Genomic DNA, 479,703 nt, shown 5'->3' with positions numbered 1-479,703 from the left:
TCTCATATTTGCAACATATTTAAGTTTTTTGTGCTTTCTCTCTTTGTTTATACCTCTGTAAAAGAACTTATTTGGGGCAAGTAGAGTGCCTGGATTCAAATCCTGCTTCCAAAATTCTAGCTGTGTGACCCTTGATAAATCACTTAGCCTCTGTGAGCCTTGGTTTTTTTCACCTATAGAATGGGGCTAATGTGGTAGGGTTACTGTCGGTTCAAATGAGAAAACAAGGAGAGCACCGGGCACATAGTAAGCGTTCAAATGTTAATTGCTGCTGTTCTTATTTATAAATACTTGATCACTGGATTACAAACTCTTGAATGCAAGGAATGTGGCTTTCTCATTTTCCTTAGAGACCTGGCACAGTGATTTACATGTGAACTGAATTATCATAATTAAATTTGGGGCTAGGTTACAAAGAAAAATTATGAAACTGTATTTGAAAGACTTAATCTCCTGTCTGCCAGGATCATTTCAGTGAAATCCTTCGTAAAAGCAGAGGCTTTCCTAGATCAGCCTTTCATAAGTAAGTGTGGTTATTTTATTGGTAAGTATTTGACCGTGTAATACGCCAGTTTCTTTAGGATGTAAGACCTAAGACCATTACTACTCAAGACCCTTTGTGGACTCAAGACCCTTTACTACTGAATTCACAGTGCTCTCATGTGGACACTAATGCAAAAAGGACCAGGATGATGCAAGCACCCTGTTGATCCTGAGATAACTCTCTGGAGGCTTCTTTCAAGCTCTTGGGTCTCAGCTATCTAGAAGCCACAGATTTGGTATGTTTCACAAAGACTTGGTTCTGCCAAGATGGTTTTAATTATTTCTGCTAAAAGGAATAGACTCAAGGATTTGATCTCACTTTAAATGTAGTTGTCCCCAACTGGCCATTTTATGGCCTTTTAGTAAATACTGCCATTGTATTTGGTCATCATTAAATCAATCTCTATTATCTGTCAAGGCAAGTCACTAAAATAAATGCAGTCTGGCACTATTTTCATGTTGTTTAAATATTTAATTTACCTCCCTTAGACAATTCAAGTATTAAATAAAAAATTTTAAGTTTATTTATTTTGAGAGAAAGAGAGACTGGGGGAGGGGCAGAGAAAAGGGAAGAGAGAGAGAATCCCAAACAGGCTCCACACTGTCAGCGTGGACCCCAACATGGGGCTCAAACTCAAGAACCCTAAGATCATGACCTGAGTCAAAACCAAGAGTCAGATGCTTAACCAACTGGGTCATGCAGGCACCCTTCTTAAATAAATTTTTTTTAAAACCTCATTCTTTTACATCGCTTCAATCTCTATGGCAAAATGCAAATGCAGTTGAAGAACCAATCAGAGAAAATCCTTTCTATTATGATAAATTGATGATAAATTGTTCTTGAGGAGAAAATAATCCATCCACTTATCTAAGAAAGCTTTTGACTACCTCATATTTTACTAATGTCATTAGTAGCAAAGTGAACTCGTATTGTGGTGTCACTCCCACTCATGCCACTCTAGCATTTCACCTCATTTTTACATCATCAGAAACATTTTCTTGTCTGAGGTGCTGTTGTGGAGACGAAAGTTACCATAACCCTAAACTGGGGCAAAGGATTTTTTTTTTTTTTGTACAGTAATACATTTGTAGAATTAAAAAAAAAAAAACTGTAAGAGATTAAAAGTCCCTCCTCAACCCACCTTCCAGAGATTATCACTGTTAACAGTTTATTAGGTATTCCTGCAGATATTTTGCTATAGTTACAATATATGTATATCATGTGTGTCTATACGCATGTTGTGTACATGTGTGTCATGGGTATGTCCTGTTCAGTTGTTTTAACAAAAACAAGATCATATTATACATACCTGTCACTACTTTTTTTAACTTATGGTGGACATCTTTGTTCAGTAAATATAAATCTTATGCATTTTTAGTGGCTGTATTGTGTGTGTGTGTGTGTGTGTGTGTGTGTGTGTGTGTTGATTTACTTCCTCCCTTTTTGATGTTCATTGTTGTTTCCAAGTTTTTTGCTATTACAAATAATGCTGCTATGAACTCAGGTCTTAGGTAACAGAAACTTCCCAAATATCATGATAACTAACATTCTAACTGAAGCATATCAACTACTGTATTAAGGCAGTTCATAAATTTTTAAATATTGTGTTTAAGAGATAATGGCATTCAATTAAGAGTTTGGAGAAAGAAACTAACATTAAATTCATGCTATTTTTTTTTAAATTCATGCTATTTTTTTTTAAGTTTATTTATTTAGTTTTGAGAAAGCACAAGTGGGGTAGGGGCAGAGAGAAAGGAAAAGAGACTCCCAAGCAGGCTGCACACTGTTGGTATGGAGCCTGATGTGGGACCTGAACCCTCAACCTGTACGATCATGGCCTGAGCCAAAGTCATATGCTTAACCAACTAAGCCACCCAGGTGCTCCCATGCTATGTGTTTTTCCATATGTCCTCTTAATCATCCTCCTAAGGTAAAGTAGAAGTGGTATTTTATAGACCAGAAAACCATGGATCAATTTACCCAAGGTGAACAATTTATCCAAGGTTCAGTAACTAGTTACTATTGAATCTGGGTTTCAAACCTAGGCTCTCTGACTTCAAATCGAGGACTACCTCTGCTGTCCTGGCTAGTGTAAGGGAAATAAAAATAGCTTGTCCCAGTTGCATGATTTCTTGGCTCAGACATGAACAGCTGAATCTATGGTTTGCTTCTTCTGGATGAGGAATGCAAACAACCATAAAAGGTAGTCCTGCTTAGAAACAACCTATAAATGTTATATGTTTTGTTGAGGGGAAAAGTATGTAAGTTATTATAAAGTTGTGTTTAATCTTCCATCATTCCCCTCTCATTGTCAGACTTTCTGCAATCTTGCTACGTGGTAACTTCACTGATTGGTGAACTAGATGACGTCACCCCTTGATTTTACTGTTTCCCTTTTGGGAATTGTGTACCCAGGAAAATTTTCCCACACAGGCTATATCTTGTCCCCTCTGTAGCACTTAAAAGAACACCAATTAACTAGATCCCTGCTACCTTGTTGATAGGAAATCTACTGGCTATTGGTTTACCCTCGGGTCATTCACGGGTTCATGACCCAAATATTAAGAAGTCCCCTCTAATGCGTTGGGATGAGCACTAGGTGTTGTATGTAAGTGATGAACCATGGGAATGTACCCCCAAAATCAAGAGCACACAGTACACACTGTATGCTAACCAATTTGACAATAAATTATATTTAAAAAAATTTTTTTAATTTAAATTTTTAAGAAAAGAAGCCCCCTCTAGTCATTTGTCATCTTTCTACACTTATTACTAGTGAGACATCAACTATTCCAGCCTGAATGGTGCAGTAGTTCGTGTCCATCCCACACTCGGGCCATGGCGAAGTTTGGTGAGCTGGGAACACTTTCTCCCTGGACTGAGGACGCATTTCCTCTTAGACCTTGGCATCTCAAAGTGTTGCTACCAAACAGTAGGTCTCTAACTCCCTCTGATTTTCAGATACCTGATTTCTTTTTTTTTTTTTTAATTTTTTTTTTTCAACGTTTATTTATTTTTGGGACAGAGAGAGACAGAGCATGAACGGGGGAGGGGCAGAGAGAGAGGGAGACACAGAATCGGAAACAGGCTCCAGGCTCCGAGCCATCAGCCCAGAGCCCGACGCGGGGCTCGAACTCCCGGACCGCGAGATCGTGACCTGGCTGAAGTCGGACGCCCAACCGACTGCGCCACCCAGGCGCCCCTCAGATACCTGATTTCTTGACCTCTGTCTCTGTCAGTAACAATGACCTTTCAGTATTGGGTTTTGCTTCTTGTAAAATGTTGAAAAATCTATGTATCCTGGAGCAATGGGAATGGTGAGGGTATTAAACTACATGTCTTGGGCCTTCATGTCTTCCCAAATGGTGTCTCAAAGCTAGCCAGCCCCTTCTACCCAGGATTTCCAGTAGGGTGGGCACAAGGACCCTCACCTCTTGTTCACAGACTAGCTATTGGTTGGTTGCTTTCGGCCTTTTCTGACCTCCTTACCTCTCTCTGATCTCCCTCCTCTCCTGCCTTGTTGGGTGTCGACAAAATGCCCTTCCAAATGCCACACTACTCTCAACCCATGACTACTCTGCCCACAGTAACGGGTAGGTAAACAATGTCGATTTTGGGGGGATTTTTTGTTTCCCATCTGGCCTAAAGGAGCCACTAGTAGTGTCAACATTGGAAGAGGTACTCTGCTGTATGATGGTTACCACAAGTAGCACATGCTCTAAATTATAAAATCAAAGGTTCATAAAGTGAAGATAGTGATTTGAGAAATTACTTAGATGAACTAAGTAGAGATCTCCTAGCCTTTTACAAGCTGGTAGACATTGGGTACATCACTTCTCTCTTGACTTCCATAAAAGGAGTTGAGTTGAAGAGGTCCCCAACTAAGGGTCAAGGGCTGGTTACATCACAATCACCTGGGACCATTGTTAAAGATTCCTGTTCCCACACTCTACCACAGTTCTGTACCAGTCTCCCAAATGCGAATGTATGTATGTTTTCTTAGCAAACAACCCATGGGCACCTGGGTTTGGAAACCACTGCAGTGGATGATATCTTATGACACTGAGAGGTCACTGAGCCCGCAGCTGTATTAGCCAGGTTTGGATGAGGACACACCTGGTGGGGGTGAAGGAATGCCAGGCCTCTCTCAGGGTGTGTGCTGGGGAGACCCTAGAGAATCTGAGGAGTAGAGACAGTTACCACCTTTCACGCCTGACCTAGCGCCTTGCAGGCTCTCTGCTGTCTTCAGTTCCTACCACAGGATGTAACCTGGGCTCTGTACTGGTCTAAACTAGAAATAGAAAAGAAGTCCAAACCCTGCTTCCAGGCTTTTGTAAAGGTGGAGAAAAGCAGAGTGCCTGGGGAGAGGTTGTTATCAACGACAAAGTGGTAATGTCCTCCCTGGGGTGAGGGCAGGTTTTTTGGTTTTTGGTTGTTGGGTTTTTCTTCCCCCCTGTCCCTGCCTCAGGCTAAAGTGGTGCAGTCTGTTACCTTGGAGACCAGCTAACACTTCCTGGCAGGGCGAGCTTCACTGTGGAGTCGCTTGGAGGAGCTTAGAGGAAGTGGGAGCCAGGAAAAGCAGAGACCTCTCCTCTCCCAGAGATGGAGAAATAAATGAAGAAATGCAGGTGAGGGTGAGTGTCACAGGGTTGGCAGGGTGGCAAGAGAGGGTGAGGCACATTCAGACGCTAAGCTCAGAACCGAGTGAGAAAGCTTTAGGGAGCCTGGGCCCTTAGGCCTCCACTCCCTACAAACCAGGCACTGTTCCAGGTGCTGGAGGTGCAACAGTGGATAAGGAAGGAGTCCGGCTGCTTGGGAGAAGGACGGTGACAACTTGGTATGAGGCAGCCCCAGGCGGGTGGCAATGGGAGGAAATGATTTCCTTCCTGGGGCCTGGAAGGCAGCAAATGGGGTTCAGGAAAGACTTGCTGGGTTTTCTTGTCGAACAAAAAGGGCAAAGGGCGTTTCTAGAAGTAGATCCAACTGGAGCTAAGAAGGGTATGCAACAGCAAGGTGTATGTAAGTAGGGGTTGCCAGGGGCCATAGAAGGGTAAGAGATGATGTGAAGAGGTAAGAACAGGTCCTGAGGGAAAGTAAACCTTGCAAAGAAGGTTCAGCTTGATTATCCACAGGCGCCACGGCAGTTTCTGAACAGGTGAACAACTGCACGTCGGAAAAATCATTCTGTCAGTAGAATGTAAAATGCATTGGATGGGGGCAAGACTTCAGTTATTTGGCCATTCAAAATACAAACCCTGGGGATGGTTTCTTCTGGATGTTTAGGAGAATCCAGCTATTAGCAAACCGGGAAGTTAGGGGGAGCTTTTCTTTTATCCGCTCACCAGAGCTATCTCCTTTTGCCCACAACGCCATCTTTTTTTTTTTTTTTTTTACGTTTATTTATTTTTGGGACAGAGAGAGACAGAGCATGAACGGGGGAGGGGCAGAGAGAGAGGGAGACACAGAATCGGAAGCAGGCTCCAGGCTCTGAGCCATCAGCCCAGAGCCTGACGCGGGGCTCGAACTCACGGACCGCGAGATGGTGATTCGAGCCGAAGTCGGACGCTTAACCGACTGAGCCACCCAGGCGCCCCACAACGCCATCTTCTAAGGGCCAGCTTCCATATTCTCTTCCCCACCTGAGCCCGGTCCCCCAGGGTAATGTGACCCACCTTTGTCTGAACTCTGGACCTGCCCTGAGTACATTTAGTCAAATGTTTTTTTTGAGCAGCTACTATGTTCTAGGCACTGATTAGGTGAAAGTCTAATAGAAATGAATGTAACTAAGTCCCTGCCCTCGTGGATCTTTTAGTGGGTTGATGGGCGGGAGCGAACAGTAATAAGCAAATTTGGAGCTTGTCAGATTATAAAACAAAACGGGCTCTGGAGAAAACAAGGCAGGGTGGAGGGGGTACTCTTTGAGATGGGCTAATCAAAAGAGCCGTCTCTAATTGGGTTTCATTTGAGCAAAGACCTGAGGGTAAGGGCTGTGTCCAGTTCTCTCTGCCTCCCCAGTACCAGCTCTTTCTGGCATCCCCGCAAACACCCTAAAAACATTCATGGTATGAATGATCACTTTATGCTGAAGTGCTTGAAGAAGGAGCATGTTATTCTGATGCTGTTCTACATTTCTATAGTACTCTGTATTTACAAAGCTCTCTGATATTCTCAATTTCCTTTGACCCCTTGACAATTGAGTTGAAGCAGACCAAGCAGTTAACAGTAACCCCATTCCATTCAGCAGATTGAAGAAACCCAAGTTCTGGTGCTTTCTGAAACACCACACCCTCCTCCATCAGTGACCGCATCGATCGCCCTAGAATCCCATCCTCAAGTAGGCCTCTGAGTTCATGATTGTTAATCATTCACTGAAAAGAAGGAACCGGAGCACTGTGGGGCATCCAGTGTTCGCAAGGCATTTCTATTTCAACAGTCCCTGCCACGGGTCTCTCAGCCAGGCGTACTGAAGGAAAGCCAGTTGTTTTTTAAACATTTTCTAGCATTAACACTGCCACATTATCTTGGTGCTTCCCAGATGACAAAGCATCCTCTCAATAAAAGATTAAAAACCCCAGAGAGAAAAGCAAGTTGCCGAACCATCATTAGGCTATTTTATTTAATGATTTCATAAGAACACACGCTTTTATTTTTCAAGCTGCAACTCCATTTGGAGTTTCTCACTTGCTGTGTCTTGGCCAATGTTTTTTTGGTTGCAAGTAACAGACACCTAAATGAGCTAGCTTCAGCAGAAATATTGGGAATTATAAGGAACGGGGTTTTTCATGGAAGCCAAGAGCAGAAGGTGAAGGCAGCTGTCACAGGTGCCTGGGATTACCATTTAGAAGTTCCAGAACCAAGGCAGTTTCTTGACCTCCTCCTCTCCCTTCACCTCCCCTCCCCCAAATATTTATTGCTAGCCAGTCCCTACTCTCATGTAACTTACAGTCTAATGGGAGAGAGACACCACAATTTTAAAAAATCACACCAATGGATGTATCGTTCTAAATTAAAAATAAAGTATTCCAAAAGAAAGCACAGATCTATGAAAGTTTAGATAACACAAAGAAACTGGAAATAAAGTGGGAAGGTGAAGACTTCCCAGAGGAATTGACACTTATGCTGCAATACCAAGAATGAGTGGGGAAGGTGAGGAGGAGGTGGAATGCTCCAGAGCAAAGACAGCACATGAAAAGGCCCTGGGGTTAAAGGAAATGTATACCATTCTAGGAACTGAAGGGAGGAGTTGTGGAGCACAGAAGGGGGGCAGGGAGCAGGAATAAAGTGGGACAGCTGGAGAGGTACAGGTGGGCAGCAGCCAGATCATGCAAGACTTCAAATGCCATCTTGAGGACCTTCACCCTAGAAATGAAGGGAAGCCTTAGGGAGAAGAGGGCGTATGACATTCGATTTGTGTTTTTAAAAGCTCACTCTGACTGCAGTGAGAACAGACAGGATGGGGGTCTGGAGGGAGCGTCTGAGGGGATGTAGGGAGGCCAGTGAGGGTCTACTGCAGTTGTCTGTGGCAGAGATGACAGTGACCTGGATACCGAATGTCACTGGAGACAGATAAGTGGAGAGATTTGAGAGAAGGAAAGTTAACAAGATTAGGTGATGGATTGGATATGGGGAATGAGGTGTCAGGAGAAATTCCTAGGTTTCTGACCCATGTGAATAGATGGAGAGTGGCTGTGTTCTCTCAGCTGGAGAACAATGAAAAGACAATTGGTCTGTAGGGAATAAATGAATTCAGTCTTGGACATGTTGAGTTTGAGGTACTTCAGGAGGAAATATCCAGTGTTGATGAATACACGGGTCTGCAGTCAGAGTGGGAGGTCTGGATTTTTGACATACATTTTGGGAGTCATTGATGTATGTAGGTGGTAGTTGAAGCCACGGGCAAGGAAGGGTAAGACCACCTTGGAAAAGCAGATAGAGAGAGAAGGGAAGAGAGTGCACAATTTAGCCTCAAGGAACACCGACCTAAACCACTTTAACTGCTCAGGTAGAGGAGAGCGAGCCCCGAAGGGAGACCAGGAAGGAGCCGGCAGAGAAGGAAGAAGGCAGGAGAAAATAGCCCTGGGAAAACCACGACCACTCACTACTCTTGATCTGAAGACAGGCTTTTCCTGCTTCTAAATGTACATGGTGGCCCCATAGCTCGTAATTCCGAATTCCCAGGGAGGATCTGATGGATCCATCTTGTTCCTGTCCACTGCTGACTTGCTGATCAGCTGTGAGGAGAAGGCTGCAGGGTCACCTCTTTGAGTGTAGATGGAGTTCGCAAAGAAAAGAACTCAGTCTCATCTCAGTATTTGCCCCTCATCTCTCTCTTCTTAAAGTCCTTATGGTCACTCATTGCCCTCTCCACCCAGTTCAGCCCTCACCATGCTCTTTACATGGCCACTGAGGACCTTAGCTATCCAAAAATAGATCCCTTGCCTGATTAGTCTCCATCATATCATCCTGTTCACATCCTTCCTAGCACTTGCCACAATTCCTGTATACTCTAATTTAAAAAAAAAAAAATCTTAATGTTTACTTTTGAGAGACAGAGACAGAGCGTGAGCAGGGAAGGGGCAGAGAGAGAGGGAGACATAGAATCTGAAACAGGTTCCAGGTTCCGAGATGTCAGCACAGAGCCTGACGTGGGGCTTGAATTCACGAATCTCGAGATCATGACCTAAGCCAAGTCGGAAGCTTAACTGACTGAGCCACCCAGGTGCCCCGTCTATATTTAATTTTTTAACATCTGTCTCCCCCTCTAGAATGTAAGCTCTCTGAGGCAAAGACAGATATCTAGCTCAGTGGTTCTCAACTGGAGACAACTGCTCCTCCATGAGACGTTAGGCCATGCCTAGAGACTTTTTTTTTTTTTTTAAGTTTATTTACTTTTTGAGAGACAGCATGAGCAGGGTAGGAACAGAGGTGGGGGTGGGGGCTGGGAAAAGAGGATCCAAAGCAGGCTCCGCACTGAGAGCGGACAGCCCAGATGCAGGGCTCAAACTCATGAACTGTGAAATCATGACCTGAGCCAAAGTTGGATGCTCAACCACTGAGCCACTCAGGCACCCCTTGGGACATTTTTTTTTTAAGTTTTATTTATTGAAGTAATCTCTACACCCAACATGGGGCTCGAACTCATGACCCTGAGATCAAGAGTCACATGCCCCTCCAACAGAGTCAGCCAGGCGCTCCATAGAGACATTTTGGTTGTCACAATTCGGGAGGCAAGAATGCTTTTGGCATCTAGTGGGTCGAGGCTTAGCAGCATCCCACAGCCTCACAACCAAGAAAGACCCTGTCCAAAATGTCAACAGTGCTAAAGTTGAGAAGCCGCTGTTACCTTGTTCACCATATCCTCAGCACCTAGCACACAAAGCCTGATACCTAGGAGGTGTTCAATAAGCACTTATTAAATGGATGAATGACAGGAGAATTGAGTTGACTATAGACACCCCAAGGCTGTTATCTCTATGCTGCATTTATCTTTCTCTTTTCTGGTATTCTGTTTTCTCTCTAGGAAAATAAGTGTTGGGTGTTTTTATAATGGCTACAGATACTAGTCATGTCTTCCATGGTCAAGATGATAAGTTTCTGGAAAACCACTGGTAAGGATCTTTGATTTTTTCAAATGAAAACAATAGTAACAACATTTTGTTCAAGACAGTCGATGGGGGAATACTTGTCTCGAAGCAAGACTGGATAAATGGTCATGGCATCATCTTATGCCCAAGGGCTTCAGTTTTCTCACTACCAGAACCATAGAATAAAATGTCTTATGAACCTGGAGCCCACCTCTTATCAGGACTCTGCAGGAACCCTTCCCATTTACCATAGGGAAATAAAAATGTCTCTGGAGAACCTGACAATGTGGAGTCAATGTCTAGTGCTGGGACATTGATCAATCGCTCACTGTGTGTTTTGTAGTGTAAGGAGAAACAATGACAGAGATTCAAAGAAGCACTTGGACCAGAAGGATATCCATGGACTCGGCCAAAATCCAGACAATGGACTACTGGTTACACATGTTAACCAGACACAGGATTTACTGGTAAAAACCATAGTGCTTTAAGTGAGTCACAGTGCTTACAAGTCATAGTCAGGGAATGCAGAATGTGTTATTTCTTTCTTCATATATGATCTTGGGGTTAAAAAGATTAGTTAAGCATTCATCTCTAATCCTCTGCCTTTATTTATTTGTTTGTTTATTTATTTACTTATTTATGAGAGTGCAAGTGGGGGGAGGGAGGGGTAAAGGAAAGGGGGAGAGAGAGAGGGAGAGAGAGAGAGAGAGAAAGAGAGAGAGAGAGAGAGAGAGAGAGATTCTCAAGCAGGCTCCACACCCAGCATGGAGCCCAATGCAGGGCTCGATCCTGCAACCCTGAGATCATGATCTGAACCAAAAGCAAGAGACAGATGCTTAACCATCTAACCCATCCTCTGCCTTTAGAAATGACAGGCATATCTATGCTTTTATGCAAATTCTATAGCCTTTTTGGCCATATCGTTAAATATTCAGGAGTATATGAAGATTGTCTATATTATCAAAGCCTGAAGACTAAGGAATGTAATTCTAAAATTCCCTTTCTAAGATTTTTCTTTCTGTGAGGATTCCCTAAAACCTAGATCCAAAAATCCATTTCAGAAGTGCTATCAGAGCAATAGCATTATGGCAGGAGAATTAACTTCTAGAATAACCAGAACTGTGGTTTTAGACTGACTTTTAGGTTTTAGTTCATGTCAATGAACTATTTTCCCACAATGGTGGCTAGAGTGTCTAGAACTCAGAATTCACTCTACTACAGAAACTATTGTGATCAGGAGTTGTTAGGTACAAGCCTGGCCTATAATCATCGACCTCATCTACACAAGAGTTTAAAGATGATACCTTTGAAACGATAATCAGTCCAAAAACAATACAGTTTTAAGGCTGGCAATTAAACAATCAGGAAAATGGTCCTATTTTACTTTTCTCAAGTATTGTCACTAATAGGAAAGCAATTTTAATGAAAAGAATATGAGGAAATGTCAGTAGAGTCTTGAGATTCTGGGGGATTCTTTCAATGACTTCAGATGTTGATAATATGGGTCTTTGCTTCATCTAATTTCATGTCAAATACATGACTTCCCAGGTGTACAAGGGCCACTCATACAATTATCAGCCACAGCTGGGACCTCCTATACCTCACAAATGAATAGCAGTGGGAAAGATGGAAAGGATCACCCCAACGTAAAGAGCTTACAACTCTCTATGTAAAGCACATACCTTATTATATGATCAGTATGCCCTACCATCAAAATCTATAATGTCTATGTGTTAATGGTGGACCTTCAAATATTAATGATACAAAATCCATGCCCCAAAACATGATATTTTATTTCAAATTCAAGTGAAATGGAAGAAAGGTGAATTCTCAATCCACCATGCACGGAGTCCTCAACCAGGGAGTCAAGTTGAGTCCTGAAAGATGAAGAGAGTGACATCTAGTGTTCATACTATGTAAAGCAGGGTTTCCCTAAATGTGAGATGGAGGGGACCATGATTTTAGTTGATGCTGTTCAAGGGCAGGACTTAATTAGCATAAAATCACACGAGAAATTTACCTTTTGATCAGTTCTCCCTCAATCCTTTATTAGAATAGTCACAGTTTGGAGCTAACTTGAGCTTGGGTTTGCATCTCAGCTGTGCCACATACCAGCTTGTGTGACTTTGGGAAAACTATTTAAATTCTCTGTGCCTCAGTTTTCTTTCTTTTTAATTTTTTAAAAAAATGTTTAATGTTTACTTATTTTTGAGAGAGAGAGATAGAGCATGAGCAGGGAAGGGGCAGAGAGAGAGGGAGACACAGAATCTGAAGCAGGCTCCAGGCCCTGAGCTGTCAGCAACGAGCTAGACACGGGGCTTGAACCCAGGAACCATGAGATCATGACCTGAGTTGAAGTTGGACACTCAACCGACTGAGCCATCCAGGTGCCCCATGTGCCTCAGTTTTCTTGTCAGTAAAATGGGGTAATGACAGTAACACCTTTGTAGAATTAAATGAGTTAATGTGTGAACCGTGCTTGACACATAATAAGTGCTATTCAAGTGTTTGCTCTTAGTGTTGTTCACACTTCTTTAACACTTGCTAATTTCTTTTCTTTCTTTCTTTCTTTCTTTCTTTCTTTCTTTCGCTAATTTCCTTTAGAAACAGGGCAGTGAGCAGGCTTCAGGCACAGAACTGAGGGCATACAATGCTATCTAGCTGGAATATAATAACATTTCATTTTCATTGAGGGGGGAAATAAGGATCATTGTTCAGATCTGGTTTGGGTTTTTTTTTTTTTAAGGTTGTTGTTTTTTAAGTTTTATTTATTTATTTTGAAAGAGAGCATGGGAGGAGCACAAGTGGGCGAGGGAGGGGCAGGGAGAGGGAGAGAGAATCCCAAGCAGGCTCCACACTGAGCCCGATGCATGACTGTGAAATCATGACTTGAGCCGAAATCAGGAGTCAGACTTTTAACAGACTGAGCCACCCGGGTGCCCCATTGTCGAGATCTGTTAATGCAGCAACATGCACAGCTGGGTGCTGCCGTAGCTTCACATTCCTGTGTCCCAGGTGAGAAAAGAGCCACACCCACTGGGCCAGCATCACAAAGCAAGTGGATGGAGAACCCCACATACTGCACTCTCTCCTCTCCTGCTCTTCTTTAGACTTTCCTCTTCCTGTGTCTTCCATCCTGCCTAGTGGAGCTCAATCAGCTATCCACAGAATTTTCAACCTCCTGTCCTCCACCTCACCCAGTACAATGAAAGCCCTGACAAATACAACCCAATAACTTAAGGTTCAAGCAAGTGCCTGGGAGATGGGCGCAGCCATTTTTGAATGTAGATGGGGGTCTTGGTGGGATAAACAGTGTGTAGACCCACTCCCCAGTCATCAGATGCTGCATGGCAGTTTCTGTCATAGTGGGACTGAGCCGGCCTCCCTTATGATGCTGTTCCACACCCTGAGTGAGTCATGACCAGTTCTGGCAACACTTACATCCTAGGTGTATCACATAAACAACAGTGATCACACTGGAAGCCCGGCCTGAACCAGGCCTTGCACACCTACCCAGCCCCTACTCGTGTCATGTTACACCGACCACAGTGGCCACCTTTCTGCTCTTCAAACACTCTGACTCCTTCCCCGCTCCATGCCTCTGCCCAGAATGTGTGTTCCCTAGCCATGCACAGGGCAGGTTCCTTCTTGACCTCCAGGTGATGGCTCACAGAGGCCTCCTCTGATCCCCACCCCAGCTGAAGTGACCTCCCCATCTCTACCCTACTCACTGTATATCACATTCCCCTGCTCCATTTTCTCACTAGAACTATTCCTTTTTGAAATTATATACATAGATTTCATTTCTTCTCTTCTGTCCCCCTGCCCACTCTAGAATGTAAGCTCCAAGAAGGCAAGAACATTTCTGTCTTGTTCACACTGTAGCCCTACCACCACTGACCACGCCTAGTGCATAGAAGAGCTCAGGAACACCCACCGGGAAGAGGAAGAAATGCCAACCTCCAGGAGAGGCTGATCAAGGCCAAATGGGCTCAGAGCCTCCGGTCAGTTTTCTCTACCTTCTGGTTCCTGGAAAGCATCACCAGTGTTGAATGCTTGTCATGAATAACTTCGGTTCCACCACCAAGGCCACCACCCAAATCCTGAGCTTAGGACTATGTAACTATGTCACTAGGTATAAGCAAGGGGTAGAGTCCTTTTCATGGCCAGACTCCTACAATAGTGGGGAAATTCTATATTTAAAACTTACCTGCTGCTCCTGTCTTCTCTGGACTAGACAGGATAAATCCATTCCCTCCCATCAGCCAACAAATGTTTGTTGAGGACCCTTCAGACTGATAGAAGGCAGAATTCATACACCTGGGAAGATACAGAAAATCCAAATGTAGAAATAAGCAAAGACCACCCATATGAGAACAGAGGCAATTTATTTAGAGCTTGCTCTAGCAAGGGAGTCAGCCACCTTCACTTGTGTTTGGCAGAGACTCAAACGCAGGGAGCCGGAAAGCTTTATGGTGAAAAAGGGGAAAGCTTCATGTGTGCCCTGAAGGAAGGTGTTCGCTTAAGGAATTTGGAGGCGGGCATCTCATAGGATTGGTTTTGAGGGCATATTCGGCCTTCTCTGGTGGGTGCTGAGCTGGATGTGAGATAAAAAATAGGAAAGCTGGCAGTCATTGACCAAGTCCTGACCCTTCTGGACCAGTGGCTACAATTGTGGTTTGGCTTCATGGACTGGTGGCTACAGAGGTCGTGGGTTGGAGTTGTATTGTCATATATGGTCTAGCCACCGTCTGTCTGTATGTTCAGTCTCTCTTGAGGCAGCATGTGGTGAGTGACCCTTGAATTGTCCCCACATAGTGGGGATGAGGTGACGGATGAGAATGGGGATTCCCAGAGCAACTGGCTTAGGACACAGGCCTCCTTATTCCTCAGTTCCCTCGGCAAGGTGAGTTCTCAAACAGACTGCGTTCAGAGTTGGCAACCCTTGGGCATCCGTGTGGAGGGAACCTAGGGGATCCTCAGCCTTGCCATCTCTCTCCCCAGTTTTCTGTTTGACTCTGGCTCTGTCTCACAGAGGCTACAGGGAGACGAGACCCAACCTTCAGCTTGGGAGGACCCGGAAGACTGGCTTTCCACACACAGTTTACAGTTTGAGAGGCTCACCTTGGCTGACCTGATTAGCCAGGGCACCACAGTACTGTAAGTCTAGCTCCACTCCCTTCACCCCCAAGCCTGTAATGACACACCCTGCCCCCGGGCCCGAGAGACCCTTTCATGAGACTTTGCTTCTTCAGGGAGGAGGGCAGTGATGTCATGAGGAAAGTGCACTTCTCCACCCAGATGATCCACCAATTTGAATCAAAGCTTTCTGGGTAAGTATGTTTTTCAGTATCTTCTCAAAAACCCCAGAGCTCAAGAATTTCCTCATTTCAGCAGCCTGAAAGTAACTTTGTTCAGACAAAAATCTCTGGGTTCTTGACCGGGCCTCTCCCACTTCCGGCCCTGATTGCCTCTTTCCTCAAATGAAGAGATTGGACCGTACCAATTTTTCTCAGCCTTTTAAAACCCATGAGCCCTTTGGACACATGGATGGTTCAGTTGGTTGGGCGTCCAACTCTTGATATCAGAACAGGTTATGATCTCACAGTTCATGAAATGGAGCCCCACATCAGGCTCTGTGCTGAGTGTGGAGCTTGCTTGGAATTCTCTCTCTGTCTTCCTGCCCCTCCCCTGCTTACACTCTCTCCCTCAAAATAAATAGATGAAAAAAAAAAGGGGGGGGTGGAAATCAGTGGAAAGAATGGATTATTTAGTAAACTGTTTTGGATAGTCAACTTATCATTTAGAAAAGAAGAAATGAATTGATGCACCAAAATAAGATGGCAAATGAATATAAAAATTAAAATCACTGAAGTCAAAAAAAAAAAAAAGGAAAATATTCAAGTTGACTGTGTGGTCTTAGAAATAGAAGACTTTTCTGTCTATATATGCAAAGTCAGACTCTATTAATAAAAAGACCAGGATTGTATTTTAAAGGTATACAATAGCCTTTGTAAAATACACAAGAAAGGGTAATATTCTATATAATGAGGCCTAACTAATCAATATGAAACGAAACACCAAAATTGAAAAATGGACAAAGAAGATGAATAAACAATTCATAGAAGATGGCATACAAAACACTGAAAGTATATTCTTTTATTTTTATAATAAAAAAAATTTTTTTTAATGTTTATTTACTTTTGAGAGAGAGAGAGAGAGAGCACACGAGTGGGAGAGGGCCAGAGAGAGAGAGGGAGACACAGAATCTGAAGCAGGCTCCAGGCTCCCAGCTGTCGGCACAGAGCCAGACAAGGGGCTCAAACTCACGAGCTATGAGATCATGACCTGAGCCAAAGTCAGACGCTTAACCGACTGAGCCACCCAGGTGCCCCTAAAAGTATATATATTTTAGTGTTCACTCTTTCTAGTAATCAAAGAAATGCAGTATGCATGCTTTTTCTCTCCCTCTCTCAAAATAAATAAATAAACATTTAAAAATAAAATAAAATCCATGGGCCCTTGAGGTGAGCACATAAAACCTTACACCTTCATTTGATGTGAAATAGTTAAGAGTGACCACTTTTTCAATGACAGACTGAGTTTATACTTTTGCAAATTGCATGTCAAAACCAGATTTTCATAGTACATGTATACATTCCATCCCTGCTATAGCAATCTATGATCCATGATTACTGTTTGCATAAGGTTTCCTAAAAGGCTATAATAATAACAAATACCCATCATTTATTAACGTGTCAGGAATTCTGCTGAGGGCTACATGTATTATCTTATTTAAACCTCACAACAACTGGAAACATAGTGTCACTCTCAAGTCAATTATCCAAAATTCAGTTGCTAACTGACCAATTTTCCAGATTTATCAAAACATTTTAACTTTTATAACAATGTATATTGGATATGAAGGTTTAAACAGGTTTTTAAAGAATTCTGCAATATTTTGGCTGATTTTCTTTATGTTCATTTATTTATTTGCAAGAGAGGGAGTATGAGTGGGGGAGGGGTGGAGAGAGGGAGCCAGAGAATCCGAAGCAGGCTCTGAGCATCCACACAGAGCCCAGTGCGGGGCCCAAAACACACAAACCGTGAGAATCTTGAGATCATGACCTGAGCTGAAGTCGGAGGCTTCACCGACTGAGCCACACAGGCACCCCTTGGCTGATTGGTTTTAATTGTGAATCGAGCATGTTAAGGAATGTTCAAGCCTCTTCGGTTAATTCAAATAGATTTTCAGGGAATCAATTGGATTTTCAGCAAGTTGACTTCTGGCAAGTTGACTTGGGTGGAGTCCGGGTATTATCTTCTTGTTGGAGATGATGAAGCTTAGGTTCAGAGAGGTTACCACACCTGTTGAAGGTCACACAGCTAGTAAACGGCAGAGCTGAATCTCAAGGACCAGCCTGTCCCATTATGAAGTTCATGCTCCAAGCTCTATTTGTACCTTAAAACTCTCCCCACCACCCACTGCCCCATGATTTCACATCAAAGGTCTTGCTTGCCCTTCAGTAGGCTCCCTAATCCCACCAGTTCTCAATGAGGGCAACAGTTACATTCAAGTGATGAGTCCTTAACTGGAGCACCTGTTACATGCTGTCTCCATCCAGCCATTGGAATGGTTTGCAAGAAGGCACGTTCAAGAAGTTCCCCCAGCTACCTTTTGGAAACTAAGTCTTTTTCTGTTAATCAGTCCACTGAGAACATGCTGCTGAAATGCCCCCGTTGGGCATTTATGATCCTCTCCAGGTGACTGGGAAGTCCCACCTGAGGAGACACAGATTTGAGAAGAGCAAGCAAGACATTACCCCAAAATCCCATCCACACCTTCTTCCCATGCATGTTAAGTGGCTGTTGCTCACTGATGAAGGTGACCTTGGGTGATGAGTCTTTCTGGTGTTTTGGCAGAGCTATTGAACTCTATCAACAGAGAATCCAGTGGCTCACAGAAAGCAGCAGGAAGGTAAGAGACAAGGATCTCATTCTCCTCCCCCTTTTTCCTCGGTCCATCTGTATTTGTCACAGTCCTTTCAGCTGCAAATGACAGACCTCCAACTTAAACTGGCTTAAACTAAAAAAAGGAATTTCTCGACCTACATAAATGAAAAACCCAAACACAGCTGTATCCATGGGCTCAGATGATGTCATCTCTTTGTCACTGAGCTCTGCTTTCCTCTGGGTTTTATTCTTAGGAAGGCTCTCCCCAGCTTGGAAAAGTGGTCACCAGCAGCTCTAGGCTTACATGACACCAGCTGAAGTGACACTCTGAAAGGGTCCTCACCTTCCTTTCCCACTGTGCCCTCCCAAGTCCTGGAATTGACTCTCTTCGGGCCAATTTAGACCATAGCCAGTTTAGATCACCATAGCCAAGGAGTGAGATATACTAACAGGTAGATCTGGAACTAGGGGGTGGGGGACATGCAGGGAGACTGGGTACATGGGTCGCATGGGCTTGGGGCCAGCGGGGTGTGTGTCGAAGGCTGTTCACGAGAGGACCAGGTGTGAGGAGGAAAATCAAGAGGTCTTGGTTTCACCACATGGAGTCTGAGAGGCTTGCTAGACACCCAGGCAGAGACTCGAGCAGGCAGTCGGATGCAGAAGTTTGGAACTACAAGAGCTCTGCCTGCAGATGGGCACTGGATTATCATCAGTGTACCAATGGTATTCAAATCCCTGAGACACGGGAGATCACTTAGCGGCTGAGTGCAGAACTGTGGTTCTTAATGGGGGGGGGGGTGATTTTGTCCCTCCACCCTCACCCCAGGGGACATTTGGCGTTGTCTGAAGAAATGTTTCATTGTCAAGACTGGGAGGGCAGCTTGCCAGGGAAGCTGCTAAACACCCTACAATGGTCTGGTCAGCTCCCCACAACAGAGGACTGTCCAGCTCAAAATGTTAACAGTTCAGGAGGTGCCTCGGTGGCTCATCTGGTTAAGCGTCCAACTCTTGATTTCTGCTCAGGTCATGATCTCACAGTTGGTGGGTTCAAGCCCCACATTGGGCTCTGTGCTGACAGCCTGGGGCCTGTTTGGGATTCTCTGACTCCCTCTCTCTCTCTCTCTCTCTCTGCCCTTCCCCCTTGATCTTTGTCTCTCTCTCTTTCAAAATAGATAAATAAACATTTTTTTTAAAATGTCACTAGTTTGGGGTTTGACAAACCCTGGTGTAGGTAAGAAGGCTAAAGGATGGTGGACCCCTAACCCTGTGCTTCTCAAACTTATGGCAGCCAAATCCCTTTTGGTGGTGGTGGGGGCGGGGGTGTGTGGATTTTGTTAAAATGCAGACTCTAATTAGGCAAATCTAGGGTGGGACTTGAGATTTTACATCTAACAAGTTCCCAGGACAGTCCCCTAATTTAGACTTTGGGAGGAGAGGGTGGAGGGTAAGAAGGACTGGCCAGCAAGTGGAAGAAGAAACAGGAAAATGTGATGTCCTGAAAGACAAGTGTATTCATTAAATGCTTCAACTTGTCATGTTCTTGACACAGCCAAATGGTGTCCTGTGCCCCTCAGAACTGGCGAAAGTTGAGGACTTACATTTGCCCATTGGGTCTGGTAAGAGTGAGCTCACTGATCACCTTGTCATGGGTGGCTTCAGGGGAGTGAGGAGGTGAGAGCCTAAACTCAGGGGGTGGCAGAGAAATGGGGGGTAAGGAAGCAACTCTAAAATAGGAAGCAGAGAAATGAGGTGGGGTAGCAGGAGGGAGAGGTGGGGTCCTGGAAGGTTTATTTCCTTTTTCAGATGGGCAACAAGACAGCCTATTTGTATGGTGATGGAAATGGTGTGGTGATGGAACAGGAAGTCCAGGAGAAGGGATGGTTATGGTAGCAAAGTCCCTATTTGACCAAAGAAGAGCCAGTAATGGAAGCCACAGGGTTGGCCTTGGAGCTTTGGTAGTTGCCATAGATACATTGTAACAGGGGAAAAGCCTAAGTGTGTAGGCAAAGGTGGGCAGGCAGGCAAGGAAAGATTAAAAAATAAAACAGGGGCACCTGGCTGGCTCAGTCAGTGAAGCATGTGACACTTGATCTCAGGGTCAGGAGTTCAAGCCCCACATTGGGTGTGGAGATTACTTAAAACAATAAATAATATAAAAAATAATTTAAAACACAAACAAAACAAAACTCTGGTTCATTTTTCTTTTCTCAGTGAAATCGGAGGCAAAAATCACTTGCTGAGGGAGTGTAGAAAGGAAATGTTGGGATATGAGAGATATAAAACACACCTCTCTGAGAGGAGAAGTTAATCAAGCAGGAAAATTGGGCGTGCAGGAAAGTGAGATTTCAGGCCAAAAGCATCAAATGGAACCCACTGTCCCTAGAGAACTAGCCGTTTTGCATGAATGAAAATCCCGGTTCATGATGCAGCTGTAACAGGATGAAGTCCCGGGCAGAGTCAAACCACGTTGACATATAGAATGTGAGATGGGGCGCCTGGGTGGCGCAGTCGGTTAAGCGTCCGACTTCAGCTCAGGTCACGATCTCGCTGTCCGTGAGTTCGAGCCCCGCGTCAGGCTCTGGGCTGATGGCTCAGAGCCTGGAGCATGTTTCCGATTCTGTGTCTCCCTCTCTTTCTGCCCCTCCCCCATTCATGCTCTGTCTCTCTCTGTCCCAAAAATAAATAAACGTTAAAAAAAAAAATTAGAATGTGAGAACCGCTAGAAACAGAATTAGAAACTCCCAGAAATACCATGGCAGCCGTGAGCTTGACACATCTACCTTTGATTGGTAGAGTGGGTGAAAAATAAATAAGGATCTAGAGAAATGGAACAAAATCAGCTGATGGAATTAGATATCCGACTTTGTATCTTACAAAGGATGCTTTCCTCTGGTCTCCAAATTGTCTTTAACGGACTTGTGTTACTTTATAAGAGTGGACGTGAGGGAAAAAACCCTTGTGAAGAGGAGGCTGCCACAAAATAAGAGTAGATACGGGGTGTGTGGGGGGCTCGGCGGTTGAGCAGCCGACTTCAGCTCAGGTCATGATCTCACAGCTCGTGAGTTCGAGCCCCGCATCGGGCTATGTGCTCACAGCTCGAAGCCTGGATCCTGCTTCAGATTCTGTGTCTCCCTCTCTCTCTGCCCCTAACTCACTCACATTCTGTCTCTGTCTGTCTCAAAAGTAAATAAACATTTAAAAAAAAATTTTTTTTAAAGAAAGAAATAACAACAGATACTGCCCAGATCTAAAGTCAGGACATCGAGTCTTGCTTTTTCCTCTGTAAAATGGGCCTGCCTTCTGCTGCTTTTTGAGGTCGGGGGGTATGTTCCAATGTCTGCATCATGCAGAGATGCCCGGGAAGAGGCTTCAGAGAAGCACAGAGTTGTGCTGGTTATTTCCACATGCCCTCTTTGGTTTTAGGCATTTGGCCTCATCAAGGGAGCCAGAGTTGGCATCATTGTTGATGTGTCCGCCATTGGCAGTGGCTCTCAAAAAGAGGAGTTCCAAAATGACCTCCTGGTAAGTCTCTCTGGCACAGAGAAGTACCTGGAACCACCCCCATCACCCCCTCCCCTTTGTGAGCTTGCTCCTTGGATTCCCTTATAGCAACTGCAAAGGTTTCTGTGAAACCCAACCACGGAGTCCTTTTCAGTTCCAGTGTGAGCTTCTAATATTCTTACCACAGCAGTCCCTGCTAGCTAGACTTGTCCACAAGAGCCCCCGAGTTCCCCGGAAAGAGGACGGGAAGACTAATCACTTGGACTGACCCCAGCATAGCATAGCCCCAGTCTCCTGGTCTTTTCTGGACCCAAGAGCTATCCCATTTTCTTTGGCATTGTCCATAACAAAGAAGCTAAGAACTCCAGAGTTAGATGACTTGGGCTCAACTCCCAGCCACATCTGCCACTTGGAGGCTGTGGATCTGCTACCTAATCTCCCTATGCCTAGGTTACCTCATCAGTAAAATACGATGATAACAGTGGCCACCTGACAGGGTTGCCCTGGGATGAAAGGGGTTCACCCAAGTTAAGTGCTCAGTACAAAGTCTGGCATGGAAAATAAAACCTCTGTAGCCTCTGTGAACTAATGTGGAGAGGCTATTTTCTTATGGGAACCCCTAGAATTTTGGAGGCAATAGTCAGTTTGAGGACTCTTAGGGTTCCACATGGACTTGTTGTCCACGCTTGTCCCCCGTTCCTGGTCTCAACGGATGTCAGGAAATAGCGCAGACCCCTTCATGACACGTCCTCGGGGCTGAGTTTCTAAAGATTCCCCAGGCGGGCTGGTCGAATATTAGCCATGGCAGGGGTCATGTTGGTGGCATACAGATGAAACTCTAGCCAGGAAGAAGAGGAGAAGCTATCTTACTGTTGGGGATTCATCAGCGGCAGCTTGAGAGCATCAAACAGGCTGGCCTTGTGCCCATCGCTTAACCACCATGTTTTGGCGAGAAGCCACTGCCCCCTGACCCCTGTTCCACCCCTCCCTGGGTGCCACAGTTAAGGGTCCAACCATAGCGCATGCTGAGATGGGTAGCCGAGACGCTCACATCCCCTCCCCCCATAGTCCATGACCCAAGTGTGTGGCCACCCTGAGGAGCTGCTCCGGAAGACCACGTCAGTCTGCAGTCACTGGGAGTGAGTCAGGACACAGCCTCCCAGGGTGGTGTGCCAATCTGTAGGCTGAGGCCGGTGCCCTGGCTCCACCACGCACACAGGCTGGGATGGGTCACCAGGGGCACTCATCCCACACTTCCTTGCGACTCAGTGGGCAGGAAGCAAATGTCAGCTTGGGGCCACTAAGCGACCCTGTCTCAGCTCGGCTCACACCCCAACTGAGAGGGCCCAGCCCCGGCATGAGGAGTGAAGCCAGGCTCCATGTGGCCCACGGCTCCAGGAGCCAATGATGTCCCTTTGTCTGCCAGAGCCTCATTGATGAGCAGCTGAGCCACAAGGAGAAGCTGTATGTCCTGTCCTTCGGCACCAGCACCAGCGCCCTCTGGCCAGACCCCGTGGAAGTCAGCCCCTCCACGTGAGTATCTACCCGACCTTGGCCAGAATGTTTGCTTCTTCATTTTCCTCTCTATGTGGTAGTGTCTTTTGGAAATGAGCACAGTGCAAACCCAAGACCCCAACAGGTCAGTGAGTACAAAGAGTCAACTCACAGAGTGGAAGCGCAGGGACCAGTAACCTTTGGAAAAGTGGCCAGCGTCGTGAGCAATCCACAAAATGAAAAGACAAGACAACCACAAGGTGCCATTTTTCTCTAGCCAACTAGCAAAGATAGTTTTGTTATTTTTAAGATAATACGTGTTCATTTTTAAAAATTCAAACAGCATGGAGGCGCCTGGGTGGCTCAGTCAGTTGAATGTCCAACTTCGGCTCAGGTCATGATTTCAGTTTGTGGGTTCATGCCCCGCTTCGGGCTCTGCACTGACAGCTCAGAGCCTAGAGCCTGCTTCAGGTTTGGTGTCTCCCTCTCTCTCTGCCCCTCCCCTGCTTGTGCGGTCTCTCTCTCTCTCTGTCTCAAAAATAAACATTTAAAGAAATTCAAACAGCATGAAAGGATAAATAATAGAGTCTCTCTCACCTCCCAGTAACTGTTTCCTCTACCTACTTCCACGCATACACGCATCAGTGTGCTTATTCAAACAGGAGTGCGTTGCACTGTCTTGCACTTTGACTTTGCACTTAATCTTGCATAGCATTCTCTCTCAGTACACACAGATCTACCTTATTATTTTTAATATTATTTATTTAATGTTATTATTTTTTTATTTATTTTTGAGAGAGATAATGAGAGTGTGTGAACACGTGGCGAGCAGGGAAGGGGCAAAGAGAGAGGAAGAGAGAGAATCCCAAGCAGACTCTGCACTCACAGCATGGAGCCAGACGTGGGGCTTGATCTCACAGACCACGAGATCATGACCTGAGCTGAAATCAGGAGTCACACACTTAACCAACTGAGCCATCCAGGCTCTCCCAACCTTACTCTTTTTTAATGGCTACATTAGTATACCACTGTAAATGTACTATGATTTAACTAGTCCTTTATTTGGAAGCTTCTAGTTTGGGGTTTTGGAGGGGAGTGTAGAGGGGGAAAAAGGAGGATGTGTAAGAATTTCTACTTACTTATGGCAGGAAATAAAAATGTGTTTTCCATGAAGAGAAAATCCTTGATCACCTACCACATGTTAGGTGTGATGCTAAGCGCTTAGCATGAGCTATCTTACTTAATACTTAGGGCCAGCACTTGGAATAGGATTCTTATCTCCATTTTGCCAATGAAAAAACTGGGACTCGTGTTAGGGCACGTGCCCAAAGTGGCAGAGCCAGGATTGGCTGCCAAAGCCCAGAGCAGGTGACCTTGGCCAGTCCTTCAACTGTCTTCAGCAGAGAGAGGTCAGAGATACCTATCCCTCACTGAACTCTCGTGAACATGAAATGAGGGCACTCAGTGAATGAGAGTGTTTTTTTTGCTGTGGTTCCCACTCCAGTTAGACCCCACCTATGGGATGTTAGATCTGAAAGTCACCATGAGGTCATAGGCAAGAGCTTCTCAACTGCAGTCATTGCTGGATGACCCTGGTGATTTTTGTCACATCTCTGCCACGTGTACTATTTTAAAACATCAATTCTACATGGATTATTGAAGGAAACTATCAGTACCATAATCACAAAGCCCATATCACTTGCCGTAATTAGGATGCAGCCATAACAATAAATACAATGAAAGCAAACAAAACAATGATATTAAATTCTAACTTGAAACCTATCGGCCAGAGAAGGCAGTAGGCCTAAGATCTGCTTTCCCTTTGTTTATTTTTTTTTTTAAGTTTACTTATTTATTTTGAGAGAGAGAGAGAAAGAGAGGGAATCCCAAGCAGGCTCCACACTGTCAGTGCTTAGCCCGATGCAGGGACTTGAACTCACGAACTGTGAGATCCGAAATCAAGAGTTGGATGCTCAACCGACTGAGCCACCCAGGCGCCTCTTTCCCTTTGTTTAAAAGGGAGACTCAACACTTAGCATAACGAAAGACAGGCTTACCAGCTCTGAGCTGAAGTTTTTTATTTTATTTTTGTTTTTCTTATTTTTCTTTCTTTACTTTTTTGGTCAAAGAGAAACAGAAAGAACAGAACTCTCTCACTGGTACCGTGTGAGGTATTTAATGGAGAAAGCACTGCTTCACATCTTCTTCCCTCTTAGGGCCGGAGTATATCCCAGTCCACGTGAGATGCGGCCACACAGCCACGGTGCCTCCTGTTGGAGTGCTCCTGGGGTCAGGGCATTCACTCTGAACTTGGAGTGGGGTTTGTGTGGCAGGATCGAGGAGAAGGAACTTAGCCCAGACCCCCTGATGGGCAGAGTCACTTGAACCTCAGGTCCTAGAGTCAGGCCTGGCTTGATATCCCAGTGTTGCCAGTTGCTTACAGTATCACCTTGGGCAAGTCCTAACTGGGTCTTCTCATCTATAAAATTGGAATGAAGGTATCCACCTCAAGAATTATTATTAGTCTGGGCACTTGGAGGCCGCAGTTGGTTAAGCATCCGACTCCTGATCTTGGCTCAGATCATGATCTTACAGTTCATGTGTTCAAGCCGCACATCAGACTCTGCGCTGATGGTGCAGAGCCCGCTTGGGATTCTGTCTCTCTCTCCCCCTCTCTCTGCCCCTCCCCTGCTTGTGTGCTCACTCTGTCTCTCTCTCTCTCTTTCAAAAAATAAACAAATGAATAAATAAATAAATAAATGTTAAAAATTTATTTTTATTTATTTTTAATTTTTTTTGTTTATTTATTTTTGAGAGAGAGAAAGACAGAGCATTAGCAGGGGAGGGGCAGAGAGAGAACGAGACATGGAATCTGAAGCAGGCTCCAAGCCCTGAGCTGTCAATACAAAGCCTGATGCGGGGCTTGAACCCATGAGCCGTGAGGTAATGACCTGAGCTGAAGTCAGATGCTTAACCGACTGAGCCACCCAGGCACCCCTAAACTTAAAAAAAAATTTTTAAAAAGAAAAGAATTATAGTTAGTCTGAAATGAGCTTGTGTTTGTGCTGAGCCTGGCACCCTGAAAGAGTACTGTGTTTAGGTGTCTGTTGTCTACACAGCCTCCAGGAACTCAAGCTCTGGGTGAAGAAGCTCCAGCCTGATGGGGGCAGCAATCTGCTACAAGCCCTAAGGAAAATCTTCACCCTGAAGGCACTGAATTCTCTGGTGACCATAATGGGCAGCTGGTAGGTCTCCTTTCCTACGTGGGTAACAGACCACATCAAGGGGGCTGGAGAACCAATCCATTATTAGAGGAAAGACCGTCAAGCATGACTCTTCACACACGCTTGAGAGAAGGATTTCGTTCACAGGCCATCTGTCCACAGGTGTCAGGGCAGGGGGCAGCCAGGGCAGGCCAGGCCTGCAGTCCACTCCTCCCCACACGTTCCCCAGGTGACCTGGAACACACGTGGTCAGTTTGATTTGGTAGATGTTCTGGATGGTTCTCAAAGTGATTTGACCTGGGGCACCCCGTTTTCTTCTGTCTTCTCCCCAGCCCAGATCAGCCTTCTGAAATTCTGTCCAACTACATCCAACAGTCCACTGTGGGACGGGACCTCATCACCCACGTCATCACCTACAAATGCAACGATCAGGTGCCCCCTGTAAGTACTGGGATTCTCCAATGTTTCCCTTGGATTGGCCATAGGGAGCTAGCTGGGCCAGCGTTGGGGGCTCCATGCATGGACAGGGACCCCTCCCAAACTAAGGACCAGAACACAACTCTCCTTGTACCTAATTCTCCCTTTGGGCAGTTGGGAGGCTCAGTCAAGGAGAAGGCTTGTCAGACTACTGGCGTTGTCCTATGGAGAGCTGACCCCGTCTCCCTCCCTACAGGCTGTCCTAAAGAACTTTGCAGAAGCTCTTGGGGGCTACTACCACTGCTATAGCACAGAGACAGAGGTAAGCCCTTCTGTCAACACGCGGTATCCCTCTCCTCCCTCCCTGCCTGGCTCCAAGGCTGTTTCTGGGGGATCTGTACTTGCTTCCCTCCCCCACCACCATGCTCAGTATAATCAGGTTAAGATGAATATGTGGGAATAGCAGGGACAGCATGAAGTCACAGGAGATCCTTTGCTCAGCATGCGCGATGAGTTGATTGTGCACCAGTGTGCCTAGAGGCCTTTTAAAGCCTTGCTGGTAGAATCCCGAATCTCTATCCAGTCGCCAACAACGTGGGCCCCACCCCACCTCTGCTCCCATCAAAGCTGTGAGTCTGAAACAGTTGTCTCAGGTCTTTCTCCAAGTACATCCCTGCTACTGCAGGGTCAACTGTGAGTGAGCCATCAGTTCTGTACCAATCCATCCGTTGGTGCCACCTGTGTCCACAATGGAGGTAACAATTAGCAAATATGTATGGAGCCATTTGGCGGATTGAAAATCCAACTATCTGTTCAGCTAACAGGCTGTGTCTTGCCTGTAACCATGAATAGCCATAAGCAAACGAATATTTGCATCTCACAGTGTTCGAGTGTCGCCATGTCTAGCATTTAACACCAAGGAGCCAAGGTCAGGCAACATTTTCCTTGGGTAACACCCCTTCTGTTTATGTCATTTCTGTCATTTCCCAGACTCTGTTTGTTGAGGCCATGGACTACAGGGGCTAGGACAGTACAGTAAATGAATGAAACTGGCTGATTTAAGAAATCTTTTATCTTGGGGCGCCTGGCTAGCTCAGTTGGTGGAGCATGTGACTCTTGATCAGAGGGTTGTGAGTTCAAGTCCCATGTTGGGTGTAGAGATTACTTAAAAATAAAATCTTAAAAAAAAAAAATAGAGGGGCGCCTGGGTGGCGCAGTCGGTTAAGCGTCCGACTTCAGCCAGGTCACGATCTCGCAGTCCATGAGTTCGAGCCCCGCGTCGGGCTCTGGGCTGATGGCTCAGAGCCTGGAGCCTGTTTCCGATTCTGTGTCTCCCTCTCTCTCTGCCCCCCCCCCGTTCATGCTCTGTCTCTCTCTGTCCCAAAAATAAATAAACGTTGAAAAAAAAAAAATAGAGGGGTGCCTAGGTAGCTCAATTGGTTAAGTGTCCAACTCTTGATTTTGACTCAGGTCATGATCTCACAGTTTGTCAGATTGAGCCCTGTGTCAGGCGCTTGCACTCTCTAAACAAACAAATAAGCAAACAAACTTAAAAATAAATTCCTTTATCTTAAAACCTGTAGTCCTCTTGGCTTCTCTGTTGTTTTTCTGCCCTTGAGAGAGATATGGCTACAACAAATTTCATTGTCTTCTTCTTTTTTTTTTTTTAAGTTTATTTATTTTTGAGAGAGGGAGAGGGAATCCCAAGCTGGCTCCACGCTGTCAGCGCAGAGCTCGATGTGGGGCTTGATCTCAGGCACCGTGAGATCATGACCTGAGCTGAAATCAAGAATAGGAGGCTTGGGGCGCCTGGGTGGCGCAGTCAGTTAAGCGTCCGACTTCAGCCAGGTCACGATCTCGCGGTCCGTGAGTTCGAGCCCCGCGTCGGGCTCTGGGCTGATGGCTCAGAGCCTGGAGCCTGTTTCCGATTCTGTGTCTCCCTCTCTCTCTGCCCCTCCCCCGTTCATGCTCTGTCTCTCTCTGTCCCAAAAATAAATAAACGTTGAAAAAAAAAAATTAAAAAAAAAAAAAAAAGAATAGGAGGCTTAACCAACTAAGCCGCTGAGGCACCCCTGTCTTCTTTTAATATGAGCAAAACAACAATAGAAGGATAACAAAACCCTACAGCTGACTCCGATGGAGTGTGGGGGGCAGGGAGCAGAGAGTGTGTGGGGCTCGGAGGACTAGGCAGCACATGCCCCGTCTAGAGAGGTGCCTCTGCTCAGCCCCAGCCCGCTGTTGCTCTGGAGGAATGTGACCCCAGTGCCGCCAGGTCTTGGGATTTTTCAAGAGCTGGAAATCAGGATTTGTGTGTATGTGTGACTCCTTTACATTTTTTTAAAACTGGAGGTGAAATTCACATAACATCAAGTGAACCATTAAGGGTACTTAGGGGGCTCAGTCAGTTGAGTGTCCAACTCTTGATTTTGGCTCAGGTCATGATCTCACAGTTCATGAGTTCGAGCTCCACATCAGGTTCCATGATGACAGTGCAGAGCTTGCTTGGGATTCTCTCTCCCTGTCTCTCTGCCCTTCTCCTGCTCTCGTTCTCTCTCAAAATAAATAAATAAACTTAAAAAAAAATAAAGTGAACAATTAGTATTTTCACTATGTTGTGCAACCACCAACTTTATCCAGTTCCAAAACATTTCATCCCCCCCAGAAGAAAATTCTGTACCCATTAAGCAGTTCCTCCCTCTTTCCCCTCCCCCACAGCCCTCTGGAAACCACCAATCTGCTTCCCATCTCTATGGATTCACCTTTTCTGGATATTTCATATAAATGGAATCATATACCTTTTGTATTTGTCCTCTTTCAGTTAGCATAATATTTTCTTTTTTTTTTTTTTTATTTTTGAGAGTGAGAAAGACAGAGTGTGAGCGGGGGAGGGGCAGAGAGAGAGGAAGACACAGAATCGGAAGCAGGCTCCAGGTTATGGGCTTTCGGCACAAAGCCGGATGCAGGGCTCAAACCCATGAACCATGAGATCATGCCCAGAGCCAAAGTCAGAAGCTTAACCAACTGAGCCACCCAGGCACCCCTGCTTAGTATAATGCTTTCAGGGTTCATCTAAGTTGTAGCTTGTCTCAGAGCTTCATTCTTTTTCATGGTTGAAAAATATTCCATTTTCTAGGTGTACCACCTTTTGTTTATGCATCAGTTGATGGACATGTGGGTTGTCTCCACCCTTGGGCTGTTGTGAACTGCTGTGAACATTGGTGTACAAGTCTCTTGAGTTCCTGTTCTCAATTATTTGGGGTTATAGACCTACAAGTGGAAATGCTGGGTTATGTGGTATTTCTGTGTCCGATTCTTTGAGGAAGTGCCAAACTGGTTTCCACAGAAGCTGCACCATTTTACATCCCTACCAGCAGTGCACAGGGCTCCAACTCTCCACATCCTCACCAATGCTTGCTCAAGTCCTCTTTAAATTATGCTTATGGCCAACCCAGTGGGTGTAAAGTGTTTCTTCGTATCTTTAAGGTTAGAAAACCCTTCAGTTATTTAAAAATACTTCAGGGGTGCCTGGGTGGCTCAGTTGGTGAAGTTTCCAACTTCGGCTCAGGTCATGATCTCGAGGTATGTGAGTTTGAGCCCCGCATCAGGCTCTGTGCTGATAGCCTGGAGCCTGCTTCAGAGTCTGTGTCTCCCTCTCTCTGTCCCTCCCCTGCTCACACTCTGTCTCTCTCTCTCTCTCTCTCTCAAAAATAAACATTAAAAAAATTAAAAAATAAAATAAAAATGCTGCAGAACAATACCGTAGAAATGGAATACAACACATTTGCAGGCTGTATCTAACACATGGACCCTATTTTATCTTATTTTTTAAAGTTTATATACTTATTTTTAGAGAGAGAGAGCACACAAGTGGGGAAGGGGCAGAGAGAGAGAGGAAGAGAGACAGAATCCCAAGCACTGCACTGGTGGTACAGAGCCCATTAGAGGGCTTGAATTCATGAGCCACAAGATTATGACCTAAGCTGAAGTCAGACCCTTAACTGACTGAGCCATCCAGGCACCCCAATGGACCCTACTTGATAATGTCTGGTTTAAACAATCTGACACTTAGCTTTGGGAAATTACATGGCTGCTTGACCTGCCTTGGCCATTGCTAGTAGCCAAATGACCTCTAATGGCTGATTACTCCTGCTACCCCCAGGTCTATACCAGTTGGGACATGGACCAGCTCCTGGCAGAAATCCAGAAGGCCCAGAGCCTCCTGAGCCACATCCAAGCCTTGCGCAACAGGACCCCCAATGAGGAGCTAACGGGCATGATGAAGGAGGTAGGTGGTGTAGGTGAAGATTTTGGAACTGGCCTCACTCCATTCTCCTTTCTCATCCGTCTCCCTGAGGGCTTGGCTGCCAAGGCCCCCATGTGCTAAAGAAAAACAAGGCAAAGCCGTGCCCTCTGCTGTACATGACACCCCTGAGCCGGGTGGGCCTTCCACTGTGCTGGAAGGATCCTGATGGATTTTCTAGCTGAAAAATTGATTTCAGAGAAAGGCCAGCAGGCCCCTGCCACCCTTCCCGTCTATCACTGTCCTCTCCCTTCAACCCAATTTGGAGAAGGACAGAAACCTCAGCCACACTGAGTGGGCCATCGTGAAGACAGTCTTTGGCACCCAGCACTTCATTCAGGGCAAACGTCCCTGCCTGGTGACTTCACTAATGTAACATCAGTAAAGTAACGCAGCCAGCTCATGGACGCAGCACCATAAAAGGTATGAGCTGCTGAGGGGCGCCTGGCTGCCTCAGTCAGAGGAGCGTGCGACTCTTGATCTCAGGGTTATGAGATCGGGCCCCATGTTGGGTGTAGAGATTACTTAAATAAATAAAACTTAAAAAAAAAAAAAGCAATGAGCTGTTTAGACTGTGCAGAAACTTAACTGTGAACAGAAGGCACGGAGAATGCATTTATCGCTTCACCAAATGAACATGTGGCTGTGTCATAGAAGACATCTTGGCCTGGTTGGACACAATGGAAGAAACACAGCACCTAGAAACTGGAACCTTACATTTTAGCTCCAGCTTTTCTATTTAGTCTCTATAAATCATAACAGCTATTTGTATTATAATTAGAATAACTCTCTACAGAGTGCCCATTCTAAGATAGGCACCATGCTTAATTCTTTAAATGTCTTATCTTATTTTAAAAACAACAGTCTGCTGCAGATGTATTATTATCCCCATTTTACTGATAAGGAAACTGAACTTACAAGGCTAAATAATTTGCCTCAGACCCGAGAGATTAGAGACAGATCAAGTTTGAATTAAACCCAGGTCTGTCTGACACCACAACCTTTCCAGGAGTTTCCCAAAATGCAATACATGCATTACTTACGGTTTGCAAGGTACATGGTTTAATTTTTCTAATATGTATTTAAAACAAGCTCATTATTGTTGTAATACATCTTCTTTCTAAAATTATTTAGGTACAAAAAGGGAATTAATTTTTTAAATGAAATCCAATTAATAATTTAAAGGCTTTAATATTACATATTTGATTTATTTCATTCTTTAAAAAGATTTTTTAATGTTTATTTTATTTTTGAGAGAGAGAGAGAGAGAGAGAGAATGCACATGTGTGATCTGGGGAGGGGCAGAGAGAGAGAGAGAGACAGAGGATCCAAAGTGGGCTCTGCACTGACAGCAGATGCGGGGTTTGAACCCACAGAACCATCACAGAACTGTGAGATCATAACCTGAGCCGAAGTCAGACACTTAACCAACTGAGCCACTCAGGCACCCAAAAGAGTTAGTTTTTAAAAATAATCTCGGGGCTCCTGGGTGGCTCAGTCGGTTAAGCATCCGACTTGGGCTCAGGTCATGATCTCACAGTTTGTGGGTTCAAGCCCTGCGTCGGGCTCTGTGCTGACAGCTCAGAGCCTGGAGCCTGCTTCTGATTCTGTGTCTTCCTCTCTCTGCCCCTCCCTTGTTCACGCTCATTAAAACAAACAAACAGGGGCGCCTGGGTGGCGCAGTCGGTTAAGCGTCCGACTTCAGCCAGGTCACGATCTCGCGGTCCGTGAGTTCGAGCCCCGCGTCGGGCTCTGGGCTGATGGCTCAGAGCCTGGAGCCTGTTTCCGATTCTGTGTCTCCCTCTCTCTCTGCCCCTCCCCCGTTCATGCTCTGTCTCTCTCTGTCCCAAAAATAAATAAATGTTGAAAAAAAATTTTTTTTAAACAAACAAACAAATAAATAAATAAATTTAAAATAATCTCTCCACCCAGTGTAGGGCTCCAACTCACAACTCCAACATCAAGAGTCACATGCTCTACTGACTAAGCCACCCAGGTGCCCCCATGGTTGATTTATTTTTTAAAAAATTCTAGAGGCACCTGGCTACCTCAGTCAGTGGAGCTTGCCACTCTTGATCTCGGGGTTGTGAGTTTGAGCCCCACATTAGGTGTAGAGATTACTTTAAAATAAAAATTTTTTTTTAAATTCTAAACAGGACAGTGGTACTCAGATACAGCAAAATTCATGAAGGCAGTGCTCAAGTGTCCAAAGTTTGGGAATTGCTGTTCTGTGTCTTATTTATACATGAGTTATGACTTAATATCTCAGAACCTCAGGTTTTCAGTTTGTAAATGTGGGTAAGGGGAAGCTAGGCTAGATCAGGGCTCCTGAAATGATCTGGTGTAGGAGTTACTTTTTACTTCTTCAAAGCCTTGTGTTAGGAGCCCACAGAAGGGCCATCTGTCATCTTGAAGTCCAAGGTGCCGATCTTGATGGTAAGGGTGGGGAAGGGGCCAAGAGGATGGACAAATCAAAGAGGAAGCAAATTGCTGGGGACATCTTCTTACTCTGGAAATTCTAGCAATCTCCGGAGAAGGGGGTGGGGATGGTGGGAGGGGAAGGCAGAATTGCCTTAATTTGCCAGGTAATATTTTCCGATGCTCCACTTAGGGGAATGGGGTGGGTCGGGGAGACTAGGGATTCCAAGCTCTAAAATGTGATTTTGTAATGAGGCCTTTTAAATTTAATTTAGATTTCCACAGAGATTGCAAAAGGGCCACTCACAGGTCTCTTGCCTAAACCCCCAAAGCATGAGGGTCCCCTCACAATTGAGTTCCCAAACTTGGAGAAGACTTCTGCAGAATGGCTAAAGATCAATGGCCTAAAAGGTAAGTCCCCAATGAGGGCAGAACCCAGGACTCAGGTGACTAACTAAAGTCATGAATCCTCTGGGGCTCCAAGGGTTGTATCTCACACCCCACTATTTATTTTTACAGCCAGAAAACTAAGCCTTTATCAGGTTCTGGCACCCAATGCATTCTCTCCCGTGGAGGAATTTGTGCCTATTCTCCAGAAAACAGTATCTTCATCTATCTATGAGGTAACTCAGAGTCAGAGTTCTCTCCAGTCTTCTGCAGGGGGGCGCTTTTGTGACATTTCCCTTCTTTTTTTTTTTTTTTTTTTTTTAATTTTTTTTTTTTCAACGTTTATTTATTTTTGGGACAGAGAGAGACAGAGCATGAACGGGGGAGGGGCAGAGAGAGAGGGAGACACAGAATCGGAAACAGGCTCCAGGCTCCGAGCCATCAGCCCAGAGCCCGACGCGGGGCTCGAACTCCCGGACCGCGAGATCGTGACCTGGCTGAAGTCGGACGCTCAACCGACTGCGCCACCCAGGCGCCCCGACATTTCCCTTCTTAAATGTTCAAGAAATAAGAGTAATAAGTCAGATCACAGGGAGTAGGGGTCTAAAGGTCTGGAGTAGGTTGTAAGCTTTCCACCCAGGACTGTAGAACTCTCATCAGATCTATCCCAACTGCTATTTTGCAAAGATTTGAAAAATGCACTTGGGAGATGGGATAAGAGGGAGCAAGTCAGGTACTATACTTACCTCCTCCTTGAAGGTTTTCCTCTGTGCACTCAGAACACACTCACTTTCCTTGTATCCTCACTGTACCTGGTACAGCTTCTGCTCCAGCTCTTATAATGTATTAATATGTGTACTTGTTATGTGTCTAAACCCCCAATGGCATATGAGCCTTTAAAAGAACAAACTCTTGAGGTGCCTGGGTGGCTCATTCAGCTGAGAGTCTGACTTCAGCTCAGGTCATGATCTCATGAGTTCGAGCCCCACATTGGGCTCTGTGCTGACAGCTCAGAGCCTGGAGCCTGCTTCAGATTCTGTGTCTCCCTCTCTCTCTGCCCCTCCCCCACTTGTGCTCTCTTTCTCTCTCTCAAAAATAAATAATAAAAAAAAAAATTAACCAAAAGAACAAACTCTGTTCTCCAACCCTGTATCCCCATTATCTAGTACAACTAAGCAGTCAATGAATATTTCCCAGATGGCTAACTGGGTGGAAGGAAGGATAGAAAAAAGAAATAAAAGAAGAATGAATGGATGGATAGAAAGAAATGGTGATGATGAATGAATAAATAAAAGGATGGATGGATGTTTGGTTGGTTGGTTGGTTGGATGAATGGATGGATGGGTGATGGGTGGATGGATGGATGGATGGATGGAAATGTAAACTTCCATATGGAAGTATGGAAGGGGAAAAGTAGAAGGATGAATGACAGAATTAAAAAAGGTGAAAGGATTAAAGTACAATGAAAGGATGGAGAAATGGAAGGACGGAATAATATGTAAAGAGAAACATCATTGAAAAGATGGAAGAATGAGAGGGAAGTGGGATAGATAATTGTAGCAATGGATTAATGAATGACCGGGTGGATGGATATCTTGGCAGAGGATGAAAAATTAGACAACTTGGCAGAGGACGAAAAATTAGATTTTCAAAGGGTCCATGAAGGTCTATCTGGGTTTCTAAGCCTATGAGCCCATGGCCAGTATGTTTCAAGGTCTCCAACTATCCTATTACAAAACTTCCAGCCATATCTTGTAATCAAGACCCTGCTGTTTGTAAGAGCCTCCCCAGAAGGGAGCCTGGCTAGCTGTCAGGCATGGTGCATTCAGGGACCACTGTCCTGAAGGACTTCTGTCACCAGCTCCAGGCATGGCAATGACTAGGGAGGCATAACCCACCCCCAGATGTGCTCAAAGCCCACTTCCCTCTTATGCATCTCATTGGAGAGCCCAGCACCCAAATTAAACTTACAGTCATTCCCCACATGTGCTTTGTTCACCTGCTGCCCATCCTGGCAACACCTGACTGCAGAAGGCAATGGTACAATTTGAATGGCATGACGGGACAGTGAAGAATGTTCATGTGGACCCGCCCTTCCTCTATGAGTACCAGGTTAGTAATGGGTCCAATAGGTCAGAATATGTGGTATGAGAAGAGAGAATGTGAGGAAGGCACCATGGAATGTGGAGACCCAAAATCATTGGCTGAACTCCCTCTTAGAAACTGTTCTCTGCCTCCAGGCACTGCTGGAGCTTTCTACACTTGTTTCCCAGGGAGGAACCTGTCAAACAAAAGTCTCTAATCTGTTGGGGCAAGATCTACTTCCTCTCCCATCTGAGGCAATGAAATATTTGAACTTCCTCGTCTTGTGGCAGACTCATCAATGATTTAGTGGAATGTTTATACTGCCTGGATACCCATGACCTTGACACCTCATTCCCAGAAGCCAACCTTCCCCACACAGACCCTTTAACCAGCCATCCTTTGATCTGTCACTCACTCTGTGGCCTGTGGGTTTACAGAAACAGCTCAGCAGAGCTATGCGGATGTATGAGAGGCGGATCGAGTGGCTCTCCTTGGCCAGCAGAAGAATCTGGGGCACCGTCTGTGAAAAAAGGTACCTTCCCTCAAAGTAGTGTTCTTGTCCTTTGTGAGTCTGGTGTGTGACATACACACTCATCCAGCTCATGAATACCCTGTTGGTAGCATCAGAAACCACCACTTAGATAAGGATCAACAATCACTCAGCAGAATCCTTGGAGGAAAAAGTCACCACTACCATCATCAATATCAATAATTGTGTATCATCGTTGTGTTTACTTAGGATTCTTTCAGTTAAAAAGCCACAGAAGCTAAATGCAAATTGGCTTAAGCAAAACAGGGAAGTCTGGTTAAGGTAACTGAAAATTCTAAAATAGATTTGATTGCTGTCTTCAGGTATGGCTCCATCCAGGGGTTCACGTGTGTCAGGAATCTTTCTCTGTCTCTCGACTCTACTTCCTTCCCTTTTGGCTTTGTTTTCAGGCAGGCTTTACCCATCCAGGTAGCAGGATAGCCACCTGAAACTCCTGACTTGCTTTCTACCAGTTTAGCACTCCCAGGCTTGGAGTAGGGGTCCATCGATGGGCTATTCAACTCTGGCCTGGGAGGTATGATGTTCTAATTGCCAAAAGTCAAATGCCCACTCTTCAAGCTTAGGGTGGTTCTGTTTCACCCAATTCAAATGGCCTGAAAGAGGCAGAGGAGTTTTCCAAAGGAAAATCAAGATGCTGTCGTGACAGGAGGTAATAGATTCTGCATAGGGAGAAACAGTTGGCAACCATGATAGCCATCCTTACCGTTCCCTACCTTATTGGATGCATTCCCACTTACAAAGTACTATACTATTCAATCATTTAATTCTCAAAACTAACCTATGAGAAGTCTTATAAATAGTTCCTAGTTAAATATATGAAGGATCAGAGAGGTTTTGTGACTTGCCTAAGTCACACAGGAAGTGGAACTCTGACTCTAAATCCAGAGGATTTGCTTCTGCTATCCATAATTGCTGTCTCAAAATGAGAGTAGAGGATGGAGTTGGGAATTGATTTGAGGTCGTGAAAGAAGACCAGATGGGGCTAAGGATCTTAAAACAGAGAAAGGTCACAAAAAGATGCATTTATTTCCCTAGAGGCTCAGATACACCTAATTCCCCATCTGATTTGCTTACCTTGTTTCTGTTTCCCCTACGGAGACCCCAATCTAGAATAATATTGAATGCTAGGGCTTTAAAACAGGGAAATGCCTGCTTTCCAGGCATCCCCCGCCCCTTAAACCATCTCTACCCTGATGTGACTTTACTCCATAATGGGAGCCCCTGGGAGAGAAGCTTCCACGATCCCCTTAGTCTACTGTTGTAAACCCACTCCTATTGACCTCACACCATGGAAAAGATTTTGGCCAGCTGTAAGTTTGGCATGTAGAATTCCCCTGGAAAAAACTTTAAATAGTAAAATGGAACAAAATAAACATTATCTGAGAGATTCGGTTCTCTTCTTAAAGCTTGTGTTTCTTTTTAGGGTGGTTATACTGCTGGATATCTCTGTGACCAATTCCATGTACATTATTCATATCCAGCACTCCCTGCGGCTTCTGCTGGAGGAGCAGTTGTCCAACAAGGACTGCTTCAACCTCATCGCGTAGGCTCCTAGGTCCCGGTGGGGGGCTGGGGGCAGGGGGTGCGGGTGCTCTGTGCCACTGCTGGGCTGAGGTTCCCGGCAGGTGGCTGGATGACAGATGTTACCAGCACCCAGCATCCTAGGATGGCCATCAGCTTATCTGATTTGAATCATCTTGTTTGCGGTACTGAATAATTAAATGGTTGCAGGACAGTCCCACTGGGGCGAAGGTGTAAGTGGCCCCAAAACACACAGCTTGATCAGCCAAGATAAAGTAACTCAGCCCATTGCCCCATTTGGATTCTGAGCTGATAAACATGAAAGAGAAAAAGAAGGGCCCCAGGCATGCCCCAGTCTTGGTACAGGTCTAGCAAGACCTAATATGCCAAACGTTTAGGATTCCAATCCCAAATGTTAATTATATAGACTTATATATATAACTATATATGTTTAAATTATGTGTAACTATATAATATATAATTCTATATATTTAAATCATATATATAAATAATTTGATATATACTTTAAAATATCAATATTATCTATAAAATAGACATATTTTAAAACATATTTATTTATTTTAAGAGAGAGAAAGAGTAAATAGGGGAGGGGCAGAGAGACAGAGAGAAGGAGAGAGGGAGAATTCCAAACAGACTCCATGCTGTCAGCACAGAGCTCAATGCAGGACTCGATCTCACGAACCATGACCTCAGGGCCATGACCTGAGCCAAGATCAAGAGTCAGATGCTTTAACCTAGTAAGCCACCCAGGTGCCCTTAAAATATATATTTAAAAAAATTTTTTTAAGTTTTTTTAATGTTTATTTATTTTTGAGAGAGACAGAGACAGAATGCAAGTGGGTTAGGGGCAGAGAGAGGGAGAAACAGAATCTGAAGCAGGCTCCAGGCTCTGAGCCATCAGCACAGAGCCCGATGTGGGGCTCGAACCCACAGAGCTGTGAGATCATGACCTGAGCCAAAGCCAGGCGCTCAACCTACTGAGCCACCCAGGCGCCCCGAAAAACATTTTTTTTTAACATTTGTTCAATTTTGAGAGACAGAGCATGAGCAAAGGAGGGGCAGAGAGAGAGGAAGACACAGAATCCGAAGCAGGCTCCAGGCTCTGAGCTGTCGGCCCAGAGCCCAGCTCAGGGTTCGAACTCATAAACTGTGAAATCATGACCTGAGCCAAAGTTAGATGCTCAACCGACTGAGCAACCCAGGTGCCCCCATATATATTTTAAAAATTATATACAACTGGGGTGCCTGGCTGATTCAGTCAGTGGAGCATACAACTCTTGATCTTGGGGTTGTGGGTTTGAGCCTCACATTGAATGTAGAGATTACTTAAAAATAAAATCTTAAAGAAAATTATATGTAACTATATATAACTTAAATTATATGCAGTTATATATATATAGTTATATAAATTAATAAATTATATAAATAATTATAAGTTATAAATATATAACTTATAAATTATAACTTATAAATATAAGTTATAAATTATAACTTATAAGTTATATAAATTAATAAATTAATATATAGCTATATAAATTAATAAATTATATATATAATTTAAATTATAACTATACATATATTTAAATTATGTATTATATATAGTCACATCTAATTTATATATATAGCTATATATAATTCAAATATATATATAGTTTTATATATTTATTTTAATGGCATACCTTTTTCACTAATTAGGAGACAAAGAAAAGGAACCCACTTGAACTATACATTTTTGTATCACTTCATATCAAATAGGGAGTATTTTTTTTAATGTTTATTATATTTGAGAGAGAGAGAGAGCGTGAACAGGGAAAGGGTGAGAGAGAGAGAGAGAGAGAGAGAGAGACAGAATCCAAAGCAGGCTCCGGGCACCAAGCTGTCAGTGAAGAGCCTGATGCGGGGCTCAAACTCAGGAACTGTAAGATCATGACCTGAGCCGAGATCAGATGCTTAACTGACTGAGCCACCCAGGTGCCTCTCAAATAGAGAGTATTCTAAATCAATTAAGACAGCGGTTAATATTATATATTATTCTGTACCAGAGCCTAATCTTTTTCTAATAAATGTTACAGAAAAAAATGCTTAGAGATACATATTAGGCAATGTTTTCATTAATTTACCCATCCATTCATTCAACAAACTTTTATTGAAAGCCTGCTCTGTGCCAATCACTACACTCAGCATTGGGGATACAGAAGTGCATACACATAATACCTGTTCTCAAGGAACTTGGGGTCTAGTAGAGGGAGACAGGCATGTTAAGAAATAAGTGTTATTAACTGTTTTCTACAGAAATACGTAGAAGCAGGATCAGACCATCCTGCCTGAGCAGAGTGAGGTCAGAAAATATTCACAGAGGAAGTGACCCTTTTGCCAAGTCTTACCAAGTGAGCAGGTGTTTACCTAGCACATGTGAATGATGGGGGCAGTGGGGAGGAAAGGCATTTTTGGCAAAGGGAACAACATGAAGCATACAGGTGTTGGAACTGTGGAACGTTGTATATTGTGTTGGAACGGAGACTATGGGAATTTGGGAGGCCATCAGGGAGTTCAGTAGGTTACAGGGTGAGAAAGAGAGATTGTGCATGACAGAATAAAACAGGTGATGGAGAATTTATACATAGAGGATGTGCTCAGGAGCTTTTGTACTACAGGACATATAGGCATTAAAGGATTTTAAGCAAGGTCATAAGATGAGCGGATCTTGAATGCTCAAGTCACAGTGCGAAGGACGCATTAAAGGGATGGAGGCCATTTGGACCGCTCCAGTGGTCTGCACTAGTGTGGAGTAGACTTGAACTGTTGGCCATGGTGATGGAGGAAGGGATGTGTGTGAGAGCCATTGCAGAGTTAGAATCCGCAAAGCGTCGTTACCATGTGGCTATAGGGGGTGAGAGAACAGTGAAGAGAGGATAGCCCAGATGGAGCAGATCTTGGAAGTAGAAGATAGTTTTAACCATGTAGAGTTAGAGATTTCCAAGAGGAGATGTCCTTGTAGGGGTTCCATTGAGGAGTTCTAGCCAGGAAGCACAGGTCTGCAAGCCATCAGTATTCTGGTTATGTGGTTCCACACAGGAAAGTGCATGAATTGCACCTGTGGAGATGTGAAGGCGAGAGAGGACAACCAAAGACAGAACTGATGAGGCACTGACATTTGGAGGGAACCACCAGAGAAACACAGGAGAGGAGCAGCAGAGAGGTAGGAGGAAAACGAGGAGAGAGTAGTATTGAGAAGCGAGGTCTCAGAAAGAAACAGAGTTTGATCCTGCAGAAGAAAAGCAGGAAGGGGAAGAATGAAGGAATCTACTGAATTTGACAGTAAAGCTCACTGGTAACAAAACAATGAGATACAGGATTTTGGAATTCAGTTTGGCAACTGAATATTTAAAAGGTTTAAAATAATAACAGTGCCCAGTGCTGGTGATGATGCAGTAAGAAGGGCACTCTTGGAAACTGTCAGTAGAAGTATAATTTGGTATAGCCCTTGTATTAAATTTTTAAGTATATATTCTTCATTCCTTCAATTAAACCTTTATATATTATCTGAAGGGAATACAAAGCCAAGTGTACAGAGATAACCATGCTGGGTTGTTCAGTACAGAGTCTTAACACGGATAAACCTGGAAACAAACTGCATGACCCTTGGAAAAATTGGTAAAACAATCCTGACAGTGCAACAATTCAAAAGAATGAGGGAGAGTTACATGTGTGCATTTAGAAAAATGTCCTCCGTAAGTCCCAACGAAAGGGAACAGGTAGATTACAAATAGTGTGTACTGTATAATTCCATTTCTGTAAATATATATTTACTTCTTCTGTGTTTTTTTTTAAAGTATAGTTGGCACACAATGTTAGTTTCAGGGGTACAACTCAGTGATTTGACAAGTTTTACACATTTATTTTTTAAATTTATTTTAAAGATTTTATTTATTTATAAGTAATCTCTACACCCATCATGGGGCTCGAACTTACAACTGAGATCAAGAGTCACATGCTCTACAGACTGAACCAGCCAGGCACACCTATGCTTTTTTTTTTTTTTTTTTAATCTGAAAGAATATAGAGTAAAAAGTTAACAGAATTTTTTTCTGAGGAATAAAATTGGACAAATTTTCACTCTCTGGATGTTGTTAAAATTTTTATCCAGTTGTAATAGAGGATTTATTACCAACTACAATACATATTTTCATGAGGGGGAAGAAGGTCATTGGTTTTATTTTAAGTTTTATTTATTTTGAGAGAGAGAAAGAGAAAGTGTGCAAGGGGCGGTGTGTGTGAGACAGAGAATTTGAGAGAGAGAATCTGAAGCAGGCTCTGCACTGTCGGCATGCTGAAGAGGCAGTGCTCCATCTCAGGATGGTGAGATCATGACCAAGGTCATTGTTAATATTTGCCAGAGAACCTACCAGAAGCTTAACTACAGTGGGTTGAGGAGTAAGGAGATGCTGGGACATTGTTTTTCCAGGGAGCTCGTCCATACATACAAAAGAGAAGTAGCTAATTGAGAGTCCCTGGTAGAAAGAGGAAGTTATTTTTGAGAATGGACAGGCTTGGGGTGCGTGGGTGGCTCAGTTGGTTAAGTGTGTCTGATTCGTGGTTTCAGCTCAGGTCATGATCTCATGGTTCATGGGTTCCAGCCCTGCATCAGGTTCTGTGCTGACAGTGCAGAGCCTGCCTGGGATTCTCTCTCTCTCTCAAAATAAAGAAATAAACTTAAAAAAAAAAAAAAAAAAGAATAGGCTTGAACATTCACAGAGACAAGGGGGAAGAGTGGAATAGAGAGGAGGAAGGAGTTTGAGGGGGAGGGAGACGTCTGTGGGCAGCAGGTCTCAGAAGATCAGGTAGAAGACTTAATCTTGAGCTAGAAAAGGGATTGCCTTTGAGAAAGGCAACCCAGTCCTCTTCTCAAGGATTTAAATTCTGCCTCATGGGAAAATGAGATGATGCATTTTTTTTTTCTTAATTCAAAACTATCGTGCAGACAGAGTGAAAAAAGTGAGTTATGGGGCTGAATCAGTGCTAGGGGGATTTAAAAAGGGGGAAATGACTCTCTCCTTTGGGGCTGGGGAGTTCACCCAGAGAAGGGAGCTGGTATCAGAAAGGAACCCTGGCCATAGCTGGTCCTGGCTCTGTGTCTCCACTGAGAGCCCCTCAGCTCTGCTCATACCGGGAACGTACTGTGACACGTCAGGACCAGCAAGGAAATCTTGCGGCTGGCCCAGGCCAGGGACATCCTAGCATTTTTCGGTGTAGTCAGAATTTTGCTCCCCAAAAAGACCTGGGAGCCCAAAGACCTGGGGTGTAGAGTGGCCAGATCTCCTGGTTAAGAACACACCCTCTTTCCTTCCCCGCCAAGGTTTGGAAGCACAATAGAAAGCTGGAGGCCAGAGATGGTTGCTGTGAACCACGAAAACTTGCAGAGCGCCTGGCGGTAGGTGACTGTCAGAGGCCCCTGCTATGTCTCAGGGCAGCCTCTGCGGTGCTGTTTTCTCTGTCCCCCTCTCCACCAGAATCCCTGACCTCCCTCCAGGGCCTCACAGCCAGCCTCCCTCAGCAAGGCCCTCCTTGCCTCCTAGTTGGGCCCTGACTCTGCAGTGTCACGGCAGCAGGAACGTCCTCAGCGCCCTGCGGAAGGCTGTGGAAGTGGATTTCAAGGACAAAGACGGTCACCAATCTCAGGGCATCTACCTCTTCACGGGTGGCATCCCTGACCAGGACGTGGTGGGTAGGCCTCGTCCTGGGCATCCTTTCTGACCCCACATCTTCCCCTAGGTGGACGCCTAGCGACGGGTTTCCCCAGCATGATTTTCCAAACGAGACTTTATTTATGTATTTATTTATGTATTTATTTATTTATTATTTTTAATTATTTTTAAGTTTATTTATTTTTTATTTATTTATTTTACTTTTTAAAGTTTATTATTTTAGGGGCGCCTGGGTGGCGCAGTCGGTTAAGCGTCCGACTTCAGCCAGGTCACGATCTCGCGGTCCGGGAGTTCGAGCCCCGCGTCGGGCTCTGGGCTGATGGCTCGGAGCCTGGAGCCTGTTTCCGATTCTGTGTCTCCCTCTCTCTCTGCCCCTCCCCCGTTCATGCTCTGTCTCTCTCTGTCCCAAAAATAAATAAACGTTGAAAAAAAAAAAATTTAAAGTTTATTATTTTAAACATTTTAAGTTTATTTATATTTTGAGAGAGAGAGAGAGCAGGGAAGGGGCAGAGAGAGAGAGGGAGAGAGAGAATCCCAAGCAGACTCCACAAACCGTGAGATCATGACCTGGGCCGAAACCAAGAGTCAGACGCGTAACCGACTGAGCCTCCCAGGCCCCCCCCCCCCCACAAAGTAGATTTTAATGTGCAGAAAAGTCACCTGGGGATGTTGTGAAAATGCAGACCTTGTTCCCGAAGGCCTGGCCTGGGACCTGAGAGTCTGCCTTCCTGTCGAGCTCCCGGGAGACATCCATGCTTCTGGTCCCTAGACCACACTCAGCATGGCCAGGCTCTCAGGTCCACCCCCCTGGCCTTACCTATTAAGACAGAGAAATTGTGGCCCAAGCTCAGTTATCCTTCTGTCCTCAGCGTCTAGTACTAGACCAGGCACACAACAGGCCCTGAAGAAGGAGGATTAGGCTCAACTGACCTGAAACCAGTCGCTACAGGAGCCCTCAGCTGTGGGGCCTTCCTGCCCTCTCTCCCCTCACAGCTCATGCTCAGCGCCTACATGGCTGAGGCCTGTGGGGGCTGCGATCTCCAGCTGAACATATGTCTCTTCTACGTGGGCGAGCCCCAGATGGACATCATGCCCCCTGCCCGCTATGCCAGCCGCACCGACACAGCCGCCGCCTACCGGGAGATCACCCAGGCCACGGCCGGACGTTTCCACTGGTTTGGAGACACAGGTGCATGAACGAGTGTTGGCAGGCCCCTGTACCTCCTTCCTTCCAGAAAGTTGTCTCGGTACCAACATAGCTCCCTGTGCCATAGATATGTTCCAGAAAAAGGGCGTGTGAAAATCACGTTTGAAAAAGCAGAATTCCTATTCTAGGGATGGATGGTGGTGAGGATTGCAAGATAATATGAACATCCTTAATGCCACTGAACTGTACCCTTAAAACATGGTTAAAATGGTAAATTTTATGGTAAGCATATTTTATCACAATTTTTTAGAGGAAAAGGAAAAAAAAAGCAAGCCTACTTAAAAATATTTTATTTACTTACTTATTCAGTGATTTATTTTTAAGTAAGCTCCACGCCCAGTGTGGGGATTGAACTCATGACCCTGAAATCAAGAGTCGCACGGATCTTCCTACTGACACAACCAGGTGCCCTGACTTAAAAATATGTTAAGGCCAATATCGGGTCTTAACCAAGGACAAGGCATTTGTTTTTTGTTTTTTTTTTTAATTTTTTTTTTTCCAACGTTTATTTATTTTTAAGACAGAGAGAGACAGAGCATGAACGGGGGAGGGGCAGAGAGAGAGGGAGACACAGAATCGGAAACAGGCTCCAGGCTCTGAGCCATCAGCCCAGAGCCTGACGCGGGGCTCGAACTCACGGACCGCGAGATCGTGACCTGGCTGAAGTCGGACGCTTAACCGACTGCGCCACCCAGGCGCCCCAGGGACAAGGCATTTGTAAAGAAATGACAAGACAGGGGCGCCTGGGTGGCTGAATCGGTTGAGCGTCCGACTTCAGCTCAGGTCATGATCTCGCAGTTCGTGGGTTTAAGCCCCGCATCGGGCTTGGTGCTGACAGCTCAGAGCCTGGAGCCTGCTTTGGATTCAGTGTCTCCTTCTCTATCTGTTCCTCCCCTGCTCACGCTCTGTCTCTCTCTCTCTCTCTCTGTCTCTCTCTCTCTCTCTCTCAAAGATAAATAAAGATTTAAAAAAATTAAAAAAAAAAAGAAATGACAAGACAAAGGAAAGGGGGTTAGGGGCGGTAGACTGTGGGAAGGCAAACAGAAGGAGGGGACTAACATAAGGTCAGGGTTGTTTGTTGTTTCCGGTGCTTTTCCTCCTCTTCCTGGCAAGGCAGAGGGAGACACCCTAAAATGGAAATTTACATCCTGCTCTTAGGCAAATGGAGGTGGGAGGAGGGTAGAGAACTTTTTGACTGTTTCTCAACTCTCTTCAGCTCAAAATAATCCTATGCCAAAATGGCATATTTTGGGATGGCATGCATATTCTGATCCCCTACAACTATCACAAAAAAAGAAATTGTTGGGGTGCCTGGGTGGCTCAGTCAGTTGAGAGTCCAACTCTTGATTGCAGCTCAGGCCATTATCTCAGTGTTTGTGGGATCAAGCCAGCTCTGTGCTGACAGCATGAAGCCTGCTTGGGATTCTCCCTCTCCCTCTCCCTCTCTCTCTGCCCCTTCCCCACTCGTGCCTACCTCTCTCTCTCAAAATAATTAAATAAACTTAAAAAAAAAAAAAAAAGTACTCACTGTCTAGGATGCCTGCCTGGGTCAGTCAGCAACTCTTGATATCCATAGCATGAGCTGAAACCCCACATTGGGCCTAGAGCCTAGTTAAAAATGAATAAATAAATTAGGTTTAAAAAAAAAAAAAGTGCAGGGGCACCTGGGTGGCTCAGTCGGTTGAGAGTCCGACTTCGGCTCAGGTCATGATCTCACAGTGCGTGGGTTCGAGCCCTGCATCAGGCTCTGTGCTGACAGCTCGGAGCCTGGAGCCTGCTTCGGGTTCTGTGTCTCCCTCTCTCTCTGCCCCTCCCCCACTCGCGCTCTGTCTCTCTCTCTCTCTCTCTCCCCCTCTCTCTCTCTCTCAAAAATAAACACTTAAAAAAAAAAGTGCTAACTTTCTCTTTTCTAAAGAGACATAAATTTTCTTTTTTCTTTTTTTTTTAAAGTCTTATTTATACATTTTTGAGAAAGAGAGAGAGAGCCAGCGTGCTCAAGTGGGGGAGGGGCAGAAAGAGAGAGAGAGAATCCCAAACAGGCTTTGTGCTGTCAGTGCAGAGCCTGACATGGGGCTTGATCTCATGAAATGTGAGACCATGACCTGAGCCAAAATCAAGAGTTGGACACTTAACCGACTGAACCACCCAGATGCCCATAAGTTTTCTTTTTTAAAATATACTTTAAAAATAAATAAATAAATAAATAAAATAAAATAAAATATACTTTTAAGTATGTTAGATAGACATTATGATGATCATTTCACAATATATATAAATATTCATGTATATAACAAAATGATTTGTTGTACACATGAAACTAATATCATGTCATATTATGTGATACATTATGTCAATAATATATGTCTCAATTACATATATACATATATATGCTTTTAAGTAACAAAAGCGATAATACAGATAATGGATTAGGTGGTATGGAGATAAGGCAAAATCATGACCGGGACACAGGAGTGATTGAGGCTCAGGACCCACTAGTACATTCCACCCTCCCTGATTTAGAAATGAAGAAATGACTCCCAAGGACATGAGTTACCTGTGGTACAAAATCAGTGGCATAGCTGGGGCTGGAACCCTGGGGCCCTGTTTCCCAGCTCTTTCTGTGAAAAGCATTGGGCATATACATAGAAGTTATTGTCGGTGATGATTGCTGATAACAGGACACACTTCTAGAATAGTTATCATATGCCAGACACAGTTCCAAGCATTTTGCATGTATTAGTATTTGTTCCTCACAATGATCCTCTGAAGTAGGTTATCCCCATTTTACAGATGGGAAAGCTGAGACAGAATCCAAAAGCATGTGGTTAGTAAGTGGTGGAACCAGGACTTGAACCCAGGCAGGCCAACTTCAGAGTCTGTCTTCTTAGTCATTACATTCCAGTCCCTCTCAAATAAGTCACCAATATTCACTACAGACACTAGATAGTTTAATCCTAAGGTGGGTCTTCTTACTCAATGGAATAGCGGGACCATCACTCCTAGCCTGTCCTTCCTCTGGGTGAAGGCAGTCAGCTGCGTGCAAGCCACTGGGTCCTGGGGTTGGCCCCACTACTGGTAACTTCAATGTACCTGCCCATCCCCTTCACCACTGGGTGGGGCTGTGGGGGTGGGGGGTGGGGGACCTGATCAGCACAGCCCATCAGGACCCCTTCCTGCCCCTCGGGCTCAGGTCACCTCCACACAGCCCTCATGTAAAGAGATATGGACGCTCTCCATGATCTACACCCCTCCTCCATGCTCATGATGTGCCTTGCTTCCAGGTATTTACGAAAGCGATGACATCAATGCCATCGTGTCTGAGATGGAAAAGGCTCTCAACTACTCCCAAAAGGTATGCCTTACGTGTGGGCAAACGACTGCCCTTCTCTATTTGTGCCCTGCGGCTGCCATATAAAGTACCACAAATTAGGCGGCTTAAAGCAATAGACATTTATTCTCTCACCGTTTCAGAGGCTAGAAGTCCGCGATTAAGGTGGTAGAAGGGCCATACTCCTTCTGAGGTCTCTGAGTAGAATCCCTCTGTAGCCCTTCCTAGCTGTCAGTGCTGGTTGGTGTTGAAAAAATTGCACAGGGGGCACCTGGCTGGCTCAGTAGGTTAAGCGTCTGACTTGGGCTCAGGTCAGGATCTCACAGTTCGTGGGTTTAAGCCCCGCGTCAGGCTCTGTGCTGATAGCTCAGAGCCTGGAGCTTGCTTTAGATCCTGTGTCTCTTTCCCTCTCTGCCCCTCCTCTGCTTGCGCTCTGTCTTTCTCTGTCCCTCAAAAGTGAATAAACGTTAAAAAAAATTTTTAATAAAAAAATTTTTAATAAAAATAAAAATTAAATTAAAAATTGCACTGGATACTTGTTTAAAATGGCAAGGAAGGGGGGCACCTGGGTGGCTCAGTCAGTTAAGTGTCCAACTCTTGATATCAGCTCAGGTCATGATCTTGTGGTTTGTGAGTTCAAGCCCCTCATTGGGCTCTATGCTGACATCTCAGAGCCTAGAGCCTGCTTCAGATTCTGTGTCTGCCTCTCCCTCTCTTCCCGTCCCCACCTCTCTCTCTCTGAAAAATAAGTAAACATTAATTTTTTTTTAAATAGCACTTGCCCTAAAAGCATAGTTGGCATGCTTTCTTGGCACGAGGGTTTGGGACCCCCAGGGAATTAACTAGCCCAGTGCCTGAGGGATCCCACACCCTACATACATGGGACTTACAATTAATAGTTTTGATCCACAGTGCTTATGGCCCCAGAAACAGGAGCCCAGAGGTGCCAATGGACCCAGTCTCTCCTGCTGTGTGTGTGTGTGTGTGTGTGTTTTGTGCATGTGCACTCTGTCTGTCTGCCCCCTGCTTGGAGGCACACCGTGGCTGGGGTGCTGCTAACCTGCCCAGTCCCCATTGCAGTGTGCCTTACTGGTGTCCTCACTGAAGAACCAGTCTGGGAAAGAAGTGGAAAGCTCAGCCCTCCTGAAAGAAAAACCAAAGATGTTCAAGCAAAGAAGTCAGCCCAGGAAACTCTATTCTTCCAAGCCCACAGCTCCCTCGGTGGCCAGAATGGTTTGACTCCCCTCCCTAATAACACAGCGTGGATTTTGTTGCCACCTTGTCTCCTAGTCTTTCCTAGATCTTAAAATGACCCAGGCCACTCTCCCAGACCCCAGGGCCAGCAGGGTGGGGGCAGGATGCTCAGTGGTCAATGTCCCGGGGGTACCTCCAGCTCCCCCTCTTCTGGGGGATCTGCTTCTCAGCTCTGGGAGCATCTCTGGCCTCCTCTCCACCCACCTTTGGCTCTGCCTGGCTATCTCAGCTTGATTCCTAAGGACTCCATGGAATTGGCACCCACTGTTACATCTGATGGCTGTAAGGCAGGAGGGCTTATCCTGGAGGGTCTGTTTGGGCAAAGGGTATCTAATGGGCTCCTGCTGCCATGGGAGCCACTGCTGCCCAAGGCTTAGCAGGGGCCTGATAGGACCCTGAGGGTAGACCTGTGCCTGCTAGGGCCTTATCCCCGTCACAGCCGATCCAACCTGTCCTACCTAAAATATCCACCCCACTGCAGAAATCAGAGAGACCTCAGAATGACTCCGGACTCCACAGTGCTTGTGAGCAGAAGCAGCAAATACCTGGAGCTCTTCAGTGTTTCACTGATGGACAGATCCTTGCAAACATAATGCATTTGCAGAATGAGGGGACCAGTCCGGATCTTGTGTCGTCTACTCTCAGCCCGGGGGCTGCACTTCCAGGAGGTTCTGTCCACACAGGTTGTGCCCTCATTCAAAGAATTCAAGCAGGTTCCAGGAACCAGCCCAGATGCAAATTCTGGGACGAAATCCCGGAGTCTCAGGGGCTGTGTCTTGGGCCTTCGGTGCTTTCCGAGCGGATTCAGAGTGAAGAGGCTTGGGCTGTGCCAAGGCCTCCAAAGAGGCTCCTGGAATGAGGGCCAGGTAGCAGCAGCCAGGCCTTTTCACAGCAGCTCACCCAGTGGTGTGAGCTGGTTGGTCCAAGGCCCTGGGTAACTCTGTTCAGCCATTGCCACATTGCACTTGTGCCCAGTAATGAAGGACTCCTCCCTTAAAACTGAGATGCCCAAGAAGGCACAGAAGTTACCCAAATGGTTGCTTGTCATGCTAGAGGCCCAAAAATCCCAGTCCTAGGAAGAAGGGCGGTAACTGAAGCAAGTTCTGGCAAATCCCACGGGTATGCTAGCATGCCCTCCCTCCCTGTTATTAAACACCCACACACGCACGCACACAATTTTTCACCTCAAAACCCAGTCGCCTCTGAATCTGCTGCAGGAGATGGGGCAAACATGTCAGAGGAATCGACTCCCATAGGCCCCTCCCTGCATGGCTTCCTAACGGACAGGCTGAGACTGGGGTTTCATCCCAGAATTTGGGAAGGCAGGGGAAGGCGATGCCTCTAGGCTGGCTCCTGGAACCTGGTGGAGTTCTTTGAATGAGGGCAGTGCCCATGTGGGCAGAACCTTCCAGAAACACAGCCCCTGGGATGGGAGTAAGCTACACATGGTCTGGGCCTGCTACAGAGAACAGGCCACTGATAGGAAAGACGGCCTGTTTTCTAGAGCCTTAAAGATGACCGTGACAGAAAGAAGAGCTCCCCCTTGGAAGCTCTGACATGGCGGCCACTTAGTGGCAAAGCAGGCGTCCCACCAGGTAAGCGTGACCGTGCTCAGGCTGGTGGGTAGGGGGGTGGAGGGCATGGCCAAGACATGTATTAATTATAATGGTAACCAAAATGACTGATGATTATGAGTCTTTATCATGTGCTCACCCTTCTGCTAAGATTGTCCCAAGTAAAGCTTACCATAATCAGTCCTGTGTGACAGGTAATCTATTAGTTCCCCATTTCACTGATAAAGAAATTTAGGCCCAAGACCGGCTAAGGATAATGACCAGTGCCAGCTGGTCATGACAGGGCCTCAGTATTTTTATTTAAGTATTCAGCTCATAGAAGCAAGACCATGTATCTTATTAATTTTTTTAAGTTTATAGAGAGGGAGGGAGGGAGGGAGGGGTAGGGGCAGAAAGAGAGGGAGAGAGAATCCCAAGCAGGCTCTGTGCCGCCAGCACAGAGCCCGATGTGGGGCTCGAACTCACGATCAGTGAGATCAAGATGCGAGCCGAGATCAAGAGTTGGATACTTGACTGACTGAGCCACCTAGGCGCCCCCGTGTATCTTATTTCTAATGTCAAAGACATAGCAGAATGGTTCAGAGCAGAGTTGTGGAGTCAGCAAGACCTGGGTAGAATCTTTGCTGTGCCCTTACGGATCCTGGGCCCCACTCACCTTGACTATAAACTGGGGCACGTTGAGGATAAGCTGATATGGGTTACGGAAAGCACTTAGCACCACGCCTGGCACACATCGGTACTTGGTAAATGGCAGCTTTAGCTGTTGCCGATGCAGGTGAGGCCAGAAGACTTGGGGGTAGTCCCTGAGGACCTCAAGGCCATCTTGAAGGCCTATTTCAAGGGCAGAGCATAGCTGAAATTGACAAATCTTCCAGACAAGCTGGACAGCGTCACCGCATGACCCCACCAGGCTGCTCCAGCCAACAGGCCAATTTTCCTCCAGCTTCAGCCCAGCCAGTGAAAGAAGGGACCACAGAATGGAGGAGGAAGACCAAGTGGAGGGAAGCAGAGACGTCTCTCTCACTGTTTTATATGGAGACGGGGAATAATGTGGGTAAGCAGGAGGTTACACAGATGTCTGGATGGCCCTGTAAGAACTGTAAGGTCAGCAGGCCCCTGGGTAGGGAGACCCCTCCAGCTGTCCCAGGATGCGGGCAGCAGTGTCTCCAGAGCCGGCGTATCCTCAAACCACTCAGGTCTCCCAGTCCAGGGAAATGGGCATGCGAGTTCTTGACACTGCTCATCCTCCATCAGAGGCAGTGTCCTCAGCTCTGAGGCTGATTGGGAAATTGGGAAGGGAGTGGAGATGAGTGTCCTCGGGTCCCTACCCACTCCCCACCCCCACAATTGATTGCTGCAAAATGGTACAAGTCCCCCAGTAACGATTCACTGATGTGTAGAGAGGCGAGGTCCCAACGCTTCCCCTGATCCACCTAACGGCCTCCCTCTACCCTTCAGCAAATTGGCCTAAGGAATTTTCCAGCTGATTTGATTGACAGAGAAATTAAATGCAAAAGGAAGCCAAAGAGGGGAGTGGAGGGGAGAGGGAAGAGAGGTGCACGAGGTAACCTCACTCTGTTTCTCCTAGGCTCGGTCTACAAGAAATACCCTCAGGGAAGGGGAATACGAAGGGTTAGCTCTTCTATCCAGTTGCCCAGGAAGGATGCAGTTTGCTCAAGCCAAGAGGTATTAAGTTCTTGGAACCTGCACACACCCCTCAAGCAATAATCCCTTCTGCCAACCTTCCACTCGTAGGTAGGTGGACATACTTGGACGTGGAGACGCATGTGCTCACAATGGCTGCTTAGTATGGCAGATGGGGAAAGAGTTTAAATAGACCTGTGTTGGAAACCTGGGTCTGCTGCTTCCTAGCTGGGTGACCTTGGGCAAGTCATTTAGCTACACCCAATCTCAGTGTCCCCGTTTGTAAAATGAATCCAGTTGTATATCTGCTAGGATTGATGACTAATTGAAGTATATTTTGGGTAAAGCACTTAGTGGTGTCAGAACCTTCTGGCTGCAGGCAGGACAAATCCCCCTTCTTGTTCATATCCTGAAGATACAAACATTCAATGAGAGTCTCTTTCCACAACCATTCAGTAAGAGTCTGAGCTTGGTTCTGACTGGAGCCTGACTCGATCCTGGAGCCATGCTTGATTGCTGCGAGTCTGCCCGTTCTTGTATCTCTCACCGTGACAAGGAGACAGAGATCACCCTAATTGGTTTAGAGTCTGAACTTCAGACTAGTCATGGCTTTCCACTCAAATTTTGTGGGAGAGAGTTGAAATGGCTATTGGAAAAGCAACAGCGTCCACCAGACTAGAAAGTAGCAGGTTCCCTGTTGCCGGTATTTCTTGTGCATCTCTCCCCAGTGCAGGGGAAGGAATCTACATGCCCTGGGTGCTCCATGAAGACCTAGAAACCCCACACTGCAAACACAAGACAGATTTCAAATACAACATTTTAATAGATGAGTCAGACCATCATTCAATTAAGCCTACATTACCCAAGATAATAGTTCTTTCTTTTATTCTAAAGTGGGTAGCAAATTATGGGCTCAAAAAACTGAGGATGGAAATCTCCAGATACATTGGTCCCAGCTGCACTCATCAGAAGTCAGCCCAGGGGCTGGCGTCAGCCAAATACTGCAACATCCTGCCCAGTATAGAGATCAATGTAAGTCATGGTTTTTGTTGCTATTGTTTCCTTTCTCCCACCTGTGATCAGCTTCAAATGGCACAATGTGTTGGTGAGAACTCCATGTGAATGTACATGGCTTCTCTTCCTGCTTCTATCCAAAATTGGGACTGTTCTTGGCACATAGGGATGCAGATACTGTTGGAAGAAAAGTCAACTCCTTAGGGCGCCTGACACCATCTTCCAGAGCTAGAAGGGCTCCATGGAGTGAGAATTAGAAATAGTTGCTGAGGGGGGCGCCTGGATGGCTCAATCGGTTGACTCTTGATTTTGACTCTGGTCATGATCTCAGGTCAGCTCAGGTCATGATCCCAGAGTCGTGGGATCAAGCCCCTCATGGAGCCTGCTTAAGATTTTCTCTCTCTCCTTCTCCCTCTACTCCTTCCCCCTGCTCTTTCTCTCTCTGTCTCTAAAATAAAAATTTTAAAAAACCACACACACACAAAATAGTTGCTGAGAATAGGGTACTGGCTGAAGAACTCAGCAGAACTCTGTACCCCAATATTGCTGATGATTCTGTTAAGATGGGGAGCATCAGGGGGTTCCCTCCTCCCCTGGGGGGGAGTGTTTTCTAGTTTCTAGTTTGGGGATAATTTTTTCATTGCTAAAACACTGGAACAAGTAAATTTAGTACAAATGAAAAATGAATCATGCTGCTTTTGTTTTTGTTTTTGGAAGACCCCATTTTCTATCCTTGCCATTTTATGTGACGTTATTGATGTTAGGGGAAACTAGAAAGCCAAAAGTACCACCAATGCAAAATTATTCACCAGAAGGATTTTATGGGGGTTTTATCATGTTGTGCCCTTCTCCATCTAAGGTCATCTTTTAGTTTGACATTTATGGACTTCCCATCCTACCATGAAGGGTTTTCTAATTTAAAATTTAGAAATGCTATGTTTTTTATTATTTCAGTGACCGCATGTGCCACAAACCCATCATCCCAATTCCCCTACTCCTTCTAGAACCATAAATCTAGTGGTTTGGTCAAAGAAAAAGCCTTTAAGCAAATATATATATGCCTAATAGAGGTTTTTGGAAATTATTAACCACAACCAACTAAACTATTTAAGGAGATGATGGCGATATGAAGAAAGCTGATGGGGCAAAGTTTGCCTTGGCTTGTCTTAATCCAGGGGGTAGTGAGACATATCCAGTGGACGCCCAGGGAAATGGAAGCATACATCACATGTCTGGAGAAGGTGATGAGGCGCTATGTCCAGAGGCTGCAGTGGCTGCTGTCTGGTGAGCCTGCCTGCTGTCCTGGAGGGTGGAGGGGCATGAGGGGAAGTGCAAGGTCAACCCAGGGATGAGGGTCAGTCCTTCCCAGACCAGGTGCACAGGTCAGGGATGAGGCCAGGAAGGTCATCCAGCTACAACATGATTTCTGGATTCCAAGGTCAGGCAAGGTGCCGGATGACAGGGAGGTGGAGCATGGGCCGGTGGGCACCAGAAGGGAACCAGGCCTGTCCAGGCCCACCCTGCAAGGCCATGTCCTGCCCCTTGCCTTCCTGGATGTGACTGAGGGGCTTTCTCTCAAGAGGCTCAATTCAACATTGATTTGACCCCCATAGAACTTGTCTACAAAGGCAGAAATGAGAGGAAGTCCTGACAGAGAAGAATCCCCTGTTCTTCTTTACAGAGGGCACCAAGGCCCCTTCAGGGCAGGTGGACAGCAGGGCTGGCCCAGGAGAGCCAGGCTCACACCCTAGAGGAGGGTGGGCTGGAGATCAAGAGACGGCCGGAAGCATCAAGTTCAAGAGGCCAGGCAGATAGCCGGAGCTGGACAGGAGAGTGTTTAGGCTTTGGGGCCTGGAGGGTTCCTGGGACAACAGGAGGAAGGAGGGAGGGAGGCTTTTATAGAGGTCCCTATGTGGGCTCCTCAGGGTCCCACACAGATTCATTAGATCCAATCCTCTGCAGTAGAACCTGGTAAAATAGACCATGTGCAGTGGGGTATAGTGATGACTGCTGCTTTCCAAAGCCTCCGGAGGGCACTGCCAGAGCCACGTGTAGTTGTCGCGTCAGAGGCTGACACGGGGGCAAAGAGGTTGTGTGCCTCTCTCCAATCGCAATGCACGTTTGCTGCTGGGAAGGGTGTGAAGATCAGCAATGCTGCCACCCCAGTGCCACCCAGTACTTCAAAACACCACCAACACTTCCAAACCCAGGGCTGCTTCACTTATTCACTCGTTCATTATTCAACAAATGTGTGTTGCTCTCCCACCAGGTGCTGGGGAGATGGTGGAAGGCAACACCCAACACGGTCCCTGAGCTCGTGGAGCATATGGTCTAGGAGACAGACATTAACCAAAGAGTCCCACAGACAAGTCTAATGTCACGGTGGTGACGTGTGTAGGGAGGAGATAGGCATGGGCAGTGAGGGCCTCTAAGAGGGGCAGCGGGCCTGGATAGGAAAATCACAGGAGGCTTCCCTGAGGAGCCAAGATCTGAAGAGTGAATAGATGTTACCTGGGCAAAGAGAGAAAAGACAGGCATGTCTGAGGTGCTGGGGGCTGGGTCGGGGGGGGGGGGTCGGTGCTGAGTATAAGGACTAAAAGGAAGCCTGTGTGGCTGAGGACGAGGGAGAGTAAGAATGAGACCATCCCAGAGAGATGAGGCCATGCCCAGTCTTTGTCCTTTATCCTAAGAGCAATCGAAGCCACTAAATGTTTTAAATAAGGGGGAAATGATCAAGTTAGCATTGGCAATAATCGCCCTGGTTCTGCATGGAATACAAATTGTTGAGGGGATAGAGCTCGTAGTAGCCCGGGTGAAAGACTGGGCTAGCTGGAAGAGGTGGGGATGGTAGAGATGGACAAAGTGGGCAGAGTCAGAGAGATGCAGGAGGTCAAAACAACAGGGCTTGGTGGCTCGCACTGTTTCCACCATCTGGTTCCTAAGACGGATCGGCCAGCCGTTTGCAGCTGGAGTTTTCTCGACTCAACTGGCTGGCTGGCCATCTTCATGGAACGTCGCCCATGCCTCAGGATGACCCCTCTCTTGTCATGTGGACATGAGCACTGCCAGGGAACACCCCAGATGAGTCCTGGAAGGTTCCTGGCCAGTGGGTCCAGCCAGCTCAGTCCATCTTTTCCTGGAAAGCAGCCGATCTTTTCTGTGGCAGTTTTTCCATTTTCTTCTACGACTGCCTCCAGGAAGGTCGCTGAGGCGTGATTCAAGAACGCTGGATGCGTTGTCTTCTGTTCTTCGGCTTTCCCCTGGGTCACTTCTGTATTTAGCCTCGTGAAACTAAAGGCTAGGGTTAGTGGTTGTCTGACTAAAGTGTGGGTTGGAGGACATGGGTTTCTCAGTGGTCACTGCCAGTCTGTGTGACCCTGGCAAGGGTCTCCATCCAGTCCTCCTGATTCCTTCCACAGTCTTTCTCTCTGTCCTTGAGCAGAGAGGCCCAGGCTTGCCCAGGCTGTTCCTTCCACACCTTCACCTCTTTCCTGCGCTAGCTGCCCATCCTGCAGTGGTAGCTCACCCACCGAACTCAGATTCTTCCCACTACTGCTCTGTCATGACCCTCGGAAGAGCCATAGCTATGGATTTAACATCTGTCTTGCCTGCCCAACTCTCAGCTCCAGGAGGCCAGGCAGCCTCTCTCCATCACACTTTGCACAGTGCCGGGCTCCGCTGATGTCTGTTGACCAGCTGACGGACTCCGTGCTCCATAATATCTTTTCCAGCCCCAAACAATACCGTAACACCACTTAGTCCAGGCGCTTAACTGTAGGGATGAGGAAATTTGGGCCAGAGTGGTTACAACCTCTTGTGCAGGTGATCACAGATCACAGGCAAAGACACAGCTGAAACTGTGATGTCCCAAAGCCCAGGCCACTGACCGGCTCTGCCCGTGGACAACTGACGCCCCTCACCCCTCGACAACATCACAAAGGCCATCTCCCAGTGGGCTAACATCTGATTGTTGACCAGTGAAGCAACAGGTGTATTTGGTAGACCTTGTATTTGATAGCTGCCGTGAGAAAAGCCAGCAGCGGCAGGAGCGACCCCTCACTCCTTCCCTGCCTCTGCCCCCACGCCCTCGGAGCAGGGAGCCGCCGATTATTTGGCACCATTTTGGAGAGCAAAGTGTGCATCCTGGTGGACACGTCGGGATCCATGGGCCCCTACCTGCAGCAGGTGAAGACGGAGCTGATTCTGCTGATTTGGGAACAGCTGCGCAAGCACTGTGACAGGTGAGAGGCAGGGGGCGAGTGGGTGCGGGGCAGGAAGCGCTGTAACAGGTGAGAGGGAAGGGGGTGAGTGGCTGTGAGGCAGGAAGATCAAAGGGGAAGTTCATTGGGCTTCCCTCCTCACCGATCACAAGCCTGGAGCTGTAGCTTATTTGAGCAGTAACACTGCATCCTGTTGCAGAAATAAAGCAGCCTTCAGAAATCCATCTCTGGCCCAGGGACCATTGCAAACAGAGCAAAGGAACCAGCAGGTGGCCTTCAATTGTAGATTTCAGCTGAACTTGATTTTTTTTTAATTTTTTAAAAAAAATTTTTTTAACATTTATTTATTTTTGAGACAGAGAGAGACAGAGCACAAACGGGGGAGGGTCAGAGAGAGAGGGAGACACAGAATCTGAAACAGGCTCCAAGCTCTGGGCTGTCAGCACAGAGCCCGACGTGGGGCTCGAACTCACGGACCGCAAGATCATGACCTGAGCTGAAGTGGGACGCTCAACCGACTGAGCCACCCAGGCGCCCCTCAACTTGATTTTTTAAGAGATTGGGGTTTGGGGTTGTTTTCTCTACCCAGAAAAATTGACCCTAGGAGACAGTAGGAGACTGGTCCTAGACTGGGACTCATCCTTGCCTTAATAACAGTAAACATTTATTGAGCACTTGCTGTGTGCCAAGCACTTTATGTGCATGATTTCATTCAATCCTCACAGTGCCCCAATGAGGTATTTCCATTATTATCCCCAATTTTCAGAAAAGGAAATTAGGGCTTAGAGAGATTAAGTAATTTGCCAGAGATCACATGACCTGTAAGTGGCACAGAGGTGGGGTGCCGATCTATTTCATCTGCATCTAGAATCGTCAGCGCGTACCTCCTCCTTCTCATTCTCCCCGAGGGGCCCCGGGGCTCGATGTAGGGTCTTGACACTGATAGGCTTGCATGGTCCTCACAGAGGTTACTTCACCCAGGCATCTTCTAACCCATCTCTTTCACCTTCTCTCTGCCCCTACCTTTTCCACTCCCCTCCCCAGGTTTAACCTGCTCAGCTTTGCGGAGGACCTACAACTGTGGAGGGACACTCTGGTGGAGACCACAGATGCAGCCTGTCACGAGGCTATGCAGTGGGTGACCCACCTGCGTGCTCAGGGGAGCACCTCAGTCTTGCAAGCATTACTGGCAAGTTCTGCCCCCGAGCCCGACTCCGTAACAAAACAGAAATACCATCACCCCTTCTACCGATCCCGCATTATGCTTTCAAATTACAAAGAGCCCTTTTAGATCTACGAAGTGTTACTTTATTTCATTGTCCCAACAACCTGGTGAGAAAGTGATCCTCGTTCTCACTTTAGAGTTGAAGGCACAGAGGCTCAGAGAGGTTAAGTGACTTGCTGGGGTTAACCAGCCCAGAAGTACGCCATGCTTTCTCCTAGACCTTGGCAGCTTCCTTGGTCTGTGATAGATGAAAGGGGGGAAGGGAGGGTCTCTCACTCTAAATGGACAAGTCAGTGGGATCCAATCAGAACTATTTCCCTTGGGGACAGCAGGCAATTCGTTTTTGCCCTTCCTGGTTAGTGCCTAGCCCTGAGCCAGACCACCCTCCCGCTCTCTTTCAGAAAGCCTTCAGTTTTCATGATGTGGAAGGATTGTACCTCCTGACCGACGGGAAGCCAGATACAAGCTGCAGCCTTATTCTGAATGAAGTCCAAAGACTCAAGGAGGAAAGAGATCTGAAACTGCACACCATTTCCCTGAACTGTTCAGGCAGGTGGGCAAGAAGGAGCAGGGGCTGAGCTGTACACCTTTCCCACGGCTGCGTGTGTGAGGTACACATGTGAGCAGCTGGCCCAGTCCAGGGACTCACTTTAGACCCCAATCTCTCCGGGGCCCAACTCTGTGAGTGAGAAATGAGGAGGGTGCAGGCAGGTGTTACATCAGAGTGAAAGCCCTCCCTCCATCTCCAGCTTGCCCCTCTCAGGCACCGCAGTCCTGACTTTCTCCAGCATGAGAATGGATTTGCGTCCATTCCCACGGTCACGTGTGGTCTTCGCCCTCCCGATCTTTCTCGGAGCACATTTGTGAAAATTGATGGGAAAAACGTTTAAAGTAGCATTGCCATGGTTATTTTTTTATAAACGATCACCGCAGAGCAACATGTGTTGGAAAAGAGAGATTCTGCTCCTTCAGAAAAAGACTTGAATGTTTTTGGCAAAACTGTGATTACTTTGGTGAATTTTTTTTTAATCTTTATTTTTGAGAGAGACGGAGAGAGAGTGAACAGGGGAGGGGCAGAGAGAGAGGGAGACACAGAATCTGAAGCAGGCTCCAGGCTCTGAGTGGGGCTCAAACTTAGAATGGTGAGATCATGACCTGAGCCAAAGTCAGACACTTAACCGACTGAGCCCCCCAGGCGCCCCGCTTTGGTGCATATTTGATCTGTCTAAACCACGAGCTTCATAAAGGCCACGCTTGTGTCCCTGCCAGCCCCAACACGTAGTAGCAGGTACTGGCTCTGTGTCCATTTAAGGAACGTGTGCTGGCTGTGTGCTTTCCCACTAGCTGGCGACCCTGAAGCAGGGAATCTGCTTCGTGCAGCAGCTGCCTCGCTCATAAACTGACGGGGGGTGGGCTTGGTGATGCCAACGTGGTCTCAGTGGCACAGGGCCTCAGGGTCCAGGGCCCACTGCCGCACAGACTTAAGCTCCCCACAGGCTAGGGATGCAGAGGGAACTTGCCTGGCCAGTCAGTGGGCCAGCCTCAGAACATCTGTTCTCCCAACTAGGGCGGCGGTTGACTTCCTGAGAAATCTAGCCTCCCTCACGGGGGCCCGCTATCACTGCCCTGTGGATGAGGACACACTCTTCAAAATCCACGGCCTGCTGACCAAGGGCTTCATGGACGAAAGGGTAGGTTGTGGAGCGACTGAGTGAGGTCTGTTCAGATGTCTCGATATAACGTCATTCCCCCCTACCTGAAAAGATCTCTGCTTCTCTTGTGAGAATACGAAGTATTGGCTAGAAAGGGCTGTGTTTCCCTACTGCTCTTCCTCGAGGCTGACTCTCCTCGGAGTGGGAAAGCAACACAGCTTGGAGGTGTTATTTATTTAAGTCAATCAATCAATCAGTCAATCAATCTCTACACCCAACCACCCAATACGGGGCTTGAACTCACAACCCTGAGATTAAGAGTCACATTCTTTGCCTACAGAGCCAGCCAGGTGCCCGTGGAGGTGTTATTTACTAACAGAACAGTTCACATTCATTGCACTTACTTGTGCAGGTCCATTGCTTTATACAGACTACCCCTTTCAATCCCCTTAACCACTATTATACCCATTAAACGGATGAATAAATAGGCTCAGTAAGGGACAGGAATACACCTAAAGACATAGCAAATGGTAAAGTCAGCCCAGACACTCATGCTCTTAACCTCTTTGCTGTAAGTCCTGCTTATTTCTGTGTCCCTGTGTTCAATTCATTGAAACACAGATATTCAAATGATCTAAGTAATAAATCTGGTAAAGTCACAGTTTTTATCACACATGCCAGATACGAGAATGCCAAAGATCCTCTCCCGGTCTGACTGAAAAGCTAGGCACGTGTTTATACCTTTTGGGAGCATGGTGCTCTCAGAACATTTTCAAGGCAACAAATCATCACGTAAGACAACCAACCAGAATTCCAGAACCTCTTTTTGGAGGTTAAAGATGACAGGACATGGCCTAATTTGTGAGGTCAAGTGCTTTGCAGGACTCCTTCGTTCAAATACGTCTTCTAGGGATAAATACTACAAATAGTTCAGAGAACAGCACAAGTGACAGTAACAAATATTCACCCGTCCTTATAACCCAGGAAAACAAACTTGACAGTGTTGCAAAAGTCCTCAGTTTGATGCCACAAAAAATCAGGTTCTATGAATAGCCTCCAGATGCAGAATGGGATCATTCCTCTCCTGCTGCGAAGGGCAGAGGGAGCCTCTTTCTTTCGTACATTCTCTTGCTGATCGTGAGCATTTGTGTCTCTAACTCTAGCCTCTGGAATTCCACTGGCTGACACAAGAGCAAAGCTGCCTGTGCAGCTGTTTTACTAGAAGCAATAGGGAAAGGGCAGAATAGATCTCACTGAGTAACAGTGAGATAAGGAGCATGTTCCACTTCTGTTCTACTGAGAAGAGAGGCGCCGACTGCGGTGAAGTCCAATGAACACCTTGGTTCACCACTACCCACTCCGCTGACTCTCAGACACCTTACCTCAAAGTGTTCCACTTGCAAAGTAGCTACCTTGGCAGGTGGTGAGCTCCTTGTCTCTGGAGGTATGCAAACCGAGGCCCACAGATTGCCTGCACTGGGTGGGAGGCTGCATTTGATTAGGTCTAATTTTTTTTTTTCCCTGAGATTTTGGATTTTCAGGTTGCACCCAGTCATTGAATGAATCTAATTTCACACTCATTTCCTCTTTCCAAGGACCCCGTATTGCCACTATTTGAAGGAGATGATTTGAGAAGATTGGCCCAGGAGATCACCAAGGCCAGAAGCTTCCTCTGGAAGGCCCAATCCTTCAGGTATGCCCTTCGAGCAGCCCCTCACACCTGCCTCGTGGCTCTAGCCCACCCAGACCCTGGGCCTCATCAAGACTTGGGCCCACCCTGCTGATGGCACAGCCTTCCTGCAAGAGCTCCTGCCTGCTTCTCCCCACCAGGCCCAGAAATCTGGGCGTCAGGGGGACCTCCTCGCTTCATCTCCTGTCCACTAGGTCTCAACTCCAGAAGAAAAACAACACAGAACCAAATGTCACTCTTTTCTAGAGAAGGGTTCTCAGGTAAGAGGAGGTGATGAGCTCTCTGTCTCATAAGTATCCACCAAGGACGAGGCAGCATGCTCAGTGTCATGGGTAGTAGTAACTATGGGGGGGAGGGAGGGATTGGAAATAATGATTCCTCTAAATTGAAAGGCCGTCTTACAAATAATCACTCGCTCAGCACACACTGGCCCTGAGGGTGAGGTATCCTAGAAAGCTGTAACCCAGAGTTCATCCCCAGGAAACATGATCCCAGGCACTGGGGCTCTCTGGAAGCTGAGGGAGGGAATGCTCTGACATCTCAGGTCCACTCTAATGTTCCCGCCCTGTCCCCCAGCACACCCTACACTCCAGCCACAAAATTATCACTTGCTAGGAAGCCTTGCACCAAGCCTGCCTGGAAACGCCCTTCTTACCACCCTCTGCCTGGTGACTCCTGCTCATCCATCAAGGCACAACTCAGATGGCATCAGCTCCACTGTGAAGATGTCCCTGGGACCCATCAAGAGCTGGGAGCCTCCAGCCTTCTTCCCACTGCATCCGGACCAAACATCTGTTTTCACGGCAGTGACACTTAGCATTTATGATGCCTAGCACTCCATACCATGCTTCCTTACTCCCTTTGCCAACTCTTTTTCTTGGCTGTGAGCTCCCCCAGGATGAGGCTGGTGTCCTAGGTCCCCAGAACCTGCCACAGGGGCAGACGTGAGCATCCAGCTTAGCTGTGGGAGTCCGGCTCTGGAAACCAGCCAGAGCATGTTATTTCTGCCCTGGTCCCCTCACTCTCTGCTTCCCACCACCCTGGTCCAGGGGGGGTGATGCAGATTCACCATCAGCCCATCTTGGGAGCAAAAACCAGTGAGCCTTACCACCTGCCCCCTACCTGTTCAACCGAACTGAATTAAGGTCTGCCCTGCTCAAGCGGGTGAAAATTGGGTTGGGTCCACTGGGCCCGGCCCTGCTGTGTACATATGAAATGACTGTCTCATGTATTATGTGGTCTGATTTCCTGAGATGAGAAAAAATTGCTTTTATTTAATTAAATAGAATCAAAATGACTTTTAAGCTGAAGTGATGCTTTGTGTGTGTATGTAAATTTTTGGTGATATAAAATGCTAGTAAAAGACTCATATGCACGGGCACCTGGTAGCTCAGTCAGTTGAGTGTCCGACTTCAGCTTAGGTCATGATTTCATGAGTTGGAGCCCCAGGTTGAGGTTGCTGCTGTCAGTGCATAGAGCCAGCTTCTGGTCCCCCTCTCTATCAGGGGGGTCCCCCTCCCCCACATGGGTGCATGCACTCTCTCTCTCTCTCTGTCAAAAATACATAAAACTTTTTTTAAAAGACTCATGCAGAATATATGAAGAATTCCAAATCAATAAGAAACAGAGAAATATCCTAATGTTTTGAAATGGACAAAACACTCAAACAGGTGCAAATAGACAATAGGTATATAAAAAGGTGCTCAACAGGCTTACCCATCAGTGACATGCAGATTAAAACCACGATAGGGGCGCCTGGGTGGCTCAGTTGGTTGAACATCCAGCTCTTGATTTTGGCTCAGGTGATGATCTCACAGTTTGTGGGTTCGAGCACTGCGTCAGACTCTGTGCTGACAGTGTGGAGCCTGCTTGAGATTTTCTGTCTCTCTCCTTCTCTATCTGCCCGTCCCCTGCTCATGCTATCTCATAATAAACAAGCTTAAAAAACAAAAACCCTTAATGATATACCACTGCATGCCCACCAGAATGGCGAAAAGTAAAAAGACTGACAGTATCAAGATACAGAGCAGCTAGAACTCTCCGGCGTTGCTGGGATGGGGACCCCACCCAGTGGATTGCCGACCTAGCAATTCTGCTCCAAGAGAAACAGTTGCATAGATTCCATAAAAGACATACACAAGAATGTCTTCACAACAACTTTACTCATAAGAGCCCCAAATTGGAAACTACCTAAATGTCCTACCAATGCTAGAATGGACAAATAAATTGTGACACATTTGTACATTTGTACAGTTTGATACATTTATGATACATTTGTACATATGTACAGTGTACATTTCTACACATCCATTTCAAAAATAGTTCAGTAGGGGCCCCTGGGTGGCTCAGTCGCGTAAGCGTCTGGCTTCCACTTCAGCTCAGGGGTCTCCTCCACATCCCGCCCTATGATGACAGCTCAGAGCATGGAGCCTGCTTTGGATTCTTTGTCTCCCTCTCCCTCTGCCCCTTCCCCACTTGTGCTCTGTCTTTCTCTCTTTCTCATAAACATTAAAAAAAAGGTTTTTTTTTTTTTTAACATTTATTCATTTTTGAAAGACAGAGAGCAAACGGGGGAGACACAGAATCCAAAGCAGTCTCCAGGCTCTGAGCTGTCAGACGCAGGGCTTGAACTCACAGACCGCGAAATCATGACCTGAGCCGAAGTCGGCTGCTTAACCGACTGAGCCACCCAGGCACTCCCAAAAAAGTTTTTTAAATAGCTCAGTAGGTTAAGTGCCTGACTCTTGATTGCTGCTCAGGTCATGACTTCATGGTCATGAGATCAAGCCCCACATTGGGCTCTTGCTGGGTGTGGAGCCTGCTTAAGATTCTGTATCTCCCTCTCCCTCTGCCCTTTCCCCCCTACCTTTCTCTAAAAATATAAATAAATAAACAAATAAATAAATAATATAAATAATTAGATAATGAGCTATAACTGCTTTCAAAAATATACATCCATCTCATGATCAGTGTCAGGCAAAAGAAAAATACATAGTAATTCTATTTATATGAAGTCCAGGAACAAGCAAAACTCTTGTTGGCAACAAAAGTCAGAATAGTGACTGTGAGAGTCATACTGGGGACGTTTGAAGTGCTGGAAATATTCTATATCTTCCTCTAGGCAAAGTTGTAAACTTCAAGGTGTTTCCAAAAAAACCTCACAATTCACTAAGGCTTGACAAGCCCAGGCTTTGGCCAGGCTCGGTGCTGGGCTCAGGGAGGCAGCAGTGACCATAACCCCTGCCCCAATGGATCTCAGTCTGGTCACTCTCTCGGATAGCTGCCGTTTCACTCACCTCTACAAACAGAGAAAATGGCCTGTGGTGTTTCTATCACTTTGCTAGTGTTACTGTAACAAAGTACCACAAACTGAGTGGCTGAAACAACAGGAATGTATTGTTTCCAGTTCAGGAGGCTGCAAGTCCGAGTTTGAAGGAGCGGCAGAACTCCAAACTTCACATGATGCTCTGCCTGTGTGCATGTGTGTGTCCAAATTTCCGGCTTTCATGAGGACACCGGTCATAATGGACCAGGCCCTACTCTATATTACTTATCTTTAATTACATATGAGATGACTCTATTTCCAAGGCCACACTCTGAGGTACTGGGTGGTTAGGACTTCCAACATGTGGATTTGGGGGGCCAAGGAGGTATACAATTCAACTCATAACTATTGTATCGTAAACTATGCTGTTAGCAGGACAACAGCCGCCAGCCGGACCTGGGGATAGGAGTCCTGTGGCCCTGCGGGTGGGAGAGGACAGGCTGGTTTTGGTAAACGGAATGATGCACACAGTTTGGATGTGGTTGGGGAAGCGGTGAAGCACAGGACCCGGGTGTGAACCCCAACCTCTCATATAATGATAACCCCTACCATTGGTTGAGCCCTGACTGGGCAGGCACCATACTGTTGGCATATACCTTGTGTGCCCCAAGCCCAACAACGTCACAGCCGTACAACACACACAATTTCCAGTTTGCGGATGAGGAAACTGAGCCTTGTAGCTGCCCAAAGACACATAGCAAGAAAGTGGCAAAGCCAAGATTTAACGCCAGGGCTGACTCCATGGCCTTCTCCCGCCAGGCTTTGAAGCCTCTTTTCGTCTCTCTGAACCTGTTCCCCTGACTCTAAAATTGGGCCAAAACAGAGTTGTGAGGATTGAACAAGCAAGATACCTTACCACCTGGCACCTGGCATGTTCTGCCGAAGATTTTCTTTTCTCTTTCCCACACCCACCTATGCCCACGGAGGAGGCTCCAACGGGCGAAGACTTCCCAGTAGCCTCTTCAGACCAAAGTAACCAGGTGTCGGTGGCATTTGGGGCCCAGAGTCGGCCCTCAGAAGCACCAGCTGCCAGGCACATGCCTTCCCCTCTGTCACTGCGCCTTGCAAAGGGGTTTTCCAGGGATGGTGTGATCCAGCTGGTCCTCAGCGGAAGGGAAGGACCAGCACTGAAGAAGCACCCCTAAACGTGGAATGACCCCCCCAAGGACAGATGAACCCAGAAATGGGTGGAAGAATGCAAGGAAGGAAGGGGAAAGAGATGGGTGGACAGGAGGCAAGAAAGATACATGAAACGAATTAGATGGATGGAAGGCTGGATGGATAAGGTGGAAGGATGGAATGACGGACGGACGGACGGATGGATGGATAAGATGAATAGATGAGTGGACAAAAATAGCAAAAACAAAATTGTGTGGGAAGATGGATGAAGAGACAACGAGGTGGATGAAGAACAGGTGAGATGATGAACAGGTGGACGAGGAAGAAGGCAGGGAAGGCAGGAGGCATCCTGCACAGACAGGAACGTGTTGGGGAGCGGATGGATGGGTAAGGGGGTGAAGGAAGAAACACTGTTTCTTGGGGTTCCAGAACCACTTTGCGGCAGGACAGGACAGCACGCAGGGCCTTTGCGTCCTTTCCCTACCAGCAGCTAAGCCCATTTCACCCCATCCCTGTTCGGCGGGCCTCAGTTTCCCCTCTGTGAGAGCCTGCACCGGGCTCTGGAGAAACGGGGGTGTTCCCACGCCGCGTGTGGGCGGGGCGGGAGGCGGGGCGCGGGGCGGGTCCCGGAGCCCAGCCCCGCCCCGCCCCAGGAGGCGCCCGCCCAGCAGCGCCCAGGCCTCACGCGGAGAAGGTGGGCTCAGCGCCGGGAGCACGTAGCGCCGCGGGAGCCCAGCCGGGTGAGCGCAGCCGGGCGCTGGCGGGAGCTGGGGGGTAGGGGTGCGGGTGGGGACAGCTGGGGACCCTGGGACGGGGGACGGGGCGGGGGGCCGAGGACACGCCCGAGCTGCCGGGGCTGGGGCTGGGGCTGCTCTCGGAGTGGAGGGGCGGGGGGCGAGGGGCACCTGCTCCTGCCCGCCTCCGGGACGCGCTGAGGCCGGGGTGGGTCCCTGGCGCCCCTTCCCCAGTTGCTTTCACCAAACTCCACTTTGGGCCCCCAGGGACCTGGACCCGGGCCGACCCATTTACTGAGACTCCATCAAAGTTAGCGAATGTTCTCTGAGCCTCAGTTTTCATCGCTGGGTGATGGGAGCGGCATCCTGTACTGCACGGGACTGCCAGGAGAATTAAATGCCACCCTGGCTGCGCTCAGCAGGTGCTTGGCCGCAACACTCCCAGATGCAGAACAGCTCCCGGTGGTTTCATGCAGTCAGCAGCTACTTACCACCTGCTTGGCGCCAGCCCTGTTCTAGGTGCTGGGGACGCTGCTGTGAGCAAAGCCCTACTGGAGCATGCTTTCCAGTGGTTTGCCAAGGGCTCCGGCATCTGCGTTTTCACGATCACCTGGTGAGGTAGAGCAGCCAGGGTTATTTGGGTCCATTTTACAGCTGTAGATACTGAGGTACAGGGAGGTTGTAAGGAATTCACCCAGTCTGTCTGTCTGTCTGTCTGTCTCTCTCTCTCTCTCTCTCTCACACACACACACACACACACACACACACACACACATCCCCATAGGATAGAAAGCTCCAGTCCCTAGAACAGAGTCCTAGGCAGAGAAGGGCTCCACTCTGGGGCTGCATCCCCACTGGGGAATTAAACTCATCCCCAGTGATGACTCAGATTTGGGATGTCTCCTCACTCTTAAACCCATGAGTGCCAGTGTTTATACAGCATGTGACTGTGTCCCTGACCTAGAACTTTGGAGAGCAGGGCAGTGATAAGGGGGAGACCAAAAGGTACAGCCCCTATATCTGTCAGGGCCCCTGCCCCTTGACACTCCCAGCAACAACCATGGGGCTCATCACTCAGTCACTCGGTTGTGCTCATTCTTTTTTTTTTTTTTTATGTTTATTTTACTTATTTTGAGAGAGGGAGAGTGAGAGAGAGATAGAGCATGAGCAGGGGAGGGGCAGAGATAGGAGAGAGGGAAGCCCAACGCTGGACTCAAACTCACGAACCGTGAGATCATGACCTGAGTCGAAATCAAAAGTCAGGCTCTTGGGGCGCCTGGGTGGCGCAGTCGGTTAAGCGTCCGACTTCAGCCAGGTCATGATCTCGCAGTCCGGGAGTTCGAGCCCCCCGTAAGGCTCTGGGCTGATGGCTCAGAACCTGGAGCCTGTTTCCGATTCTGTGTCTCCCTCTCTCTCTGCCCCTCCCCCGTTCATGCTCTGTCTCTCTCTGTCCCAAAAATAAATAAAAACGTTGGAAAAAAAAATTTTTTTTAAAAAAGTCAGGCTCTTAACCAACTGAGACACCCAGGTGCCCTGTGCCCGTCCTTTTTTTTTTTTTTTTTTTTTTACAGCCAGTAGGCATCATGCAGAGCAGAGACACCTGCCTCTGTATCCACAGGGCCTGGCAAACAGTTGACCCACGGTATATGGTCACTGCTATTATTATGGTGACGATGATCACCCGGCCCCTGGTGCTGCCTTAGCCTCAGGTGGAGCAGGAGATGGGGGGGGGGGGTGGGATGAAGATGGTGATAGTGACTGAAGCTGGGTCACTTTAAGTCTGGAGTCAGGACGACAGGATCCTCAGTGCTGGACCCCGCGGTTCACCGACCTGACCCTGAAGCCAGCAGAGGGCTTGGGCAGACCTGTACTGCCAGCCACCTGCACTGCTGGGGCACCTGGGAGAACCAGGGGCTGCAGATTCAGGGTGGGGGTGGTGCAGCTCTTCCGTACAGGTTCCCAAGCACAGAGCCCTTATAGACCCCATGGGGATTCCTCCTCCTCATCTCTTCCCTTTATTTCCCCTTCTCTCCTCTTCCTCCTCTTCCTTCTATCTCTTTCTCCAGGAAACCCTCCCCATCTTCCCAGTCAGAAGCGGTCACCTCCAGTCTGCTGGGGTTCCTCTGGGCATGATTTACTCTGCCTTCCTCTGGTACTGCATGGGAATGGGGATTTTTTTTTTTTTAAATTTTTTTTTTCAACGTTTATTTTATTTTTGGGACAGAGAGAGACAGAGCATGAACGGGGGAGGGGCAGAGAGAGAGGGAGACACAGAATGGGAAACAGGCTCCAGGCTCCGAGCCATCAGCCCAGAGCCTGACGCGGGGCTCGAACTCACGGACCGTGAGATCGTGACCTGGCTGAAGTCGGACGCTTAACCGACTGCGCCAGCCAGGCGCCCCGGGAATGGGGATTTTAAGGAACTGGTAGAGAAGTGAGGAATGCTTGGTGTAAACCTCAGCCATGCAATGTGACTTTGGGCCTCAATTTCCCCAGCTGTAAAACACAAGGGAGGCAGCAACCACCTTGAAAGTTCTCAAAATTCTGAAAGGGGTCTCTAAGCACCCCCAAAAGTTCCCCTTAGTCTGATAATCCACATGACTTAAGACAACTCTAGAATGTTCTTTCTTCTATTTTTCTCTACAGGTGGACAGATGCTGGGTCTGCATGGCTCAGTAGAGAATGAAGCCCAACCCAGCAGGCTCCTCCCCAGAGGCCTGCAGAGCTGCAGGCCAGGGCGAGAAGAGCTGCCCCGTCTGCCGGGCCTGGGGAGGAGTCTCAGGCCTGGGGTCTGAGTCAGGGCCTGGCCCAGGGCCTGGTGCAGTTTCAGGGCCTACTACTGTTCTGGGGCCTGGGCCAGGGCCTGGGGCTGTGTCAGGACCTGGGCCGGGGCCTGGTGTGGTTCTAGAACCTGGACCAGGGCTTGGTGCTGTGACCAGACCTGGACCAGGGCCTGGTGTGGTTCTAGAACCTGGACCAGGGCCTGGTGCTATTTCAGGACCCAGACCAATGCATGGTGCTGTGTCCCTACCTGCACCAGAGTCTAGTGCTGTTCCGGGACCTGGACCAGGGTCTGGTGCTGTATCCAGACCTAAGCCGGAGCCTGGTGCTGCTTCAGGACCTAAGCCAGGTCTGGGGCCTGGGTCAGGAGCTAGGTCAGTACCCGGGCCAGTACCTAGGCCAGGAGCTGCACCGTTACCTGGGCCAGGGGTAGAGCCTGGGCCCAGACGGGGTTCTGGAATTGGGCCCAAACCCAGTGAGCCAGAGACAGCCCCAACACTAGCACCACAGCAGAAGACTCAGGCCACACCCATGCAGGCCCCTAGGCAGAAGGTTCTGGTGACTGGAGGAGGAGGCTACCTGGGCTTTAGCCTGGGTTCTAGCCTGGCCAAGAGTGGCACTTCTGTCATCCTGCTCGACCTCCGCCGACCACAGTGGGAGCTTTCCCCGGGGACCGAGTTCATCCAGGTGCGGTGATGAGCATCTTGGGGACTGGTGAGGGGGCCCAGGGTGCTGGTGGAGGTCTGGGGACAGTGTCTGATGTGAAACCCGTGGTGTGATATTGAAGAGAACAGGCTCTTGGAATCAGACTATTTAAACTCTGGCATTTCCCAGCTGGGCAACCATGGCCACAAGGCTCCACATGTCTGGGCCTCCGTGTCCCCATCCATAGAAAGCAGGATTCACGAGGGTCTTCTGGGGAGGCCATGAGACTGTGCACGTAAAACACCGAGCACAGCCCCTGTGAATTGGCTTGATAAATGGAGCCGCCGATGATGATGAAGACGATGATGCCCTGTAGAATCATACACTAAATCCTGCCCCACAGCCTCTCCCATGGTGCTCGGCCTGGGTCAGGGGACCAGCTCTGGGAGCTGGCAAGGAGCAGGGTTGGTATCTCTGCCTTGGCCCAAACCTCCTGGCCCCATCTCTTCCTTCTGTGTTTCAGGCCGACGTCCGAGATGAAGAAGCCCTGTATCGTGCCTTCGAAGGGGTGGACTGCGTCTTCCACGTGGCATCCTATGGGATGTCCGGTGTTGAGAAGGTGAGCACCCCAACATACAATACCTGGAGTTAGAGTGGGGTTCAGATCCAGGCTCTGTGCACCCCCAACTTTACGTGCCCTTCACCTAATCCAGGAAGGACTCAGACTGTACCCAGCCTGCATTTTGCATCCATGGGACCACATGCTAGTTTTGCCACTTTCTCGCTGTGTGACCCAGGGCGAGTTAACTTAACCTCTCTGAGCCTCTGTTTCCTCCTCCGTACTAGTACTTACAGTGGGCTGGTAGCCATCAAAACAGACACCCTTTGACTCAGAAATCACACTGTGTGTATATTTGCAGCATTGTTTTAAATAACAAAAACAGGAAGTAAAGTAAATGCCCATCAGTTAAGGACTATTTAAATAAATTGTAAAGTCTCCCCACATTGAAATTCTATGCAGCCATTCAACAGAATGAAGTAACTCAATATGTGTTGATAACGGAACAATTTCCAAGGTGCAAAAACAGTGTTTGATATCCTCCTGTTTGTATAAAAAAGAAGCTAGGATATTCACACGTGTGTATGTGCTGATATGAATAAGTATAGATTATGTCTAGAAATACACCGGCCTGTAATAGGAACAGTGGTTGCCTCTGCGGGGGGTGGGGAGGAAGGCTGGGAGTCAGGAATGGGAAGGACATTTCCTTTTCACTATATACCCTTGTTACTGTTTGAGTGATTTTTTTAAATGTTTATTTATTTTTTTTGAGAGAGAGAACACGCACACATGTGCATGTGGAAGTAGGAGAAGGGCAGAGACAGTGAGAGAGAGAGAGAGAGAGAGAGAGAGAGACAGTCCCAAGCAGGCCCTGCACTGTCAGCACAGAGCCCAACATGGGGCTTGAACTCATAACCCTGAGATCAAGACCTGAACTGACATCAAGAACCAGACACTCAAGCAACTAACTGAGCCACCCAGGCACGCCTGTTTGAGATATTTTTAACCATGTGATTGTATTATCTATTTAAAAGCAACTGCAATGAGGATAAATATAGTTTAAAAATCAAGATAGAACCCATCTCCTAGTCTGGTCGGAAGGATTAAGTAAGATGCACAGGCTTCGCCCTTTCCCGGGCACACGAGCAGCTCTCTCTCTGCAGACAAGGTGTTTTTATTTTTCACACCCCAACCTCGCGAGGGCATGGACAGTATTACTCTTGTCTGTCTTATAGATAAGGAAACTGAGACTTCCATAGTGAGGAAATGACCCAAACATTTTGAGCCCCTTTTCTGGGTCAAACACTGTACCAAGTCCTCCCATAGGGTGCATTTCATCCTGCTGACCACCCAGAGGGGAGGTGATGAGATAGCCGAGGGCCAGGCAGAGGTGGGGGGCGCTCAGGGGGTTGCTGACAGAGCTGGGCACTGGTACCCAGGGCTCCTGCACCTCCTGTGGGCCTCCCAGATCCCTGCTTCTGAGCTGGACATTCTGTAGGCCCTGTCCTGCCCGACCCTACGCCCAGCCTTATGGCCTCAGCGACGAGGCATGACAGCACCACGACTTCCCACCTCCGTCTTGTCTTTTAGCTGCAAAAAGAGCAGATTGAGTCTATAAATGTTGGAGGCACCAAACTAGTAATCAATGGTAGGCGCTCCGAGCTCCGTGTGACCTGCTGTGTGTTTCCTGCTTCTCTCCCCTCTCCTGCCACAGGCCCGGCCCTGGGGACAGGGTAGGGGGACAGAGGTGGGACCCTCCTCCCCTGCCCCCACCCACCCCAATGTAGGGCCTGTGGGCAGCACATCCTTCCTAAACTGCAGACCTGCCCAGGCCCCTGCATGGGATGGGTCAGTGTGGCCACAGCATGTCTGGGGACACGGGCAGCGGAGTTTACATTTCAGGGATCAAGAGTTAGAAAAGTTGCTGAAGCACCAAAATAGAAGACCCACTTATGGGGGCTCTGGGCATGTCTTCTTTGTCCTGCATCCAGTCTTTTCTCTGATTCTAGAGTGTCTCTTTCGTATGTCCCCATCGATTGAAACTTTCTTCTGACTTGCCCCCAGCAAGGTAGTTCAGGGGCCACAGCCATACTGAGAAGGAGGAGTGAGCCAGCCTGGCTCCCAGGGCCCCACGGAGCAGGGACTTGACCCACACCCCTTCCCTCCTGAGCAGCTCTGTATTCTGGGAGGGCCCCAGGGGCCAGGATGTGTGGCAAAGACTGGGTGGAGGTCAGTGGATTCCCCCAGGGAGGTCCCAGTGGGCACCTCCTCCTCCAGCTTCTACTCATCTTGGCCCCGTGTGTGTGTGTGTGTGTGTGTGTGTGCACGCGCGTGTGTGTGCCGTTGTCACTGCAGTTTGCGTCCGTCGGCGAGTTCCAAGGCTCATCTACACCAGCACCGTCAATGTCGTGTTCGGCGGGAAGCCCATAGAACAGGGTGATGAGGACTCTGTGCCATATTTCCCACTGGAGAAGGTACCTGGCTTCCAGGAGAGGTGGGCAGGGCCACTGGGCCTGGGATCCACAGCCCGAAGGGTAGGGATGCGTGGAAACCAGGGTCAGCTTCACAACTCAGGCTGAGTCCCATGAAGAAGGGGTCCCCAAAACCGGGTAGCACAAGCCTCCTATTTTAGGGGTTCTGAAATCAGACAGACTTGGCCTTGAGCCAGCCAGGCCACTCTCTACCTGTGGGGCCTTGTGCAAGTCACTTTGAGCCACTGTTTCTTCATCTGGGCGTGAAAACACCACCCCGGTGGGGTGTGGAGAGCAGGCAACGAGTTGATGCGTGTGAAATGCCATGAACACCTGGAGGACTGCATGGAAATAGTTCATCCAGTGCACACGCAGCATCTGCATCCCGGGGCTCGCGCTGGGGGCCAGCAAGACCCTTCCCGAGTGAAGGAGCTCTGGTCGTTGTTACTGCTCTGAACTCTGCTCCCATGGCTCCTACCCCAAGGGAAAAGAAGGGCGCTGGCCATTTCCAAGGGGGAGCCCCCAGAATCCAGCCCCTATGTAGTCTGAAGCAGGGAGGGCAGCCCTGGGCCCAGAGGGGCTGGGCAGTGCCGCTGACCCCTACCTGGTGGTGCTCTTCTCCTTGTCCTCTGGCAGCATATGGACCACTACTCACGAACCAAAGCCATTGCTGACCAGTTGACCCTCATGGCCAATGGCACACCTCTCCCAGGTAAGTGTCGTGGGGCCCTACCCAGGGCAAATGCACATGCCCCCCGCTGCCTCCTCCCAGAATATATGTGCGAGTCTAGCTTTCAGCTTCTATGTTTCTGAGGTTCACCTTCCTTCCAAAGGACAGTTCCCCAGGGCCTCTGTCATTCATCATTCCACAAATTCTGAGCACCTGCTATGTGCCCAAACCCCATCAGGGACATAGTCTGGAGAAAGTCACGTCCAGTCTCTGCCCTCAAGTTGCTCACATCTTGGGTGAGGGAAGAGACAGATAAGAGTGGATCTTTCTTCTGCCACATAGGAGTAGATCTAGTTTAAGGATGTTTTTTACTTTTTTAAAAAAAATTTTAATGTTTATTTATTTTTTGAGAGAGAGAGACAGTGCACAAGTGGTGGGAGGGGGGGCAGAGAGAGGGAGACACAGGATCCGAAGCAGGCTCCAGGCTCTGAGCTGTCAGCACAGAGCCTGACGAGGGCTTGAACCCACAAACCGTGAGATCATAACCTGAGCCAAAGTCGGATGCTTAACCGACTGAGCCACCCAGGTGTCCCTTACATGCTAATTTTATATGCAAAGGTCTCAGTAATTCTTTACAGCATCCATATGAGCTAAGAATCCTAAGGATCCCCTGCTTTCCAAACTCAGGAGCCAGATAGATTTAGATATATCCCTTGCTCTTCAAGTGATCACTTTCTGCTTTCTGAAATTCAGAAACTAAAAAAGAATCAGAAAACTTGGTTTCTCTTATTACCTTAAGTATCTAAACTCAGGAGCCAAGTAGATTTGGAGAGTGAGGGCTGGTTGCAATTATAATCCCCAGATTTACAGGGGAGGAGGCTAAGGCTGAGAGCTGAACTGACTTAGCTAAGGTCACCTGGCTATTAGGTGGCAGAGGTGGGATTTGAACACCCCACCCCTACTCCAGGGGGCGTCTAACACCAGAGCCTGGAGCTGAACCATCATGCTTCACTGCAGCCACAGCTGGGCAGGCCACTGAGCACAGGCTCTTTTCCCTAAAATCCTCCCACTCCATCCTGGCACCCTGGGCCTGTCAGGCCTTGACCCCTGATCCCAGTGGGAACATACATCCTCCTGTGTTTTCCCAGGGGGTTGACCCTGTGCGGTTGAACTGTCTTTTCTGCCTGGAGCCTTCCATTGCTGGACCAGCAGCCTGCAAAACAGACACTTAATCCTTTGGACAAGAATTATTTATACGAGCATCCCCAGCTCTTCGTGGTCGGGAGTCATGGATACCCTGGGCCCTGCCCCTCCGTGACGTGGCTGCCCAGTGCCCCGCCAGTCAATGTCAGCTGCAACCTGACCTCCCCGCCGCTCCCCTGACCATGCCCAGGTGACCCAGAGTTTAAAATTAGCTGCAGTCTGCTTACAGAAAAGCTCACCTGATACCTGCCTTCCAGGAGTCCAACCGTGGTCACGCTGGGTGATTTCCAGTCCCTGCTAACACAAGCTGGTCCCTGAGACTCTGCCTGTAACCCGGCAAGGAGAGCCCTGGTCCCTGAAGCAGAACCCTGAGAGTGCAGATCTCAGCTCAGTGTGATGGGACAAGTGACCACAAACTTGGTGGCTTAAAACTGAAAGGTCTTCTCTTGTGGTTTACAGCCAGATGTTGGAGATCAAAGTGTGGCTTGGGCTGCACTTCCTGTAGGAGGCTCTATGGGAGAATCATTTCCCAGCTTATGGCCCCACTCATTCCTTGCGGTTCATGTGTCTCTTCTCTGTGAGTCCCTTATAAGGGATACTTGACATTGGATTTGGGGCTCACCAGCATAATCCAGGATGATCTCATTTTGAGAGCCTTAATTGTATCTGCAAAGGCCCTCGTCCAAATAAGGTCATATCCACATGTTCCGGGATGTGGGCATATCTTTTCTGGGGCTACCACTCAGTCCGCTGCACTGGCCTCATTGTAAAGTGAGGATATCGGTGGAGAGGCAGTCAGGGTGTTTGGCTATGACCCAGGACACTGGCCCTGGCAAAGTTTGCGAGGAAAAGGAACTTACTACGGAAGGATGTGGGATAGCTTCTGGAAAATATATTTGCAGAAAAATGATCACCAGAGCTTGCAAATAGGACAGGGTTGGGGCAGCTCCGGGGACCTGGGTGGCAGGAGCTGGTGACCAGTCTCTTCAGGGTGAACCCACTCTGAGGATTTTAGAGCCCGGTGTCAGTGATACCGAGAGTCACATTCCTGGGTGAGAACATGTCACTGGCCCAGCTTGGGTCCCGTGGCCACCACCTCAGAGGAGAGTGACACATCTGGTGCATCTAGACTGATGGTCCCCTAAGACCTTGTGCAGAGGGGGAGGGACCCCCAAAGGAAGGTGGGCTTCTGGTCCCAGAGGACGAGGTACACTGGGGCTTCCCAAACTGGGGTGCGGTCCCTTGGGGAACCTGAGCCTCAGGAGAGTAGGAACATCTTCCAGAAGGTTCCATCTCCAGGGGTTGGGATTGAAAGTCAAATAATTTACAAATAAGTAATTAAAAAAAATTTTTTTTAATCTTAAATAGATTATGAGATAAACTGAAATTTTTGTAGGGTTTCTTAAGACTTGACAGACATATGTCTGTGGCAGCCTTCAGGCTGTACCCCCAGACTTCTCCAGAGGAGACTCGTTTACTGCTTCCATCAATGTGGGGAGACCCGTGCCAGAGAAGTTGGGGGGCTCTGGACCAAGCTCCCTGTTGGTCTGGGGGACTCTGCTGGCACAGAGCAGTGAGAGTGAGGGGGACAGCCTCCAGGCTCTTGTGCTGATGGCTCCAGTCTCTTCCTTCCCTTCTCCACTGATTGCCTGAAAAGTACAATCGCTGCCACTACTTACAAAGCACCCATTTTCCAAGGAGACCAAGGCTGCGCGAGCAGAAACACAGAGTCCGTTTGTAGCATCAGAACCTGGGCTTTGGTCCCCCATCTCATCTCTACTGGGCTGAGCTGTGTGCCCTTAGGCAAATCGCGTCCCTTCTCTGAGGCTTGGTTCTTTGATCCAGAAGCAGGGATAGTAACAGTTTTCACCTCATAGGGTTGCCTTGAAGGAAAAAACCCTGGGGGCGCCTGGGTGGCCCAGTTGGTTAATCCTCAGACTTCATCACAGTTTATGGGTTCGGGCCCCGCATCAGGCCCTGAGCTGATAACTCAGAGCCTGGAGCCTGCTTCAGACTCTGTGTCTCCTTTTCTCTCTGCCCCTCTCCCACTCACACTGTCTCTCTCTGTCTCTCAAAAATAAATAAATAGACATTAAAAAAAAAAAAACCTGGCTTACCAGAGCACGAGGCACATAGTAGGCTCTCCCTGAGAGCCACCAGAGTCCTTATCTAGCTGATGATCAGAAAAAGGAAAGAGCTACAGCTATTGGCACAAAAGAGTGAGGGTCTCTCTGTGCATCTGTAAAATGGGCACAGTAGGACTCTCAGGGGAGCCAAAGGAGATTATGTCTGCCAAGTGCTGACTGAACTGTCATGGGCCACGTACATATCTGCGTCTCAGTCTTACCTCTGTTACTGGCCCGTGAGCATCATGAGGGCAGGGACCATTTCTTGGTCATCCTTGGGTTCTCCACAGCATCCATCCCAGGGCCCAGTGCAAGGGGGAGAGGTTGGGGAACCCCTTAACGCTGTTTGTTAAATGACTGACTGATGGACTGAGAATAAGTAATTCAATGAGGAAAGCCCAAGGGGCTGTCTTCCCTGCCAACCTATCCAGGTAAGGACTGGGAGATGTGGACAGCATGTCTGTGTCTCTCCCTGCTGGTCCACCCCTCCCCAGGCCCTGACCTCCCTCCCTGTGTCCTAGGAGGAGGCACTCTGCGGACGTGTGTGCTCCGGCCCCCGGGGATCTATGGCCCTGAAGAGCAGAGGCACCTGCCCCGTGTGGCGGTATGTCAACCCAGGCCTGTGCGCAAGGCACAGGAGGAGTCTGGCTGATGTGTGCATGGATGGGGCTCTTCCAGTCTACAGTCACTGTGTCAGTCTTGGGGCAATGTCCTGAGCCTGGGACTCTTAGTTCTGGGAGATGACCCTACCCCTATCAGACCCACGAGGAACAAAGGTCTCAGTGTGTGCCAGCCAGGGTTAGGCACAGGTTGGAGAGACACAGAGCTATGACCCCAAAGAGGCAGAGGGAGCCTACTGTCCCTACTCAGATGTGGGCTCAAAGATGGCCAGATGGCTCATCTCGTGCTGCCATATAGAAAGCCTCTCTCCAGAGAAAGCCAGGTGCCGGCAGTATAGCTATGAGGGACTGGAGGCCCTGTCCTCACATTTCTCACAGCCACGTCAGGGAGATGGATGCCACGGTCACAGAGTCAGTGTGGTAAGGGCTATGTGGAGGAAAGAAGGAGAATGTGGGAGCACAGCAGAGACGACCTGGTAGGGGCAGTCCAGGAGGACTTCCTGGAGGTAGTGATGCCTATGCTGTTTGGAAAGAGAAGAAAGAATTAACCAAGGAAATGGGGTGGTAGAGAGAAGGTGGTCCAAATAGAGCAGCCAGCTTGGGTACAAACCTGGAAATTAGAAAGATCACTATTCCAGGCTTCAGGACAGATCAGTGAACAAAGCAGAAAATGATTCCTATCCTTGTGGGGCTTATATTTTCACAGGAGGAGACGGATAATACGCATGATAAATGATAAAGAGTGTTCGAAGGTGCCGGGTACGATGGAGAAAGAGGACGGGGGAGCAAGTGTGGGAGCTGGGCGCACAGGCAGCCAGGGAGTCTCATCGAGCAGGGGACAGGGGAACCTTGAGGCTTCTTCACCTTGAAGGAGCTGGCAGGGTGCACCACACAAGTGTTTAGGGGAGGACCTTCCAGGCAGGGGCAGGCCCCGAGATGGGAGCCTGCTGCACATTCCAGGAGGAGGCCATGTGGCAGGAGCTGGGTGCACAAGGGAGTTAGTAGGAGATGAAGTCTGAGAGTAGCTGGGACCAGGTTAGAAGGGCCTCCTGAGCCGTTGTCAGGACTTTGGCCTTCAACTTGGCAGTGGGCATCTGAAAGACTCCGAGCAGGGAGACATAGGATCTGACTTCAAATTCAGAAGGATCCCGCTGGCTGTGTGGAGAACAGCAGCAAGGACCATGGGTGGAAGCCGAAGCGGCTAGGAAGCTATTTCGGTGTCCAGGTATAGAAGCCAGGCAGCGGTCACAGCCATGAGAAGTGGTTGGATTCTGGCAGATTCTAATAGTTGAGTCCAGTGGGTTTGCAGGTGGCTTGGATGTGGATTGGAGAGAAGGGAAGGCCAGCGGAGGCTCCAGGGTTTCAGCCTGAGCCACAGAGTGCTCTCTAGTAAGATGTGGGGGGCCTGGGGGGGATGGTGAACAGGAGCTAGAAGGTCAGGCGCACGCTCCAGGACATGGAGGTGTCGGGACCTGGGTCTGGCCTGGAGCTAGAAATTTGGGAGCCATCATCATATAAATGGTATTCAAAGCCACTCCAGACTTGGGTTTGTGTTTATCACCCTCTCCAGAGCCACATCAAGAAGAGACTATTCATGTTCCGATTTGGGGACCGTGGGACACAGATGAACTGGGTCCACGTGCACAATCTGGTGCAGGCACACGTGTTGGCAGCCGAGGCCCTCACCGTGGCCAAGGGCTATGTAGCTGTGAGTCTCCTGCCATGCTGTCCCCACCTCCCCCCAGCAGACGGCAGGCGGGGTGCCCCATCCCTAGGGGGTTCCTGGCTCACACACATTTCTCCCCAACTCAAGATGGCCGGTGGGACTGTGGGCCCAGGGAAGCCAGGGGTGGGGTGTCTTTATAGGGCATCGCTAACTCCTTGCGGTAACCCTGTGATGTAGGTGTTGTGGATCCTGAACTAATGGTAACCAAATGCTAAGCATTTTACCTATGCTGTCACATTTACTCTTCACAATAGCCCAAGAGGGAGATCCCATTATTTTCGTCCCATTTAGGTACAGAGAGGTTAAGTGACTCTGCCAAGGTCACACAGCTTTTCAGTGTGGCAGTCTCAGAATTCCAAGGGAATTACCCAGGTCTGTCCCCAGGGTTAGACAATGGCCATGACTCCTCAATGGCTGCTCGGGAGAACTGGGGAGTCAGGGCAGCTGCTAGCCATCTGAAAGGGTGGGGTCAGGCGGTGGGCAGATGCCTGACTGTCCCCCCTCCCTGTGTGTCCCTCTCAGAGTGGCCAGGCGTACTATATCAATGACGGGGAGAGTGTCAACCTCTTCGAGTGGATGGCCCCACTGGTAGGTGCCCAGATGTCCACCTGCCTCCACCCCAAGTGAGAATTAAAGGATTCTGCACATCTCCTCTCCTTGTCATCCTTTCCTACTTCCGGAAAATCGGAAGATTTCACATTGAAAAACAGCTCTAGCAATAGTGTCCACTGGGCAACATTGGAACTGGCTGGAGCTGGGTTGTGTCTCCCCCTTTGGGGGACCATGTACTCTCCTGGTTTGCCTTAGCCTCTCCCAGTCTGATTATTGATTTTTTTTTTGTTTTTAAATGTTTAAAAATTATTTTATGAGAGAGAGCATGGGAGAGGGGCAGAGAGAGAGAGAGAGAGAGAGAGAAAGAGAGAGAGAATCCCAAGCAGTCTCCATACTCAGCATGGAGCCTGAGGTGGAATTCAATCCCATGACCCTGGGATCATGACCTGAGCCCAAACCAAGAGTTGGATGCTTAACCGACTGAGACACCCAGGTGCCCCCTAATTTTTTTTAAGTTTATTTATTTATTTTGATTGAGAGAGAGAGAGGGGGAGAAAAATCCCAAGCAGGCTTAGGGGCAGAGAGAGAGAGGGAGAGAGAGAACCCCAAGCTGGTTCCATGCTGTCAGTGTGGAGCCCAATGTGGGGCTCAATCTCATGAACCAAACCATAAGATCATGACCTGAGCTGAAATCAAGACTCAGACGCTCAACTGACTGAACCACTTAGCTGCTCCCTGATTCCTGATTTATGTCGACTTGCCCTGTGGAAGTTTGCTCATGATGCCCCCACACTATGTGATGAAGCTGTGTAAGGGGTAAGTGGAAGGTAGACTGAAGTCGAAGGAAGCTGTTAGCCCTGGGGCTTCCTGTGCTGCAGCCCCTCCGAGAACCCTGGCCTCCACACCCAGCACCCTGCAGACTCTTTCTTGGGGCCAGGCCTGCCTGGAAGAGGTCGACCAGAACCCTTCTGCTGGAGGATCCATCTGTGGGGCATGCAGACATGTCAATGTCAACAGCTTCATTGAGCATATACTGTTCAATTCACCTATTTAAAGCACATAATTCAATGGTTTTTAGTATATTTAGAGTTGTGCAACCATCACCCCAAAGCCCTACACAGCCACGAGTCTACTCTCTGTTTCTATAGATTTGCCTATTCTGGACATTTCGTATAGATGGAATCGTACAGTATGTGAACTTTTGTGTTAGGATTCTTTCATTTAGCATCATGAGTTCAAAGTTCATATGTAGCCTGCATCGTATCAGTATTCATTCTTTTTTTTACTGCCAAAAAATATTCTATTCCAGGGATAGACCACATTTTGTTTATCCATCCATCAGTTGATAGAAGTTGGGCTTTCTTGACTTTGGGGCTATTATGAATAAGATTGTATACGTTTTTTGTGGACATACGTTTTCATATCCCTTGGGTGTTTACCTAGGAGTGGAATTGTTGGATCATATAGTATCTCTGTTTAACCTTTTGAGGAACTGCCAGGCTGTTTTCCAAAGTGGCTGCACCATTTTACATTTCCAAAACCAGTGTAACAGGGTTCCATTCCTCCATATCTTTGCCAACACTTGTTATTGCCATTTTTTTTGGTTTTTTTTGTTTTTTTTGTTTTTTCTTGTGACCCAGACAGTTTTTATACAAGTGAAGGCTTCATCTTGTGCCAGCCTATCTCTTCATGCATCTCCTACCACCCTCCACACACATGCCGGATTTTTTTATTATTATTCCTTAATAGCAGAAAAGTCAATTCTAGAAAAATTAGGTTTTACGTTAAGTGCCTTGGAATGTCTTTGGGTGTAGGCAGATGGAAATAATAACTAAATGATGTGAATGATCCCAGGTTAAAAACCTACCCATGCATCCATGCCTTGCTTGATTTTTCTAGATCAAAGCTTTCCATTTCAAGACTGGCACAGGGTTTGCCCTCTTGGGTGGGCAGGCAGAGGGCAGGGTGGTACCTCTACAGAGGGCAAAGGGAACATGTGGCCTTTCCACACCAGCCCCTGAAAGACCATTTCTCATCTCAGGCCATGTTTTCTTGCAGTTTGAGAAGCTAGGGTACAGCCAGCCCTGGATCCAGGTGCCCACTTCCTGGGTTTACCTAACAGGTAAGGGAAGGGGTGTGTGTATTACAAGCCCTCCATGTACCAGGTGCACATGCATCACCTTATTTCAAGCCCAGGGCCAGGAGTAGGTGGAGACGAGTGAGGCACTGAGGGCACAAAATCTAAGGAGACCGTCACTCTCAGGGGTCAGGTGCTCCAAGCCCGATCTGCATTTGCCTGGCAACCTCCTTGCTATAGTCCTGACCCTGAATAAACCCTATCCTACTTTCTAGGTGGGTATGATTGGACCCAAGTAAAGATGAGGCCCCTGAGGCCCTGAGAGGTTAGTGACCTGCTCATGGAGCCACGGTGAGAAAGCGGGAGAGGCAGGTTCACACCCGGGCTTGGCTGACTTCAAAACCCACACCCAGTCCTGTGGCCCGTCTTGGAAGGCATCACGCCAGTCAGGGGGACAGGGGGCCCTGGGGCTGAAGAGAAGTCTGCCTCGGAGCAGGTGGAGCTTCCTCCGCACCCTGAAGCTCAGTCTCTACTCTCATCCGCACCCCCCATCATCACCTCTGCTGGCCTCCTTCCAGCCGGAATGCAGACATCAGGCATGGAGTGGTCAGCCCGAGGGGGACAAGTGATCCTCATGACACGAAGAGCTGCGTTCCTGGAAAATCTTAGCTAGATCTGTTGTATTTTAAATGCATTGGGGTGCTTGACATTTAAAGCAGGGATTTACAAACTTATGCCCACTAGGCCACACGTGGGGTGACTTCTCACGCACAGTGTTGCCACAATGATTGACACTCTTTGACCCCCCAGCTGGGGAAAGAGCAGCTACAGGTTCTGACAGTTATATAGGATTGTATAGTGTTCCTAGCGAGCTAACTATAACCCCCTAGTTCTTAACTCTGGCTGTGCATTAGAATCACCTGGGAGCTTATAAAACATAAAAATGCCTCAACCGCATCCCAGACCAATTACATCAGCATCAGCAAGAGCAAGGGGGTGGGGGAAGCATGAGCATTTTTAAAAGTGGTCCGGTTGAGAACCACCGTTGCAACTTCTTTCTCTCCTACTCAAGAGACCACATTGGAATAGAAGTGAGGGGGGGAAGGAGACATGATTTGAGATAACTCTGAATCTGCTCTGATTTGTTTTCAAATGTCAGTCCTTTAATATTAATAACAACGTACTTGTGACACATTTCACAGCCAAACAAGCCCCCACCCCCACCTCCCTGGCACGAGCTGACAACTGCTGATCTAAAGGAACCCAGGGACAGGAGAATTTTGCAAAATGAAGAGACTCCCCCTAGCAAAGCAAATAATGCCCCCAACTCGTTTGTCCCCGAGGGTCTCCCCAGAGCTTGCAGAGCAAGGCCCCCTGGTCACTGGCCCTTCTCTCCCCCCACAGCTGCGGTGATGGAGTATGTGCACCTGGCCTTGAGGCCCATCTGCAGCGTCCAACCACTGCTCACCCGGAGCGAGGTAGGTGGGCTGCTGGGGCAGGAGGCGGGGAGGTGCCCTGCACCACAGCCCCACCGCCAGCACCCCTCACCCGTTGGACACCATAACTGGATCCTTGTCTGAGGTCTCAGAACCTTCCTTGTGGGCCCAAATCTAGTGCTAGCTTTTTACAATCATCCCAGCCTCTGGGCTTTTGCTTAGGCTGTGCTTTCTTGGTCTGAAATGTGATTAGCTCTGAGCCTGTCCCTCATCCCTGTCATTCATTCATAAGCAGCTTATCTTCGCTGCCAGACTGGAAGCTCCCAAAGACAGGTTCTGTGACATTCACATTTTTGAATATGCCAACACTCCCCACCAGTGCCACTGACACTCGAGACACATGCACACAGAACCTGGTGGTTCTAGGTTCACGGTTCACGCTTACTGAATAATAAGTATACAAGTGCCTACTGTGTACAGAATACTATTCCCAAATGATGATGCAGATTTCTCTTTGTACATACAGTTTAAAAGAGAAGATGTTTTAATGCAGGTTGTAAATAGTAGTGTTTGGCATTACTTGCAAAATCCTTCCAGTTCACTCTGCATTTGATTCTCTCTGATGTCCTGCTAAGTTAGGAAGGGCAAGAGATTATGATGGTGTTTTATGATAAGAAACTGAACTTTATAAGAAACTGAACACTAGAGAAGTTAGTGCTTGTCCAAGGTCACACACTTTGGGAATTGACTTCATACTCCAAGCTCAGTGCTGTTTAACTCAGAGGATAGGGAATGGGCCACAGCAAGAAGCACTTCCCTGTGGTTTCTCCTTTGAACTATCCAGACTAGCAGAGGAAAGAGAATAATGACAATAGTGGCCATCTACTGAGTGGTGATGATATGCCAGGTGTTGTGCTTTATATCATTTAGTTTTCAATGCTACTCGAAATTGTAGATTGTTACCTTCATTTACAGAGGAAATGAGACACACAGGGGTGAAAAAACCCGCCCATGAACATGCACTTAAGAAGCAGAGCTGGCATTTGAACCCAGACCAGACCTAAATGATCTCAAGCTCAAAGCGAATCAGGAATCACATTAATGTGAATTAGTTACCAAGTCGCTGCTGAATTGCGGAAGGGACTTAGCTCCCCTCCTTCTTGTTTCACTTGTAAGTTTCCTTGTTCAGCTAAGGGGCAAAGGATCCCTACTTAGCTAAGGAAGTTTCTGGGCACTATGGCTCTGGCGCCCTCTGCTGGTCAAACTGTGACATACCCAACCAGCTCTCTAGTTACAGTCCGATTCATTCAACATCTTTTGAGCCCCTATTGTGTGCCAGGAACTGTGTGGAGTAACTAAGGCAAGACACAGCCCTTACCTCGAATACCTCACAGTCCAAAGGGGAAGACAACCGGGAAACCTAACACAGTATGAGGCCTATACTGAAGGAAATTATGAGGAACTTCAGAGCACACAGAAGGGGCACCTGAGCTAGGTCTGAGGCAGTTAGGGAGACTTCCCAAAGTAAGGTAACATCTAAGCCTGAGATCTGAGAGCACTGTGTCCAGGACCTTGCTGATCTAGTTGCCCGCTGTATCCCCCAAAGCCTTGAACTTACTACCTGGGGCAAAAAGGAACAAGACTGGCCTCTCCCCTCTCCCACGAGTATCCAAGACCAGCAGCTTGGCCAGAGGGGCTGTTTCATTGCCATGGGAGAATCAAGCCATTCTCTCAGACCCCCTCCAAGTGTCCGGCTGAGGAACAACAGAGGAAGACATGAGGTGGGAGGGCATCCTCTCTCCGGTCCCAGCACAGCCAGGAAGTGCGGGGCCTGGAATGTGGCTCCCCTGTGAGTCTAGGCAAGTCCTCTAACCTCTGTAAAGAGGAGACAGTGTTAGTGCCACCTCAGGGAATTAAACAAGATAAGGCCTAGAAAGGATTTAGCCCAGGCCAGGCACAGGGCCTGTTCAGTTATTCATAACTGTCAGTACTGCCCTTGAAGCCTATGGGGCCCCAGGCAGCCCAGAAGCTGGAGAGAATCATGTCTTCATAATTGAATTCCTCTCTTAGGGAAGTTTAACCAGGGAGGGTGTGAAGGCTGTGTCCTGGGGCTGTAGCCAGAGAAGCCTAGCGTGTTTCCTGGGGACATTTCCGGAGAGCAGCGCCCGGGGCCCGGGCAGGGCGGTCAGCTTCTTTTAGAACATAGCCAAGAACCTGCTGACTCCCAGCCCTGTGCTAGGCCGCTAGCCCGGTAAGGGATGTGCAGAGGTGGGACCGTCATTTTGGGGGGGACTGAGAAGTTCAGTAGGGTGGGGGAGATGCAGAAAACGCCTCCTGGAAGCCTCGCTCTCGAGGAAAATGGGAGAAGGGAGAAAGGAAATCTTCCCTGAGGAGGTGCGAGACGCAGCACATGGGATCTGATGTGCGAAGGAAGGGAAACCCCCTGCCCTCTCTTCCCTGTGGGTAACACAAGTTGGAATGTGTTTCCCACCCTCATGGGCCCGCCACTCTGCTACCCCCCCCCCGCAGGTGCGCAGCGTGGCCGTGACGCACACCTTCCAGATCGCCAAGGCCCGCGCCCAGCTTGGCTACGCGCCAGACAAGTTCCGCTTCGCCGACGTCGTCGAGGAATACGTGAGGTCTACGAGCCGGCGGTCCCGCGGCTCCACCGCGCGAACACTCCTACGGTTGCTGCTCGGGCTGCTGCTGCTGCTCGGGCTGCTCGCCCTGGCCCTACATCTCGTAGGCCTGCAGCCGTCCAATGTCTGACCTGCGCCACTGGCCACTGCCTCCTCTTACCCAGCTTCACCTTCTGGGCTTGGACCCGCCCCCGAACCACTGCCCCGGCCACACCCCGCCCCCTGGGCTTGGGCCCACCCGCTGGGTCTTGACTCCTTCCCTGCCCTGCCCCCCCGCCCCCCCCCAGGCTTGGGCACGCCTCTGCTCCTCCTCTTGAGCCACGGCCCCGCCCTGGCCCCGCCCTCTGGGTCGCCCAGGCTTCAGGCCTGGCCTGGCGGGGTTACCGAGGAGGTAGCCGTAAGGCCTCCTCCGCCTTCTAGGCTTTCTCCCTCTGCTCTGCCCAGACCTAGCCTGACCCCGGATTCTCCCCTGCTTTGGTTCCGCCCTGTTTCTGGCCCTACCGGTAGGATTGAGCCTTCCCCTTGGTTTCTCCTTCCGGGACTGGCCTTGTTCCTCCTTCTGGATCCGGTCCCTCCCCTCTCCTGCTTGTAATTCTGCCTAGCCCCGCCCTCTCCCCCTCTGGCTCCACCCCCTCCCCAGCCACGCCTCCTAGGTGAGCGCTTAGGGCCTGGCCGGAGTCATCTCTAGCGGCTAAGTGCTGGCGGGGGTGGCATTTGCAGCTGTTGCCTCTCTAGAGACATTGGACCGTCCTCACTGCCCAAGTTCCTTTCTGCTTGTCCTGAGACAGTCTTGGGATCTTGGAATAGACCGATTCTAGGAGAATTGCTTTTGATCTGCTACCTTGATGTTTTGGTTTCACTCAGTCATGCACTTCTCCCTGTGTGATGGTAGCCAGGGTTGGAGGGACACCGGAGACCCAGGCTTCTGCCTAGCCAGACCTGGCCTTTTGGGTTTCCAGTTTATGAGTCTGGGGCTGATAATAAGCACAGGCTTCTGTGTCAGAAAAGATCTAAAACAAAACAAAACTTTTTAAGGTGGTCAAAAGATACAAACTTCCAGTTATAAAATAAATGAGTTATGGTGATATAATGGTTACTATGGTTAATAATACTATATTATATATGTGAAAGTTGTTAAGAGAGTAGATCTTCAAAGTTTTCACCACAAGGAACACCGGGTGGCTTGGTTGATTAAGTGGCTCACCCTTGATTTCAGTTCAGGTCAAGATCTCACGGTTTGTGAGTGTGAGCACCATGTTGGGCTCTATGCTGATAACACGGAGCTTGCTTGGGATTCTCTCTCTCTCTCTCTGCCCCTACCCTGCTCACTCTATCGCTCTCTCTTTCAAAACAAACAAACAAACAAAAAACTTAAAGTTTTTATCACAAGAAAAAATTATAACTATATGTGGTGACAGATGTTAACTGGATATTGTGCTCACTTCACAGTGTATACATATATCAAATTATGTTGTACACCTGAAGCTAATATTCTATGTAAATTCTATCCCCAAAAATAATTTTTTGAAGAATTGGGCCTTTTGAAAAAGTACCAATATAATTGTAATGGGAAGAATTAGAACTTATTTTGGGCATACTTTATAATTTGGTATTTCTTCCATATATGTATTTTTAATGTTTTTAATGCTTATTTATTTTTGAGAGAGGGAGAGAGAGACAGAGCATGAGAAGGGGAGGGGGAGAGAGAGAGGGAGACACAGAATCCAAAGCAGGCTCCAGGCTCTGAGCTGTCAGCACAGAGCCCGACGTGGGGCTAGAACTCAGGAACTGTGACATCATGACCTGAGCTGAAGTTGGATGCTTAACCAACTGAGCCACCCAGGTGCCCCTATTTCTTCCATATATTAATAAGGGAGCAGTGGTGATCACCAGAATCTTTAATGTTTAAACTCACAAAACTTCGTAATCCAGCCTTGCTCTCCACAGAAACAGTGCCCCCTTCCACATTGTCTTGGTATTGATTGTATCAAGATATCAGTGTTTAAATATATCCATGTATATATCATAATGTGTACAAGTGGAACTGGCCCATCAAACAATGGATCCTGGCAGAGAAGAAAACCATCACAAGCCTAACAAAACTTGTGGTGGAGGGGAACGAATGTATTAGAGCCAACATGACCATCCCCAGTGTATCCCTCTCTGCTGAACAATTAAGAAAGTTTGTGAAGCAGTTAAAAATTGTATGCTCCTCTTTGATAGGTTGAACTGCTTGTGTGCATATAATTTTTCAAAGCTCAGTAATAATCCTTTATGTCTGTTTTGATGCTTGACAGTTTGAAAGGGCTTTCATCTGTATGCCCTTATTTAATTCTTTTCTTTTCATTTTTTTTGATGTTATTTTTGAGGGAGACAGAGACAGAATGCGAGTGGGTTGGGGCAGAGAGAGAAGGAGGCACAGAATCCAAAGCAGGATCCAGGCTCTGAGCTGTCAGCACAGACCCCAACGCGGGGCTCCAACTCACAAGCTGTGAGCTCATGACCTGAGCCAAAGTCGGGCGCTCAACCGACTGAGCCACCCAGGCATCCCTGTTTGCTCTTATTTAATTCTTAGGGCTACCCTTACAGTAGGTTTTATCATTCCCATTTTACAGATGAGGAATCTGGGGGGGTGTCTAACTAAAAAGGGTGGGGGTTACTCCTCTGCAGCTGAAGTAATTTGGAGGCGCTGTCCAAGGCCCACTGGCCCAACGCCCATGGTTATTTCTGCTCTTCTGCACCTCAGCCATCTCACGGCTTCGTTTGAGCTCTGGTATCTACCTCAGGCCATTTGGGGCTGGCAGCCCTTGGGCTCCCTTTCTTCTCAGTAACATATTTGCATCTAAACTCACCTCCTTCTTCTTTGACTTTCCTCTATCAATCCTGAGAAATCTGTTCCCAGAGCCAGGAAAACAGACTTTCACTGTTCGCATAATCTTCTACACCTTTTGTCTACTGCCAAAACAGCTTTCAGAAAACAAAAGGAAAATCAATTCCTTCGTTCTCTCCATTTCTCTAAGTCATCTGTTTCCTGAGGCTCTGAACATCTACACCCTGGGCCTGGGGGCTGTGTGGGTCACTATGCCAAGAAAGCTTCCCTCTTTTCGTGTTTTCACCCAAAGGAAAAGGAGGTAGCACCTGCACCCAACAGACAGAGTTCTTGTGAGGATTTTAGAGGCAGCTCAGATAACCAGCCCTCCATGCATGAGGTTCTGAGAGAGGTAGGAGGGCCTAGCTTACTTGGAAACACTGAGCAAAAGCAACATGAATGCAGAAAATAGAGCTGGCAGTGTGAGCAGCCAATCAGAATGGATCATCAAAGGTAAATCCATGAGCTTTCCACTGTGAGTGCTGAAACTATACCCTGAAGGGGTGCCTGGGTGGCTCAGTTGGTTAGGCATTTATCTGACTCTTGATTTTGGCTCAGGTCACGGTCTCACATTTTGTGAGTTCGAACCCCACATCAGGCTCTGCAGTGTGCAGAGCCTGCTTGGGATTCTCTCTCCTCTCTCTCTCTGCCCCTCCCAAGCACGCTGTCTCTCTCTCCCTCAAAATAAATAAACTTAAAAAAAAAATCATCGGTGAAACTATTCCCTGTTGTAGATGCAAGGCCAGGTGTCTAAAATATCCCCCCAGTTTCAGGGTGTCTGGCTGACTCAGTGGAAAGAGCATGATCTCAGGGACCTGAGTTCCAGCCCCATGTTGGCTGTAGGGTTTACTAAAAAACAAATAAAAATTATCCTCCAGTCTCTCTCATCTGAAAAATATCCTCACTTAACTCCCCATTTCCTCTCTCACTAGTGCTCCTACGGCTTTCCTCCTCAAAATCAAAATTTGTGTTCAGTTGTCCACACATATGTTTCTGTTTCTTCTCTTCAACTCATTCAATATGCCTTTAATCAGGGTCAATGACCTTGTCCATAAATCATAAGTCCAATGGATATTTTTTAGTCTTTATCTTGCCAAGCCTCTTAGCAGTGTTCAACATGGTTGGCTACTTCCTGTTTGCAATACTCTTTTTGGCTTATGTGACACCACACCTGTTTTCCACCTATGTCTCTGACCAGTCCTTCTTTGTCTCCTCTCTTCTGTCCCCCATTTTTTTTTTAATTTTTTTTAACGTTTATTTATTTTTGAGATAGAGAGAGAGACAGAGCATGAATGGGGGAGGGTCAGAGAGAGGGAGACACAGAATCCGAAACAGCCTCCAGGCTCTGAGCGGTCAGCACAGAGCCTGACGTGGGGCTCAAACTCACAAACCGCGAGATCATGACCTGAGCCGAAGTCGGCCGCCCAACCGACTGAGCCACCCAGGCGCCCCCTGTCCCCCATTTTTAAAAAATGTTTTATTATTTATTTTTGAGAGAGAGACAGAGTGTGAGCGGGAGAGGGGCAGAGAGAGAAGGAGACACAGAATCTGAAGCAGGCTCCAGGCTCCGAGCTGTCAGCACAGAGCCCGACGCGGGACTCAAACTCACGGACCACAAGATCATGACCTGAGCCAAACTCCGTGCTTAACTGACTGAGGCGCCCAGGCACCCCTCCTACTGCCCTCTATTTAAGATGACGTTCCTCAGGACTCTGTCTTGGCCCCTCTACTGCCCCTGTGCACTCTTCCTGAGCAAATACGTCTATTCCACTGCCTCCCAAGTCTGTATCATTTGTTTAGAGTGTTCTCTTGACCTCCAGACTTCTATGTCCAACCTCCTCCTCAAGCCCATGTCCCACATCTCACGCTCGTTGTGAATCAAGCTGAAAGTATCTTTACACAAATTCCTCTTCATCCTATATTCCCTCCGAGGGAAAGAAGAGGCACCACCAGAGCCACCATCCAGTGGCTCAAGTCCAAAACCTGGTCATCACTTTGACATGTCCTTCTTCATACCTTCTTCAGTGAGTCTGGTCAGACTCACTTCCAAAACATCTCTCTGTCCTACACACTGTCACAACCATGCTGGAAGCCACTCTCCTTTCTCCTAGACAACTGAAGTAGGCTTTGAATGGAACCTCCCGTTCCTGCTGCCAGAAGGAACTTTCTAAACCGAAAATTGGAACATGCCACCCTCCATCTTAAAACCTTTTGATGATTTCTCACTGCCCTCAGGACCAAGTTCAGGGCCTTAGCCTAGCATTCATGACCCTGCTTGCCTAACACTCAGCCTCATCTCTTGCCATTAGTCCCTGCTGCTCTCTGCTCAGCTGCCCTGAATTGCCTTCAAATCATCTCAAACTCACCAGGCTCTTGATTGCCACCAGGATTTTCCACAATCTGATTCCTCTTCCTGAGCTCCTCTCTCCCAACTTCACATACCTAATCTCTCAATTTCAAGTCCCAGGGAAATGACACATCCTAGGTTGACCCTGAGCCAGGTGAGCATGTTGTGCCCTGCGTAACACTCCGCACAGGTGTAATTAATGAAATTACCACAGCTGGAAAGCTGATGAGAAGCTTATCTGCCTGTGTGCTCTGTAGCCTCAAGACGAACTTGGTTTCTTGCACATAGTAGGCCCTTCATAGTTATTGAATAAACAAGCAAACAAACAAACAAACAAGGGGCCCCTGAACCAAGTGTGAAGGCCAAATAGGGGGTGGATCAATGAAGCTGGAACTTCAAGGTTGATAGCACACGTGGGGCAGGCCCCGTGAAATCTCAACCTTTCCACAGGGTCACCTGACACCTTTTCTACCAACAGAGGTTTGTGGAGTCAGCCGGAGCTCTCCATAGGATACAGAGCGTGCGGGGAAGGGAACCTCCCAACTCAGGTCATAATTAAAATCACACCCACCTAACCTTTGTCCTTAAGGGGTAAAGCGGCCTGCTCACTCTGGCCACCCCTGGAAGCATTAGAGATGTAGGCAGTCTGTTGGGAACTATTAAAGTTATTTCAGATGCTTTCCCCTTGGACATAAGGAGACGCTTCTGTTTTTGTTTTTCAGATAGCAGGATTGGTGGGTTTGTGTACTGGGCTAGGGAAAGGCAGTGCCTGGGCTGCAGTTTCTTGCTTTTCCCGCTTGCTCTCCATTTCATTTGTAAAAACAGTCATAAAGGAGAAAAGAGGAAGAGGGATTAGGAGATGGTAAACAAATTGAAGGGTGCAAGAAAAAGTGAGACCATGAAGGGGTGTGGCAGCGGTGGGATTCGAACCCACGCCATCGAAATGACTGGAGCCTAAATCCAGCGCCTTAGACCACTCGGCCACGCTACCGCCCGTCGCAAGGCTTTCCGCTGAGACTATATTAGTCTAATGACGTAGTGTCTCACACTCTGTGACCCCGCCCTCTTAGATTTGCGCATGCCCAATAGCAACCTGGATTCTCCTGCGCCTGTGAGGGTATCTTGATCTGTGGCTTCTTTCGGGGCTTTGGAATCACAGTATTTATATGATTGACAGCAATAACTATGGTCAGAATGCCACATTTAAAGGGAAAGAAGAGTTCCTGAGTGTTAAACATAAATATTCAGTCCTTACGTGTGCGCATTCGATTTGCCGTGTGCGTCGTATACTGTCTACGGCCACCAGGGGACGGTGCCGCGCTGCCGCTTCCTCCCTTGCTGGGCTGGGGGGTCCCGCGCGGAACCCTGCTATGCACAGAAGCCGGCCAGGTCCCCATCCTGCGGGCTTCCCAGCCCTATTCCACGTCATCTCTGCAATCCCAGGTGGCCCCATGGCCTGGTCCCTGCCATTGCGAGGTAAGAATCACCGGTCTAGGTGAATGTCGTTACAATGTCAATGAATATTGTTTCAGATTATTTGTATGTTGGTCTCCCTCAATCATAATTCTTGGCCACATCTTAGAGAGGGAGAAACTGACTCGCAGAGAGACGAAGTAACTTGTCTCAGCTGCCCCAGGCAGAGCCAGTATTCTCCAGCCTCCCAAAACCCCAGTGTTCTTCTATGTAGGTTCTTTCAGTGTTTTTTTGTTTTTAATGCAATAAGTACAGATCAAATACATAATACATAAGTACATAGCAAACTTCCATTTGCCGTCATCCGTAATTAGTTAACGTTTTGTGTATTTGCTTCAAATATTCTTAAATAAAAAATAAACTGAACTAAGCTGTAAAAGTAAGATTCAAGTCTCCTTTGATATCTGCAAGTTCGATCCCCCTTCCTCCTTGCTCAGGAGTCTCAGATGCTTTTAGTTAGTCCACTTTTTTCGAATTTTACCTACACATAGACTTCTCCATTTCCTTGCATATTTAAGGAAAATAACAAAACTACAGTAAAGCTAGACAGGTGGGTGTGGTAAGCTGAATAATTCCTCCACCCACCAAAGACGTCCACATCCAAATCCCCAGAACCTGTGAGTATGTTACTTTATGGGACAAAAGGGACTTTGTTGGTGTGATTAAATTAAGGATCTTCAGGTAGGGAGACTGTTCTGGATTATCCACATGGGCCCAAGGTAATCACAAGGGTCTTTAGAAGAGAGACGTAGGAATTAGAGCAGGAGACGTGCAGACACAAACAGAGGTCCCAGTGATACAGCCGCAAACCAAGGAATGAACTAGAAGCTGTTAAATGTAAGCACACGGATTCTCTCCTACAGCTTATGAAAAGGAACACAAGTGCCTGACACCTTGGTTTTTGGACTTCTAAGTTCTGGAACCGTAAAACCATTGTGTTGTTTCAATCCACTAAATTTGTGGTAATTTGTTACAACAGTAATAGAAAACCAAAACAGTGTATAAACTGACCCGTGTGCTTGGGAACACAGCCTGAGCCTTGACCCTAGGAAAACTACTCTCTGGACCTCAGTTATTTGTCTGTAGTGATAATGGGGCGATGATGATACCCAGCTCACAGGATTGCTATGGGAATCCCATTCGTTCATTCTGCAGGTATTTCTTGAGCTCCTTCAACATGTCGGGCACTGTTCCGTGTACTTGGCTACACTGGAGTGAAGCGGAGGAAGGTGAAACGTGGTGATGTGCGTCGTGCACTCAAACCTCCCTGGCACATAGTGTGGGTGGTGTGGTGGTGGTGACTCCAGCGGCCTGAGCTCCCCACTGCCTCCCAGTACCTCAGTTTGCTCACCACCAGAGTTCTTACATGGGTGCTGACCACTTGGTGGTATTATTCCACATACATCTCCCCACCACTGCCTCGAGCTGGTATTTGGCTTTTTCTGAGGACTATAATGGGCCCGGCTGGAATGTCGACTCCGGGAGGGCAGGTGATCGTGTCTTGTTCACCCAAAGCTATTTCCCCAGGACCTAGAACAGTATTGGCAGTAAGACTCTTCCTTATACTGGTGGTTTTGCATCCTTGGTCGAGGCCGCTCCCTCTTGCTATGTGGGCTTTGACGAAGTCAGAGGCAAATGCTTCTGGGCTGGACCTGCCCAGCATGAGAGCTAGCTCGTAGATCTTTTGTCTGAACGTAGCCAGACTGTGGTCTATTCTTCTGGAAGATCACCTGTGGCCACAAGCAGGAAACAGAGACCTCTTCAGGTTATCTACTGCCACCCCCAAACACACACCCATCCCTGTCGTGACTCCCATTTGCTGGGAGCAACCTTTCCCCACCCCAGCTCGCTCTCTCTCTCTCTCTCTCTCTCTCTGATAACTTAATTCAAGTGAACATTAATCTTGCACCTACTAGACCTGATCAGGCAAAGAGCAGGTCTTCTGGGAGGAGTTTCCAGATACCCTCGGGCCAAGAGGTGCTTCTTCAAAAGAACAAAAATCCAGGGGAAGCAAGGCCATGAGCTCATCTGAGCATTTCTCCCCCGCTGGCCCGTGTGGCCTCCCACAGACTTGCTGACCCGGCTTCTCCGGTGATTTTTGTCTTCAAGGGTGCCGCTTGAGAGAGGTCAGCTTCTGTGCAAAGCCAGCCCCAGCACAGCGAGGGTGGGGAGGCCACAGAACCCAAAGCAGCTAGACTGATTCATTTTGAGGTTTTGTTTCATTTTGGTTTTTGTTTTGGTTCCGAGTGACGTTTCAAAATAACGTTTGTAAAAGTAATATGTGTTCCTTGTTGAGACTCGAGCAAAGAAAGAAAAGCAAAAATGAAATAAAATCACCTTGAATTTCTCTACCCAGTTAAACTCTGTCAGCGGTTTGCTAATGGAAAGTGCTGAGTCTTGATCTCAGGGTTGAGTTTGAGCCCCAGCCCCACCTAGGGTGTAGAGATTATTTTTTAAATCTTGAAAAAAAAAATAGGGGGTACCTGGGTGGCTCAGTCAGTTAAGCGTCCAACTTCGGCTCAGGGGATGATCTCTTGTCTCTTTCTGGCTTCTGTGCCGACAGCTTGGAGCCTGGAGCCTGCTTGGGATTCTGGGACTCCCTCGCTCTCTGCCCCTCCCCCACTCGCACTCTGTCTCTCCCTCTCTCTCTCTCAAAAATAAATATTAAAAACATTTTTTAAATAAAAAAAATCCTAAAAAATAAATTTGAAATGTAACGTAATGCATGCCGGTTGTAATTTTTTTTTCAAATGTTATATCATATGTATAAAGTTGGAGGGAAGTTCTCTTCCTCACCATCGCTGTCCTTTACAACTGAATCCCAACAGCTCAGGCAGGAGCTCTTTACCCTGTAAAGAGTGACCTTCCAGATCTTTTCCTATGCAGATGTGTGTAAATGCCCCACTCTGTTCCTGGGGTTTGCTTTGCACAAGGCAAGGGGAGAAATGCACCACCCAAAAGACCCAAGTGTAGTCATTTTGTGTGAGTCTTCCTATAGCTACACTTGGGCTATGCCATGGTTCTGTGATGCACTTCATGTTTTATGCCCAGGAGGCCGGGGACCTTCTGAGCCACGGAAGTGCGCCAAGAAGGACTTTGAAGCTACTGCTTTAAAGCATCTCACTGTGGTTCCCGAAAGTTGGGAGACAGGATTTTATAGGGCAGAGAAACTACTGTATATGATACTACAGCGGTGGGTACATGTCATTATACATTTGTGCAGATTCATGGAATGTACAACACCCAGAGCGAACCCTAATATTGACAATGGACTTGGGTGATAATGATGTGTCAGTGTAAGTTCACCACTTGTAACAAATGTACCGCTCTGGTGGGGCACATTGATGACAGGGAGGCCGTGCCTGTGTGGGGACAGGGGAGATATGGGAAATCTCGGACCTTCCGCTCAGTTCTGCTGTGAACCTAAAATCGCTCTATAACCGCTGCAGACGCAGGCTCCTACGGACAGGAGATCTGAGCCTTTAACACTGGAGAACATTTCCCTTCTGTGGCATATGGGGCTAGGGTGGTTCTCCATCCTCTCTGAGCCTCTGTGAGGGTTATACCCATCTCCTGGAAGGTGAGAACAGCCATGTATCCGCGACGGGGCTAGTGCGCGTAAGAGCTGGGCTACTGCTCCTGGTGACCTTTCTTCTGCTGCCACACCCCAAAGCACCGTGGTGAGATGGAGACTCCATGAGCACTTTGTGTGTGTGTGTTGGGGGGGGCGGTTAACACCTCTAATGTGATGTGATTCACATGCCGTACAATATCCCCATTTATTTATTTGCTTATTTTAAAGAGAGAATACCTGAGCAGAGGGAAGGAGAGAGAGAGAGAAAGGGAGAATCTTAAGCAGGCTCCACACTCCACGCAGAGCCCGACGCGGGGCTCAATCCCACCACCCCGGGATCATGACCTGAGCTGAAATCAAGAGTCAAATGCTCAACCCAGTGAGCCACCCAGGCACCTCTATACCCACTTAAAGTGTATAATTCAGGTTTTGTTTTTGTTTCACTATATTCAAAGTTTGCAACCATCACCAGGATTATTAATTTTAGAACATTTTCATAGCCCCCAAAAAGAAACCCCACACCCTTTTGTAGTCACTGCCCATTCTCCCCAAACTCCCCTCCCAGCCCCAGGCAACCAATAATCTACCTTCTGTCACTTTGAATTTCCCCAATCTGGACATTTTATATCAATAAATTTATATAGTAAGTTGCCTTTTGTGACTAGCTCCTTTCGCTTAGCATAATGGTTTTTCCTTAAAGATTTAATTTTTAAGTAATCGCTACACCCAATGTCGGGCTCGAACCCACAACCGCAAGAATAAGAGTCGTTCGTTCCACCGACTGAGCCAGCCGGGTGCCTCTTAGCATAATTTTTTTAAGGTTCATCCATGTTGTAGCATGTGTCAGTGCTTCATTCATATTTACTGCCAAATAATATTTCGTTGTATGGATATACCACATTTTAATTACCTGTTCATCAGCTGATGGATAGTCGGGTTTCACATTTTGGCTATTATGACTAATACTGTTCTGAACATTCATGTATCAGTTTTTGTGTAGGCATATGTTTTTATTTCTCTTGGGAATGGAATTGCTGGGTTGTATGGTAACCCAATGTTTAATTTTTTGAAGCAAATGTTTTCAAAGTGGTTAAACCCAAAGGGTTTTCTTTGAGTGGTAAGAGCTCTCTATATATTCTAGCTACGAATCCTTTATGAGGTACAGGATTCGTCAATATTTTCTCCCATTATCTGAAATGTCTTCTCACTGTCTTTTTTTTTTTTTTTTTTAAGTATTGTTTCGTCACAACCACACAGTATTACATTAGTTTCAGGTGTGTCTTTTCACTTTCTTGATGGTATCTTTTGCATCTTGTGGGTTATTGAGTCCCTTACTCTGGACTCCTCTGGTGGGAAAGGGGGAAGAAACCCAACTCCCTGTCGGTGAGAAGAGGGATTTTTCCAATAGAGGCGGGGATTTTGTCCCTCAGAGCTCGAAGAGGAGATGGCTGCCTGTGTGACAGAAGGAGGGGCAGGCTTTAGGACAGGGGAGCAACGCTTGGAACTGGAGTGGGCCAATGAAGAGTGCCCTGGGAAGGGTTTATTCTTCCTCTCGGATACTGTAACATTGCTAGTATGGTTTAATGTTTTCCGTCCTATATTTAATTCTTGTTACCCCAAACTTTTCAGTAAAGTCTGAACAACTTTGTGCGATGGTTATAGGAGGTGATCAAGGACCGAGTAAACACCAAGAATGGTTCTGACCCACATCTCCTTGCTGAGGCCACCCAGGCACTGTCTTCCTAAAGCTACTGGAAGCGATGCCTACTTTTCCTTCAGAGCCCGGCTCAAATGCCATTTCTTCAGAGAAGCCTTTCTGAGCAGGTTTGCCTTATAATCTCTCCTTGTTGCCCATACCTCTCGTTCCTGGCACACCTGGAGGTTTATAATGGTATGATGGAATAATGACTATGAGAAAAATTGCCGTTCTCCCATTTCTTGCCCCATTAGTTCTCCGAAGGCAGGCCTTTCCCCCAACTCCTAGCACAATACTTGGCCCACAATAGGGGCTTAATAAATTTTTGCCATGAGAATGAATGTCCAGAAACCCTAGGCTTAAATCCTATTAGCTTAACAACTCTCTGGAAAAGAGATTCTCGTTTTTATGCTTGCTAGAAAAGATGCAGATAAGTATCTCATTGGCCTGGCTTGGGTCACATGCTCATCCCAGAACCAATCAGTGTGGCTAAAAGGATGGAATGTGCTGATTGGCCAGGTCTTCTCGTGTGTTCACACTTGGCCCCACGTCAGTGGGAAGGGCCATCCTCACAAACTGAGAATAGGGTGAACTGGTTTCCTGAGGACAAATCAAGATCCTCCTGCAAAGAAGGGGACTTTTGGGCAGACAAAACTTACAGAGGCTCAGAGGAGTTAAATAACTTGCCCAACATCACTCAGAGCTTTACGTAGTTAAGTAATGCAGTCTTGGTGGGTTTTTTTTTTTTTTTGTCTGGTTTTGGACTTGGACAGAGTAGCTCAGACTCTGTTCCTGCCCAACGTTCCCACCGTCAGAATTTCAGGTGCAATTTTGTCTTGCCAAAAGCCAGTTTTCCCAAAACATCAAACCAAGATGTCTACTGGCTCTGGTATTTTCCAAAACTTGTAGTACAGAGGCCAGAGGCTACAACACTCAGTGATAGGTTTCAAGACCATTTCATTTTATTCATCCCCCCCCCCCCACCTTATGAGATGCTGCCATATGTCATCCCCCTTCCTCAAGCCACATAAACTTGAATCTGCTCCCTACAGAGGCCATGGCACCTGGTAAGCTGAAGGCCTTTGCTCTCTCAGGGGAATCTGAATTTTCAGGGACCTCAAAAACTGAAGAGTCAAGGCTTAGGGACAGGACACTTGAGGGGCCAGTGTATACTCATGCCTGGGTCAAATCCTGGGTCTGCCATTGACTGTGTAACCTTGGGAAAGTCCTTTAACCTGTCTCAGTCTGTGTATGAAGTGGGGACAATAAGAGCATTGGGATGGTAATCAAAGAGCTAATCCTGTAAAGCAGTTACTTACCACAGTCACTTGCACAAAGTGAGTGTCCTGTAAAAATATCAGTGCCTACTACATCCCCCCATATACCAAAGCAAGCGTTACAAATGACAGGTGGCTCTTGACTACGAAAACATGTTCACAAGCTAGTGTCACCCAGGGAAAGGAGCAAGAGAAAGGAGTCACTCTTCCTTAGAAAAATGTGAATATACCTACATGTATACCCAGATATCATTGTCTGTCTCTGGTCTGCCTGCACCTGTGGTCTCTGTGTTTGCTGGGCCTCACCTGAGCAAAGACTCAGCATGCCCTCCAGCTCCTGTAATATAGATGCCCTTTGCCAAGAGGAGCCACCTTAGAAATCTCTTGGGCAGGGGTGCCTGGCTGACTCAGCTGGAGGAGTGCACCACTCTTGATCTTGGGGTGGTGAGTTTGAGCCCCATGTTGGGTGTTAGAGATTACTTAAATAAGTAAAACTTAAAAAAAAAATCTATGTAAGCCTCAGTTTTATGATCTGTGAAATAGAGCTAATGCAACCTACTCACAGGGTTGGTGTGAAACTGGAATGAGATAAATCACTCAATAAATATCACTTATTATTTTTATATCTGAAATTATATCTGAAATAAGAGCTGTGAAATTTCTAAAAGTTTATTAGAAAAGTATCTGGAAGGATATAGTATCAGCATGTTCACAGTAGTTATCACACGTTTTGTATCCTTTCTTCTTTATACCTTTCTATATTTATCCATTCATTCCACAGGTGTTTATTAAACATTTACTATATGCCGAGCCCTGAGAGTTAGGAATACGGCAATTTACTGGAATGGTAAGGAACGTCTACAGAGGATACTAATCAAATAATCACACAAATAGCTGCAATTGTAAGTGCCTACGTTTTAACAAAGAAGAAATCAGGGAAAAAAACAATTTCGGATAAAAATATTTTAAGGTTACACATGGAGACTCAAACAATGAGATGGATTTCTAGTGATTTTGGAAAGGACTTCTCGAATTACCCACCGGGAGGGCGCCCCTTTCGCGGGTGGGTGCTAGGACCGCCCCCCACATTAGGTCCGGACGCCGTGTAGTCAGCAGGCGGGGAGGCTGGCATTCAGCGTGGGTTGTGCACTGGGGCCTGGAGACTTGCGTGGCGGCTGCAGGAGCGGTGACGGCCACCGGGGGGCGGGCACGTAAGTGCTGCGCGGTGCGCCCGCCGGGCCAGAGCCCCGCCCCTGCCCGCCGGCTGGTGCCCCAGCCCCGCTCCTGCCGGGATCCGACGTCCGTTCCCCTGCGCTGCAGCTGCCCCAGCTCCGCTGACTGTCGCCGGCGCTCCCGCCCCCGACACGCGTCCTCAGCGCCCCGGGATCGTTCCAGCGGCCCATCGCGCCCTGGGATCGTGCCGGCGGCCGCCGCGCCCCGAGATCTATCCAACCGCCCTGCGCAGACCTCTCTGCCTCCCAGGAGCGCCTGCCGGTGCGCCTTGCTCGCCGCTCCCCGGGACTTTCGGGGGGCCCGCCCGCCCTGCACCCTGGAGCACCGGGCCGCGAGCCTCTGCCAACTCCTCTGGTTCTTCGCGGCCGTGGGCAGCGGCTGCGGTGCCTGTCCGCCCGAAGGAGGTAAGTGCGGGCCGCGTGTAGCCAGGCGGATGGGGGGCCGGGATCCGGCGCTGCAGGCCTGGCGCGCCCCGGTGCACCGGCTCCCGGAGCGCGCTGGGTCCGAGCCTGGAAGTGGGGCGGAGGCGGCGCAGAGTGTGTGAAGCGCTTCTTCTGTGGGTTCAACTCTTTGGGACTCTGTGTTTGCTTCTGTAAAAGCGGGAAGTCATGCAGATTAACGGCAGTGTCTGTTGGGAAAACACTTGGCACGCCGTCGGCAGGGAGAGGCAGTTTGGGGGCCTCCGCCCCGGGCTCCTCAGAGCCCGTAGAGAGTGGGGGCAGTGCTGCCTTCCTGTCTCCTGCGGGGGGCCCCGAGCCGCATGCCCTACCCTGGCCCCTGAACAAGAGGCCTGAATTCCTGGAACCCCGAGGACAGCGTAGACGCGCCCTTGCTGTATTGTTGACTGCGGGAGGGAGTTTGGGTGTTGGCAGGCTCCGCCGACATGTGCGCCGAGGGCTGGGCATTGATAGGCGAGTGGCGGCGCGGGGGTGGAGGCCTCTTAGGTAAGTCCCGGCCTAGATCGGCCAGCACCCGGGCGGAGGACTGAGGGGAGCCAGCTCGGCTGAGACCCTAGAGTGACAGATGGACCGCATGGGAAGGGGCCGCTACATGTGCTGTGGGGACACTCTGGGAGCCTGACTTCTGGGCCCTTGGCCCGGGACGCTGCTTGCCTGGGGCCACAGTTTCAGCCAGGAAGTGGAGTGACATAGTCCAGCCCTATGATTTTATAGAGGAGGAAACCGAAGCCCAGGGTTGTCTAACAGCCAACTAATGCGCAAAAGGGACTAAGCGCGGACCCTTAGAGCAAGCAGGTGGGAGCCAGTTGTGCCCGCTGTGTGGAGGTGCGTGGAGGGGGGGAGGTTACTGGGAGGCTTCCTGGAGGAGGTGATGTTTGAGCTGATTTGGAAAGGATGCCTGTGGAAGAAGGTAGGGTTTAGAGATAGCGTATGCACACATTCACTCCTTTGTTCATGTATTAACTCAACAAATACGATAAAGCTTCTAGACGATGTGGATTCAGGTGTGACACAGTTGGGATGGCCATCCTCCCTCCTTTGAGTTCCCTTCTCAAAGAGGGGTTTGCAGGGGTCAGAGGAGGCAGAAAGTCAGAGCCTAATGGTCACTTAAAATGGTTTCAGATTGTGTAGGATCGATTGTGTACATTCTGTGATGTACACTTTCTCTCTTTTGTGCTTTCGGTGACGGCACACTGCTTTTTGGCTGATTGAGGATGTAGCCCTGAGTTTATTTTAAACCGTTTTTAATGTATAATATGGCAGAGATGGCGATTAGTCCCCTCTTCCAGGGGTATCACCTGGCTGAATTTCCCAGGCTCCCTTACAGTTTGGTGGGCTGTGTGACTGCATTTTGGCTGATGGGATGTGAGCAGAAATGGCGAGTGCCCCTCTTGAGCTTGAAGCCCAAAAACCTCCCGCCCCCTCTGTCCATATATACCAATGGAGTTGGAGGGCTCTGAGGGCCTAGGAGAGGGCAGAGCTACCAGACCGGAGGAGTCTGGGCCCCTGAATGACTGTGGAGCAGAGCCCCACCCCCCTTTCTGCCTCCCTTGGGGGTCCATGTCTGCTGAAGGGAATGGGGCTCCAGTAAGCTCTTTGGAAGGTCTGGGGCTGTGCGTGGGGTTTGTTGGCTGTGGCCTTTGCATCCGGGCGATCTGGCTGGGCTGTTTCCCTGGGGAAGGGCGTCTTTAAGGCCTTTTTTCTCACACTGGTCAGATTCCCCAAAGAAGATTTGTCCAGTCTTTGGCAGGATTGACAGCCAGTTGCCGGGACACGGAGAACATTGTGGGAGAAAATGGAAGGTCAACGGCAGAAACTTGGATTTGTTCAAGCTCCTTCTCTAGGAATCACTCTTTCTGACCCAGTTCTTAAAGCTGAAGCAGAAAAAAAATTGATGGTTGGGACTATATCCAAAGTAATGGCGGCTGGCTGGACTGATTAAAAAATAAAAGTTTTGTGTTGGAGAGATCAGTTCTGCTGACCAAGAGGCTGCAGACTGTTGCCTTAGTAAACTGAGAATATTCTAGAAGAAGGTGATTATGGTGGCCACCACAGGATGAAAGCGTTTTTTGTTTTGTTTTTGAGAGAGGAGAGCATGTGAGTGGGGGAGAGCGACAGTGGGGGGGGGGGGGGAGAGACAGAGAGAGAGAGAGAGAGAGAGAGAGAGAGAGAGAGAGAGAGAGAGAATCTTAAGCAGGCTCCATGCTCAGCATGGAGCCCGATGTGGGGCTTGATCCCATGACGCTGGGATCATGACCTGAGCCAGAATCAAGAGTCAGAAGCTCAACCAACTGAGCCACCCAGGTGCCCCTAAAGTGCCTTGGGTATTTGAATGTTGCTGGATTGAACCCTTGTAGACAAGACTGATGGGCACAAGCAGAAGGCTCTGAACAAAGGAAACAGCGAGTTACTAACATGCTGATGATAAAATAGGAGATGACGGTCTCTGGGTCCCCAAAACCCTAGGGCTGGGAACACCCAGAGAAGCATTTCAAATGGCTAGAAAGTCAGAGGGGTGGACAAGTGTTCAGATCTTCAGCTGTGACACTTTCTCGCCCTAGCAAGGACTCCACAGGTGGAGTCAGCTGCGGAGAATTTCTCTAGGCCATGGTTCTGGAACTTAACTGCACTTTATCAGAACCACCTGGTGAGCTTGTTTAAACACAGATTGCTGGGCCCACCTCCAGAGTTGACTTCAGTGGGACTGGAGTGAGGCCCGAGAATTGGAAAATACCATGTTCTGCTGCTGCTGCTACTGGTGGTCCCATGACCACACTTTTAGAAGGACTGATTTAGCAAGTGATGGCGAGTAAAAGCCCTGGATTCAGCCCACACTGTCTTCACACCCAACTACCCCACTTTCTAGCCATGTGATTTTGGGGAAGTCACTTAACCTCTCTGTTCCTCAGTTTCCTTGTCTGTAGGATGAAGCTAATAGTGCCTACCTCCTGGGCTTCAGGGGAGGCTCCCTGGAGGAGGCGGCATCTAAACTGAGACCTGAAGGATGAGCAGAACAGTTGGCCAGGGATTGGGTAGGGAGGGCAGGCCTGGCTGTGTGCCAGGCAGAGGGCACAGGGAATGGGGAACCTGTGTCCTCCAGGGAACTGAGAGGAACTATGGTGTAAGTGCTTTGTAAGTGACACCGAAATGCTGCAAATCTGTTCTGTGCTACGTGTCTCAGGGCAGGATTGCAGTTGAGGGAGAGTTGACCAGGTTGTGGAAAATGGGCTGCCTGGAAGCAGCGCCAGTTACTCCTGCCCACATTCCATTGGCCTGAATGCAGTCACATGGCCCCACCTAGATGCACAGGATGCTGGGAAATGTAGTCCGTGGTGGGGCAGGGGGCACAAATCTGTGGTGGAGAGCTAGCTGTCTGTGCCACAGCAGCTTTTTATGACCCTTGGCCACCTCTCTTACCTCTCCTTCTCTGCTTACTCTGCTCCGCTTTGTAGGATGAGTGAATTTTACAGATGAGGAAGCTGAGGTTCAGAGAGGTTAAGTAATTTGCCTAATGTCACTCAGCTAGTAGTGGCAGAGACAGGACTTGAACCCAGGTCTCTTTGTCCTCGAAGCCTGTTGGTCCAGATCGTAGTCCTGGGTGCTTTTTAAGGGCTTCCCTATGATCCAGGTTTTCCTAATCAGGATCTCAGCCATGTGTCAAGCTAACTAAGCCCCAGATGCCTTGTAATTATAATGGCATAGTCCCTCCACTCCATGCCTGCACTGCCCATGATGTCCATAGAACTTGCCATCTTTTCTCTAATTACTCATTCACGCAACATGCATTTACATAGAATCTGCTGTGTGCCAGGCATTGTGCTCTTGGCTCGGAGCTGGCGAGGAATAAGACACAGCCCCTTTTGTTCCAAACGTTCACATGGTTTGGCCACCGAGAGGCTATGTAAACACAGAGTTCCCCTGAGAAGTGAGACACGCTGGATCCCTGGTCTGACCCACCAGGAGTACAGAGTGTCCCGGGTACATGAGAAGGGTGCCCAGCAAATGATTAAAAATTAAATTCAAGCTCTCTTGTGCATTTTGTAAACCGAAGCTATAATGACAATATTATGTGCTTTGTATTCTAAATTGTGTTTTTCTGATTTTTAAAACAATAAAATTGCCTTTGCTCCATGACAGTTTTATATGCACAAAGCACAGTGTATGTGCCGCAGTGATCTTTTTATGAGCCTCAGCGGAGCAAACGTTGACTTCTCTCCTTGGGTTCAGCTGCGGGGTGCTGTTCTCATCAGTGAGTAAGTTTATTTCTTCAGTTCAAAAGAAACACCAGGACAGGTATGCATGGAGATCTGCTTTTAAAGAGGAGAGGAGGGGGAGTGGGTCAGGGGAAGCTCCTTGAGCTTCCCCCAGAATCTTTCTAAAGTGGGGTTTCTCGGAACTATTAACATCCTGAGCTGAATACTTCTGGGTTGTGGGGCCTGTGCTGTGCACTGTAGAGTGTCTAGCAGCATCCCTGGTGCACTCGGTACACTATTCACTAGATACCAGGTGTACTCGGAGAGTTGTGACAACCAAAAACGTCTCCAGACGTTGCCAAAATGTTTCCTGAAGGGGCAAAAGTGCCCCAGTGTTTAGGGCCACTGTTCTAGGCTACATTTGTTTTCCATTGCTCCTATAGCAAATCACCACACGCTTAACACAAATTTCTTATGGTTCTGGAGGTCAGAAGTTCAAAAGTCAAGGGGCACCTGGGTGGCTCACTCAGTCGGTTGAGTGTCTGACTTTGGTTCAGGGCGTGATCTCACGGTTTGTGAGTTTGAGCCCCGCGTCGGGCTCGCTGCTGTCAGCACAGAGCCTGCTTCAGATCCTCTGCTTCCCCCTCTGCCCCTCCCGTACTCACACTCTCTCTCTCAAAAATAAAAATAAAACATTACAAAAAAGTTCAAGGGGCACCTGGGTGGCTCAGTTGGTTAAGCGGCCGACTTCAGTTCAGGTCATGATCTCGCGGTTCATGAGTTCAAGCCGTGCTTCGGGCTCTGTGCTGACAGCTCGGAGCCTGGAGCCTGCTTTGGATTCTGTGTCTCCTTCTTTCTCTGCCCCTCCCCTGCTTGCTCTCTGTCTGTCTGTCTCTCTCTCTCTCTCTCAACAATAATAAACATAAAAAAAATTTTTTTTCATGTTCAAAAGTCGAGGGCTCAGTTCCTTCTGGAGACTCTAGGAGAAATCTATTTCCCTGCCTTTTCCAGCTTCTAGGGACCGACTGCATTTCTTGGCTTGTGGCCCCATTCTCCATGTTCAAAGCCAGCTGCATGGCATCTTCAAATCTTTCTCTAGGACCCCTGCTTCCATTATCATGTCTCTTTAGCTCTGACCCTCCTGCCTCCTTTTTATAAGGACCCTTGTGATTATATACGGTACGTTGGATTTTCCAGGAGAATCTCTCCATCTCAAGATCACATTCCCAGGGTGACTTTTACCATGTAAGGGAGCATAGTCACAGATACTGGAGATTAGGATGTGGACATCTTTTGGAGGGCCAGTTTCTGCCCACCACATAGAATTTTCAGCCTCTGGGTATAATGGAAATGCTTCTGGAGAGCCTGGCAGGAGTGAAGTGACTTAGGGAGTGGGGCTTGGGGGGTGGTCACAATAACAGCCAATACTTTTGAGCTCCAGTTCTCTGTCAGGCATCACATGCCGGATCTCACTGATTCCTCAAACATCTCCAGGGATCCGTACTGTTGGTCCTCTGTTTCACAGATGAGGACACCACCTAGGGGAGACTTTCTAGAAGGAGTAAAAATTTGAGCTGGATTTTGAAGGGAACCAAGGGGTTTGGCAGCAGGTAGGAGAGGCATTTCAGAAAGAGGGCCCGTGGGGTGCCAGGGGCAGGGAGGTGGGAGCTTGGTGTGAATGGTTCTTCAGGGCAGGGCAGGTGGGTGTAGACATCTGCAAATCAGTCCTTTTATCCTGACATTCTCATATAAACTCTCTCATTTTTCCACAATAGTTTAAATATTTTTTCATGAGCACCTACCACATGCTGGGGTTATAGACATTAATAAGACACCGACATGAGCTCGTCACCTCTGTTACTATCCCCACCCTCAGTAAATAAATAAAACCCAGCCCAGAAAGGTATTTGATTAGCACCATTGAGTCCTGCCAGGGCCAGGTGCTGTGGGGGACACAGACTCCAGGAAGGCTCAGCTTTCCCTTAGGACAGCACTTTGGCTCCTAATGGGGAAGCTGGGATTCAAACCAGGCCCTGCAGCTGCAGAGCACAGCTTCTCATCCCCTATTTTGGCTTTGATTTTTATTAAATTTTTCCACCAGATTTATCGAGATATAATTGACAAATAAAAATTGTATGTATTTAACGTGTCCAACATGACGGCTTGGTATACATATGCGTTGTGAAATGATTACCACAGTGAACCTAATTAACATATTTATCGACTCACATAGTTACCTAAGTTTTTTATGTTTGTGTGAGAATAATTAAGATCTTTTCTCCGGGCACCTGGCTGGCTCAGTCTGAAGAGCATGGGACCCTTGATCTCCAGGTCTTGAGTTCAAGCCCCACTTTGGGTGTAGAGATACTTACATAAACTTTAGAAAAATCTACTCTCTCAGTGAATTTCCAGTATACAGTAGAGTATTACTAACTATAGTCGCCGAGCTGTACATTACATTCCCAGGACTTACTCATCTTGCACAACTGAAACTTTGTACCCTTTGACCAACATCTTCCTATTTCCTCCACCTCCCAGCCCTGGACAACTACCATCTGACTTTCTGTTTTTATGACTTTGGTGTCTTTGGGGGTGTTTTTGTTTTGTTTTCTTTTCTTTTTCGTGAGATCACAAAATGTTTGTCTTCCTATGTCTGGCATATTTCACTGAACATAATGTCCTCCAGGTTCATTCATGTTTTTGCAAATGGCAGGATTGCTTTCCTTTTTTTAAGACTGTATAACATTCCATTGTATATGTACGCCAGATTTTCTTTATCCATTCATCCATCTCTTAGGTGGTTTCCATACGTTGACTATTGTAAATAATGCTGCAGTGAACACGAGAGTGCAGATGTGTCTTCAAGATAGTTTTTCCTTTCTGGTTTGAAGGAAACTGAGGACTCCTGCTACAGCCCAAGATACCCTTGGAACAAGCCAGGGGTGCAGCCCAGGGCATCCTGCCCCTGCTCACCCCTCCTCCCCAAGGTACCCCATCGCAAGCAGGCTGTCACTTCTTTGCCCAGCAGTTCCCATCATTGCCAGATAAGAGTCCATGTCTAGTACATAGCATCGCACCTGGGACACCGGAAGCTGTCTACTTATCTGTCTCATTTCAGTAAAAATTACGCATCTTCCATAGGAACGAAAGTATCTTCCTCTTTCTTATCACTCATTTGCAGCACAAAAGCCACATCTTTGCTTATCTCCCTTGGTGAGATGAACTCATGCTAACCTGTAAGAAACCCATAGCTCCTTGTGCTTGGTGGAATAAGACAGCATTCTTGGCATGAGATCTAAAGGAACCAGGAGAGGACCTGCCGGTCTGGGGGTGGTGGAGTGTGGAAGGGAAGTGGGAAGTTCACGGGAAGCTCAAGTCTCATTTATCACACCAGGAAATCAATATATAAGGACCCAAATAGGCAAAGAAATAGCAGAGAAACCATGTTATTTAAGGATGTGCCAGTATCTACCTGAAGTAACATCTAAAATAATTGGAAGTGGTTGCCTCTGGAGGTGGGAAGCAGGGCTGCCCTGTCCTCTTGCAAAGGTTGTAAACTAAAGTTGAGCAGTACCCCACCTGTATGGTCATACGCCATGGACTCAATAGGAAAATGCCGTTATTTTTAACCATGGGCTTTACTGAAACTTTTTTAATTATAAGAAATAATACACAGTGGCTCTAAGTGCTGGCTGGGTTTTGGACTCTTCATAATGCAGGTGAGAAAAACCTGTGTATAATCAGCTAAGTCATCCCCAGACCCCCTAAAAAGGGGCGGTGTCAGGCATGTTTGGATTCATGGTCTCAAATGATATCACCACTATTTGTTTTTCTCTAAATCTCTTGTTCTGCTTTCTGCCAATCGTCACCTTTGTTCTCTGGTGGCCTCAGCCCCTGTCTCTGATTCACATCCTACACAAACGGATGGCCTTCTCTAGTCTCTCAGACTAAAACCCCTGGCTTACCTGGGATTGGGCCAGATTGGTTAGCTTGAGTCACATGCTCACCTGTGAGCCAATCACTGTGGCCAGGTGCCTGAATGCTGTGATTGGCTTAGACCTGGGTCATGTGACACACCCTGTTCCCTGATGGTGCATCTCCAATCACAGAACACGGGAGCAGGGGGGAGGTCCTGGGACAGAAACAGGTGTGTGACCCAAGGTGGCCCCCAAGTCACCCTGTTTACCGCAGTGCAATTGACGACCCGGTGGGTTCTGCCGTGCTGGGCATGTGGTAGTGTGTGTGCGCTGGCCACATCACGTGAACAATATCGGCTCTGGGATGCTGACTCCTGGGAGTGGCCAGCAGTTCACTTCTACAGGTAGCGAGGCAGCCCTGGGCGGGGGGCGGGAAGGGAGCCCCAAGGAAGACCAGAGGTCACTGTGGCCTGGCCCACAGGCCTTGACCTGGGCATTGCAAACATTGTTTTCTGTCCCAGCCACTGCCAGAGGAACCTTTTATAGAGAGACTCAGTAAGAGCAGTGGTTCTCTGGCCAGAGTCTAAAATAGCCTGTTCCCCAGGACCCCTGAAGAAGCTTGGCTTGGCTGCTAACCAGGTATCCAGGTTACCAGCGTGGCTGGGACCCAAGGTTCAGCCCCCTTTATTTAGGATAATAAAAATGATGATGATGATGATAATAGTTCTGTATCTTAGTGCTTGCTCTGTGCGAGTGCTGTGAGGTTAACGGTGAGAATACTGCCTCCCGCATTATCGCAAGGAAGCTAAGGCTTGAGAGGTAATGTTACACAGCTAGTAAGAGGCAGAGTGGGGGCTTGAAGTTGGGTCTGACTCAGAATTCCACCCAACTACCTCTCTATACAAATATTTTCCCAGGGTGTGTCAGGGACTCAGAGGGGAAGATGTGGGTTCCAGAGCAAGGGCAAAGGAAACCTTCTAGAGAATCCTGATGTCTTAGCTGGGGTGCTGCTGTTGGTCTCAGCCTCTTTGCCAACAGGAGCAGGCCCCTGTGGGCCAAGGGAAGTCCAAGTCGGATGGAGATTCCTGGGAGGCCGGGGCTCTGGCTGGTGTTGGAACAGGCATCGTGGGGCTGAGTTATGGGCCATTGAGGGCTCCTTGCCTGCCTAGGGGAATCCGGCAGCCTCCAGGGCCCAGTCTTCCTGGGCGAATGTGGGAGTAGTTGCCAAGTCTGGACTCTGGACTAAGGCCTTGGTTTTCCCAGGCTGATCCTATCCAGGCCTTGACTTGTCGTAAGAGATGTGATGTGACTTTTTGGGGGAGAGATGGGGTTACTGGACTAGATAGAATTAGCAAGTAGTGTGGGGGTGGATTATAGTAGATATTATAAGTTGAGATAGTTAAGTCTGAAGATTGTGAGTCCAGGGCTGTTATACTGGCCCATGATGGAAGATAATGCTGCCCCAGGCTCCCTCTGTCTCATGGCTCTGCCATCCACAGCATATGGTTTCTTCTTCTTGGTTAAATATAGCTGCTTGAGTTCCAGCCATCACACCTCCATTCCAGCCAGCAGGAAGGAGGAAGAGTCCAGAAGGGCACACTCCCTCCCTTTAAAAACTCTTCCCTAAAGTTGAAAACAGCCCTTCTGTTTATATCCACTTGGCCAGAACTTGGACACATGGTCACACCTAACTGCAAAGGAATCTGGGAAGGAAACTGGGAAGGAATCTGGGAAGGAAACTGCAAAGGAATCATGGTCACACCTAACTGCAAAGGACCTTATTTTGAGTGGCCATGTGTTTAGCCAAAAAACCAGTGGTTGTTATTAAGAAGGAGAGAACAGCTGTTGGGGGATAGTTCGCAGGCACTGTCACAGCTGCCTTAAGAGCAAATTTATGACAACGGAAAAACCATAAAACATCCTCGCTCAGTTCTGGAATACGCATCACGTGCCTGCTGAGTGCAAGGCACTGTGCCAGGCAGGGTCGCAGCTGCTTGTCTGCAGCTCCTTTTGTTTCCCAGGGTCAAGGAGAATGTCGGGTCTGTGGCTCTGGTCATGATTACCCTGTGAACTGGCTCTGGAACGTCAGGCCACTTCCCCTCCCTCAGCTCCCCTCACGAATGGGGACGTCAGTGAGCTGAATTAGTTTAGTCCAGGTCATCAGCAGCACAGCTGGGATTTGTACCTGCGAGCAGGCTCTTAGCCCCTGGGCTACACTGCCTGGAAGCCTGTGGGCTGAAGCTGAGGTTCTGGCCCCTCCCCAGCACCGTCCCAGCCCCCAGAGGCCAGTGACCGGGCTGGGTCCCCTGGCAGCCCCAGACACCACGCTGCCTTGGTCAGCAGAGGTTCTGGCCAAGGGCTGACGGGGGCAGAGCAGGCGCTGGGGCTGGGAGCGGCCGAGAAGGGGAGGAGTGGGCCCAGGGCCCAGGGCAGGTTTTGGTAACCAGCAGGGTCAGGTGGTTCAGGCATTGGCTCCTGACCGTGACTGTGTCCTGCCCACAGGGTAAGAAACAACTCTGCAGTAGACACCTGGGCGGCCGATTTTCAAGAAATCCCTGTGGGTGGTGCCTTAAGGGAAAAGAATGAAAAGGAAGTAAAGCAAAACAAAAATGAGTGGAGTAGAAAATAGCAGAGCACGTTGTACAAAGTGAGGCTAAGTACAGTTTCCTCACATTTTAATTTGCATTTTGTGTGTACCAAGTTAGGATAGAAATATATTCCCTGCTACGATAGCTGTTAAGAAAGTGCCAGAGCCTCAGATCTAGGAGGCTGCCTGCAGATGGAAGGAGCCATTAGATTGATCTAAAAAAGTATTACCTTGATCTAAAAAAAATTTTAAAGTGTTTTCGTTTATTTATTATTTTATATTGAAAGCAACTCAGCTTGTGAAAAGTTAACACAGTGTATAAGTGTACAAAGTTCTTTTTTTTTTTTACAGATTTATTTTGAGAGCGTTTGTGTGTGTGCACAAGTGGGGGAGGGGTGGGGAGAGAGAGGTTGGTTGAGGGAGAATCCCAACCAAGCAGGCTCCACACTCAGTGTAGAGCTCATTGTAGGGCTCAATCCCACAACCCTGGGATCATGACCTGAGTCAAAATCAAGAGTCAACCACTAAACTGACAGAACCACCCAGGCACCTCTGTACAAAGTTCTTCAAAGTTCCCACCACCCCCACCTTCCAGCTTCCATTATCACTGCCATCCCTGTGTTGGTAGAGCTCCTAGGGGTCCTTGAGGGAAGTCTCAACCCATCTACAAATGTCCTTTTTCTTTTCACCATAATAGACCTGATATTCTTCAACTTGCTTTTTATTTAAAAAAAAAAAATTTTTTTTTAATGTTTATTTATTTTTGAGACAGAGAGAGACACAGCATGAGCAGGGAAGGGGCAGAGAGAGAGGGAGACACAGAATGTGAAGCAGGCTCCAGGCTCTGAGCTGTCAGCACAGAGCCCGACGCGGGGCTCGAACTCACGGACGGCGAGATCGTGACCTGAGCCGAAGTCGGCCGCTCAACCGACTGAGCCACCCAGGCACCCCTCAACTTGCTTTTTAAATGTGACAGTTTTGTGGGGTGCCTGGCTGGCTCAGTCAGTAGAGCGTGTGACTCTTGACCTCGGGGTTGTGAGTTGGAACCCCACATTGGGTGTAAAGATTACTTGAAAGTAAAATCTTAAAAAACATAAGTGTCACAGTTTTTTCTGACTTTTTTTTAACCTTAGCTTTATTAAAATATAATTCTCAAACCTTATAATCTATCCATGTAAAGTACAATTCAACGGTTTTTAATATATTGGCAGTCATGCAATCAAGACACAGTTTTAGAACATTTTCACCAACTCCAAAGAAACATGTTAGCAATTGTTCCCTATTTCCCGCCCCCGCAACTCTCCCCTCCCCCATCCATAGGCAATCACTCATATACTTTCCATCTGTATAGATTTGCCTTCTCTGGGTATTTCGTGTAAATGGATTCATTCAATACATGGTCTTTTGTGGTTAGATTCTCTCACTTAGCATAATGCTTTTAAGGTTCACCCTGTGTCAGTCCTTCCTTTTTGTGACTATTATAGCATTCCATTGTATGGATACGCCACATTTTGTTTATCCATTCATTAGCTGATGGGCATTTGGGTTTGTTTCCCCATTTGGCTATTACAGATAACACTTCTATGAACATATGTGTACAAGTTTTTATGTGAATGTTTTCATTTCCCTTGGACGTGTACCCAGGAGTGGAATTGCTGGATCATATGGTAATTCTGTGGTTAACTTTTTGAGGAACTGTCAGACTATTTTCCAAAGTGGTTGCACCATTTTACATTCCTACCAACAGTGTATGAGAGTTTCACTTTCTCCGTACCCTTGCCAACATTTGTTATTTATTGGGTTTTAAAAAATTGATCCCTCCTAGTGGATGGCTTTGACTTGCATTTCCCTAATGGCTAATGATGTTGAGCATCTTTCACGGGCTTACTGGTCACGAGTATATCTTGTTTAGAGTAATGTCTGTTAAAATTCATTCAAGCCCTTTGCCCATTTTTTATTTGGGTTATTTGTTATTTTATTGTTCAGTTGTATAATATTTATTTTGAGAGAAAGAGAATGTGGGAGAAGAGCAGAGAGAGATGGAGAGAGAATCCCAAGCAGGATCCATACTGTCAGGGCAGAGCCCGACGCGTGGCTCGATCTCACGAACTGTGAGATCATAACCTGAGCCAAAATCAAGAGTTGGACACTCAACTGACTGAGCCACCCAGGCGTCCCACAAATGTTTAGTATTGATGGTGCCTAATTTATCTGTTCTTTTGTTGCTCGTGCTGTTGGTGTCATATCTAAGAAGGCTTTGCCTAACCCACATCACAAGATTTTCTCCCATATTGTTTTCTAAGGGTTAAGTAATGTCGTAGCTTTTATATTTAAGTCTTTGATCTATTTTTAGTTATTTCCTATGATGGGTGTAAGGAAGGGGGTCAATTTCATTCTTTTGCCACGTATATTCACTTCTCCCAGCGCCGTTTGTTGAAAAGATTATTCTTTCCGCATTGAATGGTCTTGGCTCCCTTGTCAAAATCAATGGTTCTAAATGTGAGCACTCATTTCCGGACTCTCAAATCTATTCCATTGATCTGTGTCTATCCTTACACCAATACCAACTGTCTTGATTACCGCAGCTACTGTAGCAAGTTTTGAACTCAGGAAGTGTGACTCCTTCAACTTTGTTCCTCTTTTCTCAAGACTGTTTTGGCTATTTTGGGACCCTTGAATTTCCATGTGAACTTTAGGACCCATTTGTGAATTTGTTCAAAGAAGCCACTAGGATTTTGATAGTGATCGGTTTGAGTCTGTAGATCAATTTGGGGAGTATGGGCATCTTAGCAATATTAAATCATCCTCTGATCTGTGAACACAGAATATCTTCCCATTTTTTTAGGTCTTTAATTTCTTTCAACATGCTGTGTTTCTCAGTGTATGAGTCATGTACTTCTTTTATTAAATTTATTCCCAAGTATTCTTTTTGAAGTTCTTAATAGGTGAGCTTGTTTTCTTAATTTCATTTTTGAATTTTTCATTCCTAATGTGTAGAAATACTATTGATTTTTGTATTCTACAATCTCGCTGAACTTTTTTTTTTTTTATTGTTTTTGCATGTCTGCATGTATCTAGAGTTTCCCCTTTCTTCTAACAGTCACACAGCAGTTCATGGTATATAGAAAACTCTAATTAATTTGACATGCTTCCACTGGTGGACATTGTGGGCTGTTACCATTTTTTTGCTGTTACTGATTATGCTAAAGAGAACATTGTTTAGGGCACACAACCATTCTGGGGGCGTGTATTGAGTGCCCACTCTCTGCCAGGTACTCTTTGAGGCACTGGGGATACAGACAGTAAAAAAGTAAAGGAGGTTTCAGCTTGGGAATATCTCTGTGATGAGAATAAAGCAGATGTGCTAAGGAGTAACTGGATATGTATATGAGAGGAGTTCTTTGAATTGAGGGGCTGGAGAATATTTCTCTAGAGAGGCGACTATTGAGCTAGGATCCAACTGATGAGAAAGAACCCACTGTTGGAAGGTTGGGAAGATTGTTCCAGGCACAGGGAATAGCAAGTACAAAGGCCCTGGGGTAGAAATGGGCTCCCCGTGTTCACCAAACAGAAAGCAAGCCAGTGGGCCTTGGAGAGCTGCCAAGGCCAGAGGATAAGTGGGCAGGGGCCAGACTAAGGCTGGCCTTGTAGCCTTAAAAGCCGTTTATGTTTTTTTTCAATTTTTAAAAAATGTTTGTTTATTTATTTATTTATTTATTTATTTATTTATTTATTTAGAGAGGGAGAGACAGAGCATGAGCAGGTGAGGGGCAGAGAGAGAGGGAGACACAGAATCCGAAGCAGGCTCCAGGCTCTGAGCTGTCAGCACAGAGCCCGATGCGGTGCTCGAACTCACAAACCATGAGATCATGACCTGAGCCGTAGTCAGACGTTCAGCTGACTGAGCCACCCAGGCGCCCCAGTCATTTACATTTTATTAATAATGGGGAGAGAAGCTCCGGAGGGTGTTAAGCAGGGGAATGATTTAATCTACTTTATGTTCTAAAACGATCACTCTAGTTGCTTAAGAAGCATTTATTTTCCCTGCCTTATTTCAAACACAGAGTTCTTCGAAGTGGAATTACTGGGTCAACGGGTTTGTACATTAAAAATGTTCTTAGATGCCGCCTGCCAGGTGCCTCCCCAAAAGATAGCTGTAGTTTTCACTTGGAGGGTGCCAGCTCTTTGTCACCAGGGGCATTCGCAGTAAGGTGCACAGCGAGTTCTGACTCCCTGGACCCCGGCACCCATTGTCGTGCTTCCCTTTGCAGGACCCACACTGCTGCATTTACACTATAACTCTGGCTGTACCGCCCACCCCTTGGGTAACACGGGCATCCCAGGAAGATGGCAGACGAAGACCTCATTTTTCGCCTGGAAGGTGTTGATGGCGGCCAGACCCCCCGGGCTGGTCACGACGGTGATTCCGAGGCCGACAGCGACGATGAGGAAAGTTACTTCATCTGCCCCATCACTGATGACCCTAGGTCACACCAGAATGTCAATTCCAAAGTTAATAACTACTACAGCAACCTAACGAAGAGCGAGCAGTATGGCTCCAGTGGGTCCCCAGCAAGCTCCTTCCACTTTAAGGTGAGTGGACCACCCACTCCACCCCGGCCCACCTGCCGCAAGGGATGGGGAAGTGGGGTCACTGACTGGGGTCGTCTCTGTGTTTCCCTCCCCTGGGCAGCACTCTGAGCCCTGGAGATTGGCAGATACACCTGTAAGGCTGGGAGGTTTTTGTTGGCTTAAAACAAGTCTCATTACTTTAGAGGTGTTTCTCTAAAAAAAAAAAAAAAACCAAAAACATTTTTTTTAATGTTTATTTATTTTTGAGAGAGAGAGAGAGAGACAGAATATGAGTGGGGAAGGGCAGAGAGAGAGGGAGACACAGAATCCGAAGCAGGCTCCAGGCTCTGAGCCGTCAGCCCAGAGCCTGACGCGGGGCTCGAACTCACGAACCGTGAGATCATGACCTGAGCTAAAGTCAGACGCTCAACCGACTGAGCCACCCAGGCACCCCTAGAGAGGTGTTTTTCAAATAGCTGCTTCGGACCCACTGCTGGGTCATGAAAACCTTGACCAACTTTTAAAAAATTGCAACAGAAGAGAATAGACCAGGACATCCTGGAGACCAGTGCAAATTGTAAAGATCTTATTTTTTGGTACCTATGCTCACACATGTTCACATGTGTAGATGTGGTGACCCAGTTGGTTGTTGTCGGCCAGGCTCTAATCATGTAAATATTTGCATTTCATTCCTGATGTGTGTGTATGTGGGTCCAGGGACCTGATGTAAAATGTAGTTCTTCATGTTGGTTGTAGTAAAAAAATGCCACTGCCTTAATATAACACTGTATGTTAACTATACTGGAATTAAAATAAAACTCTTAATAAAAATTTTTTAAAAAACCATGCTTGGGGTTAGGCAACCTTCTGGATTGAGGAAAAGCATACTTACTTTGTTCAGGATTTGTCTTCATGCCAGGGCAAAGCTGGTCTAAAGGGGTAGGGGAAAGATGAACATCATCGGGCTTTTGTATAATAACTGGTGATGAAAAAAATTTCATTTTATTAGTTAGTAATCTCTATGCCCAATGTGGGGCTCAAACTCATGACCCAGAGGGGTGCCTGGATGGCTCAGTCAGTATAACGTCCCACTTTGGCTGAGGTCATGATCTCATGGTTTGTGGGTTTGAGCCCCATATCAGTCTCTGGGCTGACAGCTTGGAGCCTGGCGCCTGCTTCAGATTCTGTGTCTCCCTCTCTCTCTGCCCCTCCCCTGCTCGGGCTCTGTCTTTCAGAAACGAATAAACGTTAAAAAAAAATTTCAAACTCATGACCCCACGATCAAGAGTCACATGCTCTCCCAGCTGAGCCAGTCAGGCGCCCCCCCCCCCCAAATTTTAAATGCAATAATGTTATCCTGATTTAATTTAATGCCCACCAACAGAAGGTATCTGTTAGTACCATAAGCAAAATGCGAATTACCACTTTGGGATTTAGAATTGGAGTCATTCTCCTGTAACTTCAAAATTAATCTGTTTTTAGAAAATTAATGATTCTAGTGACTCCTGGGTGGCTCAGTCAGCTGAACAATCTGACTTTTGATTTTGGCTCATGTCATGATCCCAGGGTCATGGGATTGAGCCCTGCCTCAGGCTCTGTACTGAACATGGAGCCTGCTTAAGATTCTCTCTCTCCCTCTGCCCCTCTCCCCTGCTCATGCTCTCTTAAAAAAAAAAAAATTAATAATTCTAGTTCTTGGACAGTTGGATTTTTTTTTTCCTATTGGGGCCAGAGTTCTAGCTTAAGTCTCTGTGGGACAGGCAGCTCCAGAAATAGCCCTGTGGGTCCCCTCTGAGGTTGGGGGCCCCCGAAGGGTCAGACTGAGGCTTGCCCTCCTTTTCCCGTACTGAGCCAGCCTCTGAAACTCCCACCCAGCCCCGTGGAGGGCAGCACAGGGAGGGCAGGAGAGCAGTCTGGCACTCCTGTCTGTTCACTGTGGGTCACGGAGGCTTGAGGAAACACGGATCCCTGAGGAATCCTGTACCACATGTGAGGGAATCCGGGAACCAGCGGGGGCTGCAGGGCTCAGGGCTTGTGAATCAGAAACCAGCTCATGCCAGCTGAAGGGAGGAAGGATATCCATTATAACAGTCCAGGAGTATTTCTGGGGACCCAGGGAGAGAAGTAATGTCTGGTCTCTCAGGGCACAGGTCTAGGAACCAGGAGATAGCAGGACTGTCTCTCCCTGTCTCTCTTTCCCTATCCTTTATTCTTCTCTGCCTCATTCTAGACAGTGGGAAGATAGACCCCTATGGCCCCAGTGTCCCCCTCATTACAGATGGAGCCATGTGCAAAGACAGACTTGACCTTCTCCGTCCCAATTGCAAGGGGCAAATATCTGCTTGGCCCAGCCTGGGTCAGGCATTCTCTCTCTCTGACTCAGTCACTTCTGTCCAATGCATGGGATTGAGGGGTGGGGGGGTGGGGGTGTCGCACAAGAGGGGACTGCCTCAGGGAAGGAGGATCCTGGTGGCTTCCTTAGGGGGCAGACCTGGCAGCTGACCCCATGAGCCCAGTTGAGGCTTTTGGGAAGACACTGAGAGGGCCCAGGAACTGAAAGGCCTCAGACACAGATGGCCAGTCCCTGACCACAAAATGTAGTATGGTAAAGCCTTTAAAGGAAGTGCAGACGGGAGGTTTGTCTGTCTGCCTGTGGCTTTAGGATGTGAGCCTCTTGAGGGCAGGGCACTGTGGCGTTTATCACTCATCCCCAGTACCTGGGGCCATGCTCTGCACACAGTAAGTACTTGCTTCAGAATTGGGCAGGGGGGACGGGTGGGAGACTACTCAACTGACTTCACTGTGGGTGCCCTCTTGATAAAGGACAGTATTTATGTAAAACATAAACCCCTGTGGGCCACTTGACAATAGTCCTTAAAATAAAAAATAGACCTCAGATGGCAATTTGATCTCTGGAGACTCTTCCTCAGCCCAAGTGTTCCCACTGGGGTACTGTTGCCATTGGGGGAAGGACAATTCTCTGTTGGGTGGGACTGTCCATTCTATTATAGGTTATTCAGCAGGTCTGACCCCTGCCGACTAAGAGCTGCATTTCCCCCCTGTTCCTTACGACAATCCAAAATGTTTCCCATTATGTGTTTGCAAAGCCCATACGGGAGGGTACCCACTTCAGTTTAGAACCAGTATAGAAGAGGGACGCCTGGGTAGCTCAGTCAGAGAAGTATCTGACTCTTGGTTTTGGCTCAGGTCATGATTTCAGTTTCATGAGTTTGAGCCCCGCTTCAGGCTCTGCACTGACCGTTCGGAGCCTGCTTGGGATTCTCTCTCTGCCCTTCCCCCACTTGCACTGTCTCTGTCTGTCTGCCTCTCTCTCTCAAACAATAAAAAAATTTAAAAAAACAGTATAGAAGTATTTGTACAAGTGTTCAAGTTTACATATTCAAAGATGTTGCCGTATTGTTTGTAATAAAGAAAAAATGGACGTAGCTCAGAGGTCTATCAAGAGGGGCTTATTTAAATGATAAACCATGGTCCTAAGAGAATAGTGTATTTACATTAAAACAAAGATGATGTTTATATGTAATTTGACTTGAAAACTGTGCCAAGATGTATATATATATATTTGGAGGGAAAATCCATGAAAAGCAGAGGGATAGTAATGGGTCCATAATTAGCACAAAAAATGTTAGCTATTTTTATTTTTATACACTGTTACGTAAAAAAGCAAGCTGAAATATAATACAATCTCACATTTATCCAAAAAACTATACACACATCTTAGTATTTGCATCGCAAAAACTGTTGGAGGAATTTGCACCCAACGGTTAATGGTGATTCTCTCTGGGGGAGAGGATGCCACTGTGGGGGACTTTATGTTATATATATTTTTAAACATTTGGGACTTTTTTTTAATGTTTATTTATTTTTGAGAGAGAGAGAGAGTGAGCGAGCACAAGGGGGAGGGGCAGAGAGTGGGGGGAGAGAGAGAATCCCCAACAGGCTCTGTGCTGTCAGCACAGAGCCTGATGCGGGGCTTGAACCCACGAGCTGTAAGATCATTACCTGAGCCAAAATCAAGAGTCAGAAACTTAACCGACTGAGCCACACAGGCACCCCAAACACTTGGAATGTTTAAACCACACATATGTATTACTTGTGTGCAGAAGAAGGTGTTTTTAGAAGAAAAATAAAGCAAAACATCCAGCTCACCTTCCCTCCCTCAAACAAACAAAGTAATAAATAGCCTCTCCTTAAAACTTCTACGAGGCATAGGTCAAAATCCTCACCGAGGACGGGAGTGCTTGTGGTCCCCAGGGACCCTTCTGGGCTCTGTTCACCCCGCACTTCTGCCTGCTCCTGGAATAGGCTTCCCTTTTCACGCCTCGGCCTGAAACCTCTTTAAACTGATGGTTGATCCGGTCTGTTAAAATGATTGTCCTGGCTCCCTCAGGATGTGTGGTTTAAGACACCCTGCCCTGGCTATCTCTTGTGCATTCCCTGGGGATCATAGGAGACCTCTATGTGTGTCTGTTATCCTCTGAGTCAGCTGCTGCCTCCAAGGCTAGGGACTGTGTCTCATTGCACTTCCCATTCCCTATACTTGGTAGAATGACCATTTATGGACAAGACTGTGCCCGTTCGTTGCCCACCGTCCTAGGTAACTGAAAGCAGGCTCTGTGGTGTTCCTGTGGTCTGTGGCAGCTTCAGAGGGGGACAGCAGCTCAGTTTTCCAAACTTCACTCGTGCTGGCGCTCCTCAAAGCTAATGTGTTTTTTGTTTACTGTTGACATGGCAACCTGGCTTGTTCAACCAAAATGGCCACCTGGAGTTCCTCCAGAGAGGCACCACCCTGGCAGGTACCGGGCATGTATTGTGAACAGTCCAGTTCTGTCACTGCCTTCTGCCTAGTTCCCCGGAGGGGTGGGGGGGGGGTTGGGGGGATGGTGGCGGAATCATTCAGGGGGCCACCCTGTTGATAGAATATTAGGCAGCCAAGCAAGGATATTTATAGAGTTTACTATAACATGGGAAAGTGCTTTTGCTCTGGAGTTAAATTTAAATAGCAGAATATAGAGTACAGTTATAGCTTTGTTAAAACACACTTGCACGTGCATGCACACACATACACACACAGAACAAAAGTGTGGAAGGAAGTATATCAACACACCAGCCGGGATTGCCTTTGGATACTAGGAGTGATTGTATTTCCTTTCTACTGCTCTGTCATTTCTCCACTTTCTAGAATAAGCATATATGTTTTTAATTTTTTAGTAAAGGGGGAAATTTGATTTTAAGAAATTGTTCTCCTGGTCTGGGAGTATCTTGGGGATCAGTCTATATCAGCACATATAGATCACCTCTTTTTTTTTTTTTTTTAAGTGAATTATGTTCCATCACATGATGTTCATGGATTTATTTAGCCACTCCGCCTCTTGGGGACACTTTCATTATCCGCCCCCGCCCCCCGCTCTTTTTTTTGCTTACAAACAGTGCTGTAATAAGTCTCCTTGTATGTATAGCTAAGCAAACTTTAAAATGCATATATTTCAGCAGTGCCTGGGTGGCTCAGTAGGTTGAGCGTCAGACTTCGGCTCAGGTCATGATCTCATAGTTTGTGATTTTGAGCCGCACATCGATTTGGGATTCTTTCTCTCTCTTCCTCTCTTTCAGCCCCTCTCCCACTCGTGCTCTCTGCCTCAGAATAAATAAGTAAACTAAAAAAATAATTACTATAAAATGCATATATTTTATAATATGTAAATAATATGTATACAAGGTAAAGAGAATTCACACTGTATCAGTGGAATAGTGAAAAGTCAGCCTCCCACCTCAGACTTGCTTCCCTTAGGGATGTCCTTCCAGAAATGTTCCTTGCCTATATACATATACATCTATATGTATATGACCCTTCCCCCCCCCGCCCCGTTTTTTATGGAATCGTTAGCTGCCTGCAGACCTGTCTTGCGCTCTTGTGGCTGTCTTCCCACATTGGCACATATGAGCTGGCATCAGCTAGTACTTGTGTAACAGCCACTCTGGGCTGGGCAGGCACTGCCCTGCACTCTTTATTCATTTAATCTACACAGCAGTCCTGTAAGGATGGGCGTTTTGCAGACAGTAAACTTGAGGCTCTGAGATCTTTTTTTTTTATTAAAAAAAATTTTTTTATATTTATTTATTTTTGAGAGAGAGGGAGAGACAGAGCATGAGCAGGGGAGGGGTAGAGAGAGAGGGAAACACAGAATCTGAAGCAGGCTCCAGGCTCTGAGCTGTCAGCACAGAGCCTGACGTGGGACTCGAACTCACGAACTGCGAGATCATGACTTGAGCCGAAGTCGGACATTCAGCCGACTGAGGTACCTAGGCACCCCTGAGGCTCTGAGATCTTAATCACTTGATGCTCGTCGTGACGGCAGCATGGTGGAGCTTATTTTGTTGTTTTGTAATGGCTGAATATCATGTCTGGAAGCCCCATAATATACTGAGTCAGTCTCTCATGGATGGGTAGGAAGGTCGTTTCCAGTCTTCTGCTACTACAAACATCTCTTCCTTAAACATCTTTGTGCATATGTCCTTGTGCCCAAGCAGGGTGCACCTGCCAGGTAAATCCCCAGAGGTGGATGTTTAAGAACACAGCTGGACATTGGCGGCTGTCCTTCAAAGAGTCTGCACCAATGTTTGTCCCCACGCTGTATGGGCACATCTGCTTCCCATGCCCTTGTTGGTGGACTTTGGTGATTACACATCTTTTCAGCCCACCAAGGTGGCTCTAACAGCTTGGTCAGAGGCAGCGATTACCCCAGAATGAGACGGACATGCCCGCCTTTGATGACTTACTGGGAAGAGATGCATCCCTGTCCATCTGAGCCCCAGGAAGCCCCACCCTGGCAGCTTTGGGCTTCTGTCCCTGACTAGTGACCACAGGAAGCTCTGTGCACACCCAGAGGTGATGAACATTTTGGGGCTCTGCCCACTGCTTTGAGAATGCAGAATCAGACAGGGAAGGTTAGGCATCCGGTGTCCACAAAGCTTTGGACTTCTAGCAAGATGAGGGCCTGCTAGGCAGATGAAGGAAAAAGAGGGTGACACTGGCAGTGGGCAGGAGGCCACCCAGTGACCTGCTGTCTGAAAAACAGGATGAGGCTGAGGAGATTCAAGCCTGACCACAGGGACTCCTCTTTCTGAAGTCTGTGCATGGGCTAAAATGCTCAAATCCAGGGCGCCTGGGTGACTCAGTCAGCTAAGTGTCTGACTCTTGGTTTCAGCTCAGGTCACGATCTCATGGTTGATGGGTTCGAGCCCCGCATTGGGCTCTGCACTGGCAGTGTAGAGCCTGCTTGGGATTCATTCTCTCTCTCTCTTTCTCTCTGCCCCCTCCCTGCTTGTGTGCTCTCTGTCTCTCTGAAAATAAGTAAACAGGGGCGCCTGTGTGGCTCAGTCGGTTGAGCGTCCGACTTCAGCTCAGGTCACGATCTCGCGGTCCGTGAGTTCGAGCCCCGCGTCGGGCTCTGGGCTGATGGCTCAGAGCCTGGAGCCTGCTTCCGATTCTGTGTCTCCCTCTCTTTCTGACCTTCCCCCGTTCATGCTGTGTCTCTCTCTGTCTCAAAAATAAATAAACGTTAAAAAAAAATTAAAAAAAAAAAAGAAAAGAAATAAACATTAAATACATATATATATGTACATATAAAATGCTCAAATCCTTTATGGAAATGTGCTGGGGTACAGGGGCTCCCTTCTTCAATTTTACTTTATGTTTTTAGCAGCTTCATTGAAATATAGTTCTTATAACATACAGTTTAACCATTGAAAATGTCCAATTCACCAGCTTTAAGTATAGTTATTCAATTTTGCATCCACATGACCACAATCAATTTTAGCCCGTTTTCATTAGCCCTGAAAAGAAACCCCGCATCTATCTCTCAGCCATAACCCCCAAGCATCCCCATCCCACCCAACCCCTGCAACCAGTAATCTGCTTTCAGTCTCTATGGATTTGCCTTTTCTGGACCTTTCATATAAATAGGATTCTGTGACATGGGGTCTCTTGTGTCTGGCTTCTCACTGCAGTGTTTTCAAGATTCATGCATGCAGAAGCGTGTGTCAGTGCTCATTTTTTTATTGCCGAATACTACCCAGTGCACGGACTTACCACATTTTATTTGTTCATCTGTTGACGTGCCTTGGGGTGGTTTCTCCCTTTTGGCTTTTGCAAATAATGCTACATGAATTGCTGTGTAGATGCATGTTCATTTCTCCTGGGAATGAATTGCTGGGTCACATGGTCATAATCTGTTTGGCTCTCCTTTTTACAAAAGAGCAAGGAACTTGGGGCTTGACGGGCTTGGTCTGAGTTTGGGGTCTGCCGGTTCCTGGCTGCTGCAGGTCTATAGGCAAGTTACCTCCTTGCTCTTGGAGCCTTGGGCTTTTCTCCAGTGGACTAGGGAACTGTCCTACCTGCCTGGCTGCCCTTCACAAGACTGCCATGAGGTGCAGGCTGGGATTCTGTCTGGGAAGGTAGCTTCCAGGGGGCAAGGGCATTATGCCACCCTCGGGGATGTTACTGCATTGCTGATTATTATTTCCATCCTTCCCATCCTTTCTTCTCTAACCCTGGCTCTCAATCCGACTGGTCGGGGGAGACCAGCTGCAACTATTCCTTTTGACAGAGAGATTTGTTTAGGACTTTTAGCTATGTTTCTTTGGCAGTTACTTGTGTGATTCCTTATGGAAGTAATCCATGTTCCTTGCAGAAAACAGAGAAAGTGTAGATATAATTGCTGTTAAGGTCTTAGTGTGTATTTTAGTCTTTTCTGCATTTCACTATAAATATAGACTTGACTAAATAAATAGGGACTTTTATTGCATTATGTATCTATGTCTTCAGAAACCAGTTTTTCTTGGCAAACAAGAGATGGTGCATATCTTTCCATATTAGTAAATGTGGATCTAGTTCATCTTTTTTTCTTAATGGCTCCATGGCAGCCTGGATGTGCCCCAGTTCCTTTAAACATTTCCTCCTGTGGGATACTTAGACGGTTTCCAGTTTTTTGCTGCCATAGCCAGTGCTGAGATCCACGGAAATTGCATGAAACCTCTAAATGCATGTGGTTCAGAGTGGGACAGGCACATAACACTTCCCTAGCGAAGTGGCCTCTTCCCTAGTAAGCAAGCAAACTTCCCCAATTCTTCCTGCTTCTTTTCTATGTTCTTGGGTGTAACTTAACCCTTTACTGTCAACCAGGAGGGGCGAATCAGGCTGATACAGAGCTACAGACATTTCTTATAGTCTACAGAAAGGGACATGGGAAAAGACATTTTATAATGTCCACTTGGGGAAAAACAGTTGATGTTTCAGGGAGGATTTAGGCAGCTTCAAGATGCTTCCTCGTGTAAGATCCAGAGGCCTTGATTGCTGTGTTGGTGATAATAAGAATAGCAATATAAAAACAGGGCCAACAGTAATAACATCCTATGTGCCAAAGAAATTGCAAACACATACCCCAGCCCCACTCCTGGCATCTTCCAGGAAATTTGTTGTTGTTTGTTACTTTTGTTATGATTATATTTATTTTTATTTTGTACTCTCAGTCTTTGAGGAACCAAAGTTTTTTCTGATCTCTAGGCAGGGTTATATTTTCCTTTTTAGGAAATCCCCTTGGCCTGCCCATTCTGTGTAAGATATGCACCAACAACTGAATTCAGATGTTTTATTGTATTGTATTTTATTTTATTTTAATTTTATTTTTTTTTTGCATCTTTAGAACTAGAGAATGCTAGAGTTGGCAGGGCCTTAAGAATCACCTAACCCAGTGATCTTTGTTAACTTTGACTTGTAAGTGCAATACCTGAAGGGTATTCAATATGTTAATATTCTCGTAGTAAAAAAATGCAAACAACATAGGTAAACCTATCTCCCAGAGATAACCATTTTATATCATTTCGGTAGAAAACACTTTTCAGACCTCTTTTATGCACTTATATATAAAGATACACTTATGTGTATATGTACAGACACACACATCCTTAGAAATCCATAATGCTGGGGAGCCTTGTTGGCTCAGTTGGTTAAGCATCTGACTCTTGATTTTGGCTCAGATCATGATCTCACAGTTCATGGGACGGAGCCCTATGCTGACAGTGCTGAGCCTGCTTGACATTCTCTCTCTCCCCATCTCTCTGCGCCTCTGCACACACACACTCTCTCTCAAAGTAAGTAAATAAACTTAAAAAAAAAAATCCATAGTGCTGATTTGTGGGTTTCCTCCACAGTAAATGGTGTCATACTGCTTGCATTATTCAGCAACTTGCTTTTTACCTTCTAAACAATAAGTCATAGATTTTGTCCATTCAATATCTTAATCTGTTTTTTTTTAAGTTTATTTTTTTTTTTAGTAATTCCTATACCCAACATGGAGCTTGAACCCACGACCCCTGAGATCAAGAGTTGCATGCTTTTCTGACTGAGCCAGCCAATCCCAATACCTTGATCTTCCTAATGGCTGCATACTAGTCTGCCAGGTGTATGGAATCATCCCCCTGTGGACAGGCAGGTTGTCGGCAATGCCTGAGCGTTAAATAGCATTATAAGCACGGACCCATCTTTAGGGTACTCATCTGTGCACACCAGAGTAGGTGATCCGCATGGCTGGGTCACAAGTCAGTGAAGGTACTGGCAGATGCCTCTCAAAGGTGGCAGTACCTGCTTCCACCCCCTCAGTGCCTGAGAGTACCCATTCCTCAGGCATCCATAAACACCTGTTTTTCTTAGCCTGACGGATAAAATAGTACACCGGTGATTTGCAGCTCATTACAGGGCTGTTGAACTGTAATGAGCATTACAACCTCAGTGAGCCCCTATTTCTTTTCTTTTTTTTAAGATTTTTTTTTTTGAAAGAGAGAGTGTGCCTGTGCACACGTGGGGGAGGGGCAGCGGGAGAGGGGAACAGAGAATCTGAAGCGGGCTCTGCGTTAACAGAAGAGAGCCTGATGTGGGGTTTGAACGCATGAACCATGAGATCATGACCTGAGCCGAAACCAAGAGTCGGAGGCTTAACCAACTGAGCCACCCAGGTGCCCCAGTGAGCCACTTGCTATTTCTTTTTTTTTTATTAAAAAAAATTTTTTTTTTAATGTTTATTTGTTCTTGAAGGAGAGAGAAAGTGAGTGGGGGAGGGGCAGAGAGAGAGGGAGACACAGAATCTGAAGCAGGCTCCAGGCTCTGAGCTGTCAGCACACAGCCCGATGTGGGGCTCAAACTCACGATCTGTGAGATCACAATCTGAGTGAAGTTGGTTGCCCAGCTGACTGAGCCACCCAGGCGCCCTGCCACTTGCTATTTCTGAAGAGAATGTGTCTGCCCCAGGAAAAAAGTTGGCCACTAGGAGTCAAAACATTCTTCATTGTCTTTTGTAAACAAGGAAATGGAGGTTCCCCCAGTTAGTCAGCCATGGGTAGGAACCAGAGTCCAGGGAACAGAGCTTAGTACAAGACCTTTTATATTGTGCTTTTAAAAAAAAGTTAGTTGCACTAAACCCATCTGTTGCCAACAAGGTGTGGCGTGATTCTTTTCTGGGTTTGGAAAAAAAGGTCGTTTTGATCCTGTGAAATAACGTGCCCTCAAATTCTGAAATACTTTTTTTCTAGACTATTTTTTCAGTTGGAGACATAGCCTGTAACCAGGAGGAAATTTTTTTTAATTCTTACTTATTTTTGAGAGCGGCGGGAGGGGCAGAGAGAGAGGGAGACAGAGGATGTAAAGCAGCTCCGAGCCATCAGTGCAGAGCCCAATGTGGGTCTCGAACTCACAAACCACAAGATCATTGACCTGAGCCAAAGTGCCAAAGTTGGACGCTTAAACCGACTGAGCCACCAAGGTGCCCCCAGGAGATAGTTTCTGTTGATACTGCTCATTGAATGGGGAATTGGGGGAGCATTTGAGTCACCAGTTAAGAGAGGAGCAGTTGGAGAGGTATGTGTCGCAGGTAGGGAATGGGGCACTTGTCCAGACAGGCTCAGAACACTATAGGTTCCTTGACAGGCAGGGGTCAGAGTCTATCTCTTCCATTCACAGCAGCTGGAATATGAGAGGGACAGTGGCCCTTTTTTGTTAACTACAGAGATTCAGGAACTGTTTTAATTACAAACATGTCTGCTGCTGTGTTATTTATAACAGGGAAGAATAGTAACAAGCTCAAAGTCTGACAGTGGAGATCCACAGGGGAATGGTTAAGTCAATAATGACAAACCCATACAATGGATTACTTAGCTGTTACAGCTAACTTGTAAATTCATGATGTCACGTTTGTGTTTAAAAATGTAAGTGACGTGCAGGGGGCGCCTGGGTGGCTTAGTCGGTTGGGCGTCGGACTTTGGCTCAGGTCATGATCTTGCGGTTCATGAGTTCCAGCCCTGCATCAGGCTCTGTGCTGACAGCTCAGAGCCTGGAGCCTGCTTCGGAGTCTATGTGTGTGTGTGTGTCTCTCTCTGCCCCTCCCCTGCTCACACTCTGTCTTTTACTATCTGCCTCAGAAAAAAATAAACATGAAAAAAAATGTTTTAAATGTAAGTGATGTGCCCTCAGCCTCTTAGAGTATAATTTTGGAGAAACTTTTTGGAGGAGAACTCCAAACTTGTACGTTTTAAATGTGATCCAGCAATTACACTTCCAAGAAATATGTCCTACCGAGATCTTGCACAATCGCATAAAGATTTAGATGCGAGGGTGTTCACTTCAGGACTGTCTGTACTAGGAATTATTGGAGAGAATACAAATATTACAAATATCCATCCACTGAGGTTCGAGAAATATCTTAAGGTACATTTATACATTATATGTCTTAGAACTATAGAAGGGAAATGGGGTCAACCGAGCCTGCCTGTACACATGGCATGGAAAGACGTCCAAGGCCCTGTGGTAAGTGGAGAAAAGTAAGGTGCAGAACGGAAGAGGAGGCCCTGACCCGATGCTAAATTCATGTGTTAACAAATGCGTCAGAACAAACTTGCAGACTGTCTACATCAGCTGTCAGCTGTGGTTTTCAGAGCAACAGGTCAGAAAGAACTTCCACTTTCTACTTCACATTCTGTAGTCCCTGCGGTTTTTTACAGTAAGCAGATCAGACATTTGGAATCCAGAAGATAATCCAGATCACTAGATAAAGTACCATGTCTCATTGGCCCACTCTCCTGAAAGGCTGTAAATTGTATTTACAGTGTGATTCCAGTCTTACAAAACATGCATGGGAAGGATCTGGAAAAGAACACATCTGAAGCATTGACGATCATTGCTCTGGGTGGGCGACATGTGGTAGATTGGAATTTTGTCTTCTCTGTTTTCTAAGCATTTTTGTTAAGCATGAGTTAGCTTCCAAATTGGAAGAAAGAAATTCTGGCCTTGATTTTTGGACTTTGCAGAGAGGGAGCCCTGGCCTGTTCGGCCCGTGTGTGTGTGTGTGTGTGTGTGTGTGTGTGTGTGCGCGCGCGTGTGTGTGTGTGTGTGTGTGTGTGTGTGTGTGTGTGCGCGCGCACGCGCGCATGTGCGCCTTTCTCCTCAGAGCAGGATCCCAGCCATGAGGCTCAGGCCGGGGCCATGCTTGGGGTGTTGTCCTGTTTGGGCCTGAGTCCATGGGATGCTGAGCTGGTCCCAGTGGCTGAGGGGTACTGACGGTGGGTGAGGAAATCTAGAGTTGCTGTTCCACACCCAGTGTTCAGGCCACCATCCAGCACCCTCCCTGTGGCTCAGGCCTCTGGCCTGGAAAGGAGTTTTGGTCTCACCGATTCGTAAAGAGGCTGCAGGGCAGAGCTTCAGTTTCTTCAGAGAAAGAGGGAGAAGGGATTGGTACCCAGTGTGGGTGGAGGAGTGTTTGGAAGAGACAGGAAAGGATTCCACCTTGGGATTATAAAAGCAATAAAATGAGCTTCTTACTATTATTTTTTAAAGTAATCTCTGCACCCAGTGTGGGGCTCAAACCCACAACCCCTGAGATCAAGACTCACACGCTGTACTGACTGAGCCAGCCAGGTGCCCATAAAATGAGGTTTTTAAAACAAAAAACAAGGGGTGCCTGGGTGGCTCAGTTGGTTAAGCGTCTGACTTTGGCACAGGTCATGATCTCACAGTTCGTGGGTTTGAACCCCATGTCAGGCTCTGTGCTGACAACTCAGAGCCTGGAACCTGCTTTGGATTCTGTGTGACCCTCTCTCTCTGACCCTCCCCCATTTGCACTCTTTCTCTCTCTCTCTCTCAAAAAATAAGTAAATGGGTTTTTTTAATTAAAAAAATAAAACAAAAAACAGGGTTGTGTCATGATACTGTTGAGAATCAGCCTTATCTCCATAATATCATCCTTCCCAGTGAGTACCCAAAAGCCCTGTTTCTCGACAGGTTTTAAAAGTTTGGGGGGACATTTTTGGTCCCCACAATGATTCAGGGGCACTAAGGCATTGAAAAGGTGGAGGGCATGGATGGTAAAAGTTTGAAATGGGTAGAACAGTTCTGTGCAATGAATTTTCCTGCATCCCCAGGACCTTGGAATGTCTCATGGGAATCTGTTCTGAGCCCAGAACTTAGCACAGTGTTTACATAAAGGCAACATATCTTTGGCATGGTTGCAGATATTCTGAGTTTAGGAAGGTTATGTTGTCTATGATTTTCATTTAGGGTGGTAAAATGGGGCATATTTATGATTTATACAGTATTTATAAAAAGGTGACGTTGGCCCTGATAGGGTCCACGATTCCCACCAGTAGGTAAGTGCAGTCACTTGGAAGGGCTGTTGAGCATTTTAAGTGGATAAAACCAAAATACATTTAACCAGTCCCCACGGATGGACATTTGGGTTGGATTTGGTTTTGCACACAGCGACGCTTTGTATATATACGTTTGCAGGTTTGTGTTTGTATTTCTCTAGGACACATTTCTCGATGTAAAATTTCTGGGTCAGAATAAAGGAATTCATAGTTTTTCATCTCAGTACATTGCCAGGTTGCCTTAAGAAGACGTTTAGACCATTAACCATATGCGAGAGCACCTGTTTCCCCTACATACTGGCCCGCACTAATTATTAGCAGCCATTAAAATGCTTGCCAGTCCGAACAAGGGGGGAGAAGGGGATTGGTGTCTTATTTTTATTTTCAACTTTTTGGTTGCAGGTGAAGCAGTGTGTGTTTTCCTCTGTGTATTGTGTTTCTTCTTTGGTTTCATGGTTAAGATATGTTACTTCTCGGGTGCCTGGGTGGCTCGGTTGGTTAAGTATCTGACTCTTGATTTCAGCTCAGGTCATAATCTCATGGTTCATGAGATTGAGCCCTGTGTCAGACTCTGTGCCTGCTTAGGATTCTCTCTCTCTCTCTCTCTCTCTCTCTCTCTCTCTCAAAATAAATAAACTTAATTAAAAAAAAAAAAAAGATATGTCACTTCTGCCCACAGGAAGGCCATGCCCGCTTGAGAAAAAATAGGGTCTTTTGGGAACTTGGTTCCCAAAGGATGATAGCTGGGAGTACTTCTCTCTCTGAGTACAGTCTCTCTCTGAGACTACTGATGCTGTCTGCCTCCCCAGAGGTGGGAGACACCTAGGAAATCATAGGGTGGGAGGTGGCTAGACAGCCCTGCCCCAGAAGGCCCTGGTCTAATACTTCCCTTTGCCTTTTGCAGGAAGCTTGGAAGCATGCAATTGAGAAGGCCAAGCACATGCCTGACCCCTGGGCCGAGTTCCACCTGGAGGATATTGCCACAGAATGTGCCACACGTCACAGGTTGGCAGCTCGTCTGGGTGTGTTCTATGGCCCCAGGCCTCAAGGAGTCCTTGGGGGTATGGGTCCTGCTTCTGCTCATAATCAGTGAGGCCTACATACCCTTGGAGGTCAAGGAGAAGGACATAATGATAGTATCTGCCAATATTTGAGCATTTATGCGTGCTTATGGCGCTGTGCATTATCTCGTCTCCTCTTCAGTGTGGTCCTGTAATGTATGTATTCGTCAGGCAAGGCTGAACGTGCTGCTGTAACAAATATGTCCAGAGCTCAATGCAACAAAGGTGTACTTCTCACTTGAGTAAAGCTGGGTGAGAGCTCTGGGACCCTGGGGCTGCTCAGGGATCCAGGCGACTCCCGTCTTGTGGTTCCACTGCCCCAGCACGTGGTCCCTACAGTTGCCACCAAAGGGAAGGAGAATGCATGGAAATAGCACGCCAGCTTTTTGATGACTTGGTCCCAGGAAGATTAACAAAATAGAGCTACGAGCATATAGATTTCCTATTTGAAAAGTCAGGGGGAGAGAAGAGTTATTTCTGGGGGTATCAAGAAGAAAGAAAATAGCAAAAACCACAGACTACCACCAGATAACTATGACAACAGTAGCCCTTATGTATCGAATCCATGTGACAGGCACTGGTTGAAGTCCTCTATATGTATTTACTTATAAAAAAGCCTGGAATATGAATCATGTCAAGCATTTGGGACTACACTGAGAATCTGATGAGAGCCATCTCAGAAAGTTGCACACATATGTCTAATTTTGTTCATAATATTAGAGGGCCCTGGACCTGCCCTGGAGCCCGGCTCCCCACCCCACCCCATCCCATGACCTCTGTGGACCCCTCCAGTCTGAATCCTGTAAGCCAACACCCTGACTTCCCATAATTTTCCCAGGGGAAATAGAGGTTTGCCCAGGGTCACCTAGGTAGTTAATAAGCTAACTTTCTGACTCTCAGTTCAGTGTCTTTCAGTTAGTCAGAACACTGTTTCAAATGTAGATGACAGAAACCCAATTCACAGCATTAAGCATGGAAGGGGATGTTTGGCTCATGCATGTGGACTTCGGGCATGGCTGGTTCCAGATGCTCCAAGGATGCGTTGCACTTTGACCTCAGATAGACTTTCTTATATCAGTGGAACAGATATTCCCTGAGAGCCTCACATTTCATTTTACCCAACAGAAGAGCATCTTTTCTTTCGTGAATTTTTTTAAACAAAAGTTCCATAATGGAATGCCATTGGCCTGGCTTTGGTTATATGGCCTTCTCTGAACCAGTCTTGTGCCAGGGAGCTTTGCTCTGATTCTGATATGTCTAGATCACATACCACACAGGCAGGCAGAAACAACGTAGCCCTTTATGTCTTTCTGCCCCGTGTCCCTGCTCCCACCCTGTGAGGAGATGGCTCTGAGCCTGGCATGCCCTTCCTCCCCACCACTGGAGGCCCACTTCCTATCAGGCACTGGGGGCTGTGCTGGCAGCCAAGGTCAGCATTGTGGGGACCCTAGTAGGGCAGGGTATGGACTCTGTTCCTCCCTGCCTATAAGGCCAGTGGTGACTGGTTGGTGACACATAGCCTCCAGGCTGAAGACACCAGGCGACCCAGGGAAACCCCTGGGAACACAGGCCGCACATGCTGGGCCGGCTCTGTGTGTCCCAGAGCTCCTTGGGGATCAGGGACCAGGCCAAACTGTTTGTTTCCTAACTGAAGTGACTGCCGGCAGAGGGAGCTCAGGCATTGATGGCTGGAGTCTCTGGGCAGTTTCTAAACTGGAAGGCTTCCTCCTCTATTCCTGGTTTTTCAAGAGTACTGGTGCAGGCTACCTCTTTATTGGGACAGATTCCCTGTTCACTCAGGCCGGTTAAGAGCAGGGTTCCAGCTGAAACTGACCTGGGTCTGATCCTGGCTCTCTGGCAAGTTCCTCACCTCTCTGAGCCTCGGTTTCCCCACCTGGAAAATGGGCACAATAATTGTGCCAATCTCACAGAGGCGCTGCGGAGTTTAATTGAAGAGATCTGTTTAAACGCCCCACAGATAGTGAATGCTCAGTGAACTTTGAGCAACTCTGACCTTTATGCCGTCAATGGTTGTGAAGGACAAATGAGATCCTTCTGACATCCCATATCTCCCCTCTCCCTCAACTTCTGGGTGCCTCTCAGCCTTCAGTGTTTTGTTTTTTTGTTTTTTTTTTTAAGTCAACTTATCTATTTTTGAGAGAGAGAAAGAGAGAGTATGAGCCAGGGAAGGGCAGAGAGAGAGGGAGAGAGAATCCCAAGCCTGCCCCTCACTGAACACAGCCCCCTCATGCGGGGCTCGAACTCACGAGCTGTGAGCTCATGACCAAAGCCGAAATCAAGAGTCAGATGCTTAACCGACTGAGCCACCCTGGCACCCTCAGTCTTCAGTCTTATTTAGAAGTGAGAGTAGACTGTTTCCTTTACCTTGGTCTCTACACAGTAGTAGTAATAATCGTTATTTATTGGGCACGGTACTTGCCGCGGACGGGTTGCAAGTAAGTTGCAGCTCTAGACAGCATCCCTTCCCCCAGCTCCAGGAGAGGTTACCTGCCAGGCTTGTCTTTCCCCATGGAGGTTTCAGGCTCTGAGAAGCCTGTTCTCTCCGAGTCTGTCCTGATGAAGGGTGGGCCAGGGAGGCCTCTGCTAGAGCTAAGAACACCTCAGCCCTAAGGGGAGGTTTTAGAATTTAGAGGTTTACTGAGCTGAGGAGCTCTCTACCAGGCAAATCTATTTGAGGCCCAGCCAGGCCCAGGGGCAGGTTTGCTGCGGGAAAGAGGATTCCTGAAAAAGGAGAGATGAAAATGTTCGAGAATCTTCTCTGTCTCTGCCGTGGGTGTCCTCCTGCAGCTTCCCCACCCCAACACACACACACACACACACACACACACACACACACACACACACACACACACCCCTACCCCTGCCTATACCGGGACACAGGCCCAGCTACCTGGCTGAGCCTCACACAGGTGTCGTCAAGATCAAGGGTACTTCCTGTCCTGGAACACGCCATTTGTTGTGTAGACGGGCTAAAACAAGGATATTTATTTTTTCTGTCAGTTCATCCAACATGCATTTATTAAGGGTCCACCTGCACCAGGCCCTGCAGTAAAGAAAACGGACATGGACCTGCCTTTGGGGAGTTACAGTCCAGCAGGGGAGCCAGATGGGGAACGAGCCCACCCACAGCACAAAAAGTGCCCAGCAACACATTGGAGAGAAAAGGGAAGGAGGCCACAGGGAGGCCAAAGGGAGGGCATCCACAGACCCGACCTAGGAGGTCAGCTGGGCCTATGGGTTAAGTGGTCTCGATCCCAAGACCAGTAATAGGATCATGTGACAAACGCTGTGCCCTGGGGTGGCTCTCTCTGCAGGTACAATGCTGTCACTGGGGAGTGGCTACAAGATGAAGTTCTGATCAAGATGGCATCTCAGGTGAGCCGTCCCCATCCCAGTGACGACAGGGCTGAGTGGGGATTCTTCGTGAGCGGACTTCTGTCCCTGTTCCCTCCCCTTTACACTCACTATTGTTTTTACTTCGGGGCATTCTTTATATTGCTGTGTACTTATTTCATTTTTTATAACAGTTTTGTTGAGATAGAATTCACACACTATGCTGCATACCCACTTTAAAGTGTATGGTTCAGTGGTTTATATAATATAGTCACAGAGTTATCCAGCCATCACCACGATTCCAGAACATTTCACCATCTCTAAAAGAAACCCTGTGCTTACCCAACAGCAGCCAGCCCCCCATCTCTTCAGCTCCCCCAGCCCTGGGCAACCACTAATCTTCTCTCATCGCTGTAGAATTAACCTATTCTGGACATTTTATATATTGATCATATATCAAAAGACGATCCTTGGCACTCTTGTCGAAATCAGTTGACTGTAGATGTGTATGTCAGTTTTCAGAAATTACAGGCCATCACCTAAACCTAAGCTGTAAAAAGTGGCTTGCAATCATCCTTTGGCGGGGGGGGGGGGGTGTAAAAAAAAAGGAATAGACTAGAAAATGGAGCACTTCCTCCATTGTCAGGGGGAGGATGGTTTTGCAAAACTGTTTTTAGACTATTACACACTCAGGAAAGGGTATGGCTTGATGAGTTTCACAAAGTGAACACAGCACATAACAAGCAGCCCCCTGAAGCCCACCTGCACCCCAGTCACTACTCCTTTACCCCAACAGTGAGCACCAATCCCGAACCTATCTCCCTGGATTCGTTTCACGTATTTGTGTATTTCCTATAAATGGAGCCACGCAGGGTGTATTCTTTTGAGTGTGGCTTCTTCTGCTCAGCATTTCATCTGTGATGTTCGTACATGTTTTGGCCAGCTCTATGTTTCATAGAATAGTAGAAGAGAACAATAGAATATATTCATTCTCGTCACCTGTAGTATTCCATCAAGTAGGGTAGACCTGATGGGTTTATCCATTACACTGTTAATGGATATTTAGGTTGTTTCCACTCTTTTCCTGGTACAGAAAACAGAAAAGCAGGGCTGCAAAAAATTCTTTAACATGCATTGTCTCCCACATAACGTCTTCACCCCCTGGGGGTTCTTCCCCTCAGTGAGGGTAGGAGGAGGGTGGCCTTGTCACCCCCGAAGTCTCCAGGCTGAAAGTTCAGTCGGGCATTAGTGCTGGGGTGAAGGAGAGAGGGCCCAGGGATTTTAGGATTGAGATGAGGTCCAGGCATTCATTTGGTGGGTGATGTCCAAGGGGAAAATCTCTTCCTGACTCAGGATTGCTTCTGGGTGGGGCACGGGGACTGATAACCCTCTATGTGGTGTCTTTCAGCCCTTTGGCCGTGGAGCTATGAGGGAGTGCTTCAGGACGTAAGTGACTCAGCCTGGTTCTTGGGGCCCTGCCTGAATTCCCTCAGGCTCCTAAGAGCAGGGGCAATGCAACAGTTCTGGCTGAGAAACTGAGACAGTGGCCTCTGCTTTTTATAGGCCAAGCCTCTCTGCTCTCCCTTGGACCACATGATGGGCCTGGCTATGGGGATGGTCTCGGGGAGGACATGGAATACCCCACTAACCTCTGCTCTGGTGTTTGTAGGCCAAAAGATGTGGGATAAGAGACCTTTAACAATGTCCCATGGTCCCCTTCCCAGCTCTTTGAAGGGTGCCGTGAGTCAGGCTGGGTCCCTGGTGAACCCAGGTGCCCAGGTGGGTCCTCTGCTGCCTTTCCTCCCAGGAAGAAGCTCTCCAACTTCCTGCACACCCAGCAGTGGAAGGGGGCCTCCAACTACGTGGCAAAGCGCTACATCGAGTCTGTGGACAGGGACGTGTACTTCGAGGATGTGCGTCTACAGATGGAGGCCAAGCTCTGGGGAGAGGAGTATAATCGGCACAAGCCCCCCAAGCAGGTATGTGACAGCCCTACCTGCCACCTTCCCACACAAGGCAGCCGGAGACAGTGACTGGAGACCAGGGCAACAGTGGTACCAGTCACAGGTTCCCATCATGGTTTTGGTGGTGGTGTTGTTTTGTTTTAAAAAAATTTTTTAATGTTTATTTATTTTTGAGAGAGAGAGAGAGAGAGACAGAGCATGAGTAGGGGAGGGACAGAGAGAGAGAGAGAGGGAGACACAAAATCCAAGGCAGGCTCTGAGCTGTCAGTGCAGAGCCCATCGTGGGGCTTAAACTCACGAACTATGAGATCATGACCTGAGCTGAAGTCAGAGGCTCAACCGACTGAGCCATCCAGGTGCCCCTCCCTTTATGGTTTTAACAGTAGCTAATAATGATCATCATTTATTGAGCATGATGGGCCAAGTACACTGTATGCAGACTCATTTATTCCTAAAACCAGAGCGTGGAGGCTATTTGAGATTAAAATGCTTTTATCCCATTTACAAATGGGATCTGTTAGTCAGGATTTTTGTTTGCATGTGTTAGAAACCCACTCAAATGGGTTTAATCCAAAAAAGGAAGTTTTGGCTTTATGTAACTGAGAAATAGGGCTGGCCACAGGTGTGGCTGGATCCAGGACCCAATAGGATATTGAGAATCTCCCCCATCTCTAGCCTTGGTGTTCTTCTGTGTGGCATCACTCACAGGCAGCTTCTGTTTGTAGTGATGTGTTGGCCACTAGCAGTTGCAGGCTCACTTTCTGTCTTCTCAGAAACCTTGGTGGGATATGACAACACTTGTTTTTGCAGAAGTTCCACTAAGTCTCAGAACTGGGTTTCATTGGCTCTGATTAGGTCAGGTGCCTATTGCTGAGCCAATCACAATAGTCAGGGGAGGGAATATGCAGATTGGGGAGGCATGAGCCATGTGCTCACCCATAGAGGCAGCAGTGTGGGTCCTTCCCCTAGACTATGTAGACTGAGACTGGTGGCTCCTAAGAAAAAGTAGAAGGAGGGGAGAATGGATAGCATGTCTGCCCCTGGGGAGCCCCAAGCTCAAAGAGGTTAAGTGACCTGTGCAAACGGTCAGGAATGGAGCCAGGGCTCAAATCCAGGCTTTCCAAGCCCCTGCCCATTTGGCTCCTTCACTGGAGCCCCCAGGGTGTTTACTGACCCCAGGCCTAGCAGAATTTCCTGTTGCCTATGGGCATTTGAGGAAATAGCGCTCCGTGCCTCTGCCCTGCCTAATTCGCAGCTTAGCTCTCCCATTGTTTGAACACCTGCTAGACACAGGACACTATCTCCTGGGAGCTTTGGGAGAGCTGCACTTCCAAGAATCCAGCAGAATTTATTGAGCGCCTGCTGTTTGCAGGGCCCTTGATTAAGCGCACTTGGGGTAGACACAAGAAACCACAGTCCCCACCCACGGGGGCTGTGACCACCTCACTGCATGCCATCCTGGCCTCCTTTCTCTTCCTTCCTAAGGTTGTTCCTGCCTCAGGACCTTTGCCCTGACTGTGCCCCCGGCCTGCATCATTGTGTCCCCCACCCCTCCATCCTTGCATGATGAGCTCCTTCTCCTAGTTCAAGTCTCAGCTCATATGTCACGTGCTCAGTGAGGCCGCCCCAGGACATCCTGAATGAAGTAGCCCTTCCTCTGCTGTCTCCCTCTGTCACATCATTCTGTTTGTTTTGGTTCCTTTTATTGGGAGCAGTTGGCGCCATCTGAAAGAGTCTTGTTTCTGTAGTTAATATTTTGGTTGCCTCTCTCCCCCAAGGACACAGATGTTACCTGTCTTATTTACTCTGTATCACAGTCCCTAGGGGGTCACTAAACAATGTGGTTGTTTGAAATGATAAGGGAGAAGGATGTAGTTGTTTGAGAAGGAACAGGCTGTTCCCTCCCGGCCGCATCCCTGTAGTGAGCCCACTGGCCAAGCAGGTGGCCTTGCCATAGACTTCCTTGTAGGGATGGAGCCAGCATTTGGGGTGAGAACCTCTGAGAACTATCTGCTCCTTCCCTTTCGGCTGGTTCTCAGAACTGAGGCCAAGTTTAGGGCAACGCTCAGCTCAGGGCCTCTTCAGCCTCTGCAGCTGTTGTCTGCCTGTCTAGCGACTCAGCCAAACGGTTCCTTGGATGGTTGTTTCCTTGGGAAACCCAGACCTGGATCCTTCTACAGTGGGTGTCATTGTGGGGGACAGGGAGCCATGGGGAGTCAGTGTCTCAGGTCTTACCAACCTCACTTTATAAACAATTCACAAGACTTACACGTTTCCTTCCCAATATTAGACATGTGCTTGTTAAAAGAAATTCGGCAAGGAATGTGTATAATTCCCCATTGCAGGGAGAGAACCACTGGGTATAGTTTGGTGTTTATTGCTCTAGAGTTATGTCTACTGGTAATGATAACATCAGCAAACGTTGACAGACTCTTTCACGTATCAGCAGATTTCATTCTCACGCTACGTGTGAGATCCCATTCCACAGGTGAGAAAACTGAGTTGATGAACTGACTTGCCCATGTTCACAGTATTAGTGTGAGACACCTGCTTAGTTGCTTAGCATACAGACCCACAAATGTGTAGTAAGGCAAAATGGTTTCTTTCTCTCTCATCTGATGGTCCCATTTTGGTGGGGGGCTCAGGGTGGGCTGGTGCCTCACTTCTTTAAGTCATCCAGAAGCCTGGTTCCTTCTGTCTTGTTTTTCTGCCTTACCCCAGAGTGTGGCCCTGGAGCACATGGCCAGGTCGGCCTCACTGGGAGATGTCCACTCTATAGCCTCAGGAAGGCCAGAGGAGGAGGGGCAGGCTGGGATTACATCATCACTGATGCTCAATTCCCATTGGATGAGCTTGGTCACATGGCCACACCTAGCTACAAGGGAAGCCAAGTGATGTCATTCCTTCTGGATGGCTGTGCATTGTGTTGGAACTCAGTTGGGGGCTGTCTTAGTCCCTTTGTGCTGCTCTAACAGAACTTTTTTTTTTTAAGTTTATTTATTTTGAGAGAGCATGAGCGGGGGGAGGAGCAGAGAGAGAGGGAGAAAGAGAATCTTAAGTAGGCTCCACACTGCCAGCTTGGAGCCAGACATGGGGCTTGATCCCACAAACCTCAAGATCATGACCTGAGCTGAAACTGACTGAGGTTGCTCGACTGACTGAGCCGCCCAGGCTTCCCCAGACTGGGCAACTTACAAATGACAGAAATTTATTGCTTACAATTTTGGAGGCTGGGAAGTCCAAAACCAAGGTGCCAGCCTGGTCACATTCTGGTGAAGTCCTCTCCTGGTTCATAGCCGGTGCCTTCTTGTTGTGGCCTCACATGGCGGAAGTAGCGAAGGAGCCCTGTGGTCACTTTTATCGGGACACCAGTCCCGTTCATGAAGGCTTCTCACTCATGACCTGATCCCCTCCCAAGGGCCCCACCGAATAGCATCACCTTTGAGGGTTAGGACTTGAACATATGAATTTGGGGGAGACGCAGTTAAGCCATCACAGGGGTTTTCATTCTCAAAAGAAAAGGGGACAGTGGATTCTGGGGACACTTGGCCTGCAGAGAGCTGCTGACTGATGGAGCCAGGATTGGGGCCCAGGCAGGCGGCTCCTCCCAAGCATTCTGTGTCGGAGGCGCTTGCCACCTGACTCCTGCCTGAGCTGCTCCCCTCCCACCAGGTGGACATCATGCAGATGTGCGTGGTGGAGCTGAAGGACAGACCGGGCAAGCCTCTCTTCCACCTGGAGCACTATATCGAGGGCAAGTACATCAAGTACAACTCCAACTCGGGCTTTGTCCGTGATGACAACATGCGCCTGACGCCACAGGTGAGGCCCCTGGAGGGGCGGGTCCCTGTGGGCATGAGGTCTCACCCCGAGGGGGCCCTCAAGCCTCCCGGAGTGCCCCGAAGTAGATTCTGTAACGAGACATGCCAGCCAGCTTCTGTCCCTGCAGAATTAAACAGGGCTCCTCCTTTATCTCTTCCTCTATGCAACCTCTTCTTCTTCTTTTTTTTTTTTTTAATGTTTATTATTTATTTTTTGAGAGAGAGAAAGAGCATGAGCAGGGGGCGGGCAGAGAGGGAGGGAGACACAGAATCCGAAGCAGGCTCCAGGCTCTGAGCTGTCAGCACAGAGCCTAACGTGGGGCTCAACCATGAACTGTGAGATCATGACCTGAGCCGAAGTCGGACGCTTAACCGACTGAGCCACCCAGGCACCCCATATGCAACCTCTTCTTGCAGAGAAAGACCCCACCATGGGCAGAGCTGAGGTGTTGCAGCCCCGCAGTGGTGGCTGACGTGTGTATGCGTAGTCCACAGCCTGGTCTCTTGTGGTTGGTCACCTTAGTCTTCCTGTCTCCCCCGCACCCGACCCCCAGGCCTTCAGCCACTTCACATTTGAGCGTTCCGGGCATCAGCTGATTGTGGTGGACATCCAGGGTGTGGGCGACCTCTACACCGACCCGCAGATCCACACCGAGAAAGGCACTGACTTCGGAGATGGCAACCTAGGTAGGTGGGGAAAGCCAGCCCGTTTCCATGGAGACCACACTCCCTGTGCCCCCATATCTCTCAGCTCTCCCTGCACACGAGGAAACTGGCTGAGGTGGTAGATGGGCCTTTCCAAGATGGTGGGGGTGGAAGCTTGGGACGCCTGAGCCCTGACACTTCAGTGCCTGCCCTTGCCATGGTTTTGGTGCCCAGCACTGCCCCGCCCCTGTCACAAAGCAAGGCGCTGCTCCAGACTCCCCTGCTCTGCCCGCAGGTGTCCGGGGGATGGCGCTCTTCTTCTACTCTCATGCCTGCAACCGGATTTGCAAGAGCATGGGCCTCGCTGCCTTTGACCTCTCACCAAGAGAGAGGGACACTGTGAATCAGAACACCAAGCTGCTGGTGGGTGCCCAATGAGAGCCTGCTCAGGGGGACCGGGCCCTTCTTCTGCCAGGCAGTGAGCCGTGCTTCTCTGTGATGGCAGTCCAGGTCCTGCAATGCTTACTTGAAGAGTTTCAGGGCCAGAAGGATCTCAGCCCCATCTGTGGCCCTCATTCCTCCCAGGATCAGTGCACAAAGCCCTTCTGAGTGTCCCCGCTAACGCAGTACCTGGGGTCTGCTTGATTGGACCTATTTTGACCAGAGTGAAGAGCCCAAGTGTGTAGAGATAGTGAGGGAGGTGTGTGGTACATGTATTTGTGTGGCATGTTGATAAATGGCTGGACTAGACCTGGACCTGGCTCTTCGGGCACCTTGCTGTGTCCAGGATAGGCCCCCCGCTTTTACCGTGACCAGATGTAAGAGATTGTCAGGACAGACCAGCTTGGGATTCTGGATGTGTGGCCGCAGGTATGCCCCAGCTCAGGGCTGTAGGGTGTGGTTAACACTTTGAGATTGCTGGCTGGCTTTGAGCTCCTGTACCAGATGCCCCTTCTTAGAAGCCTTTGGGTTAATCCCCCACTGGTTATTTTTAGATTTCCTGCCAGTCCCTAAACAGGCATGTGTGGGGGCCGTTGACTGAAAGGGCCTCAGGGTTTGGGTAAACAGCACGCTCCCGGAAGAGCCCTTCTCTCCCCAGAGGGTTCCTTTGTGACATGGGTGTCCGTTAATTCTCCAGCAATCAGCCAAGACCATCTTGAGGGGGACAGAGGAGAAGTGTGGGAGCCCCCGAGTAAGGACCCTCTCTGGGAGTCGCCCCCCCCTGCTCCTTCGCCTTTCAGAAAACTCTGGAGATGAGAACATGAGTGACGTGACCTTTGACTCTCTCCCTTCTTCCCCGTCTTCGGCCACACCACACAGCCAGAAACTGGACCACCTCCGTGAGTGATGTTTTTGGTCCCTGGTAGTTGTGATTGGAGGGGACAGGCATCAGAAAGAACACAACTAAACTGGCTTTCGCTTATGTTAGGAAATCAGATATGCTAATCAAAAAGATTCATGGCCCAGATGGTTGTATGAGTGAGTTTGTTTGATAAGTTTTCAAGACCAAGTCTTCCAAATGCTTCAAAAACAGACCCTGTTTTAGATAACATTTTTTTCAGCGTGTTTCATGAAACTAGCAAAACCTTTACACCAAAATTTCACAAAACAGCAAAAAAAGAAAACTGCATTCCAACCCCACTTATAAATATGCAATACAGAAATTCTAAATAAGGTATTAACAAAAACTGGTGTCTTTGAAAGAATAGTCTGTCATAATCAGATAGTGTTTTTGCAAGCATCTGAGAGTTGTTCAATATTAGGAAATCTGAACGACCTATGAATAGATCAGAGGAGGAAAACGGAATCATTATCCTCAAAGTTAAAGTGATAGAGTTTGCTGATAAAGTGGAGGGGAGGCACGGCTGACTCCAGGGTTTTGATCTGAAAAACTCTAAGGGTGGGGTGGCCATTTATTCAGCTGGGGGACGCTGTAGAGGAACAGAAGAGGAAGATTTTAGTGTCAAATGTCAAGCCTTTTAGACATTTCCACTAGAAGACCTTGGGTATAGTTTGAAGCAGGAGTTGACAGGCTCTCCTTAGAAGGCCAGAGAGTAAATATTTTAGACTTTGGGGACCTATGGCTTCTGCATTAGCAGCATGAATGTGGCCATCGACAGTATGTAAATGAGTAGGTGTAACTGTGTTCCAAGGAAGACATTAAATTTTCTATTTCATGTAATTTTCACATATCTCAAATTACTATTCTTTTAATTTTTCCAACCATTTTAAATGGAAAAACCATTCTTAAAAACCATATAAAAATGGAAACAAGCTGGATTTGGCTGTGGAAGCTCAGGGGAGGAGACAGAGACTGGGAACCACCAGGAAGGAGGTGGTTGGTTGTTAAGCCATCTGAGGCTTCTCCAACTTGCTCCAACTCATTGAGCCCCAGATATACAAATGGCCGTTCTTCTTTCACACCTGCACCTCACTGAAGGCCAACTGTGGCCCAGGCACCTGTGCCTCTAAGCCCGTTGCACAAGTTATTTGCATTACAGCCTTGAGGAGGCACAGGGGTGAAGCTACGTGCTTAGGACCCCACAGCCAGCAAGTGGCAGACTGAATAAGTTCTTGAGGAAGAACTGTAGCCCTCCAGGTACTGACAGCTTTCTTCCCCCGTTTTTGCACCATTTTCAAAAAAATTTTTGAAAAGGCCTGGTGACAGGTGCGTTCAGCCCTAGATTGTAGTCAGTCTTTCAGACAGTTTTAATGGTAGAGCCAGTGCGTTATCTCTGATTTCTCCTGCCCAGATTGGCCTGTGTTCAGTGACCTTGACAACATGGTACCCCGAGACCATGACCATCTGGACAATCACCGGGTAAGTTGGAGAGGGATCTCCCGGTCTGCTCTGGGCACTGCCAGGGGCCACAGGGAAGTGCGGATGACTCTCAGCCTCCTGCCCAGGGCAGTGGTGCCCTCTGAGAAGAGCTGGATCCATTGCAGTTCCCGGAGATGGTAGCAGAAGAGGGAATCCAAATTAGCAACAATGCAACCTTCTGATAAATGCTGAGCAAGCTCAGCCCTGGTGTGGTTTGGCCACATGCGTGTGGACAGCTGTCCTGGGGGGAGGGAGCTGTCCTGGGTTTCAGACGAGTGACTTATAGCACAATCCAGCGTGATGCCCTCAGGTTGGATAAACAGGACAGGTTTCCAACAGCTTCTGGGTGACTCTGCAGAAGCTGAAGGCACTGCATTTGCATTCAGGCAGACATATTACAGTGTCAAAGTAAAAACTCACAGGAATTTTAAAAACAGACTTTGAGAGGTGTCACCTGTGCCCAGACCTCAGGTACACTTTAACTCGCACCCTGGGATTGCTCCAAAGGTTAAAGTTCACTCTTGACTGCTTTTCAGAGTTTTTGCGTGGAAGGAAAAAAATAAGCGTAAGACTGTTTCAAGACCCGTGAGGTAGATATTATTTTTGATTCCATTTATAATAGATTTCATTCTGGAATTAGAATACATTTTAGAATTTCAGGGCGCCTGGGTGGCTCTGTCGGTTAAGCATCCAACTTCGGCTCAGGTCATGATCTCACTGTCCGTGAGTTCGAGCCCCGCGTCGGGCTCTGTGCTGACCGCTCAGAGCCTGGAGCCTGCTTCGGATTCTGTGTCTCCCTCTCTCTGTGCCCCTCCCCTGCTCACTCTCTGTCTCTCAAAAATAAATTAAAAAAAAAAAAAAACTTAAAAAAAAATAAAAGATCCAGGCACACCTGGGTGGCTCAGTCCATTGAGGGTCTGACTCTTGATTTTGGCTCAGGTCATGATCCCGGGGTTGTGGGATCAAAGCCCCGTGTGGCGCTCTGCACTGAGTGTGAAGCCTGCTTAAGGTTCTCTTTCTCTCCCCATCTGCCCCTCTCCCCAACTCTCTCTCTTTCTAAAATTAAATTTTTAAATTAAAAAAAATTAAAAGATCTGAAATAACTAAGACCTAATGTTAAGAGCGGACAAAGCCAGGTGAGAGGTGCATAGGAGTTCATTTTAGTATTCTCTATTCTTAGAGGTATGTTTGAAATACTAATTAGTAGAACAAAGAAAGAAACAAAAGTGTGAGCCGAATAGTGATGCAGGTGACATGCAGAGATGGCCAGAACTGAACACTGGTAGACAAATGACTGAAGTTAGAGATTCCGAATTGTCCAGAAGAATAAAAAATGTGCCCCAGTTTTGGCAGAGGGCTCCATTGTAGTAAATACTGCACTCAGTGCTACATTTGTGTCCATGGGTCATACGTCATAAACCAGCCTTTGTTTTTCTGCCTGTGAGCCCCTCTTTTTTTAAAAAAAAATTTTTTTTTTTTTTTTATTTTTGGGACAGAGAGAGACAGAGCATGAATGGGGGAGGGGCAGAGAGAGAGGGAGACACAGAATCGGAAACAGGCTCCAGGCTCTGAGCCATCTGCCCAGAGCCCGACGCGGGGCTCGAACTCACGGACCGCGAGATCGTGACCTGGCTGAAGTCGGACGCTTAACCGACTGCGCCACCCAGGCGCCCCTAAAAAAAAATTTTTTTAATGTTTATTTATTTTTGAGACAGAGACAGAGCATGATCGGGGGAGGGTCAGAGAAAGAGAGACAGAATCTGAAGCAGGCTCCAGGCTCCAAGCTATCAGCACAGAGCCCGATGTGGGGCTCGAACTCACAGACCATGAGATCATGACCTGAGCCAAGGTTGGACACTCAACCGACTGAGCCACCCAGGCGCCCCGAGCCCCTCTTAATAATAGATTGGTCTTCCTGTGGTCCATACTCTCCGTGAGTAACACCTCACTTCTTGCTCATAGCCCTTCATTGTAGGCCCTATCATGAATCCTCATGGATAAGGAAATCGCTGTCCAGGGTCCCAGCTGGCAAGTCACAAAGTTCAGACTTGAGCCCAGGCTTCAGAGCCCAAGGTCTGCGCCACTACTTTGTACTGTTTCCTTGTCACCCAATCAGCAATACAGAGGGAAGGGGATGTTACTTGAAGTGATAGGACAAAGGAGAGATAGCAAATGGCTGAGTGTCCAGAAGTAACCACCACTCAGAGGACCACTGAGACCCTAGGGCCATCTTCTCTCCGCAGGACTCTGAGAACAGTGGGGACAGCGGATACCCCAGTGAGAAGCGGGGTGAGCTGGATGACCCAGAGCCCCGGGAACATGTAAGGAATTCCCCCCAGGGAAATGAGACCAGAGTGTTCTGTTGCCTCATTGTCCAGGGGGACGGAAGGGTGGGGAGGAATGTGAGTGCGTTGTGAGAACATAATAGGTAAATTGATACCCAAGATCATTTCAGATAAAAATAAAGGCAGGGCAGAAGATAAAACAGGGTTATGGGGACCAGAAAGTTTAGTAAAGGAACAAGTATGGGCGATTACATAAGACTGAAAATGGCAGACAACTCTTATGAGGAAACTGGAATCTAGGGTGCTGGGTAATAGGCTGGAATGGTGTGGGCGGAAGGACGCCGTTCAATGCGTGGTGTTCTGGCCATCCTGGGGAGTGCGCTGGAGGACACTGGTGCGGGTGGCTCAGGCAGTGTCTGCCACTTAGAGGTTTTCCCGTGTGCCAGAGTTGAATCTGAGCATCCAAACCAGTCTTGCTGAGAGCCCTTTGGTCTCAGCTTTGTTACTGCGAGTAAAGACCTATTATGGGAGCTTTGGTAAGGGGAAGGAGGTTTTCTTGGTACTTACCTGTCACGATCCTGTGCCTTTGAGTCATTTCCATCTGTGCACACAGGGAGGGTGAGAGGAAGGCTGTGGGCACACCAGCACATTGGTCCTGCCTGTTACCCAGCATTCTCTCTTCTTGGCACATGAGTTCCAGCTGCCCCTCCTAGAGGCCAGGCCTGTCCCTTGGGAGCAGGGTCTCCTGGAGGGGGCTGAGCCTGTCCCCTAGGAGGAGAGTCCCCTGGAAGAGGGTCCCCTGGGGAGGAGGGCAGGACCAGTTCTTGGGAACTGCTCTTTGGCTCACTCTACCCTTCACCTCCCTCAGGGCCACTCAAACGGTAACCGGAGGTACGAGTCTGACGAAGACAGCCTGGGCAGCTCCGGACGGGTAATGCTCCCTGAGGCAGCCTTGTCGTGACCACGTGCTTGCCTTTTCCAGCCCCTGTTTCTCCTCCCTGGTGTCACTGCTGCCTGCCCAGGCGCCCCACACATCAGCTAAAGGAAGATTGTGCAAAGGAGCCAGTCCCCTTGGCAAATACTTTTGAGCCCCTGGACTGGGCGGGACACTGGGGGATCTGCGGAGAGGCGTAGACACAAGTAGGGTAGCCCATCCTGGAGGGGGGGCTATAAGGGCCACGGCTCACATGGTAAAGTAATGCCTGTGTATAAGTGCCTCAGAGAATTCATTCATTTACTTATCAACCACCCAGTGAGACAGGCTAATGTTATTCATCCCCATTTTACATACGAGAAAACGGGGCTGTTAAGCAGCTTTCCCCAGGTCACCCGGCAAGTGTTTCTAACAAGCATCTTAGAAGCTCATTATCATCAGGCAGATGTGGGAAGACCAATCCTTGGGAACCCTTCCCTAGCTGAACCAGAAACACACGTGAACCTCTCACCCTCTAGTCTTTGTGAGTCTCCCACTTGCCAGGTCCTTCCTCCTACTGTGGTCACATCTCCTCAAAGCCCATCTGCTCCCCCAGACTGGCCCCCTGTGGCACCTCCTGCGGGAGCCTTTCCCAGTTGCCTCAGCAGGCTTGACTCTTGCTCCGTCCAGAACACAGAGCATTTACCACGTGGTGTTTACCGATGGTACAAGGTCTCAACACAGTGTAGAGCAGGGTTGTTTAACCGTGGTGCCATTGACATTCTGACATTCTGGGCTGGGCCCTTCTTTGTCGTGGGGGGTGCCCTGTGCATTGCAGGATGCTTAGCGCACATATATGCACGCAGCTGCCTGGCTCGGTCCTGCAGGGACCTTTGGAAGAGGGTGTCTGTAGCTGGAACATGATGTGTTTTCCAAACCTATTCCCCGAAGCTTCCTGTGGATGCACAGAGGAAAGCGAAGTGGATTTGCTGCAGGGTCTCGAGTCAGACTTTTCTGGCCCATCATGTGGGTCACTGGCCAAGGAGGCAGCTTATGGTCCAACCTCCCCAACCAAATCCTGCTTGATAAACGAGTGGGAAACACTTTGAACTGCTGCAGTCCATTCCACTGGCCTTTGTGTCCTCGTGCTATAATATTCCCTCAGCGCCCGTAAATTGGCAGGATTTGAGGGATTAGAAATGGAGCCGTGTTTGTCCAAGAAAATTTGATACCTTAAGGGTTCGCCCCCTGCATCTTGCCAGCCAGGCTCACGCGGTAGGAGCAACTGACGGCTGGTGGTGGGGCCTGCGTCCCCAGCCCCTCATTCCCTGGCCTGCAAACTTCCATGCCTGGTTCCCTCTTTCAGGTGTGCGTGGACAAGTGGAATCTCCTCAACCCCTCCCGCCTCCACCTGCCCAGACCTTCCGCCGTGGCCCTGGAAGTGCAAAGGCTTAACGCTCTGGACCTTGAAAAAAAAATCGGGAAGTCCATTCTGGGGAAGGTACGGTGATGCCCGCTTCAGAGCCCTTTTTCCGCTGACCCAGAGCCCAGCTCACGCCTCTGCTCCGCTAATCGCTTCCTCCCGCAGGCTGGCTGGGCGGCCCTGGGTGCTTCTGCCCAGGCAGCTGGGCCAACTGCCAAGTCTGTGTGGTAGGTCCATCTGGCCATGGTGCGCTACCACGAGGGCGGGCGCTTCTGCGAGAAGGACGAGGACTGGGACCGCGAGTCGGCCGTCTTCCATCTGGAGCACGCGGCCGACCTGGGCGAGCTGGAGGCCATCGTGGCCCTGGGGCTCATGTGCTCACAGCTGCCCCACCACATCCTGGCCGACGTCTCTCTGAAGGTGAGGGGCGGCAGGGACCCAGTCATGGGTGGGAGGGGGTGCTCAGTCATCGTCCTCTCCATCCTGCAGGTTTGTGCATGCCCCGGAAACTTCTGAGCCCCAGTGTGGGGCCAGGCACTTGCAGGTTAGCTGAAACTGGTAGGACTGGGATGTGCCACTGGGGAATGAGTGCAAGGTGACAGTCGTGATTCCAGGCAATTATGACATGGCATGATGGGAGAAACAGAAAGTAGTGGTGGAAGCAGATGGGAAGGGCCCTGAGTGGGTTTCACGGGGTCGGTGAAACCCCTTGATGGCGGGTTCCATCTGTATCCTTGGTGGTGAGAACAGAGCCCGATGCCCAGTACATATTCAGTGTACATTTGTGGGACGGATGAATGAGGTGACCTCTGAGTTAGGCCTAAAAGCTGAGTGGGAGTGAGCCAGGCAGAGTGTGGGAGGTGAGCTGTCCAGGCAGAGGGGGCAGAGGTGACAGGATAGTCAGAACTGGAACTTCATTCATTTGCCACTGATGTGAGCAACTTCTTTGCTGAATCAGATAATTGTTTTAACTACTGAAACACAGGGGCACCTGGGTGGTTTAGTTAGTTGGTTAAGCATCCAACTCTTGGTGTCAGCTCAGGTCATGATCTCATGGTTCATGGATTCAAGCCCCACATGGGGCTCTGCACTGACAGCGTGGAGTCTGCTTGGGATTCTCTCTCTCTCTCTCTCTCTCTCTCTCTCTCTCTCTCTCCCTCCCTCCCTCCCTCCCTCCCTCTCTCTGCCCCTCTCCTGTGCACTCTCTCTCAAAATAAACTTAAAAAAAAATACTGAAAAATGTTTCTTCAATTTCCCGTGCTAGTGACAATGTCATGTTTACAGATGTGACACACTTGTAAAGTTAATCTGCATTATTAATGTTTTCTCCATCCCTTGCTTTCCATCAAGACCATCGAAAAGAACAATCAAAGTCTGATCTGTAGGTGGGCGCCTGCCTGGCTCAGTCAGAAGAGCATGAGACTCTTGATTTCAGGGTCATGAGTTCAAGCCCTGTATTGGGCATTCAAAGCCCCATGTTGAACGTAGAGCCTACTTAAAAAAAACAAAAAAGAGGGGTGCCTGGGTGGCTCAGTCGGTTGAGCATCCAACTTCTGCTCAGGTCATGATCTCATAGTTGGTGAGTTCAAGCCCCACATCGGGCTCTGTGCTGACAGCTTGGAGCCTGGAGCCTGCTTCAGATTCTGTGTCTCCCTCTCTCTCTCATGCTCTGTCTCTGTCTCTCAAGAACTAAATAAACATTAAAACAAATTTTTTTTTTTTAAAAAGCCCTCTGATCTGTACTATTTTCCACTTTCTGTGATGTAAGTGTGACTACGGTGCCATTTGCAAGGCCCCAATACAAAGAAATGTACGGTATTTCTGTCGTACAGATTCAAGAGACCAGTGGTTCTCAACCAGTCATTCTGCTGTTCCTTCTCCAGGGGACCCTTGACAATGCCTGGAGACACTTTTGGTAGTCAAAATATTGGGGTTGCAACTGGCATCTAGTGCATAGAGGCCAGGGATGCTGTTCAACATCCTACCATACAAGGACAGCCCCCACAGCAGAGAATTATTTGGTCCAAAATGTCAGTAGTGCAAGATTGAGAAACCCAGAAATAGACATAAATAATCTGAAGAATATGGACAACAGTACATCATAGTTAAAATAAATAGAAAGTCATGAGTTTAAAAAAAAAAAGTCATGAGTTTTGAGTATTTGTTGCCTTTGTTTTTAATATAATTCATTTAATTGTAAGTTTATGTAATTTTTAATAATGACTGTGTTTTACAGTCGGCTTGCAAAATTCCCGATAATTTCATGGTCAGTTCTCCTGAGCCCAGAGAGCCGGCTCCAGCATACTGCTGCCTTTGGCCTGTTCCCCCAGCATCTGCCACAGAGCCTGGCACTCTGTGTCCAGAGAGGACACTCAGAAGGATTTGAGGCCTAAATAAAGTAAGCCCAGAGCCGGGCATGAGTGGTGAGGGAACAGGACTGGGGGGAGATCTTCTTGTGACCTCAGGCTGTTTACACAAACCACACTCTGGCAGCTTTGTAAAGGGATTTACAAGCCATTTCAGATTCCTCTCTCACCTGTAAGCCTCTCAAAGGCCTTTCTCTGGAGGATAGACTCTGGCAGCTTTCCCTAGCAGGAGTGTGGGTGGACGGTTAGGACAGGGCAGGCAGGGAGGAAGTAAGCTGTGTCCCAGCAGGCTTATGGCTTAGCAAAAGAAATGATGGGTGTGTACCCTGAGAAGCCGCTATGTGCCCTAGAAACCCCATCACCCACTTTCTCCACTGCCCCCTCCTTTGGGACTTTTGTTTGTTTTCTTACTAACACATGCATGAATTTAGCACATGCTTTTTGAGAGTCTCCAACACTCTGGGCACCGTCCTAGGTTCCTGCTCTCATGGAGCAAACTTTTCAAATGGAGAAGGATATAGTACAGATCATAATTAACAAAAATCTTTCCAACAGAATTAAAAATAACTAGCCTTTATTGAGCACCTCCCATGCCAGGCATTGTTCTATTGTGCTGAGGAGAAAATACCAGACAAGGTGATTGAGAGTGACCGGAGGGGCTTCTTGTATTAGGACAGAATTCTGGCTCCAGGGGAGGCTGAGAAACGTAGCCTGTAGCTAGTCAGCCACGTGGCGCCCAAAATATGGTGGAGGACAATGGATATGGAGGCAGCTGGTGGTCCCTGCCACACTTTTTTTTTGTTTTTTATTTATTTTGAAAGAGAGAGAGCGTGAGCAGGGGAGGGGCAGAGAGAGAAAGAAAGAATCCCAAACAGGGATTTGTCAGTACAGAGCCCGCGGTGGGGCTTGATCACAAGAACCCTGAGATCATGACCTGAGCCAAGATCAAGAGGCAGATGCTTGAACAACTGAGCCCCCGAGGTGCCCTCCCCTCCCATACTTCTTGAAGCCTGGTGGTTGAGAAGGGCCTCATGGGCTGATGTGAGGGTTTTGGATTTGTCTCTGAGTGGGGATAAGAAGCCATGGGCAGCTTTGATAAAGTAATGTGACCTGACCTGGTCTTTAAAAGCATCCCTCCGGCTGCTGCTATAGGATGGATGTTGGGGGAGCAGAATGGAAGCAGGTGGTGCACTGTCGGTGGGAATGTGAAATGGTGCAGCCACTGTAGCCCCTCCAAAGGCTAAGTAGGAGTTACATGTGACTCGCAATTCCGCTCTTAGCTATCTACCCAAAAGAATAAAAACACACATCCACATGAAAACTTGTAACAGATGTTCATAGCAGCATTATTCATTATTCAGCCAAAAGGTGGAAGCAACCCAAACATCCACCAACTGATGAATAAAATGTGATCTGTCCATACGATGGAATATTGTTTGCCATAAAAAGAACAAAGCACCAATCTATTAAAACCTTTATGTGAAGTTAAGCGAGTCATAGTAGACCACGTACTATATGATTGCATTTATATAAAGTGTCCAGAATAGAGAAATCTCTAGAGACAGAGGGTAAGCTCGTGGTTACTTAGGGCTGGGTGGGATGGGGCAACTGGGAAGTGACAGTGAAAGGGTATGGTATTTTGGTTTCTTTTTGGGCTGATGAAAATATTCTGAAATTGATAATGGGGATGGTTGCATGTTCTGTGAATGTACTAAAACCCACTGAATTGAGTGCTTTACATGGATGAATTGTATGGTATGTGAAGTATACCTCAATAAAGCTGTTAAAAACTTTTTAAATAAAAAGTTTAAAAAAACTTTTTTTTTTTTTTAATTTTTTTTTCAACGTTTATTTATTTTTTGGGGGACAGAGAGAGACAGAGCATGAACGGGGGAGGGGCAGAGAGAGAGGGAGACACAGAATCGGAAACAGGCTCCAGGCTCTGAGCCATCAGCCCAGGGCCCGACGCGGGGCTCGAACTCACGGACCGCGAGATCGTGACCTGGCTGAAGTCGGACGCTTAACCGACTGCGCCACCCAGGCGCCCCTAAAAAAACTTTTTAAAAATAAAAACTTTTAAAAAATGTTTATTATTTTTGAGAGAGAGAGAGAGAGAGAGGGAGAGTGAGCAGGGGAGGGGCAGAGAGAGAGGGAGAGACAAAATCCCAAGCAGACACCATACACTGTCAGTGCAAAGCCTGATGCGAGGCTTGAACCCACAAACCATGACCTGAGCCGAAATCAGGAGTCGGGATGCTTAACTGACTTAGCTACCCAGGCGCCCCAGAATAAAAACTTTTTAAATAATGGAAGCAAGGAGCCCTATTGGAGGCAAGAGATGATGTGGCTGTCTGGAGGAATCAGAGCAGTGAGCAAGAGTGGGCTAAGCTTCCATTCCTCCCTGCCTCATTTCCGTTTCTCTCCCCCTCTTTGGTCTGTATTGACAGGAAACAGAAGAGAATAGAACTAAAGGATTCGATTACTTACTGAAGGCAGCTGAAGCTGGCGACAGACAGTCCATGATCCTGGTGGCTCGGGCTTTTGACACTGGCCAGAACCTCAGCCCAGACAGGTACCGTGGCTGTCGCTCAAGTGGAGCTGGTGGGAACCTGGGCCACAGGCGGGGACTTCCCCCTCAGTATCAGCACAGACCCAGGTTCCAGGCTCAGTTCCCCCGGTCCCAGTCCCCTACTGTGGACAAATTATTTCACTTGTGGACAAGTGATCTCAGTGTCTTCATTGTGTGAAATGGGGATAATTATATAACCTGCATTCCAGGGTGGTTATGTGAGGGTTCATTGACATGATGCCTGTAATCCTCCCCGAGCCTGGCAGATAAAGCAGGGACATCCCAGCCATTCTGCCAAGAGATTTGCTTTAGGTCCAGAGTGGTTGTCCCTAGATGTTAGGATTATGGGTGACTTTAGTTTCCTCTTTCTACTTTTATTTTTGTGATGTTATTTTTCACTTCTGAGAGGGAGAGCAGGAAAGGAAGCAAGATCCCATGGAGATTCAGGCCTGGTGTGAGTTTCCAGAGTGGCTCTGAGTCTCCTGAAGGCTCCCCCGCTGCAGGTGCTAGCACTTTCCCAGCTGTCCCTCCGGCTGCGGTGCCAAGACTGGTTTCTGCAGTGGAGGGCAGGAGGTGTGGCCCCGCTTCATCTCCTCTCCTTGGCTTAGCCAGTGGGAAGTCCCAGAAGTCCCAACAGTGGAGATCCTTTGAAGGAATTCAACTCATAATGCGACCCCTTGCTCAGCCTCTGGCTCCCACTGGATCTCAGCTGTTCCTGCTGTCCTCAGAGGCCCGTGGCTTTCTGGATGGGAGCAGGGTGGGCACTATGATTATCTAAACCTGCAGGGTTGGAGCAGCCTGGAAGTTTCTTCCTCTTTGGGTCGAGGTCTCATCTTTTCTGGCTTCCTTTAAGGAAGGTCAGGACTGTGGCTGCATCGTATCAAGCTCTCAGTGTCTAAAATGTCTCCATTTGTGACATCTCACCTCTACTACATATCATGCGTCCACAATTTTATCAGATACCTAGTGTGACAATCACGTCCCCTTCTTTTTCGACTGTACCTTCGTATCTGTGATTTTGAGAGATCTGAGATCTGTGATCTCACTGAGAACAAGAACTGGGGTCTCCTGCATCTCTATAATCCCAGCGCTTAGTGCAGGGCCTGGCTTACTAGTTGTTTGAATAAACGAACCCACACTTCTCTCGGACACAGACAGGGGAGGTGTTTCTAGCCCCATTGTACAGATGAGTAAACTGTAGTTCTGAGAAGTGAAGGGACTTGGCCAAGGTCAGGTAGCTAGTAAGTGGCAGAGCCAAATCTTGGGTCTTGTCCCCTCTCCTCCAATGTACTGTGTACTGGCTTGCTTCTCAGATTCAGAACTATACTGGCATAGAGAGAGGTGGAAGAAAAAAAGAAAGAAAGAAAGAAAGAAAAGAAAGAAAGAAAGAAAGAAAGAAAGAAAGAAAGAGGAAGGAAGGAAGGAAGGAAGAAGAAAGAGGGAGGAAGAAAGAAAGGGAGGGAGGGAGGAAGGAAGGAAGAAAGAAAAGAAAGAAAGAAAAAAGAAAGAAGGAAGGGAAGGAAGGAAGGAAAGAGGGAGGGAGGAAAGAAAGAAAGAAAGAAAGAAAGAAAAAAGAAGGAAGGGAAGGAAGGAAGGAAAGAGGGAGGGAGGGAGGAAAGAAAGAAAGAAAGAAAGAAAGAAAGAAAGAAAGAAAGAAGAAAGAAAGAAAGAAAGAAAGAAAAGAAAAAAGAAAAGAAAAGAAAAGAAAGAGGGGAGGGGAGACAAAGAAGAAGGCAAAGACAAGACATGCTTATGTCAGGTCAAATGCCAACGTATATGGTGCCCATTGATTGCATGGTGGGAGGGGGCTGGAGCTGGGCATTGAATATTTGTATCTGAGGTCCTTAAGAAACCTTTGTGTGTTTTTCTTCATGCCTTTTATTTACTTTTTATCTGAGATGACAGTTGTTTTGATTTGTAAGAATTTAAAACACTTTTTTTTTATGTTTATGAATTTTTGAGGGACAGAGACAGAGTGGGAGTGGGGGAGGGCAGAGAGACAAGGAGACACAGAATTCCAAACAGACTCCATCCAGGCTCTGAACTGTTGACACAGAGCCCGACACGGGGCTCGAACTCACGAGGTGTGAGATTGTGACCTGAGCCGAAGTCAGACACTTAACCAACTGAGCCACCCAGGTGTCCCTGATTTGTAAGAATTTTTTAACATTAAGGCTATCAACTCTGAGGCATATGCTTCTTTTTTAAAAAAATATTTTTGAAGATGGCTGTCATCAGCGTGAGGGAGGGGGGTGGCACATGTTCCACACAGTGTGACCATTGTTACTGGGTTTGGGGCAACTGGTTTTTAATATTTATGTAGTTAAATCTGTCAACATTTGCTTTTATAGCTTCTGCCATAGTCATTTTCTTATTCTTCTTCCTCATTCCAAGCAGTTCCAGCCTCTTCCATTCAGAGACTATTAATTAAGGGCCAGCTCTGGGTAAGGCAGGGCCCCATGTAGGCCCACATTTACATGTAAGGGGTTTCAACTTTCTCAGAAGTTACCATTTATTTATTTTTTTTAATGTTTGTTTATTTTGAGAGGGAGAGAGAGAGCTCGCACAAGAGAGTGTGAGTGGAGGAGGGGTGGAGAGAGGGAGAGAGAGAGAGAATCCCACGCAGGCTCCATGCTATCAGTACAGAGCCCAACACAGGACTCAAACTCACGAACCATGAGATTGTGACCTGACCTGAAATCAAGAGTCAGACACTTAACCGACTGAGCCACCCAGGTACCCCAGAAGTTGCCATTTAATATGGGAAGGAAAATCATTGGCGATTCGAAGGCAAGGTGGGCACCCTAATCTCGGGGTGTAGGGTGTGGTGGGAGGCGGGCAGGGAGAGATTAAGCCTGTCCTCCTCTTTCCTGTTTAATGCTTTTGGGGCAGTTCTGCTTTGCCGTTCTGGACCAGGGAGGGTCAAAGCTGAGAAGGGTGAGATGATGTAGTTTAGTGGCCTCAGTCCACTGTTCAAACCCTAGTTTGTCAGGTCACCAAGAATTTTCAAATGATTTCCCCTTTTTGTGAAATAAAATGGAATCATTATTATCTCCTGAACGCCATCCCAGCCAGCCACTTGTTTACGTTTATTCATTCAACAGACATTTAGGAAGGCTGAGCTATTTGCCGAGCCCTGGGAATGCCGCAGCGGACACAACCAAGTCCCTGCCTTCTTGGAGCTTGTGTTTTAGCCAAGGGAAGCCATAATAAGCAACTGAATAAGTCAACAGGAGAATTATGGGATTATATGATCGAGGTCATCGTAGGAAATAGAGTGTTTGGGATGGTGTCTCCCAAGAGGTGACGTATGAGCTGAGGTTGGGTGGATGAGGAGCCAGGCATGGAAAGACTTGAAGAAAGAGCGCTCAAGAGGAGGGAGCAGTGGGGGCAAACAGCAGACAGAGTCTGGCACGTTCTGGGAAGAGAAAGTGGCTCAGCCCGTCTGGCGTGGGGGAGGTTAATGGGCTCTAAGATAGGGGTGGAGCCAGGTCGGGTAGGGCCTCAGAGGAGAGGCCAGCCAGTCATTGGAGCTGTTATTCCTGGCACATTTCAGGAGACCCATAGACTTTCTTATCTGCGTCTCTCTTTGCTCTTTCCTGATATGCTATAAATAGTTACTCACATGCTTTGTATTGTGCAGTTAGTACACCCCAAGAAAGAGCCCGCTGCCCTGTTTGCTTTGTATTTTATGTTGTTCAGATTTGGTTGGAACCCCTGTATGCCCTTGGTGGCTTGGCCTTTCGTAGTAGGGAGAAAGAGTTGAGGGTGGAGGGGCAGAGCCAGAGAAAAGCCGGCTATTCTGGGGAGAGCCCTGGGTTGTGCTGGAGGAGCTCCAGAGCTGGCCAGCACAGGCAGAGGATAAGATGCGGCTGAGTGACTGCTGTTAGCTTGGATGGTTCTGGAGGCCTTGAGAAAGGGTCCTCCACCCACCGCCTCTCCTACTCAAGTCAAAGAGCAGACTGGCTGGGTACCAGCTGCTGCTAATGCTAGCCCGTAGTGTGATTCTGTACAAACTATAAAAATGCCCCCTTCCTCAAAATACGCTACATCATCTGTTGGAAATTGTGTAATACATATACCAATTTTTAAAAATGTTTATTTATTTATTTTGAGAGAGAATATACCATGGAGGTGAGTGGGGGAGGGGCTGAGAGAGAGAGAGAGAGAGAGAGAGAGAGAGAGAATCCCAAGCAGGCTCCTTGCTGTCAGCAAAGAGCCCAACTCGGGGCTTGATCATGACTTGAGCCATATCAAGAGTCAGATGCTTAACCAACTGAGCCACCCAGGTATCCTGGGTAATATACCAATTTTGCTAGGGAAAGCTACTTGACTACTGTCTTAATATCTAAACCTGCAATGTGAATGACACCCCTTAGATGTGGTAGCACTGGGTACCACGGGTCATGAATCATAGGTGGTGGCCCCACTGGGATCCCTGACTTGCCTCTCCTGCTGATGGGTCTCCTCCCTCTGCCCATTGCCATGGTAACCTCCAACTTTTCCTTTGTATCTCCTGGAAGGTCCCGAGACTGGCCAGAGGCTCTGCGCTGGTACAACACTGCCCTGGAGATGACAGACTGTGATGAGGGCGGGGAGTATGATGGGATGCAAGATGAGCCTCGATACACGCTGCTGGCCAGGGAGGCCGAGATGCTGTTTACCGGCGGCTGTGGGCTGGAGAAGGACCCGCAGAGATCAGGTAGGGCCTGGCTGACCTGCCCCTGGTATGGAACAGGGAGGGACATAATTCCTGTCTCAGTGGGAATTATGGCAAAGGCAAGACTGAATCTCTTCTTTTTTTTTTTTTCAGTTTTTATTTACTTGGAGAGAAAGAGAGTGAGGGGAGGGGGGGAGGGGGGAAGGGCAGAGGGAGAAGGAGAGAGAGAATCCCAAGCTGTCAGCGCAGAGCCTGACTCAGGATTCAATCCCATGGATCCCGAGATCATGACCTGAGCCGGAATCAAGAATCAGACGCTTAACCAACTGAGCCAACCAGGTGCCCTAAGACAGTCTCTTCTTTCACTGGAGGGGAGAAAGAGACATACCAGCCCTGCGTGACAGGCTGGATACCCATATGGTGCTGGTTTAGGAGGGGGCTTTATGGAGCTGGGATGCAAATGAACATTTTTATTTTAATGGTTATATATTAGGAGTTTGGTATTTTTGCAATTTTAAAAATTGAACTGACATTTTCATTACACAACAGTCACCATTTTTAAGTGCATGGGTCAGTGGTTTTTAGTATATTCATCATGTTGTGCAACCATCACCACTATCTAATTCCAGAACATTTTCAGTACACCAAAAAGAAACCTGGTACCGGTTAGCAGTCAGTCCCTATTTCCCCCTTCCTCTGTCCCTGGCTACTACTAACCTATTCTCTGTCTTTATGGATTTACCTGTTCTGGATGTTTCATATCAATGTAATCATACAATATGTGGTCTTTTGTGTCTAGCTTCTTTCACTTAGCATCTTGTTTTGAAGGTTCATCCATATTGTAGCAGGTTATCAGTACGTCATCCCTTTTTATTACCAAATAATATCCCATTGTATAGATACACCACATTTTGTTTATACATTCATCAGTTGATGTGCACACTATATATATTTTTTTTTCTGTTACATAATAAGCATACTGAACTCCTGATTTCATAGGATGAGCCTATATTTAACAGTTTAAAGTTTTTTTAAGGTGTGTGAAAAAAAAACAAAGCCAATAAGGGGTACGTGGGTAGCTCAGCTGGTTAGGCCTCTGGCTCTTGATTTCAGCTCAGGTCATGATCTCACCAGTTGTGGGTTCAAGCCCCACATTGGCCCCTGCTCTGACAGCATGGAGCCTGCTTGGGGTTCTTTCTCTCCCTCTCTCTCTGCCCCTTCCTGTTCTGTCCGTCTCTCTCTCTCTCTCTCTCTCAAAATAAAGAAACTTAAAAAAAAAAAAAACTAAGCAAATAATAATGCAAGTCTAAAATCCCTTATTTGAAATTTCTAAATCCAAAAAACTCTGAAAACCAAGTGTTTTTGTACACTTTGCACAAATTTTCTTGGAAGCAAAAACCTCTCCAGAACTGACATGAAACTGTTAATAATCTTTATTTCTTCTATTTATTTCTTCCACTTTCATGCGTTCCCTAATTAGGCCTGTAAAAATCCTCACCCTGATTCTCATTGGATCAAATGGAATCACCCCCTCACCCTTAAGCCAATCACTGAGCTCATTGAGATGGTTTACTCTGATTGGCTGTGCCTAAGTCTGGATGTCTGATTGGCTATGTTTAAGTCCCTAAGGCGGGTGGGAATTGGGAGAGTGTTCTGATTGGCTAGGCTTGAATCACCTGCCCACTCAGGTCAGGAAGAAGTCATTTGGGTTCTTAAAGAAATCTTAGGGTACCCAGACCCCGGGAGGGGTCTGGGTCATAGGGCTGGCAAAAACAACAGGTGGTTCACCTCTTGTGCCCCACTTTGCTCTCCTTCAGGTGACTTGTACACACAGGCAGCCGAGGCAGCGATGGAAGCCATGAAGGGCCGGCTGGCCAACCAGTACTACCAGAAGGCGGAGGAAGCCTGGGCCCAGATGGAGGAATAGCTTGCCAGGAAAATCACTGCCGTCCAGTCCCAAGCCAAAGGGCTAAGCGCAGGGAGGGGAGGGGGAAGACTTATCATTTATGGGTTTTTTTTGGCGGGGGTAAGGGGCAAGTATTTTTAGTGTATTGTAAATCAACTTTTGTATTTAGTTTTTTGACTCTTGAACGTGTCTTTGCTATTAGCAGAGACACTACAGCTGTCCCTTAGGGCAGCATCTTGGGGAGTGGGGATCGAGAAAGCAGCCTAATGAACCAACATATCGTTTTGAGCTGCTTCTTCTGTTTTTTCTTTTTGGGTCATGAGATGTAAGAAAGTGCTTTTTGCTGCCATTAATGAAAACTGTTAGGGCTTTGGGCTTTGCTCACCAGCTTTTTCAGGCTGTACTGAAATGAAATCTTGGGCCCACAGAATTTGTTTCCTGAGTTGTGATGGGGAGGGTAGAGCTGCACATTAACTTTTCCCAGGGTGTATCTTATCATGACTTAGTGCAAAGCCTTATTTCAGAGCATTTGGATGCATGCATGGCATTGTTCTGTGGATGTAAGATTGCACAGTATCAGGCCCCCTTCTGCTGTGGGCGAAGGCCTGCACGCTGGTTGTTGGCTTATCTTTTAATTTCCTTCCCGAATGCAACTGATTTTCTGGAATACAAATTCCATTTTTCAGCATGCTTTCTAGAGTGGGCTTTATAAAACAGGTTTGATTTTTGTATGCACACATTTACTACCTCTAACTTCTCCATCAGCTAGTGTGGGAGAGGGTGCGCCTCAAACCTTTTACATGTAAGGTCAGCAATTTGGAACCGGAGCCTTTCCTCCAAGCAGATATATACTCCGCATCTCAGTGGCAGCATCCACAGTGTACCTGAAGTATCCGTGTACAGTGTTCCTCTGTGTTTTCTTAGCATCTGACGTTTATATGTAGAATCTGTTCCCCAGGCCCTCTCTTTGGTATTTTCTGCTTGAAACTGGGCTCATTTTCTTGTAAATTGCAGCCGTACTATTTCAGCCGCAGCCCCTTGAGATTTATCTCTGATATTTGAGAATGAGAGGGCAAGAACTATAAACACTCATTAATTCCAGTAGTTTCCCCAGGGCGAGGCTGTGGCTCTCTGTCTTTAATGAGCTTTCCCTTTAAAAGGAGTAAGATTTAGTATCGGTATGATTTCAGTTGGTGTATCAAATAGCAAAGAAAACACACTGCTTTGATCAAGCCCAAGTGCTAAAGCAGCCTCTCTCCCTTTGTTTAAAAAGGGAAACATAAAAATAAAAAACCAGAATGTGACATACAAACCATTCTTATCTGTCCATTGAAACAAGTCTTTCAACACAGTACTGTTAAGTGCTGTGGGGTTGTGAACCTCTGCAGCTGTTGGGTTCCAAAGTTCAGAGTGTGCCCTAAGGGAAAAAATCAAGCAGATTCAGGATGACCCTTGGAAAAATCCTTTAGACTACCCGTAAATTCCAGTATCCCTCATGTGTATGGATACACCACAACCAGCTTCCTTTACAAGTTGGGAGTATTCACTCTTTTTTTCATTTGCACCAGACCAAGAAGTTGGCTTGCGTTAGGTTTTTTGTTTGTGTGTTTTAAACCAGTGTGTAGAGTTAAATTGCATGTGGTAAATGTTAAGTGGAAAGCAACTTTATTGTGACCTGTGTCTTACCTCTGTTAAACAGCCAGATAGTAAATACTTCAGGCTTTGTAGGTCATATGATCTCTGTTGTAACTACTCAGCCCTGCTGTAGTGAAGAAACACCCATGAGCAGTACCTAAATGAATGAGCTTGGCTGATGTTCCAAGAAAACTTTATTTACAAAAACAGCCTGCCTGGGCAGTAGTTTGCCAACTCTGGCGCTAATCCTTGACTAAGAGTTATATAGTATGCCCTGAAGGTAAAAACTATCTCAACTTTCCAACTTTGAGTGCTCAAAAACACAGGTTGTTGGCACAGAACAGGCCCCAGTAAATGTGTGAGCAAATGGAGAGTCATCCCTAGTCACAGCACCTGATCTGTGGCTCTGATTCTTCCAACCAGTTAATGATTTGTCATCTGAATTGGCTTGAACTATCACTCCTCCACTTCCACCCACCCACCTCCATGGCCTTAACTCAGCCAGCTTCTCTTCCAAAAGGCTGGATGTATAGCTAAGCATATGCTTATTAAGGACTGGGGAGAGTAAAATGATCTGCAAGATGCTGAGATCCTTCTGGGCCAGTAGGAGGACTTATTCCACATTTAAAACCTGGTTTTGGGCCTTCTAAAGCTGGTTAGGGCTTTTTTTTTTCCCCTCACAAATTCTGGGCATACAAAAACAAAAGACAACCCCAGGACATTCCAGCCCAATTGGGAAGTCATCAGAGAGCATCTTGAAGTGCAAGAAGCGGTTGAAGGTCCAGGAGATTAACAGAGTCTGTGATGTAATCCCATATCTCTAACCGTAGATGGAGAAACCAAGGTTCCAAAAGGTAGGCTCTCACAGTGGACCCAGCTCATTAGTAGCTAGCTGCAGCTAGGATTTGAAAGCTGCTGTTATTTAGAGGATCCTGGGAATGAAATTTAAAATTAGACTAGAATGTAATATCCCTTCAGTTTTGCTGTAGGTTGTTTTTTTTTTTTTTTAAGCAGGCTTTATGGATGTAAGAAGGAAAAAAAAAAATGCCACACCCCAGTGCATCTGAATATCCCTTCCCTTCCCCTCACCTGAGGCACTGTGGAAATTTATCATCAAATGCAAACTTGGGGATCCAAGCCAGGTAAATTACCTTTGTTCCTATTTCAGTGATTTCTTTTCCTTTCATCCCAGCACATTTGTCTGCAGTACTAGACATGATTTACAAATCAAATGTTTACAAAGGTACATGCAGCTTGTGTGGGGGGAAAGGAGACAAAATATGCATAATCTCTGCGTGGATTTGTCCCTGTTACTCATGTTTCTAGTCTCAAGGTAACTATTTAACCTAGCAAAGGTAGACACTGGGTAGGATCCAAAGAAGTGGCTTGTGTCATCAATTTACTTTTGCATATGTATTAAGTTCCATTTTGTCTGTTCAAATAAAGTGGTTTCTTTCTTTCCGGTCTCAAATTCAAATGTCTCCTAGTAACAAGGAATGCAGTGGCTGCCTGGAGGGCTCAGGCCCCATCTCAAAGGAGCAGCTGTGATTCAGCTCCAAATGATGGTCACCATGGGAAGTGTGGGCCCAATGTCGCCCCATTTTCCATTTTTTCTATGGCTGCTGAAATTGGATTTGTTAATGCAAGTTCTCCTAATTTTTAATATTTCTAATAAATTCTAATTTTCTAAAAAAAATGTGTCTAGATTTTAGATTTGGCCCATATGTTGTCCTTTTGCTTTAAAGTATGTGAACCTGGTTTTTTTTTTTCCTGATTTTTCTTATCCATAAAACAGAAAGAATAATCTTTACATTTCAGAGTGATCATTAGCCTCAGAGGAGATAATGCATGTTAAAGATGCTATGTGATCCAAAACTTAAGAAAATCTTGGTCACTGGTAGGATCATTTGGTTTCAAACTAATGCGTTTTTAACTTTAAGAAATTTGAACTGGAGCGCCTGGGTGGCTCAGTCGGTTAAGCGTCCAACTTCGGCTCAGGTCATGATCTCACGGTTCATGAGTTCAGGCCCCGCTCTGAATTCAGGCTCATGAGTTCAGGCTCTGTGCTGACAGCTCAGGGCCTGGAGCCTGCTTCTGATTCTGTGTCTCCCTCCCCTCAGCTCCTCCCCTGCTCACACTCTGTCTCTCTCTCAAAAATAAATAAAGATTTAAAAAAAAAATTAAAAAAACCCTGAACTCATGCCTAGTAGATTGAAGTCACACACTTAGGTCCATTTGTTCCTGAGTCCCCACTCAAATGACAGGAAAGAGATTTTCTTCTTTTTTTTTTTTTAATTTTATTTTTCAAAAATGTTTTATTTATTTTGAGAGAGAGTGCAAGCAGGGAAGGGGCAGAGGGCAGAGAGAGGAGGACTGAGGATTCAAAGCAGGCTCCGTGCTGACAGCAGTGAGCCCCATGTGGGGCTGGAATCCACAAACTGGGAGATCATGACTTGAGCCAAAGTCAGACGCTCAACCAACTGAGCCACCCAGACACCCCAGGAAAGGGATTTTTTTTAATGGCATAAGCCAATGAGTCTGGAAAGCAAAGGGACTATAATTGAATTAGCGTGTAGAACCCTGCTGCCCCCAAGGGCTGAGAAATTGGCACCAGGAACCTCTGGAAGGGGCAAGAGGAAATAAAATGGGGCTAAAATAGAGGGTCAGTTGAAAGACTTAAAGTACCAAACTGCTAGACCAGCTCACCTCCCCTGTGTGGCCAACCAGCTGCCTGTCTGTCACCCTGCAGAGGCCTGGGATGCCAGGTGTGGTAGCGTCTGGTTCTCTACAGAAAAGAGGGTTAAGTGGAAGTTTCCATGTTGGAGGTAGAAGCTTCACTAGCCACCTTTCCCCCTCTATGCTCCCAGACACTGGCCACCTGACTGACACTCCTGGCAGAAGGCAGACCATTGGAGAAATCTCTACGGAATCTGAGATGAACCACTCCTAGGTACTTGCTCCTAATGAAGCAGGCTAGAGGGGAGCACCTCGTGGGAGAGGCCACAGCCACCAGGCCCCATCCACATCCACAGGAATTCCCGAACTATTCAGCCAGCCAAAGATCCATATGTAAGGATCCATAAGCATTTCATACAAAAGACACCAGAACAAACCAACAGAAGAAACCATCTTGGAGGAAACAACATGCAGGAAGAAGGAAACCTTAAGAAACAAAAAACTATTATTCATTTCCTTAGATAAGATATTGCAGGGGCACCTGGCTGCCTCAGTCAGTGGGGTACGTGTGACTCTTAATCAGGGTTGTGGGTTTGAGGCCTGCGTTGGGTGTAGAGATTACTTAAAAATAAAATCTTGAAAAGAAAAAGATAATTGCATCCACAAAAAGAACAGGTGCACTTCTAAAAATTCACACAATAGGAGCACCTGGGTGGCTCAGTCGGTTAAGCATCCGACTTCGGCTCAGGTCATGATCTCATGGTTCACAAGTTCAAGCCCCATGTGGGGCTCTGCTGACAGCTCAGTGCCTGGAATCTGCTTTGGATTCTGTTCTCCCCCTCTCTCTGCCACTCCCCCACTTGTACTCTGTCTCTCTCTCAAAAATGAATAAACATTACAAAAATAAGAATTCACACAACCAAAGAGCTCTTGTAAATTAAGTATACTCTTACAGAAATTAGTAACTTAATAAAAATTGGAAAATAATGGACATCTCCCAAGAAGTGGAACAAAAACAACAAAAAGGGTGGAAAAAGTGAGAAAATACTAGAAGTCAGAGGAACAAAGTGAGCTGTACAACTGTTTTACAATGGAGCACTTAAAATTGTCATCACTTTTGCTTTGTGGAGAAATTAGCTAAGGACAGCCCAAGATTATATGTGTGTAGTTTTTTGTTTCCTTTTTAAGATTTTTAAGTAATCTCTACACCCAACATAGGGCTCAAACTCACAACCCCATGATCCAGAATTACGTGCTGTACTGACTGAGCCAGCCAGGTGCCCCTGTGTGTATACTTTTTTAATGATCTTTTCCTTGACCATTTAAAATTTGGGATCAGAATTCTAAGACCTTAATTTCATAGATGAGATTTTCAAATAGGCTTTTAATAGAAATTGAACTTGCATCTAGGTATAGTTGTCACTTTTACTAAATTATATTTGCCACGTGTTGATTCAAATTTAAAGAAGCGGGGTGCCTGGGTGGCTCAGTTGGTTAAGCATCCAGCTTTGGCTTAGGTCATGATCTCATGGTCCATGAGTTCGAGCTCTGTGTGGAGCTCTGTGCTGGAGCCTGCTCTGTGTCTTCCTCTCTGTCTGCCCTTCCCCCCCTCTCACGTACTGCCTGTCTGTCTGTCTCTCAAAAGTGAATAAACATTAAAAAATAATAAGAATAAAATAAAATTTAAAGAAGTGAGGGGCGCCTAGGTGGCTCAGTTGGTTAAGCATTGGACTCTTGATTTCAGCTCATGTCGTGATTTCACTGTTTGTGAATTTGACCCCAGTTGGGCTCTGTGCTGATGGTGTGGAGCCTGCTTAGGATTCTCACCTTCTCCCTCTCTCTTTGTCCTGCTCGCATGTGCTCTTTCTCTCTCTCTCTCTCTCAAAAGAAATAAGCTTAAAAAAAATAAAATTGAAGGGAGTGAACTCAGCAGTAAGCAAATACTTTTCCTGTAACACAGTGAAGGTTCCAGAGGTTCGGTTTCTTTCCTTTTACCTTGATGTACTTATAGGTGTTTCACATCACCAAAGGGAGCTCATTAAGTCTGGTTAGGACCTGGTCTGTTGTTTTGGTTGGTTGGTTGGTTTTGGTTTTTTTACAAGCCATTTGAAGCATCCACTTGTTTTTCTTCCTCCACACTTCTTCTTTCTGACTTAATGAGCATTTTTACTTTTCCCAATTATAAACTAAATTCTAGAGAATTGGAGCACTTAAGTAGTATCTGTTGGAAAAAAAGAAGTGTAATTGTCTTAAAAGAAATTAAAAAAAAAAAGTCTAGGGGCCTAAATTAAGAGTTTGAGAAAGTAGAGGGGAAAGACTCTTTAAAAAATCAAGAATAGTTCTGAGAACTGCAGGATGGGTGTTTTCCAGAATAATAGGGCCCATGACTACCTAACACAATGGATAAGATTAGACCTATGCCAAGATTCATCTCCATGAAATTTCAGAACACTGTGGGTGAAGGATCCTGGAAGCTTCCAGAGGGAAAGAATCAGTTTCATACAAAAGATTGAGAATCAGAATGACATCAAACATCATCTTAACAGTAACATTGGAAGTTGGAAGATGATGCCTTCTAAATTCTGGGGAAAATGCTCTTAACCTACACTCATATGTCCAACTATCAATCAAGTATAAGGGTAGAATAAAGACATTTTCAGACCTACAAATTTTCAAAAAATTCATCTTTCATGTACGCTTTCTCCAGAAGACACTCGAGGATTTGCTCTCTCAAAGGAAGGCTAGCATGTGTGGAAATAACAAGAAATGCATGGGGTCCGGCACTATATTGAGGCGAAATCACACCCTGAAGCGTGTGGGATGATCCCAACATGGTGGGCTTGCCCTAAACTTAAAGAGTTTACAGCCCTGTGGGGGCACGTGGCCTGCTCAGTCAGTAAAACATGCAAATCTTTTTTTTTTTTTTAATTTTTCTAATGTTTATTTTAGAGAGAGAGAGCAAGCAGGGGAGGGGCAGAGAGAGAGAGAGAGGGAGACACAGTATCCGAAGCAGGCTACAGGCTCCCAGTTGTCAGCACAGAGCCCAACACAGGGCTCCAACCCACAAACCGTGAGATCATGACCTGAGCCGAAGTCTGCCGCTCAAGCTACTGAGCCACCCAGGCGTGCCAGAACGTGCAACTCGTGATGTCAGGGGTCCTGAGTTTCAGCCCCACGCTGGGAATAGAGTTTGCTGGGGAAAAAAAAAAAAATTTAAAGGTTTATAGGCTTGACGAGGGGCTATGGGAGAAATGTCTTCAAGAAGCTGAAGCGATAGACTGCCTTTTATGTCTGTGGCAAGGATGGACAATCTGAAGTTGAGTTAGGTATGAATCCATAGAAACTAGACACATTTTTTTCATAAGGCGATTGTTAACTATAAACATTTTCCAGAAAAGGAAAAATAACAGTTGAGTGTATAGCTAAGCTTGAGCTTAGTGCATGGCATTTACTAATTACTGCACAAATGATATCACAATATGAATATCTGGAGGGCTGGGATCAGGGAGTGTTTGTGATAGTGGAATTAGGGATGGTTAGAGTTCAATTCTTACCTTCCTTGGTAAGAAACCAGTCAGGAATGCCTAAAACAGGGGTGGGGGAGTGGGGAAGCGATGTAAGTACGTTGTTTAGACATTTGGAGATAAACATCAGAAGAATCAGCTGAAAGTTGAAAGTGGTTGCCTGGGATGGAAGGGGGAGGCAGGCATACAGCTGATTTTGATAACAAGCCTTACAGAACTGATATACACATGCATGGCTTTGATTCAATTCAAGTAAGAATTTAAAATATACTAAGTTGGGGCACCTGGGTGGCTCAGTTGGTTGAGCATCTGACTCTTGATATCAGCTCAGATAATGATTAAATGGTTTGTGGGATGGAGCCCTGAGTAGGGCTCTGCGCTGACAGCAAGAGCCTGCTTGGGAGTCTCTCAATCTCTCTCTCTCTCTCTCTGCCCCTCCCCTGCTCTCGCTTTCTCTCTCTTAAAATAAATAAAACATTTAAAATAAAATAGGGGTGCCTGGGTGGCTCAGTCGGTTAAGCGTCCGACTTCTGTTCAGGTCATGATCTCACAGTTTGTGAGTTCGAGCCCCACATCGAGCTCTGTGCTGACAGCTCAGAGCCTGGAGCCTGTTTCAGTTTCTGTCTCCCTTTCTCTCTGCTCCTCCCCCACTTGTACACACACACACTCACACTCTCTGTCTCTCTCCCTCTCTCTCAAAAATAAACATTAAAATAATAAAATATCCGCGAAGTTAAAAATGCTAAATTAAATTTTCTAAGTTAAAAACTCGCTATAGTAATTAAATGTATTGAGCATCTACTATGTTTTGACTCTAAGGCACCATTGATTTTAAGATATACCATTAATTTATGAATAAGAAAAAAACACTGAAAATAAACCATCTGCCATTGGTCACAGGATGCAGATCAATTGTAGAGACATTAAAATGTGAAGGACATGGGGCGCCTGGGTGGCGCAGTCGGTTAAGCGTCCGACTGCAGCCAGGTCACGATCTCACGGTCCGTGAGTTCGAGCCCCGCGTCAGGCTCTGGGCTGATGGCTCAGAGCCTGGAGCCTGTTTCCGATTCTGTGTCTCCCTCTCTCTGCTCCTCCCCCGTTCATGCTCTGTCTCTCTCTGTCCCAAAAATAAATAAACGTTGAAAAAAAAAATTAAAATGTGAAGGACAAGTCTTAGAAATGATATACAGGGGCGCCTGGGTGGCGCAGTCGGTTAAGCGTCCGACTTCAGCCAGGTCACGATCTCGCGGTCCATGAGTTCGAGCCCCGCGTCAGGCTCTGGCCTGATGGCTCAGAGCCTGGAGCCTGTTTCCGATTCTGTGTCTCCCTCTCTCTCTGCCCCTCCCCCGTTCATGCTCTGTCTCTCTCTGTCCCAAAAATAAATAAACGTTGAAAAAAAAAATTAAAAAAAAAAAAAAAGAAATGATATACAGTATGTCAGACTTTGCACTGGGCATATAAAGTTATCTCTAACCCTATAACAAATGTCAGTATTATCATGACCATTTCACAGATGAGAAAAAGGAGGCTTAAATGGGTCCCTTTGCAAAAGCATTTGCCAAGAATGTTTTAGTTAATCAAGAAAGAAAGTTGGAATCAAGAAAGAAAGTTGGAGATGGCTGGGTAGCTCAGTTGAGCATCGGACTCTTGATTTTGGCTTAGGTCATGAGTTTATGGTTCCTGAGATACAGCCCCAAAATGGGATTCTCTTTCTCCCTCTGCTTGGGATTCTCTCTCTCCTCTCTCTCTCTGTCCCTCCCCTTCTCTCTCTCGCTCTCAAAATAAATAAACATTTGTTTTAAGAACAGGAAAGTTGAAGGTTTAAAGATCAGATGTGGCCATAGTTCCAACATGAACAACGCCACCTGCTGCTGTGTTATTCCCGTGACCTACCAGCATCTTCCTGGGACACCAGGAGTGTGTTTGCAAAACTAGAACTTAAAGGAATTGAGGAAGGGTGCCACCACCAGCGGAGTCTGCAGCATAATGTGACTCAACGCAGGACATCTCAACTCAGATGGGTGTTTGAGTGGTCAAGGGGTGAGGTTACTGCATGCCCCAATTTACCAGCGAGAGCCCTAGTTCACTCCCGTGTCCCAGTTTTCCTTCCAATTAAGCATTTGTTCCAGAAAAAAAACAGTGCTCTGGGCACCATGCTAAGGGTGTATGCTCTGCACACAACTGAAGTGTGTCTTCTGCAAGAACAAATTTCCTTTGGGGGAGGGCTGGGTGATCACTTGAGTTCCTTGGTGGTAGGTAACTCTATGCTGGCTAACTTTAGCAAAGAAGCAATTTGGGGGGAAGGAAGTAGCTTTTAACAGAATGGAAGCTTACAGAATGAAAGAATCAGGGGGAGGTACCAGGGTGAGTGTGCAGATCCAGGAAGAAGAAGGTAACTGATGGTCTGAAGTTCAGTCTATCACCCTGCTAGTGAGCTAAACCCTGTGGTATCCAGATTCAGATTCCCAGGCTAAAGCCTCTGATTGGTCCAGTCGGGTCTTGTGCCCACCCCCTTAGCCCTTTGATGGACTGTTCCTCCAGGACCACAGGGAGGTTTCCCCAAAGGAAAATCAATATCGGAACCAGAAAATGGGGAAAAGGATTCTGGGAAGGAAAAAAACAACTGATTCCCACCCAGACAGAGTATTCCCTTTCATGAGGAAGAGGAAAAGGGCCTTGAAGGTTAAAGGAGAGTGTTGAGGAAAATTTTCAGATGGTTTTGTGGCAAGCCTATGTCAAAATTTTATTACAATCTTGCTGCAAGAATGGTCCAAAGATTCATATTTGGTAGGAAAATGTTCAAAAAATGTACTTTTTAATACAGTATTACCTATATAGAGTAAATTGCACAGTCTTAAGTATACAACTTGATGAACTTTGAGCATTTACAGCACCCCAGAAAGTTCCTTTGGGTCTCTTCCCAAGCAATAATACCCCCACCCACTCCTTCCCCACCCCCCACACAGTGACCAATCTTTTGGCCTCTGTCCTGGTAGACACATTCTATAGGAAATGATTAAATTGAAAAGAATGTTCAGTAAAAGTTCACTATGCTCTTGACTGACAGATGAGAGTCAATTGAGTGGGTAGAAAGCTAGCTTTACGGCACAAATCTCAATGCTATCAAATGTCATAAGGAGAAGCTTAAGCATTTTATCAGGAACACTAATTTCTTTCCAGAAGGAGATTCGTGCAGAAAGGGTTTGTCTCAATCCAGGTTTAGGATAATTTTCCTTTTATAGGAGCAAGAGAGTGAAGAATGGAGGGATCCAGGACTGAGTCCCCATGCCCATCCTCACTGCCTGCAGCTGAGGGTTTATGACATAGAGACAGCCAATCTTCTTCACCTGACAGGCCCTAGATTGGGGGTCGGGGGAGAAATGGGCAGTGTCTGACCTGTGGTTCTTCTCCCCTCCATCTGCCCCATTAACCAGGGTCATAGAAGTAGGCATACCAAGGGATAGTCAGGGTTTCAGCCCTTCCCTCCACCTCCCTACTTAAAGCTGCTAGGACAGACCCTGCTGGAACAGACCCTCAAGACCCTCCTGTGGGCCCAGGAGTTCTGATACAACATTTTGCTTTTCCTGCTTATTACTTTCATATCTGATTCTCACAGACAGCTGTGTAGTAGGGCTGGGAGACTGCAAGAAACTCCCAAACGGAGGCCCTGGGCTCGGCCTTTCGGAATCGACCTGCATTTGTGTAGACTCCCTGTTAAATACCCCATCCAGTATGTATTAGTAGAGACAGACGTGAATTGCTCCAGAATGTTCTGTCAGAAATATCTCTAGCTTCATTTGAGCCCCTACCATACAAGGAGGGGTGTGTGTGTGTGTGTGTGTGTGTGTGTGTGTGTGTTATTTCTTACAATGGATAGCTACCAGGTAGCACTAGCTTTAGCAGAAAAGGGGTATTTATTGCAATGATAAAAGGATGTCTCCAAGAATGTGAATCCCACTGGGTTCTAGGAAGGGTCTTGAGCTGGGAGTCAGAAACCCTTTAGGATTTTTCTATGACTCTGCTTTTCTCATCATATCACTTTCTTTTTCTATGCATTAGCTTTCTCTACTCCAATCCATTTCACAAAATATGGCCATCCCAAATGCCCCTTTCTCCCTTGTTCTAGTCAGTCCTGGACACTAATGCTTAACACTGTAACACTTAAAATGGTCAAATTAACAAATCAGGAAATCACCATGTTTCAGTTCAGATTCTCAAAAGAGAATCTGAGTCCTATATCTACCATAGAGCCCACTGGCCATGGTGTGGCAGGGCCAGGGGGGTCACAGCACAATGGTGACACTCAGGAATCTACTCTCCAGGCTGGTCAGGCAATTCTTAGAAAAGTGAGCTTAGGCAGAGATTTCAGCAATTATCCTTCACCATGGGGATATTTCCTTTTGGAAAACCCAGCACACAACTCACAGAGTCCCTCCTAGTACTAAAACACTGTGACTGGATTAATGTTCTATTGATCTGAAGAACTATTCCTCATTTAGCTTTGAATCCCCTGTGTCCTCAACAGACGGCTGGCTGCTTCTGTATTTTTAAAGGATTCCTTTAAAAGCAGCAAACTCTCCTCATGCAATGAAATGTTTGCCTATCAATATTTATGTTAAAGGTAGGTGGGGAAAAAAGGTGGGTTGAGGAAGAATTGAAGAGAAGGAGAAATATTGAATGCCCAAATGTTAGGGTATGTGCCAACTGTTTATTAACCAGAAACTTGAATATAACAATGTAATACAAACAACCTATATGTCCATATTCACATCATGGAATAAATTAAATCTACGTGCATGGTGATAGACCTCATAATGTTGGAGTAGAAAAGCAAGTTGCAGAATGATCTTGGCATAATAATATTTATGTAAATGAAAAACATACAGAAGACCATTCAATATATTGACTCTATATATTTTCCATGAGTGTGTATATATATGTATATATATGTGTATATATACACATACAAATATCTATATTTATATCTATAGGTATTAATATAGATTCATACATAGATATATACACACACAAATATCTATGTAGGCATAGACATAGTTATGAAATTATAAGAAATGGATTGAATACACATCAAATCATAATAATAGTTATAGCCAAGGGAGGATGTTTGGGAAGGAGGCTTTATGTTTAATTTGTAATTGTCTAGTATATTTTTATTTTTTTAATTTTTTAATTGTCTAGTATATTTTAACTGGAGTTTTTAAAGGATAGCATATTCATACCGTTTCCTGTGTACCTTTTAATAAAAAGTATATACATAGGAAAAGAATTGGAAGTGAAATGCCACAATATTAGGTGGGTGGGAATGTGGATAATTATTTTTTCTTTGAACTTTTTCTGTATTTTTAAATATCTATTTACATCAATATGGGTAGATATTTTTAAAGTATATTTGGGTGGAAAAACAGTAGCATATCAATAGTAACAGTATGATGATATTTATGTAAAAACCCATACACACACACGAAACATCAATTTCCTATGGATATATATATATATATATATATATATATCCACATATCTATATCTATCTATCTACCTATCTATCTCCACATAAATTCACAGCAAAAAGTCCAGAAAGACACATAGTAAGTTGAGAACAATAGTCATTTCTGTGGATGAGACTTAGGAGGAGGGTCAAAGGTAAAAGAGCATTTGTACCTTATCTGCATAGTTCTCATATTTTGCAATACTTCACTTACTAGTTGAGTAACTAACAATTAAAACACACAACTTTTCAGAGAAAACTGCCTAAGCCAGCTCCCCTGGTTTAGCCTTCCGAGCCCCCTGGTGCGAGTTACTGGCGATTCCACCATTTCTTCCGGTGATACGTGGCTCCGCCTGAGGTCACCAGGTTAAACAGCCGACTAAGAACACGGATTCTTAAACTGCTTTTTACTCTAAAATCTATTTGAAACAAATCTGGGTCCAAATATTGGAGCAAATATTTTCTTTTAAATGCTTGATATGTTTGAAATAGCTCTACCGGAATAAATTGAAATACAAAACATGCCAGTAAAATTTGCTTCTAAAAGTATTAAGTAGTTTCTCGGAACGCTATCGCCACAACTGGGTAGCGTGGCCGAGCGGTCTAAGGCGCTGGATTAAGGCTCCAGTCTCTTCGGGGGCGTGGGTTCGAATCCCACCGCTGCCAGCACTGCTTTTTCCCTTTTTGTCCCTACCGCCTTCCTGCCGGGCTCTGTATCTGCTGTTTTTGTTGGCTCGTCAGCACCCCCTGCTGCCAGACCCGGCAGACGGCCTGCATGAATGGAGAGGCGGAGGGGGCGGGGCCACGCGCGCCGGGGCGGGGCATTGTGGGTAAAAGGAAGCGCTAGGCCCGGCCCCGCTCCCCCCACGTGTCCGCTGGAGTTTCTCCACCAGCAACATGGCCGCTGCCTAAGAGAAGAGCAGGGCCGCCGCCGCCTCTGCAGCCCGCGGCTACCTGGGCCGTTGCCGCCGCCCGCCCGCGGCCCCCGCGGAGAGGTGAGTGCCGAGCAGGCAGCGCACGCCCGTGCTTGAGCCGGGCCGCACTCGCGAGGTGGGCCTGGGCTGGGCTGCCGAGTAGGCCGGGAGGCCCGCGCCGAGCCCAGGGGCTGGGGGCCTCTCAGGACTCGGGCGGGAAGGATGGACGGCTGACCTCCGTTGATCCGGGCCGGCCGCGGCCTCAGACCTCGGTCCTGCCCGGTAGTCGAGGACGCCGCGGGCGAGGCTGCCGGCGGTGACTCAGGGTCTAGCCACCTTGCCCCGCCCGGCCCAGGCGGGCATCCTACGGGAGCACCTGTCCGAAGGCAGCTGGTGTCCCGCCAGCGCGGCTACTCGTGCGGATGGTCAGGGACGGGGGCCTGACCACCCGTGAGGGAGGCGAAACCCATTGGACAGTGTGGCCCGGGGCCGGCGACCCGCCCCGCTGGGCAGGGGGAGGGTACCCAAAGCCTGCCCGGGCCCCTTTCTTGCCGCTGAACCAGATCAGCCTCCGCCCGGCAAGGCCCGGCATTCTTCATTCATCTATTCAGGCCACCATTCAGCGTTAACTGAGAGCCAGCAACGTGCGGCGGATACGGCCCTGACCATTTGGTCGGAGGAGGTGTCAGCAAGCACGTCAAGTAAACCAGTACATAAACAAGGTCGTTCAGTTATATTAGCTTTAGAATCGTTGGGTGATAGAGGAGATCTTAGCAGTCGCCACAGTTTCTTCGTCTGTAAAATGGGGATAATAAAATTTCCTACCTCGTAGGGCTGTTGATGAGGGCTAAATAGGGTAAGGCGCGAGAAGCCCCAGCTCGCTGCGTTTGATGTGTGGCGGCGTTATATTCTCCTACGTTGGAAGAAAACATGTTGCTAAGTAATAACAAAGTTCCCTGCGGGTTACATTCATTACCTTTTTTAAGCCTCACTATAGTCCTGGGGGGATCTGTACTTTCATTATCCCCATTTTAGGGATGAAAATAGCGAGAGACTTTTCAAGATTAAGCAATCCCAGGTGGGCCACGGCTGGGAAGTAGTTGAGGTGGGATTTGAACCGGGGTAGTTCTGCTCTGAGAGTCCAGGCTCTTACCCACTATACCATACTGCCTTTTACTTGAAAGGTGTGCAGCATAGTGGTTAAGAAAGGGATCATTGACATCAGCCGGACCCAGGTTTCTGCTCTGGTTCTGCTTTCCTCCAGCACTGTGACCTTGGACGAATTACTTATACTCTCTGAATCTTCGTTTCCTCATTTCTTAATTGGGAATGATGAATCTTGACTTAAAGGACTATTGAGAAGATGAGAACGTGTGTGAAGTCTTTAGAGAAGGGTCTGATGCTCAATTAAGGGCTAATTAGTTGTTTTTCTCAAGGCTAACTCTTTAACAGAGGTGGAAACAGAGGTGGCCCAGAGAGGGGAGATGCCTTGCCCTGTAGGCACAGAGGCAGTTAGAATCCTGGCCTTGAGACCCTTTGCCTTGGGGCACTCTCCTCTTAACTGTGTTGTATTTTGTCCTCTCCCCCCAGTAGCTGGAGAGTCTTTGAAATTGCCTGTGCGTTTACGATTGGATGACAGGTTAGATTCCTAGGCACACAGGGATACACCCAGGTGTGGTATTTAGGTATTTCCCTTGGCTCCACCTGCTACCCTTGTCCCCTTTACATTTGTTGGCAGCTCCCTGTTGGGGGAAATTTTGTGTGCCCAAGGCCATGGAGCCACCCCCAGAATACCATTATGGCTGCAAGATGCCCGGTTGAGGCCAGGGTGGTCATTGGTAGTCACTGCAGTTGGGGAAGCTTGACTTGTGGCTGGGAAGCCTGCTTCTGCCTGGGCCATAGCCTCTGTCTGTTCTCAAGTACCCATGAGGCCCACACTGTGAGGCCACCAGTCTCTGGTTGGGCCTGAGTTAGGCTTACTGGGTTAAGGGTCTGTAACCACCTGATTTCACGTACTCATTTAATTATTCTTTGTACTGTATTGAGTGTCTACTTCATGCCAGGCACTGTTCTAGGCACTGGGAGAACAGCGTGAATTTTAAAAAGACTAATACTGGGGTGCCTGGGTGGCTCATTTGGTTAAGTGTCCAACTCTTGGTTTCTGCTCGGGTCATGATCTTGTGGTTGGTAGGATCGGCCCCGCATCAGGCTCTGCACCGAAGGTGCGGAGTCTGCTAGCCTGCTTGGGAATCTCTCTCTCCCTCCCCCCCCCCCCCCCCCCCCCGTCAATAAATAAAATTAAAAAAAAAAAGATAATAATCCTTATAACAACTTGATGAAGTACGTATAATCATCTCCACTTTATGGTTGAGGTAATTGAAGCATTGAGAGACCCACGTGGAGCTTCTGTTCTAGTGCAGAAGGTGGGTAACACATAAGCAGGTAGAATAGGTAGTTTCAGACTGTGATAAGAACCATGAAGGGAATAAAATGGACGTGGTGGTGCCTGGGAACCAGTTGGTGGAGGAGCTCTTTAAGATGGGTGGTCAAGGAACCTCTCCTCCTGGAAGGGGGTTGGGTGGCAGTGATACCTAATGAAAAAGATCCAGCTTTGAAAACACCTGGGGAAAATTGGTGGCATGCAAAGGTCCTGAGACAGGCTGGGGCCTGGCCTCTTGGAGGCCCAGCAAGTGGCTACCTGGCCGTGTAGCTAGTGAGAGAAAGGCAAGGCCAAGATCATATAGGGCCTTGGGGCCATGGAAGGGAATTTGGATTTTATTCTATGTGGCAGTTGAAGCGTTTTGAGCAGGAGAATGATGTGCTTTACTTTTCTGCAGGGACAACTCTGGCTGTCTCTGAGAGGGTTGGAGGTAGAAAAGAGGAGCCTCAGGGAAACTTGTTGAAGGGGGACTTTTCTTTCTTTCTTTCTTTCTTTCTTTCTTTCTTTCTTTCTTTCTTTTTTGTTTTTGTTTTTTTTTTTTTAACTTTATCGAGAGAGAGAGAGAGAGAGAGAGAACAAACGAACGAGAACACAAGCCAGGGAGGGGCAGAGAGAGAGGGAGAGAGAGAACCCCAAGCAGGTTCCACAGGGTCAGGGCTCGAACCTACAAACCGTGAGATCATGCCCTGAGCCGAAACCAAAAGTGGGATGCTTACTGAATTGAGCCAGCCACGCACCCCAGAAGGGGTACTTTTAAAATCGTGGATCAAGATTTATTAGTAAATGGCGCCTGGCTGGCTCAGTCTGTGGAGCATGTGGCTTTTGATCTCTTCGTGGTTAGTTGGAGCCCCATGTTGGGCATAGAGATTACTTTTAAAAAAAATTTATTAGGGGGATGTAAAATCACCTTAGAGGATTGTTACCAGTATGTTTAATTTTAATGGGCGAGGGTAGAAAACACCACTGCCCCACGTATAGTAGGGGCAGTTATGGGTGTGTGAAGCCTTGGTTTAGTTACATAATTTTGTGTATGTTCTGGGTCATGTATATGAAATGGATTTCTTACTAGAGGTTTTAGGCTGAAAACTTGGAAAGCCACCACACTGGATGCTGTTGGCTGGGAGGCTGAAAGGAAGTGAGAACCCTGCGTCGCCCTGGTCACTGTACCGTGGGAGGGGGGAGGAGCGCCAGCTCCAGGTCGGTCAGCCTCCCTGAGCTCCCCAGGGACCAGGGGAGAGGCCAGCAGAGCACAGCTAGGGAGCCCAGCAACAGCCGAGAAAGCCGGTTTCTCAGGAATGATTACGTCAGGGGAACCTCCCAGGCTACGCCTCTTGTACGTGTGACCCGTTCCACTCAGGTGGAAGTTCTCAGTCTCTGTTGTCCACAGAACCAGCTCAGAGGAGCGAGGTGCTTGACATACGTCGGCGGCACTTGGCAACCAGCGCAGATGGGCAGGAGCGGGCACCTAAAACTGTCGGTTTGGGGCTTCTGGTTTGCATCTAGGCCTCCAGCCAGAACTGTTGAGGTAGCCGGCTTCCCCTGGCCTGCTTCTTGCCCCCTCAAGTCTTCCTCCACTCAGAAACCTGTGGTAGCTCCCCATTAAGTAGCCTTCCTGTGGTTCGTTTATTCAGAAAGCAGGTATGTAGGGAGTGCCTGCTGTGGGCTCAGGGGGATACAGCAAGGGACAGAATGGAGCAGAGCCTCTGCCTTCATGTAATTTGTGGCCTAGTGGCAGTGGGGGTGGGGACAGGTGATAAATACAGAGCTATAAACTGTCAAGTGCATCAGAGCAGGGACGGGAGTTGGAGGGGGGTGTTGCACTTTTGGATAGGGTGGACAGAGAAAGTCTCAGCGGTGAGGTGACATTTGAGCAAAAACCTGGAAGAGGTGAGGGAGGGAGCCATGAGGCTCCCAGGGTAGAACTGTTCCCAAGGCCTGAGGTTGGGGAAGAGGGAGGAAGGGAGCCCGGGGGAGGCGAGGTCTGAGAGGGAAAGGGGCCGTGGTGTCAACAGGTGCGTCATAAAGACTTGAGCTTCTGCCCTGAGTGGGACAGGAGGCCTTCAAGGTAGAGGCGTGACAGGCTCCGACATGACTTTCAGAAGGATCACTGGCACTGGCTGTGGGGATGGGCAAAGATCATAGCGTCTCAGGTGGGGCAGGGAGAGCATTTATTTAGGCCATTGCTGTCATGCAGGCAGACATTGGAGCTGTCTGGACTGGGGAGGTAGCAGTGGGGGTGCCCAGACCCCAGACCTACCTTAAAAGTAGAGCTGACCGGAGTTGTTGATGTGGGGTGATGGGAACAGAGGCCTCAGGGATGAGGCTGAGTTTAGAACGTGTATCTGGAATGCATGAGATGATTTCAGGTGGTGCACCTCAGCCATTGAATCCCACTCCTGGTGAAGGTATTACGCCCTTTTAAGTTTATTTTGAGAGAGAGAGAGCAGGTGAGAGCAAGTGCAGGAAGGGCAGAGAGAATCCCAAGCAGGCTCCATGTGACTCAGGTCTCGAACTCACAAACTGGGAGATCATGACCTGAGCCAAAATCAAGACTCGGACGCTTAACCAACTGAGCCACCCAGGCTCCCTGATGCCCTTTTAAATATTGACTAGCTCAGTTAAGTAGATGAGACAAAAATGGTGATGGTCTTACCCAGAACTAGGGGGCTGGGGGCCGCTGGGATTCTGAAGGGACCCACGTGGGAATATGAAGGTTTAGCCCAGCCAAATTACTCCCCCTCTGCCGTGGAGACCTACAGCCTTTCCTCTCCAGTTGCTTGAGGTGATTCCGGTCACCTGGAATCCCTCCTCCAAATCCTTCTATCCTTCAGGGCGCAGCCCAAATGCCACCCCCCCCTTCTCCCCGGCAGGAAGGCCCTTCCCTTCCCTCTGAGTGAGCTCCCCTACCTGTAGTTGTTACCTGGAGTCACATGGCCTGGCTTTGAAGTCCAGTGCATCCTCTTGTTCTGTGGCTTGGCTAATACACGCAAAGCGTCCCTGAGTTCCAGTTTCCCATTAGAAAATGGGGACAGTCAAGCCATCTTTTTTGCGGGGTTGTTGTGTTGAATACATTAAAGTGTGTGAAGAGAGTCATTTTGTGTCACACAAAATGGGAAAAATCATCTCACGCGGGGTTAGGCTTAAAGTTCACTTAAAAGTCAAATATCAGGGGCGCCTGGGTGGTGCAGTCGGTTAAGCGTCCGACTTCAGCCAGGTCACGATCTCGCGGTCCGTGAGTTCGAGCCCCGCGTCGGGCTCTGGGCTGATGGCTCGGAGCCTGGAGCCTGTTTCCGATTCTGTGTCTCCCTCTCTCTCTGCCCCTCCCCCGTTCATGCTCTGTCTCTCTCTGTCCCAAAAATAAATAAACGTTGAAAGAAAAAAAAAAGTCAAATATCAGACTCAGAGTCATTCTGGAAAGCCTTGGGACTGCCTGCTCTTCCTGTTGGACGTCAGACTCGTCTTTAATGCTTCCTCGTGGCCCCAAACTAGCGCTCGGGTGTTTTCATCATGGCTGTGGACCAGCCAACCTCCATCTTCCTGCCTGGCAGTGAACTCTACTTTGGGAGTGGTCAAAAACCCCTTAAAACTGGTCATTTATTCTTCCCTGTGGGTGCAGACGACATGTGCTGCCTCGGGTCCACCTGTTTGCACCTTGGGTTTAGTGGTTTCTCTTTTTGTTTGCATTGGCCGTCCATTGTTGACTCCAGAAAAGATGTTGAAAGAGGGTCAGTTGCTGTGTCTCAGGCTCTTCCCTCCCAGAGCAGGGCCTGTTGCAGCATGGGCAACCCTGAGTGTTGGCTGAACGACTGACTCAGGCCTCTTGCTCTCCCTTGCAGGTTGAGTCTGAGGATCGTGCGGCTGGCCCCCCCCTAGTATGGCCAATGAAGAGGATGACCCAGTCGTACAGGAGGTAACTGCTGCTTCCCACCTTCTGCCAGGGCCACCAGGGAGAAGTGCCCAGGGATGAGTCCCCTTCCATCTGTCCTCAGGCCGGCCTGGCATCTGTTGGCATCCCAGGGACCCCTAAGCCAGGCTATTCCCTCTTCCTCCAGATACCTGCCTGGCTGAACCCTACACTTCCTCCCAGTCTCTGATCTAGCATCTCCTTGTCAAAGAGAATTCCCTGACACACCCCGCCGCCTTTGTGTGGCTTTCTCCTGTATGCCTTCCCTGCCCCCACCAGACCCCTGAACATGGCTGTGCCTTGTGCTTGGTTATAATACTCACCATCCCCTGGACATAAATCTCCTTCCGCTAGAATGTAGGCTTCACCAGGGAGGGCTTCTGTTCTTTCACCATTGTATCAGCAAAGCCAAGTTCAGTGCCTGTCACTTAGATACTCAGTGGCTATTTGTTGAATGTGTGAATGGGTTTGACAATTCCCCCTTCCTGGGCCCACCAAGAAGTCATTCAACAGTGTTCACTGGATCCATTGTATGCAGGACGGGGGCTATGACAGCAGTGAGGGAGGCAGTGTCTTGCCCTCAGGAAACCTAGGATCTGTGGGCAACACTGAAAGAAAGGAGGCTCAAGATGTAGGTGGTGGGAAGGTAGGTTCCAGAGGCCGGATCAGGACACATCCTAGTGCCTCCAGGTGGGCCTTTGCACATGCCGTTCCCTCCACCTAGAATGCCCTTCACACAGGCCTCCTTTGCGCCGATGCCCTTCACTCCTCCTTTGGGCCTGGTGGTGGGAGAGAACATGGTTCATACGAAGAGCCGGCAAGCAGGGAGGTAAAACCTCTGCTCGGTGGGGCAGGGTGGTCAGTGTTGAGAAGAAAGCAAGTTTGGCCAGATCATTCTTGCAGCGGCTTGTGGACCTCCCTAAGAGGGGTGTGACAGGTGGTCCAGGGTAGGTGGTGGAGGCCAGGGGAGGAAGTGCAGCCAAGTGGGTAGGCTGTTCTCTGCCCCAGCCTCATCAGAAAAGCATTTGACCTGGTTCAGGATGCATCCTGATCTGAGTGCCCCTGGGGAAGGTACATTTTTATTGAGTAATAGTGGCCCTGGGAAGGGGCCAGCAACTCTTGTTCCGGTCTCCCTGGGAGCTGTAGGGAGGGAGGCTGGAGACTTCATCCCCTTTGTTTCTAGCAGTAGCTGAGCTGTTCCCTCCTCCCCCAAACTGCCTCTAGGAGCCACTATCCCTTCCTGAAATCTGAGGAGCGGGGGATGCCGGGGCAAGCCAGGCACTGGTTCTGTCTCCTGCTTAAGTCTTCTTCCCTTGTTCCCAGATCGATGTGTACTTGGCCAAAAGTCTGGCGGAGAAGCTCTATCTGTTTCAGGTAATGATGAGACCTGAGGGTGAAGGGAAACCTCGAGGGTTGGAGTGGGGGGAACCTCAGCCTTGCTGGGTGTTCTGGGCACAGAGTGGGCGATAAGGTGGTTTTCTTGGCCTTTGTGGGCGGGCAGGTTAATAGTCTCGCATTTTGAAGATGGGAAAACCAAGGCAGCCGTGAGAGGCAGAACAGTGTAGTGGTTAAAGCTTGGGCTCTGGGGACAGGCAGCTGCATTGAGGCCCAGCTCCATCGTGACTTAGCTGTGAGCCCTCGAGCCAGGCCCTTAAGCTCTCTGTGCCTCCGTTTCCCCGTTTGTAAAATGGTGGCGGTAACACTATACCTGCCCTGTAGGGTCCCCTTTGGGGTGGGGTGAATCCACACTAAAGTGCTCGAAACACTACCCAACACGGACCTCAGCACCACAGTCTATTTTAGGACAGTTTTGTCCCCTGTCTCCCTTCCTGCCTACATCCCTAGGCAACCACTAACCTGTTTTCTCGCTGAATTTGCCTGTTCTGGATGTTTCATACATACAGAATCATGTCATATGGGCTTCTTTTACTTAGCATCATGTTCTCAAGGTTTACTCATAGCATGTATCAGTGCTTCATTCCTCTTTATGGATGAATAGTACTCCATTGTGTGGATATATACACCACATTTCGTTTATCCATTCACTGATGGGTGTTTGGGTTGTTTCCACTTTAGGCCCATTAGGAACGGTGCTGCTGTGAATGCCCCCGTACAGGTTTTTATGTGGACAGGTATTTTCATTTCTCTTGGGCATATCCCTAGGAGCCGAATTGCTGGGTCCACTGGATACTCTGTGTTTAATGTTTAGAGTAATGGACAGACTGCTTTGTACCAGTTTACATTTCCAACAATAAGTATGGTTTTAAGTATTTTGTCTCCTGCCGCCTATGAGAAGGTAAGGCACAGCGAGACTAGTAACTTGCAAGGGGCCCAGGGCAGGGCGGCGATGGTGGTGCCCCAAGTGTGAGCTGGGAAGGGGCCCAGCGTCCTTCCTCACCACCCCCGCAGGGTCTGCCTTTACAGGCCATGTGGCTGGGGGCCTGTCCTTCAGGCCTTCTGAACCGGTTTCCTTGATGGGCTGCAAAATGATGGGGGAACTGGCAGTGGTGACAGTGACCCCATATGTGTTCGCGGTGTGCCAGGCCCTGGGCTAGTGGCCACCCCTGTCAGCCTCCTTCCCTGCCCCAAGCAGCCCTGTGAGGCGAGGACACCCTGTGAAGTGAGGAGCCTGCCCAAGCGCACAGGCTGCCAGAGGCAGAGTTGGGAGCAGAACCGCGGCCTGATTCTCGAACCTGTGCCGTCCACCACCACCCATCCCAGCCTGAGATCAGGAGGGTACAGGGCCGCCCTGAACCTCGGCCGACTAGGGGCCTCCCAGGCTGTTGTGGGCCAGCCTGTCCCAGCCGGGGCCTTTTTCAAGGGCTCAGTCCAGGCCAGCTGGGCTGCAAGCTATTCGTCCTACTGCGGCCCTAAGTTCCTGCCCGGGAATCAGGGAGGAGTCAGTGTGTTGTTTGAGCTTTTAGGAAATAACCATTTCCTTGGACCGGAACACAGCAGATCTGCAGCTGCCGCCACGCAGAGGGCTCACTTTACACGCTGCCCCGCCTCCAGCAGGCCCCTCCCAGAGGTGGCCTGGTTCGGGCATGAGGGCGCTTCAAACCGTGACTCATCTGCCCATCCTGTAGCGTCCGTTCGGTGCAGGAGAAAGGAAAGGAAAGGTGCCCCTGTGAGGATGGGTGTGGGAAAGTGACCCCAGTGTGTGCAGAGCAAAGAAGTGACTTGAGAACAGTATATTAAAGAGTGACATAAAATAACTTCACACATGGTGACACTGAGGCCCAGAGGGGGCTCTCTGAGCCAGTCATCAGCAGCTTTTTATTACAGAAAAGTTCACAGGGTGCCGGAGAGAGAATGGGGTAGTGAATTCCCTCTTGAGCAGCCCACGGCATGTCACTGGTCAGGTCTTCCTCTGTGCTTCCCGTGGTCTCCTTTGCCTTGTCCTTCTCTACCTGGATGGCCTGTAAACTGGCAGCTAGACCACGGATCCTTACTCTTGTCTTCACGGCAGTGTCCTGTGGCTTTACCAGACACAACCTGCAGGGCACTGTGCACCGGGGCCTGTTGGGGCTCCTGGTGCTTAGGCTTGTCCCTCGGAGGTCGGAGATCTACGAAAATGGCCCTTTGGGAGGAAGCTGGGTGGAGCCAGTGTGAAGGGCCCAGTGGGGATCTCTGGTCTCTGCTTGGCATTGAATCTTGGTTGGAGTCTTCGAGCCCAGCGCTGGGCTGGGCTGGGCAGAGTGGACAGACAGCTCCCTTCCCCTCTCCAGTACCCTGTGCGTCCAGCCTCGATGACCTATGATGACATTCCACACCTCTCGGCCAAGATCAAGCCCAAGCAGCAAAAGGTGGGCTGCCCTCTGATGGAGGTGGAGGAGGGGAGGGGTGCTATGGGTGGGGGCTGATGAAAGAGCAGACAGGCCCTCTGGGGACTAGAAGCCCACAAAAGGGGCGATTGGAGGGTTCAGAGGAGAACCAGTCGCTTCCAGAGCTGAGAAAGCCACCAAGGAAGGAAAGTCTCCAGGAAGAAAGAGGGTGGGCAGCTCCAGAGAGGCCAGGGAGTAAGAAGTCTTGAGAGGAGTTAGGGACTGGGAATGGGGGGCTCATGTTCACAGGATAAGGCAGGGGCCGGCATGCAGCAGCTCTGATAAGGGGGATCATCCAGTGCCTTGAAGGGCTGGGGTGCTAGGGGCCAGGAGAACTGTAGGTGTGCCCTACCCTGTCTGGTGGGTGGCTGCAGCCCCCCACCCCGAGATTCTTTAAGAGAAATTGGAAATGAGAATTTTTATGAGAAAAATCTGTTGGTTTTTTTAATGTTGGCACCCAGTTTAGAGTTTGGAGGGTAGAATGGGGAGGACAAACAAAACTACATGACTCCCACCCCCCAGAAAGCACTCTGGCCTTTCTGTCAGAATTTGGGTTTATGGCCTTCAGTGGAGACTGAAGCCTGGGGGCTTGCTTCTGGGCAGGGCTGGGACTGGCAGGGACTGGGGTCAGGAGGTGGCTGTGGGCAGGTTGGGGATGTTCTTGTGTTCCTCATATATCTGGTGGGGGTGCTTGGTGCCTACAGGTAGAGCTTGAGATGGCCATCGACACCCTGAACCCCAACTATTGCCGCAGCAAAGGGGAGCAGATCGCACTCAACGTGGATGGCGCCTGTGCAGACGAGAGCAGCACATACTCCTCGTGAGTTCCCTGGGCCCGGTCTCCAGGCTTTGGTGTGCTCCAGTACGAGCCTTTTGAAGGCCTGTGGATCGCCTGAGCCCTTGTGCCCCTGTGCTGTGCGTCCCAGCTTCACATGCTTGGGCCTGGAGCAACCCTGCCCTGCAGCAAATGTCTTCTCTGTGGAGAGGCCCCGTGATGGGAGTGGGGCCTGTACCCACCCCTGTCCTTGGGCCACAAACCTCATCCCCAGCTTCCCTGCTGAGGCTCCCATATGCTGAGTTGGGGCCTCGGTCCCTGTTCCTTGGTGTTGGCTTTCAGAAGACGTCTGGGGTAGAGGGGCTTTGTCTGCCATGCCCTGGGTCTAGAGCTTCCTTCTGCTCCCTTCTGTTCTCCTTCTGCTCCCAGGAAGCTGATGGACAAGCAGACGTTCTGCTCCTCCCAGAGTACCAGTAACACGGCCCGTTACGCCGCTGCACTCTACAGGCAAGGTACCCGCACTGGGCGTCCGGGCCGCCGTGGCTCCTCGAGGTCTCTGGAGTGGGGGAGAAGCAGGATGGGGGCCGGGACGGGGAGGCTGTCTTTAGCCTGGTACCCAGCTTGTTGCTCCCCGAAAGCTGGACACCCGCAGGGGCCAGGCAAGTTGTAGAAATGACAGATCGTGGGAGCTGGAGTTGGCCACCACTGAGGACTTCTGCCTCCTGATGCTGCCTGACCTGATAGGGATGGGGCATCCCAAGGTCATTGTCCTCCTGGGACACAGACATACGCACAGCATAACTTTTGAGACAGGTGGTAGCATTTGGTTTTAAATATAAGGTACTTGTGCACGAGCAGTGTTACTCCTAGACTGCGTCTATCCAAGAGAAATGCAATGTCTGTCCGCAGAAAACTTGTACGTGGATGTTCATAGCAATATCATTCATAATAGTGAAAAGGCAGAAACAATCCGGAAGTCCGTCAGCTGATGCCAGGAGAACAGTGTCCTGCAGCTGTGTGAGAGATGGCACACTGGTGCTTCGGAGCCCTAGCATGCCGGAGCCTTGAAAACATGATGCTCAGTGAGAAAAGCCAGTCACAAAGGGCCACATATATGAGTCCCTTCATGTGAAGTGTCCATAAGAGGCAAGTCAGTAGAGACAAAGCAGAGAGTGGTTGCCCGTCGAATGCGTTGTGGCTGAGGATGGGTTCAGGTTTTCCTTCTGGGAGATGAAGATGTTCTTAGATTGATTGTGGTGCTGGTTATACAACTCCAGGAATGTATGAAATACATTGAATTGTATGCGTTAAGTGGGTGGGTTTTGTATGCCATTGTTATGGTCTAATAAAGCCTTTAAAAAGTACAAGGTAGTGTGTTTAGAGTTCATAAAACAATAAAACTAATTTGGACACTTAAGAAACAAACTAGAATAGACTCAAAAGTTGTATCAACTTTTTTTTGAACCTGTGTCTCAAGGACATAGTTTGTTTTTTTTTTTTTAATATTTATTTTATGGAGAGAGTGGGCATGTGTGTGAGCCGGAGAGGGTCAGACAGAGACATTCTTGTTTGTTTCCTTGTTTGTTTGTTAAAGTTTATTTATTTTGAAAGAGAGAAAGCATGAGTGGGGGAGGGGCAGAGAGAGAGGAGAGAGTGAGGATCCCAAGCAGGCTCTGCACCACCGGTGTGAGGCTCATACTCGTGAGCCGTGAGGTCACGACCTGATCTGAAGTCAGATGCTTAACCAACTGAGCCACTCAGGCGCCCTGAAAGAGAGAAAATTTTTTTTTTTTTTGGTATTTTTATTTAATTTATTTTTTTAATTTACATCCAAGTTAACATATATGCAACAATGATTTCAGGAGTAGATTCTTTAGTGCCCCTTCCCCATTTAGCCCATCCCCCCCCCACACCCCTCCCGTAACCCTCTGTTTGTTCTCTGTATTTAAATCTCTTCTGTTTTGTCCCCCTCCCTGTTTTTATGTTATTTTTGCTGCCCTTCCCTCATGTTCATCTGTTTTGTATCTTAAAGTCCTCATGAGTGAAGTCATATGATATTTGTCTTTTTCTGACCAATTTCGCTTAGCATAATGCCCTCTAGTTCCATCCACGTAGTTGCAAATGGCAAGATGTCATTTTTTTTGATTGCTGAGTGATACTGCTTTGTATATATATATACACCACATCTTCTTTATCCATTCATCCATGGATGGACATTTGGGCTCTCTCCATACTTTGGCTTTTGTTGATAGTGCTGCTATAAACATGGGGGTGCACGTGTCCCTTCGAAACAGCACGCCTGTATCCCTTGGATAAATGCCTAGTAGTGCAATTGCTGGGTCGTAGGGTAGTTCTATTTTGAGTTTTTTGAGGAACCTCCATACCGTTTTCCAGAGTGGCTGCACCCGCTTGTGTTCCCACCAACAATGCAAAAGAGATCCTCTTTCTCCGTATCCTCGCCAACATCCATTGTTGCCTGAGTTGTTAATGTTAGCCATTCTGACAGGTGTGAGGTGGTATCTCATTGTGTTTTTGATTTGTATCTCCCTGATAATGAATGAGTGATATTGAGCATTTTTTCATGTATCAGTTGGCCATCTGGATGTCTTCTTTGGAGAAGTGTCTATTCATGTCTTTTGCCCATTTCGTCACTGGATATTTGTTTTTTGGGTGTTGAGTTTGATAAGTTCTTTATAGATTTTGGATACTAACCCTTTATCTGATATGTCGTTTGCAAGTATCTTCTCCCATTCCGTTGGTTGCCTTTTAGTTTTGCTGATTGTTTCCTTCGCTGTGCAGAGCTTTTTACATTTTATTTATTTTTGAGAGACAGAGAGAGAGAGACAGAGAGCACAAGTGGGGGAGAGGCAGAGAGAGAGGGAGACCCAGAATCCAAAGCAGGCTCCAGGCTCTGAGCTGTCAGCACAGAGCCCGATGTGAGGCCTGAACTCGCAAACCGTGAGATCATGACCTGAGCTGCAGTCGGACACCTAACTGACTGAGCCACCCAGGTGCCCCAGCTGTGCAGAAACTTTTTGTTTTGATGAGGTCCCAATAGTTCATTTTGGCTTTTGTTTCCCTTGCCTCTGGAGACATGTTGAGTAAGAAGTTGTTGCGGCCAAGATCAGAGACGTTTTTGCCTGCTTTCTCCTCGAGGATTTTGATGGCTTCCTGTCTTACATTGAGGTCTTTCATCCGTTTTGAGTTTATTTTTGTGTCTGGTGTGAGAAAGTGGTCCAGGTTCATTCTTCTGCGTGTCGCTGTCCAGTTTTCCCAGCACCACTTGCTGAAGAGACTGTCTTTATTCCATTGTGTATTCTTTCCTGCTTTGTCAAAGATTAGTTGGCCATCTGTTTGTGGGTCCATTTCTGGGTTCTCTATTCTGTTCCATTGATCTGAGTGTCTGTTCTTGTGCCACTGAGAGAGAGAATCTTATTCAGGCTCCATGCTCAGCCCAGAGCCCGATGCAAGGCTTGATCTTAACAACTGTGAGATCATGACCTGAGCCGAAAGTTGGACACTTAACCAACTCAACTGAGCCACCCAAGTGCCCCTTAAGGACATAGGTCTTTTTAAAATTTTTAAAATGTTTGTTTATTTATTTATTTATTTATTTATTTATTTATTTATTTATATTGTCTTAATGTTTATTTTTAAGAGGGAGAGAGAGCATGAGCAAGGGAGGGGCAGAGAGAGAGAGAGGGAAACACAGAATCCGAAGCAGGCTCTAGGCTCCAGGCTGTCAGCACAGAGCCCCATGTGGGGCTCGAACCCACGAACCGTGAGACCTAAGCCAAAGGCGGACGCCCAAATGACTGAGCCACTCAGGCGCCCCTGCACGTTTGTTTATTTTTGAGAGAGAGAGAGAGACAGAGAGAGAGACAGACAGCATGAGCAGGGGAGGACAGAGAGAGAGGGAGACACAGAATCTGAAGCAGGCTCCAGGCTCTGAGCTGTCAGTATAGAACCCCACACGGGACTTGAACTCATGAATCATGAGATCATGACCTGAGCCCAAGTTGGATGTTCAACCAAATGAGCCACTCAGGAGCCCCCAAGGAGATAGTTCTTCAAAGCCCACCCTTGCAGCTGGGACCATTCATTGCTTTCTTTTAATTAATTCTTATTATAGCAAAATATACAGAACCTAAAATTTACCATTTTAATCATTTTTTATTGTTTATTAAAATGTTTATTTTTTTGTTTTTAATGTTATTTTTGAGAGAGAGCACGTGCTGGGGAGAGGCAAAGAGGGAGAGGGAGAGAGGATTCGAAGAAGGCTCTGTGCTGACAGCAGACAGCCTGATGCCGGGCTCGAACTCACAAACTGCGAGATCATGACCTGAGCCAAAGTTGGGTGCTCAGCCGACTGAGCCACCCAGGTGCCCCTACCATTTTAACCATTTTGAAGTGTACAGTCCAGTGATGTTAAGGGCATTCGTGTTGGCATCCGACCATCACCACCATCCATCTCTAGAACTTTTGCCATCTTCCCAACGTGATTGTGTTTTTCTGTAGCTAAACTTACCTGTCCTTTTTCCTCCTGTGTCTCTTGTGGTGTTTCTTAGGATGCTTTCTGCCATCTTAAGAGGTTCTCCTAAAAATGTTTTTCTAGTATTTATAGTATTTTATACTAAAATTTTTAACATACCTGAAAATTATTCTATGTAGGGTGGTAGGATGGTTCTTTTTTTATGTTTTTCATTTCAGTACAATTAATGTCCAGTGTTCTATTAGAGCCAGGTGTACAACAGAAGATTCAGCAATTTTATATATGACTTAGCTGCTCATCACGATGAGTGTACGCTTAATCCCTTCCCTAGTTCACCCATCCCCCCCACCTCCCCTTTGGTAACCATCAGTGTTCTCTGTAGTTCAGTCTCTGCTTTTTTTTTTTTTTCTATTTTTTACCGTTCTTATTTATTTTTGAGAGAGACAGAGACCGAGCATGAGCAGGATAGGGGCACAGAGAGAGGGAGACACAGAATTGGAAGCAGGCTCCAAGCTCCGAGCTGTCAGCACAGAGCCCAACATGGGGCTCAAACCCGCGAACTGCGAGATCATGACCTGAGCCAAAGTTGGGTGCTCAGCCGACTGAGCCACCCAGGTGCCCTGTCTTTTTTTTTCCCCCCTCTGGTTTGTTTCTTCTTTTTTTTTCTTCATTTGTTTTGTTTCTTAAATTCCACATATGAGTGAAATCATACGGTATTTGTAGGATCGTTTGTTTCTTTACTCCTGACCGCGAGCACTCCGTTCCCTCTGGGGCCCAGAGAGCTTTCACAGAGCCACTTACCAGAGCCTTAGCATCTGATGTCTTCTCTTTGAAGCGCACATTGACTTGATAGAAGTGGATTATCTTTGCACTGCCTCCTAGTGATCTTTGTCCGAGACTGCGTAGACACTCCTCCAGCTGGCCGCACCAGGGGCCGTTCCTCCAACCACATTTGCACTAGCTGACTTCTGTTCGGATCGGGTGGGGTTTTGATGAGCAGAGTTGGAGGATGAGCGGAGACAGTCTGAGTGCTTGAGGAGCAGGGGGTGGGCATTGAAGGTGTCCGGCGAAGGCCTGGTGGGAAAGAGCAGGCTGTGTTTGGTGTGGAGCAGTTGCCCGGTGTGGCCAGAGCAAGCAGCCAGGGGGAAGGGAGTGGGGACGGGCTGGGAAGGTGTGGGATGCTTGTGGGGAGGGGGCCGTATGCAGGCAGGCTTAAAGAAGGGACTTCGAGCAGAAGAGTCTGGATTCACATCCTGGTGCGGTTGTGTGTTTACTGCATCCGGCAGGGCCGGGGGTGCTGGGAGTGGCCGCTGGCCTGGTGGTCCCAAAGCTCTGGGACTAGGGGCCAGAGCAGAGGTGGGAGGTGGTTTGGCAGTGGGTCAAGGTCTTTGCAGGGGTCCAGGGCCCTTCGGGACTACCGTGAGCCAAGCCGGTGGGCTGACCCCGGTTCCTAGAGTCACGTCCACGCCCCCCTTCTGCCAGGTGAGCTTCACCTGACTCCTTTACACGGCATCCTGCAGCTGCGGCCCAGCTTCTCCTACCTGGATAAGGCAGACGCCAAGCACCGAGAGAGGGAGGCGGCCAATGAGGGTGAGCTCTGGCCCCCCCAGCCCTGCTGTTAGTGTAGAAAAAACTAGCCCAGGGGTTTGGCTTCTAGGATGCTGAGCAGCACGGCTGCCTCTACCCCCTGGATGCCCTAGCACTCCCCTCCACGACTGTAACAACCAAAAACATCTTCCCGTGTTTCCCCTTGTCCCTGGGGTGGGGGCAAAATTGTCCCCGGTGAGAACCACTGACTTGTGCAGCTGCCTCCGTCTAGAAGGAGAACTGACACCCCTGCCTGAGGCCTTCCGTATCGGTGGGGCTGAGAGCAGGGAGTAGGGGCGCCACCGGAGGCTGCAAGCAGGGGCCGCGCTCTCTCCGCTTTTTCTCACAGCAGGAGACTCCTCGCAGGACGAGGCAGAAGAAGATGTGAAGCAGATCACGGTGAGTAGCTCTAGCCCCGAGAAGAGGGAGGGTGCGGCCTGCAGAGGCGGCAGGCTGGCCTCGGAGCTCAGCTGCCCAGAGGCTGCGGGGGCCGGGAGGGTCTCTGCGGAACATGGGCTCCAGGGGGGAGACAGATACCGAAACCGTGTTTCCTTCAGAGCCTTTTCGCTGGTGACTTGGGGGGGATAAGCTGGTCTCTGCCCGGCCTGACTTATCCCAGCAGTAAACAGGATAGCAGCCCTGGGGTTCTGTAGAGTTGGGGACCCAGGGCCCAGAAGGTTCAGTGAACCCTCAGCCTGTGCCATAAAGCCCAGGTCCTAGTAGAGCGAAAACGCCGCATTAATTAACCGTGTAATTCTGTCTTTTCAGGGGTGTGCAGATGCAACATTTCTCTCTTAATTCTTATTCCTATATCAAACGTTATTGGAAGAATATTGACCTTCCACTTATGGCTTCTGAAGCTTCCTCTCTGTAAGCGTAGTTAGGTTAAAATGAGCATTTAGAGAAGAGTCCTGCACAAATATTGATGCGGATGACAAACAAATGTGGCTAAAGTTGTAAGCATTTGCACATCTTTGAAGGACAGGCAGATACTGATGTAACTGGGGGCGGGGAGGGGGGTGGCGCTCACCTGTTCTCAGTAGCTTGGTGAGTGATCTTAGAACCCTCCTTCCCTTCTCTACTCACTGGCCCTTGTTTAACAAGGCACTTGTAGGCCCATGTGCCTTAAAGGACCCATACAGAATCCCAGGATCCTGGGGTGCCTGGCTGGCAGTGGAGCGTGCAACTCTTGATCTCAGGGTCAGGAGTTCAAGCCCCAGTTGGCTATGGAGCTTACTTTAAAAAAAAAAAAGAATCCCAGGATTCGATAATCCAGCCAATGCCTCTGTGTAGGTGCCCTTCACAGGAGGGTTGAGTCAGGGCTTCGTTCTGTCTGTACTCTAAGCAACGGAAACCCAGATCTACCTAGCATGAGCCCCAAATGGAATGTATTAGTCCCTGTTACTGAAAAGTTGAGGGGTAGCTTCAGGTGTGGCTGGATTCAGGTGCTCAGACTCTGTCATCAAGACCTGGTTTCTCCATCTCCACCTCCAGGTTCTGCCTGCCTCTTTTGGCCTCTTTCTCAGGCAGGGTGTCTGTCCCCAGTGGTACAGAGTTGTCCCAGCTCCAGGCTCACATCCTCCCAGCTTCCAAGACCCCAGGGGAAAAGAAACTTCTTTCTCATTACTTCTAACTAAAGTCCCAGACTGGACTCGTTGGCTTGGCCAACCCTGAACCAGCCCCTGTGGCTAAGAGGATTTGGTGCTCGGATTGTTCAGGTCTGAGTCACGTGCCCACTCCTGTGGCTGGGAACGTGTGTGGGGGTGGGGGTGGGGGAGGGATATCTGCTCTCCCAAACTGAGGGGGAACTGGGCGTTTCCTAAAGGAAAACGGGGGTCCTGTTGCCAGCGGGAGTGGAAATAGAGTGGGTGCCGGCAGGCGGAGGCAAGAGAAAGCTGCTCTGTGGCCTGTGTTGGCGAGTCACAGAGAGGGACGTGGTTGGAGCTGTATTAAGAGACCTGTGTCAGGAAATGGGGGGGCTCGGGGGTGGGAGGTGCCCCAGGTGTGGGGTTCTCCAGCCTCCTGGTGGGCGCGGAATGCAGCCGGGTTGTGTCCTGGGCCTGAGGCCACCACGCCCCTCCCAGGTGCGGTTCTCCCGTCCTGAGTCAGAGCAGGCCCGCCAGCGCCGTGTGCAGTCGTACGAGTTCCTGCAGAAGAAGCACGCCGAGGAGCCCTGGGTCCACCTGCACTACTACGGCCTGAGGGTGAGCCGGGGGCCCCAGGGCGGTCCTGGGAGCAAAGCCTGGTGCCCAGTGTGGCCTCACTGTCTCACCATGAACTGGTTTCACATTGAGTGGTAGCCCAGGGAAGGAGGATGAAGTCCTATGGGCAGTTTGTCCCTTGATCCAGCCGGTCCACTGAGTGTCCCCAGGGGAGCAGGAGACCGAGAAGTGAGTCTGCTGTTTCTTGGGTCAGGGGTTTCGGCCCCCCAGACTCTGCCAAAGTGTAAGCATCTTACGTGCTCTGGGGTGGGGCTGGTGTTTAGTTATGTATTTTTATGCATCACGGGTCCTGAACGGAGGCTCATGATAGAGAACTGGCCATCTCTTCCCTGGGCCAAGTTCACCATGTATTTGCCAAGGGTGCTTTTGACTATACTTGCTTTTTATCTGGTGTGTTGACCTTGAGCCCAGTCCTTGAAACTATTGAGTAAGGGAAACAATTGAATCAAAGCCAAAGACACCAGAGGCTAGGGCTCCCTAACATTTTTCTGGGGAAGGAACAACTCATGATTTCTCTGGAATCTTCTGAAAGATTCGTGTTGACAGAGTCTTAGAGTCAGACTTCAGAAGCTCTGCTATTTCCTAGTGTGTGACTCTAGGCAAATTACCTAATGAGATAAGTTGAGATATATATGCAGCCATTGGACTAGACCCTGGCACAAAGTAGGTGCTCACTGACTGTTAGCTGTTATTTTTATCATTGCTTTTAGTGGTCCTGTGTCACAGGGCCCCTAGGCATGGGTGCTGGGGCTGTTCAGTCACAAAGCTGGAAATGGTTGGTTGAGGCCACATCACGGAGGCCTTGGATGCCATGCTCAGGTGGTTGGTTGGCTTTGGGGCCAGACAGTAGGTGGCTGGAGTGGAAGGTGATAGAGGGGTGAAAACTGGAGGGCAGAAGGGCTGGGTGGGGGGTGGCGGAGGGTCCTCCCACCCTGCCCCTCCACCAACAGGACAGCCGCTCTGAGCACGAGCGCCAGTACCTCCTGTGCCAGGGTTCCAGCGGGGTTGAGAACACAGAGCTTGTCAAGTCACCCAGGTGAGGTCCTCCGGTCCATGGTGTTAATCCCTATGGGCTACTGAACCTGTCACTGGCAGTAGGAGGGTCCCTTCGATGTGGGGCCTTCCTAGGGACTGTGGTCCCTTCTGTAGCGTGGAGGAGGGACATGGGGAGGGGTCCTTCGTCCTCTGGAGAGGGCCAAGAGAGTGGGTGTGGGAAGAGATGGTTCTCCTTTCTCTACAAGTTTGGGGCGGGTGGGGTGCTAGGGAGTATGGGGATGGATTTCTGTCTGCTTTTCCACCCCCCAGCCCTTCCCTGGGGATGCTTCAGCTTAGGTGCAGTCTGGGTTCACAGGCAGGTGTGGGGCAGGGACAGAGCCCGGGAGCCCCTGACCCTGCCCTCTTCCCTGCAGTGAGTACCTCATGATGCTGATGCCACCCAGCCCAGAGGAGGAGAAGTGAGTAGATTGGGGCCACACGCCATCCTCCCCACCCCAGACCTCCCCCACATCCCGTCCTGTAACCCATCACCTCTGTTTTCATCAGAGATAAACCTGTGGCCCCCAGCAACGTCCTGTCCATGGCCCAGCTGCGTACCCTGCCCCTGGCCGATCAGATCAAGATCCTGATGAAGAATGGTGGGTGGACACCCTTTCCCCTGGGGGGACCCCAGCCCTGCCACCTCCTGGGGAAACAATCTAGGAGAGACTAAGGACTTAGGGGCGAGGCCAGAGGCCCCCACCACCCCGAGTGTGCCCAGCTTTACAGCTCCAGCCTTGTCTGGAAGGAAGGTACTGCAGCGGGCTCCCGCAGCCAGGCTCTGGATCCTGTTCCGCCCTGGCCACTCCCCTGCTGTGTGAGCCTGGGCAGGTCACTGGCCTTCCTGAGCCGAAGTTTATCTGTAAGAAGGAACTAAGCTCCTAGGGGGCTGAGATGAGGATTCAGAGACGAGGTTTCTATGTGGCTTATACAGAGCCTTGCACATGAACATGAGTTCCGTTCATTTGCTTGCACTGTTTTGAGGCGTCCCCACCAGGCTCCACACAGTAGGGACTGGTCTCCTTTCTCGGAGGACTTGGAGGGCCAGAACCCTTAGGGCAGATGTGAGCCCTGAACCTCAAGAGCCGAGTCCCAGGACCTGGGCTCCTCTTCTGAGGTACCAACTCTGGGGTCTCCAGGGGCCTGAGCGGAGGGGAGCTCCCAGCTATGCCTGGGGCTGCCAGGGTGCCAGGCCGATGGCTTTCCTGCAAAGGACATGGGGTCATCCCCAGGTTCTTGCCTTTCTGGGCCTCAGTAGTAATAGTCTTCCCCCCTCCCCCTTTTTAAAAAATTTTTTTTACTGTTTTATTTATTTTTGAGAGAGACAGAGTACGAGTGTGGGAGGGGCAGAGAGAGAGGGAGTCCCAGAATCCGAAGCAGGCTCCAGGCTCTGAACTGTCAGCACAGAGCCCGATGTGGGACTCGAACTCATGAACCACAAGATCATGACCTGAGCTGAAATGGGAAGCCTAACTGACTGAGCCACCCAGGTGCCCCCCCCCCTTTTTTTTGACTAGGCTCCATGCCCGACATGGGGCTTGAACTCATGACCCTGAGATCAAGAGTAGCGTGTTCTACCCACTGAACCAGCCAGGTGCCTTGTAATAGTTTTACCCTTAAGGAGCACCTTTTGGGGTCTTTCCTGCAGGATTCAGTGAGGTGCAGGGTGTCTGCACATAGCAAGCAGCCAGTGAAGTTGGCTGTTGTTATTACCCACGTCATAAGTGTTATTTACATGCCGGGGTGGTTAAGTGAACCTGAAGCTATGTAGATTTGGCAGGGGAGAGGGACGGGCCCGGGCACCCTTCCCTTGTCTGATGTTGTCTGTGTCCTCCTCAGTGAAGGTCATGCCTTTTGCCAACTTGATGAGCCTCCTGGGCCCCTCCATCGACTCTGTGGCTGTTCTGCGTGGCATCCAGAAGGTGGCGATGTTAGTCCAAGGAAACTGGGTGGTGAAGAGGTCAGTCCCTCTGTGACTCTGTGACGGATCGTGTGATCCATTCAAATTCAATGTTTTGAGTTTAAGCCTACCTTAGTGCTTTCTGTTTGTCCTGCATTTTACATCCATTCTTACCTTCTACTGGATTCTTTTTTTTTTTATTTTGTTTCTCCCTGCTAATTTGGAAGTTCTCCTTTCTGGACCTTACAGATTTCAGTGTGCATTCATAACTGATGATGCTTTAATGGGTTGTTTGGTTTTTTTTTAAGTTTGTTTATTTTGAGAGAGCGCGTGCATGCGCGTGGAGAAGGGGCAGAGAGAGAGGGAGAGAGAGAATCCTAAACAGGCTCCACACTGTCAGCGTGGAGCCTGGTGCAGGCCTCCAACTCATGAACCGTGAGGTCATGACCTGAACCGAAATCAAGTCAGACGCTCAACTGACTGAGCCACACAGGCACCCCGATCACAGTTTAATATTAATTGCTGTGTTTTACCCACATCCAGCACAATTCAAAGACCTTAGAATATTTTATATGTATTTTCTTCCCAATTCCCGTGCCGTTGTATTTATATATTTTGATTGTATTTTTTTTTTTTTCAAGTTTATTTGAGAGAGCGTGCGTGGAGGAGGGGCAGAGAGAGAGAGAGAGAGAGAGAATCCCAGGCAAGCTCCACACTGTTAGCACAGAGCCTGACATGGGGGCTCAAACCCATGAAATTGCAAGATCATGACCTGAGCTGAAACCAAGAGTTGCTTAATTGACTGAGCCACCCAGGCGCCCCTTAATTGTATTTAAAACCCACAAGATATTATTGTATTTAGTCAATATTCTTTAGATCTGCTCACATATTTATTTACCTTTTTATTCTGCTCATCCTGCCTTTCTTCATCTGTTTCTATCTGGGATGATTTCCTTCTCCTAAAAAGTGCTATGGTGTTTAATGAAGGTCTGCAGGTGATGGATTTCCTTGGTTTTGATACAGTTGGAAATAGAAAGAATATTTTTACTGAGTGTAGAATTTGCGGTTGATTGCTTTCCTTCCACACATGGACATAATTTCATTGTGTTTTCATTCCCATTGTTCCTGGTGACAAGTCCAGTCTTTACCCTAGCTTCTCTCTGGCTCGTTTTAAGATTTTCCCTTGTTTTGGCTTTTTACAGTTCCTTAAGATGTGTCTGAGTCTGAATTTCCTTTCACATATCCTGTGGGGTTCAGAGGTCCTGAATTTGTGGCTTGATGCCTGTCAGTAGTTTCTCTTCTGTGATTCCTCCACCAGACTGTCCGTTTCAAGGGGATAGGGACTCTCCCTCATGTCCTTGGTACTTGGTACAATGCCTGGCACATCTTAGACCCTTGCCAAGTGTGGCTCCCTGAATTATGTTAATGTTAAATAGTGTAATATAAAATTAATTCATACAGCCTCGCTTTTAGGAAGTGTGGTGTAAGGCGAACAATCTATCAAAATGTGAATTGTTCCAATTTTTAAGTCCTTCATTGCAGCAGCTCCCATCATTTCAGTCGGCCAAGTGAATGGTAAAGGTATTCATGTTACTGCCACATGGTGGCGCCCTTGCCCCGGGAAACAAATGCCCGGTCTCTGTCCGTACATTGTGGCCATTGTCTTGTGCCGCACAAGTGTTTGGTTATAAAAGGCCTTCGGATGGCACGTCGCTCATTAAATGGGACAGCCAGGTGTATTTACAGCATGAATGAATGAGAGGACGCTGACCCGGAGAGGCAGAGACTTGCCAAACGTCTGGCAGCAAGGCAGCCACAGAGCTGGGGTTTGAGCTCTCTGCCCGGCACCGCCCGTGGCCCTGATGTTTCTGCCCTTTCAGCCTGAGGCGTGTCCCTGTGACTTGAAGGTAGGGCCCGCTGGGCCATGTGTTCTGTCTGCCCCGGTGCCTCGGGTCCTGCTGCAAGCCCACGCTGCCACACCACGGCCTGTGGGCGATGCTCCTTCTTTGCCCTGTCCTTTTGTGTTCTTGCGAGGAAATGATGCAAAATTCATAAATCGTTCGGTAAATATGGCCGTGCCCTCTGCTCCGCTCTCTTCCTCACACTGTCTCTGTCCTCGGGAGATCTGTGGGGCGGAGGTGGGCTCCATTACAGTTGAGCACAGCGAGTGCAGAGATCCAGGGCATGGACCATGTTCTTCCGCTCATTCAGTTCCCACTTAGTGGGTCCCTTCTGTCTGTGTGGCAGAGGTGAACAACACAAGCCAGGTCCCTGTTCCCTTAGTTATTCTGGGTAGAGAGGAGACACAGAGCTCGACCTCGATGGAGGGGTATTAGTTGGTTGCCAGGTGGAGGGAGGCGGGGAGGAAAGGGGCCTCCCGGCAGAGGCACCGCAGGCACAGGGCGGCCTGGGGAGGTGTGTGTGACACCCCACTGGGGTGTGATGGGGTCTGTGGCTGAACTTGGTCAAGTTATGCTTGTGAGCCTCATGACCCTGCTCTTTCGCCCTGGGCCCTGAAGTTCTCTGAGCTTGACTGCTGGTCCCCTTCTCTTCTCTCCAAAGGCTTTAGCCCCACTCGTGCCTCAGGGCCCAGCCAGGTCCCAGCCCCTGACCCCTCTCACCCCTGCTCACACTGCCCACCCCGCCCCTTCTGGCAGGTGGTAAAGGCCTCGTGTGCTGTTTCACAGCCAGTCTCTTGGCCTCACGCCTGCCGCACCTGGAGGACTTGCTGTCTCCCCGAGTCCTGGGCTGGCCTCTTTCTGAGCCCCTGACTGCGGCGGGCCTCGGGGCTGGGCCAGTGTGTGCACGGAAGGTCGAGAAGGGCAGTGAGGAAGAACTCTTCAGGGGGTGTGCGTAGCAGGGGTGCTTCTTTTCTACATACGTGTTCACAGAGCCAGGCTCCGAGGGTAGAAGGGAGGCCCCGGGAAGCCGTCCGAGCCCGTGTTGGAAAGAGTGCTTGGAGCTGGGGGCCGGTGCTGTGGCAGGTAGAGGGGCTGAGGGATGGGACTGACCTGTGGCTCCTGCTCTCGTTGGCAGTGACATCCTGTACCCCAAGGACTCCTCCAGCCCTCACAGCGGCGTGCCTGCCGAGGTGCTCTGCAGGGGCCGAGACTTTGTCGTAAGTGCTCAGGCTCTCTGGCCTCTGGTCGGTCGGGTAGGGATCACGGGGGGGGGGGGGGGGGCGGGTCGGGGGCATGCAGGGCTTCCAGGACCTTGGCCCCGGTGGTGGGAAAAGGGCAGGTGTGGCTCTGGACCCTATTTCTTTCTCCTTCAACTCAGAATCCTGGAGTCTGGGGCTTCATAAGAAATCTGAGTTCCTCTGGCCTGGGGATTATAAACCAGAGGCCCATAGGTGGACTCTGGCTAAGAAACAGGTTTCATTTGGCCTGAGCTGTCTGCAGTCTTGTTTTTTTTTTTTTTTTTTTTTTTTTTTATGTTGACTTAAATTGATTTTTACAATTCAGAATTACCGTACAAACCGGATTTCTAGCTTAAGAATAATTGGACAGTCTGGGACCACTGGGCCCAAATGCCTGAAGGGGCACCAGCGTTGGGTGGGGCTGACCATCCCGTTCTCCACGGTCCTGGGCGCATCTGCTTCTCTCAAACGCGTTCCCTGCACTATTGCTGTGGGTTTTTGCTGGCTCGTTCCTCTATTCCATTGCCCTGTCCCACCCCTGCCCTTATCCAGAACCTAAATCTCTGCCACAGCCTCCCTGAGGGCTTGAACCCGGGCCGTTGGGATCAGCACTGCCTCCTTTGGCCTCAGCTTTGTGTTTTGAGCTCAGGGAAATCGGTCTCCTTAGCTTGTGCACGGGGACCGTGATGTGCTCTCGCACAGGCCTGCTCACGCGGGCAGCCCTTAGGCTGCTCCCTCTGGAGAGAGTGCCTGTGTTTTCCTTTCCCTGGTCGGATGTCCCAGCTCCTTTGGACAGTTAGTGTCTGGGTGCCTGTGCAGTTTAGTTTGGTCTCGGGGTCGAAGCACAGGGGTGATCCACTCCCAGGCTTGTTCACAAAGCCCTCAGCCGCCCCTGCCTGTCAGCCTTTCTCTCCCGTGCAGATGCTGTCAGACGGCGCCTGGGAGAAGGTCTGGTCAAGTCTGAGTTCTTGTCGGCGACTGTCTTCCCTGCCCTCGGGCCCCCAGGACAACTACATGGGTTTGGGGCACAGTCTTAGGAGCGATCTATCTTTGTTTGCCCCCTGGAAACATGCTGCTTTTTCTCCCTCAGATGTGGAAGTTCACACAGAGCCGGTGGGTGGTACGGAAAGAGGTGGCAGCAGTGACTAAAGTAAGTGACGTTCCCCCTCAGAAGCCCGGGCCCTGCAGGGAACGGGGGCCGGGGCGGGCTTTCGGGCCTGCGGGCCTCACTTCTTCCCCTCCCTCAGCTCTGCACGGAGGATGTGAAGGACTTTCTGGAGCACATGGCCGTAGTGAGGATCAACAAAGGCTGGGAGTTCATACTGCCTTACGACGGAGAGTTCATCAAGAAACATCCAGATGTGGTCCAGCGGCAGCACATGCTGTGGTCGGGTATCCAGGCCAAGTAAGGGCTTACTGAGCCGTCCACAGCCACTTCGTCCCCTAGGCCGGGTGTGGGCTGGTGAGAGCTTACTGGGGCTGCGTGCACCCTGTCCTGCACACCAGTGGATGTGGCAGATTGATCCAGACCCCCCCCCCCCCCCCCCCCCCCCCCGCACAGGCCTGGTACAGCCACCCCTGCCGATCAGAGCTGGCAGGTGTGTTCTTAGGGGTCAGGAAGGAGGGCTGCGTGTGGAGAGCCGGGGTTTGCATGGCCCGAGGCAGCGGGCTGGAGACTGGCCGCGGAAGAGAAGGCTGGGCCACCGCCGCCCACCGCAGGGCTGTGCGCGGTGGGGAGGGGCGGCCGGGCTCTGTGCACACGGCATCCTCGGTCACCAGGATGTCCCTGGCCTCAAGAGGGAACGTTGCCGTAGTGAGGCAGGTGACCCGGGACGTGGCTTAAAGTTTATTCTTCTTTTCAGATTAGAAAAAGTCTATAATCTCGTGAAGGAAACCTTGCCAAAGAAGCCAGATGGACAATCAGGTGTGCGGGGGGGCTTCGGACTGGGCAGGCCCCTAACCCGCCCCTGGCTCCAGGCGGGCTGCTCTGCTGGGGCTCGTCGGGCCCAGAGAGGGGTGTGTGGCTCTCCCCATCGGTTGGCCTTTCTGTGCTTTCGTCTCCCTTCCCCACAGACCTCAGCTTAAGGCTTGTCCCCCGTTAAATGCTTGGCCTCGGGGACTGAGGGCCTGTGCGCTCTGAGGCTCTCCTGGGTTCTGGGCCCTCTTGGGTCGGCAGGAAGTGGTGAGGGGACAGGAGGAGCCGGCAGGGACCGGGAACCCCTCCTGGTTGGGGTCTCCCAACGTGCGATTCTGACTCTCCCCACTTCTCTTTCTTTCCTCTCTGCCGGGGTAGCTCAGTCCTCGCTGGGTGAGGTGGGAGTGAGAGGCTGGTCTGCACTGTTTCCATCCCCTCCCTCTGGGGGACCGGGGGGTGTCCGCAGGCCGAGGGCCCCTCTCTGCCCTGTCTCTACGCCCCCCTGAGCAGCGCTGGCCTCTGCCTGCAGGGCCTGCTGGGCTGGTCTCCGGGGACCAGCGCGTCCAGGTGGCCAGAAGCAAGGCCCAGCAGAACCACGCGCTGCTGGAACGGGAGCTGCAGCGGAGGAAGGAGCAGGTGCGGGCGTCCACGGTCCTGCCCGGCGTGCGGATCAAGGAGGAGCCCGTGAGTGAGGAGGGAGAGGAGGAGGAAGAGCAGGAAGCAGAAGATGAGGAGCCCATGGACACCTCTCTCGGTGGCGGCCTCCACAGTAGGCTGGCCAACGGGCTGCCTGGCGGGCGGGCGGCGGGCGGGGACAGCTTCAACGGGCACCCGCCCCCGGGCTGTGCCGGCACCCCTGTGGCCCGGGAACTGAGGGCCTTCGTGGAGGCCACCTTTCAGAGACAGTTTGTGCTCACGCTGAGTGAACTCAAGCGCCTCTTCAACCTGCACTTGGCCAGCCTGCCACCTGGTCACACGCTGTTCAGCGGCATCTCGGACCGCATGCTGCAGGACACGGTGCTGGCCGCCGGTTGCAAGCAAATACTGGTGCCTGTAAGTAGAGCCTGCGCCGGCCCGATGGGCGTACGAACGAGGCTGCCCTCAGGCGGGCTCCTGGGCGGGCAGCGCTGCTCGTGGCGGAAAGGAGGCCGGTCCCATCACTCTGGAGTGGCCTGTGCCCTGCTTGCCTTGGGGGCGTCAGTTTGGAGGCTGCCTGGGAACTCGGGAGGACCACTGACCTTGCTTTGAATTTTGGCTCTCGTGTGGTGGCTTTGTGTGACCTTGGGCCTCTTAGGCTCTGCGCGGTCGTGTGACGTGGGCAGATGTTGGCTTTGGTCTCCTGGGACTTGGGTGAGGGCCCCCTGAGATGTCTGAAGGCGCCAGGCCACTACTTGGCCTAGAGCAGGGGCTGTCCGTGCAGGTTCCCTGGCCTGGTTTCCCACCCCACTCTGCCGGCACATCTTGTTCCTGTCGTTTTTTCAGGACGACTCTTTTTTTTTTTTTTTTTTTTTTGAGAGAGAGAGAGAGAGAGTTGGGGAGGGGGCAGAGTGAGAGAATGTCAAGCAGGCTCGGCACTGTCAGTGCGGGGCTCCATCCCACAAACCGTGAGATCGTGGCCTGAGCCAAAATCAAGAGTCAGACGCTTAACCGACTGAGCCACGCAGGCCCAGCCCCAAGCTGACTCCACTTCTGTTATCTTTTGATCTTCTTTGCAATTTGTAGGTATAGAAACCGAGTTTTAAAGAAGGGAAATGAGCTTGTCTCGTATACCAGGAAGTGATAGAGCTGGAATTTGAACCTCAGTTTAGTGGCTGCAGGGCTGAAATATTTTATTTTTTTTTGAGAGAGAGAACAAGAACATGAGTGGGGGAGGGACAGAGAGAGGGAGAGAGAATCCCCAGCAGGCTCCGCACTGTCAGCACCGAGGCTGATGTGGGGCTCGAACCCACAAACCGCGAGATCATGACCTGAGCTAAAATCGATAGTCGGGTGCCTGATCGACTGAACCACCCAGGTGCCCCAGGGCTGAACTCTTTTCTGCTGTACTGGCTCGTGCGTGGGTTCTGGCAGGCCTTCCAGGCTAGAGGTTAGCTGGCCAGGCCAGCATGGTTAGCATTTCTGATGCCAGGCCTGCAGGTGGCAGTGTGACAACCCCCTCCCCCCACCCCGGGGCTTCCTGTCCCTGCATAGGAAGGGGCCCCGGAGTGGATGAAATGTAGGAGCAGAGCGTGTGTTGTGGACCATTTCCCTTAGCTGAGCGTGAGGAGTGTCAGCTGTGGCTTCAGGACCGTGGTGCTGGTTATTCTCTCCTCCTAAGCTCTGCCCAGACTTGGCGCCAGACCGCGTGACGTGGGGCTGCGGCTGCCTCTTAAGAGATCGTTGACGTTTGCAGTCCAAGGTCAGAAGCACCTGCAGCCTTGGGTGATGAGGCAAAGGCCCAACTCTGTGTACTCGAGAAACAGAAACTAGGATGAGAGGCCTGAGATCCCATGCTGGCGGGGCCGTCCCAGGAGATCTGGCCCTCGTGTCTGGGAGCCTCCTTGGTGTGGTTTCCTCTGGAAGGTACCAGGGTTTGGGGGCCCTGCCCTATTTGGAGCACCCTTGCCCCCCCCAGCAAAGGGGTCTAGGTAGCCCCAGGTCATCTTGGGTGCTGTGTGGATGGGAGAGGGATGTGAGGTAGGCTGCTGTCAGGTACCCTTGCCCTATTTCTCCCTCTTAGTGGGGCTGGGATCTCTGGGAGACCATGGCCCCTCTGCTGCTCCCATCCATCTCCCTCCCCATGATCCTGATGTAGGGACCGTATATCATAGTCTCCTCTGAGGAGGAAAAGACCTCAGATGTGTACACAAGGATGCTCAGGTCCAGGGAGCAGGAGGAGACTCGACTCACAGGCTTGAGTTTAATCCTGTTTCTACTATTAGACGTTCGACTGTGGACAGTGAGTAAACCTCTGCCCTGGAGCAGCTCCCTGCTCCCACCTCTCTGGTTTCCAGTGATCAAATGAGATTGTACGTGTCAGGGTCCCCCCGGGGCTTTATGTGGTGGTAGCCACCCCTGTTGTGTTGTCAGGGCTGGAAACCAGGCCTGAGCCTGGCCACCCTTTTCTTGGTCCCCCTTCAGGCCCTGCTGAACCAAGTGGCACGGGTGCTTGGGAGCTGGGCAGGGTCCGTAACCCACAAGGACACGGCCCTCGAGAGAGGGAATCCCCAGATCCTTTTAGGGGCTGTGGGGGTGGGAGTGCTTCTCAGGCCCCATCTGCACGTGTATATTTAGGGTAGGAGGACACTGGGTGTCGGAGCAGAGCGGGGAGCTAATGCCAGGCTAACCGGACACACAGCAGAACTCCCTTCCCCACCTTGTCAACTGCATCCGGCGACTTGAGGCTGGGCCTGTCCCGCTCCCTCCCACTGATGCCCTAGTGAGTGGCAGGAGCTGGAACTGGAACCCACAGTCTCACAAGGGCGGCTCCGTCCCTGAATGGGGCTTGTGCGGGCTGGGAGGGGTGAGGGGCGGGTGGACCCATGTGGCAAAGACAAACTACTAATGCCTAGGCCTTGGTTAGTTTCCCCCACAGACTGCTGCATCCCCAGATGAGCAGAAGGTGTTCGCCCTCTGGGAGTCTGGAGACATGAGCGATCAGGTGAGGTGACCTCTGCTACCGTCTCCCCAAGAGCAGGGAGGGGGTGTGAGGCCTTCGGGGAGACCCAGAGTGCGATAACACACGCTCGTTTTCCAGCCGCTTTCAAGTTTAAATATTCTGGCTCCGTGTCCCCGTGTAGTGTTAGGCCGGACATGCCAGTCATTTGACCGGAACCCTTGGTCCCCTACTGCCATCTGGACTGGCTGCATCCAAATCCTCTTCTAAAAAATCTCCATAGGCTCCTAGGACCAACCCCCGAGACTTCGTTCAGTTCCAGAGGAACGGGGAAGGGTCCTAGGTATCTAAACTTCTACAAAGCTTTCCAGAGGATTCTGCCACCCAGCCTGTCTGGTGAATCAGTGACAGTCCACGTTTCTCAGGTGCTGGATTTCTAAGAGAAACTGGTCCATTTTGCCTCCTGTCACACCCTGGCAGGAAGGGTCATAAGTGTCTAGTGAACAAAATAGGAGTTAAAACAGCAGCAGTGGCTGCATGGACCCTGACGTCCAGAAATTTTCCTTCAGTTATGAACTCGCTTGAACTTTAAGGATTTCAGAATAAACTGCTAAAACACTAGTTGGCCCTATTCCTAAGGTGTGGGGAGGAAGGGAGATCCCTCTTCTGCTTCAGAGGGGCTGACGGACAGGCGAGGACAGACGGGAGGGCCTCTGTGCCCCAGGGCTGTGACGGGGCCCCAGAGCAAGAGCATCTGTAGGGGCTCTTCCTGAGCCAGACTGTGTGCTCTTGGCCAGAATAGGTGGCATCTGAAGTTTCTAGTCCTGAAGGGGTAGGAAATGAAAACAATTTCACAATTAATTTCAATCTGATGAGAAGATAAGTGCATTGAGACAAAGCTCTATGGGCAACAGTCTCCAGTCCCGTCTTCATGTAGCTTAGGTGGTGACTTTCCCTGCATCCTAAATCCATTTTCACTTCTGTTTTGTGTCACAAAACACCACGTCTATACTGCCGATCGCCTGGTCCTTTCTTCTTCTTGGGGTCTCGGGACGACAGATTGGTCGGGTGTATTCCTGTCTAGAGAAGTCCTGGCGCACACAGACTGCAGCGTGGAGTTCAGTCCCACGGTTCTGGATCTCTTGTTCAGGGAGGTTTCTCTTTTAGGTGACTGTTTCCCACAATAACATATTTTTGCTACTAAAGCACCGACAGGTTTTGCTTGAAATCTTTTCCAAAAATTACCGGGTCCGCCGGAACATGATCCAGTCGCGGCTGACTCAAGAGTGCGGAGAGGATCTGAGTAAACAGGAGGTGGACAAAGTGCTAAAGGTACACGCACTCTGGGGAGCAGCGCCTGCGGTGGAGGCCGACAGGGGGTGGAAGTCCTCCCCGCCCCCCCCACCCCCGCCCCCCCCAGCCAGCTGCGGTCTCTGCAGCTGCTCACGGCTCGTCCAGCCGGGTCATCCCTTTAGGTGACTGGGCCTGAGTCCTGACTCCACTCCCCTCTTGAATCCTGTACCACTTGGCTTTCAGTAGAATCAATTTTTAAATTTAAAGGGAAATATATAATTTATCATCTAGTATATGCAAGTCCTTAAATATACTACTTATAATGCTTTTATGAATGGACTATGGTGCAGATACCATATTGGCAGAAACATTGGAACACAGAAAGCTGAGGATGCTTTCTTTACATCTTGATTTAGTATCTCAAACATCCAAGGCCGTCTATGGTGCTGTTTATGAAGCACCTTTGTTCTGGGTCAGCTTATTGACAGTTTTTTTTATCTTGTGCTTGCCGAGCATTATCTTTTGTGGTTCCCCCCCACCCCGGGAGGAAGAGGGCCTGAGCCCCAAGCACTAAGGAGACCAGGCAGTTACCACAGCATCGTCATCTCCCGTTTGTGTCCTATCCATTAATCATAAACCGAGTCATGAGGAGCCGTACGGGCCGGAGTAGCTGCCTCGCCTGCTGAACACCCCTCTCTCGTCACAGGACTGCTGTGTGAGCTACGGTGGCATGTGGTACCTTAAAGGGACGGTACAGTCTTGACAGTAGTCACAGACCACTCACCCAGTGCGTCGAAGTCCCAGGAAGGACGGCGGAGCCGGCGGAGGTGGACGCAGCCTCACCTGCTTCCGAAGCCACGGAGCAAGAGGACCTGACCGTCCCGTGGCTGGGGTGTCGTGCTGTCTGGTGGCCAGCGGGGGTCACCCTCAGCCAGTGGCAGGGTCAGCTTCAGTTAGATCGCTCCCAGAAGACGGCAGCCGGGACCTTCTTTACAGTATAATTTGAAATCCCCAATGTATTTTGCTTATTATTTGGTTTCATTCTCCTAATAAAGAGAGTGTATACTGACCACAGGCAGGCTGATATAAATCATGGTTTAATATTTTACTTTTCAAACTTAATGCCAACGAGGTCTAAGTTATGTTTACAAGATGAAGAAAACCTCAAGGTTTTAAATATTTAAAATGTCTAGAAGCCAGTGTGTAGTTTTTGATTATCTGCTAAGACTTCTGCCAATTTCATTAAACAAACCAAATCGAATTGTTTTACTGTTGGGTTTCTGTGGCCACTTTACCTTTTAAAACGACTTACTTTATGTAGCAGTCTCGACTGTTTACATGAACCATAGGAAAAATCAGAATCAAATCCATCTATTCTGTTTGCATAAGGATGCAAACAAAACCAGGTAAGTATGGAACGGTGTATAAGGTTATCACACTTTGATGTAAAAAATTTATATTTTGTGTATTTTTAAAATAAATGTAACACTAACCTGGCATCGTGGTGCTACTGTCTTCAAAGGGTCACAGGAATGCAGTGCTGTCTGTGCTCTCAAGGCCTCGATTACAGCCAGGGGAGGGAGGCCACCGTGGGCGGGGGAAATGACCTGAGCAGCCCCGCCTGGCACAACCATGCAGCCATAGGTGTAACTTGTACATTTTGACAGTAAAGAGAAGTAGTAGAAATGGGTTATTTAGCCCAAGATGTAGCTAACACGGCAACGTATAATTAAAAATGTTAGTACAGGGGTGCCAGCTAAGTTGGTAAGCATCTGACTTTGGCTGAGATCATGATCTCATGGTTCGTGAGTTCGAGCGCTGTGTCGGGCAAGCTCTCAGCAGAGCCCACTTCGGATTCTGTGTCTCTCTCCCTCAAAAATAAACATAAAAAAAGTGATAAGTACAAAAAAAAAAAACCACGTTTTCAAGATTTGGTACCTTATACTTACGCCATTTGCAGTTTGGACCAGCCACAGTTTAAGTGCTCACTTGGGATGTGTCGCTAATGTCAACCTTATTGGCTAGTACAGCCCTAGAGGATTAGGAAAGAAAGGAAGAGTAAGCTGGTGTGGGCAAGATGTGAAATTTTACTACCTAAGTCTTTTTCCATGATCTGTTTTGGGCAAAACAGCCACTGGTACCTGAAGGTTTAGTTGATGGTCTATGCATGCTCAACACCGAAAAGGAAAACATTTGGTAATGTAGTTTCACAGGCCATTATGCTCTTGGTACTACTAACATGAGCCTGAAAAGAGTAAAAATTTCCAGAGTTGATCAAGAGTGTGTCCAGTTATCGTATAACCACCTTACAAAGGAGAGACTCCTCATGGTGCACAGCAGAGACAGCATGACCACAGAGAAGTTAAGGGTCTCAGGGCTCAGTGGGCAGTCACAGCCTGAAACACACTGACAAAGGGAAATGAGTTAAACACTGAATTCAAATAGGAAAGTAAACTTAAGGAATTTAGGAAAGAATTGTTAAAAACAAAAAAATTCGCTATAAGAATTAAAGATACACCAACATGAAGGAAAATGGCATGAGCCTTACAACTGGTTGGAAAGACCCTCCCCCACTCATGCTTTGTCCCTATGTAAAAAATAAACATTAAAAAATTTAAAAAAAAAGGGGGGGTGGCGTCTGGATGGCTCAGTCGGTTGAGCCTCTGATCAGGTCATGATCTCACCGTCTGAGTTCGAGCCCCGTGTCAGGCTCTGTGCTGACAGCTTGGAGCCTGCTTCGGATTCTGTGTCTCCCTTTCTGCCCCTCCCCCGCTCATGCTCTCGCTCTGTCAAAAATAAACATTAAAAAAAATTTTTTTAAACTGGTTGGGAAGAAAATGACAGACCAGTTATTAGAGAAGAACAGGTCCAGGAATTTCCATGGTTGAACTATTCTCACATCTTTATGACAAGCACAAGGGTTAAACTTAAGCATGTAACAAGCCTCCAAATCTGGAAGCAGTGGTTTAAAACTTGACAAAGAGGCGCCTGGGTGGCTCAGTCGCTTTAACATCTGACTAATGCTCAGGGCATGATCTCACAGTTGGTAAATTGGAGCCCCACGTTGGGCTCTGTGCTGACAGCCTGGAGCCTGCTTCAGATTCTCTCTGCCTCTCTCCTGCTTATGCTCTCTCTCAAAAATAACAACAAAAATAATAAAACCTGACAGAGATAGCATGCTATGAATACAAATCCTAAGTAGTAGATTGCACTGGCATGTTAAAGAAAGAAAAAGCTACCCTGGGGTGCCTTGGTAGCTTAGTTGGTTGAGCGTCCGACTCGATGTCAGCTCAGGTCATGATCTTGCAGTTTGAGAGCTTGAGCCCCATGTCAGGCTCTGGGCTGATAGCATGGAGCCTGCTTAGAATTCGGTTTCCCTCTATCAAGATTACATATATACATATATATATGTATATATATATATATATATATATACACACACACACACACATACATATATATTACATATACACACACACCCCCAGGGCGCCTCGGTGGCTCAGTCCATTAAGTGTCCGACTTTGGCTCAGGTCATATCTTGCAGTTTGTGAATTCGAGCCCCCATTGGGCGCTCTGTGATAACAGCTCAGAGCCTGGAGCGTGCGTCAGAGTCTGTGTCTCCCCCTCTCTCTGCCCCTCCCATGCTCATGCTCTGTCTCTAATAAATGTTAAAAAAAATTTTTTTTTTTAATACCCTAAGGTGCCTTGCAAAGAGGATACTGGGAATAACTACTGTCACAGACATGCAAGGGTGGTATCAGGGCATCAACACTGCAGCTCATACTATAAACAGGCCAAAAGGGAAGGAAGAACAATTCCTCTCAGGGATCAAGATCTATTTCATTCCAGATATAATAAGTTCTTAAAGTAAGAGTAGATGGATTCTCATTAGCCTCAAATAGTAAAAAGTTAACATCATGCTAAATCAAACATTGGACATGCACCTTACGATTGAGATGTATGTTTACTCACCATAATTATTTCATATCCTGGGTACAATTAGAGCAGTTAGACAAAGATTAAATTAAAAATTACACAAATTAGTTTCCTTTGTCTAGCAAAGAAGTTAGACAAAAATAAAGGAGCCAAGACATTTTTTTCCAACACGTCAACAGAATCAACTAAAAGCTGCTCTCAATAAGCATTCAACAAAATAGCTGGAATCAACAGATTTCCTATATGCAACTATAGTCAGAAAATGTAACAGAAGATCTTACATTCAGGAGGTGAAACTTCTGAAATCTGTAAGACCTAAACTGTAAAAATATGAAAACTGAGAAACAAAGACCACTGGAATAAATGGGAAAGCATGAACCCATGTTTTGGATCAAAGTCTGTGTCAGTCTGTACTTAATTTATTTTTCAGCCTAATTTCAACAACCATTTATCCCCAAGAACCAGACGAGCCAACTTTAAAGTTCTTATTGCAAAAATCATGCAAGAACAACAAAAAGAAACCAGCGAAATTCTGAGGGAGCAATGAGGGCAATACTCCCTTACCAGTCAGGAAAATATCAAGCTAGATAGTAATTAAAAACCGCCACAGGTGCACGAGAACCAGATCCTACAACAGAAATAGGTTCCAATGCATGTAGAAATTTAGTACTGATTCAGGTGATTTTAAGTGATGGGGAATAGATGAAGTTTAGGAAGATTCTGGAAAGATGGTGATGTGATGTAGCTATTTTTTAGAAGTTTATGTATTTATTTTTGAGAGAGACTGAGACAGCATTAGCAGGGGAGGGGCAGAGAGAGACGGAGAGGAAGCATCCCAAGCAGGCTCCACGCCATCAGCACAGAGCCCAATGTGGGGCTTGATCCCATGAAACTGAGGTCATGACCTGAGCCAAAACCAAGAGTCAGACACTCATCCAACTGAGGCACCTAGGTGCCCCTGATGTATTTTAGAATCCCAGAGTCTAAAGGCTTGCAACTTCCAGGGAGAATAAGGACTGTCAATGGCACACAATTTTGGCCAATTTTGGCTCTTAGCACAGTAGCTGCTGCTACTAGTAGTAGCCAGTAGTAATAGTAGTTGCTACTCCACCACGAGCCACATTCATGGAGAAGCTCACAGCAGCTTGTAGGAACCTGGTGGGCAAAAAGATCTGTTCAAATGCTAGGAATCTGTGATCTGATTGCCACTTCTACCAGAGGTGGGCAGCTGCTGTTGTACCTCCCCTCACGGTTGCAAGCCTCTACAGCTGGGGGTGAAGTGACTGCCAGGGGATTTTTAAAGGGCTGGAATGCTCCCTGTCCCCCTCATTCTTCACTTTTTCCCCTTTGTGAGCCAGACATTAAAAACTAGGATATTCAAAAAAAATGATTGTTTACATAGAGAAAATTAGAAAGTGACCATGCATACCCAGGGAAAGGCTCACAAGAGACCTGAGAAGCCCTGAAGTTTACACCTCAGGCCGATCCTCAGCAGACACAGCCTGCCACAATCTAAGGAACAGACACAATAACCAAGAAAACCAACAAACCCTGGGAAAGAGGGGAGAATCTGATTCCCAGAGTTATTATTAGATTCAAGTGTCCAGTGTTCAAAAAACCACAAGGCATACAAAACCAGGAAAATACAGGGCAAAGGAAAAAATAAATCAACATAAATTGTCCCTGAAAGACCCAGTGGCAGGTGCAGTAGACAAAGACTTTAAGACAACTGTGTTTTAAAGACATTCAAAAGAACTACAGGATGTAGAGAAAGTCAAGAAAATGTATGAACAAAATGGAAATAATAAAAAGAGACCTAAAGAAAAAAAAACTTGGGCACAGAATTGCACAGAAAAACACAGTAATGGAAATGAAAATGTCATGAGAGGGATTCAAAGGCAGATTTGAGCAGGCGGAAGAAAGAATCAGCAAACTTGAAGATGATGGAAATTATCCAGTCTGAGGAACAGAAAGAAAGAAAAACTGAAGAAAAGTGAGCAGAATCTAAGGGACCTGTGTGACACCATTAAAAAGACCAATATACACATTGTGGGAGTCCCAGGAGAGAGAAAGAAGTGGAGAATATATGAAGAAATAATGGCTGAAAACTTGTCAAACTTGATAAAAGGCATGTAGATAAACATTCAAGAAGCTCAATAAACTCCAAGTAAGAAAAACTCAGACCCACTGAAACACATTATAATCAAGTTTTCAGAAGCCAAAGAGAATCCTGAAAGCCTCAGAAAAGCAAATTATCACATACAGGGGGTGAGGAGGGTTCCTCAATAAGATAATCAAAAGACTTCTCATTAGAACTTTGGAGGCCAGAAAACAGTGAGCCAATATATTCAAAGTGCTTCAACAACAGCAACAACGGTCAACCGAGAACCTTATATCCAGCAACACTGTCTTTCAAAAGTGAAGAAGTTACAATGTTCCTAGGTAACAAAAGCTGACAGTTCACGATCACTAGACATGTCCTGCAAGGTGAAACATGAAGAGACTAGACAATAGCTTGAAGCCATACTGAGAAACAAAGATTTCAATAAAAGTAAGTAAATATATGGACAACTATAAAAGCCAGTATAACTTTAACAGTGTTTTCTAATGGTACTTTTTGCTTTCTACATGATTCAAGAGACTAATACATTTGGGGTGCCTGGCTGGCTCAGCCAGTAAAGCATGTGACTCTTGATCTTGGCGTTGTGAGTTCAGGCCCTACACTGGGCATAGAGCTTAATAAAAAAGAGAGAGAGAAAGACTAATACATTTAAAGAAAAACTATTTGTGTAAAGTAGTATGACTGTAATTTTGATTTATAACTCCAAATTTTGTCTTCTATGTAACTTAAAAGATTAATGCATTTAAAAAAAAACACAGTAGTTTATGTTTTTGGGTACACAATAAAGAGGCAGCTTTGTGACATCAATAACCAAAAGGGATGGGGGTGGGGCTGTAAAGACACAGAGGGATTTTTTTGTTTTTTGTTTTGTTATTGAAGTTAAGCTGGTATAAATTCAAATTAGTGTTATAACTTTAGGATGTTAAATGTAATCCCCAAGCTAACCATGAAGAAAACAGCTGTAGAATATACACAAAAGGAAATGAGAAAGGAATTTAAACATCTCATTACAATAAAAAAATAAACTAAACACAAAAGAAGACAGGAATGCAGGAAATTAAGGACAAAAAAGCTGTAAGGCATGTAGAAAACAGCACAATAAATTTCCTCCTTTTCAAAATTACTTTAAATGTAAATGGATTTAACTCCATTCAAAAGGCAGAGATCAGGGGCGCCTGGGTGGCGCAGTCGGTTAAGCGTCCGACTTCGGCCAGGTCACGATCTCGCGGTGCGTGAGTTCGAGCCCCGCGTCAGGCTCTGGGCTGATGGCTCGGAGCCTGGAGCCTGTTTCCGATTCTGTGTCTCCCTCTCTCTCTGCCCCTCCCCCGTTCATGCTCTGTCTCTCTCTGTCCCAAAAATAAATAAACGTTGAAAAAAAAAAATTAAAAAAAAAAAAAAGGCAGAGATCAGCAGAATAAATAAAACATGATCCAACATGGATGGACCTAGAGGGTATTATACTAAGTGAAATAAACCAGAGAAAGACAAATATCATGATTCCACTCATATATAGAATTTAAGAAACAAATGAACAAAGAAACAAACAAATCAGACTCAAATACAGACAACAAATTAATGGTTGCCAGAGCAGAGTGTGGGGAGAGGATGGGTGAAATAGATAAAGGGGACTAAAAATACACTTATCTTGAGCACAAAGTTATAGAATTGTTGGATCATATTGTACATCTGAAACTAATAACACTGTATGTTAATTATACATCAATTAAACCGTACACACGATTCAACTAGATGCTGTCTACAAGAGACTCACTTGAGTTCCAAAGACACAAACAGGTTGAAATTAAAAGGATCAAAAAAAAAAAAAAAAAAAAAAGATATTCCAGGGAAATTGGGAGACTTTAATACCCCAACCACAATAATGGACAGGACAACCAGACAGAAGATAACTAAGGAAATATAGGATTCAACACAGTAAGCAAATCTAGCAGATGTATAAGCAACACTCTACACAACAGAATACACATTCTTCTCAAATGCCGATAGGGCATTTTCAAGGAGAGACCATAAGCCACAAATTAGTTTCAACAGATTTTAAAAGATATCATACAAAGTATCTTCCTTGATTACAACACGATGAATTTAAAAATCAGTAACAAAAAATTGGAAAAGTCACAAAATTGAGAAAATTAAACAACATACTTTTAAACCACCAATCAATCAGAGAGGTCAAAGGGAAATTAGAAAATACTTCAGAGATGAATGAAAATGAAAGCACAACATGCCAAAACTTATGGAACACAGCAAAAGTGGTACTAAGGGGGAAATTTAGGGCTATAAATGCTCACATTAAAAAACCAGGTGGGGTTCCTGGGTGCCTAGTTAGTTGAGCATCCAACTCTTCCCAGTTCAGATCATGATCTCGCAGTTGTGGGGTCAAGCCCTGCATTGGGCTCTGCACTGGGCAAGGAGTCTGCTTGAGATTCTCCCTCTCCTCCGTCTCTACCCTTGCTTGTGTGTGTGCGCACGCACTCTAAAACACAAACAAAACAACAACAAGAAAAAGGGCATCTGGCTGGTTCAGTTGGTGGAGCATGCAACTCTTCATCTTGGGGTTGTAGGTTTGAGTCCCAAACTGGGTGAGAGATTACTTGAAAAAAATAAAGTCTTGGGGTCCCTGGGTGGTTCAGCTGGTTAAGCGTCTTTGTCTCAGGTCATGTCACAGTTCATGGGCTTGAGCCCTGCATTGGGGTCTGTGCTGACAGCTCAGAGCCTGGAGCCTGCTTTGGATTCTGGGTCTCCCTCTCTCTCTGTCTGCTCCCCCCCATGCCCTGCTCATGCTTTCTGAAAAATAAACATTTAAAAAATAAAAAATAAAGTCTCAGGGCACCTGGGTGGCTTCATCTGTTAAGCATCTGACTTAAGCTCAGGTCATGATCTTGGTGTGTGAGCCCTGAATCAGGCTCTGCACTGACATTGTGGGGCCTGCTTGGGATTCTCTCTCCCCTCTGTCCCTGTCCTGCTCACTCTCTCTCAAAATAAATAAACTTTTTAAAAAAGCCTTTAAAAAACAAGAAAAATATTAAATCTACAACCTAATTTTACAACTAAAGAAACTATAAAAGGTACTAAACCCAAAGTGAATGGGTTGGAATGGAATGATAAAGATTGAGAGATCAATGAAATAGAGAATATAAAAACAATAGAGAAAAGTCAACGAAACCAAAAGTTGTTCTTTGAGAAGATCAAAAAACTGAAAAACCTTTAGCTAGATAGACTAAAAAAGAGGGAGAAGACTCAAATTATTAAAATCAGAAATGAAAGTGGAGATTCTACAGAAATAAAAAGGACTAGGGTGCCTGGGTGACTCAGTCCTTAAGCATCTGACTTTGGCTAAGGTCATGATCTCATGGTTCCTGAGTTTGAGTCTCACGCTGGGTGATCTTGAGTCTCACATCAGGTGAGCACAAGCCCTGCTTCGGGTAAACCCCGCTTCTGTCTCTTCTCTCCTTCCCTCTCTCTGCCCCTTGTGGGATTTTCTCTCTCTCTCTCTCTCTCTCTGCCCCTCACTCACTTGCACCCTCTCTCAAAAAAATAAAAAGGACTTTAAGAGAATCATATGGTTACAGGCATTGAGTAATATATAGAATTGTCCAATCAATATGTTTACACCACTATATTGGGGGACCTGGTTGGCTCAGTTGATGGAGTATGCAACTTTTGATCTTGGGGATGTGGGTTCAAGACCCACATTGCGTGTAGAGATTACTCAAAAAAATTTTTTTAAATAAAATTTTTAAAATAACTTAAAACCACTATAGACATTGCTGAGAGAGAGAGAACTATGAACAATTGTATGCCAACAAATTAGATAACCTAGATGAAAGAGACAAATTCCTAGAAACACAAAACCTACCAAGACTCAATCACAAAGAAAATCTGAATAGACCTATAAATAGTAATGCATTGAATCAGTAATGAAAAAAAAACTCTCCCAACAAGGAAGAGCCTGGTGGCTTCACTGGTGAACAAAATACCAGCAAACAGAATTCAAGAGCACATTAAAAGGATTATACATCCTGATCAACTGGGGTTTATTCCTGGAATGCAAGGAAAGATCAACATATAAAAATTGATCAACACAATATGCTACATTAACAGAATGATGGAAGAAAAAACTCACGATCATCTCAAACGATTCAGAGAAAGCATATGGCAAAATACACCTTTTCATGATTAAAAATAAAAAAACCAAACACTTAAAAACTAGGAAGATAACTATAATATAATAAAAGCCATATATGAAAAACCCACAGTGGGTACTTGGGTGGCTCAGTGGGTTAAGTGTCTGACTTCATCTCAGGTCATGATCTCATGGTTCATGGATTCAAGCTCTGCATCAGGCTCTGTACTGACAGCTCAGAGTCTGGAGCCTGCTTTGGATTCTGTGTGTCCCGCTCCTGTTCTGTCCTGTCTGCCCCTCCCCTGTTGGCTGTCTCTCAAAATAATAAACATTTAAAATTTTAAAAAATAAACATTAAAAAATAAAAAGAAAAAGCCACAGTGAACCTCATACTCAATATTGAAAAACTGAAAGCATTTACTCAACGATCAGGAACTAGGCAAGTATGCCTGCTTTAACCACTTCCAATTTAACAGTACTGAAAGTTCTAGCCAAAGCAATTAGGCAAGAAAAACAGAGAAGTCACTCGGATTGGAAAGGAAGAAGTAAAATTAGCTTTTTGCAGATGATATGATCTTATATGTAAAAAACTCTGAAGATTCCACAAAAACACTGTCTGAATAAATGAATTCAGCAAAGTAGCCAGATACAAAGTCAACACACAAAAATTAGTTGCATTTCTATACACTAACAATGAACAATCCAGAAAGGAAATTAAAAACCAATTCCATTTAAAATGGCATCAAGGTGGGGCACCGGGGTGGCTCAACTGGTTAAGTGTCTGATTCTTGGTTTCAGCTCAGGTAATGGTCTCACAGTGCATGGGTTTGAGCCCTGCATTGGGCTCTGTGCTGTCAGTGCAGAACATTCTTGGGATTCTTACTCTCCCTCTTTTTTAAAATGGATAAATAAACTTAAAATAAGACTACATTTTTAAAAAATTAGGGGTGCCTCGGTGGCTCAGTCGGTTGGGCAACCAACTTCGGCTCAGGTCATGATATCGCGGTCTGTGAGTTCGAGCCCCGCATTGGGCTCTGTGCTGACAGCTCAGAGCCTGGAGCCTCTTTCAGATTCTGTGTCTCCCTCTCTCTCTGACCTTCCCCCATTCATGCTCTGTCTCTGTCTCTAAAATGAATAAACGTTAAAAAAAAAAATTAAACAGCATTGGGCTTACTGCTGTCAACAACTAGTCTGCTTCAGATCTCCCAAACCCCTTTTTCTCTACCCCTCCCTTACTTGCACTCCAAAATAAACATTAAAAAAAAAAAAAAACTATCCTAAAATTTATACGGAATCTCAAGGGATACTGAATAGCCAAAACAATCTCAAAAAAAAAAAAAAAAGAAAGAAAGAAAAAAGAAAAAAACTGGAGGACTCATACTTCCTGATTTCAACACTTACTACAAAGCTATAGTAATCAAGAGTGTGGTACTAGCATAGAGAGACACATAGACCAACGGAATACAGAGAGCCCAGAAACAAACCCTCACATACATAGTCAAATGATTTTTGACAAGGTTCCAAGACCGTTCAATGGGGAAAGGACAATCTACTCAGCAAATGGTGCTGGAAAACTAGATATCCACATGCTAAAGAATGATGCTGGACCCTTCAATAACACCATATTGCAAAAGCTTCTTAACATTAGGTTCGGCAGTGATCTCTTGGTATGACACCGGAGGTATAGGTAAAAAAAAAGGGAAAAACAAACAAACTGAACTTCATGAAAATTTTTAAATGTTATGCATCAAAAGACAATGGACACCTAGCTAGCTTAGTGGGAACAGCATGTGACTCTTGATCTCAAGGTCGTGAGTTCAAACCCCACGTTGGTTGTAGAGATTACTAAAAAAATAGTAATAAACTTAAAAAAAAAAAAGACACTATCAACAGAGTAAAAAGGGAACCCAAGAATGGGAGAAAATATTTCCAAATCATATGATTTTATATATATATATATATATATATATATATATATATATATAAACAAACTCAAGATAAAAAACATCTTCAAAAGTGGGCCAAGGATTTGAACATTTATCCAAAGAAAATCTCCAAATGACCAAGTGCATCAAAAGTTGTATCGCTAATCCTTAGAGAAGTGCAAATCAAAACTACAAGGTACCACCTCACACCCATCAGGATGGCTACTATCACAACACCAGAAAGCACATTTTGGCGAGGACATGGAGAACCTGGAATCCTGGTGCACTGTGGTGGGAAAATCTGGTGCAGCCACTGTGGAAAACAGTATGAAGTCTCCTCAAAACATTAAAAAACAGCAATTCCACTTCCAGTTACAGACCCAAAAGAATTGAAAGCAGGATCTCAAAGAGATACCTGCACACACACGTTCATAGCAGCATTAATCACAATAGCTAAAACATGGGAGCAACCCAAAGTGTCCACTGATGTGGCATATACATACAGATAAAAAAATGTGGCATATACATACAGAACAGTATTCAGCCTTAAAAAGGAAATTTAATACGCTACAACATGGATGAAACTTTAGGTCATCATACTAAGTGAAATAAGCCAATCACAAAAAGACAAATTCTGTAGGATCCCACTTACATGAGACACTTAAATCACAAAGGCAGAAAAGTATAATGGTAGTTGTCACGAACCAAGGAGAGAATGGGGAGTTATTATTAAATTGGCCTAGTTTCATGTTTAAAAATCAAAAGAGTTATGGGGATGAATTGTAGTGACAGTTGCATAAGAATGTGAACGTATTTAATACCACTTAACTATACACTTCAAAATGGTTAAGATAACTATTATATGTGTATTTTTTACAATTTAAAAAAAGAAAAATAAATGAAGTTCAGATGGATCAAACACCTGTCAAACACAAAAAGTTAAAGTATTACAAGATTAACATAACCACATAAAAATTTTGCTTGACAAAATGCCAATAACAAGGTAAAATTAAGACAAACAAAAGATTTTTGATTTCTAATTGCAAAGTGAATTTTCTAAATGCTAGAGCTCTTAAATAAGAAACACAGGCAAAAGACAACATAAATGGCATAACAGATCACAAAATATTCAACCTTAATAAATGAAATTTAAACTACAAGGAAACCTCACTTTTCTTCCATTAGTTTGGCAAAGGTCAAAAAGTTTACTGGCACGAGTGTGAGCAACTAGGCATCCTCCTATCTTGGGGAGCAAGGTTGAGTAAACTTCTGCAAGATGGTAATAGCAAAATGTCCTCTTTTATCTCACTCCTAATTATTTACCTTCTAGATTCAAAAACGTCCAAAGATACAGGGATTACTTAAATGAATTCTCATATATACATAGATAGGATATATATGTGATATGATGTGTGTATATGTGCATATATACACATCAGTGCACCGGCCAGAGGCCAGTTTGTTGTGGGATTTCCCGAGGAGCTTAAACAAAACTGGATTGTAACACTGACACCAGCAGCCTTCTTGTTTCCTCGCTGTCCACATTGGTTAAATATACATAGGGAGTTTATCTATATCCATAGATGTAATACTACGGTACTATCATAAAGAATGTAAATGGTCAGATAAATGTTTCAAAGATATATGGTTCAGTGAAAATGGAAGATACAGTGAAGGTTTATAGTACACTCTTTTGCTTAGAAATAGGGAGTGATATAAACATACATAATAACATATGCACAGAATATTTTGGAAGAATATACAAGAAACTGGTAACTAGTTGATCCTGGGGAGAGGAGTTGGGAGGTCAGGACAACAAGATGACTTACTTCACAAACTCTTTGTGCTGTCTCAAAAGAGGATTTTACCCCTTTTTAAATAATCCAAAAGCAAAATTCAGATTCAGGGCTCACTTTAGTTTTTAAATATTGTTAAGTCTTTCCTAGGATTGAATAATCAAATGTTTTGAGTCAAATGCTATTAATTCAGAACCAGGTCTGACATTTCTAAACTTGTGATTATATAAGGTATATACATTTGAAAATATTTTTCAATCATATAGTAATTCTAGTGAACACATTAACATAAGAATCCCAAAGAACAGGGAATAGAAATTTAAAAAATCATTATCAAATCTCAGAGATATCTGTTGGAAGAAAAAAATGGAAGTTGGTTAGAACATTAAAATGGCTTCAGCTTAAAATAAGCAAGTGATCCATTTGTTCATTTTCACAGGTAGTTTTATTTGGTTTTTAGAAAAAATATATACAGTAAGTGGAACTTCAGTCTCTTAAATAGTTTTAAATTAAAAGTATGCAAAGTGAGAGGATGAGTAGACTCCCAAAGAACAATACTGTTTAATAAAGTAGCAAATGGGAATTTCTGCAGCAAGTCAAAAACATTTATAGGAACAACAGGAACTGAACAAGGGCAGCCTGTGGCTGTCAGCTTAGCCAGCTTGGACAACACAGTGAGGGGTTTGATCTTGCTTTTTTAGTCTGACTTTAAGAATGATTTACATATTTGCCTATGCTAACCACTATAGCTTTGAGTAAAAACATCTGAAGGTGGGGGTGGGGCCCTCCAGGGCCTATGCTCATAAGCTAGCAAGATGGTAACAGCAAAGGTCAAACCAGAGCTTGCCTTTCAGTTTGGTATCAGTTGGATTTAGACATATTATGATTCCTTGTCAGTCACAGCTCAACTGGTAGCAGATGTAACCAAACTCAAGGCTTGGAGTATTTTTTAATGCCATTGATTTTGGATTAGACCCTGCTTTCTCCTGGACATTCTTCTTAACGAGTTCACAGTATACAACAGTGTTTATGAAGCCATTTCAGGTTGGCAGCCATCTGACTCCTACAGTTTTGAGAAGCGAGGAGGCAGTAGGAGTCGCCTTAGTTTTGTTTCAACTCTGCCCTTTTCCCCAGTATACTATACACTCTCTATATACTACATATATAGGGACTCCAGGCCTACTTCTCTAGGAACACACATCTATCCCTCCACTGGTTCTGGGGCTTTTCAAGGAATCACAACACAAATCAGTGCGCCAGCCAGAGGCCAGGTTGTCACGGGATTTCCTGAGGAGCTTAAACGGAACCGGGTTATAGAACTGACACCAGCAGCCACCTTCGTTCCCTGCTGTTGGCTGCTTAGTAAGCAAGACAGCGAGGCAAACGTCATGAGCCACGTGGCCATGGGGTTTACAGACACCGGTCGGAGTGGGAGAGAGAGGTGAAAGGAATCGAGCAAATTAGTAGTAGAGCTGGAGGTTGAATTAGGAATGAGAGGAGAGAGATCGGTATTTTGTTCTCTGTTCATCTATTTCTTGCTTTGTTTTCTTGATGCAGCTAAAGATCTCTTTAAAAAGCGCCTTGTATTCCGGAGGTGTTGTGGTGGTGGGGGAACTGACGGGCTCTGGGGTGACAGAGGCTGGTTCCCAGCCGCTGGTGCCCAGCTCAGGCTGGGCGTTGGTCCCCGCCAGGTCTTTGGCGAGAGCTCTGGGGGTCTGCACAGCCTTGTGGGACAGGGAGTCCTCTCCCTGCTGGCACTTCTTCAGCAACTCCTCATACTTCACCTTCAGGGCGCTGTACTGAGTGTCCACTTCATGCAGAAGGGAGATGCCCCTCTGCTTCACAGCCCTGGCCCTCCGGATGCAGGTCTCCTCGTGGCCCCTCACAATGTCCCCCCCGGCCAAGCTGCTCAGCACCGTCTCGCTGCTGCTGCGCTTAAGAGGCCTTCTGTGTGCTTCTGGCAAAGGCAGGAACAGCTCCTCCAGCAGGCTCTGGCTGTGTTCTTTGAAAGGGGTGAACAGAGAGTCCGGCACCAGCTTCTCAACGCCATTCACGAATGGATGCTCCGACTGCAGCATCTGCCGCATCTCGGCCACCTCGGCCTCCAACTCCAGCGCCCTAGCGCGGTAGGCATCCGTGGCTCCCAGCTGCTGTTCCAGTTCACTGTTCTCCTTCAGCACAAGCCCATATTCCTCCTCCATCGTCACCCGCTTCTGCCGCTCCAGGCTCAGCTGGGCCTGCAGCATCGTCACTGTTTTCTTCAAGTGCTCATTTTCTTCCTCATCGGGGCTTTGCTGACTCTGTAAGGAAGTGATCTTCTCGGCAAACACATGATCATACACAAAGTGTCTAGGAGAAAAATGTTGAAAGAATATATTATGTAGGTTGACTAGGAATGAAAAGAGATTGATTTTTTTTTCCAACTAAGTATTTTTGAGGAACTCTGACAGTTATCTTATTTATTTATTTATTTATTTATTTATTTATTTGCCTATTCCATACTAGGGCAGTGGCTAACACGAAATTATGTAAGGCTGGCAAATAAACACATGTAAGAAAACATAATTTTTGTGACTTTTTTTTTTAACCATTAAAAGTACTTCAGAACACCTATTCTCAAAGCCCAGCAGTATGATGGATACCTTTCAAGGAAATTAGAATGGCCCCGTGGTTCTCGACTTTGTGCATCAGAATCATCTGGACAGCTTTTTACCTGCATCTAGAGATTTTAATTTAGGCCTAAGGGCCTCATTGTCATTGCAGTTTGAAAAACTCCAAAGTGATTTGATGAAGGGTCAAGGTTGAAAACTACCAAAATGCAGAAGCTGGTCTCTCTCCTGCGTAGGGTCCTGGGCAACTTGTAACTGGGTTTATCTTTGTGATGATTGTATCTGCCCCTCCCTGAAAGTGTGAGGGCAGGAGCAATGGTGTCTATTTTGCTCACCACTCATGTCTGGCATAGCACCTGCCATACAATAGGTGCTCAAGAAATAGTCCTTAAAGATTCAGTCTCTTAACTCTAAATTATAAAGGCATTTCTGTAGGCAAAAACCTTGTTTTGACATTTCAATTTTTTGCACCCTAATGTGAGGTACAGCCCCCAAATCTGTAGTCTATCACAAGTACTGCACCTTAATTTAAATGAAGACTTAACACATGAAAAGCACTGAAGTGAGCACTCCCAAGACTTCCAAAAATAAGCTTTTGCAGAATTACCAAGACTCAAGAACTCTATCCATCATATGTTTAAGTTAAGTGGTTTTGTTCAAACCACTGGTGGTCTAATAACCCAGTGGCGTTTCTTAAAAGGGTACTTTTAATCTACTGGGATCCAGTATGTGTCCCTGACATGAGATGTCCCCCTGCTCATAAATGCCAAAGAAAGGCAGGCTCCTACTGGCGGAGGTCGTAGAGTTCCTTCAGACACGAGAATCTGGGTGCCGATTTCTCCTGGTCACACTTCCCCTGGCTCTTTCTTCCTTGGCCAGATGACTTCAACTCCTCCACTTGGCTCTGGAGGTGGTCAATGTTGGTTTGTAGGCATTCGATGGTTTCAGTCAGACTGTGAGGAACAGATAGAAGCCATTTGCTGCTGTCATATTAAATTAAGGGCATAAGCAGTGAGGAGAGATTAGTCGCCAGCCACTCAAACTGGGTTTTCTTAATTGGAAAGGACTTCTACTTAATCTCTATTCTCCATAAAGAATTAAGTTAAACCATACCCCGTGTTGACCCAAACCCTCTATGTGCAAGTTCTATTCTAGTTTATACTAAATGACTTACCCTAGGGCTTCCTCAATGGATTCTAGAAAATTTACCTCAGAATCTTTTGCTGTGAGGCCTTGCTGTCCGCAACTAGCTTTTGATTGGTTTCTTCCAGTTCCCGTGCTGTTATATCTAATTGCTCATAAACTTTTGCATGTTGCTCATTCATCTGCCGTAGGAGCTCCACCTGCTTGGTCAGATACTGTAAGAGAAGATGATTGTGACCAGGTGACACACTAGGCAGATAAAACACCTGCGGCGTCCCAACACCGATTCTCTGATTCGCTAACACCAACTGGGTAGCCTACAATTCAATTCGGACGCTACCTTCCTGTAGTGACCCCACAGGTTAGGAAGGGCTCAGTCCCATGAAACTGCCCCACTTCAGACACCATTTGCAAGGCTCAGAAACCACCTGTACTTCTTTCTGACAAACTAGCTATAAATATGAGTGTTTCCATGACCTCCCCTCAGGTTCAGTAATTCACTACAACTCACAGAACTCAGGAAATCACTGTATTTACACTGACTGCTTTAAAGGAGAACAACTCAGGAAGAGCACATGGGAGAGATGCATAGGGCAAAGTATGGGGGTGCAGAGTGGTGCTTCTACGCCCTCTTCAGACACATCGCCCTCCCAGCACATCGATGTGCTCTGGTTTCAGGGTTTTCCTGAAGCTTCACTGCATAGGCATGACTGATTAAATCACTGGCATTGGTGACTGAACTCAATCTTCAGCCCCAGTCCCCTCCCCAGAGGTTGGGGGTTGGACTGATGGTTCTAACCCTCTAATAACATGGGTGTGTTCCTTCTGGCAACCAGTTCCCATCCTATCACTCAGGAAATTCCAAGGGTTTTAGAAGCTCTGTGCCAGGAACTGGAGACAAAATCAAATCTATGATTTTTATTATGCCACAATACTACAGGTTCATTTTATGAAAAAAACTTTAAATCCCAATTAAAGTACCTATCTAAGAGGAAATAAACATAGGCCATCCTTTATATGTTTACTTCCCCTAATGCTTACCAACATCCTATTTATCATATAAGGCTGATCTATGCTTACAAAGCACAATACATACATAAAATTAAGATTCGACATGAAAATCTATAGGGAGCCTGATAATCCCACAAGAGAAAAAAGTATGGAACGCATGATCAATGTTTAAGCAAAAAGACCATGTATTTTTTCTCTCTTTAGAGAACGTTAGATGATTTTTTGCTTGGAAAAAAATCAAATTTTCTTCTCTAAATGAGCTATCCTGGACCAAAAAATAGGGAAAATAACACTGATTTAAGCAGAAAGAGATATTTAGCTTACTAGGATTCAAAGACTCTTGTTATTTTTAATGCTGTGAGAAAAGTTATCACTACAATCCTCCTCACTCATAAAAAAATTACCAGATTATTTATTCTGGTACAGCTAAGACTGCTTTCTAAATGGACCTTAAAAACACTTTTCTTGGGCTTTTTATACAACTATACAGTCGATGCTTGAACACCACAGGGGTTTCGGGCATCGACCCCCAGACAGTTGAAAATCGGTGTATAACTTCTGACTTCTCCCAAACTTTAATAGCCTGTTGACAGAAGCCTTACTGACAACAGTTGATTAACACACATATTTTGTCTGTTGTATATACTATCTACTATATTCTTACAATGAAGTTAGAGAAAATGTAAAGAAAATGATAAGAGAAAATACTTTTACAGTATTGTTCTGTATTTATAAAAAAAAATTCTTGTGTAAATGGACCAATGCAGTTCAAACCTGTGTTGTCAAGGGTCAACTGTACAAATGTATTTGCAGAGCTGATAGATTTCTTTCAAAGAACGTGCTCAATGATTTTCAGTGGGCTCTTTAAACGACCATGTGGCAAAGTTGAAAAACAAAGCATAAATGACCTTTTTGTTTTTTAATTTAGTTGTTTATTTTTGAGAGAGTGTGCGCGAGAGCACACAGAGGAGGGGCAGAGAGAGAGAGAGAGGGAGACACAGAATCTGAAGCAGGCTCCAGGCTCTGAGCTGTCAGCACAGGGCCTGAAATGGGGCTCGAACTCATGAACTGGGAGATCATGATCTGAGCGGAAGTCAGATGCTTAACTGAATGAGCCACCCTGGTGCCCCTATGTGACCTTTTTATATCTAATTATATAACTTGGTAGCAAGGTGTTGAGAAAACACTTAACTCTCCTAACTTCAACTTTCTCATCTGAAACTCTTGGGGCCAAAAATGTTTTAGAAAATTATTTAAATTTTAGAACAACATGGCACACACACCATACACTTTATAACATCCTCAGTGAGGTATGGGCAGCACCCTATAATTGAACACTAATATTTTAAACTTTTTTTAAAGTTTATTTACTTATTTTGAAAGAGGGAGAGAGTGCAAATGGGGGAGGAGCAGAGAGAGGGGAGGGAGAGAGAGAATCCCAAGCAGGCTCCTATGCAGGGCTAGAACTCCCAAACCACCATGACCTGAGCCACCTAGGCAGGCACCCCTTGAGCATTAATATTTCTGCATCAAAAAGTATGAATAAGGATCATAAAACAGCCTCACAGCAGTTTAGCTCAGAGTTTGCTGCCAAATGAATCTGCTGTAAACTTAAGAAAAAAAATCTTATTTTACAGAGCCTTTTGGGTTTGGAATTGAAAATAAGGAACTGTGGATCGGTTACTAACCTATCTTGTAGGGCTTGAAGTATTAAATAAGGTAAGTGAGCACAGAGCAGTCCCTGTAAAAGCTTGTGTTTATTCTTCATTCCCTCCACCCCCACCAGCTTCTCCAGGAGTCGGGCCTTAACCCTGCCCTCTGGCTGGCAATGTCCTAGTAGGTCCCGTCAATGAAGGGAAGGTATTCAATCTCTTAGGAACAAAGGTTTAGAATACAGGAATACATACAATAGCTACAGAAATTTTGCAAGCCGCTTTTATATCAAGTAGAGGCCTTAAGTATTCTTTGGGAGGATTCACAACAACCTGAAAAAAAGGTAACACATAGACCAGACACTAAGTATTAATTTACCATAGGAGCGGTCTCTGCCCGGTGACTAGAATATTCACATCCTCTGTAGGACACATCTGCTTTGTAATTTTTTCAATTCTCACAGAAATCTTGTGGTGGGCATTGGATCAGCGAAAAGAGCCTGGTGGGAGGCTGCCATAGCTAAAAGCATAGGCTCTGGGGTCAGAATTTGAAGTTACACTTTACCACTTTTAACCAGGTGACCTTTGGCAAGTAGCTTAATTCTTCTGAGGTGAGATTTCCTCATCACCTACCTCACAAGGGTTGCTGTAAGATTAAAAAGAATGTGAAGGGGTTGGCGTGGTATCTGGCATATGGTACAACTGCTCGATAAAAGGTATTCTCATCTCTACCTACAGTTAGTTTTCAAACTTTACATGTGTTAAGATTCATCTGGGGGATTAAACTATAGGAACCTGGGCCCCTTTCCCCTAAAGTTTTGAGTCAGTGAGACTGGGGCAGAGCCAGTATTCTGCATTTTTAGCAAAAACCCCAGGTGATATTAGTACGAGTGGTCCATGGATCACACTTACTAGAGGAATGTTGTTCTTGGACATGGAAAATCCTGGAGGTCTCCCCCCTCCCCTAACCTAATGTCTCTTTCTCTTGGGTCCGGGAGGCATCAGCATTCACTTAGATCAACAGTGATTCTTAAGCTCACCGTTTACCGCCTCCCTCCTTAGGACTTGTTTTAGTTGGAGCGCTCCACAAAGATGAAGCTGTATTAAACTGCTGCAGCAGCATTTTTTACCATACTTCCGGGAAATAATGTATGAGGTGTCTTCACCTTGAGTGCTGCTGCCTAAATTCTTAGTCCACCCAAGTACTGACTCTTTGCAGATGGCTAATTTTATCTACCTTTAAAAAGCTTTTTAGGGGCGCCTGGGTGGCGCAGTTGGTTAAGCGTTCGACTTCAGCCAGGTCACGATCTCGCGGTCCGCGAGTTCGAGCCCCGCGTCGGGCTCTGGGCTGGTGGCTCGGAGCCTGGAGCCTGTTTCCGATTCTGTGTCTCCCTCTCTCTCTGCCCCTCCCCCGTTCATGCTCTGTCTCTCTCTGTCCCAAAAATAAATAAAAAACGTTGAAAAAAAAATTTAACAAAATAAAAAGCTTTTTATTATGGATAATTTCAAACATATAAATGCAGAAAAATGGCTTAATGAGGCTCCATCTATCCATCATCCACTTTCAACAGTTATCAGTCTTGTCACACCTCTACTTTTCTACTCTCATCTCCAATCATTTTAAGCAAATCCAAGACAGCCTTTTTTTTTTTTTTAAGCTTATTTCTTTTGAGAAAAAGAGAGAGAGGGAGAGAGAATGCCAAGCAGGCTCTGCACTGTCAGCACAGAGCCTGACACTGGGCTCGATCCCACGAACCACGAGACCATGACCTGAGCTGCAATCCAGTCAGACGCTTGTCCCACTGAGCCACACAGGCACCCCACACATCCAAGACATCTTAACTGAGGTATACAGATTCATGTATTTCTAAGAGAACCATTTTAACTACAATTTAACCATACCTAAATACCCCAATAATCCCTTACTATCAACTATTTATGTTTCAGTATTAATATTTTCCCAACTGTCTCTTAAATGGTTTTTCCAGTTTCACCGGGAAGCTACTGATTCTTCCTTATTTCACACATTTACCTTAAAAATGCAGAGTTGCCTTACTCTAAGCAAGCTCCCCCTTCTTTAAGGATGTGTTTTTCCTGCTGGCTCCATCTAATCCAGCAGTTCTTAACATGGGGTCCTCACACAGAATTGAGAGGGTCTGTGAACTTGGATGAAAGAGAAGTTACGTGTTCATTTTCTCTAACTTCTAACTGAAATTTAGCATTCCCTTTGATTTTGAATGGAGGCAGCAAGCCATCAGTAGTAGGACAGGGCACCTAGGACTTCATCACCAATAGAAATCACAGACATTTTCATATCATGTCAGAGAGGCTGCAGAAATCTTGATTCATTGGTAACACTCATCACTATTTGAAATTACAGTTTTTAGTCCGACATTAGATCCTAGTATTTTTTTTAATTTTTTTTTTTACATTTATTTATTTTTAAGAAACAGAGTGAGACAAAGCGTGAATGGGGGAGGGGCAGAGAGAGAAGGAGACACAGAATCTGAAGCAGGCTCCAGGCTCTGAGCAAGCAGTCAGCACAGAGCCTAATGTGGGGCTCGAACCCACGAACTGTGAGATCATGACCTGAGCCAAAGTCGGACACTCAACCGACTGAGCCACCCAGGCGCCCCTAGATCCTAGTATTTAATGTATTAATAAAGAAACTTATCACTACATCACACATTTATTTTTTCAATGTTTTGATAGGCATTTCAATCTAACAGATTCCCTTTGTAACTCTATGTATTTTAAGAGGATCATCACACAGACCTCACTAGACAGCCAAAGGGACCTATGACATAAATTTTTTTTATTTTCTTCTATTTTAGAGAGAGAGCTCAAGTGGGGGAGAGGGGCAGAGGGAGAGAGAGAATCTTAAGCAGGCTCCATGCTCAGCATCGAGTATGGCACAAATTTAGGTCTCTGTTCAAACGTAACCTCTTCAGCAGCCTTTCCAAACCCTCCCTCGAAAGCAGCCCCCTTCCCAAGGCACCCTATTAATTTCCCTCAAAACAATGTAATAATAAACACCCAAATTGCATAGTTGTTAGTGTCCAGTCTTTCTAACCCTCCTTGAAAAGGAAAGCCTCTTCTGTATACCTAGTTCATTCAGCACAATTCCTGACACACAGTAGGGACTAAAAATACATTGGCTAAATGTCAATTAATTTCTTTTCCTTTCTTTTCTTTTTCTTTCTTTCTTTCTTTCTTTCTTTCTTTCTTTCTTTCTTTCTTTCTTTCTCTTCCTTCCTTTTCTCTTTCTTTCTTTCAAGTAGGCTCTACTCTTACTGTGGGGCTTGAACTCAAGACCCTGAGATCAATAGTCACATGCTCTACCAACTGAGCCAGCCAAGTGCCCCTAAACAGCAATTTCTAGACTTCTGGACAACAGCTGATTGTGCTCTCTACACAACTAGGGCCACTGAAATGTTGAGACACTTAACTGAAAGATTTTGAGAAGGGTCTTGGGTAAAGCCCTCTTGGGAAAAGGCCCTGTTAGCCACTAATTCTCTCCTCTCTAGCTCCATTTATAGATGTTTCTAATTTATTCCCGTGGCAAGAATACCTTCCAGTAATCTGAAAGACCTTTATAATTCCTACCAGCTATTATGTGGGCCCCAAGCTGTTGACCCCTTTTAAAGATATAATGTTCAAATTAGAGTTGTGGCCAACATAAAGGAAACAAGTAAATACGCAAATAAGCACAAAGAGGCTAGGGCAGTCCCCCTTCATCCACTGGGGATACACGTTCAAAGACCCCCAGCAGATGCCTAAACCATGTTTAGTACTAAACCCTAAATATACGACCGTTTTTTCCCTATACATCCATGCATACCTATGATGAAGTTTAATTTAAATTTGGCATAGTGAGAAATTAACAGTAACTAATAATAAAATAGAACAATTATAACTATATACTGTAACAGAAGTATGTGGTCTCAAAATATCTCATAGTCGTGTACCACCTTCTCGTGATGATGGGAGGTGATAAAATGCCCACAAGAGGACGCAGGAGTGTGACACAGCTGTTGGGCTAATAGTGACCTTCTGACCATCCATCAGGAAGAGGATCATCTGCTTCTGGACAGGGGCTAACCACAATAACTGAAACTACGGACAGTAAAACCACACACTGGGGGGTGCGGAAGACTAGCATGCTAAAAAAAAAAAAAGCTACCATAAGTCCCCCTCATTTGATATATCAACCTGTAATAAAAACACAATGAGACCATTTACAAAGAGCTTGTGATGTTTTGGTCTTAGAGGATTTGGCTTTAAGAACAATCTAAAGAATGGCAGGGAGCTTGTTTTCACATGGTAGGAGTTTAATCTTATTATTATTAAATCAAAACTAATCAGAGAAGCCCTTTACTTCCCCCAAGAATCTGTAACAGATTACCTAACAAAGAAGTCTGAACTAACTTGGTCAGCAACTTAAAAGAAAAATTAATAGATCTCTCAGCAAGTTCTCATATAGGGCTAGAGAATCCAGACTCCATTTATGTGGAGCATAATGCTTTATGCTTGGCCTCTCAAGTTTCAAATTAGCTTTATCAAATTTTTTCTGAATCTAGAAGGAACCAGGTTAGCTCATTTTCTAACCTTCATTTAAAGGCACAGGTATGCTACTAATGTTCTGGTTTTCTCCATCCAGAATCTTTGATACACAACCTCAAATAAATTTGATGGGACTGCCAAGATCCCCAAATTCAAGTGGCAAAAACTGCTCAAGTACAAAAGTATCTGCCATATTAAACCGTGGAAAGGGAGACATTTAAGCAAAACATTGGGAGGGGAACATGAAAGTAGCAAAATCACAGGCAAAAATGTTAATTTTATAGGCAAAAGTATAAACATTCAAGTTCTGTGAGTGATCACATGCCTGTCTTGGAATTTACATAGAAGGTCACCTTGACTGTGAGTACAAGGTTCAGGTTATGCACAAAAGCTATAAAACAGGTCACCTTAACAACTGAGGCAACCCTTTAAAAAAGAAAGGCCAGCAGAATTATATTAACACCTATTTGCAATTGTAGCACCCCGACCTAGAATGCAGGGAAAGACCAACAACCCCAACTAAAAATGCGTAAGGAATGGAATGGAAATTTGGCTTTTTGGGGATTATCCTTATACTAAGGATTACAGCCCAAATCCTCTGAATTTAGAATCAAAATGACCTTCTACAATACTGAAGAAAGATTTCTTATTACCTTTGAAAAACCTCTTTTCCCTGATTAAAATATTTTATTTCCCCTGTAGGAAATTTAAGTTGGAAAAAAAGGGCATGAATATGAAAATAAAAACCATTTATAATATAATCTATTAAAAGCTTGGCTTGTTTTTAAGATCAATTTTCCAGTAATGGAAAAGGATTTATTTTTTTTCTGAATTAAGATTCTTTCATTACTAAAATTCTTAAAACATGGATAAACTGTGAAACAATTTCTACATCCAAAATAAAAGCAAACACTTACATAATCTCATCCCCTCAGAACAAGTCTGTACCAATGGAGTACAAGCATTCTTATCACCAAGACACAGTGGAGCAAACCGGACCTGAGAAGTAATTCACATGCCTCAAGTCTCTAGCTATTTGCCATAGAATTGAGGGCTTAAACCTCAATCTTCTAAGGCTGAAGCCAGAGCTCCTTCCATCTTCTTAAAAAAATCTCCAGAGGTGGAAACCCACAGCTTAGGAATCATCAGAAGTGGACTGCAAACTGTTTATCTGTCCTCTCTTAAGATACTGATTTCAACAGGCATTTATTGATGATCTATCATGGATAAACACAGCAACAGCAAAGGGAAACAAACGGGTGTGGGGAGGAGGGACTGAAACAAATCAGTCAATATAATATATAGAATATTGGTAAATGTAGTAAAGGAAGCATAAAATGCTTTAAAATTTCTAAGGAAGACATAACCTCTTGATGAAAGAAGGGATGCCTTGAAGGTCAGACCTTTGAGTGGGAGTGACAAGTCCTGTCACTGTTGGGAATCATGCAGATTTCCAAGCAGAGAGGCAACAAAACACAAGGCTGTAGGCTTGCTTACGTGTTTGTAGGAATCTTGAAGAGAATCCAGTTGTGTCTGAGGGTGTCAGATCTCATTACTCTCTGAAGTACTCTCTCCTCCCCTCATCCAGGAGAGAAAAACTTATTGTGCAGATCAACACTGAATACAAGTGACACAGGCTGCAGGCATCTCTGAAGCCAATCATTACTTTCAATAGTTTAATATTTTTTCGTTTTTACAATTAATAACAATCTCTAAAAGAATACCGATCAATTTCTACTAGGATTATTTGAAACCTGCCGAGTATTTGAGAGCACATTTGTAGTTCTACTTTCAAAATACCCTTTGACAGTTTCTTAGTTGTCTATTTCTATAATGTCTATAATGAGTCCAGTTTGGGGGATTTCATCCTAGTATTATTACCAGTTCTGCAATATTGTTTATCCACTTTAAGTAGTTTGTACCAGTACTATTTTTATGGATTGTCTCATTTCAAATTTTTCTGGGGGTAGAGTAAAGGCTGACTTTCTGGTTTTCAATTACACCTTTTACTAACTTCAAAAAATGATCATGTATTACTTTTCTAATCAGGAAAACTCCCAATAAATATTCTGAAAAGTTAGCTTAAAACTTGTACAAGTGGGGGGCACCTGGGTGGCTCAGTTGGTTGAGCATCCGACTCTTGATTTCGGCTCAGGTCATGATCTCATGGTTCAGGGTTCTAGCCCCACACTGGGCTCTGTGCTGACAGTGCAGAGCCTGCTTCGGGTTCTTTCTCTCCCTCTCTCTTTACACCTCCCCTGCTTACTCTTTTCTGCTCTCTCTCAATAATAAACAAACTACATAAATTTAAAAAATAAACAACAAACTAAAAAATATTAAGAAAAAAAAGTGTCCAAGTGGGGGGCACCCAGGTAGCTCAGTCGTTTGAGCACCCAACTCTTGATTTTGGCATGGTTCATGAGATCAAGCCCCACAATGAGCATGGAGCTTGCTTAATATTCTCTCTTACTTTCTCCCTTCCTCTCCCTCAGCCCCTCTTCCTGGCTAACGGTCTCTAAAAAAAGAAAAAACAAAACGCTAAAAAATTAAAAAAAACAAAAAACCTGTATGAGCCGTAAAGTTCAAACAGGCTAATCTAGGTGTTAGAATGCTGGTTAGTGGCAGTGACAACTGGCAGAGCTGATAATGTTCTAATTTCTTATCTGGGTATTGACTGTATTAATATGTTTACTTTATGAAAACTCATTGAACTATATATTTAGGATCTGTGTTTTCTGCATGTGTATTTCAATAAAAAGTTTACTTAAAAGAGAAAAAGAAACTGATAGAAGGTTTTAATTAAGGAAAGAGCCCTTATAAAGTTTAGGGGGTTCCTAAAGGTTACAACGATAAGAGGCACATAATTCCCTTTCAGTAGGGAATTAGGCTCTTTGGTTGCCCGCTTACTTTTATAAGAACATCAAGCCTACCTTGTTTTAGACTATTTCAAGTCTATGTTGTGATTTGTAAGTCTGCACAGGAGCAGATGTGAACTGAGCAGGCAACAAGGCCAGTTTGTGGGGGTCCTCTCACTGCTAAGTGGGCTTAACCAGCACTGCCATTTCATCCCATTTTGTCCCATCCCCATTGACTTTCATAAAGTGATTTACAAAAAGAAAGAAGAAAGCCAAGTGCAATGGCAGAGAAGTAATCTATGACAGTGTTGTTCTCAGCCAAAACACAGCTTTGGATAAAGAGTAAAATGTTGAAAGCTACAATTCTTGGATCTAAGAACCAGAGGACTGCATGCTCTATTATGGAAACAAGAGATTCATGAAAACATTTCTGGAATACTCCAGGCTAAATTTATTTGAATAGTTTATACATGTATTTAATTTCATATTTATTTAACCATTAAGATGTGAACTGAGTATGAGTAGTTCATTTCCATTATGCTTTGCAACATCTTATAGAAAATAATAGATGGTATAGTGTGTTACTTATAGATTTGGAGAATCTTAAAGATCGGTGGATTTTTTTTTTTTTCAGAATGTTAGCAATCTGTCTTAATATTCCTCAATACAACAGGGAAAAAAAGGTAGAAAATAAGTAACTTAGATCATAAAGCAATCGTGTTTGTGATCTCCTACAGTGGTAGCAAATAGGCATCACTCTCTTAGTATGCAAATAATACCCTTTTTTCATCTATACTTGGGAGATATTCTAAAATAAGTAGCAGTTATAGAATTCAGTTACAATGAATTCAGGTGCTTTTCATAGAAAACATCAATACAGTGTATTAAGAAAATGCTTCTACACAAATACTAATAGACATATCTCACAGTATATGATAGTCTTCATAGACTACTTCATAGACTACTCTAGGACATCTTCTGATGAGTTGTAAAGCAAAGTCTACAACACAAAGCAAGTACGAATTCCTTGAGCACGTACATTTGGCTAGTTTTAACAGTTTTAAAAAATTTATTCTGGTATTTCTGGAGGGCACCTGGGTGGCTCAGTCGGTTAAGCACCTAACTCTTGGTTTTGGATCAGGTCATAATCTCACAGTTCATGGGATCAAGCCCTGAGTCAGATTCAGGGCTTAAGATTCTCTCTGGGATTCTCTCTCTCTGTCCTTCCCCCACTCACATGCACATGCTCCCTCTCTCTCAAAATAAATAAACTTTCAAAAAAATGCCTGGTTTTTCTGCATTTTTAGGTTTCTGACAAACTGTACAGTAATTACATCTAATTTTGGGTATGGCATCTTCTACACTCTTTTGATATAGAAAAGCGCTAAAAGTGGCAGCTGGTGCCTTTAATATCATTACAAGATACACCTTCCTAGAATGATAAAAGTGTATTTCCCACATAGCCAATCACATTATTGGCTATATTCATAAATCCTGATGAAGAGGCAGATCTACTGTATATATACATCTTAATTATGGCTACTATGTAAAAATAAGGATACTGAGATTAAGAATTTGCCTTAGTTTTGATGGTAGATTTATTTGTATTAAAAAATTGAAGTTTGTGTAATTTTGATTGCTTAGAAGTCAAGGACTATATGTAATTCTATTTCTTTGAGTTTCTAGAACCTGGTTCAGTATATAATTAGACTCAGTAAGTTCTGATCACGGTTGGTTTTTTTTTTTTAGAATATTTACTTGTTTATTGAGAGAGAGAGCACACTTGTGAGCAAGTGTGCAGAAGTTGGGGAGGGGCGGGGGGAGGGAGGGGCGGGGGGGGGGAATGAATCTCAAGCAGGGTCCTTGCTATCAGCACAGTGGTGGGGCTTGATCTAATGAACCTGTGAGATCATGACTGGAACTGAAATCAAAAGTCGGACACTTAACCAACTGAACCACCCAGGCGCCCGTGATCACTGTTCTAAGGTCTTTTATACTCACACAAGAGTGCTGGTTTTAATGTACCAATTTGAAGAGAAGGAATTGTAATTTAAGTGCAAAGCTTTTTAGGGTGGGCATACGGGGGGGTTGGAGCATGGAGAAAAGTATTCTAATCAGACAACTGTCAGGTTAATATCCAAAATTATCATCTTTACAGTCACATGACTTACACATAACTGGGCTACTAGAATGGGACCATTTATAAGACAGCACCTTGCATTTTTAAAGCCTTAATCTAGTGTATTTCATTTTAGTTTGTTCAACTAAAGGAAAAAGTACTCTTTTAATTTTAAAAAATCTATTGGGGCGCCTAGGTGGCTCAGTCGGTTAAGCGTCCGACTTCAGTTCAGGTCACAATCTCGTGGTCCGTTGAGTTCGAGCCCTGCGTCGGGCTCTGGGCTGATGGCTCGGAGCCTGGAGCCTGCTTCCGATTCTGTGTCTCCCTCTCTCTCTGTCCCTCCCCCGTTCATGCTCTGTCTCTGTCTCAAAAATAAATAAAACATTAAAAAAATTTTTTTTAAATCTACTAAAAATGTAAATAAATTAAGATCATAGCAGGGAGAAAGAAATATCTATTTTATGGTTAATTTTTTTTAAGTAAACTCCACCCACAACATGGGGTTCAAACTTAAGACCTGAAATCAAGAGTCACATGCTCTACTGACTGAACCAGTCAGGTGTCCCTGATTAATTCTTTGAATGGCACAAGAAGGTTTTTTTGTTTTTGTTTTTTTAAGTTTACTTATTTATTTTGAGAGAGAAAGAGAGATTGCAAGTGAGTGAGCACGAGCAGGGGAGGGGCAGAGAGAGAGGCAGAGAGAGAGAATCCCAAGCAGGCTCCACGCTCAGCACAGAGCTTGACTTAGGGCTGGGATCTTACAAAGGTCAGATCATGACCTTAGCCGAAATCAAGAGTCGGATGCTTAATTGACTAAGCCACCCAGGCACTCCTGAATGGCATAAGAAGTTTAAACATATTATGAAATCAGGTAATATGATTTAAATTTTTTTCCATCTAAACCCAAATTTAGGATGGAGTTTGGCAGTGGTTAGGAGAGGGGCTGTAACCAAGGAGGGAGCCTCAACAATGTGGGTATTTTTACTTCAGCTGGGTGGTGGGTACATAGCTGTTAACTATATTATTCTTATACCTCTTGGCATATCTGGAATATTGCATAATTCATTTTTTAAAAGAAAAAAGTAAAAAATGAAGTATAATATGGACAACTTTATTGTGCTTCACATACTGGCAAATACTGGACCATTTACTTCTAATACACTTTACCAAGGGTGAAGAGAGAAATTTCTTTCATCAGACTTCTATGTTGGGAAAGCATAAAGAAAATAGAAATCAACCTCCCCACCCTCTCCAATGGTTCTTTGAAAGTGCAGAACATGATTGGTACAGTAACAGCAACAGGCCATACCTCAAAGCGTAACTCTCTTAATGAGTAAATTACCTCAATTTCCTGTAACTGCTCCTGATTGGTTGTGTACATCTGCTGAAGAGAATCCTCCAACTCTGTGTTCCGATCCAGTAATGTCTTCCCAAGTTCAGCAGCAAGTTGGAGATCTAGCACAACAAGTCAACAAGCACAATAATGCAAATGATCACACTTCAACCTTGTATATAACCCAGTGCCTAAAGTAAGAATGAATCAAGGGGCACCTGGGTGGCTCAGGTCATGACCTCATGGTCTGGGAGTTTGGGCCCCACATTGAACTCTCTACTGACAGCTCAGAACCTGGAGCCTGTTTTGGATTTTGTGTCTCCCCCTCTATCTCTGCCCCTCCCCAACTTGTGCTCTCTCTTGCTCTCAAAAGTAAATAAAACAGGGGCGCCTGGGTGGCTCAGTCAGTTAAGCGGCCGACTTCAGCTCAGGTCATGATCTCACGGTCCGTGAGTTCGAGCCCCGCATCGGGCTCTGTGCTGACAGCTCAGAGCCTGGAGGCTGTTTCAGATTCTGTGTCTCCCTCTCTCTGACCCTCCCCCGTTCATGCTCTGTCTCTCTCTGTCTCAAAAATAAATAAACGTTAAAAAAAAAATTTTTTTTAATAAATAAAACATTAAAAAAAATTTTTTTAAAGAATGAATCAGGACCTAACCCAACACAAAGTTTCAGTCAGATCCCAATGGAAGGAAAAATGGCACAGAAAGAAACCAGAGTTCTATTTAAAATTCAGTTGAACTGGGTTCCTCTATCCAGTAATGTACACTGTTATATACCTTACTTGTAAGATGGAGATGTATTTATTCATTCAGAAATGATCATTCATCACAGTGACCTCTAACATAATAATTATTTGCTCATGGACTGGACTTATTCATATCATCGTCTACTTTCTTCTAGAAGATCTTTACGCCAAAGTACAGGCAGATCTTTCAATAGTTTCTAGAGTTCCCATGAAATCTGGCTGTTGTGAATCTGTCAAAGCAAAGTATGTATTACAGATCCTGAACTCCTAAGGAGACTAAAATTAAGTCAAAAAAGGGAAAAACTGGGGTGCCTCGGTGGCTCAGTCGGTTAAGCATTGGACACTTGATTTTGGCTCAGGTCATCATGGTCTCAAGGTTTGTGGATTTGAACCCTGCACTGTCACTGTGGAGCCTGCTTGGGATTCTCTCTCTCCCTCTGCCCCTCCCTCCCCCTCTCTCTCTCAAAATAAACTTAAAAAAAAAAAAACATCAATAATAATACCTGCTCCAGGTCTCTCATTTTTTTCTACCTCTCTTCATGTCTTTCTCCAAGATGAGCACATCAGATAAGCAACACAGTGAGTTTTTAAGGTAATTACATGTCCATAGCTTATACTTTGACTTAACACAAACCATATTTCTATTTTAATTTTTTTAATGTTTTATTATTTATTTTAGAGAAAGAGATAGAGAGACAGAGCGTGAGTGGGGGAGGGGCAGAGAGAGAGGGAGACACAGAATCCAAAGCAGGCTCCGCACTTTGAACTGTCAGCACAGAGCCTGATGTGGGGCTCGAGCTTACCAACTGTGAGATCAAGACGTGAGCGCAAGTCAGACGCTTAACCAACTGAGCCACCCGGGAGCCCTACCATATTTCTATTTTAAACCTAATTTTCCAACTCTCTCTCTTCTTAGGCATATATGTACCTAAGACAAGGTTTGTTTGTATTATACACAATACCCAAAACAAAAAATTTAATGATACTAAAATGGACAATAGTTCTAATATAAGTAACTGAAACACCTATCTGCATAGTAAGTTTCATGGGAGGTCCTTCAATATAGTGAGAAATGCACTGAACTGAGTAGAAAGGTCTGAGGTCGAGTTCTGACTACCATTTACCAGGTTAACTCTTTCAATATAGTGACTTTAAAGGTCCCTACACTTAGTATTCTTGTGTAGAGAGATGATGGTCCTATCAGTGTAAGATTATAAAAACCAAATGAAATAATATATAAGGAAGTACTTCAGAAACTAAGCTGCATACAAAATCAAAGTATTATTAGTATGCATTGGTTCACAAATTAATGTTTTTATTGCTAGGCACTATGCCAAGTTTTGGCTACAGAATGGTGAATAAGATGGATGAAGTTCCTGTTATCCTGACATTCCAAGAGATGAATGGGAAAAGTCAGACAGTAAATAAGTAAATAAATTTGCCAAATGTGATAAACACTTTTCATTCATACATGCATGCATACGTTCATTAATACCGGACACTGTTCTGGACATTAGGAATAGAAGAATGAACTTAGCTAAAAAATTCCCTGCCCTCATGAAGCTTCTTTCTATTGGGAGAAACAGCATGATAAAATATAAAATAGATAGCAGTAAGTGCTGGGGCGCCTGGGTGGCTGAGTCGGTTAAGTGTCCGACTTCAGCTCAGGTCATGATCTCGTGGTCCGTGGGTTCGAGCCCCACGTCGGGCTCTGTGCTGACCGCTCAGAGCCTGGAGCCTGTTTCAGATTCTGTGTCTCCCTCTCTCTCTGACCCTCTCCCGTTCATGCTCTGTCTCTCTCTGTCTCTATAATAAACATTAAAAAATTTTTTTTAAAAAAGATAGCAGTAAGTGCTAAAGAGAAAAAATGTATCGAGTTAGGGGGATGTGAAGAATGTGGATGTGGGAGGTTGAAATTTATGAACACGCGACCAGGGTGACATTAGAATTAAGATGTGGGGGCACCCAGGCAGCTCAATTGGTTGAGTGTCCAACTTCGGCTCAGGTTATGATCTTGCGGTTTTGGAGTTAGAACCCCGTATCGGGTTCTGTGCTGACAGCTGGGAGCCTGGAGCTGCTTCGGATCCTCTGTCCCCCCATCTCTCTGCCCCTCGCCCACTTGCACTTGCTATTCAAAATAAATATTAAAAAAACAAAAAGGACTAAGGTGTGAAGGAACTGAATAAATGACCCACCTAGATCAATCTAGAGGACCACCATTCCACGTAGAGACAAAACAAGGCCAAAGGCTCTGGGAGGAAGTGTAATTGGAGCTAACGAGGCTGAAGCGAAGTGTGCATAAGGGGCAAGAGGGTGACAAGTCAGAGGGGCTCCAAGGTTGCCGGGCCAGCTGGTATAGGACCTAACTAAGAAGGTCAAGATTTTGGCTTTTACTCTGAGTAAAATGGAACCCAGTGAAGGCTTTTGACAGGATGAGTGGCTGCTGTGTGAACAGACTGAAGAGATAAAGATGGAAGCAGGGTGACAGGAGGATACTGCAATCATCTCAGTAGGAGACGGTGGTGGCTTGGACCACAGTGGAGGAGATGAAGACAGGGGTAGGAATCCAGATATGGTTTAAAGTGGAGCTAAAGAGATTTGTCAACCAATTGAATGTGATGTGTGAGGAAAAAAATAGATTTGGTGATCATGAACAAAGGATCTATTTTAGAAAGAGGTCACAAGAAAAGTCTGAGGGGATATTTTAGCTGAGGCTTGAAGAGTGAGGAGTAAAAAAGTGAGACAGGCACTCCAACAAGAAAGAAGCTGGCACAGTCTGCAACCTGACAAGAAGCCAGTGTGATAGAAGCGGGAGAGGGAGAGCGGGAAGAGATGAAGCTGGACCGTAGGCAGAGCATACAAGAGCTTATAGCCCATGTAGGGACAGTCTAAATTTTACTCTAAGTATGATGGAAAGTCACTTTACTTAATGTCAGAAAATATTATGAAAACAATATTCATGATGAAAACAGGGAACCTCACTACATATGCTTTTTAATTTTTAGGGGCACCTGGGTAGCTCAGTCGGTTAAGCATCTGACTCAGGTCATGGATCTCATGGTCATGAGATCGAACCCCACGTTGGGCTCCGTGCTGGGTGTGGAGCCTGCTTGAGATTCTCTCTCACCCTGCCTCTGTCCCTCTGGTGCGCTCTCTCTCTCTCTCTCTCTCTCTCTAAAAAACAAACAAAAACCTTTAAAAACTTGACTTTTAGAGGTTGACAAGTTTTTATGTTTATTCATTACCATCGACATTAAAATTTAACCTAAAGTGGTAAAAGAAAAGCAATTAATTTTTGTTATGTGGTACTGTCCACTCGAGTGCATAATTAGTATTCTACTTGATTAGTTTTTCCTCATTAGGAAAAAACAAAGTAGCAAAACCTCCCAGACACCACTCCAGCTCATTTTAAAACATCTTACACCCATTTATAATAAAACAGTATATATGTTGGCAGATAGGTGTTAAAATACATTTTCTCATGATTTAAATATTAAAAAGCCTATTAATGAACTTAAGACTTCAGATAACAAGTCCATGAAATAACATCTTCTATTCGCAAGGCACAGAACTTTACGAACAGCTCAAAGCACTTAAGAGATTAATCTTTCTATCTTTTCAAGGTATTTAGTCCAGATTTTCAAATGAAACAACCTGAAGCACAAAGATGCTACCTGACTGACCAAATCTACATGGTGAGTCACCGCACAACAGCAACTACTGTCAACAGCTTCTAACTTCGCTTACATCATACTCCACATCTTTATACCAGGAGGCCCACACACCTCTTTGTTTCGGGTGGAGAGTAGATTTCCCTCTATGAGGTACTTAATCTTTTCACTTGTTTTTATAGATGGCGATGAGAAGCCAGAGTTGAGCTACTTGGCTTTTACTGCCTGTTCTGCCAGTGAAATCACATAACAACTCCAGGCAAGTTAATATCTTGTTTTCACTAAATGCAGAAGGAACTATGTACCGCTGGCAGAGGCTTTGTACTCATAGGGTGTGTAATGTGTATACACAGCCCTCCCCCACCCCCCCACCAAGAAGCCACCATGCTTATCAAAGACAAAGCATATAAACATTACCTAGACATTACTTAAATCTCTCCTGGCCTGTTGTAAGGTGGTAATTCCTCACTGGGAAGGACCAGAGACTCATCAAAGGTGTTCTTAACTAGCGATCAAAACCTGAGCCAAAACCTCCTCCAGAATCAAGGCTAACTTGTGGCCATCTTCAACTACTTTCATTCACTTATGAAACTACCTGCTACTTAATACGCAGCCAGGAGCAGCTTTTCTCCTCCTGCTGCTGCAGAAAGAGATGTCAAGCACAGCACGCTTCCAGTAAACAGCAAGCAGAAAATAATTTGAGACTTGCCCTTATCTCAATCCTTATTTCCAGTTAAACAAAGCCCCAACCTGGTTTGGTAACCTGAAGTCTCAATCTCCTAAATATTTCATAGATGTTTAGGATAGAATTCCGGCAAAAACAAGTCTCAACTACAAGTAAGTGTCTGCGAAGTCACACGGCATAATAGGATATTACTTCATCTGTTAGTTTAAAGACAAGGGTCTTTTTTTGGTCTAAAAAAAATTCATTTCCTGTTGTGTAGCATCTGGCTTCCATAACCATAAGAAGCCAAAAGCTGGCAGGAAGCCCAAGAAGCATTTCTAAATAATTAGTGGGGGCAATGGGAGAATGTTCAATGTCCTTATATTTTAAAGTAAGACACAAAAGGATACAATATCATTTTGAAGCTTCATGCACCTGATCATCTCTAGTTTACGATAAGGATTTTCATTAAGAGATGGTCTTTTCTAAATCCTATTGAACTTACTGAGCTGATCTAGGCAGCCACTAAAAATACCACACACTGGGGCACCTGGGTGGCTCAGTCGGTTGAATATCTGACACCAGCTCAGGTCATGAACTCATGGTTCGCAGTTTCGAGCCCCGCGTCAGGCTCTGTGCTGACAGCTCAGAGCCTGGAGCCAGCTTCTCATTCTGTGTCTGCCTCTCTCTCTCTCTCCCTCTCTCTCTCTGCCCCTCACCTGCTGGTGCTCTGTCTCTGTCTCTCTCAAAAATAAATAAAACATCAAAAATAATAAATAAAAATACCACACATTTCCTGCAGGCTTGAGAATTACAACCTATCAGTATCTTCATATGTTTAATATTTTCACTAATCAATCTTTGCACATAATAATCATCTATTTTAACAGATAAACTGTAAGGTTTAAACCGGTACTCTACTCAGCCCTATGCCTTAAGCAAAACTACCTCTGGCAGCTGAGTGATTTTTTTTTAAAGGCTCTTTCTTCCAGAATTCTGAAACCTTTAAATTCCACTGCTATTATATTTTTAATTGACTTCAGTTTTTCATGAACCATGAGGACAACATATTCCCATGTTAGCTGAAGACTGCAGCAGTAATTCAACAACATTAAGGCTGAAAGCTTTTCCTATTACAAAATCAGATGCGTCATTGGGTGATGCTTCTGTGTAACTCCTGTTGCCAACGTTACTATAATTGGGAAAGCAAAAAAGCCTGAATATAAACATCAAGAAAAATGATGGTGCCAGTTTTAATGACCCTTCAACAATGATTCAGCAAATTAGTTGTGCACTTGGAAAACGTACTCATCATGAAAAGAAGCAGAAGTCTAAGGATTCCTTTAAACTAAGATTTCATTTGCTGATCCATATAGTAGAAACTTGAAGCGTTATTCTAAGCTTGCACAGCTCACCAAATGACAATTATAATAGCAGTTGGACTGAAAGAAAACTTAGTCTCTGAAGTCTTTCCACCTTGTTCTCAGGCACACATTTCAAAGCAAGCACCATCATTACCTGCACAGAAGGCTCCTGCTGTCCCAGAAAGGATCTTACCCACAGAGATCATTGTCAGTATTCTTACTGCGCCAACTCAGCTCGCTGACAAAAGACAGTCTCTTTATCAAAGTGTTCTGTAAAAGCAAAGGTTTTCTCCTTCTGCCTGCACAAGCTTTACATGTTTCTAACAAGGTATAAATGGTGGACCAGAGCCTTCTGAGATTAGAATTTTTCTGCAATTTTAATTTAAAAAAGAATGCCCCACCAAACTTTGATACGATCGATCTACTTAAATAATACTTCTATTACTAAAGGAAACAAATTTGTAGTTTAATGACTTTGAGAACGGGATCTTAAAAAGTTGTTTTAGGAGCTCTCTCCAAACAAGGCTTGCTCAGTAAAGTTAATGAGGATGTTAAAAAAATAAATGTCCGCACTTGATAAAAATCCCACTAGATGTGTTTATCAATCTGTTCAACAGGACAGACTTGCTCCCAAACTGTATTTAGCAGCAAATATCTACGAAGGGCCTACCATGCACCAGGCACTGTAGCTGGGCACACACCAGGAGGCAACATCTCCAGGCTTCTCTAGTAAACAGATTCCTACACTGTCAACTCCAAGGGTAGGATCTTATCTATCCTATCTTGTGGATAGGATCTTATCTATCCTATCTTGTGGCCCCAGTGCCTAGATGAATACCTGGCACAGAGTAGATAATAAATTTTTCAGAAATTAACACACTTAAAAATTCATTAGAAGTTTAGGTATTTTTTAATATATAATTTTTAAAAACTGGGACAGGGGCGCCTGGGTGGCTCAGTCGGTTGGTTAAGTGTCCGACTTCGACTCAGGTCATGATCTCACAGTTGATGGGTTTGAGCCCCAGCTCTGTGTCAGCACAGAGCCTGGAGCCTGCTTCAGATTCTGTATCTCCCTCTCTGCCCCTCCTTTGCTCACGCTCGGTCTCTGTCTCTCAAAAATAAATAAAAATGTTAAAAAAATTTTTTTTTAATGAAAACTGGGACAAAGCTATTCTTTTATTCACAGTGCAGACGTCATTCTTTTACAGGCCTATTCGTAAGTTATGACTTTTGCAATTTCACACCTATTCCTACCCCCACGCACTTAGTTATGACATACAGGGCTGTCAAAGTCCACTGTAATAACAGATGTGAAAGTCTTCTGAAAAGCAGAGAACAAATTCCAAATGCAAACTGACATTAAGGAGGTTCAGACCTGTGCTCATTAAGGTTTCATTAAACTTGAACATCTGATGACTTTGTTTGGGTTAGAGGTTAAAGAGTTCCACATGTAACCCCAACATGTTACATTTGCTTCTTGTAGATTTAAGTATTACAACTTAAATCTGCTCTTAACAACTTCCCACAGGGTGTAAAGTGTAGTGTGGACAAAAGCACCTGATGGAAGAGAGACATGAAAACAGTTTGAGAGCCTCAGTTCACCAAATATTAAAACTGAGCCTCTATTTTGTGATCAGTGTTATGCTAGATTTTTAAATAAGGGCCTATACAGATCTATGCTTGCTAAATAAAAATATTTAGCTTCAATTATACAAACTGCTTAAGGTATCGTAGGGAAATGTTGCAATGGTGTAGTATTTGACTCATTAATCCTAGAGAAAGTATCAAACTAGGCCATCAATCCTTATGGGGAATTCTGAAAACGGGTTTGTTAAAATGTAAGACAAATTTGCCTTGTGGATATTGGGAACATGATGGCAAATCATGCACTATAGCCACTGAATAGCTTGGACTATGTAAGTGAGCTTGTGAACCACTTTGGTTCAAGTGACTGTCCACGAAACACTTAAAAAAAAAAAAAAGAAAAAGAAAGAACAAAACCACCTCCCCTCTCAAAAGAGTTGCTTGTCTTGTTTTCCTTTTCTAAGTACAAGCTACTCAAGCCTACACCCTTCCCCACCTCCACCCCAAGTTCAATGATTAGCATGAACAAGTATCACCGCCATTTAATATTCAACTAAATGAGATGTTAATTTGCAGTGCCGTTTTAGAGCTGAGAAAGTTGATTTGCACAGAATTGCAGAAACCGAAGATGCCTGGATAAAATTCCTAAGGAGTATTCGGTGTGCTGGTTAAAAAGTTTGCTCTGAAGTTCGGAGTGGAATCCTATCTCCCCCAGTAACAGTATCCATAGCTTGATGGGAAGACTAAATGGGCATCAGTGTTAAAAATCCACAAAAAGTGTTCCCTAATTGCAAATGCTCTCTATTAATATGCAAAAAAGGGTGGGGGCACTGCCTCCAAACTGAAGGCTGCTTTAACATTTTTCTTTGAGACATCTTCAGCAAGAAATCCGAGGCAGGCCCAGATCTGAAAGCCTGTTTGCAACTAAAAAACTAGATGCCAACTAGGAGAAGTGGCAGAGGCAGAAGTGCCTCAAGTCATTTTCACTTGGCATCTGGTGTACGATGCATTAGCAAAAAAGTTTTTCAACCTTCTGACACCCAACTTAAGAAGCTGTAAGCCGGTGATAAAGGAGAGATAAGGTCTGGGCAGTAGCTAGGACTCCTCGTTGTGAGTGTATGGGTTCAAAAATTCTTGCCCCCACGCTTGACTTGGGGGAGGTCACTTGGTGGTTTAGCCTCGCTTTCCTCATCTGGGAAATGGGGACAAGAGATGCTGCTCTCCAAGTAAGGCGTCGGGCGGATGAAATGGGAGGGCCCGGCACCGTTCCCGCCCCCCAGCACTGCTACCCCCAACACCTGCAGCAGCTCCCACCGGGCGTGGGCCGGGGGTCCCCCTGGAGGTGCGGAGGGGCAAACGGAGCTTCCAGGTAACGCGGGGAGGATTCAACCGCTAACCGGGGAGGCGGTCCCAGCGGTGCCCGGCGCAGTTAGCACCCCACACGCAGGGACGGTGAGGGTCACTGAGCAGAAGCGGCCTCCCGGCGGGCTGGGCACCCTCCCGGTCCCCACGCCAGGTGAGCGCCGGACATTCCCGCACCTGACGTCCGCCAGCCGCCAGGGAAACCAACTTTTTAACGGTTTCGCACCCGGGAGCCTCCCTCTCCAGGCCGCCCGCCCGGGGAGCGACCGCGCCCTCACCTTGCTGGAGGTCCCGGTGGTCGTACCACGGCTCGTCCTCCTTCATCTCAAACTCCTCCACCAGGTTTTCCGCCAGCATCTCGACCGGCTCCTCCGGGGGCAGCGGCCCCCGCCGCCGCCGTCCCGCCTCAGCCGCTGCCCCGGGCGCTCCGCCGGCCCCTCCGCCCTCAGCCAGAGCCGCCTTCGGGCGGGACGCGCCGCCGCCCAGGCTCCGCGGCGCCGCCTGACCGGAGCCGTTCCCCGCCGCCGCCGCGGGGCGGCCCGCAGCGCACGCCGCGGACCGGCTTCCCGACTCTACTCGTGCCGCCCAACTGCCCCAACGGCCGGTGCCCAGGCGCGAACGCCCGGGACGGAGCCCTGAGCCGGCTCCTCACGCCGCAGCCGGGCCCAACGTGGCACTTTGGCAGAACCCTCCCCGGCCGGGGCCGCGATTCAAACCCCCGGCGGCTCCTCGGCCAATCGAGAGCGAGCCGCTGGCCGAGCGGCAGTGACGTCGTCCAATCCTGTCTCACCGTTGTCCCGCGGGTCGCCCGGTCTCGCGGGCAGGCAGCCAATGGCGACTCCGGAAGAAACAAAGAAGGCGGGGGAAAGGCGAAGGGGTGCGGCCGAGGACCCCGCCCTCCCTTCTGTTTAGGGTCGTTCCTGGGCCAGTGTTTCGGGTGCTGGTTGTGGAGGTGGCGACATCAGCGGCGCCTGTGGCGGGTGTCCAGCCGGCCAGTTAGCCAGTGGATAGGGTGCGTGGGCTTGAGAGGCGGGAGTCCGGCCTCAGAGCAGTGGGCGGTTGTCGTGGGGGCGCCCTTCGTGCAAGCGGAGGCGCGAAGGGTGCCGGGAGCCCGAGGTCCGCTGCCCGGCTGGCCCTTGGGGCCTTTTGACTCTCAGATTTGCTCTTCTTGATCTGGGGAAATTAAGGGTCGGTCGACAGCTGTTAGCTGTCTTCTCCTTGATTAACTGAACTCTCGCCTTCAACCCGCTGAGAGTTGTACTTACTTCCCCTGAAACAGAGGGCCCCGGATCCACTTGAGTATCTGGGGCAGAAAAGGGGTGCGCTTGAAGGTATCTCCTTAAAAAAAAAAGTTACAAGCACTTTTGTATACGACTTTTAAAAGATTCATAGACCGCCAGTTAAGCACCCGGGGTCATGACATTGCACCTGGAGGGAAATGCAGCCCTAGCACCTGATGGCCAGCAAGGCAGTGAACTTCGTTCTCCACAGAGTTAAGGGACACTGTTGCTCCTGGGGTGCGGCTTTTACCATCATCGTGCAGGCAAAACCCAGAAACTCCTACATAGGGCACAGACCAGAAGGTCAATGTTCTCGACCTTGATGTAAAGGTAAAGATAACAACTGATAGAAGACAGCAGTGCTCTCTCTTATAGTAGAAGGCCAACCAATAAATGCAGAAGGAATAATGGTGTTAGAAAGTAATAAAAGAGGAATGGTAAACTCACAAATCCTTCTCTTCTGAATCCAGATATACTAAAAGGCAAAATGTTACTGATTACTTTTATTGCTAGGTTAAAAAAAGAAGAAATTTAGGTTACCTGAGAGCCTTTACTGCCCTAATTGTCAAAATTCAGGTAGAGATAGAGTCCAGAGCCAAAAGAAAATAATTTAAAGCCAACTATCTTAATCTAAAAGTAAGTCACTACAAATAGAGCTCTTTGGAAAGAGATGATTGGATTTAGGATTTGCTGACTGTGATTTGTGGAAGCTGAGGGCTAGAATCAGGCATCTGACCTTCAAGGGACTCATCTTCCATAGTCACTGATCCGCAAGATTGAAAGTGCTAGCTTTTTTCTCCATGGCAAATAACTCATTTGACTCCATATCAAATTGGACAGTGTATTGAAACGTTCTTTCACATTCTCCTTCAAAAACAAAAAACAAAGAGAAAGATATGGAGAATTAAAGTTACTGATAATTTAAAATGGCAAAAAAAAAAAAAAAAACAAACCCAAACCCACAACAGACTGTCTTTGGGATTAGTGGGTTCTTTCTAAGAAAACCTTTTGGGGAAACTTTTTTTCCCCCTGGGAAATCTTGCACAAAAATTGCAATGAAAAAGAGATGTTAGCTTTCACTGTTTGAAGCCATGCTTTGGAGGGGTCTCCATCATGCTCATACAGTCTACTTAGTCAAAACATAGAAGCAATCATGAACACCTCTTCAGTGACATTAATATTACTTGGTTTAGTAGTAGGTTAGTGAATAACAACCCAGGGTGATTCTAAAAGGAGGGTTTTGGGTTTTCATTTAATAATGGGTATATCATTATTTTGCCACTTAAACTCTTTTTTGCCCTATTTTGCCACTTAAACTCTTCTGTATAAAACGTTTTGTGCTAAAGAAGAACCAGTGTCAGAAGTCTTTTGTCGCTGCTCAGAAAGATATAATATTCTTTGTGTTTTGTTGCTATAGTAAAGTCAGGTAAGGAGAGTTTTTAGAGAGTAGTGTTGGCTTTAAAAAAAATTCTAAGTGATTTTCAGTTTGATACTTACTGAAACAAGTATTTACTATGATGAAAATAGTCTAAAGCAAAACATTGATGGTTCCTTTTGCAAATGAAAATAAGAGGGATTTTACTTCCTTCTGTCAGTATACATAAACAAAGAGGGCTCACTTCGGCAGCACGTAGACTAAAATTGGAACGATACAAAGATTAGCATATAGAAACAAAGAGATGTTCAGGTTATAAGACTTTTTCATAATGTTATTAAAATCTTATATTCACACGTTTCAGACAGGATGGGTGCTTAACTCGAAATCTTTTTAAAAAATTTTAACTCAGCGAGTTTATGACCCTTTGCAAAATTCTCGGTTTATAAATACCCACCTTCTGACTTAATGATAGATCAGCGTAGAATGCGTGGCAGGCTTCTTGTTTCAGCATGCCTGAAATAAAACTAAGAAAAAGAAGAGTGCCTGCATTTTGGTGGGCTAAATTTGTATCTTGGCTTTTGGTTCAACTGACTGCCTTGTTTTGGCCTTCAATCTTCATTCTCACTTAGGCCAAAAGTAGCTCCCTAGAGTGGGGTCTTCACCAGTAGTTCCCAGTTTTTTCAAATCCGAAAATTGTGTTTAAAGCCAAAAATGTTGGCTGACCTCCACGTAATAGTACTTGTACTTTTCAAGTGTTTGAGCACTGCATAATGACAACAACAAAAAACTTCAGGTGGAATTGTTACAGCAGAAACATTTAAAGAATACTAGTGCACATATGAGCAAAATATTCTTTATTCAGTCTATAGACAATTCTTGGTCTGCATATGGGTTTAATAACCCCTTAAAAAATTTTTTTTACATTCATTTATTTTTGAGAGACAGAGAGAGAGAGAGAGAGTGAGCACAAGTGGGGGAGGGGCAGAGAGACAGAAGGAGACACAGAATCTAAAGCAGGCTCCAGGCTCTGAGCTGTCAGCACAGAGCCTGACATGGGGCTCGAACCCACAAACCGTGAGATCATGACCTGAGCCGAGGTCAGACACCCAACCAACTGAGCCACCCAGGTACCTCAATAACCCCTTTTAATTGTAGGGCCCTACTTCCCATAGAATCACAATCATTCTTGGATCTACCCAATGCAAAGTGAAGCTCAGAGACTTAGATATTTTGGTCATTTGAACCCTGCTTCTAGCTTGCCCTCTCCTTCCCTAAGAGATTGGACAATATAGACTGCAGTGTCTGCTTAATTCCCGAGGATTATATAAGCAAGTAACATCTCTTGAGTTATCTGAATATTTGTCTGTTTTGTGATTCAGTAAGATTGTGGAGACCTGGCCAAATATTCCAGTAAGAAAGGGATAAAACAGAAAAATCATGGCATTGTCTTAAATTATAGTCAGGATTAAAAGATGGATCTGTACTTACCTCTTGCTTGGTTAACCTTTTCCTATTTTCCCGTTGGATAAATCAAGTCATTGAAAGGGTAAGACAATAGGCCAGATTTAAGAGGAGTATCTACATTAGAGCAAAGACCAGAATGTGTTCTTTTTTTAAAAAAATTTTTTTTACATTTATTTATTTTTGAGAGACAGAGTGAGACAAAGTGAGGGTGGGGGAGGGACAGAGAGGCAGGGAGACACAGAATCCGAAGCAGGCTCCAGGCTGTCAGCACAGAGCCCACGCGGGGCTTGAACCCACAAACCGTGAGATCATGACCTGAGCCGGAGTCAGACCCTCAACCGACTGAGCCACGCAGGCACCCCCAGAATGTGTTATTTCTATAGCCATCTTAGATATGTCCTTTGGGCCAAAGTTATATAGTCTGTCAGGAGAAGACCAAGCATAAATATTCCAATGCAAGTCTGTAACCACTGAATGGTCAGCTTTATATTAAGATGAAGGGTTCTATTCCTTCTGACTTTAGCTAAGGGATGTCACCTCATCATTCCTTTTCTGTTGCACCCTCCCAAGTAGGGAGGATAATAATGACATAAACACATCCCTCTGGCCTCCAATTAAGCATACCCAAACTCATGGATAAATCTCACTTGGATAACTTGGAAGAGTTCATAAAAATACGTTCACTGGCATGGGCCTGGCTGGCTCAATTGGAGGAGCATGTGACTCTTGATCTTGGGGTCATAGGTTCAAGCCATATATATATGAATATATATTCATTCAATATATATATATTCATTCAATATATATTGTGCATATATGTATATATTGTACTGAATATATATTGTGTATATATATTGTACTCAGTATATATATATTGTGTGTGTGTGTATATATATATATATATATATATTGAAGCAGAGTCACACTCTATGCAAATTAGGGTTCCTGTCAACTTCTCAAAAAAGGTTGAGTGAATGGATAAGAAAGTTAAGTGTTAAATCTGATGACATATGCACAGCTAGTGGTTTGGGATTCTTAATTAAAATTAAGCTAGTGTTCAGAGGAATTTTGCCACCCATCAGCTATTATATGCAAATAGTGGATTTTAACCATTATCCTTTTTTTTTTTTAAACAAAAGGAGGAAGAATTCCTTTGCGTGGAAAATGACACTTTTAAGTATCAAACCCATTGCTTGGGCATATGCTATGATAACATTAGGGACTGAAATGCTAAATTCTGTCTTCAGTTTCTACTATGTGAAGCTGTTTTTACATCTGTACAAGATTTCAGAAGTGGCTTTTTACCAAGCCCAGGTGAGATGGAGCCCTTATTATCTGTTCACCTAGGACAGTTTCTCTTTCCCCATAGTTATATGTTATTGTAATTTCCCAAAGAGCTAATTCTTCACACAGCTGGAAGAGTTTTTAAGAAAAGGTTATCCATGTCCAAGATCCTCTGCTTGAGGGCAAAGAAATTATTAAAAGATTGCCACTTAAAACCTTAAAGCTTTAGAATTTAAAGGGTAAGCTTTGGTTATTTGGAAAATTCACTTATATGGGACAATTAGAATTATTATTAAGAAACTCTATCTTGAAAAGGTCCATGGTAATCACAAATTATGCTGTAACTCATTACCAATTATGTGGTCAGGGTGGATAAAGTTAATACCCTTAAAAACCTTTATATTTTATAATGTTACTCCTTTATTACTTAATTAGTGTTTTTGGCATTTTGCAATGGTAAACATTGGTATTTTAACTTTTCCTAATGAAATTATGTAAAACTATGCCATGGTATATATACGGGCCATCATTCCCTGCAGAGGCATGGCCCTGAGTGCCTTGTGGGGAAGCAGTCTAACGTAATGATTGAAAGCACAGATTCTGGGGTCATCTGCCTTGGCTCAGCCCCTGGCTCTGTCATTTATCAGGTAAGCAAATTGATTAACTTCTCTGGCCATCAGTTTCTTCATTGTAAAGTAGGGATAATAATAACAGTACCTGCTTCATAGGATTATTTTAAGGATTTAATGAATTAATTCATGAAAGTATTTGTACAATGCCTAAATACAAAGTGAATGCACATTGGCTTTTGGAGTAGCATGAGCTGTTATTATTATTGATACTATAGGATATATGCCCCCTGCTGGTCCTGAAAGCAGTGAGGGTTTTGAGTGTGTGTGGTGGTGGTTTTTGTTTTTGTTTTTGTTTGTTTTGTTTTGTTTTTTGTTTTCTGTTTTATGGATAGTTTTGGTTACTTTACATTAAATAAAAATTCAGGAGTCATTTTCATCAGGATAAACCACACTAAAATAATCCCTGTGTTTGTTTGTTTTTTCTCCTAGATGATTTTAATGATCTGGAATGCTCTTAATGACCTGACTGGGTATTTTCACAACTCTCAGGCTGACTGCTGTTCCGGTCGTCATAGTTCTGTGTTGTATGGTGCCCCTTTGTATTCGATAGCCTTCCTGCTTCCTTGGTTCCCTTGGAAATACTATCACGAAGGTGACTGGCTGAGTGGACTTCATAGGGTGGTATCGCTATGTGCTTTTGATAGCACGCTTACCTTCGTTCAGCAAGCCCAGTATATGCTGTTTGCAGAGATTTTCACTAGACATGAAAGCCGGCTTCAGCTTATTAAAATTAACCAAGTGGCATCACTAGTAGGATCCACCAGCATCCTCTTTGGTGGCCTCATCTCTGATAACATGGAAATTTTCTTCAATTTTCAGGCCTTCGCTGTGCTCATTGCCATTCTTGCCACTGCCAGCCTTTACACTGGCATGTACCGCATGAGTCACTTTGGACCGAAAAGAAGCCCCGAGGAAAACCTCTTCTCCGAAAGTGAACAGGATCTCCCCTGGACCTCCATCATCTCATTGATGAGACAGCTCTTGACCCAGAAAAACTTTTGCCTTTTTCTGATAATGAGTTTCTTCTAAGTCTTCCATTTAACTTTCTTCAAAAACTTCATGATGATCTTTGCAGATAATCTCATTCCCGAGGAGGTTCTTCCTTCTTTCCTAAGGAGCATCATGTATGGGGTAGGCTTTATTTGCCCACAAGTATGTGATGATTCTTCCTTTATCTTCCTATGGGGATTAGAGGTCTAACTCTCACCTGGCTGAGGAAATTAAAAGCCTGATTATGTCAGTAGTTTGACAAAATGATGCACATAAGAGACCCAAAGAGAATATAGTCAATGATACTGCAATAATGTATGGTGGCAGATGGTAGCTACTCTGGCACTGAGCATAGTATAACATACAGACTTGTCCAATCACCTGTAACTAGTGTAACATTGTGTGTCAAACGTACTTCAATAAAAAAGAGACCCAAAGATTCAGAGCCCCAGATATTATGTTTCAGTAGAAACATAATGGAAATAAGAAGTGAAAGGGAAAAAGAAAAGCGAACCCAATGAGAGCTGAGTGACATGATAATTGAAACATCTTAGCTTTTGAATTTTGTTCTTCTGAACTTTCTCACTTAAACCTTAGCAGAGATATGGAGGGAAATAAATGGCAGTTTTGCTTTACCGGGGCAGTTAACGTTCCTGTAACCATTATAAGGAAGAAAGTTACTTGATCAAGAATTCTTGGGGCTCCTGGGTGGCTCAGTTGGTTCAGTGTCCGACTTTTGATTTTGGCTCTGGTCATAATCCCAGGATCATGGGATCAAGCCCCACGTGGAGCCCTGCGTTGGGCTCCGCGCTTTGCATGGAGTCTGCTTGCCATTCTCTCTCTCTCCCTCTGTCCCACCCACTCTCCAGCTCACACTGTCTCTCTCCCTCTCTAAAATATTTTTTTTTTATTTAAAAGAGAATTCTTGAAGCCAGGTTTCAAAACACTTGGCTAAAAGACTGAGTCCTAGAATTCCAAAGCATTATTAAAATTCCATGCTCATGACCATTACTGGAAAAGGTATGTCCTCCTTCAAAAAATAAACCAGCATGCTCTTTGTTTTTTTTACAGCATTTAGAGAGTTGATGAATCATATTGCTTTCTTTCACCTAAATATGTCACCCCAAAATATGACTTAATGTAGCCTATGATTCCTATTTTCATAATTAAATAAGTAAAATTCATTATTTAGAGAATAAGTCATTCTAGATAGGTGAGTTTTTACTGTTTACACATTTATCTGGCTTCAAAAATATTTAAACCATGTTAGATAGAAATAGTTCTAAAATATTTTAAGTGTTGACATGCTTCCTTATGCAGACTTTACAGAATGCAATTTGTCTTTTCCACCATTAGCTCCAGGCCTTTGTCATAGTTTGGTTACTGTATACATCATAATAATGGAAAGTCACATTGGGTGCTTACCATGTGCCATGAACTATGCCAAGCACCTTGTATACATTACCTCACCTAATCCTCACAACCCCTTCAAAGGAAAGACTCTTCTTATCCTTACAGATGAGAAAAGGGATGTTCAGAGGCATCTGCTTTTAGAGTTGTGCATGTTTAGATTCTCTCTCTAAAATGTACTGTATTTACATGGTTTACTTAGCAGAGTATACCAAATAGAGTATCATTTTTGGCTTATCAGAATAGTCCCTGATACTGGGTATGTATATTGTAATGATGCTATTCCTTCAGGACAGTCTGACGTTTGTCCAACTGTTTGCTCCTATGTTCAATAACCTAGGATGGGGAGCTGTTTGGGTTCCTATCTCTGCTTTATCAGATTCTAAAATACATAAAATATTATATATATATATATATATCTTCCCACTTTTAATCATGTATTTGCCTATAGTATCTCCTCAAAGTAGAAAAAAGTTTGTTAAACTCTTATGTTAAAAATAAAAAGAGTTGAGGTACCTGGGTGGCTCAGCCGGTTAAATGTCCGACTTTAGCTCAGGTCACGATCTCACGGTGCGTGAGTTCGAGCCCCTCATCTGGCTCTGTGCTGCCTGACAGCTCAGAGCCTGGAGCCTGCTTCAGATTCTGTGTCTCCCTCTCTCTCTCTGTCCTTCCTCTGCTCGTGCTCTGCCTCTCTCTCTCAAAAATGAATAAATGTTAAAAAAATTTTTTTAATAAAAAAATAAAAAGAGTAGAGAGGCGCCTGGGTGGCTCAGCTGGTTAAGCGTCCCACTTTGGCTCAGGTCATGATCTCACAGCTTGTAGGTTCAAGCCCCAAGTCATGCTCTGTGCTGACAGCTAGGAGCCTGGAGCCTACTTCAGATTCTGTCTACCCCCTCTCTCTCTGCCCCTCCCCAGCTTGTGCTCTGTCTTTCTGTCTCAAAAATAAATAAACATTAAAAAACAGAAAACAAACAAATAAATAAAGAGTAGATATGGGGTGCCTGGGTGGCTCAGTTGGTTGAGCATCTTACTCTTGATTTCAGCTCAAGTCATGATTCCCAGGTCATGGGATCAAGCCCGGTGTCAGGCTCTGTGCTGAGTGGAGTCTGCTTAAGATTTGTTCTCTCACTCTGCTCCTCTTCCCATCTGATGCTCTCTCTCTCTCTCTCTCTCTCTCTCTCTCTCTCTCTCTCCTATCTCTCAAAATAAAAATAGGAGCGCCTGAGCGGTTCAGTCACTTGAGTGTCCAGCTCTCGATTTAAGCTAAGGTCATGATCCCAGGGTCATGGGATTGAGCCCCGCATTGGGCTCTGCACTGAAGCCTGCTTTGGATTCTTTCTCTCTCTCTCTCTCCCCCTCTCCCTCTCCCTCTCTCTCGCCCTCTGTCCCCTCCCCTCTTTCTAAAATTAAAAAAAAGGGGCGCCTGGGTGGCGCAGCCGGTTAAGCGTCTGACTTCAGCCAGGTCACGATCTCGCGGTCCGTGAGTTCGAGCCCCGCGTCGGGCTCTGGGCTGATGGCTCAGAGCCTGGAGCCTGTTTCCGATTCTGTGTCTCCCTCTCTCTCTGCCCCTCCCCCGTTCATGCTCTGTCTCTCTCTGTCCCAAAATAAATAAACGTTGAAAAAACAATTTTTTTAAATTAAAAAAAAAAGTTTAAAGATTGTTTTGACTATTCTGGGTACCTTGCAAATCCATATGAATTTTCTTACTTTTTTTTCTAATTTTTATTTAAATTATGGTTAGTTAACATGTAGTGTAATATTGTTTTCAGGAGTAGAATTTAGTGATTTATCACTGATATATTAATATCCAGTGTTCACACAAGTGCCCTCCTTAATATCCATCACTCATTTAGCCTACCCCCCACCCTCCTCCCTCCATCAATTCTCAGTTTGTTCTCTATCATAGTCTCTTACAGTTTCTCTCTCTTTTCTTTTTTCTCTTTTCCCCCTTCCCCTGTGTTCATTTGTTTTGTTTCTTAAATTCCACATATGAGTGAAATTATGATAGTTGTCTTCCTCTGCCTTAGTTCACTTAGCATAATACACTCTGGCTCCATCCATGTCGTTGCAAATGGCAAGATTTCATTCCGTTTAATGGCTGACTAACATTCAATTACATATATACACACACACACACACACACACACACACACACATACATACACACCACATCTTCTTTATCCATTCATCAGTCAATGGGCATTTAGGCTCTTTCCATAGTTTGGCTATTGTTGGTAAATGCTGCTGTAAACATTGGGGTAGATGTACCCCTCTGAATCTGTATTTTTGTATCCTTTGGGTAAATACCGAGTAGTGCAATTGCTGAGTCATAGGGTAGTTCTATCTTTAACTTTTTTCAACGTTTATTTATTTTTGGGACAGAGAGAGACAGAGCATGAACGGGGGAGGGGCAGAGAGAGAGGGAGACACAGAATCGGAAACAGGCTCCAGGCTCTGAGCCATCAGCCCAGAGCCCGACGCGGGGCTCGAACTCACGGACCGCGAGATCGTGACCTGGCTGAAGTCGGATGCTTAACCAACTGCGCCACCCAGGCGCCCCTCTATCTTTAACTTTTTGAGGAATCTCCATACTGTTTTCCAGAGTGGCTGCAACGGTTTGCATTCCCACCAACAGTGTAAGAGGATTTTCTTTTCTCCACACTCTCACCAACACTTGTTGTTGCCTGAGTTGTTAATTTTAGCCATTCTGACAGGTGTGAGGTGGTATCTCATGAGGTTTTGATTTGTATTTCCCTGATGATGAGTGATGCTGAACATCTTTTCATGTGTCTGTTAGCTATCTGGATGTCTTCTTTAGAAAAGTGTCTCTTTATGTTCTGCCCATTTCCTTAACAGGGTTGTTTTTTGGGTGTTGAATTTCATAAATTCCTTATATATTTTGGATAAATTATATATTTATCAGATATGTCATTTGCAAATATCTCCTCCTGTTCCACAGGCTGCCTTTTAGCTTTTTGTTTGTTTGTTTGTTTCCTTCACTGTGCAGAAGCTTTTATCTTGATGAAGTCCCAATAGTTCATTTTTGCTTTTGTTTCCCTTGCCTCTGGTGACATGTCTAGTAAGAAGTTTCTCCAGCTGAGGTCAAAGAGGTTGCTGCCTGTTTTATCCTCTAGGATTTTGATGGTTTCTTGTCTCACATTTAGGTCTTTCATCCATTTTGAATTTATTTTTGTGTGTGGTATAAGAAAGTGGTAGAGTTTCATTCTGCATGTGCTGTCCAGTTTTCCCAACACCATTTGTTGAAGAGACTGTCTTTTTTCCATTGGATATTCTTTTCTGCTTTGTGAAAGATTAGTTGATCATATAGTTGTGGGCCCTTATCTGGGTTCCATTGACCTATGTGTCTGTTTTTGTGCCAGTACCATACTTTCTTGATGACTACAGCTTTGTAATACAGCTTGGAGTCCTGAATCATGATGCCTCCAGCTTTCCTTTTCTCTTCAGGACTGCTTTGGCTATTCAGGGTCTCTTGGAGTCCATGTGAATGTTAGAATCAGCCTGTCAGTTTCTACAAAGAAGACAGATTGGATGCTGATAGAGATTGCACTGAATCTGTAGATCAGTTTGGGTAGTATTGCTATCTTAGCAATGTTAAATCTTCTGACACATAGAGTATTTTCCATCTATTTCAATCTTTTAAAATTTCTTTCAACAATGTTTTGTAGCTTTCAGAGGATGAATTTTCCCCTTCCTTGTTAAATTTATTCCTAAATATTTAGATAGATTTTTAGTGAAGACTTGAGGGGCTCTTTCAGAACAAAGTACATGAGCTTTATTAAGTGCATGGATTTAGTGGCTTTATTCTGGTGATTCCCATAAATGTTTTTTGTTTCCTTTTAGCTCATAGACATGTTCTGGGTAGAGATTGCCAGATGGTTGAATTCTGATGGAATGAAGGGCTACTGTGCTTCTGAGAAAACCATAACAACTTTTTTCTTTATTTTTTTTAACAAAAGTAATACATATTTGCTGTAAAGATTCATACACTATTGAAACATCCATGAATTTTTTGTATACTGCTTTTTAAATTTAATAAGTTATGCAAATTTCCATGTCACATATAAATCTACTTTTTAAAAATAGCTGTGTTGGGGTAAATTACATCAGTGTTCTGTAATTGAACCACCAGATCACGACCTGAGCCAAAGTTGGACGCTCAACCAACTAAGCCATCCAGGTGCCCCGTGTGTTTTAACTTTTAAAAACACTGCTAAAATAGGGGCTCCTGGGTGGCTCAGTCAGTTAAGCATCTGACTCTTGATCTAAGCTCAGGTCTTGATCTCAGGGTTGTGAGTTCGAGCCCCAAATTGGGCTCTGCACTGGGTGTGAAGCCTGCCTTAAAAAATAATAATAATAAAATAAAAACACTGGGGTGCCTGGCTGGCTCAGTTAGAAGAGTGTGGGACTCTTGATCTCCACTTAAGTTTGAGCCCCATATTGGGTGTAGAGATCACTTAAATAAAACTTAAAAAAAAAAAAACTTTCCAGGGGCGCCTGGGTGGCGCAGTCGGTTAAGCGTCCGACTTCAGCCAGGTCACGATCTCGCGGTCCGTGAGTTCGAGCCCCGCGTCAGGCTCTGGGCTGATGGCTCAGAGCCTGGAGCCTGTTTCCGATTCTGTGTCTCCCTCTCTCTCTGCCCCTCCCCCGTTCATGCTCTGTCTCTCTCTGTCCCAAAAATAAATAAATGTTGAAAAAAAAATTAAAAAAAAAAAAAAAACTTTCCAGAAAAAAAATGTTTAAAAAACACAAAAACACTGCTGAAGTGTTTTCCAGATTACATTCCCACCAGTAGTGTAAAAGTGTTCCAGTTGTTCAACATTCTTGCCAATGTTTATGATCAGTCTTTTTAGTTTTAGTCATACTAGTATGTGTGTAATAGTATTTTATTATGGTTTTGATTTACATTTTCCTAATGACTACTAATGATATTATTAGTGCATCTTTTCATGTGCCATCCATTTGGCTTTTTGGTGAATTCAGGTGGTTCAGATCTTTTGCCTATTTAAAAAATTTTTTTCAATGTTTATTTCTGAGAGAGAGAGAGAAAGACAACTCAGGTGAGGGGCAGAGAGAGAGGGAGACAGAGCATCCAAAACAGGCTCCGCACTGACAGCAGCGAGCCCGATGCAGGGCTTCAACTCAGGAACAGTGAAATCATGGCTTGAGCTGAAGTCGGACGCTTAACTGACTGGAGCCACCCAGGCACCCCTGCCTATGTTTTAATCAAGCTGTTTGTTATCATATTACTGAATTATATGAGTTCTTTATATACTCTAGATACAAGTCTTTTGTTGGATGTATGTTCAGCAAGTATTTTCTCCTAGTCTCTCTTGGCTATAAAAGTTTAAACTATTTATTGAAGTATAGCTGACACACTGTTACATTGGTTTCAGGTGTACAACCGTAGTGATTGGGCAAGTCTATTCTATATGTTATGCTCTGCTCACCGCAAGTGTGGCTTACCATCTGCCACCATACAAATGCTATCACAGTACCATTGACTATATTCTCTATGCTGCACCTTTTATACCCATGACTTCTTCATCTTGGCTATTACATTTTAAGAGAACATGGTCAAAAGATTTCCACAATCTTTTTTCTCAAACCCTCAACACTAACATGAATTTCTGTTGATCTTAACAAAAAAAAAAATCATTATAAAGTGGAAGCCCAAAATTGCTTCAAGTGTATTCCTAATATCCAGACAAGTGACACTCACATAAATTATTGGAATAAAAAGAAAAAAAACGATAGCTTATTTGTTATTTTTGGCTAAGTCACTTTAACTGTTGGGTATAATCATGAAGGATAAGCACCATGTTTTCATTTTCTCAGGCTGTCTTTTCAGAGGCCTCCTTTTGGAGGAGTTGTGTAAGTGAAAGGAGAAAAGCATGAACAAGTGCTCATTCTAACAACTGGTTTTTTTTTTAATATAAAATTTATTGTCAAATTGGTTTCCATACAACACCCAGCGCTCATCCCAACAGGTGCCCTCCTCAATACCCCTCACCCACCCTCCCCTCCCTCCCACCCCCCATCAACCCTAAGTTTATTCTCAGTTTTTAAGAGTCTTTTCTGGTTTGACTCTCTCCCTCTCTCTTTTTTTTTTCCCTTCCTCTCCCCCATGGTCTTCAGTTAAGTTTCTCACGATACACATAAGAGTGAAAATATATGGTATCTGTCTTTCTCTGTATGACTTATTTCACTTAGCATAACACTCTCCAGTTCCATCTACGTTGCTACAAAAGGCCGTATTTCATTCTTTCTCATTGCCAAGTAGTATTCCATTCTAATAACTGTTTTAATAGGTCTGTGACAGGGTGTCTGGGTGGCTCAGTCAGTTGAGTGTTCGACTCGATTTTGGCTCAGGTCAGATTTCAGGGTCATGGGATTGAGCCCTGAGTCAGGCTCCATGCTGAGCGTGGATCCTGCTTAAGATTCTTTCTCTCTCTCCCTCTGCCCCTCTCCCCTGCTCGTGCTCTCTCTCTCTCTAAAATAGTAATTGTAATAATTATTATATTTATTATTAATAAATAATAACTATAATTATATTTATCATCACCATTACTATTATAACAACAGCAACAACAACAGGTCTGAGATCTTCCACATCCCACTCCTATCAGAGAGGCAGGATAGTAAATGGGTTAAGCGCATAGAGTCTGCCACAGGGGAGTCTCTTGCTGTGTGAGCCTGGGCAAGTTACTCAACAGTTCTGTGTCTCAGTTTCCTCATCTGTAAAATTAGAATAAAAATAGTGCCTAACTGGGGCGCCTGGGTGGCGCAGTCGGTTAAGCGTCCGACTTCAGCCAGGTCACGATCTCGCGGTCCGTGAGTTCGAGCCCCACGTCTGGCTCTGGGCTGATGGCTCAGAGCCTGGAGCCTGTTTCCGATTCTGTGTCTCCCTCTCTCTCTGCCCCTCCCCCGTTCATGCTCTGTCTCTCTCTGTCCCAAAATAAACAAACGTTGAAAAAAAAAATTAAAAAAAAAAATAGTGCCTAATAGAATAATTATGAGGATTAAATGAATCAAAATACACAAAGTACTTAAAATGGTTCCTGGCACAAACTAAACACTCTAGAAATGTTAGCTCTTATTATTAAGACTCCATGCAGCAAATATTTATTCAGTTTTCACCGCAAGCACACACTGACCTTATCTGTTTTGATTTGGGCTTCTTTGGCACAGGTTGCCAACATTCATGCTGAGATTCACTGGAGAGCCAAAATCCTCAGTTTGTGAACACTTTATTTTAATAAATGAAAAAGTGGTATCTTTCATCATTTTTATCATTTATATCATTGGCTCATATCTTTTTATATATCGGACATCATCATAATAACTAACAATTGAGTACCTTATATGTTGAGTGTGTGCTATAGATGAGAGAGTCAGAGACAGAACGAGAGACAGTGGGAGGTAGAAACACACAGAGAGAGTGTTAGTTGGATGAAATGCTCCTTAGGTAAAGTAACTTGTCCTTGGCCACACAACTGGCACAGTGGCACAGCTGGAATTCAAACCGAGGGACATCTGATTTCAAAATCTTGCACTTTCTACTCTGCCACATATTCCTTACGTTATCATTAATTTCTTGTATTTTATGTTTATGTGTTAGAGGGTGAGAACAAGAAGCTTCATTTCAATATGTAGAAATATTGAATATTATTCAATATTGTTTATTGAAATTATCGAAATATTATTGAAATATTGAAATTATTGAGTATTGTCATTATGTGGAGGAATATAATGATATTATACTGCTGGGGTGTTCTATGTACTCACTCTTACAGAACTCTAAGAAATGCCGTGGATCACATCAGTCCCTGAGCCATTGTTTTTAATATCCAGAAAAGGAGTTCTTGTTCCTTGAAAGTAGAGAAGTAAGCCAAAATGTTAGGGGAAAGAACCCTTTTGTTTATTATAGCACATTTGCATTCTACTTGCATCACTCAGAATTCTCTTGTAATTGTAATGTATGTACATTTGGTTAATGAAAACTTTTCAGGGCTAAACAATGTACTTTTTAATTGAAGACAAAGAGTATCTTCTAATCTTTGTTAATGTAATATGTATATTTAGCAAAAACTTTTCACTCTAGAACAATGAACTTCTTCACTGATAGCATGAAATGCACAGAAAAAATGTAAGCCTGAGCCCTCAACATGAATCTATTAGAATTATAAAATTTGTAAGATAAGACAGGAAACAAAACCCAAAGAAATGTGGATAGAATCATAAACTTGATTTTAGTATAAAAAGTACATTTCAGATAGATTACAGTAAGAATAGTGAAATGTATAGTCACTTATTCAATAAATATTTGTTTTACCTACTGTGTGCTAGGTGAATTCTGGGCTTTAACCCCAAATTTTGTTTTAATTTATTAATTAATTTAATGTTTATTTAGTTTTGAGAGAGAGACAGAGACAGAGAGTGAACAGGGGAGGGGCAGAGAGAGAAGGAGACACAGAATCTGAAGCAGGCTCCAGGCTCTGAGCTGTTAGCACAGAGCCCAAAATGGGGCTTGAACTCGTGAACTATGAGATCATGACGTGAGCTGAAGTTGGGCACTTAACCAACTTCACCCAGGTGAAGTTAAGTTAAGTTAAGTTAAGTTGGGCACTTAACCAACTTCACCCAGTCACCCAGGTGCCCCAACCCCAAATTGTAAAATCTGGATTTATAGTAGATTTTAGTTGCACCTTTCACATCACCATAAAGCAATGCTGACTGTTTCTAAGCAATGGATTCTTTCATATGGTTGGTTTTGGTAAAATTTCTTCATAACAGTGTGAAAATAAAAATGTAGGAAACCATTTCCTGGTTTGTTCATTTTAAAGGAAATAATAGCTGTTTCTTTGTTATTATGGAATATTACTATCCTTAGTCAATTTTCAACGGATATACATGGGTCACAACATTTCTAGCCACAATAGACAGTATTACTTGTGTGTTTCAGCTGCTATTATAGTTCAGAAGCAAATGTGTTTTCTGCTGAGCACATTTATTTTGTCGCCAGCAAGAGCAAGCATAATTAATGGTGGTCCATCTTAATACGATATCTCTTTGTTTCCTTTTCAGTGCCTTGTACTTATCAGTCAGTCCTGGCTGAAGAAGTTTGGTTACTATAAAATTATCTTAATTTCTTTCTACCTAAAAGGAACAGCCTCCATTGTCATGTCACTTCTTGGACAGCAATACTATTACCTTTTGGCTCTTTATCTCACTATTATCATGTAAGTAAATCCAAATGCCAGTCCCAAAATTACACTAGGTCTTGCCATTTACACTTTCAAGCAGTGCAACATTTTTTATCTGAACTGTATTGAATATTCATTTCTAGGCAATCATTGTACCTTTCTGGCAAACTGAATGTTCACAGTTTCTTTTTTGGAGAGATTTCATACATTAGATTTTGTAGTAAAGTTATGTTCCTCTTTTTAACCTATTAAAGTGCATCATTTAGTAAATGTTGCTGCCAAATAAAGATTTGACCCCATGGGGCGCCTGGGTGGCTCAGTTGGTTAAGTGTCTAACTCCTGATTTTGGCTCAGGTCATGATCTCTTGGTTGTGAGATTGAGCCTGCACTGGGCTCCTCAATGGGTATGGAGCCTGCTTAGGATTCACTCTCCCTCTCCCTCTGCTCCTTCCCCGCTTGCTCTCTCTCTCTTTGCCTGTTGTTCTTTGCCTTTGTCCCCCATCTTGGAAAACAGCTCTACCATCTGTCTAGATGTCCAAGTCAGAGACTTTGTCTTTGTCTTCTCTTTCTTCTCTGTCACCTGTGTCCAATAGGCTACCAGTTATTAGTCCTGATATGTCCTGAATCCATCCCTTCTCTGCTTCCATTAGCTCAGGTCCTCATCATCTCTCACATGGAGTAGTATCTGGCCTCCCATATGGTTCCCTTGTCTCTAGTCTCCAGTCCTCCCAACACCTTCGTCCACATTGTTCCTACAGTAACATGTCATTCCTTAATGATCTTAAGTAGCTTCTTACTGCTTTTAAGATTTATATCATAAAATGATGACATATGAGGTCTTTTGTTATATAGTCTCTGTTTACTTCTTCATCCTCATATCACTCTTCTAGTTCTTCTGTACTCCACACCAAACAGGAATACTTTGTAGTATAGGCACCTCATATCTAACATGTAGCATTCTGTGTCTGGAAAGCTCTTCACCATTTCTTGCCTGGCTCTTTCCTGGTGTTTCTTTTCTTTTTTCGTTTAAATGTATTTATTTTGAGAGAGAGAGAGAGAGAGAGAGAGAGAGAGTGAATGAATGAATGAACAGGGGAGGGTCAGAGAGAGGCAGAGAGAAAATCCCAAATCCCAAGCAGGCTCTGCGATGTCAACATGGATATCAATGCGGGGCTCAGTTTCACGAACCGTGAAATCATGACCTGAGCCGAAATCAATAGTTGATCACTTAATCAACTAAGCCACCCACGTGCCCCATGATGATTTTCTTATTAACACTTTCTTTTCTCTAGCTTACTTTATATAATACATAGAATATACAAAATATGTGTTAATCAACTGTTTATGCTATCAGTAAAGCTTCTGGTCAACAGTAGGCTATTAGTAGTTAAATTTGAGGGGAGGCATAAGGTATATGTGAATTTCCCACTGCCCGGGGGGTCAGCACCCCGAACCTCTGTGTTAATCAAGAGTCAACTGTACATTATTTCATTTCTCCTTCTTATAAACAAAATTTCAACTTTCATTTGATGTTTGGTTTTTTAAAAGAAAATCTGTGCCTCCTAGTTATATGTGTATTTTATACGTATATTTTAAAATCGTTTCTAGGGTAATTGTGCAAGCTTCTTTCTGTTTGTTTAACCTGCCACTAGCTGACATGGTGGATGCAGATTTACTGAAGTTCAATCAGCAGTAAGTACATTTATTCAAATATCAGCCATAACAATATCACATGGAGGCAGGACCTGTAAGAGTATGCCTTTTATAGTTCCACTACAAATCATCTAAGAGATGATCATAAGAGCGTCACTGGGAATTAGAGAGCAGAACATAATAGGATATTCATAATTGTTTGCCCTGGGCAACTTTTCCCTGTTTCTGAAAGGGCATCATAATTTTTTATACGGCAGGTTCACACAGCCAATGCTATGACAGGATTAGATCTCCAAAACCAAAGTGAAATCTCAGATAGCTTTATGTTCTACGTATTGCAGTACGCCTTATTACACTGGATGTCGAAGGCAAAATGACCTTTTCTCTGTGACATTGCAAGAATTAAAATTAATGATTAAAAATCTTACCTTTTTTTTTACTTGAAAAAATATAAGGGGCTGCTGATGAGAGGTTTTGTTCTTTGGTGTGGTTATAAGCTTTTTACATCAGCTATAAAATTCACTTGATTGGTAAATGTTTTCTTATCTGTGCCCTGTTTTACAGATTAGAGAGGAATACCCGTGTTATTTTAACACAGGTATATCCTTTTTTTAAATATTTATTTTGAGAGAGAGAGAGAGAGAGAGAGCATGTATGTGCATGTGTGCATATGTGCAAACGTGGGAGAGGTAGAGAAAGAGGGAGAGAGAGAATCCCAAGTAGGCTTCAGGCTCATTGCAGATCCTAATGTGGGGCTTGATCTCACAACCAAGAGATCACGACCTGAGCTGATCTCAAGAGTCTGATGCTTAACCAACTGAGCCACCCAGGTGCCCCACAGGTACATTCTTTATTAGCTCTGTAGAAACACTTAGACTACATGGCCTCTGTTTTTTGTTTTTGTTTTTTTTTTTTAATGAAATCTATACTGCGAAAAGCCTTGCCAGTCAAACTGTTTGATGTCTTCTTTATATAATTCCTCTTCTGTTTCAGGGTTTTGTTGCTAAGTTGTGTTTGAAGGATAAGCAAGATGGTGAGCTCCTTACAGTGCAGGACCGTTCTCCTTGTGTGTCTCTAGTGTCTAGAAAAGTGACGGGCTCAAACCACTCTTTTTAATTGAGTAATTTAAGGGGTGCCTGGGTGGCTCAGTTGGTTAAGTGTCTAACTTCGGTTCAGGTCACGATCTCACGGTTTGAATTTGAGCCCCCAGTTGGGCTCTGTGCTGACAGCTCAGAGTTTGTTGCCTGGAGCCTCCTTTGGATTCTGTCTTCCTCTCTCTCTGCCCCTCCCCAACTCATGCTCTGTCTCTGTCTCTCTCTGTCTCTCTGTCTCTCTCTCAAAAATAAACATTAAAAAAATGAATAATTTAAAAAGAAGAGGGGTGCCTGGCTGGCTCACTTGGTTGGGCATCTGACTTTGGCTCAGGTCATGATCTCACAGCTCATGAGTTTGAGCCCCGCGTCAGGCTCTGTGATGACAGCTCAGAGCCTGGAGCCTGCCTCGGATTCTGTGTCTCCCTCTCTCTCTCTCCCCCTCCTCCGCTCATGCTCTTTCTCTCTGTCTAAACATTTAAAAAAAAAATTTTTTTTAAAGAAGAAACCTCAGTAAACATCTTACAACTCTCAAATTCTTTTTGAATGAAACTGGATACAAGTAAATAAAATGTCTCAAATAGTCAGAAAGGAAAAGGCACTAACATTTACCACATTCCAAGGTGTGCAAAATTATATGGCTTTTGCTCGTGCAGGTCTCACACCAGCCTTGTGTGGTAGATACTACTCACTCCATAAATATGTGTTGCTGCCTGCTAATGTGTCAGGCACTGTGGTACATACTGGAGATACGATATAGGAGGCCTTGTAACAGAGTCCCTCTGAAACATACTTTTCTCTGTTTTTTTTATTATTTTTAATTTTTTAAGTAATCTCTATACCCAACGTGGGGCTCAGACTCACAACCCTGAGGTCAAGAGTCACATGTTCCACAGACTGAGCCTGCCAGGCTCTCCTAAAACATACTCTCTTATGCATATGGCATGCTGTATGCTCCTGACCAGTGGCTACCCTGGGGGATACCTGTGCTTCTCTGCTGGCATAAGTTGTATCCTTACCAGGAGTTAGTACTTTTTATTTCAGATCTGTTAATGTCAGCTGCAATGGTTATTTTAATGACAACATTTACAGGGCACCTGGGTGGCTCAGTTGGGCTCTGCACTGGCATGGAGCCCGGTCGGGATTCTGTCTCTCTCTCTACCCCTCCCCAACTCATGCTGTCTCTGTCTCTCTCTAAATAAATAAACAAGCTTAAAAAAAGTACTTAGGAACTGTAAGGGTGAGACGAAAGTTGTTTCTGTGAAAACTAAGTTGAATGCTTTATAAAGATCTGACAAAGGCAAGGTATAAAAAAATATTATCAGATCTGATGCAATGAGAACTATAAATGTTTTGGGGGAAATTCATAAAAGCCTAAAGCTATTGTGTACTCAGATTGCCTTATAAATAACTGTAGTTCTCTCTATAACTGACAATAGAAACTGTAGATCATGTAATATGGATACTGTCCTCGCGAGAATGATGGCATAGCACTTCCACCCGTGGGCCCATACTCAAAGGAAAAGCCCAAAGGAAAGATTGATGAACGAGTACATTTCACTTAAAACAGAATGGTTAATGTCTCTTCTAAAAAGGATTGTTTTGGGGGCACCTGGGTGGCTCAGTCAGTTGAGCGCCTGACTCTTGATTTTGGCTCAGGTTATGGTCCCAGGGTCATGGTATCAAACCCCACATCGGGCTCCACACTGAGTGTGGAGTCTGCTTGGGATTCTCACTCTCCCTCTGCCCCTCTCCACCACGCACACGTGCTGTCTCTCTCTAAAAAAAAAATAATAATAAAAAATAAATAAAAAGGATTGTTCTGCTCTAGCCAACTGTCCTCCGGATCATGTCAGATAAGAACTTAATACAATGAGCCAAAATAGATGTAGCCTTTACCCTTTGTGGCAGTGACAGCCTAGTGGGGGAGACAGACAGCAATTGTATATCATACAATCAGAAGTACCCTCATTTTCAGGAAACTAAGACTCTTGAGGGGTCAGCTTGCCCAAGGTAATAAAACCAGCAGATTAAAGAACTAGAAGTGAAACCCAAGTTCTTCCTGTCAAATCAGACTTCCTCCAGTTCTCTGGCCTCATCTTTCTTCCATGTCTTTTTTTCTTTCTCCTCCTCTCCATTTTCTTGCTTTTTCTTCTCTTTCTCCTCCTTGGAGAGGTTTCCACTGATAGTTGAAATATGACAAGATTTCACTGTATTCAGTCAATGCACTGGATTTTTAGGTTTATTTTATATGACATAACTTAGTTATCAAAAATGATATGGCAGGATTCTCACTTAGAGCTCATTTGAGTAATCCTTAATGAAATCTGGGCTGAGAAACTTAGGTGTGAATCCCAGTTCTACCACTTACTAGCTGTGTGACTGTGGACAAGTTAATCTATTCGCCCATCTCTAAAACAGGAGTGACAATGTCTTTCTCATAGGATTGTTGTGGAGTTTACAGGTTTGCATTTTTTTTAAGTAGGCGCCATGCCCAATGTGGGGCTTAAACTCAGGACTCTGAGCTCAAGAGTCACATGCTCTACCAACAGAGCCAGCCAGGTGCCGCTATGGTGAGATTTAAATGACTTACCACAGGGGCGCCTGGGTGTCTCAGTCAGTTAAATGTCCAACTCTTGATTCCAAATCAGGTCACGATCTCATGGTTCACAGGTTCAAACCCTGTGCTTGGGATTCTTTCTCTCTCCCTCTTTCTCTGCCCTCCCCAACTCGAGCTCTCTCTCTCTCTCTTTCAAAATAAATAAATAAACTTTAAAAATTAAGAAAAAATGACTTAACAGCACAGGGCACATATAGCTCTCATTATTGAGCATGTAAGAGTCTAGCTGTGTCTCCTCTTTGATCCATTTCTTCACTGAAAGAGTTTGGTTCTTTTAAGTTTATAACCACTATGACTAAGAGGTTAATATTCTATAACTACTATATATTTCTATTGTCTAGTTACAGTCAAGGAGGACTTAACTGACAAAAAGTTCCTTGATTTCTGTGTGATACAGACCCATGCTATCTTTGTCTGTTTCAGGTCACCCCTTTCCTCAATGGTTTTTGGCATCAATGCTTTGTTTACCAAACCTGCTCAGTCTTTAGCTCCCATGATGATACTCTCTAAGCTAAAACAGTATGGATATGGAAATGCAGATAAAAGGTAGAGTAAAAATGCCTTTGAAATAATGTAAAGGAAATATTAAAGCAAACTCAGCCTTTTATATTGATTACTAGGCAATTATCTTGGACTTTGGATATTATTAGTTATTCACAGATTTTGAGTAAGCTATAGTAGAGAGTATTAATATCAAAGGAATTTTCATAGGAGTATCTTTAAGGGTGTTCTTTAAATTATACTACAAATATCTATATAATCCACACTAAGCTACATATTGATTGCTTTTATCTAAGTCATTCATTCATTTATTATTTCATTGCACAAATGTTTCTGAGGGCCTGCCAGGCTTAAAGGTGCTGGGGTCTGGGCATCTTAGTGGCTCAGTCAGTTGAGTGTCCAACTCTTGATTTCTGCTCAGGTCATAATCCCATGGTTGTGGGATCGAGCCCTGCATTGGGCTCTGTGCTGAGCTTGGATCCTGCTTAAGATTCTCCCCTCCCCTCTCCTCTCCTCTCCATTCCTCTCCTCTCCTCCTCTCCCCTCCCCACCCCTTGCCTGTCCCCCCCCCCATAAACTACAAAAAAAAAAAAACCAGGGTGCTGCAGATACAAGATGAATAAGGAGCCTCTAAGGAGCCCCACAGATTGTAAAACACTGTGATAAGGGCTCTACTGGAAGCATAAAATGGGGCACTGTGGTAATACAGATAAGAAATTCCTACTTTGTTTGGTCTGCCTGGGGCAGGGGGCACCTCAGAGAAAAGGGGGTTCCTGAGCTAAGTTTTGGATGCTAAGTTGGATTTCTCCTCCTGAACATTAAAGAACATCATTCCAGGCAGGTAAAACAGCATGGCAAATATCTGGAAGCATGAGAGCACTCTTAATAAGCTATTCATTTATTCACTCAACAAACGTCGTTGAGAGTCTACCATGTTCTAGGTTCTGTGATAGGGCAGCAAACAGCAGGGAACAAAACAACAGAAATCTCTTCCCTCCTAGAACTTAAGTTCTAAGTGGGATGCAGGTAGACAAAAAATTAAATAAAATACATATTATGTTAGTTGGCAATAAGTTCTTTGGTGAAAAATGAAAGAAGGGGAATGAGAAGAGTTGGGGAAAGCTGCATTTTTAATTAGTGTGATGGGCAAGGCCCCAGGAGGTGACATTTGAATAAATGCAGGGAGGTGGGAGGGCACCATGGCAGCTCTCTGGGGCAAGAGTGGTCCTGGCAGAAAACACAGCAAGTGCAAAAGAATGGAGAGGTACCATGCCTGGCTTTCTAGATCTCACAAGGAAGCTGGTGTGGCTGGAGCAGAGTAAGTGAGAGGAGGTCAGGTCTAGTAGGTCCTTAGAGCCCTGCTTTGTTACTTTGGTTTCACTATGACATTTCTGGTGGTGGTGAGGCAGTGGAGGATTGATTTATTTTTTATTTATTTGCTTTATTTTTTAAAGAAGTTTTAGGATCACAAGAAAATTGAACAGGAAGTACAGAGTTCCTGTATATTCTCTGCCCTCCACTAGGTACAGCCTTCCCTATATCAACAGAGTGTTACACTGGTTATAATCAACGAACCTACATAGATACATCATTATCACCCAAAGTCCATAATTTACATTAGGGTTTGCTCTTGGTGTTGTACATTCTGTGGGTTTGGATGAACATGTAATGACATGTATCCACCATTACAGTATCATAAAGAATAGATTTGCTGCCCTAAAAATCCTCTGTGCTTGGGGCGCCTGGGTGGCGCAGTCGGTTAGGCGTCCGACTTCAGCCAGGTCACGATCTCGCGCTCCGTGAGTTCGAGCCCCGCGTCAGGCTCTGGGCTGATGGCTCAGAGCCTGGAGCCTGTTTCCGATTCTGTGTCTCCCTCTCTCTCTGCCCCTCCCCCGTTCATGCTCTGTCTCTCTCTGTCCCAAAAATAAATAAAAACGTTAAAAAAAATTTTTAAAAATAAAAATCCTCTGTGCTCTACCTTTTCATCCTACTCTCTCCCCTAACCCCAACAACCTGTGATCTTTTTACTGTCTCCATGATTTGCCTTTCTCAGAATGTCAGATAGTTGGAATCATATAGTATGTAGCCTTTTCAGATAGATTAAATTTTAGTAATATGCATTTAGGTTTCCTCCATGTTTTTTCATGGCTTAGCACGGATTCCATTGTCTGGATGTACACCTCATTTATCTATTCACTTACTGAAAGACATATTGGTTGCTTCCAAGTTTTGGCAATTATGAATAGAGCTGTTATAAACACCAATATGCAGCTTTTTGTGTGCATATAAGCTTTCAATTCCTTTGGGTAAATACCAAGGAGCACAATTACTGAATTGTGTGATAAGAGTATGTTTAGTGTTGTAAGAAACAGCCAAACTGTTTTTGAAAGAGGCTGTACCATTTTGAATTCCCATCAGCAAAGAAATAAAGAGTTCTTGTTGCTCCACATCCTTATCAGCATTTGGTATTGTCAGTGTTTTGGACTTTAGCCTTTTTAACAGGTGTGTACCTCATTTTAATTTGCAGTTTCCTAATGACTTATGATGTGGAACATGTTTTCATATCCTCATTTGCCATTTGCATGTCTTTGGTGAGGTGTCTGTTCAGGTCTTTTGCCCATTTTTTAATCAGGCTGTTCATTTTCTTATTATTGAGTTTTAGGATTTCTTTTTTTTTTTTTTTTTTTACATTTATTTATTTTTGAGAGATACAGAGCACAAGTAGGGGAGGAGCAGAGAGAGAGAGAAAGAGACACAGAATCCGAAGCAGGCTCCAGGCTCCAAGCTGTCAGCACAGAGCCCGACATGGGGCTCAAACTCACGAACCGTGAGAGCATGACCTAGCTGAAGTTGGATGCTTAACCGACGGAACCACCCAGGCGCCTCTAGTTTTAGTATTTCTTTGCATATTATGGATAACAATCCTTTATCAGATATGCCTTTTGCAAATATTTCCTCTCAGTCTGTGGCCTCCCTTCTCATTCTCTTGACAATGTCTTTGGCAGAGCAGAAGTTTTTAATTTTAATGAAGTCCAATTTATCAATTACTTCTTTCATAAGTTTTGCCTTTAATGTTGTATCTGAAAAGTCATCACTATACCCAAATCACCCAGATTTTCTCCTGTGTTATCTTCTAGGAATTGTATAGTTCTGCACTTTACATTTAGGTCTATGATCTGTTGTGAGTTAATTTTTATAAAGGTGCAAGGTCTAGATTCATTTTACACAGGTAGATATCCAGTTGTTCCAGCCATTTGTTGAAAAGACTACCTTTTTCTGTATTGCATTACCTTTGCACCTTTGTCAAAGATCAGTTGATTATATTTATGTGGATCTATTTCTGGCCTCTCTGTTGCATTGCATTGATCTATTTGTTATTTTGCCAATACTATACTATCTTGATTGTTGTAGCTTTATAGGAAGTCTTAATGTCAGGTTATGTAGGCCCACTGACTTATATGGAAAGGCTATTGCCTTTCCATATAAATTTTGGAATCGGTTTGTTGATAACCACAAAATAACCGTCTGGGATTTTGATTGGCATTGAGTTAAATCTATAGATCAAATTAGGAAAAACTGATATTTTGACAATATTGAGTCTTCTTATCCATGAACATGGAATATTTTCCCATTTCTTTAGTTAATTTTCTATTTTTCATCAGATTTTTGTAGTTTTCTTCATAGAGATCTTTTACATATTTTGTTATATTTATACTTAAATTCTTCATTTTTTATTGTTTGTTTATTTCAGAGAGAGAGAGCACGCGTGTGAGTGTGAGCAGGGGAGAGGCAGAAGGAGAGAGGGAGAGAATCTTTTTATTTTTTTAAATGTTTTTATTTATTTTTGAGACAGAGAGAGACAGAGTATGAGCAGGGGAGGGGCAGAGAGAGAGGGAGACACAGAATCCGAAGCAGGCTCCAGGCTCTGAGCTGTCAGCACAGAGCCCGATGTGGGGCTCGAACTCACAGACCGCGAGATCGTGACCTGAGCTGAAGTCGGACGCCCAACCAACTGAGCCACCCAGGAGCCCCAAGGGGGAGAGAATCTTAAGCAGGCTTCATGTCTAGTATGGAGCCCGACGTGAGGCTTGATCTCACGAACCGTGAGATTATAACCTAAGCTGAAATCAAGAGTCATGCACTTAACTGAACGACTCAGAGCCCCTAAAGTCTTTAATTTTTAGGATGCTAATGTAAATAGTGTTATGTTTTTATTTCCAATTTCCACTTGTTTATCAAGGAAACAGTTGACTTTTGGGAAAGCAATTGACTTTTGTATATTAACCTTATATCCTGCAACCTGGCTATAATTGCTTATTAGTTCTAGGAAGTTTTTGTTGTTGTTGATTCTTTTGGATTTTCTACTCTACATAGCCAAGTATTTTATTTTACTTTATTTTTGAAACATATTTTTTATTTTTTTATTAAAATCTTTTTAATGTTTACTTATTATTTGAGAGAGAGAGAGAGAGCGCGCCCGCACACGCACAAGTCAGGGAGGGGATGAGAGAAGGAAACATAGAATCTGAAGCAGGCTTCAGGCTTCAAGCTGTTAGCACAGAGCCCAACGTGGGGCTCCAACTCACAAACTGTGAGATCATGACCTGAGCCAAATTTGGAGGCTTAACCGACTGAGCCCCAAAACATATTTTTTAAAGTTTATTTATTTATTTTGAGAGAGAGAGACTGTGTGCACATGTGTGCATGTGTGCAAGTGAGGGAGGGGCAGACAGAGAGAGAGAGAGATAAAATCCCAAGCAGACTTCGTGCTGTCAGTGCAGAGCCTGATGCGGGGCTCGATCCCATCACCGCTAGATCATGTGTGACCTGAGCCCAAATCAACAGTTGGATGCTCAACTGACAGAGCCACCCAGGGACCCCCAAGGATTTTTTTTTAATGTTTACTTATTTTTTTGAGAGAGAGAGAGAGAGAGAGAGAGAGAGCAAGCCAAGGAGGGTCAGAGAGAGAAGGGGAGAGAAACCCAAAGCAGGCTCCGCACTGTCAGTGCACAGCCCAAGGTGGAGCTGAAAGTCACGAACTGTGAGATCATGACCTGAACCAAAACCAAGAGTCAGATGCTTAACTGACTGAGCCACCCAGGCATCCATAGGATTTATTTTTTAAAGTTTTTCTTATAGGGGCGTCTGGGTGCCTCAGTCAGTTGAATGTCCGACTTTGGCTCAGGACATGATCTCACGGTTCATGAGTTTAAACCCCACATTGGGCTCTGTGCTGACAGCTTGGAGCCTGGAGCCTGCTTCAGATTCTGTGTCTCCTTCTCTCTCTGTCCCTCCCCCACTCATGCTCTGCCTGTCTGTCTCTGTCTCTCTCAAAAATAAATAAACATTAAAAAAAAGTATTAAAGGGGCGCCTGGGTGGCGCAGTCGGTTAAGCGTCCGACTTCAGCCAGGTCACGATCTCGCGGTCCGTGAGTTCGAGCCCCGCGTCGGGCTCTGGGCTGATGGCTCGGAGCCTGGAGCCTGTTTCCGATTCTGTGTCTCCCTCTCTCTCTCTGCCCCTCCCCCGTTCATGCTCTGTCTCTCTCCGTCCCAAAAATAAATAAAAACGTTGAAAAAAAAATAAAAAAAAAAGTATTAAAGTTTTTCTTACACCCCCCCCATTTTATTATGAACACTTTAATTTTCAAATATACAAAAAAAGTTGAAAAAGATGTATAGGGAAGATTCATATATTCACCAGCTAGATTCACTATTTATTTGTACCTATATTTGTTTTATCACGTATATTTTTTAAAAGTTTTATTTATTTATTTTGAGAGAGAGAGAGAGCAAGGGAGGGGCAGAGAGAGAGGGAGAGAGAATCCCAAGCAAGGCTTTGTGCTGCCAGCACAGAGCCTAACATGGGGCTCAGTCCCCTGAACCATGAGATCCTGACCTAAGCTGAAATCAAGAGTCGGCCACTCAACCGACTGAGCCACTCAGGTGCCCCCTCACAACTTTTTATTATGAAAAATCTCAAACGCACAAAAAAGTTAAAAAAAAAAAAAACAGAGAAAATCCATACACCCACTCCTTAGATTCAACAGTTGTTAACATTTTGTCGTATCCGCTTTATCTGTATCTATGTGCATGTGTGTGTTTTGTTCTCTATTTTAAGGTTAAGTTGCAGATAGTGGCACTTCCTACATCTTATAATTCATATATCTCTTCTAGTTTAGTATATATCTCTTAGAAATAAAAGCATTCTGACTGGAGAGGTTTGATCTGAGTAACGACCTAAACAGCATCCCTCTGGCTACTGTGTTGAAAATAGGCTGGATGGGGGAAAGGAGAAAGACATGGAAACCTGTATTCCGTAACATATGGTATGTCACGCTGATGGCAGCTGGAGGGAGGTGAGGCTGGAAAGGAAATCAGGGGCTGACTAAAGGATCTGTATGCTAGATTTAGATGTTCTTAATCTTATACATCTGGGTTTCCCAAATATGATGACTTTTTTGTCTTTTGTTGTATGATTACTCTCTGTACTATTATTTGCTAAATATTTTTTCTTTAATTATGAACATAAAAAAATCTTACATGCCTTAAACAAGTTAGACACAAAATAATTCATTTCATGGGTTTCATTCTTTGCTAACACAAAACACTTAACCATTAGAATAAAAAGAACAATTGTGTAATATCTGAAAATTGTCATATGTACTACCAGGAATACAGATGCTGTCCTTTGAGAAAGACTGCTATAGATAAAGGAAATCATTGGAAGTTTTTAAGCTGGGACAGACATAATCTGAATTTTGTTGAGAACATTTTGGCAGTTGTATAAAACAAGGATTCGAGAGGGACAAAAATGATAACTTTGTTACTTGTTGCCTATTGTGTACCAAGTGCTTTGGATACAAAAGTAAATGAAACAGGTTGCTGCCACTAAGGAGCCTACAATCTAGTCAGGGAGACATGAGGATAATTTCAGCACAGAGTGGTAGTTACTATAGTTAGAAGTATATACAAGATATAATGGTGACTAAAAGGTGGGTATGATCGACACTGCCTTGGAAACCAAGTCCAGGAAGGTAGCACAGAGGAAAAGCTGCTTCAGCTGGGTTTCAATGGAGGTGTTAATAGTGTAAACAGAGATTGGAGGTAGCGAGGGAAGAGTAATGGTACGTGCAAAGCACGGACATGTAAAATGACAGCGTATTCGTTCAACAAACATTTACCAAACACTATAAATCAGGTTATATATAAGCCCTAAAGCACAAAAAGACGAAAGATGAAGCCCCCTCCCTGAATAAGCTCAACGTCGATTACAGTGAAAATCACAAGGCTACGTGTTAGGTATTATTGATTGATGTAAGTATGCTGTGTGAGTACACCTAGCTAAGCATGCAATTCAGACTGGGTAGCAAAGAAGCGATCTCTCAGATGAATTTTGACAACGTAAAAGGAGTCTGCAAGTACAGAGAGGCATGAGATCATGTGACATGGCTGGAAGAACCGCAAAGAGTTTAGAAAGGCTTGAGAAGTGTGGATTTGATCTTAAAAGGAATGGAATATTATTATTATTAAGCCAAGGAGTCATAATATCAGATTTGCTTTTGAAAACATCACCCTGAAGTGTACATAATGGTTCGAAGGGAGGTTAGCAGAATTGCAAAGAACAGTTTGAAGGCCAATGAACTGCTTTTATATGAGAAATGCTGGTGTGGGCCTGGACTAAAGCAATGTAACATGGAAGGCAAGGAAGTGATTGACATGAAAGGGATTGAGGAATTAGAATCAACAGCACTTGGTGACACTTGTTATAGAGGCATGACTCACAACTGGGTGATTGTGTGTTGAGAAATGAGTTGAGTATACACAGGAATTGAATGTGGACTGTTCTGGATGGCATTTCTTCTATAGAATTTGAAGGAACTCTCTCTTAATCTCAGCTTCTACATCTACTAAGTGAATGTTTTCCACCTGCACTGGGGAAGTTGCTTGAAATCCAGGTTAACATCAAAAATCTCAAGCAATGTTGTGGAAGAAAACCATGGTGGTTGAAAGGGAAGAGGAACAGAATCTGGGGTACAAAGAACTCAAAGTTCATTTGTTGATAGATGTAAGAGCAATGCAGGAAGAAGGGGTGCATTTAACCTGTCTCTAAATTTTCCTTGAGAATAGAGGCCCTAAAGTAATGTTCCTCAACCTTGTTGAACATTAGAATCACTTCGGGCTTGAAAAAGTTCTGATGTCCAGGCCATACCCTAGACCTGTTAAATCGGAATCTCTGGGGGTGAGGTCCAGGCATCAGTATTATTTATTTATTTATTTATTTATTAAATTTAAAAAAATGTTTATTTTTGAGAGACAGAGAGACAGAGTGCAAGTGGGGGAGGGACAGAGAGAGAGGGAGACACAGAATCTGAAGCAGGCTGCAGGCTCTGAGCTGTTAGCACAGAGCCCAAAATGGGGCTTGAACTCACCATCCATGAGATCGTGACCTGAGCCGAAGTGGGACACTTAACTGACTGAGCCACCCAGGTGCCCCCATCAGTATTTTTTAAAGGTCACTAGCTTATTCTATTGGGCAGCCAATGTGGAGAACCTAGAGATTTACTTCCTTGGAAACAGAGGCTCTAGAGACTAATTCTTGTCGATTTGGGCATAGATACATTGACAATCAGACACGCTGGCAAACTAGTCTCATGGTCCAGTAAGCATTTTTAGAGGTATAAACTTATTTAGGGCACTTAAAGATCATTTATCTTTGTGTGATAACGTAACATTTGACATCTGGTGGCCTTACGCAGCTAATGCTAATCTGAAAGTGTCTGACTGAAGTCCAGAGGCCAACTGCACACTGAACAGGATATGGTTAGGTGATCAGAGAGTGCTTGGAGATTCACGTAGGATGAATTTAGCAAATGTCTATTTGAAATAAATTTCATGCTTGTAAGGGAGTCTTCTAATACCTGACTAATATTTTACTGTCACAGTATGCAGAACTGTATGGTTCAAGGGTATTATTCTTGCCCCTGCCATTTTTGAAAGATGGTCTGTGATTTCTTGATATAGTTAGAGAAATGTTGGTTCTAAGGCGCATGTTATTTCATCAAGTTTGATAGATCTATTTTCTTCTTATTGACCTATGGATATACTACTCAGTAGCCTGTAAGTATAATGATCAGTTTATTGTTAATGGAAATTCATAAATGGGGTACTTGGGCAAAAAAACCAATGTGTAATATCTCCTAATTATAGGGTATAAGGTACTTCATGTGATAATATTAGAAACTGATTCTCTTATTTTATGCACGTAGCTTCTATTAAAAGTGCAACAAAGTCCACACTTTTCACAAAAAAGTGACAATGAAATTATAGTATATTATAGAAAACAACGGCTATTCCTTCTATTTGGACAGTTAAGCATGCTTTGCATTCTTTTGTCTGCAAACATTTGTGGAGTATCTACCAGGTGTTAGCACTGAGCTGGGACCTGAGATACAGAGTTGTAAGGCATGATGCTTTCTGCCCTTGGGAACTCACATGGCATTAGTGCAGGAGGCAGACCAGAAGGTGTGGTACAACGAGTTAAGTCCAAGGTTGAGATAAGCCCAGAGTGCGAGAGGAACACCAGCTGGGCACTCGGCTGCTTATTACGGGACACAGAGCACAGCACTGACTCCGTGTGGTAGCACTGTCTTACAGCCCTGGCCCAATTCTTGCTGCTTGAGAAGACATTCTGGAATGGAAAGATGCATTTCCCCAGTAGTCCAAATCTGCCAGTTTATTTGTTGAGTTACACTGTCATCTGTGGATACTCTGCCAGAAACCAAAACAAAATCCATTACTTAAAAAATAGTCTTCTAGATCACTCTGCTACATAGCCATATGTTGAAAAATTGTTTTAAATTTATGTTTATTTGTTTTTGAGAGAGAGAGAGAGAGAGAGAGAGAGAGAGAGACAGAGTGCAAGTGGGGAAGGGGCAGAGACAGAGAGGGAGACACAGAACCTGAAGCAGGCTCCAGGTTGCTGACAGCACAGAACCAGACGCAGGGCTTGAACTCAGGACCACGAGATCATGACCTGAGCTGCAGTCCGATGCCTAAATGACTGAGCCACCCAGGTGCCCCTAACCAAGTATGTTTTTAAATACTGTAAGTGCAGCTTTCCCTTTGCTTCTCTTTTGTCTGAAGGCCTCATAATACTTCAAAAATTACACTTACAATAAAAGTTTAGAAAGTGGTTTTTCTCTCAATGACATAGTAAACAATACTGTCTTAAACTCCAGCAAAGGAGCAGATCGGAAAATGAATTGCTTCAGAGTGAATAAAAAGTAACCTCAAGGCTTTGTCTTTTAAACAATGAAAATATTCTTAGTGTTTAATTTTATGTAGCTAATCATTAAAATCAGTTTTAAAGCTGTTTTTGGAAAACAAGTGCTTTCTGTAGTGATTTACTATAGCAACAGCCTGGAAATTTCCAGGCAAGGACTCTCTTCTGCTTGTTTAATGAATTCTGTTTCACATTAGGACAAAATTGGTGGGTTTATTCAGTATTAAATATTAGGTTACCTAGACTAGAAATGAGCTAGTCTTATGTATTATACTTGGTGCTGGTGGATTTTGTTCTTTCAAGCTGTCAATTCAATAAGCATGCTGTTGATTCTGAAATACTTATTGTAAATTCCTTGATTAACGTCTTTTTCTAAAGTTTTATTTATTTATTCTGAGCGAGGGGAGGGGCAGAGAGAGAGGGAGAGAGACAGAATCCCAAGCAGGCCCTGCACTGTGAGTGTAGAGCCCGATGAGGGGCTTGAACTCATAAACCTTGAGATCATGACCTGAGCCAAAGTTGGACGCTTAACTGACTGAGCCACCGAGGCGCCCCTTTTTGATTAATGTTTTTACATATTCTTGACCTAGTAAGCCATTGAAGCATAGTGCCTTGAATAGGAAACACAAACAACCATTTCTCTGAAAAGTGCATATAGCTTTCTATAACGATCCCTGGAAGAGCAAGAAACAGTAGTTAGGACACTCCATGTATTCAGAGCCTCAAACTGTAAGATAGGACTTCCCCTCCCACATCACCGGGAAGATAAGATTAAAAACGTATAGGGGCACCTAGGTGGCTCAGTAGGTTGAGCATCTGACTTCGGCTCAGGTCATGGTCTCACGGCTTGTGAGGTCAAGCCCCACGACAGGCTCTGTGCTGACAGCTCGGAGCCTGGAGCCTGCTTCTGCTTCTGCTTCTGTGTCTCCCTCCCTCTCTGCTCCTCCCCTGCTCACATGCTCTCTCTCAAAAATAAATAAAGATTAAAAACAAAATTTTTTTTAATGTATACAAAATAGGGGTGCCTGGGTGGCTCAGTCGGTTAAGTGTCCAACTTCGGCTCAGGTTGTGATCTCACGGTTTGTGGGTTTGAGCCCCACGTCACGCTCTGTGCTGACAGCTCGGAGTCTGGAACCTGCTTCGATTCTGTGTCTCCCTCTCTCTCTGCCCCTTCCCCTGCTCACTCTCCATCTCTCTCTCTCCAAAAATAAACATTAAAAATTTTTTAAATGTATATAAAATATTATAGCTGCAAAGAAGTGTGTACATATAAGCATATACATTTGTTGAGATTGCTAGAATTTGGGATAATCACTTTTTAACAATGTTCCATGCTAAGTCCATTTGCCAAGTATCATGAACATGAGCACTTGTAACATTCTAAATGAAGAGCATTTGGCCCAAAAGATTATGATTTTAGCTAAATCAGTTTCCTAATGATGTGTCTGAAATGGGGCTGTGATGGGAGATTTTGTTGAGGAAACTCTATCCACAAGTTCACAGGACAATGATAATATATAGCCTGTGTTTTACCACCACAGAATTATCAACGATTTTGATTTCTTTCCCATTGCCTGCTTCTTTTCCTCTGTATATGAGTTATAATGTTGCCATTTGCAACAATATGGGTGGAACTAGAATGTATTATGCTAAGGGACATAAGTCAGTCAGAGAAAGACAAATATCATACGATTTCATTCATATGTGGAATTTAAAAAACAAAGCAGATGAACATAGGGGAAGGGAATGAAAAATAAAATAAGATAAAAACAGAGAAGGATGCAAAACATAAAAGCCTTAAATATAGTGAACAACCTGAGGGTTGCTGTACGAGAAGTGGGGGGATGGGCTAAATGGGTGATGGGTATTAAGGCACTTGTGATGAGCACTGGGTTTTATATGTAAGTGATGAATCACTGGATTCTAGTCCTGAAATAACACTACACTATATGTTAACTAACTTGAATTTAAGTTAAAAAAAAAAAAGTTATGTTCCATTGCAAAGGGACCACCTGAGGACAAGATTATGTCCAAAAGAGGAGATCATCAACTTCAGGGTTTTTTTGTTTGTTTGCTTGTTTTTTGTTTCTTGTTTTTTTCCAATAAATATTATACTGCTGCTTTTTCCTAGTCTTTTTTTTAATGTTTATTTATTTTTGAGAAAGAGAGAGGGTGGGGGGCATGCATGCAAGCAGGGGGAGAAGCAGAGAGAGGGACAGAGGATCTGAAGTGGGCTCTGCACTGACAGCACTGAGCCCGAAGTGGGGCTCAAACTCATGAACTGTGAGATCATGATGTGAGCCGAAGTCAGATGCTCAACCAACTGAGCCACCCAGGTGCCCCTCTAGTTAGTCTTTATAGGTGGAAACATTAACAATAACCCCCGGTGCCTGGGGGCTCAGTCGGTTAAGCATCTGGCTCTTGGTTTCAGCTCAGGTCATGATCTCATGGTTCTTGAGTTCAAGCCCCATGTTGGGCTCTATGCTGACAGTGGAGAGCCTGCTTGGGATTCTCTATCTCTTCCTCTGTCCCTGCCCCTCCCTCTCTCTCAAAATAAAAAAATAAACTTAAAAATAAAAACCCAAAAAACAATAGCCCCAACCTCTGGCAAAGAAGTGTAGAGATTTAGACCCTTACCATTCCACATTGGCAATGTGATCGTATTAAGGTGTTAGTGTTCTTGACATTTGTTATAGGCCATTGCCTTTCATTCAGACCTTATGAATTCATTTCCACAGAAAGTGTATGACTTTATTCTTTAAAAATGTTTTTTTCTTCTAAACTCATATTATAAATTCCATTTTCTCCTGGAGAGATTTTTAGTTCAGATTTAGATAAGAAGCCCAGCTCCAAGCTGTGGAACTTTGGGAAATTTTGTTTTTAATTTTTTAAAGTTTATTTATTTATTTTGAGAAAGAGAGTGAGCAGGGGAGGTGCAGAGAGAGAGAATTCCAAGCAAGCTCCATGCTGATAGCACGGAGCCCGATGAGGGCTTGAATTCATGAACCGTGGGATCATGACCTGAGCTGAAAGCAAGAGTTGGGTGCTTAATTGGCTGAGCCACCCAGGCACCCCGAACTTTGGGCAATTTAATTAACCTAGGTAAGCCTTAGTATCTTCAGGGTTATTGTGAAAATTTGTAGCAGTGACAAAAAAGTGTCAAACAGGACCAGGCACATATAAGCCTGCAATACATGAGATGCCATCATTATTCTTACAAGGGTCTCATCAGGCTGACCCTAGAAAGGAGAAGTTCCCTTTCTAGAGGTAGCAAAGAGGGACTCAAAATTTGAGGGACTCAAATTTTCCCATCCCTAGTTCAAAAGTATCTGTACTGGCACAAAACAATATTATTGTTTAGCAGGTGTAAGCTAAGACAAGAAAATGAAGAAAAAGATACCAAACAGCAATATTTTAGAATGTTATAACCCGCAGGTGGGTACTTCTTTTGAAAGCAGAACATTATGAGAGCATAGGAGGTGCAAAAATTTTTCCATAAGAGGTGCAATTGCTGTTATTATAAAGTAACATTAAAGATATTTTTTGCCTCCACTATAATATATATACATTTTGTTGATGGTAAGGATCGGTGTTGATTTACTCTATAGGGCAAGCACCTCAAACAGTAAGTGTGCAATAAATATTTATTAAGTGAACAAAACTATAAGCAAGGCTTAGGAATTATTTTTCTACCAGAGATTCATTAAAAAATGTAAAGGTTGGAATTGACATTCTGAAAGCATAAAAGCCTGACTGGTCAATAGATCCAATCATATCCAGGTAGAGTGAACATAATGTGAAAGAGGAAAAGAAATTCTCTAAATCCTGGGCATCTTTTCCAGATTAGAATGACATTTTAAGAGAAAGAGAAGAAATCTTAAGAAAGGAGCAGAAAGACCAGAGAGACTTTTGAAGAGCATCAAATAATTCAATCAAGTGGTAGGGAAATGACCTTTGCTCTGGCCGCTGGAAACATTAACATGGTTGCAGCTTCAGTAATAACAATGTTCTTGCCTGCAAGAACTCGGTCTTAAACCACAACATGGTAGTTCTCAGCTTGCTTTACTCATCCTGTTCATCCCCCTGCCTTTCCTTGAACTTTCAGCCTAAGGCTCTCTCTCTGCAGTATTGTTGGCGTGCTCACAATTTGCCTCTGCAGATTACCACAGGTGTTCCCCATGCCCTCACTCACTGTGAAAAAAAGAGAAAAAGTTCTGTCCTGGAGAGCGAATATCTCCCAGAGGGAACCCTTGGAAGCTGGAATCCAATTTCTTGATGTTTCCGAAACTGGAATCTGTTATAACTAGAAAATGTCGGAGGATAATAGGCTCCTGCTGCTAACCAAACACTCAGATAAGACGCACAGAAGAGCCTCGGCCAAGCAGAAACCAGTCTTTTCATAAAACACTGGGCTTCTGAGCACACATTGTACTAATTCCGTGACTAGCAGCTCACCGTCATGGCTCTGTGGTTCTTTTCCCCTTTAAAGGTCTTGATTAGGCCAATTCCTTTCTTCTTTGTGTTTGAGAAATGTGTGATTGAGGCTGCTTCACACTGGAACTTGGGTTTCCATTACCTCTTTGGCATCTCGTACACATTGTCGGTCCAGTTCTCTCATCTGGTCTTGTGGTTCCAATCAGTGAACCAAGGCGGTGAGAGAAGCATCATGCTTGTGTGCACCTACGTCTTGTTCAAAAGTACCAACCATGACCTTGTCTTCCCATTCTTGAAATCTGTGCTCAGCTGTTTCAAACTTGTCCTTGTTAGTAATGGCCAGTTAGAAATCACTGAATCTTTCCCGATAATGGTTAGAGGTTGCCAATTTATGGTAATTCGGACATACGTGCCAATGGGAAAGGTACATTATTCAAGTCACTTTGGCTGTAAGTGACAGAAACCGAGTGCAGGCTAGCTTACATTAAAAAAAAAAAAAACTTGCCAGCTCCTGTAATGAAGTCAGGCAGAGATGGATCTGGGTAGCTGAACAGGTGATGATAGGAACCTGTTTTTCTGACTTTCCTTCTGTATTGAGTCCAGTCTTTTACCACATGGCTGCAAGATAACTCCAAGCTTACTTGGGCCCAACAACCCAAGATCCTAAAGGAAACACTTAACGTTTGTCCCATTAGCCCAGCAGAAGTCCCCCAGTGGACCTTGAAAAGCTTTATGAGTCACATGCCCATCCCTGAGTCAGTAGTTGTAGCCTGAGGTTGGAGTTCTCAGACTAGGTCTGGGCATGTACTTGATCTTGGGGTTGGGAGTTGGGCAGTCAGATAGGAAAGGAAGAGCAGAGAGGATTTTTCTTAAAGGAAAGAATGCAGGGAAGATACAACACCACATGCCCCCAAATGAGTTTTTTCCATAGATAGTTTGTGTGGAGCAGAAGTGACATCATGTATCAGTGGCACCCTTGGTGCCTCTGTTACTTCCAGAGGCTATAGTAGATATGTGTTGATGGCCCAGCCTGTGACCCAAGCCTCTGTGTTTGTCTCAGAGCCCAGAAACTAGCAGCACAAGAGCAATGGATTGGGTAGGTCATTACCAATCACTTCTTGGACCAAGCAGGACCTGAGGTGAAGGGTGGTCTTGTGGAGCACTGATCGGAAGGTGTGGCCATTCCTAACAAATGCAGTCCAGTCCAGAGCACCAAGGACATTCCCAGCTATGGCTTTTGGAGGAGGAGGTAGTGATAGTTGGAGGTTTTGCACATGATTCTAGGTGCAGGCCTTCTAGCTAATGCCTACTTACCCTTCAGATCTCAGCTCAAATACTGCCTCCCCAGGGGAGCCTCCTCTGGACTCCACTTGCCAAGAGTAGGCCAGCCCCTCTGGCTATGTGCTGCCATCTAATACCTTGTGTTTTTCCATCACAGCACTTAATGGAGTGATCTTTTAAATAATTTTTTTAATATTTATTTTTGAGAGAGAGAGAGAGAGAAAGAGAGAGAGAGGTGAAGCATGAGAGGGGAAGGGGCAGAGAGAGAAGGAGACACAGAATCCAAAGCAGGCTCCAGGCTCTGAGCTGTCAGCACAGAGCCCAACGCGGGGCTCGAACTCACGGACCTCGAGATCATGACCTGAGCCGAAGTCGGACACTTAGCCGACCGAGCCACCCAGGTGCCCCCTTAATGCAGTGATCCTAGTCACCATATGTAAATCACTCTTATCTGTGATTGCTTGATTAAGATCTGCCTTCTGCACCAAGAGGTGAGCTCCTTGAGGGTGGGAACTCTGTCAGTTTTGCCTGCCATTGAATACCCAGTACTTGGTCCAGTGCCAACACATTTAATAATCACACAGTGCCTTTTTTTTTTTTTTTTAAGATGAATGAATGATACCTAGTTTCTGGGAATAGCAGCTAATTTTAGTATGAAAATGTAATAAACTGCCTCTTCTTCTTCCTAAACTATCAGATATTTTTGATCTTTTCCGTTAGTTCCTCACTTGGCTGAGGGGATGAGGTGATATTTTAGATAGCCTAGGTGACCAGAAAGAAGCTGAAGACTGGATAATCAGTCCCCAAATAATCAGGAGCCCTCTTTTAATGTATGTGATTTAAATGAAGGAAAAAAAAAAAAAAAGATCTACCAGGAGCATAATGAAGAACCACAGGGACCTGGGAGCTTAGTGTAAGTTCTTGGCAGAAAACCAGGACCTGCTACTCCTGAATGTAACTATTAACTGTAGTTTCTTTTTGTAACCTCTAGTTGTGTTGAATGGAAGTAAGTTTAGTGATAAAAATGAATGCCAAATTCCCACCACTTTGTTTAAAACACGTTGGAGGGTAATTTCAAGACCGAAGCATCATGAGCGTGTACGTGTGCCTCACCTCCACCCTCTGTCTTCCCATGTACTGTGAATGATCCTTCAGGATAAGCTGTATGACTTCCCATCAGGCATTAGCATCACCCATTTACATGTCAGCCTCCTCTGGTATGGGCAACTGGAAGGTAGGGATTATTCAATTATTTGGGACAAAAATCCAGATTATTTGATAAAATTTCTATTACTTTTTGAAAGCAAAACTTTTCTGAAGCCTTTTGTTATATATCTTTGAATTAAGAAGAGATATCGCTAGAGAAGCTAATTATGTTTTAAATCTTTTTTTTTCCCTAGTACAATTTTCGATCTTCATGATGCTATGTTTAATTTGATTTGCCTGGTCCCCCTGGGCATTGCAGTAATTCAGATTCTGGTTTGGAGTCCATTCTCAATGAGGAACAAGACAGACTACACAGGGGCTCTTTAAGGCCAATGCTTGGCTAGCATGGGATTCAAACAAATCTTCAGTTGTTTATTCTTACAGAGATTACATTCTACCAGAAGGCAAAACTGTATTTTATAACCCCTAATTTGTTTAGAAAACAAAACAGATGAAACAAATACAACATGTTTTAGGGCGTTTTGACTACCGTAATAAACTAATAAGAAAGTTAAATATGAGTTCAGGCCTCTCTGTTGGCTGTTTCCAAGTGGTCTTGTGGCCTGGTCGCAACTGTTCTTCTTCACCCCTGAACTGCTATGTGATTTCCTTCAGTTTCCAGAGTCCGCCTGATTGTGCATGCCACTTTCCTTCATTTTTATTTTATTATTATTTTTTTAAGTAGGCATCATGCCCAGCGTGGAGCCCAAGGTGGGGACTTTACCTCATGACCCTGAGATCAAGATCTGAGCTGAGATCAAGAGTTAGATGCTTAACTGACTGGGCCGCCCAGTCTCCCCCTACTTCCTTTTATTTTAAGCCTCATACTGATGCTTCAACAGATTATATCAGTGAAGACATATATTTTTTTTTTTCCTTTTCGTTAAGTAATGCTGCATCACCATCATCTGTAGATTACCCTGTGACTGATAGTGGTCACATTTGGTAGATTCCAGGGCCAATATAAGAGAACCCATATAACCCAGATTTATGTGGCTGGATTGGTCATAGAACTTTTGGTTATGAAGGAATAGGAATTCAACTTCAGCTGTCTTAAATAAAGAGAGGTTCCTTGTAAGGATACAGTAGGGAAATTCATAGGCATCGTGGACAGGGAATAAAATAGAGTTGAATCATACAAGGACTGGAGTGAGAAAGGCAGGGCCTGAGGTAGCTTTCTCTGCCTCTGACATCTTTATTTCATGGTTCTCTCTCTCTCAAACACACATACTCTCAACCTTTCAGATCAGTTGCTCATCTTCATCTAACTGACTCAGACTCTGTGTGCCTATTATATTCTCTCTCTCTTTTATTTATTATTTTTAATGTTTATTTGTGACAGAGAAAGAGAGACAGAGCATGAGCAGGGAAGGGGCAGAGAGACAGGGAGACACAGGATCTGAAGCAGGCTCCAAGCCCCGAGCTGTCAGTGCACAGCCCGACACGGAGCTTGAACCCATGAACTGTGAGATCATGACCTGAGCCGAAGTTGGATGCTTAACCAACTGAGCCACCTAGGTGCCTCCCTCTCTCTCTCTTTTTAAAGTTTTATTTATTTATTTATTTATTTATTTATTTATTTATTTATTTATTTATAAGTAATTTCTATATCCAATGTGGGGCTCAAACTCACAACACTGAGATCAAGAGTTGCATACTCTTCTGACTGAGCCAGCCTGTTAGATTCTCCTACCCAAGAATGGTCATTGCTCAGCATGACACATTGTTTACACTGGTGAACTGAAAATACTTAACAACTGGCTCTCTGAAAAAAAAATGTATGCATATATATGCATATATAACTTTATTATATATTTTACTGATAAAAAGGATGTATAGCATATGACTTAAAAATAATAATACCTACTCTTTATTGTAAATTTCATACACCTATAATGTCAGTGTGACTTGTTATTTCTTAAAAATTCCACTCATAAGGTTTTATAATTCATAGCAATAATCATGAAATCAAGACTACGAATAAATGCTTGATTAGTATTCAATTCAACAAAGAAGTCACTTATGTCATAGGCCAAGGAGTATAGTTACAATCTAAATGTTATTTTATATTTTTGTTTATAATAACCAGTAAGAAACAATAAAGACATACTTCAGAACTTTACTCAGTCATTAATGATGTGAGTAACTTCTCTGAATAACCTAATGATAATTTTCAATACTGGAAAGAATATGTCCTCAATTCCCTGTGTTTTCACAGTGTCACAGATATAGAGATGACAGTTTGGAGTTTCAGCTGCATGGTTAACATTTTCTTTATTACTTTCTTAAGTCTAGACCAGAGGTTGGCACACCTCTTTTGGCCTATGAACCAAATCCAACATGTGGTGTCTTTTTATACTGTCTGAGATCTAAGAATAATTTTTGTATTTTGAAAGACTTGTCAAACAAATAATTGTTGTGTGACAGGAACTGTATGTGACTCAGAAGACAAAAATATTATCTGGCTCTTTATAGAAAAAGTTTGCCAACCCCTGGTCTAGACAATCAACAAAACAAAACAATACTATATACTGTTTTCCATGGCATAAATACATCCACTATAGCTAATTTCAGGCTGTAAATGTGATATTACTGAACACAGATTTAGGGGGAGAGATGATCAGTATCATGCCATTATAAAATTAAAAAACAAAACACATAATCGTAACACCATATGCACATACTGTATCACCATACAGATATGGCAGGTATTAATAACATTAAAAGCATAAATAACAGTAAAATGTAGCAACTAGAAAGTAATGTTTTGAGTACTTATCACTTTTGTTTTTAATATCATTTAATCATAAACTTAAGTATATTAATTTTTAATAATTTCTGTGTTTAAATTTTTTTCAGTGTGTATTTATTTTGGAGAGAGAGACAGAGTGTGAGTAGGGGAGGGGCAGAGAGAGAGGGAGACACATAATCCGAAGCAGGCCCAGGCTCTGACCTGTCAGCACAGAGCCCAACGCGGGGCTCAAACCAAGAACTGTGAGATCATGACCTGAGCCAAAGTCGGGCACTTAACTGACTGAGCCACCAAAGCACCCCCCCCCCGCTTTTTATTTACTTTATTTTTTTAACAATTGCTGTGTTTAAAACCCAGCCTGAGAAATTCCTGAAAAGTTGATAATGGCTTTTTTTTTTTCAACGTTTTTTATTTATTTTTGGGACAGAGAGAGACAGAGCATGAACGGGGGAGGGGCAGAGAGAGAGGGAGACACAGAATCGGAAACAGGCTCCAGGCTCCGAGCCATCAGCCCAGAGCCCGACGCGGGGCTCGAACCCACGGACCGCGAGATCGTGACCTGGCTGAAGCCGGACGCTTAACCGACTGCGCCACCCAGGCGCCCCGATAATGGCTTTTACCAGCCAGGATGAGCAGGCTCCAGCCTACCACGGGGTGTACATCATAATAGTACTCAATGGGTTGCCACTTGGTCTGTTGGTGGGTATGTTCAGTAAGAATTGGAAGCAGTGTAGGTAGAGTAGACCTGATTCATATTCTGAGTTCTCTGATCCAAGCCAGGGTGTTGCAGTAAGAGAATACAAAATGGTGTATTTCCTGCATTTTTTTCATTTCGCTTTTCCTGAAATCAGCAAAGTTCTTTCCAAGCCTAGAGATAAGGACAACTAGGGATGGGGATATGACTGTATTATCTTTCAGAATGGTCTATTAATCATAAATCCACACTCAATCCTGAAGGGAGAGCTAAAGGTGGTGAAGAAGTTTGAACTTGCGCAAACTTTAATGTTTATTTTTGAGAGAGAGAGAGAGACACACACACAGAGCACAAGTGGGGGAGGGACAGAGAGAGAGACACACACACACACAGAATCCAAAGCAGGTTCCAGGCTCTGAGCTGACAACAGAGCCCAATGTGGGGCTTGAACCCATGAACCACGAGATCATGATCTGAGCTGAAGTCAAACACTCAACCGGCTGAGCCACCCAGGCACCCTAAACTTGTGCAAACTTTAATATGCAGAGTGTCCCATGAGGAAAGAGTCAGTGAACTTGAAGATATGTCAGTAGAAATTACTCAAGCTGAAACACAAAGAGAGTGAGAATCAAAAAGAATAGAGCACCCAAGAGACTTGAGACAATATATAATAGTCAAATGTACATTTTAATGGAATTCTTCCCACTCCAAAAGAGAACAGAACAGGTTAGAAAAAATATTTGAAAAGACGATAGCCAAGAATTTTCAAAAAAATAATGAAAGACATCAAACCCAGAAGTTCAAGATCCAAGTAGCTCAGAGAACCAGGAAAATACCACGATAAATATTGAAAACCCCATCAAACATACAAAACAAAAAACACCTAGACATATCATATTCAAACTGATGAGAGCCAAAGATAAAGATAAACCACTGAAGGTAGCCCAAGATATAAGATACATTACATAGAGAGGAACAAAAATAAGATGAGCAGCACACTCTTCACCATAAATAATGGAAGACAGAAGGCAATGTAATGACATCTTTAAAATATGAAAGAAAAAAATTGTCAACCTAAATTTTTTTTTTCAACGTTTTTTATTTATTTTTGGGACAGAGAGAGACAGAGCATGAACGGGGGAGGGGCAGAGAGAGAGGGAGACACAGAATCGGAAGCAGGCTCCAGGCTCTGAGCCATCAGCCCAGAGCCCGACGCGGGGCTCGAACTCACGGACCGCGAGATCGTGACCTGGCTGAAGTCGGACGCTTAACCGACTGCGCCACCCAGGCGCCCCTCAACCTAAATTTTTATACACAAGGCAAATATCTTTAAAAATTAAGTGAGGGTTGCCTGGGTGACTCAGTCAGTTAGGCTTCTGCCTCGGTTTTGGCTCAGGTCATGATCTCACGGTTCGTGGGAGCCTGCATCAGGCTCTGCGTGGACAGCATGGAGCCTGCTTGGGATTCTGTCTCTCCTCTCTGCCCCCCAAAATAAATAACTAACATTTTAAAAAGTAAGTGAAATAAAGACTTTCAGACAAACGAAAGGCTGAAAGTTTCATTACCAGCAGATGTGCATTACATGAAGTGTTCAGGAAGTTACCAGATAGAAACTTGGGTCTAAACCAAGGAATAAAGATCTCTAGAAATGGTTAAAATGGAGGTAAATACAAAAGACTTCTTTTTTCTTATTTTATAATCATTTAAAAATTTTTATTTATTTTTTTATTTTCAGAGAGAGAGAAAGAGAGTGTGAGAGAGGGGTGGAGGGAGAGAGAATCTCAAGCAGCCTCCATGCTCAACACAGAGCCTGATGTACGGCTCAATCCCACAACCCAGGGATCACAACCTGAGCCAAAATCAAGAGTTGGACACTCAACTGACTGAGCCACCCAGGTGCCCCTTATTTTTAATCACTTTATTTTTATTAAATTTTTAAAAATGTTTTATTTATTTTTGAGAGAGAGAGAGAGAGCATAAGTGGGGAGGGGCAGAGAAAGAGGGAGACACAGAATCTGAAGCAGACTCCAGGCTCTGAACTGTCAGCACAGAATCCAATGTGGGGCTCAAAGCCAAGAAGCCTGCGATCATGACCTGAGCCCAAGTCAGACCCTTAACTGACTGAGCCACCCAGGCTAAATCACTTTAAAAGGTGACTAAGGATCACTCATACATTGCTGGTGAAAATGTCAAGTGGTACAGCCACTCTATAAGACATTTGGCAGTTTCTTATAAAACTAAACATATGGGGCGCCTGGGTGGCGCAGTCGGTTAAGCGTCCGACTTCAGCCAGGTCACGATCTCGCGGTCCGTGAGTTCGAGCCCCGCGTCGGGCTCTGGGCTGATGGCTCAGAGCCTGGAGCCTGTTTCCGATTCTGTGTCTCCCTCTCTCTCTGCCCCTCCCCCGTTCATGCTCTGTCTCTCATTGTCCCAAAAATAAATAAACGTAGAAAAAAAAATTAAAAAAAAAAAATAAAACTAAACATATAATTATAATGCAACATAGCGATTGCACTTTGGAGCATTTATCCCAGAGAAATGAAAACTTACATTTACACAATTCCTTCAACAGATTAATGGTTAAACAAACTGTGATACATAGAAACCATGGAATACTACTTAGCAATAAAAGTTAAACTATTGACACACACATCAACTTGGATGATTTTCCAGGGAATTATACTGAATGAAAAAACCCAATCACAGAAGGTTACATACCATATGATTCCATTTATGTAACATTTGTTGAAATGAAAACATTTTAGAAATGGAGAGCAGATTAATGGTAGCCAGAGGTTTAAGATGGGAGTGGGAAGTGATAAGGATGATCATAGTTATAAAAGGGCAACACATGGGGCGCCTGGGTAGCTCAGTCAGTTAAGCATTTAACTCTTGATTTTGGCTTAGGTCATGATCTCACAGTTCGTGAGGTCAAGCCCTGTGTTGGGCTCTGTGCGGACAGTGGGGAGCCTGTTTGGGATTCTCTCTCCCTCTCTGTCTGCCTGTCCCCTGCTCATGCCCTCTCTCTCTCAAACTAAATAAACGTTTAAAAAAATAAAAAATAAATAAAAGGGCAACACAAGCAATCCTTGTGGCAATGAAATTGTTCCGTATCTTGACTATGGTGGTGGACAGACGAACGTACATGTGATAAAACTGTATGGAACTAAACACACACACACACACACACACACACACACACAAGTAAAACTATCTAAAAGATTAATGGAATGTTAACAGTGTCAAAATCCTCGTTGTGATATGTGGTATCTAATTTGTAAGATGTTACCTTTAGGATAAACTGGGTAAAGATTACATGGGATAATTCTGCACTATTTCTTACTACAGCATGTGAATCCACAATTATCTCAATAAAATTTTCAATAAAAGATAATTGACTATCTAAAGTAAAAATAGCAGCAGTGTATTTGGGAATTACAGTACATGCAAAAATAAAATATAGGACAACAATAATCTAAAAGATTAGAGGGAAGAATTTGTCATCTATTGTTAAAAGGTTCTTACACCATATGGAAGAAGTATATTATTATTTTAAGGTAGGATGTGATTAATTTTATTTTATTTTATTTTATTTTTTAAAATTTTTTTTTTCAACGTTTATTTATTTTTGGGACAGAGAGAGACAGAGCATGAACGGGGGAGGGGCAGAGAGAGAGGGAGACACAGAATCGGAAACAGGCTCCAGGCTCTGAGCCATCAGCCCAGAGCCCGACGCGGGGCTCGAACTCACGGACCGCGAGATCGTGACCTGGCTGAAGTCGGACGCTTAACCGACTGCGCCACCCAGGCGCCCCGGATGTGATTAATTTTAGATGTATATTATAAACTTTAGACCAACCATTACATATATATATTAAAAAAATTTTTTTAATGTTTATTTACTTTTGAGAGAGAGAGAGACAGAGTACGAGTAGGGGAGGGGCAGAGAGAGAGGAAGACACAGAATCTGAAGCTCCAGGCTCTGAGCTGTCAGAACAGAGCCCAAGATGGGGCTTGAACTCACAGACTGCAAGATCATGACCTGAGCTGAAGTTGGATGCTCAACGAACTGAACTATCCAGGCGCCCCATAAATATATATATATTTAAACTGAGGCATGAATAATAAGCCTATAGTGCAAATAGCATAATAAAAATTAATCATCCTAAAAGCAGGCAGAAAAAGCGGAAAGAGGGCCAAGAATGGAACAGAGAAAACGACTAGATGTTAATCAATATTACATTAAATACAAATGGTCTAAATATACCAATTAAAAAACAGAAATTATTGGTTGGATTAAAAACAAAACAAGACCCAACTACATGATATGTACCAAAAAATCCGCTTCCAATATGAAGACACAGGTATGTTTAAAGACGAAGGACCAAAAAATATAACACGTAAGCAGTAATCCAAGGAAAGTTGGAATGGCCATGTTAACATTTAAGTCAACTTCAAAAGAAGGAATATTACCAGGGATAAAGAGAGAGCTTACCTAGTAATAAGTGGATCAACTTACCAATAAAATGTAATAATCCTAAATATGTATGTACTTAATAATGGAGCTTCAAAATGCATGAAGCAAGGGGCGCCTGGGTGGCTCAGTTGGTTGAGCGTCCGACTTCGGCTCAGGTCATGATCTTGCAGTTTGTGATTTCAAGCCCCACATTGGGCTCTGTGCTGACAGCTGGGAGCCTGGAGCCTGCTTCATATTCTGTGTCTCCCTCTCTCTCTGCCCCTCCCCTGTTTGTGCTCTGTCTCTGTCTCTCAAAAATGAATAAATGTAAAAAAAAAAAATTAAATGCATGAAGCAAAAAACTAATAGAAGTGAATGGAAAAATAAACAAATCCATAATTTTATAATTTTTTAAATAATACTTTTTAAGTAAACTCTACCCCCAATATGGGGCTCAAATTCACAACTCTAAAAACAAGAGTTGCATGTTCTACCAATTGAGCCAGCCAGGTGCCCCCCAAAATCCACAATTTTAGGTGGGAATTCACTTCTTAGTAATCAATAGGGCATTTAGAAGGAAAATCATTAAAGATATAGAAGTGAACAATACCATCAAGAAACTTGACCTAGTTGCCATTTATAGAACAGCTTGCCCAACAACAGCAGAATACACGTTCTTTTCAAGTGCAAATGAAATATTTAGCAAGTTAGAACATCTGGGCAGTAAAAGAAATAACGGGGTGCCTGGGTGGCTCAGTTGGTTAAGTGTCTGACTTCGGCTCAGGTCATGATCTCACGGCTGTGAGTTCGAGCCCCTCGTCAGTCTCTGTGCTGACAGCTCAGAGCCTGGAGCCTGCTTCAGATTCTGTGTCTCCGTCTTTCTCTGCCCCTCCCCCATTCGCACTCTGTCTCTCTCTCTCAAAAATAAATAAACATTAAAAAAAATTAAAAAAGAAATAACAACACATATGAAAGAAGTCATATAAAGTATGTCTTCTGATTATAATGATATATTCAATTAGAAACCAATAACCTACCTGGGAAATCCCCCCCCAAATCTGGAAGTTAAAAACACACTTTTAAATAACTCATGGATTAAAGAAAAAGTCAGCAAGGAAACTGGAACATATTTTGAATTGAACAAAAATGAAAACATGATACAGTATATCAAAATTTGTGGAATGCAATGAGAGCAGTGCCTAGAAGGAAGTCTGTGGCATTAAATGAATATGTATATATATTATACATATGTGCCTGTATATTATATATAAATAAAAGAAGGGTCTGAAATTAATAATCTATGTTTCCACCTTAGGAAACAAACAAACAAAAAAGAGCAAATTAAACCCAAATCAGGCAGGAGGAAATAATAAACATCAGAAACCAATAAAATTGAAAACAGATGCCTGTTTGGTTATCACCAAAAAGATTAGAGATAAAAAATGCTGGTGAAGATGTGGAGAAAAGGGATCCCTGTGGACTCTTGATGGCAATGTAAACTGGTGCAACCACTGTGGAAAACAGCATGGAGGTTCCTCAAAAATCTGAAGATAGAACAACCATATGATTCAGCAATTCTACTTCTGGGACTACATCTGAAGGAAAAGAAAACACTATGTTGAGATATCTGTACCTCTATATTCACTGCAGTATTCTTTACAATAGCCAAGACAGGGAAAACAATCTAAATGTCCATAGACAGATGAATAGATAAAGTTTTGGTATATATATATGCAATGGAATTTAGCCATAAAAAGAAGGAAATCTTACCATTTGTGACAACACAGATGGGTCTTGAGGGCATTATGCTAAGTGAACTAAAACAGGGAAAGAGAAATACTATAGGCTCTCACTTATATGTGGAATCTAACAAACAAAAAACCAACGACCAAAAAAACAACAAAAAAAACCCAGAAACTCACAGAAAAACAAAACAAAACAAAACAAAACAAAACAAAACAAAACTCACAGAAAAAGAGAAGATTTGTGGTTTCCAGAGGCAGGGGTGGGAAAGGAGGAATTGGAGGAAGGTGGTCAAAAGGCACAACCTTCTAGTTATAAGATAAATAAGTACTCAGGATGTAATGTACAACATGATGATTGTAGTTAACACTGCTGTAGGGTATATTTGAAAGCTGTTAAGAGTAAAACCTAAGAGTTCTTACACAAGGAAAAACACATTTTCTTTCTTTTTTTTCTTTTTGTAACTATATGAGGTGATGGATGTTAACTAATTGTGATGATCATTTCATAATATATGTAAGTCAAGACGTTATGCTGTATACCTTAAACTTACACAATGCTGTATGTTGGTTATATCTCAGTAAAACTGAAAGAAAAAGAGGGATGCCTGGGTGGCTCAGTCCATTAAGCGTCCAACTCTTGATTTCGGCTCAGGTCATGATCTCACAGTTCATGGGATCGAGTCCTTCCTGGGGCTCTGCGCTGATAGGGTGGAACCTGCTTGGGATTCTCTCTCTCCCTCTCACTCTGCCCCTCCCTCACTTGTGTTGTGCACGTGTGCTCTCTCTCTCTCTCTCCCAAAATAAACTTAAAACTAAAAGAAAGAGGTATCTGCACTCCCATGATCGTTGCAGTATTAGTCACAATATCCAAGTATGGAAACAACCTAAGTGTTCGTTGATGGATGAATGGATAAAGATGTGATATAGATACAGAGATTATTCAGCCATAAAAAAGAAGGAAGTCTCATCATTTGCACCAACATGGATGAACCTGGAGGACATTATGCTACGTGAAGTAAGCCAGAACAGAAAGACAAATACTGGTATGGTTTCACTTATAAATGGAAGCTTAAAACATTGAACCAGAGAACAATGGTTGCCATGGCATGAGGGTGTGGAAGTAGAGAGATGTTGGTCCAAAGGCACAATATTTCAGTTATAATAAATTCTGGGAATCTAATGTAAAAAATGGTGACTATAGTTAATAACACTATATTATACACTTGAAATTTGCTAAGAGTAGCTCTTAAGTGTTCTCACCACATATGCACACAAAGGTACCTATGTGAGGTGATGGATGTGTTAATGAACTTAATTATTATAATTATTTCATAATTTATATGTATGTTAAATCATCCAATTGTACACCTTTAAAAAATCATGTTGTACAATATACATATACACAATTTTTACTTGTCAATGATACCTCATTAAGTCTGGGAAAAAAAAATTAACTCCTGATCTTTGAAAGACATTGTTAATAAGTGAAAAGGTAAGCCACAGTCTGGGAGAAAATATTTGCAAAATCCATATTTCATAAAAGACTTGCATGTAGAGTATTTTAAAAAGACTCTCAACCAATTAAAAGATAAGAAACAACCCAATAAAAAAGGGGCAAATGTTTGAACAGACATTCCACCAAAGAAGAGCTACAGATGGAAAGTAAGTACATGAAAAGATCTTTAACACTATTGGTTATCAGGAAAAGGCAAATTAAAACCACAGTGAAGGAGTGTCTGGGTGGCTCAGTCAATTAAGTGAACAACTCTTGATTTCCGACCAGGTCATGATCTCACAGTTCATGAGATCAAGCCCTGTATCAGATTCTGTGCTGATAGCGTGGAGCTTGGGAGCTTGGGATTCTCTCTCTCTCCTTCTCTCTCTCTGCCCCTCCTCTGCTCATGCTCTCTCTCTCTCTCAAAATAAATAAATAAACATTAAAAGAAAAATAAAACCACAGTGAAATACCACTACATAACTATTGGACTGGCTAAAATAAAAACTGACAATACCATGTGCTGACAAGATTGTGGAGCACCTAGAACTCTCATACAGTCCTGGAAGAATTAAAATGGCACAGCTGCTTTAGAAATCAGTTTTGACAGCTTATTAAAAAAGTTAAATAGACATAGAATCTGACATAGAATCCAGAAATCCCATTGCTAGCTATTTGCTCAAGAGAACCAAAAACTGTGTTCACAAAAAACATGTACACAGTTGTTTATGGCAGTTTAGTCATGATCACATACATAAAAAAAAACTGGAAGTGACTCAAATGTCCTTCAGCTGTTTAACAGGGAAACAGATTGTGGTACAATCATATCATGGAATGACATATGTCAGTAAGAAGACAGATTTACTGATACATCAGCATGAATGAATGCCAAGTGCACAATGCTGAATGGAAGAGAAGCCAGACTCAAAAGATTACCTAACTGTATGATTCCATTTAAATAATATTCTGGAAAGGGTAAAACTTTCAGGGGAGCAAACACATTAGTGGTTGGCAGAATCTAAGATGGGGAGAGAGGTTGACTACAAGGGACACAGGGAATTTTTTTAAGGAATGGAAATATTCTGTATTTTGATTGTGGGTATTGGTCGCAACCCTTGTATGCATTTGTCAAAACTCAAACTGTATACTATACAGGGTGAATTACTGGACTTAAAAAATATTTATAGAACACAGAAATTGTCTTCATTTTATTTCTGGAAGATTGTTTTGAAGTGATTACACAAGTGACATTTGACTTGCTATTCAGAAAGTCAAATGGTTATCTCAACACTTTTAGGGTATCTCAACACTTTAAAAATAATTACCTCATTAACAATGTCATGACTATTGAATACTGTTTTATTAACACTTTTTATTAAAGTACATATTGCTTCTGGGGCACCTGGGTGGCTCAGTGGCTGAAGCACCCGACTTTGGCTCAGGTTATGATCTCACAGTTTGTGAGTTCGAGCCCTGTGTCAGGCTCTCTGATGTCAGCCCAGAGCCTGTTTCAGATGCTCTGCCTCCCTCCTTCTCTGCCCAACCCCCACTAGCTTTCTTGCTCTCTCAAAAAAACAAATACACATTAAAAAAAAAAAGAACATAGTGCTTCTGCTAAGGACCTCTTCCCCACCTTCTTCCTGTGAATCATGTTAAAGCTTTCTGATTTACAGCAAGATTCTGAATCAGTACACCTCGAATGACCCAGGAACCTGCAGTGTAACTAACACCACCCGGGATTCTGATGCTCCTGGGCTGAGGATGGCTAAAACACTAGGAGGCAGTAGAGTATTGTGTGAAGAATGTGGGTTCTGAAATTAGACCGCCTGCTTTAAAATCCTGCCTCAACCACTCATTGGCTGTGCAATAGAAGCTTTATATGCCTTGGTTTCTTCCTCTGTAAAAAAAAAAAAAAAAGAAAAGAAAAGAAGAAAGAAAAGAAATAACAATAGTATCAACCTTCTTAGATTATATTGAGGATTAAAAGAGATGACACAGGGGAATGTAGGTGGCTTAGTTGGTTAAGCATCTGACTTGGGCTCAGTCACGATCTCACGGTCCATGAGTTCCACCCGTGTTGGGCTCTGTGCTGACAGCTCAGCTGGAGCTTGCTTCCAATCTGTGTCGCCCTCTCTCTCACTGCCCCTTCCCCGCTTGCACTCTCTCTCTCAAAAAATAAACTTAAAAAAAGAAAAAAAGAGATGACACATGGGGATGCCTGGGTGGCTCAGTCAGTTAAGCGTCCTACCCTTGATTTTGGTTCAGGTCCTTTCGTCATGATCTCACAGTGGTGAGATAGAGCCTCCCCCCACCTCCCACTGCAGGGCTCTGCGCTGAGCTAGAGTCCTGCCACCAGTCGTGCATTAAGCATAGAGCCTGCTTATGATTCATTCTCTCCCTCTCCTTCTGCCCCTCCGCAAGTTGGGTGTACATGCGTACGTGCTAAAAAAAAAGAAAACAATTTAAAAAAAATAAAGAGATGACACACGTTAAGTTACCTACCACAATGTCTGGCATCTATTGTGAGCCATTGTTGTTTTCAGTGGCCTGGGTGGTACTCTTGCAATGCTCTTTTTCATAAAGAGTGAGGCTGTGGCCCAGATCTAGAATTTCATGCGGTAGAAATATGTTCATTTTCGTTCCTACTTTTCCTAATGAGTGCCTCCTCCCAGGGGACTGGGCAAGCCTCACACTAAGTGGGAGAGTGACTGATATTGGGAGGAGAAAATGTAAGGATTTTGGTTTCAGATCATAAGAAGCTGACAATTTGTCAAGCACACAACTGTCAAGACGAAAGATGGCTCTACTTACAAACTTTGTCACAGGTATGTACGACTTGCTGTAAATTATTTCCTATTTTGTGGAGTGCTATGGGACTGAATTTGTGAGATTTCTTGTTAAAGTGTGTGGGAAAACAAAATTATACCACTTCTCTTGTGTACTATGTAAGTATAGGTATGTTCATATTATCACTTGGGGAAATATCCACAGAACCCATAATTCATGAAAGAAAGTAAGCAGGTGAAGGAACAGATCCCGTAACTGGAAGAGTCTCTAATCCAGGTGCATATGCACAGGTGGTCTTTATTAATTACCATTTTTACAACAAAATAATGAAAGTTATGTGATTTTACGAGGTCACATGGAAAATGTCGGGGATGTAACTAGAATTTGAGTTTCCTGTCTCTTGGTGTGAGCGTTCACCCTGTTTTTGATGATAAAGATGAGAGTTGGATAAATGGAAATGGGGTTCAGGGATGAGGAATGTGGGGTGGGGCGAGAAAGACCTTGAAAGAGAACCACAGCATGCCTCAACAATCTGGGAATGTTCTCATCCCTATCAATTGCACTTTTCAGGCAAGTGAGGTCTGTCTGATATTTGTTGGGTGAAGCACATCCAACCATGTGGTGAGCATGGAATGAGGGATGTGGCCATTTAGAATGATGTTAATGGACGATGTCATGGAGCCTGGATAAAATGGATGCACCCATCACCATCCACACAGAGAGACATGTGCAGCATTGAGCAAAGTGAAGGATACTGTCTCCTGGGCTGATGATGGAGATCCACTACCAAATCAGCCTGCCTTTCCATTTCCCAAGGCTGACACAACTCCTCCCCACCTCTACCCCCAATGAGCTGTTTTTTTCTGTAGATATGTTATGATCTTCCTTCAGTCAATCTGCAATCAAGTCTTGGCTTCGGGACCTGACCGAACTCACAACCCTGAGATCAAGACCTGAGTTGAGATCGAGTCAGATGCTTAACTGACTGAGCCACCCAGGCACCACAACAGACCTGCCTTTTTATTTTTTTTTTAATTTTTTTTAATGTTTATTCATTTTTGAGAGACAGAGACAGAGCACACGTGGGGGAGGGGCAGAGAAAGAGGGAGACAGAATCCGGAGCAGGCTCCAGGCTCTGAGCTATCAGCACAGAACCTGACACGGGGCTTGAACTCACGAATCGCGAGGTCATGACCTGAGCTGAAGTTGGACGCTTAACCAACTGAGCCACCCAGCAGCCCCAGACCTGCCTTTTTAAAAGGTGACTTTATGGGGCACCTGGGTGGCTCAGTCTGTTGAACGTCCAACTTCGGCTGAGGTCATGATCTCATAGTTTGCGGGTTTGGAACCCATGTTGGGCTCTGTGCGGACAGCTCAGAACCTGGAGCCTGCTTTGGATTCTGTATCTCCTTCTCTCTCTGCCTCTCCTTCACTCGTACTCTGTCTCTATGTCTCAAAAATAAAGAAACGTTAAAAAAAAAGGTGACTTTACATTTCTTTTTTCTAATCCATTATACATACACAGCAATTTTATTTCTGTATTTCCAGAATTTATTTCAGGGCAATATTAATGATCAGCTGCATGGGGGGAGGGGGGGGCTGGGTGGCTAAGTCATTAAGCATTTGACTTTAGCTCAGGTCATGATCTCAAAGTTTGTAAGTTCGAGTCCCACATCGGGTAAGCATGAGCCCCTCTTAGGGTGAGTACAGCCCTGCTTTGAGTAAAACACAAGCCCAGGGTGAGCCGTGCTTCTCTCTTCCTCTCTCTCCCTCTTTCTGCCCTTCGTGGGATTCTCTCTCTCTGCCCCTCACTCACTTGCACCCTCTCTCTCTCAAAAAAAAAAAAAAAATCAACTGTATGTACTGCCTATCATGTCAAAATGATCTGACTTAATTTTTTCCCTAAAACATCTTTGGGGGTGCCTGGCTGGCTCAGTTGGTAGAGTATGTAACTCTTGTTGATCTCTGGGTCATGAGTTCGAGCCCCATATGTGACACAGAGTTTGCTTAAAATTAAAAATTCTTTATAATATATGTCAAAAATATAATGTATTCCTGATACTTGTGTCCAAATATAAATTCTAAATGAGGAAAAGAGCTAATAAATATTAAATGTTCTCAAATATGATTTGACATGTATCATGTATACATATTCCTATGTATATGTTGCTGTTTATAGTATGACAATGGAGAAATTCCCATTCATTTATCAACCAGGACGTTGGAGACTCTAAAAATTAATCCATTGTTCTATCAAAGTCTACAGGGATAACTTAAGGCTTTTTTACATAAAGCCTCATTCCATTGAATCATTATGATGAGCATTGTAGATGTGGTGAAAATTATCTATAAATATGTCTCCTTATGAAAATAAAAACAGTGCATGTATAACCTAAGGCAATTTGTTTAAAATTATGTCTGTCTAAAAACAGCACATTTGGCTCCAATGTCATTTATAGTTTTGGTTATAAAATGGACTTTTCCTGGAGGGAGAATAGCCTGTTCTATATTCACAAACTACACTTTAGTGAGGTCCTTGAGCAAAGCTGGCTTCTCCCACCCCACCCACCAGAACTGGTGTGGGAGGCTGGAGGAAGAGGGTGGAATCTGAGCTCTGTTAGTGGAAGGAAAAGCTAATGGCCTTTAATGCCTGTCCCTGCCATATCTAAAACTTTACTTGAAAGATTTGAGGACAGAAAGCTAATGAACTTGAAATAAGCTTTCTACTGTGGAATAGCTTAATAGCTGTTTGCAGTATTGACTCTCGATTTTAGGAAACTGTATGGAACAAAGGATGTTTGTTGGTAAGGGGAAACTATGAACTGAAGGAAAACAGCTGTGGGGGTTTCAAAATGCTGAGGTTTTGGATATTTTTTTTTTTTAACTTTTTTTTCAACGTTTTTTATTTATTTTTGGGACAGAGAGAGACAGAGCATGAACGGGGGAGGGGCAGAGAGAGAGGGAGACACAGAATCGGAAACAGGCTCCAGGCTCTGAGCCATCAGCCCAGAGCCTGACGCGGGGCTCGAACCCACGGACCGCGAGATCGTGACCTGGCTGAAGTCGGACGCCCAACCGACTGCGCCACCCAGGCGCCCCAAGGTTTTGGATATTTAATAGTCAAATGCCTTTCTTCTGGGTTTAATGATTTGTAGGCACAACACGTTTAAGGAAGATCCTAGGTTAAGTTGTAAAGCAAACTCACATTAGTTGTGGCCATTAAAAAAAAATCAATCACTGTTTTTACCAGAGAAGGGAGATAGTTTTGTCTGATTTTCAGGTTGCTTGACTGCTCAAGTATCCTCTTTCATAAACGTATTCTTCCTCATTCTCAGACCAGTATGTGGTTGTGCAAAAATAAAATAGTCATCGTCTTTCATGCCAGCAGAGATGTGGTTCTGTGCTATGTTATACAAACTCTTTAAGATCACTTATGTTTATGTATGCACATATATATTTTGTCTACTATGAAATATTTAGATTTTGTTTTAAAGCTTTCTCATTGTACCGTGCAATTTTTTCATGTATTTCATATAAACCATAAGTTTGAGTGTTTTATAGTTTCAAAACAAGTATATGAAAACACAGTGGCATGAAGTGACATGGCACACTGGGTGGAGAGGAAGTGGCCATTCATAAGACCAAACCCACATACATGCAGGAGACAGCAATTATGAGGCCAAGGATAGGGATGTTTTGAAAGTATACTTAAAACGAGATCAAAGATCTTTGGATCTTTGAAAATATCCCAGAAAGTGAATGAAAAACAACAGCCTTCTCTCTTTTTTCAGAGCTCTGACTCAGACCTCCTACTAGAAGGACACTGCAGAGTTGAAATATGTATTTTTAAATAATACACATATTCCTCTAAGTGAGTTAAACTATTATGTGCAGATTTTCTCGAAGGGTCCTAAAAGCAGTCATGTAGATGTACAACATAATTACATAGGTGGCCACCGCGAGTCTTCACATCCCAGAAGGCTCCAAGAGCACCCCTATTTCTTTTCTCACAATTACTAGGCGCATCTATAATCTAGAGGAACTTGGGCAACTCGGAAGCTCTCAAGCTTAGCAAGGAGATGTCAAAACGAGGGCCATGATGCCACACTTCCTCATACTTCAGCTTTCCCTGAACACTCCATTCCCCACACCCCAGTCAAGTCAGATCCCTCTGTTCTAAGTTCTAACAATATCCAATTCTTTTCTAGCACTCAGCCGTTTGTAATTATATATTTTTGATTATTTGGGCAGGTCTGCCTCCCTACTAGACAGACAGACAGACAGCAAGCTGTATGAGGGTGAGGCACTGTGTTTCTATTCCACTTAGTTTCGAGCCTAGCGTGTGGCATGTATTCGATAAATGTTAATTGACCACATGAAAGTGCTATTTGTCTTTCTGCTGTTATTCCTGACATCAACTGAGACAGGTATGAGATTGCCATGGTGTGGGGTAGAGGGAAGCCGCAGGGTTCAGAAGATTGTAAGCAGGTGAAATGCCATGGTTGGTGTGGAGTTCTATATATCAGAGAGGGAAAGGCTTTCCTACTAAGACAGTCATCCTTCACAAGTAAATGACTTCTATGTGCTGCCTGATTTTGTAATTTTAGGTCTGAATGTTTTTTAGATTTGTGTTCTCTTTCCTCTTCTCATCTTTCCTCCCTTAGTCCCAAGTCTCAGGAAGGAGCCTGGGAATAAACACATAATGAGGAGGAGCTCTCATCAAGGGCTCTAAGGGAATGTTTTATGGAGAGTAGCTTTGCAGAGATCACGGTTATGTTAGGACCGAACATCCTTATTATGATAATCTTGGTTGAGACTTTAAGATCATCTGATTCTCATAGGTGTATTATGAAGTAGGCAGTTCAGAATCATGGCCCTTAGTTTATGGATAAGGAAAAGGGGTCATCAGAAGAGGTTGAATTATCCATGTTATAATGAAAAGAAGAGCAAATTAACATTTCTGGAGAGCTTCGTGCATCTTGAGGCACCTGTATATTTAGAATAGTCCTTTATATTTAGAATATATAATCTTTTATATTTAGAATATATACTTTAATCATTACTACATCCCCATGAGATAGGTAACCATTATTATTCCCATTTCACAGATGAGGAAAGTGAGACCTACAGCAATCAAGTTATTTGCCTCAAACTGCATTACCAAGAAGCATAGAGCCAGGCTTCAAACCCAGCTGGTCTGTCTCAAACCAGTATGCTGATGAGTTAGCACTGGGAGATCTCCAAGAGTACATTGTGTTATTTGTACTTGCCTCTATAGGTAACTCCTGGTTTAATATTGCTACTTTATGTTGCCAATTTTTTTCTAACCTGTTTGCAGTTTCACCTGAATTTAGAATTTATCAAGCAGAGATCACAGTGATCACTGTGTATGACTGAAATTATATCAACCAAGTTCAGATAAAAAATGCCCTGTTTACTAATGAAAAAAATGTCGGGGTGCCTGGGTGGCTCAGTCGGTTGAGCGTCTGACTCTTGATTTTGGCTCAGGTTGTGATCCCAGGGCTGTGGAATGGAGCCCTTAGTGGGGCTCTGTGCTGTGTGTGGATCTTGCTTAGGATTCCCTCCCTCTCTCTCTCTCTCTCTCCCCCTCTCCCCTACTCACACTCTCATTCTCTCTCTAAAAAAATAAATAAAAATAAATTGTTGGATACATTTACTAATTTTATTTTTTGGAGGTGCTCATTGCTTAATTACCACAGGGCACATCTATACTGGGGGAAACTTGTACCATTCTCTGACACGCTATAAAATATTAAGTATAAAAAAGTCCACAAAAACTTGTGATTTTTGAGTGTTTTTTACACTACTTAATCTCTTCAAGGAGAGGACAATGACCAACAGTGACTGGCACATTTTGTGCCTCTACAGATCCAAGTCTCTCTTTTTCTTTTTTTTTAAAGCTTTTTTTTTTTTTTTTTTACGTTTGTTTATTTTGAGAGAGAGAGAGAGGGAGAAAGGTACAGTAGGCAAGGTGCAGAGAGAGAGAATCCTAAGCAGGCTCTGCACTGTCAGCAAAGAGCCTGATGCAGGGCTCCAACTCATAACCCATGAGATCATGACCTGAGCTGAAATCAGGGACCAGATGCTTAACCAACTGAGCTACCCAGGCGCCTGCAAAGCTCTCCATGGGTTCCCTTTACATTAGATTTTGTCACTGAAAAGAGAACATGGATATGTTGTAATTTGTAGCTGATAAGAACAATTACACCAAAAGGTACCCTTGGTTAGAGTTCTAGAGAAGAAAGTGATCCAGACAAGATTTGGGGCCTATGCACAGCACTATGACCCAAGTTCAGTACCTGAGCTCCTGGTCAGGAGGGCAGTGAGCAGAGGTCAATACAGAGGGTGTTATTTCTGTGTTTTTGGAATATTACTGACTGCATTTAAAAGCCACGTTAGAAGGGATATTGGCTGGTTTTCAGCATCTTGTGTTATTCGTGCCTCTGCCCCTCTCCATTATGGATAACTGAGGTTTTTAATTGAGGTTTTAATATACAGTAGTGACATTCTAGTAGATGAAGGAAGGGGGCAGTCCCCGAGGGCAATCTGAACTTCTGCTTAGTATATTTACTCTTGCTGTTTTCCTTCCTCCTCATTTGTAATTCAGGAGGCTCTCTGAGAAGAGAGAGACAACGAAGAGGCTTCTTAGATGGATCGAAGGATCACAAGCTGGGATACCAGGTTCTATGAAAAGGTCTGCTATTGAATTTGCTCTACCTTTAGGCAAATCATTTGATCATGTTGTGCTTTGGTTTCTTCCTGTGTTTGCTAAGTGTAAATAACATGTATTTGACTATTTTGTGATTATTATAGACTATTTTAAATGTGTGGGTGATTTATTTTTCCAGGCCAGCTGCTCAGGTATAAAATGAAAATCTGCTCCTTTGAGATGCTAGGCTTCCTGGCTGTCAACTGACCCCCAAATCCTTCAGAGTTCAGTAGGCATCTAGTTGCTTCTTGTTCATCTGACACATTTTGCAGTCTCTGTGCTGTGGCTCCTCAGGTTTACTCTATAGTTGGGGGGCATACCTTTTGTCTTTTTTGTTTTCAGAAATGAAATGTGTCACTTTATATATTCCTACTGCTTTCACCCTCCTCCCCACTCCACCTCTAAAAAGATGAAGGCTGCTTTATCTGACACTGATTGCATGAGACAGGAGGGACAGGTGACATGGTAAACAAACTGAGTTTACCTGGACTGGCTAATATGGTTCCCTTTTGATGACTTGGGCCAGGACCACTACAAGTTTGAACTAGATTTAATAAGGTTCAGGATCTTTGCCGTTTTAGCAGGAAGCAGGTAACATACTGAAAAGAGAGAACACAAAGTACCTCCCCTTTCCCCTTTGTGTTTGTTATAGCCTACCTCACATTAGGCAACAAGATGCCCCTGTTCCCAAAAAGTCCCAAGCCAGGATTCTTAGAAGCTAATAAATAAGTTTGTGGGTAAAGTACGATTTTGTTCATCAGTGGATCACCATACCACTGCTTCATAAATGGTAATCTCTGAAGTGCAATACTGGAGTTGACGGTAAGGCTTACTTCTTTTGAACTCAAATAAAATGTATTTACATTATTTCTAGCGCAGTTAAATTAAAAGCAGTTTCCAAACAAACCTGGAAAAGGTGTTGAAGCTAGAGAACCCATGAAATATATTACTCCTTAGTTGTAGCTTAGTGGTAGCAGCAGGAAGAACTTCAGACACAGGAACACGGTGTAACCCTTCGGTTCTGAAACGTTGCTAGGTCTCCTCGTGCTAGAAATGATCAAAGAAACATCCGGGTAAATATTGCTCCCGGAGCTTAGTTCGCTTTAAGAGTGCTGGGTCCAACTTCCATCTGTTAGTTCAAGGAAACAAGCAGCAAGGGCCTCGGATTTGGGGGTCTTCGTTCTTGGGCAGGGTCATCAATACATCAACGTAATACTTGCAGGTACCTGAGCTGCAGTGGCTTCCAACAAAGGCAGAGCTTTCACTGATATCTCTTAGAAACATATAGCCAGCAACTTGCCAGGCTTGGGGAACAGGACTGGGAAGAGCCAAGGGCTTGGTGATATCCTTTCTCCCTAGATTCCAGACCGCTTTGTAGCTCCTGCGGAGCAGGGTGGAGGCCCTTGGGGTGGGGGTCTGGCTCTTCGGCTCTAAATGTAAATAAGAAGCCACGCAGCTGAGCCAGTGACAGTTAAGAACTGGCAGCGTCCGTCTCAGGCAAGGTGTTGGTCTGACAGTCTGGACGTAGGAACGGCAGGAGACTCCCTCTCCTCACCCTCGGGTCAATCTGCACAACCAGGTTAAGTCCTGCCGGGGTCGGGGTGGGGGGGTTGGGGGAAGGGAATGAGGCGCCCAGAGGCAACGACTAAGGCGAGGAGAGACCAGAAGTCCTAAGGACACCACCTTGGAGGGACCGGGAGGCTTCAGTAACTGCCTTCGGAAGTATCGCCCTTGCCGTATAAAATGAAAATCATCTCCGCCATTATGCGAAGCCGCGGCCCAGACAGGAGGCGGGGACGCGCGCCTGGCGAATGCGCGCTCCCTTTGTCCCGCCTCCCGGCCGGCGGCTCAATCCGTGCGGGAGCGCGCTTCGGCCGCTCCTAAGTGCTCCGGGTGGAAACTGGCGCCGGCGGCGGTTGCGTTCCGCGGGCGGAAAGGAAGGGGGAGGTGGGAAGGCTGTGCGCCGCCCGCTCCTCCCCACCCCCCGCCTCGGCCCTGAAGGGGCTGGATGGGCAAGTTGGGCGCGATGGCTCGAGTCCGGGCGGCGGCGGCGGCGGCCGGAGGCGGCGGCGCCTCCTCCTCCTCGCCCCGGCGCCGGCGGTGATCCGAACGAGCGGCCGCGGCCCCCGATGAGACTGTTCGCGGGCTGGCTGTGCCTGAGCCTGGCGTCCGTGTGGCTGGCGCGGAGGATGTGGACGCTGCGGAGCCCGCTCACCCGCTCCCTGTACGTGAACATGACGAGCGGCCCCGGCGGGCCGGCGGCAGCCGCGGGCGGCAGGAAGGAGAACCACCAGGTACGCGGCCGGGGTCGGGCCCGGGCCCGGCGGGGGCGGGGGCGTGGCGGCCCGGCCTTCCCGCGCTCGGCCCGGCTATTGTGCGGGGCTTCGCGGCGAGAGGGCCTCCCCGGGCCCTCGCCCCGCCGCCTCGGCCCCTCGGAAAGTTTCCCCGACGTCGTCCCCGCCGGGCGCTGGCTCCGCGACCCTCGAGCGTTCGGCCCGGGCCCCGCGGCGCCTTTTGTTCCCGGCCGCGGGCGGACAACGGCCTCCCGTTCCTTCCCGGGCCCGGGTGTGGGCGCCCCGGCGCCCCGCATTGTTCCCGGGTGCCAGGCGGTGATTGCAGGCGCCGGGCGGCACGACGCAGGAACTTTGGGGCGAGCGCGTGGCCACGGGCATCCATCTGGCACCGGGGCCTGCGATGTAAACGACCAGACCAAACCCATCGCCCTCGACCGCCTTCATCACCCCCGGGGAATCAAAGCGAAAAGCAGGTCCTTCTTTTTGTCTGGTTGAATCTCTGAACGTACAAAGGGCCATAAAGAAATTTAACCGTGCATTGTGAGCCATTTAACCCTCTGGGCTTATTCGGGTGACATTTTCCCTCAGCAGTTAAATGTGTTTGACAGGTCCTCACACTCCCATCCTGCTGAACCTTCCTCTCCTACCAAAGAGAGATCTCCTTTTAACTTCGATGTTGGTAGTCGACCAGAAAGATGTGGTAAGAAGGAAGATGATGCAAGCTTTTCCTGGAAGGGTTTTTAAAACAGAATTAGGGAGGAGTGAATTCTTTTCAGAGTTGTGGATCGTGAACGACGCGATGTGACCGGTTAGGCAGTCTTTTCATTAGCTTAGTTTCGTGCCACTTACAGAAGTATGTGCAGGTCAACTGTGGAATTAAGAGTGATATTTCATTTTTGACCATAATATAGTTTGTGGTTAACCTTGCATTCATTGAAAAGAGGCTTTTAAACTCTGTCGGAGTGTTGGCTTATAATTGCTAGCATTTATAGTGCATTTTGCCTTTCGAGAGAGCAGTAAGTGGTTATTCCCCATCTTATGACTTATCGTTTTCATAGATTTCTCATTTTCCTATGTTACATTTCTTATTATGCCAGGCGTTCAGAGAGTTTACATTCGGGTTGATTTCGTGTGTTTTAATGAAAGTAAAGAATTATCTAAGGACATAAAGCAATTCATTAAGGAAAGTAGCTTATAGTTTTTATTTAGTAATTACTGATTGTGGCCCATTTTCTATTTTTAAAGGAAGTCCTAAATTCCCATAAAATTTTTTTGTGATCCCAGAGCTATTTTGATTTGTTAGGTAGTCATGCCTATGATATTGTTAGAGTACATAAAGTCAGTAGGTGATCTTCAGTTGTGAAACCACATTCTTTGCTATAAATTACTTACGTTAATCGTTCTTAGAGAAACAATTCTAAAGTACTGCAGTGATAATGTACAGTTACCAAATGTCACATATCCATGTGGAATATGGATAGTGGCATAAAACAATGAATTAGAAATGTCATTTTCAACAATTGGTAGAAGTAACGTTCCGTTTAGGACAAAAAGGAAGCTTATTTCCACTGATGTGGAATTATGGTGGAGTCTCTTAGCTGTAGGTGTTTATGACACTTGTGATTACCTCTACTATAACATTTGATTTATTATATATATATTTTGTATATAGTATATTTATATAATGCTTATAAAAGAATTGGTTATATTTAAAAAACTGAAAAACTGTTTACATAATTTGATTTTCGTGGAGTCTGGGTAGACTATAGCTGGAGACGTAGCCTCATAATAAGTACTTCCTAACAGGAGATACTTTCTAATTGTGTGCCTTTTAAAAACTGAATCAGTTACTAATACTGGTTTCTGATACCCCATTTACTTTGTTACACTTCTGAGATACTGAGTTATATGTGTACATGTGTGTGTTTTAACCAGTTGGACCAACAATTTGGCCACTAATTTCTCCAAAGTGAAGACTAATCTGGTACTTTCTGAATATTTAGGGGCAGATTGACTCTTCCTTAGAGTGATCAATCCAGTGATGCATTGACATATGAAAATATTGCCTGTGAATAAAGATTAAAATGAACAAAAGAAATGTGTGTATAGAGACCACGGTGAGATAAAGTGAAAGAGGAGACTCCTCTCTGCAGAGTGCCTGCGCTCATTTGTTATCTTCTTTATAATCCAGGATCCTAGGTTTGCCTTATGAACTTTCTTACTTGTAAAGTAACTTGACTCTAACATTCTTGCCCCCTTCACATTTATAGTTTTATACAGGGTTTTCTGGTGTTCATTTGGGGGTGTGGGTTCCATAGCAAGCCACATCTGATTCTTTTGGGGTTGCATGAAAGTGGGGTTATGGATTTTTAAAAAATTTTTTTAGTTAATGTTTTTTATTTATTTTTGAGAGAGAGACAGAGTGTGAGCGGGGGAAGGGCAGAGAGAGAGGGAGACACAGAATCTGAAGCAGGCTCCAGGCTCTGAGCCATCAGCCCAGAGCCTGACGCGGGGCTCGAACTCACAAACCTTGAGATCATGACCTGAGCTGAAGTCAGTGCTTAACCGACTGAGCCACCCAGGTGCCCCAATGGATTTAATTGAACAGTACTTAGCACAAGTTTTCTTTATGATGATTTTATTAAGAAATTATGGTGGAGGATTCTCTGGTTAAAAGAGAAATCTTGGGAAATGTTTATCATTAAAAATTGCTATTTAGTTATGATAGCCTGGAGATGAGTTGCAAGGCTCCTTTGCCCTAAAGTAGTTCTAAAACTATAGTAGTAGCACCATTTTAATAACTTGGTTTGGTGTGCTAGCTTCAAAGCTGGGATTATTTTTCACTTTAAGCAAGGGAGAAGCAAGGAAGGGCTTCTCTCAGAGCTGGGATGTGGCTTGCAGGCCAAATTGGGCTCAGTGACTTGTTTGTTACAGCCTGTAAAGTAAGAATAGTTTTGCGTTTTTATTTTTATTTTATTTTTTTCAACGTTTATTTATTTTTGGGACAGAGAGAGACAGAGCATGAACGGGGGAGGGCAGAGAGAGAGGGAGACACAGAATCGGAAACAGGCTCCAGGCTCTGAGCCATCAGCCCAGAGCCTGAAGCGGGGCTCGAACTCACGGACCGCGAGATCGTGACCTGGCTGAAGTCGGACGCTTAACCGACTGCGCCACCCAGGCGCCCCTAGTTTTGCGTTTTTAAATGGCTGCAAAAGCATGTAATATTTTATAATATGCGAAAATTTCTTATATGAAATTCAAATTTCAATATCCACAAATAAGGTCTTGTTGGAACAGAGCCACCACATTCGTTTCCTTACTGCCCATAGGGGCCTCCACACTACAGCAGCAGTGGTTGGTACTGTGTGACCCACGAGCTGAACTATTTACTCTGTAGCCCCTTATAGAAAAAAAGAGTCTTCTCCAGAGAAAGTTTCCAGCTGCCTTCATCAGCAGCACATTTCTTGGTCACAGGTTGCATGGTGGATAGTTTGCCTCATTGGGAAGAAGTAGAGCCAGGCAGTGGGAAACTAGATATGTCACTTTTCAACATTGGCAGGCTTGGAACTTAAAAAGAAGACAGCAACAACAAAATCTTTGCATCTAGTGTTTTTGTCTCATTGTACCTAGTACTTCAAGTTAATGCATCAATTATGGAGCTGTTGAAACTTGAAAGGACTCTTAGGCTTCACTAACTAGGTTCTTGATAATAATAGTCATTCAGTAGTTTCTGAACTGATGGAGTGCCAAAAGAATTGTTATGGAACTCCCTGGAACCAAGCCAGGACGGTTTCTGCAGGTGATGTACTGTAAGGATTCTTAAGAGCACAGGTAACCTTCAATATCTGGAATTAGCAAGGTATAACTTAAAACTGCAAGGTTGTGTTATATCTGACTTATTTTTTCACCTTCTGTAAGCTCTGAACTGTGTTGCAAGGGGTGATGGGGTGTAAGACGGAATTGAAACAACTGGGGTTTTTTTCCAAATGAAAAAATACTTGGACATCACAGCCATAGGTCACAGGTTGTTCTAATGGGCAGATTCGGTGTCCTGTCCCCTCACTCCCCATTTACCTTGCAGGGGCTGATCAAAGTCAGGCACAAGTTAACAATGCTCAAGGGCAGTCACCAGCTAGCCAGATGGACACTGATGGATTTGTATCCTCTTCTGAGCTGCCTTCCAGAATCTGGAGGCCTCTGCAGCTGAATACCAAAGAGATTCTGAAAGGAGTTTCTTTCCTTCCTTACAATTGTGTTGAAACCCTATCCAAATGTTTGCCTCTGGGTGCCTGGGTGGCTCAGTCATTTAAGTTTTGGACTTTGGCTCAGGTGGTGATCTCGCCGTCTGTGGGTTTGAGCCCTGTGTCCGGCTCTGTGCTGAAGGCTCAGAGCCTGGAGCCGGCTTTGGATTTTGTGTCTCCCTCTCTCTATGCTGGCCCTGCCGCCTGCTCATGCTGTCTCTCTCTCAAAATAAAGAGACATTGAAAAAACAACAAGTGTTTGCCTCAGTTTCACAGAATATCAGGATCTCTCTCTGCTGCTGAATACACTAGAAGCATTTATGTTCCCCTTTGAAGGTGCTTGAGGGCACCCTGGTAATTGCCAGTAAAAGACCATTGCTTAGACCTTCTAAAGCATTGTTAAAATCTTAGGATTATAAAATTCTAACAGTGAGTGCATATTTTAAATGAAAATTGCCAATTATTTATTTATTAAATCAAAGCTGAAACAACTTAATCTAATCCATATGAATTGTTTCCCTCCATGGACTTGGGTGCCTTGTCACTGTACACATTGAAATCTCATATAAAGAGGTTGTTGGTTTAGGCTTGTGTCATCAGTGGAAGAAAAATGAATGGTTTGAATGTTGACTCTTATGCTGTGCTTCAATGCAAGGAAGTGTCAATGATTGAATGTCTGGACTGATAGGATTCATTGCAGAACTTAGAATGTGATTTTTGAGTCCTTAGCTGCCAGGTCCAGGTCGTCAGGCTTAGTCTGACCACCCCCTGTAGTAGAAAAGATTCTGTGTTCATGGACCCCATCAGTGGAGCCTTTCCAGTTGTTTTTAGTGGTGCTAAATGCCTCAGGTCTTTGGTTACTCATTCCTTTTGAGAATGGCTGGGTGCCCGGACCTACCGTGTGGTTTTTAGGCATTCTCTTGAACTTCATTTCCCTAACTGGCTTTTGTGGTCCTTGGACAGGAAGGGGAAGGAAATCAAGTTACTGTGTTTCTATTGTCTGCCAGACACTATAATGATTCTCTCTAATCCTCATAACAACTCCCAGAGGTAGGTGGCACACCCCCTTTTTTAATAGACAGTTGAGCCTAAGAGCGATGACACTTGCTCAGGAGATACTTGGTAGGTGGCAGAGTTGGGTTTTGATCTCTGCTCTGTCTGGTTTCAAGGCCCAGGCTTTTCCCACCTTTTCATGATGCCACTCCTAGGACGCCTTGTGTTGTATGAGGGTCTGTGAAGTAGGCTGTCTCCTTAGTAGGAAACTGCCCCCACTTTAGCAGAGCTGTGTGGAGACATTGAATCTATGTAGCTGTATGCAAAAACACCAGTTGCAGTTTTGTAGTGTGTGAGTGAGACAACGTTGGGATAAGTGTCCCAAGTTCTGGCTTTCATCCAGTTTGTGAATGCTTTGGTCAAGTTTAATGTTGGGAAAAAAATCGTACCTGTGGTGTCTTTTTTCCAACACCCACTATTTCTTTGACACTGGCTGGGTGTCCTACAATTCATTTCTGTTCTGACACAACCCGGAGTTAACATCTGTCCAGAGGTTTAAGGACTCCATCCTGCAAGACTGGCCTCCCTTCGGGTGCCAGCTGCAAGTTGGAGGTACATAGAGAACCCCCCCCCATGTTTCTGCCCAATTTGTGTACAAATTCTGGGGTTCCCACAACCCTCCCTCAGGTTAGATAATTTGCTAGAATGACTCCATTTAGGAAGACATTTTACTTGTTTACTGGTTTATTATAAAGGATACGATTCAGGGAAAGCCAAATGGAAGAGATGAATAGGGCAAGGTATGGCAGGTGGAAGGTGGCACAGAGCTTCCATGCCCTCTCCAGGTGTTCAGCAACCTGGAAGTCCCTAGAGCCATGTTGTTTAGGGGCTTTTTGAGGGTTTCATTACCTAGGCATGGTTGATTAAATCACTGACCTTTGGTGATAGAACTCAATCTCTTAACTCCTCTCCTTTGTCTAGAGGTTGGAGGTGGGGCTGAAAGTTCAAACCCCCCTCCCCCATCACTATATTAGCATACGAAAGATACTCTTTATTTTTTTTTAATTTTTTTAATGTTTATTTATTTTTGAGACGGAGGGAGACAGACCATGAGTGGGGGAGGGGCAGAGAGAGAGAGAGGGAGACACAGAATCTGAAACAACTCCAGGCTCTGAGCTGTCAGCACAGAGCCCAATGTGGGGCTCGAACCCATGAACTGTGAGATCATGACCTGAGCCGAAGTCGGATGCTTAACCGACTGAGCCACCCAGGCGCCCCCAAAAGATACTCTTTAACACTTAAGGGATGCCCCAAGAGTCTTAGGGGCTCTGTGCCTGTATCTAGGGGATAAAGCACCAGTAGCGAAGGGGGTGAGGGAGAGAGAATCTTAAGCACGACACAGGGCTCACATAGGGTTTAATCTCATGACCCTAAGATTGTGACCTGAGCCAAAATCAAGAGTAGGACGCCTAACTGACTGAGCCACCCAGGTGCCCCCTAAAATAACCTTTTTTTTTTTTTTTAAGTTTATTTTGAGAGAGAAAGAGAGCACAAGTGGGGAAGGGGCAGAGAGAGGGAGAGACAGAATTGCAGGAGGCTCTGTGCTATCAGTGCAGAATGTGATGCCAGGGTTGAACTCCTGAACCATGAGATCATGACGTGAGCTAAGATGAAGTGTGGAACACTTAACCGACTGAGCCACCCAGGCGCCCAACCCCTAAAATAACTTTCTTTTTTCAAATGTTTATATTTGAGAGACAGACAGAGACGGTGTGCGAGCAGGGGAGGGGCAAAGAATCAGACGGAGACAGAATCTGAAGCAGGCTCCAGGCTCCCAGCTGTCAGCACAGAGCCTGACGTGGGGCTTGAACTCAAGCTGTGAGATCATGACCTGAGCTGAAGTCCGATGCTTAACTGACTAAGCCACCTGGGTGCCCCCCTAAAATAACTTTCTAACTCCAGTTCTATTACCTACTGTGCTCAAGTCCTCTGTATTTTGGAAGAAAAGATAATTATATAACACGTTTGACTATTGAACTAAAAAATAAATTCTGATAAGCTTTTAACTCTATCCCTCTGTTTGATAAGCAAATATAATCTCATCAGAAAATTATATTTCTGCTTTGAAGGAATGATTGATCCACCAAGATTATATAAAGATTAGGAGATGTTCATGGGACCTGACCTAATACCTTATATTTTGATTAGCGAATATTGTCACATATGCATTCACAACTCATGTCTACGTCATTTGGCTATTTGTCTGATCTTTAGTATAGCTACAGTCTTGTTGCAAGTAATTTACTGTATTTTTAGAAGTTCTGTATTTACTGTATTTTACAGTATTTACTGTAGTTTTTAGAAGTTCTGGTTAATTACTACATCCTACCTTGGACTTGGCATTAGTAGATGACTGCATGGTATAACTGGTTTGATTAGAATTCGTTATTTGAAAGATTTCCTTACCCTCTTAGATTGGAGAAAGTTCAAGTGAGCTTTGAAGGAAGATGCTAAAATGACGTTTTTCCCGGCACTGGTCTCCAGCTGAGGAGGCCAGCCCACAGTGGGCTTGGCACACAGTCCTTCCAATGCGAACGTTTAATGAGCGTGATGCTTTGTTCTTGCCTGCGCACCTTGGTCTCTGTAGTCTTTGAGGAGCACACATTCCAAGAACTCCCCTGCTTGAAAGTGCATGGGAGCCTGCAGATAGGCCACCCAGTGCTGTGAGCTCATTACAGCTTTTCATTTAAGCTGGGTTGTCTGGAGAGAGGAACTCCAGTGGGGTGGCAGGGGCTCCTGCATTGATTTTTCTATCAGCATCTCATCTTAAGGGCAAGGGGACTGCTTATTTAAGGCTTGAAGTTCTTGGCCAAGATCGTAATCCCATTATTTGACTCCCTTGGTTTCTGATTTTTTTTCTCTCCTCTGGAGTGTAAGTCCATCTTTAGTTTTTCCCTAGACCACTGTTAAGCTGGGATAATTAGGAAACACTAATGAAATTTTCTGGGTAGGCCCATGTAGGGGTTCTCAAGCAGTGGTGATTTTGTCCCCCAGGGGACATTTGGCAATGTCTGGGACATTTTGGGTGGTCCTGATGGGAGGGGAGTGGGGAGCGCTCCTGGCAGCTGATGGGTAGAGGCTTGGGATGCTGCTAAACATCTTCTAATACATCAGACACATCTCATAACAAATTATGATTATCTGGCCCCAAATGTCAGTAACGCTGAGGTTGAGAAACCCTGTAATTTAGTTGCTATCTAGATCAGATTATCTTTTCTCTAAACACACCCCCGTCCAGTTTAGTTGGACAGAATGGTCCTGCTTTCTTTTCTGAAAATAAATCTCAGACACGCTGGGTAGACCGAGGAGAAACTTCTTTGAAAGAAACCTTTATAAAACAACATGCACCTAGAATAGGAACCTCAGTCAGCTGGAAGTGCTCAGAAACCCCAGGCTTCCCATTTGTCCAGAAGTTGTGGGGTGGTAAATGAAATGTGAATGTACTTGGCCAAGGGCCTGATACAAAGTAGGTGTTTTAGTCAGTGTCATCCTTCCTTGCTTGCTTGTGGTGTTGCAGTTTTGTGGTGAGTGGGTAGGTTTAACCACTGTTTGCAGAAGTGAGTTTAAGCAAGACCTTTCAGGGATGCCTGGCTGGCTCAGTCACTGGAGCATATGACTCTTGATCTCGGGATCATGAGTTCGAGCCCCACGTTGGATATAGAGTTTACTATAAATAAGTAAGTAAGTAAGTAAATAAATAAATAAATAAATAAATAAATGAAGTATAATAATAAAATAACTTAGAAAAGTAAGACCTTTCAAAAACCTTGGAGTTTCAGAAATTGACAGAAACCCAGTGACAGCTATCTCTGTGGTTTTCCTTATATTCATTCCCTCCAGGATTTTGCTAGAAACTCCAAATTCTATGTTAGGCTGCCTGTGATTTTATTTCTTTTTATTTTTTAAACATTAATTTTTTTTTTTTTTTTTGAGAGAGAGAGAGAGCGAGCATGGGAGGGGCAGAGGGGATAGAAAGAGAGAATCCTAAACAGGCTCCATGCTCAACACTCACCATGGAGCCTGATGCGGGGATCGATCCCAAGACCCTGGAATCATGACCTGAACCAAAATCAAGAGTCGGCAACTCAACTAACTGAGCCACCCAGATGCCCCAAGGCTGCCTGTGATTTTAACAGTAGTTCATTTGACAAACATTTATTGTTCACTGTATCCGTATTAGGCACTGAAGTCCGTCATTGTCCCTCACTTTATGAAATCTCTTTCTGGGAAGATATACACTGAACATACAATTATGTACAGTTATTAGTTCAATGTTCATAAATGTTACCAAGGAGACATATGAGATGTAGGAGAGAGGTATTCGGATGGGGGGAATCCAGCCTAGTCTGCAAAATCAAGGCAAACATACTTGAAGAAATATTTTAGTATTAGGTTGAATTGACCAGGTAAAGAGAGAGTGGGTTGGGGTGATGGAAATGCAGGGGATGGAGCAAACACCATGTGAGATATCCAGAGGAAAGGAGCCTTCCAGAAAAAGAGAGGGGTGCAGTGTTATGACATAGTGAATGGCCAGGTGTTATGGGTGGGCAGGCAGTGTCACGAGGTGACTGTGGATACAGACTGGACAAATCGTGTAGGGCCTGGTAAGCCATATTGAACATTTTGGATATTAGCTTCAGACTTCTGTGTAGCAGGGTCGTGATGTGATCAGATTTGCATTTAAAATTTTCAGTTTTTAGAGAGGTTTTTTGGCCACTTAAATTTTCAAACCACTTTTAATTAAAGTGCTATCCACATTTAGATATGTAAATATATGTTAAAAATAACCTTTATTGAGATATGTATAGTTCACATACCATAAAATTCATCCTTTTAAGGTGTATAGTTCAGTGTTTTTTAGTACAATATATTTACACAGTTGTGCAACCACCATCACTTTCTAGTTTTAGAATGTTTTCATCACTCCAGAAAGAAACTGCGTATCCATTGGTAGACACTCCCCACTGCCCCCTGCCCCCAAACCCTTGGCAACTGGTCTACTTTCTGTCTCTGAACCTGCCTATTCTGGACACTTTATGTAAGTGAACATATCATTTGTGGCCACTTGTTACTGGCTTCTTTCCCTTAGCATAATGTTTTCACAGTTCATCCATGTTGTCACCTGAATCAGGACTTCACTGCTTTTTATGGTTGAATAATCCATATTCTGTTGTATAGATCAGTCATATCTTGTTTATCCATCAGTTGATGGACGTTTGGGTTTGTTTCCACTTTTTGATGATTCTGAATAATGCTGTGGAGTTGGCATTTTTTTTTTTAATTTTTTTTTTCAACGTTTATTTATTTTTTTGGGGACAGAGAGACACAGAGCATGAACGGGGGAGGGGCAGAGAGAGAGGGAGACACAGAATCGGAAACAGGCTCCAGGCTCCGAGCCATCAGCCCAGAGCCCGACGCGGGGCTCGAACTCACGGACCGCAAGATCATGACCTGGCTGAAGTCGGACGCCCAACCGACTGCGCCACCCAGGCGCCCCATGGAGTTGGCATTTGTATCATGCAAATGGTCAGGAGGAGCATGGGTTTCAACTTTTATATTTATTTATTTTTAATTAATTTATTTTGAGAGAGAGAGAGAGAGAGTGCCTGTGAGCTGGGGAAGGGCAGAGAGAGAGGGAGAGAACCCTAAGTAGGCTTGCACTGAAATCTAGAGTCAGACACTCAACCCCCAGGCACCCCCAACCTTTATCTTAAGAATTTTTTCTTTAATATTTATTTATTTTTAAGAGATACACACACACACACACACACACACACACACACACACACACACACACAGTGTGAGCAGGGGAGGGGCAGAGAGAGAGGGAGACACAGAATCGGAAGCAGGCTCCAGGCTCTGAGCTGTCAGCACAGAACCTGATGCAGGGCTTGAATTCATGAACTGCGAGATCATGACCTGAGCTAAAGTCAGACGACTGAGCCACCCAGGCTTTCCACCCCCCTCTTATACAAATTTTTTTAATGTTCCAACCTTTGTCTTTAAAGAGAAGGGCTTTACTCCTTCTCATTCCATAGCACATTCTGTTCAGTAAGCAGTTTCTTTTCTGAAGCACTTGTATAACTGTAAAGGTTCAACCACATGTGTCAGTGAATTGAGAGAAATGCTGTTAAGAACTGGAGTTTTCCTCTTGGCACTTGAAAGCAATATTTGCAGTTAATGATGCCAAGTCTTACTTCGTTCTAGAAGTCAGACTCCATTGTTGTTCTAGTTGTCCATTTACAAGTGGATGCCAAGGAATTCTTAGCTCCTCTGTTTCACTTGAATGACTTCTTGTCTGCACTAATAGAATGTACCTGATTGCCTATTACTAAGGTGATGGCTTTCATCTTGATTAGTCATTTCAGAAAATAAAAAATAAATAAAAGTCAGAGTAGCCTCAGTATCACAGAGTTCAGAATGTGTACCAGGAGGTTGTGAGTATAATAAAAAATGGTTTATGACCTCTACTGGGACATAACTTCAGGCACAGTGAATATTAAGAATTAATGATTAAGCAAGAACATTTTCAGACCAAGGAAGAAAGTATAGGCAGTAAATATAAGAAGCTTATCATGTAGAGTGGAAAAAGTAAAAATAATTATCAAGTCCAAGCAGTTTTGGTAACAGTGTTTAAATGGTAAATGAACACAGGGGCTCCTGGGTGGCTCAGTCATTGAGCATCTGACTCTTGATTGTGACTTGGGTCATGATCTCACCGTTAGGTTCGTGAGATGGAGCCCTGTGCTGGGCTTTGTGCTGACAGAGCAGGAGCCTGCTTGGGATTCTCTCTTTCCCCCTTTCTCTGCCCCTCCACTGCTTGGGCAGAGGCGCGTGCTCTCTCTTTCTCAAGATAAATAAATAAACCTCAAAAAAAAAAAAAAGGTAAATTAACAAATCAGTCAACAGATGGGAAATTTGGTATCTAGTTTGGATATAGGGTTTGTAAAAAAAAGATTAGTTAATCTTTAAGTTTTTAATGTGCCTATTTGCTTGCTTGTATTGGATTATAACTGGTTCCTTTCAATGTTAGTGTCAGGAATGTTACCCAAGATTTGTTTTAACATTTAGCAAGCTTAGGATGACTGTAAAATTGGCCCACCAATTGCGTAAGCAGTTACAGGATGCCTGTTGATAAATGGTCATATTTGTCAGGGGGAAGCAAATTACTTTTTTTTTTTAATTGTTTTAAATGTTTATTTATTTGTGAGAGAGAGACAGAGTGTGAGTGGGGGAGAAGCAGAGAGAGGGGGAGACACAGAATCCAAAGCAGGCTTGAGGCTCTGAGCTGTCAGCACAGAGCCTGACGCAGGACTCACACTCACGAACTGTGAGATCGTGACCTGAGCCAAAGTCGGACGCTTACCGACTGAGCCACCCAGGCGCCCCAGAAGCAAATTACTTTTGACGAAGGCTCTCTTCATTGGGAAAGATTGATTGTTTTTTTAGCAGATAATGGATTAATAATAACTGGTCAACCCTACAGTTTCATCATTGTAATTAATGGGCTTACTCTTATTTATCAGGCCATGTTAGAGGAATCTCGTTGCTATTATTATAGGATTCTTCTGTGTGTCTGGTACTACATTGAGGATTTGCCTGCATTACCTTATTTAATCCTCTCAATACCCTACTAGGATAGATAGATACCAGTGACATCTCTAGTCTATCTACAGGTGAATGAACAGAGGCCCAGAGATTAAGTGACTTGTCCAAGCTTACACACGAATGGCAGAGCCAGGACTTGATCATGGAGCAGACTCTAAAGCTGACATACCCTATGATTGACTTCCCTCCCTTCCCTGGTACACTAACTCTAAACGGAAAACATTTATTATAGAAGGTTAAATTTCATCCACAGTTGAAGCTCCTGAATTTTGTTCTGAAAAGTACGTTCAGGTTAGAGCCTGTTCCCAGAAGTCTCGTTCTCAGCATGTTATATTACCTTGTCTTCTCATCGATTACGATGTGACCTTAAGTAACTTCTTGATCTTTCTCAAGCACATATTGCCCCCGGTCTGTGAGAATGTTCTATGACCTGGTAAAGCGCACCTCAATAATTCTAAAGGCCTCTATATAGCCTACAAGAAGAAAGGCAGCTTTATCTGGTCACTGGAGTGGTAATTTCTGCTGCTTTACTCTGCCATTGATTTGTTTGCTGGTTTTGAATTAAACCATTGCGTTATGTGACTGTTTCCTTATCTAAAAACAAGGTTAATAATGCTACTTACTGCCTTCTGATGTTGATTTTCAGTGAAGGAGAGGCCAACTGTGCCTTCCTAGATCTCAGGGTCCTGGGGATATAGTGACTGAAATATTGGGCAGGGGGTCAGAATACAAGGACTGTGGCCTGGCTCTGTCACCTACTAAACTGCATGACTCAGAAACCTCTTCCCCACTGCGCCCCCTACATTATGAGAATTAGATGAGAAATTATGTATGTGGAAGTATTTTACACTTTATAGGTCATCTGAGTGTAAGAGATGATGATTATCCTCCCAGTGCCATGAGATTATAACATTTAGAAATACTGGATTTGATTTAGTCTTCTGGCTTCTGTTTTTGGACTTCTTAGATGACACTTAAGTTGTGTGTTTTCACTTGTTCTTCTTTTTTTTAGTGGTACGTGTGCAACAGAGAGAAATTATGCGAATCACTCCAGGCTGTCTTTGTTCAGAGCTATCTTGATCAAGGAACACAGATCTTCTTAAACAACAGTATTGAGAAATCTGGCTGGCTATTTATCCAATTATATCACTCTTTTGTGTCATCTGTTTTTAGCCTGTTTATGTCTAGAACATCTATCAATGGGTAAGTGAGTCTTGTGTATTTTTTCTTTCTCCTTAGGTTTAAAAAAAGAAAATGAAAGAAAAGCTATTTTGTTAAAGGTATTGATCACCTCAGCTACAATACTTGTGCGAGTCAGAATCCTTGGCAGTGGGTGGGTCCAGTGTCTTAGCCTTCTGCAGTTCTGCCTTTTATATTCATCATAACTTGAGGCATCTGGGTGGCTCTCTTGGTTAAGCGTCTGACTTCGGCTGAGGTCATGATCTAATTGTTCGTGGGTTCAAGCCCCGCATCGGACTCTGGGCTGACAGCTCAGAACCTGGAGCCTGCTTCGGATTCTGTGTCTCCTCTCTCTGCCCCACCCCACTCATGTTCTGTCTCTGTCTCTCTCTCAAAAATAAATAAACATAAAAAAACTTAAGAAAGTAAATTCACCATAACTTGATAAATAGCCTCATTAGTCTGTATTTCTACCGTGGGAGTTACTTGGAGCAGTGCTTCCCAGCTTCGATGTGCACAAGAAACAACCCGGAGATGCAGATTGTGAATCAGTAGGTCAGGGACCTAGGATTCTGCATTTTTAAAAAAAATTTTTTTAACATTTATTTATTTTTGAGACAGAGAGAATCAGAGCATGAATGGGGGAGGGTCAGAGAGAGAGGGAGACACAGAATCCAAAACAGGCTCCAGGCTCTGAGCTGTCAGCACAGAGCCCGATGCGGGGCTTGAACTCACAAGGAGTGAGATCATGACCTGAGCTGAAGTCGGACGCTTAACCGACTGAGCCACCCAGGTGCCCCAAGGATTTTGCATTTTTAATAAGCTCCCAAGTGATGCCCATGATGCTGCTAGTCCCCTACTGTAGAGAGTAGCAAGAACTAAGCCCTTAACATGTGGTGAAGAGTAAAATCTTTGCTTTAGCACACTTCCCAGGAACAAGGTTTTTTTTTTTTTTTGAGAGGGGGGATTTAATCAACCCAGCAATGTGTGATGGCTTATTTCGAGTGAAGGCCCAACATCTGTTCTTAACATAATGTCTAGGCGCACCAGAATTTTGTAAACTTGCTGTGGAATGCCCATCTCTAGTGTGGTTCTCTCATATAAATCCATGGAGAAAGCTTTAGGAGTACAGATTTTTTTCAGTCTTTTCTTGGCCAAATTTTCAAAAATCCCCAAGGCCCAAGAATCTAGAATGCCAAGGAGAAAATCAGTAGAGTTTAGTGTTTACAAAGCCTTATTGGACTGCTTAAAGCCACTGGTTGGGCCCACTTTGTTTTCCCCCCTTGAGGTTTCGAGCCAGCTTCTCCTGACTGTCTGGATCCCTGGTCTCTCATCTGGTCCTTAAATATGTTTTTAGGCACCATGAGCCATTTCTCAAGATTTCTTTCTTGATTTTCTTCATTGTTTATATGAAATTGCCTTAGGTTTGCTTTAGCAGGCAGTTGTTATTTTTGTCTTGGTAGTTGAGTTTATACAACTTGGTCTGACGTTTTGTTTCTAAAATTGACTACACTGAATTTCTGTTCTATACCATTTTATTTATTTTGGAAAGCAGGCAAGTCATTGTAGCAGTGATTCTTATCCTTTATGAGGTCCTTTACCTTTTGAAAATGATGAAAGGTAGGAATCTTGTCTTCAAATAGTATTTTCATTCAACATTTCACATACAGTTTTGGGAGATTTCAAATTCTGAACCACCTCCCCCCTTCATCCCCCACCCCTACCCCCAACCTCTGCCCCATGGGACCCTGGTTAAAATTCCTTGATTTGGAATTTCACGGTTTGGTTAAAGAGAGGCAATGCAATTAATAAATTCCTTTGGATTCCCTTATCTGCAGCTCTTCTGTTGTTTGTTTGGTTTTGTTTAACTCTCACCTCCCAGTCTCTCAAAACATGTCCTGTGTCTTATTCTCACCAGAAAGCTTAATTTTGAGCCTGCTGGTACTTTCCATCCATGGTAGATTATTACCATGAATTGCTGTGTCTTAAATAACTATAGGCATCCCTCATTGCACTTCACAGATAATTGCCTTTTTTTTTTTAATTGGAACTTTGTGGTAACCCTGTGTCATGCACGTCTATCAGTGCCATTTTTTCCAGTAGCATTTGCTCACTTTGTATCTGTGTGTCATATTTTGGTAATTCTCCCAGTATTCATACTTTTTCATTACTGTATTCTGGTGATCTCTGATTAGTGGTTACGACTCGCTGAAAACTCAGTTGATGGTTAGCTGTTTTTTCACAATAAAGTATATTTTAACTAAGGTATGTACATTGTTTTTTAAGATATAATGCTGTTGCATACTTTATAGGCCATGGCGTAGTGTAAACAACTTTTACATGCACTGGGAAACCAAAAAAATTCATTTGGCCTGCTTGTGATACTTGCTTTATCGTGGTGGTCTGGAACTGGACCTGTGGTATCTCTGAGGCACCCTGCACTGTGATGCCTTGTTGGACTAAGAAGATACTTACCAGACCTCCTTTATGTTAGAAAGGGAAAGGCTAAATAAAGAGAGACCTGATAGCTGTTTTCAGAGTCTATATTATAAGGAAGATACCTGTAACTCCTTACACACTTTACACACACCTCCTCTACAGATTCTAAATCTGGAGAGAACTTAGGTTGTGGCCAGAGAACCTAGGATGGTTAATAAACACAAACCCCCCACCGCCCATGGACATCACTACCTTTAGAAATTAAAGACAAATTAGAGAGCCATACCTGATGTTTGCTGGAAACCTTGTATTTTTTTTTTTTTCAACGTTTACTTATTTTTGGGACAGAGAGAGACAGAGCATGAACGGGGGAGGGGCAGAGAGAGAGGGAGACACAGAATCGGAAACAGGCTCCAGGCTCTGAGCCATCAGCCCAGAGCCTGACGCGGGGCTCGAACTCACGGACCGCGAGATCGTGACCTGGCTGAAGTCGGACGCTTAACCGACTGCGCCACCCAGGCGCCCCTGGAAACCTTGTATTGAGCGAGGTCAGTGTCTTGGTATTTTAAGTGGGATAATTCTTTATCGTGTGGGACTGACCCACTTCTATCTGGAAGTCTAGCGTTTCTGGCCTGATTCACTAACCAGCAGCACTCCCGGGTCATGGGGATGACCCCAGACTCTCCCACCTACTCGCAGTGCCCCCTAGAGGGTGGAGTTGGTCCTGGTTGAGAAACACTGGGCTTGGTGATTTTTTAAAAAATTTTTATTTACTTTTATTTTTTACACTTTTAATCTTTTTTGGAGCCTCTGTTGCTCATGATCTTTGGGGACAGACAGTGCTTCCGTCTCTGATGCCTTTAAATGTAGACAAGTCAGATGACCTCTAGCTCTAGAGTTTTATGATTATAATGTCAGGAGTCCTTACATCCCAAGAAGGTGGCTAGGGGAAGCGTGATATTTTATAACCAGGAAAGTTTGAGCCAAAAAACTGTTTTGCAACTTACTTTTGATCCTATGGCAAGTCAACACCAACACTGCATCCCCCACACCGTGCTGCCTGTACCCTCTTCCTCCTCTGACGGTGGCTCCTGTGTGAAGTTTTGTAAAGCTCTTTCAGTAAGTTCAGTCTCTTTTCTCATATTTGCTTACTGTAGCCTATTTTTCCACCAGAAGATTAAAAAATAATGGTCTTGGAGGAGATAACACTTTCTCAGTAAGCAGTTTGAGGGATAGCATCATGTTTAGCAATCTGATGTCTATGCCCCCCCCTTCCCTAGTTTTTTAGCATTCTGTGGGGCAGAAAGTTTACTGTAAAGACATTATTAGATCTGCTTAAACTCTCCTAAGGCCTTAATGGGAAAAGTGGAGAGAGAGGGAGCCTGTTATATGAACTCTGCAATTTTAATTCTTTCCTAAAACTGGTCTTACCAGGAACACCAGGTTGCACACATCTTTCCAGTCACTGTGTGACATACTGTACCATATGCTTATTTCCAGAAAGTAGCAGTACAAACCAGATTTCCCTGCCATTTCCCAGACTGGTGCTTTTCATTAAAAAAAATTTTTTTTTAATGTTTATTTATTTTTGAGAGAGAAAGCGCAGGTAGGGGAGGGCCAGACAGAGAGGAGGACAGGGGATCTGAAGTGGGCTCTGTGCTGACATCAGAGAGCCCACTATGGGGTTTGAATTCACGAACCATGAAATCATGACCTGAGCTGAAGTCGGACGCTTAACCAACTGAGCCACCCAGGTGCCCCCAGAGTGGTGCCTTTCAAACTGTGTTCCAGGGTCTGAAGGAAGTGCCCCAGGAGCTGCTGAGGGGGGAAGGCCCAGAAGTGGCCGCTTCTCCCAGGCTTTCCGCCTTCTTTCTGCAGCAACTCGCTATTTGTGGTTCTGCGCTATCTCTGAGCTCCGCTTCAGAGATAGGGACCTTTCTTCAGGAAAGGGACCTGGAGAATCCCTGCCCTGGAGAGAGTAGGATTTGAGAGCTAGAAAACCGAGGCTGAGCAGGGAGTGCATTCTGTTCCCCACCGTGATGCTTCCTTGAGACTTGGTTTGAGCCACAGCCTCTGTCTGCTCAGAGTTCTCTCTGATCTCCATTTAACTCCTCTCAAGCTTTTTTTTAAAAGGCGTTACTGTGGTTTTGAATGTTTTTCAGGATCTTTAGAAATAATAAGACCCAGATGATCATGTAATATATAAACTGATGGAAGTATGAATCTACTTTTTTGGTCTAAATTAACTGATATCGCAGGGACCATTTTTTTCTCTAGTGTCTCTTAAAAATCTATGATATTGAAGTTATTTTTTTTCTCACGCATTGTTTAGTTTAATAACAGCTTTTTTTTCCTATTTGATTTTTCTGCTTAGTATTATTGGCTAGTGCTGTAATCGGATTCTGTTGGGCTGTCATCTTTTTTAACTGATAAATACGTTTTCTGTTACTCTATCTCCATCTCTCCTTCCTAGTTTGACATAAATTCTTCACATTAACCTTTTAATCTCTTACTCATTCTTCTTCCCTTCCCTTCCTGTCTCATCCTGTTTCCTTTCTACCTTTTACTCCTCTCCTTTGCCGACTCTTTATGGGGTGTTATCTGTAAACTCAGCCCCAAATGATATCTGGAGGTATTTTCTTATTTTACTAACTTTGCTTTTAATCCTGTAAATCATATAAAAAGTAATATATAATTTAACCATATAATCACATAAGATAAATATTTTGTAAGTTCAGGAGGCTATTGGTGCTGAGTTACTGCAGTCACTCTGAATGTATGTGGGGGTGCTTAATTTGCATAGACTCTTCTATTTTTGTCTTTTTTTTCTTCCAGGTTGCTAGGAAGAGGCTCAATGTTTGTGTTTTCACCAGATCAGTTTCAGAGACTGCTAAAAATTAATCCAGACTGGAAAACCCATAGACTTCTTGATTTAGGTGCTGGAGATGGAGAAGTCACAAAAATCATGAGTCCTCATTTTGAAGAGATTTATGCCACTGAGCTGTCTGAAACTATGATATGGCAGCTTCAGAAGAAGAAATACAGGTATAATTTTTAGACATGGTTTGGGGTATATTTCTTGGTTTCGGATGTATTTCTTCTTGAGAGTATATTACTTAAAGGATGTGAATCAGAAACAATTTTCCATGATTAGAATTTTTTAAAAACTTTCCATATTACAGTTAAGTAGAAATTTAGAGAGAAATCATCTTTCCTCATCAGTATGTTTCTGTACTAGAGGAGTTGGCACTGTGGAAGAAGGGTAGGTGAGGAATAACTTGGAAAAGAGGAATCAGATGTAGAGACTTTTTCGAGGCACCTGGGTGGGCTCGGTTGGTTGAGCCACTGTCTCTTGATTTCAGCTCAGGTCATGGTCTCACAGTGGTGAGATTAGGCCTCACATCAGGCTCTGTGCTGGGTGTGGAGCCTGCCTGAGTTCATTTCTCTCCCTCTCGCTCTGCCCCTCCCCCTCTTACTTGCTTTAAAAAAAAAAAAAAAAAGGTGTAGACACTTTTCCTGTTTGGAATCTGGCTTTTGTTTGTTTGTTTGTTTTGTTTGAGAGACAGAGTGTGAGCAGCGGAGAAACAGGGAGAGAAAACCCTAAGCAGGCTCCATGCCCAGTGAGTAGCCAGGCTCGATCTGACAGTGGTGAGATCATGACCTGAGCTGAAATCAGGAATCGGGAGACTACTGACTGAACCACCCGGGCACCCCTGGAATCTGGCATTCTTCTTCTTTTTTTTAATGTTTGTTTATTTTTGAGAGAGAGACAGAGCATGAGCGGGGGAGGGGCAGAGAGAGAGGGAGACACAGAATCCGGAGCAGGTTTCAGGCTCTGAGCTGTCAGCACAGAGCCTGACGTAGGGCTCGAACCCACAAACTGTGAGATCATGACCTGAGCCGAAGTCGGATGCTTAACCGACTGAGCCACCCAGGCGCCCCTGGAATCTGACATTCCTAAAGTTTATTTTTTGTTTTTTTTTGTTTTTTTTTTTTTCAATTAAAAAAATTATTGTGGTCAACTACATAACACAGAATTAACCCTTTTAATCATTTTTAAGAGGACAGTTAGTGATATTAAATACATCTACATTGTGTAACCATCACCACTATCCATCTCTAGAATCTTTCTGTTGTCCCCACTGAAGCTCTGTAATTAAACACTAATTTTCCACTCCTCCCCCCCTACCACCCTGGCCCCTGGCAACCATCATCCTACTTCATGTCTCTAGGAATTTGACCCTTCTAGGAACATGAAATAGGAGGAATTATGCATTAATTGTCTTCTCGTGAATGGCTTATTTTACTAAACCTAATGTCTTCAGGGTTTATCCTTGTGGCATGTATCAAAATCACCTTCCTTTAGAAGGCTGAATAATATTCCATTGTATGGATGTACCACACTTGGCTCATTCATTCGTCAGTGGACCCTTGGGTTGCCTTCATCTTTTAGCTATTGTGAATACTATTGTGAACGCGAGTGTACAAATAACTGTTTGAGTCGTTGCTTTTGCTTCTGGGTATATACTCAGAAATGGAATTGCTGGATTATAATGTAGGACCCTGTTTAATTTTTTTAGGAATTGTCATACCATTGTCCACAGCAGCTGCCCCGTTTTACATCCTGGCAGCAGTATACAAGGGCTACAGTTTCTCTGCATCTTCGCGAGTACTTGTTATTTGCTTATTTTTTTGTAATAGCCATCCTAATGGGTATGAACTGTCAAATCTTGGTTTTAAGACCATCTTCTGCTCGAGAGACTTAGAAAGAGAGCTGTTTTTTATTCAGTATGGATTCTATTGAATAGGAGAAGAAGGTGCTGGGTACAGAATGGGCCTGCCTCCTCCTCTGATATTTTGGAAGCCAGGCTTAGCCTTAGAAAGAAGGAAAAAGGAATTATGAACTCACTTTTGTATCCACCTAAGTTTCTGCTTCTACAGACAGCATTAGAGTAGCTCTTGGAGCACGACTTGATTGAACATTGGCAAAACATGGAAATTTTAAGCGTGGAGAAGAGAAGACCAAGTAGGAAGGGGGTGGAAGGGAAGATTACGATCAAATGTAAAGGGGTTTTATATGGAAAGAGAGGAGTAAGTGTAGTTTCTGGTATAATCATGCACAGCTAGGTCTCAGAAGTTGAGGTAGAGTTAAGGGACACTCACCTTCCTAACAGCTCAAGTATTCAAGTCCTTGCCCCACTCAGTGTTTAAATAGCTATTAGGGATGCTATCATAGGAGACTTCTGTCTGTGTGAGGTTCAACTGTGTGATTTGTAAGATCCCCTTTAGCACTAGCAGTCTGTCTCAGATTAGATCCTGGAGGGCCTGTGTAGTGATAACTGAATTCTTCTCTTTTCTCTTTTCTTTTTTCTCTCCTCTTTTCTCCTCTTTTCTCCTTTTTTCTCCTTTTTTCTCTTCTCCCTTCCCTTCCCTTCCCTTCTCTCTTCTCTCTTCTCTCTTCTCTCTTCTCTTCTCTCCTTTTCCTCCTTTCTGAGAGAATCTTAAGCAGGCTCCATGCCTAGCACAGAGCCCATCGTGGGACTTGATCCCACAAACTAGGAGATGATGACCTTCACCGAAACCAACAGTCGGACACTCAACCGACTGAGCCACCCAGGCGCCCCATGAATTAATTTCTAATTAAAGAAATACTTCAGTATTTTTGGGTGGTTCAGTCGGTTAAGCATCTGACTCTTGGTTTCAGTGCAGGTCATGATCTCCTGGTTTGTGGGATGGAGCCCCACTTTGAGCTCTGTGATGACAGTGCAGAGCCTGCTTGGGATTCTCTCCCTCCCTTTCTCTCTGCCTCTCTCTCTCTCTCAAAAGAAATAAACTTAAAAGAAATTAACTCATCATTTGAAAACTTCATGCCAAAGTCCTAATCTGTCACTCTCCTCCCATGTAAAAAAAATCTGTTCAAAAGTAGATATGGGGAGGAAGGTGTTTGAAATGTTTTCATTCCCCTCCTACTCACCCCTGCTCCTTCCCTTGCTTGCTTGCCATTGAAGCCCTTCTTAAGACTAAATGCCTAAATGGAATTATCAGTGAAATTTAGATATCTGAATTAATAATTCATTGTATCTAGAGTTTACATGCTGTGTAACCTAGTAAACTTACTACCCTATGAAAAATACTTAATTTTTTTCCCCTAATACGTAGCACATATGCCAAAATCTGCAGTTTGACCTAAATAGGGAATTCATACTGATTGATATTCTCTCCACAATATTTTTAGTATTAAATAAGAACATACTCACAAAAATGGTGTTTTTCAGCACAGTGTGAGATGTTTTTTTAATATGAAATTTATTGTCAAATTGGTTTCCATACAACACCCAGTGCTCATCCCAACGGGTGCCCTCCTCAATGCCCATCACCCACTTTCCCCTCCCTCCTACCCCCCATCAACCCTCAGTTTATTCTCAGTTTTTGAGAGTCTCTTATGGTTGGGCTCCTTCACTCTCTGTAACTTTTTTTTCCCCTTCCCCTCCCCCATGGTCTTCTTTTAAGTTTCTCAGGATCCACATAAGAGTGAAAACATATGGTATCTGTCTCTCTCTGTATGACTCATTTCACTTAGCATAACACTCTCCAGTTCCATCCACGTTGCTACAAAGGGCCATATTTCATTCTTTCTCATTGCCACGTAGTACTCCATTGTGTATATAAACCACAATTTCTTTATCCACTCATCAGTTGATGAACATTTAGGCTCTTTCCATAATTTGGCTATTGTTGAAAGTGCTGCCATGAACATTGGGGTACAAGTACCCCTGTGTATCAGCACTCCTGTATCCCTTGGGTAAATTCCTAGCAGTGCTATTGCTGGGTCATAGGGTAGCTAGTTTTTTTGAGGAACCTCCACACTGTTTTCCAGAGTGGCTGCACCAGTTTGCATTCCCACCAACAGTGCAGAGGGTTCCTGTTTCTCCATATCCTCTCCAGCATCTACAGTCTCCTGATTTGTTCATTTTAGCCATTCTGATGGCACAATCTGAGATTTTAATGAGGAAGTAATATCTTAGGTTGGGGTTTGTCCAACCTGCTGGCAGGGCAGACTTTTAGCTTAATACCTCGTTTTCTTGGCTTGGGAGCTAACTATTTTTTGTTTCTCTTCAATATCTGAGTTCATGAAAAACACACAGAAAATGGTTGAGTTCTTTTTCTGTGTTGCCAAGGTATCCTTATTTATGCCAAAAAATCCAGTTGTAAAATTTAAGGATCTGGCTTTGATTTCTAAAACAAAACAGCAATTTTTTTATACTGTTGGTGTTTTGCTTTTTATTTAGGATTTACCAACATGCCGATTGCTTTGTCACTTCTGTAAGGAAATATGTTTTAAATCCTCCCGGAAGATAAACTATTACTTAACTTGTTTTCTTGAAAATAATAATTCCAGGGTTAGAAATACTGTTTTGGAAAAGCCACAGGCACAGGAAAGGATTATATAGTTAATTTTTGATTAGGTGTACTAATGAACAATTCCACAATTCAGGGGACAATAAATTTTTTAAAAAAGATTCTGTGGCAGGAAAAAATTTTGGCAGCATGTTTTCCTTCCTCAGTCTGCTTCACCAAAAGTTAGTGGTAAAATTAGTTGGTCTGAATGGTAGTTAGATGGTAGAGGAAATAAGGGTGTGGGAAGATGCTGCGCTGTAAAGGGTGTGGGTTTAGAATTAAATCTGCATAGACCTTTCACCCATGCGTAATCAAAAAGGAATCTTATCGGGGCACCTGGGTGGCTCAGTCGGTTAAGTGTCCGACTTCGGCTCAGAGCCTGGAGCCTGTTTCCGATTCTGTGTCTCCCTGTCTCTCTGACCCTCCCCTGTTAATGCTCTGTCTCTCTCTGTCTCAAAAATAAACGTTTAAGGGGCGCCTGGGTGGCGCAGTCGGTTAAGCGTCCGACTTCAGCCAGGTCACGATCTCGCGGTCCGTGAGTTCGAGCCCCGCGTCGGGCTCTGGGCTGATGGCTCAGAGCCTGGAGCCTGCTTCCGATTCTGTGTCTCCCTCTCTCTCTGCGCCTCCCCCGTTCATGCTCTGTCTCTCTCTGTCCCAAAAATAAATAAACGTTGAAAAAAAAAAATGTTTTTTTTAAAAAAATAAACGTTTAAAAAAAAATTTAAAAAAAACCCAAAAAGGAATCGTATGTACATGTTAACACCAGAGAACAGAGATTCTCAATGTAAGTTTGAAAGCTACTTGACTTGAATCCATTATCTGTAGGTTTGGGATCTTTCTTGAAAAGAAATTATTATAGTTTAAGAATTCTATTTCTCTGGGTGCCTGGGTGGCTCAGTTGGTTAAGTATCTGACTTCAGCACAGGTCGTGATCTCATGATTCGTGAGTTCAAGCCCCGTGTCAGGGTCTGTGTTGGCAGCTCGGAACCTAGAGCCTGCTTCAAGTACTGTCTGTCTGTCTGTCTGTCTCTCTCTCTCTGTGCCCTTCCCCTGTTCGTACTCTGTCTGTCTCTCCCTCTCTCAAAAATAAACATAAAATTAAAAAAATTTCTATTTCTCATGCTAACATCCTTTATTTTCTTAAAAAATTTTTTTAATGTTTTTTTTTTTGAGAAGGTGGGGAGAGATTGAGAGAGACACGGAGCACAAGTAGGGGAGGGGCAGAGAGAGAGGGAGACCAGGTGCCCCTTTATTTTCTTTTTTTAATGAAAAGATGTTGGAGACTGAAGTGCAGACTGCTCTTCACTCACAACCCACCACCCGGAAAGCATCAATTCACGGACCAGTTGTCAGGCTCTTTCTCCCCTTAGCTGGGGAGAGTGGGTTCCTTGGCCTGAATAGCCCATTAGGAGTTTCCAAGTTGCAATTTTTACTCTGCCAGTGACTTACAGTATGATTTGGACAAGTGACCTCTTCCACTGTTCTCATAAGTGGAGGAAATCTTAACCACGGGTCTCAATTCCTGGGCTAATACACAGTTCGATTGGGGCCAGTACATTTGTCTTCATCGGTGGAACTGAGTTTACAAGTGAAAAGTCACCATACAAAGATGAAGAAGGGCTTCTAAATGTGTAGCTGGAACTGTCCCTTATTAAAGCCATAATTTTTTATTGGAGCATGTTTTTCTTTCAAAATCTGCAAGTAATTCAGAGATGGATTTGGTGAGATTATTCTATATTAAAACATGTTGATAAAAGTTTGGCTTCTGCTTCCTTATAGATGAGCCTAAGACTTTTTTTGTTGTTTTGTTTTTTTAAATCAAGTGTATCATTTGGTTTTTTTGTTTGTTTTTTACAATTTATGAATTTAAATAGGCTGTTTGACTGAGGTATTAATATCTAAAATAGTCCTTTTCAATTGTTCATTTGGTTTTTAAAATGAGAATTGATAGTATTTTAAAAAATTTTTTTAATGTTTATTTATTTTTGAGAGAGAGAGAGACAGACAGACAGAGTGCAAGCTGGGGAGGGGCAAAGAGGGAGACACAGAATCTGTAGCAGGTTCCAGGCTCTGAGCTGTCAGCCCAGAGCCCGATGCAGGGCTTGAAACCACAAACCGTGAGATCATGACCTGAGCCGAAGCCCGGCGCTCAACTGACTGAACCACCCAGGCGCCCTGGAATTGATAGGATTTTTATCCCCAAAGTAGGACCTTTATAGTTTGAATGAACTAAATCCAGTTTCTAAAATAATCATTGCACAATAAAGTGATTTTGGAGCCCTAATGCCCTACTTATTTCAAGCAACAAAGGATTCTGACTAGTCCCTTGAAGTTGGTTAGAGCATTGTTTTGGAGGAGGGTTTAGTTATTACAAAAAACCTAGACTGAAAACAAGATGCAGCTGAGTGGTTTGTGCTCCTTTATTCTATTTGAAAATGCTCTCAACTATCACTATGCTAATGAGTTTTTTAAAACAGCCCTCATTATACTTCCAGAATTTTCTAAGTTAACTCTACTGTATCTACTCAGCATTATCAAAGACTTGTTTACCAAAGATCCTTTTTCCTGCTCCCTTTTCTTCCCTGCCTCTATCATAACATGCCCCATCTGCCACATTCTGATTGTCACAACCAAGCAGGAGTGAGTAATTTACAGAATTGCCTTAATGGTGTGGCTGACAAAGACTCTTGATAAGAGAACTCTTCCTGTGGATAAAACATTGTAAAGGACTTAGAAATGTTCTGAGAGAGGGATGGTAGGAGAGAGAGGGAGAGGGCTGAGAGTAGTGTGTTAACTGTGCTCTTCATTGACGCTTTTAATAGGATGCCCCATGCTTCGTCGTTTCTATATAGTTATTCAGATAGGAAATTCTAGAGTATGAATAGTACCTGTCTCCTGGAAACAGAGATGTGTGCTCAAAGGCCATAGGTTGTAAGTGGAAATTACCTTTTTAAGAAGATACCCAGCCATAAGAATACCCCTAGCCATTCTTAAAAATAGAGGGGACTCCAGGAATATAAACCATGAATATGTGATGTATTTTATGATTACATTACAATGAAGTAAAAAGTAGGATTTTTTTTGGTTCATTTTATGTTCAGGAATTTGATGCCCTAGTTGTATAACCATTTTTAGCGCCTTGTAACTCATTCTTATTAAACATATGTTTTGTTCTTTTTTTTTTTTTTAATTTTTTTTTTCAACGTTTATTTATTTTTGGGACAGAGAGAGACAGAGCATGAACGGGGGAGGGGCAGAGAGAGAGGGAGACACAGAATCGGAAACAGGCTCCAGGCTCTGAGCCATCAGCCCAGAGCCCGACGCGGGGCTCGAACTCACAGACCGCGAGATCATGACCTGGCTGAAGTCGGACGCTTAACCGACTGCGCCACCCAGGCGCCCCTGTTTTGTTCTTATAAAGGAGGTATATGTTTTTAGATTTGGAAATGGGTGAAATGCTAAATTTAAAGAAATAGAGTTGCTGCTTTTCTTTGCCTGGCCATCTTATTATTGCAAATATAAATTATAAATGAAAGATCTTGCGTTTACTTTGATTGAGAAGACAAAGTTAGAGCCTGTGAGGCATCCCAATTATTTTCAAAGATGTCTTTAAGGGCGTTTATATCAATCAAGTTCTTTCTGATGTTTTTAGAGTGCTTGGTATAAATGAATGGCAGAATACAGGGTTCCAGTATGATGTCATCAGCTGCTTGAATTTGCTGGACCGCTGTGATCAGCCCCTGACTTTGTTAAAAGATATCAGAAGCGTCTTGGAGCCCACTAGAGGCAGGGTTATCCTTGCCCTGGTTTTACCCTTTCATCCTTATGTGGAAAACGGTAAGTGTGGTCAAGTCATTTCCTACCCAACATAGATGTCTTTTGGTATTTGTGATTCTGTTTTCTTAGAATAGCCTGGAATTTAAAGGAATATGGTTAACCCATGCACAACATCACCTTGGTTAATGTTCATATTAATGTGGATTTTGTAGAACCTGGTGTCCCCTTTGCAGTGGTAATAGTGAGTACCCAGCTGGGTCTGCGTGCGTGGACCTAAAATGTGAAAACCTAAAATGTGGCCATATTTTCTGTTCTGAAATGGAGCCTCAGCCATTTGTTTATCAGCTTAGAACCTGAGCCAAGATATAAGTGATGCCTTTTAATGTACCTGGATATACTTGTCGAGTGCCACAGCTGTTTGGTGTTTTACATCTCTTGTTCCAGACTCGAAAAATGGTAAATGCCATTACCTGTTTTACCCTCGTGAAGACCATTTGTGTTCCAGCATGTGTCATTTCTTTGTATGACATTGGGTTTTTGGTTGCAGAGTCTTGCTCTTCCACAATCCCGAGTGAAGAATGTATTGAAAGAAATGGTTTGATTTCGTATTACTTCATATTTACTGTGATCTGGTAGTAGCCACATTAACTCATGGTTTTAGCTCACGTGGTTTGCATTTCAGGTCTTGTTGGAAGTTATGATTTTAAGCCTCTCCTTTGCATTTTCATTAGTTAATAATGTGCAGTAATACAAAAACTATTTATTAAGTAATACATGGTAATATTTGAAAATCTTTAGTTTTTCCATTTTACTGCTTGGTTCAGCCTTGGGTTCAAAAACTCTAAGAGCCTGCAGACATTTTTAAGACCTGCATTTATATTTCATAAGCTTCGTAGTTCTCAAATATCCGTGAAAATCTGTCTTAAGGAATAATATTCATGTTTGCTTATAACCATGGATTTGACTTGCTCCTTTATTTCTTCTTGTCCTTATTTTTAGCCCCCTCAGGTCTTAGTCCCTTCAGATTAAATGCTTGTTTTAACATTTACCAAATGATTTTAGATGTTTGTTGATGATGGGGAAAATGCAGAATTCTTTAGACATAGGGGGGTGGGAAGGAGTGCAGATAGACCAGATCAAGCAATTCCTGTTGGTGAATCACCTGGTCGTGGTAAAGAAAAAATTGCTTTCAGTGTGAGTGCCCATATAGCGTGTATGCATGTGTAAGTGTGTGTGTGTGTGTGTGTGTGTGTGTGTGTGTGTGTGTGTGTACGTGCAGTACAGTGAGGATCCTAGGAAATGTCCTTGGTAATTCAGCAACCTGACTTGTCAGTGCTGTTCCCTGTGTAATTAAGCCTTAGCTCCATCTCTGCATTGCAATCACTAGTCATCAGATTATAAGGCCCTGGTTTCCTGTGTCCTGTTGGGCAACCACATGATAGAATTTTAGTGCTATTTCCTGGCATAGCAGGAGGTGGAAGAGCAGGGGAAGAAACATTAATCTAACCATGAATTTTATTTCCTTGTGTTTCTCACACTAAAAATTGAGAGGAAATCCAACTGCACAAGAGAACAGTCCCCAGTAAGGCCTGAAAACAAGCTCCTTGGTTGTGGACGTGCAGTTGCCTACCAAGTCCCAGGAATCTGGCACATGACGTGTAGCAAACATGAGTACAAGAAGCTTTTTTGCTGTGGGTGGCCTTTATTGACCTATCCATTTTGCATATTGCTCCCCGGCACTCCGTTATTGCTTCCTTTCTTTAAGTCGCTAATTAGATCCTGATGATTTCCATGTGACACAATGTGAGGACTGTGAGCTGCAAAGTGACCTTGTTGTGTGTGTGAGTTCGTGAATACTGGGCTGTTTTAAGGAAATAGGAGTGTGCTTTGCATACTTGGCCCAATTTATATTTCAACAAAAAGCAATTGTAGATGAAATTATTTTTTGCACTTTTTTGATTTGTCTTTAAGTCCTGTCACTGCAATTTTGTTTCTTAGGTTAATTTGGAAAAAATGTAAAATGCATCTTTCTAATTTCAATTTCCATTTATTTGGTTTCCTGACCCAGTTTTGGTTATGGGGTCATTAAATCTATGTGAGAATTGTTCTAAGCATCAAATAAGGGAAGAGTAGATAAAAAGACAATTATATTGCAAAAATGAAAATTTAGTGGCATGCTTAATTTTTTAAAAAGTATAATTTTGTAAAAAAAATAAGTCATGGTAAAAAGAGTTCAAGCAGCTAGCAAGAGGGTATAAAATGAAAATTTTCTCATCTGTTCCAGTTCCACAATCTTGCTCAGGTCTCTCGAATATTCTTTTAAAGATCATCTATGTAAATATAACTGCACATGAAAAAAAATGATAATATTATTAAACCCCACTGTAAATACTTTTGTTGCCTTTTTCCACTTAAGTGTATCTAGGAAATTGTTCCTTATCAGCACATATGTACCTGCATCATGGTCTGGATATAAGCAATGGTATGTTGGAGTCAGTTTTACTGGCTCATGAGAGCAGATTGTTACATTGTGAATTTAGTGAACTGGTTTTTAAACATGGCTGTTATTGAAAGTGACCACTGAGTGGTCAATGGGAGCACTAAGGTCTTGGAAATTGGCAAATACTATGATAGCCTCTCCTTTCTCCAAGCTGGCTGGTAAACATTTACCAGCACATCACTGGGTGTAGAACTTTCCTTGAGGAGGCCCCTGTTGTACTTTTAGGGACCAGCAGTTTGCTTTATAAATAATAGTGAAATGAACACTCATAGGCAGGTCTTTTCATATGTGTAAGTATGTATCAGAATGCTTTCAGCTTTAAGAAACAGAAGGAGCAACCCAAATTGCTTTTAAAAAATAAGAGTTTATTTTAGAAAAGCAGTTCCATGGTTGCATGGTTGCGTTAATTCTGTGATACAGCTGCTCTGTTGAAATTGAGAGGTTGCTTTCTTCATCTTCAGTGTGGTGATAGTCCCCTCAGAATTGCAAAGTGGTAGGGGCGCATGGGTGGCTCAGTCGATTAAGCATCAGACTTCGGCTCAGGTCATGATCTCATGGTCCGTGAGTTCGAGCCCCGCGTCGGGCTCTGTGCTGACAGCTCAGAGCCTGGAACCTGCTTTGGATTCTGTGTCTCCCTCTCTCTCTGCCCCTCCCCTGCTCATGCTCTCTCTCTCGCTTGCTCTCTCTCTCTCTCTGTCTCAAAAATAAATAAACATTAAAAAAGAATTGCAAAGTGGCAGATACAGTGCCAGGTGTCCTGTGTAGGCATGACAAAGTCTTGAAAAGAGAGGATCCCCACACATCTTTTTTTTTTTTAAGTGAGGGAAACCTTCCCCAGAAATCTTCCCATCACTTTAGGGCCCGTGGGCAAGGATGGGGCACATGTTCCTGCTCAGCCAGCAACTGGTCAGGGGCATAGAACAGTCACGATGCACTCTCTGGGTCTGGAAGGGAGTCGTCTGCCCTCAGCCTATTTACATTGTTGGGTAAGCTTGCAAAGAAGGTGGAAGGGAATTGGTGTTGACTGCTCTTATGCCACAAAATATCTTCATTCATTTAGAAAGTGTTTACTGAGTGCCTAGATGCTGGAGATACAGTACGTAGAAAACATGTAAATATCCTTGCGCTCATGGAGCTTACCTTCTAGTGAGGAAGACAGGAAGCAAATGGCATGCTGTTGGTGATAATGTTAGGGAGAAAATAATAAAAGCAAGAACGGGGCATCTGGAATTGGGGGTTGGGTTTGGGTGCTATAATTTTAAAGAGGATACTCAGGAAAAGGCCTTACTGAGAGAGTGACATAGAAAAAAAAAAAATGAAGGAAGTCAGGTGTAAGGTTTTCTGTACAGTCCATTTCTAGGAGTGAAACTGCTTGTGAAAGAGTTGTCCTGATAGCTAGCCTGCAATCCTAACCCATTTATTGAATAGTCATCTTTTCCCCAGTGCTTTGAAACTCGACCTTTATAATAGACTGAAGTCCCCTATGGATTTGGTTCTATTAAGATGTATCCTTCCGTGTATGCCAGTACCCAACTATTTTAATTACTGTAGCTTATCATACATTTTTAAAAAATGTTTATTTATTTATTTTGAGAGAGAGCGCACATGTATGAGCAAGCATGAGCGGGGGACAGGCAGAGAGAGAGGGAGAGAGAGAGAATCCCAAACGGGCTCCACACTTACAGCTAGGAGCCTGACAAGGGGCTCAATTCCACGAACCGAAAGATCATGACCTGAGCAGAAATCAAGAGTTGGATGCTTAACTGACTGAGCCACCCAGGGGGCCCAAGCTTACCCTACACTTTAATGTCACAGCATTAGCCCCCTTTCATTAGTTCCTTTGCAGATTTTTCTTGGCTTATTTATTTAACAGATCAACTTCAGCACTAGTTGGTCTAGTTTAAATTTTATAGATTGATTTAGGGAATATTGAGTCTTCCTAGCTAGTAGTAGGATGTGTCTCTCATTTAAAAAAAATTTTTTTAATGTTTATTTACTTTTGAGACAGAGACAGAGACAGAATCTGGGTTGGGGAGGGGCAGAGAGAGAAGAAGATACAGAATCCGAAGCCGGCTCCAGGCTCTGAGCTGTCAGCACAGAGCCTGACGCAGGGCTTGAACTTACGGACCACGAGATCATGACCTGAGCCCAAGTCGGATGCCTAACCAACTGAGCCACCCAGGCACCCTGAATTCTTTAATTTCCTTAGTAACAGAAGTTTTTCTTCATAAACGTCCTGCACAGTTTTTGTTAGATTTATTCTAATGGTGTGTTTGTGTGTGTGATATTGTTAAATAGAAATTTTCCTTCTATCATTATTGTAACTCTTAAATTTTTTCCCAGCTTTTTGGGAAATTGACAAAAATTGGATGTTTTTAAGGTGTACAGCATGATAATTTAAATATACCTGTATGTTGTGAAGTTATTACTACAAATTAATTAATACATCCATCACCTCACATAGTCTTTTTGTGTGTCATAACACTTAAATGATCAATTCTTTCAGCAAACTTAAGGTGTACAGTGTAGTATTATTAACTATAGTTACCATGCTATACATTAGATCCCCAGAGCTTACTCATAACTGGAAGTTGGTGACCGTTGACCAATATCTCCCCATTTTCCCCACCCTCCAGCCCCAGGCAACCATTGTTCTAGTCTCTGGTTCTTCAAGTTTGACTTGTTTAGATTCCACATATAAGTGAGATCAGAGATCATGCAGTATTTGTTTTTCTGTGTCTGGCTTATTTCACTTACCATAATGCCCTCCAGTTTCATCCATGTTGTTGCAAAGGGCTCTTGCATCATATTTTAGAATGAATGGTAGGTGTACATAACATAAGCAATTGAATTTTTGTGTATGTACTAATTTTTTAATCGGTTTAGATTGTTGAATTATTTTAGTGTTTCCAGTAGCTTCTCTACTGATTCTCTTGTGTTTCCTTGATGCATCTACAAATGATTTTGCTACTTCCTTTTCATTTTTAGACTCCCCCCCCCCCCCTCAGTGAATTGGTAGTTAATTCCAGAAAATGTTTTTTTAAATGGTGGGCGTTTTTGTCTTGTTTTTGACTTTAATGTGAATATTTCTGCTTTACATGTGATGCTGTCTTTTGGCTTGAGATTGCTGTTGATTGACTTGAAATATATATTCTTTTAAATCTCGTTTTATTAAGAGCTTAAAAGTCAGGAATTGCTGTTGAATTTTGTTACTGTATATTCATCATCTGTGGAGATAGTCATTCTGTTTTTTCTCCTTTGACTTGTTAAATTAATAGTACTTGTATAATACATATCCACCCTTGCATTTCTGGGCTTAGATGGGATGGTCTTGTAATGCATCACTGGGTTGTACCTACAAAAATTTTAAATAAAAATATTGTATCTATCTGATATTTTATTTATTTGGAAAATGTTATCTTTGTCATGTTTTGGTATCAGTGTTCTGCTGACTTTGTAAAAAGTTATTGGGAAGTTTTTTCTTCTGTGCTCTGGCACAGTTTAAATTGCATGTGGCTCTCTGTTCTTGCAAAGTTTGGTAGAATTCTCCTGTGAAAGCAGTTAGGCCTGTGCCTTTGGAGAAGTAGCATTTGGCAACTTTCTCACTTTCTTTTAGGGTCATTTTTCTGGTTAAATTTGACATTTTTAGTCTTACAACTCCCAAAAGTCTAAATAGAAATCAGCAAGACTGATAGGACTGTTCCACAGAAAAAGCCTGGGCTTTGAGGACTGGCCCTGTTTGAAACACGGGCCTCTCATTAAGGTTAGTGTTTCATCTGTGAGAGCGGGGCTAACGCTTATGTTGGGGTTTGTTGTGAGTATTAAATAATCTCATTTATGGGATAGGGCCCCACCGCATCTGTGTCAATGTTGATATTTTATACATGTTATACTTCTTTCATCCCATTCTGTTCTGTTACTTCATTTTTGTCTGTGGCTTTATTAATCCTATTTGTTCAGCAGGCCTTTAGTGTGCAGTGTTCATCAGTGTCCTTCAGACCTACTTGAGATCTCTCCCTTTTAAAATAATAATCACAGTTTGATACACTGTAATATTTATTCATTTAACTGCACCCAGGCTTGAACTCACGACTCTGAGATCGAGAGTCTCATGCTCTTCAACTAAGCCAGCCAGGCGCCCCTGATGTCCTCATTGTAACTTTGTCTCAAAGTGTGCATTCTTCATCGCCTCATGTGACTTGACTCCACAGAGACTTAACTATATGCCTGTTAGCCAGCGCCTCCAGTTCACCCAGGTTTTATGTAGTAGAGAAAAATTACTTATTCTGAAAATCCTGCTGACATCTTTTGGTATGTAGTTTAAGTGCTCTTGTCTAGAGGGTAGTGTATAGACACTAGAAGCACGTCTTTGTTGTTTCCCTCTTGTTGGGATTTCTTTCAGTATTATTCTTCTTTCACTGCCATGGGAAACTCAAAGCTGAACAGAAAGCTGTAGCTTAATTTTTTCCAGTGAAAAGCCTGGATGCTCAGCTAGTAGGAAAATTAATATTGCCAGGGATTCAACAAACACTGCTTATGGAGAGGGGTGAGGATCGATGGCCAGGGAGTGAAGTGTGCTTCATATATCAGTTGACGGGCTGAAAAAATATTTTTCTATAGAAACAGCGTTCAGTTGTTTTCACGTAAAGGTGTTGGAGAGCCTAGTTTTTACCAGGCAACGAACACTAGGCAGTGGAAATACAAAGATAATGTAAAACTTGCTTCTGGTCTTAAGATACTTGAAGAATCATACAGAAGATAAATGTAAGCAGACAATGGCAGGATAATCTGATAAGAAATGTGACAGAGTACTCTGGGTTTAGAGAAGGAAAGACCCATTAAGAGCTAGGGGAGGTTATGGTAGGTTTCATGTAGGAGGTGACATTTCAGCTGTGTTTGTATCTGGGAAGTATTTTACCAGGCAGAGAGAACAGCACATGCAAAAGCAGGAGAGTGTGAGCAAGGTGGGATTAGGGAAGGACAAGGTCAGTGTGATCCAAGGGTGGCATGAAAGAAAGGCCTTTGACTGTATAATAGTGTAGCACCGGGACGCCTGGGTGGCTCAGTCAGTTAAGCGTCCGACTTTGGCTCAGGTCACGATCTCACTGTCTGTGGGTTCGAGCCCCGTGTCGGGCTCTGTGCTGACTGCTCAGAGCCTGGAGCCTGTTTCAGATTCTGTGTCTCCCTCTCTCTCTGACCCTCCCCCGTTCATGCTCTGTCTCTCTCTGTCTCAAAAATAAATAAATGTTAAAAAAAAAAAATTTCAAAAAAGTGTAGCACCTAACAGCTGTTGTTGGTTAGATGGGTGAATAAAAGGATGATATTAATATATACATCATTCACTGTGATGTATGACCTGAGGGAATGTAACTACTTTTCCAAAGGAGAACGCATTCTGAATTTGAGCTTCAACAACAATCTTGGAGACACAGCCCTTGCTTGTGTTGGGTAAGGCTCCTTCTAAATCAAATACTGATGTAGCTCAGGGATTTTGTCTTCTCATTAAGTTACACAAAGAACAGCAGATTTTCAGCCCTGGGAGTACCAAAATGTAAGGACTCCCAGAAAGGAAAAGTAAATTCTCTAATCCACCTCTTTCTATTCACCTAGATAATGCTTACCTTTTTTTGCCATGTAGCTTAGAAATTCATTTATTTCATCCAGGTCAGTGGTCTCAAAGTGGGGCTATACACCCAGGAGAACACAAGACTGTTTATTTTGGGTTATAGGAAGAAAATATTAACATATCTATTAATATGACTTTTATGCCATTTTAATTTCTACTTTTGTGTATAAGTTACACATACATGTACACACTATACCCAACACACAAGTATACAACATAGGCATTCACACGTACATATACAAACACACAAAAAGAGTTTATGTGTTCCTGCTCGCTTTCCATTTTTTCCTGGCACATGTGATTACATATGTTGGAGACCACTGACTGAAGCCATCATTGCAAAACATTTTCAAAGGGTTCTTAAAGTATTTCATTTATTTATTTTTAATTTATTCTTGAGAGAGAGCGTGCACGTGTGTGAGCAGGGGAGGGGCAGAGAGAGAGGGTGAAAGAGAGAATCCCAAGTGGGCTCTGTACTGTCACCATGGAGCCCAATGCTGGGCTCGAATTCACAAACCGTGAGATCATGATCTGAGCCAAAATCAAGAATCGGACGCTTAACCAACTGAGGTACCCAAGTGCTTTTAAGATATTTTAAAATTCTGTCTGGGTTTTAAAAATAGAATACACTTCACTTAATACCACTTTAAAAGAAACACTTTAATGAAATAAAAACAGATCGTAATGCATTTTTAATAACAAATGTACACATGTGGGTACTTAAAATAGATTTCTACAGTGAGGTAGCTTTCAAAGAACCATCCATAGCATGTTTTCTCAGTGAGATGGTAATGATTCCATAAACATCTTTGCTGTACCCAACCCGTTATCGAATCTTTCCCTCCTAAATCAGTTAAAAATCAGTATTGCCTTGCCCACTGCTTCCCTGGTGCTGTTACTTGGCACAACACTGACACCTAGGGTTGGTTGTGGCTTATTTGTTCTGAGGTTCTGAGGTTTTCTGTCTAACCTTCTGCGTTGGATCTTCTATATTTTAGCTCATCTTCTTACTCTGTTCTCTGCCAGAAGAAATAATACTTGCTCCAAGGTACTTTTCAAGATGGCTTTTCTTTCTTTTTTTTTTTTTAAGATGGTTTCTCTAATTACGATTTTGACATCTGGCTTCCATCTTCTTCCCTCCCTCCCAGCTTAGTCTTAATTGGCCCATCACTATCACACTCACAAAGACAGTTCTTCCACTCAGGACAGAGGGATGTAGTGTGACCTCTAATCTTTAGGGTAACGGTCATCACGCATCTCGTATGTTGAATGAAACAAATACAGGATATGTGTTATGAAAATGGAAGTTTTTAAAATGTTAGACTTGGGGCGCCTGGGTGGCTCAGTCGGTTAAGCGTCCGACTTCAGCTCAGGTCACGATCTCGCGGTCTGTGGGTTCAAGCCCCGTGTCAGGCTCTGTGCTGACAGCTCAGAGCCTGGAGCCTGCTTCCGATTCTGTGTCTCCCTCTCTCTCTGCCCCTCCCCCTTTCATGCTCTGTCTCTCTCTGTCTCAAAAATAAATAAACATTAAAAAAAAAATTAAAAAAAAACTGTTAGACTACTCAGAATTCTCCTGGCAAATTAGGAAAGTATTTTTCAGTTGTATTTTGTAGGGTTTTAGTTTTGGTAATTACTGTTAGTGATAATTTTCTTGTACTGTGGCATTCTTCCTTCTAGGTAATTATCTTTTCCATTTACCTGTGATTGTTTTTGTAAAGCCCTGTGTGTCCATTAACACTGCCACGGCTTCTGGATTCAGATTTTCAGTGACTTCATTGACAATTAAAACATTTCTGTGGCTTTTCATGTTAGAAAGTGCTCTTCTTTATTCATAAGTGTTGCCTTTCTCCTGCAATAGTAAATAATAAGCCATAATTAAGATTATATAACCAATGATGCCCCACTGCAAACAACACAAACTACTATGCCCTCTTGCATTCTGTGTCCCAAGTACCCTCCAGTAATCTTAAAGGTCCAGTTACTAGTGTCCCTGTATTTAGAGTAAGATTTGGGAACTGAAAATCAAATTTCTTTTCTTTCTTTTTTTTTAAGCATTTTTCATTCTTTATTATATTTTGTTAAGTGTATTAAGATTCCATTCATTGCATTTTTATTGTCAATGTTGTTGTTGAAGTAACAGGGTTATTTGGCCTGTAGTGTTTTCCAGTCTGGGCTACACTGATGTTCTTCTGTGCTCTGTTGAAAATTAATTTTCTTGTTCACATGCTTTTGTGAGAGCCCTGGCTTACAGTACTCACTTCTAGACTTGTCTTCAGGACACTTATCTTTCCCTGTTTGCAGAAAAAGATGCTCCAGTCTCAGCAAGAAAAGAGTGAACAGGCATTTATAATTATTCAGAGTGGTGTCTTAGGTAATTAGACCATCTCTTTTTTATTTTATTTTATTTTATTTTATTTTATTTTATTTTATTTTATTTTATTTTATTTTATTTATTTATTTCATTTTTGTTTAATGTTTATTTATTGTTGAGAGAGAGAGAGAGAGAGAGAGAGACAGAGTAGGAGTTGGGGAGGGGCAGAGAGAGACGGAGGCACAGAATCTGAAGCAGGCTTCAGGCTCCGAGCTCTCAACACAGAGCCCAGTGCGGAGCTTGAACTCATGAACCGTGAGATTGTGACCTCAGCTGAAGTCAGATGCTTAACTGACTGAGCCCCCCCAGGTGCCCCTAATGAGACCATTTCTTGATGTATTTGTATACACTGAGGTATGAAATGACTACTGGACTATATTCTCTCCTGGATGAAAATTCTTTTTAAAAGTTTGGATAAAAAAAAAAAAACACCTGGTATCAGGCTCTTAATTTGCCCTCTTGGCTCCTGTTTAGGAGGAAAAATTCTTAGTAGTGTATACGTTCATTATTTTGTCTACATTTTAATTGAAATCTGAGCAGCCTGACTGTGCATTGTGGAAACTGAGTATGTGCTCTGCTAGCACTCAAACAGCATCTTGTTTGAAAAACCTGTTATATAGGACTTTAAAGGGACCCTGTTGGATGTGTTATAGATAACATAAATGCTTGTTCTTGCCACTCCAATCCTTCAGACTGAAGAAATACTTAATTTTTACTTTCATTAGCTCATCTTTAAAAAAAAATTTTTTTAATGTTTATTTATTTTTGAGACAGAGGCAGAGCATGAGCGGGGAGGGGCGGAGAGAGAGGGAGACACAGAATTCCAGGCAGGCTCCAGGCTCTGAGCTGTCAGCACAGAGCCTGACGCGGGGCTTGAAGTCGTCAACCGCGAGATCGTGACCTGAGCCAAAGTCGGACACTTACCTACTGAGCCACCCAGGCGCCCCTAGCTCATCTTTTCTAATGTGAACTTATTTCTGCCTTACTAGTAGTGTTTTCTGTATAATTTGACCCAAGTTCCAAGTGTTTGGAACTTATCGCCCACTACTGCATGCAAGATACTGTACAAAGGGTCTCAGAATCCACAAAAGCATCCTTGTCTGAATCGAAAACACTGCCTGTATCCACTGTGTTTCTGAAAGATTCCATGTTACTAAGATGCCAGCCTGGTCTATATTTAATACTGTGGCAAATGTCCTTTGTTATGTATTTATCAAAACATGTTCTCTATAAACATGTATCATATGTGAAAGTCCCTTTCAGACTCCTACTTTATAGGAAAACATGATTATTGACAGCTCGTTGACAGCTTAGCTCTTTTAGCCAAACAGATATATATGCTTTATATCTGCATTACGTCTTTGTGATATTTTACACTTAATAGATTGTTGTCTTGTTTCCACGCGTCTCTTATTATATAGTTCTTGAGCAATTTCCTGAAAAATATGCCAAGCACTCTTCTTCTATAAACACAAATGAGAAAAAAAATGCCTGTCTCTCTTAGGACTAGAAGTGATTATTATTGTACATCCTCTGAACTTTTTCTTTCGTTATTGCCTCCAGTCTGAGGATATAACCCTCCCCCCCCAGCACGTCTATACTTCCCATTAACTTTTGTATTCTGAGTATGTGAGGTAGGGTTTGTGGTTGAGAATAATCTAATTTAAATCCTAGTTTACCACTTGAGATTATCCTCGAGTTTCTCAGTAATAAGAAGTGGTATCTAGGGTGGGGGGCACATGGCTGGCTCAATTGGTTAAGTGATTGACTTCAGCTCAGGTTGTGATCTCGCTGTCCGTGAATTCGAGCCCCACGTCAGGCTCTATGCTGACAGCTCAGAGCCTGGAGCCTGCTTTGGATTCTGTGTCTCCCTCACATTCTGCCCCTCCTCTGCTCATGCTGTGTCTCTCCCTCTCTCTCAAAGATAAACAAACATTAAAAAAAGAAATTAAAAAAAGAAAGAAGTGGTATCTGGGGTGCCTGGGTGGCTCAGTCGGTTAAACGTCCAACTTCGGCTCAGGTCATTATCTCACACTTGGTGAGTTCAAGCCCCATATCAGTGCAAAGTCTTCTTTGGATCCTCTCTCCCTCTCTCTGTCCCCTCTCAAAAATAAATAAAAATATTAAAAAAAAAGAAAAGAAATGGTATCTGTGGTTGAAAGTTACCGTGATGTTCTCTGTATTTAATTATTGTGGGTTTGAAATAGTTACAACCAACCACCATTTTAAAGGTATTTGACAAGCATTGGTCTGTACCTTTTGTGAGTCTTCTGTTTCTTTGTTTCTTAGAGAGTTGGATTTTGACTGTCAAGAGGAAAAGGAAAGTCTTATCAGACACTTTATGCACTCAAAACAGTTGCGGCAGATATCTCATACCATATTAAGATTAAACTAACTTAATATTTAAATGATATACAGTAAGAGTTAACTTCTACAAAGCATTTCTGAGATGCTTTTATTATACTAATAACTCAGACTGATGTTGATTATAGGATTTGTAGTAATCCTAATATAACACATATGTACCCCCTCTTATATGACTAGCCAGCCTCCTCAAAACCTTCAGGCCTTTTAAAAGTATTTTAAGGCAGCTTCTTTGTTAACCCCTTTTTGCTCTTAAAGGCTATTCTTGGGCTTTTTTAAGATAACTGTAATGCTCCTTAGCAGAAAGAGAGCATATAAGATAGTTATAAAGAAGGATCTCTTATTCCCATATTACTGGTTGTAAAGAGGAAACATTGTAAATTGTGTACTCCAGTTAATAATAACTTCAGTGATGAAAATTTACACTTCTATAGACTACTCCTGCAGGTGGTGTTTCCTGCAGATATACAGGAGGATGTTAATTAATTAGGTAAGCTAATTCTGAGCCTCACGTGTGGAGAGGTGAAAATTATTTCCTTATGATAATATTCAAGGCTACAGGGACATCTAGAGCAAGGAAATTTGACTTACTTTGGAGAGGACCACGAAGATCCCGAGAACAACAGTCATGTAGATAGAGAGCAGTGATAGAACAGCTATCAGGAGACTGTGGAGCCCCTTCATTTCTTTGTTAATTACAAAAACAAAGAACTACAGTCACTATTGAAACTATTGCAAACACATATATAAAGTACAACTGGAGCTACAAGTGTTAGAGGTAAGACATGAACTTGCTCTGACTGTTCGTGTAAAAATTTATTCAGGGTCTCTTAATTCAAAAGATACTCAGGTATACTTAATTAAAACCAGTTCATCAGTTCTTTAAATGTGTTATACCAAAACTGTTTCTCATTTTGAAAACTAAAAAAAAATTTAAATTCAATTAATTACTTGTCATAATGCTCAGAATATAGCATTTTATATAACCCATTATGTGAAGTTAGGTAAACATTTCAGGACAGTTCAAGAGCATTTAACATTTCTTTTGGTAGAAATGATGTACGAGTGTCACCAACAGTCTGTTCATGGAGTTAAGATATTTTGCTATGCATTTGTTAATGCTGACGTTTATAACCTTGAACTGTTTAGTATACATAACGGAATAGCATAGTCTGCGAAAGGACCTGATAAGGCCATACACTGAGGATCTTAGGGCTTACTACCTCCTTAAAAGACACATTGTTGTATGTGCCCCTTCTTTCTAATAAAGTTTGGAAGTAGAATTATTGAATTCATTTTCACAATCTGATTTTCTCTCTCCTTGCAAGTATCTCATGCTCTAGGTAGAGAGAGAGTAATCTGCCATGTCTTCAATTACCTGATTATTTGAAGCACAAAATACAATTAGATTTGTAACTTATCTGAATAACCTGCACTTTTTAACTAAATATGCCATAGATGCTCATCCTGTGAACTCGGTTTGTATAACATACATTTTTGTTGTGAAACTAACAAATTAAGCATATCTGTAAAATTTCAAAAAAATGTTTCAAGGGCTAAATTAGGAGCTTGGTAGAAAAGGCAGGAAATTGCCAGGTCTCTCTTAGCAATATTTTCATTTCTTAGCAATACTTTCATTTCTTCCTAGAGAAGAATCTCTTTTCACATGAGCTTGCAGTTTTGAGACCCTCTGTCTCTTTACAAACTGTTTTTAGTTTTGGCTACCATTTTTAATAGAAGACTAATGCAGTGAGATATACTGCACACACACAAATCTCCAAAGTTGCGTATTTGTTTTAATATCTGTAGCTGACATTTATTGAGTACTTGCTATAAGCCAAGCAACATTGAAAGTGCTTTGTGTTTATTAACTCATTTATAATTTATCTTATAGGTGAGAATAAACTGAGGTTAAATGACAGTGGAGATAACCAAAAGCCCATTAGAACACCACTAATTAAAAGCAGGGATTATAATACAGGATGATCTCAGGGTGTCCCTAAAGTCCTATTTTGAAACCATAAGGCTTGTTGATTTTGAGTTAGTATTTTAGTGATCTCAGTGATCATACCAGAGTCCTTTTTAAGGGAAGAGATCAAAAAAGGTCAAGGATTTATTTCCCTTCTCCGGGTGAAACTTTTTTCCTGAAATTTCTTAATATCTTAATTTGTAAGATGTAGCTAGGTTCAGTATCCTCACTTGAAAAAGGAAATGGTCATAGGTTTTTAGCAAATCTCAAGAAGACAGAGTCACACTGATCCCTTTCTGTTCTTCTGTCCTACAGAACGGGTAAGGTCGGAGGTCTCCCCATGGCTCTCCTCAAATTTGTGTTTATTCTCCATATTGCATATTTTTCCCCGGTCCAATTTATTGGTCACTTATGCTTTGTTCTAGATGGCGCAGCTGTTTGCTAATCACCCCGAGTTTCCCTTTGGTAGATCACGCCCTTCACTGGTTAGTGTACTGAGTTAGCACATTTATCTCTTACTCTCCACATATAAGCAATTTCATGCATTTAAAGAGCCAAGCAAAGCCTCAGCTGACTGACCTCTCACCACCAGCATGGTCCCTTCTCCAGTCCGCTTGGCTCCTGGTTCCTTTGAAAAGGGAAGGACTATTCCACAGATGTAGATGGCACTGTCGTTGAGAGTCACCCTGTTCACAGTGAGGGAAACCTGGTTTTGTGTCAGGGCTTCCTTCACTGTGAACTTGCCCGCATCGCTGGTGCATCCATCCAAGCAGAGGTTCTCTGGCTGGTGAGCTCCATAGCGAAACCACAGGCTTCTTGGTTGCTCTGCGGGGCACCCCACATGGGAGTAGGAACACTGAATGGTTATGGCTTCTTGGGTATGGTCCACTTCGAGGTACTGTGGTTGAGAGACCGAGACTATGCAGGCACGAGCAGCACCTGTGGGCAGAAGCAGATGAGCCATGTTTAGTGGGCTTCTCGCTTCCCTTTGCCTGTGCTTTTTTATTTAACTGACATTTTGGGGCTAGGGAACCCCAAACAGATTCCTTTCTTTCCCTGCTCTCAGCACAAGTAAGACTGTATTAATAAAACCCTGGTGGTCCTCACTTTTCCTGACTCCCCACATTTCCTGACCTTCACCTGCTGGTTTGCTGTGACATCTGATTACTTGAGGACAGAGAGGTGCCAGTGAAATCAGCGTTGCGGGCTGAGGTGGCTGCAGATCCAGAGTCAAAAAAATTGGGGTCCCGTGTTTACTCCTAGTGTGATTACAAGCTTTCCTTTGATCTCTCAGAGCCTGTTTCCTTATCTGTACCCCTGGCCTCACAGTGTTGTAGTCACTGTGGTGATGGGTATCAAAGCCCCTCAATGAAGGTGTCGCTGCTGATGACTGGGCACAGGACACAGGAGCACAAGGGATTTTTTTTTTTTTTTTTTTTGCCTTGTGGGGGTTGGCATTGCTATGAATTCATGGCAGTTCACAATTGTTCCTTTGTAAAGCCTGGTTGTCCCTACGGAAAACATAAAAGACAATGGTGCACACCTGCCGAAATACATCCCTGGCTTAGCCTACAGGGTATTCGGTTACTGAGCGGAGGCCTAATGAGCTAGCCTGGCCACAGCTAAGCAGACATGATTTCTTCCTGGCACTGATGCCCTGCTTTGTAGTCCCCGGTAGCTTCTATCTTGTTCAGTGAACAGTGTCATAATAAAGAGCACAGACTTGATTTTGGATCCGAGCTCTGTGATGTGTAGCAGAGTGAGGACGGTATATGCAGCTCGTGGAGTTAGTATGAAGCCTAAGTGAGACCATTGATGCATAAGGAATGTTTCCTTGGCTAAGCCTTAACAAGTACTTAATGAAAGGAGGCTATTTCTGCTGCCAGTGTTCTCACCACTTCAGTTCCCATGGCGTTAGATGCCCATTTTAGAGATAACTGTGGGCGTTCCAGCAGGTGTCAGCAGGGCTAGGACCAGACACACACCCAGTCTACTGCTCTCTGCCATGCGCTTTGGCGAAGTTACGCTGGCTGGGTCCCCACCTTGGCCTTCTGATCTCAGGCCCGTGAGGTGGAAAACCACTCTGGTGTTTATAAATAGGAAGATCTGCCTGAACCCCTTTTGGGGTGAGGGAGGGCCTACATAAAACAGTATTGGTTGAAACAAATTGGAATTCATGCAGGTTTTTAGCCTGACTTTAACCAGGTCTTTAACCTAACTGGTTATGTGTTCCAGATGATCTTATTTGTCTGAGTTTGTCGTTTCCTGCTGTAAATGAAATAGAAAAGTAATCCAAGTGGTCTGATGCTTGAATTTCAGACAGGCTTTTTGTTTTGTTTTGTTTTGCTTTGTTTTTTAACTTAACAATTTTCCCATACCCTTAATCCAGAAGAGGAATTAAAATTTGAATCTTGGCATTTGTGATGCAAATATATTCTCACCATGTTTTAATTTCAGTATATGTACACTTTAAGATGAGCTGGGAGCGTAGGCCAAATGAGAGGGGGAGGTCACCTGGAGAAGCAGCAGGCTTCTCACTGGTCTTCAGCTAAGGGGTTGGATTCACTCCTATGTCTGGTAAATGAGCCTCACGTCTCCTATTCAGAGGCGCCCCCTAGAAGTACAAACACTTCGCAAGGTATAATCATCAATATGTACTGGGGATTTGACTTGGAGCTGGACCCGCCATGATGTAACAGTTTGAAGTCCTTTCAGGTAGCATTTAAAAATTTTTTTTTTATAACGTTTATTTATTTTTTGAGACAGAGAGAGACAGAGCATGAGCAGGGGAGGGTCAGAGAGAGAGAGACACAGAATCCAAAGCAGGATCCGGGCTCTGAGCTGTCAGCACAGAGCCCGACGCGGGGCTCGAACTCACGGACCGCGAGATCATGACCTGAGCCAAAGTCGGACGCTCAACCGACTGAGCCACCCAGGTGCCCCTCAGGTAGCATTTTAAAAGGGAAGCTGACTTTTAAACATTTTGGAGCACTAAGGCCCCAGGGAAAAAGAAATATTTGCAACTTTGGAGTTGTGTATCTCCAATGATTTCCGACTTCTACACCGTTAGTCTGAGAGCCAAGAGCGGTCAGCAGTTTCCTCTGTGAGCGCCTGACTGGTGAGGAAACTGCCGTCCCTCCCCTGCACCAGTTAAGCAACATCTTTGCAAAAGAGAGAAGTTTGGATAACGGGTCACAGCAAGCCTGGTCCTACGAAGCTCTCTTTAAGAATTCTCATGTTCCATAGTTCCATAGGATTCTGTCTGTCTCTCTCTGTCTCTCTCTCAACTCAGGACCCGCTGAAAAGGTTGAAAGTTTATCTTCTTGGTGGAGGGAATAAAAAAATATCACTTTACTGTGATTCAAGCTGGAAAATAAATAGAAAACTGATTTTCGACACTAATTATGGAGAATTTCAAGCTTAGGCAGAAGTAGCAGGCTAGCACACACCCCTGCTGTTCTTTGTCCCAAAGTTGTCCGTCTCTCCCCTGACCTGGTCCTTTGCTCCTACGTGATTTTAGGTAAATCTTAGTTATCCTCTCTTCACATCTGTCAGAGGATATCTTTAAAAGATAAGGATTCTTGGGGCGCCTGGGTGGCGCAGTCGGTTAAGCGTCCGACTTCAGCCAGGTCACGATCTCGCGGTCCGGGAGTTCGAGCCCCGCGTCGGGCTCTGGGCTGATGGCTCGGAGCCTGGAGCCTGTTTCCGATTCTGTGTCTCCCTCTCTCTCTGCCCCTCCCCCGTTCATGCTCTGTCTCTCTCTGTCCCAAAAATAAAATAAAACGTTGAAAAAAAAAATTTAAAAAAAAAAAAAAAAGATAAGGATTCTTGTTTAAAATAACACTAATGAAGGGGAGCCTGGGTGGCTCAGTTGGTTACACGTCTGACTTCGGCTCAGGTCATGATCTCATGGTTTGTGGGTTCGAGCCCCGCGTCAGGCTCTGTGCTGAAGGCTCGGGGCCTGGAGCCTGCTTCGGATTCTGTGTCTTCTTCTCTCTCTGCCCCTCCCCCGCTCACTCTGTCTCTCAAAAAATGAATAAATGTTAAAAAAATTTCTTTCAAAAAAACACTAATGAAAATAGTTTAGGAAAACCATATATATGGATTAGGGGAAAAAATCAGAATATTACTGAAATCCCCCATAGTCCTTTTGCCCAAAATAACCACTGTTAACATTTTGATCTATTTATTTACAGATGAGAAAAAAATTAATTTTAAGAGCTTTGCCACCTTCCCTGTCCTATGACCCAGACTTTGTGAGCAACTGAGATTATTAGCTTTATCACAACTCTGATAAGATAGGTTATTAAAGCCACTTTCTCTTTCCTAGACAAAAACCAGTATAGGCAGAATTTTAAAAATAGATATAAGATGGTTATGCTGTATGGAAGGAGCCATGACAGCTTTTTTTTTTTTTTTAAATGACAAGTATTTTTTTAATTTGCACCAGGTTGGCTTTTCAGAAACATTGTTCTTTGAAAATATTCTCAGCACATATTGTTTAGTGCCTCTCAAGTGCAGTGCGAGTTTGCCTGTATGGAAACTACATTGTTGATGACCACATGCAATTAAAAAAATTATTTTAATGTTTATTTTTAAATATTTTTTAATGTTTATTAATTTTGAGAAAGTGAGAGAGAGCACATGCAAGCTGGGGAGGGGCAGAGAGAGAGGGAGACACAGAATCTAAAGCAGGCTTCCAGGCTCCGAGCTGTCAGCACAGAGCCCCCAGCAGGGCTCAAACCCAGAAACCATGAGATCATGACCTGAGCCAAAGTTGGACACCTAATTGACTAGCCACCCAGGCGCCCCGCAGCACATTCGATTTTAAGAACATTTTCAGTCTTTTGTTTTTTGAGGTGCTCTTCCCTAAGGCAGCAAAGGGAATTTTCGAGGTTAATCTGAAACTTTTTCTCAGCTGTTCTTTTATTAACCTGTTTCTCTTGGGGGAAAAAGACCATCTCCATAGTGTTAGACATTTAAAAATTAATCTGTAGGGGCTTAAACTATAAATGCATTAGGTGAGAAGTAGCGATTGATTAAATAAAATGGAGGAGGAAAGAAAAGACCTTACCAACATAAAAGAGAATCAGATTGATTTCCAGGCCGAGGATGGTCTTGCCTCTCTTCACAGTCTCCATTTCGTTGTGTGTGAGCGTGTGGTGGTGGGGAGTGTGTGTTTGAAGAGTTGGCTTTTTTTTTTTCTCTCTCTTTAGAAAGGAAGAACTAAAGAGAGGAACTCTTACTAAGGAACCACAATTGGGAACTTTTTGAAATTGTGTAAAAACTGTTTGTAACCCAGTTTCACCATTGAAAGTTGAGATTTTAGCCTAGAGCACATTTCTGAATGTTTATGTGATAAATTTTTTCTTAGATTTTACAAATCCTCATAGGTGTTAGGTGTTTTGAGTGGGGTTTCGGTTTACATGTAGTGTGTATTCCCAGGAAAGAGCGTTGACAGGTAATTCGTGCTTTAAACTTCAGAGTAGTTCAGTCACTGGCCCTGGGGCAACTGCTGTGTGCTCAGTGCTAGGCCAGTAACTGCTGGCAAGCTGGAAGAAGCAGAGGAAGTGTCTTCATACAGAGACAAGCGAAAAATTAGTGAACAATGAGAACTATGTTGTGTGACGGGAACTAGTTGCACCTTAGTTTTGTGTAACTAACCCCTCTGTGCTGTGTTGTTGGAATAAAACGTGGGCCCTGTGTTCTGCTCCCTCTTCCCCCACCTCCTGCCCCCTGGAGGCGTCATCGGTCAGGTTTTCCCTTGGAAGCAGCAGAAACTGACTCTGGCTGATGTAAGTGAAAGGGAATTTATTGAAAGGATTCGGCGGGGGGCTCACATAGTCACTGGGAAGACTGGAGAGTTGTGTGGGGTCTACAGCCAAGCAATAGACACCATGGCATGGACCACACTCTGCTGTTCACGCCACTTGATGCTGCCCTAGCTGCTGGGTCTCATGGCCACTGCTCTCCCCTCCCCCCCGCCGCCCCCCGCCCCCCCCCCCCCCCGAGAAAGAGCCTGAGTCCCGCTTTCCTCGGTCACTAGCTCTTCATTTCATGTCTCAGGTGAGTGTGTCTGAGCTTAGGTCATGTGCCAGTGCCTTAGCTGTAGGGAACAGTGGGGAAAGCTGCTTCCCCAGGCTTTGCCTCCTGTAAGACTCTAGGAAGAGGGTCCAGGTGCTGGGCCACCAAGAAGAGTGAAAAATCTTTCCACTCTAGTATTTGTACTCTAGGCACCTATTGGTCTTATATTTTCTCACAGAAAGTTATTCTCTATCTGAATTTAGTAATACTTTTAATATGTGTGCATTTTTAAGACCTCACAATACCTTAAAGCACCCCAGAAATTACGTATACCATTACCTGTGTGGGTCTGTGTGTCTGTAGTCACTGCTTAGTGTGTGAACTTGAAGACCTAAGACCTTACCCAGCCCCCTCCCTCTCCCCCATTCAGGCATCTTAAATGACTGTACAGACTTCAGCCACTATTCCCAGAAATGCTAGGTTGACTCCCCTTTCTAGTGTTCTACATCTCTCTGGTCTTGGAGCTTAACTTTTATAAAATTGTTATGAAAAGTTAAGAGAGTGGATCAACTTCCTTAAAAAACACACTGATGATCTTTGTAAATTAAACGCCTTCGTTGGTCTGTTTGCAGCCTGGTAAACCTTTCTGGTCAATGCATTTCATACATATATTAGATCAGGAGTGTATTTTCTTGCATTTATCCCAACCCTTCCTTTACATTTTATGGGTAACTCTCTGCTTCCATATTCCAGTACTTAAGGAGCAGTTTTCCAAGACCCATTAACTATTACAACCCAGTTGGTCTAACGGAGGCTAATACCTAAATCTGTCAGGGAAGGTAAATGTATGCGCTCTCGATCGAGATAAACCCGGAATTACATTTCTGCTCTCACCCTCAGTAACCTGGTTCCAAACTTCATCTTTTTGTCCTCATGCCTCAGGAGGAATCCTTCATCGAAGCACCAATTGTTTGGCACATGCCAAGTCCTTGGCCAATACCGTTCTTCCTCCCTTCTCTCTTTAAATAACTTGTTTGTTCAAGAATTTAACTTAATGTTTCTATTTGTTTTAGTAGGTGGCAAGTGGGAGAAGCCATCAGAAATTTTAGAAATCAAGGGACAGAACTGGGAAGAACAAGTGAATAGTCTGCCTGAAGTTTTCAGAAAAGCTGGTTTTGTTATTGAAGCTTTCACCAGACTACCGTACCTGTGCGAAGGCGACATGTACAACGACTACTACGTTCTGGATGATGCTGTCTTTGTTCTCAAACCAGTATAAACACGCGGAGGCCCAAGTCTTCAGAGCCCAACCCAAGAATGTACACTTCAGAAGAGGGTCTGCGTTGGCGATTCTGTAAAGGGAGGACCTCTGGGGACTGCCATTCTAAATATCATGTAGGAATTTAAAGAGCCAAAATACTAATTATTTCTTTGTAGTGTGTAAAAGGAATGTTTTTAAAAAACAAAAACCCAACTCTTTGAGGATTTTTATCAACTCTTTACTCAGTAATACAGGCCACACTCCAATTATGGAAGATATTTTTTATACTTAATTGCAGTAGGGACTCATTCTCAGTCAAAGCAATAGTCATGACTTCACACGGAACCAATAAATATGGATTGTTTTTAATAAAATGAAGACTGGCAATAAAGCTGTCCATTCGATTGCAAATATTTGGTTATAAGGTATAGCCACTGATACTCTTTCATGTTTAGAAATTCTTTCTGTCATTATTCAAAAAATGTTTTTAATCATGCTAATAAACTTTTTTGGAGATGACTCTGGCATTCTGTTTGAATGAATGTAAGGCTCCCCTGGCATCTTCTGTTGTTTTGGCTTCAGGGGTGCCCAAACAGTAGCATTGTGTGCAAGGTGTGGTTGACTTGCCATAAAGAAAGGCTTCTGACTGGGACTGGGTGGGACTGGGTCGGGGCCTGCGAGGATTATTGCAAATTGTGGTGAACCCTGAGGCAGTCTAACCCTCAAACAACCTCATTCAGGTCACACACTTCAGGGATCACCCCCCACGCCCATGTCCTGTTGCTTTGGCAAATGCAAAACACTGGCTTCTGTCTCTGTGATAACTTCCACCCTATACTCAGAATTGTGTTTTCCTAGACAATCTCAGGCTCTCAGAATTGAAACATTCACTCGTCTGCTGACAAAATGCAGTCTGCCTAAAAATGTTTTAATTCAACTTCTCACTCCACACATGTATACCTCTTTCCCAGAATCTGGTTCTTCCTAAAATCCTTTCCTGACTTTATTTGCCAAGAATATGGATTGATGAAGAAAGACCATGTCAGACTCATACATTCTAGAATCCGTGAGTGCCTCCAACCATATACCCACAAATGTTGCAATAGAGGAACTCATTAGCAAGATCAATAACCATTGTGCACATTCCAAAGAGAGCAGAGCACTTAACCCGGAATCTAAAATCTCAGTAGTAACAGAGACGTGGATTTGAGATTGTGGTTATTAACAATATGTTATTCTCATGACTTTGTTCCCTTTTTTGTCAGCCAGGTGTTTCATTAAATATTCTCATTTATATGCTCATAGAAGTCATCAAGTCAACACATTTACTGCAACACCTGGGTATAAAGGAGAATTAAAGCCTTGGGAAGAATTACTTTATTATTCATTAAGAACAGCATTCCCACATCCTCACACCAGTATCTGTCACTGTTATCGTGTTGTCATAAGAAGAGTTGGGTTATGTGACTTATGCAAAATTTTTATTGGTTCATTCTAGTGCTTTTTTCTGTGGAATTCAAATAAGTGAAGTGCAAATACTTAGCACCCTAGATTATAAAAATAGAGGAAATGAGTGAACTTAATGTAGTTATTACATAGTTGAGTTTTGTTTCTTTAGAAATTGTCATAATCTTGCCGTTTAGACTGTCAAGCAAGAGAGCAAGAGTGATGGATATTCAAAGAGGCAGGTTGCTGCAAAGTTTTATAATTTGGAAATCAAGAATTAATTTGATAGTCTATTTTAAAAAAAACAACCCTCTCTTTATCCAAAAGAAAGCAGGGCAAGCACATTCATTTATGCATTGCACGGATACAAATCGTTTCTCAAAATCTGAGGTTCTCTGAAGACCAGCATATTAAAAGTTCCTTTTTATGATGAAAATTTAAATAAGCAAATCCAATCACATTTGTGAACCTGATCTTGAAAGTCTTGCTGGCGTGTGACCACTCCACTAGGTGGCAGTATTGCTTACTGAGTATCCATGGCTTTCCTCCCCGCCCCCCACCCCCCCACCCCCCACCCATGGAATCCTGTTTTTTCCCCAAAGTGCAATAAAGCTGCCTTCTTTTCTGCACCATTCCTTGTGTAAGTGCTTCATATCAAGTTTAAGATTGTGCTAGAGAAATTAAGAAGAGACGTATTTGTGGTCAAAGCAAGTTAACCTATTGACCTGGAAGGTCATGGGGAAAGTTAAGGCAAGCTGCACCTGTGATTCCCAGCTCCTTGTAGCTGCAGTGTAAACCCCTTGAGTGTTCAGGCTGCTGATTACAGAGGAGGGAAGGAGAGAAGATACAATACCCTCAGCCATTGCTCCCTTGTGCAGAGTAGTTAACGATGATAGTATATTTTACCCTTCTGTATGTCTTCCCGGTTTTTAGAGAGTTGACCTTCAACAGAAAAGAAGCTAGGCTGGGAAATAAAGTGAAACTTAGTTGGTTCATGTCCTCTTGCTGATTAAAGCTTTGTTTTCACTTAGATCTGAACACAGTGTTTAAGTGGATTCATACTGAAGTTATTTGCATCAGTTGCTTCCCACTACTTGGTTACTGATAGACATGTTTCGTGATCCTTTTTTCTAACAACTACAGCACATACTCAACGTGGACCTCCAGTGACTGAAGGTGATCTACCACATTTGTGCGGTTAGCTGAGTACCGTCCAAATAAGCTTCTAGCCGGCACATCCATGTTCCGGTTAGAAAACGGAGCACTGAGTCAGGGCCGGTCTGGTCTGACTCGTACAGCCTGGGCACCCACTGAGCACGTACTGGGGCTTCCAGTTGACTGAAACCAGATGCTCACAAACTTACAACCAACTTATCAAAGATACGCCATCATGAACTGGCAGAAGAAGTTCATACTGTAACCACGCTAAGAAACATTTGTAATCTAAGTGGAAATACACACCCAGAATCATTAAGGAAATATTGCTGCAATATAAAATTCGACAGCCTGCCTTTTTGCAGTTAGTGGATGATGAGACAATAGTTAGGCAACAGGGAACAGCACAATAAAAATTAAAATTTTATATCTACTGTAGCTATGTATAGGCATTCATATTTCACTGCTTCCTTTATCGATTCTAATATACGTGTTGTCTTTGTCTTCTATGTATGAATTAATTTGAAGTTTTTCAAGTTGTCACTTTAAAAAAACTTATTAAAAATTTTTTTTAACATTTATTTATTTTTGGGAGGCAGAGACAGAACATGAGTGGGGAAGGGACAGAGAGAGGGAGACACAGAATCCAAAGCAGTCTCCAGAATGTGAGCTGTCAGCACAGAGCCCGATGCTGGGCTTGAACCCACAAACTGCAAGATCACAACTTGAGCCAAAGTCGGACACTTAACTGACTGAGCCACCCAGGCACTCCTAAAAAATTTATTTTTAAATAAATTTTCTATATTGGTATAATGTTGGATTTAGAGAAATTTTGCAGAGATAGTACAAAGAGTTCCTGTACACCTTTAACCTAATTTCCCTAATGTTAACTTTTTTTTTAATGTTTATTTACTTTTTTTAAAAATTTTTTTAACGTTTATTTATTTTTGAGACACAGAGAGAGAGAGAGAGCATGAACAGGGGAGGGTCAAAGAGAGAGGGAGACACAGAATCCGAAATAGGCTCCAGGCTCTGAACTGTCAGCACAGAGCCCGACACAGGGCTCGAACTCACAGACTGCGAGATCATGACCTGAGCCGAAGTCAGCCACTTAACTGACTGAGCCACCCAGGAGCCCCAATGTTTATTTACTTTTGAGAGAGAGAGACAGAGACAGAGACAGAGTAGGAGCGGGGGAAGGGCAGAGAGAGAGGGAGACACAGAATCGAAGCAGGTTCCAGGCTCCGAGCTGTCAGCACAGAGCCCAACGTGGGGCTCAAACCTACAAACTGAGATCATGACCTGAGCTGAAGTCGGACACGTAACCAACTGAGCCATCCAGGCGCCCACCTAATGTTAACATTTTATGTAGCTATGGCATGTTTGCCAACACTAAGAAATTAGCATTGGCATATTAACTAAACTACAGAGCATTGGGATTTTGCCCATTTTCCCACTAATGAACCTTTTCTGTTTTAGGAGCCAGTTCAGAATACCGTATCCCATTTAGTTGCTTACTTTAAAAATTATTAGTGTTCCCTGACAACAGTACCATTATTTCTCTTCCAATTTTTTTTAAAGTTTATTTATTTGAGGGGGGAGGACAGAGAGAGAAGAGAGAGAGAACCCTAAGCAGGCTCTGTGCTGACGGCTGTCTCACAGCACAGAGCCTTCTGACAGCCGTCAGCACAGAGCCTTCTGACAGCCGTCAGCACAGAGCCCAATGAGGGGCTCAATCCCACGAACTGTGAGATCATGACCTGAGCCTAAACCAAAAGTTGGACACTTAACCAACTGAGCCACCCAGGCGCCCCTCTCTTCCAATTTTTTAAGATGTAGTAAAATACACATAACATTTACCTCCTTAACCATCTTTAGGTGTATAGTGGTATTCAGTACATTCATGCAGTGCAACCATCACCACTGTCTGTCTTTAGAACTCTTCATTTCATAAAACTGAAACTCTGTACCCATTACTTCCCATTTCCCCTTCCTCTAGCCCCTGACAACCACCATTTTGCTTTCTATGAATTTGACTATTCTAGGTTCCTCATGTAAGTGGAATTATACAGTATTTGTCCTGGCAGAGAGAGAGGGAGACACAGAATCCAAAGCAGGCTCCAGGCTCTGAGCTGTCAGCACAAAGCAGGATGAGGGGTTTGAACCCACGAACCGTGAGATCATGACCTGAACCGAAGTAGGATGCTCAACTGACTGAGCCACCCAGGCGCCCCTGTTTTTCTTGATAGTAGCCATCCTAATGGATGTGAGGTGTTATCTCCTGGTTTTGATTTGGATTCCCTAATGATTTGTTTTTATAGCACAACTGGTATGGCATTGGGTTTCATTTACTAGTAATTGGTGCTTTGTGGCTTGCTATTTATATTGATATCACTGAATTGGAATCCGTGCTGATACCAAAGTACTTCTTTTTAGCTAGGAAATTGTATACTTTTGGAGAATTAGGAGAGTATTATTACATAACTAGAACTTAAGATTTCCCTCTGGATTTTAGAGTCAATATGCTGTATTCTCATGAATTAAATAGTGCATTGTTGTTACAAGGCCATTTAAGAATCATTTTCAATATTGTATATGTAAAAATGAAAAGATTCCCACCCCCCCCCCGCAAATAAATGACCATGTAAAATTGGAATGTCTTATACACCTGCACTTCTTAAGTCCTAGAAAATAATTAAGAACAGATACAATACCCAGATGCTGTTTTCTTATATCCTGTTTAGGAGTCAATGCAGAATATGTATTTTTTTAATGTTTATGTACTTTTGAGAGAGAGAGATAGAGAGAGAGAGAGAGAGAGAGAGAGAGAGAGAGAATGAGCAGGGGAGGGGCAGAGAGAGAGGGAGACACAGAATCCAAAGTAGGCTCCAGGCTCTGAGCTGTCAGCACAGACATGGGGCTCGAACTCACAAACCACGAGATCATGACCTGAGCTAAAGTCAGACACTTACTTAACTAGTGAGCCACCAGGTGCCCCCAGAATGTTGGTTTTAAATGTCCTTGAACCCTCAAAAATTGTCAAATGGTATTAGAGTTGAGGTAGTTGAGAATATACTGCAATCTTTTTTATACTCAGCAGAACAAAACAGTTTTTCCTACACTTGATTTTGCCACCTTTTTCCTTTTTTTTCTTTTTCTTTTTTAACTGTCAGCTGTACACCCAACATGAAGCTTGAGCTCACAACCCCAAGATCAAGAGCCACATGCTCTACAGACTGAGCCGGCCAGGCACCCCTGCCACCTTGTTTTTATTATTTATAAGGTGGCTGTGACTGATCATAAAGCCTTTGCTGCTTTTTGTATTATAAGTGACATGTTTGTTACCAAAAAAATAAATCTACAGAAGGCGAAATGAAGAAAACACAAATAAACTACCAATCTACAAACCTGAGAGAACAGTATTAACATTTTGGTATGTGCTCTCCTGGACTTTTTTTTATGGCGTGTATACCCACACATATACACGTTTATAAGCTTTTAACGTTAGAAAATGTAAAAATGAAATGTAAAAATGTAAAAATTTTATCCTTGCAGGATGAGTTATGTGAAACTTACAGATACCTATTTTCTAAATCAAAAGTTGACAAAGGATGGAAGAGATTTCCCACCATTTAAGGCTTGAGAGTAAGCTTCTTGGTTAAAGGACTAAACCAAGGGATAAAAGGATTTTTTTGACAACGCTGAACACTAGTATTATATCGATATCAACCAGAGAGCAACAGAACAGTACAGGTGGCCATTTCTGAAGAGAAGGTCTAATTTTGCTCTGACAAAATAATGTCAGCATTAGGCAAATGTTCATGTATTGAGATGTGTTTCATTAAAGTTGAACGATTTCCAGTAAATCTCTAGAGTTCACAATTATATTTTCACTAGAAAAGATGTAAAACAGTTCTGCAGAATCCCACCATGCAAACCCAAGACTTCAGTGTACTTCCTCCCAGTTTTAATAAAAGTGCATGCACATGGTACTTAATATTTGGCTTTTTTAAATTATAAAATCATTTCCTTGAATTACTATTACATGGTCTTTGTTAATGCCCATTTAAAAATGTTTTTAACATTTACTTTTTTTGAGAGACAGAGCGCGCGAGCAGGGAAAGGGGCAGAGAGAGGGAGACACAGAATCCGAAGCAGGCTCCAGACGCTGAGCTGTCAGCACAGAGCCCTACACAGAGCTGGAACCCACAAACCGTGCGATCATGACCTGAGCCGAAGTCAGGTGCTTAACCGACTGAGCCACCCGGGTGCCCCATGGGATTAAAAAAAATTTTTTTTAATGTTTATTTATTTTTGAAAGAGTCAGAGAGACAGAGTGTGTGTGAGCAGGGGAGGGGCAAAGAGAGAGGGAGACACCAAATCCGAGCCTGCTCCAGGCTCTGAGCCATCCAGAACAAGTCCCCACATGGGGCTTGAACCCACTAACCAGGAGATCATGCCCTGAGCCAAAGTCAGATGCGTAACTGACTGAGCCACCCAGGCGCCCCCAAAACATAAGGACTTTTAAGAGAACCACATTACAATGCTCACAACTAAAAAACGTAGCCTTTACGTATCCAGTGATCACGTTGCTCCGACAGTCTTATAATTTGTTAACAGTCTGTTTGCATCTGGATCCGAATAAAGTCCCTACGTTGCAATTGGTGGCTCTATCTTTAACTTTTCAACCTCCCTCCCTGGCTGCAATCTCAGAGAGGGGCGGGGCAGAGTGCATTTCGCCCGTCCTCAGGCGGCACACCAAGTCTGGAGAGAAAGCCCCAGGCGCCGGCTGTGACCCCGCGGCTGCGGCGTTTCCACTCTTCCCTGCGGGAGTGGAGGTCGAGCCCGGCAGATTGGCGCCGCCCCCACCGCTCGCCCCCGCCCCTGGTGAGCCCTGTGGCCACGCCCCTCGCCCCTCACGCGCGAGTCACAGCGGTGGAGCCGGCACCGCAGGTGAGGCGCGCTTGGCGGGCCGGGGCGCAGGGGTCGTGCGCTGGCCGGGGGCGCGCCACGGGGCCTCCCCAGGGAAGGGGCAGAAAAGGTGCAAGGGGCTGGGGTGGGTTGCAGCCGTGGGGGCCGCGAGAAAGGAGAGCGAGCCAAGGGCAGACACAGAGCCTTTAAGGGCTCTTGATGGGGTGTGTGTGTGTGTCTGTGTGTGTAAACTTCCAGGAAAGGGATTCAAACCCACTTAATAATAGTAATAAGAACAGCAATGATGGAAACGTTTGTAATAATGACAGCAGCTGCAAAAATAATAGCACTAATAATAATAGCCCTTATTCACTGAGTGTTTATATGTGCCAGTGCTGGCTCAGTTCTTTACCTATTTTCTATACAAGGCTATTCTTTTTTTTTTTAATTTTACTTTTTTTAAATTGACATCGAAATTAGTTAGTATATAGTGCAACAATGATTTCAGGAGTAGATTCCTTAGTGCCCCTTACCCATTTAGCCCATCCCCCCTCCCACAACCCCTCCAGCAACCCTCAGTTTGTTCTCCATACTTATGAGTCTCTTCTGTTTTGTACTTCTCCCTGTTTTTATATTATTTTTGTTTCTCTTCCCTTATGTTCATCTGTTTTGTCTCTTAAAATCCTCATATGAGTGAAATCATATGATTTTTGTCTTTGACTAAGTTCGCTTAGCATAATACCCTCCAGTTCCATCCACGTAGTTGCAAATGGCAAGATTTCATTCTTTTGGATTGCTGAGTAATACTCCATTGTGTGTGTGTGTATATATATACATCTTCTTTATCCATTCATCCATTGATGGACATTTGGGTTCTTTCCATACTAGCTAGGCAGCCCCGCATTGGGACTCCCTCTCTGTTATCTGCTTGTTGTGTGACCTCGTGTTTCCATGAACTCATTTGTGAAACCCAGGAAAGTAAACCTTCGGTGCGATGGAGAGAGTAAGTGGAGGGGAGGGTCTGGCGTGATGGTGGCACATGGTAGGTGCTCAGTGAGACTTTTCTTCCTTGCCTTTTATCTCAGAATCCCAAACCTTCCATTTTGTCCCCCTGAGACTAAAAGAGGAAGGGGAAGGTCTGTCCAGAGTCTTCCCCTCAAAGGCAGAGCTGGGGCAAGAGCTCAGGCCTCCATGCCTCTAGTCCAGAAAGTAAGCACTCTTTTGACTTGTGTGCCTGCTGTGAGCCTGGCCATTCTAACACCAAATCCAGTTCAATCAGCCTGTTATTCTACAAGCCAGACAAGTCCGCCCACTTTGCATTAATAGCAATGAAAATTGTACCGTGATTTTTTTTTTCCGCTGGAAAATCTCCAAGTTAGTATCTGTATGGCCCATATATATGCACCCATGATGCAGACCTTACATCGGGCTGCTTTGCAGACAGTAAAACTCCATATAATTGTGAATTGTTGGTTTGTGTTTGGGATGGGATGTGCCAAAATTGGGGGAAATTCCCAGCATTTCAGCAAGTTTCATAGAGGATGAAATGTTTCTCATCTGTAGGGTGACCAGCTTATCCTGCTTTGCCTGCTACTTATCCTGTTTTTTTTTTATTATTTATCTTTTTTTGGGGTGGGGGGGAGTGCAAGCGGGGGAGGAGCAGAGAGAAGGGGACAGAGGATCCCAAGGAGGCTCTGTGCTAACAGGCTGACCCCAGAAAGCACGATCTGGGGCTTGAACTCAGAACCACAGGATCATGACCTGAGCCAAAGTTGGATGTTCAACCGACTGAGCCACCCAGGTGCCCCACAACTTTTCCTGTTTTAAAGCTGAACTGTGTGTCCCAGGAAACCCCTCAGTCCAGGGAAACTAGGATGGTTGGTCTCCCTGTTCATCTAAATTCTCCCTCGTGGTTTCTCGGGAAACTGTGTTCCTTTCTGGTTTGTGGTTATTGCTGTTTTCATAGGTTCCACCAAGGCGGCCCTAGCCTGCCTGATTTCCACCAGTCTGCAGGTGGCTGGGCAGTGGTGGGACGGGGTGGGGGTGGGTGGGGAACGGGAGGGGCCCTTGGAGAAAGCAATCAACTCCCAAATCATTATTGCTCTGCACACTCCATTCAATCCTTTTGGCCATCCTCCTGAAAGAGAATGGCCCAAAGAGCTTTTAATTAAAACCAAATCCCGTACTGGTGATGCTCTGGGGTTTCCTTGGAACGAAGACATTATGTGCAGCAGAAAGCAGGGCATCTGTTTCAGTAATCATATACCTCTCCGTAGAGTTAATAGGGAGATGCTGGCAATAAGCACAAGAAGGCTCATTGTCTGGGAAACTGGAGAATTGTGAATGAGGCCAATGCCCCAGGGCAGCTGACCAAAAGGGAAGGGAGAAAAAAGGGCCAAAGTTTCCCCAAAGCCTGAAAGACCCAAACCCAGTAAGAGTTATTATGAGAGTTGAATGTACCAGCCTTGGGGGTGGGATTGGTGGGGCAGAACAGGTCTACAAAGTGCTTTGCGATCCTCTTCCCTCTAAACCTGTTGGCAGTTTGCACCTTCTGGTGTTTGTAGGTTTCAAAAGTTTCAGTTTTGTTTTTGCCCTGGGCGGTAAAATGAGCATAATTGTTTGCAGAGCTGGTTGTAGAAGTGCCCTTGGGGGTTAAAGAATCTGTTTGCTCAAGAAAGCTAGATAATACCAAGGAAATCTGTATGAAAGAATGCTGGGGGGCCTATAAAATAATCTTAAGAAACCGTGGGTGTGTATTATGGGGGTTCCCTTCAAGTTCCTGTTAGTACCCCCAAGAGGATGGTGTCCTGTAATTGGGGTGTGGGTTGCCTGAGAGTGAGATGAAGCAAAACACAGCTCCCAGTTTTTATCTGATGTGACCTATAAATTTTGAGTGGTCCTCCCTCCTCCTTCCACTTGACCTGAAAGACCCGCCTGTTTTCCTGGTGGTGCCCACCCTATCAGCCCATCCTATCAGCTTCCTTCCCCTTTCCCCCTCATCTGTCCACCCTCTTTTTTTTTTTTTAAATTAATTATTTATTTATTTAAGAGAGACAGAGAGCTCCAGAGGGACGGGAAGAGTGAGAATCCCAAGCAGGCTCCACATGGATCAGAGTAGAGCCTGATGTGGGGCTGGAACTCACAAACCATGCCCTGAGCTGAAACCAAGAGTCAGAGGCTTAAGTGACTGAGCCACCCAGGCGCCCTGCTCTCCACCTTCTTTCACTAAAATCACACAGTCTCCTCTGTTGCTTTCTCTTTTAAAAATCATTTACACGGGGGGCGCCTGGGTGGCTCAGTCGGTTGAGCGTCCAACTTCGGCTCAGGTCGTGATCTCACAGTCTGTGAGTTCGAGCCCTGCGTTGGGCTCTGTGCCGACAGCTCAGACCCTGGAGCCTGTTTCGGATTCTGTGTCTCCCTCTCTCTGACCCTCCCCCGTTCATGCTCTGTCTCTCTTGGTCTCAAAAAAGTAAATAAAGGTTAAAAAAAAATTAAAAAAAAATCATTTACATGGAAAATTTCAAACACCTACAAAAGGAGACATAAGAATTTAACGAACCTCATGTACTCATCACTCAGCTTCAGTTGGCAACCCATAACCACCTCCCACCTACTTCCTCCCCTATTATTTTCAAGCCATCTCCAACACCACATTTCTTCTGTAAATATGTAAGTGTGTAGCTCTGAAAGCGGGCTTGGCAGACTTTTCAGCATAGGACAGAGAATAAATATTTTCGGCTTTGTAGATCGCACAGTCTCTGTGGCAGTGTGCAAGCGGCCGTAGACAATACAGAAATGAACGGACATGACCCTGTTCCAATAAAACTTTACTTATGGACACTAGCATTTCAGTTTCACACATGAAATTGTCGTGGGTCAAGAAATACTGCTCTTTTGTTTTTTTTTTTATTTTTGTTTTACATTTTATTTATTTTTTGAGAGAGAGAGAGAGAGAGAGAGAGAGCGTGCACAAGTGGGGGAGGGGCAGAGAGAGAGGGAGACACAGAATCCGAAGGAGGCTCCAGGCTCCGAGCTGTCAGCACAGAGCCTGATGTGGGGCTCGAACCCACAAACCATGAGATCATGACCTGAGCCGAAGTCAATTGCTTAGTTGACTGAGCCACCCAGGTGCCCCTCTTTTGTTTTTTTTAAACACTATTTAAAGATACAAACACCAGGGGCGCCTGGGTGGCTCAGTAGGTTGTGTCCAACTTCAGCTTGGGTCATGATCTCACAGTTTGTGAGTTTGAGGCCCACATAGGGGCTCTCTGCTGTCCGCATAGAGCCTGCTTCACATCCTCTGCCCACCCCCCCTCTACCTCTCCCCCTCTTGCTCTCTCTCTGTGTCTCAAAAATAAATATTTAAAAAATATATATAAAAGCCACTTTTAGCTTGTGAGCCACGCAAAACCAGGCAGCTTGTTTGAATTGGGGTGTGGTTTGGTGACCCCTTGTTGGAGAGGATCATTTGAGAGATGACATGACTGTCGGTGGACCTGTGAGCTGGTGCCAGGTAATCGGAGGCCCCGCATCCCCTGCCCGCTCCTTGGAGTGTCCTCTGTGGCCCCCTTTCCTGCACTAGGAGCCATTTCAAGGAAGCCGACTCCAGGCAGCCGCCTGCAGCACTTCGAGGGCCCAGCGTGTTTGTGTTTGTATAAGGGGGAACCTCAGTTTTCACTCCTGAGTAGGGAAACCCAGTTCTCCACCTCCTTCTTTGTTCTTTTTCTTGTGAGTCTTTGAAACCCAGTGTCTCCTTTACCACCCGCACAAAGCACGAGACACGAACACTTCTGACGCTTCTGGTCACCAAAGATGTGGACGTTTTCCTTACACCACGCGATTCCGTAATGCCAGCTGGGTGTCCTGCAGTTTAACTCCGTTCTGACACCATCCACCTGGAGGTACAGTCCTATCCCACAGGTTAAAGGCTCAGTCCCAAAAGACTGGTCACCTCCTGTTCCACTTCAATACCAGCTGCACGTAGTAGGTCTCCAGGTTACCTACAACTTCTGTGTGATGTGGCTACATTGCCAGGTGAACTGGGGAGACCCTGGGCCCCTGGGATGTCAACCCAGCCAGACCTGGGTCTAGTCTTGTGGGGATGCCTGGGTGGTTCAGTTGGTTAAGCATCCGACCCTTGATTTTGGCTCAGGTCGTGATGTCATTGTTCCTGAGATGGAGCCCCAGGTAGGGCTTCATTCTAACAGCTCAGAGCCTGCTTGGGATTCTCTCTCTCTCTGTCCCTCCCCCACTTTTGCATGCACGCGCTCTCTCGAAATGAACAAATAAGCTTAGAAAAAAAGAGGTTCTTGTTCTTGTCATGAGAATGAATTCAGGGACAGACACGCAGCACGGCAGATGAGCAACACAAGCGGGAAAGTTTATTAAGGCGAAAGCACACTCGTGAGAAATGAGAGCTGGGAAGCTCAGAGAACAGTACGGCTGGCGGGTTGGGTTTCTATCTTCAATTGGCAGTTGCTAATTTGTGGTGGGGGAGGGGACATATTCATTTCTTGGGGTGGGAAGCAGGGTTTCCCGCTTTTTCTTCCTAATTTGGCCAGGGGTTTCCTGTCATGGCTTCTGCCGTCTTGGGCCTGTCTGGTTGGATCCGGTTTCTTGTGGAGTGCTGCCTGGATGGGGCTCTGACCTTCCCCATGGCTGGCCAGGACTTCCTCGTTGCTGGCCTCCAGGCGTCCTGTCCCAACCTAACTAAGCCTGTTCGAACAGCTACAAATTGGAGGTTCCCACGGCTGCTTCCTCAGGTTTGGTCAATTTGCTAGAGCAGCTCACAGAACTCAGGGAAACACTGACTTTCACCAGTTTATGGAAAGATCAGACAAAGGATGCAGATAAACAGCTAGATGAAGAGATATGTAGGACAAGGTCTGGGAGGGTCCCAAGAGCAAGAGCTTCTGTCCCTGTGGAGTTGGGATGTGTCACCCTCCTGGTGTGGATGTGTTCATCAACCTCAAAGCTTCCAGACCCTCTACTGTTGAGATCTTATGGAGGCTTCCTCACATAGGCACCATCAATTATTAAGTCCCTTTTCAGCCCTTCTCTCTTCTCTGGAGGATGGGGGTGGGGCTAGAAAATTCCAAGCTTCTAATCATGGCTTGGTTTTTTTTTCTGGTGACCAGTTCCTGGCCAGGAGCCAACCAGGAGCCCACCCAAAGGTGCCTCAATGGAACAAAAGATGCTACTATTACTTTTTCCACTTAGGAATTTACCAAGGTTTTAGGAGCTCTGTGCCAGGAACACAGGGCAGAGACTGATTTTTTTTTTTATAATCTCAGTTTCCCTTCTCTTAGGATCTCAGCCTTGTTGTTGGGGAATGTCTGAAAACCTTTGCTTCATTATTTTGATTGGTTTTCGAATTATTTAAGGCAGGAAGGTTTATCTACTGCCAATTACTTCCACCTGGAAGCAAAAGTCCCAACTTCCTACTTATTGGTGAGTGATTTTCCACTGAATGGTATTTGTTGAAAGTTTCACCTGTGCTTGGACATTTGGGTTGCTTCCAGTTTTTGGCTATTATGAATGAAACTGTACAAGTATTTGTGTAGACATAAGTTTTAATTTCTCTTGGGTAGATACCTAGCAGTGGAATTCCTGGATCAGAGTATTGCATGCTTAACTTTATAAGACACTGCTGAACAATTTTCCAAAGTGGCTGTGTTAGCAGTGCATGAGTTCCGGTTGCTCCATCATCATCGACCCTTGGTATTGTCAGTCTTTTAAACTTTTAGCCGTTCTAGTGTATGGAGTGGTATCTTTAAAGAGATATTTTATTTTTTTAATGTTTATTTTTGAGAGAGAGAGAGAGAGAGAGAGGGAGACAGAGTTCAAGCAGGGGAGGGGCAGAGAGAGGGAGACACAGAATCTGAGGCAGGCTCCAGGCTCTGGGCTGTCAACACGGAGCCAGGCACGGGGCTCAAACTCACGAACCGAGAGTTCGTGACCCAGGCTGAAGTCAGTCGCTTAACTAACTGAGCCACCTAGGAGCCCCTAAGATTTTGTTTTTAAGCAATCTCTACATCCAGTATGGGGCTTGAACTCACAACCCCGAGATCAGGCGTCTCATGCTCTATTGACTGATCCAGCCAGGCGCCCCTATGTAGTGGTATCTAATTGTGAATGTAATTTACATATTCCTGATAACTAATGATGTTGATCATCTTTTATGAGTTTACTGGCCTTTTGTTGTTGTTGTTGTTTAAAATGAAGTTTAGGGGGCGCCTGGGTGGCGCAGTCGGTTAAGCGTCCGACTTCAGCCAGGTCACGATCTCGCGGTCCGTGAGTTCGAGCCCCGCGTCGGGCTCTGGGCTGATGGCTCAGAGCCTGGAGCCTGTCTCCGATTCTGTGTCTCCCTCTCTCTCTGCCCCTCCCCCGTTCATGCTCTGTCTCTCTCTGTCCCAAAAAAATAAATAAACGTTGAAAAAAAATTTTTAAATGAAGTTTAGGTTTGTATCTTTTCTTCCCTCTGGCTTATCTTCTAGTTACTGAATTGTAAGAGTTCTTCTTTATAGTCTAGATATAAACCCCTTGTCAGATGTAACAGAGCCCACTCCTCTGCTGGATCGAGGAGAAAGGAGCAGGTATAAGAATATAAACAGGCCACTGTTGTCATCAAGGAGAGAGATGATCATGTCTTCAACGAGCATAGGGGTTTAGATGGAACAAGGTACATGGAATTTAAATTTTATTTTATTTTATTTTATTTTATTTTATTTTATTTTATTTTATTTTTTTCAACGTTTATTTATTTTTGGGACAGAGAGAGACAGAGCATGAACGGGGGAGGGGCAGAGAGAGAGGGAGACACAGAATCGGAAACAGGCTCCAGGCTCTGAGCCATCAGCCCAGAGCCTGACGCGGGGCTCGAACTCACGGACCGCGAGATCGTGACCTGGCTGAAGTCGGACGCTTAACCGACTGTGCCACCCAGGCGCCCCTTAAATTTTATTTTTATTTATTTTAGTTTATTTATTTTGAGAGAGTGTGAGTGAGGGAGGGGCAGAGAGAGAGAGAGGGAGAGAATCCCAAGCAGGCTCCTTGCTGCCAGCGTGGAGTCTACACTGGGCTCAAACCCATGAAGTACAAGATCCTGACCTGAGCCAAAATCAAGAGTCAGATGCCCAACTGACTGAGCCACTCAGGCACCCCTAAAATTAGTTAATTAATTAATATTATTACTATTATTTTAATGTTTTTTTGAGAGTGGGGAGGGACGGAGAGAGAGGGGGATAGAAGATCCAAAGTGGGCTCTGCACTGACAGCAGAGAGCCTGATGGGGGGCTTGAACTCAAGAACTGAACTCACAAACTTTGAGATCATGACCTGAGCTGAAGTCGCACACTCAACCTACTGAGCCACCCAGGCGGCCCCCGACTAAAATTTGTTAAAAAGAGCCTCAAGAGATTCTGGATCTATTTGTTTTTCCCTTTTGTCTTCTGAACATTCTTCATTATATTTAAAAAATACAAACCTGAATTACCTCTGTGCTTGCATTAACTACAGGAGGATGTCCCGGGAACCTAGGACATACATTCTTTTCCTGTTCCTTTTTCTGAGCCATGGAATGGCAAGTCATAGAGTTCCAGATTCCAGGCAGGGTAAGTCCTGAGGGAGGAATAATCTTGTCATAGTTTCCACACATTTTAGGGAATGTAGTGGGGGTAGATCAACGTAGGTACATGATACTGTGAAGTGTTTTGGGAAGTGTGCATATGTGTGAGTGTGTGTCCATCCACATATATATGTAGGATTTTCAGGATTATTCTAAAAGGGTTTTTCTTTTTTTAAAGTTTATATTTTATTTTGAGAGAGAGAGAGAGAGAGAGAGAGAGAGCAAGCAGGGGAGGGTCAGGGAAAGAGGGAGACAGAATCCCAAGCAGGCTCTGCACTAATAGCTCAGAGCCCGACTCAGGGCACGAACTCATGAACCATGAGATCATGACCTAAGCTGAAGTCAAGAGTCCGATGCTTAACTGACTGAGCCACCCAGGCTCCCCTAAAAGGGTTTATCAAACCAGAGTTTTCTCACACTGGGCATATATTGGCACAGGTAAAATTAAAATTCACTAAAATTTTCCCTCATGAGTGATTCTTTTTTTTGGGGAGGGGGGCTCTTTTCCTAACCCATGTTTATATTTCTGAAGATTATACCATTCAGTTCTAGTTATACCTCCAATGGCTTTCTTACAGATTTGTATCCCCTGTTGCAAAAAATGGCGGTGAGTATCCCGTTTTCTTTGAATCAAACTCTCCTTTACTGGAACTGCCAACTTTGGGTGTTTTACTTGACATGATTTCTTTGCCTTTTAGGAAGAAATAATAGATGGAAGCTATCTGAATGGTAATGTCCCTACTCTGTCCCCACTTTGCTGCTTCTAGAAATTTCAGACAGAATGTGCCTGTGATCTCTCTGGAATGATTCTTTTAAAGCTGTCTTTTCATTTTATTCCCATGTAGCCTTACTGGATCTCATACAGTTTCAAAGGTAACCCACCCTAGAGGGGAGGGGAAGGGATGGAATAGATACTTTATAAAAATTCTTAAATGGAAGTCTGTTAATTGTAAAAAGTAATACCTACATACTTATTACAAAAAACATAGCAACCAGTGCACAGGTGTTTGAAAGTAGATATGTTTGCTTCACAAACTTTTATTCCTCTCTGCTCTGGCACAAGTGCTAACCTTTATTGAGGGTTTACTATGTGGCAACAACATTCTTAGTGGTTTGTGCATAGAAACATGTCCAATCCTCACAAGCACCCCCAGGGAGGGTCCTGTTGTTTCTCATTGGACAGAGCAGTGAAAGGGAGGCACAGGAAGGGTGAATCAAGGTCACGTAGCTGGGCAGTGTGGTGGAGCTGAGTTGTACATCCAGCAGTGGGGCTCCAGGATGCATTGCCCTGTCATGTTTTATACTGCATGTGGGCTGGTGTTAGATACTGAGGTTGTGGGGCAGGGCACTAGAGAGTGTTGTGAAAAGACAAATATTAGCAGATAATCCTAATATGATGAGTACTGTGAAGGAGAAGAAATGGGGCTTGGGAGCCCATGACAGGAGCACTCAATTATATTAAAAAGGAGGAGTGCCCATAAACACTCTTCTTCCTAATGTAGCTTTAACTTTAGTTGATAGTTTTGGATATATTCTTTCAGGCTAAAATCTATCTATCTATCTATCTATCTATCTATCTATCTATCTTTGTATTCACTTATTCATTCATCTACTTATTTAATAACAAAAATTTACCAATTGTTTAAGGCAGAAGGATTTATGTGCTGCCCATGACTCCATTACAGCCGGAAGCTGAAGTCCAGCTCATTCCTTTTATATGGTTGGGTGACACTCCACTGAATGGATGCACCATAACATTTCTAAATTTTTTTTAACGTTTATTTATTTTTGAGATAAAGAGACCATGAGTGAGAGAGGGGGAGAGGGAGAGGAAGAGAGAGAGAGAGAGATAGACAGACAGACACACAGAATTAGAAGGTGGCTCCGGGCTCTGAGCTGTTAGCACAGAGCCCAACATGGGGCTCAAACCCACGAGCGGTGAGATCATGACCCGAGCTGAAGTTGGACACCCAACTGACTAAGCCACACAGGTGCCCCTGGATGTACCATAACATTTAACAAATGTTAAAACATTTGTGTAACCTTTTACTTGTTGGACATTTGAGTCATTTCCAATTTTTGGATGTTGTGAACAAAATTATGCATTTTCTATGTGTTGGGTACTGTTTTAAGCACTTAAAATGTGTGAACAAGTAGAATCCTCACTATTTTTATCTATATTGCATAGAAAGGGAAACTGAGGCAAAGGAAAATTCAGTAAACTGCCTAAGACCACACAATTAAGTGACAGAGCCAGGATTCAAGTCCCAGTTTTGAGCTCACACTCTTAAATTGTGCTATTCCAACCTCTCATGGTATACACTGTTTCTGCTCTTTAAGTTTTATATAGTAAGGACATCTTTCCAAGTGAGTCTTTTTGGAGTGTAGATAACACACGTGGAATGTTATGGGAATTAGAATATTGCACATAGCTCAGAAATTGATAATTGTCTTTGAGAGAATGGGATCCAGGAGGATTCTTAGAATTGGAAACTCCCCCACCAGTGTGCCAGGTTAACAAATCTCCTACCTCCTCCAAACACAAAGTTCCTAGCATTCCTGGCCCATTCCCCACATCCTCTCTTAACTCTGGTCCCCTGGCCTCTTGGCAAGTAGGGAAACTGCTCATCAGGGGAACCTATCATTGTGACCTTCTCCTGCCTGTCTTCAAATGAAGCTCCCATGGGTGGACAGCGGACCTGTCCCACAGAGTCCTGGAGTATCTGAATTCACGGAATGTTGCCTTCACCATCCCCAGCCTGCAGGTGCGTACCTGAGACTCATCCCTATCATATATTCACCTCTCAGTGCTCAGTCAGGAGTTGTAAACTCAAGGGCCTGGTAAGATGGAGAAGTGGGCTAGGTATGGAGATAGTCTTCACTTCTGCAAAGAAACATGTTCTGTCCAGTTGTTTTGAAACTTTTGTGTTTTTCCACCCTTCCACCTTTGATGGAGACTTGGCGTATTAGGGTGTAGGGCGGACCTACTGTAACAAAGAGATCCCAGATTCTAGCAGCGTGAACAGTTTTGTTTGTTTCTTTTTTTTATTTAATTTTTTAAAAGGAATCTCAGCACTCTGGTAGCGCAGTTAGCACGCGGTACTTATAAAAGTAATCTCTATGTGCAACACGGGGCTTGAACTCATGACCCTGAACTCAGGAGTTGCATGCTCTACGGAGCCAGTCAGGCACCCCCAATTTAGTTTCTTTCTATCTCGTGTTATAATTCAGAGCTAGGTGGGAGATCCAGAGAGGAGAGGAAGCTCTATTTCAGAAGACCATCCAGGGGCCCAGGTTCCTTCTGTCTTGTTGCTTTGTCATCCTCTAGGGAGTTGTTGCCCACATGACTGAAACATCACATCCATTCTCCGACCTAGGAGGCGGGGTGGTGGGAAAGAGGAAGTGAAGGGCAAGCATCTTCTTTTTCAAGGACATGAGCTGCAAGTTGCACACTTTGTGCTACTCACATTCTGTAGGGCTCACAGTCCACAGTCATGCGTTACTGCAGAGAAGTAAGAAGAGAGGCCTTTCTGAGAAGCCATGTAGTCAGCTAAAACTTGTGGGATTCTGTTGCTAAATGGAATTACAGGAGACTGGATCTTTGGGCATAATTATCAGTCTCTTGATCGTGGGTCCAAGAAATGTTTTTCTTCCCTTTTAACTCTATTGTAAGAGAAACAGTAGCACAGGTATGTTAATAGATGGTAATGATATTTGTAGAGCAGTAGGGCATGGTGGGGACTGTGGCAAACTGGACAGCATACCTCATCAGCATGAGCATCAGCCCAATGTGGTATGTCATATCTTTGCCATTATACTGTGAATAGCACAGAAAATTGAGAAAATATTCTTTTGGTATTCAAAAACTATTTGATTTAGGAAAGAAATTTGGTCATTGATGAATGAAGTCCTGATGTCTTTATTGTTTCACTTTTTATTTATTTAATTTTTTTAATGTTTATTTTTGAGAGAGAGAGAGAGAGAGACAGAGCACAAGTTGGGGAGGGGCAGAGAGAGAGGGAGACACAAAATCAGAAGCAGGCTCCAGGCTCTAAGCTGTCAGCACAGAGCCCGATGCGGGGCTCAGACTCACGAACCGTGAGATCATGACCTGAGCTGAAGTCAGACGCTTACCCAACTGAGCCACCCAGGTACACCTTATTTACTTTATAATGAAATGAAAATATCAACCAACATTCACAATGAGAACTACATTCAGAGAGCTGGTTGCTAACTAGTTACCAGGACACCCATTAGCTGGAGGTGGCTGTTGACTTCATGGCATTTGTTTTATTCTGTTCATCAGTCTGTGGCAACCTGAAGGGAATTAATGCCTGCCCCTTTTCTGGCTAGTAGTAAGTTTTCTCATGAGGTGTGTGTGTGTGTGTGTGTGTGTGTGTGTGTGTGTGTACGTACACATGTATATATACAGTTATATATACATACAGTTATATATATATACATATACAGTTATATATACATATATATATATGTACAGTTTATTTATGTTGAGAGAGTGTGCACACACATGCAGGAGAGGGGCAGAGAGAGAGCAAGAAAGAGAATCCTACGCAGGCTCCACACTGCCTGCGCAGAGCCTGATTCAGGGCTTGAATGCAAGAACCGTGAGATCATGACCTGAGCCGAAATCAAGAGTTTGGATGCTCAACAAGCTGAGCCACCCAGATGCCCCAAGATGTGTATATTTTAACCTGACCAGTAGATATATTCTCTCTCTTGCTATGTATAAATTTATTTATTCATTCAACATCTACTTATCTAGCCTCTATTCTCTTCCAGGCATAGTTCTAGACATTGGAGACGCAGGAGAACAAGGCAGTCACATTACTACCGACATGGGCCTTTCATTCTAGAGGGACAGTCACAGAGTAAATAATTATTCAACTCATTCAGGATAGGGAATAATGGGTGGCACAAATTGACCACTTACTGTGTGCTAGCCAATATCGAAAATGCTTTACACACACTAATTTAATCCTCATAACAAACCTACATAGTAAGTCTCTATTGTCTCTGTTTTTCAGCTGACAAAATTGAGGTCCCAAAGTACTGTTGCTCATTTAGCAAATAAAAATACAGTGTTCCTGGAGTGCCTGGCTGGCTCAGTCGGTGGTACATGCAACTCTTGAGTTCGGGGTTGTGAGTATAATTCCCATGTTGGGTGTAGAGATTACTTTTTTTTTTTTTAATTTTTTTTTCAACGTTTATTTATTTTTTTTGAGACAGAGAGAGACAGAGCATGAACGGGGGAGGGGCAGAGAGAGAGGGAGACACAGAATCGGAAACAGGCTCCAGGCTCTGAGCCATCAGCCCAGAGCCTGACGCGGGGCTCGAACTCACAGACCGCGAGATCATGACCTGGCTGAAGTCGGACGCTTAACCGACTGCACCACCCAGGCGCCCCGAGATTACTTTTAAAAAATATGGTATTCCCCATTAAATTTGATTTGCAGATGAACAATGAATTTTTTTTTTTTTTTTTAGTATATGTCTGTCCCATGCAATATTTGGGACATACTTGGGCTCAAAAATTATTCACTATTTAACTCCAATTCAAATTTAACTGGGCATTCTGTATTTTATCTACCAATGCTAGGTAAGTAACTTGTCCAAGGCCACACAACTGGTTGGTGGCAAAGTGGGGATGTGCACATGGGTTGTCTGGTTTTAGAGCCCACCTTTTGCCCATGACATCACAGTATGCTGCCCTTGTAGAGCACCTTTGTTTAAGAGAGATTTAGAAAATAATTCCCCAGACAGCAGAGTAATCTCTTTTAGGAAAGGCTGCAGACCTCTGCTTCTCACTTTAGAAAGGATACCAAGGGGGAGTTTGTACATGCTGCCTGAATTTTGCTTTTTCTCTGATAGCTTGCAGCGTGGGAGAGGGTTTGAGCAGTGCCAGTCTGGGGGTGGTAAACTTCCTGGCCAGAGGCCAGCGGCTCTGGACTTGAAACCTTAAGCACCTATAGGAACCTGGCAGGGCATGGGGAGATCGGCTGGCTGGGTGGGTGGTGAGCAGGAGTGTAATTACAGGGAGCAGCTGGCCCTTGGCTTGCTGATTATCACCAGGAAGAGGATGCATGCCTAGCGTTGCCAAATCTTTGTGTTTTCCAAGAGAAGTTGGAAGTCTGGATTTTTGTGGGGAATCCCTGGACTTCAAAATGTTGGCAGCTAATGAAAAATTTTGGAGCCAGCCAAACCAAACATGGCTGCAAGCTGCCAGCTTGTGGTCTCTGCAGGGAAGTAGGTGGCCTGGCTGGGCTGCTGGCCGTGGTGCTGATCAGATGCTCCTGTCCCATCCTCACTGTATCTCTCAACACTCCCTATCAAGGCAGCCATGGAAAACCACCTGGAGCAGCGTCTGTACCAGCCCCAGAAGCTGCTGGAGGACCTGAAGGAAACAGATGCTCAGCAGTTCCGCACCGCCATGAAATGCCTCTTGGAAGACAAGAAGGACCGCCTGGTGAGGCATTCTTGGCACCCCAGGAGTAGGGGAAGTCCAGGGCCAGTTGACATTTGTTGAGTTGAATCCAACTGAGCCTGACTCAGACCCTTGGCCCTTCTTTATGTCTTCCTTCCACCTTCTCCCTTCGCAACCCCTCCAGGAGCTTGGAGACCTTGGTTTTCTCACTTCCTTTCTCCAAAGTTCAAGTGAAGAGCCTTATAGCTTGTACTTTTATAGGTACTAAGAAATGAGGGGTACTGAGGAGGTTCAATTTATTTGGCCTGATAAACACCCGTGAATAATTACTCTGCATCAGTGGACACTGGGTTCAGAGACAAAGGACTACCCCTGCCCTGAAGGAATTCACAGTCTGGGAGAGGGGGCGGGAGACAAAAAACAGAAATAGACACATTTCCAAAAAAACAAAGTTGGTGATCTAAGAGCATCACAAAGTAAGGCCTATGAGACCCAGGAAATCTTGGGACACAGGTGAGGTTTTGAGTTTTCCTTATCAGACCATTTAGTGCACAACAGTGTTTCCCAAAAGGAGTTGACCCATGTAAACATTTTAATAGTCACATTTTATTTTATAGTGTCTGTTATTAAAATAGAATGGATACATCATTCTATTGAGTGAGTTTGGGAGAGATGTGATGTTTCCTTTTTTGAAATGCATTTAAGTTTAAAAGAGTCCGTTTAAAAAAATCCTATGAGGTAAATAATAGTAAAGGCAGCACAAAGATGGCAAAAATGAGGATGGTGGTCTATGAAAATGATACATATTTTTAATATTTATTTATTTACTTATTTTTTTTAAGTTTATTTTGAGAGAGAGAGAGAGAGAGAGCGTGTGCGCCAGCGGGGAGGGTGGTTGGGGTGGGGTGGGGTGCAGAGAGAGAGAGAGAGAGAGAGAATCCCAAACAGACTCTGCACTGTCAGTGTGGAGCCTGACACAGGGCTTGAGCTCACAAACCACGAGATCATGACCTGAGTCAAAATCAAGAGTCAGCTGCTTAACCAACTGAGCCACCCAGGTGCCCCCTAAGCTGCACTCTTACTCACTGTACTGTTTTAGCCCCAGACAGTAAATTACCAAAGTTAAAGAAAGATTTGGTCATGGTTAGAAGTATGGGCTTGAATGCAGATACACCTGTTACAGAACCTAGCTCTGTGTAATTTGGGCAGGTTGCTTATTCTATCTTTTATTTTCATCCCCTGCAATATTGGGATAATAATAGCATGTAACATTTGTTGAGCGTTCACTAGGTGCCAGCCAGTCTACATTCATTATCCTCTTTAATTCTTATGCAAACCTAAGAGATAGGCACTGGTTTTATCTCCATTTTACAGAGAGGGAAACTGAGACTTTAAAAAGGTAAGTGACTTGCTTGGGGACACACAGATAATAAGGGGACGACCTGGGATTTGAACCTAGGAATGTCTGGCCTTCGGATCTATGGGGCTTAACCTGTAGGACTGTCATGAGAATTACATGAAAAGAGACATGTTTGCTTCATGCCTGGTATGGTGCCTAGTATGTGGTCATTGCTCAATAAATGTTATGTTTGCAGGGTGTGCTGGCTGAAAGACTGAGTGCCAATCAAATTGGGACCAAGCTCTGTCAGCATTCCTGGATTCTGTGGTTCAGAAGAGCCATTCATTCATCCATCCATCCATCCCAATATGCTTTCTCAATGTCTTCTGGGTACCAGGCATTCCACTAGGCACATGGCTTGGGCCTCGAGGACTTTCCTGGCTCAATCCCAGCTGCACACTGCAGTCAGGTGCCTGGGCTCCACCATAGACCAGTTAAATCACTCTGTATGGTGGTGCTGGGATCACTCCCCCAGTGATTCTCATGTGCAGCCAGGGTTGAGAACCATTGTTGTGGAGGAAAGATAGGCCCATAAGCATCTTTAATACATCATAGAGTTGGGCTCAAGGTGATTTGACCAAAGTAGAAGGGCATTCAGGAAGACTTCACCAAGAAGGTGATGACAATTGAGCTTACCCTTGAGGGATGAGCTGGATTTTGCTAGGGGAAGGAGGTGGGGAGAGAATTCTAGCTCCAGCAATTGCCTGAGGTGTGAGTCACATGGTATATCTGGAAAGTGAGAAGTTGCCTAGTGTGGGTGAAGCAAGTGAAGGCTTCAACTTTGTTCTGTAGGAGAAGTTCTAGAAGGTTTGACATAGCAGCGTGGTGTTAAACAGTGGTCTTGAAGTTCCCCACTGTTAAGTGTGGTCCCTCTCAGGGCTTCCAAATCCAGAGGCTGCTCTCAAGACAACCCTAGCTTCTTTCTTTACTTTAGGAGCTGGAGGATGTCGTTATTGACTTGGGAGAGATTCGGAAACAAGCCTTGCAGAGCCCTGGCGTGAACCGCAGCCTATTTCTCATCACACTGGAGAGGTGTTTCCAGGTGCTGAACTCCCTGGAGTGTGTGGAGATCCTGGGCAGGGTACTGAAGGGCTCCTCAGGCAGCTTTCTCCAGCCAGACATCCCAGGGAAGCTCCCCCGGCACCTGCAAGAGGATGCTTTCAAGAACCTGTGAGTGCTTCTCCCAGCCCTTGAACCCCACTTCCCATTCCTCAGAGGTGATGCATGGCAGAGGGGCTAAGGCAGGGGGAACAGGTTAACATCTGTGGAGTTTAGAGATGGATGATTAAAACAGTGCCTCCCAAATGTTAGTCATTCTGGTACCATCCTCACAACTTTTGCCCTATGTGTACACCACTTGTACTATTTTTTTTTTCTTATTTGTTTTTGAGAGAGAGAGATGGGGAGAGAAAGAGAAGATGGGGGAGACAGAGGATCCAAAGCAGGCTCTGCGCTGACCGCAGAGAGCCTGATGTGGGGCTTGAACTCACAAACCATGAGATCATGGCCTGAGCCCAAGTTGGATGCTCAACTGACTGAGCCACCCAGGCACCCCCTCCACCCACTGGCACTGTTCTTCATTTTTTTTCTTTATAGTGACTCATTCTTTTTAATTAACATTTATTTAAAAAGTAACTTTGATGGGGCGCCTGGGTGGCTCAGTCGGTTGAGCGTCCGACTTCGGCTCAGGTCACGATCTCACGGTCTGTGAGTTCGAGCCCCACGTCAGGCTCTGGGCTGATGGCTCAGAGCCTGGAGCCTGCTTCCGATTCTGTGTCTCCCTCTCTCTCTGCCCCTTCCCCGTTCATGCTCTGTCTCTCTGTGTCTCAAAAATAAATAAATGTTAAAAATAAAGTTTATAAAAAAAATAAAAAATAAAAAGTAACTTTGATATCATTACTATAAGATCAAGTCTTATTTGGACCAAATGGGACTGCTGCATATGACAACGAGGAAGTCGTTGTTGACTGGGGCCACGAGGAGATGTGTGGTGGGGAGGGGACCAGGCTATAGTGGTTAAACGTGACCAAGACACTTCACACCCAGCAGAGTGTCTATAATCAAAATGTCAGATAAATATTTGCAAATGATATATCTGAGAAAAGGTTAGTATCCAAAATATATAAAAAACTTATAAAACTCAATACCCCCAAACCAAAAGATTCAATTAAAAATGGGCAGAAGAGGGGCTCCTGGGTGGCTCAGTTGGTTAAGCGTCCAACTCTTGGTTTCGGCTCGGGTCATGATCTTAAGGTTTCATGGGTTCAAGCCCCCTGTCAGGCACTTTGCTGGCGGCATGGAGCTTGCTTGGGATTCTCTCTCTCTCCCTCTCTCTCTCTGCCCCTCCCCGACTTGCACTGTCTCGGTCTCTCTCAAATAAACTTAAAAAAAAAATAGCAGAAGACATGAATAGACATTTTTTCAAAAAGACATACAGATGGCCAAAATACTGACACATGAAAACATGCTCGACATCACTTATCATCAGGGAAATACAAATCAAAACCATAATGAGCTATCACCTCACACGTGTCAGAGTGGCTGAAATCAACAACACAAGAAACACTAAGTGTTGGTGAGGATGCAGAGAAAGAGGAACCCTCTTGCACTGTTGGTGGGAATACAAACTGATGTAGCCACTCTGGAAAATGGTATGGAGGTTCTTCAAAAAGTTAAAACTAGAACTACCCTATGATCCAACAATTGCACTGCTAAGTATTTGCCCAAAGAATACAAAAATACTAATTCAAAGGGATATGGGTACCTGATGTTTATATTTATAGTAGCATTATCTACAATAGCCAAATTATGGAAACAGCCAGTGTCCATCAATTGATGAATGAATAAAGAAAATGTGTGATATATGTATATATCTCTACCTACCTATCTATCTATCTGTCTATCTATAATGGAATATTACTCAGCCATAAAAAAGAATGAAATCTTGCCATTTTCTTTTTTTAAGTATATTTATCTATTTTGAGAGAGAGAGAGAATCCAAAGCAGGGCTTGATCTCATGATCTGTGAGATTGTTACCTGAGCCAAAATCAAGAGTCAGATGCTCAACTGACTGAGCCACCAAGGTGCCCTGAAATCTTAACCATTTTCAATGGTGTGGATGGAGCTAGAGAGTATTATGCTGAGTGAAATAAGTTAGTCAAATAAGGCAAATACCATACGATTTCACTCATATGTGGAATTTAAGAAATAAAACAAATGAGCAAAGGGAAAAAAAAGAGAGAGAGGCAAACCAAGAAACAGACTCTTAAATATAGAGAACACACATAGTTACCAGAGGGCAGGTGAGTGGGGTACGGGTTCAATAGATGATAGGAATTAAGGAGAGCACTTGTGATGAGCACTAGGTGTTGTATGGAAGTGTTGAATCACTATATTGTACACCTTGAAACTAATATTACACTGTATGTTAACTAACTGGAATTTAAATACCCGCCCCCCCCCTCCGCCGAATGTCAGATACTAACCAGTGTTGGTGAGGATGTGGAGAAATCAGCACCCTCATACACTGTTGGTCAGAGCATGAAATTGTGTAGCCTCTTTGGACAACAGTCTGGCAGTTCCTAGAAAGGCCAATCACAGAGTTGCCATGTAACCCAGCAATTCCACTCCTGGGTTATCTACCCAAGAGAAATGAAAATGTCTGTCCATACAAAAACTAGTACATGAATGTTTACAATAGCATTATTCATAATAGACAAAAGATGGACACAACTCAGAGGTCCGTCAACTGATGAAGAGATAAACAAAATGGGGTGGGATACGGGCAATGGAACATGCACGGACCTTGGAAACATCACACAAAGTGAAAGAAGCCAGACACAAAGCTGGCGTATTACATGCTTCCACTTGTCTGAAATGCCCACAACAGGCAAACTTCAGAGACAGAAAGTAAATTGTGGTTTTTAGGATTTGAGGTGACTGACTAATGGTTGGGAGGTGATAGCCTAAGGATACGGGGTTTCTTTTCAAGATGCTTAAAATGTTCCAAAATTGACCGTGGTGACAGTTGCGCAGTTTGGGAACAACGCCATTGAACTTTACATTTTCAGTGGGTGAATTGTATGGTGTATGAAGTGTATCTCCATAAAACTGTTAGAAAAGAAGAAGAGGAGGAGGAGGAGGAGGAGGAGGAGGGGGAAGAAGAAGGAGAAGAAGAAGTAGCAATAGCAGGAGCAGTAACAGTGGTATCAGTATAGTAGTCGTAGAGTAGTGACCAAGAGTTGAGGAAGTGGAGAGCACTCTTTGGAAGGAAGGCGTTTAGTTGTGAAGGAGAAAGAGAAATGTGAAAATAGCCAAATGCAGCAAGGGAATGAGAAGGCTTGTTAACACTAGACAGACAGTTTTGGGGACACTTGCCGCTTTGACCCATCTCAAGGCCTCCACCTGTTTGTTCCTTAGCTGACGTCCACATTTGTCATTTAGATCTGCGGTGTTCAGAGATCTCTACGACCAAACCTCGGCTCATTCCCAGAGAGCTCTCTACACCTGGATGACTGGGATTTTGCAGACATCCTCCAATGCTACTGGTGAGCCCGGGCTTTGAGGTGGGATCACTTGTCAGGGGGAGCCCATCCTCAAAAGTGGTGCTTCCTCTCTGAAGATAGATTGATTTCATTGTCATGTATGATTTTTCCTCACCCTTCCCACCTTCCAAAAAGGGTTTGATGCGACTTTTGGAATAAAACACATACCCCATTTCATCAATTCACTTTTCACATGCTGAAGGGGTGTCCTGGTTTGCAGGTGGAACAGAAATAATGACCGTATCTTAGCTTCGAAGAGAACTTTTACAGTAGAGTCACAAGTTCAAAATCTGTATCATAAATCTGTATTAAAGTGGGACATGATAAATTTTTAAAAGGAAATCTAAGCAATAAAGCACAGAAATTTAGTGCCGAGTTTCCTGGGAACCAAAGCAGAAATAGGTCAAGATTCATTTATTTTACAGATGTGTATTAGAGGAGTCAAATTCGTGGAGATGGAACGTGGAATGGTGGTTGCCAGGGGCTGGGGTGGGAGGGAGGAATAAGGAGTCGTTGTTTCATGGGGACAGAGTTTCGGTTTTGTGAAATGAAAAAGTTCTGGAAATAGGTAGTGTCGATGGCTGCCAGCAAAGTGAATGCACTTAATGTCACTGAACCATACACTTAAAAATGGTGACGTTAGTAAATTTTAGGTTATGTTTATTTTACTACAATTGAAAAAAGAAAGACAAAAAGGATGGTTATATAGGTTAGTAATGCAGACAGAAACTCATGGCTTCAATTTGCTGAGTATTTTTTTAAAAATTTTTTAATGTTTATTGATTTTTGACAGAGAGAGAGAGACAGAGCATGAACGGAGGAGGTTCAGAGAGAGATGGAGACACAGAATCTGAAGCAGGCTCCAGGCTCCGAGCTGTCAGCACAGAGCCCGACGCGGGGCTCGAACTCACGGACTGTGAGATCATGACCTGAGCCGAAGTCGGACGCTCAACCAACTGAGCCAGCCAGGCGCCCCAATTTGCTGAATATTGTTAAAAGTTTGTTAAAAATTTATTTTGAGAGGGGCACCTGGGTGGCTCAGTCAGTTGAGCGTCCGACTTCGGCTCAGGTCATGATCTCACAGTCTGTGAGTTCGAGCCCCGCGTCGGGCTCTGTGCTGACAGCTCGGAGCCTGGAGCCTGCTTCAGATTCTGTGTCTCCATCTCTCTCTGAACCTCCTCCGTTCATGCTCTCTCTCTCTGTCTCAAAAATCAATAAAGGTTAAAAAAATTAAAAATAAATTTATTTTGAGAGAGAGAGAGAGAGACAGAGAGAGATGAGTTGGGTAGGGGCAGAGAGAGAGGAGAGAGCAAGAATCCCAGTGCAGAGCCCAACGTGGGGCTCCATCCCATGAACTGTGAGATCATGACCTAAGCTGAAACTAAGAGTTGGATGCTTAACCAACTGAGCCACGCAGGTGCCCAATTTAACGGAAGTAATGTAAACAAAATAAACTTTTTAAACACTTACCAAATTGTATTATGTGTCAGCCACTGGAGATACAAGAGGAAAATAAGACAAAGTCTCTGCTCTCATAGAGCTCTTGTTTTATTGGGGGAGAGTAGGTGGAGAAAAGTTTTAAACCAGCAAATTAAAAAGAGAGAGAGAAAGAGAGGAGAGAGAGAGAGAGAGAGAACTCAGGTACCAGTAGCTGCTATGAAGAAAATAAAATGGATAACTCTATAGAGAGGCTGAGTGTTTTCGACCAGAACAGGGCTTGGCAAACGTTTTCTTTAAAGGGTCAGAGTAAATATTTTAGGGTTTGTGGGCCTGTAGTCTGGCTGAATTATTCAATTCTGATGTTCTGGTGCTAAAGCAAACATTGACAACAGATGAGCAGGAGTGGCCGTGTCCCAGCAAAGCCTTATTTATGGACACTGAAATTGGAATTTCAAAATTGTCACATGTCACAAAATATTCTTCTTCTTTTGATTTTACTTCCAACTATTTTAAAGTGTAAAAACCAAGCTTGCAGCCTTTATAAGAGCAAGTGGTGGGCCAGATTTGACCTGTGGGCTATAGTTTGCCAGCCTCTGAACTAAGAAATCAGAGTTGACATCTGAATTGAGACCAAAATGAGACATGGAATCAGTCAGGTGAGGCACTGGAGGAAGGGCATGGCAGGCAGGGGAACCAGCAAATACAGAGTCCCTGAGCCAGGAATGAGCTTTGCGATTTGGAGAAACGTAAAGGAAGCCTGTGGGGTTGGAGTGTGCTGAGGGCCAATCAATCCTTTTCCTGGAATTAAGCTCTGAGATTTGTACATAAGGAGCATTCAACAACAGAATAATCAATGTCTTCAGTGCGTAGCAGAATTCCCTCTGCCTGATGCATAATTACGGCCTCTAAATCTCACACTGTGTAACCCTAAGACAGCCACTCAACTCTAGACTTCCAGAATCCTTATTGCCAAAATTTAATTAGAGACAGACTTTCTTCTAAAATTCCTCGACGTTATGTTTAATTATTATACTAAAGTGAATTAAAACAAATTCTGTTTAGACTTCAAGCTTTTTATTTTTCATGAAGTTCCTTGAGGTACCTGGAAATACTTTGAGTGTTAAAAATACTCAAAGTATTTGAGGGGGCACCTGGGTGGCTCAGTCGGTTAAGTGTCTGACTCTTGGTTTTGGCTCAGGTCATGGTCTCATGGTGCATGAGTTCGGGCCCTACATCAGGCTCTGTGCTGACAGTGCAGAGCCTGCTTGGGATTCTCTCTCTCTACCCGTCCCCTGCTAGCTCTCTCTCTCTCTCAAAATAAATAAATAAACTTAAAAAAAAAAAAGTCTGCCTCTAAAAAAAGAAAATCCAATCTTGGAGATCCTTGGACTTCAGAAATACAGTTTATGCTTTATAATTAATTTAAAATTAACAACTCACCTTGGTTCTTGATGAATTTAGTGGTTCCCCCCCTCTCCCAAACTCTCTAGTCTTCTGGGACCACCCTTCTAATAACCAATTCAGATGTCCAGAGTCTTTATCTCATCTAGGGAATCCTAGGGTGTTTACCTGTGCTCACCCCAACAGCTCTGATTCCTGGGTTGGGGAGACACCCTGTTGTTCTTGTGATCCAGCCCAAGCAGCGGCCGACTTCACCATCTCATCTGGGCATGTGAGTCATTGCCCATGGCTTTTCGCAACAGCTCTTGGTAATGGATTCACTGTGCCTTGAAAATGCTCCCCTGCTTCTTCCATTTCTCTGAAGTGCCACCAACACAATGTTGTTGTGTGTAAAAGTCTTTTACTGGAGGATTAGAGGTAATGGGGGCCGATTCTAGCTTAGTGAAACTTGAAGTCCAGATAGATCCTGAACATGATTGTTCTTGAAGTCCCACTGACATCCCACTGATGAGCAATTTCAAATGCCTGAACAGAGTGACAGAGGGAGTCTTCCGGGATTTCAGAGGGAGAAATTACTGATGACTGAGGAGACAAGACAAGGCGTTAAGAAAGAGGAAATGTTTGAGGTCATTTTTGAAGGTAGGATTTCAGAGCGGAAGAGTTAGGGCAGAGGCATTCTGGCTGATAAGAAGGGCGCACGTGAGAGAAGATTTGGAGAACGTTTGGGGTGCATATGAGGAAGGAGAAGTAGTTGGTTTGGCTCAAGTACAGGAACCTGGTGCTAATCAATATGGCTGAATAATGATTGTTACTGGTAGTAAGAAAAGAGAGTCAAATATATTTCAAGTTGTGAGACTATTTAGTAACTAAGTGAACTGAAAGAAAAGCTTATTTTGTGACCTTAACTATTAAAAAATAACCTGCATTTTTAATAAGTTCCCAGGTGATGCTGGTGCTGTTGGTCTGGGGACCACACTGCTGACTTACAAACAAAGCCTCAGATGGCTGGCATCTGTGATTTGCCTGTGTGTAGCATAGCATCTCATAGGTAGGAGGCACTTCATGAATGGTTATTGAATGAATTAATGAACACAGGAAGGAGGTCCTGACATCAAAGATACTTTTGACTATCACATACCAGTGCAAAAGCTTTTATTTGTTTATTTACTGATTTATTTGTTTATCATATTTCTTCATTTATTTATTTTTTGCAGACGACTCTGTTTCATGGGTCAGTGCAGAAAACTTATGGATTTTGGGCAGATATATGGTTCACCTATCATTTGAAGAAATTACGAAAATTAGTCCTGTAGAAGTAAGTTGGAAAAGTACATTTACATGTCCCCATCACCAAGCCATCTGGGGAAAGGTGTATTCTAAACCTGTCATGTTTAGCCAGCTAGTCCAGGTGCCCTGGAAGATTGGGTACCCACCTCAGCCAATATATCTTGAGCCTCTAGAGAAAACTCTCATGTGGTTGGTCATCAGATTGTGTTTAGTGCAGAAGGGCCAAGAAAAGAATTGCAGACAACCAAGATAGCTCTGATGTGAACAAACATGGTATAAAGAAAATGTTGGCTGTGAACCAAAAGTCATTTTCGGGTATTTGAAGGCCAAGGACAACAGCTATAGAGTTTCCAGTTCTTGGAAGCGTGAACTCAAATCAAATGAAACATAGATTACTAGCAACTTGTATTTATATCTACTTCTACTGATTGCTACTTCAGCATGAGCAATGATTGGATTTTAACTATAGACTTTACAGTTGAGAAATATGTAAGTTCTAAGGTTACTTAACTCACTGGTCAACCTGTCTCTGTCTTCCTGATGTTAACCCAATGACACTAAAACCCCTGGGCATCATGATTCTGGAAAGCAGTCTCCAAAACACGCTGCCAACAGAGAGGCATTCATAAAGACTTTGGGGCTTGCCTCCAGTTTTTATCTTGTGTGCCTTGACTTTCTTCTGGCCAGTGAGAGAAGTGTTTGTATCAGATGGCTGGCTTGTTCAAGGGCCAATTGACCCAACGATGTCTGGTTATTATGAAACTGGAGGCAGAGCCAGTTTTTCTTTTCAAAAATTTTTGAAAAATTTTTTAATTGCAGTATGGTTGACATATGTAGGTTCCTCTTTTTACCTAGGAGGCTGAGAATACTTCACATAAATTTATATTTATTTATTTACTTATTTGTTTATTATTTTTGAGAGAGAGACACAGAGTCTGAGCAGGGAGGGGCAGAGAGAGAGGGAGACACAGAATCTGAAGCAGGCTCCAGGCTTGGAGCTGTCAGCACGGAGCCCGACGTGGGGCTCAAACCCACGGACTGTGAGATCATGACTGGAGCTGAAATCGGACGCTCAACCAACTGAGCCACCCAAGTGCCCCTAACTTTCAATTTATAATCCTCAGTTATAAAATGGATTAAACCTCGCTTTTACTCTCCCAATATTGAGTGAATTTCCAGAAGTTAGATAGAGATTAAATTTTTATGGAAGCTGGGCCCCTGGGGAGGAATTTCTAAGATCAAGAGGCCATTTGCAACTTTTCTTCATCATCTAAAAGTGTAGAGAAGAGAGGCAAAGCCACAGAGGACCAGCACGAAGGGGGAATTTATCTGGAGAAAGAGTAGAATCCTCAAGGGAGAGACAACTTTATAAGCACAGAGTAGTAGTGCATAGAAAGATAAGACTTCAGCTTGACACCCTTGGACACATAGGCAGAAAATGAACAAGAACAGAAAGAATCTGAATGGTATACGTAATAAAGTTGAATCTATTTATCTATATCTTTCTATATATTTGTATCTTACCGTGGGAACACACACTCTTTTTCATCACCTGAGGCCCATTTGTAAACTCATCTACTTAAAAAAAACCTGATTCCCCAAAGTGAAACATTTGTGGACCACATTCTCTGACCTCCATATAACAAATCTACAAATAAGGGTGCAAATACTAGCTTTCAAAGAGTTCAACTGCTCCGATATTAAAATATAATACTTTCCTAAATAGCATTTGGGTTGAAGAGGAAACCAAAACAGTTGTTACAGACTGTTGAGAAATCAATGACCACAGGAACTGGGCATCTCGGAATCTCTGAGATGGGGTGCAGTGCGGACCGCAAGGGTGGGGCTGTTTGGGGTCACGTCAACCCCCTTCCTGTCCTTGTCTACCAGATTGGGCTGTTTATCAGCTATGACAATGCCACCAAGCAGCTGGACACAGTTTATGACATCACCCCTGACCTGGCCCAGGCGTTTCTGGAGAGGATCAGCTCCTCCAGCTTTGACATGAGGAATACCTCCACCATCCACAGGCAAGGGGTGGGGGCTCTGGGTCCTCGCAGCACTTTCCCAAGATGTGATCTAAACACCAGCTTCCTCTGAGCAGCAGAAGACCCTGGGAGGGAAGGGAGGTGGCTGGTCTACCTCTTTATATAGCCCCATGTCTTTGTGCATGTGACGGGAGGCGTTTTCCCAAAGAAACACCCTTTGAAAGGGTTGGGAGGTGGGGTGAGGTAGAACAAATGCTTTCTGAGCATCTCCTGTGCCAGACGTTTAATGCAACCTTATCAAGTGCTAAGATTCCAGCTGTGGGCATAGAAATAGAATATTTTAAATACTCAGTACTTGGTCTATTCCAAGGTAAATGTGTGGTTTCCATTAGGGTGGGTAAAGTATTAGAAATAGCTTTTGGCTCCCCATATTTGTGAACCTCTTGTTATCCAGCTTCTCGGGTGGGGAGTCCACAGATGATGGCGGCTCTAGAATTTAGTGATTGTAACATGATCCTCCAGGAATGCTTTCCAGCAGAAGCAGGCCTGGAGCTATGTACTTGGTGACCCCAGAAAGGGTTTGAATGTTAGCCAGAGGGAGCATGCAATGGGGAGTGCTGTTCAACCATCTCTCCATCTCTCAGGGACACATGTCACAGTGCTTCCCCTGACATCACTGTATTATGTTAAATTTTATCAGAGTCGCTTGTAGGGAATGTTCTTATATGAAACTATTACACTTTCTTCCCCCATCCTTACTAATTTTTACCCATTAGCTTGGGTCCCCTTTTTAGGGGTACACAAAAATAGCTTACTGGTTAAGAACATGGGACCTGGAGCCAGACTTCCTGGGTTTAATTCTGGCTCTGCCACTTACGAGTTGCGTGATTTTGGCTGTGTTACTTTACCTCTCTGTGCCTCCACTTCCCCATCTGTAAAATGGGAGATAATAACCTGCCTCCCTTTTCAAGGTCCTTGTAAGGCTCATGCACACCTGACACATAGTAAGTGCTCAGGATAGTAGTTCTTCAGCCTTCACTTCCCTTGAGTATTCTTTTCTCATCCGACACATTTTCAAATCCTTCCTGACCCGGTTGCTCTTCTGTGGACATGTCTGAGCATGTCGCAGTCTTTCTAAGAGGGTGGATCCAGGTTGAGCATGGTCAACCAGGTGGTCCAGCCATGCTGAATTGAATAGATTTCATACTAACTCTAAGAGCATCCATTAATGAATCAGTGTCTGGTGTCTACCGGGAAGGATGCTAATCAATTGGTATGGCTCTTCCCATTGAACTCTCACAGTACTCCTGATGCCTACATTCATCATATTTATTGTGATGTGCTGTGATGAACAAAGCCATCCTCCCTTTTATTAAAGGCTCAGAGAGACAGGTCCACCCTGTACAGTAGTGCACTGTGTGCACTGTTGAACTGTGCAGCAGCCTTGCAGAGAAGTTAAGTAATTTGTTGGCTCAAACATCCCATACAGCTGAGCTTCAAACTCTTGTTGGCCTAAATCTATGCTCTTAACCACAAAATACAGCACCCCCAGCTAGACCAGGGTTCACATCCCCCTTCCGCCCTTACATTGTTATGCTTCCTTTTTCTTTCCTTTCTGGCGGTGTAGGTCATAAACCATCTTGGAAATACATCTGCCTCAGAGAATCCCTCAGGGTGGACAAACCTTTTATCTCTGTGTGGAAAATGGGGAGTTTTCTGTGGCTTACTCAGGACCACACTTTCCTTGTGCCCCTTACTACCTTGGGAAGAGAGAGCATAGTTGGATGGGTCTCAATTTAAGTCCTGGGGCCACGTCTAGTCTTGGGCCAGTCACTTGACCATGCTGAGTCTGTCTGCCTTTCTGTGAAATGGGGCTCAGAGCATCTGCCTTGTAGGGTTGCTGTGATGGGGTAATCCGGGTACAGGGTTCAGCACAGTCCCTGGCATGTGATAGCTGCTCTGACCGTGACTCTTGGCTCTGTGTGGGAGGGGGCTGTGGTTGTGACCCCCAGCTCTGAGCCCCCTGCCAGCACCCTTATCTTCCCACACAGGCTGGGGCTGCTGGTCTGTTTCTACCATGACCTGGATTTGCTGGACGCTGCGGTGGCTCAAGTCCTCCTTCACCAGATGATCAAGTGCAGCCATCTGAGGGGCTTCCAGGCTGGGGTTCAGAAGGTGCGGATGGGGCACAGGGCCCTGGGGAAATGGCCGGAGAATTGGGGAGCACAGTCCTGCCTGGCCTTTGAGAGAAAATATGTGGGGTTAATCGGGATCTGGGTCCACCCACAGCAGATGGCATCCCATCCCAAATCCTGGGATGAGCTTCAACAGTATCGGGGAAAACCCGGAATAGATCAGAATTCAGAGTGGCCACCTCGAGCTTAACTGTGCATAAGGATCGCCTGGGGATCCTAAATGTGGCTTGTGATTCGGTGGGTCTGAGTGGAGCCCCAAGTGGAGGGAGACTGCACGTCTAACAAGCTTCCAGGTGATGCTGAAGCAGCTGGTCCGGTGACCGTGCTTGGAACAGCAAGGAGATAAAAGCAAGGTTCTCAAACCTGGCTCTGCATTAGCACTCGGCCAGCTCCGTCCCTGGAGATTCTCCAGGTACTGGTCAGAGGTGTGGCCTGGGAATGGTATGTTTTAAAAGTTCCTCACATGATTCTAGTGCAGCCTTGTTTGAGATGCCTGGATTAGAATGTGTTTGTTGAGTTCCTAGACCAAAGCTCTGCACAAACTGACACAGGCTGTTTCTCATGTCCTCTCACCCTCCATCTCTCCTTTCTTCCCTTAAAGTCTCAATTCTGCCCTGCTTCTCTCACTTTTTTGGCCCTTCTCATTTTTTTTTTTTAATGGAAAAGATGACGTGAGAACAACATTAAAGAAAAGGTTGATAAAACCATCAATAATTCCACAGCAGGTTTTCACATGTAACTATAAAATCCCCAATCCCATTTGACATTTGACAACAGTCATCATTATCTTGATCAGAGCATATTTTTAAAGTTAATTAATTAGTTTTTTTAATCTTTATTTTTGAGAGAGACACACACACAGAGTGCGAGTGGGGGAGGGGCAGAGACAGAGGGAAACACAGAGTCCGAAATAGGCTTCAGGCTCTGAGCTGTCAGCACAAAGCCCCATGCGGGGCTGGAACTCACGAACTGCGAGATCATAACCTGAGCCGAAGTCAGACACTTAACTGACTGAGCCACTCAGGTGCCCCTTTAATTTATTTTTTTAATGTTTGTTTATTTTTGAGAGAGAGAGAGAGAAGAGAGAATGAGCGGGGGAGGGGCAGAGAGAGAGGGAGACACAGAATCTGAAGCAGGCTCCAGGCTCTGAGCTGTCAGCACAGAGCCTGATGTGGGGCTCGAACCCACGAGCCATGAGATCATGATCTGAGCTGAAGTCAGACGCTTAACCGACTGAAACATCCAGGTGCCTCACATATTTTTATTTCGAAGGAAAAGAATCCCTCCCAAGCAAGCTCAAAGCAAACGTAAAAGAAATGTATTTTAAGGCCACAGGTTGCATGTGTAGCCATGGCTGCAAAAAAAGAAAGTCCGAGCAAATGAAGATAGCAGTGTTCCCTTTGGGATCACCTAGCTCAGTACTGCTCAAACCAGAGCGTGCATCAGAGTCACCTGGAGGACTTGTTAAAATACAGGTTGCTGGGCTTCTTGCCCAGGGTCTCTGGTTCAGGAGGGCGGGAGTAGGGCCTAAGAATCTGCATTTCTAGCAAGCATCCAGGTGACACTGCTCGTCAAGGACCACAGGGCTTTGAGAAGCGCTGCTGTACCACATGCCTCCGTCTTAACAGACTGGGAAGCTGAATCCTGAGGTAGGACAGCTGCGGAATCTGAAGAACCCAGGGGCTGTGACAGCTGTTTCTTTCACTTCGCTCTGCTGCCCCCAAGTGGCCATTTCAGTATTGCCTGGTGCAGTTGTCTGTGATGAATATATTCCTACAACTTCAGGTGTTAAAACATGAACGGTTCTTTTTTTCTTTTTTTTTTTGGTACAGAGCTCATGTTACAATAGATAATTTTATCACCTTTACTGGAAGAAGTTACTGTATCACTAAACAGGTATATTATAATAAAATAATTGTTAAGGATATCCCAGAAATGTGAAAACATGTATAAAAACAGTTTTCAGTAAAAAGCGTAGAACATTGCACTTCCATTCGTATTACAACTATGTGAAAACTACATGCTGTAGTTTACTTATAATGCATATATTTATAAAGGTGTCAGAAATCTTAGATACAAACATGCCCTATTACTTTAATTAATCATAGTTATTTTTATGAGGTAGGATTTTTAGGAGACTTTTACTTTCTTGTTACTGTTGAGAATTATTTTTATGTGGATTACATATTATCATGAAAAACACCATGGATATTTCATGAAAGAAAAACAGACGTGTATGGATGCAGGGTTCAAGGTCACAGAAAGAAAATAAATGCTATGAGAGTGTGGTGGAATTATGGATAAAGTGAACAGAATTTCCTTCTGCCATGTGTTAAGTTTGAGTTAATAACAAATTAATATTTAAATGAAGCACAAAGTGAATTTGCGGCATGTTAAGGTCAAGGCCAGAGGAGGTGGTGTTCTCAGTGGGCGACTCATTGTCTGGCCAGGGCTTGACGACAGGGTGGAGGGGGTGGGAAGGTAGGGTGGTGGTGGTGTTGTGACAACCCCAGGGTGTAGGCAGAGGGAGCCACTGTCCTGCTTGTTATCGAGCCTCATTTCAGCCTGCCTCCCTTCTAGCTCAAAGCCAACCTCCTGGACATTGCCACGGAGAACCAGACCCTCAATGAGACTCTGGGCTCTTTGTCGGATGCGGTTGTGGGCTTGACCCACAGTCAGCTGGAATCCCTCTCTCCCGAGGCTGTGCATGGCGCCATCTCAACTCTCAACCAGGTCTCAGGCTGGGCCAAGAGCCAGGTCATCATCTTGTCTGCCAAATACTTGGCCCATGAGAAGGTCAGTTGGAGCTTTGAACTCTTTTTTTAATGCTCTGAGACCCAAGGGCCAGTGATACACAGGGAGGGTGGCCAATCAGTAAGAAAATAGTGCCGAGGGGGACTTGCTCTGCCATTTACTAGCTGTGGGACACTGGACGATTGGCTTAAATTCTCTTTGCCTCAGTTTCCCTGTTTGTAAGATGGGGATAACAGTAGCACCTCTGCAGCAGGATGGCTGTAAGGATTCTGAGTCAGTACACAGGAAGGGGTTGGAACATGTGACCTTGAGTATGAGCTCAGGGAGTAGTAGTAGCTACTGTTGTGCTGTTTGCAAAGCGTGGGATCCATCTCAGGATTTCCTTGCTTGTTGTTGAGGCTGCGAACACATCCCTCATCTTGAGATGAGAGATAATGCTATTTTATTCATCTTGGGCTGCAGGGAGGGAATTGTCCTCAGAGGAGATTTTGCTTGGGGGGGACAGGATCCTTTAGTCACGCTCTAGATGCTCCTGGGGTGGGAAATGAGTCTTTTTCCTGGGGAAGCTGTCTCTCTGCCCTGCACTTGGTAGAAGGAGCTCCAGAGACCTGAGCCCCTAAACATTTTGGTGTCCTGCTTTTTCTGTGTCATAGCCATGTCCCAGGATGCAACTAGTTCATGAGGATTGGATCGGGACCAATTCCAAAATGACAACAATTACAAATATTCATTAAGTACTTACTGTGTGCCAGGTTCGGGTCTAAGTGAGTTAGTTGTTTAGTGTTTCCAACAACTCTGTGAAGTCAGGAGTGTGTTATGACCTTCATTTTCCATATCATTCATGAGAGGCACAGAATGTATAAGGGAATTGCCAAGGTCACATAAAGGGACACAGGATGTCTGGCTTCAGAGTCCACTTGCTTAACTCCCATGCTAACTACCTCCAGCATGGCACCATGACCGTTGTCCGCCCATTGTTACTTTCTGACTCAAGGCCAAGGCTAGCCCATTCTTCTTGTGCCCTCTAGCCTCATGGCATCTTTAGTTTGACATCTTTGCAGCCCTTCTCTGTTTTGACTAGGGCCATCTGAGTCTATCTGGACAGTTCTCTGTGAATGTGATTTTAGGGAGCTGAGGGAGACTGTCTTGTTCCTCCCAACCCTGGACAAAGTGGCTTGTCTTTTTCCTAGTGTCCGTCTCTTCCTACAGAGAGGTCAGGCCACTTACGAAGAAGCCAAGAGCTCGAAAGGTCTTGCTTTCCTTGAGGACAGTAGAGACTATCCATTCTACAGAGCATAACAGGGAAACCATTCAACTGGCTTTTTTGTAGACCTAAGGAATGAGTGTCCCTGTTTGTATGGAAAACCATCTGGCATCTTTACTCTAAAGGAGGGAGAAAAAACAAGCATAGTTTCTGATGGGGCAGACAGCTACAATCCTATTTGTCATAAAATATCAGACCCAGATCCTGAAACATTTCTTTTTTTTTTTTAATTTTTTAAATGTTTATTTATTTTTTGAGAGAGAGTAGGGGGAGGGGCAGAGAGAGAGGGAGACACAGAATCCAAAGCAGGCTCCAGGCTCTGAGCTGTCAGCACAGAGCCCAACATGGGGCTCGAACCCACGGACCGCGAGATCATGACCTGAGCTGAAGTCAGACACTTAATCTACTGAGCCACCAAGCGCCCCCCCAAAACATTTCTTTATTTCAACTCAGAGCTGCTGCATGGAGATAGATGAACATGGGGCTTTGCTATGTCAGGTGACGTAATGAGAAAAATGGGCTGCCTTGGGCACTGTACAAGTGCGTGGGGCTGGGTAAACTGACAGCCCCACGACCCAGCCTCAAAGGGCACCTGCTGGTCAGTTCTTGCCAATTGTTGCCAACATGGACCCAGTATTGCTTGGCATTCAGATTTTTTAAAAAAGCAGACTCAAACCTGGATTTTAATGAAAATTTACCCAATTAAAAAAATTGATTTAAGTTTATTTATTTATTTTGAGAGAGACAAAGAGAGAGAAGAGAGAGAGGGGTGGGAAGGGGCAGAGAGAGAGAGAGAGAGAGAAACCTAAGTGGCTCCGCACTGTCAGTGGAGAGCCCAACTTGGGGCTCCAACTCATGAACCGAGGGATATGATCTGAGCCAAAATCAAGAGCTGAATGCTTAACCAACTGAGCCACCCAGGTGCCTCCAAATTTCCTCAGTTTAAAAAAAAATTTTTTTTAATGTTTATTTGTTTTTGAGAGAGAGAGAGTGTGAGCAGGGGAGGGGCTGAGAGAGAGGGGGACACAGAATCTGAAGCGGGCTCGAGACTCCGAGCTGTCAGAGCCTGATGCAGGGCTTGAACTCACGAACCATGAGATCATGACCTGAGCCCGAAGTCGGGTGCTTAACCGACTGAACCACCCAGGTGCCCCAGTTTCCTCAGTTTTTAAGTGTTGTCAGCCAGTTCAAATTAAACACACACACACACAAGCCTATTGCCTACTCAGCTGTGGTGCACGGATCATCACTTTCTGATATTTGTGCTGTGGCCTCGGACAGCAGGGTACTTCCCCCGGCAGAGCACTTGCCTTCTGTGTTGTGTTTTGATATCACCTCTCTCTTCTGATAGAAGGAAGGAAGAAAGGTCTGGGAGGGCAGCATGTGTCTGTTCACTGTGGTGCCCCGGTACCCATCCCAGATACCCAACATGCAGAGGGGCAAGTGTTGGCCAGGTGAGAAACTAGAACAGAACCTCACGCTCCTCGTGGCCCATCTTGCAAGGTGCTGTCTTTCTACAACGTCAGCCAGATGGGCGTGCTGCTGGCTGGGGTTGGCACCCAGGCCTTCTACAGCATGGATCGCAGGGACCTCTTGCAGGTCCTGAGAAGCACGATCTCCCTGCATGTGTCCGACTTGTCACCTGCCCAGCAGCAAGGCGTCCTCAGCAAGGTGAGAGAAAGACATCTAGTCCTCAGCCGTGTGGCTCACAGAGTATGTGGTTTTGGGGTGTTGTAAGTGGGCTATGACTTTGGGCTGTTGACTCAGGGCTGGGGTTAGCTCAGCCTTTGGCGAGGGAGCATTCTGAACCTAGATGATGCCTTCTCCTGGTGCCCACCTTTCCTCCTTTCCAGAAGGAGCTCCTTGGGTCACACTATATTTCTTCCCAGACCCTGGTGCTTTCCTTCACCAGTTGACTCTGGAAGACTTTAGTTAAATTAGGTTTCTTGATATAATAATTTTTGCAAGTTTTTCAAATCTAAAAACGAATCCTGAAGGTCCCAGAGTGCTTCTGAAAGCCCCTTCCATGATCCGAAGTCACACCTATATTCTCACTTGGCAGTGGGTCTTTGGGTATCCTGTTGTATCAGACCTGCTATGTCCAGTTACAAAATCTGTTAGGAGACCAAACTTAAGGAGTTTGGCTTAAAATATCAACACCTTGCTGAGAGCAATAGCACGTTTGGTTAAAATTGTATGCGTTCCTGAATAAGACAGACTTGTGCTTGAATCTTTGAATCTTACTTATCAATTTTCAACCAGTTATTTATGAAGCCTCAGTTTTCTTACCTGCAAAATGGGGTAAGGGAAGTCCCCCACCTCACAGGGTTGCTGAGCAGATATGCTGAATCTTATGACCTGTGAATCACTGACACAGTCCCTGGGCCTTGTGCAAAGTTCAGTGCACCTTCTACGAGGTGGTATTACGTTTATTCTCACTCTTGGCAGATGATCGAAGCAGGAGACACTGTCTCAGGCATTTTGGAAATACAGGGGACTTTCTTTAAAGAAGTATCTCTCTTCAATTTACGGAGGGAACCCGGATTTAACACAACAGTCCTAAAGGAAAAGGAACTTCGGAGGAGTCAGGTATGACCACTAAGGATTCTGACACCAATTTGGATGTGTGTGTATGTGTGTGTGTTGGGGGTTGGAGGCTCCCACACCAACAAGGAATTCTCCAACATAGCGGAGAATCGTGGGTGTTCCACAATTCAACTCCATTCTGACACTGTATACTGGCGATAGCATCAGATCCCACAGGGTAAGGGTTCAGTCCTGCAATACTATACCCCCTGCCCCTCAACTGCAAGTGCCAGTCACCAGTCTTGGCTGTCCCCTGTGCTTCTGACCTCCCAGTTTTAGATTGAAGGTTCCAATGACCCTGCTGCCCCCACCTTGGTTTGATTAATTTGGTAGAGTGGCTCACAGAATTCAAACATGTTACTTACTAGCTCATCGGCTTATTATAAAAGGATATAACCCAGGAACAGCCAGATTGAAGAGATGCATCGGACAAGGTATATGGGGGAAAGGGTACAGGGCTTCCACGCCCTCTCCAGATGCGCCACCCTCCCAACACCTACACATGTTCACCAACTGAAAGCTCTCTGAACCTGGTGCTTTTGGATTTTTATGGAGGCATTATCATGTAAGCATGGTTGATTAAAACATTGGCCATTGATGATTGGTTCAACATCTAGCCCTTCTCCCCTCCCTGCAGGTTGGGGGTGGGACTGAAAGTTCCAACCCTCCAATCCCGTGTTTGGTTCTTTCTGCAACATCCCTCCTTCCTCAGGTGTTTTCCTGAAGTCATCATTCACATAACAAAAGACACCTTGATGGCTCTCCTCACTTAGGAAATTCCTAGGGTTTTAAGCTAAATGCAGTAGCGGTGCCTGAGTGGCTCAGTTGGTTAAGCATCCAGCTTTGGCTCAGGTCGTGATTTCGTGCTTCATGGGTTTGAGCCCTGCATTGTTGGTCTCTGTGCTGACAGCTCAACCTGCTTCAGATTCTTTATCTCCCTCTCTCTGCCCCTCCTCTGCTCGCAGCGGGAGCATTTCTCAAAAATAAAAATAAAACATTAAAAAAAATTAAAAACCAAAACAAAACTAAATACAGTAGAACCTTGGGTTGTGAGTAACTTGTTCTGTGAGGGTCCTGCAAGATGAGCAAAAATTTCTAATAAATTTTAACTTGGTAAAAGAGCAATGTCTTATAATACAAGTAGCACGTGATGCTGAACGTCACATGATCATAACTGAGCCAGTGGTTCTTGAAATTCCCTTTGATATACAAGTGCTTTGGATTACCACCATGTTTCTGGAACAAATTATGCTCGCAAACTAAGACTTTACTGTATATATTTTTTATTAGTAATAAGATGCCCAGATCACTCCTGAATTTTTGAGTCTGCCTTGTGGGAAAGTTCTGTTTAAGGTTAATTTGGTAAAAGAAATTTATTTCCATGTAATTAAACTCAGGAGGCAAAACAGTGTAGTGTTAAGAAATTGGACAAGACCTGAGTGTGTATTTGGGTGTGGCCATCAGTTAATTTTGGGGTGCTTCTTCTCACTCGGCCTCAGTTTTCTCATGTGCGAAATGGGGATGATTTCATGAGAATCAGTGATGCAAGATGTATCTTTATACTACCGGGCACGTGGCAGTGCGCTCTAACTATTAGCGGTTATCACACGTATTATTAAGGGCTGCTGGTGCTGAGGCTGCTTGGGGACGACTGCGCTTTGGAGGCTGAAGCCTCTTCGAGCTCTCTGGACTTTCATTCAATCAACTCTGCATTTTATCCACTCATCGAAAGTTGATGCCAGGAGCTGTTCACGTTGCTGGGGATGTAGCCGTGAACAAAGTAGACAAAACGGCCTGCCGTCCCAGAATTTCCATCCTGTGAAGGAGGGAGACAGACGAGATACAAGATTAGTGGGTAAAACCCAAGCTGTGCTAGATGATGATGCGTGCTAAGGAGAACCTAAATCAAAATGGGAAAGGGTAGACAGTGGGCTCTTTTGACGGGGGTAGCTGGAGACAACCTCCCTGTGCTCAGAGAGGTTATGGGAGGGGCTGATCTTCAGGACCCCTAGGGACACCGTGAGGACTGCCTTCTACTGTGGGTGACATGAGGAGCTGTTGGGAGGGTTTGAGAAGGGTTGTTCTCTGACTTTCGTTTGCATCGAATCCCACAGCTGCTGCATGGGGACTGAATTGAGAGCAAGAGTGGAAGCAAGGGGACCAGTCAGGAGGCTATTGTGTATTCCAGATAAGACACGTGGCTTGGACTAGGTGGTGGCAACGCGGGTGGTAACCAGTGGTCACATTCTGGACGCATTCTCAAAGGGCTGGGGGCGTCTCTCTCCACCTGTGTATGTTCTCTCCATGTCATGGGCTGAACGGTGCCCCCGCCAAATATACATCCACCCAAAACGTGTGCGTGGGAATGTGGCCTTATTTGGGAAGAAGAGTTTTTGCAGATTTAACTAAGGATCTCAAGATGAGACCAGTCTCAGTTATCTGAGCAGGCCCTAAGTCTAGTGACAAGAGCCCTTATGAGAGGCGACAACCCGGATGGTAGAGAGATGCAGACAAAAGGGATTGGATGTGCATACAGAAGGCCATGTGAAGACGAAGGCAGAAACCTGAGTGATGTAGCCATAAGCCGGAACCGCTTGGAGCCACCAGAAGCTAGAAGAGGGGAGGAAGGACTCTCCCCTACAGCCTTTGGCGGGAGCTCAGCTCTGCTGACTCCTTGATTTCTGATTTCTGGCTTCCAGAACTCTGAACGAATGATTTCTATTGTTTTCAGCCACCAAGTTCATGATAATTTGTTACTGCAGCCCTAGGAACTGCATGCATTCCCATGCAGGGTGGCTGGCCTTCTGTGGGTGGTTTGGGACTCCCAGGGGAGAGATCCATGAGAAGCTGTGTCACCTTGGTGACCTCGCCTTGGGGAAGTCACATAGCATCACTTTTGCTTTGCTCTATCTGTGGAGGCAGTCACCCAGCCCTGCCCCCAGCTTCATGCAGAGAGGACAAAGATTCTACCTCTTGGTGGGATAGTGGTTCTGGAAGGTTCTAGAAGAGCATAATTTGTGGCCACTTTGGAAAACACATCCTGCCACAGATGTCCTCCAGCCATTTTTTCTCAGCAACCGCGTTGATGGAGTGGCCGTTTCCTGTGATGGGGAAGACTGTGGGAGGGTCCCAGAACTTGATTCAGCCTGAGGAGATAACTGGGGCTACACACAGAGCTTCAGGAACTTACCTCCCTAGCTGTTCCTTTCTCCTGGGCCTGGCTGCCCTGTCACAGATGCCTCTGCCTAATGCTGGCTCACAATTTATTCTGTTTGGGGAATTACATTCAAAGTTCCAGAGTCTATAAAATAGATGAATGTCATACTTGATCGCATCTGCAAGTTAGGTGTTCTGTAAAATTACGTTCCTTAAAACAAATGGCTCCCCTGCCTGCTAGATATTGTTCTTCTAGAGTGCCCATCTGGGAGGGTTGGAGGGGAGTGAGTGCTGCAAGCAGGAGTTAGTTTATTCATGGTACTTTCTAGACTGTCCTGGTCTATTCATCTGTCTCTTCCACTTTTACTTCCTGGGAGCTAGCAGGTGGGTGTGGAAATAGGGGCTACGGAGGGTGCTCACCTGGTCAGCGGCTTCGTAAAGCATAGAAAGTAAAGTTCCAGCCTGCCGTCTGATGGCTTTGCCCTTCATTCGGGTCCTAGAGCATAGGGAATCCCCGGGGTGTGGGAGCGTGGGTTCTGCGATTACTCTGACCCCAGTTCACATCCCAGCTCTACCACCTGGCAATTGTGTGGGCCTGGGTAATAACATAGGCTGTCAAGCCTAAGCCTTCCCCATCTGGAAAATGGGATCATTGTGTGTCTTCCTCCAAGGGCCTCATGGTACTAGGCACACAGTGCTCAGCAGTGAGTAAGTGACTGCTCCATCCATGCTGGCAACCATTCTCTTCCCTCAGGCCTTGTTCCTGTTTGAGCTTCTGTCAAAGACAACCAGAAGGCCTGAGGAGCTGCTGAGGTAGGCGGGTGTACTTGGTCTGGGGGCTGACAGGCCCTCTGGAGCCTGATTTCTCAGGAGGGAAAGTTGGCTGTCTGCAGCCTGTGTCCCATCAGACCTGCCTTCTCTAGTCCTTTCCTCTCTCTCCCCAACCCCTTCCTTTTTTTTTTCCTTGAGAGAGGGAGAGAGTGCACATGTGCAAGCATGCACACGAGCAGGGGAGGGGCAGAGGGAGAGGGAGAGGGAGAGTGAGAGAGAGAGAGAGAGAGAGAGAGAGAGAGAGAGAGAGAGAGAGAGAGAATCCCAAGCAGGCTCCATGCTCAACGCAGAGACTGACTCGGGCTTGATCCCACGACCCTGGGATCATGACCTGAGCCAAAATCAAGAGTCACATGCTTAACTGACTGAGCCACTCAGGCACCCCAGCCCCACCCCCTCTTCTCCCGGGTCCCTTGTTTTGTTTTCCAGCACAGGGCAGCTGGTCAAAGGCGTGACGTGCTCGCACATTGATGCCATGAATGCGGACTCCTTTCTGGCCCATTTCCACTATTTTGAGAACAACCTCTCCCTGCTCTCACCGTATCAGGTACCGTCGTAGCACATTCATGCCTCTCGTTCTCTCTTCTTGCCCCAGTTGTGGGCCTTGATGGACTGTGGTGGCTTAAGATATTTGTGCCAAGATATATATTCCCATGCAGGTGATGACGTGGGGCCAAATACTGAGCCAGGTTTTTCTCCAGTTTCTCTTTTAAAAGCTCCAGATAACCCATCTCTACAGCCAGAGCTTCAACAGATGGGTTATTCCATACTCAGATCTGAACCTTAAAATCCAGTGGTAGGGTATACCATTTCTCATATTCCTAATTATGTCCTCCTGAGACCGAAGGTCGTTCCCTCCTTCCCAGCCTTTCCAGGGGTAACCTGAAATAGAACAATACTCCAAGGAGAGTACTTTCCTTCTTCATTTAATACTTCATTTTCCAAATGGCTAGGGAGGCTCGTTAACTCTTTGGGGAGACCAGAGGCAGACACTGACTTTTTAGTGGATCTAAGCAAGTAAAGATAGGCCTTGGGAACAGCATTTGGACTTGGAAGTGTAAACCGTCAGTGATACAGGGTCCAGACAGGGTGAGTGGGCAGATGTACAAGGCATCTTCCCAACTCAGGCCCGAGTGTTGCAGATCTGAATGAAAAGTTTCCAACCAACGAATTCTCTTCCCGAGAGCCAGGAAGTAAGAGTAAAGCTTGGTGTATAATCCTTTGAGGTCATTGGAGGACTATGCAAAAATTTCACAAAGCTCTGCCATTCCATTGGATTGTCCATTGTGTCAGTGGTTCCCAAATGTGAGCATCAGCATTACCTGGAAGGCTGGAGTTGTTTGATGGGTATAAAGTTTCAGTGTTGCTAGATGAATAAGTTCTAGAAATCTGCTGTGCAGCGCTGTGCCTGTAATTAACAATATGATATTGTGCACTTCAGAATTTGTTAAGAGGGTAGCTCTCACGTTAAGTGCTCTTACCACAAAAACAGAAACAAAGAGACACAAGGAAACTGGGAGGTGTTGGATGTGTCTGTTACCTTGCTTGTCATAATGCCTTCACGGTGTTTGCATGTGTCCAAACTCATCACAGTGTACCCGTTAAATGCGTGCAGGTCTTTGCATATCAGTATTCCTCAGTGAAGCTGTTAAAAACACACAGAATAAAAAAAGAAAAGCCAACGCAGATTACAGAGCCTCACTGGCAGTTTCCCTTCCCTTACAGTAAGCCTGGGGTGAAGCCTCCTAATTGACATTTCCAGCAGTTCCCTGGTGAGAACTATTGACCCAGGCAGGGAGGAAAGCAAATTATTTCTGGAACCTGGACCCTGGCATGGTTGTGTCCTTTGTACTCATCACACCGATCCAATGGATGGAGGTCAGACCCGCTTTGAGGAAGACCTACACGTTCAAAGAGGAAGAATTGTCCCGACAAATCTCCTGACCTAGAATCCTCCCATTCTCAGGATGTTCAAATACCAGTTAATTAGAAAATTTACCTTTATTGTTTACATTTTTGCTGAAAATACATAATTATAAAAAAATAAGACAATATAGAGAGAGCAAATTTTCCCCCCATTTCCCCTGGAGCAGTGATTCTCAGAGCACTGTTTGGCCAAATCTGGAGACACTTTGGGTTGTTACTCCTGGGGGAGATGCCACCGGCATCCATTGAGTAGAGGCCAGGGATGCTGCTTCCTAACTACAATGCAGCCCCACACACAAGGACTCTCCAACCCAAAATGGCAAAGGATCTAAGATTGAGAGTCCCTGCTCTTAAGGTAACCACAAGGAAAAGTTTGTTATCAACTTTGAGAGTTTTTTTTTTTTTTTGGTGTGTATAAAACATATGTACGTGTAATTAAAAAAAAAAACACAAATGAGTTCATACTATATATACTGTTCTGTTTTGCTCTGTAACACGGGTGTATGTATATAAAATAGGACCTGGCCATCATTCCGGTGTTCACAGATACAAGTCTACCTTATTGAAACAGTTGCACAGCATTCGGTTATGTGGATATACCACAGTTTATGTCACCAATCCCAAACCCAGAGACAGTCAAGTTGTATCTCTGTTAAAAGGTAAACTGAGGAGTATTAAAAATTTTAAGAGTTAATTTGAGCAAAAAATCGATGAGAATCAGGCAGCACCAAACAGGAAGTGGTTTGGAGCGCTCTGGAAAGACTTATAGAGAGAAAGGTGCAGACGCAGAGAAAGGAAATTATTTGACTGGCTGTCGCTTAAAGCCCACTTGGCTCTTTGTGATGGTTGTCGTCAGTGCTTTGATTTCATAACCTCAAGGCATTTACAGACTTAGATTTTGGTGTGCTCACTGAGGGCACTGTGTCATTAGGGCCACATTAGTCTAATGGCCTTCTTCTTTTTAAAAAAAAAAATATTTTTTTAACGTTTATTTATTTTTGAGAGAGACAGAGACAGAATGTGAGTGGGTTAGGGGCAGAGAGAGAGGGAGACACAGAAACCGAAATAGGCTCCAGGCTCTGAGCTGTCAGCACAGAGCCCGACGCGGGGCTCGAACTTGCAAGCCGTGAGATCTTGACCTGACCGAAGTTGGCCGCTCAACCGACTGAGCCACCCAGGTGCCCCTAATGGCCTCCTTCTTTAATTAATCTAATATCTTACTTCCTTGCAGTTGTAAGCAAAACAGGGGAGCATTCTCAGACTTAAATTTTTGTATTCCCTTTGTGATTGCCTCAGTTTTCCCATCCATAAACTGGGCACAGTAGCAGTACCTATGTCGTAGGGTGTTTTATTAAATAGAAAGTAAGCGTATACAGAGCACTTAGCACAGTGCCTGGCCCACAGAAAGCACAGTCTGTATTTGCTCTTATTACTACAGGACTAGATTCCTAGAACTGCTTTAATCTTTCAGGTTAATTGTTTGGCGTGGAAATACTGGGAGGTCTCCAGATCCTCTCTGCCGCCCTTCCTCTTGGCTGCCCTCCCGTAAGTGAACATTGGCTCCCCTCTCTGGCCCAAGAGTGAGATTGGTGGGAGCCATCCAAGTCATCTACCCCCGGGTTTTTGTGAGGAACCAGAGACAGAGTGGAGAGTGTCTTCCATGGTTAAGCCCTTGCAAATCAGGATTTAAATTCTGAGTCCCACGTAAACGTTTCAGACAGACGCTCTTGCTTTTTTTCGGTTATTTAAAAACCAAAGCCAAAGCAACCCAAGCCTGAGTGAATGTCCTTGACACAGGTCCCATCTGGGCTGGCCTCTCAGCTGTGCCAGGCTCCAAAGTGATCAGGGCTGATGTAAGTCATGGGGATTTCTCCTGGTATGTGTGGGCATTCAGACGTGGGAGGGCACAGCCCTGCTTTTCATAGTCTGGACACTCTTTCCTCTTCTCTTTATTTCCCTCTTCCTTCTCTTGCTGTTAATTGCCCTCATTTCTTCAAAAAATATTTACTGAGTGCTTACTGTGTCCTCAAAGATAATTTATTTTCCCTGGTACAAGAGCTTACAATCTTGGGGAGGGGGAATAGACAAGCATGAAGTCAATTATAATGTCAAGTTGCTCTTTGGTTGAAAGTGATAAAGCCTTAGCTCAAACTGGCTTAGATAGTAAAAGGCAGTTTTAGTTCCAGGTAACTGGAAAATCCAGGGATAGACTTCAGGCATGGCTGGATCCAGGGTCTCAGTGGTCATCTATCTGTCTTTTAACCCAGCTTTCCTCTGTAGGCTTCTCTATTAGACAACTTCTTTCTCTGTGGTTGTGTCTGGCCGATTCAAGGTTATATCTTCCTGGTTAACAGACTTTTTCCCCTCATCCTTCTCACTAAGTTTTGAGTCTGACTGAGATTAGGGGAGATGGGTAACTTTGACTGGCTTAGTTTGGTATTACATCCCCGGAGCCAAGAGTGAAGCAGGGTCCACTCCAAACCGCAAGGTTTTCGAGTGAAGCGGGTGGTTCTCTAAGAGAGCCAGGTGCTGCTACCATGGGAAGGAGTGAAAGGCACAGGGCACGGAGGGGGACTTGTCTCCTTCCGACTGGAGAGTCGGAGGAGACTAAAGTAAAGCTCAGAGAAGGAGCTGGCATTTTGGAGTTCGAGATGGACACTCCAGGCAGGGGCACAAGGGATGTTTGGTTCAGTGAAGCACTCTGGGGAATGCATGGTGTGTGTCTGCAGAGTAGCTGGGAGAGAGAAGGCCAGAGAGGTAAGGGACAGTCCAATCAGGGAGGGCCTCTGTGACACCCTGAGGTATTCCTCCTGTATTCCTGGCACGATCCTCAAGTTTATGTTTCAGAGAGATGGTTACCTCTGTCCATGCAGTGGATGGATAGGGGGCCTGGCTGGAAGGAGGGAGAGAGTGAAAGCTTGTTTCTACAGCCTGGCCCTTGGCATGGCTGTTTCTTTCCACTCATCCACATCCCAGCTTAAATACCTCTGTCTTAGAACGGGCCCCCCAGCTGTCCTTACCATCATTCTCCACTGCAGAACCATTTTCATTTATCCCTGGCTGAAATGGCCTGTTTTATTCACTGGTTTCTGTTGTCTTTACTCTACTAGGATGAAGTATCCTGAGAGCGAGCACCTGCCCCTCATGTCGTGTTCATGCCCAGTACAGTGCCTGGCAGGCAGCAGAGATTTGCTGAATGAATGAAGAGATAAATAAAACCCCAGTACTGTGAATGGAGAGGGGAGAACAGATTTGAGTAATACTAAGTTGGTAGCAATGACAGATTTGGGGTTAAAGGGAAAAAGACATCTGGGATGGCATAGAGGAAGAAGAACCTGTAGAATTTGGTTTTGGAACAGTCTAGTGATCATGATGAGTAGGCCGTATGGGTCTAGAGCAGTCTTTCTCAACTTTTGTTTCATTATTGCCTCCCTAAAGGGAACAATTTAATTTCTCTGGAATGAGAGAATTTATCAGGAATAAGATTTTGTTGAATAGAGTTGAGCTTTAGTGGGTCACAAATCATTGTAATAACTAAGATTTTTTTTTCATTCCCTCTCTCTACCTGAACCGGTTTTTCCCCCTTGGGGGCCATATTGCCTCTGTTAAGAATACATGGTCAAGAGTTTGGGGGATTCTACCCCGGAGATGCCAGAATTGGGTGTCATTTCTCTTACTTTCTCTGCTCTCTCCTTGTCTTTCTTACTTTCTATTTTATTCTGTCTTCTTTGTCTCTTCTACTTTTTCTCTTTCTTTCCCTTCATCTCCCCTCAGCCAGTCCATCAGTCAACATATGTTTATGGAGACCCTATTCCCTGATCATTGCTACTGGGGCATAGAAGAGAAGCATGATGGGAGTTTGCTTCCCGCTCATAGGAGAGGGGCATGGTGGGAAGAGGAGCGTGATGGGTGGGAGGCTTGCTACCTGCCAAGAGGAGCCACATCACTGGGGAGAACAAACGTTTAAAGCATGGTCCTGGGATAAGCTCTTGGGCATGTGAAGGCTGATTTCAGGGGCAAATGCAGAACAGCCACTGTTCCCTCCTCTCTCATTCTTCTGTCTCTTTCCAGGGCTCACTACCTGGCTTCTGTCCCAGCTTCCCAGTGTGTGCCCTTTCTGATCAGCCTGGGGAAGAGTCGGTTGGACTCCTTGGTTTTAGATACCCACAAGAAGAATTCAGTCCTTAGGAAGGTACAGCAGTGCCTGGTAAGGAAACTCTTCCTGGTTGGCACTTTCCCTGGGGTCCCTTCCCCTCTGGGTATCTTGGCCATCCTGGGGAGCCCTCAGGGAATCTGGCTGGGATCTTGAGCTTGTGGTGATGGCCAGAAGTCTGACTTGTGGGTCTCAAAGCTGGTCCTGGAGCCCTGGGTGGGACAGTCTTGGCCATTGGTTTTGAGGACTGTCATCCTGGGACTTGAATGATGGGAGGCTGGTGTGGGGACTAGAAAGATCACAGTACACAGAGTCTGGGATCTAGACTGGCCTCTGGCAGTGATTGTTTGTGTGGCTTCCAGCAAGCCACTTCCTCTCTCTGAGCCTCAGTCTTCTCATCCCTAAGATGGGTGCAAGAGCACTTCCTGCACAAAGTTATTAAGGGCATGAAATAGGCAATATATTCAGTGCCAAGGCCCAAAGGGCGGACTGTCTGAGTGTAAATCCCAGCCTTGCCACTGGCTGGCAGTTTGTCTTTAAAAAAGTGAATAATGCAGGGGCACCTGGGTGTCTCAGTCGGTTAAGCATCTGACTTTGGCTCAGGTCATGATCTTGCCATTTGTGAGTTCGAGCCCCATGTCGGGTTCTGTGCTGACAGCTCAGAGCCTGGAGTCTGCTTTGGATTCTGTGTCTCCCTCTCTCTGCTCCTCCCCTACTTGCACTTTGTCTCTCAAAAATGAATAAATGTTAAAAAATTTTTTTAAAAAGTGGGTGATATTAGTACTTATCCCTTACAGTTACTTTGAAGATGGAGATTAAGACCTGGCATGTATTAAGCACTCAAATGTTACCTACTTTGGTCACTTGGGGAAAGAGCCTTAGAGGCTTTCTAGTCCCATCCACAGTTTGAGGTGCTGTTTTTATTATTGTTGTAGTATTAGAATGGTTGTTGAACTCTGGGGTAACCTCCCAGCAGTGGCACCAGTGACGACGTCAGCCCTCATTTATGGAGTGTCCACTATGTGCCGAGTCTTCTGCCGTCACCAGCCCCTTGGTGGGGCCTTCTAGCTCCCGAGGCCTGCATCCCTGGGGTAAAATCAGACCCTGTGCTGTCATTACTAGTCCATGGTGGGGCGGGTGATTCAGATCCTGGAAGCTTGACGAGGTTTGGGATCGGGATGGGTTGTTGAGGGGTCACGGTCTTGAACCCTGCTGGATCTTCCCATCAGCTCCACTTGTCGGTTTCAGAACAACTCCATTGCCGACGAGTTCATGGTAGACATCGTGGGGGACCTGCTCTGCCACTTGCCGGCAGCCACCATCCACCACGGGGTCTCCTCCCGGGCCTGGGCCACAGCCCTGCACAGACTCCGAGACTGCCCGCACCTCAGCCCGGAGCAGAAGGCTGCAGTGAGGCTCAGGCTCCTGGAACAGCAGGGGTGAGGAGGGGCTGGGGCTCGCTTTGGGGTGGGGTGCAGGCTCTGGGGCACCGAGCCCCTGGTGCTCCTGCCCTTAAAACAGAGAGAGTCTTGGGGTCCCCGGGTGGCTCAGTCGGTTAAGCCTCTGACTTCGGCTCAGGTCATGACCTCACGGCTCGTGGGTTCGAGCCCCACGTCGGGCTCTGTGCTGATAGCTCAGAGCCTGGAGCCTGCTTCGGGTTCTGTGTCTCCCTCTCTCTCTGCCCCTCCCCAGCTCGCACTCTGTCTCTCTCTCTCTCTCTCTCTCTCTCAAATAAGTACCATTAAAAAAATTTAAAAATACCCCGAAAAACCCAGAGAGAGTCTCTAGTTTAGGGCAAGGTTAGATGCTTATGTTTGTTCTAGAAGGGTCTGGCTTACATTTATTCTAGAAATGTGACCTTTTTTTGGCCTCAGATGCCCTGTAAAATGACAGTAACAGTGGCCACTCATGTGGTTGTCACCAATACATCTTGGCTTATGTAAAGTTTTTGGAACGATGGCACTTTACAATTGCAGGGAGGTGGCATTATTGTTCTTGTGAAATAACAATGGCAATAATAATAATGCAACTAATTGAACTACTGTCAGCTCAGTGGGGGAGCTCTCTGGGGGAACACAGAACTGTTGTCTCTCATGTAGAGTCTTCTGAAGTTAGGGCAGATATTTGAGTAGGGCCTAACCATCAGTCAGCGGTTAAACAGCAAATGTTTGTGGAGCAATTACCATGTCCCAGGCACTGCCCTTTTTTTTTTTTTTTTAATCTTTTTTTTTTTCAACGTTTATTTACTTTTGGGATAGAGAGAGACAGAGCATGAATGGGGGAGGGGCAGAGAGAGAGGGAGACACAGAATCGGAAACAGGCTCCAGGCTCTGAGCCATCAGCCCAGAGCCTGACGCGGGGCTCGAACTCACGGACCGCGAGATCGTGACCTGGCTGAAGTCGGACGCTTAACCGACTGCGCCACCCAGGCACCCCGGCACTGCCCTTTTATATACAGTTTAAAATCATGGACTCGGAAGGCCGACTCCTTGGGTTAAAATTTTGTTTGTATCATTTATTGTGTGTGTGACCTGGGAAAACCTACTTAATCTTTTGGCACTTTAATTTCCTTTCTTTTAACATTTTTTTTAAAGTTTATTTTTATTTATTTTGAGAGAGAGATAAAGAGCAAGCAGGGGAGGGGCAGAGAGAGAAGGAGACAGAATCCCAAGCAGGCTCTGTACTGTCAGCTCAGAGCCCGATGCGGGGTCTCAAACTCACGAACCGTGAGATCATGACTTGAGCTGAAGTCAAGAGTCGGATGCTTAACCGACTGAGCCACCCAGGCACCCCATGCACTTTAATGTCTACACCTGTAGGACGGGGACAGTAGTGGAAGAAGAAGGGGAGGAAGGAAAGGTTGTGATATAAATGACAGAAATTCAGCGATTCAATTCAGGCTAACAAAAGGGAATTTACTGAGTTCAGAAATAGAATGTAACTAAAAACTGCAGGGGTATACTTCACACATGACTGGATCCAGAGGCTCAAGCAATGTTGTCGGGAATATGCTCCTCCCATCCCTCAGCTCTGTGTTCCTTGCTGTGGCCTTTATTTTCTGCACTTGGTAACAGGAACCGCTTCCAATGTCCTCTTTACTGCTGGGGATACCAGAAGAAAGAGAGTCTAGTTCCAACAAAATCCCCAAGGGTGGCTCGGTGTCCTGCATGTGATATCCTGCATCACGTGCCTGTTTTCTTGGTCGGGGAAGTGGGACTTGTCCACGTATGAAATCTGTTCCTGCAAGAAGAGATTGCTGGGAGGGGCACCTGGGTGCCTCAGTCGGTTGAGCGTCTGACTTCAGCTCAGGTTATGATCTCACAGTTTGTGGGTTTGAGCCCCACGTCAGGCTCTGTGCTGACAGCTCAGAGCCTGGAGCCTGCTTCAGAGTCTGTGTCTCCCTCTGTGCCTGCCCCTCCCCCACTCGCGCTCTGTGTCTCTGTCTCAAAAATAATACACATTAAAACACGGTTTTTAAAAATTAAAAAAAAAGAAAAGAAAAGGATGCTGCGAGCCAGGGACAACAGCATGGTTTTTCAGTTCACTGCTTATCATCTCTTCGTAGACTCCCCGGGAACTGGACAGCTGAGACTACGAAGGACTTGGGACCCTTTCTAGTACTTTTCTCAGGAGATGAATTAAGCTCTATTGCCACAAAGGTACTTCTGTGGGGTTTACTGCCCCTTTGCTTTCTGGAACCTATCCTCCCTGCTTCACAGGGCTCAGATGTTTCCAGCTCCACTCCAGGATGTCTGAGGTTTGGGGAAAGGGAGTGAGGCAGCAGCGAATCCAACTCTGGGCTTCACACATGGCCCTTCAGACAGATGTGCACAGATGGGAGCTGTTAGCTACCACTCTGCTATCCATGAGCTTCCCACATGCATGCCTGTTCAAGGGCTTATACCTTCCAGTGCCATAGGCACATGCACACTTCTGTCCAGTGTGTATAATCACGTGCACAAACACATTTAATCCAGAACCAGAACCTCATGGGGCATTGCCTTTGGACACATGCTTTGCTTGGAGCAACTCTCCAAAATTAGACGGTCTAGACTAAGAGTTATGCCAAATAAGCATAAATGGCTCATCTTTTGTTACATAGTGAAGCCACACAATCTCACTGGCATACAGCAATAAGCATTAATTTCTTGCTGACTGGTCTATGGGTCACCAGGACAATTCTGCTTCTGGGGCCCAGGCTCCCTGGGGCTCGTTCTTCTCACCACGAAGGTCTGAAACTCCAGAAAAGGGAGCACCGAAGTGCAGTGTTTCTAAAGCCTACACGGGGAAATGGCACACTGTCACTTTCCATTGGTCAAAGCAAGTCACATGACTGAGCCCAACCTCAGGGTGGGGATAGGAAGTAGTCTCCTTCATGCACAAGTGGAGGGTGGGGAGGGAGTGAATGTTTCCTGGACAAGACTCAGATGGACTGGAAGGCACGTCCACGTGCTCTCATCCCTGTACATGCACCTGCAAGATGTACATTGTCACCTGTGCTCAGAAGGACCTGAACGTGGCCTATCACCCAGGTTCACACATATGCACAGCACACATTCCAGTGTCCATGCATGGTAAAATCATCTTCTGGTGTGTCCAAACATATAGTCATAAGCAGCAGATATATACATACATATATATATTATATATATATATATATATATATATATACACACACACACACACACACAGACATATACATATATATATATGATATACTTATATGTGATATACTTACATATTATATACTTATTTTCTAAAGATCAACTTTTGAAATGGAAAAAGTTTTGTCTCCAGATGGTTACATCTCAAAAACACAGTGTAAGGTAGGGTTAAAAAAAGGCAAGTTGCAAAAGAATATGTATAGTAGGATACTAAGTAAATTAGCAGATACTAGTTAAATTTTGTTTTCACTGTGAAAATGCTTTAATGGTAGGTTTTTTTCCCACTGTGGAAATAGTTACATTAATTTTAAGTACATGCAAAACAGTTCTACATGTAAGACAAGTTTAGGAGTGCATGAGAATGGTTAGTGCTCAATTCAGGGTGATGGTTCGTTCCTTCTCTGGAAGGAAGGAGACCAAAGAGTGAGGCAAGGACCCATCAATTATATTTGTGATGTTTAATTTTTAAGCTAGTTTGTGGGTACATGGGTGTTGTGTTGTATTATTCTCTCTACTTTTTTTTTAATGACTGAAATGTTTAATAAAACAAGTAGTACATGCTCCTGGTTAAGAAATTTTAACTGTACCAGAAGCTACAAGATGACAGGACGTCTCCCTCCCACTCCCCAGCCTGCCTCCCCAAAGACAATTGCTTTTCCTAGATTCTTCTGCATCCTTCCATGAAAACCCTCCTCCTGCTTATATGTGTTCTTCCTTTAAAAAATGCAAAATGGAAAATACCATTCACTCTACTGTGCATTTTGCTTTTTAACAGTTAACCATGTCTCTTGTGAGTTGCATGTGACCTTAGCTGCCCATGAGAATCACTGGAGAGATTCTAAAAGGACACATACATGGCCTCCACCCCAGGCCAATTGTCTTAGAATCTCTGGAGTGGGGCCTGAGTATATGTAGATTTCCCAGGTGATTGTCACCTACAGCCAAGATGGAACTACTGGCTTAGAATGTGACTCAAATTCTGAAGGTTAGAACAGAAAGAGGAACTCTTGAAACCCGAGGTGCATTCTCTTTGGACCGAGTGGGACACAGTGATGCACAGCTGTGTGAGCGAGTTTGACGAATGCTCTGGGCTCATGAACACGTCTACCAATGAGATCCTGAGTCTTGACAAATTGCATTGGTTCTAGATTAGAAATGGTACCTTCTCCAGGGTACCTCTGGAAGCCGCTTCATTGCTGGTTTCCACCCAGAATCAGACATAACCCTCTTTTCCTCTTTTTTGATGATAAATAGAAAGTTTAGTAAAAATTTAAAAACAGTACCAGATCAAAATGGGGTAGGCTCACCTACATTTTTAACAGAAATTATCAGGTTGCTCCAGTAATGATGCACCATTTAACAGTCCCATAGAAAAATAAATGTGTGTATTTACTGCATTTGTTCAGCATTAAGTAATAGCACTTTACCTTTTTTTTTTTTAAGGTAATATCACTTTATTTTATTTTTGGCAGTCTGATAGGTAAAAAACAATATATATTTGTGTTATTGAACATTTATTGGATGCTATTGAGGTTAAGTATTATTTTATATGATTCTTCGTAGAGAACAAATTAGTTGAGCTAGGAGATAAATTTATATAAGAAGCTGCTATAAAAGAAAAACAACCCCTGAGGGAGTAAGTAGTATCACAATTTAAGTCTGTGTTTAATGTGCTTTAATTATTATTCATTCCTCCTCCTTCCTCTTCTTCCCCCCACACAGTTTCCTGATATCCTTCAACAAACAGCTTCCAAGATGGCCGGGACTTTGCTCCCCAAAAAATTCCTCTGGGCTGTCTTTGAATCTGTCCGGAACAGCAGTGAGAAGAGCCTCAGCTCTGACCCCAGCCCTGGTGAGTGTTTCCGGGGTGTCTGAGTTGGAGCTATGGCAGCGATGTTTGGGCTGAGTCCCTGGCATGAAGAGGCCTCCTCGTCCAGGGGGCTGGTTGAAACGTTTGCAAGGCAGTGGCATGGCAAAAAGCCATAGACCAAAGAACTACACCTTTGGGAAAGTGATTTGGAATCACGTCTTCCACTCCTTCCCCAGGCCAGTGGGTTAAATGGTGAACGCGTGCAACACACATTTCAAAAAGATTGACTTAAAGGGTCTAAATGGCTGAGTGACTGGGCATTGCAGTGCTGGGGCCAGGCTGGCCGGTGTGAACCTTGGATCTGCTGCTTACTGGCTGTGTGCCTTTGGGTAAGCCCTTTAACCTCTCTGTGCCTCAGTGTTCAACGTCTGTAAGATGGGGACAATGAAAGTCTCTACCTCATTAGGTTATTATGAGAGTTAATGGATTTGAACCTGTAAACGTGTTCACAACATTGCCTGGCATGTAGGAAGTGCTCAGTAAGTGTGAGATACTTTTATGACTTTTGTGCACCCACGAAGCACAGACTTGTGCCAGGCAGGAGGAGGCAAGGTTAATCGGACCCAATCATAATTGTAATAATAATCATTGGCAGCCAGTGCTCCCTTGCTTTCCTGCAACAAATAATTACTGAGCGCCGGCTCTGTGAACAAAACAGACAAAAATCCCTGTCCTGGCAGAGCTTACTTTCAAGGGACCTGGGGGGGAGGGCAGGTGCCAGACAGTATAAATCACACACACAGTAAGTAAAAGACGTAGTAGATGGTGTGATGATGAGTGCCAAGAAGGAAGATAAAGCAAGGGAAGGAAGGGGGTCAGGGGGTGTGGGGTGGGGGATTATAATTTGAAAAAAGATTTCAGATTCTGTGTCTCCCTCTCTCTCTGCCCCTCCCCTGTTCATGCTCTGTCTCTCTCTGTCTCAAAAATAAATAAACGTTAAAAAAAATTAAAAAAAAATAATTTGAAAAAAGAACGGTGGATGCGGGTTTCACTGAGAAGCTGACATTTCAGTAGACTCCGGGAGTGTGGGCGTGGACTGTGTGGACATGTAGTGTTGGACTCTTACGGGCAAATAGAAGTGTAACAGGAACGAGAAGGGATGGAAAATGAGAGGCCAGTGTGGCTGGAGCACACGAGAGGCAAGGCCACGTGGGGCCATATAAAGGAAGTCCTAAGGACTTTGTCTTTGTCCTTGGGTTGGGGTGTCATGGGGGAATCGAGCAAGGAAGTGTCACAGTCTGATGTAGGTTTACCTCGGGTAGTCCTCTCTCCGTGCCCTGTCTCACCTCACCTCTGTACTATGATGTGGGTGCTGTGCTTGCTCCCATTTTCTTGACATGGGAAACTGAGGTTTAGAGGGGATTAAGAGACTTGGCCAAAGTCACTGAGTGAGTAATGGCAGCTCTTGGATTCGTACCCAGAGCCGGTGGTGATCTCCATTAGCTCCTCCTGCCCTCACGACCTAGCAGTGCCCTTGTCAGATGGCAGTGCTCCTACTCTGTGCATGTGGGTGTGCGAATGTCTTACCTTCACATGCTGGGGAGGAGCCTCTGTTACCAGCACACCATTGGGATTTTCTTTAGTGGTCTGGGTATTAGTTACTGCCAGGCTTATAGTAATTAATGGATTAGCAGACTTACAACTTGGTTTCATTTTAGTTAATTTATATGTATGTGTTGATTCATTCAACAAATATTTGCCAAACACCTACTATGTGCCGGGCCTGGAACACAGCAGTGATAATACCGAGTCCCTGCTGCACTATTTAACCATTCTGTTCCTCTCTAATTCTGTATCACTGGATCCTGTTTTCCTGGGAAAGTGGGGTGGAGTGGGGGAGTCTAGGAAGGAGGTGTCTTTTGTGATAAAGATGCTTGAGGACCACACGTGGTGCCCTTGATCTGGTCTGATTTCCCCTCTTGACCAGAGTCCAGTGAGTTGCCATTGGTAAGGGAATGGCCACAGAGCTTGGGAATGCCCTGGCCCAGGTGGTGCTGGTGAGTCTGCGAGCCTCAGGGATAGACAGCTGCTAAGACAGGAAAGCCAAGATTGCTGTCAAGATAAGGAGCCCTGGTGGCTCTGGGTGGCTCAGTCGGTTGGGTGTCCCACTCTGGATTTCAGCTCGGGTCATGGTCTCACAGTTCATGGCTTTGAGCCCCTCATTGGACTTGCTGCTGGTAGTGTGGAGCCTGCTTCAGATTCTCTCTCTCTTGCTCCATCCCTCTCCACCTCACTGTGTTTCTCAAAGTAAATGAATAAACTTAAAAAAAAAAAAAAAGAGAGAGAGAGAGAGAGAGAGATGGTATCCTTAAAAAAAAAAAAAAAAGACAAGGAGCGTTTGGTTTTCTCCCAGGTTGGGCATATCTGGGAGAAACATTTCGTTTGCGTGTTGATGATGTGAGCTCATTTGACCAGGTGAGGTTCAACTTATTCCGAGACTGAAATGGACGGGTTTCTCCTGTTGCGAAGAAAACGCAACAGGTCCATTTCTCCTCTCCCTGAGGCAGTGGGAAGGCCATAGCCTCCACGATGATTTTCACGGACGGCACGTCATTCATCCTCCCTTCCCACACCAAGAACTGAATGCTCCTTCCTCGTAATTCTGGGAGCTTTAACTCTGGGTTGCAAACTCAAATGTATGCAGGGGGGCTGCGGGTACATAGCTAATAAAGATAGCTAACACGTATTGAGCACTTACTGTATACCTGGCATTGTTCTAAGTGCCTCAGATGTAATAATACATTTAGCCTTCACAGAAGTTCCATGAGGTAATTTTATCCTTATTTTATCGACGAGGGAACTGAGGCAGACAGGGGTTATATAGTTTTGGATTTGAATCTGAAGCCAGAACTGTTCACCACCGGCTCCTACTGTCCTCCAGGCAATTTGGAGCCCCAGTGAAACGTTGCAGAGCTCCTACGGTGTGCGTGTGGTGTGCAAAAAGTTGGCATTTCCGCACTTTCATTACCAGGTAATTAGCAAGAAGTGCCAGAAGTGGGATTCAGGCTGCTCCATGCGTCCCTGCTCTCAGCGTCGACGCTAAGCTGCCTCTCGTGCATAAATCCAACTGGAGAAGGTTACTCGTTTGAATAAAGAAACAGACTAACGTGCCTGAAGCCCTCTTTCTTCTTCTGTTCCTCCCCATTCTTCAGGTTGCCATGGAGTCGTGGCTCCTTCCTCTGGTGACATCTTCACGCTGGCTGAAGCCAATGCCTGCTGGGCCCCCGAGGACCTGCTCTGCATGGAGGAGCACACGTTCATCAGGAACGTGGAACTTCTGGGGGCTGTCAGGGGTTTCGACCAACCTCAGCTGATGACCCTGAAGGAGAAGGCAGTACAGGTAAAGCCCACGTCAGGGTGGGAGCTTTCAACAGAGAGAAAACCCCAGAAGGACGGTCCCAGCGTTTCTGTGGGCAGAGCCCACCCCAGGGGGTTTTCACTTGGTGTTACCGTGTTGCAGTTTCTCCGGATGAACCCAGTGCCGTAGGCGTGCTCTTCGCATCTGACAAATTTCTAGTTCCTCTCTCTTAGGGCTGTGGCAGAGAACAGACATGTGTCTTGGCATCTAATGGATGTTCAGTAAAAAGTTCTGTGGATGTTCTGGTGCCTCTGACTGAGACGGTTTCCGGGAACTGTGCCTTTTCTTTCTCCACATGGAGGACCTCAGTTGCTGCTTACAGCAGGTTTTCTCGGAGGCTGTTGCGATTTTGTCGGAAAACATAGCAGAAAAAAGTGAAAAGAAGACTAGAAGTCATTTTTCATCTTTATAAAAGGGTCCCTTTGAGTGGCTCATTTCAGCCATTAGGATAGTTGTGGAATATATCTAGCTACCCTTGTGGGGTTAAGGCATTAAATTTCTTAAAATTATATTTATAACTCTTTTTTATATAGATGACCCAAGTTTATTGTAGAAAGGTGGGAAAATAATAAAAAAGAAAATCGGTCATAATCTTCTACCTAGAGATAAGCACTGTTAACATTTTGGTATATTCACCTGAAGCTCCCCAGACTTCTGTATATGTGTATAAAATATATTTATATATTTCATGCGTGTATCTCATGTATACTTACACATATATGTTTCAAAAATAGTATCATGCTCACCCACTATTCAATAACTTGCTGTCCACACCCAACAGTATAAATGCATATTTTTCTTTATCAGAAATATAAATTTATATCAGCATTTTAAATAGCTATATAATATTTCATTTTATGGCTGGTCCTTTTTTTTCCTGGTCCTCATTTATTTAGCAAATTGGTAGACTTTTAGATTGCTTATATTTTTTTAATGCCTCAAAGTATGTATTTGTACATATTTCTTTGGATACTTGTCTCATTATTTACTTAGGATAAATTCCTAAGGTGGAATTTTGGGGTCAAAGAGTGTAAATATTTGAAAAGCTATTGATACATATGACCAAATTCCTCTCCAAAAAGTACATACCATTTATTTTCTCAACATCCACAAATGAGGGTATCCTTTATCCCATATCTCTTCAACACCATAAATGATCATTCTGTTTATTCCTTGTCAATATGATCAGCTAACATGGTATTCTTTGATTGTTGTTAATGTACAATTTAAAAAGTTATAACTAAGACTGAACTTTTTTCCATGTTTCTTCTTTTGTGAATTTCTTATTCATGTCTTTTTTTTTTCGAAAATCAGTAAAACTTTGCTTCTGTTCTTTCACCATTAACAGAAAAGTAGGGAAAGCAAAAATGTTTGTGTTTACAAGATAAATGGCCTCTTTACCCAGAAAACATCAAACCCTCAAACTACAACAGGGAAGATAAGAGCACCCTCCCCCACTTCCCCTGAGCTGTCTTTGTCATCTTAGACAAAGCCTTAGTCCACTGGCCAGGGACCCTAGATGTGGCCAATTCAAGACGAGGGCCAAGAAATCAGACCAGTCCATTCCTATGATACAAAGTTGTTCTGTTCATGTCTTTTGCATATATATATTTAAGTAAAAACAAGTGTAGTCATATTTTTCTTGTTGATTTTTAAGAGAATTTTATATATTAAAGAGATTTACCCTGTGTCTGTTTAAAATACTATTGGGAATGGTCAGTCTAATCTGGATTTTTTTTTTTTTTTTTGGCTTGAAGTTTTGGGACATGCCTTCTTACTGGAAAGAGTACCATATTGTCTCCCTGGGGCGCATTGCTCTGGCTCTTAATGAGAGTGAGCTGGAGCAGCTGGATCTCAGCTCCATTGACACTGTGGCTTCCCTCAGCCAGCAGACAGAATGGACCCCAGGACAGGTAGGTAGATATTGCTGGATCTTTGAAATATCCCATTTTGGTCTTAATTTTCTGTATATTTTCCTTTATATCTTGAACATACAGTATTTATAATAACTGTTTTAAAATCTTTGCTGCCAGGGGTGCCTAGGTGGCTGGGTCAGTTAAGCGTCTGACTTCAGCTCAGGTATGATCTCACGGTTTATGGGTTTGAGCCCCATGTTGGGCTCTGTGCTGACAGCTCAGAGCCTAAAGCCTGCTTCGGATTCTGTGTCTCCCTCTTTCTCTGTGTCTCCCTTGTTCTCTCTCTCTCTCTCTCTCTCTCTGAAAAATAAATAAACATTAAAAAAAATTTAGGGACGCCAGTATGGCTCAGTCAGTTGGGCATCTGATTTTGGCTCGGGTCATGATCTCACGGTCTGTGAGTTCGAGCCCCATGTTGTGCTCTGTGCTGACAGCTCAGAGACTGGAGCCTGCTTTGGATTCGGTGTCTCCCTCTCTCTCTGCCCCTCCCCTGCTCACACTCTGTCTCTGTCAAAAATAAATAAATGTTAAAAAAAATTTTTTTTTAAATAAAAAAAATTTTTAAATCTTTGCTGCTAAATTTCCATCATCAGTCATTTCTGAGTTTGTTTCTATGGGCTAATTTTTCTCCTAGTTATGGGTCATGTATAGGTCATGGCTAGTAATTTTGACTGACTGATAGGCATTGTGAATTTTGTCTTTTTGAGTGCTTGATTTAGTTATACTCCTTTGAAGAGTATTTGGCTTTGTTCCGACATACATTTAAATTACTTTCAAATCAGTTTGGTCCTTCTCAGGCTTCTTTTTGAGTGTAATTAGGGTGAGTCCAGAGTGACCTTAATTCTATAGTTAATTTGTCCCCATTACTCAGACATGATTCTTCTGGGGTCTCTGTCTAATGTGTATGTATTTCAAGACCTTTCTGCTTTGGCTGGTGGGAATGTGTGTTCTCTTTCTAACTCCATACGAGCTCTGAGAATTGTTCAGCCTGCTGCTTTCTGATGCCTCTTCCTGGTATTTATGTGGATTTCACTTCCGGCCTGTGTAGATAGGTCAGTACTGAGCCAGACCGGAGAAGACCTCTCTCTCTTCTGTGAAGTTTCTCTTCTGGTGTTCTGTCTCTCTCTCTGAACTTTCTTATTTTCCAGTACTTTCCCCCACAAATTACTGGTGCCCTGGCCTCCCTGACCTTGGATCTCTGTATTTCCAACTCAGATGGACCACTGGGGCTTTGGGGTCCCTTCCCTGCTCCCTGGACTGCAAGCTGCTTCTGGGCCATAAGCAAGGGTGATTTTCGGACTCTTCTTATTCATTTTCCCTCTTTCAGGATTATAGTCCTATGTTCTCCGTTGTTCAGTGTCTGAATACAATTGTTTCTGTATTTTGTTCAGTGTTCTCATTGTTTATGGTGGGAGGGTGATTCCTGTGTCACTTAATCCTTCATGGTTTAAAGAAGAACTCCCCAGAATTTAATTACTTCAACTGGGAGGGAAGTTAACCCACTGGATTGCTAGAAAGGGGAGTCTTAGCTGCTTTGTGGTATCTTCATTCTCAGGCAACCCTCCCTCAGTGGTCATTTTCAACACCAGGTTTATATATTATCTACTTAGTAACCCCATAAAAAGAGTGCCTTTTTTGCATTAATTTTTTTTACATTTTTTTAATGTTTATTTTTGAGAGAGAGAGAGAGACAGAGACAGAGCACGAGTGGGGGAGGGGCAGAGAGAGAGGGAGACACAGAATCTGAAGCAGGTTCCAGCTCTGAGTTGTCAGCATAGAGCCCGACATGGGGCTCAAACCCATGGACTGGAACATCAATACCTGAGCCAAAGTTGGACACCTAACCGACTGAGCCGCCCAGGCGCCCCTTTTCGCACTAATTTTTGAAAAAGTTGCAGCATTGGCTGTAATTGCCCACTGCAAACCATCACTGTAGTCAGGAGTAGAGCAAGTTGGGTGGCCAGGCATGTGTCAGGGAGCGGAGTCCGTCTCAACATGACCCTGTGAACTGACAGTGGAGAATGGGAATGTGGGGGCTGCCTAAAGGCCCCCAAAGACATCTATGCCCCAATCCCTGGAACCTTGGAAGATGTTCCCTTATATGGCAAAAGAGATTTTTCAGAGATGATTAATTTGAGGATTTTGAGGTGGGAAGATTCTCCTGATGAGCCCGATGTAATCACAAGGATCCTTATGAGAAGGAGGCAGGAGGCCACAGATACACAAGGACACAGAGAAAGATTCGAAGGCCCCAGGCTGCTGGTTCTGAAGAGGGAGGGTGCAGCTACAGGCACCCTGTGGAAGCCAGAAGAGGCAAGGAAACAACATTCTCTCCAGTTTCCGGGAGGAACACACCCTGCCGACCCATTTTAGGACTTAGGGCCTCCGGAAACGTAAGAGAATACATTTGTGTGAAACCACTGACTCTGTGGCAATTTGTTACAGCAGCAAGAGGAAACAAATACAGGGGGGTTCACCAAAGGAAAAGCATGGTGTTCTCAAACACAGCCGGGACGGGTGCTGGGCAGGCAAAACCACTGCATGTCCCCCAGTTGTGTGAGCTTTTTGGAATCAGGATTCCAGGATTCCAGGCAGCCATTCCACAGCCATAGCTCTGAGGGTTACACCAGTCAATACATGGGAAACATTTTTTTTTTTTTAACGTTTATTTATTTTTGAGACAGAGAGAGACAGAGCATGAACGGGGGAGGGTCACAGAGAGAGGGAGACACAGAATCTGAAACAGGCTCCAGGCTCTGAGCTGTCAGCACAGAGCCTGACGCGGGGCTCGAACTCACTGACCGCGAGATCGTGACCTGAGCCGAAGTCGGACGCTTAACCGACCGAGCCACCCAGGCGCCCCAATACATGGGAAACATTTTGAACAATGCCTGGCACATAGTGTTCAGTAAAAAGTACTTTTTTTTTAAATTTTTTTTTAACGTTTATTTATTTTTGAGACAGAGAGAGACAGAGCATGAACGGAGGAGGGGCAGAGAGAGAGGGAGGCACAGAATCGGAAGCAGGCTCCAGGCTCTGAGCCATCAGCCCAGAGCCCGATGCAGGGCTCGAACTCACGGAACGTGAGATCGTGACCTGAGCTGAAGTCGGAGGCTTAACCGACTGAGCCACCCAGGCGCCCCTATACTTTTTTTTTTTAATGTTTATGTATTTATTTTGAGAGAGAGTGAACGTGAACAAGGGAGGGGCAGAGAGAGGGGGAGAGAGAGAATGCCAAGCAGGCTCTGCACTGTCATGGGGCTCGAACCCCGGAACTGTGAGATCATGACTTGAGTCAAAATCAAGAGTCAGACACTTAACCGACTAAGCCACCCAGGCGGCCCAGAAAGTAATTGTTTTCATTGTCATGGCCATCATCATCATCATCATCACCACACTTCCTCTCTCTGGAAGTTTAAAAGTTGCCTCAAAAAAAGAAAAGAAAAAAATAAGTTGCCTCATTTCCAAGATGGTCTAAACCAAGCAATTGGAGGTTCCTTCTATCCTGACATTCCATAATGACTGGTTTTGACTGGTTTGGGAAGTGCCACCTCAGCCTTCAGATATTAAAATCCTTCTGTTTACAGTCCTGGAGAAAACAAATATATATCCAACTTAGAAACTAGAGTATCTCTTTCCCTTTGCACCAGTTTTAATTCCCATGGATGCCAGTGAGATTTATCAATATGTTTGAAGAGGATATGAAAACCTAACATTTGCATAGATCATTTGCAGTCAGTCCCTCAACTTTCGCTCCCAATCAAACCCTTAAATGCATGCTTCTAGATTAATAGACAGACCTGGCGGAACTACATTAACAGAGTTCAGTTTAAAAACCAATATAAGGGGGGGAGGAAACTATTAGAGAAGCCAGAGGGATGAACAGGGAGATTGAAATCTTAGAGCTATTCATTTTTCAGAGGGTTAATATTGCCTCAAAGTGTTAGTATTAATTGTCTGGGAATCATTACAGATACACTGGTCCAGTCATTCAAGTAAATATATTTTGGCTTATCACCTCGCAAGCTGAGCTTGCGTTTTCCGGGTTCCAGCGGTGAGGACAATTTAATACCGCGTCCTCAAAGTAATTTTATTTGAATTGTATTTTTGCGCTTTCATTTTAAAATGGGCACGCCTGATAGTTGAGGAGCACACATCATTATGAGTCATCTAGTGAAACCTGATTTGGGAAGCCTTGATAGGAAACGTTCAAAAGCTACCTCGAATCTCTATGTTCTCGTCATACTCAGACATCTTCACAGGCTACGAGTACAGGCTCTGGAGTCAGACTGTGAGCTTTGTAATCACTGAGGGACGTTTCATGGAGAACCTGATCAGTCTGATTTGCAGGAACATGGGAAATTTTCCTGAAGCCAGTCCATGTGAAGGCAGCAATCCAATGCCATTTCTTTTGTTTTTGTTTTTGTTTTTGACATTTTTAAATGCTTTTTTTTTTTATTTGTATTTGAGAGAGAGAGAGAGACAGAGTGCAAGCAGGGGAGGGGGCAGAGAGAAGGGGGCAGAGAGAAGGAGACACAGAATCCGAAGCCGGCTCCAGGCTCTGAGCTGTCAGCATAGAGCCCGACTTGGGGCTCAAACTCACAGACCATGAGATCATGACCACAGCTGAAGTTGGACGCTTAACCGACTGAGCCACCAGGCGCCCCAATCCAATGCCATTTCAAAGGGGGTACCTATTGCCTACAACTTCTGTAGATCACTCACTCAGATATTCATTCATTCATTTAAAAAGTACTTACTGAACCAAACTGTGTGCCAGGCGTTGTACCAAGCAGTAGGGATTCAATAGTTAGCTGGATATTCTGTGTGTCTTGGGATTCTACGGTGGCACAGACAAAAAAGTGAGCACAGTGACAAACGTTTTAAAATTGTGATACTTGATGGAGCACCTGGGTGGCTCAGTTAGTTAAGCGTCTGACTTTGGTCCTAATCTCCTGGTTCGTGGGTTTGAGCCCCATGTCAGGCTCAGCACTGATAGCTCAGAGCCTGGAGCCTGCTTCAGATTCTGTGTCTCCCTTTCTTTCTGCCCCTTCCCTGCTTGTGTACTCTCACTCTCTCTCTCTCTCTCTCTCTCTCTCAAAAATAAAATAAACATTAAAAAAATAAAATGACGATAATTGATAACAGAAAATGGGCAAGGTGCTCATAGAAATAGTCAAGGAAGGAGGCTATTTAAGATAGGTGAATCAGGGGAAGAGGTAGCGTGTAAGCAGACCTGAGGAGGGGTGCCTGGGTGGCTCAATGGGTTAAGCGTCCAACTCTTGATTTCAGCTCACGTCATGATCTTGGGGTTTGTGGGTTTCAGCCCTGTGCTGAACACAGAGCCTGCTTGGGATTCTCTCTCTCCCTCTCTCTCTGCCCCTTCTCAGCTCGCGCTTTCTCTGTCTCTCTCAAAATAAATGAAGTAAATAAACAGACCTGAGGAATGGGGAGGCAGCAGACATGAAAAGTAGAAACCAGTGCAACATTTCACAGTCTTTGTCACTTTCTCTTAAACTGTAATGATTCTTATTGTGTGATAAGGATGAACTAACTATTCTTATTGTGTGATAGGGATGAATTAAAAAGGGATGGCGGGGGTGTCTGGGTGGCTCAGTTGGTTAAGTGTCCAACTCATGATCTCAGCTCAGGTGTTGATCTCAGGGTCGTGAGTTCAAGCTCTACATTGGGCTCCAGGCTGGGTGTGAAGTCTACTTTAAAAAGAAGTAAAAGTAAAGGAGATGGGAAGACTCACTATATCCGTGTGACCCTCACTCCCGTTCAGATGTTTGTCCTTGGATGTCTCCTCCCTTTCTTTGCCTTGGGAGCTCTTGTCCTCTTGTAATCTTTTGCACCTGCCCCTATGAGCACTGAGGGATCCAGACTTTATTATACAGAGAATCTCCAAAGGCTTGACTTGAATCCTTCCTCAGGTCTGACATAAGTAGATCAAATGAATCAGGGTTCATTTAGTTACAAGTGGCAGAAAAAACAACCCAAAGTGGCTTGACCAAGCAAAGGAATTTATTGGCTCCCTTAACTGAAAAGTTCAGGTAAAGAGTTCAGGTATGGCTGGATTCTGAGTCTTCAACACTATTGTAAAGAATCTGTCTCTCACCATCTTTTGACCCTACTTTCCTTTGCGTTGGCTTCAGTCAGAGGCAGGTTCTTTCCATGCAGTGAATTCTAGCAGGTTCAGGTGTTTATCCTTCCAAGGTCAGTCCAGAGAAAGACTGTCTTATTCCTCTATTTCAATTAGGACATCCCTAATTATTCCAGCTAACGTCCTGGTTGGTTTCGACTGGATCACATGCCCAGTCTAGAACAAATCATGGCAGCCAAGCTGAGGGAAAACTTGACTAGTCGGGACTGGGCCATAGCATCACTTCTGGAACTCAGCAGGCAGTTACTCCAGCTGAACCACATGAAGTAAGAGTGTGGGAGGGGTGGCTCTCCAGGGAAAGTCGTGCACAATGAATGGCTACTGTGGAAGAATTTCAGGGAACCCTACACATCCACACCAACCCCCTTGAATCAAAGCTCACTGAAGAGATTCCTCTGTGATTTTCTACACCAAAGCATTTGATATACTACTCTCTGGAATTGAAGAGAGAAGGACAAACCTATTTCTGTAGGACTTTAGAGAAAGAAAAATTCACTGTGGCCAAGATAGTCAGGGAAGACTTCATGAAGAAAGTGACATTTGACTTGAACCACTGCCCCTCCACCCCCCCACCGTCCCGCCCAAATAAGAAGCTGGTTGGATTATAACATTTGGGGATGCAGGAAGTACATTTCAGATGGAGGGAATGATTTGAGCAAAGGCAAAGGAGCAGAATATTACAAGGTTTGTGAGACAGTGCTGGAAACATGCTGGAAAAGTTTGGATTCTGACACAGGAGAACTTATGTGAGCAAACTATCTGAAGGTCATGAGTGACTGAGGAAAATACGCCAGCAGACACAGACACAGGCACAGGACACAGTTCCTTTCATGCTGGTGAAGGATACAAGAATTTCACTGCCAGAACACACCTCCCTGGATCAGGGGACACACTCAATGGAAGCAGCACCTCAGGGACACGAACATGGAGGCGGTGGCTAGGATGCTTCGGAATGGGAGTGTGTCCAGAGGAGTACGGGTGGGGGGCTGGTCCAGAGGCTACTGATCTAGCTCTGTTATTCCCTCCTAGTCTCTGGATGGTTCATCTTTATTCTTCCTTATGTTTTATAGGCTAAATCCATTCTGCAAGGATTCCTGGAGGATGCAGGCTATCGTATCCAGGATCTGAAGAGTTTCCACTTAGTAGGACTTGGTACAACCTTGTGTGCTATGAACATCACTGAAGTCTCACTTATAAAAATCTCAGAATTCAGGTAACCAAACCAGTTGTGTGCACAATGGCAAATGATTGACCAGCTCATGCATCCAGCAACATGTTCTCCGCTTCCTGATGCGTTGCCGCCTTTCTGGGCTAAGATAAGGAGTGGAGTAAGCTGGATCCTTTCTGGATGCTGAGCCTACCTACCTTCTTTTTTTTTTTTTTAATGTTTGTTATTTATTTGAGAGAGAGCAAGCATGGGAAGGGCAGAGAGAGAATCCCAAGCAGGCCCCATGCTGTCAGCACAGAGCCTGACGCAGGGCTTGATCCCACGAACCATGAGATCATCATGACCTGAGCCGAAACCAAGAGTCAGATGCTTATTTTTTTTTTTTAATTTTTTTTCAACGTTTTTTATTTATTTTTGGGACAGAGAGAGACAGAGCATGAACGGGGGAGGGGCAGAGAGAAGGGAGACACAGAATCGGAAACAGGCTCCAGGCTCTGAGCCATCAGCCCAGAGCCTGACGCGGGGCTCGAACTCACGGACCGCGAGATCGTGACCTGGCTGAAGTCGGACGCTCAACCGACTGCGCCACCCAGGCGCCCCAGTCAGATGCTTATTAACTGAGCCGCTCAGGCCCCGAGCCTGCCTACTTTCTGCACACCAGTTGTGTCTGAAGAGTCTCCCAGGCTCACACTATATTCTTCCCTCTTAATTAGGGTGGTGGTGGCCAGAATCGGAACCCTGCTCTGCAGCCCCCATGTCTTGGCCGAGTTTAAGAGGAAGGCAGAAGTTGTATTTGGGGATCCCGCCAAGTGGTCCGGCCCTGTCTTGCAGGAGCTCGGGACCATTGCAGGTAAGAGGCACCTTGAGCATGCCTTCTCTCCCTTTCCAACCTTTGTCCTGGGGACAAAAGCAAATAATAATAATAATAATAATAATAATAATAATAATAATAATAGAATCCTTGGCTGTGTGTAGTGAACATCTCTAAGGTTACAGTGGAACCTAGATTCATGACTTGAAGGTGCAGAGGGTGGGGTCTACAAATCTCCCCTTGGTGATTCCTGTGCTCACTAAAGCGGTTTAGGATGTGATTTAATTGGCTCCTAACTAGTTTCATACACAATCTGAAATTGCCTAAAGTTCCTTCTGGGCATACATTTCTTTGTAGGAGACCAATCAGGGCTGCTATGACCCACTTTTTTTTTTTTTTTTTTTGAGTTGATTAAGGAACTTGATTCTCCAGTGTGATTTTTCAGGGCCTTTGGTAAGGAATGCGGCTTGCCGAGAACAGACAGATCTGTACATTAGGCAGCACCATTAATAAAACGAGTAGAGTTCTGATGGCTGGATCTAAACCCTCCTGATTCCTTTTCCTCCTCAGCTGGATTAACTAAGGAAGAGCTCCCAATGCTGGACAAGGATTTGATGCCGTATTTCCAGCCATCAGCAATCAAATGCCTTCCTGATGAGATATTCAAAGTAGGTACCCGGTTCTTCAAGGAGAATAGGAGCTTGACCCCATTTCAAATCACATAGGGGAACAGATGGCAGGCCTCGGATTCTAGAGGCTTGCAACCAGCCTTCTCGGAAAGGGCCAGGGGGGAGCTGCATGCCAACAATGAATGGGTCACATGATAATTCTGCGTTAAAATTTTTTTTTCTTAAAACTTTAATTTATGTTTTAATTGTAGTTATTTTTATGGTTGTCTTCCCTTCATAGCAGGTGGTATTGATTTTCTATTTAGATGGTAGGACAGGTTCATATTTCTTTATCCAGAACCCTTGGGGACAGATATATTTCAGAGTTCAGAATTTTCCAGATTATAAAAAGATCACTCTGTGAATCTACAGTATGTAACTTAACACCCCCAGCAGTGTCTGGGGAAGCACCTTACGCATTAATATTTCTGTGAAGTAATCAATGACGTCACATTAATTGGAATAAATAGAGACTCTAAATGGCCTTCAATCAATTCAGGTTTTGCAGGCAAAGAAGTTTGTCTTAAACTTTGGAAAACACTTTCAGCTTTGAGACGTTTCTGGATTTCAGAATTGCCAATGAGGGATTGTAGACCTATATAACATTTCCTTATTATTTTTATTTTTTAAATTATTTATTTATTTATTTATTTATTTTTAATTTTTTTTTCAACGTTTATTTATTTTTAGGACAGAGAGAGACAGAGCATGAACGGGGGAGGGGCAGAGAGAGAGGGAGACACAGAATCGGAAACAGGCTCCAGGCTCTGAGCCATCAGCCCAGAGCCCGACGCGGGGCTCGAACTCACGGACCGCAAGATCGTGACCTGGCTGAAGTCGGACGCTTAACCGACTGCGCCACCCAGGCGCCCCTATTTATTTATTTTTAAAAATGGTTATTTACTTATTTTTGAGAGAGAGAGAGGTCGCAAGCTGGGGAGGGGCAGAGAGAGAGGGAGACAGAGAATCCCAAGCAGGCTCTGCATTGTCAACACAGAGCCCGATACGGGGCTTGAACTTACAAACTGTGAGATCATGACCTGAACTGCAATCAAGAATCGGATGCTTAACCAGCTGAGCTCCCAAGGTGCCCCATAACATTTCCCTTTTTTTCTTTTTTTTTTAATTTTCTTTTTTCTTTTTTAAAATTTACCTCCAAATTAGTTAGCATGGAGTGCAACAATGATTTCAGGAGTAGATTCCTTAGTGCCCCTTACCCACTTAGCCCAGCCCCCCTCCCACAACCCCTCCTGTAACCCTCAGTTTATTCTCCATATTTACAAGTCTCTTATGTTTTGTCCCCCTCCCTGTTTTTATAGTATTTTTGTTTCCCTTCCCTTATATTCGTCTGTTTTGTCTCTTAAAGTCCTCATATAAGTGAAGTCATAGGATTTTTGTCTTTCTCTGACTAATTTCACTTAGCATAATACCCTCCAGTTCCATCCACGTAGTTGCAAATGGCAAGATTTCATTCTTTTTTGATTGCCGAGTAATACTCCATTGCATATATATACCACATCTTCTTTATCCATTCATCCATGGATGGACATTTGGGCTCTTTCCATCCTTTGGCTACTGTTGATCATGCTGCTATAAACATGGGGGTGCACGTGTCCCTTCGAAACAGCACACCTGTATCCCTTGGATAAATGCCTAGTAGCGCAATTGCTGGGTTGTAGGGTAGTTCTATTTTTAGTTTTTTGAGGAAACTCCATACTGTTTTCCAGAGTGGCTGCACCAGCTTGTATTCCCACATAACATTTCCCTTTTAAATGAATTTAAGTAAAAATATTTTAGTTGGTTTAAGGAAAAGTGGTAAGAAAACATCAAAGGAGTATGTTAGCTAACGTGACAATAAATTATTAAGGGAAAAAAAAAGAAAACCTCAAAGGACAGGTGACGATGCAATGGAAAAAAATTGACAGGGTGGCATTGGGTCAACTGTAGTGGGGTAGTCAGTGAGGGGTCCTTGCTTCGTGTCCCCGTACAAGACTAGTGTTTGGTGGGGACGGTGTGCTCTGATAAGGAGTGGCCCTGGTACTCTTGCTTGCTGGGTAACTTGGAAATACATTCTGTCCACCACAACCATGTAAGACACACAAACGAGGCCGGACAGACTCCCGCGATGCCACATCACTGGTTCATTTCAAGACAGACGGCAGACCTTGAATGACTTCAGAAGACAGGACAGATGCCAGCACAGACAGTTCCCCAGCTGTTTCTGGGAGATAAATCGTAGTCCTTGAGGCTACAGAGCTTCCCCTCTGGGGGGCTCTGCATGGGATAGGCAGCTTGGTTCTGGATGTTGCACACTGCTGAGCACTTTCTCCTGGTCTTGTTTGGGATGCACTTTGTGGTTGCTTCCTTGTTTGGGTATTTATTTCAGAAATCCCTACTGACCACGCCCCTGTGGTGGGCTCCGGGAGAGATGCCCCTGGGGTGTAACCCAGTGCATGCTGGGCCTCAGAAGGTAACATGAAAGAGTGCAGTGGCCTGGGTGGAGTCCCAGGTGAACTGTGTAAACTTAGCCCTCTCTAAACGGGGAAGCTGCATCTCGTCTCTGGCACCTCAATGCAGTGTGACAATCTGGGATCACTATTACTGGATCTCCCTTTTTTTAAATTTTATTTTACAGATTCCAGAGGTCTCCATTTTCATGTGAAACCTCCTGATAATTAAATGTTGGCAACCACTTTTAAATTTATTTATTATTTTTTTTAAACAGAGTCCGGTAGGCCTAGAGATTCAGCCTGGCCTCTGGGCTGCAAGCCAGCCCCATCGGAAAGATAGATAATTTTCATAGTACAGACTCCATTAATGGTAGATGTAAGGTGTAAGCCAGAAGAGTACCTGTGTTGGGTGTGTCTGTGTGTCTGAGGGAGGAGGTGATGCTGACCTTGTGCGGCAGGTCAGCTAGGTCGGAGGGAGGAACGGTGTGGCACACGGAAGGGCAGGGCAAAGGTGCTCCCTCTCCTGAGGGCTACAAATACGGGCGCTCATTCTCCTGCAGTGAAGAGTCCTGGGGGGAGGCAGCTGCGGAGGTGGGCTTGGCCCAGAGTGTGAAGTCCCCATTGCCCCATTCAGGAGCCGGAACTGTGTCCTGAAAGCGGAGGGCAGGGAAGGGTTCCAAGCAGGGGAACAACACGATTCCAGGGAAGCATCTCCTTAGGGAATAAGAAGAGGGTGAAGGAAAGAAGAGGGGCGGGTGAGGGGGCATAACCCCTTTCCCAGAATCTTTGGGGTCCTTAGAAAATAAGCAACATAACTTTAAAAGCCCCTCTACAAATTCAGAATCCTGCCATCCCATCTCATTCCGGACCCACTGAAACTAGCCACCAAGTCCTCTGAGCTAGAAGCGACTTCAGAAAACATCTTCGTCAGGGTCCTCAAAGACCCTAGTGTCCTTGGCAGAATTTCCCACTTCCAGTGCCCATGGCAGACGTCACTTTCCTCCACTGAGCCCTCGCAGGACCCACCCGCATGGTGTGCAGGCAGTCATCAGAATCCACACAGGAGATGAGTTCTCTGTGCCATTCCACATCTAGTCTAGAGCCCAGAGAGGCTGTGAAACTTGCCTAAGGTCACACAGCAAGTATATGGCAGACATAGATACTAGCCATATGATACTGGCTGGGACACAGATTCAGATCTTTAGCCTTTAGGCTTGTGTTTTCTTCTCTAAATCAGTGTTTCTCAGGTGGGGGACCTGGAGCCTGGAGAAGGAGGTACCTTGCGCTGAATTAAACAACATTAAGTCACACAGTGAGAAAATCGTGACTCTCTTTTCAACTCTCTGTTAATGCTGATTACTTCAAGGAGGAAGTCTCAGTTTGAAGCTAAAACGTCTTTAACACCTCTATAACGCTTAAAGCCTCCTTTTTATTACATTTTAAGAGATGTGGGTTCAGAAATTGTTGGCCCACAACTCTAGCTAGAATTCAGGAAGGTTGTTTCATTTCTTTTGGCCTATTGTTAATGGTTACTGATGGCAAGTCACTCTGGTCTTCCATTTTTGGAAATTTCCACTTAAAATTTTCCATTTTATTTTATTTATTTATTTATTTTTATTTTATTTTTTTAAAATATTTATTTATTTTTGAGAGACAAAGTGAGACTGGGGGAGGGGCAGAGAGAGAGGGAGACACAGGATTGGGAACAGGCTCCAGGCTCTGAGCTGTCAGCACAGAGCCTGACGCGGGGCTCGAACCCACAGACTGTGAGATCATGACCTGAGCCGAAGTCGGACGCTCAACCGACTGAGCCACCCAGGCGCCCCAAAATTTTCCATTTTAAAAATAAATTTATTCTAGCAGTGAAAGAGCGAGGAGATTTTAGGGAAAGATCCTCAAGAGGAGCAGAAAGGGTACACGGGTGTGGCAAAGTTGTGCGCGGCCTTGGGCGGGTGACCGAGGTTTGGGAAACCCGCGGAGGGGACCCACTGAGGGCTCTGTCCCTCCCCCCCCCCCCCCCCATCCCGCTGCAGGAGCTGTCCGCGGAGCAGATAGCCTCCTTGGGTCCCGAGAACGCAGCGGCGGTGACTCCAGCCCAGCGCAGGCAGCTCAGCGTGTTGCAGCTGCAAAGCCTCCAGCGGGCGCTAGATGGCGCCAAGACTCGCTCCTGGCTGGACACGCCCCCGAGCGCCAGCCCCACCCGGACCGTCTCCTCAGCTTCTACTCTAGGTGAGTGGGACACTCTCCCTGGTCCTCCTTAGCCGTGTTCCCTGTTCTTGGGCGGGGACCTTCCTAAGATTAAAAGTGGGGTCTCTCACAGTCTTCTGAGACTCTGCATTCAGAGAAAAATCTAAAGTCCGTAGCAAGCGTCTGTAAATGACCCTCAACTCTGCCTGTACTTTGAAGTCACCTGGGGGAACTTAAAAAATTAAAAGAAAAAATTTTTAAGTTTATTTATTTAGAGAGAGAGGGAGAGAGAGAGAGAGTGAGAATGAGAATGAGAATCCCAGTCCCAAGCAGGCTCCACACTGCCAGCCCAGACCGGAGCCAAAAGCAGGAGTTGGACTCAACCTACTGAGCCACCCCAGGTGCCCTGGGGGAACTTTTAAAACAGCCAGTTTCTGGGACCCCATCCAGAACTCGTTGAATCAGAATCTCTCGAGTGTCAATGCATTTCACCGGTTCCTTTGCATCCTACCTCCTTCTCACTGAGCACTATTAATTAATAAATTCGACCAGTATATATTGGGCACCTACTATGCATCAGCCTGCAGCAGGGGCTGGGCATATGGGGGTGAGCAAGACAGGTGAGGCTGTCTTGTAAATGAACAAGATGATTTCACATCCAGGAAGACCAGGGAGGGAAGGAGGCAGAGGGAGGTGGTGGTGACTAGGGCTCAGCTGGGTTAAAGGGGTCAGGGATGTGTGGCTTTCCTTGCCTTTCTTTTCTCTTCCTTCCCCCTCAGTCTGTCACTTCTTTGTGGCCCCTCCTATCTTTAGTGAGCACCATCTCTGGACAAAGCATGGTGTTGGACTCTGGGGAGATAGCAGAGAGCAAGCCAGATGTGTTCTCCATGCTCACTGAGCTATCAGTTGAGTCTGGGGTTGAGGGAGGGCCTACGTAGCCAGGCGACCATGAGGCAGTATGACAGGTGCTGTGATGGGGAACACAGGCACTGAGGGAACACATGGGTGAAGCAGCTGACGTGGGCTTGGGGGGATCGGGGAGTGCCCATGGCAACCTCCCAAAGATGGTAATGTCTAAACTGGAGCCCAAGCTGGGGAGAAGATAGACTCGGCCCCATGGACAGTGTCCCAGGTAGAGGGAGCAGCGTCAGCAAATATCCAGGGAGTGAGGAGAACTTGGTGCTCAAAACCTCCACTCTGCCTTTTCCTGACCTGAATGTCTCCCTCCGTCTGCCCCAGCCTTCCCTTGGCGGGGGGATGGAGAACTGGGAGAATTCCCAATTTCTGCAACCACAAGTGGCCACAGACGGCACTCACAAACAGGAGCCATGACCTTTGATATACTACTATTATTTTTAAAACTTTTCATTGAAATAGAATATGCATACATTTAAAAATTACTTTTAAATATTGTGTTTTGTGTGTTTCATATAATACACACAAGAGTTAGTACACAGGGTTCAGAACAGGTAAGTAAGGTCTGACAAGGAATACAGTGAAATGTCTCCCTCTGTCTCCTGTCCCATCATCACCTTCCCTTCCCCAGAGGCAAGTGATGTTACCAGCTTCTTGTGTATCTGTCCAGAGATAGTCAGCCTGTGCATGTCCATAGATTATCTCTGCACTTTTATAAAGGGTAGTTGTACCCTTTGTTATGTATCTGTACATAGGAGCCCGGCAATGGTTGGTTTTCTAGTTGCATCATAACTGCATTTAACCAGATCTCTACAGACGGATAGGTCAGTGTTTTCTTTAAAAAAACAAAAACAAAAACAAAAACAACTTACAAACAAGGCTGCAAGGAATAACCTTTTATCCTTTGCATCTGTTCAAGTATATCTCCAGGATAAAGTCTTCAAAGTGGTATTGCTAGGTCAGAGGGTATGTACATTGGTAATTTTGACGGATATTGCAAAATCCCCTGTAGAGAGGCAGGACTAGTTTTTCCTTGAACCAACAGTGTCAGAAAGTGGTGTCCCTGTGGGACCTTAGATGCCCTACTCCTTGCATTCATCCCACAGGCCCTTCCTGAGGGGAAGACCCTTACTCTCTTGTTTCTTAAACTCGCTTCATTATCAGGACCACCTGGGAGGGATCCTTATACAGATTCCTGGGCCTCGTGTCAGACTTGCTCAATCACAATCTCCGGGGGGGAGGAGCCTGGGATTTGCATTTTTAACCATCTCCCCAGGCGACTCTTAGGATTAAGGCAGCCCTGGTACCAGCTGATTCACATAATGACATTGAATTCTCACTTCTCACTTCTCACTTCTCCGGCCGTGCATTCGGGTCATGATTCGGGTCACGTAAGAGAAAAGAGCAAACAAACCGCATTCCGGGGGGAGTCACGTGAATGGGCCAGAGGGAGACTCAGGGAACTGGGCATGATGCATCTGCCCACGACCACCCCTCCTCCCCCGCGGGTTGCTGAGGCCTCCTGTGCATCCCTGTTTCCTTTTAGGAGCCCCCAGCGCCTGGGGTCTTTGGCTCTGCTGTCCTTTGCTGGTTCTTATGGCCGAGACCATGTGGTGAGCAGCGTGTGTGCATCGCCCTTCAGTGCCCAAGCAGCCGGCCCAGGGTGTGTGGAAACAGAGGCACTTCAGACTGTGAGACCCCCTACCCCAATCCACAACCTCCGCTGGGGCGGGGAGACCCCAGGGCCTTGAAATTTCAAAGGCACCAAAAGGAAGAATAATTGTTAAAAATGATTTTAAAAGTTCTCCAGCTGGCTTGTGTCCTCAGCAGAGAGACGTTCTCTGCCCCGTTTCAGCCTCTCTTGCTTTCCAGCTTGGAGACAGAGAAGCTGTGGGTGGGAAGGGTGTTTTCTGTCAAGGGCATGAGGACCTGACGCCCGAGTTCCTGGCATCTCTCCCTGAAGAGAGGGCGGTAACTTGTGCGTAAGGAGTGGCGGGTGCTGGCAGTGGTACCATTTTATCCAGGGCCTGATCTGGCTTCTTCTCTGGCTTAATGTCTCTTCCTCGGAGCTATAGGCTACATTGGATTTCTCCTTCTTAGGTATTTAGCAGAGCCGAAATAAATGAATCCCTCAACAGAAGCCAATATTCCTGCCTGATTGCTGGGACTAATTGATGTTTTGGTGGGCATTGCATTGCCTGGAAATTAAAACATTTAACATGGCTCAACGTTAAATCAATTTTTAAATACATTTTCCAGATGCCTTCCATTTCTTTGGGAGTCAGCTGAATGAATGGCTGTGGAGTTATCCGTTAAGCTTTTAAAACAGTCCTTTTTTGACGAAGGTGGTGGCTCTTCCGGTTTTAAGTTGCCCTGGGCTTTGGGGATGGGTTGAAATAAAAAGGAAATACATAGTGCAAGTCAATCACCCATGTGATTATAGCACGGCAGGGCAAAGTCAGCCCACTGGCCCAATCCTTTTGGAGGCTGGGATGGAGTTACTTCTGGAAATTTGCAGGATGCTCTTGGCCTCGGGCTCAGGAAAGGGCAACGGCAGTGTGGTGTGCCACCTCCCAGGTGTTATGCCGTCTCAAAAATAGCAATCAGAGTCATTTCTCATGACATCCCTTAGGGAGCAAATTAGACATCCTGGGCACTTCTCTTCTGCCACCAGCACGCCCTGCGTTCTCTTCCTGGTCACGCATCCACAGTAGATGTCTCATCTGGAGATAGGAAGAAAAGCCTGCCTGAGTTTCCAAATATCTCTGGTGTTCCATAAGAGGTGGGTGGATTTTAAAAAGCAGCATGGGTAGGTGTTGTAGAGACTGGTGTATTTTCAGATGTCACATGCAGTTATGATAGAAAATTAAAAGGCTGGCATATGGAAGGTGTGGCCCTGCAGGTGTTGTTTAGGGTCTGATTTGGTTCTTCTCTCATCCTGGCGGGGAAGTGGCAGCTCATGTTCCTTCTCAATCACAGATCATCAATCTTGTTACCAACAGCACCAGCCCCCGGTTTAGCGGGGCCAGACTGGCTGATCTGAGAGGGGCGTTGCGTGAGAATGGGTCTGTGCAGCTTCCGGTTGGGTCCAAGCAGGCTTGGATCCAGCTCAGGACCCACTTTCCTTCGGCCTTGGATTTTCCTGGGGAACAGCAATTAAAACAACTTTCCTTTGGGTCAGGCGTCACGCTGTGTCTCACCTTCCCTTCTGCTCATTTGGTTTTGATTGACTTCCTGGACCCTGCCTGCCATGTTGGATGGCGGCAGTGTCTCCTGGAGGGCCAGTTCTGCATCAGACACTGCTGAAGGGGCTTTGCTTATATCATTAGCTCACTTGGTTGTCATCACAACTCTGCTACGTGGGTGCAGTTGTGATTCCCATTTTCAGATGAGGGGACTGGGCCCAAGAGGTTAAAGAACTGTGGTCTAAGGCCCCTCAGGTAGGAAGGATTTTTGGATCTTGACTTTTTACCTCGCACTGTGCTGCCTCCTAGATGAGTATCTTTTAACTTCTCCAATAAGTTAGATCAGAGAGAGATTCTGTAACTCCCTTCACCTCCTCCTCTGGCGGGAGGCCAGCTTGCCTCACAGCACTTGTAATTGGTGATTGCCTCAGGCAGAAAGACAAATCCAGCTTATGCCCCGCAGGACCCCTGGGGTCTCAGGTTGAGATGCGCAGTCCTTTGCGCGCAGGGAAGCAGCGGGTCACACTGATAGGTGTTGCTCCTGTTCACCTTTCAGTGTCAACCCGGCCGTTGCGTTCCCAGCCTCCATCTTCTACAACTGGCCCCCCAGGTGGCTGCAGGGATCATGGTCACTAGCACACAGGTCGCGGTGCCATGGTCCTGATTGGTTGGGACCTGCTCCATATAGGTTGTCAGATATCTGAATATCACCCCCAGCTGGATCCTTTGGCGGAACCCCCACCTTCAGGCCCCGTCCAGATGCTGAGCGTAGCTTTTGGGGGCTGGAAGTGTTCCTGCAACTTCAATGAGACCTAGAAATACATTATTCTCTCTAGTCCTGGTGCCCAGGGAGTCACCACAGTTGCTGGAGATGGGTTGCATTACCAAGGAGAGGTGGCTGCGTCTTGGGGTGTGTGTGTGTGTGTGTGTGTGTGTGTGTGTGTGCATGTGTGTGTTTCCCTGGCTTTACTAAAGGAATGCTGAGAGTGACAATACAGTAAAAAGCTTAGTATTAAATATTCAATATTCCTTTGTCCTTAAGTCTGTTGCCCATTCTTACCTTTAAAAACATCTATATTGTTTCCAAGGAAAACATATATGTAATAAAAAAAATAAAATTAAACACTGCAGAATTACCAGGTCGTAGAGTGAACAGGTGCGACATCTACAAAGTATGTCTTGGGGTGAGTACCCTCTCTATAAATCCATCCCAGCCGTCCAGTGATTCCTGGGATTTTCAGCCACCATAGGAGATTCATTTTATACTTCTCTGCCTTTACTGCTTATTGTTACTGATTATTTCAGAAAGGGGTATGGGCTTGTCTGACCTATGGGGAGAGATCTGCATAGGTGTTGCCCACAGGTGAAGACCTTACTGGCCTTCACCTCCATCCTGGCCTTTGATGACTCAGACTGGACATATGCTGATGAAATCTGGAGGGAGGGGCTGTCCTTAGGAGAAGACTGAGGAATTGCTTTCAGTCTCTGAAATCCTCTGGAACATTCCCATGTGTGTGGTGGACTAGATGACCATCCCCAACTCCTTTGGTTACTTCCTTTATTAGGTTTATACATCCATGTATCTCAACACCGCTGACTTTGGGCTTTGGTTGTTGGAACGTGAGCAGAAATGATAGATTCCACAGCAGTAGTCTTACATGTGCTCACATGATTTGGCCTGACCTGTTGGTAGTTGCTTCTCCACGTGAGGCAATGTATAGATGAGGAGACACAGGGAACAGACATGAACACATCCTGCAGCTTACAGCCAAGCTGAGATCAGCAGAACCCAGCAGAGCCACAGCCAACCTGAATACTCAGGAGCAAGAAATAAATACTTGTTATGGGAAGCCATTGAGACTTTGGGGTTATTTGTCACTGCAGCCAGAGCTGACTTATACACCGTGTCTTCAGCATGCCCTCCTTTGCACAGTGCTTGTCCCATGCTGTGGATTGGAAGATGATACACTTTACCCCAAGTCACACTGACTGAAAAGGAAATGGATGATTCCAGAAGAGTTCAGTTACTAAACTGTGGTAGACAGAGTTCTAAGGTGGCGCTAAGCTCCTTGGTGTGCACACCCTGTGTAATCTCTTCCCCCTGAGTCCAGGCAGAATCTGTGCCACCAGTGCCACTCCTATGACTTTAGTCTTAGGCTATTAGCTTTTACTAATTTTTTGACTTAATAAAAAGGTAGATTGGGGTGCCTAGTCGGCTCAGTTCCGACTTCAGCTCAGGTCATGATTTTGTGGTTCATGAGTTTAAGCCCTACATTGGGCTCTGTGCTGACAGCTCAGAGCCCGGAGCCTGCTTTGGATTCTTTCCCCCCTCCCCCCCCCGCCCCTCCCAACTCATGCTCTGTCTCTGGCTCTCTCCTCTCTCAAAAACAAATAAGCATTGGGGCACCTGGGTGGCTCAGTTGGTTAAGCATCCAACTTTGGCTCAGGTCATGATCTCACGGTCTCATAAGTTCAAGCCCCACATCAGCCTCTGTGCACTGACAGCATGGAGCCTGCTTGGAATTCTCTGTCTCTCTGTCCCTTCCCCACTCACACTCTCTCTGTCTCTCTCAAAATAAATAAATAATTTAAAATTAAAAATAAATAAACACTAAAAAAAAGGCAGATTGTCCGAGTGAGTCATACTTAACTAGCTGTACCATTCAAAGGAACTAGCCCTTCCTGAACTCAGAGGTATTCAGTGTGAGAGAGCCTATGGAGGGGACCATGTGGCAAGGACCTAGCATAGACCTTGGAAGCTTAGAGGTCCCTGGCTGACCTCCAGCAAGAGAATGGGGAGACCTCATCATACAATCATAAGGAACTAAAGTTTGAAAACAGCCTGCAATCTTAGAAGGGGACCCAAGCCTCAGATGGGACCCCAGCCCCAGCATGCTCTCAGCCAGGTGAGACCCTGAGCAGAGAATCCAGCCGAGCCACGCTCCGACTTGTGACCTCCTAAATTGAATACACAGAATAAGGGGAAATGAGTGCAGGGTAGGCAAATGCCAGCCATGTACGAGGAGCTGAGAAACAGGCAGCCATCTCTGACTGAAACAGTCTAGCTCTGGAATGTAAGCTTAGCCCGGAAACCTAACATTGCTGTGGGTGGGCATCCTATTCCTTTTCAGTTCTCCCTCAGGGATCTTTTACTTCTTGTGAAGATGGAGGCCTGGTATGTTTATTTATCTTTAGCACTTACCATTTATAATGACTCAGCATCAATTCCTCCTTCCCCACAAGACTGAATTTCATTTGGGGAAGCATTCCTCTGGGACTGTCACTCGTGGATTAGGTGAGATGAATCCCACCTTCAGCTCCAGGGTGGGCTCTGATTCTCTTAAATCAATCAGCATATCACATTCCTTAAACCATAGGGATTGATTCAGGGATGGGCCAGTGACAGTCAGGATGTGGATTTTTTTTTTTTTAATTTTTTTTTTTCAACGTTTATTTATTTTTGGGACAGAGAGAGACAGAGCATGAACGGGGGAGGGGCAGAGAGAGAGGGAGACACAGAATCGGAAACAGGCTCCAAGCTCTGAGCCATCAGCCCAGAGCCTGACGCGGGGCTCGAACTCACGGACCGCGAGATCGTGACCTGGCTGAAGTCGGACGCTTAACCGACTGCGCTACCCAGGCGCCCCTAGGATGTGGATTTTTAAAAAAAATTTTTTCTTAATGTTTATTTATTTGTGAGAAGAGAGAGACAGAGCATGAGCGGGGGAGGAGAGAGAAAGAGGGAGACACAGAATCTGAAACAGGCTCCAGGCTCTGAGCTGTCAGCACAGAGCCCAACGCGAGGCTCGAACTCATGGACCATGAGATCATGACCTGAGCCGAAGTTGGATACATCCAAAGTCGGACGTGCCCCGGATTTTTTTTTTTTTTTAACATTTATTTACTTTGAGAGAGAAAGAGAGCATGCACACTGGTACACGTGAGCAGGGGAGGGGCAAAGAGAGGGGGAGAGAGAGAATTCCAAGCAGGCTGTGTGCTGTCAGTGCAGAACCTGATGTGGGGCTCAAACTCAGGAGCCCTGAGATCATGACCTGAGCCAAAATCAAGAGTTGGACACTTAACTGACTAAGCCACCCAGGCACCCCCAGACCATGGATTTTTATTCAACTATTGGAGGGGAAAAGGAGAGAGATGGACAGAAAGACAGAGAGGCAGAGATACGAGACAGGAAGCGAGGGAGAAAGATTTGCTTTCCTTCTGGACATGAACTGTCCAGCCATCTTGAAATCGTAGGAAGAGAAGCTGTGAAGGAATGGAACTAAGAATTGGTGTGAGCAGGGGCACCTGGGTGGCTCAGTTGGTTAAACGTCTGACTTCGGCTCAGGTCATGCTCTCATGGTTGGTGGGTTTGTGTGCTGACAGCCTAGAGCCTGCTTCAAATTATGTGTCTCCCTTTCTCTCTCTGCCCCTCCCCTCCTTGTGTACTCTCTCTCAAAAATAAATAACATTAAAAAAAAAAAAGGGGGGGGGTGAGCAAAACCAGGTTCTGGTAAAAGCTTTTAGAGCCTGGATCAAATCATACCTGTAGATCTGCCCCTGGTCCATTCAGTTATGTGAACAAATTTGGGTTGGATTTTCTGATAACCTTCAGCTGGTTAGAATGGCTTCTCTTCCCTGCTTGTCTTAATTTTTGGATATCTGAATATTGTTTTTTATTGTAGGTGCAACTGATCACACAGCGCTATTTTCTCTGTAACAAGTAGAGTGTGGAGATTCTGGCTTCACAGGGCCCCAGAGAGCACCAAGCTTTACCCTGAATTGAGCTCAGATGCACCTGAGCACCTGACAGGTTACAGGGACCCTGTTTTTGAAAACTGTCTTTACACAGATGACAAAATAGCACAATAATACTTAAGGCTTTTTCCTTGAGCCCTGGGCTTGTTCTGGAAGTGACTCTCAACCGGGGGTGAGAGGTTTGCTTCTCTGGCCCTCCAGGGGCCTTCCTTGTTTAGGAATTTGGCCTCAGGGAGACTGAGTCATATCCAACTGACTCCAGGGACCCAAGCCTGCTTGTCCAACTGGGCCTATGCCTCCTGTCCCCCAAGGGCAGCCAGTACGGGCTCCTGCTTTTCTTCCTCCTGATTTAGCATCATGCAGGGCAAGAATTCTGGAGTGTGGGGAGGGACCTGTAGTCCCCTTGTATAGTCTGGTGTTGCTCACACAGCAACATGCTCTTTCCAAGTCTCATTTTCTAAGTGGCACCCAGAATCGCCTTGTCACATGACTTCTTGTGAAGGCCCTTCTGATCTCTGTACAGATGCAGGGGGCTTTTCTCTTTGTTGGTGTCTAGTCCATGACCGTTCCCATATTCAAACACCCACACTGGTCTTGTCACTTACTTAGCTATAGAAATGAAAGAACAGAAGCTTGAAGATGATATACAATGATGCTGAACCCCAATACTGATCCCTGTAAACATGCTTTTAAGGTTCTGGCATCCCAGTTCTCCCCAAGGCCTGACACTCTTGTGACCAGCTAATCCAGGCTCAGATTTCTGACCCATGGAAACTGTGAGGTAATAAACATGGTCATTTTAAGCCACTGCATTTTGGGGTAACATGTTATGCAGCAATAGATAGCTGATACAGCAGTCCAGACTTCACTGATGATTCCAGTGGGGGGATCAAAGTGGGATTGGCATTGCACGCCTCACAACAAATCACTAACCTATCCAGCAGGCATTCCTGTACATCCTCAGGTCTCGCAGTGGTCAGGAGAGGGATCCTGTCTCTTGCTCTTTCTTTTTTCTTTTAATTTTTTTTAACGTTTATTCATTTTTTGATAGAGTGAGTGGGGGAGGGCCAGAGAGAGCAGGAGACACAGAATCCGAAGCACGCTCCAGGCTCTGAACTGACAGCACAGAGCCCGACCTGGGGCTTGAACTCACGGACCGTGAGATCATGACCTGAGCTGAAGTGGGACGCTTAACTGACTGAGCCACCCGGGTGCCCCGATTGCTCCTGTTCTTTCTTGATTTCACTCTTCAATTTTGTGATGCCCAGTCTCATTGGCTCTTATCTTCCTCTGGGTTTTCAATTCTTTTTCTGTCCATTTCGCAAAGAATTCTAGCTCTTTCTGACTTCCACCCCCAAACTTGTTGACAAACTTGTCCAGATGCCCCCCAGAATAAGGTCTTCTCTGTTATCACAGACCAACTTTCTCAGGGAGCTGTGCTATTTTTGGACATACAAAATATTGATTACATAAGTCTCTCAGCTTCTTATATATATTGCTATTCAATAGCTGAAAGCTATCGAAAAATGCATGCAAACAAAATTTTAATGTAACCAAGAAAATGCCCTTATGACATTGTTCGAATCAAGTTACCATGTCACATATGAAGGAGTATATTCTGTTGGAGAAAAGCTTTTTAAACCCTGTGCTTTTTGACATTTCAACTAGTACATTAGACAAGAAGGCTGCTACAGAAACATCATTAGCAAAATTGTTGGAAAAAATGGGCTAGCAAAGAATTGAACACCTATCCATTGAACTTGATGAAATAATTTTAGAGGCTGAGGCCATGAAATCTTTATAGCGAAACTGTAGAGACACTGGAAAGTTCTCATTTTGCAGATTTTGATTTGGTTGGTTCATGCAGGCAAACCCTGGGAGAGCTAAGATTTTGTTAAATTCTAACACGTACCCAGCAAGAAAGATAATCGTAGGTGTTTACATCAAGGTGTTATATCTGTAATCCAATAAGTCGGCAAAAATGCAGTGAAGTAAGTGTAGTGATGGTTTAAAAAAGAAAAAGAAGCAGGGGAAGCTTCAGAAGCAGGTTATATAAAAATACATCAGAAAGTGGCCATTTTTGACATGTTTACCCAAGCGTGAGCTGCCAACCACTCTCACCCGGATCCCTGCAAGAACTCCTTGCTGTTCTCCTTGTCTCAGATGCACCATTCTATTCTATTTTCAACACAGCAATCGGAACAAGCCTTTACAAAGGTAAGTCAGAGTATTATTTATAATAGTCAAAAGGTGGAAACAACCCACATGCCCATCAACTGAAGAATGGATGAACAAATGGGGTACATCCATATGATGCAATGAAATACTGGCACCTGTTACAACATGGATGAATCTTGAAAACGCTACGTTGAATGAATGAAAGGAACCAGTCACGAAAGACCACCTAGTGTACGAATCCATTCATATGAAATGTTTAGAACCCACAGAGACAGAAAGTAAATTAGTGACTACCAGGATTTGGGGGGGAGGACAGAACGGGGAGTGACTATTAATGGGTACAGAGTTTCTTTTTGGGCTGATGGAAATGCACTAACCTTGATCATGGTGATGGTTGCACAACTCTTAATACGCTAAAAACATTGACTTACATACTTTAAATGGGTAAGTTCTATGGGGTGCGAATTGTATTTCAGTGATGGCCATTAAAAAAGAAGGCATGTTTGGAAAAACTTGAATTTTGTAGAGTTGCCAGATTAGCCAGCCACTATCCAGTTTTGAGTAAGAATAAATTTAGTTTACTGATACTGAGGTTCTTTGGGGTTCATCTGTGATGCAACATTTTATTTATCCATGAAATAGCATTAGGCACTTTATAAAATAATCTGTTGAGGGTTGAGTACTCCAGGAAGCATCTGTACTTTAATTTCTTGGTAAAATTAAGAATCAGAAATAATGGGTCTTGTACTTGAATTTATGGAAATGGAATAAGGGTGAAGCGGGGCACCTGGGTGGCTCAGTTGGTTGAGCTCTTGATTTTGGCTCGGGTCATGATCTCAACGGTTCGTGAGTTCGAGTCCCGTATCAGTCTCTGTGCTGATGGCTTAGAGCCTGCTTGGGATTCTGCCTCTCTCCCTCTCTCTCTCTCTCTCTCTCTCTCTCTGCCCCTCCCTCGCTTGTTCTCTCTCTCTCTCTCTCTCTCTCAATCTCTCTCTCGAAATAAATAAACTTTAAGAAAAGGGCGCCTGGGTGGCTCATTCGGTTAGGCGTCTGACTTTGGCTCAAGTCATGATCTCATGGCTAGCGAGTTTGAGTCCTGGATCGGGTTCTGTGCTGATAATTCAGAGCCTGGAGCCTGCTTTGGATTCTGTCTCCGTCTTTCTCTCTCCCTCTCCCGCTTGCGTAATCTCTCTTTCTCTGTGTCTCTCTGTCTCTCTCAAATATAAATAAACATTAAAAATAGATGGAAAAAAAAAAAAAGAGTGAAGCCTGGGGATAAGAGTAGGGAAGGGCTGGAGCTGAGAGCTGAGGAATTCTGTGGATAAAAGCCTCTACCTACAAGTCATATGTAGATCATCTTAAGGATACAGCCCACAGGTGTGTGATGTCTAGGGCCACAACTGGCACTTATAGTTTTTTTTAGGTGGCTTACAAAGAAGTGCCACTTCCATAAAAAGTGCTTTCTCAGAGTGGTGGGGGAGGGCAAATTACCAAAAAGCATTCCTTCCTTTGTCTAAAGGCCTTCGGACCCAGCCAGATGGCTTAGCTAGTGATCAGAGGGAGGACTGCATTTGTCCCCACTCATCGCCTTGGCCAAGTGCCTTTGTGCAGTGCACACACAGCCCAACTGTCCTTGGAGGCCCTGAGGATACCTGCTATTCCTCCTCATTACAAAATTCAGCAACTCAGCTGAAAGAAGAATTTTAAAATTTAAATGAAGTAAGGTAAATTTGTATATGAATTCTTAGGAATGCCATCCAGGGGAAAGAGGTTATATGTCACTGGTAATAGCTACCTGAATTAGGGTGTAGATGCTTCACCTGAGGTTTGCTTCTCTGGCGACCTGGTTCCTTCCTCAGAGAAAGAATTAAATCGTTTAACTGATTGAATGGGGGCTTGTATGACATTTCAGCAGAATGCGAATGCATGTGTGGATAGTTTAAGGCTGATTTGGAAATTAACATTTGAATATATGTAAGAGGGGCCTACTTGGTTTGAAATAGTCTCTTTTTTTCTTTTTGGTTTATTGGTAACTATGAGTTGATTTATCTCTAAATAGTTCAAAGCCTTTTCTGTTTTAGCTCTCAGAATAATGTTTTTTTTTTCTTTTCAAAGATGTAATATTTCTGCTACCAGAACAGAAAGATAAGGATGAGAACCTTCAGGGCTCTTTGAAGACAAAATGGTATTCTGAATTGGACATTCATTAGAGCAAGGGGATACATCTCTAAATCTGGGTTTCATGATTTTAGGTTTGTTGAACGGATTTCTTTGCTTAAACTTCAGGTGCAAGCACGATAATTTTGAAGAGCAGAGAGATGGACAAATGCTATTTGATTTGCATGTCTTTTCAAAGGCATAAAAAAGTTTGTCTCAGGTTTGGTGATGCTTTTTTTTTTTTCCACACTTTTGGATAAAGGTGGCTGTGATTATTCCTCTCCCTCCACACTTGCGAAAAATGGGGTCGTTTTTCGCTTATAAATTCTTCAGTCTCAGAGGCGGAGGGGCAGAGTTTTTCTAGAAGGGCTAGAAATGAAGGTGGAGGGGGGCCTAGGTGACTCAGTGGGCTAAGTGTATGACTTTGGCTCAGGTCATGATCTCACGGCTTGTGAGTTAGAGCTCTGTGTCAGGCTCTGTGCTGACATCTTCAGCCTGGAGCTTGCTTCGGATTCTGTGTTTCTTCAGTCTCTCTCTGCCCCTCCCCCACTTGTGCTCTCTTTCTCTCTCTCTCTCTCTCTTTCTCAAAAAAAAAAAAAAAACCATTAAGAAAAGAGAAGTATCCAGTCACTGTTAGCCACTGTTGTTATTGTTAGTATGGCACACAAGCTGATTGGGCATATTTGGGGACATTTGTGCCAGGGCTTATGGGTGGATAAATATGTGGTTGACCTTTTGGCCCAGTGAACTTTTCAGGATTTAGGCTAAGGAAGGTGGGGAGGGCCCAAGGGCTGGATGGCTTGGTGAAACCAAGGTAGGGGATAACCTTGTCACAAGAGCTGGGGAGCGTCACTACCACTCGGGATTCTGGGGTAACTGTCTGGAAACTCAGACTCTGTCAATGGAGGTATTTTTGTAGTGTTGTGTCTACCTGACTTTTCACATGACTTGCATTCTGCTTCTGCAGCTTTGATGACTTGTGAAGCATTTTGTTCTTCCTTAAAGCACGTAGAAGTACAATCATGGAGTGTTTCAAAACTGATTGCCATAATTAACTTTTGAGTTGCATTTGATTTTAAAAATTATAACGTCTTATTTTGATATAGTGTAAGATGAACAACACTTACACAGATTTTCTCTATACCCATCACCCATCTTCCCTCAGTGATATTTACATAACCGTATTACACTGTTAAAACCAGGAGATTGATGTTGGCATGATACCATTCCAATTGATTTTTAAGCTTCATTTACTTATTAAATCCTTAATTGATTTAGTTGGGATGTTATCTGGAAGCAGCTACCACAAACTTTGGAATTCCTAGCCCAAGAAGTTGCAGTTAGTTTCTAGGAGAACAGCTAGCCGCTTATACTTTAGAAATTTCCACGATGACATCACCTTGTTGGGAGGACACAACCTGAGTTTCCCTATCATGGCTTTTCTTTCTTGAGAACCATGCGTATGGGTGACGAGCACATCCACAAGATCTTGTTGGAGGGCATTTTATTCTTCATCTGTTGGAGAAAATGCTTTAGCAACCATGTTGGAGACCGGGGAAACCATATCTAGCTGACTCTGTTGCCCTGCAAAATAATAAAAGCTGAGAGACTGTACCTAAGGGACCTGCGGTAGTGGAAGAGACCCCAGCTTCTTGCTCAGCATTGCAGAAGAAATTGCCGTGGACCTGAAAGGTGATGGCTGGGAGAATTCACGGACTGAGAAGGGGTAACCTCCGTTTTGCTCAAAAGGAAGAGAGAGGAAATTTAGATGGAGGTGAGTGGATGAGCAAAGAGAGGACAATATCTGGTCCACCTGAAGAATAGCAGTATTACCAAAGGGCAAAGATGAAGATACGGGGCAAAAAGGGGATAATCATAGGAGGGTCATTTCGAGCATTGCCCATTGATGCTTTCCATGCATTGACCCTTTCAATCGGCACAACGACCTGAAAAGGTAAGTAGCAAGGAGCAGTGTTCCTGTTTCATAGAGGAGGAAATTGGGGCTCGCATATGTTGGAGATGGTCAATGAAGACTGGGTTTCTAAAAGGGAGTGTGGTTAGCTGTCCTGCTGACATTCTTTTCTTTTTTTTTTTAATTTTTAAAAATTTATCTTGAGAGAGAGACAGAGACAGCACAAGCAGGGGACGTGGAGAGAGAGAAGGAGAGAGAGAATCCGAAGCAGGTTCTGCACTGTCAGTGCAGGGTCCAATGTGGGGCTCGAGCCCACGAACCCCAAGAACACGACCTGAGCCAAAATCAAGAGTTGGATGCTTAACCGACTTAGTCACCCAGGTGCCCCTGTTCTACTGACATTCTTGACATTCTCCCTCTCTTCCTCTGCTCTGAACCAGCCACACTCTTTCCAAATGTTGTCTGTTCTACCTTCAAAACAGGCCCCTAATTCATCCACTTCTTTCCATCCCCTTGGCCTCACTCTAGGTCACCATCATGTCTCAACTGTACCCCCTCACTTCCTCTTTGCTGCCCGCCTCGTCTGTCCTTTCAACAAAAGCCAGAAGAACCTCAAACACATGTCCACTAAAGTGAGTCCCTCCATTACAATTTTCAAAGGCTTCCTTAAAAGTTACCATTGTGGTCCACATCCCCCACACAGTCTGGTCTCTGCCGTCCTCTCCGGTAGTATCTTCTTCACCCTCCTCGGTCATTGTATCCCCGCCATGTTGACCTTCCTCCAGTTCTTTGACTACATCCTCTCTTTCATTCCCCAGGGTCTTCACTTGTGTTGTTTCCTCTGCTTAAAACACTTTTCCTTCCACTTCGCACCTGTGAGATTACTTATCTGTTGTGGACTGAATGTGTCCACCACCCCCAAAATCCGCATGTTAAAACCCTACCCTCCAATGTGATGGTATTAGGAGGAGGAGGTGGGGCCTTTGGGAGGTGGCTAGAATTAGATGAGGTCATGAAGACGGGGCTTGCCTCCTCTCCGGCTTTTTGCCATGTGAGGACACGAGAAGTTGGCCGTGTCTAACCCGGAAGAAGATCCTCCTCAGAACACGACCATGCTGGCACCCTGATCTTGGACTTCCAATTTCCAGAACTATGAGAAATAAATTTCTGTTGTTTATAAGCCACCCAGTGTCTGGTGATCTGTTACAGCAGCTCAAACAAACCAAGACAAGGTCTTGCCTTAAATGTCCCTTCTCTACTGCTCCAAATTAAAGTAGGTCTCCTATATTCATTTAGAGTAGCATACTTTTCTTCAGAACACTTTTCACAATATATAATTATATGTTTGATGATTTATCTAGCATCTGTATCTCCTATTAAATCATAAGCTCCGTGTTGTCAGGGACTTGTTCTTATGGCTCACCACTGTGTTTCCAGGGCCCTGCACAGTGCCTAACATGCAGATAGGCACTCAATAAATATTTGCTGAATGAATGGGTGAATGAGTGCATGAATGAATGAGTGAAATATATCTATCTATCTATCTATTAAGGTTGCTGACAATTCTGACTTTTTGGACTTTAGTATTAGTTTTCATTTACTTTTTTTTTTCCCCAATATTTATTTTTGAGAGACAGAGCATGAGCAGGGGAGGGGCAGAGAGAGAGGGAGACACAGAATCCGAAACAGGCTCCAGGCTCTGAGCTGTCAGCACAGAGCCCGATGCGGGGCCCGAACTCACAGACCATGAGATCATGACCTGAGCTGAAGTCGGAGCCCCAACAGACTGAGCCATCCAGGTGCCCCTCGTTTACTTTCTTAAAGAGCAGTAAGCTTACAGTTGTACGTCAGCTAAAAGGTTTAAAAATCTGAAGCAAAAGCTTGAAATCAGGGACATGTGCCACCTAATGAATGGATCCCATAGAACCCAAAGTCCTTTAGCTATGAAATGGCATTGCCTCTGAGTTTGCCACAGTGAACTTGACCACGAAGACACTGCATGAACTGCCAGCCACAAGTAGCAATTGAGTAGTGTGAGCAGTGGTGTCAATCTTAAAAGCGTAAGATATTCTTAGATGCTTATTTTTGTAATTGGTTTTATTACGGAGTTGCTAAAATGGGCCCGACCATATGTCTCTCCATCAAGAAAAATCTGAGCCCTGATTGCATGCAACAAAACACTCGCAGAGGCATTGGAAAGCCCCTTGTGTGACTTTAGAGGCAAAGCACTAGTGTTTTTTGCAACGCAAAAGAAAAGCCTTGGCTTGGAGCAATGCCTGAGAAGTACAATCAAGCAAACAGATAAAAAATTGTTTGTCTCTTCATTCAAGGTCAGTTCAGAATCACCGTGAAAGATGCATGTAATAATAGAAAACCTGGTGGAGCCTGGAGCTGTAGAAATGGCTGAAATTATTTTGGGTCAAAAAGAGGCAGCCAAGTTGAAAGAGGTGCCCTTTTTGAGTGACACCATCAAATGGGTTCAAAAGACGTGCTGGAGCAATTGGAGAGACCCAGAGGCAACCAGTCCTCTACGTTTTGATGAAAGGGGAAACGTCAGTGACTTGGCCATTTTACCATCTTTAAAATAATGAAGTCTGTGAAGGCATGCTAATTTGCTCAATGTTGCATGATACAGCAGCTGGTGAAGGGATTTTCAGTAAGATACAATTTTCCTCCTTTTCTAGCAAGTATCGGTGTTCACCACGTGGTTCCAGAAATTTACTGTGTCTGTGTTCCTCAAGTACTCTGACCCTGAGAGGGAAAGGAACCTGGTATGTGCTGTCCATGCACCTTGACGGGGGCTGAATTTTCTGAAATTGAAAGACCAATATGATAGTGTCTGGTTAATAGTAATCTGGCAGGGAATTTTTCATTGATTTCTCCTGACGGCAAGTAATTCATTCATCAGAACAATTAACATCTTTGATGATGGTTCATTTCAGAGAGGGTGTAATGACATGCATGTGGTAAAAATTTAAGCAGTACCAAGAGCATTCAGTGAAAATTAGGTCTCTCTCCTCAGTGCCAGCCACAGAACCAGTCTTTCACGGCTCCTTCCGGAGATTTTCCATGCCTTTCTGTGCATACATGCACATAGGTGCATTTCCTTTTTTATTAACACGATGGTAATGCATTGTGTCCTTCCTTTAAAAAATTGACATGAAGTTCACATAACAAAATTAACCATTTTAAAATGTACAATTCCATGGCGTTCAGAACATAGACATTGTTGGGCAACCATCACCTGTACTTGGTTCCAAAACACTGTGCTCTCTTTTGCACTTGATTTATATATTTTTCACTTAACCTATATCCTGGAGACTGTTCCCAGGCAAGTAATATAGATTTATCTCTTTGTTGTATGGGTGACTCTTATGTCAGACCCAGGAATGAGTTGTTTAGACTCTCCTTGTAAAAGGGCTCACTGCCTCGCTGAGGACTGGGAAGCTGGCAGCTTTTCCAGGGTTCCCCCTCAGCTGTTGAGTTGGGGTCACGGTCTTCTCCAGGCGGCCCGGTGGTGGTACTGGTGATACCAAGGTGAGCCTGGCTATTTCCCTAACAGGCGATCTTTGCTTCCCTCTGGGAGGTGGGGACACTTTGTTAGCCCTGAACTTTGTTCCAGTGGCAGCCCTCCCCACCCAATTTTATTTCCTCTCCTTTTCCTTCGTAGCTGTGACTCCCCCATATACATCCTGCACTCTGTCTCGACATCTGCTTGTCAGAGACCCCACGCCACACATACCCACATCCCGCATATCCCAGATCCAGTCTTCTGCTGATTGACGCTCAGGGTGTCTCCAGTCTTGCTTTTGCAAGTAGTGCTGGATGCAAATCTTTGCACACCTGTCTTTCCATGCAGATGCCAGAGTATCCGGAGAGCGAATTCCCAGAGGTCGGTGGCGGCTCAATTTAAATTTTGCGTTTAATCTTTTGATACACATCATCTGATCACCTTCTTCTCCTGTACCGGTTTACAGGGAGGAGAGTCCCATCAGGCAGGGAGGAGAGAATTGTTTTTCACACTCTTGTCAACAGAGCGATCACGTTTAAAAATGTTTGCAATTGTATAGGCGAAAGTGTTATGTCGTCGTAGTTTTAATTTGCTTTTCTTTTTATTATGAGTGAGGTCGAACGTATCTCCACCTACCTAAAAATGATAGCAAGCAGATGAAAACATTGTTTCCTATTAAAGTAAGCGGAGCGTTGGGGCACCTGGCTGGCTCAGTCGGTAGAGCATGTGACTATTGATCTCTGGGTTGTGAGTTCGAGCCCCATGTTGGATGTAGAGATTACTAAAAAATAAATAAGTAAACTAGAAAAATAAGTGGAGTCTAAACAATCTGCATTGGAATTTGAAAGTAAAATATAATACTTTAAAGAAATCCCCTGCTTGTGGAATGCTGCTTTATGCTAAATCCAGACATCTTTGGCTACAAATTCTCTTTCCTAGTAGTTAAGGGAACTCTGACAGGAGTGTGAGAAGTTCTGCATGTTGGTATAGGGAGATTTTCTTACAATTCAGGAGAGCAGGTGTCCATCTGTATATGGGATTTTCAGAATACTGGATCTGTTTAGGTTAAGACATTAAGTACGTTTTAATTTAAAATGTATAAGGAGTTAAAGAATTTTGTTGTGTGACTTGTCATGAGTTGGAGTTTAGAATATTTTTGTTCCTACCATTCATTAAACCTCCAGTCTCAGCATCATAAAGTGAAATGCTAGCAATGGTTATGCACCCTGCTTTCTTGAATGAGTCTTAGCAGGACCCAGGACAGTGAAAGTTAAGCTCTCATTTCTTTTCTTAAATTAAAAAATTTTTTTTAATGTTTATTTATTTCTTGAGAGACAGAGACAGAGTGAGCAGGGTAGGGGCAGAGAGAGACAGAGACACAGAATCCCAAGCTGGCTCCAGGCTCTGAGTTGTCAGCACAGAGCCCGACACGGGGCTCGAACCCACAAACTGTGAGATCATGACCTGAGCTGAAGTCAGACACTTAATCGACTGGGCCACCCAGGCGCCTCAAGCCCTTGTTGCTAATGTAAAAGCTGTGAGGGAGAAGGACCCCTGGGAATTTATTCTGCCTGATGACAGGAGCTAGGTGGGAGAATGTGAAGGAACATTGTAAGATTCTGAACTCTGCTCACAGACCAAAGCCGCTGGAGTTGATGTTCTCCATCCGTTTTCCTGTCCTGATTCCCCAAGAACAGGAGACTCGGTGAAGTGTGTTGGTTAGACTATAGGCTGGCTGCTATAACAAAGAAGCCCTAAGCTACAATGTCTCAGACACATGATAAAAGCTTCTTTCTTTCCCGTGTTCCCATCCGGGTTAACCCAAGCCTGGGTAGGACAGCTTGGTTCCATGAACTCATCCAGAGTCTTGGGTTCCTTCTGTCTTATTGCTTTGCTATCTTCTGGAGTTTTGCCTTGATTTGTGTGGTTGAAGCTGACTTACCAGCTCGTTCTAGCTCATAGGAAGGGTGAAAGAAAGGGAGCTGAGGACCAGCAGTTTCCTGTTACGAAAATGATGAGGACGCAGATGGACTCACATTGCCTTGGTGAGAATTTAGTTACATCACCATATCTAGTTGCTGAGAAGTGAGATTCCAGTAGGACAACAATGTACCCTGTTAAAACCACATGGAGGCGTATAAAAGGAAGAAGGAGGGATAGGTATTGGAGGATAATTAGCTTTCTCTGCCACGTGGGTCCAGAGCTGGGAGGAATCTATGTCCATGAAAGGCAATACTGCATATGGAATTAGTCACATCCCTTCCAAATGCCCTGAGCTGGTGCCAGGAATGGGCAAAACAGTGAGGAAAAGGCGTCCCTTTCTTCTTCAGGCCTTCAAATACGTTCCTTTTCAACAGATCATTAACAGAGCACCTGCTATGTGCCAGGCACTGCCTAGGTGCTGAATGTGGACAGGTCCTCACAGAGCTTCCAGGAGACTGGAGGAAGTAGACGTTTAACCCAAGACCCTTAACAACTACATACATAACTACAGATTCTGATACATTCCGTGAAGGAAAAAGTATTCTATGGGAAAGTATGACATAGGGATTTAATTTACATTAGAGATTGAGGGAGGTCTTAGAGGAAGTCCTATTTAAACAGGGGCCAAAAAGTAGATGTGTCAGAGTTGCCTGGCAGGTGAGGGAGGGGGAAGAGGGGTCTAGGTAGAGGGATTAGAACAATGAATGAGGGGGAGAGAAATGAAACATGTGGCTGGAGAGAGAAGCAGGAGAGTTCTCCTACAGTGTCATTGGCCGTGTGTTGCAGTAAGCTGTTGCTGTATATCAAACAAAATGTAGTGGCTTAAAATGACAGGAATGTGTTGGTTCATGATTCAGCCGGTTGGCAATTTAGGCCGGACTCAGCTGGGTGGTTTTGTGATCTAGGCTGAGCTCTCTTTTGTGTCTCTAGTCACCTACAGATCAGTAGGTGCCTCTGCTTCTGGGGGCAGGTTGCCTGCTGGCTGGGGAACCTTAGCCACCCTCCATCTGGTCCCTCATCCTCCATCAGGCTCGCTTGGACAGGCTTGGTCATGTGATGACAAGGTTCTAAGGGAAAGTGGAAGCACGCAAGACCTCTGGACTTACTCAGAACTGCCACTCTGTTATTTCTGCCACAAATATTGGCCAAAGAAGGTCACACAGCCAGCCCATGGGGTGAGGAAATAGACACCAACTCATGACAAGAGGAGCTACAGAGTCACATTGTAAAGAGTGGGGATAGGGAGGGGTGAACGATTGAGGGCATGTTTTGCAACCAAGTAAGGAATTTGTGTGATTGGAAGGCACAGGTGATTTTTAAGCAGCAGCTAACAATAACAGGGCACACGACCAAGGTGAGTTGTACTGCACCGTGGTGGGAACTGTCGAGAGTTTATGCCTTACCATCTTGGTTGTGATCTCTTTGGATGCAAGGTCTGTGGTATCCTTTCCCGGGACTGGATAGAGCCCATCTGCCAGCTCAACGCCCTGTGGCTGGAAACAAGAATCGAAAGCTTTATGTTTTCAGCACCTCTAGGCTTCCCAGTGAGGTGCCGTTGGGGGTGTTTCGTACAGACAGCTTAGCTTGTTTGGAGTTGCGAAGCTAATACCCTCACCACAAGCTGAGCTGCGAAGAATCCCAGACTTGTCTAAATTATAATTTGTTTGTTGGGCCTTGAGGGGGTCTGGAAAGCCTGTTCCAACTTCTCTCTCTTATAACACACAAGTGTGTATGCCCGATCAGGCATTTCTCTTCTGTGCATCTTTTCTGGAAGTATAGTAGTCCCCCCTTATCTGCGGGGTACATGTTCCAAGACCCCCAGTGGATGCCTGAACCCCCAGATATTACCAGACGCTGTATGTACTATGTTTTTTTCCTATATGTACATACCAATAATAAAGTTTAATTTAGAAATCAGGCACAGTAAGAGATTAGCAGTAATATCTAATAATAAAATAGAACAGTTATAACAATATACTATAATAAAAGTTCTGTGAATGTGGTCTCTCTCCCTTAAAACATCTTATTGTACTGTCCTCACCCTTCTTTTTCTGGCCATGCAAGATAACAAAATACCTATGTGATGAGATGAAGTGAGGCAAATGAAGTAGGTGTCGTCACATGGTGGTAGGCTGTACTGACCTGATGATACATCAGAAGGAAGATCGTCTGCTCCTGGACCACGGGTAACTGAAAGCACAGAGAAGGGGGGACTGCTGTATTTTGCCAAGTGTGGTATGCTGGTTGGTAGGGTATCGCCTCTCAACTAACGCATCCTTCTAGGCTCTACTCTGTGATGCTGGGGCTGGGGATCTGTGAGCCACATTTTTCCTTGGCCAGCTGGATGCTCCACGAATAGGGAGACTGGAAGGAAGAAGGAGGAAGAAGGGATGCTTTCCTCTTATCTGCTTGCTCTTCTGGGTATCATCCCTCCAGCAGTACCTTGCCAGGGGCATGTGGTTACACCAGCAGTCATTCCAGTCCCCAGTTTCGTCTCCCGCACTCCCAGAACCAGCCTTGGGAGCCCCATTCATAGGGACCAGCATTGTCTGGGAATCATCTCTGCCTCAGAGGTCTGAGTCCCAGCTCCAAGGCTTCCTTCTTCCAAGCTTCTGGGTTCTTATAACCCTGTACTCCTCCCTCCGTTCCTTCAGTAACTGCTTCATGCAGTTACTATTTCTGTGTTAACTCAAGCATTCCTTTTTTGCATTTTTAGTTCTCCCATACTATCTAAAAAATTCTAAGATAAACTTGTGCAGTTTCTGTGGTCCTGCCTGAATCTTGACTGTTACATATGGTGTGGTGTATAAGATTATTTTAAATGGTACCAAGTTGAACATTTGAAAAATATTTGAATGGGTATGTAGCATAATGTATATTATGGAAAGTGTATAAATAACACACCAAACTCATTAGCTCTTAGATATTATTGCTTAAGATTAAAAAAACAAGCTAAGAATGAGCTGACTTAAAGAACAATGTTAAGCAAGTCATAGAACAAATGGTACACAGCCAAAATAGTGAAGGTGGTCATGAAAGTTTGAAAGCACTGAAGCCATGTCCATCCTGCCCATTACTCTAATAAAATAGCTCTTTAAGCAGGAAAATTACCTTGGTTCCAAAGAAGAATGAATGAAGATGGAGAGATGATAAGTAAATCCATGAAGTCGGATTTCCCACATTCCCTTACATTCCCAAGTCTACATGTGATGTTACCAGGATTGAGGGTTGGGAGGTAGCAGCCAAACCTGGCCTTTCCAGGCACCAGAAGTCCAGCCAATAGTTAGCTTTCTGTTGGATTTGGAGGATGAGGTTTACATAATCAGGTCAACCAGCAACCAAGAAGGTTGACCACCATTTTTGAAAGAAGTTTATTTATTTTGAGAGAGACAGATACAGTGCAAGTGGGGGAGGGACAGAGAGAGAGAGAGAGAGAGAAAATCCCAAGCAGACTCCATGCTGCCAGTGCAGAGCCCAATGCAGGGCTTGAACCCACGAAGCCACAAGATCATGACCTGAGCTGAAACCAAGACTCAGATGCTTAACCTACTGAGCCACCCAGGTGCCCTCATTGACCGCCATTTTGAAAGGCCTTCCCTCAGTTAACGTAGAAGCAGAGGTACACAAAAGAAACCAGGGGAGTCGCTAAAGGTGGGGCCCCAGATCCCTGCATTCCATCCTCATTAAGTTTCTGGACTCTGAGTCCCTTTGCTGGCGGCACCTTGAAGGTCAGAAGCCAGACTTGGGAGGACGGTGTAGAAAGGTCAGCAGAAGGAGGACCACTCAAATGTCTTACCTGTGGCTAACAAGGAAAACCTGTAATGACATCCGGTTCCGAGAAATCTAACACCACCTCCTCTTGCTTTAGTGACAAAGATTTGAGGTAGTTATTTTTGTTCCAACCAACCCAGATGGGGAGAAAGTCAACCCACACAGTCTGGAGAGGGGGACTAATCATTCAAGCAAGAGACTTCTCAAACAGTTACAGAGGTGGCCAGGCCTAATGAGGTTACCCCAGTGGGATCTGTGCATCTGAAATATGACTTTTGGATTATGTGAAAATGAGTCGAGACGAAGCACAATGGAGACTTGGTGTGAGACAGGTGTCTCTGGAAACACTTTAGCAGAGGCAGACTTGGGGACATGTCCCTCCATGACTGACACTCAGTGTCATGGGCTTTAATTTTATTTCACTTCTGAGAGAGAAGTTGACAGAGGTGAACTACAGACAGAAAGGAAGGGGATATGAAGAACTATTTCATTTATACCTGAGTGTGACAGCAAAAACTTTTCAATTTAGACAGTCAGTCCCACACAGACTTCTTAATCTGTAGAGAGATTCTGATGTGCTAAAATTTTCTGGTTGAATGTTTTCCTTTAGGAAACAATCCTTTAGGAACAGAGGTCCAGAGTTAGAGGCAAAAGCAATTCAGAACCACAATTTTTCTAAGATAGCTAACAGTTCCACTTGGAATGATCAATATGATATAAAAAAAATGGTTCCTTGGTTTCTGCACTGATTTTAATCTTTTTTGGAATTCTTTCTACACAGTGTCTTAAAAAGGACCAGGCTTGCTATTTTTTGATAGGTTTTCCTGAGTGTATCACTGCCAAAACTTTTTCTAAAAACATTACTTTCTTAATCACCAAAGTTTGCCAAGTGCCCCTGGATGAAGCACATCAGGGTGGCTTTCTTGTTCTGAATTATTTTTGACTTATTCCTTTTCTCTTCCTTACGTCCAGTTAGTTCTCAAATCCCACATCCTGGGTCCATTCATTCCAAAAATGTTTCATTCATTCAAAAAATGTTTATTGAATGCCCAGTGTGTGCCACCTTCTCCCTCGATCAGGAGATGTTTAATCTCTAAGCTTTCATTCAGTGCTCTTTATTGGGAGTTCTTAGCATCCTGTGACATAAAAGATGTGCCATTGGCAAAGAAGTTTCCTGACATCTTTGGCATCAAAGATGTCACTTAGACTAATAGGTTGTCTCTCTTGTATCCAAGCATAAATACGAAAACGGTCAGGTTTACATATATCTGCCAATTTACACAGAGAAATAAAAATGCCACTAACTTCCATTTATTAGACACACAATATGCCAGGAACTATTGCGGTCACCTAGCAAAGATAATGTGGACTGCCCCCCTCCCCCCTGCTGCCCAATTTAATTCAGATGTTAAGATTGATGATGCCACATGTGTACGAAGAGGGTAGGAAGAGGTTTATTTCTTACAACATGAGGCTTTCTAGGGAGAGCAGGGCAGACTCGAGCAGGTCCAAAAATGGCTTGACAGAGCAGGAAGAGGAGACTGGCTTAGCATTTATGGTGGTTAGGGGGGCGGCTGGAGTGAGGGGTCTTGTGTGAGGGGTAGGCTTGGAACTTCCTGCTGGCTCCAAAGGAGAGAGCATCTAGGCTTCCTTATCAGCTTGCTCAGATTTGGGGCAGAGGTAGAAGAGGGAGGGATGACATGTCATCAGTCAAACATCAGAAATGGAGGCAGACTCTTTATTACAATTCACCCTTGATGTCTGACTAGTGACTGAAATGTTCTGTGTTTCATTTAATTGAGTTTGAGCTTGTTTAATTAAGCAATAATAGTTCTCTATGAGCCTATATCTTGAGAGCAGTAAGGGAGATGAAATTTCCATTGAATGAATCATTAAAGAGCCCAGCATTGAGTATTTTGAGAATTGAAATGAATGCTTTGGTCAAAACTTGAAAGGAGATTTAAAAAGTGGCTTGATGAGGCCTTCTACTGTGACTTAGGTATATACAGAGACATGTGTGACCTTGATTTGTATTTTGAGGATCTGTGAAGCAAGAGATTCATGGAGTTCTTTACCCCGAAGGGGGCAACCTTGGATAAGGAATTGTTTCTGCCATTGGCAAGACCAATGACCAGATCATGGCAATGGTCCATGAGTCTATAAAAGTGTGCAGATGTTGCTGATGGTTAGCCAGGGTATTCATTGCTAAGATAACTTTCTGAAGTTCAGTGAATTGTGCTGACCCTTGGGTCCCATCCTTTTTTAAGGATGTCCTGATTAGGGATGAAAAGCAGTAGCTTCCTAGCATGTTCCATCACATTGGTTGTGGTTATGATTTTGCCTGCAAAGATTGTGCAATGGCAGGGGCATTGAGGTACTCTCTGGGTAGCCAGGTAAAGCTGTATTATGTCTCTTTGATGGTGAAGACAAATTGTGAATGACAGACTATTAAACACTGAATAGAAGAGATTCAGTCAAATCTATGACTGCAAAGTGTTTACCAGTTGCTGATTGGATGAAGTCAGTAATTTCAATAATACTGGATAGGGGGGCCTCAGTGGGTGGGACCATGACATTAAGGTCACAGTATCTTTAGGAAGGTACTATTCATTCCTTTCAAGGTTAGGAACAGGCCAACTTGGGCTCTTAAACGGAACAGTAATGGGGATAATCATTCCCTTCTTTAAATAGTTCTTGGATAATGTGTTTCAGTCTTAAATACCCTGTTTTTATTTATATTGGGTTTTATTAAATATTTTAACCAGGGGCAGGGAGGTCCATGGGGCTCATTTTTGTTAAGCTGATTGTAAGTGGCAAAGATTTAATTTAATTTTAATTTATCACACTTTGAATCAGAGTGTCCATGCCCACTATGGGATATATTTTAGGGCAATGGACACTTTGACTATGGGGAATTTAGGCAAGGCAATATTTCTGACGGTGAAGGAGAGGCACCGTTTTTGCTCTTGTATTTTATGTTCAGTGACTCCCATAATATTATAGGGAATACCATGTTTATTATTATTTTTTAAAAGATTTTATTTTTCAGTATCTCCATACCCAACATGGGGCTCGAACTCACAACCCTGAGACCAGGAGTTGTGTGCTCCACCAACTGAACCAGCCAGCCACCCTGGGAATACCATGTTTAAATTTAGTGGGATGTCAGGTTTGGCTATAATTTGAGTGGGATCTTCAGGTATAAGTATAATTTGAGTCTCAGTGTTGATTAAGGCCGTGAAGGTCTTCTAACCGGTGTGTCTCAGTAGATGCTAAGGTTAATTCAGAACCCATGCTGTAAAGGTTGTAAAAGCCAATCTACTCCTTTTTATTCTATAAATTCTTTTAGTAAGTTATGGATTTCCAATTGGGCCAAATCTCTGTTTCAGTTGTTTTGTTTCTTTCTCTATCCAGGTGATGCCATCACCATCACCGCCATCACCATCACCATCATCACCATCATCACCATCATCATCATCATCACCATCATCATCACCACCATCATCATCATCATCACCTGGTGGTTGTTACTATATTGCTGGGAGTGGGTCATCTCTACCATGCTCATATTTAGACATTTCTTCCTCCAAAGACCCTCAAATTGGTATTGTCAGGATTAGGGGCCTCCCCCATGGAGATGATTGTTTTATTGAGTTGTAGTACCCATGGCTTATGTAGTATGTATGTATGTATGTATGTATGTATGTATTTATTTATTTATTTTTTAAACGTTTATTTATTTTTGAGACAGAGAGAGACAGAGCATGAACAGGGGAGGGGCAGAGAGAGAGGGAGACACAGAATCTGAAACAGGCTCCAGGCCTGAGCTGTCAGCACAGAGTCTGATGGGGGGCTCGAACTCACGGACCGTGAGATCATGACCTGAGCCGAAGTCGGACGCTTAACCGACTAAGCCACCCAGGAGCCCCTGTAGGATTTAAATTAACCCTTTGGCTGTGCCACAGGTGGTGCCGTGAGTGTTTTTCCATATAACTGTGAGGTCAAAACTTATTGTGACAGAGGCAAAGGAAGCAGCAAAAGCATTTTGTGGGCCCAAGCATTTTAGGCGTATGACCTCAGCATGTTCTTCCACATAAGTGACCACCCAGAGGGCAGGCATATTGTGTAGGGTATCAGTCTTTCCCCTGAGCCTTCCGGGGGGCTAAAGTCTGGTTACAACACACACACAATGGTCACAGTGTAGGAGTCATTCCCCTAAACCTAGTGGCAGAATGGCTTATGCTAGAATGGAGATACAGTTCAATCTGAGACACGCCTGTGGGTCCAGGCCAAGACACACGACCCAGGGCTACTTTGGGGAGGGCCCCAATCCCATACTCCTGTCCCTAAATGCCAATTGTTACTAAAACTTCTGACTTAGGTTGGTTAAATATGACAGAGCCTTGGAAGAACTCAGCAAATGCAGCACAGCAGCTCAGCTCAGAATGCAAGCTAGCCAGCAGGCAGCACCTTAAAATGCATGCTCTCCAAGGTGGGTAGAAGAGCCAGTTTGCAAACCAAAGAAAGAGAAGAAACACCCCCATTGGTGGGCATTGCCTAGACATGCTGCTAATAGCGCCACTTCTTGTGGTCACCCTGAAGCAGTGGGATGGACTCCATCAGTTACAGTAAGGTTCTTATGCACACACACACACACACACACACACACACACAAACACACACACAGGAGGGTATGCCAAGGTGTATTCCTCAAATCACAAGGCTTGCTGGGGGAAAAGCAGGGCAAGCTTCCCAAGCAGGTATAAAATGTCTTGAAAGAGCAAAGAATGGAGATTGTCTTGGCTTTTATGGTGATTAGGGGATATGGCTGGGGTGAGGACTCCTGCCCACATGCCAGGGCTTATGTGGTGTGCACGTCTCCCTGTCACCAAAGGAAGGAACACCCAGGCTCTCTTATCAGCTTGCTGAGATGTGGGTCTGAAGCAGAAGGGGAAAGGGCAGAGTTTGAAGTTTATCAGCAGTCAAAAGAAAAAATGGAGTCAGACTCTTTACTACAGATGTGTTATTTCCTTTAATTTCCAATTTTACAGATGAGGTCACAGCTTTAGAAAGGTTAAATAGGCCACATAGCTCTTAAAGAAGTAAAATAAATAGTGGATCTGGAAGCCAAACCCACGCCCATCTGACTTCCAAACCTGTTCGCTTGACCACTAGGCTACATTGCCTCCCTGGAGGAAAGTAAAGAGTCCTACCTCGAACAATCTGGGCATCTCAAAGTTTACAAAGGGAGTATCAGTCAACACTGGAGGACCCTATCTGTAAATAAGGAGTTGGACAATGTTAGAGTATAAAAATTCAGGAAGGGTGGGAAATATGGGCCCCTTTGGGCTTGAGATATATGTTGACTGTAATTTCTGTCCTTTGGTCTGGTTTCCCAGAACGGCACACTACGATCGCATTCGATTATCTGTACAAGCAGCGGTAGGCCAGTCAATATTAATTGCAGTTTCTTAACCTGGGGCAGAGGAGAGGGGAAGGCCAGATATGGGGTCTGTGGACAAGCAGCAAGTGTTCTGTGAGTCAGACACACACACACGTAGGCATACACATGTGTGCATGGACACACGCACGGTGCTTTTCTTCCAGTTTTCTTTCTGTTAATTTGGAATAGAAGTCCTCATCTGTGTTCAAATGATATAATGAAGGTGTTAGTTCATCCCAAATAATTGTGCTGTGGAATGGGATGGTTGCGCAGTAAAGTAATATACTAAGGTTATGGTTGTCACATGTCAATACCTAGATGAATTTCTCTGATAGAAATTAAGGAAGGTTTACCTTGCCATAATGCTTAAGGAGAGCATAAGCTTAGCTCATAGGGGAAGTATCATGAAATGAAAGCAGGAAGAAACTTCTGTATCCCCTGTTTCTAGTTTCATTACTGAACATAATGGGTCACTAAAGCCATAATGGTTTTTTGGAATAAGAATGACTTGTCAGCAGGTGCATGGAACAAAGCTGAAAGAGCATGTTCTTTTCAGCATCCTCGTACAGTATCTTGCAGTGTAGGTATAGTTCCTGAGAAGAAGATTAGATTTGAAAAGGATGAAACTCCCCCTGAACTTGCCTTTGCTCCTGCCCTAAAGCCAGATGTGGGACCATTCTACATCTCTGCCTCTCACATTGCCAAATAACAGAATATCTGTGTAATAGGGGACGTCTTCCAGGGGATACCTGTGCCCTAGCAATGGTCAAGCCAGTTTATGACTTGGAGCAGAGATGTGTCTCCATCAGATAACCTCACCTACCTAAGAGACACACATTTCTTCCTGATAGTTGAAAGCAGAAATCGCAGCTGTTCCTTTCCCTCAGCCTGCAATGGCACGAAAATGCCTACCCTTTTCAGTATGGAGCTACTACTCGCCCTCTGGTGTCATCAGAAGAAACGTTTCCTTTTGGTGGGTCCCTTTGGAGCCGTTAATGGTGAAAAGTTTTTTTTTGTTTTTTTTTGGGGGGGCACTTTAACTGGAAAAAAATCCGGGCATGGAAGGGAACATCTGGCATGCTTGACAACACATGGCTTCCTTTCTTTGGTGGAGATGTCACGTGCCTCATTACTGTCTACGTTGTCATCAAAGACTGGGCCAAAATCTTGAAAGGAGTCTTGTCTAGTGCCGTAAACGCTGGTCTTTTGAGGAGTTTTTGTCACAAAATGCAAACGTAATATTATGTTCATCTTGTTTAAACACAAGTGTGTTGCCTCTCCAGAAAACAAATCCCCAACCTCTTAATTGAATATTGAATGGAATTTTCCCCTGTAGGAGGGGATGAAAAGCCCGCCTGTGGACCATGTGGCAGCACTTTCTTCCACCACAGGCCCTACCCGGAGGGCCTTGCTAGCCAACTGAATAGGGCAGGCGTTTCCACTCAAGGTCCTTCAGTTACCATTACGGATGTTGCAGAAAAGCTGTGAGCTCTTTCAGCCTCTCCAAGGTGTATAAGACTGAAAGAAAGTGCTTCTGCAGACTGGAGTTGAGAATGACAGATCCTTATTCGCTTCTTGGTGTGTTAAAATCTGAACACACTTAGGAGCACTGAGGAACTAAATAGGTTCTGGTACCAATTCACCAATGTGTGTGTGTGTGTGGGGGGGTGGTATTCCCATACCAGCAAGCAATTTTCCAACACCATTTGGGTGTCCTATAATCCAACTCAATTCTGACACTATCTACCTGGAGCTAGCATCAGATGTCACAGGTTAAAGGCTCAGTCATGCAAGACTGCCTCCCCCATCACTTCGGATGCCAGTCTCAAGCCCAGTTGTTGCCTGTACTTCTGATTGAATGGCTAAAAATCAGAGGTTCCTAGGAACCCCTCCTTAACTTTGATTAATTTGCTAAAGTGGCTCGTGGAACTCAGAGAGGCATTTTACTTACTAGACCACAGGTTTATTATAAAAGGATAAAACTCAGGAACAGCCAGATGGAAGGGATGTGTAGGGAAAAATATGGGGAAAGGGGCATGGAGCTTCTGTACCCTCTCTGAGCTTGGCGCTCTACGTGTTCACTAACCCAGAAGCTCTCTGAACCCGGTCCTTTTTTTTTTTTTTTTATGGAGGCTTCATTGCACAAATATGATTGATTAAATCATCAGCCATTGGTGATTGTTTCAACCTCCAGCCCCACTCTCCTCCATGTACGTAGGCACCAGGCTGGTTCTCCTGGCAACCAGCTCCCCTCCTCTACGTCCAACTGCCACCTCATTAACATAACAAAAGATACCTTGATTGGTCTCACAATTTAGGAAATTCCAAAGGTTTTAGGAGCTCTGTGCCAGGAATGGGACGAGACCAAATATGTGTTTCTTATTTAAAAAATTTTTTTAAATGCTAATTTTTTTTTTACGTTTATTTATTTTTGAGACAGAGAGAGACAGAGCATGAACGGGGGAGGGGCAGAGAGAGAGGGAGACACAGAATCGGAAGCAGGCTCCAGGCTCTGAGCCATCAGCCCAGAGCCCTGACGCGGGGCTCGAACTCACGGACCGCGAGATCGTGACCTGAGCTGAAGTCGGATGCTTAACCGACTGAGCCACCCAGGCGCCCCAATGCTAATTTTTTTTGAGAGAGAGAGAGAGAGAGAGAGAGAGAGAGAGAGAGAGAACAAGCGGGGGAGGGGCAGAGAGAGAGAGGGAAACAGACCATCTGAAGTGGGCTCTGCACTGACAGCAGAGAACCCTACATGGGGCCCAAACTCACGAACTGTGAGAGCATGACCTGAGCTGAAGTTGGATGCTAAACTGGCTGAGCCAATGAGGCACCCCAAAGTATATATATATTTCTAATAAATCATAATATCACAGGAACTCAGAGAGTGTGAAAATTACTAAAAGGTAACCTTGTTTAAAATTAAAAAAAAAATTTTTTTTTTGAGAGAGTGAGCGGGAGAGGGGCAGAGAGAGAGGGAGACAGAATCAGAAGCAGGCCTGAGGCTCTGAGCTGTCAGCATAGCCCCACACGGGGCTGGAACCTACGAACCATGAGATCATGATCTGGGCGGAAGTTGGCCACTTAACTGACTGAGCCACCCAGGCGCCCCAGGAGGAAATTTTCTTTAGAATGGAGTCATGGAATCGGGAGGCAGGCGGAGCTCTCACACCCTATCGCTTGTCAACTGCAGACCCAAAAGGAAGAGATGCATCTTATACACAGATACTATTTCCCTACCCCAGCCGAAGGAAGAGGCTTGCCTCCTCTCCTGGCAACAGCCCAGCCAATGAGAGACTCTCACAACTCAGCCAATGACAAGCCACTGTACTTAGAACTCCCAGTTTAGTCCAATGGGCTCTTTGTTTATAACAGCCCCTCTAACTCCTCCCCCTCCTCTATAAAAAAGCTCCTCTCCTTTGTTCTGCCGACTTGCCATGGCTTTCTTGTCTAGAATAGGCTCCTTTTTGATGGTAAGATATCTGTTTTATTATTATTTTTTTTAAAGTTTATATATTTATTTTGAGAGAGAGACAGGGAACCTGAGCTGGCCTGAGCTGGGGAGGGGCAGAGAGAGAGAGAGACACAGAGAGTCCCATGCGGGCTCCGCGCTGTCAGCGCAGAGCCCGGTGCAGGCTCACACTCACAAACTGTGAGATTATGACCTGAGCCGAAATCAAGAGTCGTCGCTTAACCAATGGAGCCACCCAAGTGCCCCCCCCCTGGCCGTTTTATTTTTAAGGTTAATGTTACTTAGTGATCAGTGGGATCCAGAGAAGGACCCCCCCCCCGCCCCCGCCATCAACTCTGAGGCTGGTGAGTGAACAGGTGCCAGCACCCACGGAGCCAACTGAGTTCATTGCTTTCTTGGGGACCCTGGAGTCTGAGGGTAAGTTTTCTCCTGGATTTCGAGCTCTGCTCTCTTTGTGTCCAAGCTCTACAGGCTTTATTTAAGGCTTTGTCCTTACTCAGAGTCCTTGTTTGGCTCTTGGTCCGAGTTCTTTTTGGGACCGGACTGTGCCCATTGGAATTGTGTTGGTCTTTGGTCTGGTCCCTCTGGAACCAGGCTACTCCTGTTGAAACTGCGCCGTTTAGGAATTTTTCTCTTTGCTCTAGAAATCTGCCTGTAAGAAATGGGATCCCAGTTGGGGCGTCTGGTGGATGGCTCAGTCACTTAAGTGTCTGACTCTTGATATCAGCTCAGGTCTTGATTTCATGGCTCTGAGTTCAAGCCCTTTGTTGGGCTCCATGCTGAGTATGACGCCTACTTGAAAAAAAAATGAGATCCCAGTCATCAAAATGCTTGAGGGTAACCTCCTGCTGGGACAGTGCTGGCGTTGTTTAAAAACTATGGTCCCTCCTCATGCACATTTCTAACGAAATGGACCAACTCAACAAAAGTAATTTATTTTTTTTAAATATTTTTTATTTTTTTTTATCTTTGAGACAGAGACAGAGCATTAACGGGGGAGGGTCAGAGAGAGAGAGGGAGACACAGAATTGGAAGCAGGCTCCAGGCTCTGAGCTGCCAGCACAGAGCCTGTCGCGGGGCTCGAACTCACGAACCATGAGATCATCACCTGAGCCGAAGTCGGAGGCTCAACCGACTGAGCCACCCAGGCGCCCCTCAACAAAAGTAATTTAGAACATCAATGGCCATTGTGGAGAACTTCTTATCTTCCCAAACTTATTTTACTCAAAATTAAACTAGGAAGCCGTGGTTCCTAAAATAAAAACAAACAACTGAATGCGATTCCTATTTTAAATGGTAACTTGAGGCTTCTAAATGCTTTCTGGATTCGAAGTTTGCCTCTTTGCAAAATAGTACGTTATTTCTAAATTAACTGAGACAGACAATTGAAAGAAGTGGAAATGACTCTGGGGCCTCTTTTCCCCCTCCCGCTTCTCTTGTGTTTCCTGACACAGGGCAGCCACCGTGTGTTCAGTCCCTGCCTCCTGGGCCATTTTCCTCTATTCTCTGCCAAACTTCCCTTTTCCACTGAACCTCCCCCTGCTCCCTCCTCTCCTGAACCTGTTAAAACCTCCCTTTCAAAGTTAAGTCTTTTGAGAATCCAAATTACCCCCCCCCCCAGGTCTTTATGTTCCCTGGACTAAGGCTGAATTGCAGTCATAGTTCACGAGCTTCCTAACGTAGCTGAGGACTCCCATAGGTTTGCTCAACAATTTAACATAGTTATCCAGACTTCCCAACCTGCTTTCTCAGATTTCTAGAAATTAGTCTACATGCTTGTTGCTGAGGGCCAGGCCAACAGTGGATAAAACTAGCCCAGTGGGAACTGGGATTCAGGATTGAAGGGGATTTAGAGAAACCCCTAACTTTTGGCAAGATGTTAGAACACTGGAAATCACCATTGAACAGTTACTGTAGCTTCTTCTAAGCCAAATTCGAGCCTGGAACCAAATTCATTCTTGCACATAAAAGCCTGATGAACCTGTTCATGACTATTACAACCAACTCCAAATTGCCTTTAAAGAAAATTCTGGTCTTTTTTTAGATATTGAACCCACCAGAGTGAGTAGCATTTAACACTGTTTATTTTTATTTATTTACTAAAATTTTTTAAATGTTTATTTTTGAGAGAGAGAGAGGAGGGGGGAGGGGAAGAGAGAGAGGGAGACACAGAATCTGAAGCAGGCTCCAGGCTCTGAGCTGTCAGCACAGAGCCTGATGTGGGGCTAAAACCCACCAGCCGTGAAATCATGACTTGAGTCGAAGTCAGACACTTCGTCGACTGAACCATCCGGGCTCCCTAAACTGTGTTTATTAATGGGCTGAGTTGGTTTCTTCTTTCTTCTGTTTGGAACAGCCTGCTTCCAGAAGGAATCAGACCAAAGGGTCAGGATAGAATGGGGGGGGGGGGTATTTTGTCCACTTCGATTTAGTTAATTTGGCAACTTGCTTGCTCATATCCTAGATGAGTTGACTAAAAGACTGCTAAAATTCTCCATTTTTTTAACTGCAGCCAATGAAGGGCCTTAAACAAAATAAAAAACCTTCTAGTTTCTCCTGTTATTGCAAAGAGCCAGGGCACTGGTTTAAGATGTTACCAACTTAAGCATTCCAGACACTTTCAGCCTTCTGCTCAGTCTTTCCAGTGTCCTCCCAATTCCCAGTGACAGGCTCCGAGGAACTTCCCAATCCTCACTCTTAATCGGCTCGGAGAAACCATTCTCCAGATTACGAATGAATCTGTCTCTGTCCCTATGTACACTGGAGCTACACTCTCAGTGCCCAGTCCCACTGCTCTAAAGCAGCACCCTGCTCTCGAGTACTAAAACAGTTCAAGTACTAGGGGTCTCTAACAAACCTCAACAGGTTCCTGTCTCTGAGTTGATTCCCTTTTGTCTAGGCCCTTTGAAAGATATGCACCCTTTTCTCCTTAGTTCCTCTGTCCCTGTTCGTTTATTGAGCCATAATTTCTTTCCTTTTTTTTCAAGTTTATTTATTTTTGAGAGAGAGAGAAAGAGAGAGAGAGAGTGAGCGAGCAGGGTGGGGGAGAGAGAGAGAGAGAGATAGAATCCGAAGTAGGCTCCAGGCTCTAAGCTGTCAGCACAGAGCCCAATGCAGGGCTTGAACCCATGAACCATGCGATCATGACCTGAGCCGAAGTTGGATGCTTAACTGACTGAGCCACCCAGGCAGCACTCCTGGGCCAAGATTTCTTAAAAAGTATCTACAATCATGCCAGAATTTCTTTCTCCCAAAAGAGGAAAATAATTCTAGAATTTGAGAGTAGTAACCAAAATAGCCAACCAGGGGGAATTGAATGCCCCTTTGACATCTTTTATTTGTTCTGTCTCTGATGTGGCACTCTAGCTGAGTCTAGGGACACTGATCATTTTATTCCTATTGGGTCAGCTACCATCCTCTTTATGGGCAGAATTCCTATTGGAATCTACTGTGTACCTCCCATCAAGATTCAAGTAGACTCCTCAAAACCTCTTTTCAGAATTCATTAATACCCTATAAATAAAGAAGCCCTTGAAAACAGCAAGCCTATATAGAAGGTTACAACACTCAGGGCCTCCTGAGTCCCTGCACTAGTCCCTGTAACACCCCATTTTACTTGTGAGAAAGTCTAGTAACAGGATGGAAGTTTGTCCTGGACCTGTGAGCAATAAATAACACTTATCCCTCGGCACCCTGTTTTCCTAACCCCCGTTATGGTACCGACATCCATTCCCACTGAAAGCAATTTTTCCATTGCAAATGATATGCACGGTGCATTTTTAGTATTCCTGTTGATAAGGATAGCCAGTATCTTTTTGCTTTCACTTGGGAAGAACAGAAATACATCTGGACAGTAATGCCCCAGAGTTTTACAGAGGCTTTACTTTTCACAAACCTTAAAAGCTGATTTGGTTGATAGAAAGTTTTCTGTAGGCTTTCCTTTGTTGCAATATGCAGATGATTTGCTTCTCTGTTCCCTTCTTAAACCTCTTCACAGGAAACTACATTCACCTATTATGACTTTTGGCTTTAAAGGGACACAGAGTTTCCAAAGAAAAATTGCAGTTAGCTTAAACTCAGGCTCTATACTTAGGGCATCTGATCTTGAAACAAAGACCACATTTGGACCCAGATAAAACCCTTCATGACCACTTAACCCTAATAGATTACCTTTTGACTCCCTGTGGAAATTTACAGGAAACTCCTCTAGCCAATGCAGAATTTTCATGGTATACTGATAGTTTGTTTTTAATGTTTATTTATTTATTTTGAGGGAGAAAGTGTGAGCAGAGGAGGGGCAGAGGGAGAGAGAGAGAGTCCCAAGAACTGCAATGCAGAGCCCGAAGTAGGACTCGATCTTGTGAACCATGAGATCATGATCTGAGCCAAAATCAAGAGTCAGATGTTTAACCGACTGAGCGCCTGGTATACAATAGTTCTCGTTTAAAGGATGAAATGGTAAACATGCTGAGTCTATTATTGCAATTCTTTTTGAAGTCATCGAGATGACAAGTTCACCTTTGGATACTTCAGCCCTGCAGGCTGACTGATATGCCCTTACTTGGGCTTGTACTTTAGCCAAGAAAACCCTAAGCATTTATACCTATAGTCAGCATATCTTTGGGGTAGTTCATGACTTTGGAATATTATGGAAACAACGAGGTTTCCTTATCTCCAATGGGAATAAAATTTAAAATGGCTCCTATGTCCAAAATTTATTCGATGCCATACTTTTGCTGGCTGCTCTGGCTGTTAAGGTTCCTGGGCATTCTAGACTCTGCTCCTTGGAGACCAAAGTAAACCACCTCCCTGATATTTCTGACAAAAAGCACTGCTTCCAAGGAAACCCACAGCCAAACCTCTGTCATGTTCCAAAGTGATGTTCACCCAAATGATAATTTGGAAAAATTGACCAGAGATACCCAACATTTGGCCCTAGATAGGGAAAAACAGTATTGGAAATCTAATAATTGTTGGTTCAAGAAAAAGAGAGAACTCTGATTTGGATCAAATAACAATCCAGTCCTACAAGAAATTCTAAAATTCCCATTGTTTACCATTGTATATTCATGAAACCATTGGTCTAGTGACAAAATGATAGCATTTATGAACCAGTATTGGTGGGGAAATATTAATAAGGCCCCAGATAGTACCTACATCACTTGCCCCACTGTCCAAAGTATAATCTAGGGAAACCTGATTGTGTAAATAGATTTCATATAGCTTCCCTGTCTCATAGATATAAATATATTTTAGTCATGGTTTCTATGTTTTCTACTGGACCAAAGATTTCTCTTGTAGATAGGCCA

General features: G+C 45.1%; 9 protein-coding genes and 2 non-coding genes across 21 annotated transcripts; 8 read left to right on the top strand and 3 right to left on the bottom strand.

Moving 5' to 3' along the window:
* The first annotated feature begins 5,158 nt into the window (after window positions 1–5,158).
* On the top strand, window positions 5,159–62,758 carry VWA3A (von Willebrand factor A domain containing 3A). The gene is given in 34 exon segments (XM_047087808.1): window positions 5,159–5,172; window positions 10,065–10,083; window positions 10,085–10,152; window positions 10,472–10,595; window positions 15,164–15,288; window positions 15,384–15,461; window positions 18,052–18,106; window positions 21,505–21,603; window positions 23,009–23,115; window positions 26,196–26,321; window positions 26,633–26,741; window positions 26,974–27,039; window positions 30,877–31,002; window positions 33,711–33,846; window positions 33,955–34,058; window positions 35,854–35,934; window positions 36,345–36,439; window positions 37,881–38,000; window positions 43,356–43,430; window positions 43,576–43,720; window positions 44,698–44,893; window positions 48,193–48,263; window positions 49,320–49,472; window positions 50,998–51,088; window positions 52,011–52,121; window positions 52,656–52,753; window positions 53,606–53,743; window positions 54,901–55,009; window positions 57,822–57,966; window positions 58,990–59,134; window positions 59,572–59,723; window positions 60,738–60,861; window positions 62,418–62,515; window positions 62,707–62,758. Coding segments are annotated over 34 exon segments (3,555 nt in total).
* A 7,614-nt stretch (window positions 62,759–70,372) lies between these two features.
* Window positions 70,373–87,354, top strand: SDR42E2 (short chain dehydrogenase/reductase family 42E, member 2). 2 transcript variants are annotated; one of them, XM_047087593.1, is made up of 12 exons: window positions 70,373–70,427; window positions 70,974–71,158; window positions 71,640–71,735; window positions 73,266–73,323; window positions 74,031–74,149; window positions 74,783–74,858; window positions 78,667–78,749; window positions 80,336–80,473; window positions 81,014–81,079; window positions 83,102–83,165; window positions 84,525–84,598; window positions 87,086–87,354. In XM_047087593.1, exons 1-12 carry the CDS (start codon window positions 70,373–70,375, stop codon window positions 87,323–87,325), a joined length of 1,254 nt encoding a protein of 417 aa, XP_046943549.1. In that variant the 3' UTR covers window positions 87,326–87,354. The 2 variants fall into 2 exon arrangements, with proteins under 2 accessions (XP_046943549.1, XP_046943548.1); XM_047087592.1 differs by having other exon boundaries at window positions 70,373–71,158.
* Window positions 87,355–93,320: 5,966 nt separating this feature from the next.
* On the bottom strand, window positions 93,321–93,402 carry TRNAL-UAG (transfer RNA leucine (anticodon UAG)). The gene has a single exon. It is a non-coding gene; the product is annotated as a tRNA-Leu (tRNA).
* Window positions 93,403–101,739: 8,337 nt separating this feature from the next.
* On the top strand, window positions 101,740–166,926 carry EEF2K (eukaryotic elongation factor 2 kinase). 2 transcript variants are annotated; one of them, XR_006963591.1, is made up of 19 exons: window positions 101,740–102,068; window positions 117,091–117,412; window positions 133,005–133,105; window positions 136,497–136,557; window positions 137,924–137,961; window positions 138,323–138,494; window positions 142,152–142,301; window positions 142,855–142,987; window positions 143,241–143,368; window positions 144,084–144,285; window positions 145,699–145,766; window positions 148,010–148,087; window positions 148,920–148,982; window positions 150,331–150,465; window positions 150,619–150,807; window positions 155,201–155,325; window positions 159,846–160,024; window positions 161,800–164,665; window positions 166,391–166,926. XR_006963591.1 is itself a non-coding variant. In XM_047087567.1 (18 exons), exons 2-18 carry the CDS (start codon window positions 117,167–117,169, stop codon window positions 161,907–161,909), a joined length of 2,178 nt encoding a protein of 725 aa, XP_046943523.1. In that variant the 5' UTR covers window positions 101,740–102,068; window positions 117,091–117,166; the 3' UTR covers window positions 161,910–164,982. The 2 variants fall into 2 exon arrangements, 1 of the variants encoding a protein (XP_046943523.1); XM_047087567.1 differs by lacking the exon at window positions 166,391–166,926 and having other exon boundaries at window positions 161,800–164,982.
* Window positions 166,927–175,813: 8,887 nt separating this feature from the next.
* On the top strand, window positions 175,814–175,895 carry TRNAL-AAG (transfer RNA leucine (anticodon AAG)). The gene has a single exon. It is a non-coding gene; the product is annotated as a tRNA-Leu (tRNA).
* A 215-nt stretch (window positions 175,896–176,110) lies between these two features.
* POLR3E (RNA polymerase III subunit E) lies at window positions 176,111–209,780 on the top strand. Of its 6 annotated transcripts, none has more exons than XR_006963588.1 (21): window positions 176,111–176,224; window positions 182,420–182,493; window positions 183,811–183,861; window positions 186,216–186,293; window positions 187,016–187,131; window positions 187,516–187,598; window positions 193,061–193,168; window positions 193,515–193,564; window positions 195,250–195,369; window positions 196,338–196,423; window positions 196,797–196,841; window positions 196,930–197,021; window positions 198,262–198,382; window positions 201,359–201,440; window positions 202,552–202,611; window positions 202,709–202,866; window positions 203,324–203,385; window positions 203,906–204,429; window positions 206,650–206,794; window positions 206,939–207,016; window positions 208,178–208,189. XR_006963588.1 is itself a non-coding variant. In XM_047087530.1 (21 exons), the coding sequence occupies exons 2-21, from the start codon at window positions 182,458–182,460 to the stop codon at window positions 209,025–209,027; spliced, it is 2,130 nt and encodes a 709-aa protein (XP_046943486.1). In that variant the 5' UTR covers window positions 176,111–176,224; window positions 182,420–182,457; the 3' UTR covers window positions 209,028–209,780. The 6 variants fall into 6 exon arrangements, 5 of the variants coding, with proteins under 5 accessions (XP_046943486.1, XP_046943485.1, XP_046943489.1 ...); XM_047087530.1 differs by lacking the exon at window positions 206,650–206,794 and adding an exon at window positions 208,971–209,780 and having other exon boundaries at window positions 193,518–193,564; window positions 208,178–208,303; XM_047087529.1 differs by lacking the exon at window positions 206,650–206,794 and adding an exon at window positions 208,971–209,780 and having other exon boundaries at window positions 208,178–208,303.
* Window positions 209,781–222,626: 12,846 nt separating this feature from the next.
* On the bottom strand, window positions 222,627–249,291 carry CDR2 (cerebellar degeneration related protein 2). The gene is made up of 5 exons (XM_047087742.1): window positions 249,138–249,291; window positions 239,479–239,591; window positions 226,003–226,151; window positions 225,582–225,746; window positions 222,627–224,533 (listed from the first exon to the last, which is right to left on the bottom strand). Exons 1-5 carry the CDS (start codon window positions 249,214–249,216, stop codon window positions 223,669–223,671), a joined length of 1,371 nt encoding a protein of 456 aa, XP_046943698.1. The 5' UTR covers window positions 249,217–249,291; the 3' UTR covers window positions 222,627–223,668.
* A 4,854-nt stretch (window positions 249,292–254,145) lies between these two features.
* Window positions 254,146–289,916, top strand: LOC124517958 (transmembrane protein 180-like). The gene is given in 6 exon segments (XM_047087726.1): window positions 254,146–254,295; window positions 255,327–256,049; window positions 266,403–266,557; window positions 268,130–268,213; window positions 272,309–272,431; window positions 289,784–289,916. Coding segments are annotated over 6 exon segments (1,368 nt in total).
* A 20,224-nt stretch (window positions 289,917–310,140) lies between these two features.
* On the top strand, window positions 310,141–362,871 carry METTL9 (methyltransferase like 9). 3 transcript variants are annotated; one of them, XM_047087724.1, is made up of 5 exons: window positions 310,141–310,233; window positions 326,457–326,647; window positions 331,898–332,107; window positions 340,113–340,297; window positions 362,165–362,871. In XM_047087724.1, the coding sequence occupies exons 1-5, from the start codon at window positions 310,189–310,191 to the stop codon at window positions 362,368–362,370; spliced, it is 837 nt and encodes a 278-aa protein (XP_046943680.1). In that variant the 5' UTR covers window positions 310,141–310,188; the 3' UTR covers window positions 362,371–362,871. The 3 variants fall into 3 exon arrangements, with proteins under 3 accessions (XP_046943680.1, XP_046943679.1, XP_046943678.1); XM_047087723.1 differs by lacking the exon at window positions 310,141–310,233 and adding an exon at window positions 312,157–312,542 and having other exon boundaries at window positions 362,168–362,871; XM_047087722.1 differs by lacking the exon at window positions 310,141–310,233 and adding an exon at window positions 312,157–312,542.
* On the bottom strand, window positions 349,878–360,248 carry IGSF6 (immunoglobulin superfamily member 6). 2 transcript variants are annotated; one of them, XM_047087727.1, is made up of 5 exons: window positions 360,142–360,248; window positions 355,647–356,006; window positions 353,690–353,784; window positions 352,991–353,038; window positions 349,878–350,212 (listed from the first exon to the last, which is right to left on the bottom strand). In XM_047087727.1, exons 1-5 carry the CDS (start codon window positions 360,206–360,208, stop codon window positions 350,189–350,191), a joined length of 594 nt encoding a protein of 197 aa, XP_046943683.1. In that variant the 5' UTR covers window positions 360,209–360,248; the 3' UTR covers window positions 349,878–350,188. The 2 variants fall into 2 exon arrangements, with proteins under 2 accessions (XP_046943683.1, XP_046943684.1); XM_047087728.1 differs by lacking the exon at window positions 349,878–350,212 and adding an exon at window positions 351,619–352,197.
* Window positions 362,872–378,385: 15,514 nt separating the features above from the next.
* OTOA (otoancorin) lies at window positions 378,386–443,644 on the top strand. The gene is made up of 28 exons (XM_047087777.1): window positions 378,386–378,476; window positions 379,069–379,097; window positions 379,189–379,219; window positions 379,336–379,363; window positions 381,168–381,255; window positions 384,843–384,974; window positions 387,266–387,501; window positions 390,776–390,879; window positions 394,932–395,032; window positions 396,895–397,034; window positions 399,044–399,167; window positions 401,768–401,983; window positions 404,709–404,876; window positions 405,654–405,794; window positions 409,702–409,760; window positions 410,208–410,325; window positions 413,176–413,249; window positions 415,776–415,911; window positions 417,106–417,296; window positions 419,423–419,516; window positions 422,244–422,373; window positions 425,544–425,731; window positions 427,507–427,662; window positions 434,899–435,041; window positions 435,710–435,846; window positions 436,378–436,475; window positions 440,959–441,154; window positions 443,574–443,644. The coding sequence occupies exons 1-28, from the start codon at window positions 378,386–378,388 to the stop codon at window positions 443,642–443,644; spliced, it is 3,420 nt and encodes a 1,139-aa protein (XP_046943733.1).
* The last annotated feature ends 36,059 nt before the right edge of the window (window positions 443,645–479,703 follow it).

The sequence above is a fragment of the Lynx rufus genome, unplaced genomic scaffold (assembly GCF_022079265.1).
Source record: "Lynx rufus isolate CCGP_SWC_20201006 ecotype Redwood Valley unplaced genomic scaffold, mLynRuf1.p SCAF_23, whole genome shotgun sequence".
In the NCBI taxonomy this organism is placed as follows: domain Eukaryota; kingdom Metazoa; phylum Chordata; class Mammalia; order Carnivora; family Felidae; genus Lynx; species Lynx rufus.
Note: the sequence above shows the minus strand (reverse complement) of the source record. Positions and strands in the feature narration are given on the sequence as shown.

Bases quoted from the DNA above. Each gene is read 5' to 3' on its own strand.
- IGSF6 (XM_047087728.1), bottom strand. From the start codon at position 360,208: ATGGAGACTGTGAAGAGAGGCAAGACCATCCTCGGCCTGGAAATCAAT. The intron at 356,007-360,141 runs GTAAGGTCTTTT...TTCTGCCCACAG, and splicing joins TCTGATTCTCTTTTATGTTG to GTGCTGCTCGTGCCTGCATA. The intron at 353,039-353,689 runs GTAAGTCAAATT...TCCTCTTGACAG, and splicing joins TCTTCGTGGTCCTCTCCAAA to TCAAAATCCAACTCTCTAAG.
- CDR2 (XM_047087742.1), bottom strand. From the start codon at position 249,216: ATGCTGGCGGAAAACCTGGTGGAGGAGTTTGAGATGAAGGAGGACGAG. The intron at 226,152-239,478 runs GTAATTTACTCA...CTTCTCTTACAG, and splicing joins AGCAGTTACAGGAAATTGAG to TATCTGACCAAGCAGGTGGA. The intron at 225,747-226,002 runs GTAAATTTTCTA...TGTTCCTCACAG, and splicing joins TCACAGCAAAAGATTCTGAG to TCTGACTGAAACCATCGAAT.
- SDR42E2 (XM_047087592.1), top strand. From the start codon at position 70,373: ATGAAGCCCAACCCAGCAGGCTCCTCCCCAGAGGCCTGCAGAGCTGCA. The intron at 71,159-71,639 runs GTGCGGTGATGA...TCTGTGTTTCAG, and splicing joins CGGGGACCGAGTTCATCCAG to GCCGACGTCCGAGATGAAGA. The intron at 81,080-83,101 runs GTAGGTGCCCAG...GTTTTCTTGCAG, and splicing joins TCGAGTGGATGGCCCCACTG to TTTGAGAAGCTAGGGTACAG.
- OTOA (XM_047087777.1), top strand. From the start codon at position 378,386: ATGTCCCGGGAACCTAGGACATACATTCTTTTCCTGTTCCTTTTTCTG. The intron at 425,732-427,506 runs GTAAAGCCCACG...TTTGGCTTGAAG, and splicing joins TGAAGGAGAAGGCAGTACAG to TTTTGGGACATGCCTTCTTA. The intron at 435,042-435,709 runs GTAACCAAACCA...CCTCTTAATTAG, and splicing joins ATAAAAATCTCAGAATTCAG to GGTGGTGGTGGCCAGAATCG.
- METTL9 (XM_047087722.1), top strand. From the start codon at position 312,378: ATGAGACTGTTCGCGGGCTGGCTGTGCCTGAGCCTGGCGTCCGTGTGG. The intron at 312,543-326,456 runs GTACGCGGCCGG...TCTTTTTTTTAG, and splicing joins GCAGGAAGGAGAACCACCAG to TGGTACGTGTGCAACAGAGA. The intron at 332,108-340,112 runs GTATAATTTTTA...TGATGTTTTTAG, and splicing joins CTTCAGAAGAAGAAATACAG to AGTGCTTGGTATAAATGAAT.
- POLR3E (XM_047087529.1), top strand. From the start codon at position 182,458: ATGGCCAATGAAGAGGATGACCCAGTCGTACAGGAG. The intron at 202,612-202,708 runs GTAAGTGACGTT...CCCCTCCCTCAG, and splicing joins AGGTGGCAGCAGTGACTAAA to CTCTGCACGGAGGATGTGAA. The intron at 204,430-206,938 runs GTAAGTAGAGCC...GGCCTTGGTTAG, and splicing joins GCAAGCAAATACTGGTGCCT to TTTCCCCCACAGACTGCTGC.
- EEF2K (XM_047087567.1), top strand. From the start codon at position 117,167: ATGGCAGACGAAGACCTCATTTTTCGCCTGGAAGGTGTTGATGGCGGC. The intron at 150,466-150,618 runs GTACGGTGATGC...TCTGTGTGGTAG, and splicing joins GGAAGTCCATTCTGGGGAAG to GTCCATCTGGCCATGGTGCG. The intron at 160,025-161,799 runs GTAGGGCCTGGC...GCTCTCCTTCAG, and splicing joins GAAGGACCCGCAGAGATCAG to GTGACTTGTACACACAGGCA.